The sequence below is a fragment of the Mercenaria mercenaria genome, chromosome 10 (genome assembly GCF_021730395.1).
Source record: "Mercenaria mercenaria strain notata chromosome 10, MADL_Memer_1, whole genome shotgun sequence".
Lineage (NCBI taxonomy): Eukaryota > Metazoa > Mollusca > Bivalvia > Venerida > Veneridae > Mercenaria > Mercenaria mercenaria.
This window is the reverse complement of record NC_069370.1, coordinates 925126-1480153: the sequence shown is the minus strand read 5'-3', so window position 1 is coordinate 1480153 and position 555028 is coordinate 925126. Positions and strand designations below refer to the sequence as shown.

The following is a 555028-nucleotide window of genomic DNA, read 5'->3' as shown; positions in this document are numbered from 1 at the left end:
TGCTGGTCGCAAAGCCACTATGTTGGTTTTTCCCATGGCACGGCTCATATTATGTTAGACTGGCTATAGCCATCTATGTTATCCACTTAAATAAATGTATTACTGTTATTATTATTATTATTATTATTATTATTATTTAGCCTTGTAAGATGAGCGTATGATATCTTTGGCCTCCCTACAAAGGATTTGAGAATATAATTTATTTACTGTTTAAATTATGTATATTTATTTTATAATTTCTGCGCGAAGATGTTTTCCCAACATGATGCGAGTACCGATATTTGTACAAATGCAACTATATTCATCTTACTCATTAATCATTTGTCTAGATCAAAGGCTCAATGATCGGACATTCTCACATTCGGATACCAGGGGTGAACAATTAATTACCTATTAGCAAATTTACTGCTTGCTGCTCATTGATAGGGACAGATTAAGATAACATTGTTGATTACTTATGTCACAGACATGTTTCGAGATGGAATGATTAACGGTATCAACTGCAGGGTGTTCACACACACGAGAAAAACGTGAAATGTGATTGATCTCCTCTCTATCGATGAGATGTATAAGTTATGACCACAGCAGTACAAAATGCTCAAATTACTCTCACCATTAAAGAGACTCAAGATATATTGGAATAGCATTGACGTAGCAATGTGTTATACAAGGATGTTACTAGGAATCACTTTTTTTATCAGTGTGTTCTCATTTGATCTTCAATCCTTTAATTTGGATAAAAAAAATAACATTAAAGGTAGCAGGTATAAAATATATTTGAAAATAAAATTATAGATTATATTGCCGTCGGTTACATGTAAACTTGAAGTAAAAGAATTGGGTGAATTTTCCAGTTTTGATAGAAAGAAATTTTACAGTCTAAGTATAACATAAAACCGTTCTGCCTTCTCCTCATTTTCCTCGTAGTTAAATTCCATTTATTAAGTGAAATCTTGGTATTATGCTTTTATGATAAAATATTAAACTTAATTAATACCTAATCTCTTGTAAATAAATAAAAAAAAACACATTTAAAACACTCATTTTACAAAGACAAGTTCAAAAGAAAAATGTAACAAGGTATGGAAAAGAAAAAGGTATCTACAACTAAACTGATCGAAACGGTGTATCAGCCAAAAGTTCAACAATGAACTAGTATATTAAATTTTACTGGCTAAATGTTAAAGTGACATAGGAGTAGGCAAAACTACCGAAATACGCCCTTGAGTTCCACGAAAAGTTTTTACTTCAGTTTCAGATTTATTGGCATATCGGCATATACAGTATACCTTTGGCCATTTACAAATATAAAAAGGATGGTCAAGATATCACAAAATATACAGTGTACTAATGTACGCGAATGCGTTTGTTTAGTACTCGCTCGCAGATGGGATTAAACGATAAATGTATCTATTTACTCAGAACTTGAAATATAAAGGGTATATCAAATTTTGAGAAGCAGCAAAAGTAGTGAAAATCGGTTACACCTTTTTCAGAGCCGACGGTACTTCTGGGCGTGGTACTAAAATCACGCATGTACGGATTGTTAGAATCAGAATATACTGTAAGATAATAATTCCACTTAAACACGGAGCTGCATTTATCAATTTTCGCGCTGGTGTCTCCCCTTTTACTACTGGAAACATGAATGTTTGTAAACGTAATGGCTGAGGACCGAATGTGTCATTTATGTAGCGTTCCCGAAGATGAAGCCCATGTTTTGCTAAACTTTCACCTGTATGAAGACTTGTGTAATGTTTGATATTGAAGTCAACGTTCCATATTTTAATTGCAAACCTCTTCATGAAAAATTAGCGTTTCTTTTTACACACCATTTAATACATGGTTGTGCTTTCATTGTTTTCAATGTTTTATTAAGATGCAACGTTTATTTAATATTTATCAAACTTTTTTTTGGTTTGTAACATTATATCTTATTATATATGAGTAGTAGTTGTTATAGTACATTCGATATGATAAATGTTGTTAGTGTTCAGCTCTCTCTGTTATTTTAAATTTGTGTATTTGTAGTAGCTTTTTACATATAAATCTTCTAACATTTCAAGTCACAGTTAACATTTGCTTCTCATTTTTTATCATGTTTATGTTCATTTGTATGCGTGATATGTGTGTTAGTTCTGTTATATGAGTCACTATGTACCTATTTTGAGTTCATATGTTTTAATAATATACATAGAAGAGACTAAATAAATAAATACATGATATTTGTGAGAAAAAAATCACACACGATAAACCTCGATTATAATTTCAACATTTCAGTAGCTTCTTAGATACGATACTCCTTTCGAACTATTTATTTTGTAATTTCAATTGTTGGGATCTATCTGCTTTGCAAAACTGACTTTTTGAGTTTACAATAACTTGGCAGATTTCATTTTTAGTCTGAAATTTTCTAACATTAATCCAGTGTCATAATATAGCGGCATTAATTTTCACCTTAGTACGAAAAAGACATTTTTTGAGAAAATAAGGGATGAGAACGCCAAGCCAGCATCATGGTCGACAGATATATGTAAATTTTAGTGTCGCTGAAAGATTAAAGTGTTGCCTCAATGTTCAGCATAATGAAAACTCTAATGAGTTCCAGACATCAAAAGAAGAGGAATGAAAATAAACACTTTTCTGTGAAATCCGCAACAGCCTCGCTGAATTCTCGACCAATCGTCAGAATTAACCTTACACAAGAAACGCCCAGGAAATATCATTGCGCTTTTAAGAGCCAATTACAGGATGAGTTCCATATGAAAGTAGTCCGTATGTCTGGTTTTATGTCATGCGCAGTGAAGCGCTAAGGAAAAAGTCTGGAAACGCAATTTTTCACTTTACTGATGATTTCTTTGAAATGATGGTTAAACCAAAGACGCAAATGGACTTAAAAGTAATTATTTCTGAAATTAATGACTTTAGGAGTTTTCAAAGCGCTCATTGGATATAATTAATCTACAATTCGAATTGGACTATTTGTGTAATTTATGGAATTTCGTTTTAAAAACAATTTGGTGATGTGAACTGTGTAATGGCCAATATCTTGGTCTAGATGCTTGTTTGGTCAAAAAAAGTCATTAAGCGGATTGAATTCATGTGTTGATAATTTAGAAACTGGTTGATATGCAAATGGATTTGGCAGTAACATATAATTTATTACTCCGCTAATTCAGGGTGTTCCAAGGTGTTCGGGAGACAATTAAACATTGAAAAGAGATCATCATTATCATACTCGTGTGTAAAACAGGTCTGAAGAATGGATCAGCATCACATCTACCGTATGAATGTATCTGCCTTGAATCAAGGTTCGAGCACTTTTCAGCCAAATTATGACATATCTACGTATTATTCGAGACACGATGATTTTACTGGGCAAGTTTGCGAGTCAAAACTTTTGCATCGTTCTCAGGCATACTCCTTTCCATACAATTACGGACATTTTTCGCAAATGTGGAACGCTCCGCCGTTTCATTCGAACTACCAGTTATCAAATCATATTCCAAGCTCAAAATTAAAGATGTATTCAGAGGGTGTAGACACATATTCAGCGCTAAACGGAACCGAGATATCCGGACAGTCGTCGAAATGGTACAAAAATCCAGGCTTTCATGATGAAAGCCATAACGTTTCTGGGAACAGTGACAGTATAAGCAGACCTGTAGGTGTGACCGAATGCTCGGGAGAAGAAGCTGACGTCAAGCAGACAGTAACAAGGGACGATAACTCCACACAAGAGACACGTAAGTTTGTGACGCAGTATGGTTAAAAGTCTAAAACTGCTTCCAGTAAAATTGTGGTACGTATGCGAAGCAGGCTTTGAATAGAAAGAGTATTAACTTCCTTTTATTTCTTATCCTTGGTAAAATGAATTTTGCCGTTTTTCAAAAATTTAACCTTAAGATTTAGCGTATACTTTTCCTAACTCAGTATACTGTTTTACCTCCATTTTACATTAAAGTTTGTTTTTTTGCATATTCAGTGAAGTAAATTGACGTTGATACTTATGTCCCTGACGTAATAACTTAAAAGTCTTATAAAATGCCCCTCGGTGATAAATTACTGTCTGACTTTCAGATTTTATTGAAGAAGTGAAAACGAATATGTGATAATGAGAATGCATATCTGAAGGATATTTTCTACAGAAAACATATCAGGGTGCTGTTACTAATTCAAAACCTGCTCACTACTTCGGCTGGTTCTTTCCAGTGGAACGAAATCGGCAATTTTGTCATATTTTGGCCACAAACTTTTTTCTTTACCTCGCATAAAGTTCCATAGGGTTTAAATACATATGTTAAAAATTGATGAAACAGCTGTTCAAATATATAGATGTTATGCAAAATTATATGGTTAGAAAAGCGTTACTTTTAATACTGTCCACGAGACTGTACAGTTAGAGCAACAAAGGGAGGTTATCAACGACAACAGATTCAATAAAACATTCTATTATATTCATCAATATTCAAACCATTGTCAAAAATAAAGAAAACAATTTATCATACATAGGATTTAACAAGAAATTAACATATTTTATGTTATATAACGAAAATTATGGCAGCCACATTTTAAACAAAGGCATACTGAGCCTTTAAATGGAGGACGACATTCACATCTATTTACTTACTCTTGTACATTAACACATAGACAAGGTCAGCTTTTTGTAAAAGCAAGTCAACGGATGTTTAATCCTTACCCTGCTAAATTTCTTTATTTCATCAGTTTGAACTTGTCCATCTTTCAATTTGGACAGTACCATTAACTGTTAAGGGGTGCTTACCAAAATAATACTGACTGAAAAGCGAACAGTGCAGACCATGATCAGACTGCACGGATCAGTCGTGTCCAGCATGGTAAGGGTTAACTTAACAGACACTGAAAGATCTGTCAAACACATATAGTGGTATTCTATCGACTAGTTGTGCAGAAAGGAAACAACTTCTGTTTAGAAAGAGCCGCTTTGTGTTAATATATTGCAAATGTTAGTTCTCAGCTTGCCAATGCATTTGCGATTGCTCGCACAGAAAGCATGGTAAAAAGTATCCATTGGATTCGAAAGCTTCGGTCTTTTTCGTTTTCTAAACGGTCATGACCTTTCCAGCCGAATGGTTTCTTTGTTTATAGTAGGGCAGTAGTTTGATAATATTCTGACGATCGCAATCATACTATCTTACCAACGCAATCATTTTGTCTTGCCAACGTAATCTTTCAATCTTACTAACACAACCCTACTGTCTTACTAACGCAACCCTACTGTCTTACTAACGCAACCCTACTGTATTACCAACACAATCCTACTGTCTTACCAACGCAATCATTTTGTCTTACTTACACAACCCTACTGTCTTACTAACACAACCCTACTGTATTACCAACACAATCCTACTGTCTTATCAACGCAATCATTCTGATTTACTTACACAATCCTACTGTCTTACCAACGCAATCATTTTGTCTTACTTACACAACCCTACTGTCTTACTAACGCAACCCTACTGTATTACCAACACAATCCTACTGTCTTACCAACGCAATCATTTTGTCTTACCTACAGAACCCTACTGTCTTACTAACGCAACCCTACTGTATTACCAACACAATCCTACTATCTTACCAACGCAATCATTTTGTCTTACTTACACAACCCTACTGTCTTACTAACGCAACCCTACTGTATTACCAACACAATCCTACTGTCTTACCAACGCAATCATTTTGTCTTACTTACACAACCCTACTGTCTTACTAACGCAACCCTACTGTATTACCAACACAATCCTACTGTCTTATCAACGCAATCATTTTGTCTTACTTACACAACCCTACTGTCTTACTAACGCAACCCTACTGTATTACCAACACAATCCTACTGTCTTACCAACGCAATCATTTTATCTTACTTACACAACCCTACTGTCTTACTAACGCAACCCTACTGTCTTACTAACGCAACCCTACTGTATTACCAACACAATCCTACTGTCTTACCAACGCAATCATTTTGTCTTACCTACACAACCCTACTGTCTTACTAACGCAACCCTACTGTATTACCAACACAATCCTACTGTCTTACCAACGCAATCATTTTGTCTTACTTACACAACCCTACTGTCTTACTAACACAACCCTACTGTATTACCAACACAATCCTACTGTCCTACCAACGTAATCATTTTGTCTTACTAACACAACCCTACTGTCTTACTTACGCAACCCTACTGTATTACCAACACAATCCTACTGTCTTATCAACGCAATCATTTTGTCTTACTTACACAACCCTACTGTCTTACTAACGCAACCCTACTGTATTACCAACACAATCCTACTGTCTTACCAACGCAATCATTTGTCTTACTTACACTACCCTACTGTCTTACTAACGCAACCCTACTGTATTACCAACACAATCCTACTGTCTTACCAACGCAATCATTTTCTCTTACTTACACAACCCTGCTGTCTTACTAACGCAACCCTACTGTATTACCAACACAATCCTACTGTCTTACCAACGCAATCATTTTGTCTTACTTACACAACCCTACTGTCTTACTAACGCAACCCTACTGTCTTACTAACGCAACCCTACTGTCTTACCAACGCAATCATTTTGTCTTACTCACACAATCCTACTGTCTTACCAACGCAATCATTTTGTCTTACTTACACAACCCTACTGTCTTACTAACGCAACCCTACTGTATTACCAACGCAATCCTACTGTCTTATCAACGCAATCTTTTTGTCTTACTTACACAATCCTACTGTCTTACCAACGCAATCATTTTGTCTTACTTACACAACCCTACTGTCTTACTTACACAACCCTACAGTCTTATCAACGCAATCATTTTGTCTTACTTACACAACCCTACTGTCTTACCAACGCAATCATTTTTTTCTTACTTACACAACCCTACTGTCTTACTTACACAACCCTACTGTCTTACTAACGCAATCATTTTTTCTTACTTACACAACCCTACTGTCTTACTTACACAACTCTACTGTCTTACCAACGCAATCATTTTTTCTTACTTACACAACCCTACTGTCTTACTTACACAACCCTACTGTCTTACTTACACAACCCTACTGTCTTACCAACACAACCCTACTGTCTTACCAACGCAATCATTTTGTCTTACTTACACAATCCTACTGTCTTACCAACGCAATCATTCAGTCTTACTTACACAATCCTACTATCTTACCAACGCAATAATTTTGTCTTACTTACACAACCCTACTGTCTTACTAACGCAACCCTACTGTATTACCAACACAAACCTACTGTCTTACCAACGCAATCATTTAGTCTTACTTACACAACCCTACTGTCTTACTAACGCAATCTTTCTGTTTTACCAATGCAATCTTTCTGTTTTACCAATGCAATCCTTCTGTTTTACCAACGCAGTCCTTTTGAAATCTTTCTCAGGTTTTACCAACGAAATCCTTCTGTTCAGTTACCAACGCAAGCCTTTTGTTTACCAACACAGCCCTTCTACTAAACCATCACGATATTACTATCCTACCATCGGCATTATACTAACACTCCCATCGCCTGTTTTCATTTGATTTCTATGCGTGGAATAAACGTCTGCTGTTGGAATGTAAGTTGGTGGGAAGCAAAGAGCACGTATAAATCTCAATTTAAGTTCAATCTTTCATTTCTTGGCCAGTATAATTGTGTTTAGGTGGGCCGGTGGTCTAGTGGTAACACGCTTGACTGCCAATCCAGAGGTCCGGGGTTCAAATCCCGGTCCAGGAACTGGAAATTTCTGAGATGCTCTTGAGTGTCTGCCACCTGACTAAGAGGCCTGTATTGGGTCTTCCCAGGAAAGACGGCTTCGTGTGTATCGGTGCTATACACCGGGCACGTTAAAGAACCAGACTGTCTATTCGCAAAGAGCTAGGCTAAGTTAGCCGGACAAGCCTGTATCTCTCTCTGTTCTCTCTGTCTGTTCTGTGGGCTTTATCTCACTCTGTCCCTCTGGTCGGATCGCTCTGTGTCTGCACTAGTAGAGGATGAATTTCGCGCCCTGTGTGGCTGCGTCTGCTATATGTAAAGCGCCTTTGAACGTGTTTATCATGAAAAGGGCGCTATATAAATCTGGTATAATAATAATAATAATAATAATAATAATACAGCCACGGTCAGAGCCCATACCGTATAAATACTATATTGACACCTGAATTGTTTTCTAATGTTTCTGACATGCTAATGCAGAATGCACGTGCAGATACTACATGTAGATATGCAAAACAAGATGCAATTATCTTAGAATTAGCAAGACGTGTGCTTTGGATTCAATCTAAATTAAATTACTAGACATTTTACAGTTAATTACATCTAAATGAGAATTGATTAAAGTAACAGAGGTTGTTTGAGATATGAGAACAGTTGCAGGAAATAGAAGATTCGTGATCTATATGTAAATTAAACGTGTTTTGTTTAATTTGTTATTTAGAAAAGATTATTGGTAAGTGACATATGAGCCGTGCCATGGGAAAATCAACATAGTGGCTTGGCGACCCGCATGGATCCAGACCAGCCTGCGCATTCGCGCAGTCTGGTCAGGATCCATGCTGTTCGCTAACGGTTTCTCTAATTGCTACAGGCTTTGAAAGCGAACAGCATGGATCCTGACCAGACTGCGCGGATGCGCAGGCTGGTCTGGATCCATGCTGGTCGCAAAGCCACTATGTTGGTTTTCTCATGGCGCGGCTCATATAATCACTAAGATTTGATTTAAGCTTTTAGAATAGTAACAGCAGAATTTTTGTTACTATAAAGCCAGAAATTCTGGAAAAAAAATGTAAAGTGTTATGAAAAGACAAATCACATATTTTAAAACCACTTTATATTACTAGAGTATTCTTACAAATATCCAATTCCATGGCCACCAACTGGTTGTACGTAAAAAAAGTATTACGTGTTTATTATTTTGCAACAGTATTTATTAATAAAATATAGCGGTGGTGATCATTTACCCAGATTCTGTACCAATATAAAGTCTTCACATGTGGCATAATTATAAATGCAGAAAATCTGAAAGAAGATCTTAATAATATCCTCATATGAATCAGATGGCTTTAACAGTGAAATAAGTATTATATGGTAGATAACCGTGTATACAACTATAAATATTATAATTTATACATTATAGAGGATATTTGTTTGTTTCAGTGTAAGCTCAAAACATATTTCACCGAGTGAATACTATATGCATTTATTTTTATGGTGTTCACGAGTGAAATATATTTTGATCTTACATTTAAAACAAACAAATTTTCTTTTTATTTCATAATATTGTCTAAATTTACCCATGTTTTAGTTTCTTACCAGTGAAAAATATATTTGATTTTTTGTGAAGATACAAGATATATTTCAATCTAATATTTCGATAATTCACTGAAAAACATGTAATAATATTATGTTATTATTCAAACAGGGACAAATGATACTGGCTTCATCAAGTTAGATCTATCTGTGAAACAGAGGAAGGAGAGAACAGCGTTCACCAAGCACCAGTTACGGGAACTAGAACGGGAGTTCTGTCAAAGAAACTACCTCTCGAGACTGCGTAGATATGAAATAGCCGTCGCCCTGGATCTGTCAGAGAGGCAGGTGAGAGATTCAAATATTTCAAGTTCAATATCGACACATTTAATTGTATTAAAGAAAACACTCTTCAAATAAATATGTATTTGCAAAAACAAAATACTTCATTTCAATTGTGCATTTTTACGTTTATTATATATATGACCTGAAATAATAAACATTACACTACTAAAAGTATTTTGTCCAAAGTTCGGCTTATACTGAGGATCCAGATTTACTTTATAAGACTTACGAAAATACTTTCCGAAAGCCATTTCTTTTGCATGCAGATTTTGTTGTTTGTTTTTTTTTTAAAGGGAATTCAAGAATTTTTATATAAATATTATATCAAATCAATGTTTCACTTTTATTAATAGCATTACATTTATTCTAGAATTCAAAAATACTGGTACTGTGAACAAGACCTGTAATGAAAGCAAAAGAATTACATTTGTTTCATAATTAACATTTCAATCATATAAAGACTTTTCGGTCGCTGTAAGTCGAAAATCTTTCAAAGTTAGCTGCTGGTTGAATATATGTATGTAAGTGGTATGGTATCCAGGGAAAGGCTCTTCAGTTTTATATTTTGAATCGGTATGTTTTCTGTATGAAAAGAACTAGTGTATATATATATTTTTAAAAAGGCATTTATATTCTATTAGTTAGATAATTTGTAGAATTAAGGAGTCCCTCGACTGAGTAATAAATTCCTAGAAATCAAATAGAGGATAAGGTTTTAAAATCGAAAGTCAGTCGAAACGTTTCAAATTTGCAAAATAAACAGATTATAAGAGGTACCTTTTTCACTACCGTTGTTTATGTCAAACCTCATGCCTCAAAAATCCACCATTGGTCAATACGGACTCTTCACTAGGTATAGGCAATTAAGGCCATTTTCTCAAATTTTAGTGTCATGAAACCGATTTCAACTCGTTTTTATTGTGTATAAACGACTGTGACAAGCTGAAAATGCTATGCGATGAAGTGCTATGCATCTACTCTCGTGTCCTTTCTCATCATTGCATTTTCATATTTTTCTTGCACTGGTATCAAATTAGTTTTGCAGAATTTTCGATTTAACTATTCCCTGCCTCCATCTAACTACAGCAGCAGCAACAACAACAACAACAACAATTACATTGTATTTGTTAGTCAAAATAGCATCGTTATGACGTATCTACAATAAGGGGATCGATTAGATGCAACATGTACAGCCAGTTAAATGCCATTCTGTGAATATGTGTTTTCGAGGGGTTTTTTTTATATAATTACATAATTTAGGAATGATTTTGTATTGTGCTTTTTATTTTAGGTAAAAGTGTGGTTCCAGAACAGAAGAATGAAATGGAAAAGAGTTAAAGGGACACAACTTGTAAAAGACAAAGTTTCAGGAGAACTGAAGCCTGTTACTGTTATTACTCCCCCTTCCGACGACATCTCCGGAGCATGCGCAGAAATTAAAATAACGCCACAAATGGAAGAAAATGACAATTCTGCTATACCCGTAGGGTATTCTAGGAAAGAATATGACATTTAAAAAAGACGTATTAAACTCTCATAATTGATAACTTTTTTTCTAACCATTCCACTGAGTTTCTTACAAAGCTTATCGTGCATTTTGAATAACATTGTATCATTGACGTTGGAAAATACAACTGCTTGTGTTTTAATGTCTGATTTTTCTCTTTCTGTTATCGAAGGGAGACCCGCCATCGGCTGACCACATGGGCGACCGATTTCTCCAACAGAATGGTAGTCGTTTAGGTTTTGGTGGATATTGCAAGAAACAGAAGATGCTCCATTTCCTGAAGGTTCCCCGTGGCACATTTACGTGCAAATTGTTGCACACCCTACACTGGAAATAGATTTTAATAAACCGAATGTATATGGCATATGAAGTGGCAAATATCAGGTGACGCAATAGTCTTTAGGGTTATTTTATGTCAATTTTTTTACACATTATGAAAGAATATTTTACATATATCATAAATATCGGTGATGATCCCCCAGGCGTACTGATCTTTCCTAAAAGTGCATGGAAGTAGGCTCTGTGAATATTACACTAGAAAGTAATGCCTTATCTACAGAAAATTTGTTCGACGCATTTAAAAACTAAAATAATAATAATAATAATAACAATTCTAACACTTTTAAGATTGTCTTTTATATAAACAAAGAAAGATTTTGGTTTAAACAATATTTTATTAATCACAAAATTTACAACATGTATATATATATCAAAAAAAGCATACAGGATTGAGTAGGAAGCTGAAAGCTTATTTGAAACTCTCTCCTTAAATATTTACGTTTAGCATGTTAAATCACGGTAACTTATAAAGTGATTGATAATATAAATTGCTTGCAGTTTATTCATCTACATTTGTTTTGTTCTTATTATAGGTTTTTAGGTTATAACCACGTTCAATCTGACTAAAGTACATCTCCTATTACGCTACGCATAGGATCTGAAAACGACCTATTCATTGCCTCGTTCTGACGGCCCTTTCACTAGCCAATCAGAGCCTAGCTTACAACATCTTGCAAATCTACCTCTAGCATTGACTTTTGATATTTACAATTCTTATGTCGTAATGTATCAGATAGCCGGTTAGCTCAGTCGGTAGGCCACTTGCTTTGTAAGCGAGGGGTCCCGGGTTCGAGTCCTGGAATAACTGCATATTTTTCTTACTCTTTGACAATCGAACAAGTCGCCTGATTGGATAACATAAAAATAGCAATAATGGAAATCCAAAATATACAGAAGACGAATGTGAATGGGTCGTTCTCAGATCTTCGTTTAGAAGATCAAGTACTTTAGTCAGATTGTAACCACGTTACGCGTATGAACGCAAAAACAAAATAGGAAATAATATAACATTAAAGTCATAGGTTGGCAATATATTAATTGTTATAAAATGTGTGTGTCTATGTGGCAAAGAAAAGAGGTAGGAGGCGAAAAGTAGGAAATTAGAGAAGAAATGAGTTGAGTGGTCGCTTTAGAGACTAGCTTGGATTTGAACTTTGTCTGTATACCGTGTGTAAATATATATGGGTTAGTATGGCAGTGCATAGTAATTATGTTTCGAATCTCCTTGTTTTTTGTATGTACTTTTGTATGTGCATGAATATTGTGCTGTTGTGTGTGTTTGTAATAGAGGTGTCACCATAAAGCAGTGTGTGTAAAGTAATAGTTGTTAGTGGTCTGATATTGTTTAAGAGTTCAGTGCGTTCCATGATATATTTTGGACAAAGAAAGAAATAATGATAGGTGTCTTCCGCTTCACCGCATGAGCATAGAGGACTGTTGACAATATTTTTGGAAAAGAGGTGTTCGTTAAGAGAGCTACAATGAGTCCGAAGCCTACAGTGCAGTATTTGATATTTGCGATCTCCAATATAGTAATGACAAGGAGGTTTGTGTATATCAGCAAATAGTCTTCTTTTGAAGGTTGACAAAGTTGGACAGTTTCGAATGTCTGTTGGTAATTGGTTCCAATCAGTTATAGTTGATGGAAGGAAAGAGTTAGCAAAAAGTTGGGTATTACATTGAAAGTTTCTGGTATTGCTTGCATTTCTAAGATTGTATGCAGAGGCCTGTCCAACAGTGTGAGGAACTAGTGTAGAGAGATACTCAGGAGATAGAAGATTATACATTTTATAGAATAGAATGAGTTTGTGTTTTTGTCTTCTGGTTTTAAGAAGCTCGAATCCAGTGTCTGTGTAGAGATTTTCAAATGAGACTAGCTTTGTTGCGCCGGTGATAATTCGACAGGCTTCTAACTGAATTTTCTCAAGTTCTGTCTCTTGTTGTTGAGTTATATTGCTCCACACAACGTCCGAATACTCCAGAAGTGGCCTTATGAATGATAGATAAATAGTTTCAAGTGCTTTTCTATCTAAAACGAATTTTAGGGATCTCATGACGTTTATTCGTTTCCAGGCCTTCTCTTTGATGTTTTCTATATGTTCGTGCCAGCTTCCATCGTTCGAAAATGTAACTCCAAGATGCTTATGGGAATCAACTTCGTTTATTTGGAAACCATTCATAGAGAGGGGAGGATGGATAGGTTTGTTATGTTTGCGTGATATAAGAAGAGTCTCTGTTTTTCTTGGATTGAAATCGACCAACCAATCATTCGCCCAGTTGGTGATTTTCAGAAGATCATAATTAAGAATATCCGCAGCTGCAGTTGGATTATCAACAATGATGTATAGGCTTGTGTCGTCAGCAAACAGTTTGATAGTAGAGTTAATGTCCTTGACAATGTCGTTGATGAAAACGATGAAGAGAAGAGGACCAAGAATAGAACCTTGAGGGACACCAGCAGAAATAGCAACTGTGTCGGAAGAGCCACCAGGAAGGACCACTTTCTGACTTCTATTTGATAGATAGTCTCGGAACCATTCCAGGAGACTTCCAGAAATTCCTGTAGACTCGAGCTTATGGAGAAGACCTCTATGCCAAACACGGTCAAAAGCTTTGGAGATATCGCAAAAGACTGCACGGACTTCTTTCCCTTCGTCTAGAGCTTGACAGAATGTATTGTATATGGATACTAATTGGTTTGTTGTTGAATCATTAGGTACAAATCCAGACTGAAGAGAAGAAATTGTGTTATTCTGTAAGAAGAAATTGAATACCCGCTTATGAATAATTTTTTCTAGTGCCTTGCTAATTGTGCTAAGTAATGATATTGGTCTGTAATTTGAAACTAATTGAGGGTCATTCTTTTTGAAAACAGCGCTGACATGTGCTAGTTTCCATTGTGATGGAACTCTGCCGTTGCTTAGTGATTTGTTGAAAAGTTTGCAAAGTGGTTGTGACAGTTGGTGCGATAGTTCCTTTAGAATTCTATTATTTACATTGTCCGGTCCAGAAGCCTTTCCAATTGATAATGATTTTAATGTAGTAGCTATTTCATCTTCTGTTATTGTGATTGATCTGAGTTGCGGATGATTTGATATGTTATGTATATGTGGCAGTGCTTTGTTAGTGTCATTTAAGATAGTTTGTGATTGGAAGAAGTTATTTAATATATTAGCCTTTTCTGTGTCAGAGGTGATAAGATTACCATTGTGGTTCAGAGTTTGTTCGTTTGTATTTGGCGTTGTTGGTGCAATGAATTTTTTTAAGATTTTCCAATAGTCTGATGTTTTAAGGTTTTCATTTTTTAGTTGATCTGACAGTTTTTGTGAGAGCTGTGATTTTGCGTTTCTGAGTAGCTGGGTTGTTTCATTACGTAGTTGTTTGTACTTGTGCCAATGTTGTTCATTTTGCGTTTGTTTTGCTTTGTCATATGCCCGTTTTCTTTTTCTGATGTATTTGCGTATGTCGTTGTGCATCCATGGCGGATCTGTTTGTCTTATTGTGGCTATTTTGTTAGGTATATGCTTTTTTGAAATAAATAGTATGTGTTCAGTCAGATTGTGTGCATGTGCATTAATGTCATGGTGTTCAAAGGAGTCCCAGTCAGTAGATGCAGCCTCTTGTCTCAGACTGTCATAGTCACCCTGGTCAAATTTCCATACCATTCGCTTATAAGACCGAGATTTAGGTTTAGAGCAGCTCAGACAACAGAATATAGGACAGTGAAATCTAACATGTTGATCAAGGAAGGGATCACCAACTCCAGATGTGTAAACACTACACGAAGAAGAGACAAGAAAAAGATCAATGAGAGAGTTAGAAGATTCAGTGTAATGAGTAGGTTCAGAAATCACTTGTGTCATATTATATTGTGCCGCGATGTCGCTGATTTTTTTTTGTGTATGGAGTTTTCTCATGTCTAGATTGAAGTCCCCTGCGATGACAATATTGTTTATGTTTGTGTCAAAGGCAAGTCCGATTGAGTTTTCTATACTAGACAAGACAAGAGGAGAGGAATTTGGAGGAGGATAGAACGTTCCATAAAGAAACTTTTTATTATTAATTCGAATTTCTACCCAAATGCACTCAACTCCGTCGGGTTCAAGATCATGTCTTCTCACAGCAGGAATATAGTTTTTCACGTAGACAAGAACACCGCCATGGTTATCTCCTGGTCTGTCTTTTCTAAACGGAGGGGCATAGTTGTCAAAGCAAATAGAGTCGGATTTGGTGTTGTGACCGAGCCATGTTTCAGTGAAAGAAATGACGTCAAAATGATTGAGTTCACCTTGTAAGGTGTCCTGTTTGTTAGTGAAGCTTTGAACATTATAGTGTACAAAAGATAGAGATTGACTGAAGTTTTCCATGATATCAGAAACCGAAGAGGCAGTTGATGTCGAGATGTGGGAATCAGGACCAGGATTTTCGTGAATATCTCCGGCTCTAAGCAGAAGCAATGCCATCCAGGTTAATAGTTCAAAGTAAGTGAAATAGCGCAAACCCTTTGTTTTCATTTGACAGATAGCAAAAAGTCCAATCCTCACCCGATACGTATCAATATCAGCTGACATAGGTTATTCCAGGATTGAAAATGTAATTGGGCGAGGATACCCAGAAAGAAAGATTTTACCGTGTATTGTCTTGTCGATTAAACACGTTTCGTAAAATATCCTTCGGCCTTCATGATAAGATCACTATGCATCTGAACTCAAAACCGTGTTTTATTTGCCAACAAAGCACAAAGAATTTAAAATTCAGTTCTAAATATGTGACACAGACGGTGAAATGAAATACACGAATAAAACAACATATTTGTAAACGAACTAATCCTTAGTGACATAAAATTATCGTTCAAAGAATATGTAGTACTATGAAAAGAATTTAATATACAGGATGCTCTGTTCAAGGTGTTAAGGAAGTAAAAAGGTTATAATCGGCGCATCAAAAACCGAAAAGCTTTACCGAGAATAAAATATGGGAAAACATTGGATTACCTTTAAAAAGAGACAATATTCTAATCATGTCAGCATGAAATTAAATATTTGTAATAACAGAAATAGACTGAAAAACAAACATAAAAACAAAATAAGTAAAATGTGATAAAATGTGAAGATTACAGACTATGGCTATATTCATTTGGCTACAGCCAAGACCTGCTTTCCATTGTCGTATATATTTATCACGTGACTGTTCTCTGCCTGCACCGGGTTTTATTTATAACAGCCCGAACATGTTCTAAACATTCCTGGCCCCAATTTCACGAAAAAAAAAATAACGAAAAAATAATTGCTCAGCTAAGTCTGCTATTTCAAATGTGTGTTTTTCGGCCCTTTTTATGTCTTCAATAATGACTGTTTCATCTATATCAGAACCGTATATGACCATTTCATAGATCAAAACACATCAATTCTGATTTTTACAGAAAACGAAGTATAGAAATAAGGAATATACTGAAGCAAATTCTTATGTTCGTTATATCGTGCTTAAATAGAAATATCATATTTGCGTGACTGAAATAGGTACTGCAGACACATACTACCATAATATAATTTAGCTATATATACATTGTTATAGAAAATATCAGCATTAAATAGCAATAACATAAGCAATAGCACGTTTTTATTATAACAGACTTAACTAAGTACTAGTAATTGCTTAATACTTTTTTGTGAAATTAGGGCCTGGACACTCCGTTGACTTTAGAGTATGGAAAAGGAATATGGAAAGGAAAATGATACTTGGTGAAAATCAATGAATGGGGAAAATATGTTGATAATTAAAGAAAAACAACAATAAAAACACGTGATGACAGAATTGAGAAACGAATCTTATAAAATTCAATAGATAAGAAGAGAATATTTCAAAGACCATGCCACTAAGTAACAGTTTAGTAAGAAACAGCTGAAAAGACAATGTGTAGATAATATATTCAATATTTTTCTTAAACATGTAAGTAAAAATGGGAACACCTTTTAACAGATAGAACGCATCTATTACGAGTATGAATAGTGAACAGTATACATGACAGAAATACTATGGTTGATGGAGGTGCACAGAAAAAAAAACATGAAATAAAAAAGAATGTTGAAATGAGCTGTGCCATGTGAAAACCAACATAGTGGCTTTGCGACCAGCATCGATCCAGACCAGCCTGCGCATCCGCGCAGTCTGGTCAGGATCCATGCTGTTCGCTAACGGTTTCTCTAATTGCAATAGGCTTTGAAAGCGAACAGCATGGATCCTGACCAGACTGCGCGGATGCGCAGGCTGGTCTGGATCCATGCTGGTCGCAAAGCCATTATGTTGGTTTTCTCATGGCGCGGCTCAAATGATAATTACGTTTTAAACAACCATGTGGACTCTGTGAAGAATTCATTAATATTTTATAAAATCAAAAATCACCAGTGCTAATTTTAAGAAATAATATATTTACACAACAAACAAAACGGAAACCCCTGTTACCTATTTGATGAATCAGACAGGTACTCTGAAATTATAGCAATAGGGCCGAGCCATAAGTTTTGACAACATTAGTAAACAACCCTTCTCATTAAAAGTTGTTCTTTATATCATAATATTATTTATTGAACAAAATGAATATCAAGCTGGTAGCCAGACTACTGGTGCTCAAGCAGTTCATGTTATTCCGGCCAGACCTGACAGGAAATGAAGTGCTGTCAGCAACAGAGGGCCTCACGGTTTATTGACTTGTTCAGATATATTCTCTAGTTAAATAAAATCTTTATTACTTATTCTGGTAGTAGTACTGCAATTACTGCTACTACTGCTAGTCTGCTACTACTGCTACTACTACTACTACCGCTGCTGCCGCTACAGCTACTGCTACAGCTACTGCTACAGCTACTGCTACTGCTACTGCTACTGCTGCTGCTACAGCTGCTGCTACTGCTACTGCTACTGCTACTGCTACTGCTACTGCTACTGCTACTGCTACTGCTACTGCTACTGCTATAGCTACTGCTACTGCTACTGCTACTGCTACTGCTACAGCTACTGCTACTGCTACTGCTACTGCTACTGCTACTGCTACTGCTACTGCTACAGCTACTGCTACTGCTACAGCTACTGCTACTGCTACTGCTACTGCTACTGCTACTGCTACAGCTACTGCTACTGCTACAGCTACTGCTACTGCTACAGCTACTGCTACTGCTACAGCTACTGCTACTGCTACTGCTACTGCTACAGCTACAGCTACTGCTACTGCTACTGCTACTGCTACTGCTACTGCTACAGCTACTGCTACTGCTACTGCTACTGCTACTGCTACTGCTACTGCTACTGCTACTGCTACTGCTACTGCTACTGCTACTGCTACTGCTACAGCTACTGCTACTGCTACAGCTACTGCTACTGCTACTGCTACTGCTACTGCTACTGCTACAGCTACTGCTACTGCTACTGCTACTGCTACTGCTACTGCTACAGCTGCTGCTGCTGCTACTGCTACTGCTACTGCTACTGCTACTGCTACTGCTACAGCTACTGCTACTGCTACTGCTACTGCTACTGAAAGTACTTAGCAGTATCTGCAATGTAAAAAAAAAGGTTCGAACAAAATAGCCAAAACACACAGGCAAACTTTAGAAATGACTTCAATATAAAAACAAAACAAAACAGGAAGGTTTTATCTAAATGGAAAAATGCTATTATGGCAGAAGTAATAACCTTATATATGATTAACAGACCCACTTCGTTTTATCTTTAGTCAAAGTGTTGGCCTATATGCTGACCGGAAGTTGTCAAATTTATATAAATAAATCATGCCACATGAAAAGCACGAGTTTTGCGTGACTTTTATTGCTGGCACTTGAAAGGACCTTCGTATTTCTTACGGATTTTTGACAAAGAGAAAAGGTATATTTAGTTCCTCTAAAATGTATTTGAATTTGTGGTAGTCGTCAATTCGTTTTTCATTAACTGCATAATAATTTTCAGTCATAATGTGTATTTCATGGGTGGTTTTGTCTAGTATCTTAGACCCTCACCTTTGAAAATATTATTTATAAATATTGTCCATTGACGCTTTAAGAGAAAAGAAGCAAATATTTTCTTCAAAAGCTATACTGTTACCAGATTACGGTGTTCCATTAGGGCCAGCGATGCCCTTGTATAAACCAGTGTAAACTAGTATCGGCGGAACAAAGAAAACTTTCAGTCCGCCGATTAAAACTGACAGAGCACCAATGTTTACCAGGTCCCAGAAAAGTCACAAATTAGCTATATAGCTAAATCAAGCTATATATAGCTAGAAGTAGCTACAAAACCAATACCAATAATGCAAAATATGTCAAAACAAGATGCAAAATGGTCATTATTACGTCCAAAAGGTTTATAAGATGAAAGACAATAACACAAAACCAAGATCTTTGTAGTCACATTTTCAATAACTGCCGCAATATTTTGTGATTAATTATCACTGAATTTTTCACTTGTGATAATTATGGTAGTATAAGACAAATTTATAAATGACTAATCGCAGAAATTCACAACATGTATTGAAATTGAAACTGCATTGACCTCCATTCTTTGTAATTTTCTTTTGTCTCATAAACCATTTGAATGGGATAACAATTATTTTATATTAAATATTCACATATTTTGAATGATTGTTATTAGTTTTATAGCTATTTCAAGCTATTTCAAGCTATATATAGTTAGATTCAGCTATATAGCTAATTTGTGACTTTTCTGGGACCTGTTTACTGACCAGCTGACAGCGGAACAATGTAAACTATCAGTAAGCCAATGTAAACTGTCAGTGCACTAATGTAAACTGACAATGAACCAATGTAAACTGACAGTGGACCAATGTCAACTGACAATGCATCAATGAAATCTGACAGTGAACCAATGAAAACTGACAGTGAACCAATATGAATTGACAGTGGACCAATGTAAAATGTCAGTAGACCAACGTAAACTGACAGTGGACCAATGAAAACTGGCAGTGTACCAATAAAAACTGACAGTGCGCCAATGAAAACTGATAGTGTACTTACTCTTTTTTTTCAGGAGAATGGAGTATATGACCGTGATCTCGTTTTTCTTCATACTTGTGGCACAGGCAGAATCTAGTAAGTGTTGACCGCTCATTTTCAATATTTTGTCCGTCCTCGCCTCAGTATGTATATCAACTATGACAATCTTTAAATTCAGGCAAAAACATTTTACAAATATAAAAAAACTGTATTTGTTTAAAGAGACAAACACTCGTGCTAGCTTTAGTCTATAACTTAACAGCCAATGTGTTCAACAGTTTTCAATATTCCTTAGATTTGTTTTGCATTATGAAATAGATTTTGATATGAAATAACAAGAGTGCCAGAATGTCACAATATACGCCCGTCACAGCAAATTTCTTTACACTGGCACCTGTATTTGCAAATGGAATTTTAATTTTTTGGTTGTTTAGTATTTATTGTATTTTTTTTTGTTTTTCTAAGTCCATAAAAAACTCCATACCAGGTAGAGATACCTTAAAATACACCTAAAACTATGTTGAACCACAGAAAAGTGGTCTTGGTTTTTCCCTACGGTCAGTTATAAAAAAAAGTTACAATATAAGTTATTTATAGTAACAACTAAAGGAAGTTAATCTTTTTAAAAAAAAAAAAAAAAAAAAAAAAACTTGTAAGTCAACACAAAAATCCTTACCAGGTAGAGATAGGTCAAAATACACCTCAAAATTGGATGTAACATGCATGTTGTACTACAGAAAAGCGGTCTAGATTTTTTACCTTAGACTAGTAATGAAAAAGTTACAATATAAGCTATCTATAGTAACAACAAAGGGACCTAATTCTAAAAATGGACCTGTGCATGACACTCCGTCTCATGATGGTGTACAATTGTGCAAAATTACATCAAAATCCCTCGATGCATGAAGAAGATATGCTCCGGACAAAGTCATTCTTGAATTTGACCTTTGACCTCTAAGTGTGACCTTGACCTTAAACCTAGGGACCTGCTTCATGCGCATGACACTCTTTCTCATGGTGGTGAACAATTGTGCCAAGTTTCATCAAAATCCCTCAATGCATGAAGAAGATATGCTCCGGACAAAGTCTGTAGACGCCGCCCGCCCGCCAGGGGCGTTCCCATAAATACGTCCCGTTTTTCAAACAGGCGTATAAAAAGTCGTATGTGAAACATACAACGCTCCAATGACTTTGGCGATTTCTCAAAATTTGGTTTAGATTCACGGAAAGAAGCTAGTCATAACGTTTCAAATGTTTACAGCAATTAAGTTTGAACGAAATTTTGCTGCAGATATATTTGCCATAGTGGCACATATCTTTATTCTTTTCATTTCAAGGATCTGAAGTTAAATGTTATGTGTAAGTCACACATATCAGTAATAAGACAATTAAACGTCAAAATATGCGATTACTACAGATATGAGACAGGAGCCATGACTGTGTGTGAGTTCGGATTTAACGTCTTTGTTTTGTATTTTTCAACAATTTTTCAGTCATATAAAGGAGCGATGACTGGTGTATGGAACTCCTATATTTTTCGTCCGGTTTAAATTAAACTTGGTATACATCAACATTAAGTGGAAGTCGGGTTCATGTCCAGTTGTTGTTGTTGTTTCTTATTTTTTGTTTTTTTTTTTTTTTTTTTTGTTCTGTTTTTTTTTTTTTGGTTATATCCTGTTTTTGGATAGATGAGACCAGATGCAGAATGCAAAGAACATCACTGTGTCTTGAATGATTCATGATTATCTCCCTTTATGTCCCCAAATCTATTTTTAGAGGCACTTAGATCTTCTATTTTGGAGGCACTTAGATCTGCGTTGTCCGTATGTCCGAGCTTACATTTTGGTCTTTTTTTTTCAATTCACTGAGACAAACACCAGTCTATTTAGGAGTTTTCCTTAGAGATCTGGGCCCGTATTCATAAAGCTCCTAAGGAGAAAACTTAGGAAAATCCTTAACTTTGTAAAAATTCCTATGCCAGAATCTATAAGACAATATTGTTAGACATGCCAACTACCATGACGATTGTTCACAAAATGCTTTGGAATTTTTCCCTTAGATAGTCCCTTAGGGAAAATTTTCCCTTATAGTCCCTTAGGGAAAATTTTCCCTTAGGAGCTTTATGAGTACGGGCCCTGGTGTTTATATTATGAGACTATGATATTGGACCAAGTATGTAGACTAGCTATATTCACAACATTAAGAATAAAAAATTAAAAACATTTATATCATAGTCTTGGAGCTAGTCTAGGTTCACCACAAGAACGAGTGTTCTTTGTTAATCCCCGGCCACATGAGTGGTCGGGGTTATAGGAATGGTCTCCGTCCGTCCATCCGTCCTTCCGTGCATCCGTAACATTTTGTGTCCGCTCTGTATCTCCTAAACCCCTTTAAGGATTTTAATGAAACTTGGGTCAAATGATCACCTCATGAAGACAATGTGCATAACTCACGATCCAGCCATGTCAGCTCAAGGTCAAGGTCACAACTCAAGGTCAAATGTTTGAGCCTTCCATTTCGCTCTGTATCTCCTAAACCCTTTGAAGGATAATCATGAAACTTGGGTCAAATGATCACCTCATCAAGACAATGTGCAGAACCTTTGAGACAGTCATGTCGGCTGAAGATCAAGATCACAACTCAAGGTCAAATGTTTGAGCCTTCCATTTCGCGTCCGCTCTGTATCTCCTAAACCCCTTAAAGGATAATCATGAAAATTGTGTTAAATGTTCACCTCATCAAAACGATGTGCAGAACTGAACTCATGAGTGTGTCGGCTTAAGGTCAAGGTCACAAGTCAAGGTCAAATGTTTTAGCCTTCCATTTTGTGTTCGCTCTGTATCTCCTAAACCCCTGGAAGGATTTTCATGAAACTTGGATCAAATGATCACCTTATAAAGACAATGTGCAGAGCTTATGAGTCAACCATGTCGGCTTATGGTCAAGGTCACAACTCGAGGTCAAACGTTTGAGCCTTCAGTTTTGTGTCCGATCTGTATCTCCTGAACCCCTTGAAGGATTTTCATGAAACATGGGTCAAATGATCACCTCATCAAGAAAAAGTGCAGAACTTATAAGTCAGTCATGTCGGCTCAGGGTCAAGGTCACACCTCAGGGTCAAATGTTTGAGCCTTCCATTTCGTGTCCGCTCTGTATCTCCTAAACCCCTTGAAGGAATTTCAAGAAACTTGGGTCAAAAGACCACCTCCTCAAGACAATGTGCAGAACTCACGAGTCAGCCATGTCGGCATAAGGTCAAGGTTACAACTCAGTGTCAAATGTTTGAGCCTTCCATTTTGTGTCCGCTCTGTATCTCCTAAACCCCTTGATGGATTTTCTTGAACTTGGGTCAATTGATCACCTCATCAAGACGATGTGCAGAACTTATAAGTCAGCCATGTTGGCACAGGGTCAAGGTCACATCTCAGGGTCAAATGTTTGAGCCTTCCATTTCGTGTCCGCTCTGTATCTCCTAAACCCCTTGAAGGAATTTCAAGAAACTTGGGTCAAAATGATCACCTCCTCAAGACAATGTGCAGAACACACGAGTCAGCCATGTCGGCTTAAGGTCAAGGTCACAACTCAGTGTCAAATGTTTGAGCCTTCCATTTTGTGTCCGCTCTGTATCTCCTAAACCCCTTGAAGGATTTTCTTGAAACTTGAGTCAATTGATCACCTCATCAAGACGATGTACAGAACTTATGAGTCAGCCATGTTGGCTCAAGGTCAAGGTCACAACTCTAGGTCAAATGTTTGAGCCTTCCATCTTATGTCTGTTCTGTATCTCCTAAACTTCTTGAAGGGCTTTAATATGACTTTGCTGTAATATTCCCCTTATCAAGACAATGTGCAGCATTCAAAATTCACCCCTGCCAGCTTAGGGTAAATGTCACAACTCGAATGTTTAATAGTTCCACACGATACCATCAACCTTTTCACTATCCATAACAGTGGTGGGATATAAAGCTGTCTTTCAGACTGCCTTGTTTATATTTACGCATGTCTGCATTACTATATGTTCGCTCAATTTACATATTCACAGCACCGTGTCCAGTACCAGACGACATTCCTAACGGCGAAAAAGTTTATACTGGGACAAGTGTCACCTACACATGCCGTAAAGGTTACGTTATTTCTAGCGGAAACGCAACTCGAACTTGCTCGGGCGGAACATGGAGTGGCACGTTACCAACTTGCACAGGTGATTTTCTTTTTTATTCAAAGAATAAGGGTGTCTATTGTAATCTCCCCGATGCCGCTATCAGCAAGCGTCTAAATTTCACTACAACTTCTTAACTACTGTCCTTATTATAGGCAAAAATCACATAAGGATTGGTATTGGTAATTTGGTTTAGGGTCTGTCAAGGTCACTGGGGTCAGATATTTTTGGCTAAAGTTTTATGGCAAACTTCCGAAATTCACATATAGTGTTTGAACTGTCTGTCCGTCCATTTGTCATTTCTTCCGTTACAATTTCAAGTGTAATCAATTTTTCCTACAGTTTAAACCTAATTCAAATGAATATTGGTATACGTCATCGGCATGGAGTTGACATGCGCATATTATCGAGATTTTCTAGTCCGATTATTTTTACCTGACTTATGCCCCCATGTCGATGACCGGGATGCGTATAGTGATTGTTCTGTCCGTCCGTCTGTCTGTGATTCCACTGGTCCGTCCATATGTTGCACTTTCTTTCACGCAACTTCTACAGATTTCATCCTATTCAAATGAAACGTAATATACATCATCATCATGAAGTTGATACACGTATATAATCAGGACTATTATGTCCGCTTAATATTTTGGACTTATACACCTTTTTGGACTTAACAAAATTACAGCTTCACCTGTACCTTGTGTACTCCTTCTACATTCTCCATCCAATTTAAATAAAACTCTTGTCTTCTTAGCTACTAATACTATTCAAGGGAACTGATCTTACCACCTGTCAATGTTACGATTGGCTCTCACATGGGCAATGATCATAGCACCTGACAATGTTACCGTTGGTTCTCACATGGGGAATGATCATAGCACCTGTTAATGTTACCATTGATCCACATATGGGAAAGATCATAGCACCTGCCAATGTTACCATTGGCTCTCACATCGGGGAATGATCATAGCACCTGTCAATGTTACCATCATAGCACCTGTCAATGTTACCATTGACCCTCACACGGGGAATGATCATAGCACCTGTCAATATTACCATTGGCCCTCACATGGGGAATGATCATAGCACCTGTCAATATTACCATTGGCCCTCACATGGGAATGATCATAGCACCTGTCAATGTTACCATCATAGCACCTGTCAATGTTACCATTGACCCTCACACGGGGAATGATCATAGCACCTGTCAATATTACCATTGGCCCTCACATGGGGAATGATCATAGCACCTGTCAATATTACCATTGGCCCTCACATGGGGAATGATCATAGCACCTGTCAATGTTACCATCATAGCACCTGTCAATGTTACCATTGACCCTAACACGGGGAATGATCATAGCACCTGTCAATATTACCATTGGCCCTCACATGGGGAATGATCATAGCACCGGTCAATATTACCATTGGCCCTCACATGGGGAATGATCATAGCACCTGTCAATGTTACCATCATAGCACCTGTCAATGTTACCATTGACCCTCACACGGGGAATGATCATAGCACCTGTCAATATTACCATTGGCCCTCACAGGGAGAATGATCATAGCACCTGTCAATGTTACCATTGACCCTCACACGGGGAATGATCATAGCACCTGTCAATATTACCATTGACCCTCACACGGGGAATGATCATAGCACCTGTCAATGTTACCATTGACCCTCGCACGGGGAATGATCATAGCACCTGTCAATGTTACCATTGGCCCTCGCACGGGGAAGGATCATAGCACCTGTCAATGTTACCATTGGCCCTCGCACGGGTAAGGATCATAGCACCTGTCAATGTTACCATTGGCCCTCGCACGGGGAATGATCATAGCACCTGTCAATGTTACCATTGACCCTCGCACGGGGAATGATCATAGCACCTGTCAATGTTGCCATTGACCCTCGCACGGGGAATGATCATAGCACCTGTCAATGTTGCCATTGGCCCTCGCACGGGGAATGATCATAGCACCTGTCAATGTTACCATTGGACCTCGCACGGGGAATGTAACCATTGGCCCTCGCATGGGGAATGATCATAGCACCTGTCAATGTTATCATTGGCCCTCGCATGGGGAATGATCATAGCACCTGTCAATGTTATCATTGACCCTCACATGATCATAACACCTGTCAGTGTTACTATTTAACCTAACTTGCCTGCAAATGTCGTTATTATTGAGCGTTATTGCCCTTGATAATGTAAAAATGATCATTCTTTGCTGATTTTTTGTGGTGGCTTTAGTTGATATTATATGTTAATGTTTACATTAACTGAAGAGTGCTTTTCAGCGAATATATTAAGAATCGGTACAATTACACCAGAGTTACTACTAAAAATTATCTTTTGCACTAGCTCACCGAGTTCTGAAATTTCTGACGCCTACCGATTCATTGACATTGTTTGTGTATTTCAGACATGGACGACATTTTCAGTTTCGGTAAGTTTCTCATTAAATCTGTATTTATTATTTCTTATAATTACTTATATAATGCTTACAGTTTTGTTCTGTTCGCATTTTACTAAAATCCTCGGGCGGGGCGTATGTTCTCCGTGACTATTTGATAAACGACATTGTGTCTGAAATCATTAGTCCTCCACCTCTCATGTGGGGAAGTTGGCAGTTACTTGCGGAGAACAGGTTTGTACTGGTACAGAATCCAGGAACACTGGTTAGGTTAACTGCCCGCCGTTACATGACTGAAATACTGTTGAAAAACGGCGTTAAACCCAAAACAAACAAACAAAGCATTTTACTAAATGAAAATTTTATGCCTCCCGCCCACCTCTCACACATTTATGTGAGTGGCATATAGCGTTACTGCTGTCCGTATGGCCGTGTGTCCGTCCGTCCGTCCCGAAAGCTAGTATGTCCAACCTCTATCACACTATTAGCCTGATTTGCTTCAAACTTTCACAGATGAAAACCCTATATGTGCAGATGACCATAGAGGAAGGATTTTTTTTTTTCTGTGACTACTTTTTTCACAGTTATGGCCCTTTGATAATTTTGCTGTATAGAATATAGAGAAAAATCTTGTGTGTCCAACACTTTCCACACTATTAGCCTGATTTGTTTCAAACTTCCACAGATAAACAAGCTTGTTGTGCAGATGACCATAAAGGAAGGAATTTGTTCTGTGACTATTTTGAGACAGTTATGGCGATTTGATAGTTTTGCTATATGGAATATAGAGAAAAGACTTTTGTGCCCAAGTCTTCCAACACTGTTTGCCTGCTTTGCTTCAAACTTTCATAGATGAACAAGCTTGACGTACAGATGACCATAAAGAAAGGAAATTTTTCTGTGAATATTTTACTGCAGTTATTGTCCTGTGATAGTTTTTGCTATATAAAGGATGGTACAGTATGTGGGGGCATCCGTGTACTATGGACACAATTCTAGTTCAGATAGTAGAGCTATTGTAATCACCCTTTTGTCAGCGTCGGCGTCGGTGCCGGCGTCAGCGTCAGCGTCCGCGAAACAAAAGGTTAAAGTTTTGCATGTAAGCAGGTTTCTTAGAAACCACTAGACCAAAATGCTTTTAAACTTCACACATTTCTTCGACATCATGAGATAATCTCCCAGGACAAGTTACAAAACTCTATCTTATATGTTGTCAAAATAATGCCCCTTTTTAACTTAGATTTTCAGGTTAAAGTTTTGCATGTATGCAGGTTTCCCAGGAACTGCTCAGCCAAATGCTTTCAAACTTCGCACGTCTTCTTCATTATGAAATGACTTCGTATGGCAAGTTACATAACTTCAGTTTTTATTTTGTCAAAATTATGCCCCATTTTAACATAGAAATTTTCTGACATTTGTGCAGGTAAGCATGTTTCTCAGAAATTACTTGACCATATGTTTTCAGATTTACCACACATCTTTGACATCATAGGTTGACCTCACGTGGCAAGTTTCATAACTCTGGCTTTCATTTTAGCAAAATTATGCCCTTTTTCTACAAAAGCTTTCGTATATAAGCTGGTATTAGGTGGAAGGGTTTCAGATTGTCGAGCGCGCTGTCATCCGATAGCTCTTGTTTATGTAGTAGGCGTCTTACTGTTGTTCGGGATCCGCCGTGGGCGAGTGGTTAAGGTCATTGACTTGAAACAACTTGCCCCTCACCAATGCGGGTTCGAGTCTCACTTGAGGCGTAGAACTCTTCGTGTGAGGAAGCCATCCAGCTGGCGGATGGTTGGTGGTTCCCGCCCGTGATGAAATAATAACCAGATGGGCACCTGAAGCTTTTATTAACTATCTAAAAAGGTTAAAAGTCGAGATATGACCTATAATTGTGTCGGTGTAACGTTACACCCAACAAAACAAAATACTGTCGTTCATCACAGGCAGATCAATTTGATTTAGCGTTTTTAGCTCGACTATTAGAGGGAAAGGTAGCGCTGTTGGACTCGTCCATTTCCTCAGCGTCGGCGTCCCAATTAGGTTAAGTTTTTGTAAGTTGGTATTTCAGTAACCACGTGTGGGAATGGATTAAAATTTCATACATTTATTCACTGTAATGAGCTGATATGCACTGTACATATCCCTGTTTCGCATTTTATAAAATTATGCCCCTTTTTCGACTTTTATATTTATTTATTTGACACGGATGTCCTCCGACAGCTTAATGCTTAAACTGTTGCTGACTTTTTAAGTACAATATCTTGCTCAGTGTTGAATCTAATCTGGCATACGTTAGCACTGATACAAACTTCGTGTATGGAAACCAATTAACCGTGGCAAGATATTCCTGATCACGTACCACAACTCAGAACTGAAAAAAGATGAAATTAGTAATCCTTTAAATGAGCCGCGCCATGAGAAAACCAACATAGTGCATTTGCGACCAGCATGGATCCAGACCAGCCTGCGCATCCGCGCAGTCTGGTCAGGATCCATGCTGTTCGTTTTCAAAGCCTATTGCAATTAGAGAAACCGTTAGCTAACAGCATGGATCCTGACTAGACTGTGCGGATGCGCAGGCTGGTCTGGATCCATGCTGGTCGCAAATGTACTCTGTTGGTTTTCACATGGCGCGGCTCAAATGACCCTCAAAGAGGTAAACACCGTTGCATGCGTTGGCGGGTTGTAAGTTCCGAAGTATCTGTCACGAAATAACAAGCGTTTCCCAACCATGCCGGAACAAGCGTTTCCCAACCTTGCCAAAAACAAGCGTTTTCCAACATGAATCTAATTCGTTGCGAATGAAATAGGGTGGAAGGTCTGTGGTTCTTCCGAAATCCCCCTCCACTTTCTCTTATTCATGTTGAATCTAAAATATGATCATATAACCGTAATAGCTTTCAACAACACGAAAGAACTGAAATTTGATAGTTTTACTATATAGAATATAGAGAAAATTATTGTGTTTCCAACTCCTCAAACACTGTTGAAATGATATGCTTGAAAGTTTCACAGATGAAGAACATTCAAGTGAAGATGACCATAAATAATGGACATTTTCTGTGGCTATTTTATCTAGAATTATGGTCTTTTCTTAATGTCATAAAATAGGCTATAGTGAAGACATTTGGTGTGTACAACTCATAGTACACTTTTTGAAGGAATGGGTTCAAAGTTGTACGGCTGCACAACTTATCTGAATACAGTTTGCTTGAAAGGATATGCCTGAAAGTTGCAGATATCTTGATGTGAAGATGACCATATATAATGAACTTTTTTTCTGTGTCTATTTTGTCTAGAATTATGGCCCTTTCTTAATTTCTCAAAATGTTCTATAATGAAGAAATTTGGTGTGTTCAACTCCTAAACGTTTTGAAAGAATGGATTCAAAGTTGCTCAGATGCACAACTTTGTCTGAATACAATTTCCTTCAAACTTTTAGTCGAACATCCTTCATGTGAAGATGGTCTGTACTAAACCATTGCTATTTAGAGGTTTGCGTATTATGTGGGGACATTCTTGTCCAACAGACACAATTCTAGTTTCAAATTTAAATAAATATAAAGTAAAAAAGATGATATATAAAGATAGGTATGAAAAGCAATCATTAAAGTTGTCGATTTCAAGAATGCAAACCTTAAAATATGTTCTTGAAAAAATAAACATTTCTGAAAAGATTATCTCAATAGTCGAACATTTCTTGGACATATTATTGCGATAATTAACATATTTATCTCGATACTTTTTTTGCGCAAGTACACACAGCTGCCATTTATTTGCTGGATAGCTATCTCGATACCTTTAAAAATTATCTTTCAAACGTTTTCAGGAAAGTTTATATCAGTAGCCTAAAGTTTCTTGGAAATGAAAGATGTATCTAGAAAAAAAATATTGCTTCAATATTTTTAAAAAAATGCATAACTTTGCTGGAAAGTTTAAAATATTATCGTGGTAGCTACCGGGCATCTCGTGACAGTTTCGAGCATTAGTGCGAAATTTTCGGCTAAAGCATTTTTAGAAAAATAAATAAAATATCTAGAATATATAAATTATAGCTGACAGGTTTCAGTCAGAAAAATGCACACATTTCCTGGAAAGTTTACAATATTATCGAGCTAACTGGCTAACCGCGCCATGATAAAACCAACATAGTGGCTTTGCGACCAGCATGGATCCAGACCAGCCTGTCGCATTTGCGCAGTCTGGTCTGGATCCATGCTGTTCGCTAACGGTTTCTCTAATTGCTATAGGCTTTGAAAGCGAACAGCATGGATGCGCAGGCTGGTCTGGATCCATGCTGGTCGCAAAGCCACTATGTTGGTTTTCACATGGCGCGGCTCAAGTATGTTTCTATAAGCACTTCTCTTCTTTAAATAGAGTGTGATATGGCCGGTACAGTCACGGCAGTCAATCCGGACCCTTCAAGTCTGATATGGGCTCAAGCCTCTAATGAAGACGGACCGTGTGATACTGAATTTGCTGCCGGAAATGCGTCTGTTATTATCAGTGGTTGTTCAGCGGTAAGTCCAAATAGTACTGCTTCCATGGTCAGTATTTTTTTCTTGTAAGTTTATGAAGACCAAAATTACTAAATTTTGACTTTCATATTGTAATTTAACAGTTGTTGGCGGGAAAAACGCCGATTTTGCAGTGACATGGCAAATTCCGGAAATCTTTTGTTCCAAATGGATGAACTCATATTTATTATTCAACAATGAAATATTGGACACGATATTACGTGATTATGCAAGTCATATGAAACAGATTGAGCTAATACAAAACTCAACTGAGCCAATATGAGAAAATCAGGGCCAATACTAAAAAACAGAGCCAATACGGGATTCAAGCATTTTGATTGGCTCTGGCGAGAGGGCCAATACGGAGATGTTACTTCTGTTAGTTTTACCTAAAAACACACATTTGTAACATTTTTCACATTAGGCACAAAATTATATCATAAATATACTGATGCATGTAATGACCAACTGTGACTGAGCGGACGTACGCCCTCGTGAAATTATTACGCCCGACGTAAAACCGCCCGAGTGTATAAATAAAGTTATAACACGGTTTTGCTATGAATTATTTCTTATAGAAATTCACTGAAAAAGCACGTTATACGGTTAGCTTTCTGGTTACTACATACATCTAACTTACCTGTTTAATTTTTACTTGTTTGCCTTTTGTGCAGACTGATTTTATCTTATATTATACTGTTTTCAGGACAAAGTGATATCGTTGGTACTTAGCCCATACAGCACAGTAATACCTACGCTTATTATGAACGACGTAAAATTCTACAACGTCACGTGTAAATCGATACCCCATGACGGCATTCTCGTCGTTGTCACTGACAGCACGTGGATAAAAAATAAGTGAGTTATTCATAAATTAATTCTATTCCTATTATCCGTTGATTATTTTGAAATAATTATATTTATACAGATTTGACAAAGCTGCCTCCTGTTTTGCGGAGTTTTAATATGGCGGTCTGTGAACTATTTTAAAGTTGTGCGTCATGAGACAGGCGCATGCGCGTTAACATTGAGTATATAGAGAGCATTCTGCGATCAAATCAACTCCAAAATGTCTTTTTTGTCGGGAGATGTTATTAAATAAAGTAACATTTTCTATGGTTATGTGAAATAAACATCACAATTAAGTTAGTGTATTCTTAATATGCGATTTTGGGCATTCTCCAGATTTTACAAAAAATCATATCCGTATTTACGTCGAAGAAAGCCAAACGGCCATATGATAATACTTAATCACACGGGCATTGCCGATGTCATAACAGGTCCAATACCTTAAGGTAGTTCTGCACGTTTGATATGGGCTCAAATTGCGTACTGAAATGAAAATCATTTTATCAATTAAAGGCAACCGGTGAATAAATAATTACAACAACAGCGTTACTATCTTTCTAAAGTTACAATATAATATCTTGATATGCGCGGATTTTATTCCACCATATGATACACCTATATGCTTATTTACGACAGTGAAAAGTTTCATGAAAATCTACATTGTAAAAAAAAAATCTATTCGCGAAAACGTTATCAAAATTGTGATTTTCCCATAGACTCCCATTATGAAAACTTGCATGAGGTCCAAATTTTTCAGATCATTCTAGCAAAAAAAATCAAGCACAAGATCCTGTCTTTTTTTATTGGTGCATTTTCAAAGTATCTTCTGTAGTTTAACCCGCCTGCTTAGCTCAGTAGGTAAGAGCGTTGGTCTATGGATCGCGGGGTCGTGAGTTCGATCCTCGGGCGGGGTGTATGTTCTCCGTGACTATTTGATAAACGACATTGTGTCTGAAATCATTAGTCCTCCACCTGTGATTCATGTGGGAAAGTTGGCAGTTACTTGCGGAGAACAGGTTTGTACTGGTACAGAATCCAGGAAGACTGGTTAGGTTAACTGCCCGCCGTTATATGACTGAAATACTGTTGAAAAACGGCGTTAAACCCAAAACAAACAAACAAATCTTCTGTAGTTTTGAAAAACCGGTGTTTACTCAAATTCTACATTGTAGAAAAAAATTTGATCCGAACATGCAGAATTACCTTAAATAGATATCTTGTGACTAGCGTAGCGTGAAATCATGAATAAACATAACTACTGAAATGTTTATGCGTGATAAAAAAAGACATAATACTCTATGAGGCATTACTTAAATGGCACTTTACACGCAAAAAAAAATCTGTAAATAGTTTCAAACTGAAAAAAAGAACCGAAATACCGCTCAGCTTTTATATTTCCCTTGAACATGAATCAAATGATATTATATCTGACATTCAGTTTTCATTTAGACAAAAAAATGTACGTAAAAATAGTTATCAGCAACGCTTAAGCAGAAAATGTAAAGCACTGCATATTATATATACAATAAAAAATACGTATCATATAAAAAGGATACAAGTAATTGAAACAGAAAGCAAGACCTCATTTCAGTATCCAGAACTAACAGTGCAGGTGCTATACACTAACTGGGTTCTTGCCTGAAATAGTGTGTTTGGTATTTTGAACACCGCAAAGAGCAGCAACCGTAACTTACCGTTGGTATGTCCAGCATGGCTCTTGTTTAAATGTGTACTATCTTTTCATGTTGCTTTCTTTCCCAGTTGCACGTGTTTCTCCGTAATGTTTCCTTAAAACATTTCCATACTGTATTATAGCCATGTTGTCCCCGCTTAGCTCAATATGGAGAGCGCAGATCTACGGATCTCGGGGTCGTGAGTTCGAGCCTTGGGCGAGGCGTATGTTTTCCGTGACGATTTGATAAAAGAAATTGCGTCTGAAATTATTCGTCCTCCACCTCTGATTCATGTGGGGAAGTTGGCAGTTACTTGTGGAGAACAGGTTTGTACTGGTACATAATCCAGGAACACTGGTTAGGTTAACTGCCCGCCGTTACATAACTGAAATACTGTTGAAAAACGGCGTTAAACCCAAAACAAACAAACAAACAGTCATGTTGCCCCCTCACAAGCACCTACATATACAGCTTAACATAATCTGTACACATTTTGTGCCTCGGGATTTCTGTAAGTCAGACTAGAGTTATGACCCTTGATTATGTCCAAAATATGCATAAAGGGCAGACAAGTGTGTGTCGCATGTATGTTAAAAAGTGAGCCGCACCATGAGAAAACAACATTGTGGATCCATGTTGTTCGCTAACAAGTTCTCTAATTGCAATAGGCTTTGCAAGCGAACAGCATGGATCCTGGCCAGACTGCGCGGATGCTATGTTGGTTTTCTCATGGCGCGGCTCAAGTATTTGATATAGTTGGAGACTGTTGTACAGCATCTGAAGTTGTGTACGTGTTTTTCTGTCTGGGATTTCCCTCGGCCAGACTAGAGTTATGGTCACTGACAAAGTGAAAAGTACGCATCAAGGGTTCAGTTAAAAGTTTGTGTTGCATATATCTTAAAAATATTTCAGCTAGAGCCATGAAACCATGCACAGGAGTTCGGGGCGTCTGTGTCCTATGGCCACATGTCGTTTCCTGTCGTATTCACTGTTTTCTGTCATTTCACTTCTATATTGGCAATCATTTTTCGAAAAGTTGATCGCACTTTTCTTCCCATAGCTCTTGTTTGTATATGTAGCCCTGTTAATGATCTTCGTAGCTTACAAACTCACATATGAGCCGTGCCATGAGAAAACCAACATAGTGGGTTTGCGACCAGCATATATCCAGACCAGCCTGCGCATCCGCGCAATCTGGTCAGGATCCATGCTGTTCGCTTTTAAAGCCGACTGCAATTAGAGAAACCGTTAGCGAACAGCATGGATCCTGACCAGACTGCGCGGATGCGCAGGCTGGTCTGGATCCATGCTGGTCGCAAAGCCACTATGTTGGTTTTCCTATGGCACGGCACATATCTAGATTTAAATAAAGTAAAGATACCCACAAAAATCATGCACTCTTACATATTTCGATGATACGTCTTTAATATTTTTCGAAACTGACCGTAACCATTTTATTAAAAGTAAAAGACAGTTGGATACTGACATAAAAATACACTTGAAAAACAACAGAAGAAAACCAGATAGTGTTTTGTTGTGTGTGTGTTTTTTTTTCTAATATAATTTCATGTTGTTTTCATTTTTAAGCTCACCTGCGCAGGAAATGCTGATGCTGAGATTAAAGGATCTTTGGATGTCCGTCGTGCGTCCACAATTTTTCAGTCTCTTAAACCACCAAGTCATTCAAGCCAAACTTCACAGAAATTTTCCTTTGGTGGTCCCTTTTCAGATACCTTCGGATACCTTCGGATAAAAGCCACGTATGCAAATTTCTGGATGACATGGCTAACAAAATTAAAGAAAAAATTCTTTACATCAGAAAATGATTCTTACGTGACGCTCTGGCAAATTCCTGTAAAACATTCTGTTTCGTTCAAAAAAATGGCCGCTAGGGACGGGGATGGTTTTCCCTACATGGCTGTACAGGAAAATTTGGAACTCTCGCCGTCTTGATCTTCCTTAGAAGACTTTCTACCAAATTCCTTTTAGACTCCGCCCACATTTCCCGACCCCTTACTCGTCCCGACATTTTTTTTACTCTTAGGCTTGGTAATGTCCTTTAGTATCACATCGTCCTCCATCCGCCCGTCCACATTACTCCGACCATCCACGTTACCGCCTTCCTCCTCTCGCTACTATTTCTGGATAATTATTGTACCTTAGTATCTTTTATCATTACCCCACCCCCAATCCTCCCCCGTCACACAAACACACTACCAACCCATACTTAGTTGATATTTTCTTTGTGGCCCTCTATCAAAACTATTCAATTAGAACCGTTCAGGTGAGCACTCTTGGGCCATCATTGATCGACTTTTCTTTTAGGGGTTTGGTTGCTGGTCATATATATAATCATTGTCAATACTCCTGATAAATTCAACCTCTGACAACAATATTTGTCTTATACCACCCTGTATAAGAAAACCTTATTCCTGTTATAATAAAATGTATTTCAGAGTGAGAACATCCCATGAACCGTATGCACAACCCGGGGTTATCATCAATTCGGGCATAGAAGGAGTTAGAGCCTATGCCGTTAATGAAACTGTGCAGAATCAGACAGTACTAATCAACGAGCTGATCCATTGGAAGTTGTTTGTACCAGGTAATTAGGTTTCACAATCTATTGGAAGTTGTTTGTACCGGGTTATTGGGTTTCACAATCTATTGGAAGTTGTTTGTACCGGGTAATTGGGTTTCACAATCTATTGGAAGTTGTTTGTACCGGGTAATTGGGTTTCACAATCTATTGGAAGTTGTTTGTACCGGGTAATTGGGTTTCACAATCTATTGGAAGTTGTTTGTACCGGGTAATTAGGTTTCACAATCAATTGGAAGTTGTTTGTACCAGGTAATTAGGTTTCACAATCAATTGGAAGTTGTTTGTACCGGGTAATTAGGTTTTACAATCTATTGGAAGTTGTACCGGATAATTAGATTTACACAATCTATTGGAAGTTGTACCGGGTAATTAGATTTTACAATCTATTGGAAGTTGTTTGTACCGTGTTTGTACCGGGTAATTAGGTTTTACAATCTATTGGAAGTTATTTGTACCGGGTAATTAGGTTTTACAAATTATTGGAAGTTGTTTGTACCGGGTAATTAGGTTTTACAATCTATTGGAAGTTGTACCGGGTAATTAGATTTCACAATCTATTGGAAGTTGTACCGGGTAATTAGATTTTACAATTTGTTGGAAGTTGTACCGGGTAATTAGGTTTCACAATCAATTGGAAGTTGTTTGTACCGTGTTTGTACCGGGTAATTACGTTCCATAATCTATTGGTAGTTGTTTGTACCGGGTAATTAGGTTTCACAATCTATTGGTAGTTTGTACCGGGTAATTATATTTTACAATTACATTTAAAACTCGACATCTCGAATTCGCTTATCTGAAAACCCCGGCTACCTCGAACACATTGTGAAATCCCGTTCCGAAAACACGTGCACAGAATATCATTCAAGCCGAATTTCGGCTATCTCGAAGTAAAATGCTTGATCCCTTAGAATTCGAGATACCGTGTTTCAGCTGTACTTTATCATGCAACGAAAAAGTGTAATTATGGTGGCTGAAACTTAGAAATACACTGATGTGCCATGTTTTACAATGCAACTCCCCTAAATATGTATCATCACTCGTAAATAATTGTTTGTGAAAATATGGAGTATGTTACAGTGTCATCTCAGAGCCCAGTTTAGCAGAACTGGTACTTTGATATAAGCAGTTTGTCAAAACTAGATATTATGTAAATTTGAACCATATCTTGATATCGTAGAAAATGGCTCTGACAGATGCTTTTGTTATTCAATACATACACCATGGCGTTGTTATTGAAAACGAAAGTTGATAGAATTTGTAGAAATGAGGATTCTCAGCAAGCTCGTGTCTCGGTTGTGACTCATCATAACTGAATGAAACTTCATACATGAGCCGCGCCATGAGAAAACCAACATAGTGCATTTGCGACCAGCATGGATCTGTACACGTTTGCCCAACCCACTGCCTATGTTGGAATACATTTTATAAACAGTGACCGAAAAGACCTCCACTCTTGTGATATCAACAAGTTTATTCGGCCAGCCCTTTATTAGGTTAAAAAGCGAAATAAGCACCAGATGAAAAATAAACCATTAAAGATCTGGTCACCACGTGGAAACTGAGTTTATTAGCTTGTAGCAGAGATTTGTTTTACTTTCAGAACCGTATCTTATCCAGCCACTTAATTGTACAGCCTATTCCGGTGAAATAGACGCCGCTGGTTCGAAAAAGTCTTTAGATATTATCGAGCTTGGGTAAGATTCATAGATGTTGCAGGTGTATTGCCATAGTTTTTATCAAATCATTGCAAAAATACATGCAACCAACCTGAAGACGTTAATATATGCATACCGAAACCATTGTTCTCCGAAATACAACAGGATGATTCGGATAAGAATTTAACGAATGCTTTTAAGCTGGATTATTTGAAATGTTCAAAAAGTAGAGTTTTAGTAAGCACCATTTCGTACGGTTTTTCCTCTGGAACATCGATTTTTCTATTTCTGAACCCCATATCTCGAAAGTCGAAATCACGAAACTACTTTGATGAAATTCGAAAATACGATGGTGAACGTTGAAATCACGATGGTGAAACTCGGAACTACGATGGCGGAAGTCGAAATCGCGAAACCATGATAATGAAAACGCGATATAATTTCGCGTTTTCACCATGGCGGTTTCATGTTTTCAAAACTGAGGCTTCTGACTTTCGACTTTTGTCATCGCAGTTTTGACTTTCAACATCGTGGTTTCGACTTTCACCATCGTGGTTTTGACTTTCACCATCGAAAGTTGAAAGTAAAAAGCACGATAATGAAAGTCGAAACTACGATAATGAAAGTCGAAACTACGATAATGGAAGTCGAAACCACGATAATGAAAACAAGAAACCGCGATGCTGAAAATGCGAAATGATATCACTTTTTTATCATCGTGGTTTCGTGATTAATACTTTTACCACCGTGTTTTCGACTTTCAAGATATGGGGTTTAGGAATAGAAATCTTGATGGTCCAAACGGAACACCGTACTTTCGTCACTAGTCAGGCAGGAAAAAAACTTTAATAAGAAATAAAGTGAAATTAGTTGTAGTTTATAATTTACTCCTAAATTTCAACTATAATAATACTGATTTCTTGTCTAGTTACGAAAAAATACCATGCACATTTTTGGACATGCAACTGAACTTTACCGTTTGAAATTATAGAAGAGTAGGGATAGTTCGAGTGGTGATACATTCATTCTGCAGGTTTTAATATTTCCATTAATGAGGCCTTACTTAATCGGATATTTATCATTCGGGTAAAAGACAATGAAATAAAGGGTGATTTTGTCTTATGTGTGAGTGGTGAAACAGGAGAACTGTTTGATGCCATTCATTATCGTTTTATTTCATTTAGTTGCACACTGGACCCCAGTCTTGTCTCAGACTTCCGGATTGGGAATACGCAGTCAGAGGTAATATCGGATTTGTATGCATTCCGATTTGCTGGAAGCGAAAAGGTGGATATAGTGTGCAGCGTCAAGGTCTGCCCTAATGGAAGTTCGGCATGTGACTTTGTAAGTATAAGATTAATATTGAGACAAATTGCTTTGGAAGAGTTTTTGATCCCCGGCGAAGAAAGATTTGACTGAATACAGTGCGCATGCGCATGAACATCTTTGATTCATGTTGGGAAGTTGTCAGTTGCTTGTGGAGAAAAAGTTAGTTCTAACGCGGAGTCCAGCAACTGACCCTCGTTACAAAACTGATAGGTAGTAGCCGTCAACGTAATCTAGATCGGCTGTAATGTATGGCGACTGATTAAGGCATGTCGTTATGTCGCGTTGACGGGCGAGCTCTTTTTGTAAGTTACATTGTAGCACATTTTGTTGTGTCATCCTAGTATGCCAAAAAAAAAAAGAAAAAGTTTTGTGTGTCGTTTTATCCACGCACCAATGCAACAAAGTGAAACGCGACATACCAAAACATAGAACTAACAGAAACAGGAAAAAACATTTCGTGTTAGCGTGCGGGCCGTCAACAAAGATTTCGCTTTAACGTTTGGCCTGCGGGCAAAGACGAAATAAAAATTTTCGTTAATTTGCATTGGGCGTGGGTACGGCTATGTTGCACATATAGTTTTGTCCTGGCACACGGCATCGCCAGAAAACAATACAATCTATTTTGTCTTTGCACGCACCAACGGGCCAAAACGAAATTTTTGTTATTGGCGTGCACGCCAACGCAAAAAAAAAATCATCTTGGCGTCAACATGAAGTTTCTGCTGATAGCGCACGACTGCACGAAATATAGATATCTATGTGTAGAGGATGGATTTCTCGTTATGCCGGTACACTTTTTATGTGAATCCCGTGCAAAGCAAGGCGGCACGATAATCAGTTGCATTATTTTTGAAATGTCTCTCGTATATTTCGTGCAGTCGCGCGCTATCAGCAGAAAGTTCATGTTGACACATAAATACCAAATTTACTGGTATACATGCTGTATTATCGCTAATACTTTGACAAACGCAACCGGGTTTAAGCACCTATCCCTGATGCACGACAACGCCCCTGCGCATAAGTCTGCTGTTGTGACCTCGTTTTTGAATAAGAAAAGGGCTCGAGTTCTTCCACATGCACCATATTCCACAGACCTAGCCCCGTGTGACTATTTCTTGTTCCCTAGACTGAAAAAAACATTTAGCTGGTAGACATTACAGGTCCTGACAGAACCTGGGATCAGCTGTTTTATCGGTGTTTGTTGGGAATACCTGAAAATGAGTATGAAAATGCTTTTAGAAATTTAAACGTTTGAAACTTTGTGTTCGTAGCAAGGGTGATTACTTTAAGGGTATGACGCATCAATAAATTAAAATCTATCAAACGCGCGCTTTTTATTACCCCAGTTGCATCACTTTTGAAATGTCACTCGTAATTTTAATTATCCGCTATTTGGCGTTGTTTGTTTCGTTTAGTTAGCACTCGAGCCAAAACAACACACAAAACTTTCTAAAATTCTTTATGGTAAGTTGGCGCGCGGTCCAGGACAACACAACGAAATGCGCTGCATAAGATGTTGCCTGCCAACGGCACATAATGAAATGACCTAAATTGAACACCATTAAGATCAATTTGATAACGGTGTCGGCGTTACACCTTGGTTAACCCTTATCGTGCTGGACACGATTGATTCTGCCTTTGCGACCAGTGCAGATCATGATCAGCCTGCACTGTTCGCCATTCAGTCCGTATCTTTTTGGTACGCACCCCTTTTAACAGTTAATGGTACTGTCCAAATTGAAAGATGAACAAGTTCGTTATAGAAATTTAGCAGGGTAAGGGTCAAGGTTTTGCATGCAAGTACGTATAGCTGTCATTTCAGGCCTTATGGCTTTGAAACTTAATGTTTCTTTTTCTAGGTCAATTACTAACCTCACAGGACCATGTCCAATAACTGTGACATGTATTCTAGGCAAATTATGCCCCTTTTTTGACTTAGAAAATCTTGGTTAAAGTTTTTCATGCAAGTTACTATCTCCAAAACTAATGCAAATATTGAATTGTAACTGCTCACATTTCTTCTGATTTATAAAACTATGTCATAGCATCAAGTCCGTCCTATAACTCTGACATGTATTTTGCAAAATTATGTCCCATTTTGAACTTAAAAACGTCTGGTTAAAGTTTTACATGCAAGTTACTATCTACTCACGTCTAATGGTTACAATTGCTACGTTACTTAAGGTAACAGAAAAACAAACCAGCAACTACAGTATTAACAATAACAAAGTTTATTATGAAAATTAACAATGCATGACTAGTCCAAATTCTGTCCTGGTCAAATTTAAATCCAATCAGTATAAATTCAAAAATATTTCACGCAGTCCAAACTGAATTTAGTATATTCAAAGAAAATAGATACTCTCTTCAAAGATATACTTTTAAATCCACAATGTAAAATTAATGTAAATCCTTCAAATGTTAAATGTCCAAACTGGTGATATTTTGTTATTAAACCATGCAGGAAAGTTTTTCAATAAGATCTTACTGTAGGTTCTGTCCTGTCCTCAGATAGCTTCCTATTTAAAATATCATGGAAGGTTCCAGAACGTCCATGTATCACTAAGAATAAAAAGAAGATTCTGGAAAAACAAGAACAATCCAGACTTTAAAAATAATTGCAACATCCTGTTAATCAGTATTGTGGAACACCATAGATAGATAGATAGTATAAGATTCTTTCACTGGTTGTAGGTGCAGATAGGAATATCCGGCCTCGAGGGTAACTGTTTAGGCGGTAACGAGGCTCTCTGCCGAGTTACCGCCTAAACAGTTACCCGAGAGCCGGATATTTCCATCTGCACCTATAACCAGTGGTAGAATCTTTTTCTTGCATACCGGTTTCAAGAAATAATAATAAAAATGAAATCAATTGAACAGCTTTCTTTTTTAGAACTATTTCTTATGGCAGTGTATTTAAACAAAGCGCGGGAAACCAACGTCCGTAAACAGGAAAGACGTCATGACGTTTCAAAACAAACAACAATGTTTAGTTCCGGTTTTGTTTTACCAGTTGCAGCGTAACGTTATGAATTTATGATAAAATAACGTGATTTGAATCGAGAAATATACTATCAGGAACCAATAGGAACTGTCAAGGTATTGAATTTTCATTCCGTTTTTTAAATAGAATATAAATAACTACACAGATCTTTTACATATATGTAGTTCTTATACGTCATTTACAGCACGAGAGTCATTTTACACCCCGGGGTGTAAGATGGACTTTTCCAGCACCGGTAAAGATACCGGAAATCCCCGTCTGGTTTACAAGAAATATATTTCTTGCATACCAGACGGGGATTTCGGTATTTTTACCGGTGCTGGAAAAATCCATCTTATACCCCACACACCCTATTACCTGATGTCCACCACGCCGAGGGATGCGGCTGCCACAGAGGTAGGAAATCAATAACGGTGAATAGTGGTGTTAGTTTTTTTAGCTGTGTTTTTTCATTTCGACTTTCCATGAAGATATTCTGGTGCAGGCATACGTGTAAATGCCTAAACATATTATATGATTAATCCTGGTCGCCAACTTTGCGAAATAAAGAAGTATTCACTGTTTAAATTGGACGTTTATTAAAATTGATGCGAAAATCATATTCAATGGCCCAATTCGAAGTGTTTACAAAATAATTGATCGGGTTTACCTCACACGTCAAACGATCAATCATCTGGGGATAATCCTGCAAGTTTCAAGTCTGTCCGTACGTCTACACCGACGTTATTACCCTCCAAAGGGACCCGGGTACAGTCACGTATGATAAACTTTACCGCAGAGGGCATTTTTAAATGATGCCCATTCCGCCGAGGAGTCAAAATATAGGATATCGTTTACGACAGAGGGAAATTTTTTGTAAAAATGTCTATTTTGGCAGTTTGTTTTGCTTTTGAGACCTGGGAGGTCATGGAATTATTTGCAGTATGCATTGTTTATACTTGTGTTTAATAATGGGCGATTTTCAATGGCGAAACTGCTGTAACACGGTGGTAATCAGTCTGGATTGAACTTCTATCTATCTCCGACGTTGTTTTGCTACTATAAGTCTTCGTTTTGTAAACTCAACTCAATTTTGTTTCAATTTCTTTTATCATGAAATATACAGAAATAATGATATCGTAAGTCCTGATGGTATCGGTACTTGCGTTCTTGCTGGATTCAGTGTTGAATTTACGGTTTATATTAAATGATAAATCGTTTTGCAATCAGTCTAGATTGTATATATATATATATATATATATATATATATATATATTATATATTATATATATATATATATATCCTACATTGCATCAATCTGATACTGTACATGTAAGAGTTGTTCTGCCACTGAAAGTCTTCCTTTTGTAAAATCATTTTTGTTTCTTTTTATCATAATATACAGACATTTGCTGCTAGCAATGAAATCCTAATAAAATCTGAAAAGTAGATCCCTCGGAAGCACGGAAAACAATGCAAACAGTGAAAATTGCAGACTCGGTTTGATTGAGTCTGTTCATGAGCAGTAATGGAAAATGCAACACTGCCCACACCCCCTAGCACCGGCTTAAGCAGTATTCAATCTTCAAATCTAAATGAGTTGAAATCAATGATCCCGAAGGACCAGAAAATATAACAACACTGAAATAAGTCCTGGAACTTGCGTTCTTGCTGGATTCAGTGTTGAATATAGGTTAATATTAAATATCAAATTGTTTTGCATTATCAAGCTTCATACTAAGAGGCTACTGATAGTAACATAGTTCTACATAAAAGATCCGTTAGGTTAGAAAATTTAAATATATTGTTGTCAGTGGCATAAGTCAAGTGATCGGTTCTAATAAGCTGTTATTCATTAATCGTTTACAGAAATGTTCTAAACAATTTATTTTGTATTCAATTTCAGAACCAAAGATGAAGGCATACACGTGTTATTACTATAACAATGATTTTGAAGTAAACACTGGAGTGATTGACCATTTAATTAATTGTCATGTCAAGAGAGATCTATCAAAATGCAATGGAAATAACTAAACCATCAGTTATTACCGAGTTACTATCTGAATGAAGATTTCATTCTGATCGATCTCTCTTGAAAACTTTAAAGATGTATTCAATTTTGATATTTTGCCCTGTAACTTCGATACATGCCCACTCGCTGGTCACTAGAAATGAATATTTCACCTTCATTTGGAATCACGTCGGTATATGTTTTCTGTCCTATACCAGCATTCCAAATGGTTTCATCTTATTCCAGTTCCATGTACTTAAATGGTCAATCACTCTAGCGTAAGCTGCAAATTAGTGTCGCAGCTTTTTTTTAAACAATTCTCATGCATTTCAAATATATATGCTTAAATATACTACTCGAACAAACTGTGTTTAACTATATGATCTGATGTGTATTTAAATGAAAGCTGTATATAATAAATGCAAACGATTTAATGCCTAATATTAACCGTAACTTCAACACAGAATCCTGCAAGAACGAAGGTATCAGGACTTAAGATATCATTATTTCTGTATATTTCATCATAAAAGAAATTGAAACAAAAATGAATTACAAAATGAACATTTACAGTCAGCAGCAGAACCAATCTATACATGTAGCAGATAGTATGCAATGTCGGAGATAGAAATACAATCTAGACTGATTAACACTGTGTTACAGCGGTGTTCGCCATTGAAAATCGCCCATTATTAAACATAAGTATATAAACAATGCATACTGCAAATGATTCCATGACCTCCCAAGACTTAAAACCGAAACAATCAGCCAAAATAGACGTTTTTACACCAAATTCCCCTCTGTCGTAAACGGTATCCTATATTTTGACTCCTCGGTGGGATGGGCATCATTTAAAAATGCCCTCTGCGGTAAAGTTTATCATACGTGACTACACCCGGGTCCCTTTTGAGGGTCATAACGTCGGTGTAGACGTACGGACAGACTTGAAACTTGCCAGGATTATCCCCAGATGATTGGTCGTTTGACTTATGAGGTAAATTCGATCAAAATATTTTGTGAACACTTCGAATTGGGCCATTGAATATGATTTTCGCATCAATTTTAATAAACGTCCAATTTAAACAGCTGAATACTTCTTTATTTCGCAAAGTTGGCGGCCAGGATTAATTATATAATATGTTAAGGCATTTACACGTATGCTTGCACCAGAATATTTTCATGGAAAGTCGAAATGAAAAAATACAGCTCAAAAGACTAACACCACTTCTCATCGTTATTGATTTCTGACCTCTGTGGCAGCCGCATCCCTCGGCGTGGTGGACATCAGGTAATAGGGTGTGCCCCAGGGTGTAAGATGACTCTCGTGCTTTAAATGACGTATTACGAACTACATATATGTAGAAGATTTATGTAGTTATTTATATTTTATTTCGAAAAACGGGAAAAAAATCCAATACCTTGACAGATCCTCTTTTTCCTGATAGTATATTTCTCGATTCAAAACACGTTATTTTATCAAAAATTCATAACGTTACGCTGCAACTGATAAAACAAAACCGGAACTTAACATTGTTATTTGTCTTTGAAACGTCATGGCGTCTTTCCTGTTTATGGTCCGTGGGCCAAGGCCAAAAAATTTGAAAGTCGTAACCCTGAAATTAGGCAAAGGTTGAGCTATACCATGATGTTATACTATCATTCAGGAAACTTCTAAGGGTGGATGTCGGTCTGAGCGACATGTCAGTAAGATTAAATGACGATTTTAAAAACGTTGGTGTCTAATAAATACGATTTAGCATTGCATAGGGATATCGCCGATTTGGATGGTAAAAGAGACATTTATGCGACATTTCTTATAACAAATCTTATCTTTTAATGTCTGAAATAATCAATAATTTACTTTTGTTGTCAAAGAATGCTACGATATGTATTATATACTGAATAAAATGTAAAAAGTAGGGGTTGATGTACCCCACCCACCACATTAGTACATATATTTAAGCGGGAAATCTTTAGAACTTTTAATCCTTTATAAAGGAACAGAATCCTAATGTTTACAGTAATGAAAACGAAATGAATGAATAATTAACATAAATTTCAGACACCTTTACACTTTAATATCAGTTGGCTAAACCTATGGTTACCTATGTTTATGTTTTATTTCTGAGCGAATTGCATACTGACAGACCTATTCTTTGCTAGTGCAGTAAAAATAATGAAAGTATTGCAAAAACTAAAACGACCGCAAACGTTTTATGGCAGTTCCCTATGGAGAACATCAAAATGGAAGCAGATCCAGCAATATAAGTCTTTATTCAAGATGACAGCTATTTCAAATTAATCCAAAATTATTATACATATGAGTTAATGCAACAAAAGTTTTTATATTTTGATGACTTTAGTTCTCTTCTAGCTTAGGTCTTCTTAGTAGTCATTTTGTACGTAGTTATTAAATCACCCAAAATTTATGTTTGTTAAACTACCAACAAATTAGGTTATTTAGTTACGCAGACTATACAAATTTAGACGGCCACCACTTTCCAAATTTCCAAATAACTGCTTTAAATTTGATCACACATGCACATATGAAAGAGGCGTAGCTCTTTAAAAGTCAAAACTATAACACGAATCACTTGATATTGATTGAAACATGTTACAGAGGATTTTACCGCTCACAAAATGACCACCTGAAATCGGCTGCATGTACAAATATTGATGAGCTACTACTGTTTAGATATTCAGTATTATAAAACAAACCAAATAAGTTTCCAAGGATTGAAGTTTGGTTATCCAGATCAATCTAATAAAGATACTGTCCTGTCATTTTCAAACTGGTCGCCAAAAGTAAGTTTGCAAACATACATATGGATAAGATTTAAGTAATCATTGCTGTAATAGAAGTTAAAATAATTTCAATTGAAAACTTCGCAGCTATAAATTGAGCAAGTCCTGGAATCAAAAAGTCGTGTATCGTATCTGTTTTTTTTTTTTTTTGTTGTTGTATTAGCAATAATTATTGGTATTGTTGTAATTAATATTTAAAGTAACGTATGTTTCAATCCCTTTTAGGATGTAGCTTAATGATTTTACTACGGAATAAAGCACTTAACTAAAAGAGTTTTTACAGATATGTCATGAAGATATCAAATTACCACTGGCGTTTTCCAAGCAAATAGTACAGACTCTGTATGTACATATGCATTTATATGTGTATGATGAACTTATTCTGATACTGATACCGAAAAGTGACTTCCACGCAACCTCTCATATCAAAATTTAGAGTATATTTCTGTCATATGGTGTACATAGGTGTTATAATGTGTCCTCTTGTGTAGTTCTGAAACATACGTTTACCGAAATTAGATTAAGGTAGTTACTAGACTTAATGGTTGAAACACATTTACATACCAAGGTAATCTAAATGTAACAGTTGAAATACACCAATTTTTGAACGAACTAGTTTCTTTGTATTTGTTAATAGTTTTGAAAATAGAATATTGAATTTTAGTAAGAACGCAGAACTGACAATAATGATACCACAATCAGGATATGAACAAGGAGTCTTATTTATGTTTCCGTTAAGGGAATGTAATATGATTTCGTAGTTCAGTAATTCCGTCCCACATTTTAAGTGATATTTGAAAATCATCATGGTCAGAAACAGAACTATTTTAAAAAGAATGTTTTACAAAAAGTGTCATTTGTTTCACTACATGTACCCATGTTGTACTGTATATGTATGATGCTCCATAAGTTCAAAATGTGCCGTGTTTATTTACTTCAGGAATTATATCAGCAACTTTGAACACATAATGCATATAAACCGATAATTTCAGTGATGAATACAATCTTACCTTCCGTGAATATCAAAACAACGCATTAAAATATAAAATCCTCTGTCTTGAAACCGCCTAAGTCCATCGAAACCCCAAAACTATAATAGCTTTAATGTTACTTAATGTAGCTTTAATATTACTTAATGTTCTGTGTAATCTGTATATTATTCATTTCATCTTTGTAATGCTGTAAAAACTGACTGAGTTGGTGCTTTGCGATGCCAGTAAGCATGATTTATGTATTAGCCTAGAATAAGTATATACGAAATATAAAATTGAATAGGTGACCTTTAAAACCTAGGTAGGAGAGGTGGTCTAGTGGATAAGGTGCCGGCCGCCGCTCAGTCAAGTGGTTCTGGTTTCGAGCCTCACTAGGATCACGACCATGACCTCTCATATGGCACCAGTATTGGTTTCTCCAGGAAGCGGACTCAAAGAGTGGTTTCAAAAGGCTTAAAGCTTTCATTACAATAGAGCTATAACAAATAAGTATAAACTAAAACCTAGGTAACGTACATTTGATTCTTAGATACCCTCGCATTCTGTATTAATTTTGAATGAAAGACAAAAATATTCAGACTACGTACAAACTGTAACCAAGTCTATTGTTAATTATCAATATGCTTTCTTTTGAAGCAGAATCCATAAAATGCTATTAAATCTATGCTATCTTTACAGTGATGCTGAAAGAGGCACCGTTGTTTTACTGTAGTTTGTCGACATCCTATAATTGAGAATAGTTACAGGGTTAAGTCCAACAAAATTATAACGGTCATGTGTGCATAGTTTATTTTAATTAAAAGCATACAAATGCAATTGCTGGAGTATTTTCAATGTTGCTAATTCTTCAAGGTGGAAAATTTGAGTGGCGGCTGTTACGTATGTTACATTTTAAAGTATCTTTATCAAATAAAGGTTAAAATTATACATGTAAGCTTACTTTGACATCTAAAATAGAAGAAAATTATTGGTACCCAAAACCTTTCTGAATGAAACACAAATAGGCTTGATTTATTGAGAAACAGCATGTGATTTATATGTATTACATTTGCATGCACGTTGTCTATAACCTAAAGTGATTGCAATATTTCATATTTTCTCATGAAAATATATAAAATTGTGAATCTTAACACAATTATTTGATGATGTCTTATTAAAAAATATAGTAATTTTGATAATTTTATGAGTTATTTAAAATGGCAAAAATGTAGCTCGGGTGGGTGGGGTATTTTGACCCCTAAATTTTGGTAGAAATCGTCAAAATTTGGAAAACTTTGTTACAGTGAAGCTTTAATTGATTTAGAACGGTTACATAAGCAAAACTCTAATATCTGAAAGTCAGTATTGAAACAATCTGTTAATAATTCGTGTGTAGCCAACAATACTTTCAAAGAGAGAGAATTCCGCATTTTTCATACACAGGGTTTACTAAAATGGGTATAATTTTTATTTGACATACGGTAGAAAGCGACATCCGGTCTTAAACAATCCCGGAATGAATGTATTAATGGCTGAAGTGGATGAACCTTTGCCTAATTTCTGGGTTACGAAATCGAAAAACTAGAGGACTTTCAGAAACTGGCCCACAGACCATTACGGACGTTGGTTTCCCGCGCTTTGTTTAAATACGCTGCTATAAGAAATAGTTCTAAAAAGAAAGCCGTTCGACTGACTTTATTTTTATTATTATATCTTGATATCGGTATGCAAGAAAAAGATTCTGTCACTGGTTATAGGTGCAGATCGGAATATCCGGCTCTCAAGTAACTGTTTAGGCGGTAACTCGGTAGGAACCTCGTTACCGCCTAAACAGTTACCCTCGAGGCCGGAAATTCCCATCTGCACCTATAACCAGTGAAAGAATCTTATAATAACACATTGACATAATGATGTCTCAAAACTAGGTCAGTAAACAATGAGTTATCAATAAAGTAAAGCCTATAGTTTGATTTTGACGTTTTGAGAGTTCAATATATAGACTCGTATGCCGATAAGGGAAATCAGTATGCCTTACTTTGCCTTATTTAGGTATGAACCACTATCGTACTGATTAACATTACCTAAATAACGGGTCGTTCCATTATTAAAAGTACAAAAACATAAACTATAAGGGGAAATGACGTGTACAAAACATTCTCGAAAACTAATGCAGATGCTGGATTGAAACTCTGTAGACATTTTAACATTTAGGGTAATATTCCTGCTTCTGGGACAACAATTCGGATAGTCGAGCATTTGCAGTCTTAAAGACAGCTTTTGTTTTTTTTTACGGATTTGCAAACACAAGAGAAGTTTTCACATTTCGTGTAGACGATGGATCCATTTCCCTTGAATAGCAAGACAAACGGGTTCATCAATCTCTTCCACAGAGTATAATAATTTATCACTGGTTGTAGCTGCAGATGGGAATATCCAGTTCGATGGTAACTGTTTTGGCGGTACTTCGTTGCGAATTACCGCCAAAACATTACTCGAAAATCAAATATTCCCTTCAGCATCTACAATAAGTGGTAGATACTTGTTTTGCATACCGTATTTTATAAATTGAAGAATAACAAATACTTCCTTTTTAGCACTTTTTCGTATAGTATCACTTAAACAAAAAGCGGGAAGCCTAATTACATACTTACTTACTTACTATAAGGAAGAAAGAGAAACTGTCAATGTATTTTCAAGAAAATGAAATATTTTCACTGGTTGTAGAGATATAAGGGAATAACCGGTTCAAATGTAACTGTTTTGGAGCCGCAATGTCTGTTATACTTTTTTTCAGAATAAACGCAGAACCTGGAAATTTCACACAAATGATCATATATTACATAGCCATAGGAGCAAGGGGGGGAGGGCGCGGCAGCGCCCCCCCCCCCCCCCCCCCCCAAAAAAAAAAAAAAGCTAGGAGAAGGGGGGGGGGGCAAACTCCAATATTTTATAAAAGAGATATAACTTGCAGTCTAATATAACATTTACGTAGCATCATATACATGTAATTCTTTTCAACCTGATTTCTGATTTGCATTTGGCCTCCCGTGTATTCTGACTTTTCAATTCCCGTAGTGTCAGTACTGAAGTCTGTACGCGCCACGCCAAGGATCATGAAGGATGGTTTGATTACATTTTATAAAAATAATATATCATTGAGCGCAACCACTGCAGTTCCGGTTTGAGCGTCTGCAAAATCTATGTAGGCCTAACTATTAAGCCTGTTAACGCATGTAAATGTTATGGGTTTTTTTCATTGTCCATTCAAGGGAAATGATATTTCCACAACTTTATATCACAATTAGACAAATGCAGCGCTAATTGATTGTATGTCCAGGGCTTCAACAGAAGAATGTAAAAAAATGGCACACTTAATTAGAACAATACATAATATGACTGATTAAGAAAGTTCAGTGCCTAGTCGTATGTGTATCATCAGAAGAACTCAATGGTTGCTAAAACATAGAGGCTTTTGCATCAGACTTCGGATTTCAGTTCGAGTTTTCAGAAGGAAGGAGTTGTTATGCAATTACTAGATGTAAGCCGCATGGCCATTCCTTAACACAACTGTCAATTTGATTTGCAAGGATTGGCTTCGTATCGATAGAAATAAGTGATGAAATCAACATACCCATTTACATCGGGTAATTTTTAGCTCATCTGATTTTTGGAAAAAAAAGTGATGAGTTATTGTCATCACTTGAACGGCGCCGGCGTCGGCGTTGCCTGATTAAGTTTTATGTTTAGGTCAGCTTTTCTCCTAAACTATCAAAGTTATTGCTTTGAAACTTGCAACACATTTTCAACATCAAAAGCTGACTCTGTACAGCAAGAAACATAACTCTATCCTGCTTTTTGCAAAAATTATGGCCCTTTTGGACTTAGGAAATCAGATTTCTTGGTTAACTTTTGTGTTTAGGTCAGCTTTTCTCCTAAACTATCAAAGCTATTGCTTTAAAACTTGCAACACTTGTTCACCATCAAAAGCTGACTCTGTACAGAAAGAAACATAACCCCATCCTGCTTTTTGCAAGACTTATGGCCCTTTTGGACTTATAAAATCATGGCTAGGACAATATTTCTATTATACAGAGACAAAAAAATCAGATGAGCGTCTGCACCCGCAAGGCGGTGCTCTTGTTTCAAGCAAGTTATTTGTCCATCAGACGACGGGATAGCCGGTTATCCAGTGTAAGAGTTAACATTCGTTTTCTTGGCTAGACCGTTTCCTTTCCGACAATTATGGTTTATATTCAAAGTTTGGTAACAAGCTGCTTTTTTAGCTCACATGTCACGTAGTGACAGGGTGAGCTTTTGTGATCACCCTTCATCCGTCCGTCTGTCCACAATTTCCTTGTGAACAGGATAGAGACCACATTTTGTATTTGATTTTAATCAAACTTGCACTCAACTTGTATGGCCATTATATCTCGGTTCCTTTCGAAAACTGGCCAGGTCCCATCATGTGTTCCAGAGTTATGGCCCCTTAAAGGGCAAAATTTGTAATTGTTGGCTTGTGAACACGATAGAGACCACATTTTGCAATCAACTTTAATCAAACTTGCACACAACTTGTATTGGCATATCTCAGTTCCATTCGAAAACTGGCCAGATCCCATCATAGGTTCTAGAGTTATGACCCCTTAAAGGTCCAAAATTTGCTATTTTGGCTTTTGCCGCCATATAGAGACTTCATTTATGGTTTGATTTCATAAAAACTTGCAAAATATCTTCAACAACAATAAATCTTGGATTCCATGATGGATCTGTCATATCAAATCATAGGTTCTGGAGTTATTTATAGATGATTACCTCCCCCGATTTTAATCAAAATGGATTTATATTAGTAAGTACTTATAGGACTCATTTGAAATTTCATTATTGTCATTAGTTGGACTCAGACCATCAGAGTAGATAATTATGGACTGATTTTATGTCAAATTACCTCCCTTTATTTCAAAGTAAAATGTGTATTTCTCGGTAACTAATAAAGATACTGATCTGAAATTTCATTTATGCCATCAGATGGACTTGGACAATCAGTAAAGATACATATTGACTGAATTTATAACAAATTACCTCCCTTTATTTTTTATGTAAATGAATATACCTAGCAGCTTCTAATGAGATTGGTTTGAAACGTAATTTATGTCTTCCATGGTTAGAAATTTCTACTTTTACTTAACTTTTCTAATATATTGTTGTACGGCTTGTACTCTGTATCTTCTACATGCATATACCAATGCATGATTACCTCCCCTGATTTTAATAAAAATGGATTTATCTCAGTACGTATTTATAGGACTCATTTGAAATTTCATTATTGTCATTAGTTGGACTGAGACAATCAGGGTAGATAATTGTGTCTCTCCCCTGGGGGAGACATATTGTTTTTGCCCTGTCCGTCCGTACGTCACACATCATTTCCGACAAATAACTGGAGAACCATTTGATCTAGAACCTTCAAACTTCAGAGGGTTGTAGGGCTCCTGGAGTAGACGACCCCTATTATTTTTGGGGTCACTCCATCAAAGGTCAAGGTCACAGGGGCCTGAACATTGAAAACCATTTCCGATCAATAACTAGAGAACCTCTTGATTCAGAATGTTGAAACTTCATAGGATGATTGGTCATGTAGAGTAGATGATCCCTATTGTTTTTGTGGTCACTCCGTTAAAGGTCAAGGTCACAGGGGTCTGAACATTGAAAACCATTTCCGATCAATAACTTGAGTACCACTTGATCCAGAATGTTGAAACTTCATAGGATGAATGTACATGCAAAGTAGATGACTCCTATTGATTTTGGGGTTACTCTGTTAAGAGTAAAGGTCACAGGGGCATGAACATTGAAAACCATTTCCGGTCAGTAACTTGAGAACCACTTGATCCAGAATGTTGCAACTTAATAAAATGATTGATCATGCAGAGTAGATGACTTCTATCGATTTTGGGGTCACTCTGTTAAAGGTCAAGGTCACAGGGGCCTGAACATGGAAAACCGTTTCCGATCAATAACTTGAGAACCTCTTGACCCAGAATGTTAAAACTTCATAGATAAATTGGACATGCAGAGTAAATGACCCCAATTTATTTTGGGGTCACTCTATTAAAGGTCAAGGACACAGGGGCCTGAACATGGAAAACCGTTTCCGGTCAGTAACTTGAGAACCACTTGACCCAGAATGTTGAAACTTCATAGGATGATTGGTCATTCAGAGTAAATGACCCCTATTGTTTTTGGGGTCACTCCGTTAAAGTTCAAGGTCACAGGGGCCTGAACATTGATAACCATTTCCGATCAATAACCTTAGAACCTCTTGATCCAGAATGTTGAAACTTCATAGGGTGATTGAACATGCAGAGCAGATGACCCCTATCGATTTTGGGGTCACTCTGTTAAAGGTCAAGATCACAGGAGCCTGAACATGGAAAACAATTTCCGATCAATAACTTGAGAACCACTTCACCCAGAATGTTGAAACTTTGTAGGATGATTGAACATGAAGAGTAGATGACCCCTATTGATTTTTGGGTCAGTCTATTAAAGGTCAATGTCACAGGGGCCTGGTCATGTAAAATCATTTCCGGAAAATAACTTGAGAACCACTTGACCTAGAATGTTGGACATGCCAAGTAGATGATCCATTTTGCAGCCATCCATCAGTGTCTCTTTGACTTTCGCTCCTGACCCCTATTGACTTCTTGCCTATACGACTTTGCATTGGGGGAGATATGCGTTTTTTTACAAAAGCATCTTCTAGTTATGGACTGATTTTATGTAAAATTACCTCCTTTTGTTGTGCGCCCCCCCCAATGAGTGGTGGGGGCATATAGATTTGCTCTTGTCCGTGCGTCCGTCTGTCCTTCCGTCCGTGTGTCCGTGCGTCCGTCCGAAGTTCGTGACACGCCTAGCTCAAAAAGTGTTTGATATAAATTAATGACACGTTGCATGAGTCTTTATCATAATATGAACTTGCGCACCTCCTATTTTTTGTCTGGCTCCGCCCCCTAATTTTAGAGTTATGGCCCCTGAAATAGTCAAAAATGCACATGTTCACCTTGTGACACGCCTAGCTCAAAAAATATTTGATATAGATTCATGAAACCTTGCATGAGTCTTAATCATGACATGACCTTGCGCACCTCCTATTTTTTGTCTGGATCCGCCCCCTATTTCTAGAGTATGGCCCCTAAAATAGTCAAAAATGCACATTTTCACCTTGTGACACGCCTAGCTCAAAAGTATTTGATATAAATTAATGAAACCTTGCATGAGTCTTAATCATGGTATGTACTTGCGTATCTCTAATATTTCGTCTGATTCGTCCCCTATTTTTAGAGTTATGGCCCCTGAAATAGTCAAAAATGCACATTTTCACTTTGTGACACGCCTAGCTCAAGAAGTATTTGATATAGATTCATGAAACCTTGCATGAGTCTTAATCATGATATGAACTTGCGTACCTCCTATATTTCATCTGGGTCCGCCCCCTATTTCTAGAGATATGGCCCCTGAAATAATCAAAAATGCACATTTTCACTTTGTGACACGCCTAGCTCAAAAAGTATTTGATATAAATTGATGAAACCTTGCATAAGTCTTAATCATGGTATGAACTTGCGTACCTCCTATATTTCGTCTGGCTCCGCCCCCTATTTTAAGAGTTATGGCCCCTGAAGTAGTCAAAAATGCACATTTTCACCTTGTGACACGCCTAGCTTAAAAGTATTTGATATAGATTCATGAAACCTTGCATGAGTCTTAATCATGATATGAACTTGCGCACCTCCTATTTTTCATCTGGGTCCGCACCCTATTTCTACAGTTATGGCCCCTAGAATAGTCAAAAAATGCACATTTTCACCTTGTGACACGCCTAGCTCAAAAAGTATTTGATATAAATTGATGAAACCTTGCATAAATCTTTATCATGATATGAACTTGCGCACCTCCTACATTTCATCTGGGTCCGCCCCCTATTTAAAGGGTTATGGCCCCTGAAATAGTAAAAAAATGCACATTTTCATCTAATCATGTGCCTCACTCAAAAAGTATTTAATGTAAATTCATGAAACCTTGCTTGAGTCTTTATCATAATGTCACCTTGCACACTTGGCATTCTTCATGAGAATTTTAGCGTTTATTACAGAGTTATGGCACTTAAAATAGCCAAAATAGTGGACTTTTTGTTTGTGATGCTCATAGCTCAAAAAGTATATGGTATAGAATAATGAATCAATTTCATAAATTTTTTTTGAGGCTATACCCCTGCAAACATTTGAATGATTTCCCCTTATTTGTGACAAATGTACCAGTGGGGGGGCACACCCTGTCTCCTACAGACACAATCTAGTTTCAAATTAAAATGGGTGTATCTCAGTAACCAATGAAAATACTTTGAAATGTTATTTATGCCATCAGATGGACTTGGACAATCAGGGTAGATAACTTTTGACTGAATTTATGACAAATTACCTCCCTTTATTTTATGTAAATGAATATACCTCAGCAGCATCATATGAGATTGTTTTTAAATGTTATTTAGGCATTTGAGCCTAGGACCTTCAAACTTGGTAGGAGATTTGCCCTGACTAGTATGTGACCCATAGGTCAAAAGGGACTGTTACAAGAAAATATGTATCCTGATGATATTTAATGTGTATGCCTTTGTGGTCTATGTCAAAACTTGATCATATCATTAAGAGCATTGGTACTCAGGTGAGCGATATAGGGCCATCATGGCCCTCTTGTTAATATTTTATAAGAAGTGGAGAATCTTTAGAAAATGAAAAATTGCTGCGGAAACACGTTCGCTTGGTATTGTAAGGGTGAAATGATTATTTTTGGTGTCCATGCATGTGTTAACCCTGCCGAATAACGCACACAATTAACATAAAGCCCTTTAACGTAGAACTGTATACACAGGCCTCGGGTATTTGACAGGATTTACAAATGCATGAACACCAGAAAAAGTAAGTTAGGCCTTCTCTTATACTGACGGTCAATACGGGAAGATTTCGCTTGATGTTGTTCGGACTGACGGGACCGATGGCATCACTGGGAATTTCTGAAACATGATTACACTTGAATTTCAGAAAAGTTATTGATAATAAAAGTGATGAAAATAATGATTATTACTATGTAAAGCCTACACGTGTTTAATAATTATACATTTAAAAAATAAATATCGCTATATAAAACGTAACAGATGTAGTTTTCCAAATCACCATTACCATCATTATGATCATCATCATCAGCAGCAGCAGCAGCATCACCATCATCATCGTCGTCGTCGTCGTAATCATCATCATCATCATAATCATCATCATAATCATCATCATCATCATCATCATCATCATTATAACCATCATCATCAGCAGCATCAACACCATCATCGTCGTCGTCGTCGTCGTCATCATCATCGTCACCACCATCATCATCATTATAATCATCATCAGCAGCAGCATCACCACCACCATCATCATCATCGTCGTCGTCGTCAGCATCACCACCATCATCATCATCAACAACAACAAAAACAACAACAACAACTACTACTCTTCATTTATATTTAGACATGTGACGACAGAAAAAGAAGGAGCGTCCCATACATATCTTCTGCAAATGACTATAACGAAGCTGTGACCGCGGCTGAGGAATCAGTAAAGGGGAGATATGCTCGAGATGCCGACGTGACTGGCACTAGGACCGCTAGACTTAGCTTGAGAGTTATTGGGCCGCCGAACGTTGGACTTGAAAACATGAACTTCTTTAGCGGTAAGTATAATTTGATTGATCAGTGGATTCGACAATATACATGTACATTTATTGAATGAGTAAAAGCTATTGCTCGATGTACGAAGAACCGAGGTTCAGTAGATTTTACTATTACCCGGCAACTGTTCAATAGTGTTTTATAACATGGCATCAGAAACAGATTTCAAATTATTATTATAGCTTTTTTCATGTTTTACACGTGCTCAGCAAAACATGGTTTTGATCTTTAGACCTGTCATATAGCACAAATTATGGACAGGCGATTTGAAGAAGGAATTCCTGTAATTAACACAGAATGCGTCAGAGCATAAGTTTTATTTATAAAAAGCAGAAGGATATAGTTTTGGCGTTGTCAGTCCTTAAGTCCGTCCGTACTTCGCCAGTCTTACCTTGGTAACTATTTGCCACACTGAGTCGATACTAGATTTGAATTTGTGTATCAGGTTTTCAGACTTTACACAATGACTAAGTACCACTAGTGGAAGATCCCTATTGATTGAGTGGTCAGTGACTCACAGGTCAAGGTCACAGGGATAACCATTCACGCTATTTTTGTGCCCCCCCCCCATCCCAATTATTTTTTGACGGGTAGCGTCACTTAGAATTGCCCTTTCCTGTCCGTCTTTCTTTTCGTTCGTCCGTCCATTCGTCCGTCCGAATTAGTGTCGTGCTGCCTAAAAAAGTATTTGACCCAGTAATCAGAAACAGATTTCAAATTATTATTATAGCTTTTTTCATGTTTCCACAATCACTTACTGCATCACCCCTACCCACCCCCGCAACAACTCCGTCCTCCACCCAATCTGCGCCCCAGTAGCCCCGGCTTCTGGGTATTGTTTTAGAGTATCCCTGATGAAGCTCCTCCCACCAGCCCTCCCGCCACACACACGCACTGCACACAGATATACCTTCTATTGTCGCACCCGTATACATTTACTTTCCGATCACTTTCTTGACATTGTATCCTACTAACCCTCGTCCACAGTGCACCCTCCCCACATACTCTATTCCCCCTTACTGCCCCTATATTTTTACCTGTAGTTTCTTGTGTGTGTGTTTTTTTTAACGTTTTAGGGTCCTCCTCCATCCCCTACTACTAACATAAACAAAGTACTAGTAATTATGCCCCTTTTACTGCCTTTCGAACGGGCGTACTATACACCGTTAGGAGGAGCTCTTCTTGTCCATCCCGTGCCATTTCTTTAAGATGGTTAGTCACATTAAGTTTATGCTAATATTTTGCCTAGGTGTTTGTATTTACTCATAACTTCGTTCCTCATAATGTTATTTCTATTTAGCTTTGTCAGTTATTTTCCTTGATCTGGTCAAAATGATCATTTTTCTGGTATCTCTGCCACAGTGTAAATTAATTTTTAATAAGTTAATTTTATATGTTAATGTTTGTATTAACTGCAGGCTGCTTTTCAGCCTATCAAGTCAGAATTTAAATATAGCACCAGAATCAATGTAACTTGATTAATGAAAAACTTGCATTTTTTTTGTCGTAAACCTTGATTTTCTGGGACACCAGTCCCTGGAGGACACCAATTCATTAAATTTGCTGATTTGTTATAAAATGTCTCAAAATGTTTACATATTTAGGTGGGTGGTTATTTTATATAAATTCTTAGATGTTATGAAGGTTGAACTTAAGATATTTACCATCCATCAGGCATTACTGATTCATCTACAGTTAACACGGGTGGTAAACGCGCAATCCAATTCCCGCCGGGAATACGCTTAAAATGGGTTGCGCAACGTCCGGTGCTAATGTTGCGCGTAAAAAAAGACGAAACTGAGGTATGTGAAGTTATGATTTTGCTTAGTATGAGACAAGAATAAATTTTCTTGAAAAAAGCAAAATGCTATTCGACACAGATATGATAATACATCATATGTGTAAAATATCTGGTTTGTAATTTATGATTCGGCTCTATTATCACAAAAACCGTCTGGCGACACGAAACGTGAAAAAAACTATGAAATCAACAAAAATGGAAGTTTCTGACCTCATATGCCTAATCTGAGGACACTCTGATGCTTTTTATGATAACTCAAGTGTTATAAAGTAATGAATATCAAAATTATTTGTTTCAAATCCTGCTTACGGGGACTTAATTGACAAAATAATAATCGGGAATGGGGTTGCGCACCGGGAATGGAGTTGCTCATATACATCATAATGTATATAATGTATACGCGCAACTCCATTCCCGGGGCGCAACCCTATTCCCGATTAATTTTTTGCTAATCTTTCCCCCAAAAGCAACATTTCATTCAAGTGTATGTAATATTCATGACTGTTTTACACGTGTTTTATCATTCGAAGCGTCACATTTCCAGAAAGAAGGCACAAGAGTTAAAAATTGCATTTTTCATGATTCCATGCTTTTTGACAGCTCGAGCCAGCAGAGTTTTCGTGAAAACAGAGCTGATTCTTAAATTAATAAGTTGGTATTTCACACATATGATCCTTACTCATTTTTGTGGCGAATAGCATTTTGCTTTTTTTTTTTCGAAAAACTCGTAAATGTGTAATTATTTACAAAAACAAAAACCCACCTACCTCGATTTTGTATATATTGATGCGCAACACCAGCACCGGAAGTCGCGCAACCCATTTTTAGCGTATTCCCAGTGGGAATTGGATTGCGCGTTTACCACCCGTGTCTATATCAAGGCTGTATTACCACTCTGAGATTTTTTTTTAAATAACTCCTTTTCAGTCGATCAAGTACTTTAATTAGATTTCATGTAATAAATACATCACTTGTTCTCACCTTTTGATATTTTTTTGCCCCCCCACACACACACTCACCCATTTTATTTTGGTGGGGGGCACTTCCGTCCGTCTGTTCGTCCGTCCATCCGTCCGAATTTGCATCATTCATATCGCAAAATGTATTTGACCCAAAGTCATCAAACCTCACAAGATTGTTATTAAACAAGGGAAGCAGTGCACAAGGGTTTCTTTTTTGGATCTCACAAGTCAAACCAGAGTTATGGCCCTTGACTTAGTCTAAAATAGGCATAAAAGGGCCTAAGTTTGCGTCGCATGTATCTCAAAAAGAATTTGACCCAGTATTATGAAACATTACAGGAATATTATCTAGCATATGAAGTTGTGCTGGGTTTTGTTAAAGATATCACTCAGTCAGACCAGAGTTATGACCCTTAACTTAGTAAAAAATGTATGCTTAAAAAAGGCATAAAAGTTATGTCTAAAAATAATATTATATAGGGTCATGAAACATCATAGGAATATTATTCAGCATGTGAAGTTGTGAAGTTATGGGATTTTGTTCTGGAATTTTATCAGTCAGATCACATTTATGGCCCTTGGTTGTCAAAAATATGCATAAATGGTATACAAGTTTGTGTCACTGGTATCTCAAAAAGTATTTGACTTAAGAGTCATAAATATTAGGGGATTGTCATATAGCATGTGAAGTTGAACACCTAGTGTTCTGCTTAGGATTTCACTCAGCCAGACTGGAGTTATAGTCCTTGACTTAGTGAAAAATACACATAAAGTGCTTGTGTTGCATATATCTTAAAACAATCTCCTAGAGTCATGAAATCATGTAGGGATATTATCCAGCATGTGAATTTTTGCACCCGAGTTTTTTTAAGTTTGCTTGACCAGAGTTATGGCCCTTGACAGTCAAAAAATAAAAGTTTGTGCTGCATGTATGTCGAAATGTACTTGACCTCTAGAGACATAAAACAATAGAGGATTGTTTTATAGCCTATGAAGTTTTGCATCAGATGTTCTCTTTGGGGTTTTATTCGGCTAGGCTGGAGTTTTGGTCCTTCACTAAGTGAAAAATATACTTGCAAACTTCTTAAGAAATATTAAATCTTGAGTCATGAAACCATGTACAGTGACAGGAATGTGTGTGTGCGGGTGTGGGGGTGTGGGTGGGGGGGGGGGGCACATCTAGTTTTTATAAGATTCCGTATTGTAAAGAAATATCCTATACGGTTCATTTTGTTTAGATGTTGTAATGGCATACAGTTCTCTCGTATTCTCATCGGCGCTATCGAGAGTTTTGCTGAGGCTAAATGCCATATTGTGATGGCAATGAAACGTGCATTTATTCTATGACCTTGCATGTACCATACCTATTTTAGAATACTTTGGTAAGATTCCCTATAATGAAGACATAGAAACATATATAATTCTATTCCCTGGTGTATTCCTTGACTACTATTAAAAGAATGTTGCTGAGATTTCAAATTAACATACTGTATTCGATTCGATTATCTTACATATTCCAACACTTATATCCCAAAATTACAAAGACATACATACATAATTTATTCTTTTTCAGGTTCCACACCGCGAGTCACCTACCGGACAGCTACATTGATCTTAGCTGCACTTAGCCGATTAATACGCGTCTAAAGCCAAAGCCATGAAACTTCTTTATTTCATTACAGTCTTTTGGTTTTACAAATAAATTAATACAAATCAGTTTGGTTGTTTATTTGTATTTACTTTACAGGAAAAAAATAACCTCAGTGCATTTTCAACAATAAATAACACTCAATGTAGTACTTAAGAAACAATTTTATCCAAAACAGTGATTTGTCATTGAATAAACTCGTTGTATGGAGTTCAGATATGAAGGAACTATAAGTTAACGGCATCAAGCCCGGTAGCTCTTACAAGAATCTTATCAAAATTACCCCCCTTCTTGGACTTAAGAATCTATCTAGGTTTAAGTTTTGCATACAAGTCAATGCAGATATTAATAAATATGTCTCACCAAAGCCCACATATTATGCATGATGTCCGACTGACAACTCCATAAAGCATGGGGAGATAAATTTTGTACTTCTCTCTGTCTTTAGATAGAGGTCAGCTGTCACAAACTTGGTTTGAAGTTGCACCTGCCCAGTTCGTACCATTTTGGGGGACTTTTCTGTTTTTGAAATCGAGAAGCCGTGGGTGCTTCTCAGTGGAATATTTCAACAAGGGCAGTAACCTAAATAGGGATTCTAATAAGGTGTCCGTCTGGCCTGAAAATTTTCCAGAGGACAGTTGAAGTATTCTCCAGCAGTCAAAAGCTGAAAATTCACCAAATAACCTAAACTATACCAAATCAAAAAACAACGAACATTGGTAGAACCACCGATCTTATAAGGCCAGACGAAGGACTTCTTTTGATCAAAGAAAAGTACGTCTCTTTGATGAGTTTCGAACACTTGATCGCGAGCAGCAAGTGATTCACTGTCATTGAGAGGCCCCCGTCACGTATCTTTTTATGACGAATTAACTATAACAAATTCAACGTTCAGCGATCAAATGTACAAGTCATTTGACTTTTTAAATGCAATATTATACTTGACCATTTTATGAGCACGTATTCTTATTAAAATAAGGTTATCATGCTGAATACTTGTACTACATTTTACCAGACTTATTTAACTTTGAACAAAGAAAGCAGGAACTCGTGAAACTGTACGTTGTCGTGCAACAATCCATTCGGCGTGAAAGTTATTAGCCTACGCCATAGCGTCAAACGTCATTGCAGTGCGTTGGAAAAGAAACCTATTTGGTGGATGTTGTCAAAGTTGTACATAATAGTCCTTAGTATCGTGTTAAAGTTGAAATAATATATCTCAAACAGAGATTTCCTCTTGAAAAAAGTCATTGTGTGTCGTACAGATGTGTATTCTTAGAGCTCTATCACTCAGGCTGCGCCCTCGTGATATAATTTTTTCGCATCTGAATTCCAGACAATGTTTGTTTTTTGTAAACGTCGCACCGACACAATTATAGGTCATACGGCGACTTTCCAGCTTTGTTGATGGAAGAAGACCCCAGGTGCCCCTCCGTGCATTATTTCATCACCGGCGGTCACCGGGTAGAACCACCGACCTTCCATAAGCCAGCTTGAAATCCAGACAATGATTTTACCAACGACAAATCACTGTTTGGGATATATTATTTCTTAAACAAAGAAGATTGAAACTGTGTGTTATTATGCAGGCCTACAGTATATACGTCACAATTACGTCAGAGCGTCAAGCGTCATATAGAGACGCGCTGGAAAAGAAATCTGTGCAGAAAATGCAACTACCTGGTTGATGTCGTTATGGATTTAGATAAAAATACTTGATATTGTGTTTGAATAAAAAATATATCTCCGTGCAGACAGTTATTTTTTTCTTATCATCGTTTGCCATTCAGCTGTGCCCTCGTGAATACTGATATAGATCTTATTACCTGAAAGATGAGTGTTTTAAGTTTTAACCCAGTATCTGCAATGATTAAAAAGACGCTACTGTACTCTTTGGCAAAAAACTTCAAAAAATCAGTTTAAAAGGGGCATAATTCTAAAAAATATTGTAGGCACTGATGCACAACTTGACACACTAATGTATATTGCCACTATGAACAAGTACAACAAGATTCAGTTGAATCTCAGTAGTAATGAAGAAGATATGGGATATGCATGTATATACAACAGGAACAATCTCATCACAGCATGGTCGACTATATGAAACCTTGTAAGTAAAATAGAAATTCTATCATAAAATATATTTACTCAACAACTTTTCTAACTACACACGTGATTTTTCAAGTTTTCTTATTTTGATTTGAATGAAATTTGTAAATAGATGGATAAATAGATTTATTTCTGTATGCATGTTAAATAAAGCCATGTCATATACATTATAGCACAAAGGATTACACTGTTGATTTTGTGATTGTTTTACTAATAATTTTTATAAGTATGCTCTTTTGCGTTTATTTATGTATTTTACGAATTGATTTTGCACCTAAGATATTCCAGACTGTCGTACGTTCTTGTTTCTTAATTGTGGTATGTGTTTATATCGAAATGAACCAACAACTGAAAATAAGCAAAATGATAACCAAAACGCACCGAAATGGTTCGGATTTAAATGCAAAAAGGCTAGAAGAGATTTCTATCGAGCCAAATACCTATATAAACTAAGAAAATCAGAAGTAAACAAAACTAATCTGAAAACAAAAAGCAAAACATATAAAGATACATTAAAATTATTTCATAACAAATCAAAATCTAAAAATATTAGAAAACTGAAACGACTTAAAACTAATGATCCCAGACAATTTTGGAAAATATTGAATGAGAAGAAAGCAACTGCTACTGAAGCACCCATCGACGATTTATATAATTTCTTTAGAGATGTGAATTACGCTGACAATATTGAAAATAATGATTTAAATATGCATTCAGATAATACAAATAACCATGAAACTGAAGAGATATTAAATGTAGATATAATTAGAATAATTACAGAAGATGAAATTGAAAAATCAATAAAGACTCTTAAATCAAACAAAGCTAGCGGATATGATAAAATAGTCAATGAACACATTAAACATACGTATTCCCAAATGAAACATATTTATGTAAAATTATTTAATCTCGTTTTAGATACCGGTGTTATTCCAGAATCATGGACCATTGGAATTATCAATCCTATTTACAAAAATAAAGGTGATATAAGTAAACCGGAAAATTACAGACCCATTACATTACTGAGTTGTTTAGGAAAACTTTTTACGTGTATATTGAACGAAAGAATCACGAAATATGTTGAAAGCAATAATCTTTTGCATAACACTCACGCAGGATTCCGGAAAGGCTACTCTACATCAGATAACATGTTTATTCTACATCAACTCATACAATCACTAAATAATAACAAAAAGAAACTGTTTTGTGCTTTTATAGACCTAAAACAAGCTTTTGATACAGTTTGGAGAGATGGATTATGGTTCAAAATTGCAAATTTAAATATAAATGGAAAATGTCTTAACTTAATTAAAAATTTGTATAAGAATATAAAGTCTTGCGTAAGGGTAAATTCTGAACTATCAATTTTTTTCCCAAGTAACATCGGCGTACGTCAAGGCGAAAATTTATCGCCCTTATTATTTTCTATGTTTTTAAACGACTTACATGAATACTTTAGTACTAATGGAAGTATTAACGGCGTAAATATACCAATTGCACATGAAGATGGAACAATAGATCTAATAAAATTATTTATACTTTTATACGCCGATGACACAGTCATTATGTCTGATTCAGAAACTGAACTGCAAAATGCACTTAACACATATGCAGAATACTGTAACCATTGGAAACTTACTGTAAATACTTCGAAGTCAAAAGTTCTTATATTCTCAAAAGGTCGACAGCGAAACTTTAATTTTACTTATCATAATCAACCAATTGAAATCGTTAATGAATATAAATACCTAGGTATATATTTCAGTAGAAGCGGGTCTTTCTATAAATGTAAGAAACATATTGCATCGCAAGCAACAAGAGCTATGTACAGTCTAATGAGAAATTCAAATCGTTTACAACTGCCAATAGATATGCAAATTGAACTATTCCAAAAAACAATCAAGCCAGTTTTACTGTATGGTTCTGAAATTTGGGGATTTGGGAACATAGATGTTATAGAAAGGGTTCAGTTAAAATTTTTGAAACACATTCTTAAAATGAAACAGTCAACTCCGAGTTATATGGTCTATGGTGAAACTGGATGCCCCCCGTTACGATTAGATATTGAAGAACGAATAATTAGTTTTTGGGCGCGAATATGTAACAGTGACAATAATAATCCAATGTCCAAGTTATCTTCAAAAGTATACCAAGGTATTATATCAACATCAAGAACACTAAATGGTGACAATTTCAAAAAACAATACCCATGGTTATATAATATTAAGCAAATCTTTATAAAGTGTGGTACATTTAATATATGGAACGATCACACATTCCCGAACATTAAATGGCTTAAGTTGACAATAAGACAAAAGCTTAAAGACCTTTTTATAAACGAATGGCACTCCAGCATTGAAAATTCATCCAAAAGTTCATTTTATAGAATATTCAAAACAAAATTTGGATTTGAAAAGTACCTAGCAAAATACTCAAGTTCTTTATGTTTAACCTTTGCAAAGTTTAGAACTAGGAACCACCGAATGCCAATAGAAACAGGTAACTGGGCAAGAATTCCCTTAAGTGACAGAAAGTGTATATCATGTGATAAAATAGGAGATGAATTTCATTATTTGCTAGAATGCCAAGATCTTAGACAAGAACGAATTAGATATATTAAACCTTACTATTACAGAAGACCAAATACTCTTAAACTGTCCCAATTAATGACATCTGAAAACAAAACTGAACAAACGAAACTGAGTAAGTTCATGAAATACATCCTTTCTAAGTTTGTACGTTGATTAAATTATATCTTCTATGTAAGTTATAGACTATACTTTTACTTGTGTCTAATTTTATTGCTCTTCACTGCTATACATATTCGAAACAAAAGTATCTTAATCAAGATGTGAATATGATCACTATTGTGCCATATTCCAATACCATAATAACACATGTCGACTACTTAGAAGTAAGTCTATAGAACTTGTATAGCAGTTACGACTTATACTTCAAACGCATTTTTGTACCTTGACAAGTATTGAATTGTTTTCATTTGACGTGTTTTTGTCCATTAATTTAATGAATTGCATTTGATTCAGTCTTCTGTTTCGTTTCGTGGGCTTTTAAATAATGATCTATCTGAAATTCCACTTTATTTCCCAATTTCAATCCGAATCATGTTACAAATAGTTTGACCACACATGTCACCTATATCAATTAATTTGACTTACCTATACCCTACTGTCAAACTTAACAGACTATCAAATGCTCACAGATGTTTTGTTTGTTTATTTTTCTGTGTGGCCCTCCACAATTATATTATATTTTACTATTTTATTTAAAAACAAAAATATCAAGGTATTTCATCATGTCTGATATAAATTATACTTCGATAAAGTAGATTGTTGGAAACCAATTTATAGATGTAGATTTTGCTTAGTGAGTATAATCATTGTTGTAGTGTACATTTTCTTTACTTAAATACACATTAATATAACTGTTCATATAAAGAGCCTCGATTATAAAATGGTACATGTTTTACCTCATGTTTTCATGTATGCCATGAATTGAGAGAATAAAAGAGTTTGAGTTTGAGTTTGAGTTTATAAACTAGGGTTTTTACCTTATTCTCCATTCTCGCTCATCTTGTTTTTTGGAATGCCTTTATAATGGCTGTTGGTGTGGAAATAGATGAGCATTATATAACACTAGGATAAGAAAGGTCTTAACAACGTGATTGTGCACAGGGGAGCAATAACGATTGAAATGTTTGACAATGTAGTTAACCCTTGGCCTGCTGCAGGAGAATTTAACAGCCTTTGCAAACAGCTTGGAACCAGATCAGACGCCGATTAAATCGGCGTCTGATCAGGTTCCAAGCTGTTTGCTACTCTGACAATATTTCTTCCAATTTTGGAGCAAATTGAATGAACTTTACAATTTTAGCAGACGACATTTCCAGCAGACGACAATTTATCTAGCATGCTAAGGGTTAAAAATGGAAAAACGAAGAAATAAGAGCGTTTGCGGAAAACGTTTAAATGATTTTGGTATTTTATTTAGAGACTGTGTATACTTAAACTATTATATAGAGGATAATCGTTGGTTTCGGTGTAATATCACGTTATAATTTCACCGAGTGGGCACCAAAAGTGATATTTTCACGAGTGGCGCAGCCACGAGTGAAAATAACAACTTTTGGTGTTCACGAGTGAAATTACCGTGATATTACATCGATACCAACAATTTTTCTGTTTATTTTATGTCTAAAACTCTACTTTTGTTGTGTTTATTTTATTAAAATGTCGAAATTTGCCGGAAATTTTATCAGGAAGCATCGCAAAGATGACGTCATTTTAACGACGTCATCGTCATATTGTTTCCGGCTTTCAGTGCGCTCGGTAAACTTTTTGACATTAATCCGGGTATCAGATTTGATAATTTTCACTGAGTGGCCAGTGAGTTTATCAGGATATAATTCACCGTTATATTTCGATAAACCACCGAAAAACATAAAATAAAAGTCTTTCATTACTTTATTGTATTAGTCTTGTTTTACTAGTCTTTCATTTTTATGTGATTAACTTATACGTGATCACAGCGATGACTATTTTGATCGTGTGTTACTTGCTGAATTTCTTTTACTTTGCAGTTATGTTTCTTAGTCTTTCTTTCGTATTAATCTTTGAGAAAATGTCTACATACGCGTAATTGCTAAACGTCTATTTTACTGGAAGCATTTTTAGAGGTTGATGTTTTTCAGAACAGATTTCTTTTTCTTATATGTAGTATAACATGGCGATATTTTTCTATTTTTGATAAGAAGACATGTCATACTAAATGATCATATATGGTTTTCATATCGTTGAAATGTTCTAAAGTACTGAAAATGAGGTCTCAATATTTCATTGTTTATATGACTTTTAAATAAAGAAGGATCTGAATGGTAGTATGTAACCTAGAATCGGTAAAAATGCTCATAACATAGTTCTGATGGTACACGGTGAGGATATGTTCTAATCAAGCTCGCCGAATTACTCTTCCGGCGGGATTCACGTTTTTGGGGGAAATTAGATTTAGATAACTTTTTAATTACACAATCATTAAATCTGGACAATCTATCAAAAATGACGAGGTAAAGATTGCTTCAAGCATGTCACTTAATGTTTATACTTTTATATCTGTATTCGGGCCGCAATTGTAGATGACATTTCGGATGGTACAATCCGGACAAAGTATTTTGTATGCTTTCAGCATCATCATCATCTTTGATAATGGCAAGCAGTCCTTTTGGACTATAATGGCCATGCGTTGGGGTTAGTAAAGTGAAAGATTATCAAGCCTCCCAAGCTACTCAATCCACCCAGGAGGACATGGACATTATGTGATAAAAAATATTTCAAAAACCTACTCAAGCCCTTAAAGCCTATACATAGCATAATCTACTATGTACATGGTGAAGAAACAAGAGAGTTAGTACTGTTAAAAGATAAAAGCATATATGTACTGTCTAGGGGATGTGTGGTAACCCAGTCAGTCCCGACTTAAACACAGCGTTTGAGTCAGCACTGACTAAGTGCACCGGCAGTGAGTTCCATTCAACTATTCATAATTTTAACATGTCCGAAACATTGCGGAATGATACTAATATCACTTGGGTAATGATTACATTTTACTCGGACTTTATCATAGACTCCCAGTGTAAAATCTTAAACTTAAAACTAAAATAAAGGTATTAAATCCATATAATTTTTCAACGAAACTTCAAATATGTGTAGTTTGTAGCATCATCTGGGGCATGTGCAGTCAACACTCTAATTTGATTTCAGAAATAGTGTGATATGTATTTCTACTAAAGTCACTATGTGTTCATTGTAAAAGAACTTCGTTTACCCAAGTGGAAACTGGCAGGTGCTTGAAAATGCAGCTGTCTGATTGGTCAGTGACTCAGTTAAAACTCCTGATGTCATGATAAATTTATGAATTGTCCTAGGGAAAAATGAGTACTTTATGTAGTCAACTGATGAGTGTGGTATATTATATGCTAGTTGATGGTGATGTCTGGATGTTCTTAATAGTGGATCCATATATTGTAAAGGTATTATGTCAACAAGCCCATAATGTATTTTATGGAAGAGGCTAAGACGGATGTTCTGTCTTCTGCGCTCTAAGGACTCCCATTTTAATTGCTGTAGTAATTGTGTTACAGTACCTGGCGACTTTGAATAGTTGTTGGTAACAAACCTAGCGGCCCTCTTTGGTACATTTTCTAATTTCTGCTTGTCATTTAATTGATAAGGGTCCCAAACAGAAGCACAGTATTCCAAGGAAGGTCTGACTATTGATTTGTAGGCTGCTGCTTTAGTTTCAGGTTTGGCAGAATGTAGATTTCGTTTTAAGAATCCAAGATTTTGACTGGCCTTGTTTGTTATTTTGCTAATGTGTGGAGACCGAGAGAGATTAGATGAAAGTTCCACACCGAGATAGGTAGCTTGTTTGACCTCAGACAAGGGTTGGTTGTGTAGAAAGCTTTAATATAAAGATCAGATGTTACAACCTGTGAAAATATGTACATTTTTAATGATGTAAATATAAATAACTGTATCCTTGTAAATAAAGCCTGCCTATCTCAGTTTTTTAATTCAACATTGCAATTACTTTTATTTGGTTTACTCTTGAAACCAGTTTTCAGTGATGAGATTAAATAGATACAAAGATAGCCGATAGACAGTGCAGTAGACAGCTGCTTTTCAGATATTATACCTCCCCTAGCTGGAATTATCCAAAATTCTGTTTTTGGCCCTTGTCACTTCCGCACATACTTTAATTATCTTTCTGAATCCTTAAAAAAAAAATATTAAGACATCAGGGGCAACCATACTAGCTGACTCGCCAAATAAGGAAGAGGTTTTATGATTAAGCCCTGGACTGACTGCACATTTTTCTTGCCCCTGTTACATTTGGCACCCAACACAGGACCATGGCATGCTTGCTTAGTCAGTCTTGCAATGTTTACAATATTTTGTATCCTAGAATTGGAGGATGAATTTCCAGTTTGTGTGGGTGTATGTCACATTAGGGGAGAATATGTGCCAGGCAGCTGGTCAGCTCAGTCAGTAGAGCGCACACCCTATAAGCGAGAGGTCCCGCGTTCAAGCCCCAGCTGACTGTACATTTTTCTCACCCTGTGACATTAACAGTATTACAGGGAAGACCCGTTACTAATGTTGCGAAAACTGAAATAAAATTGGAATGAATAATAGGTCAGAAGCATGATAAATACCAAACATTGGCAAAGCCTAGTAGAACATAGCTGTCACCAAACTTCCCTGATCTTAATTTACAAATCATCACCTTACTCCTATCAGGAAGGTTAACTACTTAATTCCTCCTTCATGTGCACAATACTTTCCAAATTCTTTCTTTTTAAGAACCCTAACAAAGCAAGATACAAACCAGCCCCAGCCTTAGTCTTTTTTTCTGAGTGTCTGGCTTCTGTATCCCAAATTTAATCATAGCACTGTAGTATTCATTCTTTTAACGTTGCACTTCATGTCAGACAATGTCATGAGATCTTCCTCACTTTTAACAACTGTTCACAGGAGTTACACCTCTGCTATGTTTCACATGACTTGCACCTCTTCTATGTAACCATCCATCAGTTGTGCAGAATACAACATAGATCATGGTAGCCAGTGATTTCTTACAGACACGTCTGCTGTGAGAAAGTATATTTACGACACATTGGCCATGTAAATAAAATCAGAACAACATGGCTAAAACAAATCTTCTTTTCATTTCTCTGAACGTTCACATAACTTCACTTCATCACCTTACAGTTTTATATTGAATGAAGTTCTGTTGTTTACATTGTATTTATTAATGCCAAGTAAACTTTGATAAGTAAACCTTTTTCTCAGTTTGTGGCTACAATTTGAAGGCAAAATCATATTTGTTGACATGATGACTGTTGAATATAAAAGTTTCTTTGTCATTCATTTGATTTATTGATTTAAAGTTCTGCATTTAAGAAAATATTTTTTTTTAAATTCAGCTTAATTATTCCTTGCACTTTCTACAATACAATTTCATGAAGTCAGAAAATGTCATTTTGTATGGACACTTTAGCAAGTCTACAGTTCAGCCACCACTTATCAACTTCTAGTATATATAAGGTTCTGTCTTTGTTTGGAAGAAAGATGTATTCTACCAAGACCTAACTGTAAGATGGCAGATAAATACAGAATCTACTTTGAAGGCATGGCCCTTTAAATGGGCCTCGTCAAATGCAAATGGGCCACACTGAGTGATTTAACCTTTACCCTGCTAAATTTCTATTATGAACTTGTCCATCATTCAATTTGGGCAATACCATTTATTATTCGAAGGGGTGTTCACTGAATATTTATTGACTGAATAGCAAACAGTGCAGACCATGATCAGCCTGCAGGCTGATCTTGGTCTGCACTGGTCGAAAAGGCAGAATCATTTGCCGCCAGCAGGCTAAAAGTGAATAAGATCCATAATGCTTTTGATTTTATGTTAAAAATAGATAAAGCCCAAATAGAAAATATTACAAGGGTAGAAAAAAACACTGCATTGTATTTTTAAAGTTTCACATGACCTTATACTGTCAGAGGCATAAAGGGATGTGATAAAAAATAATGGAATCAGTAATACGTTATACTGAATTATTAATTATTATTAATCAGATATTTAATATGCGCACCCTCTTAGCTCAGTAGGGAGAGGTCAGTTCTGCGATTCTTGAGGTTGTGTGTTTGATCCCCGGGCGGGGCGTATGTTCTCTATGAGTTGATGATTTGATAAATGACATTGTGTCTGATATCATTCGTCCTCCACCTCTGATTTATGTGGGGAAGTTGGCAGTTACTTGCGGAGAACAGGTTTGTACTCGTACAGAATCTAGGAACACTGGTTAAGTTAACTGCCCGCTGTTACATAACTGAAATACTGTTGAAAAATGGCGTTAAACCCAAAACAAAGTTATAATTTCGACAGAAAAATGAGATACTAGTAGCAGTTTCCGAAAATAGGAAATAACAAGAAATTCATATATTTTGTGTCAACAAGGTAAGTGGTAGGCACATAATAACCAAAGTCACTATGACCCTTTAAGAGGGTCAGTTTAGCCCACATAATTTTATATCACCCCTTGCACTGGTATTAAATTGCTTCCTTTATTGAAAGTTAATCATAGCCAGGATTTTCATTTTATTCATTGCAGAGGAGGTAGAACAGAACTAGGGGACATCACTCCACATAACATCAAACAGTTGAAGAGATTAAATCAGGTTGTCTTTCCTGTTACATACAATGACAAGTTCTACAAAGATGTACTTGAAGTAGGAGAATTAGCTAAATTAGGTAAAGTACACATTATTTATAATCACTAAAACTTGAACTGCTTACTGTATTTTTATGCCATTAAAAGTGGGGGGCTGGCGCTGGGGAGAGCATATAGTGTTACTCCTGTTCAGTGTGTGTCTTGGTCCTGTCATGTCCATGCCACAGTGGAATGATTTTTTTTGCTTTGCACCTGCACTTCAAGAGTGTAGGCTGGCAGACATATATTTTACAATGTCATGCACTGTAACTCAGCTTACTTATATAAAAGCTGAAAAGTCCACGAATCTCTTGTTTGAAAAATACCAAATTGTCTCTGTTACTTCTAAAGTTATGTCCCTTTTTCATCTTAGCAATTTTTTGGTTTAGTTTTATATGTAACATGGTATCTCAGGATCCACTAAATGAAAAGGATTGAAACTTAGCACACATGCCTACTTGGATAAACTTACTTGAAATGCACAGGTTCTTTACAAATGTGTACTCTGCTGGCTATTCAAATAACTAGGCATAAATGTCCAGTATTAAACTAGGTGATATATTTCTTACAAGACAAAGAACCTTTGCTCAAAAGTCAAGGTCACACTTAAGAGTTAATTGTTAACATTTTGTTGTCAAATTACCTTTATTCTTAGAAAACAAACATCTCTGTTCCAGAGTCACATAGCAGGGGTATCGATGTTGGGCACATTTCTGTCATTCAGAAATTTTCAGACTGATGCAAACCAGTTTTAGCTGGCCTTTTGCTGCCTTTTCTTGTCTCATTGAAAATTTTGTTGATTTGCCACCTATCCTAGCTTACTGGTATTACCAATAAATGATAACTTTCAGAAGTAACTAAGTGTATTCATTTTATGTCCTGGGTGTTGAAGACTTTTAGTTTCGATACTTAGTTGAAACAAAATTTATATGAGCCGTGCCATGAGAAAACCAACATAGTGGGTATGCGACCAGCATGGATCCAGACCAGCCTGCGCATCCGCGCAGTCTGGTCAGGCTCCATGCTGTTCGCTTTTAAAGCCTATTGGAATTGGAGAAACTGTTAGCGAACAGCATGGATCCTGACCAGACTGCGCGGATGCGCAGGCTGGTCTGGATCCATGCTGGTCGCATACCCACTATGTTGGTTTTCCCATGGCATGGCTCATATAACATCATATACATCGAAATTCTTTTATGTTTGGTATATTTCAGCGTATTATAATGATATAGTGGTAGGAGCAGTATGTTGTAGAGTAGACACCTCAGAGAATCAACGTCGCCTTTATATAATGACACTTGGTGCACTTGCTCCTTATCGTAGACTAGGAATAGGTAAGTCTCTTATATTTTTGAAAAAACTAATGGAATCTGCATTATCAGATGTTCATATTTTATGGACACCTATTATGTACAGACTCAAGGTTAACACAGTTTAGCTGGATTATCTCATTCACCAGGAAGTCAGTATCACACCTTGGTTGAAATTGTGTGTACTTTACAAGGCCATATCTCAGTAATGATTGCATGTTTGAAACTTCAACAACTCTTTCTACTTTTACCAAACATAATAATAATAATAATAATAGTAATAATTATAAATTCTTTATTTTCAGAAGGTAACATGTACAGACATGCAAATAAAACATTTACAACATCTTAGTTCAAACATGGCCTTCTATAACATAATATACAAATGTTAAATTACTCGACAATCACTCAGAAAACATAATCTAAAATTGCATTCATTCTTAAACATTAAACATAAAACAGAGTAAGTTTTAGTCAAAGACTTCATATAATCTCGAACCTTAGTTGGTACATTCATGTAACAAATAAGATTTCAGTGACTTTTTAAATGTGTTAGAGATGTTAGGGAACGAATATTTGTAGGAGTAGTATTCCAGTAATATGCAGAGATATATGAAAAAGAAGCTTTCATGTAACTAGTTTGTTGTTTAGGTGTTACTAAATTGTATTTGAAATTGATCTAAGGCTATATGTGTTATTACTGGAAAAGTTGAGCAATTCTTTTATAATTAGATGATAGGTTTTTCTGAGCTTTATACACCAAGACCGCTGTGTGCTAATTACACCTGTTTCTAAATGATACCAACTTATATAACCGGTCACCGTGGCCCAGTGGTTAAGGCGTCCGCCTCGGGATCGGCAGGTCAAAGGTTCGAGCCCCATGGGGAGCGTTCGTCCGGGGAATGTTTGTCATGGGACTCGTTCCGAAAAGGCCGGTTCGTGAGCCGCGAGCTAGTTAAATGAATGGTTACCGACTTCTATCCACCTGGCGCCTGGTATAGTGGTAGGAGTTGGGAGGTAATTGGTACGCACAATAAAGGTGTCTCATAAGCCAAATTGGCTGGCCCTTTCAAAAGGGGTGACACTATAATAAACAAGACCTTTACCTTTTATATTATCAAATTGGATAACTCCAGGTTGAATGCATAAGGTAAAATATTGCCCTTTTTTGCATGCAACAATAAGCTGTATCTCAGTGACAGTGACTAAAACTTTATATAATGCTTTCTAGTTATCAAATTTAGTTACATACCGGTAACCAATTTAGATAACCCTTGGTTGAATGCAATATAAGTTAATGCCCTTGTCAATTCTGAAAATTTGCTTCAAGTTATTAAGCTGTATCTCAGCAAAAATAAATAGATTGGCAACTTGAAAGGCATATAGAGCAAATCTCGCCAACCTCCCGTGACAAAAAAAAACGAGATCTCGTTTACCGGAAGTGGCGCTTTCTCCACGCGCCATTTTGTATACGATAGCAATTATTCATCGGTAAAATAATTATCACCGTATGGCCACGCTTCTTTCGATGGCAAAAAAAACGTGTACTTCGTGTCTTAAGACCATTTCAAATTAAACTAATTTTGTTTTAGAAGCTAACATGTATTTTAAATGTAGTTTTAAAGGTACAAATTGTAACTCCATGCTCGCCGATGTTTGTTTTTAGTAAGATAACGCCGAATCACGCTCTGACACGAGCTCACGCGAGATTACAGCCAGTTGCCATTCTGTGTATTTTATACTTCTTTGATCTCAGTAACAATTAGAGATACATGTATTGGATTGAAACTTCATGCATGGCTTCCTTCCTTTGTGGTTCTACATGGGATCTCACCAGCTGCTTGCAGAAGGTTGGTACTTCTGCCTCGGTGCCCAAGTTTGTCTGAAATGAAATATACTGAAGGGCACCTGGGATAATCTTCACCATTAAGAGCAGGAAAGTAGTTGTATGGCCTAAGTTGTGTGACTGTGTGCCTTAAAAACAAAAAGCAAACTTTAGTTAGTGTAAGAGTTACTTCCCTTAGACTACAAAGAATACATGGCTGTTTTATGTTTCAGGAACTGTGATGTTGGAACATGTACTCAATATTTGTGAGAAGGATGGCAACTATGATAATGTCTTTCTGTAAGTAGGCTTAGAGTTACATAATAGAAATGTGGTCTTCTCTTTCCAGAAGTTGCCGACCATCTCGGTTCAGTAGGAAGAATGCAGATCTATAGGTCACAAATTCAATTCTTTGGCAAGGCATTTGTTCTCTGTAACGATCTGATAAAAGATGTAGTGCACAGAATATTCTCCACTTTCAATAATTTTTTGAAAGTTTTACGAGCTCACCTGAAATGCCAGTTACTGCCAACTTCTGCACAAGAAGCTGCTAACTTCTGCACAAGTATCTGCCAATTTCTCCACAAGAATCTGCCAACTTCTTCACATAAAACACATCATTACTAACCTGTTCTCTACAAGTAACTGCCAACTTCTGCACAAGTATCTGCCAACTTCTCCACAAGAATCTGCCAATTTCTCCACAAGAATCTGCCAACTTCTTCACATAAAACACATCAGAACTAACCTGTTCCCCACCAGTAACTGCCAACTTCTCCACAAATAACTGCTAACTTTTCCACATGAATCACACCAGTACTAACCTGTTCTCCGCAAGTAACTGCCAACTTCTCCACATGAAAAACGCCAGTACTAACCTGTTCTGTACAAGTAACTGCCAGCTTCTCCACAAATAACAGCTAACTTCTCCACATAAAACACACCAGTACTAACCTGTTCTTCACAAGTAACTGCCAACTTATCCACATGAAAAACGCCAGTACTAACCTGTTCTCTACAAGTAACTGTCAACTTCTTCACAAATAACTGCTAACTTCTCCCCATGAATCACACCAGTACTAACCTGTTCTTCACAAGTAACTGCCAACTTCACCACATGAACTTAGATGGAGAAAGAATGATTTCAGACAAAAATTGCAGATAATTTTTTGTCTGAATAATGTTATATATGTACTTATATTTCAGACATGTACAGGTGAACAATGAAGGTGCAATCAAATTTTACGAGAAGCATGGTTTTGAGATTGTAGAAGAAAAGAAGAACTATTACAAGAGAATTGAACCTGCAGATGCATACGTATTGCAGAAGACGTTTCGAGAGAAATCCCAAACTAAACAAGCAGACAGTAAACAGTCTTGAAGCAGACCTCACTATAGTGCTACTAACAAATTGACTGTGTCTTGTCCTGAATATATGAACAAAATTTAAATTGTCATTTTTGAGGAAGGACTTTATTTATGGCAACATTTGAATATGGTTTTCTATGATCTGTTGAATATACAACTTGTAGGGTCCAACTTACTATTTTTGGTAAACTGCCATTTTTACTTGGACCTGTATACTTGACTACAACACACATTTACAGGGCCTCCTCTGGGTTTTTCATACTTGTCGCCAACCTTTTCGCCAATTTGAAAAAGTTGGAGCCACTTTAGAGCCATTTTTGAGCCAAAGTTCTGAGCCACTTTTATTTCTTTTAGTTGGCTGTCATAGTGTGCATAGAGAAATAAAATATTGTAAATAATTTCATTAGGAATAATAACAACTTTTGAAGGTGTATTAGTTTATTGTAGAATTAAATTCAATTTGTAGTTGGATAAAAAATGACACAAATCATTCTCTAATTTAAGAATCATATCTATCCATGTCAGAATTACCAATATTTCAGGACTCATTTATTTTCGGAAAGGAAAATTCGGATTTTTTTCTATTCTAAAAGGTCGAGTTGAACACTCTTCTAATGATTTTTAAGAAGCCACGGTAGCAAGTGATATCTTCCAGTTTCTGAACATTTCAATTTCAAAGAAATTAACCAGGTCCAGGATGCAAATTGATGGATTTTCGGATCCATCGTTAAAATCTTTTATGAAAACTAAGGAATCAAAAATTATCTTGCAAAAAGTAACAAATTAAATGTATCTTTCGAACTTATTTAAAATTCGTCAGTCATACAACTGCATGCCACAAACATGACAATCTTTTTTTTTGTAAAAAATCGCAACACATAAAGTACACCGTAATCGGCGTTAATTTTGGTGAATTCTCGGCAGAGGTCAAACATACAAGCTGGCAGATGTTTTGATTACTGATTAATCTTCAATTCACACATTATTACGCAATTATCTTCTCAAAGTGTCAACCAACTTCAATAGTCGAATTGTCAAATACACCGCCTAGACTGGTTATCGATTTTATTCACTACCAACGTCTAGGTAAACATGTGTATCGGGAACCAATTCTTGGGCCGCTTATATCACTACGGAAAAAAAAATGCCGAGGAAAAAAAACTATGCGCCACTTATTTTCGCCAGTTCGCAAAATTTAGCGCCAAATTCTTAAAATTATCGCAAATGGCGACATTGGCGATCGGCAGCGGAGGCCCTGCATTTAGTACCCTATAAAATAAAGTATATTTTTTTTAGCTAAGGGCAAGTCCTTTATTTCAAGTTTTACTTTGTTCTCGCATTGTGATGTCAGTATTTTGGTTGTTACACTCTGACGTACACACTATGTTCATAAAATCCTGTACACGTTTGATCTTTGTGTTGTGTAAAGGTTTAAAGTTAAGCAAAATGTGTATTTTTACAAGAGTTAAGTAGTAAAGTTTAAAATTTGTGATAATAGATTTTAAATTGAGTAGAGCCTTCTATTTAAATCAAATGAAAAAATGTTTTCAAGTTTTTTCTCTTCAGTTATTTAGGATCTAAGTAACGAAATTAAATGATTATGAAAGAACAATAACTTTATGAAATGTTATAGTGATAAAAAAGTGCTATTTTCAGTAATAAAGTTTCTGTAGAATTTCATGAAATATAATTGCAGTAAGGCCTTTATCAAGTACATGTTGATTTTTCTACTTTGTACATTTACAGTGTAAATAAAGTATTTTGTAAAGTAGCTCAAAATCGTTGCTATTGATGTCCAGAATACCGTCATGTGTCTGGAAAATGCATTTTTCAGGCCTGGTATTTCGCATATTTCTGGGAGCTTCTGGGGGCCTCCGGCCCTCTGGACCCCGAGCCAGGGCTTTGCCCTGGACCCACCAGGGGCCCAAGGTGGCCCCTGGCCCCCAGCAGAAATTTTCAAGTTTTTCTGAATTTTTAACTTTCACCCATGTGGATATCATACCAAACAATACCATTACAATAGAAGTGTTTTTTTTTTCAGGGGTGTAAAACCTAAATTTTTCAACATTATTAACCCTCTGCTGCGCGCAACATTTCCTTTAAAAATTTAAGTGGCGGGGGGAAAAAATGTGCCCAGTGGAAACCCAGCCATGTATTTGAGAGCAGTCGCAGTGGTCCAGTCGTAACACTGACTACGAAACCAGGGCTCACGAGTCGGAGCCCCCGCTCCTCCAACTAAAAAATTACTAACATTGGGATAAGAGTTTGTTTCGGTGCTTTACACCTGGCATGTTAAAGAACCAGGGAAGCTTCTGGAATTTGAGCGTCTTCTGTATCTTGCACTATCCTCCTACTAACATTACTTACAGTCTTCTTGAGGAGTCGCCTATATTGGTTACAGATGGTAACTATAAATAAACTTGCATACAAACAAACCATGTATTTGTCAACTTTTGTCTTAGATCTTTCTGATGAGGTGTTTAAATGTTGATGTCTTTTAAACAGGATGAGCTTAGGATAAGCTTGGTGAGGCACTTGGGATCTTCCTCTGTCATCAAAAGCTGGAATCACACTGCAGTAGGGCTATATCTAAGTACGCTCATATTTTGGGCTAACTTTAGCAGGCTCGTGTATCTGTAGGCTTGTATTTTAAGCAGACTCATACAAGTTATTTAGTGGTAAGATCATATTTCATTGGCTTCATATTTTAGTAGGCTCATATTTTATTAGGCTTATATTTCAGAAAGCTCATATTTCCGTAGGCACATTTTTCAATTGGCTCATATTTTAGTATGCTCAAATTTCAGTAGGCTCATATTTGAGAAAGCTCGTTTTTCAGTTGGCTCATATTTCAGTTGATTCATATTTCAGTAGGCTTATATTTGAGAAATCTTATATATCAGTAGGCTCATGTTTCAGCAGGTTAATTTCAGTAGGCTGGTTTTACGGTTGGTTCATATTTCAATATGCTAATTTCATTAGGCTCCTATTTGATAGAGCTCATATTTCAGTAGGCTCATTTTTCAGTAGGCTCATATTTCAGTAGGGTAGTATTTCAGTAGGCTCATATTTCAATATGCTCATATTTCAGTAGGCTAATATTTCAGTAGGCTAATCATTTTTCAGCAGGCTTATATTTCAGTAGGCCCATTAAGCTTATATCTCTGTAGGCTCATATTTCAGTAGGCTCATATTTCAGTCGGCTCATATTTCATTAAGCTTATATTTCAGTAGGCTCATATTTCAGTATGTTCATATTTCAGTAGGTTCATATTTCAGTAGGCTTATATTTCAGTAGGCTCATATTTCAGTTGGCTAATATTTCAGTAGGCTAATCATATTTCAGTAGGCTAATCATATTTCAGTCGGCTCATATTTCATTAAGCTTATTTTTCAGTAGGCTCATATTTCAGTAGGCTCATATTTCAGTAGGTTCATATTTCAGTAGGCTCATATTTCAGTAGGCTTATATTTCAGTAGGCTCATATTTCAGTAGGCTTATATTTTAGTAGGCTTATATTTCAGTAGGCTCATATTTCAGTAGGCTAATCATATTTCAGTAGACTAATATTTCAGTAGGCTAATATTTCAGTAGGCTCATATTTCAGTAGACTCGCCCCATGTGGTTCTGGGACGATCTATGTATGAAAAGAATTGGAACCACTGCCTTACCCTTGCATGATCGTAAGAGGCGACTAATAGGGTCTTAACACTTGATTTTGCTGTAACTCTGTGATTCCAGCAGGTACACAAATTTTGATTCCATACCTCATGTTTTTATTTCGATGTAAATGAGATGTGAAACCAAAATTTGTAGTCCTGTTTGGCACCATATAACCTATACTGTGTTGGTGCGACGTAAAACCCAAATAAATAAATATATTACAGTAGGCTCATATTTCAGTAGGCTGGTATTTCATTAGGCTCGTATTTCAGTAGGCTCATATTTCAGTAGGTAGGCTAATATTTCAGTAGGCTCATATTTCAGTAGCCTAATATTTCAATAGGCTCATATTTCATTTAGCTTATATTTCAGTAGGCTCATATTTCAGTGGGGTAATATTTCAATAGGCTCATATTTCAGTAGGCTCATATTTCAGTAGGCTTATATTTCAGTAGGCTTATATTTCAATAGGCTCATATTTCACTAGCCTAATATTTCAGTAGACTCGTATTTCATTAAACTTATATTTCAGTAGGCTTATATTTCAGTAGGCTTATATTTCATTGAGGCTTATATTTCAGTAGGCTTATATTTCAGAAGGCTCATTTTTCAGTAGACTAATATTTCAGTAGGCTTGCATTTCAGTAGGCTATATTTCAGTAGGCTTATGTTTCATTAAACTTATATTTCAGTAGGCTCATATTTCACTAGCCTAATATTTCAGTAGACTCATATTTCAATAGGCTAATCATATTTCAGTAGGCTCATATTTCAGTAGGCTTATGTTTCAGTAGGCTTATATTTCAGTAGGCTCGTATTTCACTAGCCTAATATTTCAGTAGACTCGTATTTCATTAAGCATATATTTCAGTAGGCTCATAGTTCAGTTGGCTTATATTTCAGTAGGCTCATATTTCATTAAGCTTATATTTCAGTAGGCTATATTTCAGTAGGCTTATATTTCATTGAAGCTGATATTTCAGTAGGCTCATATTTCAGTAGGCTCATTTTTCAGTAGACTAATATTTCATTAGGCTCATATTTAAATAGGCTAATCATATTTCAGTAGGCTCATATTTCATTAAGCTTATATTTCAGTAGGCTTGCATTTCAGTAGGCTATATTTCAGTAGGCTTATATTTCAGTAGGCTCATATTTCATTAAGCTTATATTTCAGTAGGCTATATTTCAGTAGGCTTATATTTCATTGAAGCTTATATTTCAGTAGGCTCATATTTCAGTAGGCTCATTTTTCAGTAGACTAATATTTCATTAGGTTCATATTTAAATAGGCTAATCATATTTCAGTAGGCTCATATTTCATTAAGCTTATATTTCAGTAGGCTTGCATTTCAGTAGGCTATATTTCAGTAGGCTATATTTCAGTAGGCTTATATTTCAGTAGGCTATATTTCAGTAGGCTTATATTTCATTGAAGCTTATATTTCAGTAGGCTCATATTTCAGTAGGCTCATTTTTCAGTAGACTAATATTTCATTAGGCTCATATTTAAATAGGCTAATCATATTTCAGTAGGCTCATATTTCATTAAGCTTATATTTCAGTAGGCTTGCATTTCAGTAGGCTGTATTTCAATAGGCTTATATTTCAGTAGGCTATATTTCAGTAGGCTTATATTTCAGTAGGCTATATTTCAGTAGGCTTATATTTCATTGAAGCTTATATTTCAGTAGGCTCATATTTCAGTAGGCTCATTTTTCAGTAGACTAATATTTCATTAGGCTCATATTTAAATAGGCTAATCATATTTCAGTAGGCTCATATTTCATTAAGCTTATATTTCAGTAGGCTTGCATTTCAGTAGGCTATATTTCAGTAGGCTTATATTTCAGTAGGCTCATATTTCATTAAGCTTATATTTCGGTAGGCTATATTTCAGTAGGCTTATATTTCAGTAGGCTATATTTCAGTAGGCTTATGTTTCAGTAGGCCTATGTTTCAGTAGGCTATATTTCAGTAGGCTATATTTCAGTAGGCTTATATTTCAGTAGGCTATATTTCAGTAGGCTTATGTTTCATTAAGCTTATATTTCAGTAGGGTCATATTTCACTAGCCTAATATTTCAGTAGACTCATATTTCAATAGGCTAATCATATTTCAGTAGGCTCATATTTAAGTAGGCTTGTATTTCATTTAAGCTCATATTTCAGTAGACTCGTATTTCAGTAAGCTCATAGTTTAGGAGGCTAATATTTAAGAAACGTCATACTTCAGTAAGCTTGTATTTCAGTAGGCTTGCATTTCAGTAGGCACGTATTTCAATTAAGCTCATAGTTTACGAGGCTCATATTTAAGAAACGTCATACTTCAGTAAGCTTGTATTTCAAGAAGAGCCGTAACCGTAACACACTTCATTCAGTAGGCTCATAGTTCATGTAATATTTCAATAGGGTTATAATCTTTATCTCAGCTCAAGTCATACTTCAGTGGGCATACACCATATTTTAGCAAGCTTGTATGTCCGAAGACTCTTAGATAAGTCAGCCAATATATTAAGCTCTTAGTACAGGAAGCTTATAGTTCAGTAGGATCTTACTGGTGGGTAGTTAAAATAAGACTTTGTGCTGTTCACTGGCCGCCAAGTCATATTTGGTTTCCAGCATTCTGGGTGCCATCTGGACATTATTTCAGGTATGGGTGGGTACCAGGGTAGAACCATTGACCTAGAAGTCAGCTAGGTAGCTTATTGTTATGTTCCAAGCAGAGTTCGAATCAACACATGTTAAGGCAGCGACTTAACCAGTTGGACACAAAAGCAGCACACAAGTTGATGAAGCATGGTTTATAAATATACAAAAGAAAAGAAAACTCAGTTTATAATGTTTTTGGTCATGTTTTATTTTTTCATCATTTATTATAAATTACTTTATATACAATTTAGTTTGTGTGATGATGTACAACAGTTTTACTACACAAGATTTATACTCACATCTTTCAAACCTGCAGGCACAAACACACATACAAGCCTAGCCATGGGAAAACCAACATAGTGGCTTTGCGACCAGCATGGATACAGACCAGCCTGCGCATCCGCGCAGTCTGGTCAGGATCCATGCTGTTCGCTTTCAAAGCCTATTACAATTAGAGAAACGGTTAGTGAACAGCATGGATCCTGACCAGACTGCGCGGATGCGCTGGCTGGTCTGAATCCATGCTGGTCACAAAGCCACTATGTTGGTTTTCCCATGGCACGGCTCAATTACAGTTTTCTTTACTTTATCAAATTTAATAATTTACAGATTTTTTTGCCAAATAAAATTTCGATGCATTCTCAGTCCACAGGAAATATTATTTATATATTAAAATCAATAAAAGTAATATTAATATCAACTTTAGAAAAATCAATACAACGTATGAGATTCTTGATATAAAATTTAACACTTCTACACAATGTACTTTGTGATAGAAAGAAGAATGAAGAGTACTGGCCAATGTGATTTGTTTAAAAGTTATGAATTCACCTATATACATAATCAAGCACAGACTCTAGGCATATAAAGCTACTTGCAAAATTTAATTTTCTCTTGTCACAAAAAAAATCTGAAATGAATTAAATCAAATAATCTTTTTGTTCCGTTTTAAAAAAAAAGGAAATATCTATTATTTTCAAACAGGTTAAAAGCTTGAAGGTAAACCAAATCTAAAGAAACGGAACCGCTTGATTTGCTGGATATCTAGTTGTTAGAGCCTGTCCCATGGCATATAATTATGTCAAAATATTATGCAAGAGTGTACCTAGGATGTAATATAATGATCATGAATGTAACTGCATATTCAATGGACACGATTCTCCTATTATAACAGATTTTGATGACCTAACGAAAGTTGAGTTTTCCAATAGAACGTGTACACTTTCATATGTTTAGTAAATACAAAGCGTCTGCTGTAAAATGGCCGAAAATCAATCTAATGACACAATACACAGTAAATATACACATTTTTGAACGCCAAAATTAGATTTTACCAGTGTTTTATAAATGTGTATGCGTAAATTTGTTTAAAAATTCGATATACTGAATTTGTTTACCATAGGTATATAACAAAATATATTATACATGTACATGTGGTGTACTCATACATGTAAGAAATCTCAACTTCTAGAGAATGAACATTTTGAAGGTGAGCTGTAAAGAAATTCCAACACTCTGGGAGATGTTCTCATTCATTCCTACTCGCATACCCTCGATCGCACACGCACATACACAATACAAATCTAAAATATCACATTTTTCATTTAAATCATATACAAATAGTCTGTATGACCACACATATGTTAACATTTGATGATGCAATGATCACATATATTCTCTGAAAATGACAGAATGATCATACATATGTTTTGGAAACACTGAAGAATATGCGTAAATTCACATAGAAATGACTCCCCCGTGCAAGACATGGTAATTCTAGAAATAAAACTGTAATTGTATCCATTTAAAAAATAACAAAACTAATATAATTTTTAACAAAAATTTTGACGAATTCATTCACCTGCTTGGTTTTATAAACAAGATTTTCCAAATTATAACAATAGAACATTTCAATATTATTCTAAGAAATTTTGATATGTGCATTTAGTATGTTAATATAACATAATTATATAATGTTTCATTTAAACAATACGTATGATCAAACTTCATTTACATTCAACATTGAATGATCACACTTCTGTACACACAATAAATGTGTGGTGTGGTGAAAAAAAAAGTTTTGTTGCTATGGTAACAAATTTCCCTACTTTCTTAAGATATTTTTAACTACAATTACTTAGCCTGCTAGCGGCAAGGGATTCTGCCTTTGCGACCAGTGCAGACCAAGATCAGCCTGCACATCTATGCAGGCTGATCATGATCTGCACTGTTCGCTATTCACTCAGTAAATTTTTAGTGAACGCCCCTTTGAATCAAAAGTGGTACTGCCCAATCTGAATGATTAGAAATACAGCAGGGTAAAGGTTAAATATTTCTTCCAGATTTGGGTAAAAGTAAAATCACAAGGCTTTCTTGAAGTGTTTCCATAGCAACCAAACATTTCGTATGAACATATAATACTGAATATCAGGTTTATACAATATACACTTTAAGCTTGTAAACTAAGAAAACATTTTTTGTCAGTCTGTTAACAAGCATTTTTAACATTTTTTTCTACTTTATCAACTGATTTGCCAGAAGATTTCTCTGGAATGATCAGAAAATAAGTAATTTAAGAATATTTAGTCTAAAGTGAAACCAAACAAAAAAGAAGACACTAAATATGAGATCAAAATGCCTTTTCAAGCTGACTGTTCTCAGAAACAAAATTTAAAAACTTTTTTTAGTATCCCCGATATTAATTAATTCTAAATACTTTCAAATGATCAGTTGTTTTTTAATGATTTTGAATTCAATAATGAACGAAAATACGTAACTGACACCATTTATAGTTAAAATATAAAAGATTTGTACAAAAATCTGATCTTGGCTATTTCTTAGATTTTCAACATCATTACAAAATTTCTTTATTTTGACCAGCTATTTTTTTGAAAAATCTTTATGAAGAAAAAAAACATGAAGGAACGTACTATGTTCCCACAAACTTTAATACTATTAAGAAGTAGTTTATGACTTTTTATTACAAAATCTACACCACTGTCAATATTATGGAACTCTGAACAAGAACACAGACAAATACAACAATATATAATTTAATGATTAACAGAAACACAAAGTTAATTCTCGTTATAGTTCATTATAAACGTACCATCAAATACCCAGGTTGCATTGCGCAACTTTACCCTTTAATCACTAAATCTACTCACTGATTTTCTGACCAGACTACTTTCTATGAACGTTTTATAAGTGACGTGTTACTCAGAGCGTTTTATTTTCAGAGGTAAAGATTATACACCAGTATGCAAGTGCTCCAGCAAAAAACAGAACCACCTTGCGGTTTAAGTAACTTCATTATTAGTGCGTTACCATTTTTCCATATATTTCGGGCTTTCTGAATAATCGTTTGAAAAGAAGTCCCGTCAATATACAGATATTTATACTCGATGCATTTTCATCTGAAAAAGGATTTTCAGCCTATATCTACAACAGCATATTTTAAAATAATTTAAGTAGTTCCTGGCCTCAAAATCAGTGCGTAATTCAACACATAAATCGTATACATAAATACAAATTACACTGTAAAGAAATGCCCCTATCTTTGTAAAACAGAGGCATGAAGAACGGTGTCTACCTCAAGAAAAACACACACTGCTTTATAAGAAATTACTACTCTTTAACAGTATACAAAACAAAATGTCTTTAAACTTTTTAACACACTTAATTTATGTCAATCTTTAAACCATGATGTCTATATAATCCAGCATAATGTTCTGAATGGTTTATACAAAATATGCAAATAAGTATAAAACAGATATTTTCAATAAAAAAAACTCTTAAGACTATTAATTTTGTCTTTTCATGTCAGATCTGGTTCCAAGGTTGTAAAATGAGTTTGGGAACCAGTCCCAGAATGTTGCTTTGTGATTGGTCAATTTCCAACTTGAGGTCAGAATCAGCCAATCAGAATCCAAAGTTTTGAGTCTGGTTTACAAACTTGAAACTAAGTTTTTATATGATTAATAATAGAACAAAAAGTAACTGTAATGAAGTATACTAAAGTCAAATGCAAGAATGTCTTTTCCTTCAGATAAAATACCATAAGAAACAAGGATTTCAAAAGTAAGTGGTGTACATAATTATACCTTAAATACTGCACAGGAGGTAAAATTCACAACACTAACAAGTATCAACAATTGTGAAAATTTCTAGCTGTAAGTCAAAGACCAAACTATTCTGCCTTTACTTTATATAAATACTAGTAATTTAGTTAATTTTTATGGATGCTTTTGTTAACTTCTTAATTCAGAGTTGTTGACAGAAATCAAAGATTTGAAAATAATATACTTAATCTACTGTACAATATACAATCTTATATTTGTGAGATTCGTCAACAGCTGCCATTTATCATGAGTATTTTTATTTTAATTTAAGTTATACCTTGTAAACAATTTCTTGTGATAAATCTTCAAAGAAGCTATATACGTATTTCATCAAAATTTGAACTCAAAGTCTGCAGTTTATGTAACAACAGAATATATAATTGTACTAATTACTGGTAATTTTCATTGTAATTTTTCTTGTAGTTCAAAACACTTTTTTTCCAAAATAAATACTAACCATACAAAAGATTCTGTTTAGTACAGATTCAAACAAAAAGGTCATGTCCAATTTTAAAGACATGTCAACGAAAAATATGTATGTACTCAATGGTCAGAAATGCACATGTTTATTTAAAAAATGGAGATTTGATTTTTTTTATTTCCCAATTAAATGGTTTCTTTGGTATAACCCTAATAAATACTATATAAATAACTTGCATATCTTCATAACAGAAAGAAAGACACGAGGCTGAATTCCTCGAGTAAACTAATGTCATTTGATGCACTGAATTTTTCTAATCACTATAGTTTCTCTATTTGACTTTCAGATGACAAAATGGAATTAGGTTTGCTAGTTAACTGAAAATGTACACCGAATAATGAAAGTTAGTCAAAGATTTAGTCAGCTATTTCTCTGATGAGAATTTTTATTGTTCCGTCTTTGGCTAAATTTTCACCCGCAGAGCCTTTGATTTATCTCTCCCCGCTTGGTAAACCACTTCACTGATTATCAAACGGCAGCCTCCTTCTGTAGAAAGTGTTTTGTGTCAACACAAAATGCATTATTTGGTATTCAACATTATCACATGATTAAGCACCAATCAGATTGCAGCAGTCCGTTTTCTGCTGAATATTTCACTTGATGCACAAAATGCATTTTTTAATTCAGTTTATTTTGAAAAAAAAAATTCCTGAGGGATTTGAAAACTCAATGCACAACTCCATTGCATAAATCCATCAAGAAGTCTGCCATTCTTGAAAAAGAAATTCTCGTTAGAATCTCAGGTGAAATAAAATATTGCAGATTGCGTAAGTAGAATGTCCGTACAGCTGAGGTCATACAGCATTAGAACACGGAACTAAGTCTTCACTTTCAGAGTTTGTCTTAACAATTTGAGTATTATCAGCAAGCTGACCAGACTCCTGTGATGATGATATCGCTTTGTTACTCTCCGACAACTCCATCGTGCCGTCTGCAAAAAAGGAGACGAAAAATGAAAACGGTGCGTCATTTTTTTGAAGCTAAACAAAGTACATTTATTTAGAATTACAAAACAGAAAATAACTGACTGAGAGGTAATCAGACAGTTAATTTAAGGTGGCGTTGGCTTTGTGCTTCATCGAGGCGGCTTTCATTATAAGCCTATCTTCAATATTACATTGGAAGTAAATCACAAAACCATGCCATGCACAATGTGGTCCAAAAAGATTTTTAATCGTCTTTTCATATATAATTTAAGTAGAGTTTGATACGTGTAGGGATATACCATTTTAAATGCTTCTTCAAAGATTACTTACCGTTACTGCTTAAATCCGTGTTTGTAGCTTGATCTTTAGTCGTTTGTTCTTTACACTGTCCTCGCCGCCGCCGTTTCCGATGACGACCACTACTATATACACCACCCGTATCATCGTAAGATAAAGAACTGTCACAGGGATCACATGACCCATGGTCACATGACCTATTTGATAAAGAGCGTCTATCAAGCGCATCACTATTATGACCTATTGGCACATTTTTACACATCGGCGATGGGGGATTCGCCATTGATTCCCCGCTGCCTAAAGTCTCCCCTTCCCCAGAACTAGGGGTATTATGGTGGTTTAAATGCTGCAGAGAATTCTGCAGGCTTTTTGATTGGTTAATATTATTGCAATTATTGTCACTTGTCCGATGATGGGAGGGGAGGGTCCCATTTGGACGAAAACTTGAGGGCTGAAACAGAGAAAGAAAAGATATTGTTTATAAATTACAAAATATATTTATGCAACAGTTTTAACTATAGTTATGCAAGTTCACATAAGACTGCAAATTAATTTTTTACCTTTATAAACAAGTCTGACAATTTATTCACATGTTTTTTCTCAAGTTTTACATCACACCCAATAATTATTATAAGGTGACAGTAACATTCTAACTTTAAAGATGGGGGAAAACATAAAATGCTCATTTGGGCTTCATTTCATGTACACATAAGCACCTACACAGAAATCTGTAAGGTTGATATACACACATTTGTTCTTTTGAAATGCCGTACAAAAATATCCTGCCAGCCAGCTCTGTACCTAACTGAAACATTTTTAAACAGTTAATAAAAACACATGAAAAATATTTTAGGAACAGTTTTTACTTACAGAATAATGATTAGATCCATCCGTAGAGTTCAGGGGCTCTAACTCCGATAATGGATTTACATTAATGTTCATGTTATGATAATTACGAGGTATATGGCCATTCGCTATCGTCCCGTTAATACCGTTAATTGCAAGACCTCCGTTTAACATCTTCTTGCGTAAACTATCCGCATATATTCTCTGTGACGGGTCCTGGAATTTGTTACGCACTGCGTCATTCATAGCATCTGATAAAGAAAACAAGAAAATATATATTTTTCCCTTCATTCTGTGTTAGGTTGTGTATTAATATATTGTTACATGTATTACAATTTTTCGCAAGTAACATTTATATTTATTATGTTCTACTGCAATAAATATTACTATTTCTATTACTGAAGAGATTTTAGAAACACTAACTACCCACTGAATTTAATTTCAAACTGAGTATGAACAATTCTAGACTTGAAAGTGCTCTTGTATACCAAGTCTGGATGAAATTCAGAAAAGTAGTCCAGATAAAATTAACATTTATCATAAACCTCTAACGCCTATATGACCACAAAATACATATTAAACCCGTAAGTGCAAATGATAGGTAATTTACTTAGTATGTGTCATTCCAAATCTTCCAAGTGGTAAAGAAAAAAAGAACCGTCAATTTTTTTTTTAAAATCATGAAACTACTTACCCAGCTGTCTTCGCTGCTGCCGCTGTTTCCACCAACACATGAACATGAATACGATCAACAGCAGCATCATTACACCTAGAACTATTCCGAGAATCATGTACAAATTTTCACTGCTTGCTTGTGTTCCTGTACGAGTGCTACGATTTGTATCATCGTCTTTTACCTCAGGATCATTGCTTGTGGGTGGAACTGGTGAAGGATTCTTTGTCGGTTCTTCAGGCTTAATTTGTGGGAATTGTGGATTGTCATAGGGCCCACCAGAACCTGTTAATATACAAATCATTTAAATGATTTTTTTAATTGTGATCTCAACTCAATCATTCCTACAGTCCAAACAGGCAACAGATACAATATACTGGATCACAAAGAGAAACAATTTTATCCTTTTCTTCACAGGTATGCATGTTAAAGTTCGAGTTTTCGGATTTACAAAGATCAATTTTTCAATTATTTTTAACACTTTTGTTGTGTAAATGATAAAATAAGGAAATCTTTTATCCATACAAAGTGCCTCATTATTTAGTTTATACAGTGGCTACTGGCTTTTGAAAGCAGTACAGTCTACGCCATGTTTACATCCACACAGGACAAAGATTTGAATGTGGACGGATACAGAACTACTAAGCTTAGCTTTTTGTTACTGTATTGATGTCACACATTCTAAGATGGTAGTAAAGTTTACCTTTAGTTCGTTCAACAACTTCGTTACTGTATGGACTGTCTCCCACTCCATTAAAGGACTGCATTCTGATGAGGTATTCTGTGCCGGGAAACAGGTTAGTGAGGAGATGGGATCGCACGCTGGGCTCAAGCAAGGTAACATTCTGGAATGGGTCCTTTTCTGCATGAAATGGCTTGTAGTAGATATAGAAACCTTCTATAGGAGTCAACGTCACAACGTTGTGCTGTAAATAAAATAAAATCTAAATCAGTGATGTTTTTAAGCCAGGAATATTGTCACTAATTGTAAGTACTTCTGAACAATTAAGCTAATAAATTTAAGATGTTGTAGTTGTTTTTACTAGAAATCAAAGAATCAGTTACTTGATCACTTGTCCGTCATACAAGAGCTCTGCAACTCCAGTTGTCTGTTGGTCATTTGCAAAATTAAATAAAACAACATCACAAGATTTATAACATTTCAATTATCAAGTGCATCTTTACAAATCTACCATAAATCTACGAAAATTATCTAATCATTCACTGTATTTAACAAGGAAATAAAGGAAAGTTTAATAAACAGAATACAAGTATGAAACTTTGTAACTTGCGTACCTGCCAGTGTACGTTGAGACCATGATTCTCTTTATAGTCTATCGGAATCACTTGTACAATGTTCGGTGCCTTGCTCGGTGGCTTTGCTTCAGGAACCGGATCAACTTTCATCTCAAACTTGTCCGAATTTTCTCCTATTTCATTATCGTCATTTGTATAAACAGCCGCTATACGAAACTTGTATGTGGATCCTAAACATAAATAGCAAAATTTTTTCATCAATTATCACTTTAAATTCTGAAAATAAAAGCTGACTAGTTAACCTTTAGCCAGCTGGCGGCGAGTTATCCTGCCTTTGCGACCAGTGCAGACCAAGATTAGCCTGCACATCTGTGCAGGCTAATCATGGTCTGCACTGTTCGCTATTCAGTCAGTAAATTTTCAGTGAAAACCCCTTTGAATAGTAAGTGGTACTGTCCAAATTGAAAGATGGACCAGTCTATTATAGAAACTTGTATGTGGATCCTAAACATAAATAGCAAAATTTTTTCATCAATTGCTTTTTTTTTAGCCGCTTCTGCATATATTTTTACCGCTATTAAACTGTCCTCTGCAAGTAACTAGTAATTTTCTCACATGAATTGGTTGTAGGATACATGGCAGATGTACTGTCTTTAGTGAAGCATCATGCAGAACATACGCCTCGTAAGCATTTGGAACCTATTTCAGACTGAATGTTTTACATTCCAAGCATTCCGAACCCGTATTTATCATTTCTGAGCTTCTAAATGTATATCGGAAAATGTGTAACTTGCAATACAGTACATATAAATTAACTACACAATAAATTGTAAATTGAAATAAAGTAAACTAACTCTTATCATATAAACACAACCATTAAGCACGACAGTTAACAGAAGCTAATAAACAAGAACTTACTAGGTTTTAGACCTCTAACTTCGAAGGTTCGTACTTGACTGTCAATTTTAATATCATCAGTGACCCAGCTTCCTTTCTTTGGAGCGACTTTCTTGTACTGTACTTTGAAGAATGTAATTGGTAAACCATCATTTTCCGGTACTGTCCAGTTCAACATGACAGACGTGTCTGATAACTGGTTCACTTCTGGCTTGCTTGGTGGAACTAATTTTACTGCGGAAATAAAAAAAGCAAATAACAGTGGTACAAAGCTACTGAAAATATTCTTGCAAGGAATCCTAATAAACTACAAAAAATATTGTCTAGAAGACAATAAACTGTTTCAGTGCTCTTGGAATCATGGAAAATATCAACATTCTTCTTGTCTTTTACCAGTATCTTACACCTGTTTTTACTTATTTCAACATTTTTCAGTGTAATATATACATTCTATGCCAAACTTGGTAGAAATGAACGTACTGAAAAATTTCACTTCAACTGTGGGCGGGAAGCTTAAAGACTAGTTGAGGGGATTTTGTCTACAATTGTTGATATAAAAAATTGACGTACAAACTAACCTAGAAACAAATAAGAAAAACATCAAAAATGGGAAGAAAAACTTACCTGGTTCTAAATTTCTGGCTTTATTTCTATGCCTCTGTTTTTTCTTTCTATTTTTTCTTCGTTTGGACTTTCGTTTTGAATCTTTTCGACGTTTGGACTCCCGACCAGCAGAAGTTTCATTTTTGTCCAGCAGTTCATCACTAGATGGCACTTTAGTAACATTTTGATCTGACAGTGTTAATGAACCTGCAATAGAACTTGGTATGTATTCTTGTACATGTATTTCATAACTGCACAACCAACATGGATATAAGAAACATTAAATTTTGAAGGCTGCTTGTGGATTTTTCTAAAGTTTACAGGATGTACCTGTAGTAAATTTTGTATATATGGAAAATTAAATGTCAATACCTGAAAAGTACTAATGAAAATGGTAAAACATATTCATAACATTCAGCAAACAATCCACAGGCTACAAATTCGATCACCAGGTGACTGAACAGTCTCTGTGATGGTCAGTTATAGAACATTTGGTCTGAAGTAATTCCAAATCAACCTCCCAACTCTGGTGGGTAATTGGCAAGTTATTCGTGTAGAGCAAATTACTACTGGTATGTTTACAATCAAATAGAACCTAGCAAAACTGATCTACTCTTGATACATAACATATAAGCCCGCCCACTTAGCTCAATAGGGAGAGCGCAGATCTATGGATCACCGGGTCAGGAGTTCGATCCCCGGGCGGGGCATATGTTCTCCGTTACGATTGATAAAAGACATTGTGTCTGAAATCATTCGTCCTCTACCTCTGATTCATGTGGGAAAGTTGGCAGTTACATGCAGAAAACAGGTTTTGTACTGGTACAGAATCCAGGAACACTGGCTCGGTTAACTGCCTGCCGTTACATAACAGAAATATTGTTGAAAAACGGCGTTAAACCCAAAATATACAAAGATAACATACAACACAAACAAAATTTGTAGTGCTTCAGAATATGCCAACAATTTATCTTGTCCCTAAGCAATAGCAATGCAAGACTTCCTTACACCTGGGCAAGTATTTACGTACAGATTCACGTAATTTCATATATGTGTGAACATTGCACCTACAAATTACATTTTTCTTTACAAACATTACATTTGTACTCACCCGAGTCACGCTTTGTCACATCCACATTTACTATCATTGAAGAATGGCTGATTCCCACACTGTTCTCAGCGAAACATTGATACAAGCCTTGGTGACTCGCCTCAGCATTACGTATAAACAATCGGGATTCTGAAAACATCAAAATTATTATTTATCTATGTTCCACAGTGATATGCATCAACCAGTATTACAAACCTATGCTTTTGCCTCACTTTTGAAAGCATGCCCAAAATGTTTTCAGAAAAAATCAAAATTTTGCGTTGCAGAATAGAGTTTGGAAAGGAGTCTCAAAATGCCAGCAATGCCTTAAAACTGACCAATGATCTACTTGCATTCTGTGACTGATTTCTACGATCAGTTTTATAAGCTTGAATCTAAATACAGATATTTTACCACACATAAATCATATCTACTTTATTCTCTGAAAGCCCGACCAATACTAATGCATATCTATCATAGTTTTTTGGTCTCCATTTTGTTGCAATGGGGACAACACAGTGAAGACACGGCTACAACATGGGGACATCACATGAGTATTCAGTTACTTTTGCTGTTTTTAGCAAACACATTAATCATACATCTGAAGGAACTGGGACCATGTCATCCTTGAACATTCAAATTATCTGATCTAGCATACTGGAATTTTTCCTTCAATTTTATATTAATCCTTTAAATTCTAATGCAATTGCACCTTATGCACTTCAAAATACAAACTATAACGGATGAATGAAATATACACGTTTAACATGCAATGTGACAGTAACGTTTTACCTCCATTAAAAGCCTTGAGAAGGTTTCCATCATGGTACCATGTGATCTGGGGCCGCGGTTTTCCTCGTACGATACACATTAACTCTATCAGACCACCTAGACTCACATTAATTACTGGATTTACACTCTGTATTATTGGACGTTCTGAAAAATATTTGAAAATGAATAGAAAGCATAAGCAACCATATTGAATGATGTTCAGTTTTATGTATATCATTTCGTTAATGTATATTACCTTACCTGCAATTTTAATGAACTGCTCTTTCATTTGACGTACATTTTATTCAGTATCCTGAAATTTCTACTGATAGAACTAGCATGACAATGCCGGTGTCAGGCTGATCTGTGTTGGTCGCAAAGCGAATCATCTGCCGCAGAGCTAGGTTAATGGACCATATTATACACTTTGTTATTTTGTAATTTTTGCATTTCTTGTCATTTGTGCAAATCATTCTCATAAAATCATAACAGTACTTTATCCCTTAGCCTGCTAAATTTCTAAAATGGACTGTTCCATCATTCAGTTTGGGCAATACCATTTATTATTGGAAGGGGTGTTCACTGAAAATTTACTAACTGAATAGCGAACAGTGCAGACTATGATCAGCCTGCACGGATGTGCAGGCTGATCTTAGTCTGCACTGGTCACAAAGGCAAAACCAATCGCCGCCAGCAGGCTAAGGGTTAATATATATCTGCTAATACTTCATTTATTTATTTATCTAAATTTCATGTTCCGCTCAAAAGATCAGCACTAAACAATTACATGTTTAGCTACTAATTAATGAGAGGGGAAAGAAAATCAGTTTATGGAAATACAATGGCTATATAGTTACTGCCTTGTCCCATTTCACAAGTTATCTTGGTACGGGAATTTTATTGTTAAGAAACGTACACTGTGAAATGAGTGATATTTGTGGGAATGAACTATCATGGATTCCATGGTTAAATCAAACCATGAAATTAAAGCCCAATCTCACAAAGTCAAAATCCCCGAATTTGTAGGTATGTATTTCCATTAATTAAGTTCTGACAAAAAACCATGAATTTTCATGCCCATGAAAATATAATGATTTCACAGTATATAACTGATTTTTAGAAGAAATTACTTGTAAACTATATATCTATACATACCTAATACTTCAAGCACCATTGCCTTTAGACCATCTAACATAAGAGAATTGATGCCGTTGTTTGCCTTGCAGAGGTAGGTTCCTTCATCTTCTAACGTTACCTTGTCCAGATACAAATTCCCTGTAATAATCAAACATAAACCATGTCCAGCGTCTGCAACATTCTCATGCTGGTAAAAATATCTTCAGAAGAATACATTTTACTTGTTTAATATCTTTAAAAAGACAAAGCCCTGAAACGTCGATAAAATAAATATAAAATTATTCTTAATATAGTGTTTATGTTGTTCCCTCTTTCATCATTTCTCAAGAATTAAAATTTTCACACAAGTATTTTGGTCCAAGCGACTTGATAATGGTCTGCAAGACCTGACTTGCTAAAGGGCTGCAGTCAGATATTAATCCCAACCAAAATCGACTTTGTAACATATACAATATGGCATCTTATTTGCCATTTTTGTTTCAAAATTGTGTTGCAAGACTAAGTACTTACCATGCTGCAGACGGTATCTTCCTTCAGAGAGGGAGCCACCGTATTTCTCCCAAGAGATCACAGGTTGTGGATTGCCGATGGCAGAACATTCTAGTACAACATCATCACCAAGCAATGCTTGCAGCTTTGTTGAAGGCATAATCACTGCTGGATCGTGTCTTGGAACTGAAAATACACAAAAATATGTTTAGTTATTAAGTGTACCTTTACTCCAGAATAGCACAATATTGCGATTCTAAATTCTGCAAATATGAAATATAAAATTTACTATAGCAGCAATTGTTTTCCGTCTTCATAAAGTACTGGTAAAATGACAATTTTTTCCAATTTCCAAGCAAAAAATGTCCCAAAAAAATCTGGTCAAATTGTCTACTGGTTGGTATTTTATTGACTTTAATTTTTTGCAGATAATAATGATTGCTTGCTTGCAATTTTATAATAAGTACAGGCCTATGCTGCAATTCTTCCCAATTCAGTCCGTACCAGACCTTTTACCAAAGTGACCAAAAAAAAAAATCGCTGTATAATGCTATACAAGCAGTCCTATAATAAGGGACCAACTGAACATGCTGATGAAGGTTGCACAATGACAATCTATGGATGATGTACGAGGGACAAAAGACAATCAAAGTAAACTAATAGCTCAATCTAAGCAAAGTTCAGGGGAAATAGAAAAATATATATCACAATTTGTGTTAAGTTACTATCTTCAAGTTAATCACCAAAAATATAACAGAAATTACATTGGAACCTTGTTTATTATATTTGAAACATTGCTTCTCATTCCAAAACATCTTTTTCATACGACAATACACAAAATGTATAAAATTCCAATGTGTATACTAATATTCAGGTAGTTTTAAACAGACGCATTGAAGTCCCTGACTGGACTTCCAAACATTTTATATGACAAATTCTTGTTTAAGCCATATTGCTGTCAAGTTAGAATAGCAGTTGGTTTGTAATTAGAGGGTTATCAATACCAATTTATGTACAAACTAACTATTACCAACACAAATTACAGAGCGAAAATGGAACATGTCTCATTTATTTAATTTTTCTACCTTTAATGCCTCCGTAACATGCAAAACAACGTTTCTACCGTAACTTTAGAACAGTAATGTCTGACATTACAAGGCCATTTATAAAATATAAATATACAAAGTTTTAACAGTCCAGGTCTTATTTTGCTGTTTTATATTTTAGTTCCATGTTAAATGGGATCTTCTGGCTTACTTTAAACACTGAAGCTTAATGTTTTTCAATAACATTATAATTGTTTGTGTTGTGGGCAGAGTATTAACATTTAGCCTGCTGGCAGCAAGTGATTTTGTCTTTGCGACCACAGCAGACCATGATCAGCATGCACAGTTTGCTGTTAAGTCAGTAATTTTCAGTGAACACCAATTTGAATAATAAAGTGGTGCTGCACAAACTGAATGATGAACCAGTCCATTTTAGAAATTTAGCAGGGTAAAAGTTTAATATGATTATTATCAGATCGGCTCAGATCGATTCCAGTTTCCAAACTACAAATTTTAACATTCAGAAGAAATATCTCTTCTGGAACCAGAAAGGAACATACGAAAGTCAAAATTTTTGAAAAAATCATATCTTCAAATGCCATAAATCCAATGTTGTCAATTAACCATTGTTGTTTTTTTGTTGTTTTTGTTTTTTCTATATGCTAAATTATTAGGGATGATTTCAACTGAAAAATTAAAAATAAACAAAACATTTCATTGTTTAGCCTTCCAGGTATTTTATCACTGAATTCAAACTATTTTATGACTAGTAAACATGTGCATATTGTCAAGAACTGATGTTAAAACTTATTCTGGTATTTCTATGAAACAGTTTTTACAGCAAATAAAATCACAAAACCCTAGAGAGCCGACTTTGATACCCGAAGTAATAAATTTGAAATACCTCTAAAACTGTCATATATCATACTTGCGAAAAAAAAGGTTAAAATACATTTTCGTAAACATTTTACACGTATTCAATATAAGTAAAAAATGTTAAGCAGGTCGCTGATGAATAACTGATTTTCATACAAAATTTACAGGTGTGAATAATATGAAATGCTCGTCTTACAGTAGCATTCGAGAAAGGTGAGATGTATGAATAGATTGTAAGAAAACACCCGAATAAAACACAGCAACTGACAAAAAGACAGATTATATGACAGTCGAGTGACAAGATATGAAAACATTTTAGAAAAATAATGAGAAAATTTGAAGGCCTAGTCATGACACAACATATTAAGTTTTTTGAAAAATTTCTTGTTATAAAGATGGCGCCCTTTTCTTTCTTTCCATTAAAATTGTACAATTGTAGACTATAGTGATTTGTTTGTTGTACTGATAAAGAGGTTTAACACAATTTTTCAACAGTATTTCAGATACCTCCTGGCAGTTTACTTTCCCTACTTTAACCAAATGTGTACTTTTAATTTTTTAATCCTGCAAGTAACTGACAACTTCTTAACATGAACTTAAAAAGGAGGGTATGAGGAATTCATCAAGAGCACATTCATCTTCTCTATTTAAGTACAAAACTTACAAGCACTTTTAGTTGATTGAGTTGGCTTGGTGTGAGTGGCATGGAGGACATACTTCACTGCTGGCTAGACCTCTTGGCAGACGTACTTTCCTTATTGAGCAAATCAGCACTCTTAACCCTTATAAATTTCTATAATGAACTTGTCCATCTTTCAATTTGGACAGTACTATTAACTGTTAATAGGGGTGCTTACCAAAAAGATACTGACTGAATGGCGAACAGTGCAGATCATAGTCGCAAAGGCAGAATCAATCATGTCCAGCCTCATAAGGGTTAATTAATACACCCCAACTTCATAATCTTGATCCAAACTTACTTTGTTCAGAAAGAGAAATCATGAAAAAGCGGGACATCAAAAAACAGTTAATAGCCCTTAAAAGATTTTAGAATTTTACAGTTGAAATGGGCCTAAATGCTAAACCATAAATCATTTCCACTGGTGGAGTTTAACAGTACAGAAAAACAACTTCTCTCTTTCTTTTCATGGGCCATTTAACATCAAAGTTTAGAAAAAATGGACACCATGCTCTTTGTACTATGTATATATGTCAAGGTATGATTGATGCTCAAGATACAGTCTGATGAAACCCCTGTTGATCTTAAACTAACAAAGCATCCCTGAAATATCTAGGGAAATGGGAGATCCCTAAAAAAAGGTAGTCTAGCCTGTTGATATTAACCTAAATTCCATTCTGACAGACACGAAGCTACTGGTAGCTTAATAGTGAGGACCAGACGGCCCTACAGCCCCATGGAGAGCCCAACAGCCCCACTAAGAACCTTATAGCAAGGGTCAGACTGCCCTACAGCCCCATGAAGAGCCCAATAGCCCAACTAAGAACCTAATAGCAAGGGCCAGATGGCCCTACAGCCCCATGGAGAGCCCAATAGCCCCACTAAGAACCTAATAGCAAGGGCCAGACTGCCCTACAGCCCCATGGAGAGCCCAATAGCCCCACTAAGAACCTAATAGCAAGGGCCAGACAGCCCTACAGCCCCATGGAGAGCCCAAACAGCCCCACTAAGAACCTAATAGCAAGGGCCAGACAGCCCTACAGTCCCATGGAGAGCCCAACAGCCCAACTAAGAACCTAATAGCGAGGGCCAGACGGCCCTACAGCTCCATGGAGAGCCCAATAGCCCCACTAAGAAAGAACCTCAGAGGTTAAGAGTTGAGATCCTGATGCAATGCAAATGTTCTCCATGATGATTTGACAGAAGGTAACTTGTTTGTACATAGTAGTCAGCTGCACTCCATTTCAGTTCTATGTGGGGAAGTTGTAGAAAAGACTGACTTGGTCCACTTACGGCCAATACGAAAATGCCAAAAAGTGTGATAATTTAATCCAAGAAAATCCCATTTTTAGCTGACAACCTAACACAATATTTTATTCAATAAGAAGCAGCTACCCCTTCTAAATGTCTGAGTTTGCACCCGCTAAATGTACCTTCATGTCAATCAGCATCAATCTATATATAAATTTCTTAGTTACATATTTCTGACAGTATAAATATACCCTGTTAACAGGCATGCCTCTTATCACAAAACACAAGCATTTCACAACATCTTGATTAAATGCTTTTTATTCCTCCCAACATGAAGAGTATAGAATGTCACCGGGAGATTGCTGTCACCGGGAGATTGCTGGCTGTTTTACTCTGCAGTATCTACATCATAATAACAGTGATTGGTTACTCAGATAAAATTTGTTAAAAAAATAAAGTTTAATCTGATACCCATGGTGCACATGGTGTAAGAGTATGGTAAGAGTTTCTTCCCTTACATTACTCCATTATATTTATGAAGGAGAGAGAGACAGCCACAGTCTAGCAGAGAAGCGATCCAGAAGACAGAAGAGTCATAGTCCAAAAGAGCCACAATCCTGGAACAGTGAGACTCTCAATCCAGGAGTAACAGTCCAGGAGAGTCACAATCCAGGAGCATCACAGTCCAGGAGTCACAGTCCAGGAGAGTCACAGTCCAGAAAAGTCACAATCCAGGAGAGTCACAATCCAGAAGAGTCACAATCCAAGAGTCACAATCCTGGAGAATAAGTCTAGGTGAGTCACATTCCAGAGTCACAGTCCATGAGAGTCATAATCCAGGAGTCACCAGGAGAGTCAGTCCAGAAGAGTCACAATCCAAGAGAGCCACAATCCTGAAGAATAACAGTCCAGGAGAGTCACAGTTCAGAAGAGTCATAATTCAGGAGTCACAGTCCTAGAAACTATAGTTTGTGCTGAACCTCCATTCCCAGTCCGAGCTTATCTGGATATTTTAGACCATTAGTCAGAATCAAAGGGTGTAAAATTAACTCTCAGAATGCATCCTTGCCATTGGTCAATTCCATGAGTACCCACAAAAGTAACAGCCAATCAGATGCTGATATGATGTAAGAATTAAGTAAAACTAAATTGTAACAAATTTATCAAGTCACATGAATTTGGAAGAAATGCTCGACATCAACTGTGAAAATCTTGATGCTGATTTGTGCTGAAGAAGCAAGCCCTGGCAACTTTATGGGTTGTGTTGTTGTAACCCATTTAGACTCAAACTGGCAACCTTCAAGATGAATGGCCAGCAAATTATAGTCTCCAATTCATAAGATATAAAAAAGAGAAAGAATAACTGATTCAGTGCTGCCAGGATAGAAATATCTTCTTTCTTAAAACTCATATTCTGAATGACAAAAGATGGTAGGGTGCACGTTATATCAATTTTCTATAAAATTCAATGATCTATATTCCAACATTTCTATTGCTATTTGGAGAAAGATAAAAGCACGTTACTACCAGCAAAACCTCTCTGATGCAATAAATAAACAGATAAAGGAAAAAACTTATTGCTGAATAGACCAGGGTAGGCAGACATTTTAATCTTCTGCGGGCTTGTGAAAGTCATTTGCAGGTATAAGTTTCAAAATCTCTCGACTCTGGTGGTCTGGAAACAGTAATTTCATAATTGATATTTATTGAATGCACCTGTAGTTTCCGAGAGGCTGTCAATATCAGGATCTTTTCTAAGGTGGCAACATACATTCTAAGGAACAGGTTACAACATGGTTAAAATCATAATTTTAGATTAAATGTCAAATCAATTTCAAACATTTCTGCCTTACATTAAACTGTAAATTTCAAGTCTTAAATATACTGGGGAAGAGGAATTAATAATGTTTCTTAACTTAAGATATTGAGGCAATGTTTTCTAGATTTAATCATACTATATCCTTGTTCAAATGTAATAGTAAATTTGCATCAGTATTTTACATGTTTTTGGTGGGGGTGAGGGGGTGGGGAACGGAGAGGATATGCGCTCCAGTTTGCCATTTGTTAATTTCTGCTTGGTACTCAGTAATATCATTTAGGTCCTTCTTTAAATGACAAAAACGGTGGCTTTATTCCAAAAAATTAATCTAGGGCTTACATCTAGCAATAAAATCTAAGATTTTTCATGCAGAGATTTGGCTGTGCAAAAAATAAATGAATTAAAAATTCCAACAAGATAGTGTGTCTTCCATATTCAAACTGGAAAAGCCGAGGTAGAGATTTTAGTATTTTGGCAATGATCCCTTACATACCTTATTTATTAACTATTTACACACAGAAAATCACTAAAAAAGGCATTAAAATGCATTTAATGCAGAGAACATGCAACTGTATACCTTTCATCTAGCCACAAAGTTCTCCTAACATTCTTATATCTTTTCCAGAAAATATAAACTGTTGTAAACAGTCCTGGGCCAATTGAGGAGAGGTTATTTTGGGTAATTTCTAATGCTTTGGACTCCATGTGGAGTTTAGGGTCATTAAAAAAGTGAAATTGACTGGTTAACCCAATTTTTTTCATTGTTTGCTTCTGAAGTTTTTAGCAAAACACATGCACATGGCCATATGAACAGACCATGTGAAGCATGCAAATCATTTCCAGCTAGAAACAGAGAAATTCTTTTCTATGTTAATTTCAACACTAACATAATCAAGTTTTAGCTTCACAAATATTTGCAGTTTCTGCAGACGCAACAACACAAAGTCCCCCCTGGTTAGGGGACTACAGTTTTGAACAGTAGTCTTAAAACTGAGAGTTTATTTCTTCTTCTCTCTGAGTGTAAGCTTGAATTTAGATGCAACTGGTAACCTGTAGGTTTGAATCCCTCCTACTGACAGTATAAAACAAATTCAGTAAAAAAAAACAGTCAGCAAGTTTTACTGTCAGCATGGTTACTAAATATTTCTTCACTCCTTTTATCTATTTCCATGAACAAATTTTTCTTTAATCAATTGTAAACTAGAAAATGCTTTTGTAAAAAAGCGCATGTCTCCCCCAATGCAAAGTCCTATAGGCAAGAAGTCAATAGGGGTCAGGAGCGAAAGTCAAAGAGACACTGATGGTTGGCTGCAATAGGGATCATCTACTTGGCATGTCCAGTCATCCCGCTAAATTTCAACACTCGTGGCCTAGTGGTTCTCAAGTCACTATTCAGGCTCCTGTGACCCTGACCTTTGATCAAGTGACCTCAAAATAAATAGGGGTCATGTACTCTGCATGTCCAATCATCCTATTAAGTTTCAACATTGTAGGTCAAGTGGTTCTCAAGTTATTTCCAAAAAATGATTTTCAATGTTCAGGCCCCTGTGACCTTGACCTTTGACGGAGTGACCCCAAAATCAATAGGGGTCATCTACTCTGCATGTTCAATCATCCTATGAAGTTTCAACATTCTGGGTCAATTGGTTCTCAAGTTATTGATCGGAACTGGTTATCAATGTTCAAGCCCCTGTGACCTTGACCTTTAACAGAGTGACCCCAAAAACAATAAGGGTCATTACTGCATGACATTTAGACACATTCATCAGCTAATGGAATGGTTTTTGTTTTCAATCCAATTGTTGGGTCAAGTTTCTTTCACAGTTACTGACCGGAAATGGTTTTCAATGTTCAGGCCCCTGTGACCTTGACCTTTAATGGAGTGACCCCAAAATCGATAGGGGTCATCTACTTTGCATGTACAATCATCCTATGAAGTTTCAACATTCTGGTCAAGTGTTTTCTAGTTATTGATCAGAAATGGTTTTCAATGTTCAGGCCCCTGTGACCTTGACCTTTGACGGAGTGACCCCAAAATCAATAGGGGTCATCTACTCTTCATGACCAATCATCCTATGAAGTTTCAACATTCTGGGTCAAGTGGTTCTCTAGTTATTGATCGGAAATGGTTTTCAATTTCAGGCCCCTGTGACCTTGACCTTGACGGAGTGACCCCAAAATCAATAGGGGTCATCTACTCTTCATGACCAATCATCCTATGAAGTTTCAACATTCTGGGTCAAGTGGTTCTCTAGTTATTGATCGGAAATGGTTTTCAATGTTCAGGCCCCTGTGCCCTTGACCTTTGACGGAGTGACCCCAAAAACAATAGGGGTCGTCTACTCCAGCAGCCCTACAACCCTATGAAGTTTGAAGGTTCTAGGTCAAATGGTTCTCCAGTTATTGCTCGGAAATGAAGTGTAACGTACGGACAGACAGACGGACGGACGGACAGGGCAAAAACAATATGTCTCCTGGGGGAGACATAATAACCAAAACTGAAATAAACTTAATTGATTAAACAAGAAAATATGATGGGGGTGTTAATTACGGTCATAAAAATGTTCTGTCAAATTGAAATTAAAATCCCAACGGTCAATTAACCCTTATCATGCTGGACAAGATTGATTCTGCCTTTGTGACCAGTGCAAATCATGTCCAGCCTGCACAGTCTCCTTTTGGTGTGCACCCCCTTTAACAGTTAATGGTACTGTCCAAATTGAATGATGGATAAGTTCATTATAGAAATTAAGCAGGGTAAAGGTTAAAGTTTCTACGAATTATAACTCCACAAAATTAAACAAGTTCAGGGTATCTGCAGTGCTCGGTTCATGAACACTGATGTTATGTTTGGCTGTTTGTGTTCAATAGAACTAACACAACTTACCTACCATGTTCAGTTCATGAACACAGATGTGAAAACATGAACACGGACGTGAATACAAGAACATGGATGGTATACTTGGTTGTGCATTTTTTATATAAAACTAACCCGACTTACCTGCAGTGTTTAGTACATGAACGTGGATGCTATGTTTGGCTGTGCGTGTTCGGTTACGTAACGTGTTCTGGGCCATACACTGATACTGGCCCTGGTCAGCGGTTGTCACTTTAACTATCAGCAGGTTACCCGATGGAAGGATTTTATAATGATCTGAAAAAAAAAAAATGTCAAATAAATATTACTACAAGACTCAGTATAAAAACTTACAAAAAAATTCAGTGTTAGATCAACAACTTTGTTAGGTTCAGAGTCGCATCAACACAATTTATATCAAATGGAGAATTTCTCAGTTCTTGATTGGTGGTTCCTCTCCGATCATTGTTTCAGGCATGGATGGGTACCTTGGTAGAACCACCCATCTCCCATAACACAGCTGGATGGCTTCCATGCATGAAAGTATTCTTTATCCAAAGTGAGGTTTCGTACCCACAGCTGCAAGAGGCAAGTGATTTGAAGTCAGCTACTTTAACCACTCAGCCTCGGAGTCCACTTGTTCCAATCATCAAGGGAACCAAGCATGATGTAAATAACTTAAACATGTGCATTTTCTTATGTCATGGCAATTTATATTTCATGTAAATTTATTGTAGTTTGGTCCAGAAATGACAGTTTATTTGCTCTTTTAAATTTTTTTAAAAAAGTTAAAAAATTAAAACCGAATAAAAAAAAAGAAATCTGAAGAAAAAGAAAAACAAGAGGGCCATGAAGGCCCTGTATCGCTCACCTGACCTATTGACCTGAAGATCAACAAGATTAACATTCTGACCAAGTTTCATTAAGATATGGTCATAAATGTGGCCTCTAAAGTGTTAACTAGCTATTCCTTTGATTTGACCCCGTGACCTAGTTTTTGACCCGACATGATCCAGATTCGAACTTGACCTAAAGATCATCAAGATTAACATTCTGACTAAGTTTCATGAAGATACAGTCATAAATGTGGCCTCTAGAGTGTTAACAAGCTTTTCCTTTGATTTGATCCCGTGACCTAGTTTTTGACCCAACATGACCCAGATTCGAACTCGACCTAAAGATCATCAAGTTTAACATTCTGACTAAGTTTCATGAAGATACAGTCATAAATGTGGCCTCTAGAGAGTTAACAAGCTTTTCCTTTGATTTGACCCCGTGACCTAGTTTTTGACCCAACATGACCCAGATTTGAATCTGACCTAAAGATCATCAAGTTTAACATTCTGACTAAGTTTCATGAAGATATAGTCATAAATGTGGCCTCTAGAGTGTTAACAAGCTTTTCCTTTGATTTAACCTAGTGACCTAGTCTTTGATCCCAGCTGACCCAGATTTAAACTTGACCTAAAGATCACCAAGATAAACATTCTGACCAAGTTTCATTAAGATACCGTCATAAATGTGGCCTCTACAGTGTTAATTAGCTTTTCCTTTGATTTGACCGGGTGACCTAGTTTTTGATCCTACATGACCCAGATTCGAAACTGACCTTAGGATCATCAAGTTTAACATTCTGACCAAGTTTCATGAAGATATAGTCATAAATGCGGCATCTACATTGTTAAAAAGCTTTTCCTTTGATTTGACCTGGTGACCTAGATTTTGACCCCAGATGACCCAATATCAAACTCGTCCAAGACTTTATTAAGGATAACACTCTGACCAAGTTTCATTAATATTGGGTCAAAACTGTGACCTCTAGAGTGTTAACAAGCTTTTCCTTTGATCTGACCTGGTGACCTAGATTTTGACCCCAGATGACCCAATATCAAACTCGTCCAAGATTTTATTGAGGGTAACATTCTGACCAAGTTTCATTAAGATTGGGCCAAAATTCTGACCTCTAGAGTGTTAACAAGCTTTTCCTTTGATTTGACCTGGTGACCTAGTTTTTGACCCCAGATGACCCAATATCGAACTCGTCCAAGATTTTATCGAGGGTAACATTCTGACTAAGTTTCATAAAGATTGGGCCAAAAATGTGACCTCTAGAGTGTTAACAGTCAAATTGTTGACGACGGACGGACGACGGACGACGACGGACGCCGGACACAGGGTGATCACTAAAGCTCACCTTTGAGCACTTCGTGCTCATGTGAGCTAAAAAAACTTGACATCTTTAAGTAAGCGAATGAGATTCACAGCTCACAGTACCAGGCAGAGCTTGGAAAAAGCGCAATCTGAACTGTATTACATAAAAGTTGTGCCAGATGTACACCATCAATATTATATCTGTATCTAGTGGCACTATTGGCATGATACTATGTAAGTGAGTCCATAATAACAGGATAAACTTAATTAACAAGCTATTGTCTGAGGATACACTACCCTGATAATGGGGATATTTTTGTACAATAATGTGCTTACATACCAAATGGCTTAACGTTAAAAGCATTTTTTTCTTAGTTAGCTAATTCTGCTTTGATATATAACCCCCTGGTGCATAGAAGTCATTTTGAGAAGGATTCGGGCAAGGAAATTTATTTATTTATTTTGGGTTTTACGGCGCACCAACACAGGGAAGCTCGAAATAAGTTTTTTCCTATTTTTTTCTTCAAAATTTCATGTTGTTTGTTTCTGGTGACGAAATAGGTTACACAAGCACAAGAACACGTGCACAACACACAACATGTACAGTATATTTATCAATCTTTTTTTTTTTTAATTTAATTTTTATCAATTTTTTTAAACATATATCACACTATGTTATGCACTTTTGAACTTTTTTTATCTAATTTGGCCCAAGCCAGACCTATGGAGCCCTAGCATACACAGGAGTACTATATAGTTCTCTTTACATACAGTATTATCTCTTAAATATATCTTGTATCTTTTATGTATATTTCATTTAAGAAATATCATTTCACATCATTCATGTAGCTAATCTTGACAGGTTACATTTAACATTTTGAAAATTTCCGGCAAAAATATTTCTTTGACAAAGTGCCCCTTCTTCTGATAAATATCAATGAAGTGTAGATATAATAGATTTAATTGTGTAAAACAGAGTTCATAAATTAATTAATGATACCTTTTATGACTGTCGAGACATACGGAAAACATGCATTCATTACCTCTTCCTTAAATTTCGCATCCGGATTACAAAAAATTAGTTTTGAAATAAGAAGTAAAGTAATATAATTCAGTAAGATTCTGACAGTATTTCAATCAAGAAATACTTCTTCAGTGAAAAAATCTTTACCCCATTAATGAGGAGCGTACAGTCATTAAGTAATTCACTGTCAGTGAACAGAGTGACAACAAAATGCTTCCATCAGTGAACAGAGTGACCTCATCAGCAGACAACATAATGCTTCACTGTCAGTGAACTGAGTGACCTTGTCAGCAGACAACATAATGCTTCACTGTCAGTGAACTGAGTGACCTTGTCAGCAGACAACATAATGCTCCACTGTCAGTGAACAGAGTGACCTTGTCAGCAGACAACATAATGCTTCACTGTCAGTGAATTGAGTGACCTTGTCAGCAGAAAACATAATGCTTTCCTGTCAGTGAACAGAATGATTTGTCAGTAGAAAACAAAATGCTTCTCTTCTCAGTGGACAGAGTCATTTGTATAGTGACTTAAAAATACTTCCCTGTCAGTGAAAAGTGATGCTGTCAGCAGACATCAAAATGCTTCCCCGTCAGAGAACAGTGACTTTGTCAGCAGCCTTGTCAGTGAACAGAGCAATGTTGTCACCAGAAAACAAAATGATTCCCTGCCTGTGGACAGATGTTGTCAGCAGACGTTGTCAGCAGACGACAAAAAACAGAAGCATTTCACTGGATTTAAACTAGAACCCAACCTTGTTACTTCTTACATCAATCAAAATCTAAATATGCAGTCACCAAAAATATTTTATGGTCTTTATGACTACAAAAACAATGAATCATGGACTGAAAACTGAACTGACAACAGCTTCAATAATGTAAATAATGTTTTGTCACTGTGTAAAATAAACTGACAAATATTCTGTCTGACAATATTCCACCTAATATTTGAATGCCAATGTAACTAAAATGATCAAACCAGTTTGGGCTGTAAGACATAGAAATGGACTTCTTGTTGTAAATTAGACTACAGTAACAACCTAATCTATTGAGTTATTTGAAACAAATGTTTTTGCTGTTTTTATGAAACTGTCTTAAATGTTTCTAAAAAAATCCCGCTGCAAAACAGAATTTTATTTTCTCAAAAAGAACATTTGGATTAGTCTGAAATGTTAAAGATGGTAACTTGCAAGTTTGCTTGCATATGATCAAACATACTGATATTATATATAAAGTCATATTTTTGTTACAAATAAAAGGAAACTTGGCATGGGCTGTTTGAATAGAGGCCAATACGCCCTGTAATTGGTGCTTTAAGTCCCAAAAAATGTACATTATCATCAGAGGTATGATAAGCCAATCAGGCTTGAAACATTTTAGATAAATCATAATTATTATTATCTAAAACAAGGATGTTTTATTGGAGCGATATGTCAGTTTAAATTAACCCGTTAATTTGGAGAGGGAATTGAAAACATTTGTTGTTAATTATGAAGTATTCATTTTTGATAATGTTTGGATTTATATATGTATATCATTCAGATGGTAATCGGAGGTTTCTGTGGAATAAGGAATCGGTGAACGGTCCCCTAAGTGAGATATATCACCCTAAACATCAAGATAAGCCGATTTTGGATAGAAAACCATGTTATTCACAGATGTTTATGGGTAAATTTTGTCAGTTTTCACAACTTTGCATCTAAAACATTGATAAGATATTAACATTTATTACTAATTTGACATACTTATGCCAGTACCGCATTTTTTTCCACTGGATATATCTAATATATGAGCATTATACAAAACATATTATTTTTTTTGTTAATATGAATATTTTCTGTCATTTCAAAATGAACAAAATATACACAAAGAAGATAACCCCCATTGACAAATATTTACATATTTTTCAATTAATTTCATTCAATCTTAAAAAAAAAAACTTTGAAGAGGTGAAACTCCTGATGTTAAAAAAATAGAAGTATTTATGACAATTTTGTTTACAACTACTATAGTCTGTTGTAAACTGGCTCCTGATAGGCTGTCTTCTTGCATTCCCCTAAAATTTTGACCGTCTGAGGAATTATGGTTTTAAACCTTAAATAAACCATTTTTTTAAAGAAACCAAGGGGAAATAACTACGTTAAGCTTAAACCCCTTTAAAATATGGTGAAAATTAATCAGTTTTCATTTTAACAGAGACTTAATGACCCGAGGAAAATAGCCCGCGGCAAACATTCTCGGTGACAAGAAAGTTATGCATAATCTTACTTGGTTACTGAACAGCTTTAAAATCATCACTCAGAACACTTAAATGAAATTTGATATTTTTACTGGCTTTTAACAAAGCCTTTCCTTTTGAAAATTTAATAAGACGAATTGTATTTACTTTTCTAATAGTGAACCGTGCGCCACTCAAAAAAATATCGGAGACATAAAAAGGTCTTTGTTGAAGCTTTTGACTTTACAATTATAACATTTCTACAAAAGAATGCAATTTAAATATGTAATTTAAAAGAGATTTGCTTTTCCCCCAGAGCACATTATACTTATCGGGGTATAATTTTTGTCGAAAATTACTCAAATTTAAGAAACATTTATGATATAACAAGCATACAGAATAGAAACTGATCATATAAATTGAAGCGTATTAAAAAGGCATAAAATCTAACAACTCAATCTGAAATCTAAGACTATGTATTACAGATAAAATTTCTTGTGAAAGATCTGCATGTATAATGTGTTTTTTTTTTCTATTTAAGAAACAGAAAATGAGACCTATCTAAAACACATTAACACAAGTTACATAAACTAGCATTGTTCGGTAAAAGAAATCATTTTTGCCCCACCCGTCATCTGCTATTTCAATCAGTAGGTAAAAGAGATTTTCGTTCACTTAATTTTTTTTAGATATTTTATAAATTAGTGGTGTACCAAGAGGTTAGCAGGCACTTCAAGTTCAAGAAACTTTTCTCGAGTACCATAATGCCATCCATTATTTAAACATTATAAATATTATTTTCAGCATGTTTCCAAAAATATCACAAATTGAAAGTTCTTTTTATTCAAGCAGGCATTTTGACATACTTTTTCTAATAAAACATTTTTGATAGATATTTCAGTTCTGTAATGGTGGTATTCCAGAGTTCTGCATCAGTACTTAGGTTATTTAATGGTGGTCACTTGACCACACTTAATTTAGTCTAGTTTTCCTACACCCAAGTGAGGTTTGGCACACACACTGGTGAAGTCAGCAACCCTAACCACTGGGCTATAGAGACCCCTCAATTTCTGTAATGGTGGTCAGTTAACCGTACTAGTATTCCTGCATTCTGTATCATTACTTACTTTATTCTACATAAGCAATTGACAACTTATCCATATACATCAGAAGTGAATTTTTACAACATGGCCAGCTGTCACATTATCAGGAATGTTACCCTGACCTGGGCACCAAGCTCCTAACTTAACTGAGAATACTCCCCTAACCCAGGCATCAAACTCCAGACTTCAAAAAAACATTCCACTATTAAACTGGAAATTTTTTGTTGCCCCTACTGTACCAGGCAAACTAAACAAAACTCGTATTTGACGGCAGCTAGACCATGTACTGACTGCACACCACATGTAATCTTTTTGCAATAAATCATAAATTACTAAAAACAGCAGAAAGAAGTCTGCACAATTTCAATTAAATGTCAAAAAAAAACGTTTCAGGGTTACAGCCTGTATCCACTCAAGTTCAAAGAACATACTTTTCGCTTAGTGACACCATACAAGAGTCAATATGTCAATATTAAGGTAATGCCAACCTTTAAGAACTTTCTAGTTCACTTCATGAACAATTTTGTTGTTTTTTTTTTTGTGGGGGCTAGGGGTTGGTGGGGGGGGGGTTATTTTGTGCAAATATATATTTGTAGAATTTTGCCAGGATCTAAACTACCTCAGTACTGAGTCCTAGACTGAAACTCCCATCATGCACTGACTTCATTCTTCTCTATAAAATTTTTTTTTTAAACTTTAAACCCATAAACAGTATTTCTGACAAAACTAAGCAATGCATCGACTTTCACTTCTTCAAAACTGATGTCAACAATATTATCTAACATGAACAAGTTCTAAAATGGTGTGTTACAGAGGTTTCAAGTTTTTGACCTTCCTAAATATGTCAAAGAATTTAACAGCAAGCCTGGTCAGGCCTTTCACAGACTCGAATGTTAAGACCTGGGCAAACCCATACTCCCAACAAACATTTTCGCAAAAGGTAATCTTCTACCTTAAATTCAAAAACGAACATGTTGCATGTAAAGAAGGCATTAAGGTAATTTTCACCACTTATTACATCAACCTGGTAATTTTAGATTTCGTTTCTGTGCCTAATTGTACAAAAATCATTTAATATTCCCTTTGAAAACTAGACATTGAGGAAATTGTGGTGACATTTTCAAAGATCTCTTTTCATATTTTGGCCATGACAAGATACAAAGGTAATCATAGAATTACATTTTTTTTCCAGATTACATTCAATACTGGAGTTTGTTTAAGTATCAGTTTTTTTGTTTTCTTTTGTAATAGTATATTTTATTTTAAAGTTTTATAACCTTATTCACAATCTCATTTCAAACACATTTAAATTTTAATTTCTTATTTAAATGAAATGGCTGTAAGGTAAAAGATTATATAAATTGTAAATTGACAATAATTCTTAAATATTCACTATTCTTTAGGACAAAATTGCACTTTTAAAATATAGCTGGTGCAGATAGAGATAGGGGATTATTTTTGAAGAGTTATACAACTTTACCAAAATAGTTAGCAAGAATACGTAAAGCTAGTCTGGCTACCGACTAGATAATCTTTTATTTCAGAAAAAAATAATTGTGTAAAAATTCTGACTTCATAAGTCTTGGCTCTGATTATCTATGTTTTGAGAAGACAAGGGACATACTTATACAAAATTTGAATAGCCTCAAGAGTTATGTCCTTTGAACAAAACATACGGTCTGAACACAGACTAACGTAAAGCCTGTAGAAAGAGTACAGTCTGCACAAATGTTACAATTTGAACCGGGTAACATGCAAATATATCACATTCTTTATGAAAATAGCCTCTTACTATGTAAGTATACTGCATCCGGAATGAGGGCAACAGGGGAAAAAAAGTTATTGGTGAATATTTTAAATCAGGGGGGACAACTCTTACCTGTATCTTTTTCAATGATGGTAGAATGGTTATATTTGTACAAAACTTTCACTCGAGGCCGACTGTATGGGGGCTGGCAAGGAATCACAAGATTTGAACCTTCCGACACATTCAGGTGAAGGTCACCTCGGTCTTCAAACTTCCTCAATACTGAAGAAAGATAAAAATAAAACAGTGAAACATTAAACTTGTTAATATAAATAATAATACAACTGGAATGAACAATATTACCGGAAAAAGAACAAAACTAAAGAAACAGTGTTATCATATGAGCCGTGCCATGGGAAAACCAACATAGTGGCTTTGCGACCAGCATGGATCCAGACCAGCCTGCGCATCCGCGCAGTCTGGTCAGGCTCCATGCTGTTCGCTTTTAAAGCCTATTGGAATTAGAGAAACTGTTAGCGAACAGCATGGATCCTGACCAGACTGCGCGGATGCGCAGGCTGGTCTGGATCCATGCTGGTCGCAAAGCCACTATGTTGGTTTTCCCATGGCACGGCTCAATTATGTCTTTAAATGTGTGCATACTATAGATGGGGCAATATTCACAAATGTTTTATTTTTGCTATTATTTGCAAATAAATTAAAAATATTCATGAATATTAATATGCATATATTCATGAATATTAATATGCATCATGTTCTAAAACACAAACACTCGCATTTTGCAAATTCTTACACAGCAAATGAGACTGGTAATCGTGAAATCCCTAAATGAAGATTAAACGAAAATGACCATATCTACAGTAAGCATTTGGGCTAGTTCAAGCATTTACTTTATGAACATATATTTACAACAATGAACAAAAACAACTTGTCATAATTATAAAACAGAGGCAGTCAGGTGATATATTGACTGATGCAAGCTGTTTAATGTTCAAATCCCAAATGCATTAATTATGAACTTAATTCATTTTAAACAGTATGTAATGATGATCCTTCACCACCCACTCCTGATATTCAATGAGAAATATTTCCTCCAACTGGTGTGAAATTGACCAGTTTGGATGTGAAGAGCATGGTGACCACATACCGACTACCGGTACAGATTAACCAGTCAAGAAGACCAGAGCATGATGACCATACAAAGGCCAGAAATTAACAAAATATTAAAGATGAACAAGCAAAAGAAAGCAATGAAAATACATTTGAAATTCGTCTTTGTTTTCCATAATAAAATGAGTAATTTTAGTTTTAAAGAGCAGATATTGTGAATTTAATCATGTATTCTGTGAACCCATTGTGCATTTTTAAGATACAAGTCACAACTTTTTACAGAACTTGTCATACAATTTAAAAGCATTGTTACCAGATAGATATATAATCGTACTGGCGTTTACAAAGAAATTACATTTGTCGTTAATGGAAAAAGTAATCAATGTCATGTAAATGTCAGAAAATGGAGGATATAAATTACGACTGTAAGTTGGTTTCATCATATTCCGATGACCCGGTGACCCGCAGGTGCCATGGACTGTTGCTAGTCAGGTTTGTGACTTGAGAAGTATTCTAGAAGCCCTTTTTATACAAATAATTACATTTAGTTTTGAGTTTTATTTCTGCAATGGCGACATGGGATTTCTTTTTTACTCACTGTACTCTTACATAATATAAAATGTTCAGTTTTAGCTGTCATAGCTTACAGTCATGGAAAAAAGTGTTTTTGGCTCATTAATCATAGAAAAAAAATTGCTTTTCATTAACCTTTAGCCTGCTGGCGGCAAGTGATTCTGCCTTTGCGCCCAGTGTGTGCAGACCAAGACTTGTTGGCTATTCAGTCAGTAAATTTTCAGTGAACACCCCTGTGAATAATAAGTGGTACTGCCCAAACTGAATGACTGAACAGTCCATTTTAGAAATTTAGAGATGTATCATTTCCGCAAGAGGTGAGACTTATTCTCAAAACCCTTGAACTATACATGCCTTGGCATTCGTTATGCTGGTATCTCTTACCCGAGACACTTGGCCCTGTAAATGGACCTTTCAGCACATTAAGGAAGTACAGACAATTTAAGGAAATTGAAACTGTTGAATTTCTACATCTTTACACAAAACTTCAACAATTCCCTACTTAAGAAAATACAGAATTTACAAATATACTAGTTTCTCTGAAGGTCAGTCTTGCCCTTGTATAATATATCTCATTACCTGCTTTAGAAATTTTAACTGGTGCGCTGAGAAGGGTTCCTAGCGTGCTCTGTGCTACACACTGAAACGTAGATTCATGCCCGTTATCTGGTAGGGAAGTCAAGTGTAAATCCATTCCTATTTGTTTAAATCCATATGGGTTGTTTTCTTCAAAGTATTCACCATTGAATTTCCATCGTACAACTGAACTCGACGGTTCAACACGACATGATAAAGTTGTAGGTGAATTCTGGGATACTACTGCAGAAGATGGCTCAACAGTAAAATGTGGAATCATATCTGAAATGAGACAAAGTACAATTTAAAATTTGTATAACACTCCTAGGACAAAAAGAAAGTTGGTAAGTCGGCAGTGACAGAGACCAAGTACATATCAAACACCTCCAGCCATTATTTCAGGCAAGGGAGAGCACTTGGGTAGGAGCCAAAGCTTCATCTCATATCTCCAGCCATTATTTTAGGCAAGGGAGAGCACTTGAGCAGAAGCCCAAGCCACATCTCATATCTCCAGTCATTATTTCAGGCAAGGGAGAACACTCAGGTAGGAGCCCCAAGTCTCCAGCCATTATTTCAGGCAAGGGAGAACACTCAGGTAGGAGTCCCATGTCTCCAGCCATTATTTCAGGCAAGGCAGAACACTTGGGTAGGAGACCAAGCTACTTCTCGTATCTCCAGCTATCATTTCAGGCAAGGGAGAGCACTCAGGTAGGAAACCAAGCCACAACTCATATCTCCAGCCATTACCCATTTCAGGCAAGGGAGAGCACTTGGTTAGGACCATCAACCTTTCCAAGACGTTAACGCTTCACCTCATATAAAGAATTTCTATTTCAGGATTAACAAAATTATGTTTTCACATCAAGCAAAGTAAATTTGATGAATGGACATTATAATTATTTTCATCAAATATTCAGGGAAGACTTGTAAAGGAAATACATTAGAATATAGATCAAAACTTGCTACCTTCGTACCTAAATATTGGGACAACACTTTAATTAGTCTTTATTAGACAGTAAGTTGTAACTGAATAATTACAGTAAAATATGTGGGGAGATGAAATCAGACTTTCTCAAAGGAAATCTCCTATTAAAGCAGTATTTAATGAAAATTCTATGCAAATGAATGTCGGAAATTGCAGTTTCATTACCGTTTACACGGCTAATGACACCTGTTCAATTTAAGTTTACAGTCAATATAATGATCAAAAAGATGACACTGTCGCCAAAATAAATTCTAAACCTTTGATATAGCTCCCTATGACAAATGATCAACTGAAAAAGCTGCAGGTTTTATGGGATTAATCACAAAATTTCTAGAATTAAATGGTAAATGTAGTATACAGTTCGACAAAATATACAAAGTCAGTCACTAATTCTGAAGTCTGCAGGGAAAAAAAAATAAATTTTTTTTTAAGAACGTCAAACAGAAAGTACAGAGCATTACGTTCAAAAGTATCAAAATACATCAATTAGTATGATTGCCCAGAATTAAAAACATTTCCCCAACATTCTTATTTCATTTGTAATTGATATACCTGATTTTCAACATGATTAAAAAATGATCGGGCTATTTTTGTACTGACTGATCGACTTCGTGAAACTCGTTTTTACTGATACGTAACACTACAAACAACTCCTATAATTGAGCCGTGCCATGAGAAAATCAACATAGTGGGTTTGCGACCAGCATGGATCCAGACCAGCCTGCGCATCCGCGCAGTCTGGTCAGGATCCATGCTGTTCGCTTTTAAAGCCTACTGCAATTAGAGAAACTGTTAGCGAACAGCATGGATCCTGACCAGACTGTGCGGATGTGCAGGCTGGTCTGGATCCATGCTGGTCGCAAACCCACTATGTTGGTTTTCTCATGGCGCGGCTCATATGATTTTTTTTCTGGAAATATGGAAAGCTTGTTTTTTTATTAAGGCGTAAAAAAACAACATAATTTAAGATTTGACATAGCTGTATTTGTTAAGATTAACACTCCTATAATCAGATTTGATATATTTGATCAAGATAAATATCTATATAAAAACAATCCTTCATTTATCAACTTACGCAGAGACGAAAAAAAACATCTCATGTTCTTTAATCAGTTCAGAATCAAATGCAAACAATGTGTATCTAGCCAGAAACAATGCAAATATCTCCAGATATTCCGGGAGATTAAGATTTTTTGTTTTTCATATTTGTTGTATTGTATCAGAAAGTGCCAATCACGTTTCTGACAAACAACAAACTACGGGTGATTGATGGAGCTTCTGACACGCGGCTACAACATTCTTATCCGCTGAAGCAACTGTTCTTATATTTTATATCGAACTCAGTGGTATCTGAACCAGCTTCCCTAATCAATCTTTGAAGTTTGAATCCTAGGATAACTGTTATTTCCTTTTCTGGAAATACTATTCCCTCCCTTTGAAAGTCACAGAGGTATTAGATCTATTATTTGAAAATGTTTCTAAATGATAATTCTTAAATTCTTATTTTTTCAGGCAACTGAATTTTTAAGCAATGGCTGACATCTTAAACAGGTAATTGCTAACGTTTTTGCTCTATACTTTTGACAGTATACTAGTCAATTTGTTTGCAGTTATCTCCTTTTTATTTTATGCTATTCATCTTAGATTGGGAAGTACCAGGGAAAACACATATTTGCTCTATACTTCGACAGTATACCACAGTCAATTTGTGTGTAATTACCTCCCTTTTACTGTTATGGTATTCATCACAATTAGTTAGGAAGTATCAGGACCAACATATGAGCAACAAGACCGCTTCAACCTAGCGCGATTCATGGATTTGCCGATCCTATTCGGTCGTTCATTTCGTTTGAACACCGCAAAAAAATCTTTTCTTAAATAGGCCTACATGCATTTCTTGACAAGTTCATTATCATTAGAACTTAACTGAATCAAAATTCAAGTCAAGAACAATGGAACTATTCACTCATACCTCTACTGATGCTGAACTGATGAAAAACTAACCACTACCATCTACCCTATCTCTTTTTAGTACTGACTGTCATTTTTCACCCCTAGACAGCACAACTGCTAGCAAATTTATCTTCAAGCCGGCACTTTGACACTTCTCAACAAATTTGGCTCAAAAAATACATTACTTGGTGTAATATTATAATGATAAATATCTTTGGAAAATGCATCGCTAACTCTACAATATTTTCATCTGTTTTACTGATTTCTACTTCCCATTTTTTGAACAGCACGGCAAGCAGAAAATATATATCTGTCATGGTGTACCATTAGATCTTAGTGATTAATGTGGAATAGATGAAGACTGGTTCACATTTATGCATACCTACCATGCCTGGTAAAGACGTAGGAAACATTAAGAGAACCAATCTGCCAATACAAAAATTGGTCTTTTACCTTCTGAACAATTTTGCCAATAAAAACGTCCTAAAAAAGCTTGTTTTGTCCCGACAGTGACATGAATAGGACAATTTCCATGTTCCTTTGAAATATATGAAACTACAAGAATGGGTACATATTCGGAAAAGAGATTGTGAAATAATTACCAAACGAAAATAATCTCTGCACAGTATTTATAAAAAAGTATTCTTGATTGGTCTATAAATCTCAAATATCTGCCAGGAAAATGCCCTTTCAAGCTACTTCAAACATTATTTTCAAGTCTCAAATTTCTCAGAATTTCTTAGAAAGACCGGAATTCACCTTTATTCACTGTTCACACTGATTACCTCCCCTATTTATCAAAGATACAGTATCAAGTAGGCAATTCATTATTTTCCAGTTTGAAGCATTTTGAAGATATTTTTGCTATATACCTATCTATAACATATGGAGCAGATTTACAAAACAGCGTCTGTGTCCTATATACCAGACTACAAGGCATTTTCAGGATACCATCGGGTTATTTTACGCCATGTCCAAAGTTGTGAAACTGTGTTTGGTCGCCAATCACAAATTCCAACATATCGCGGTCATTGTCTAGGATCCACGTATCTGCCGTCCTAGGAAGTCGAAACTACCTCACACTAGTTCTATTGTTTGATAACTTCCGCGCCGAACAACTGGGGTATAATAGCGAGCTCACAAGTAATATCATCACTTTTGTTAACGTAACAGCTCATATTTATTTCTGTAAAAAAAGTTTTTAAATTCTAAAGGAAAGCATGCAGAAAAAATGAGTTTTTTATGAAAATGGAAATTCAAAACCCATTTATAATATTCCGCTCTCAAGTAATGAGATTTTAATGGCTTTGCTTAAAAGATTCAACACAGGGTAAAAAATATCCTATTTTTCATTCTAAGTTGTTACTGATATTGAACCAACTCAGTAACCTTTCCTGGAAGAAACACGGAAAAAAAGTGTTGTTGCTGACTGTCCGTTTCTTTCTTTTAGTATATTTTAGGTTTTTGCTGAATTTTATTTGACTAATACTATGTAATAAGGAGTTAATGATGTTTTTGTACCTGCAGTGTTTCACTGTACAAAGACTATGTAATGCTTGCCTGTACAAAAAAGTGTGTAATGTTTTCTTGTACAAAGAGTGTGTGATATTTTCCTGTATAAAGAGTGTGCAATGCTTGCCTGTACAGTGAGTGTGTAACATTTTCCTGTACAAAGAGTGTGTAATGCTTGCCTGTACAAAGTGTGTACCACATTTTCTTGTACAAAGAGTGTTTAATGCTTGCCTGTACAAAGTGTGTAACATTTTTCTGTACAAAGAATGTGTAATGCTTGCCTGCACAAAGAGTGTGCAATACTTGCCTGTGCAAAAAGTTTTTCATACTTTCCTGTATGAAGAGTGTGCAATGCCTGCCTGTAAAAAGAGTGTGCAAATTTTTCCTGTACAAAGTGTGAATTGCTTGCCTGTACAAAAAGTGTGCAACCTTTTACTGTACAAAGCGCGTGTAATGCTTGCCTGTTCAAAAAGTGAGTGCCAGTTTCTTGTACAAAGTGTGTGTAACATTTTCCTGTACACCAGTGTGTAATGCTTGTCTGTACAGTGTGTGTAACATTTTCCTGTACAAAGAGTGTGAAATGCTTGCCCTTACTGCGTGTGTAACATTTTCCTGCACAAAAAGTGTGTAATGCTTGCCTGTACAGTGTAGTGTTTTACTGTGTTCCTATGTACAGATTAAATATGGTGCTAATGATACAGTACCCAGAGTGTGTAACTTTGTTTGTACAGTGCACAGTGTTTCTCTGGATTCTGTTTGAATGTCTACACTGTTGTAAATATTGTATATATGATGAGGCTCACAGGTTAGATCGGGTTACCCGACTGTGTTGCCTCTTTAAATAAAGTCTTTATTATTATTATTATGTTTATAAGCTAAATATCCGGATAATCCATGTCCCTTTATTTTTTTGTACTAATGATACAGTATTGAGAGTGTGTAAAATGTCCGTGAATAAAATATGTGTTACAGTTTTCTACTGTGTTCCATTTATCAATTAAGTATGGTACAAACGATACAGTACCGAGTGTGTTTTCCCTGTTCAGACATTCAGTGTTCTAGGGTGTTCCATCTAGAGGGTAAGTACGGTTCTAACATACCGTACCAAGTGACGCAGTCCCCGTACAGTGTGTAGCGTTCTCTAGTGTTCTGTTTACAGGGTAAGTATGGTTCTAATGATACAGTACTGAGTTCAGACAGTGTGATACAGTATCAGGTGTTCCATCTAGAGGATAAGTATGGTTCTAACAATACCGTACCAAGTGACACAGTCCCCCTACTGTGTGTAGCGTTTTCTAGCGTTCCATTTACAGGGTAAGTATGGTACTAATGATACAGTACCGAGAGTGTGTAATGTTTCCCTGTGTTCCTGAAAACACTTGAGCTCGGCAGTTGGTAGTAACATGAACTATATTAAAACATAACGGCAGCAGATGTTTTCTTTACGCCAGGTAGATGCCAATCACAAACTTTTTTCTTCCATCTTTAATGTTACAGATTAGACATATTGTTCAAAAGTTCTCATGAATACTGCTAAAAATCATTTGACACTGTAAAAAATGTTTCTCATTTCATTTCTCAAATTCTCGAAGTTTCTTTTGGAATTTCGGAACATAGCATTTGTCTTAATTAACATCAGACAACAATGTAAATGCTTTTTGAATTGGTAAATAATTCTGTTTCTAAAGTATCGTTTAAAGCTACTTTTTCATAGTAAGGAGCAGTTTTTGAGTATGATTTATCAATAACAAAAGGCGGAAAAATAGGAAGTAAACATTTGTAAACAACAACTATTGTTTTTATTCAATTTTAATGGAGCTGTTTTTCTTCTTTGCAGGGATCACAATCATGTCAAAAGCCTTCTACCAAAAGCCACTTTACAAAATGCAATTTCTACAAAATTTTAAAGAGGACTTCATCTTTATTCCAAAATAAGTGATAGAGTCCCTTTAACCTTTACCCTGCTACATTTCTTAAATGGTCTAGTTTATCACTCAATTTGGGCAGTATCACTTATTATTCAAAGGGGTATTCACTGAAAATTTACTGACTGAATAGCGACAGTGCAGACCATGATCAGCCTGCACAGACATGCAGAAAGATCTTGGTCTACAATGGTAGTCTGTGCAGGCTGATCATGCGGTCTGCAATGGTCGCAATGGCAAAAACCACTTTCCGCCAGCAGACTAAAAGTTAATGATTAACTCCTACTCTTGCTGGTTTATTTTTTTAATAAATTGCTACACTTGATTTATTCTGGAAGTAATTCCCAGGTTAAACAGTAGACAACTTGTTTATATTACAGTAACAGCTTCACCACAGTTTACATAAAATTGACCTCAAAGCCTTAAAAAACTGCTTCAGATTTTATTAAGCTTTTAGCTTAATTTTTGACTATCAGGGATTTTAATGTGTCAAAATTTAGCTATAAAATAAACCTCAAAACAAACAATAAAGAGAGGAAGCCCTTGTATAAATCTTGTACAAATATTTGATAACCTGTTAACTGTAACCTGAATCTTGAACACTTGTCCAAAATAAATACTAGGAAGTTATTGCAAGTCAAATCTACAACTGCTTTATGATAAAACAAGGATTTTCTAAAACAATCTCTCAAATACTTTTTAAGTGCATCATTCACTGTATGACGGCATCAACAAAAACTGCAACTTAAAACAAGAACAAACAATAGTCTGGCCTCTTTGCTGATTTTTTTTTATATGCAACTGAAGGTTAATAAAAATTCTCACTAATCCCATTGTTTTATCTGATAATATTATTTTAACACATTGTTATATTAAATGTTGCAAACAAGCTGCCATATACTCTGAAGAATGCCCTACTTTTAGTTGTTTTACTCTTAAGTTTTACAAGTTGTGTCCCTTTAATAAAAATCTGCCATTTGCAAGGAAGTAAAGTTTTGCATTCTTGTCAATTTTATGGCCCCCTGGTGTAAGCTATATATGTTTACTGTTTCATTTGATTTGATAACAAGATCTTTCTACATTGCTATTGAGATGTAACTAATGTTAAAATCCATTTATAGGCCTTGAACTCAAAACTGCCTATCTTTTGACTGTACAAAGCCTATACCTATATACTTCTCTATATATACACACAAGGACTGTGATGGACTTCCTTTTTAAATGGATTAAGTAATTTATACCAAAATGGATTTAAAGAACTTACACATAAATAGATTTCAATAACTACATACATAAATGGATTTAATAACTTGTACCTAAATGGATATAAGTAACTTATACCTAAATGGATTTAAGTAACTTATACCTAGTAAACATGGTAAATGGATTTAAAGAACTTATAACTAAAATGGATTTCAATAACTCTATACCTAAATGGATTTAAGTAACTTGTACATTAAAGATATAAATGGACTTAAGTATAATTGTACTGACTTAAAATAGATTTAAGTAATTTATACCTATATGGATTTAAGTAACTTACACCTAAATGGATTTAAGTATGGATTTAAGTAACTTACACCTAAATGGATTTAAGTATGGATTTAAGTAACTTATACCTAAATGGATTTATGTAACATATAATCGTTTTAAATAACTTGTACCTAACTGGAATTAGTAACTTACATCTAAGTTGATTTCAATAAATTGCACCTAAACTGTATAAAATTACTTTTTTCAATTCACTGTGGAGGGATAACATAATTTGAACTTTTTTTTATTTGTATTACTTTTTGCAACATCTAGTTACCACATGAATAGTTAAGTACTTTAATCAACAGCTGTTGAAAGGTATTGAATAAGTGAAGATTATTAGATTTAATGTTAAACAACGAATACGGTTAGCTCGGCTTAACAAATGGTTCTACATTTTGGTATCATAATTGGTAGAAAACAAATGAGCCGCGCCATGAGAAAACCAACATAGTGGGTATGCGACCAGCAAGGATCCAGACCAGCCTGCGCATCTGCGCAGTCTGGTCAGGATCCATGCTGTTTGCTTTCAAAGCCTATTACAATTATAGAAACTGTTAGCGAACAGCATGGATCCTGACCAGACTGCGCGGATGCGCAGGCTGGTCTGGATCCATGCTGGTCGCAAACCCACTATGTTTGTTTTCTCATGGCACGGCTCAAATGGCACCTAACTGATGTAGAAAAATTTATACCCTTATACATAATAAATTTTGGTTGCCTAATTCAAATCACTTGTTCCTCATCATTGTAAGAACTTCGTCAAGGATCAACTTCTATCATGTTTTAAATTGATGGTTCTATAAAATTTTCAAAGGTCTTTTGACCTTTGTTGTCCATGTCAACAAAAATCGATAACAACAAACAAAAAAAGCCCTTGAAAACAACAATTACTATCATTCATAAATACAAGGGCATTGCAAAAAATAATAAAAATAACCTGATCCCTTTATCTGCACAATCAATGTGGTAACATACGCCAAAGCTTCTTTTAATCATGAATGAAGACATTAGTCTCATTTCAAACCGTATTTTGCATGTTTTCAACAATTTCTATGCATATTTCCCGCTAGACTGAGATGTTATATGAATACATTGAAAAGTAAATATTTATTTGAATGCAAATGTGATTGAAATAATTTGCATAATTTGGATATTTTTCGCCACTTTATGTTTTTTAAGCTGTGAAGTATCGCATCGCTGAACCGATATGTCCTCCGATCTGGTAAAAAGGTGAAGAAATTCACACCTTCGCATACGATAAATATCCATAGTACACACATAATTTACATCAACCTGACATTTATGGCGGCCCAGAGGCATACAGAAAGTTTGACATACACGACTATACAGATCTTATCAATAACATATCTCACCAAGTTATAATACAACAGTCAACCACTAATCTTCTTCATTTCTTCTTTCAATGTCCGACTAACCAACAAAGCATTAATTTATAGTGCAAAATCGGCTTTAAATAATGCATCCTCTTTAAAATGCAGTGTCACCATCATTCATTTTTTACTGTACTCCATATATTACGATAGATGTACAGCCGAAGTCGTCCAAATTCTCGTTTTTTTTGCTGGTTTATTGGATTTTAAGGATCGTTCTTTATATTGAGCTATTAAAATTAATTCTAGGGATATTAATGAATGAATTTTATTGTCAAAATGATCCATCAGTTTCCTTTATATTTACATTATAAAAACAATGACATCAATGTATGCAAACTATATAGTTAAGCATAAGCAAACTTTTTGTACTGAAAATGTATTCATGTTCTATGTCACTTCAATTTTCATATTTTTTACATGGCGTCTTAGTAATATAATGCATAAATAAAAGATTTTGTGCCACGTCTAAACAAGTGCAGATAAGGCACCAAGATGTGCAGTAATATGCCTTTTCTTGTTTATATCAATTTATTAACCCTTATCAAGCTGAACACAATTGATTCTGCCTTTGCGACCAGTGCAGATCATGATCAGCCTGCACATCCATGCAGTCTGATCAAATTCTGCACTGTTTGCTATTCAGTCAGTATCTTTTTTAGTAAGCACCCATTTTAACAGTTAATGGTACCGTTCAAATTGAAAGATGGACAAGTTCATTATAGAAATTTAGTAGGGTAAGGGTTAAACCTTGATTGTGAAGCTGCAAATCTGGTGCTCCAGCAGCATTTTCTTTGTACCACAGTGCCAAGGTTGGTCAACTGGCATTGTGTACAGAAGAATAGCTAAATTTATGACACTGACGTTTCATTAATTAAAGAGAAAGGTAAAAACTGCAAAGTAGATTGGGTTATTGGGCTCCTATTTAAAATCTACAACAGGAAAAGTAGCCAAGGTTTCAGACCTACAGGTCCCTGTGCCCTCAACAGAATCACCGATAACATATGCTTGAAAAGTGTGTGTACGTACCACTTGTTGCCCATGCCGTAACAAATATCGCCAAAAGTATAGCTAGCTCGATGAGCGGTGTCCGTGTCAGCAAGGAACTGCTCATGTTTTGTCCGAGTTGTTCATAAAAGAACCAACGTTCACTCGGTAGTACCCGCACATCAGTCTTGATTTTATGTAAACTACATCTTTATTGACTCTGAAAGTAGAAAATAAATCAACATATTTATTTCGTAAGGAAAAACAACATATATCTAATTCTTATGAAATATGAAATCTTCAAATTTATCTTGTCTGGAAGCATAAATCACTATCAACTTCTGTTTATGCAAAAAAAAATATTTGTATATAAAAATGTTTCTTCAAAATAAATACAATATCAGCTGTCTGTAAAACCTGCTTCCGACATGTTACTGCTTTTGATATTATGCAAGATTTGGTGAATTTCTAAGAACTTTCTTTAAGTTTGTAAGTTGGGTTGAAAGTGAAATAACACAATTCAGATCATATTGTGTCTTTACAGCTCAGATAGGTGGGGACGGACCGGGGAAGGACCCCAGATGCCCACCAAAAGCAGCATTTCAGGCACAGGGCGGACAATTGGTAGAACCATTGACCTTCCACAGGCTTCCTTGCATGAATGAATTCTACAGGCCTGTGAACCACAGCACTGCAGGACAAATGTTTCAAAAGTCAGTAACCTACCCATTCTGCCCCAAAGGTCCTCACCACTGGGTTAAAACAAGAAAAACCACAGTCCCTAAAAGAAAAATCTGTAATAGATTCTTTCACGCAACTTTCTTGAAAACTGTTCCTATCAAGCCATTAAAATTTCAGGGACTCTTGTCGTGTGTGCTTATGTTGTGTCAACAGCATTATAATGAATATGGTAGATAATTAATGACTGAATAGGAGATTTGGAACACTTTGGGACTCTTGGTTTCCTTTTTGTTGCAGTTGGTAACCCTTTGTACCAAATGCCATAATCATAAAGAAGATTCTAGTATCTAAATAACAGAAATAACTTACAACAATATATTGATCTATCAGTTTGAAGAAAGGGCAAAAAATATTTACTATCTAGATAGACAGATGTTATTTGTTCAATATATTTTCTTTCAGTGAAAAATATATATAATACCGTGTTCACACTAGCAGATCGGTTTTATTTTTATCAGGCACTAATTCGCTATAATTGGTATTTGACATTTAAAACCCATCAAAATATAATCTAGTTTGCGTCCACACTAGGCCAAAAAATGTGGTTTAAATATATACATGCAATGTTGGAAGTTAACAAATATTTTGCAATAAGCAAAAAAAGGTAACAAAGAAGGAGGCTAACAGAAACAAGAAGGAGTCATCAATGTTTAAACTTCTCTGTTCATCTAAGAATTTCTGTTCATTCCATCTATAGTCCATTTTGAGCATCAGCATGACTCCATATCGCAATTTAATGTTTGTGTTTCATCAACACTCCAATTGCTTTTGCCAGCCATAGCATCAATTGTTTGATACAAAAGAGAAACACATGGTATTCTTCCGCCAAAAGGTAAGATCTGTGGATTTGGGATTGTAAAACCAGTTCTAACTCACAATTGCGTTCACACTTGTAAAATAATGTAGTAATACTTTTTAATATGGTATTAAAACCACCTCCCGAGGTAGTTTTAATGCTACATTACAGAAACCACTTGACCTTTACATAATTCACGGTTTAAACCACATATAGTGTGGACGCAAACGAGTTTAAAAAATAAACCCAAGTTAATATAGGATTAAAAACGTAGTCTGAACACGGTATAAGAAAAACTCTTTCATAATGCGATAGATTTAACAAGCAGCTACAGTAGATGTTGTAAAAATGTGTAAAGTACTTTTTATTGCATCTCTCTTACACAGAGCACAATAAATAAGCCATAACTAAAGCCATTCTTTCTTTATGAGCTTATACCCAGGAGCCTAGGCTCACAACATCACAGGCAAGCGAAAATTCTCCATAGATCATATACTTTATGGCATACGTTTCATAATCCTCAGGTAAAAAAAATAAAAACAGAAAGTAAGAAAGGCTTACAGCCTAAGCTTGTTAGTACCCATACTGTGGAGTAAAGCGGCTGAATGAGATGGAGGCAAACACCTGATGATGGAAAGGGATGGAGGCAAACACCGTGACTGAAAGGGATGGTGGCAAACACCATGACTGAAAGGGATGGTGGCAAACACCGTGACTGATAGGGATGGAGGCAAACATCATGACTGATAGGGATGGAGGCAAACACCGTGACTGATAGGGATGGAGGCAAACATCATGACTGATAGGGATGGAGGCAAACACCGTGACTGATAGGGATGGAGGCAAACATCATGACTGATAGGGATGGAGGCAAACATCGTGACTGATAGGGATGGAGGCAAACACAGTGACTGAAAGCAAACACCGTGACTTAAAGGGATGGGAGCAAACACAGCGGCTGAAAGGGATAGCAGCGAACACTGTAACTGAAAGGGATGGAAGCAAACACTGTGACTGAAAGATATAGAGGCAAACACCATGGCTGAAACACCGTGACTGAAAGGGATGGAGACAAACACTGTAACTGAAAGCAAACACCGTGACTGAAAGGGATAGAGGCAAACACTGTAACTGAAAGCAAACACCGTGACTGAAAGGGATGAAAGCAAACACTGTGACTAAAAGGTATTGAAGCAAACACCGTGACTGAAAGGTATTGAAGCAAACACCGTGACTGAAAGGTATTGAAGCAAACACCGTGACTGAAAGGTATTGAAGCAAACACCGTGACTGAAAGGTATTGAAGCAAACACCATGACTGAAAGGGATAGAGGCAAACACTGTGACTGAAAGGGATGAAAGCAAACACTGTGACTAAAAGGTATTGAAGCAAACACCGTGACTGAAAGGTATTGAAGCAAACACCATGACTGAAAGGTATTGAAGCAAACACCGTGACTGAAAGGTATTGAAGCAAACACCGTGACTGAAAGGGATATAGGCAAACACTGTGACAAAAAGAGATGGAGGCAAACACCATGGCTGAAAGGGATAGAGGCAAACACTGTAACTGAAAGGGATGAAAGCAAACACCGAGACTGAAAGGGATGTAAGCAAACACTGTGACTAAAAGAGATGGAGGCAAACACCATGGCTGAAAAGGATGGTGGCAAACACTGTGAAAGAAAGGGATGGAGGCAAACACTGCGAAAGAAAGGGAAGGAGGCAAACACTGTGACTGAAAGGTATTGAAGCAAACACTGTGACTGAAAGGGATGGAAGCGAAAAACCATGACTGAAAGAAAACACCGTGACTGAAAGGGATGGATGCAAACACTGGGTGGCAAACACCATAACTGAAAGGGATGGAGGCAAACACCATGACTAAAAAGGAAGGAGGCAAACACTTTGACTGATAGGGATGGAGGCAATTACCGTGACTCTTAGGGATAGATCGAGGCAATTACGTGGCTGAAAGGGATGAAGGCAAAGAATCAAAGGTGGAGGGATACTATGAGGAAGAAAGTATTTCCAACAACAAAATAAGATTAATGAGTTGGCTATGACTGCAGTTTAACTGGCAAAAAAATGTTTGAAACATCAATTAATAGATGAAAAGAAAGCTATTACTCACTGGCTTAATATCAGAAATGAAATTTCAAAACCTCCCTTTTAACTCCTGTGAAAAAACATTAGTTCTGTGCTGCTGAACAAACAATTCAGAGAAAGACAGACATGACAGAATCTATAGTTATTGGCAGGAATTTAAAAAGTAGCAAGCATCTTACACCACTAGACCAGATACATAGAGACACTGCTAGACACTGCTATACCAGATACATAGAGACACTGCTATACCAGATACATAGAAACACTGCTATACCAGATACATAGAGACACTGCTATACCAGATACACAGAGACACTGCTATACCAGATACATAGAGACACTGCTATACCAGATACATAGAGACACTGCTATACCAGATACATAGACACTGCTATACCAGATACATAGAGACACTGCTATACCAGATACATAGAGACACTGCTATACCAGATACATAATCAAAACTTATTAAAAATGTATGACTGTATATATTGAGGAGAGACAAGGTTTGATGTTTTGGAGAGCCAATCAGTCTATGATCAGCTACGAGGAAATAAAAATACAATATGACATAACATGTGATCTCTGAAACTAAACCTGTCTTTAATGACACAAGTTCTTCTGATTCTACAAAAAAACTAGCTAATTGACTCAACATCAGTGTGGAAACATTCAAGTTTTGCAACAAGTATATACAAGCGTGCATGCTGGAACAGCGTTTCTGCCAGTAGCTCAGTAATATTATAGACAATTTCCTTGCTAGTTAACATCAACAAGCTTTCTCCCAGTTAATGAAACAAATTTTGTGTAATTTTCATCAGAGGTGCCTGGTTTCATAAGCTCTGGTTTTCTAACAGCTACAGTCTAATGTTATGAAATACAGGATATTTGATAAACTGATTACAGCTTCTTGATACTGTAAACTTAGAAACATACAAACAGACCTGTTTTTTGCAACAAAGAGTTTTTAAGATTTTATATCCCCAGATGTGTCAAAACGGTACAGAGCCGGAGAACATTGTTCTGCAGTAGAACAGCATTGTTCCCAGTTACAATCAAGCACATAAAAAATGTTGTTTCTGTTTTTAAATCTTCTTCATTTTAGCAAAAAGTGGCGGGCTTGAACTAAATTCACTTAGCAAAGTGCGTGTGCATGGCAGTCTGACATAGGCTAACATTCTTTACAAAACAGAAGATATTAAAACCCAACAAGGACAAAAACGAGAAAACGAGATGTTCTCAAACAGTTTCAAAATAAAATCGGAAAGGGTTTGAGGTCATCAAATGACCACTGACAAAGCAGAATTGTGCGACTGGTCTCCAAAATGCAGTTTTATAACCTTACGCCTATGTGAAATATCGTAATAAAGACCTTAGCACACTCCGATTAAGCAATAGGAAAATCAGCATAATAAAATGGTCATTCACACAACCTTACAAAAGTATAAATTCTCATACACACTTTATGTAGATACATTTAACATACAAACATCAAGATGAGATTCCCGAGATTAACATAAAATTTGGAGATATAACACCGAAATGGCTACATTTACCACAACAGCTTACAACAGTTGTCCATGATCAAATTTCACCTGACATGCCCTGATGAGTTTATAAAATCTACAAAATCCTGGGTGTGAAAAAGTATGTGTTCTCATCTACAGGTTAGTTCAAAGGTCAATTTCATTTAATATCTGAAATTAAATAAATTTCTCTGCATCCAAAAGGGAAGATGAAGCTTTCAATATGTATAAATTATGTGTATCTGCCAAAATTTCCCAAAAGTTTGATAACTGCTTTTATAAACATGTATGGTACCTATTTATTAGGTTATATAAATTCTCTGTACAAATATGAAATCTCTAAAAACCATTTCATTCTTCTCTCTGTTGTTTTGTGTTATAAATAACAAATCAAAACTATCATTTTGTTGACACACGTATACAGATACATATGGTGTACCTTTTTGGTCGAAAGTCTGCTTTGTGTGCACGCACATTTCAAGATATACGTGCTTGTATAAAAATATGTGTTTATGTCCGTCCATGTGTATATTTTTATATGTGTACCCATAAACATGTAGCATAAGCATGCATATATGGACAAGCACATGTAGATTCATATGCGCATTGAACCGTAATTACAAGTGCACTGTCATATACATGCGGACTTCCATATAAACGTGCGCCTACATATTTATGCGTGCATATAATAAAAATATACAAGTGGGCATATACATTTATGCATTTATGCATGCACGCATCTTTTTATACATGCTCATTATATTTTGAAATAAGTGTGCAAGCAAAGCAGACTTTTGACCCAAATGGTACACCATAGATACATATAGTTTGGAGATCAGGTAAGCTGCTCTCAATCTGACAACACACAAAAATTCTTATCTCTTGTTTGTGCATGTACTGGTGTTAAGAGAAACAGACAGGTGTTGTGGAGTGAAGAAACTGACCTTCTGGTGAACATGAGAACTACATAGACAAAACAGATAAGTTTTCAAAACAAGAAATATAGAAAACCTTGCATACCATGATCTACCAAAAAAAATCCTGTATCCACAAAATACTAGCAAACCCGATATAGAATAACCATACATCCCTGATTCACTAATGAGCATTTTTTCTTCTATAATAGGGGCAGTAACTGTAAAATGATGCAGTTTTCCCCTAAAACTGATTTTACATCAAAAATGCCCAATTATCGAGCTATATTTTGCCCCAAATAATGGGTCCGTGCTCATCTCCCTCTCAGTAAATAAAACCTGCATGTACACTGTAATAATACCAAACTGATTTTAACCTTTACCCAGCAGTACCACTTGTTTATCAAAGGGGTGTTCTATGAAAATTTACTGACTGAAAGGGGAACAGTGCAATCTTTGTGTGCACTGGTCGCAAAGGCAGAATCACTTGCCGCCAGCAGGCTAAAGGTTAAAAGTGACAACCCAAATATCCCTAAACCATTAGAATACAGACAACCTTGTATCCCATCAACACTTAAATACAGACAACACTGTATACAGTGAGCGTCAATAAAATCAACAAGATTAGATCCTTTGGAAGCATACAATGCAACCAAGCCAAATAAAAACAGACTTGGTTTGATAGTCTGTTCATGAGAGGTAAGAGGTAATGGAAACTGCACCCCCCCTGCACACCCTAGCACAGGCATAGGCGGCATATTATTACACAGATACTGAATGGACTTCATGATCACATAGGCAGCTGCACATAGGACCAGAAAATATAACAGCACTGAATCCAAGTATGGGGAGACCTTTTACCGCTGCCACACGCCAAAATACAGACAGCACTGAATAAAGTGATCATCAAACCATCCTTGTTTTGTTTGTTTGTTTTGGGTTTAACGCCGTTTTTCAACAGTATTTCAGTCATGTAACGGCGGGCAGTTAACCTAACCAGTGTTCCTGGGTTCTGTACCAGTACAAACCTGTTCTCCGCAAGTAACTGCCAACTTCCCCACATGAATTATCAGAGGTGGAGGACTAATGATTTCAGACTCAATGTCGTTTATCAAAAAGTCACGGAGAACATACGCCCCGCCCGAAAACCATCCTTGTATCACTACAAGACAGGCAAGGCTGTACACAGTGATCATCAAACCATCCTTGTACCACTACAATACAGGCAAGGCTTGTACATAGTGATCATTAAACCATCCTTGTATCACTACAATACAGGCAAGGCTGTACACAGTGATCATCAAACCATCCTTGTGTCACTACAATACAGGCAAGGCTGTACACAGTGATCATCAAACCATCCTTGTGTCACTACAATACAGGCAAGGCTGTACACAGTGATCATGAAACCATCCTTGTGTCACTACAATACAGGCAAGGCTGTACACAGTGATCATTAAACCATCCTTGTGTCACTACAATACAGGCAAGGCTGTACATAGTGATCATTAAAACATCCTTGTGTCACTACAGGCAAGGCTGTACATAGTGATCATTAAAACATCCTTGTGTCACTACAATACAGGCAAGGCTGTACATAGTGATCATTAAACCATCCTTGTGTCACTACAATACAGGCAAGGCTGTACATAGTGATCATTAAACCATCCTTGTGTCACTACAATACAGGCAAGGCTGTACATAGTGATCATTAAACCATCCTTGTATCACTACAATACAGGCAAGGCTGTACACAGTGATCATTAAAACATCCTTGTATCCCTAAATTACAGACATAAACTGTCCATGTATAACTAAAATACAGACAGCTCTTAGAGGTAACAATCTTTAGACTAATGGACAGTTCCAGTTTTTGTCAATAAATTTTACCTAACTCCTCCCTCTATTGTTTTTCTATTCATACCATACCAAGGTCAAGTGCTCACATGCGGTATCACAAAACGCATGTGGTCTATTGTGTAAACTAAGTCAATCCTATTTGACAGTCCCACTTGGACAGTCTCTTTTATGTAAACATTAATGATTGACAGTTTTGGATCTGTTGAGGGGGAGGGGGAGGGGTTATGAACTGAGAAACTAGTACTTGCTGGAATGGAAATGATTTCTGAACAAAAACTGGCAGGTATTGAAAAAGAAAGGTCTGTGAACTAGAACTGGTAGATGTTGGAACAGGCAAAATTTCTGAACTAAAAGCTCTCTGAATGGAAACTGGCAGATGTTGGAATACGCAGTTTCTGAACTTAAACTGGTAGATAGTGGAAAGGAAAAGATTTCTGAACACAAACTGGAAGCTGCTAAAGAAGATTTTATGGAAAAAATCGAAAAAAAATCTGCAGCAGAAAACAAAATGTCCACAAACCCTCCCCCCCCCCCCACCCCTATACCTGCTGCTCATACTACAAGCACGTGTTAGTCTGTATTCAGACCCTGAGTGTTCTGTTCACAGGAGATACCTCCCGAGGCTATTCAAATTTTGTATAATTATGTCCCTTTTTTTCTCAAAACACTAAGAGCGGCCAGAATATATAACGGAACTGATTAACAAAATTTATAAGGATTATGTAGTCGGTAGCCAGACTAGCACCATGCATCAATTTTGTTTTTATTGCTTTATGCCATTACAGATCAGTAATTAAAAGAGTCAACAAAGAGTTACCAAAGTTCAGTATTCCATTGTGAACTTAGTTGTTTTCCACAAGCGAGTGACAACTTCCATTATATGAATCGCACTGGAACACAAATGTCAATTAAATCATCCCAGAACATTCTTACAACTATAGGATCTGATGCTGTTTTTCTGGACTATATATACAATTCAAATAGTGCGCAAAATGTAACGTCATACTTTGACGTTATTGATGTCATGTTAACCGATGTCATGACGTCATACATATGTTTGTATACATTGTATGTTTGCCCGAAGAAGTATTTTAATATGAAACACATTGCAAACTTGAGTTGTCTTCTTCTTTAACCATTACCCTGCTGATTTCTATAATGGACTGGTCCATCACTCAAATTGTGCAATACCATTTATTATTTGAAGGGGTGTTTGCTGAAAATTTACTGACTAAATAGCAAACAGTGCAGACCATGATCAGAATGTGCAGGCTGATCTTGGTCTGCACTGGTTGCAAAGGCAGAAATATTCGCCGCCAGCAGGCTAAAGGTTAACCATATCAGAACATTCAATGGAACTCCTGGCCTCTGGATGGGAAGTCTTACAACTGAGTTTAACTTATCAAGGAAACTCTTATTAACCACATTACAATCTTATTACACATTATTTCACAAAGGTATCAAATGCTCTTTCAGAGACCAGTCCTTCAATTTCCTAAGAAAAGAACAAAGAACAAAATAAAACCTGACAATTAATGAGCCAAGTATTGACCGAAACAGAGCAACAAATATATCTAAACCATCCGCTTTTGGTTGTTCATTCTGTTTAGCTTCTCTTATATATTCATTCTTAAATTCATGAGCAAATTAAGAATTACACAATTTAGAACAGGACACTACCTCTTGTTGTTTTAATTTCAAACTTCATTTTTTTCCTGATGATTTACTATTTCATGGACACTTATTTGTTTTACCTTCTTGTCACAGCAGTTATTCTATGCATCTTACTATTTCCGAAGACCTACTATAGAACATACACTAAACCATGTGTGTATACGCTATATAAATCTAACCCAATTATCTCCACTGCCTATACTATGTGTATTATAACCTAGATACTTACATACCAGTTTTTATTGCTTCAAGAAAACTCCACAAAATCCTGGAATCTCGACAAAGTCATTTCAAAATTCACAAATTAGTCCACAAAATCACTTTGTTTAGCCATTCTTTCTAGCATTTAAACACTGAAAACAAAGGCCGTTTTGTACATATTTACACACACCAATGAAACAGTGCTGATATGCCACTCTGGCTTTCTACATCATTGACACAGATTTACCAACTTCCTGTGTACATTTGTAAGAAATTATCACTGTGAAGTATGCAGAACAAATTATAGATAAATATACAACATTGTTTATATAAACTTCCATTTCTGTATCTGAACATTTCAACCAGTTTTCAAGAAACACATTTTCTGTACCAAGCGTAAGAACTCTAAATGCACCTCTGAACTATGAACTCCTCATTACCCATAATTCCTAGAGCGGTGTAAACATGCAAAGCTAGGCCAAAAATATTCTCTATCAGTGAATCAGGTAAAATTAGAAACTGTATTAGAGGATAGGTGTTTTAGAAACAAAATCTAAAGGTTTTCTGTTTCTTAATGTGAATTCAAGAAATCTCTCCGGAAATGTTAACTTAATTCAGATACGCAGGTTATGCAAAGATTAAACTCGAGTATTTTAAGTTATTTTTAGATGAATTTTTGTTAAAATCTTCCCAAATGATTCTGAAAAACATTTTTATCCTTATTAAATACGATTTTGCCCCTTCAGTTGCATAAAAAAGCATGTTCATTTTGTGTAGATAAAGCAATGTATCTTTTTTAATTGATCTTTTTTATTATTTTGCAAGTATCACATATAGCTTAACTTTTAACACATGGATTACCTGACAACACAACACAATAAAACAACATATCTAATCGAACAAAATTAATGAATTATACAAAAATGATACTCCTGTCTTCACTTTAATCAAGATGCATTATTGTTAACCTTTAGCATGTTAGATAAATTGTCGTCTGCTGGAAATGTAGTCTGCTAAAATTGTAAAGTTCATTCAATTTGCTCCAAAATTGGAAGAAATATTGTCAGAGTAGCAAACAGCTTGGAACCTGATCAGACGCCGATTTAATCGGCGTCTGATCTGGTTCCAAGCTGTTTGCAAAGGCTGTTGAAGTCGCCTGCAGCAGGCTAAGGGTTAAAATGACAATAAAAATAATAGCATGCTCACTGAAAGAAATTCAACAAAAAAAACTTTGAGCTTGTTTTCAAAGAATGCCCTATATCTGAGTTCAATCAGTTTACAAAACATAAATTTACATCATAAAAATCAGTTATAATGTTCACTAAACAAAATCTACCCAGTTTGAAAAGTTGTCAACACATTACCATGATTTTATGTTAAGATCTGTCAAATAACTGGGATGACAGATTTATAAAGAAAAAATGGCTACTTTGCAACCATTTTCTAGTCAAATTTTTTTTCTTTCAAAATGTTAAATCCTATTTCATCACGATCTGTACAGAAGACAATTAAGGATTATAATACACTTTGATGAAAAAAAAAATGTTGAATGACAGATTGACACATGTTTAAAGTGCACCAATTAAATGGAGGATGATAGCGTACTGGATTACAAGTTATTAATTAAAACATTGAAGCGCGCAGTACTAATTAGCCCCCGAGTGTTCTTTTTATTTTATTTATTTTGTTGGGTTTAACGTCGCACCGACACAATTATAGGTCATATGGCGACTTTCCAGCTTTTGATTGTGGAGGAAGACCCCAGGTGCCCCTCCGTGCATTATTTCATCACGAGCGGGCACTTGGGTAGAACCACCGACCTTCCGTAAGTCAGCTGGATGGCTTCCTCACATGCAGAATTCAATGCCTCGAGTGAGGCTCGAACCCACATAGATGAGGGGAAAATGATTTGAAGTCAGCGACCTTAACGACTCGGCGACGGAGGCCCCTTGTTTTTTTTTGTTTTTGTTTTTTAAATTAAATATTAAACTTTTAACAACAGAAATAGATCTCTTTACATACATGCCATATAAGGCAATTAAACTTGATAACATGACTGGTCAAGAAAAACTTATTACTTGTTAAAACATCAATTAAGTTACTGAAGCAGAAAGTCACTGGTTTATACAGTGTATATATCTTTAATATAGTACTTTTGTACTTGTACGCGGTCAAAGAATGATTTCTGATGTATATTAAAGAACAAGTAATTAACGTTTAATTAATGATTAATTTACAATCTGTTGTACCAATATATCACGGAGATGACATTCATGACAATGACCAAGCATTGAATCAAACATTGGACACAAAAGGTCAAAACAATGGACAGAAAATGGCTGCCAATAATCTTCAAACAAAACAATGTACACTTGATAAATACTTGTAATGTAACTGGACATTAATTTGTAACATATCCGTCAATTAATAAAGCAAAATCTACACTAAGCGTTTGATCTTCTCCCTGGGATAGTTCAAATCGAGGGCTCAGAGCGAAACTAGTCTAAGTGTATACAGAAATAGAAGCAGATAGACTAGTTTCGCTCTGAGCCCTCGAAATACACTAGACAAAGGCATAATCAAGGAAAGATAACTCTTTATATGCGGGCAGACTGTCAAGGAATCAGTTCTTATATTGAAGTAATTACTTATTGTATTATGCCAAAATATTTTCCACATCTCCATAATGACTCTGAAAGAAATATGGGACAAAAAAACCAGTGTCAAACTGGACAATATAAAACAACTGAAAGTATATGGATAGCGTAGGACCCCAACAAAATGGACAACTGGATCGAGTTCATACAGAGTGATATACATAGACAAACTGGACAACGGGAAGTATCTGTTCAACATCGGAGCTGCTTTGTAGACATCAGAGCTGCTTTGTGGCCAAGATGCTTTGTGGACATCGGAGCTGCTTTGAAGACAACGGACCTGCTTTGAGGACAAGGTTTGAGAGCAGCCACCTGAGACTAAATGAACACAGTAACGCTTTCTTTGTACAAGAAGAACAGATGACAATTGTGTGTCCAGGACAAAAGAAAATCACACAAAACACAAAGAATGACATGTTTTTAGGATGTGCATTATTGTAATGGTGACACTGTGACTCACAGATAATTGGTATGTTGTGTTCCCTCAAAAGCTAAAAAAAAAAAACAACTCAAAACAACAGCTGTATATATATTTTACATTCTTTTACATGATTTTGTATCAAGATATATGCCATCTGTTGATATTTTTGTAACCAAGGAAACCAAACACAATTTCTCCACATGGTGTTGAGTGGGGGTAGTGACCAGAACATTTTCTAGAGAAGTGTTAATGTTTTTTTGGGGTTTTTTTTATTACCATAAACATTCTAATACATGAGCAATAAAGAAAATGGATTCAGCAAACAGAGAAACACAAGGTTCATCAGTTCAATTCTGGAACCAATGAAAATGATTTCCAATACTGACCATCATCACTTAGCAAAAATACTGTTACAAAAAGTGATTAAACTTGAAAAAATAGACTATAATTCACAAAAACTGAATTTTTTAATAGAATAAATACGACAATAACTGGATACCTGCAAAAATTGCCCCAACTGCCAGAATGTCAGATTTTATTTTTCCTAAGATGATATATTATTTAATGATTTTTACAGACTGGAGTTTTCTGGAAACATGAGAAACTTGAGAGGTCTGTCTATGTTTAAAGGAAACATGTGTCAACTAGAACATATATCAGAGTTTTTTTCTCTGAAATTCTCTTCTTTTGAAATATAGAGAATTTTTTTTTATCTGAGCTTCTTACAAGATTATTGCCCTTTGTAAAAATCCAACTACCGACCCCCATTTTCCTATCAACTCCCCTACTCCCAGCATGTTTAAATTACAGTACACTGGGGTCTACGGTCTTAAAACTTTTATGTCAAGATATATAGATATAATCTTCACAAAAGATGAAAATATGCAACATGTCATTTTCTGGACAATACATGGAATGACGTGAACAAAACATCTTCATCAACTTCAATTATTTGTTTGAACATTACATCAAATAGTAACGAACATTATGTATGCTAATAAATCAAGTTAATTAATGTAAATGGGTGCAATATCTAACTGTAACTTCTAAATGGACTGTATTCATAAATGTGAAGTTATTCTTGACTAAACAAGCACAATTTATCAAAACAACTTGAAAAAGTCTGTTTTTTGTCAGACTCTGTATTACACAGGTAATACATTTCTGCATATTAACACCAAATGTGGAATAATAATAATTTATTTGCCACATTGGATAATAAATATGTCATCGGCGACACTTTTCAGTGAGAGATACTTGACATATGAAACATATTTGTCTGCACATTATGTCCTGTATTCTTAGTCAAGAAAAGCTCATTTGCTTAGTCAAGTCATTACATTCTGTCTTGTTTACAAACATTGCCGCAAATTTCAAAATGTACATTCTGTCTAAGTTTACAACACAGCTGCAAATGACAAAATGTAACAGCGCATTTAATTAGTTGATTAAAACAACAAGAAAAATGTATTACTTAAGTACATGTTAAAAAAACTGACAATATTTTACAAGCAAAAACAAAAAACAAAACAACAAAAAATTGAGGAACTGGATACTACCATATTTGCAATTCTCTACGGTTATGTTAGCTAATCAGTATCTGGTATGACCTATATCACAAACTGACAAAATGTCTACTGGTTGAAAAGTAGCAAAATACATTTCAAGCAATACAATTACATAGTAAATTATAATGTTGTAAATACATGATATTCAATTTAACCGTTTTAAAGACCTGTACTTGATGGTTCATGTCGTTAGTTTTTTTTTCCGAAGTTTAAAAACAGAAACATGCTCGCAAATTACAGCAAAAACAACATTCTAAATCTAAACTGTTTGTACCTCGATCTAATGAAAAAAAAATTGAGCAGTCACTATCAGACTTGCTTCATTTATCTGTCTAAATTCTCAAAATTGGCACCCTCTCAATAGATCTAATTTCAAATGCCTTTTGTTTTTATGTGATCATTAGCACAAATCTAAATCTAGCTTCTGATAAGGACTTTGATACAGTTCCTGTGCTGTGAAAAATCTGGTGATAAAAAAACTGAGAATTTCTGGCTACGGAGAAAGTATCCTGCCACGGATGATCAACAAACAACCATAACTTGGTGACCTAAATGAACCACATACAGCAGTTTTCCGGTAAACCTTCCGATCCGGAATGTATCAGTAATAAGCGAAATGTACCTTCAAAGTGTTTAGCACTCAAGTTGCTAAAACATTGATAACTTTATAAAACTGAAGATCAAACACATTTCCTGCAAGACTCCAGGCATTATCTTCAAGTATTATAACATTTCACCCATCCACAAAATGTAACCCCTCCCACCCATCTACACTTGAATTTCTATCTGATATTTTGAAAAGAACAGAAAACCACAAAATGCGTATGACCATTCGACTATCAAGTGTTCCTGGCTCTAACTTGTTTTCTGTAAGTTACAAGATTGAAGCAAAGGAGGCAAGACTTCATGGAGAACATTTTAGTACATACGGTGATCAAACTCACGACCTCGTGAGTGATTGTGCTCTAGACCCCCTCCTTACTGACCTCGCCCTCGAAGCTTTTTTTCTTATAAAAGACCTTTAAAACAGTGTCTGGAGAATGAACATGCCAAAAGGAAAGCTCACAAAAAAAAAACACACAAAAAAAAAACGCAGGAAAAGCCATCACCAGCCCTATAAACACGCCTTTATTGTTAATGAGCTACAGATAAAGTGAAGATGATGGAGTAACTGTATTATAATGTTTCTCTGCAACTTTTGATGTCTCTCCCATTCATTTACCTTACTTTAAACAATTCCCTCAATTAATTGCATTCAATTTCTTGTAAATGTTCCACTTACACAATATATTCCAGATACATTATAAACAAACAATAACTGGTATCAGGACAAAAGGATTTACCAATTGGAAAAGTATCCAAATTATCCCTTTTAAACAGATCGACTGGAATTATTATACGCTTTAAATAAGTGAGTAGCTTGTCAGTCAATAGTCAGGACTATTGCCTGCTGTTCAAAGGACTGCCGGCCAATAGTTTTTATTATTGACCAGCAAGCCAGTCAATAAGGGCTTTATAACAAAACATCAGACATAAATTTTCATATTATGCTTCTTCATGTTTTGACTTTAGCTCAGCAAAATTTAGTGTTGAACTATATACCAGTCAATAGCACAAACTGTATACCAGTCAACAGCACAAACTATAGACCAGTCAATAGTACAAACTATAGACCAGTGATTTATGATCTATATAAGGAGTTTTGTTATAATGAATTTTAGTTTATATCGAAATAGGTTTAAATAATGATGAAGTCCTTATCCATATATGAAAAGTTTACATTTTTTTTTTTTTCCAAGACTTCTTAACAGGTACACCTAAAAGATCTAACATTAAGGGACGGTCTACATACTCCAGCATCCAAATGGCCATGTTTGGGGCAACAATTCTGTAACTGACCAATGGTAAAACAGAATTCTGGGACTGGTTTACTGCTTTAAACACTTGCCCAGTCTAGATCTATTCTGATGAAAAGCCAGATACATGGTGCATCCGATTTCATTAATTTACCATGATTCTGACATCATGACTGACCTCCCTTTATAGTCTGGTTCTCTTCATTTGTTTCAAATGTCACAAAAGCTTTAAAACGTAACCTTCACAGCTTGTTGCAACAGCTTTTGGAAGCCTTCAAAGTCAGAAAACTGGCTTTCCCTTTCTGATCACTTCCAACATGCTCAAAGGTTGACTACTCTCCTAACTTTGAAGACAGATAAAGTCATTAGCTCACACTTGGCACGTGCTGCCTGTCTGGCCTTTTGCTGATGAGCCTTTTTGGCTGGGCTGACATCTTGTAACATGCTTTATCACAATGAGTTTTATACACCTGCAAATTGATGCCAACTCAGACACTGACAAGTTTTCACCATGTTCATTCTTTCTTTGAATGAATCATAGACCTCTACTTCATTAAAGATTGATATAAAACCTTCTATTAATAGCAAAAAAAGTTTATCAAAGTATTCAAAAAACTGAAAGAGTTACTTTACAGTATTTCATAAAATGTAAATGATCCAATTAAAATCACAAACGTAAATACTGAGTATATACTTATAATACTATTCTTTTTCACAGTTTTATCTAAGTCAAGGGCCACAACTCTTGGGATAATGGTCTGCACTGACTGGTTTTAGAACTTGACCTAGATACTAATTCTGTACAACACTGGTTAAGTTGACGTCATCTGGACTCAAAAGATCTTTAGAAACATATGTTAATATAACCAACATAATCATTGCGACCATAAAAAATCATATCTGATTAAAAAATATCAAAACATCATGCTAAAATTTTAACATTTCTATTATAAAATTTTAGGGAAAGTAAAAATTTTGTTCTGTAACTGTATTAACTGTGTTTTAACTGTAAGCTGTGTATTTTTTTTACATGTAACGTAAAAATGCACTAACGCATAAAAAATAAATGCCATTAGTATAATACATTGCGATTCAAACAAAAAACAGCACAGCAAAAAATAACATCGGTAATTAAGCAAAAAATTAAGGGGATATATCAGTGTTTGAAATCAAAATATGACAAGTTGATATAAACTGGTGACAGCGTTTACCAGTTTAGCTTTTAGCATTCTTGGTCAGAAAAAAAAAGCGAAAGAAAAGTTGGCCTGACATTAAAATTTTACTTTTTTTGTTCTTGGTGGTAATTAATGGTGTCCACCTTTGCAAAAAATTCCAAGTCAGTGTTTTAACATAGCTCTTCTTTACCATTTTATAATTATGAGCAGGGAAAAATCCAGTATTCTTACATCTCAACTGACAACACATAACCATTCTGAACAGGATATGGTCAACACATACCCATCCCAAAAAGGATAAGGTCAACACAAACCCTTTCTGAACAGGATAAGGTCAACACATACCCATTTTGAATAGGATAAGATCAACACAAACCCTTTCTGAACAAGATAAGGTCAACACATACCCATTCTGAACAGGATAAGGTCAACACATACCCATTCTGAACAGGATAAGGTCAACACATTACCATTCTGAACACGATAAGGTCAACACATTACCATTCTGAACACGATAAGGTCAACACATAACTTCTGAACACATATCAATTTTGGGCAGGATAAGTTAAACACATAACCAATTTGGAGAGAAACAGGTAAACATGTGCAGATATCAATTCTGAACAGGATAAGGTCAACATATAAACATTCTAGACAGGATAAGATCAACACATAACTATTCTGAACAGGATAAGGTCAACATATAAACATTCTAGACAGGATAAGATCAACACATAACTATTCTGAACAGGATAAGGTCAACACAAATCCGTTCCGAACAGGATAAGGTCAACACAAACCCATTCTGAACAGGATAAGGTCAACACATTACCATTCTGAACAGAATAAGGCCAACACATACCCATTCTGAACAGGATAAGGTCAACACATTACCATTCTGAAAAGAATAAGATCAACACATTACTATTCTGAACAGGATAAGGTCAACACAAATCCATTCTGAACAGGATAAGGTCAACACAAATCCATTCTGAACAGGATAAGGTCAACACAAACCCATTCTGAACAGGATAAGGTCAACACAAACCCATTCTGAACAGGATACGGTCAACACATACCCATTGTGAACAGGATACGGTCAACACATACCCATTGTGAACAGGATAAGGTCAGCAATTAACCATTGTGAACAGGATAAGGTCAGCAAATAACAATGTGAACAGGATAAGGTCAACACAGAACCATTGTGAACAGGAGAAGGTCAGCAAATAACAATGTGAACTGGATTAGGTCAACACATAACCATTGTGAACTGGATAAAGTCAGCAAATAACCATTGTGAACAGGGTACGGTCAATACTAAAGTTACCATAACTTACAAAAAAGACATAATGAGATGTACTTTACAGTTTAAAATTTAAAAATAAATCTATCATTCAAATGTCCTAAACTTCATTTACAATACATTTCTGTAATACACTTCTATATTTTCATCAAAACATTTCTGACTTCTGCAGATCTGAGTCTGACGTAACAAATTAAAATCAAGTATTCTGTCAAATAACCTCAAGACTTTCACTAAAGCCTGCGAAGGGTAACAAAAAAAAAATCTCCACACAAAGGGGCTTATGCATAATCAATCCTTCAGCCGTTTTTAGCGTAATAATGACTTTTAATACATTCAAAACACTGACAAACTTGCTCTTGTCGTATCAATGAAATTTCAATAATATCAAACAGCGAGAAATTCTCATATTGAAAGTGTAAAAATGCAAATAAAAGAGGATCGTTAATCATCTAAGTGACAAGTGCGAATTCAGAATTCAGTCCAAAATATTCACGCACCATCTCAGTTTTATTAAAGGTGTAACCCTAAGCGGCTAGCTGTATGGCTATAGAAATCATTGAATCATTCATGACCTGTAGCCATGTTATAAAACAAGAGGGCCATGAAGGCCCTGTATCGCTCACCTGACCTATTGACCTACAGATCATCAAGATCAACATTCTGACCAAGTTTCATTAAGATATGGTCATAAATGTAGCCTCTAAAGTGTTAACTAGCTTTTCCTTTGATTTGACCCGGTGACCTAGTTTTTGCCCCCACATGACCCAGATTCGAACTTGACCTAAAGATCATCAAGATTAACATTCTGATTAAGTTTCATGAAGATACAGTCATAAATCTGGCCTCTAGAGTCTTAACAAGCTTTTCCTTTGATTTGGCCTAGTGACCTAGTTTTTTAACACACCTGACCCAGATTTAAACTTGACCTATAGATCATCAAGATTAACATTCTGAACAAGTTTCATTAAGATATGGTCATAAATGTGGCCTCTAAAGTGTTAACTAACTATTCCTTTTATTTGACCCCCGTGACCTAGTTTTTGACCCGACATGACCAAGATTCGAACATGACCTAAAGACCATCAAGTTTAACATTCTGACTAAGTTTCATGAAGATATAGTTATAAATGTGGCCTCTAGAGTGTTAACAAGCTTTTCCTTTGATATGACCTAGTGACCTAGTTTTTGACTCCATCTGACCCAGATTTAAACTTGACCTAAAGATCATCAAGGTTAACATTCTGACCAAGTTTCATTAAGATATGGTCATAAACGTGGCCTCTACAGTGTTAATTAGCTTTTCCTTTGATTTGACCCGGTGACCTAGTTTTTGACCCGACATGACCCAGATTCAAAATTGCCCTAAAGATCATCAAGTTTAACATTCTGATTAAGTTTCATGAAGATATAGTCATAAATGTGGCCTCGAGAGTGTTAACAAGCTTTTCCTTTGATATGACCTAGTGACCTAGTTTTTGACCCCACCTAACCCAGATTTGAACTTGAGCTATAGATCATCAAGATTTGACCAAGTTTCATTAAGGTATGGTCATAAATGTGGCCTCTAGTGTAAACTAGCTTTTCATTTGATTTGGCTTGGTGACCTAGTTTTTTATCCTACATGACCCAGATTCAAACTGGACCTTAAGATCATCAATATTAACAATCTGACCAAGTTTCATGAAGATACAGTCATAAATGCGGCTTCTACAGTGTTAACAAGCTTTTCCTTTGATTTGACCTGGTGACCTAGTTTATGAACCCAGATAACCAAATATCGAACTCGTCCAAGATTTTATTAAGGGTAACATTCTGACCAAGTTTCATTAAGATTGGGCCAAAAATGTGACCTCTAGAGTGTTAACAAGCTTTTTCTTTGATTTGACCTGGTGACCTAGTTTTTGAACCAAGATGACCCAATATCGAACTCGTCCAAGATTTTATTTAGGGTAACATCCTGACCAAGTTTCATTAAGATTGGGCCAAAATTGTGACCTCTAGAGTGTTAACAAGCTTTTCCTTTGATTTGACCTGATGAGCTAGTTTTTGACCCCAGATGACCCAATATCGAACTCGTCCAAGATTTTATTGAGGGTAACATTCTGACCAAGTTTCATTAAGACTGGGCCAAAAATGTGACCTCTAGAGTGTTAACAAGCTTTTCCTTTGATTTGACCTGATGACCTAGTTTTTGATCCCAGATGACCCAATATCGAACTCGTCCAAGATTTTATTGAGGGTAACATTCTGACCAAGTTTCATTAAGATTGGGTCAAAAATGTGACCTCTAGAGTGTTAACAGTCAAATTGTTGACGACGGACGGACGGACGGACGGACGACGGACGACGACGGACGCCGGACACAGGGTGATCACTAAAGCTCACCTTTGAGCACTTCGTGCTCAGGTGAGCTAAAAACAGACTCCGGAGGTAAAAAAAATTCAAATTTCAAGGTGAAAAAATGTGCAAAATGTACATGAATAAGACTATCGGACAATGTAAACAACTTAAATATGAATCTCATAACTCTGATATTATTTAAACCAATCCAAATTAGGGAGAAACAAGAGAACAGTCTCTATTAAATCTAAAGCATATGATTGGCTGGTTGTGATTTGGCAGACTTGCAATTTGAGACAAGTTTTAAGCACTTGATTTCTACACTATATATTAAACAATTTTTATAATACCATTTTTTAACTATTACTTTTTAGTGAACAAATGATATTATCGTACGTGTTTGTGACATAATGTAACAGGAGCTGGTTTGGTTTTGCTGAATGAGCCTGAAAGAGTCCCCAACAATATTAATGTGTTTTCCCTTTGTAATGAGAACTTGATTTTTTTTGTGCAAAAAAGCTATGAGTCAACAATTATAGCTGAAAACATTAAACTTGCATTAAAAAAGATATCAGTTACCAGCGTTTGCCTTTACATGCTTGTAAACAAATTTCCTGATGGAAGTCATTACAGATATACAAATGCTGGTCAAAGAAACAGAACTAACTATTGTGTAATCAAATTACAGTTGCTGATTACAATCAAACAGGCAACTTCAAAAGGAATCTAAATATGGACCTGTTTGTTATATCATTTACATTCATTAGAAGTAAAAGGTATGTTAGATCAGAAGATATAAATTACTGTACACATTTGCAGACCAAATGTCACTTTAAAATTGCTACAACATGTCACAGTCTGGACTCATCTGCCTATCAAATATCACTACAACACTGGACTGACCTGGCTGTCAAATATCACTATAGCACTGGACTGTTCTGTCCATCAAATATCACTACAGCACTGGACTGACCTGGCTGTCGAATATCACTAAAGCACTGGACTGTTCTGCCCATCAAATATCACTATAGCACTGGACTGACCTGGCTGTCTAATATCACTATAGCACTGGACTGTTCTGCCTATCAAATATCACTACAGCACTGGACTGACCTGGTTGTCGAATATCACTATAGCACTGGACTGTTCTGCCCATCAAGTATCACTACAGCACTGGACATACCTGGCTGTCGAATATCACTATAGCACTGGATTGTTCTGCCCATCAAATATCACTACAGCACTGGACTGACCTGGCTGTCTAATATCACTATAGCACTGGACTGTTCTGCCTATAAAATATCACTATAGCACTGGACTGTTCTGCCCATCTAATATCACTACAGCACTGGACTGCCCTGGCTGTCAAATATCACTACAGCACTGGACTACCCTGGCTGTCAAATATCACTACAACACTGGACTAATCTGCCTATCAAATATCACTACAACACTGGACTGATCTGCCTATCAAATATCACTATAGCACTGGACTGTTCTGCCCATCAAATATCACTACAGCACTGGACTGCCCTGGCTGTCAAATATCACTACAGCACTGGACTTCCCTGGCTGTCGAATATCACTACAACGCTGGACTGTGCTGCCTCAAATATCACTACACAAAGGCAAAAAGTATAAAGTCTTTACAATGCTACTTAGAAAATACTCTCAAAATTGAAATTCTTTACAGCTTGACAGAACAACCCTTAAAGACTTCTTCCTGAACTAAAGAAGACCTTGTTCTTTAGCAAATGACCTATGGAAGCCATTGTGGATTTCTGCTGCTCTAGAAACAGGATTCTAACCTGCAACGCCTGTGTTAGAAGTCAGATGTTCTAACACATACCACTGCACCTCCCGCCTCTCCTTCACTCCCAGAATGTAACTGTAAGTAGCCCCTACACACCCTTCTACTCCATTCTTTACTGACTCAACTTCTTCTGACCTACCAGACAGGAACTATCTATCTTAGTATGTTGCCATAGTTATAACATTGAAAATGTAGTACAATGTAGTTGCAATGTATTTATTCCAAAGTCCCAGGGTTTGGTCAAACATACATTCTTTCAAGACATCTTATACACTGTGCTTTGAAAGTACTACAAGGTCTTAAAAGCGGGAGAAAGAAAGGACAATAAGACCTAGAGTAACAGAAATCAAACGTACGGAGGTCATGAAATTAATAGAAACAACAGACAATGACTATCCAGCATGGGTTGGAATCTGGGCAGAACCACCAACCTTCTATAAGCTGGCTGGATGGCTTCCTCACATTAAGAATTCTGCTGCAAAAGCAAGGAGTTTAAACCCACATTGATAAGGAGTAAGTGATCTGAGGTCAGCAACCATAATCGCTTGGCCAAGGAAGCCCTTTAAGGAATATCTAACTTCCTTTATAACATTATAATATATATTATGTTTGCTGTTTTGTGTAAAATCTTCATACATTCAAAAATATTGTCTCCCAAATATACTTTAACCTTTAGCCTGCTGGTGGCAAGCGATTCTGCCTTTGCAACCAATGCAGACCAAGATCATGGTCTACAGTGTTGTGTCGCTATTCAGTCTGTAAATTTTCAGTGAACACTCCTTTAAATAATCAATGGTACTGCCAAAATTGATTGATAGACCAGTTCGTTTTAGAAATTTAGCAAGGTAAAAGGTTTAACATGTTAAAGGATCTCTTTCTTCTTGCCAATTTAACCCTTAGCCTGCTGCAGGCGAATTTAACAGCCTTTGCAAACAGCTTGGAACCAGATCAGACGCCGATTAAATCGGCGTCTGATCAGGTTCCAAGCTGTTTGCTACTCTGACAATATTTCTTCTAATTTTGGAGCAAATTGAATTAATTTTACAATTTTAGCAGACGACGTTTCCAGCAGACGACATTTTATCTAGCGTGCTAAAGGTTAAAGAGGCAACCAATACATACATGTATTGTTGATATTTTGTCAGTTGATATATTATGAATCTATGATCTGAATAATGATTAATATATTCTCTCAACATATATCATCAACAGTTAACACACAGAATATATAATTAATATACCTAGTCACAGCAAGGACTGAATGAACGGTGATCATGAATAACAAAGATCTCTTTTAGGTCAGTCCTTTTGTGAGCACAAGAAATACACCTTAAAGAAAATCGCTTGAAAACAGTAACAAAAGATTGACAAAAGTAACAATAATGCGTTAATATTTGCTCAAGAATATTGTACAAATTTGTGTCAACACTACTGACAAAAGAACCATTTATATGCCGACCCAATCACGGTAAACGCCAATTACCTGTGTTAATCAACAAAACATAAATCCAAACTTTTAAGACACCAGCATCCGAATTATACATATCACATCTTCAATAGTCTACGTTCATTAACTGTCACGTATTCAAGCGAATAAAGGAAATAAAACTCCATTTTTCCAAGTTATATTCACATAATTCCGAATTATTTTAACAAAACATAATGTCAACATGGTGAAGTATTGTGTACATTCTACCATCAGATCCCCTATAGTTTGTATAAAACCTATAAAATGGTTACTTCACGGTTCAGCAACCACCGATCAAGGTAACACACATCTGTGTCGCGCTCAGGTAAATGGGACATCACTCGATCTTTTTTTACCTGTCATTGTATGGAGACAATTACATTTAAACTCGTTTTTCTTCTTAAAATCCACTGAAAGCAACGGGCAAATTTTTTAATTGTTTTTGTTATCATCAAATGTTAAAAAAGCAAAATTTCTTCTAAAAATAGTAGGAGTACAATATGTGTTTAAAAGGTAAACAAAATGATGGAAAACTGACAAAGAAATATTTACACCGGTCAAGCTTTTGTTTTGAACAACTTCTGTTTTATTTATTCACGTTTTAAACAAAGTCATATTGAGGGCAGTTCTGACAAGTTGCAAATTTGGTTAAATATCAGCTGCGTAGCTAGGTAAACATAATATAATTATGTGCATACAATTCATTTTGTGAAACTGGATCGAGGAAAAATGCAACTTAATAAAAATATAACAATAATTTTGATGTAGGACGGTTAAAATAGCTAAATTTTGGAGAAATCTTTAATAATTTGTATCAATATATACCCTTTTAAGGAAACAAAAATCTTTTTTTTCTCCACACACACTTTGAGCGCCTTCAAGAGACTTTGATGAAGATTTGTTTAATGTCAACCAAAATGCCGGTAGTACAGATATTTTGAAAAAAAAAAAAAAAGAACCGTGAATTGTAGGCCTCACTAACATGATTTGGTGTACATTCAATTAAGCCCTATAGCTACACCCAGTGAATTAATTCTATCTATATATAACATTATATTACATATGGTTAATGAATGCAGTCTTAATGTTTGTGGGGCTTTTAATCATATCAAACGTCGGGCTGTTACATAATTTATTACTTATCAGTGTATGTTTTTTATATAAAAAAAATGTTTCTATTCATTGTTACAACTATATTTTCTCCAGGAGACCATAATTCAATAGTTATGACATCCAAGAAAATGTCATTTTCATATTTTCATGTCTGCCCTTGAGCTAAATAATTGTGAATTTATTTCAACTGTCATACAATAATATGATAGGAATTACATATTACATGCATAACAGGTATATTACCTTAATATCTAACAATAAAGTGGCATATGACAAATGAGCCGTGCCATGAGAAAACCAACATAGTGGGTGTGCGACCAGCATGGATCCAGACCAGCCTGCGCATCCGGGCAGTCTGGTCAGGCTCCATGCTGTTCGCTAACAGTTTCTCCAATTCCAATAGATTATAAAAGCGAACAGCATGGAGCCTGACCAGACTGCGCGGATGCGCAGGCTGGTCTGGATCCATGCTGGTCGCACACCCACTATGTTGGTTTTCTCATGGCACGGCTCAAATCTTGTTTTATCATGAATATTTAATTAAGTGATAACAAAGAATGCTGTATGGAATTCCTTCTTCAGAGAAGCTGATCAAAAGTTCTTGAATGGAATCTAGTACAGTTGCACAATTCATATCTTTTCCACTATCTTGTTACAGAACTTTTTTTACATAGATGGTAACAGTTTATAAATGGCACAGACAACTCAAGCCGTAGAGCATCTAAACTACAGGTTCTGATTTTAAGGTAGTGGATGTGCTATGATAAAGTTCCATTCCATTACATATTCTCCATATGCAATTCCGGCAATTTCCAGAATGAGCGGAAAGCCGGAAACTCCTATGTGCTAGATTATTGTCAGGAAGAATCTCAGAATGCCAAACAAGAATACGTAATTAGATAATTGCGCAGAAATTTTCAACTGCCACTGCAGGTCCACTACCTTAATCAATGCTTAACTCTTAGCCTGCTGCAGGCGAATTTAACAGCCTTTGCAAACAGCCTGGAACCAGATCAGACGCCGATTAAATCGGCGTCTGATCAGGTTCCAAGCTGTTTGCTACTCTGACAATATTTCTTCCAATTTTGGAGCAAATTGAATGAACTTTACAATTTTAGCAGACGACATTTCCAGCAGACGACAATTTATCTAGCATGCTAAAGGTTAAACCTATAGTCAAAGATTTTCAAACTCGGTTTGAATACCACCTCAACCATGTTAGATATTTTACTAGCCCTTTGACATGTGCAATCAATCTTTGGACCTATAGTGGTCTTTGACCTTGTGGAACTTTCAACAGAACTTCCGGATATGTAGCACATAAAGCCTTTGAAAAAACGCAGCTGAAACCAACTCATCAATAAAACCCACAAGCTACAGGACTTATGCTTAAAACCTGCAGTAAAATTAAACGAAAATTGAACCATCCTGCCTACACATTGTAAATCAGAGAAAGACAACTCAATTTGCATCAAGCCAAAATACTTCAGCAGCATCCCATGAAGATTTACCTCCCTTTATAACATTCCAATCTGGTGTCGGATGTCATAACATACCTGTATCTATTTATAGTTCACCTGTGAGAAACAACAAAGAAATAAAAGCAGTAATAAAGGGGATATAAACTTTCATGTTGCAGAAACTCAAATAAATAGATGCATATAAGATAAATATTAGATATCTTTAATGTGAACAACATTTTTTGTATGTATATAAAAACTATGAATTGGAATTAGCATAAAAGTATTTATTAGGAAAAAATTTTAATACATGGTATTAATTATCCAATTAAGTACCAAAGAAGATTTTAAACCACAACATGTTTTTGAGCATAAAAGTTCATTTTTGCACGTAAAAAAGTGTTTTTTCTTGCTAAATCTTTGCCACTGTTTTGATAATTGCTAAGTTTGAATTTCTTTTTTTCATGCGTTTTGCTTTAGGCTTCAAAAATAAAAGCTTTAAAGACTGAACATCAAAATCAAACTCAAAAGAATAAATGACATATATTTTAAAATACTGAATTACCTACATGGGAAAATAGACATTTTTTAAAGTATATGTCTTCAATTCATAGATTGTTAATGTTGGTATAAGACATTACCCTAACCGCCCATTAATTGTAATGGGTTTCGCACCTGCAAACTTAGACCATGTGATCTCAGTAATGTTCTATAAATGCATTTTTCTCTATTTTTCGCCCATCAAGTAGGTTAAATCTCATTTGTTGCCATGGAGTAATGGGGGTTTCAAATATACTATCATTAACATGTTTATGTAACACATACTTCTATCAATCAGATAAATACATTGAAAACCAACTTTTAATCTTTGAAACTTATTCTTAATTGAATTATTTTTTAAACTTTGAAATTTGTCCTACTTATACGCCCCAGTGATAAAATGAAAATGGTTGTGGTATTACTGCACATACTTAAAGATGGTCAAAATCAGTTTTTTTAATTATATGTTACAAGAAATCTTATATAACAACAAAATTAATGAAAATAAAAATATATTTGCCCGTACGGAACAGCTCGAGGGCCAAGTGGCTAATCGACACAGTACTAACGAGATATGTTAAAACTGATTACATATTCCGATGTACCTGCAAACATACAAATTCATTTCATGGCGGACAATTTTAAGAAGTAAATATATTAATACAGATCCCTACTTCAAATTTTAAGTTCATGACATTTAAACACCAATATAGACCGAAACAACTTATAATTGCGCTGACGTTGAAAAAAAAGATAACCACTTGTTGCCTATCTATTAAAATAGAATGAAACTGACGTATGACATGAGAAGTACAAGGTATACACATGCTCGATAATTATATAATCTAAACTGTCAATCATATAACATTACACGGCTTTTAAGAATACACTAGATTCCTTTGTAATTGTTCTAATTAAAGAACACGGATATTATGAAAACTGAAAAACTGAAGTGCAACAACTTGAAAATCGTTTACAACTCTTCTATTGAAATGAATATACTTATTCCAAAAACCTGAAACCGTGTGGTTTTTTGTTGCAAAGGATTTTCAAGAATTTCTTTGGATGAATATAGCAACAAAAGGCATTTTCAGAATTTTGGTGTTTTTTTTTTTTCGCAGTTCATTTACAAACTTTTTTGATGTTTTGAAGAAGTTCTTTCAGACACTCATTCTTTGTGAAGTTGAAGATTTGCACATTTTACATACGGATGTAACAACCACGTATATGTTGAACTATTTGCAGCCCTAAGTACAATGCCAGATTTTTATAGAATAATTTGACAGTATTCTGTTACGTTTGATTACAGACTTTCCACAAAGATAAGAAAGAAACCAAACGCCTTTGAAGTCTGCAAAAAATAAACAATCCAAACCGCTACACCATCACAATCTGGTAAACACAAGGGTAAAAAAAATAGAAAAGCTCAAAAGCACCACAGAGTTATTTTTGGTTAATATCATCAACAATACAAAGATAAAATCCTGATAAGACCTAAAAGCATAATCATACATTAATAATAGACAAGAAATTTTTTTCTGTGATCATAATGTTTCCATAACAGTAACAGATTTTCCACTTTGTTTCTATTAGTGTAACACCATTTTTCAGGTTATGTAAAGACAGTCAGATAAACTACCAACTGTGTCAAGTTTTAAGATCAAAACCCCAACCTGCACACTGGCAGAACTTTGCCCTCATAACACTGGGTCTCATTGAGTTAAACATTCATGCCAAATATAAACAAGATTCATCAATGAATGTCAGTTATGGGCCTGAACAAGATCTGACATGACCTTTGACCTCCGACTGTGACCTTGACCTTTGAGAAAGGAACCTGAGGGTTGCGCATGACACTCTGCCTCACTGAGGTTATCATTCATGCCAAATATAAACAAGATTCCTCAATGCATGTCAAAGTTATGGGCCGGTTAAGATCTGACATGAACTTTGATCTCCAACTGTGACCTTGACCTTTGAGATAGGAACCTGAGGTTTGCGAATGACACTCCGTCTCACTGAGGTTAACATTCATGCCAAATATAAACAAGATTGCTCCATGCATGAAAAAGTTATAGTCCGGACAAAAAATCCCGACAGGCACGAGCACACATGCACATACACCGAACAGCCATTTGGACAACTATGTCTTCGTTTCAGTAAGCAAGCTCGACAAAAACATAGTCATGGCTTTGCATAGTCAGTTTCAGGCTCGAGTAATAATCCCCTACAAAGTACCAAAATATCTTGGAACTATTTTCTTTTTCTTTTCTTTAAAATTTATTTATACAATTATATCAGAAGAATTGTACAAGTTATTATGCACTTTGTAAATTGCAGAGTTTATAATTAGTATTTATAATGTCTGGAAGGGACTCTCAAGTCCAAAGTCACTCATGTTGTCATGAGAGGTTATCACCCAGCCATACCAGATATCCCTTTATTGTCCCCTCACAAGATCTGTACTGAGGTTATGCAGCAAAGATCCAAATACCTTCTATTTGTCCCTCCCTCTCACAAAAAAAAATGTAAATTGCAACTTGGCAGTAAGATAAGTTTTGAAGAGTTTTTTTCTCTGTTTACATATTATTAAGCAGACAGGTGGGTCATGTCACAGCCTCTTGCAATGTTTGTGTAACTTCCTACACTATCAGGCATTATATACAAGGTAAGCTAGATCATTTTGTTCTGTAAATATTTTCTCTATGTCAGAATGTTTCAACCTACACATGATTCTTTCTCCTGCTATTTACCAGCAACCTCTAATCACAAAACTGGAGTTAAACTGTTCAAGTCCAGTCCTTTTGCTCATGCTGTCATGGACACTAGGTGCCCTGCTGGGGTCATTTCTAGTCACATTGCTCACATTGTCATGGACAACAGGTGCCTTGCCATGGTCATGTCCAAAGCCATTGCTCACATTGTCATGGACAACAGGTGCCCTGCCAGGCATCATATCCAATGACTTTGCTCACATTGTCATGGACAACAGGTGCCCTGCCAGGGATCATATCCAATGAATTTGCTCACATTGTCATGGACAACAGGTGTCCTGCCAGGGATCATATCCAATGACTTTGCTCACATTGTCATAGACAACAGGTGCCCTGCCAGGGATCATATCCAATGACTTTCCTCACATTGTCATGGATAACAGGTGTCCTGCCGGGGATCATATCCAATGACTTTGCTCACATTGTCATAGACAACAGGTGCCCTGCCGGGGATCATATCCAAAGACTTTGCTCACATGGTCCTGGACAACAGGTGCCCTGCTGGGGGTCATATCCAATGACTTTGCTCACATTGTCATAGACAACAGGTGCCCTGCCGGGGATCATATCCAAAGACTTTGCTCACATGGTCCCGGACAATAGGTGCACTGCCGGGGATCATATCCAATGACTTTGCTCACACTGTCATAGGCAACAGGTGCCCTGCCAGGGATCATATCCAAAGACTTTGCTCACATGGTCCTGGACAACAGGTGCCCTGCTGGGGGTCATATCCAATGACTTTGCTCACATTGTCATAGACAACAGGTGTCCTGCCAGTGTTATGTCCACTAGCAAAGATGAAGAATGAAAAAACTGCAGTGCACCTATATATATCATAATGTTGGGACAGCTACCATTATACTTGCTACATTAACCGCAGTAAACCAGGGTCATATGAAGGCAAATAGTGTGAAACATTTCAGCTATGAAGAAGAAAAATAATGATTTTTCTCTGCTTATAAATATATCAAGGACAGGCATAGTAAACTTCAAGAGTCCATATCAAATATTACCGAAACTTTGAAAACATTTTCCCCCGATTGTTCAAGAATAGCCGGTCATCATTTTTTCTGATAATTTAGGAAAATATTATGAAACACTTTGGTCCTCCTTAAAAGGCACATTGGAAGACAATAATACTCCTATTTCAAGAGAAACTTGATGAAGAGATTCTTTTTAAAAATATTCATGCTCAGCCTTTCTTTTTTATTTTGCTTTGCAAACATAGTATGGTTACTCTTCCAAAATGTAAAGAAAATCTTATCAAAGGAGGCCCCCTGCCACTGCTTAGAAAACCCTTAATACAAAATTTTAAACTGGAACTAGTCATCAGAATAGGATACTATCTGTCAATAATTATGGCAAACTGACTGCATACATCCGGACCACAGAGCCTTTTAAAAACACAGACCAGAAAGTTCACAATTATCATACATCTTCAAGTGTTTACATCACAGCTTTGTCCAGAAGAGCCTGTAAATTAGTTCTGTAAACATTCAGAACCTGTGCAAATATCCAATCACCAAATGAGCCGTGCCACGGGAAAACCAACATAATGGCTTTGCGACCAGCATGGATCCAGACCAGCCTGCGCATCCGCGCAGTCTGGTCAGGATCCATGCTGTTCGCTAACAGTTTCTCCAATTCCAATAGGCTTTAAAAGCGAACAGCATGGAGCCTGACCAGACTGCGCGGATGCGCAGGCTGGTCTGGATCCATGCTGGTCGCACACCCACTATGTTGGTTTTCTCATGGCACGGCTCAAATACATTTACCAAGAAAGCTGTATAATATCCTGTACAAACACAAGAAGAAAATTTGTGTTGAGAACATTGTTCTTGACCAGATGACCAAAGGTTTGAAGAATTAAAATTCTAATCAAGAGTGCCGATAGATGGCACCACCTGCTTACAAGCTATTTTTAGTGAAATATGGAATTTAAGTATAATGAAAACACAATTTTACAATGTCTTTTCATAAAATAAAATAGCACACAAGTTCATGTACAATGTGTAAAATGCTTCCAACAGTATTCCAGACTTTGAAAATCAGAACATTTGATTACCATTTGGCTCAAATCAAAGACAATGACCTCTGCCCTTGAATGAGGAAACAGCAAACTAGGAGTCATGCCTAGCTGAATTCTATTGCAGAGGCAATATGTATCACATGCTTAGTCCATAAATCATTCTTTTTTTTTTACCAAAATTCTTCACTTTTCTCTCTTTCTTATCTCAAATACTGTTTCAGTGTATCATGTGGTTACTATAGCAACTGGGGTCATTTGCATGAGTTATGAGTGACAGGTGGATGCCTGGCTGTGCTTGATTTACATTTTGAGAAAAACTTGAAACAGGTAACAAATTAACGGGTCTCCAAATTTACTATAAACTACTCTAACAGATACTAAATTTCCAGCAGAGATGCACTCTGCTACAGTCTGGACAGAATGCACTAAATATCTGAACCTAAAGCACTAAGCTTAAGAGGCTGATCAGTTTTAAATGTCTTTGACAGTAAAAAGAAAACCCTTTTGATTTTTAAAATTGTCATTATAAAAATCCTATTAAATAGCAGTAGTGTTAAGGGTCAGCCACATACTAGAAGGTGCAAAGATGAAGAAGCTACAAAAATGCATAGAAAAATGAAACATTAGCTCTGCTATTCAATGTGATCCCCATGGAAACAATAGGTGAAATCAAATCATAAAAGAGGTGGTTATCACCCATTCAATCATGATCTTTTCTTTCAGGGACACTTTGCCAGAAGAGGACATAACCAAAGAGGACATGACAAAAGTGGACATGAACAAAGTGGATATGAACAGAGGACATGACCAAAGTGGATATGACCAGAGGACATGACCAAAGAGGACATGACCAAAGTGGATATGACCAAAGAGGACATGACCAAAGGAGATATGACCAGAGGATATGAACAAAGAGGACATGACCAAAGAGGACACAACCAAAGTGGATATGACCAGAGGACATGACCCAAATGGATATGACCAAGGAGAACATGACCAAAGTGGATATGACCAAAGAGGACATGACAGAAGTGGATATGACCAGAGGACATGACCAAAGATCGAGGATATGAACAAAGTTGATATGACTAAAGAGGACAGGACCAAAGTGGATATGACCAAAGAAGACATGACCAGAATGGGTCATAACCAAATGAGGACATGACCAGTTGAGGATATGACCAGTACAGGACATGACCAGTCGAAGATACGACCAAAGGGGCCACAACCAGTAGAGAATATGACCAGAAGAGTTGTCACATGATCAAAGTTGTTTTTGAAGCCATACAGCAGTCAAATAGTAATTTTACTTCTAAAATCTGCTCACATATATGGTGACAGAATGACTGGATATACAACTCACCTTGCTGTTCTGCTGATTAATCCATTCTTGTAGTTTCATGCAGCAAATAATTTAAAACCTGAAAAACATAAAAATAACATTAATATAATCTGTACACTTATATTTTATTATATTCAAAATAAATGTGGGTCTGGCAGGGGGCCTTATCATATTAGAAAGTATGTTTAGAGTTCCTGAAACCAGTGCAAAATCCCTAACAGCAATAAAACAAACTGTAGGTTGGAAACAGTCTACTCTGACTCTCTTTTCATTCAACCTGGGGTCTTTAAGGCAAATATATGTGATTGCAGCAAAACACAAATATTCTTTGAATATCAATCTATTATGACAAACAGCACACTTAACCTGGACTGAACAAAAATTAACTCAATTTATACTCTTATGATCCAACTAAATTACAACTCAATGTAATTGTATTCACCAGAATTACAGTTTTAAAAGCATTACATTGTTTTAATCCAACTTAATTTATTCAAATAAACATGTAGGCTTGACTGTACCAAACTTTATTTTTATAGCAATTATGTGTCAAAGATGTTTAATTATGCAATTACTTTCTTTGTCTTCAAGTATTCATATAATCAATAGATTTGAATGTACAAATATATTTATCTGGTACCTTTTGCTCAACAAAGTATGCTAGATCAAAAGAAAAAGTTCTGAAAAAATTTGAAAGGAGAGATATCAAAGACTAAGGCGATTGAAAAACAACTGTTTTTGCAAAAGGCATGTGCTCACAAGAATTAAACATAAACAAGTGGGTATATTTTTTATATAAAACCAAGTGATAATTGGGAAAATACTCAATGAAACTATAGACACTTTTCTAGCATCACAAAAACCAGATGCAAGCCACATCCTGCCAGTTAAAAAAACTTCAAAAAGAAAGGGAAAACTCCTCATAATTTAGTTGACCCATAAATTGCCAAGTTATCTAGCACAGTAGAGGGAGAAGAGTGAGAAGAAGCGAAAGTTACATCTGGAATCTGGTTACCATTAGCAGCTTTTGTTTTATCTTGGTATTTTCACTGATTGTTTAGATCTTTTATTCAATTTACTTGGTTACATTCTTTCCAATTATATTATCAAAGCAGGAACTACTTTTAGCTGTCTGAGAAACCAAGCTGCTTCTCTTGAAAATATCACTGGTATATGACTTTCAGGTAACAAAGTGGAACAGTTGATTTTTGGATGTTCTCTCCAATAACTGAAACCTAAATATGTCACACAGTATGACCCTAAATGTTATAAAAAATAATTTTTGGAACCAGTCTTAAATTGGAGTCTTGCCATTGGCCAATCTCAGAAACAACCAAGCAGATGCTGGAAATTACAGACTGGTCTCCAAACTTGTTTTTAGTATCATTTCTCTTTAAAGGAGAACCAAAAATGTTGCACTGGAACTTCATTCTAACCTCTTCAAGAAAACTGAAAATTCTATAGAGTGCACTATACTGTAAGAATTTAGATATTTTGGCAAAAGTATAAACATTTTTTCTGCACACTTGATATAGCAGCTTGCAATGTTAACATTTGACACCTATCTGGTTTACTTTCCTGCCTATTATCTTATCTCGGTTAGAGTGAAATTCTGCAACAAGATAAGCAAATGAGTGGAAAAATGATAATTAGATACCAAATTCTCTTCAAAGATAGACCTGTAAATTTGATACTCTTATACATCAAAGTCAAATATAATGATCCTCTATTTAAAGAATACCTGATATTTAAGATAAACCATTATTCAACCTAAATAATGAGGGAAACAAGCTACGGTCTCCGTTTTTGAGAGAAACCATAAATTTATTCATTCAGACATATAGACTAATTTGTTACCCAACAAAAATGAATACCATTGACAAGGTATACCAACCCATTTCAAAATTATTACTGTCAAAGTAAATTAATTACGCTAGGACATATCTCCTATGAATTGACATACAGCAATAACATGAAAATACCTAGTTTTAAGTGTTTTTTTTCTTCGTACAAGGAAATAAATAATAAACAGGACATGGAAACACTACAAATTACAGTGTCATTATATTGTTCACATATTTGAGAAGCCAATTGATAAAGAGGATAAACTGAAATCCTTTTATAAGTTTTATAACCCCATTAATTCATCTTGAAAATGTTGCAAAAAAATTAAAATTGTATTTTACTTAAGATTTGCATTAATCGTATAAATCAAAATTCTCTATTTTATATGCAATATCAACAAATAATACTGCTATTTTTCTATCAAGCTAATACTATGGAATCGTTTTTGTGTGCAAGAAATTTTGTGGTCCAAGGCAAAACAACTATTTTGAGGGGATGTAAATCTGTGAGTTTCAAATTCTGAATATAAAAACGTCTGCAAGAATTATTAACTTAAGGATTATTAGGATTATATTTCATGGACTGACTTATCCGTGAAATCCACAAAAATTAACCCGCCATGCATATATTCATTATTTAACAGTATTAAGGATAATACAGCATCAAGGCGGTAAAAAGGGCAAATCTCCATTTTTGTGTTTTGTTTTTGGAATTTTACAGGAATTTATATAATTTGATAGTATTTTTCCTTAAAAATAATTAAGAATTCAAAAACGATGAATTTCAATGAGGTTTTAATTGATAAATACAGTGTTTTTGTATAAAACAATTATTTTGTGAATTATATAGGAAGGTGTCACACAGTTCAACTAAAAGTGCAATGGAATGATTTTAGCTGTACATCATACTCATCAAATCAAATTTTTTTTTTAAAGGATCCTTTTTTTATAAATGTTGCAATTTTTCAATGAAAAAGTGATTTTGTTATACTTCATGTTGTGTTCCTTTAAAAATTGTCATTCCTATTACATCAAAATTAGGAATGTTGACATCTTATTTAAATATTTACGATGTGCTAAAATCGCACAGGGTTAGTAACCTGACTAGTACACATAAATTTATGTGCCCAAAATATGTTTTTACAACAAATTAACAACAAGAAAACACATAGAAAATGTAGTTCACAAGCGGATATCCTCCTTTCCACAACGAAGGTCATGTTTTGTATGTGGAAACACCATTTAACCATTACAAATTACAATAATATGTGCTCTAATAAAACACTTATTAATCTAACAATAAAATCCAGAGAAGCTCACATGTCCAGAGTTTACAAGTTAATTTAAAAGGTACTTAAACAGTAGTAAACTGCACTAAAAGATAGGGTATAAAAACTGTACCCTGTGGTACTCCCTGTTTAAGGTCGTCTAACTGTAACTTCAGTCTGATTTTTATCCTCCTATGTGGAAAGCTGTATTATTTCAGAATGACAGCACAGAATGAGGTCAACTGGCATTTTAAAGATGTGATATTGGTTGGAGTTTTCAATGGAACTTGAGGTAACAAAAGGTGGGATGTGACAGTGATAGACCAAAATTGTAGGTCTACAAATCTTGAATGACCAACACAATCCAGAGATTTAATAAGATTACTGTTTCAGGAAATAACTGTCTGCTAAATCTTCAGGTTTAGATTCTATATACTCTTTTATAATACAGTATATATTATGTTTATTTTCTGATACCTGTAGGTTAATGGATAACATATCAAAGTTACAACATAGGATTAACATGTATTGTGTACACAAAATTATAGGCATTTTTTAGGGACAATACGTGCTATAGACAATCTTTTTTTTTTTATGAATCTGGGTAATTTTTATGAAGAACATTTCATGATAAAATGCAATAAGGTTAGCTATGGGTTAAACTAGGGCAATCGTAAACAAATCCCACTTGGCACTGGATACATTTCTATGGAAATAAATTTTATCATATAAAGTTACAAGTGCCTTGTTGATCATTTTAACCTGCTCTTTGTTACACATACCATGTGCAAACTTACACCTTTTAATAAAAGTCTGTACAAAGCTCGTTAATTCATGAACCACCATCAGCCGGAAACTCAGAATTCCTAACACACGCATGAAAAACTCATTATCTCGGCAAAATATGCTCATTATGATTTTCATTTTTCATAAAAGTCTGTTTTCTAGATTATGATATTTTGGAAAATAATGCTGCAATGATATAAACACATTTTCTTTATTCTCTAGCACCCTCTTGTGTTAGGAATAGAGAGGTCATAGTTATTACCATAAAAAATGTAACCGAAATAAGCACTGTGAAATATATCTGAATGCCTTTTTATAGGTGCTATAATACTAATTTACATTTGGAAAACTATCTCAATGCCTTTGATAGATGCAACAATACTAATTTACATTTGGAAGCTATTTAAGAATTATTGTGTGTAAGATCTATTTTCAAATTAATGAAAAGTAGACAAAGTTCACTTTCTCAAATGTTAAAAATGGAAAGTTATATCCTTACAGTGACATAAAAAGACAGTTACACTAGACAGGACTTCACATTTTTGACTGGTATACAAAATCTAAGCTAGTGTGGATAGTGTGAAACTTCTCCTACTGTACCAGCAAAGGTTACTTGTTGGCAATGCAGAACTTTGTAAATTTTTCATATTACCTTGGGCTGAAGGTATGGATACTACAAATCATCATTAATACACACAAAATAAAAGAAATTTAGAAAAAAAATTATTTTCATTTTTTTTTGTGTGGGGTGTGGGGGAGGGGAGGACAGGGAGGGGGTGTAGGAGGAGGAAATATGTTTGCATGGATGTGTGTGCATTTGAAGTTTAATTAGAGATAAATCATAATTATACTTTACAACATTTCTATACAGGTCAAATACTGTTTGCGATACTTTTAGGCCCTTGGTGTATTTAAAAAAAAAAATTGTCCTGTTGCTTGCACTGGATTTATAGTCTGTATTTGGTTACCAGTCTCAAAATGTAATTTTCCTATTGGTCAATTTTCAAATCCTTCTCAGAAACAACCAATCAGAAACTGAGGATTTTAGACTGGTCCCCAAACTAAAGTTTATAAATATATCACAGCTCTGACTGACAAATATATATCAAAAAAGTATAGATATATATATATGATTCAGACCCATAAAAAAAGCACAGAAAATCTCAGCCAAGCTCACTATCCACAAGAGATTTCATAAAATTGTAAATTCTTTCCAAAAAGCCATATATACTGTATTACACAAATGTTTTATAAATGAGATCGCACCCATCAAATTCCCATTAGAATGAAACATTACCAAGACAACCCACTGTTAAATGGGATTTTCTGTAATATTCCAATTTCTGAAGAACTGGTTCCATTCTTACAGAATGTTCTTTTTTTCCTGTTTTTACAAGTGGAGAACTGATAAGCCCAAAGTATGTACATGGAATAAGATTGCAGGAATAACACACATTGAAACTAGATCAACTCTTGTTTCTTGAGTTATCTGTAGTAGAGGATAATATAGGAGTTTTAAAACTAAAAAGAACTTTAAAAGTTGTTAATCAATTCAAAAAAATAATCTTTACATAAGTATTTTTTGCCTTTCTTATTAATATGACTCTTTTGTTGTCATTTTGGTCATCACCAATGCTAAACACTATTTATCTTATTATTTCATTTCGCTGATCTAGAGTTATGGATCATCATCATAATCATCAGTATCATCAACAATAACATCATTACCATTTCTACTTCACTCAAATATGCATTATTAACAATGATGAAGATTATGATGGTTGTGATGATGAAAAAGCAAATGATGATAATTCTGATGATGATGTTAGTGGTGGTGGTGATAACGATGATGATTTAGAGGATAGGAAAGATGATGGTTATAAATCAGGTCAGTAAGTCCTCTACAGAGCACTTACAAGAACATTAAGAACATTTATCAGCTAAATTTGTTACATGTATCCATAAAAATGCATTCTGCCATCTGCTACATGCAGTGTAATGCCGGTGTTAATGTCCCAGGGTATATCTTTTCTAATGTGCAATAAATAAGGCGGTAAGATTGTAGATACCTTTTTATCGACTATTTTGGTTGGCATATTGAACTTTTTAAACAGCACAGAAGATATTTCAATGTTGATGATACAGATCATGCTATGCTGTATTTCAAAAAAATTGTTATATTTAAAAAACCCTATGCGTGGCCTCAACGCGAAACTAGTCTATCTGCTTCTATTTCTGTACACACATAGACTAGTTTCGTGTTGAGGCCACGTATTGCAAGGTTTATTCCAAGTTTTTGTTAAATAAAAATGCATCTAAAATATACTGAAGATTAATAAAATGGTGACTATATTTAATACACATGCTTGACATACACCCAACTTTTTAACCCTTAGCCTGCTGGCGGTAGATGATTCTGCCTTTGCGACCAGTGCAGACCAAGATCAGCCTGCACATCCGTGCAGTCTGATCATGGTCTGCACTGTTTGCTATTCAGTCAGTAAATTTTCAGTGAAAACCCCTTTGAGTAATAAGTGGTACTGTCCAAATTGAAAGATGGACCAGTCCATTATAGAAATATAGCAGGTTAAGGGTTAAGACTTACATAGTTATACCTAAGATATCTCTATATAAGTGTTATCATATACAGCTTGTTTGAGATACAGCTAATTTTTCTAAGACTTGTATATAATAAGATTTCTCAATAAAATGGTAAATGTGTATGCTATATATTATACTAAAGAAGTCTCAATAAAATGGTGTCTATACACCCAAGTTTTCTAGGACTTATATATAACAAAGATATCTCAATATATACATACTTCCTTAAGATACACCAAATTTTTCTAAGACTTTCATATAACAAAGGTTACAACCTCAATAAAATGACAATATACTTGTTCAAGACACAAAATTTTTCTTAGACTTATAGATACCCAAGATAATATCTCCAAACCAACACAAAAATTATGAATTATATTCTCAAGGTCACAACAGGCGTGCAGTTTTACATAAAATGATGACAAATTAAGTCACACAATACGATTATACACCCCAAGTAAGATTAAAGGTCAATGCCAGACAAAATAAAATACAATTTTAATAATTTATTAAACTGACTGGCATGTTATAATTAATGATGGAATCTTAAAATTAGCATAGGATTTAAGGTGTTCAGATTTTAAACTGATCGAATACAATATTTCTCCACTTTCAAAAAATAAAATGTATTGAAAATGCATATCAAAGGAAAATATGTTGAATGAATAAACAAGTTTGTTAAACATCAAGTTTTTAAAGCAATTATGATAAATGCTTGACTTCCGTCTAAAATTCACTTCAAAACTCTTTTGTTGATAATGCTCTCCTAAAACATCTTAAAATAATTACCGGTACGCTCAATTTTAGAGAAAATATACGACAGCTAAAATTTTACATATTTGGCCATATGACACCAAATTTTCAGTTAACGATAGAGATCAACATAGAAATAGTGAAATAAATCAAAAACTGGAAGTAAAAACAGGCCCTTAATGCAAGTTTTCTGATGAATATAAGGAGGCAAAGCTATGAATTTTGATACTGATATGTCATATACTCTCTTTTGAATAGCATTCTTTTATCATTCATTTACAAAGTAACATGCCATATCCTTCACAAAACATTATTCCAGATAAGCCTCTCCCTATGGAACCCGATTTTAAAAAAAATATGCCATTAACTAACAGTAACTGGAGATCAATTAAGCCTGTTTTAAAACTATACTAATAAAACTGAAATCTTGAGAAATATTTGGTCTATCATGTGTACAAGCTCACACTTGTATCTAATGCCCCTGAAAGAAATGATGGACCCATTCAATATTTAGCAAATTATTTCTAAAACTGCATTTCCTGAGTAAGAAACAAACTTACTGATAAAATTTAGGACCGTAATGCCTAAGCAAATGTATCAGGTTTTGTGATAAGTTCACAAGATCAGGCCAATACAGCAAACACAAGGCATATTTCTGTTTTCTGGTCTCTGATAGTTTACAGAGTGAAGAGGTGAAATGTAAACAAAACCAAGATTCCTGATTTTTTGCATTTTTCTGTTTGGATTCTAACTAAAATTTGGTACAGGCACAGATACAGTCTGTAAGGGGAATTACTGAACATCAGGTACTTGTCTTCATAGAAAGGTCATTCCATCAAATGTTTTTGAAGACTATCAGCACGTGTGGAACATGGATGAAATCATGTACATCATGATACAAACCAGTTTCCCATATGCTGAATTACCAATGGTCAATTTCAAAACCAGTCATGTGCTTGAAAGCTTAGACTGATTTGGAACTATACCAGAAAAACTCTACTGCCAGTTCTTTTGACAAACAATGTAACAATATTTAACTAAATCATTGTAAATTCAACTTTTAATAATAAATACTATCATGAAACTTTCGTTAAATACAATCATGAAACTTTTATTAAATACAATCATCGAAATTTCATTAAATGCGATCATGAAACTTTAAATACAATCATGATTCATGACACTATAATCATGAAATGTTCATTAAATACAATCATGAAACATTAAGTACAATCATAAAGCTTTCATTAAATACAATCATAAAACTTTCATTGAACTTCCAATAAATACTATCTTGAAACTTTCACTAAATACAATCATGAAACTTTCAAAACATAAAATCATGACACTTTCATTGAACTTTCACTAGATACAATCAACTTTCATTAAATGCAATTGTGACACTTTCAAAATATACAATTATGAAACTTTCATGATTGTATTTTATGAAACTTTTATCAAATACAATCATAAAATTAAAGCAAACAGCCAAAAAACTTCCAACAAGTACAATTGTTAAACTCTCATTAAATACAAGCATAATACAATCATGAAACTTTCACCTATACAATCATGAAATATTCATTAAATGCAATCATGAAACTTTAAACAAATACAATTATGAAACTTTCATTAAATAAGACCAAGAAATTAAAGCAAACAACCATAAAATATTACAAACATGAGCCGCGCCATGAGAAAACCAACATAGTGGCTTTGCGACCAGCTAACCAGTTCGCTAACAGTTTCTCTAATTCCAGTAGGCTTTGAAAGCATCAGCATGGATCCTGACCAGACTGCGCGGATGCGCAGGCTGGTCTGGATCCATGCTGGTCGCAAAGCCACTATGTTGGTTTTCTCATGACACCGCTCATTTGCTTTGGAAAACTCAACGGAAACATAGTTATTACTCGGTTAAGACATGGCAAAACAAGAATTTTGTGAACAAGTACCAGAGGAACATTTCAGAGAGAAAAGCGTAATTGCAAACTGTGTACACAATTACAGTGCTTACATTGTACAAATTGAATTAAAGAGATAACAGACCCACATAGATACATGATACATAACATTAGCAAGAATATCTGGGGAACTGACACAAAATAACAACACCATACCTTCATTAGCAAAATGTCAGCATAATTACACTTCTTTCCCATTTCTTAAGACACTAAAATCAGAATTATGTTTATACATTATTGCTACAGGTTTTATTAGTAACTCCTTTTTGCAAAAAAGAGAAATGTGTAAACAAACAGATGTCCAGACAACTGAACCAATGGGCAGATTTGAAATCTGCATTATGCTGAGAATTAAACTATTTCAAATCATAACTATGATAGACAAAAGGGAGGTAACCATAATCATAAAGGGTTTCATTAATAACAAAAGTAGAAGACAAAAGCTGAGGGGTGCAGGGGGTCCATCCATTAAGAACTAAAATAGTCTTGCTAAAGGAAAAGTAGTCAGGGTTTCAGACAACTACACCGGGGGGAAATTCCTGCCCTCTCCCCCCCACCCCCTACCCCACACTGACATGCACACCACAACCCCCAGCCCTGAATGAAACCTCTGATAACGTTGAGTAAAGGTTGAATATCATCTAATGACTGCTATATACATAAGTTTAGACTTATTTTTAAAAGAAAAAACCTGTTCTTATATTCCTATATGAAATCTCACATCTATCTTGATTTTAGAACTATTTCAAATCAGTATCTAACATGCATCAATTGTGTAGCTTCATCTGGTGTTATATTTTTTTCTTTAAAATGGCTCGTGTTTATCCTAAAGTTAGGGACATGCATGCATGACAAATCACGTAATAAATTACAATTACAGTACTGAAATATTTATGTAATTGCCGTATTATGAAGATTTATTTCTCACACAAAAAAGATATCAAAACTGTGTTCTCTTAATTAAGCAAAACAGGGACAGACAAACGGCGTTTAAGCAAAATGGGGACAGACAGGCACTTGTATCATCTGTAATGAGATCTGACCTCAACATAACATTTTTACAACAGAACTCTTATAATTATTATATTTTCTGTCATTATTCTTTTAACTGGATTGGATTTCTTTCAAAACCATTTTGAAAGGCACATCATTTTAATTGCCAATAAAAACCAGTGTTTAAAAACCTTTAAATTTTTACTTTTTGCCTACTTTTAACTTAATGATCAGATTGTTGGATAGCCGACTGTTGAGGCAGATATGAATAAAAAACACACAAATCTTGCTTATACAAAAGACAATTTGATGATATGGATAAATTTTATGATAATTAATGTGGACATTTATGCTTGTCTTATGAATAATGCATCAACATCGTCTCCATTACACACAGGGAAAATTATGTTCAATTTATATTTCAATTCTCTCTAATTTGAATACTCGGCCAAAATTTATAATAAAAATAACATAAATCTCTGACAAAATGCACAAGATATTATTTTTTTCACATTATATTTGATGAAATATAAAAATTTTAATAAGATTATAATATTTAAGGAAACAGAATGAATTACAGTATGGAACAATACAAGCAAAAATCCAACTAAACAACACAGTGTCCGCTGCTCTGACCAGACTAGGTGGCAAAATGCCATAATTGCAAATATTGTACTTCATTATAATTTACATCACAATGAAAATCAGCATATTGAATTCCAAGAGATTGCATGTGTAAGATGACTGAAATTCGACTTAAAATGATATTTTGAGCATTGTTTTTGGGAAGGGGACTTAAAAATGTCTTTGAGATAACCAGAATTTTGAGTTAAGTGAGTTCGAGATATTGAGTTTCAATTGTATATATTTTTTCGCTTTAAGTGATTAAAATATTCAAAGCTTAAGTTCCTCTACAACCTAAGGTTACTTACTGCAAGAGACAAATCAGCACAACTCCTGAAAACATCCGTAAGGGAAACAAAATTTTAATACCTTTTTAATCAGCACTAAAGTTTTCCTAACCATTCCTAAATATTTATGTAATAATTCCAGAAAACTCACAAAAGGAATAAAAAAAACTGATATTTTTTCGAGTTCACAATTATATTTTCACATCAGCAACATGTTCGCGATATAGAAACACTATAATAATCTGCAAGAAACATAATAAAACTAACCAGAAGCCCTTTCATTATCCAACCAATCAAGTTCAATGCAAGGCAATTTTGTGTATATTCACTGACTGACAAAATTACAGACATGATTTTTTTCACAACGGGTACATACACCCAGAATTTCAAAGCATCCATTGGATTGTAAATGTAATTACGGCAATTAGACACAATTGAGGGGTTTTTGAACCTGAATGGGAGAAGCTCACGTTAACTTCATACCAGGTCAGTGGTCAAATATGTGACACCCTAGAAATATTAAAACCGCAGAGAAAGTTTTTAAGCATTTTAGTAGAAGTTTAGGGGAGCACCGATATTAAAATATAATAGCTTTACTGTAAACTGATACTCATTATAACATCTTAATGACCCGAGGGTGGAACACACTTAAAGTCGCTAATAAATTTCGTACTTGTCTTCTAGTTGAATTGAATATTAGAGACACATGAAGAAACATGAAATATAAACGTATTGTCCAAAAATAGAACACTGTTTCTACAATTAAAACTGAAAGTTATTTTGTCAACACTAGATTGGCATTGTATGTATAAGATAATGTGGAAGGTAATATACTATAAAAACATTTCATTTTGCTGGCACAAAATTTCGCGGTTTTTGACAAAATTGCGTATTTCATCGGGATATGAAGTCGTGCATTTTAAATTTTGATGATAAAATGAATGAGAATTTTACTTGTTTGTTGCGATTTAATTTTGAATATTGATTTAACCACAAAATGCACTAAAATAACTCCCACACGAAAATTAGTAATTTCACAGTATTAGCTGTTAATTATTATCCCATTATGCAAAATTTTAGAATTAATAGAAATGGTAGTAAATTTTTCTGCTTTTTAAGATGTAGCTGCATATAAGAGAAGAATTAGTTTTGTCCCCATTTTTTTTAGTAAAGATATTGAGGGAAAAAAAGAACAAAAAAAGTACAATGGTTATACGAGTGTTTGTCTACTTGCTTCAAAATAAGGCTTTCAAACTATGAACCCCTTGACTCCATGTGAACCGTCGTTACAAAAAACATTTCACCCAATATCCTGTTTCAATGCCTCTGGTCATTAGTACCCCGTGGACAGTCCTTTCTTCTCCAATAATGCATCTCTGGACACTGAGGTGATCATGCGGACAATTTCTAAAAGGTTTCAGTTTTCCTTTAAAGAGACTACAATTTACTTTTTATCAACAGTACATTGTATTCATTAGAAAATTTATGTATAGGCAGGAATTCATCATACCAAATTATGCAGGAACATAATTTAAAATGGCTTCTATGTGCCCCATTTTTTTCACAAAAAGTATTGCTGGCTCCAGCTTTAACATTAAACGAAATGTAGAATTTTGTCTATATAGATTTTGAGCTTTTAGAAATGGCTGGTTATATTCTCCCTGGGCAAAACAACTAACAAGAGATGCTGGAATCAAAAGACGAAATAAAAAGTAATATTGATTTCTCACAATTTAGTCCTGCATGTTTTTTATTTTTTTGTTATAGCAATCTTTCTGATTTGGTGACATTATTGTCCATGTATCTATGTAGGAATGTTTTATTAGCATAAAGTTCAATCTATCTTTAATTAATACGATAATTAATCAAACCTTGTACAAATGACACAATGGGTGGGGCTGACCTCTGACACTTTGTACCATTGACATAATGGGTGGGGTTAACCTACGATATTTAAATTTTTGGTAAATTTGAGATGGATATCCATCAAATATGTGAAGAAAAAGACGACTATAAATTTGGTAATTTTCTAGAAAATGCTGTCCATATTAAATAACATTTTGTACATTTATTTTGTACACACTGAAATATTAGCAGGGAATGAAGAGAACGATGTGCACTTAGGAATAAACTAATGCAAAAATCATGCATACAGTTCTAACCTAGCCAATCAATCTGCTAAATAAAAAGGACCACTAGAGGACTGGGTGCAAGGTAAAATAACCGAGGTCAGTTTGACCTGTGGACAGACAAAAAAGCTACTTGAACTTGCAACATTTCTCATTAAGAAATCATTGTGTGTTAATTCAACTTCTGCTTCACTTATAACGAAGTGTCAAAGCTATCAATCAAGCTGCGGTCATCCTATTGTCAACTTTCACCAGCCGGGCAAAGATTACCGTCTGCATTATCTCCCTTTATTTGGAAGAAAAAGATAATGTCAATTATTGAATGGATGACCTTGAAACATGATAAGATTTTATTTTAGAATCTGCAATATGCTTAAACCTATCATTATGAGACTGAGTCAAATTTCAAATGGTCCATTTACTTTATACAAAAAAGCAAATGCAAGGAAATACAAACGAAAATCGTTGTTTAGGGAGTGTCAAGCTGGTTATGGTCACATGGAACTGAATCGCAATGGCAGGCATCAGACAGCACCTGACCTTGCTGACGATGTTGGTCTTTATCAGCAATGCAGTACTGTTTTTATACAGTATGTCAAATGTTTGCACTTGCACTTGCAGCAGTTACAGTCAGGAATCTGTACCATCAAGAATGACAGCACATATACAAAAGACACCATCTGCGGTTTCCCTCTATCATCATACCACTGCCAAAGAATAGCCTTATTTGTTTCATCAGTAGAAATTATTTTTTAAAAAATACTTGATCCTGTTGTCCAATTCTTTAATCCATCAAGGAGGATAATGAGTCTCAAAATGGAGAAAGAATGACAAATATGTTTAACAACCAGGGTTGAGAAACACAATACATTAAACATAATTAAATCTGCACTGATAACACGCTGTAAAATATACATAAACAACATACTTATGAGAACAACAGAAGAAACAAGCATGTACCGTACACAGAGTACAAGCATTTCGTGACACCGCACAGGAAGTGATTTCTTTTGTATATTCTGACGATTTCCTCGTAACAGAAAGGGCTTCGAGCAATAACGCATCTTCCTCTATGATTAAATGTCAACTCAAATTGTTCATGCACGCTTACACCTGGCTGTATATATATGTAATTCTTCGGGAATAACTGTCATTACACATTAGGAAATGAGATGTCATCTTCATCAAAGCGAAATTTCTGTACCAAGGTTGTCAATGCCTAATATAACTTAATGTTATAGTCGATGTAATAACAACAATTTGATCATGCACAATAAAGTGACAAGCCATGGTAAAAGCTGACAAAAAGAAACTTACAAAACACGACAGTTACTTATAAGACATGCCAGAAGCTGACAAGCTATGGCAAAGGCTGACAAAGCAAAAAGTAACAAATCAGGCCAATAACTTATAAGACATGCCAGAAGCTGACAAACCATGGTAAAGGCTGACAAAGAAAATAGTAGCAAATCAGGCTAGTAACTTACAAGATATGCCAAAAGCTGACAAGCCATGGTAAAGGCTGACAAAGAAAATAGTAGCAAATCAGGCTAGTAACTTACAAGATATGCCAAAAGCTGACAAGCCATGGTAAAAGTACGTTACAAGACATGCCAGAAGCTGACAAGTTACATTACAGGCTGACAAGGCAAAAAGTAACAAGTCAGGCTAGTAACTTACAAGACATGCCAGAAGCTGGTAAAAATTAACTGACAAGCAATGAAAAAAGCTGACAAAGTAAGAAGTAAAACACCTCTGACAAGTTACAAAGAGAAACTGACAAACTATTACAGTAACTGACAGGATTTTGAAAAACTTCAATGACAAATGAAGGCAGATACAGACAGGTTACAGAACTAAATGGCAACAAATGAGAAGATACCACATAGTGACTGACAAGGTATTGCAATATGTTGAACGATTCTTGTTGGATCTGTAAAATCATTGAATATTATCAAAATTATGAACTTGTCTTTCTAAATTCTTAACTTGAATTCCAGTGCATTCTATATAGAAAATCAACTTCAAACTCTAGCGTATTCTAAATTGAAAGTCTACTTAGATTCAAGCGTATTCCACACAGAAAGTCTAATTCAGAATCAGATTCCAGCGTACTCTATAACAGAAAGTCAACTTTTAGATTTTAGCGTATTCTATATAGAATTTTTAGTCAACACAAGATTCTAGTGTAATCTTTATCGAAAGTCAGCTTCAGATTCTAGCGTATTCTACACAGAAGGTCTACTTCTGAATCAGATTCCAGCATACTCCATAACAGAAAGTCAAGTTTAGATTCTAGTGTATTCTTTATAGAAAGTCAACACCAGATTCTAGTGTATTCTATATAATAATAATAATAATAATAATAATAATAATGACTTTATTTATTGAGGCAACACTATTAGGCATGCCCAATCTTCCAAGTGGGCCTCAAAATTATGTACAATATTTACAAATAGATTTCAAATACAAATTTGACAATAGCATGATTACAACATTCTAAGCATATGTTATGTTGTTCATTTTCCAGTTTGTTAAATAGGATCTTTTGAACTGCTCAAGACTGTTAGAATTTTTTACTTCAAGAGGTAATGTGTTCCAGATTTTTGGTCCCGAGTATTCAAGGGATTTTCTGTACAGTTCTAAGTTTGGTTTAGGTACTTCAAGACATTTATTTGATTCTGATCTTAAATTAATGTAAGGATTATGTACAAATTTAAATTTACTTTGAAGATAGGATGGACTAAGATTGTTAATTGATTTAAAGACTAAAATTGCTTTCTTATAATGCAGTCGTTCATTGAATTTCATCCAGTTCAGCTCTTTAAACAAATCTTCAGATGGAAAATCAAAACATTTATCAAGGATGATTCGAGCTGCTCTTTTTTGAAATTTTGTAATTTTTTCCATTGAATCACTGTTGCAATTACCCCAAATTGTGCAGCAATAATCCAAGTGGGGTAAAATATAAGCATTAAAGAAAAGTTTTCTCTGGGGAATATCTAGGTAGCATTTATTCGTTGTAAAAGATAAAGTAAGGAATTGCATTTCTTTAGTGTGTTATCAATATGATCTTTCCAGCTTAAGTTATTACTGACATGTACACCTAACAGTTTTTCTGATTCTGTATATTCGACAGTTTCATTGTTGAATGTAAGGGGCGATGGGTTCAAAGTATCTTTATTAGTTCCTCTTGATGAGATAAACATTGCTTTGGTTTTTTGTACATTAGCTGTCATATAATTATGCTTGCACCAGTCCTCAATTTTAGAGAATATAGAAAGTCAAGTTTAGATTCTAGCATATTCTATGTAGAAAGTCGACTTCAGATTCTAGCATATTCTATATAGAAAGTAGACTTCAGATTCTTGCATATTCTATATAGAAAGTAGACTTCAGATTCTAGCATATTCTATATAGAAAGTAGACTTCAGATTCTAGCATATTCTATATAGAAAGTAGACTTCAGATTCTAGCATATTCTATATAGAAAGTCGACTTCAGATTCTAGCATATTCTATACAGAAAGTCGACTTCAGATTCTAGCGTATTCTATATAGAAAGTCAAGCTGACACTTATCACATCAGTTTCTTGTAAATTTTGAAAAGTAATACCATCTAAATGTTTCGTAAAAATACCTCAAAACTCCCATTAATAATAGCAACCTGTTTCGCCTATATCAAATTATTTCTCAATTATCTATCTTACATTTGGCAAGAAATTCTGGCACAATTCTTTAATAACACCAAATCAACCCTGAGAGACTTAAAAATTTTGATAATGCAAGAAAGCGGATAAAGAATAAAAAAAAAAAAAAGTGATAATGATCATAAACATATAAATATGTTGTTGTTGTTCTTTAAATAAAACTGTTCCTTACAAAGATGTTTTGATATTGTCAAATCTTGTACAAAGGTAAAATTATGAAACAAGAGAAGGAATTCAGAACTGTAAATATTCACGATCAGAAAAAGTCGAGTACAAATGAATGTGGATATATGAAAACATTTTCTTTTCTATATAAACTATAATTCAATTCGAAATATGTCAAAAAAAAACCCACAAAAAAACATCACATGAGCGATAAGGGAGAAAATATTTAAAGAAATACCACATTTTAAACAGAATTTTCCCTCTCCCTGCAGGTACGCATGTGAGCAACATAACAATAGTTCACATGAAATCGGAACAAAGATAGTTCAATTCACAGCAGCCGCTTTATGATAGAACTTAAAGCTGCAAAATCTACCGACTTACCTTTCAAAGTTACCGTTTTTCCACAACATAATCCGATCAGTAAAAAAAAAAACACTTGCTTTCTGATAAACCTTGTAACAATATATAACAGCCACTTGATCTCCGCTATTCAATATAAACAATTTCTCCGATTATAAACAACACATATGCTGTGCCCCTGTTGCTATAAAAAGAAAAAGTATGTTTGCAAGTGCAGACTGTTTATTTACCCCAGTATAAAATTGTAACGTTTCATTCAAAAACATTAACACGTTTGTGTAATGTAAACACAATTCTGCACATATTTTCGTTAAAACCTCTCTCAAAAATTGAGTTTATCCTAAATCCTTTAAAGAGAAATTAATGAATTATCCGAATTTCCAGTTTTTGCCCTATTTTCTACTTTAATTGTCGTACTTTTAGCTATAATAAATCCGTTAGCTACAAGAGCTTGTCACTAACTGTTTGATCACACTTTCTTATTTATCATAAAATGTCATTGATAGAAATAAAACTTTGACAGAGCTGAATGTTAACTGGGATCCGATTTCATAATTTACACTGTTACATCTCGCAGATACCTCTTACATTTTGATAAGTACCGAGTTTATTCATAAAACCCCTATCGGGTTTCATTTTATTTATGATATGAAAATTTTATATGAGCCCTGTGCGATGTTCACTCAACCGCAGCAGTTACACATTTGTTACAGACAAGTAGGCTTAAAAGAAGATGGAAATACTTTAAACTCTTGTTGCCTTTTTATAAATCAAGCATTAAAAAGCCCCATGATTTCTTTTTAACTAGGAAATGGATTTTTTGACCTTAAAATGAAAGCTCAGTTTTGTATACTTAATGGGCTGCGGAAATGTTCCGAAATTGATTAACTTTAATGTAAGGCACAGTTTTCAAGTCAGGGACATATAACGTTTGATTTTAACTAATTTTTTAACAGTCCATAAATAAGATTTGGAAAGAAAAAAATTGTGTTGCTTGTCAATCAGCTGCCATGTGCCCACACTTGTTGAAGGCTAAAAAGCGGCTAGGCACCAACATCCCTATCTCTAAACACCAGCAACTATTAATTTTAAAGTTTTTTTCTTGCGAATAAGCTTACTGTATATTAAATTAAGCCATCTGCTTTACATCCTCAACACTTGATACATGGTCTTTTTCTACATCAAGTTCTTCTAAGTATATTTTAGGAAGCATAACTCATATACCATGTTGTACACTGTAGAAAAAAATATGAGCTTTTCATTAACTGTTCATGAATAAATTCATGTACTATTCATGAACTGAAAATGGGACATATATCCTGTTCATGATCTTATTCATGAACTGTTCATGAACACATTTCAGGGTTTATTACAAAGAGATGTATTGTTCATGAACTTTTACTGAATAATTGTTCATGAGCATACTTTATGACCAGAAATAGAGCAATTCATGAACTATTAATGAACAGTTAATGAACTGTTCATGATTTCCTGAACCTCTTCTCGACAGGGCTGTTACGTTTGACCCTTCAAGTTAAGACTGCTCCATTACTTTAGCAAAATAAGACCGGGTTAGCCATTTATCACATCCTTTAATGTCCTTATAACAATTATCAGTTTAATTAAAGATTACACAATATGACTGTTACAAACATGATTTTTAAGGAAATCTATCTGACAGACCAGCCATTTGTAAAACAATCTCTCACCAACACTTATATACATAAAATGCAATACTAAAGCAGTACCACTGTGCAAACTTTGAGCCACTGCGGCCATGTTTAACCCCTTCTTTTCCCAGAATAATCAAAAACTAAAATATTTAATGCAAACAAAATAATAACCATGCACCCAAAAATATGTAGAGAAAAAAATTCTCCAACACAATCATGAAGCTTTAAATACATGAAAAACATTTCGCCAATGAAAATGATTTTTTTAGGGAAATATTTTCATAAAATTTTATGACTATCATGTTTTTATGATCGGCAATAAGGCTATCAGATTTTATTGATAATCACTTCTGATTCTTGTATTATACACACTTCTCCCATACATTAAACAGACCAGTTAGAGACAAATTATCAATGACAGTAAATGAAGAGCTTTTCTGGCTATATAGTTTTATGTGTACACCTACAGTTGTTGGGGAGGGCATAAAACCAAACTATCACTGATGTTTATGGCCACAAAAGTCAAGTTTTAGTAAATCCCCAACACTATAAAAATCAATCTCCTCTGGTATAAGCTTTTAAACAAGACAAGAGTATTATTAACAACACCTCATGAATGCAAATGGCCAACAATTTGAATTATTGCAATTATATAAAGATGTCACTGATGAAAAAATATACCTTGAAGTTTAAGATAACTCAGTCTCTTTTTATTTAACAGAACAAGATCATCATCAAAGTCTTGTTTAACAACACTTCTAAGAGTAAGTAGCTTCTTACTTTAGCTATTATTTTCTTTGCAATATTGAAACTGTAATATTTTCTTTTCAGTGTTTTAATTAAGAAATAATAAATCTGTTCCTATATTTTATCAGTTAATAAAATATGGGCAGGAGTTTGGATGCGTAATAATTAAATCACGAGTGCATAGCACGAGTGATTTAATTATTCGCATCGAAACGACTGCCCATGTTTTATTAATTGATAAAATTATTGGAACATATTTATTATTTCGATTCTAACAACGCAAATAATTTGTATTTTACAGTACTACATTTTCAGCGTAATACGTCATTTGGGTCATATGCGGTTACAATTTACCCCCTATGTTTAGAAAGTGTTGCACAGCCAATGGAACGTATAGATATTTTTTCTTTTTTTATCAGAATTTTGAGAAGTATTATAAATAAGTAATCTAACAGCTCGCAAACTTATTATGAATAGAATCACCAAATTAGGCGATTTGACCCTGTGTTACGAGTGACGAACTTAACTTTTATATGACGTCACATCATTATGACGTCATACTTTATGTTATACATTTATGACGTCACAGCTGAATCATTGAGCTAATTGAATTCGCTCGTAGAGATCAAAACGTGTTTTGTGGTCCTACACATAAGTCAGTATGACTTTTTATCATATTTTTTTTTTTTTGAAATGCTGTTTTTTCAACCGTTTGGCCCTGAAATAATTCGTATGTAATGGAACTGAAGTAGAATCTCAAATGTCACAATCAAAGGGGGTGAAATGTAACAACAGCCAGCCATATTTTATCGTAGATTCATGTATAGGCGATTTCGCTATATGTTTATATAGCAATTGCTGTGGATCGTGTTAGAATCTGTGATATTAATTTTTTTCATTGCAATGTTAAAATTGTAATTGTTTTCTTTGCAAGTTTAAACTGTAATATTTTCTCTGCAATGTTTATATAATTATATAATTTATGCAATATTTTCTTTGCAATTTTTAAACTGTTAATATTTTCTTTGTAAAAGTCTCTTTGCAGAGTTTACAAAGCTACTGACCCTTTATCAACTCCAAACAGCAAAAAAATTAAATGATAAACTAAATCTATATTTAAACTACTAGCCATGTCTACTTCAATCTGAAAAAGAGATCATTACTTGATCAATAGTTTCCTAATCATGTATAAAACAGAAGCAACCACTGCTGGACCTTCTGACCAATAAACAACAGCATAATTTTGATCTTGAAGATGCTTAAAGAAACATCACCTTTAATTCTTGGCATTATATAATTTTTTTAGCAATTTATGTAAGAAAAGGCCATTCCTTCTGTATCGCAAGAATGGATTTATTTCACTTTTACCTAAACAAATATATATTTAAAAATTTCTAGGAAATCAATTAATTAATGGTGTATATCTTAACATTATTAACCCATTTATTCCATGTCTCGTAATCTTTTGATAAGATCCCAGGTCTTAAAGGTTAAAAACAATATGCATTAATGTCATTTGCAAAAATGTATGACTTTTAAAAGACTGTGTGTCATTTATGGCCGTGTAAAGATACAATATGTCACCTTACTGTCACGACTGTATCTTCCACGCATCCATCAAATGTTACATACAAACTCTTAAACAGCAGTACTTCTGACAAAGAAAATATAGTGATTAACGTGTAAATGATAGACAATTAGAATCTTTCGTCAAAAGATTTGATCACAGCCTTCGAAAAATTGTTTTTAAGATAGTGGACCCATAACGACACTAAGTCTTGGCACTTTCTGTGCCATTACGTGTTCATGTACACCATTTCGGCATTCTTTGGTCAAAAATGTGCTTTAAAGCCCACACGGATTTCCATAAAAAATCAGATAATGTCGAAATAGCACACGGACATTTTGTAAATTTCTGAAAGTTATTAAGAGTTAATTGCCTCAAAAGGACACCAAGTCTTGTAAATTAATATATGAGAAAATTATAAAATTAATGTTCTATAATATTTGAGTTGTACAAGAATTTTTAAGCAAGAACTGTGACGGCTGATGCTCGTTTTTGCTGCCGATATGATTTTCGTCCGAGATCTCCAGGGTCTCTTGTTCCAAAGCTACACTGGAACCCAGCCTCACAACAAACGGATCTTATTTGCTGTTTCTTTACACTGAGAGACTAGTCTTGAAACCTGAAGCAGGGTTAAAGTGCTGCACTCCACCCTACAAATAATACTGTTGCCCCCTATCCCACTCAATCATTTCCAAGTATGTGAATCTATCTTTTAAATTTCAAACTTGACATTTAAAAAAGAGGAAACAGCTTAGAACCAATCAGTACAATAAATTTAAAAGGCTAAACTCCTGACCCAGTCAACATGGTGGTCTTTTCTCTTTTGTTGTCTTGAAATCTTATAATAATGACATTAGGCTAGGGGTTTATAGTTTAATCCTGTTAACAACCACAATGAGCTCATGAAGCCAGGATACAGGTGGTTTAAAAGCCACATTGGTCAGTATTAAATTCCCATAATGCATTAGAATTAATCCCATCAGCCCATTAGAAAAATGGCTGCCAAAATATTTGATTAAAATTATCATAAACTGATTGATCAGTATGGATGGACAGGTTTTATGCTTCTGGTCAAACGTTGATGGCCATAACAATCAAATTTATGGAGAACATAAAATAATAATTCCCTATACAGCCTCCAGCTGGGAAACATGATTGAATTGGGAACACCAGTGGGTTAAAAGGTGCAATTTTTAGTATTTGCTGATTTTTATGTTATATTTTATCCAAGAGTCAACAACAGCAATTTCATTACAAGGTGTACACATACCTTTAAGGGATTTCAGTAAGAGCTAGGGGCAGGGCATTTCTCCCTGCTGTAGTTGTTTGAAGCAACGGCTACTTTTCCTTTAGCAAATAAAGTTCCAAACGGGAGGAGGCCCCCTAAGACCTCATTCCACCTTCGATTTCAAAAATTAACCTCACCCCTAATCTTTACCTAATCTCATTCACAGTATTAATATATTAAAACAAGAGGGCCATGAAGGCCCTGTATCGCTCACCTGACCTACAGACCTAAAGATCATTAAGATTAACATTCTGACCAAGTTTCATTAAGATATGGTCATAAATGTGGCCTCTAAAGTGTTAACTAGCCATTCCTTTGATTTGACCCCGTGACCTAGTTTTTGACCCGACATGACCCAGATTCGAACTTGGCCTAAAGATCATCAAGTTTAACATTCTGACTAAGTTTCATGAATATACAGTCATAAATGTGGCCTCTAGAGTGTTAACAAGGTTTTCCTTTGATATGACCTAGTGACCTAGTTTTTGTCCCCAACTGACCCAGATTTAAACTTGACCTAAAGATCATCAAGATTAACATTCTGAAAAAGTTTCATTAAGATATGGTCATAAATGTGGCCTCTAAAGTGTTAACTAGCCATTCCTTTGATTTGACCCCGTGACCTAGTTTTTGACCCGACATGACCCAGATTCGAACTTGGCCTAAAGATCATCAAGTTTAACATTCTGACTATGTTTCATGAATATACAGTCATAAATGTGGCCTCTAGAGTGTTAACAAGGTTTTCCTTTGATATGACCTAGTGACCTAGTTTTTGACCCCAACTGACCCAGATTTAAACTTGACCTAAAGATCATCAAGATTAACATTCTGACAAAGTTTCATTAAGATATGGTCATAAATGTGGCCTCTAAAGTGTTAACTAGCTTTTCCTTTGATTTGACCCCGTGACCTAGTTTTTGACCCGACATGTCCCAGATTCAAACTTGCCCTAAAAATCATCAAGTTTAACATTCTGACTAAGTTTCATGAAGATATAGTCATAAATATGGCTTCTACAGTGTTAACAAGCTTTTCCTTTGATCTGACCTAGTGACCTAGTTTTTGACCCCGCCTGACCCAGATTTACACTTGCTTTTAAGATCATCAAGATTAACATTCTGACCAGTTTCATTATGATATGGTCATAAATGTGGCCTCTACAGTGTAAACTAGCTTTCCTTTGATTTGACCTGGTGACCTAGTTTTTGATCCTACATGACCCAAATTCAAACTGGACCTTAAGATCATCAAGATTAACATTCTGACATTCTGGTCAAGTTTCATTAAGATTGGGCCAAAATTGTGACCTCTAGAGTGTTAACAAGCTTTTCCTTTGATTTGACCTGGTGACCTAGTTTTTGACCCAGATGACCCAATATCGAACTCATCCAAGATTTTATTGAGGGTAACATTCTGACCAAGTTTCATTAAGATTGGGCCAAAACTGTGACCTCTAGAGTGTTAACAAGCTTTTCCTTTGAAATGACCTGATGACCTAGTTTTTAACCCCAGATGACCCAATATCGAACCCGTCCAAGATTTTATTGAGGGTAACATTCTGACCAAGTTTCATTAGGATTGGGCCAAAAATGTGACCTCTAGAGTGTTAACAAGCTTTTCCTTTGATTTGACCTGATGACCTAGTTTTTGATCCCAGATGACCCAATATCAAACTCGTCCAAGATTTTATTGAGGGTAACATTCTGACCAAGTTTCATTAAGATTGGGCCAAAAATGTGACCTCTAGAGTGTTAACAGTCAAATTGTTGACGACGGACGGACGACGACGGACGACGGACACAGGGCGATCACTAAAGCTCACCTTTGAGCACTTCGTGCTCAAGTGAGCTAAAAAATGTTCCATGTATACCTATCCTCTTATCTATACCAAAAGCACTTGCAAAAATACTTCTGGAAAAGATTCACTACTGCATTTTCAACTTCATCTGGTGCAGTGGTTAGACTGCAAGGCCACTGATTAGGTTAATTTCCCAGTCATTTCTAATATGCAATTTCTGCATAAATACCCAGCTCCTAATACACCCAAAAATGTTCAGCGCTGGGTGACTTACTTAAATAGGCAGTGTTTCCAGCAGAACAGTACTAGACTGGATGCCCAGGGGGAGATAAATGCGACAACTATCATGAGCTTGATTGGTTGTTCCATCCATTTCATCTGGGGACTTCAGTCAACTACCAATATCTCAGGATCTGTTGCTTCAATATTTTGATTTTCCCACCAAAAAAATATTGCATCTAGAAGTACTCAGAAAAATTTTCACGCTGAAGCATCTTTAATATGTAATGTTGAAAAAAGAAAAAAAGAAAACTTTCCCTGAAGGCGAAAACTTTCAATCAATATAAGATCAGTGTCAAGTTCTCTACACCAGGTGTCTGGGTCAAGTGTCCCCCTCGTTAACCATTCAAACCTCTATCCTATAAATTTGAAAGCTGGGTCTTTAATCCATTCATTAGATTGTCATTAATTTTAACATTTTGTCATCTCTTTCATAAGAAACCCTCTGATGAGAATGGGAAATAAAAGTTTTTTTGTCGTATGTCAAAAAAACTCAGGGGCAGAAGTTAAATTGGAACATCAAATAAAAAAAGACAACTCCACTTAATACAATCCATTAAAGGGAACCTTTTAGGCTTACAGTAGGGCAAAGACGTTTTTTCCTTTTCTCGTGAAACTCAAATGCACGATTACAATATGCCCTCAGAATTTCTTTTAAAACGCTACAGATTGAAGTAGCAAAACTTGCACACATCGGAAGAATACCGCTATTATTTCAAAAGGCAAACTGACAGACACCGTTCCCTTTTTTCTACTTTTAAAAGAAGTCGTCTGCACGACAACTGCCGGTCAAGTATCACTGTGCTTGACAGACGCAGCAAAAACTCCGCTGATCAAAGCTTTGACGATGACAGTAAACTGCAGAAACATTGTCCACTAAGTGACACCATAATCCTTCAACAAGGTTTTTCTCGTATTCGATTCTCTCCAATTAAAAGCTACTTTTCCACATCGTTTTTCATTAACACTGGGCTACTATTGTTCGAACTGACATTTTCTCCTAAATGCGTGAAAAATAATGACAAAAGCTTGTAGTTTGACTGTCAATCTAATGCTGTCTAATTAAATATGTTACCAAGGACAACAAATGACAATTTCAACTTGAATTCCATTCCAGTATCAGCGGATCTCGCGATGTTGCGTAATTATTCTACATTGACAAGCCTGACAAAGGAGCGATGTCCTCAGACTCTCATTACTACATTGTTTGTGCAACTGTTATCAAATTTAGAAGCTAAGGCTCATGTATGGTTCGCGATCTTCTCTCATTAACATGGCCTATTGTCAATAACAGCCAGCTTTTACACCTTCATTTCTGAAGAGCTCGAGGCAAGAGCCTGAATTCATTAGAATTTCAAAACGTAATTATACAATTGATACAAGCTGAATAAATCATTCCCTACTTGGAAATTGCTACTTGTCAAAGTACTTGATGAAAGTCAACTTTTGGTGACTTCCGATAATAGATCATCATTTACTCAATGACCAAAGCACTCAAACTGAAGCACAAAAGCTTTTGGAGCCCATGCAATGGTGTGTCCGGACTTCAATTTGTCACTGGACCTCACACTGACTACATGACATTTGACCAAGGACTTCTAGGTCAGACAGTCCCAGGTTCTTCATATAGGTTTGGCATTACCTAGTTATGCAATTTTGTTGTCCACTACTTTATCTGACACGAGTTTTATGCCATTTGTATTTCAATTATGTAGAATACATGAATGATGCTTCTTTCCCACAAGTATCTGACAACTTGTACACTAAAAGAACAAATGACTACAGAAGTTTCCATCTCCTGTAAAATTGTTACAGATAACATTTTGTCTCATCCCTGAATACGTCTGAAATCTCAAACTGAACAAAAGAACTTGGATGGTACATTTTTTAATTTGCTTTAAATTTCACTAATGGTATTTCTTGTCCAGTGTGTGGTCACTTTAAAGCAACAATAATGACAAGCTTGTCAAAAACCTACTGGAGGTAGCACTTAATGTGCCCACATCGTTGACATATAACACAGAATTCCACACCAACATGGTCATTACTTATCATACCAGCTGGACATCACAGTTAACTTCAACCAAGTCCACAAATACTTTAGAAAGGCATTCAAGAACAAAATAACTACCCAATTTCAACAAGTCCATGTTCTCGCTAGCCACTTCTTCAAATTGCACATATTGAATATAGATAAAGATAAATGTAAATTTTATTTACCGTTGCTTTGTGAAACAATGAACATAAGCTTTGTAGAGCTTTTGAGCGACCCTATTTTAAGAACTGTTAAAACTAATTATATCTCACCCTCAGCAATTTGCTGGTACCCATTCACAGCTGGGTCGACTGATGCAATCATGATAAAGTGCCTTGCCCAAGGACACACTGCAATGGGAGTAGCTAGAAATGAAACTAGGGCCTTCACCGACCCCCATTTGGTCCTGGAAACATCTTAAATGGCAACTTATTAAAATAATAACAAGCCTACCATTAAACTCAAGCTAAAATAAGTTCGTTAAAAGAACAACCCAGACAGTGGCTTGAGCTTTGATCTCCTTAAATGTGAACCAAGTGCATTGTACCTGTGCAGAATACGGATCACAACAATATATGACTAAATCTTCACTCAGTAAAAACTTGAGATATTAATAATATTGTTTTTCGAGAGGGAGATGAAAAGTGTAATAAATTATCATTATTTTTCCCATTACAATACAAACGGGTCAAGCATGAAGAATGTTAACACCTGCGCTAACTGAAAGTAAAAAGGCTGTTTAAATGTAATTGTTATATATTACACAATCTCTATACCAGCCTGTATTCGCAACATTTTTTTCTTTAACAAGGACAATTGACAAATACCTCCGTAAACAATTTGAAAAAACGTAATCCACTGTGATGTCCCATGGTTCAAGGGTTAACAAAACTTTCATGTCAACAACTTTCTTAAAGAATATAAACAGCTGAGATTTTTCAGTACCTATTTGTTGCATAATTAGATAGCAGCACACCTGACCACTTAACAAGACCCAACTATATACAACGTTTTGTCGATAGATATAAAGGGGGTGGGTGTCAGTAAATGTTGCTAAATGCGTCTTAAATTGTTTCCGTTAACATATACAATGAAACACCATTCACTTGAAAATCAACTTCTGAAACTCCCTTCTTGCTGTTGATCAAGCAGTGGCTGTGGTCTCTAGCCATTTACCTTGCATTATAAATTGTGAGTATACACTTGTAGAGTGGGGCAATTTCTGATGATGATGATGATGATGATGTTTTTCTATGTTTGGATTGCACAAAAACTTTGTTTACCAGAGAATTTTTCTCATTCTCTTGTAACCTTGAGTGATTGGTGTTTAATTCTATTCATGTCCCTACTGTAAGCTAATGCAAAAATTCACTACTAAAAATTATCGTTAAGAATGCTGGCTCGCAAGGGTTCAATCTTGTGTTATTGGCCTATCGACAGTGGAAAACTGTTGTCATTCCCTTTTTTAATAAGAGTTACAACAGTTTCCACCATCAATCCATAAAAGCTCGAGCTAATTAAACTAAACAACTGTTAGAATTATGACCTAAAGGCCTTTAACTCCGAGTTAACTGTTGGAACTCAAACCTATGACCTGAAGCCCCTCAACTCCGAGCTAACTGCTGGAACTCAATCCTATGACCTAAAGGCCCTAAACTCCAAGCTAACTGCTGGAACTCAATCCTATGACCTAAAGGCCCTCAACTCCGAGCTAACTGCTGGAACTCAATCCTATGACCTAAAGGCCCTCAACTCCGAGCTAACTGCTGGAACTCAATCCTATGACCTAAAGGCCCTAAACTCCAAGCTAACTGCTGGAACTCAAACCTATGACCTAAAGGCCCTCAACTCCGAGCTAACTGCTGGAACTCAATCCTATGACCTAAAGGCCCTAAACTCCAAGCTAAATGTTAGAACTCAAACCTATGACCTAAAGGCCCTTAACTCTGAGCTAACTGCTGGAACTCAAACCTATTACCTAAAGGCCCTCAACTCCAAGCTAACAGCTGGAACTCAAACCTGTGACCTAAAGGCCCTAAACTCCAAGCTAACTGTTAGAACTCAAACCTATGACCTAAAGGCCCTGAACTCCGAGCTAACTGCTGGAACTCAAACCTATAACCTAAAGGCCCTCAACTCCGAGCTAACTGCTGGAACTCACACCTATGACCTAAAGGCCCTCAACTGTTCATACAGCAAAATGTTCAGAGAAAAACCTGGTGCAATCAGTGAATCAGTGAACAGAAATAAACATCAAAGAGAATACAATTATATTATCTGATAATTTATATCATATTTCACATAACAATGAATGAATTACAACCAAAGTCTGCAAGCATTTATGTTTCATGAATACGAAATCTGTACAGAATATATGCAGGGCTGGATATATGGTTAATGCCTCTGCTGTTGAACTCTCGAGGGTTATTAATTACTTGTTAGCAATTTTAATTAATTTCAGATATCAACTACTGAATATATTAATATTGAATAACAAAATAGTTTCACGCCAAGAAGTATGTCCAGACATATCATTGTTTCAAAACTGAATATTATATACAGGAAGACGGCTGCCCATTTATTACGGTCTTTAATAGCCAGTTCAATATGCCATAAAATGTTGACAAGCCGTTAAAATATTAAAATATTTAACTATTTCCTGATTGTAAATGACATTTGTTCAATTTGTCTGAGTGCTTGTGCATGTTGGACATGATAATTTTTGAAGAATGCCCTTTCAACTTGTTAACTTTATGCACTGAACACAATTTAATATCTTTGTATCCTTTGGTGGAAAGATTGTGTGACCAGTCAATTAATTGCTGTCCCTGATACATTGTCAAGTACCAATAGAAAACAGTAGGAAATTAAATGTAACAAGACCAATATCTGCACCTCTGTGGACTTAAAGACACATCTGACAGTTTCCTATATGTACTGACTGAGAATCAAGTTTAAAATGGAAATATGTATTAAAATCATATGTACCGGTGCTTGATCTTGAATTATCTGCCCTTAAAAATAGATTTTCAGTATTTTCTGACTTTTCAAGGGCAGACAATGCATGAACCAGGCTGGGTAACTATGATTTGCTTTATTTTATATTTCTGTTTTTGATTTGATTCTCTGTCCGTAAACACAGATTAAAGACGAAATTCTATTTGAAAGAAAATTTTGCCCCATGTCAATTATAGACACTGGCAATTGTCCTTGACTATGAACATGACAAAATGATACCTCAAAGTCCTGGTCTTTCCCATGGACCAAATTTCTTTAAATTTTGTACACTGAATGTAAATGATGACTAAAACAGAAATATAAATTAAAATGCACAGTTTCCTTGCCTTAATCTTGAATTAACTGCCCTTGAAAACTGGATTTTTTAGTATTTTCTGATTTTCAAGGGCAGATAATTCAAGATCAAGCATAGGTACCTATGATTTTAATACATTTTTCCATTTTAAACTTGATTCTCAGTCAGTACACAAAGTTTAAAGAAATTCTGTCTGTAGGAAATTTTTTGCCTATATACATGTAGGAAACTGTCAGAATGATGTGTCTTTAAATGCTGCAAAAAAGGGTCAAAATAAACATTTCCAATAAGAATTTCAAAACCAGTTAACCTTAATACTCAGGACCAGACAAAATGCTTTGTTGAAAGCAATTTTCCTTGAAATGCAAATAGAGTCATAATGTAAAGACTGGTCAGGCCTTGTTCACATGATGATGGTCAAGCAAATGTTTCTACTGAAGCATCAGTGTCGAAGAGCCAAAATCATTACTAAAATACACTACAGGTGTTAAAAGGCTAAAGCATATTTAAACATATATTGTAACAGAGTATTATTCTGTCTACAAATTAACAGAAAAGCTATTTTTCTAACAAAATAAAACAGATTTTATCATGTCCTGCTTCAAGATGGGAAGATATTGACTGGCTCTCAAAAATTTCTTTCCAGACATTTTTTACAGGTCTGAACTTTTAGAACCAGTCAAAAGTATCATCAATGTTTCCCAAATGCTTTTCTAATAGGCTCAGGGTTCCCCAATGTTTTACTGGTAATTACTTTATAAAAGAAAACAGATAAAGTTTCTACTGTGTAAAATGAGAAATCATTTGCTACTAATTTGTTGCATGTGTTTATATTCACTGAGAATTTGTGGAAATATGAGGTTTTGATAGACAGAGTGAGGATGGTAGGATTTACAACTCTCTATAACTACAGAGACAATAGCAATCTCTGGGTTTAGCTTATTTTCAGTGCATTCCAATGCATTATGAGCAATAAATATTTGAGGAAAAAAAAAATGTTTCCACTTAGAAAATGCATGTCAAGAAAATAAAAAAAAAGTACATGAAGGAACATAATGTTTACATGCTATCGCATAATATAAGAAAATTGAAGTTTTTAAACGAAAAGAAACGAAAAAAGAGACTTGACAGATCAAGAAATAAATAAAGATGTGCTACAGATTTTCAATGCAGTTTTTTTTTTTAATATATATACAAAAACGATAAAAAAAATAATTTTATAGACTCCGTTCCTGATTCCCAGCACTGTGTTTTATCTTTTCTATCTTCAAGCAAATGTAGCCATGTTCCAAACTAAAACTGCAGCTAAAACTAGCATCTAGACAACTCACGATCAAATAAAGGAATACTTACATCAGAACTATGATTTTTAACGTAACAAAATCAATTCTTTTGCTGTCTATTTATGTGTGATAGTAAGATTATCTGTCAACAATGTCCCTTGGCAATCGCAGTAGACAATAGTTCCATTTGGATTCAGCGAATTATGAGTGAAAAATTTGATTTACTTGCTAGTCAAACAACTAGAATTTGTTCAAAAATAATATTAATGCAAAGACAAATACTCTTCACAACTGAAAACCAGCTTTAAAACACAAGATTACTCCATTGCATCTGTATGTATCCCAAATCCTAGAAAAACTTCCATGCGCAAAAACGATGCAAATGCTAAATTTTGTGCCAGTAAAAGTAACAATATTTTATTTGATTTTCTTACAGAGTAACATACTTTTTTTCATGCTTTATCCTTTATCAAATTTTTCTGTTTGCTCTTTCAGTTTTAATTCAAAAGTTGAAAGACATGGTCGGGTTATAGGCTGCCTGATAGGCAGATGAAAGAAAAGTTTATCATTTAAAATTTTCTATCAACCTGGATTTGCGGGGATTGGATTATCAGTGTGAGATAGAGCAATTACTTAAAGACAGTTTAAAAAATTTATAATATTAAGTCATTTTATTTCTGAAAAGGGAATCCAATTTCTTGATCATTAATTCCTAAGATGGAATATTAACTAGCAGATAATTAAATAATTTATAACTAAAAACAATTTGAAAGTTATCATGTCACAGCCATTACTATTTACACTATCTGGAAACTTCATTTCACTCCCCTGTCTATCCATTGCAAATGTTCAAGCTAACTTTTCCTTGTTTTGATTAAAAATTATAACCCGAATGACAACCAATAAAATGACTAAAATAATTGTAAACCAGAGTTGCTGCTGTTATTCCTACAAATAACTTTATAATGACTAAAATTACTCAAAATAATAACAGCTTAACAAATTTAATGTTTTGACACATAAACATAAGAATATGCGAGTATTGCAGATTTATACAAACACATTATATATATTATGTAAATATTGCGAAAATCCAAAGATTAATAAATACAAAAATCAATTTCAAGTACTTGACAAAAACATAGAAGAAAGTCATCATCATAAAACTTTTCATAATTTTACAGAAATTCTAGTTTTTTATGTCGTTATTTTGATGGTGGTGAAAAAATTTATTCATGTAAGCATCTGTTTAATTAAACAAACCGCATTCTATTTTTCTAACTTTTAAAGAAAAATCTCTAAAGCAAAGTGAAATCCATCTGAAAAGCAAATTCATCATTGAATTCAAAAATAGCCCAATAACAGCTTATATAGTGCACGAAATTGTGTGCATTTTTTTTTTATTCTAAAAGTAGTTGAGAATGTAATGAAGTATATGAAGCCGCTTTTCTGTTACTTTGAAGTTGAAAAATAACTGTGATGATACACAAAGGAAGGCTGAATATCAAAATGGTCGTTAATTTCTCATTCATCAATATCTCAAAACCACTGCACATATATTTATTCCCTTCTCATAAAATGCAGTATTTTACTGTGATATATTCACCAATTACCAGTGATTTTTCAAGAAAACGGACATAAATTTCACATAAATGTCAATTTCTGCTACAAAAAATGTCATTCTATCATACTATTGTAGAATAAACTGACAAATTTTACATGTTGGGCTGTCAGTTATGCTCACTCGTGCATGCTCGTTGCCAGTTCCACGTGCACAGCACTTAATGCTTACCATACATTTTTGTATGCAGTCAACATCATGAAAATAGAACCATTTTGCTTCTTACCTCTCACATTATTTACAGATTTCAACACATACACGTAACTCTTTTTGGAAAAAGACTTAAGATGATTTAGTTCCAAAGATTTCAGTGGTTCTGTGGCATTTAAGGTGAATAGCAAGTTTAAGCATGCATTTACAGGTCCTAAGTTTGAAACCTCATAGTAGATTGCTAGTTACTTCAGTCTGGTCAGAAGGGAAAGGGACCCTAGCCTCTTTATGAAGTATGTGTTGTATTCTCTAATATTATTATAATTAGTACCAATTCCAATCATTTTCACTAATATATAGCATCTTTAAGAAATTAAAACAATTTAATTCCAGATAATTTTGGGATAAAATAATATATAAAGCATTAGATAATCCTAATTTGTTCTGTCCAGATTAATAATATTAATTCTTGTATGAAAACAATTCACATTTATTTTGATTAAAATATTTACTTAACATAACATGTTATTTGGCACCATGCCGGTCCTACCATATTTGATATATATTTTTCAACACATTAAAGACATTTGAGCTGCACCATAAGAAAACCAACATAGTGCATTTGCGACCAGCATGAGTCCAGACCAGCCTGCGCATCCATGCAGTCTGGTCAGGATCCATGCTGTACGCTTTCAAGGCCTATTGCAGTTAGTGAAACCGTTAGCGAACAGCATGGATCCTGACCAGACTGCGCGGATGTGCAGGCTGGTCTGGATCCATGCTGGACGCAAATACACTATGCTGGTTTTCTCATGGTGCGGCTCATTTCATAATCCAATTATGAAATGGAATAGTGTTATACTTAAGTGGTATAATCTGAATTGATCATCAGGCATTCAAAATTATTCCTAAGATGTAACTGCACTCCTAAATTATTCCGCGAGATGAGTAACCTCTTCGTCATGCTTTAATATCATTAAAACATGGTCACACCGACATCAGATTGGTCTACTACTTAGTGCCACATACGCACCAAGAAGTGGCACTTCTATATTTCATTCATTTTATTCACATGAAAGATATACAAGAAAAAAAACACATTAAAACATGACTTTGCTAAATGCTATTTCTCAAAAAAAAAAAAAAAATTAACAATAATTATTAATTGAGCCATGCCAGCCTGCGCATCCGCGCAGTCTGGTCAGGCTCCATGCTGTTCGCTTTTAAAGCCTATTGGAATTGGAGAAACTATTAGCGAACAGCATGGATCCTGACCAGACTGCGCGGATGCGCAGGCTGGTCTGGATCCATGCTGGTCGCATACCCACTATGTTGGTTTTCCCATGGCACGGCCCTTATAATAAACGTAATCATAAATAATATCAGTAATGAAAGAAAAAATGATTATGATAATGAAAATGATAATGATGATTTTCCTTTTATATAAATGTTTTCAGAGTAGACAAAAATGGGAAAATTTCATTTAGAGAAAGAAAAAAAATTAAGAAGATCTAACGGAAATGAGAAAAAGGTTCAAAATTATTTTTCTTTTCAAAATCAGTTTCATATTCAAAGGCAGTATATTCAACTGAATTTTTTTTGTTATCATTTGACAAACATTTTGTTGTCACAGGATCAAGGTAAAAAAGAGGTAATTTTAAAATGATTTACTGAACTTCATTTAACATGGAGACCTAAACTTCAATCCTGAGAAGTCCTTTTGAAAAGAAATTAGCACAATTCTCCCATTAGTATCGGAAAAGAATTTATAATGGCCAAAACCATGGTGCTTCAAGCTATTAGCTATATCTTGCCCTAAACTAATGTTTTCCTATCATATTTAATGGGTTATTTTGTAAGAAAACACTCATTCATGTTAAAGTTAACTGCAAGAATGTGCTAAATGCAATCTGTTTGAAAAGAATTACAAAACAGTCTGGCATCAGATTTTTAATTTCCTCTAATGTTCTTTTTTGAGCCTCTGATTATTTCTTTTCAGAAGGCTGCAGCAACATTAGAATTGGTGTTTGAAAAGAATTTTTGATTTAATTTGTTTTTAGGGAAAGTTCACAGCATTATGCTATCATTAAAGTCTACCATTATGGATTTTACTCAAATCCAGAGTTTAATATAATCTTGAACTTTGTTTATATCATAAACAATTTCTATAATATATTATTCAGATTATCATTAATGAAATGTTAATTTGTAGTTTTTAGTGCACTAAGATTAAAGACATTAATCGTATCTCAATTCTAACATTATTTATGAACCGTTTTTATGCAATTATAGAGAATTTTCAAGGAATCTCCATGGTTCAAAACAGTCCTTTAAAGTTGATCCCTGTTTGAACTGTCATTTATATAGTATTTTTTAATTAATTGCTGTTAAAATAGTTATTAATCACTGTTATAAGTGTCCTTTATAGATAAGCAATGTTAGAACTGTCTTTTGTAGTTAGAACTGTTCTTTATATATAATTAATCACTGTTAGAAATGTTGTTTGTAGTTAATGGCTGTTAGAACGGCCTTTTATAGTTAATCATTGTCAAAACTGACTTTTATAATTAATCACTGCTAGAACTGTTCTTTGCAGTTTATCACTGTTAGAACTGCTCTTTATACTTAACTGCTGTTAGAACTGTCCTTTAAGTTAACAACTTAATTTATTTTAGGAAAAATACTTATCGTGTTATCACTGTTATTGTTGCGAAGTCTTAAGGATTCCCAAAATTTTAAACATGACAATTCTTAAAACTTCTTGAAATTTGATGTTTTTGGGAATGTTACTCAGTTTAATGAGATACAGATTTCGCGGTTTTCTGCCCTGATAAAATAGCTAGAGATAGGATTAACACGAAGGTATTGAAAAATTGAAATAAAGTTATTAAAACGGAAAATAGATATAGCACGACTGAACAGATTTCTATCAAGATTTTCACAGTGTTTTCACAGTGAAATCCGATACAAAACTCTTCCCTCATATTCCCATTGAAGTATGACATCGAATATCTCTACTTCTATAACATAGCTTCAGCCGACATCAATCTTATAAAATATGGCTCGTCATAAATTTCAAAAAAATTTAATCTCTTGTCACATGTATCATAGTTTAAAGCAACATATTTATAAATTGAAATAACATCAAATTTTTTTATTTTTTTTAAAATGTATTTTGTTACAGTGGCATCATCAATACCATAAAATCATTATTGTTTGTGTGGATTAAATTTTTGTGGATTTCTCAATTGCTTCATTCTGCAAAATTAAATCCCAACTAACAGATAAAATTTCCATTAAATTTTATTCTATCTTTGAAATTTGAACTCCGCGGTCATGTCCAAAAAGAAATAGCCAATTTGGCAGAAACCACACAATTTTATGTCATCGAAATTAGCTGATCTCCCAGTACCTCATTTATTTTTAGATATCATTGTATCATTTTTTTATGTGGCATTTCATATACATTTACAGAAATACATTTTTTACTTTGATATGCTAAAAAAATAAAAGAGTTGCATCCAGATTTTTAAAAATATTTCGCTGCACATTTTTTTTTTATCTATGTTATTGTGTTTTATTTTAATATTTAACAATGATGTTGCTTGTTTTATTTTTTTCCTATGTAGGATACACATATTAAAACAGTTTCATTCTATCATGAAATAAGCCGTTTAAATCATGGTAAGTTATGTCAAAATTCTAACACCAACTGATCAAAATTAAAGTAGCTCTAAACATGCTAAATACAACAAATTTTTATTTCTGTGACTATGCACAATTCACATATTCTTATAACAACAGTTTTTAATTAAATTTACTTCAGTTAAAAGACATTAAATTTACACAAGCTATGGTAACAGAATATGTAAAATAAAAATAAAATTCAAATAAAGTTTCACATTAAACTCCTCAGCTGTGCACATGTCATAAAATTGTGATATATTTTACTCTATAAATCAAAATTAACAAGTGATATTACCAAGTTACACTGCACAACATAACTTACAGGTCAATTAATTAAATGATTTAAATTAGCATGTCATGCACACATGAACTGCTAGCATTAGAGAGTGTAACCGTAACAAGATTTATGCTAATTTTACAAGTTATTTTCTGACTTCAAAAACAAGTAATTCTTTGATTAATCAAATTATGAAATTCAAATTTTTACTTAATATTTGTTATAAAAGCAATGGAAAATGTTTTAAAAATAATAACATTGGGAGCTTAATGAGCCGCACCATGAGAAAACCAACATAGTGCATTTGTGACCAGCTTGGATCCAGACCAGCCTGCGCATCTGCGCAGTCTGGACAGGATCCATACTGTTCGCTAATGGTTTCTCTAATTGCAATAGGCCTTGAAAGCGAACAGCATGGATCCTGACCAGACTGCACAGGCTGGTCTGGATCCATGCTGGTCGCAAATACAATATGTTGGTTTTCTCATGGTGCAGCTCAAATTATGTGACAAGTTTTGCCATTTTAAACCTTTCAGGAGCAGACACAATCAAATTAGTGTGAAATAATTCAATTTCGTGGGCATGAAATTTTATGGTAAAAAAAAAAACAAACAAAAAACAGCTCTTTTCGAGGGGATATTAATTCATAGGTTTCAACTTTATCACAATGAAATGAATTGGATTTCTACTTGTTCATTAGTTTTTAATTTCGGGACTGACTCAATCACTAAATCCACAAAAACTGGCCCTCTACAAAAGTTACCGATTTAACAGTATCAGGCTTACTTACGATCTATACTTCCAAAACATCATCAGTCATTTTTAGCATGACCAAAAAGACATAATGCCATATTATTTTCATTCTGTTCTGTTCTGTTCTGTTCTGCCAAAGTTAAGTTTGATACTTAAACTGTTTTGGTTCCCTTAAAAAATTCCTGTTAAGATTAAGTTACAGCATATTTGGAAATTTAATCAACATTATAATTTCACTGAATTCCCACAATTTTTGACATTGCAATTTATGTTTGTATCCAGTAAAATATTCATGAATTTGAATTAACCAAATATACTGCAATAATTCAATATATTACATTGAAATTGCTCAATTCTTAAGTATTCCCAAAAAAAAGCCTGATTTCCCATCAGCATAATGTAACATAACCGCAAATGCAGGACAGCTGTATACATATTACTTTATTTTGTTACATATATTTTTGCAGTGAGACACTATGGAAATCAATTTACAGTTGAAACTTGGTATCTCTAATTCCTAGAGAGCGTTTTACGCAGAGATAACCGAAATTCAACTTAAAATAATATTTTTGGGTTGTGTTTTTGGGACGAGACTTGAAAAAGACTTCGAGATAATTTTGAGGAAAGCGAGTTCGAGATACTGAGTTACAACTGTATTTAGTAGTAATGTTTTTTTCACAGGAAATAGTTGAAATCTGCAAATTAATTTCAACTTTTACAAGGATCAGGTACTTGAGTGATTTAAGAACTCTAAACTCCTAGTAGCAAAGTTTTCTGGGAAATCTTTTGACTCTAAATATAGGTTATAAATACTGCAGAAATATTCAAAGAAAACAACAGATATTATGCAACCAAATAAGTACCGTATACAAATTAAGCATTAGAATTAAAACATTTGCATATAACTAGGTAAGAGAACACAACTAAACCACAAGCCATGTTATTTTCTACATTTTGTTTGTCTGTTCTTTTATTATCGCCATGTTTTTCTATAAACCAGATTTCATATTCATTTTGCTGCCAAACAGATTCCTAAACCCGAATTCCACACAAACAATATTCAATAACTTCTTCATTTGCAGTGTGTAAATCTTACAATTAGTGTCCTCTTGCCACATACTTATCTAAGAATTAGTGTCTTCTTACCTATTATTGTCATGGAAAAATTTCCACTTTTTAGGAACGTATGCTTCACTGGCAAGTAAAGATTCTTTCATGTGCTCTGAATTCACTTCTATTCAGCATGTTCAGTATTTTTAATTTAAACAAAATATGGAAAATATAACCAGTGCCTACAGTACATGGACCCTGAGTATCCATTCCTTTTTGAGAACATTCTGGGGCAAGATAACGACATTTTCACTCCTTTTTGTTTTGTTTTGACTGCCTGATTGGCAAGGCCTGGAAAACAGGGTCAACATGTGATAACAAATTTATGCCTATTGACACAACTTTTCTCCATATTAATTTTGGTGGTTCTCCCTAACCCTTACCATGCTGGACACAATTGATTCTGCCTTTGCGACCAGTGTAGATCATGATCAGCCTGCACATCCATTCAGTCTGATCATGATCTGCACTGTTCGCTATTCAGTCAGTATCTTTTTGATAAGCACCCCTTTTAACAGTTATTGGTATTGTCCAATTTGGAAGATGGAAAAGTTCATTATAGAAATTTAGCAGGGGAAGGGTTAGCACCCTGTTACTGCATCACAAGCATAAACACAAAAATACAAGATGTGTAACATGATCTATCAAAAATTTGGCAGTCTGGCCCATTCAACAAACTTGTACCAGGGTACTACTGCCAACCAATGTTGAGCATAGGATTTTGTTTCCGCAAAAATTACTTTCTCATTATAATACAGGTAATTTGTACAATCTACAGATCTTGATACAATCTGATATTATCAATGAGAAAGGATCAACCGCTTTTAATGTATGCTGTCAACTTTCGATAATTTTTGAAAAACAACAGGTTACCACATGAAAGAATGGTCTGACAAATTAGGATTTCACAGATCTGTGCAAGATATAGTTTTATACTTTGCCCTCTTTTTCTGCAGAAGTGCTTCACTTTCTGATTGGGATCACCAATTTTTCAAGCAAATGGAAACAACACCAAAGCAACAGATCTAAATTCGAAATTTACCAGTATTCAACTTAGAAAAAGATCATCTTTCCTTTCAGAATTATCAGATTTCCACACAAATTTTTAAACTGTGTGTCACACTTATCGACTTACTGCCTTTTTTATCATAACATGGATTTCTGTTATGGATAAAAACACTGAAAATAATTCTATTTCAAATAATCGCATATAAAATATAATTTTTGCATTTAACACATTTTATATATTAAAAAAAAACTGCAAAACATAATAAAGAAATTATCTTCTTTTTTTTTTTTCCATAAAATTAGGGGAAAACTATCTTTACTGACGTACAGCACGCAACATTTAGAAATGTAGAAATTTCACAAAAATATTGACATAATTATCTCGCATATTGTACTGACTGATTTTTTCCTAAAACAATTAATACTTTCATAATCAAGTATCTATAAAAGAATATTTCAGCATCACACAGTCAGTGCGTTAGAAAGATTTACTGTAATTTGTGTTTAAACATTCTAGATAACAAATAATTAAATCTAATAATACACAGACAACAATTATTGTAAAGACCAAAAAAAAAAATTAAATTCTTTTGTTGACAAAAATTGTGTATAAACATGAGCGAGCTGGAATTTCATTAAATAAAAAAATTCAGAAAATACCGCAACATAAAGAGTTTCAACAGGCATGCTGATAATTTCAAATTGTTGAAGTTTCCGGTCAGCGAACTTATCGAAATCTGATACCAATTTACCCTATCAAAAGGTACAGTCAAGCACTTGAAATTATCTTGGCAAAATGTTTTACTAAAAAGGGGTCATTTAAAGGGGCAGAATATGAATAAACTGTGAATAAAGAAGCAAAATAAAACTGTAGCCGTTGCCAAAAAGTTTACCGGATGATACAGCAATGCACCGATTTCAAATGTAATAAATCTGTAAAACTATACACGTTAAAAGAAACTAGGGTCGTCGGAAGTAAACAGAAATTGTGTGAAATTGGTTACTGTATGAAATTCTCATTTTAATTATCAGTTTGCAAATCCTTGTCTAATCTTTTAATTCAAATAAAAAAAAATACTGTATCAATTTTGAATTTCTTGATAAAATCATAAGTAAAGAATTTGGTGGATTTTGGCTAGGGTTTTAAAACTGAACCTAAATTTCCCTGGTCACTGAGAATTTGGTATTTTTTTTCATGCAAGACTTCATTTAGTAAAAGCTACAAGTCAGTTATTAAAGTAACAATTGGAATTACAGAGGACAGGAATTACAGCCAACCAATCTTTTTTTTTTTCATTATATTCTTGTTATAGCAATTCAACCAACATCAGCTATAAATTATTATTTTAAAGATTCAAAACTGTATTATGTTAGGTGAAAAGCAAATGACTATTCTGAAAATTTTTATATCAAAATATAATACAAAATTGAAAAAAAAAATGAAAATACAAAAGTGAGGAAAATGCTGCCAGTTATGTTGACTTACTGTGACATTTAGAAACATTTAAGAATCATCTTTGTCGAATTTTCGTAATAAATATCAAATCATAGATTTTAGCAAAACAAACAGATTCTTGTTTTCAGTCAGAAATTTCAGACTTACCTCAACAAGTAATAATAAAATCCACAAGAACCTTAATTCCCACTGTCCCTATTGGATATCCACACTTAATTTTAATTTTTCCTCAAAAAGGGTCATAAACAATACTAAACGCACATAAACCTTGGTATGAGAGGCAATAAATAATGTAAGGATGCAGTTTTCAAACGCAAGTAACAAACAGTCACAAAATCATAACTTTCCAACACTTTACATTGTATACAACAAGTTCAGATTGAAGAGTTCAGGGGGCGGAGTTTGCCTCTTTCTGGTTCAGTTAACTTCCGAATAGGTGAATTCCAACAGCTGAATTTAAACTTTTAAAACTTTTATACTGAAAATAAGTAAAAAATAATTGCAGTTTAAACCAACATTCGCTCTGTATATAAAAACATGGATAAAGCCTCATACCTGACGAATTTATACTGCAACAGAGACTGGTAAACAAGCTTCGTTAGAGCCACTTTAGATTTAATGACAGTCTACCTTACCTGTGGTTATATTGGTATCACCCATGCCAAAACATAAATAATGGGAAACTAGAGAAAACAGATTAATCATGGCCTCTGAGGCCATGGGGGAAGTACTATAGACCCTGTGCGCTCTGCTTGCAAATTTCAAAATTTGGATATAACTGCAGCATGTTTGAAAGATGGGGCAGTCCTCACACTAGAAAATAAATGGATTTATTTTGATACTTGATTTTCCTGTTTACACAATCTGAGGTGTTATATTTGATGAACATACCTTGTAATGTCAAATCTTGCATAGATATTTCAGTTATTTACTGGATGTTTGATTTCAGCAAAAACTGAAGAAAAAAAATGTTAATCAACTGCGTTGTTAAAACAATAAAAAAAGTTTTGAAAATGAATGAAAAATGTGATTATATTATATTATACTGTATTATATTACATTATATTGAAACATTTATGAAATCGACATTATTAATGTTTATAGTTTCAGTTTGGCCAATCCTATAATATTTTAGTCAATTTAAGAAGTCTATAAAAGAATGTACTATACCGATCATTAATCGGTATACGTTTTCATGAACATTTCTTAAATATTAAGGCTAAAAAAATTGAAACTCCTGTTTTATCATAATACACTTTTTGAATTGCTTGCCCAGGTCATTAGTCAAAACTATTGGCCCTCGGACAGGTAAGCCATTCAATAAGTTCTTTATCACATGACATCATAAATTAATTTTCACAGTTTTAGTTTGTAAATTTTTTACTTATTAGCCTAGTAAACATGTGCTGAAAACATATCAGCCATTTGGCACAAACTATCAGCTCGCAATTTGTAATAAATAAATAGTTATTTAAAGATAATGAGGTGAATAATCCAAGTTTATGGACCTGACATAAGTGCATATCCCTTTGATCAGGTCGATAGGTTTGGATATTCACTGATACTATCATACAGTAAGTATTTTATTTCATGACTACACGGAAAAATGAGCAAGATGGTTAGTATCTAATACAGTAAAACTCTGTTTGCTCGAACTCGGATATTTCATGCGCAACCCTTCGCTGGAACTTATCGTCAGTTCCCAGCAAAAGGCCTATATAATGTATATTTTTTGACGGCTCAAACTACCATGTACTCAAACAGATTTTGCTTGTCCTGTTGAGTTTAGGTGAACAAAGTTTGACTGTAGTAAAATCATTGTCAGATTATTCTAAGAAAGTTTGTTTACAGACAGTCAACGCACACATGACTGAATAATTATGTGGACTATTTAAGGAGTCACAAGTCAAAAAAATAACAGGATTCGTGATACTAGCCAGAGTATTTAACCTACCAACATTAAACTGGAATCTGACTAGTAGTATCCAAGGAATGGTCTTCACAACAGGACTGGTTGATGGACGGACAGACTGATAAGACAAAATCAATTTATCTCGCCACATACCAGGAGACATAAAACTCTGCAAAAGGCCTAATATTAACAACTGTCTGATGACTGCAAATTCTTGTGATATCACAAACCAGTTGCTCACCTACAGTATAAGGTGGTCAGTGCTACCATTTGCATAATTTTGAAATCCTTGTCATTCGAACAGACTTTCCTGAAATGAATCAGAAGCATGAGTCATTTGAAGGAACTGTTGACAGACTGATGGTGGATACAGCATGGCTCAAATATCTCACACTTGTCCTTCCAAAAGGAAAGCTTTTTAGACCATTATTTGTAAAAATTTTGAACTCCTATTGCAAGCGAACGTTTCCATCTAAATTTGATACAATTCCATCAGGAGGAGACGTTGTCTGAAGTAAAATGCTTATTTCACCCAAGTCCAAGATCTAACTCCCAAGGGGTTAAGTGTCACCATCTCATCTGTACAAGTCCTGTATCCTCAGCTTCAAAAATTCTACAGATTCTTCCAGCCAAATTTGGTTGAATTCCATCAAGCATTTTTGGAGATATTGTCTAAAGAAAGTATTGATGTATTCTGTACCAGCTGACCTGAAAGAAGACATTTACCATGTAGATTTATTTTGAGTAAAAGCAAAAAAACAAAAACAAATTCATTATTGTATAGTCTTGGTGTATATCTAGAATACTTCAGTTTTAACAAATTAGTCTTATCTGATAGGTTCTTTCACCCCAGTTGAAAGTAAGCAGCAACGATTTAACAAGGTATGGTATACCAACTTTCTTCTTTATTATCAACAAGAGTGCCAGACTGCCACAAAATACGCCCATCATCGAACTTGGCCTAATTCAAGGACCATACTCCAAGAGTGCCTGGGACGATTTGGGTGGTTATCGTACTTGGCTGAGATCTTATGCCTACAAACATTGTCAGCAAGTTTGGTGAAGATCGAATGGAAACTGTTCGACTTAAGAGTGCGGACAAGGCTAAATTAGCAGTTTTTTTTGTAATTCAAGGGCCATAATCCAAGAGTGCCTATGGTGATTTGGCTGGTTATTGATCTTGGCCGAGATATTATGCCCACAAGCATCGTCAGCAAGTTTGGTGAAGATTGGATGAAAACTGTTCGACTTTGAGAGCGGACAAGGCTAAATTTGCAGTTTTTCGAGTAATTCAAGGGCCATAATTGAACAAACTTGTGACAGGTCCAACCAAGAGTGTTACGTATACAGATCAAGTCTGGTCTGAGTTCACAAGAGTCAAGTGTTTAAAGATTTTCTTTTATCTTTAGGAAATTAAAAGCTTTTTCTCCTCTTTTTAGTTCTGGGGTTACAAGATGCTGCAGGCCAAGTTTGGTGAAAATCCATTATACAGTTCATGAGAAGAAGTCAGTTTAAGATTTTTCCTGTTTTTGCTTTGCCTGCTTCTAAAAGCGGCCAATGAAATGTTTCAATTTGAAGACCTCTGAGAATTAACTTAATACAGGTCTGTTACACACCAAGTTTGATGTAGATCAATTATGTGGATCACAAGAAGTTGTCTAAATGTGTTTTTCTGCTTTTAGCTCTGGCAGGGTCCTACAACTGGCCAGTGAAATTCATTTGAACAAAATAAAGAATGATTGACACAAGGATATTACAGACCAAGTTTGGTTAAAGATCCAACAAGTGGTTCATGAGAAGAAGTGTTTAAAGGTACAGTCGAGACTGCCTTAACGACCCCCTGAATATAGCGACTCCCTGTCATATGCGACCCTATTTTATGCTCCGGACGCAATTTACTATTAAAAGAGTCTGAATTAAGCAACCCCCTGCCTTACGCGAAAAGGGACTGTGAAATCAGGCTCCCGAATCAATATTTAGACCGTTTTCAGCGACTTTGAGACGCTCCCTCGCAAGATTTTACACGATAGAGTTACCGTTCTTTATCTCGCGTGAAGTTGTTTGAGATGAGAACTTACTTGTTTACAAAAAATGGCTGATGAAAAACATAAAAAAGAACTGTTTTGACATTAGAACAGCGTGTTAAGGCACTTGAAGTGCTCGATTAGGGAAAACCAGCGTATAAAGTCGCTGAAGAATTCGGAGTCGGTGCATAAATTAACTTCATTTCTGGCGAAACAAAAATATGGCGGTATTTAACAGGAAAAGACGAAGTAAACACAGAGTAAAGATGCAGTCAATAATCCAATAAATGTCAATGAACAATTAGTACACAAAAATATAAATATCATAAACCTCAGTGTGTAAATAGTTCAAATGGAACATTTATATTTTCTGCTCCCCTTTATTTTCTGCCAGATCATGAGTTTAAATTTGTTTTATCAACATCATACGAGTGATGCAAATTATTTGAAATTTATATTTTGTCAATATGCAATTAAAGAAATAGTATTTAATCATTTTCCACTCCTACCTTAAAAGAGGCCAATATATAAGTATCCGATATTCATGCACTTTAATTGGAAAAATATATGAAACCAGCGTCATCCTGTTAAGTGAGACTGTTTTAAGAGACTCCCTGTCATATGTGACCTTTTTCGCTGCTTCCCAAAGTCGGTCTCCTAAAACAGTCTCGACTGTATTTCTAATATTTCTAATTTGAATAAACTTAAGTGGGGACCTTGTCAGAATGCTACTGACCAAGACTGGTGTAATTCTGACCAATACTGTGAAATCATTAATATTCGTGGGGGACTAATTTTCGTGGATTTCGTGGCTTAGTCAATCCATGAAATTAAATCCCAACGAACAAGTAAAAGTCCCATTCATTTTATGTTCAACAAGAGCTGTCCGTAAGACAGCCAAGCTCGACTATTCGAAATATTGTCACAGAAGCAGGAAATTATTACCCAAAATGTTAAATATCAAAAGAGTTTTAAGTTCAAAAGGGGACATAATTTGACCAAAATACATACCAGAGTTATGGGACTTGATGCTATCAACTAGTTTTATAACCCCGAAGAAACATGTTAAGTTTCAATTCAATATCTGCATTTGTTTTGGGGATAGTGACTTGCATGTAAAACTTTAACCAGAATTTTCTAAGTCCAAAAGGGGGCATAATTTGCTCAAAATACATGTTAAGAGTTATGGAACTTGACCCAGTGAGGTTGGTAATTGACCTAGAAAAAGAATAAATAAGTTTCAAAGCTATATGCCTTTTGGTAATAGCTGTATGTACTTGCATGCAAAACTTTAACCAGGATTTTCTAAGTCCAAAAGGGGGCATAATTTGCCCAAAATACATGTCAGAGTTATGGGACTTGGTGCTATCAACTAGTTTTATAACCCTGAAGACACAAGTGAAGTTTCAATTCAATATCTGCATTAGTTTTGGAGATAGTAACTTGCATGTAAAACTTTAACCAGAATTTTCTAAGTACAAAAGGGGGCATAATTTGCTCAAAATACATGTTAGAGTTAATTATGGAACTTGACCCAGTGAGGTTGGTAATTGACCTAGAAAAAGAATAAATAAGTATCAAAGCTATATGCCTTTAAATGATAGTTGTATGTACTTGCATGCAAAAACTTAACCAAGGTGTGACGCCAACGCCGACGCCAGGGTGAGTAGAATAGCTAGACTATTCTTCGAATAGTCGAGCTAAAAATTGAAATCCACAAATTCATATCCCCATGTAATTGCCATTTGGACCAAAACCATGAAATTAAATGATTTTACAGTAGTCAGTGTTATGTGTAAAAGACAATATTATCTATATTAATTCTTACTCCACAATGATTCATGTTGGGGAAGTTGTCAATAACGTGTGGAGAACAGGTTGATAGTATTGGGTAATCCAGATTAGGTTACATAACTGAAATCATGTTAAACCCAACAAAACAACAAGAGGGCCAAGATGGCCCTAGGTCGCTCACCTGAGAAACACACCATAACACACCATAACAGTGTAAATATGTTTGACCTAGTGATTTCATGGAAAAAAATATTCTGACAAATTATCATTAAAATTGGAGCAAAAATCTTGAGTATAAATAAGTATTATCTTTGATTCGACCTGTGACCTAATTTTTGACCTCAGAGTACGAGACCCATATTCGAACTGGACCTAGATTTCATCAAGACTATCATTCTGAACAAATTTCATGAAGATCAATTGAAAAATACAGCCTCTATCACATACACAAGGTTTTTCTATGGTTTGACCTAGTGACCTACTTTTTGACCCAAGACGACCCATTTTCAAACTATGCCTAGATTTCATTAAGGTTATCATTTTGGACTTAATTTCAGGAAGATCAATTGAAAAATACAGCCTCTATCGCATATACAAGCTTTTCCTTTGAATTGACCTAGTGACCTACTTTTTGACCCCAGAGGACCCATATTCGAACTTGACCTAGATTTCATAAAGGCAATCATTCTGACCAAAATTCATGAAGATGAATTGAAAAATACAGCCTCTATCGCATACACAAGGTTTTTCTTTGATTTGACCTAGTGACCTAGTTTTTGACCCCAGATGACCCGTTTTCGCACTCGGCTTAAATGTCATCAAGGTAATCATTCTGACCAAAATTCATGAAGATCAATTGAAAAATACAGCCTCTATCGCATACACAAGGTTTTTCTTTGATTTGACCTAGTGACCTAGTTTTTGACCCCAGATGACCCATTTTCGAACTCTGCCTAGACTTCATCAAGGTTATCATTCTGACCAAAATTCATGAAGATTAATTGAAAAATACAGCCTCTATCGCGTACACAAGGTTTTTCTTTGGTTTGACCTAGTTTTTGACCCCAGATGACCCATTTTCGAACTCTACCTAGATTTCATCAAGATTATCATTCTGACCAAAATTCATGAAGATTAATTGAAAAAATACAGCCTCTATCGCATACACAAAGTTTTTCTTTGATTTTACCTAGTGACCTAGTTTTTAACCCCAGATGACCCATTTTCGAACTCGGCCTAGATTTCATCAAGGTTATCATTCTGACCAAAATTCATGAAGATTAATTGAAAAATACAGCCTCTATCGCATACACAAGGTTTTTCTTTGATTTGACCTAGTGACCTAGTTTTGGAGCCCAGATGACCCATTTTCGAACTCGGCCTAGATTTCATCAAGGTTATCATTCTGACCAATTTTCATGAAGATCAGTTGAAAAATACAGTCTCTATCGCATACACAAGCTAAATGTTGACAGACAGATGACAGACAGACGCCGGACATTGAGCGATCAGAAAAACTCACCTGAGCATTGCTCAGGTGAGCTAAAAATAGACACCCATCATTTTCTGGACAGACCAGGACAAATCTGTTTACCCCTATCCAATGCTTTACTCAGCCAGGGTTGCCACTTGGTTGAGAAAATGAAATTCCCTGACCTTTCCCACACTAAACCATACTTTTCACTCACCAATACTGCCAAATATTTTCGGCCTCCTCCTCCCCTACAGCTGTCCAATCCACCCTTTTATATTCATTTTGTTTCAGGCAAGGGTTGCAAAGCCTTTCAGTCTTAAAAATTCCAAAGTTAACATAAAAACAAAATTGATTCAAATACATTTAAATTATGTTTATACACAATTACACCAAAATGTGTTTGGAAATACTTATAAAATACTGCTTGAAGACTGCCATAGTCACTGAACATTTTAAACATCGACCCATTTTCCCCCGACTTTTCTAAAATTTCATTTTTCACTGACCATTTATCAAGATTTCTCTGACAATTCACTTAGCAGCAAGCAATATAAGGGAGGAAAACTGTAATCAAATTAAGGAAAAACCTCCATATTAATAATGAAATTAAACAGAAACAGATGTTTGACAATTAAGTAATAAGACATTTCCTATAAACTAATTCATTTGTCTTGAAACTGACATCCAAAGAATTTTTTTTTCACTCAAACTGTCAGAAAAAAATTGCAATGTAGTGAAAATGGAAACCATATTTACACTTGTTCAATGTTTAAACTGCTCCTTACAATGCCCGCTATCAAACTTCAATTCAACACCTTGTATAAGCCACAACTCAAATTCACAAGTACTCATTGTGTGTTGAAATTACTTCTCTAAATGGAAAATCTGTCATTACCGATAAATTAAAAGATACTCTGGCGTACCAGGCAAGCAAACACATACAAGTATTTGCATAGGACCCTTCTAAAGACATCTTTTCATCGGATAAGAAGTTTTAAAACTTTTATCCATTGTCTAATCACAGTTTGAATGAGAAAAATAGTAAAGATGTCAAACAGTTGCAAAATAATGTATTGGAGAAAAATTGAAAGCCAGCTTTGGAAAGAAATATTTCAAAGTGTAAATTTTTATCTATTGACGCAATGAGGGGTTATCACCCCATTGTACCAAAGTAAATAGGAATGGTTTTTAATAGAACGAAAGAAAACTTTGTATGATAATTCAATATTTCCAGTTTCAATGCAGTTGTTCCCTGAGCCAATATTTCAACAAGTTGTATATTCAATACCAAGTCCACAAGCACCTGAATACTCCGTATAAAAACAATTAACGGCTTAAGTTACTTTCCTGCACTTAAAAAACTTTCACTTATAACTTTCCTGCACTTAAAAATTTTCACTTATTAATCTGACTTTTTTCGTTACCGAAAGTCCCAAAAAGTTTTTCCTTCATCTGAATCAGTTTGACTTCTTTGTACACAAATAACAAAAGACAAAGCTTTGAAAAGGCAACTTACTTTTATCTGTGACAAAGGGAGATATATCATTCACAGAAAAGAAAAATAAAGCAACCAGACAACTTGTGGGGGTGGAGGGATTTGAGAAACATGCACTTGCAATCAAGACAGCATCAGGAAATATATTGTCCAAGGACTAAAAAATAGTACAACAGAAATCAAGATAGTATGAAAAGATAAATATTGTCTATGGAAAATAAACAGATCAGCATTGAAGACAGCATGAAACAAGAACTGCCAGCCTTTCAACAGACAAAGTATTACTATCTTAACCCCATTCCTCTACGAAACAAGGACTTGTTGTACAAATTTTATGTCAAAAAAGGGGCCATAACTCCTTCAAAAATTGGTGGATTGCAATAAAAACCTGAACTTGACCTGTAGTTTATAATCATGTATCCCTGTACCAGAAATAAATTCAATCCATTCATCCTTTCAAAAGTATATTTCTTGGTTATATATCTGTGTATCAAAAAATGAACTCAATCTACCCATACTTTCAAGAATTATCACAGGTGTATCTAAAGATGCATGGATGGACAGACAAGTGGGGGTGGGGTGTACATAAATGTATACCCATTGTCCAAATAACAGGACAGAAATCAATAGTCTTAAAAGATATTTATTTTATGCTTTTAAGTGAAAAACTGAAATCTATCAGTGAAATAAAATTGGTATTTTCACTCCTTCAAACCCAGCCAGCAGTTTGACCTGTGAAAAACGGACAAAATTTTTCTATTTTTAGCTCTGGCGGCCATTTTGTGTAGCGAAGTGGAACATGCCGGTGATATGCACAATAAGGGTTGGTAGTGATCACTCCTGTGAAGGTTCGTTGAAATCCAGCCAGCAGTTTGACCTGTGAAAGCCGGACAATTTATTTATTTATTTGGGTTTTATGGCGCACCAACACAGTATAGGTTATATAGCGCCAAACAAGACTACAAATTTTGGTTTCACATCTCATTTACATCGAAATAAAAACATGAGGTATGGAATCAAAATTTGCATACCTGCTGGAATCACAGAGTTACAGCAAAACCAAGTGTTAAGACCCTATTAGTCACCTCTTACGATTATGCAAGGGTAAGGCAGTGGTTCCAATTCTTTTCATACATAGATTGAACCACATGGGGCGAAAGCCAGACAAGATTTTTCTATTTTTAGCTTCGGTGGCCATTTTGTGCAGCAAAGCGGAATGTGCCGGTGATATGCACAACTAGGCTTGGTACTGATCACTCCTGTGAAGTTTCATTGAAATCCAGCCAGCAGTTTGACCTGTGGAAGCCAGACAAGATTTTTCTATTTTGAGCTCTGGCGGCCATTTTGTGCAGCAAAGCGGAACTTGCCGGCGATATGCACAACTAGGGTTGGTACTGATCACTCCTGAGAAGTTTCGTTAAAATCCGGCCAGCAGTTTGACCTGTGAAAGCCAGACAAGCTTAATGCGGGCGGACGGCAAAGGCAAAACCACTCTCTCACTTTAAAGGGGAGACATAAAAGCAACCAGCTCAGCATAAATTAAGACACGAGCGGGTATCTGAGAACAGTAAAAGCAGAAATTTTTGCGAGGGTTTAAATTTTGCTATAATCACGAGGCCCTACATTTCACGAAAATTAATCCTCGCGTAAATATTCACCATTAGTATAATTCAAATTCAAGTAGGATACTTTTACAATTTCGTGAATATTAAACTTCGCAAACATACTCAAAATTTCAAATTCACAGAATTTTGACCCAGCGAAAATATGTAGTTTTACAGTAGTACCACTAACCTTAATTCAGCTGGTTGGCTTACTCACATTAAAGAATTCTGCAACCTAAGCAAGGTTTGAACCAACAACAGTTACTGTAAGGGGAAAGCAATACAAAGTCAGTGACCTTAATCGCTCCCCCCCCCCCCCCCCCACCCCACGTCTTTGTAAATATTTAGCTTATAGGACAGAACATAATACAAAAATAATTAAACAAGAGGACCATGATGGTCCTGAATCGCTCACCTCTTTCCACATGACCCAGTTTTGAGTATGACGTCGTTTTTTCTATTATTTGACATAGTGACCTAGTTTTTGAGCTCATGTGACCCAGCTTTGAACTTGACCTAGATATTATCAAGATACAAATTCTGACCAATTTTCATGAAGATCCATTGAATAATATGGTCTCTAGAGATGTCGAAAGATTTTAATAATTTTAGACCTACTGACCTAGTTTTTGACCACAGTTGACCCAGTTTCAAACTTGACCTAGATATCATCAAGATGAACATTCAGACCAACTTTCATACAGATCCCATGAAAAGTATGGCCTCTAGAGAGGTCACAAGGTTTTTTTATTATTTGACCTACTGACCTAGTTTTTTATGGCACGTGACCCAGTTTCAAACTTGACCTAGATATCATCAAGGTGAACATTCTGCCTAATTTTTATGGAGATCCATTCACAAGTATGGTCTCTAGAGAGGTCACAAGGTTTTTCTATTTTTAGACCTAATAACCTAGTTTTTGACCGCACATGACCCTGTTTCGAAACTGACCTAGATATCATCAAGATGAACATTCAGACCAATTTTCATACAGATCCCATGAAAAATATGGCCTTTAGAGAGGTCACAAGGTTTTTCTATTATTTGACCTACTGACCTAGTTTTTGATCGCACTTTACCCACTTTCGAACTTGACCTAGATATCATCAAGGTGAACATTCTGACCAATTTTCATGAAGATCTCATGAAATATATGGCCTCTAGAGAGGTCACAAGGTTTTTCTATTTTTAGACCTACTGACCTAGTTTTTGACCGCACATGACCCAGTTTCGAACTTGACTTAGATATCATCAAGATGAACATTCAGACCAACTTTCATACAGATCCCATGAAAAATATGGCATCTAGAGAGGTCACAATGTTTTTCTATTATTTGACCTACTGACCTAGTTTTTGATGGCACGTGACCCAGTTTCGAACTTGACTTAGATATTATCAAGGTGAACATTCTGACCAATTTTCATGAAGATCTTTGAAATATATGGCCTCTAGAGAGGTCACAAGGTTTTTCTATTTTTAGACCTACTGACCTAGTTTTTGAAGGCACGTGACCCAGTTTCGAACTTGACCTAGATATCATCAAGGTGAACATTCTGACCAAGTTTCATGAAGATCTTGTGAAATATATGGCCTCTAGAGAGGTCACAAGGTTTTTCTATTTTTAGACCTACTGACCTAGTTTTTGATGGCACGTGACCCAGTTTCGAACTTGACCTAGATATCATCAAGATGAACATTCTGACCAACTTTCATAAAGATCCCATGAAAAATGTGACCTCTAGAGTGGTCACAAGCAAAAGTTTATGTACGGACGCACGGACGGACACCGCGCGATCACAAAAGCTCACCTTGTCACTTTATGACAGGTGAGCTAAAAATGGTTGGCTTTAAGTAGTCAAAGGTTTTATAGACATACTCTAAAGCATGACACTTCACAATTTCTTTAGCATGGATGACATTATATTAAACAGCAAGCAACATTTTTCATCAAATATAAACCAACCTTAGGAGTGTCCAGATCCTGTATTTCTAGACCATGCTCCACTTTTTTACCAGCTGTAACTGACTGCTGTAATATAGAACAAGAGGGCCATGAAGGCCCTGTAATGCTCACCTGACCTTTTGACCTTAAGATCATCAAGATAGTTTCATAAAGATATGGTCATAAATGTGGCCACTAAAGTGTTAACTAACTTTTCCTTTGATTTGACCCAGTGACCTAGTTTTTGACCCCACATGACCCAGATTCAAACTTGACCTAAAGATCATTAAGATTAACATTCCGACTAAGTTTCATGAAGATACAGTCATAAAGGTGGCCTCTAAAGTGTTAACTAACTTTTCCTTTGATTTGACCAGGTGACCTAGTTTTTTAACCCACATGACCCAGATTCGAACAGTCATAAATGTGGCCTCTAGAGTGTTAACAAGCTTTTCCTTTGATTTGACCCAGTGACCTAGTTTTTGACTCCACCTGACCCAGATCTGAACTTGACCTACAGATCAACAAGATTAACATTCTGACCAAGTTTCATTAAGAAATGGTCATAAATGTGGCCTCTAGAGTGTTAACTAGCTTTTCCTTTGATCTGACCTGGTGACCTAGTTCTTGACTCTACATGACCCAGATTCAAACTGACTTTGAGATCTTCATGATTAACATTCTGACCAAGTTTCATGAAAATGCAGTCAAAAATGTGGCCTCTACAGTGTTAACAAGCTTTTCCTTTGATTTGACCTGGTGACATAGTTTTTAAACCCAGATGACCCAATATTGAACTTGTCCAAGATTTTATTGAGGGTAACATTCTGACCAAGTTTCATTATGATTGGGCCAAAATTGTGACCTCTAGAGTGTTAACTAGCTTTTCCTTTGATTTGACCTGGTGACCTAGTTTTTGACCCCAGATGACCCAATATCAAACTCTTCCAAGATTTTATTGAGGGTAACATTCTGACCAAGTTTCATTAAGATTAGGCCAAAATTGTGACCTCTAGTGTTAACAGTCAAATTGTTGACGACGACGACGGACGGACGACGACGGACGACTGACACAGGGTGATCACAAAAGCTCATCTTGAGCACTTTGTGCTCAGGTGAGCTAAAAAACAGCAAAATAAAATAAAAACAAAATTCTTTGTTAAATAAAAAAGATACTGACTGTTTCGGTCTCCCTTGACTGGATGCCAAGTGGATTTGGAATTCACATTCTTTGGAAATTATAACATTTTCTTTTATTTAAACATTATGTATTTGTACATTAAATATTTAGTAACAAAGCCAAGTCAGAAATGGTGGTTTTGAGAAAAATGTGTAATACTGTACTTATTTCTATGAAATCTATTACATCAAAAACAACATTCCAGTACGTCGTCTTTGACCTAAGGTATCCTTTCACACAGATGACATTTTCTGCTTGAAATCAGTTTGTCCATGACTCCCCAATTTGCAACATCCAACAAAAGCTGTTGTTCATACTGAACCACCGAGACAAAATTCAAGTACATTTTAAGGCCTTTTCAAGGACTATTTCTTTTCTTCTACTCATATTTTTTTCTCAAAACCACATCTTGAAATCTTATTCCCAACAACAATTATCAACTATTTCGAAAAAGGGGTTATAGTAGAAATTACACTCTGTGTAAACTGTGATAAAATGCTGACTTTCATTGCCTCGACTCTAGTGCATACTGCATTGTTAACTGAGCAAGTATCATTATTTTCTTTCAAATTATCTTTTCCTTTTTTTTTATTCTTTCAGCAAAACAAGTTACTGGCAGATTATTTTTCAAGAGGACTTTTGACTGAAATTATACAGTTGTTTTCAAAATTCAGGTACTTTTTTGAGTTTTTTTTTAAGACTTTTAGTCACCCCTGCCAAAGATCAATTAATGACACTCTTACCAGGAAGCTACCCATCCAGTTTGTAGGTCAGGTGCTCTACCATTGTACCAGTCCCACTCTGGATCTTGACTGCTTGCACCATTGTTAATCTGGAATAAACACCATCCTGTAAGTGAATGCTAATAAATATATCATAGAAGACCATTTAACAGTTTAGCTTGTTTTTTGTTGTTGTTTTATTTTAGTTTAAGACCAAAGTGTGCCCTCCCGGCATTATTTATTCACAGGCGGGCACCTTGGTAGAACCACCGGGCCTCTGCAGGTTTGATGATATCTTCACATAAAAAATTCTATGCCCGAAGTGCGGCTCATACCCATATCAATGAGTGGCAAGTGATGTGAAGTCAGCGGCCTTAACCAACCGGCCATATAAGCCTCAAATGTTTTCAGACAGAACTCACTACCTAGTTCTGATATATTTTTAAATTATAAATATGACCTTCAGATTTCGCTAAAGTTTATACAAAGCTGATTCAGGCCAACTTTAATTAAGTTCAAAATTAATTAATTACTTCAAACAATTAAAGCAGGATTAAAACCTACAGATTTTTTTTTTTTTTTCTATAACTTTTAGGGCTGCCGTCAACTTCAGGAGAGAACTTGCTGGACCAAAACCGGCAACGAGAACATCGAATAAATTCTTTACAACAAAACAAAGCAGTTTTAACAAACAAAAGTTTGAAACCATATATGCTGTCGCCAGTAGTTAGTCCAGCCTGACTGGACATCAATAGCAAATGGTCTCATTTACCAAAATTTATAATTTACGAGCCTGGAATAATATCTAAGTTTTCGAAAATTTGACACCACTTCAAACAGGTGATATATTACCACAAAAGAACTGAAATATTTTTGTATTCACGCTGCCTTTGTTGTGATAGAAATCATTTTGAAATCAATTTTACCTATTGTTAATCATTATTTGGTCATTAGTAATCTAATGATGGCCTCTCTCACAGAGGTGATTAACAATTTTCGAATGGCTACAAAAGGTGTTGATGGGCGAAAAAATATAAACTTGATTTAGTTTTATTATATATGGACAGCTGGGTTTGAGGGCAAGAGAAAAAAGATCTCTAATTTTTACAGATGTCAACTGGAAGATTGATGCAGTTTTGATACATCTGAAAGGCAGGACAGGACAAGACAGTCAAGCTGGCAGATGGTTAAAGATATCCAATGTCCAATCTTTCACTAAAATATTTTATCTTTAGATATTTACTTCTAATGTAGAAAATCCTCATTAAATGTATCTATATATACTAAACATATAAATTATTTGTGTATGTAGAGCTACATTCATAATAATTGAGCCATGCCAAGAGAAAACCAACATAGTGTGTTTGCGACCAGCATGGATCCAGACCAGCCTGCGCATCCGCGCAGTCTGGTCAGGATCCATGCTGTTCGCTATTAGTTTCTCTAATTCCATTAGGCTTTGAAAGCCAACAGCATGGATCCTGACCAGACTGCGCGGATGCGGATGCAGGCTGGTCTGGATCCATGCTGGTCGCAAAGCCACTATGTTGGTTTTCTCATGGCACGGCTCAATTATAATGTCATGCAGTAACACTCCTTTGTTAAAATAAAAAAAACTTCCAGTTTTTTAGCAGTTGTGCATATTTTTGTTTTGTTTTTAGCTATAAATCTGTTAAATGTGTACTTTTTAAAAGCTTATTCAAAGTACTGTTAATACATATAAACCCATTAATTTTATGTTTACATAAACCATGATGTAGAAATTGTCCATAATTTTCAAATATGAAATTTGGGTCTAGAATACCTTTAAAATTATAATAATGCATTGAAGTAGCTTTCAATATCTAAAAATTATCAATATTTGCATTCGCCCTATTCTTTTCCACTGAAAATTATGACGTTCATTTCATATGAACAGCAAAAGGAAAGGTGCGAAAGTTACGTCAACGCTGCTTAGTGATAACCGAACGCTGTTTTGACGACATCCGCATATAGTCAGGGAGAACGTTCCTTAGATGGCGTCGCAGTTGTTCCATCTGGTGAACAGAATTGCCGGGAAGCTGATTTAAATGTTAAATGCCACAAAATATGTGCAATTTACAAAATTATCTTGTCTATGAATGGAAAGGAAATATAATGTAAATATAAGAAATGAAACTATTTTTTTCGGTGTTCATGCGAAATGAACAACAGAATAGATCAGCAAATTAAACATGAATTAATATATAGCGATTCATGGATATGCCGACTCTATTCTGTCGTTCATTTCGCATGGACACAGTGTGATTCGTGTTTAATTTGCCGATCCTATTCTGTCATTTATTTTGCATGAACACCGAAAAAAATCACTTCATTTCTTAAATAAACAACTTTGTTGTTTCTTTCTACTTTGAAAAAAATGCATCAGCTTTTAAAAAAATTGTACATTTAATTTAATAACTAATGGAAATGCCTTCATTTTATTGTCTTTCCATGTAGTTGGCACCTATCTGATTAAATAAAGCATTCAAAATTCATAAGATGGGAAAGTGCTTTAAAATACATCAAAAATGAAATTATTGTTTTTTGCGAAAACATATTTTCTGAGCGAATAAATGGGTTTTCTGATATGATACAATCTCACTGGAGAAAGATGGCCATTCAAAATACATAAAATTATCACTTTTTTTAATTTGGAATGTTGATTCCTATTGATTAAATATCTTTGAAGATGTGTGATGTTTTATACACTTATATTACAAAGAACAAAGGTCTAATGTGTGCAATAAAATAAAAACAACAAAAAACCCCACATAAAACCAAGTCCAGTTTTCAAAGCACAAACTCATTAAAATTTTGAAATAATATGAACAAAATTTATATCCTGTAATAGATCTTTACCAAAATTTAATACCAGGTTTCAACCTATTACATTATTTCTCTATGTCAGTTACGTTTTCAAACATTGCCTGATTTCTTTAAGTAAGATTTATATTTAAGGTGAAAATAACAGTTTTCACCTACAACAGTTAGTTTTCAGGTCAACTTTATATTTTAGGTGGAAATGCCTGTTTTTACATAATTATAATGCTATTAGGAAAACCAGCCAATTGAATATACTGAACAATCTGCTCCAACTGGGAATATTAACATAACTTTAAATATAGTGCTTTATCAAGCTTCTAAGACCTTTACCATCATGTTTTTATTCTCTGTACATTTGTACACGGCCCTCTTGGCCTGGGGGTAGTGTGTGTTCGGGTTTAACGTCTTTTTCAACAATTTTTCAGTCATATAAACGACGGTGTCTACTTGTAGCAGTGAGCACAATGCTCAACTTTATAGTGCTGCCTCACTGGAATATCACGCCGTAGACACGTGGCATGATATCCCACCCATTATACTGACACCAGGCCGACCAGTCCTAGCACTATCCTCTTAATGCTGAGCGCCAAGCAAGGAAGCTACCAGTACCATTTTCTACGACTTTGGTATAACACAGCCAGGGATCGAACCCTTGAGCTCCCGCTCTCGAAGTGGACGCGCTACCACTAGGCTACCTGGGGGTAAAGTAAGGGGGTGATAATGACTATGGGAATTGTTTTTGCTGAGCATGACTGGACACTAAATGAAACTGCAGCAAACTTTAATTTATTGATCTAGATACTTGTATATGGGTATTTTCCCTCAACTATGCCCAGTGCCATCATGTCAAAACACTATCAATGTTTATCCTGACCTTTTCAAGACTCATTTACAGTTTTACAGGTCAAACAAACAAGTGAGCCGTGCCATGAGAAAACCAACATAGTGGGTGTGCGACCAGCATGGATCCAGACCAGCCTGCGCATCCGCGCAGTCTGGTCAGGCTCCATGCTGTTCGCTAACAGTGTCTTCAATTCCAATAGGCTTTAAAAGCGAACAGCATGGAGCCTGACCAGACTGCGCGGATGCGCAGGCTGGTCTGGATCCATGCTGGTCGCAAACCCACTATGTTGATTTTCTCATGGCACGGCTCAAGTGTTTGTGAAAACTTTTCTGAAGCTGTAGTCTGAATGGAGAACATACATTCCTGCATGCCTTGATGAAAATCATTTTGAAGCTAGACTTTAATTAACAATGCATAACATGTTTTCTGCTTTTAATAGAAAACTTTTCTGAAAAAAAAAAAAAAAAAAACAACAACAAAAAACACTAATTTTCCATCAAATGAAGTTTTAGACAAGGCCACAAAAAAGCTGAAATTTAGCATAGCTTGGCAAATGATTCTCTTTGAAGCATTTCTTATAATCTAGCAACACTTCTAGGTAATGGCAAATTAATGATTGCTAAACATTTGGATAATTATCATCATCATCTTTTATCATTATCTACTGTTTTCCTTACATACAAAACTTCCGAGATACACCAAGGTTTTTTTTTCAACCTTAATATTTTCCACAGATTTAAAATAAAAAAATTATCTTTCATCAAAATGTTGCCGTCCTATTAATCCAGTAGCAGCAATAAATTATATAAACAACTTAATGTCAAGCTGTAATTCTTTGTGAAACACCACCTTTTAACTTTTTTTTGCATTAATTTAATATAAATTTTACTAATTCCATAGTTCTTCTAAGATCTGACATCCCTAATTTATGAATAAGAGGAGTAGAAGTGAAAAAATATTCTGAAATAAAAGATAAATCAAACTAACTATAATATAAAGCTGGAGATAAAAGATATTTAAATCAAAATTGATGTAAATTGTCAACAAGAGCTGAAGCCCAATTATTCATCATTTTTGTTTTGCGGGGCATTTTGTAAAGGCAAGAGTGATACCACGGTTATCTTACATACAGCTTCTATGCACCGATAATAGACATTCCAGCCTACTCAAGTAGCTCTCCTGATTTGACAACTTATATATATCAAGATAATATCTAGTGAGTGTTTAACATTAAAATTACATTACTAAATACATTAGGAGCTGAATCAATGTATTTTGAATGGTGTGCACAACTTTACAAAGGATCTGACTGCCAACTGGAGGGAAGAAACAGCATTTATCTTTTGTACCCCTGTTGTGTAAATGTATATTTAGCATTCATGATGGATTTTTAGCTAAAACCATGGTAAATAAACTGGCAAAAGTTAGGCAACATTTTCCAGTTTTGCCACTGGTGTTTCTGTAATGTTAATCTCAGTCGAAAACATCGGCTGACAAAACTGCGCCCTCACATACAAGAAAACTTTGATTCCGAGTTGTTCACCTTAGCAAAAAAAAAAAATCATCAAAAATAAGACTTCTCTGAAAGTTATAAAAGTTTGTAGGACTATGACTCGATAGTTCACATATGTGTTCACATAAAATCACACATTTAGCCCTTTCCCACATCGATACGTTTATCATCGTATCTATCGATTACCAAACTGAAACGTATTGACCCGTGTCTATCGGTTACCCGATAGAAACACATAATACCGATTAACAGCCATTTGAACAGAATCGTTTTATCCCATGTCTCATAATCAATCGCTTTATTTTCGTTCTTTTCCTAAAGAAACAAATTCCGGATGTTTACTAACTCAAAATATGGGATTTCGTCATCATAATTTATGTACAAGATCATGTTGTTACTATTTAAATTTATCGGGTTCTTTGCAAAGAAAGACACCGAGGTTTTTTCCTACATGTGCACGACGCTACGTCATGGAAAATTACTGAGAAAACTGCTTGCAACTGGCCGGTTCGCGGGACTTTCCTCGTTCTAAAAATAACAACCATTTAACATCTAAGTATTTTTAAATGTGTTAGGTCATGAAGGTCACGTGTGATACATGCAGATTTCCCCTAAACAACAATTTGTGTATACGATGGCTTGGAATTTATGGCCTTACAAAACGGGAAGTGTTAATCAAAACAGAAGGACCGCGGCTTCCAAATATTTTATGACACCCCAAGAGTTAATTGCAGCGGAAGTCACCCGTGATGTACTGACGTTTGATCATCAAAATATTACGTAATATTATCTAAAAACATTTTAATTTTTAGCACAAGAATACTGTGTCGGTTACCAGTCTCGATCTCGGCGATCTTTTTGCACTTTCAGAATTTTTAGATCCGTTATTTTTGTACTGTTATTCAGTTTGATGGTTGTTTTTTTATATAAATACTTACCGATTCTGATTCGGAAGATATGTCTATTGTCACAAATTGACATACGGGCCTTATTTTATCTGTAGTGTAAATGCAGGTATTGCATCATCTTTTTGTAAATTTTTGAGTTATTGAGGTAAATGTCAGATTTCACGCATGAAATACCTCTAATGTTTTTCTGTATTTCATAACTTAAATTTCCATGTAAATTTCATTAAATTCTGTTCAGTAATAAGAAAGTTGATATTTTATAAACTTCAGTAATTTATGTTTTTATCCCCAAAACCACTATAATGGGCCTCAAATTGTCAATTTAAATTCGCGCCAAAGTAGTTAGATTCCCCGGCTATATCGTGAATCCCGTGAAAATGACAATAGTCATAGCTCACGGCTTAGCCGTGAATCCCATGAAATTTAGTATTTGGCGGGACATTATCCTTTAAATAGACTGGACTAGATATGCCTTGCGCACACCACCTTACGACATTATAGACGAATCTATGTCTGAATTATTTTCTTGCTAGAAATTTATGCTCGATCGAGGTAAGAAATTTATTTGTTAGATTTTTGTATGATTTTTGCATTACGATTTTTATTTGGTAAATTTTTGTTCATTCTACAGAATTCTGTAACATTTACTTTTCGGCATATGATTTTGGCCAGTTTCGGTATGTCAGGATGATTTATTAAATTTTTCAGACTTTTGTAAATTATTTAGAAAGAGGAATCTAAATGTTTCATTTATATAAGATGTAAAATTTGTACTGAAATTTGTAACATGATATTTATAAAGTACTTTGTTTCAAAAACTTATGTCAAACATTTTGTTAATTATGGAACGCCATTACTGCATTGTATTGTTATGTATAAATCTATATGGCAAGTCTAGCACCATGTATGTAATATATTATTGTAATTTGTAATTGTGTGCCAGTCTATAGCACATCTAATTAATGTCCGTTGTAGTGTATGGCATTAGATATTATATGGATGCCAACTATCATATAACGTTTGATTTACATTGAATTTTGTTAATTTGTAGTTGTAAATAATAGCTGCAGTTTATCATGTCCGTATCTATAATGTTTCATCATATACTTTTCATATCTTTTTCATACTTTAACTTTAGTCTTTTAAGTAAGTAATCTTTGTAATAATGGAAGTAATAAGTGACGTATTTTAATCATGTGACGTTTGAACTTAGTAGCACATATGTTTTGTATAAGTAGCACGTATTATTTATGGGAGCCTACGGAGGTATGGTGTACCCAAAGGAGCAGTTTTATGCCCTGACTTATTTGTTTTGCTATGGTGCTTACCATATGTTATATATTTTAGCTTCTTCCGCCAGACGATTTTTCCTGGTGATGTCATAACCCGGAAGTACAATGCCCGAGGTTCACTTGTCTTCACTCGCCTGGATGTGATATTCCCAGCGCAGAGCTTTCGTCCCATGGTTGTGCCGTAAACCGCAAAGACGATGATTTTTGTTATCCTCTGAAGTCAGCTCAGGGATGCAATCACCTACCACCATAGGGAGCCAACACGGAATCAACGTATTCACGGTTTAAAGGGACTGTATTCTGAATTTAAAAATCTGTTTTGTTTGTGCTACTTAAAGTTCACAATTACATTAAAGACCTGTGTCACGTCAGATTAGAATGGACTATAAGAACTTTTGTATCTAGAGATACTGAACTTTTTTCTTTTCATATCTATTCATTGTTAATAATCATCTTATGTAAATAAATTTGTAAATATTGTAAAGGGTGTTGATTTGTTTTGATGGTTACTGTCGCCGGTTCGGCCTTTCCTGTCACACTATTAACTATAAATCAAACTTCAAAACATCAAAATGAAATTGTATATGAATTTCAATGTGAAAGTAATCCAAAACAGAATTTTATGCCTAAAAATATAATTCCCTTACTTTAACACTTTATATCTTCGAAACTCAAAGAGAAACTACAATAAATTTTGTATCATCGGAAAGAGAATTTAAATTGCTATAAACTTTATATTGACAAAAATAATGTCAAACTTACAGAAAATATTAAAATAATGACATTTTTAACATAAGTATGTGTAATCACAAAATAATGCTAACACCTCTGTTCAGAGAAGACAGTCACGCCTATCAGTCATATACCGATTATTGATTATCACTTATCAGTGTTATGTAAAAGAGGTTACTTTGGCTTCTGTTCTGTGTGGTAAAGGGTTAAGAACGTTACATTAGAACGTTACATATTCTTAACTGACTAGTGTCTTACCTAGATTTAACAAGTGATGGAGTATTGCAATGGCAATACAGAAGTCCCCTACTGGTGGAAAACTTTCAATAGTGACCTTGACCTTTGACCGACAAGCATAGGTCAGATGTTCACACATTGTCTCATCATGGGGAACATTCTGTATAGCGCTAAAATAATCTAGCAATACATATAAAAGTAATGGAGCTGAAACAATTTTTACTTTACCAACAATAGTGACCTTGACCTTTGATCTACAAGCATAAGTCATTTATGTGCATAATCTACATATTGCCCTCTACTCACATATCAAGTTTTATGAACCTAGCTTGAATACTTTTTGAGTAATTGCAGGATCCAGATTTGCGGACAGACAGACCGACAGATGGATAAAAAGACAAATACACGAGAGCCGAGTCATGGTTGAAAGTCATTCAGTCAGGCAAGCTAACGTTTATGCAAAGGAATTCAGAGTATGCACACCAGCAAAAATAGTTTCAAGTCTGTCTGTAACTCAATTAGGGTTTGTAAGAAGCTACTTATTAAAGTAATCCTGACATGCATTACAATACAATATAATTCTATTTCAGCATCAAACAATAAAACCACATATCATTAAATTTATCATTGGATTTCAAACAGTAGATTCTACAAAAAAAATGCCTTTTTTATTTCGAGTTTGTGACAAGAAAAATTAGACATGACCTGCAGAGATAAATACAAGAAGCTGTCTAGGTGTTTGTCTAGAACTTATACAAGACTTACTGCATGGAACACTCATACAGGTTTTCAGATCTTGCATCTTTGTTTATCAGAGAGGAATAAACTCTGTATGTCTTGAGCAAAACTCATTCTTTTTTGGCGCAGGAAGGTGAAGCTATGTTAAGAGCAAAGCTCCCTCCTTTTGTTTCAACAATTTGAAAAGTTATGTCTACAGCAAAACTCATTCTTTTTTTCCCAATAAGGGTAAGCTATGTCTAAAGGAAAGCTCATTCATGGTTAAGCTATCTCTAGAGAAAAGCTCATTCTTTTTGTCCCCAAAATGGTAAGCTATGTCCAGAGCAAAGCTCATTCTTTTTGTCTCCAAAATGGTAAGCTATGTATAGTGCAAAGCTCATTCCTTTTGTCTCCAAAATGGTTAAGCTATGCCTAGTGCAAAGCTCATTCTTTTTGTCCCCAAAATGGTTAAGCTATGCCTAGTGCAAAGCTCATTCTTTTTGTCTCCAAAATGGTTAAGCTATGCCTAGTGCAAAGCTCATTCTTTTTGTCTCCAAAATGGTTAAGCTATGTCTAGTGCAAAGCTCATTCTTTTTGTCTCCAAAATGGTAAGCTATGCCTAGTGCAAAGCTCATTCGTTTTGTCTCCAAAATGGTAAGCTATGTCTAGTGCAAAGCTCATTCGTTTTGTCTCCAAAATGGTAAGCTATGTCTAGTGCAAAGCTCATTCGTTTTGTCTCCAAAATGGTAAGCTATGCCTAGTGCAAAGCTCAATCGTTTTGTCTCCAAAATGGTTAAGCTATGTCTAGTGCAAAGCTCATTCTTTTTGTCTCCAAAATGGTAAGCTATGTCTAGTGCAAAGCTCATTCTTTTTGTCTCAAAAATGGTAAGCTATGCCTAGTGCAAAGCTCATTCTTTTTGTCTCAAAAATGGTAAGCTATGCCTAGTGCAAAGCTCATTCTTTTTGTCTCCAAAATGGTTAAGCTATGTCTAGTGCAAAGCTCATTCTTTTCTTGTCTAAACAAGGATAACAAATGAGCTAACATATGTCAAAGAGCTTTCAAATGCAGTGAAGAAAGGAATGTAGCTATATCTGTATGTATAACTTCCTTTTCCTAAAAAGAATGGTATGGCCTTCCTGAGACTTGTCGAAGACATTAAGTCAAGAATATGCCCTTGTTGAAGACAAATGTCTAGAGCTACCTTTTGTTGAGAGAGTATGTCCAGAAATTGCTAAGACTGGATATCATGGAAAAAAACATGGTAAAGACCTTGTTCGGAATAGCAAGTATGGAACTTCTCTGGCTAATAAGCCTTAAATTTGTCCAAAATTTGCCTTGGCTGAGGACAGTATTTCTAGATCTTGCTCTAGATAAAAACAGAAAAACAGAGGTCAGGATGTCTAAACCTTGCTTTGACTGATCAGGTTATATCAAGAATTTTCACTTGCTAAGAGTACATCAAGAAGTTGCTCTGACCGAGGACAGTATATCTAGAACTTGCTCTGGATGATCAGGTTATGTCTATAATTTTCACTTGCTAAGAGTACATCATGAAGTTGCTCTGACTGAGGACAGTATGTCTAGAACTTGCTCTGGCTAATTGGTTTATGTCTATAATTTTCACTTGCTAAGAGTACATCATGAAGTTGCTCTGACTGAGGACAGTATGTCTAGAACTTGCTCTGGCTAATTGGTTTATGTCTATAATTTTCACTTGCTAAGAGTACATCATGAAGTTGCTCTGACTGAGGAAAGTATGTCTAGAACTTGCTCTGGCTAATTGGTTTATGTCTATAATTTTCACTTGCTAAGAGTACATCATGAAGTTGCTCTGACTGAGGACAGTATGTCTAGAATTTGCTCTGGCTGATCAGGTTATGTCTAGAATTTTCACTTGCTAACAGTACATCATGAAGTTGCTCCGGCTGAGGACAGTATGTCTTGAACTTGCTCTGGCTAATTGGTTTATGTCTATAATTTTCACTTGCTAAGAGTACATCATGAAGTTGCTCTGACTGAGGACAGTATGTCTAGAACTTGCTCTGGCTAATTGGTTTATGTCTATAATTTTCACTTGCTAAGAGTACATCATGAAGTTGCTCTGACTGAGGACAGTATGTCTAGAACTTGCTCTGGCTGATCAGGTTATGTCTAGAATTTTCTTCTGCTATGAGTACATCATGAAACTGCTCCGGCTGAGGAGTGTGTGCCTACAATGGGCGAAAGTACAGAACTTGCTCCATTAAGAAGCAAGTCTAAAACTTGCTCTTGTGTAGAAGAGTAAGTCTAGAATCTGCACTGATTGTGAGGACTGATCCTAGACTTTGCGAGAAGATTAGTTAATCTATAATATGTTCTGAATGTTGTGAAAAGTAAGTCTAAAACCTGTTTTTGGCTGAGGGGAATGGGATGAACAGAAGTGCTATTATATTCTATAGTTGAGACAGTCTGTCTATGATCTGACATAAACTCTGTGAAATCAGCAGAGTGATATTACATTTAGCAATATAAAGACAAAAATAAGATAACCTGGACATAAGTAATTAGTTTTATATTGAAATCCGCTACCTAAAACATTAAATTGAACAATTATGACTGAATAATGGCCATTAGGTAGTTCTAATGTGAAAATTATTGAAATGAAGTTTCACATTAAAGCATGCGCGAGATTTATGTCTGTTAAACTTATCAATCTCTAGAATAAGTAAATTATGCAAATGAGATATATGTTGCTTACATGCATCCGGCCCTAAAAATGTCAAATATCACTCATTTATAGCAATATCATTTTCTCCATATGCTAAATATACCTTTAAGGTTCATTTGACTAATGAATGCATTTTGTCTGCATAATACTTTTGTTTTCAAACTTTTGTTTTCAATTGGTTTTGAGCTTGACCTCGTTTTGGGCTGTAAATGCATGTCCACTTACAATTTCAAAAGTCTGTTTTGTTTTGTAAGATTTTGAAAAGTCTGTCTTTTGTAAGATTTCAAAATTTCAAAAATCTGTCTTTTGTAAGATTTCAAAATTTCAAAAATCTGTCTTTTGTAAGATTTCAAAATCACTCTGATACAATTTATGTTATATGTTGACTTTCCCGCTCGCCAACCTATGCATCTTTTTTCAGGCGCACACGAGCAGCTGGATAGAACTGCAGACCTGTTGCATGACAGTTGTTGAGGTGTCACCATGCAACTAATTCCAAGTAAACAAGCAAATTCAATGAATTGGTATCCCCCGCCGAAAGGGTTTATGGTGAGGAATGGCAAACAAATATACCCGGCAAAAAGTTAAGGATGTTACTAAGAAGCAAACAATTTCATTAGTCAAAATAATTTTAACAAAAAATGAATGCTTTTTTTGGGGTGGTGGTGGGGGCAGCAGGAGTGACCGAGTGAGGGTACAAAAACTCACACGTTGATTATAAATATCGATGAAAGAAAAAAACAAGGAGCTGCGTTCAATAAACGCTTGATGCCCCCGGTGGCATCCTTGTCGATACAAAGCAACCTAAGTCCAAAACGAGGTCAAGGTCAAACTGAGGTCAGGTGATGTTTGAAGATGAGGAATGGTCACAGGTTACATCTGTATTAGTATCAATTCATTCTTGTAAGCGGTATTAATGCTAGACGAAACGGTCCCATTTGGTTAACCATGAGATGGCCCATATAAAGCAACCTAAGTCCAAAATGAGGTCAAGGTCAAGGTCAAACTGAGGTCAGGTGATGTTTAAGATGAGGAATGGTCACAGGTTACATCTGTATTAGTATCAATTCATTCTTGTAAGCGGTATTGATGCTAGACGAAACGGTCCCATTTGGTTAACCAAGAGATGGCCCATATAAAGCAACCTAAGTCCAAAATGAGGTCAAGGTCAAGGTCAAACTGAGGTCAGATGAAGTTTGAAGATGAGGAATGGTCACAGGTTACATCTGTATTAGTATCAATTCATTCTTGTAAGCGGTATTGATGCTGGACAAAACGGTCCTATTTGGTTAACCAAGAGATGGCCCATATAAAGCAACCTAAGTCCAAAATGAGGTCAAGGTCAAGGTCAAACTGAGGTCAGGTGATGTCTGAAGATGAGGAATGGCCACAGGTTACATCTGCATTAGTATCAAGTCATTCTAGCAAGGGGTATTGATGCTAAACGAAACTGTCCCATTTGGTTAACCAAGAGATGGCCCATATAAAGCAACCCAAGTCCAAAATGAGGTCAAGGTCAAGGTCAAACTGAGGTCAAGTGATGTTTGAAGATGAGGAATGGTCACAGGTTACATCTGTATTAGTATCAATTCATTCTTGTAAGAGGTATTGATGCTAGACGAAACGGTCCCATTTGGTTAACCAAGAGATGGCCCATATAAAGCAACCTAAGTCCAAAATGAGGTCAAGGTCAAGGTCAAACTGAGGTCAGGTGATGTCTGAAGATGAGGAATGGTCACAGGTTACATCTGCATTAGTATCAAGTCATTCTAGCAAGGGGTATTGATGCTAAACGAAACGGTCCCATTTGGTTAACCTCGTACGGACGGACGAACGGACAGGACGATCACTATATGCCTCCCGCATCAGTAGATGCCGGGGGCATAAAAATTTTGAGGGGGGATGCATGATCGGGGTGGTGGGCATAGTGGAGAGTGAGGTGGGGAAAAGGTACAACTTTGCATGTTAATAAAATATTCATGGAAAGTTTGAAAAAATAAAAAAATAAAAAGGAATAACTATTTTTTTTTCTCTGATAGTTACTGAGAAATGGCTGCAGACGGACATTTTTGGGCATTTTCCATTAAATCAAGGGCAATAACTCTAAGGCAAATTGACCAATCCAAAGAAAAACTTGACGGGCATCATCGCAGTTTGTTGGTTCATCTTTATTTCAAACTTCATAAAATTCTACCTGCTAGTTACTGAGAAATGGCTGCAGACGGACATTTTTTGGCATTTTTCAGTAAATAAAAGGCAATAACTCTAAGGGAAATTGACCAATCCCAAAAAAAACTTGACAGGCATCATCGCAGTATGTTGGTTCATGTTTATTTCAAGTTTCATGAAATTCTACCTGCTAGTTACTGAGAAATGACTGCGGACGGATATTTTTGGGCATTTTTGAGTAAATAAAGGGCAATAATTCTTAGGGAAATTGACCAATCCCAAAAAAAACTTGACGGGCATCATTGCAGTATGTTGGTTCATGTTTATTTCAAGTTTCATGGAATTCTACCCGCTAGTTACTGAGAAATGGCTGCGAAAGGACAGACGTACTGACGGACGGACAACGCCATTTCAATACCCACCTCCCGATTTCATCGGCGAGGGATAACAAGATATAGTTTGTAGTACAAGAAATGAACGCATTGACATGCTATGTGTGTAACTTCACTCACTGTTCTGCTTGTGAGGGGAATTCATTTTTAAAATGTGCTGTACAATATATTTTCCCTTCCGTACATAATAGTATATGGTGAAAAGTGACACAATAAACATATTATACATAATCCCCTACATGGTAACAGTACAAGGCTAAGCCAGGCACAATGTACAGTACAATTAAGCATCCCCTACATTGCCATAGAATAAGGCAAAATGTGGCACCATATTTTTCAACTAAAAAGATGGGTATCAAATTCAAATCACTCTTACCATTTGGTTTCAAAAAAGGAGTAAACATTGACAAGAGGCTCAAATGAGCCTAACTCACTCACCTGAGGAGGACCCAGACCTTTAGACCTTGCTTCTGACCAAGTTCGATGAACATCAAAATAAGAATTACACACAAAAATCTTCAAAGTTTTTTTGTTCTATTTTTTGTTGTGATGGCCCAAAAATGCACAGCCAATTGAATAAATTTGACAGGTACAAATAAAATTTAGTCCATGGAATGGTTCAGAAGAAGCTGTTTAATGTAGTTTTATTTTCAGCTCTGTTAGCACATACAAGGGGCCAAGTGGAACCAACTGAAACTGAATGAAAACACTTTAGAGGTCTATGCAAGGATACTACAGTCCAACTTTGAAGACAATCCATGATACAGTTTATGAGAAGAAAGTGTTTACATCTTTCTTGTTTTTTAGCTCTGGCTGCCCCTAAAAAGGGGTCAATGGAACCATTTGAACACATCTGAGTGTGGGTCATACAATTCTGCTACAGACAATGTTTGATAAAGATCCATGCAGCTGTTCATGAGAAGTTTTTTAAAGGTTGCCCTACTTCTGGCCTAGTTGGCCCCTAAAATGGACCAAGCAAAACTGTTCAAACCAATTTGAGACTGGACCATTCAATGTTGATACAGACCATGTTTGGAGGAGATCCATCCAGGGATTCATGAGAAGCTGGTTATTCTATTTTTAGCTCCAAAAGGGAGCAACCGGAACCATTTAAACAAGAGAGAACCACACAAGAATGCTACAGACTAAGTTAGGTGAGGATCTATTAATGGTTCATGAAAAGAAGTCTCTTAAGGGTTTACAGGTTTTTAATTCTTTAAGCCCATAACAGAGGCAAATGCTTTTCATTTGAACAAACTTGGGAGAGATCAATACAAGGATGCTACAGACTAATTTTGATGAAGATCCATCAAAATGGTTTTCTAGAAGAAGTTGTTAAAAATAAATGTTCTTCCATTTTAGCTCTTGTTGTCCTTAAAAAGGAGCTAAACGGAATCATTTGTATAAACTCGATAGTGATACATGCCAAGATGCTACAAACCAAGTTTGGTGTAATTCCAACAAGTACTTTCTGAAAAGAAGATGCTTCAGTAAAGATGTTGGTGCAGGGTGAGAGAGGCATTTACTTATACTAAAAGCTCACTCTAAACAAAGTTAAGGTGAGTTAAAAGTTCAAAATTTTCGTCCAGTTTGTATCAGTTGAACAGTAAAACTAATACTGAATATTTATACCGTTAATTCTGGTATCATTTTATTTATATCTGCATAGCTCCTTGGTCTGTTCAGTGGATAAGTTAACTTATTATTCCGTCTTGTCTTGAAGTAGCTTTTTTTTTTTTCATTGATCTGCAAATAAACCATGTAAGGAACAAGGAATCGGTAACACCGAATGATGCTCCCTGATGCATGTGCTTGTCCCAATATGGGGAATAATGTATTAGAAACCAAAAAAAAATAAAAAATGGAGATATCAAAAAGAAGAAAATTGAATAAAGTGAGATAATTTCATAAACTAGGTAAGGTGAGTTATGTTTTTTTGACAATGCACTTCCCGTTAATGGCCTCTATCATTTTGTGAAGTTTCAATTTCAAGTAATGCTCCGGACAAGCCTTATTTTGTATAATAAAGGGAGATAATTCAAAAACTAGGTAAAGTAGAGTTATGGTTCTTTGACACTACACTTTGTCTCAATGACCTCTATAATTCTAAAATTATGTTAAGTTTCAATCATCAAATGCCATTAATACTTTTCAAGTTATACTCCAGACAAAAGTCTGACGGACGGACAGACGGAGGGACAAAGCGGCAACTATATGCTCGCCCTTCGGGGCGCATAAAAAATCATGATAAGAATTGAAATAGATACTCAAAAAGTATAAACTGGGATATAGAGAATCCATCATTGGTCTTCGGTTAAGATCAGAAAATCCCAACCCGAGGGCGCACCGCTCAAGTCTTAAACGAGGCTGAGCCGAGTTTAAGACTTGAGCGATTCGCCCGAGGGTTGGGATTTCCGATCTTCACCGAACACCAATTATGGATTCTATTTCTCACTTACCACAACAGAAACAACAAGAGGGCCATGATGGCCCTATATCGCTCACCTGTTATCATTGCACTTGAGGACAAGAAGGTCCTCAGAAAAAATATCTAAGTCCAAAGGACAGGAACAACAAAGGGAAGAAATTTAACCAAAAAGAAAAAAAAAATGCTTACAAGGTACAGATATGTCAAAATACACCTAAAAATTGGAGGTACCATCCATGTTATCCCACAGAAAAGTGGTCTCGGTTTTTCCCTACGGCCAATAATAAAAAAGTTACCAAAAATAAGCTATTTATAGTAACGTAAAAGGGAAGTAATCAAAAAAACAAATTATTGTAAGTGAACAAAATAAGGGTCTGCCAAATAAATCTGTTGACATAAATGAAATTTCAGATCAGTATCTTCATTAGTTACGGAGAAATACCCATTTTAATTTGAAATAAAGGGAGGTAATTTGACATAAAATCAGTCCATAGTTATCTACCCTGATTGGCTCAGTCCAACTTATGAAAATAATGAAATTTCAAATAAGTCCTATAAGTACTTACTGATATAAATCCATTTTGATTACAATCAGGGGAGGTAATCAGATATAAAATAACTCTATGATCGGATCTGATTTGTCATGGAATTCAAGATCTATTGTTGTTGAAGATGTTTTGGAAGTTTGTATCAAATAAAACCATAAATGAAGTAAATATATGGCTGCAAAAGCCAAAATAGCCAATTTTGGACCTTTCAGGGGCCATAACTCTGGAACCCATTAAGGGATCTGGCCGGTTTAAAAAAGGAACCGAGATCTTATGGTGACACAAGTCTTATGCAAGTTTGATTAAATTCAAATCATAAATGAAGCTGCTATTGTGCAGACAAGGTCAAAATAGCTAATTCTGGCCCTTTCAGGGGCCATAACTCTGGAACCCATAATGGAATCTGGCCGGTTTAAAAAAGGAACCAAGATCTTATGGTGATACAAGTTGTATGCAACTTTGGTAAAACTCAAATCATAAATAAAGCTGCTATTGTGCAGACAAGGTCAAAATAGCTAATTTTGGCCCTTTCAGGGGCCATAACTCTGGAACCCATAATGGAATCTGGCCGGTTCAAGAAAGGAACCCAGATCTTATTGTGATACAAGTTGTGTGCAAGTTTGGTAAAATTCAAATCATAAATAAAGCTGCTATTATGCAGACAAGGTCAAAATAGCTAGATTTGGCCCTTTCAGGGGCCATAACTCTGGAACCCATAATGGGATCTGGCCGGTTCAAGAAAGGAACCGAGATCTTATGGTGATACAAGTTGTGTGCAAGTCTGGTTAAAACAAAATCATAAATGAAACCACTATCGTGCAGACAAGAAACTGTTGACGGACGGACGGGCGGACTGACGGACGCACAGACGACGGACGAAGCGTGATCACAAAAGCTCACCTTGTCACTATGTGACAGGTGAGCTAATAAAAACAAGCATAAAAATATGAAACTACTTAAAACGCGGGAAATTGGCGTCCGTAAGCAGAAGTGACGTCGTAACATTTCAGTGACGCACAATAACAAAGCTCCGCTTTAGTTTTATCGTGTTTAGCGTAACGGTACGTTCTTATCATAAAGTAATGAATTTTGAATCGAGAAATACACTATAAGGAACGGAGAGAAAAGATAAAGGTACCTGATTTTTAATTATTTTACATAAATAATATGTATATTCAGTGCATGAAGTAGTCCGTCACAGGAGTGTGGGATAACCCATGTGAGATAAGATTTTCCAGCACTTCTATAAAATAGAGATTTTTCTGTCCGATAAGTGAGAAATGCTTATGAATTACATCTATATAAGAGTATCTGGTTATGTAGTGACCAACCACAACCTAGAGTCCAAATTGCTTCAGTAAAAGTAATCTAGATGCATGTCATATTGTTGACAGAATCTGGACGCCAAACTCCTGGATATGAATGTTCCAGGCAGGTAAGTATAGCAAGCAGGTTTGAAGGCAGGCAAGTAGACAAAAATGTGGAAATGTAGGCAAAGGCAGGAAAGAAGCTTGTAGGCAGGCAAGGAGGCAAAAAGATAGGTACGTAGGCAGGCAAGTAGACAAAAATGTGGAAATGTAGGCAAAGGCAGGAAAGAAGTTGTAGGTAGGCAAGGAGGCAAAAAGATAGGTACGTAGGCAGGCAAGTAGACAAAAATGTGGAAATGTAGGCAAAGGCAGGAAAGAAGCTTGTAGGCAGGCAAGGAGGCAAAAAGATAGGTACGTAGGCAGGCAAGTAGACAAAAATGTGGAAATGTAGGCAAAGGCAGGAAAGAAGCTTGTAGGCAGGCAAGGAGGCAAAAAGATAGGTACGTAGGCAGGCAAGTAGACAAAAATGTGGAAATGTAGGCAAAGGCAGGAAAGAAGCTTGTAGGCAGGCAAGGAGGCAAAAAGATAGGTACGTAGGCAGGCAAGCAGACAAAAATGTGGAAATGTAGGCAAAGGCAGGAAAGAAGCTTGTAGGCAGGCAAGGAGGCAAAAAGATAGGCACGTAGGCAGGCAAGCACGCAAAAATGTAGACATGTAGGCAAGAAAACTGCCAGGCAGACAAACAAGCAAGTAGATATGTAGGCAGGAAGGTAAACAGGCAAGCAGCCAGTAGGCAGACATTTTGGTAAAGGTAAGTAGGCAAGCGGGCAAAGGAATGGATCAAGGTAATTTCAAAATATCTCCCAAAACCTAGTCTGTTGCAGGCATAAATACATTTTGACTGAATTCTAAGCACAATTATCTGAAACCAAACTAACAAGCTACTGTCACTTTTCTTCAAGACTTTTATAACAAACAGATAATTATGATTTATCATGTCTGAAAATGTCATAAAAATTTACAATTCCAAACAGGAACATTGCTCATTTATCCTTCTTTGCATTTTAAAAAGACAATTGAACAAACATTAATGGACATTAACGCCTATTCTAAGATGTTTTTCCATTTAGTATAAAACATAAATCTTCAACTAATCATAATAAATGTCAACAAAATACCACTTTGAAATTTATGGTCCTGCGGCTTTAGAGATGAATTATTATGACAGAGGAAAAGGCTTTTTCCTGTCTTCAAGATGTTAAACAGTTCTGCCAAGGACTCCATTCATATTCTGTAAAACAAATCCCATTTTTAATTAAAAATTATAATAATGCCGACATAATTAAAATACACTGCCATTAATTTTATAGTTAATTTCAGCAATAGATATAGAATTTCTTGTACAAATGTGTTACCATTTGAATGGATGGGACAGGATGAGGAAATATTTTTAATAAAAAAATTATTTGATGCAAATTTATTTCAGCTTTGATTGTAAAGAAAGTATAAGGCTTATTCAAATCATTTGTTACTCAGTTTTCCTGTAAAAGATAGAAACAGTGCCCTATAAGGATGTGTTGTGGAAGACCTTAGCTGGGTTTGAACTAGAAAATACTATCGTGAGTAGCCAACAACTTCTTGTGACCTTGATGAAACATTCAGACTCTTCCTTTTATCAACATAGTGTGGCTTTAAAACACAACTTTTAAAGATAATAATTCTTGATTAAAGGGACTGACCTCCAGATCGTACAACAATAAAATTAAAAAGAAAATTTTAGGGTATAAAGAAATTATTGCTTACATTTCTTAAGAAGGCTTTGAAACTTAGTACCACAGATTGCATATTATGAAAACACATGAAAATCAGTTGTTTTACTAACTTTTCCATCCAAAATAATTATAAAAGCATATATTACAGGGTATCAACAGTAAACTGCGTTAAATATAAAGCTTTATATAAATGATCAGTAAGAGTGAATTTCACCATGGTAGGAAAATCTTTATTGCAAAAGCAACCCGGATTCAATTCCCAACTCGGACACATTTTTTACTTGATTTAGCATTTCTGAAGATGGTTTTTAGAAACAACAAAAACTCATTTTCTAAGGTTCAAAATATGACAAAACTTTGATTTTAAAGATCCAAAATCTTGAGTCCAGCTAGTCTCTTTAATGGTTTGAAAAGTTTTTTAACAGTATGATCTTACGATAAACTCATACGAGCTACCTTTTATAGCAGTTTTACTTTAAAATGCATTTTTCTGACATTCTGTTCTAAATATATCAAGGAATGACTCAGTTAAGAATTGTTCTGAATCCCAGAAATTTTACAAAAACTGGTCTCTAACTTCCTAAAAATATGAAATGTTGTCAGTAGCACAATACATCATTATATTTTGTTTGAAGAAAACAATTTGCGGACTCTTTGAAAGACATACAAATATCATCTAGGCTGCCAGTTCCCCAACGACTCCTGCGTTTCTAATCATCGAGATAACGAGCCTAGCAAGGAGCGTAAACAGTCTGACTGTGTGAACCGTGCTTCACTGAATATAGATGCGATATGATACTTTATACGATATGACATATTGAGTCGTTGAAGTATCATTTGTGAAATTAAATTTTTACCCTCATAAAATATCACTCAATCAATCACCAACTGTCCTGCATAATATGAAATAGCTTATGCTGTGCTCTTTACAGAAAAAGTCCCAAGACTTGAATCGTCACAATAGGGAAGACTGATGTGTGAACGATTTAAATTAGTTTAGAATAGCCAAGATTTTCATCCTTTTCTTACAGCCAGAGACCCTGCCGATTCAATATTCAGCAATAAATGAATGACAGATCGACGGCGCATGGGGTTGATGGGGTAAAGCTCTGTAGCCGTTTCCATGCCTAAATCTAAAATATCAGCAAGTGAAAAATGATCAAAAAACGTTTCGACAACGTGATAAATAGCACCCATCTGGACAAAGGATTCCCGACTTGCAACTTTGATGAAAGCTTTGATGAAAAATTATGAAATTATAGACAAAGATGTATGACATTTTCACTACGCAAAAGCCTCAAGTTGTTTTTTGTGCCGTATGAAAAAATTTTGAACGAAAAATAATGAAGGCAGTGGAGAAAGATAAATAAGTTATGCTGTCAAATAGCTGCTGCTTAACTCATTATGAGGATATCTTGACGCGCCAAAACATCAGGGGAAATAACTCTGCCGATCTGGAAAGCTATGCCTTTGTGGCGGAACATTTTTCTACGATATATCAGCATGATAAGACTGTAAGAACACTGTGCTATGTTATCATGGATGATAAGCATGATAAAAGATAGTAATAAATATTAAAAGTTCAGATGTCGTTAGTTGTTTTTACACATAAACATATCAGTTATACTTGTTTTTTTCTCTCTCTCTAATCTGTTTAACTTTTGTAAGATGTCATTTAATGACAGTATCATGTGTTTTCATCAGCTTGTTATACAACGTCTGCTCAGTCTGATGGTCACAGGAAATGCTAAAACAATTTACATCATTCTTTTCTCTTTCTACCGCAAATATCTATATCTCGTAAAGGTTGGACAAAAATTACCTCTAGTCTGTCTGAGAAGAGGTTTCTTCTTGCTTATCCTTTACCCTGCTAAATTTCTATAATGAACTAGTCCATCTTTCAATTTGGACAGTACCATTAACTGTTAAAAGGGGTGTTTACCAAAAAAATACTGACTGAATGGCAGACAGTGCAGATCATGATCTACACTGGTTGCAAAGGCAGAATCAGTTGGTCCAGCATGATAAGAGATAATTATATTCTAACTGATGGGAGATTCATGTATGTGGATTATTTCATAAACTGCATGATGCTTTATTTTTGTGCTTTGATCAACTCTCTGGTCTAAGTACATTCAAGATCCAGACAAATGAAAGAAGGATGAATGAACTGAGAAGCACAGTCTTTGTAAGGATTTTCTCTGAACTTCCTGTCACCAGCCTAGGTTTATATGTCACGAGCCTAGGTTTATATGTCACCAGCCTACGTTTATATGTCACAAGCCTAGGTTTATATGTCACCAGCCTAGGTTTATATGTCATGAGCCTAGGTTTATATAGTATAGGCACATGTTTGTATATCAGAAATTCATCAGATTGCATTGGGATTTCAAACCCTACAATATACATATTGCACTGTAAAAGGAGAAATAAAGCTTTCAAAACTCTGCAGTATATAATTTATATTGCAGTGTAAATTGAAACATAATTAAAAACCATAGAATATATACACTTGAGTTGAAAAGGTGACATCTCTACATTACACATATTGCTAAGTAAAAGGGGACATAAATATGTCCAAACCCTACAATATACATACTGTGTATAAAGGGAAATAAATCTTAATCTTAACAATGCCCAACAAAAGTGTACTTCCAGATGCAACATTAGAATCCTTCCTGTTGCCACATCAGCCAGTAAATAACAGTTATTCATGGAACTATTTAATGGAACTGCCGTATCATAAAAGAAAACAAATTCGCTAAAAATAGAAAAGGATCTTTTATTTTATCTGCAATATGAAAAATATTAGAAAGATGCTTCAGCACGTGTTGCAAAACATAAAGGCGACATTTTGTCCCGCAACATTAAAACAAAACATTAAGGATTCGGCTTTGGGATTATTTTATCCGGATACCATCATAACCTATAGGAAGTACAAATATCTGCAAAACTTAGGTGTGCAATCTTTCTGATCTTGTAAAGCAAAAAATGATGTGACTATTTACACTTGTAATAGTTTTTTGAAACTATTTTACAAATTATCTAACATTAACTTTATATCGTACAACTTCCCATCAACATTATTGCGCTAATGAAAAAAACTGATCGAAACAAACAACAACCTTCAAAAACTGGCAGATTCATAAAAGTTTTGATAATTTTTCTGTGGTTTGTCAAAGTTCCAAATGGCCACACATAAAGACTGATATATCAATACTTTTACCTATCAACTAGTATTCAATAAACAGGAACGTGAAATGGGAAAACCTTTCTTCCAATCACTACGGAAAGGCAGTGCGATTAACAGCAAAGGAAAAAAGTGTTGATCGCCGTTCTACCACACAAACATTCTGAAAATTCCTAGGTCGGGTGTTAACAAAAATATATACTGAAAAGTTAACATTACTTTTTCTACGCCTTCTTGAACTTTTAACATTTCAAACAAGGACCAGTTTGTGTAGGTAATAGTTCATATATTAAAATAATTAAGAGATTAAGTTTAGGCAAGAAGACTTGAACATTTTATATCCTACACTTTAACTCGACTATATGTTGTTGGTTACCAAAAACAAAACTTCCAAAGTTTATACCCTTCACACATATAAGTGAACCTCCATCACAGAAACTTAATTTTCACGATTTGGACATGGCTTAAATTTACCATCACCTTCACCATTAAAACCAAGAATTAAGATCATGCAAACTTCGAGTCAAAGAAGCAAATCACAGAAAGCCGTAACCATGACAAAAAATTTAGTCTTTACCAACTAAAGGGCAATAACTCCTGAGCTAATTGTTGGGCTCTAACAAGACTGTGTCACTAACTTAATAACGTACAGCAGATAAAATGTGTATCGGAAATACTCATTTAAAATTCAGAAATAACCAGTGACAATTTGTAATGTGAATGCAATAATTCTCCTTTTTGTTCTTTTCCCTTTCGTATGAAGTGAAAAAGCATAAGACAAAAAGGCAAATTCATGGTATGTACCAGTTATTGCTGATAATTATATATAAAGCTGTCATCTTTTTCAATATAGGTGTCCCCGAAGCGAGAGTCAGCGAAAGGTAATACAGCTCAAGAACCTTTTAAATTTCAGAGCGATGTTACACAAGTATGACCAGAATCAGAAATGCAGAATCTGATTGGCTTGTTTGTATTTAAGCTTATTTTGTTTGTCATCATTGGCAACCCATATGGTCGACACCTGGAAACAGTTTGTAATTTTTAGTGGGAGGACAATGCAAAATGAAGAAGATGCTCCAACTCTGGAAGCTCCCCTGGTTCTTCAGCATGCCAGGTGCAAAGCACTCATACACAGGACTCATATCCAAATGTTAGTAATTTTAGTTTGTGAAGCATGGGCTGTTTCAAGCATGATCTTAACCCTTATCATGCTGGATACGATTGATTCTGCCTTTGCGACCAGTGTAGATCATGATCAGCCTGCACATCCATGCAGTCTGATCATAATCTTCACTGTTCGCCATTCAGTCAGTATATTTTGGTGATCACCCCTCTTAACAGTTAATGGTATTGTCCAAATTGATAGATGGACAAGTTCATTATAAAATTTAGCAGGGCAAGGGTTAAAACTGATCAATCTGTATCTAGTCTCGAGTTCAGTTTCTGGTCTCCTCCAAAATTTGAATGAATTGTGTATCTCTCTGTCTCATTGGTGCACATGTCAATATAAAATGATTAATAAAATGGATGAAGGTGTTCTATTTAAACTGACATGGTTAACTATCTGATGTGTTTCAATAATAAATCCATTCAGCCCCTGACCCCTATTTCACACCTCCCAGTCTACAGACAGTCTAGACACTTGTCATTCTGCATAGCAGTGTGATGGAGTGACAATGACATTTCAATGAACAGTTTATTTTGATTAACTTTAAATTTTAAAAACAAAATTATCAAAATTGATTTCATCTGTCATTGTTAAATATTTTGCAGAAAAATCCTGTTTCCCTTGAGAAAACACATTGTTCCCATTCCGTAAATGCTTGACGTTGTAAAATACGACAGATTTTCCCCCCTTTAAGGTGACAAAGCTGACCTTTATGACAAAGTGGTAAAAGATTCTCATGAGAAGAAAAGCATAATCCATCTAGCTTATGGAAGGTTGGTGGTTCTATCATAGTGTTCCAGGAATACTGTGTATAGAATGTCTGGGATCATATGTAACTCTTAATACTGGGACTGATCTGTGCTGATGTGACTTAACCTCAACACTCACCCCTCCCCTCCTACCACCATCCCAAGAAAAAGCCAGCTATGATAATTGAGCCGTGCCATGGGAAAACCAACATAGTGGGTGTGCGACCAGCATGGATCCAGACCAGCCTGCGCATCCGCGCAGTCTGGTCAGGCTCCATGCTGTTCGCTTTTAAAGCCTATTGGAATTAGAGAAACTGTTAGCGAACAGCATGGATCTTGACCAGACTGCGCGGATGCGCAGGCTGGTCTTGATCCATGCTGGTCGCACACCCACTATGTTGGTTTTCCCATGGCATGGCACATATATCTTTCCCTCATAAATCAACTTTATACTCTGTTTTTGGTTAAGCACCATTTATCGACCGTATTTTAGCTATGTAATGTCTGGCAATTAACCTAACCAGTGTTCCTAGATTCTACACCAGTACTATCCTGTTCTCCGTAATTAGCTGCCAACTTCTCCACATGATTCAAAGGTAGACGATAGGTTGAGAATGACATGTCTTTAATCAAAACATCACCAAGAAACATAATTATGCCTTGCCTGGGGATCGAACACACAACCCCATCATCTGTAGATCTGCACTCTCCCAACTGAGCTAAGCGGGCTGGCTCTCGAAAACCTTAGGTGGAGGCTGGATTATTTTAGACCTCTGGAATGTATCCTTGATGTCTTGTATTCTGTAACAGAGGAAATGAAGACCTTATAATGACGCTGCAGGCGTAGTTTGATGTAGCTCCCTCAAGTGATTAATGGTGAGATTTTTTTTCTATTTTAGCTCTAGCAGCCCCTCAAAGGAGCATACCTGTCAAGTCTCACGCATTGAGCGTGAGAATCACGCATTCAGGACAGGAATCAAACTCTCACGCCCTGTTTTCAATTTCTCACGCAAGTGCGCAAATTCAGATAAAAAATATCTAATTTTCAACTCGATCAGCACTCTTTAAGTTCCCACTAATAACAAGAAAAAATACTGTGACATCACCCGCTCCATCTGTCTTTGCCTGGAGTGAATTACGCAAGATTGCAGTGTCAATGGTCTGCATGCTGATGCAGCATCACCATATATGTCTAAAAATAGCAATATCAGCTCCAAACATTGCTACTTTTATACATTTAGCGAATCCCAGCCCGTGTTTACACATTTCGGTCATAAACACTGCAGCTGGCTGGATCTACAGACAGGTCTTGGTAAGCTTTTAAAAACGTTTTAAAGCCTTTTGAAATGTTCATGCTAAACCTGGTCATAAGAAAAATTTAAATTGTCTTTTAGTTGTAGATTTTAATATTTAGTATATGGCGAAATGCAATGCGAGCGGATTTTTAACTTATAAGTGTGTCAGATAGGAAAGGTCACTATACGTGACATAATGTATTTTCAGGTCTGTGCGCAGAGAAATTATCTTTAGTAATGGAAAAAAAATCGGCATGCGAAAGTCTGCTTAAAATTATTAATAAAAGCGGCCAAAGAAACTGTCTGGAGCAGCTGCGTACAGCACAAAGTTTGATAGTAGTTGGACTTGTGAATACCAAGTAAAAGCGGGGTCAAAACAGACAACATTTTTCTGTAGTGTATGTGCTAGGGAATTCAGCTGTGCTCATCAAGGCGAGGCCTAAGTAAAACGACACGAGTCTTCTGCTACCCATAAAGAAAAAGTGTCATCTATGCGCACGCAGCCAACTCTGAACTTTATTCCTATATCTAACCCACTAACATACAGCACATCAAGAGCAGAAGTTTTAATGACAAATTTCATTGTTGAGAACAACCTTCCCCTTGCAGTTGCAGATAAATGCGGTCTGTTTTTCAAGAAGATGTTTCCAGATTCGGAAATCACCAGAAATTATCAGTGTGCTAAAACAAAAACATTTTGCATTTTGAATGGCGCTTTAGCTCCGTCTTTCCACGCAGAACTTGTTGCACATATGAAATCTTCACCGTATGCACTGGCCACTGATGGCAGCAATGATTCAGATGTTACAACAAGAGGGCCATGATGGCCCTGTATTGCTCACCTGAGTACCATTGCTCAAAATGATATGATCAAATTTTGACATAGAGCACAAAGGCATACATATCATCAGGATAAACATTTTCTTGTAACAGTCCCTTTTGACCTAGTCAGGGCCAATTCCCATACCAAGTTTGAGGGTCCTAGGCTCAAATGCTGCATTTTTGTACTAACATGACTATTCCTTACCCTAGAAGACTTAAATAACATTTAAAACCAATCGCATTAGATGCTGATGAGATATATTCGCTTACATAAAATAAAGGGAGGTAATTTGTCATAAATTCAGTCAAAAGTTATCTCCGAGTCCATCTGATGGCACAAAATGACATTTCAAATCAGTATCTTCATTGGTTACTAAGATACACCCATTTTAATTTGAAACAAAGGGAGGTAATTTGACATAAAATCAGTCCATAGCTATCTACCCTGAATGCCCAAGTCCAACTAAAGACAATAATGAAATTCAAACGAGTTCTATAAATATTTACCGAGATAAATCCATTTTTATTAAAATCAGGGGAGGTAATCATGCATTGGTATATGCATGTAGAAGATACAGAGTACAAGCCTATACAACAATATACTAGTAAAGTATTCATATCGATAAATGTTCAATCAAGAGTTATCTAATACAGTGCATTAGCGGTGCTGCGAATCACAATTTAACGAAATACCGGTATACTACGAAAAGGTGTTGTGGTCCTGGCTGCTTTCCTTCTTATTTCTATGTTACAAAGTCGCGGTTTTACGAAAATGCAATTTTACGAAAAATGCGTTCCTACGAATGTATTTTTATGCCCTTAAAGCCTGTTTTCAACTTGTTTTAGTTGCGATTTTACGAATACATGTATCGTCTAAGTTTTCACACCTTCCATAATGGCGTGAAAAATGCTTTACAGTGGAAAGTGTCACGATCAATTAGCTTGGCGTAAACTGTAATTAAAGTGTGAAAACTTTGTAACTAAATTCGAAACACATACCCTGTGTTAGTGGTTATGTTTTTCTTCTTTAACTATCAGATCGGATGGCATATCTGTCACACTTGTTTCGATATCTATACGTCTAAAACAACCACTAGATAAAACAGATAAAATATTTAAGTCCTGATCGTCTGTAAATTGTCGTTTTATTATTCCAAACAATTCAGTGAAGGGTAGCTGAATCAGTATATGAAATTGCTATTTTTGTTCTCGTGCAACAATGTACCCTGTATATGTTTTATGTACAGTGAATAAAATGTGAAGAAAAACAAAACAACCCATTTTACATTTCAGATTCAAATAAGATTTGTAGTAGACCCAGATGTACATATAAAATTTGTATACATGTACATATACTCCGATACGAAAATACCATGTTTAAATATCACCGGTTACAACGATCAGCTATCAAGGTTCTGTGTAGCGAAATCTCATATGCTGCGCTCGAACGAAAATGCGATATTACGAAAAAAAACGACCGGTCCCTTGGCTTTTCGTAGGATCGCGATTGTACTGTATGACTATTTCTTACCATTGAAGACATAAATAACGTTTCAAACCAATCTGATTAGAAGCTGCTAAGGTGTATTCATTTAGATAAAAAAAAAAATGAGGTAGTTTGTCATAAATTCAGTCAATATGTATCTTCACTGATTGTCCAAGTCCATCTGCTGACATAAATGAAATTTCAGATCAGTATCTTCATAAGTTACGGAGATATACCCATTTTGATTTGAAATAAAGGGAGGTTATTTGACATAAAATCAGTCCATAGTTATCTACTCCGATTGTCTCAGTCCAGCTAATGACAATAATGAAATTTCAAATAAGTCCTGTAAGTATTTACTGATATAAATCCATTTTTATTACAATCAGGGGAGGTAATCAGATATAAAATAACTCTGGAACCTATGAATGGATCTCACAGATTCATCATGGAATCCAAGATTTATTGTTGTTGAAGATATTTTGCAAGTTTGTATCAAATCAAACCATAAATGAAATCTCTATATGGCTGCAAAGGCCAAAATAGCAAATTTTGGCCTTTTAAGGGGCCATAACTCTGAAGCCCATGATGGAATCTGGCCAGTTCAAGAAAGGAACCAAGATCTTATGTTGACACAAGTTTTGTGCAAGTCTGATTAAATTCGAATCATAAATGAAGCTGCTATTGTGCAGACAAGGTCAAAATCAATAATTCTGGCCCTATCAGGGGCCATAACTCTGGAACCTATAAAGAAATCTGGCCGGTTCAAGAAAGGAACTGAGATCTTGTGGTAATACAAGTTGTGTGCAAGTTTGGTTAAAATAAAATCAAAAATGAAGCTGCTATTGTGCAAACAAGGTAAAAAATAGCTAATTCTGGCCCTTTCAGGGGCCATAACTCTGGAACCCATAAGAGAATCTGGCCAGTTCAAGAAAGGAACCAAAATCTTATGGTGATACAAGTTGTGTGCAAGTTTGGTAAAAATCAAATCATAAATAAAGCTGCTATTGTGCAGACAAGGTCAAAATAGCTAATTTTGGCCCTTTCAGGGGCCATAACTCTGGAACCCATAATGGGATCTGACCAGTTCAAGAAAGAACCAACATCTTATGGTGCAAGTTTGGTTAAAATAAAATCATAAATGAAATCACTATCGTGCAGACAAGAAATTGTTGACGGACGCACGCACGCACACACAGACGACGGACGAAGGGTGATCACAAAAGGTCACCTTGTCACTATGTGACAGGTGAACTAACAAGAGCTGTCGGAGGACAGCAACGCTCGACTATTCAACAGCCTTGTTGATTGAATGAATACGAAAGTCGAAAAAGGGACATAATTTAGTAACAAGAGGACCATGATGGTCCTGAATCGCTCACCTCTTCCCACATGACCAAGTTTTGAGTATGACATCCTTTTTTCTATTATTTGACATAGTGACCTAGTTTTTGAGCTCATGTGACCCAGTTTTGACCTTGACCTAGATATTATCAAGATAAAAATTCTGACCAATTTTCATGAAGATCCATTGAAAAATATGGTCTCTAGAGAGGTCACAAGGTTTTTCTATTATTTGACCTATTGACCTAGTTTTCGAAGGTACGTGACCCTGTTTTGAACATTATATAGATATCATCAAGGTGAACATTCTCACTAATTTTCATGAAGATCTCATGAAAAATATGGCCTCTAGAGAGGTCACAAGGTTTTTCTATTTTTATACCTACTGGCCTAGTTTTTGACCGCACGTGACCCAGTTTTGAAACTGACCTAGATATCATCAAGGTGAACATTCAGATCAATTTTCATGAAGATCCATTGAAAAATATGGCCTCTAGAGAGGTCAAAAGATTTTAATAATTTTAGACCTACTGACCTAGTTTTTGATAGCAGTTGACCCAGTTTCAAATTTGACCTACATATCATAAAGATGAACATTCAGACCAACTTTCATACAGATCCCATGAAAAGTATGGCCTCTAGAGAGGTCACAAGGTTTTTCTATTATTTGACCTACTGACCTAGTTTTTTAATGCACATGACCCAGTTTCAAACTTGACCTAGATATCATCAAGATGAACATTCTGACCAATTTTTAGGGAGATCCATTCACAAGTATGGCCTCTAGAGAGGTCACAAGGTTTTTCTATTTTTAGACCTACTGACCTAGTTTTTGACCGCACATGACCCTGTTTCGAACTTGACCTAGATATCATCAAGATGAAAATTCAGACCAATTTTCATATAGATCCCATGAAAAATATGGCCTTTAGAGAGGTCATAAGGTCTTTCTATTATTTGACCTACTGACCTAGTTTTTGAAGGCACGTGACCCACTTTCGAACTTGACCTAGATATCATCAAGGTGAACATTCTGACCAACTTTCATACAGATCCCATGAAAAATATGGCCTCTAGAGAGGTCACAAGGTTTTTCTATTATTTGACCTACTGACCTAGTTTTTGATGGCACGTGACCCAGTTTCGAACTTGACCTAGATATCATCAAGCTGAACATTCTGACCAATTTTCATGAAGATCTCATGAAATATATGGCCTCTAGAGTGGTCACAAGGTTTTTCTATTTTTAGCCCTACTGACCTAGTTTTTGACCGCAGGTGACCCAGTTTCGTTCTTGACCTAGATATCATCAAGATGAACATTCTGACTAACTTTCATACAGATCCCATGAAAAATATGGCCTTTAGAGAGGTCACAAGGTTTTTCTATTATTTGACCTACTGACCTAGTTTTTGACGGCATGTGACCCAGTTTCGAACTTGACCTAGATATCATCAAGGTGAACATTCTGACTAATTTTCATGAAGATCTTGTAAAATATTTGGCCTCTAGAGAGGTCACAAGGTTTTTCTATTTTTAGACCTACTGACCTAGTTTTTGAAGGAACGTGACCCAGTTTCGAACTTGACCTAGATATCATCAAGATGAACATTCTGACCAATTTTCATGAAGATCTTGTGAAATATATGGCCTCTAGAGAGGTCACAAGGTTTTTCTATTATTTGACCTACTGACCTAGTTTTTGACGGCACGTGACCCACTTTCAAACATGACCTTGATATCATCAAGATGAACATTCTGACCAATTTTCATGAAGATCTCATGAAATATATGGCCTCTAGAGAGGTCACAAGGTTTTTCTATTTTTAGCCCTACTGACCTAGTTTTTGACCGCAGGTGACCCAGTTTCGAACTTTACCTAGATATCATCAAGATGAACATTCAGACCAACTTTCATACACATCCAATGAAAAATATGGCCTTTAGAGAGGTCACAAGGTTTTTCTAATATTTGACCTACTGACCTAGTTTTTGAAGGCACATGACCCAGTTTCGAACTTGACCTAGATATCATCAAGGTGAACATTCTGACCAATTTTCATGAAGATCTTGTGAAATATATGGCCTCTAGAGAGGTCACAAGGTTTTTCTATTTTTAGACCTACTGACCTAGTTTTTGACGGAACGTGACCCAGTTTCGAACTTGACCTAGATATCATCAAGGTGAACATTCTGACCAATTTTCATGAAGATCTTGTGAAATATATGGCCTCTAGAGAGGTCACAAGGATTTTCTATTTTTAGACCTACTGACCTAGTTTTTGATGGCACGTGACCCAGTTTCGAACTTGACCTAGATATCATCAAGATGAACATTCTGACCAACTTTCATAAAGATCCCATGAAAAATGTGACCTCTAGAGTGGTCACAAGCAAAAGTTTACGGACGGACGGATGGACGGACGACGGACGACGGACACCGCACGATCACAAAAGCTCACCTTGTCACTTTGTGACAGGTGAGCTAAAAAAGCAAAATAGGGTTATGGAACCTGCATAGTGCTTATCAGCTCATGATAGTGGACAAGTGTGTGAAGTTTCAATCCATTCCCATTAGTGGGTACTAAGATACCAGCTTACATAATAGGAATTTAACCAAAAACTTCTAAGTCGAAAAAGGGGCATAATTTTGTAAAATGCGAAGTTGAGTTATTGACCCTTTGCATTTCACATCAGATCATGACAGTGAACAAGTGTGTGAAGTTTCAATCCATTCCAATTAGTGAGTACTGAGATACCAGCTTACATACAAAACCTTAACCGAAAAATTCTAAGTCGAAAAAGGGGCATAATTTTGTAAAAAAGCAAAATAGAGTTATGGAACCTGTGCAATGTAAGTCAGTTTATCACAGTGAATAAGTGTGTGAAGTTTCAATCCATTCCCACAAGTGGTTACTGAGATACCAGCTTACATACAAAACCTTAACCAAAAATTTCTAAGTCGAAAAAGGGGCATAATTTTGAAAAAAAGCAAAATAAAGTTATGGGACCTGCTTTGTGCATGTCAGATCATGACAGTGAACAAGTGTGTGAAGATTCAATCCATTCCAATTAGTGAGTACTGAGATACCAGCTTACGTGCAAAACCTTAACCAAAAAATTCTAAGTCGAAAAAGGGGAATAATTTTGTAAAAAAGCAAAATAGAGTTATGGAACCTGTGCAGTGTAAGTCAGTTTATCACAGTGAATAAGTGTGTGAAGTTTCTATCCATTCCCACAAGTGGTTACTGAGATACCAGCTTACATACAAAACCTTAACCAAAAATTTCTAAGAAAAAGGGGCATAATTTTGTAAAAAAGCACAACAGATTTATGGAACCTGTGCAATGTAGGTCAGTTTATCACAGTGAATAAGTGTGTGAAGTTTCAATCAATTCCCACAAGTGGTTGCTGGGATACCAGCTTACATACAAAAACTTAACCAAATCGGGACGCGGACGCCGACGCATGGGCGAGTCCAATAGCTCTACTATTCTATGAATAGTCGAGCTAAAAATGAACCCTTTAACTGTTAAACTGTTTGATGTAAACAGGCATAAAGTTACGAACAACTTCTTGGATATGTGCACAACAATGGGGGCAAAACCTGTCGACATTTTTAATAAGATTGATCAAATACTAACTCAGAATGCTATTCCATGGGAAAACTGTGTGTCATTTTCTGTTGACAATGCCTCAGTGAATATGGGCAAACGTAATTCGATCTGTACAAGAGTTCTTGAGAAAAATGCTGATGTCTATTTCATGGGTTGCCCATGTAACATAGCACACAACACTGTCCGGAAAGGTGGAGCGGCATTTTCGGCAATATGTTGAAGATATGGTAGTTGATATTTTCTACTGGTTCAATAAAAGTACTAAACGTAAAAACGAGTTAAATGACTTTTGCCAATGCTGTGACACGTCTTACCGACAAGTTCTTAAACACGTTTCAACATGCTGGCTTAGTTTGGAAAAGGCCGTTTCTCGAACACTTGAAATGTATGAACCACTAAAGAGTTACTTCAAATCGGGGGGTGACAAACAGCCTAGGTATAAACGTCTGGAGAAATTTGCAAAAGTCCTCACTTTTTCTCCACTGGAAATGGATACTCTGGAAGAACAGTTTAAAGATTACCAACTTCTCGATGATCTCCCAGAGGACATTAAGCGTAAGGCCATTACAGTACTCGACCTTCCAGATGGTAACACAGAGAAGTTTGTAAGAATGGATGTTGTCTGGGACTTGTATATACAGCCAAAGTTACCGTTTCTTTTCTGAGTTGCGGAAGTTGCTTTAGTCATTCCTCACAGTAATGCTGAGAAGGAGCGTGTTTTCACTATGGTCAGAAAAAATAAAACAGATTTCCGGGCCTCATTGCAAACTGACGGCTCTCTGGCTTCTATTTTGAAAGTGAAGATGAACAATAAAAAATCTTCGCATTAATATGAGCCGTCAAAAACTGTTGTTGAAAAGTCAAAAAAGGTTACATGGGAATATAATAAGCAACATCAGTAACTGTACTGGAGGACGTAGACTAAGAAATAAATATGTATGTTCGATAGTTTGTTGATTTGTTTTTCAGTTTTAAACTCTTGAAAGCCCTATTTATAATATACGCTTTTCCACCTGTACATGTGCTATTGCGCGTTATTCAAAAAAAATATATAATACAATACGCACTCTACGAACTCGAGATCTAAGATCTTGTCGGTTTTCTTCTTCCCGCATCTGCATTCAATCAATTAAACAAAATCTTATATGAAAGATTTATTCATTCTAAAACAAGAATCCCTATACAGATGAGTAAGTTCAAATTGTTTTCTACTATTTATTTACCCCGACGTCTATCTTCGGCAAAACTTCAAAGAGATGAACCGAGTGATCGATGTTAGTACGGAAGGTGGGAATTGATAAAGTTGTTTACAACACGATATCGGCGGGTAATATATTAGTTGTCAATGTCAGCTTATACAACAATTTTGGTCATTTTTTCACGAAAATCAACGAGAATGCACTATTAGCTTATGGGGGCCTTTGCCCCACAGACCCCCCACCAGGGCAACCGCCCCTTGGAACCCCTTCTCACGCTTAGACTCATGAAACCCTTGACAGCTCTGAAGGGGTTGGGAGCCCCCATTTGGACAAAACTAGAAGTGGACCTTACAATGACGCTACACTTTGATGAAGATCCATCGAGCAGTTCATGAGAAAAAAGTTGTGTTTTATAAAAGAGTTATATATTTTCAGCGCTAGCTGCCCCTGATAAGGGCCAAGTACTCCCATTTGAATAAATTTCAGAGGTGACCTTGCAAGGATGCTAGAAACCAAGTTTGGTTAAAGTGGAATTATGCACATTTTTCAAGTAAAAATCCAGCTGATATAGATGTGTGTGTAAAAAGGGTGGAGGAAATTATTACTTTTATTCCAATATACCAAACTCTTCCTGTTACCAGTACAAAACAATATCTTTCTAAATATGACTTTTCTTATTTTTACTGGGGCAGTCTTTTTAAGAAAATCATACAGCACGCAGGAGTTGCTTCAATTTCTACCTATACTGGTAAGGGAGATCACTGTGTAAAAGACTGAAGAAAAGAATATTATTTTGTTAGTCTTTTATCTCTTTTATTTCTAAAGCATCATCTTCAAATACTTAATATGCGGCATTATCGTTAATTTAACACATTAAAATGCACAGCAACAGAAAATTGCTTTTATAAAACATTCACAAAAACACACTAACTGCAGTAAGATGTCCATAATGCCACTTTAATTCTGACTAGTAGTTTCAGCAGTTGAAATACAGCTGACGGAAGCTGCACCATCCATTTATGCTAACAACCAATTCAGTCAGCGATGCCTTAGTGCTTTCCTTCATTTTCAGTAAATTTTTGCCTTGTCCTAGTTCTGTCATGTAACATCACCTTTCCCCCATGCTCCATCCTTTCCTTTACAAGCTGGATTGACAAGTTGCAGAAAGATTTCATATACACCAATTAATATAACATAATTTAAGCATTACCTATATTGTTAAAAAATAATTACACAGACAGGTGACAGGAAAGACATTTCACAATGATAAATATAGTCAAACCTTTTTTGTCTGTATCAATAATGATACAATGGTAAGTAATGGGATATGACAAAATAACCCCACCTTTCCCCCGCTCAATGTGAACAAGAGCCAGTAACAACTAAGGGAAGTTAATCTTTAATAAAAAAAAAAAAAAAAAAAAAAAAAAAAAAAAAAAATTGCAAGTCCACAAAAGAATCTTTACCAGGTGGAGATTGGTCAAAATACACCTCAAAATTGGATGTAGCATGCATGTTTTACTAGAGAAAAGTGGTCTCGATTTTTCCCTACGACTAGTAATGAAAAAGTTACAATAAAAGCTATTTAAAGTAACAACAAAGGGAGGTAATTCTAAAGAAGGGAACTGCGCATGACACTTCGTCTCATGATGGTGTATAATTGTGCCAAGTTACATCAAAATCCCTCCATGCATGAAGAAGAAATGCTTCGGACAATGTCATTCTTGTATCTGACCTTTGGCCTCTAAGTGTGACCTTGACCTTAGACCTAGGGACCTGGATCTTGCGCATGACATTCTGTCTCGTGGTGGTGGACATTTGTGCCAAGTTATATCAAAATCCCTCTATGCATGAAGAAGAAATGCTCTGGACAATTTTTTTAAGAAAATATGATAAAGGGGAATAACTCAAAAAATAGGCAAGGCAGAGTTATTGTTCTTGCACACTGCACTTCCTCCCAATGTGTTCTATCAGTGTATGACGTTTGAAGAAAATCCCTCCAGTACTTTTGGAGTTATGCTCCGGACAAAATTTTTTAAGAAAATAAAGATAAAGGGGAATAACTCAAAAAATAGGCAAGGTAGAGTTATTGTTCTTGCACACTGCACTTCCTCCCAATGTGTTCTATCAGTGTATGAAGTCTGAAGAAAATCCCTCCAGTACTTTTGGAGTTATGCTCCAGACAAATTTTTTTAAGAAAATAAGATAAAGGGGAATAACTCAAAAAATAGGCAAGGTAGAGTTATTGTTCTTGCACACTGCACTTCCTCCCAGTGTGTTCTATCAGTGTATGAAGTTTGAAGAAAATCCCTCCAGTACTTTTGGAGTTATGCTCCGGACAAAGATCGTTGCGGACGCACGCACGCACGCTCGGACGGAGAGCAATTCCAAATATCCCCTTCGCCTTTGGCGGGGGGATAAAAAAGGTGGATACCCCACCCCCCACCCCCCGACACACACACACACACACACACCTTTTTCTTCATTTTCTCCCATGCAAATTTCACTTCATTCCATTTAGAATAATGGTAATGTTAATATTAGTTTCATTTTAAAGTTTTTATTCAACAAAATCAAAGAGGGGATTTTTTATGCCTTGGTCAAAGCAAGCAAGGCAGATTTTTTCTGTCACTTTCATATGTAAAACCAACACCAAGAAGGAAATGACAAGACCAAAGATCAACAGGTTTCAAGTTTGATCTCCAGGTGAGGGTTATACTCTCCTTCATCTAAAAGAATACCATATTAAGCATAATTTAAGATCATAAATTCTAAATGTCATAAAAGCTACAAGCATGTAGCCTTGTAGACCGTCATATCATCCTCAATTCAGTAAACAGGAAATCTTTTTAGATCATTTGACATATTTGATACTTATGTTAACAAGTAAATGAAAATGTTGTACAACATTTTTAAGACAATTGTATACAAAGTTTATATCCTTTCCGCATTAGCGTCTGATGGCCCTGTCACGCTTCCGTAGAATCAACATTTATTACACAAAATACATTTTGAAAATATTTCTGAAATATGATATTTGTTTTTTTTCCGGGTTCAAATATTTTTTCGTAGATGAAAAGCTGAGATGTCGTGCTAAATCCCAGGTATTTTCAAATCGTTAGAAAGTGCAGAAAATTGACTCAAAATAGCAACCCCGCTAAAAAACCCAAAAAAAACAAGTCCATGTGCATACATTTAGATGGGGTGCGCGTGACCCCTGACTATAGACCAATACAAATGCGATGTGTTTTCAAGTTTAGCCTGTCTACTTTCATTTTCTTTTCTTCCGGAAAAAGCTGAAGGTCGTCTGACATCATTTTCTGTGTTGTCAAAAACATACATATGCCTGGCTAGATTGCATAAAAATGTGGATATAGAGAATATTAGGTTACTGTCTGATAAATTTAATTTTATTAGGCGAGTTGAAGAAAATATATTAGGCGAGGCTCTGCCGAGCCTTATATTTTTTCGTAGACGAGCCTAATAAATTTAATTTTTTTCAGACAGTAATCTAATATTCTATTTATCCTACCTGCTCAGAAAATTGGGAAAAAGTCGTTGGAAAGAGCAACAGCATGCAGACTTGACGTCATATAATGACATTTGCAAGTGCAATTCAATTTATGGATAAAATTGAAAAAATGCAATAACTTTTTTGTTTCTGAATAAAAACCTTTGATTTGACCACTCATTTTCTAAGTTCAGACATTTCCAATACAATAGTGATGGTTTCAATGCAAAATTTTAATAAAGTATGTGATTTCAAAAGTCCCGCAAAAGTGATATCTGACACTGACTAGATAAAGCAAAGTTTATTAGGCAGGCCGATTTTGTGCTATATCTTGTATGAGGGTAGGACAAATATATATAGAGAATAATAGGTTAGAGCCGTAGATGAGAAAGTTTATCTGGCGAGGTGGAGGAGATTATCGGGTGAGCCGAAGGCGAACCTGATAACGTCTGGAGCCGAGCCAGATAAACTTTCTCCATCTTAGGCACTAACCTATTATTCTATTTATCTTGTTTTTACTTCATTTTCCGATATTTGGCAATTTATTTTACAAAAATAAGTGTGCGACAACCGCTTTAATGACGTCATATTCATAATGACGTCACTTATATAATGCCGTGATTACCGGCAAAATCGCAATAACTTCTTCGTTTTTGAATAAAAACTCATTATTTGACCACTCATTTTCTTAGTTCGGACATTTCCAACACAATGATGATAGTTTCGTTGCAAAATTTCTTATGACAACAATATCGATCATAAGGTCACATGATCAACTGACTGTATATCACTGGTCACATGATCAACTGATGGTTTATCAAGAAAGATATACGGCACCCTGATATCAGGTCGAAAATACTGCAAGTGACAGGATAAATATTTTTATAATGGAAACAATGACAAACACACCTACTACAAAATTCAATATGTTTATCTTCTTAAAGTTTTTTTTTTTTTTAAACAATGTGATTGCGCAATAAAAGCTATTATTGTGAAATCATTAATATTCGTGGGGGACTAATTTTCATGGATTTCGTGGTTGAGTGAATCCACAAAATTTAATCCCAACGAACAAGTAAAATTCCCATTCACTTTATGTTCTAAAGTTGTAACCCACAAAATCTTGTCCCCACGAGATTGCCATTTTGGCCAAAACCACGAAATTTCATGCCCACAAAATTAAATGATTTCACGGTATAAGGAGGAGCATTTGGACAAAACATGTATGTCAAGAATATATTATATATATATCCTATCAGATTTAACTTTTAGCCCGCTGGTGGCAAGTGATTTTGCCTTTGCAACCAGCGCATCCATGCAGGCAGATCTTGGTCAGTCAGTAAATTTTTAGTGAACACCCCTTTGAATAGTAAATGGTACTGCCCAAACTGAATGATGGACCAGTCCATTTTAGAAATTTAGCTGGGTAGAAGAACAGGAACTGATGACCAGATAACTCTCACAATAACCAGCTACTCAAAGAAGTTCTGTTAAACCAGATTATTCATCAATTGTCCAGGTCTTGTACCTGACACTACAGAAATAGAAACACTTAATCAACAACCAACTCGAGGTGATTACACCACTCTATCATCGACATAGACATAGCGCTTTAAGTACAAATACATGTTACATTAAAAGTATCATTAATTAACTATAGCACACACCAATCAACTAAAGCTAAAAGCTATTGTCTAAATCTAGATGTTATTTTGACAGTTTTCTTCTATCATTATAATTTATGATCATAATTATCTTCACATTTTACATTAATTTGGCTTAATATCATCAAGTATTCATATGCTTAGCATATTCCCATACACTGTCCTTCCTCATTAATCGCCCTACTTTATTAATTTGCAGAATTAAATGTAAAGTTCTGGCCTTACTCCAATCATAGTGCAGGATCGGAGTGAACAGCAAATTCAATGTCAAAGAATGGAATAGGGTCCAGAACATGTTCTTTCTCTCAGTGCCGATGATACCATCATTTCTTTTTCTTTAGCAGAAACTGCCAATGTGAGGCAGGAAATGATTTCAATTGAAGGTCATTCAACTCGATTACTTAATGTATCCAATGCAGTGGGACTGCTGCTGGTATACCATGATCCTGTTCATCTGCTGGCTGGTAACAGTCTTGGAACATGTTCTGCACAGTGAAACAAGTAGGCCTTTTATGTGTTTGTGACAAATTTTTCCTTTTCGGAAACAAATTTTCCAGTAACATGATATATCATTTTCAATTACAGTGTCTTCAGTGTCTTTTTCAGATATACTCAATGCAGTGGGACTGCTGCTGGTATGCCATGATCATGTTTAGCAGCTGACTTGTTACAGCCTTTAATTTTTGGAACATGTTCTGCACAGTGAATCAAGTGGACCTTAGTGTGTTGGTGACATAAATTACTAATTTTCCAGCAATATCTTATGATGATAGCTTAAATGGAAGATAAAACAAGAGGGCCAAGATGGCCCTAGGTCGCTCACCTGAGTAACACACCCAGTGTAAACATGTTTGACCTAGTGAATTCATGGAGACAAATATTCTGACCAATTTTCATTAAGATTGGACCAAAAATGTGGCCTCTTGAGCGTAAACAAGCTTTTCCTTTGATCTGACCTAGTGATCTAGTTATTGACCTCATGTAACCCAGATTCGAAATCATTCTTGATAACAAACATTCTGACCAAGTTTTATGAAAATAGAATAAAAAATGTTGACCCTGGAGTGTGACCTAGTTTTCGATCCCACATGAACAAGATAAAAACTTATCTGAGATTTCATGGAGACAAATGTTCTAACCACATTTTATGCACATCAAATGAAAAATGCAGCCCCCATTGCATACAGCAGGTTTTTCTTTGATTTGACCAAGTGACCTAGTTTTTGATCCAAGTGCCCAGATTCGAACTTGACCTAAAATTCATCAAGAAAATCATTCCGATCAAATTTCACGAATATCCAGTCAAAAATGCAGTCCCTATTGCACACACAAGTTTTTCTTTTGATTTGATTGGGTGACCTAGTTTTTGACCCCAGATGACCCATATTCAAACTTGACCAAGAATTCATCAAGACAATTATTATGACAAATTCTCATGAGTTTCAAACTTAAACTGTGGACTCTAGAGTGTTAACAAGATTTTCCTTTGATCTGGCCTACTGACCTAGTTTTTGTACCCACATGACCGAGTTTCGACAATGACCTAGAGATTGTCAAGACAAACGTTCTGATTAAATTTCATGAAGATCCAGTGTAAAATGCAGCCCCTATTGCATACACAAGGTTTTTCTTTGATTTTTGATTGGGTGACCTAGTTTTGACCCGAAATGACCCAGAGTCATCAACACAAACATTCTTACCAATTCTCCTGAGTTTCAAACTTAAAATGTGGTCTCTAGAGTGTTAACAACATTTTCCTTTGATCTGGCCTAGTGACCTAATTTTTGATCCCACACGACCCAGTTTCAAAATTATCCTAAAGATCATCAAGACAAACATTCTGACAAAGTTTCATGAAAATTGGGTCATAAATGTAGCCTCTAGTTTTCCATTGATTTGACAGGGTGACCTAGTTTTTGACCCCATATGACCCAGATTAAAACTTAACCTAGAGGTCATCAAGACAAACATTCTGACCAATTCTCATGAGTTTCAAACTTAAACTGTAGACTCTAGAATGTTAACAAGATTTTCCTTTGATCTGGCCTACTGACCGAGTTTTTGAACCAACATGACCCAGTTTCGAACCTGACCTAGAGATCATCAAGACAAACAATCTGACCAAGTTTCATAAAGATTGGATCACAACTGTGGCCTCTTAGAGTGTTAACAAGGCAAATGTTGACAGATGAAGCATAACGGACGCCGCCGAACAATGACTGGTCACAATAGCTCACCTTGAGCACTTCGTACTCAGGTGAGCTAAAAAATAGCTTAAATCTTACTACAGAAAATAAATAAAATGTTGTGAATAAGTAAATGTTTAAGAAAAGTTTTTATTACTGCTTGAACATTACAATACATGTGGAATTTAACATAATTTTTTCCATGAAATAGAGCCACAAAATATGTACTTTATTGCGCAGTATTTATTTAACAGCTACATTTAAATATCAAAATATGAAGGGGAAAAAAAAGCACAAAAAAAACAACCCAGCATTTTTCTGACAGCTTCAACAATGCTGTAAGTGTTATGTCAAATTGAATTAGATTAGCTGTCATTTTACTTCTCTACGATGTAACAATATACTTGTTACCCTCTAACCAGTTAAATATCAACCTGTCAAAACACAGGCAGGCAATGAAAACAATGTTCTATCATGCACCAAACATAAATTAGTTTAATTCTCAGACATGATTAGAGGTAATTGGTAAATATCATGTTAGTAATTGATAAGACACAAATTAAATTGGCTGGCCAGACAGCTCCGTAAATAAACTGGGGTTTTCAATATATGAATTGTGAAAATGAGATATTAGCAAGAATTTTAGTTAGGGGATGATAGTTTGATACAGAGTGCAGTTTTTTTTGTTAAAATATTTTTATGAAGACACTTGCTGCAGTTTCTTGTATGAGAGATGGGGCAAAAATTTCCCAATAATAGAATTTGTTCAAACTTTGTTTATGAACACAGTTCATGTTAGAAACAGAAAAATGCAAAAACAATCATAGGTCACCGTGCTTTTCAGGTGTTATCTGCCCTTAAAACTGGATTTTTCTTCAAATTGGCATATTCAAGGGCAGATAACTCCTGAACAAGCATGGTGACCTTACATATTTTGTTTTCATAATTCTGTTTATAACATGATGTGACAGGACTGTCCTACCGGGGACAATAACTACCAGAACAAATCAACACCCATTACAATATTTACAAGTTTATTTACAGAAAATGATTATTTACAATGAATAAATGAAGAGGGAAAAAAAAACTTATTGTAAGAAAGAACGAACTGAAAAAAAATAATCTGAGCTCAGTATCTCTTTCTAACCGATATAAAGTCCTAAAACTAACAGTACCTTTTTAACATGACGTGACACAGGTGTTTCTGTTAACTTCGAACTTTAAGTAGCACAAAAATAAACAACATAACTTCAAGTAAAGTCCCTCTAAACCGTGAAAATGTTGACTCCTTTTTGGCTCCCTATGATGGTAGGTGTTTGCATCCCTGAGCTGCCTCAGTTGATTGCAAAAATCATCATCTTTGCAGTTAAGGCAAACCATAGGATGAAAGCTCTGCGCTGGGAAAATCACATCCAGGCGAGTGAAGATAAATTAATCTCGGGTATTGTACTTCCGGGTCGTGACATCATCACCAGGTAAAAGCCATCTGGTGAAAGAAGCTAAAATATATAACATATGGTAAGCACCATTGCAAAAAAGCAAGTCAGGGCATAAAACTGCTCCTTTGGGTACACCATACCTCCATAGGCTCCCATAAAAAATATGTGCTACTTATACAAAATATATGTGCTACTAAGTTCATACGTTATGTGATTAAAATATGTCACTTATTACTTCCATTATTTCTCACATTAATTACTTACAGGTCTATAATTGAGCCGCGCCATGAGAAAACCAACATAGTGGCTTTGCGACCAGCATGGATCCAGACCAGCCTGCGCATCCGCGCAGTCTGGTCAGGATCCATGCTGTTCGCTAACAGTTTCTCCAATTCCAATAGGCTTTAAAAGCGAACAGCATGGAGCCTGACCAGACTGCGCGGATGCGCAGGCTGGTCTGGATCCATGCTGGTCGCAAACCCACTATGTTGGTTTTCCCATGGCACGGCTCAATTAAAGTATGGAAAAGATATGAAAAGATTATGATGAGAAATTATAGATAAGAAGGAAATGATAAACTGCAGCTATTATTTACAATAAAACATGAACGAAATGCAATGCAAATTAAAGGTTATACAAAAGCTAGCATGAATATAATATCAATTTCCATGCAACAAAACGGACATTGTATGTATATGCTATAGACTGGCAATTTCAAATTACAATAACATATTACATACACTGTACTAGACTTGCCACAGAGATTTATACATTATAATGCAATGCAGTAATGGCGTTCCATAATTTACAACGAAAAGATTGACATATACGATTTATGACAAAGATATCTTTCTAATTATCATGTTACACAAATTTCAGTATGAATCTTACAGCTTATACAAACAAATTATTTTAGATTCCTCTTTCGAAATGAATAATTTAGAAAAGTCTGAAAAATTTAATAAATTATCCTGACATACCGAAACTAGCCAAAATCACATGCCGAAAAGTAAATGTTTACAAAATTCTGTAGAATGAACAAAAATTTACTAAATAAAAATCGTAATTCAAAAATTATACAAAAATCTAACATAAATTTCTTACCTCGATCTAGCAAAATTTCTACCAAGAAAAATCAATGTGACATAATTTCATCTAATGTTGAAAATGGTGTGCACTAAAGATATCTAGTCCAGTCTATTTGTAGGGTTATGTCCCGCCAAACGAGTGTATATCAAAATACCCTTGATCAAAATCCCCTCCACTGAAAAATGACAGGGTGTTACAAAATCCCCTTCATACTTTTGCACGGGGTATCATAATCCCCTCTGAGATTTACATTATAGATATATAGATATCAGTGCTCCAAATTATATTATGTTTGCTAAAGGCATTGTATTTACGTGCTTTATGCAATAGACTTTCAAGTTGTATATAGTTGTATTTGAACTTGATGAAATAAGTAAAAATCACAGAGGGGATTATGATACCCCCTGCAAAAGTATGAAGGGGATTTTGTAACACCCTGTCATTTTTCAGTGTAGGGGATTTTGATCAAGGGGATTTTGATTGTCTCCCCCGCCAAATACTAAATTTCATGGGACTCATGACATAGGCGTGAACTCTGACTATTAACATTTTCACGGGAATCACGATATAGCCGGGAAATCTGACTACTTTGGAGCTGATTTGAATTGGACAATTTAAGGCTCGTTATAGTGGTTTCTGGAATAAAAACATAAATTACTGAAGTTTATAAAATATCAACTTTCTTATTACTGAACCGAATTTAATAAAATTTACATGGAAATTTAAGTTATGAAATACAGAAGAACATGAGAGGTATTTTATGCGTAAAATCTGACATTTACCTCAATAACTCTAAAATTTACAAAAAGATGATGCAATACCTGTATTTAACTACAGATATATTGAGGCCCGTATGTCAGTTTGTGACACATGACACTGTGTTCATATACAAAGTTTGAACAAATTCTATTATTGAGAATTTCTTTACCAAAAACTGTCACACTCGTCCTAAAGATTAGTATCTATTACAATGCAAAACCTCAGCTCCTTAAGTCAGATATGAAGATGGATGAAATCCTATTAAAGCAGACTTTCTTCATCACTTAGAAGAATTCTTAGTTATTAAATATGAATGCTCAAATCTAAATACAGTCGAGATTGTTTTAAGAGACCGACTTTGGGAAGCAGCGAAAAAGGTCACATATGACAGGGAGTCTCTTAAAACAGTCTTTTGAACTATTTACACACTTGAGGTTTATGATATTTATATTTTTGTGTACTAATTGTTCATTGACATTTATTCGATTATTGACTGCATCTTTAATCTGTGTTTACTTCGTCGTTTCCTGTTAAATACCGCCATATTTTTGTTTCACCAGGAATAAAGTTAATTTATGCACAGACTTGCGAGGGAGCATCTCAAAGTCGCTGAAATCGGTCTAAATATCGATTTGGGAGCCAGATTTCACAGTCGCTTGTCGCGTAAGGCAGGGGGTTGCTTAATTCAGATTCTTTTAATAGTAAATTGCGTCTGGAGCATAAAATAGGGTCGCATGAGACAGGGAGTCGCTAAATTCAGGGGGTCCTTAAGGCAGTCTCGACTGTAGTTTTGTTTAATATAAAAATAAGCACAACTAATGCCATATTGTAATGAAATGACAAATTTACTTTAAAAGACAAAATCATCAGAATCATTAGAAAGAAAAAATGAAATCGAAATCAGCTGATCAGCTTCGTAACCAAACCCATTCAGCAGAAAAATATATACAGAGGAAATTTGTTTTAGTTTAAAATCAAAATATATTTTACCAAATGAACATCATATGAGCATCTACGCAGTCTGGTCAGGATCCATGCTGTTTGTTTTCAAAGCCTATTGCAATTAGAGAAACTGATAACGAACAGCATGGATCCTGACCAGACTGTGCGGATGCGCAGGCTAGTCTGGATTCATGCTGGTCGCAAATGCACTATGTTGGTTTTCTCATGGCGCGGCTCGTTTGCAATATTTTCACAAGTGGCACAGCCACGAGTGAAAATGTAAATTATGGTGTTCACGAGTGGAATATATTTTGATCTTGTAAAACAAACAAATTTTAAATCGGTTATTTCATGTTTTGACTAAATTTACCCATTTTTGGTTTCTTATTTGATGTTTTTCACTGTGAAAATACCAAATATATTACACTCCTAATATTTCAATAATTCATTGAAAAACATGTAATAAAACGAAATCTAAACGAAATTTTAATACAATGAAAAAAACCTTGTATATTCTGATATTTTTTCTGCCATGTGTACTTATTTCAAAATTTTCAAGCATACTGTTTTATTCTTTAACCAGAAAAATTGAATAGCTTTCCATCTTTTGCTGGAAACTTGCATCATAAAGTATCACCTTAAAAAAATCTGATTTCAGCTTTTACTTTTCAATGTTAACTTTTCTGTGTTAACTGACATTAGTTCATTTATGACTGTTACCGGTAAAAAAAATTCTTTGTCTCTAAAGATGCTTTGACTAAAAACAAAAAAAGGTAAGTGAGGCAAAAACTACAAATTCTAACTGTTTTCCAAGTTGGTGCAAACATGTGTTAGAACGTTCACATTCTGAGATACACCGGTAGACCATTAGTCGTCTCATTTTTCATCCCGATAAAAAATCCAACCAGATTTTCTAGTCTGCCTGAAAACAGATATGATGCCAAGATGTGGGATATTGTTTGTTTCCCCCTAAAATATATTAACAATATTTGTATTTTTAAATCTTGGCTGCAACGCAGACAAAAAAATTGTTTCTTATTAAAACAATCTTTTATTCTTGCAAGTTGTTTAGAAATAATAATTTTCAGTTTCCTTTGCGGCTTAAATTAATGTCTGAAGAAAAATTGATAATAAATTAATATTTTTATTATTTTGGCCTCATGCAAATTTGTGAAAATATGTGCAAGGAAAAATGGTAGTTAATATCCTATACATATAGCGGCTACAAAATACACCCTTGATGTGATATCATGGCAACAAATGTGTTTTTAGCGAATCAAAAACAGAAAATGGCATACATTTTGCACGTGTTAATGTGTTCTGCATCTTTCTAATGCCATCGTGCAATGGGTTTTAAATAACCATGCTTAACAAAATATCCTGAAGTAATGTATTACTATATATTCATAAACTGTTTTAAATTCACATCTTCCCCGATTATTCAGGAGATGGGAAATTAATGGACGACAAAAAGGAAATGCGTATAAAACACATTTGTCATAATCATATTGACTCATAACACACTTAAGAAAATATTTTGTTAATGTGTTTTTCTGTAAAATATTATAATTTTTAATACCTTTACTTAAAGCTACCAATTGGAAATAAATTAGTGAGCAGATTTAATACCAATTATGAAAAACTAATTTGGCATTCAAATATCAAATTTACCATCAAACTGAGAAAAAAAATTCTGTTTCTTTTGTAGTCAACTCATTTCATGTTTATGTATAATGATTTTTAATATTTTTTCATTCTTCTTGACGCATTGATACACCAGTACCCGGCAGAGAAATATTGGGATAACATCTTCAACCAATGGCCAAAGAGACACGAACGCTGTTTACAATGTTCCGTTGCCTACTTTGAGAAGAAGTGAGATCACATCAGACATATCTTGAGCACCTTCAGGATAAGCGAGGTCGAACAGATTACGATGCGGGCCGGCTGCACGATAGTGTGTGTCTTCAAGTTGCCATCATTTGATGTAGGAGAGACAGACATTTTGAATATTTACAGACGTAGTAGAGGATAGAATGACGTTTCTATTGATATTTTTTATTAATGCATGTCTTATATTATTAAAGATATAGAGGCATTCTACGTAATTATTGATCATCCCTCGTAGTTATAAATTTGAATGAGTACCAATTAGAAGAAAAATACTTGACGTCAAGTATGTTTTTCAGAGGAGTACAAGCTCAAATATGTCCTGTATTGTAAAAGACAATGCTAACTTGCACTTACTTCTGTAAACAACCAGCTGTACATGATTCTGTATTTTGATCGTAATTATGCAAAAACATTATCTCAAGGGTTTTTTCACCATTACATTCATGTGGATACTTTTATCAGTCAACAGCTTTTATCATTTATGCCTGCTTCCTGTCAATTCGATCCTTCCTGTGGTTTCAATCCCTTAGCATTTTCTGAAATAACGAACACGGCGCTCATGACAATATCCGAGTACTAGTTACGTTCAATTCGTCGAAGATTTTCCAAAGCGTAAAACGTGAATTTATCATTCAACATGCGCAAAAAGCAGGTAAATCTTCAAAGGCTTATAGAAATTCAAAATCAAATTTGTTGTCAAATACAAGGGACTGAAAAAAAAGTGGCAAAAATTACAAGTTACACAAGGAACATGTAGCTATCAAGCCACATAAGTTATTTTCAGTTGTTAACAGAGATTATCAGAGGCACTAAGAAATTTAGCTGGTAAAAATAGTTACAATTTACATATTAATAGCTGCATGTTGTTGTCTCAGTACAGAAGGAATTGAAACTAACATATGTTGCTTGATAACTATGCAACTTGTGTAACTTGTAACTGTCACATTTGTTCCAGTACAGCTTGTGTCTCTGATAAAACAAAACTGAATGATACTATTGAAATTTTTTGTAACTATCTCCACTGTTTTGGTTCCATTGAGACCCTGACAATATCTGATAATACTGTGGTTACAAATTGTAACTATTTTTTTCTTACTAAATTTCATTAATAACTGAATATAATTCTTTTTGTTTGCTCACCAATATTTCATATGTGGCTATAAATTGTAAACAATGTTTGATGCCGAAATAAAAGTATTGCATTGTATCGTATAATATTATGTCTCCAAGAAGAAAATAGAATTGACGATCACATGGTACAAATGCAAATGCAAGTTAATGATTGGAAGAGAAAAATTGGTACAGAATAAAACAAACACATTATCCTTTGAACACTGCAGATTATTTAAATATAGTAACGACTTTAGTACTTCAAGTTCCGTTTCTGTCGAGACAACATTTATAACCTAAACCTACTTATACTTAAAACAAAGTTAGAACCGAATCAACATTACAAGTGTGTTAAAAAATTTCTCAATTATTTATAAGTGACTTTATTCTCACTTTTTTAACCCTTACCCTGCTAAATTTCTAAAATGGACTGGTCATTTATTCAATTTGGGCAGCATCACTTATAATTCAAAGGGGTGTTCACCGAAAATTAACTGACTGAATAACGAACAGTGCAGACCATGATCAGCATAGTGCATAGAAGGGACAAGAGGTGTGTTATTGATTTTATTTGCTCTGATGTCATCCGAAAACAAAAAATAATTTCAAACACTAAATATCTTAGTGTTTATTAATGTGCATTTACAAAACTTAATCAGCCTCGCGGCCATGCCGCTCATAGCCAATTAAACTTTGTAAATACACATTAATAAACACTAATCTATACTTAGTAACCTATTTTATGATACATAATTTTCTATTACAGAACATCATATAAAGTGTAACATATCAAAACAAAAATGAACATAATTATTGCGTTTGGTATCAAAATTTTCATTAAAACATGCAGATTTTGAAAATTATACTTTCAATTTTGAGGTCTAAATATTACTTCAATGTTTGAGTTAGTTTGTATTTTGAAAATTCATTTCCTTAAAATCATAATCTGTGTAAATATGTCAAGAAAGCTTAAGGTGATTGCCTTATAGCACTTTGTCCAGTCTCTTTAAGAAGTTGTCAATGGTATTTATCTAAAGATCTTTATTTAATGGATTTAAATATTTGTTTTATCACCAAAGACTTCCAGGTTAATCAGATTGTTGTTGCTTGACGATTTTCAAAAGTGTTGGTTGCATCTTTGTTAAGCCAAAAAATAAGAAGGTATATAAACCTGATTTTCAAAAATAAAAATATAGATACTTTGTGTTACTTAAGCTACACTTTACCTTGTGAACAAATCAAGGACTCTTAGCGATCAACTCTTGTGTTATAAAATTTTAAAGGAAACTTCGTGTTTTAAACAAAGAACTTTATGAAAGTAAAGAAACATATTTGTTGGAAATTTATTTGTTGAAGTATCAGAAATAAAAATTTGAAAAACAGTTAACAGGAGACTTGTGTGTATTTTAATAAAAAGAAACATTACTCCCAATGATGATGTTGATGATCTTAAAGACAAACAAAACTTTTGTTCATAATACCTATACTAAATGCTCCAAGTCTGATGTGTAGCACAAATTTAATGATAATGCATAATATATCCCATGTATGACAATTCATAACATATTTTAAAGAAATCAATTTCTAATTAATTTATTTTAATTTATTACAGCATTTGAATAAATCGAACATCATTTACAGACTGGCTTAATCACAAAATAAGTAACTATTATCTCCAGATTTTCTTTTTTTTTTCTTGTTTTAAAAAGTCAATACAAGTTATAATCATTCTCGTTCTCTAGAGGGGGCAGGGAATTAGTAATAACTTCTGGAATCTTAAATGTTTGAAGACATCTTAAAGAATTTTATGGCCAAACATGTATGAAAATTCTTCAAAAAGGAAAGAACATTTAACTTTATTTTAGTATAAACAGCACTGCAGCAATAATTATCAAGGGTGACCAAATTTTCCGTGAGTCTTACTTGTTCACAAAAACATAAATAAAATGGCATTGCTAAAACTGTTTTTTTCTCAACGTTCGTATTTTTCCCTGGGATTTTCGACTGTTTTAAATTAAATTCAGGGACTTCATCTTCACAGAAAGGCCAATTAAACTTTAGCGTGGAAGGGTCTTTGTGGCTGTTCTATCTAAAATTAATTGTAAAAATTGATAGTCAAAGATTTATTATATGATTTTCTAGTATTAATAGAAAGGAACCTTGTATTTTTGTAGTAAAAGTGTAAATACAAGGATTGAATGTTATTTCTTATGCAATTATTCAGTTCTAATCCACTCTGGGACTTCTGGCAAATCATCCAAGAGTAACCAAGCACACACAAGAAATAACATCCTTTCCTTAAGCATATGTAAGTCATTGCAAGGGCTGTTTTTGACTCTCCTAATTTTTTAATTGAATATTAAAAATATGTATTTAAGGAATTTGGCTTATAAGTGTGTCTCAGTATAGCTGCAGTGGATTTGTCCATGCATTTTCACCCTTTTTTAACCTTTAGCCTCAGCAGCTGCCGGCAAGTGATTCTGCCTTTGCGACCAGTGCAGACCAAGATCAGCCTGCACTGTTCGCTATTCAGTCAGTAAATTTTCAGTGAACACCTCTTTGAATAATAAGTGGTACTGCCCAAATTAAATGATGGACCAGTTCACTTTAGAAATTTAGCAGGGTAAAGCCTATAGTGATATTTTGTATGTTTTTTAAGACAAGCTCGTCCTAGTAAAGTAAGCTAACCAATTTATCATCAGGTCCAGCCATTATCATTTAGTCAGAGTTGTTGTTGTTATCGAAGCACCTGTCTTTAGCTCCACCCACTCAAGGAGCGCCGACAGAGAGCCACACCTGCTAAATACATTCTTTCCACTATACCCTAGAACCATCCATCTGGTAACATCTTAAATTTGATTAAAGAAAGGAATGCAATTATTTCATAATCATCACAATGTGAAAAAATCAACATTTTCTACCCTCATAAATTTCATTGTACATAAAGCTTAATAAATGCATCAGCCAAAAATTAATATACCCCATTATATCACAATAATCGTTCATTTCAGTCCATATTTCTCATCCGCATATGCTTATATAATGCTACATATAAATGCGCTATCTTGCAAGTTTTTTTAATATTTCAAAGGGTTTTGCTGCAAACACATTGAATTTATAGCCAGATAATTTTGCTAGTCATTAAGCTAATGGCCATTTAGAAGCTGGTATACTACCAACCTTATTTATTCTTGATAAATATGAAACAGCTTTCGTGAGGAACATTGCGGGGAATGAAAAACTTCAATGCAAAACTGCATTCTTTGTAATTTCATAGAAAAAGTACAGTCAATGAACTTACAATGGTCCTGCAATGCTTTTGACTGTATTTCCAGTCCAAATGTGTTTAATTACCTTGCATAAATCTAATCTGAATAATTAATGTATCTAAAGAACCTTATAAATTTCTATTCCTACCACTTACGATGATCTCAAGAGCAAAGTATTTCTGAAGCCACAATGACGCCCGTGTAAAGCGTGCACGGGTAGCTTAATCTTGGAATGACTGCTGTTTCAACAGCTACAACTAGTGAATTTTTACATTTTTCAAATTTTTCACTTCACGAGTAAGCAGCATTAAATGATTTAAAGACCCGTCTTAATGACTGTATGCATATCACACCATTCCATGCTACATAAGCTTACATCAAAACTTTCTTATAAAGAAAGGGGCATAATTTTGTTTATCTTTTTTAACCTGGCTCTATGAAGTCATTTATTGACGTCCAAAAATTTTGCGGAGTTTGAAAAAATTAATTTCTTAAAAGAATTATTTAAAGGACTGCTTACCTGAAATATTTATATTATATTTCAGCGCTTTGAACATTTATTTTATGGATGAAAAGAGCGCTATAAAAATCTGGTAAATAATAATATTTTTTAAGGTAACAAGACAGCCGTTTCTGTCCTAGTTCATTTCAGCTTTGGTAGATTATTATGAAGCATCCAAGAAATATATCTGACAAATAACTTCAAAACACAGCCTAAAGATTTCAATATTTTTCCTATAAGTTTGTCATATTCAAAACTAGCCCTAGCAATGTTTTTTTTACGAATCCAGCTGAATTTTCTGGATGCAGGATCACCCAATGAACATTAATTTTAAATCATTTTGGAACTGGGCCACTGGTTTCAGATGAGTACACCTCTTACTACCATGCTTTTTGATAACTTGACACAAACTTAATATTTCTGGTAAAGGATTACTCAAAGAACATTTGGTTGCAATTATTTCCATATTTTTTTTATCTTTTTTTGGCATATGGGATAAAGACACCATTCCCTCTAGCGGCCATATTTTTTTAAGAATGTAATATTAGTTCTGGGTCACCAAATGAACACAGGGTTTCAGAAATCTACAAATCAACTGGTAACCTATTTGACTACCAATATTTTTGGTTTGTTTGTGGCAATATCTGTAAGGCCTAAAATTTTTTTTTCTGTTTCTGGTAACATGCTCAAAAAAATTAGGGTAGGTAGGTCGGAATTTTTTTTTTTTTTTTTTTGTGATTTTTTTTTTATTAAGCGAGACTTTTTGGAAATTAAAAAAAAACATTTAGGGTCAGGCCAAAAATTTAGGGTAGGTCGGGATACCGTAAACACTGTTTTTTTACGACTAAATGCATGTATACTATTGTCAGAAAGCATACATCAGTATAAGGTTTCTGTATTTTAGATTTTATTTTATTCACTTAAATAGCATTTTATTTTCTATAATGGCATTAATTATTACTCTTTTTCTACTGGGATTGTTCACAGAGTGAATGCACCAAGGTAAACTGGGATTTTTTGTACCTTTATTTTTTTGAAAAAAAAAAAAAAAAAAAAAATGAAAGATAAAAATATGTCAATCAATTTTTATTTACAAATTCCTTAGTATAATACAGTTTACCTTATAAAGTAATTCAAATAATCCTTTTACAATGCTTAACTTTTTTCAAATAAGGAAATAAGGCAGAGATAATGAAGTATCACACTTTCCAAGGCCACTTCTGAATTAATGTTTGTCCAAAATACTGTCTAGTTTCTGATATGATTTCGCTGATTTTTGCTAGATAACAGAAGATTTTTGCATGTTTTGCAAGTACTTACACCTGATGTGAGCACTAAACTGCCTCATAATCAACTGTCCAATAACCTGAAATCAGAAAAATCTTGATAGGAGTGCAAACAAACACTTTTTGACAGACAAATTTTAGACTTGTTTGTATATTGTTTCAAACACTATGGTTTTGCGAGTTAAATGCTATTAGATCAGTTCTAAAAGTTCCTGTGTACATGTTTCTTGTAAGTATTTTCTTCCGGCATGATTAAATCAGACATTCTGCCGATTATGTCAATAGGTGGTACCTCCGGAGTGTACCATTCTGTAAATAAAGGGAGTTTTATCATGCTTCGATCTGTCCTTCATGAAACTTGGTCACTGATTTCCAGACAACTGGGTTTAGAGTTTCATGGTACCCGCTGGACTCACTATGAAAAGTATCAGCAACCTGACAGAATTTTCTGGTAGCACCCAGGCTCCAGGTATGGGATTTCTGAAACCAAGGAACATTTTCATCGTACTAGCTATTTAGGAAAAGATGTTATTTGATAACATTTCTGTTTTTAGTTCTGGTGCACAATACTGTGTAGTCAAGCTAATCAGCAAGAGGATTTTCCAAGTCACATCCACACCTAGTTTCATCATGTTCCACCAAAAGATTTCTGGGAAAATTTCATCTGAAGAAAATGTAAACAGGATAGAAGAAAAAGCTTACATTGTGCTTCGGTGAGGTAATTAAATGACCTGAGATAGTGTTGAATCAAAATAGATTCACTACAATTTGTTCGAATGGATGACTTCTTTCAGGTACCCGTAACAGGATCTCTTCTTGCTGCTGCTGTTCTTCTGAAAAATAATGAAGTAAGCCGTCACATCAAATAGCTTCCCTGAAGTTCTGCTTTGTGCAGAATTTATATCGGTTATTTTAGACTTATGTATTATTCTTTATTCTAACACGAACCGACTCATTTTCCTATTAAACAAGAAGGCTGAAAACAGTGAATTATTATACAACAATTCAGTGTTCTGACGTCACAATTATTACATTATAGCATCAAACGTCATAGCAGCACACTGGAAAAGAAACCAATTGAAAACAGGCAAATATTAAATGAATGCCATCAAGGATGTACTTTAAAGTCCTTGGTAACGTGTTAGAAGCGAAATGATATATCTCATTTAGTGATTTGCTCTTGGAATAAAATCATTGTTTGTCGTTCAGATGCGTATTATTATATCACTCAGGCTGCGCCCTCGTGATATAATTCTTTCGCATCTGAACTCCAAACAATGATTTATTCCGCTACAAATCACTAAATGAGATATATTATTTCTTAAATAATTAAACCTTTTCTAAACATAACTCTTGCATTACAATTATCATGAAAATGTACTGACCCCAAAGATGGAACATTCCAGAGGTCACAACCCCTGTGAAAAAGGTTCATGAACTTCATTCATGAACAAATTCATGAATTAAAAATAATACATGAACAAGTTCATGAATACTGAAATTCATGAAACATAAATTTTGATTCTCATGAATATTTATATCTTATGAGTATCTATGGAGTAAAGGGTTAAAAGGATTTTATAGTTTTTCAAATGAAAGGTTTATGACAACACCATAATTACTTACTTGATATTCAGTATACTCATGTTCTTTTTAAACCATTCCTACCTTAGTATGATAAATATTCCCTTCTTAAGTGGCAGGGGCCAGTTTCGCATTTGGCCCGGGTACGTTTTTTTAAATAAAATAGACATAATTATGTACTTTACAGGCATATATATTCAACTGGTTATTTATGATGTTTATAGAACTAAGGATTCCTGCGTACGAGTGGTTATTGTGTAAAATAAATATGTGCATGTATCGATTTTCCTAGCTCCATGTAGATGGCCGGGTCTAAAACTTTACCGGACGTAATGGAAGTCAGACGAATTGGAAGCGGTCGTCCATCCATCCAGCTTCGGCTCAAATTTGCGGAAAAAGTAAACGGTTATGCGATACTTTTCTTCCCACCATTATTTTCGTCTGGCCACATGCTTTAAAAATATGCATGTGTTTTAGGTCAGTCATTTGCAGATAATACGGTACAGGTCGCGCAAGGTGTGCATTTTTGGCCATTTTTGTCTCAAAATTGACCATCATACATCATTTTGCACTATATGGTAATTCTTATTGAGATAACACACATATTATGACACAATTTTGACAGTTAAAAGCTAAATTATGTAATTACGTCATGAAAAACAATTTAAATTGTAATCAGTACATATAATATATATTTGAGCCGTGCCATGGGAAAACCAACATAGTGGCTTTGCGACCAGCATGGATCCAGACCAGCCTGCGCATCCGCGCAGTCTGGTCAGGACCCATGCTGTTCGCTTTCAAAGTCTATTGTAATTAGAGAAACCGTTAGTGAACAGCATGGATCCTGACCAGACTGTGCAGATACGCAGGCTGGTCTGGATCCATGCTGGTCGCAAAGCCACTATGTTGGTTTTCCCATGGCACGGCTCATTTCAAACATTACATGCATTAATACTGCATGACTCAGGAATTATCCTCCTTTAATCTTCCTTTCTTTCATTTTCAATTTTGTTAGTACTTAAAAGAACAACCAAATAGACAAAAGTAGACATCTATCGGTTCTTCCTCCCTATAAGAGCTGCCATGATTGGCTGTCAGAAACTGCGTTTCCTGGCAAACCAATAATATCATCCAACAGGTAACAAAATATGATTGTGAATATTTTCACCCCAGGAGCCTCAGTTATGTTTTGTATCTGTAATCATGTTAGCTCACAAAAGATAATAGACCCTGCTAAATGGCCATTAGAATAATTAGTCTTAAATATTATCAAGTTTTACAGCTATCTTTTAGACTGGTTCTATACTTAAATATGCATTTAGTAAATATGTGGGAAGCAGTCTAAAAGCTGTCATGTGATCATTTTTTCTTGCTGGAATGCCAGCCAATAGGGAAATTTCTGTGATCTATAATGATGATATATTATTGAAACTTGAAAGAAAAATGCTAATATAATTTAATAGACTTCCAAGTTTATCTTATCATATTTCTGCAGGAAGGGGTAATTTGATTTGCAAATGCAGACAAATGCAAATATTTTATACCTTTTGACCCAGCATAACATTCTTGTATGTCTAATCAGCATTTTGGTTCATTTTTTTGAATATAAAATCTTTCAAAAATGTTCACAATTTTCTGAAAACAGCCGATTCCATACACATGAGAATTATAATATTATAACATCGGATTTCAAATTGAAAATAAGAAGTGAATGAATTCCAAAGAGATAGTTTTTTAATTTCCCCTTCAGATGCAAGATCATTCTGAAAGTCTCAGACATGCAAGTGCCAATATACTTTTTTTTAAGAATATATGTTATAGTTTCATGCAGAAAAATCATTACTCCATAGGCATACATTTATGGAAATGTCTTTGTCCTGAAACACTTACTCCATAAGCATACATTTATGGAAATGTCTTTGTCCTGAAACACTTACTCCATAGGCATATACTTATGGAAATGTCTTTGTCCTGAAACACTTACTCCATAGGCATACATTTATGGAAATGTCTTTGTCCTGAAACACTTCCCTTACAGAAGAAAAAGGCCTGCTGCATACTCTTGCTGTGTACATACAGCGTATATGATGCGTACATGTTGTGTACTGAAATCAATAGTACGCAGGATATACACCGCACATACACCGATAGTACGTTTGTAGTACACTTTTGACATGCAAATGAGCTCTGCCGCGTACTACTTGCTGCGTACATGCTGTGGACTACATAGTACACAGGATGTACGCTGGAGGAATTTAGTATGCGAGAAATAGTACGCAGCATGTACGCGGCACATACACTTTTCACATGCAAATGAGCCTGCGGTGTACTACCCCTGCGGCGTACATGCTGTGTACTCCTGCGGTGAACATGCTGTGTACTCCTGCGGCGTACATGCTGTGTACTCCTGGCCGGAGTCCTGCGGCGTACATGCTGTGTACTCCTGCTGCATACATGCTGTGTACTCTTGTGGCGAAACTGCTGTGATAATGTAAATTCCTTACCCCACCAACTTTCGTATGCAAATGCTGATCATTTGGACAGAAAAAAACAGAAAAAAGATAAGTGACATGCATCAATAAGTATTTACCCTTACCAAAATAATGTAGATTGATGTTATCAAATAAATTAGTATGCTTTTCTCCATCCACTTTTCAATATAATAAATCAATTTTTGTAGCATGTAATTTGGTAAACATTTGAAGAAAATGGCGTAACTGCATCAAGGGGAAACAATTTTAATGCAACTAAATATAAGTGTTATGATTTATTATAGACGATGTGTGCGTAGTATGTATTTATTTTGATTAAAGTCCATCTGAGAACAATCTAGGACTGGAATTATATAAGCATTTATACACTTTAACGTCCGTAAAAAGTAGCGCACCAAAAAATTTTGTATTGCTTTTTTCCAATGGGGCAAGCGCAATTAGCCAAAAACGTTCTGAAAATATACGAGCGGCAAATCCGATGAACAACTTTTTAATTTGGTGAGGCCTTAATGAGTTAACATAATGAGCATTAAAGCCTTTATAAAACATGATAGAGTGGTGTTTTGCTTAAGAGTATTCAAATAACAGTGAGAGCTATTAATTCTTCTCATTCGGGCGCTGTTGAGGCATTATCTTGGTAATTATTTCATGTATTACAAAATGTAATGCAACGAAGTTCAAATAAGGCTTTTCAATTATCCAAGTTAGAAAGCTCCAGGATTAATTCAAAACGAAAAAGAATATATTTTTACACTGCATGCAAGGTGCAGCTCAGAAATCACTAAGATGTAAGCTTCACAAATGAACATTGCAAATAGTTTGGCAAATTTTTATTGTTCAGAATACCGGTAATCTGAACTATTCTATGCTATTAAGATAAAAGTTACTCGGAAATCAAGTTCTTGCTTCCTCAAAAAAAAATGTACAAATCCTTCCTGCATAAAGTCCCGCCCGCGTATATGAAGTTTACTTCTGACTTTAACTTATAAAAAAAAAACTAAGTATAAATGCCAAAAGAAATTGTACAAGTCTTTCCCGCGTATACGAAGTGTACTGCACAAATTTCAAAGTATCTGCGGTGTACATGCAGTGTACTATTTTCTTGTACAAGTCTCTCCTGCGTACATGCAGTGTACTCCTAAAATTTTCAGAGTCTGTGCTGCGTACTTGAAGTGTACTAGTGACCTCCTGCGTACATGCTGTGTACTTGTCGAAATAGTACACGGCATGTACGCGGCATGCGGTGTATGTAAAATGTACTCCTCTGGCGTACTACTGTGTTCGCGGCATATACACAGCAAATACGCAGCATGTACGCCACACAGGCTTGCTTCTGTAAGGGTTACTCCATAGGCATACATTTATGGAAATGTCTTTGTCCTGAAACACTTACTCCATAGGCATACATTTATGGAAATGTCTTTGTCCTGAAACACTTACTCCATAAGCATACACTTATGGAAATGTCTTTGTCCTGAAACACTTACTCCATAAGCATACATTTATGGAAATGTCTTTGTCCTGAAACACTTACTCCACTTACTCCATAGGCATATATTTATGGAAATGTCTTTGTCCTGAAACACTTACTCCATAAGCATACACTTATGGAAATGTCTTTGTTCTGAAAAACTTACTCCATAAGCATGCATACATTTATGGAAATGTCTTTGTCCTGAAACACTTACTCCATAAGCATGCATACATTTATGGAAATGTCTTTGTCCTGAAACACTTACTCCATAAGCATGCATACATTTATAGAAATGTCTTTGTCCTGAAACACTTACTCCATAAGCATGCATACATTTATGGAAATGTCTTTGTCCTGAAACACTTACTCCATAAGCATACACTTATGGAAATGTCTTTGTCCTGAAACACTTACTCCATAGGCATACACTTATGGAAATGTCTTTGTCCTGAAACACTTACTCCATAAGCATACACTTATGGAAATGTCTTTGTTCCATAAGCATACATTTATGGAAATGTCTTTGTCTTTGTCTTTGTCCTGAAACACTTACTCCATAAGCATATACTTATGGAACTGTCTTTGTTCTGAAACACTTACTCCATAAGCATACATTTATGGAAATGTCTTTGTCCTGAAACACTTACTCCATATGCATATACATATGGAAATGTCTTTGTCCTGAAACACTTACTCCATAAGCATACACTTATGGAAATGTCTTTGTTCTGAAACACTTACTCCATAAGCATACATTTATGGAAATGTCTTTGTTCTGAAACACTTACTCCATAAGCATACATTTATGGAAATGTCTTTGTCCTGAAACACTTACTCCATAGGCATACACTTATGGAAATGTCTTTGTTCTGAAACACTTACTCCATAAGCATACACTTATGGAAATGTCTTTGTTCTGAAACACTTACTCCATAAGCATACATTTATGGAAATGTCTTTGTTCTGAAACACTTACTCCATAAGCATATATTTATGGAAATGTCTCTGAAACACTTACTCCATGAAACGCAGTGTGATCAAGCATAAGGCCACAACACAACCCAAACACATAAGAGATAGTCTTTGACTTGAACACATTGTGACTAAACCTACAGGAAAATCTATGACCCAAAACCAATAGGAAAAGCTATGACCCAAAACCAATAGGAAAATCTATGACCCAAAACCTATAGGAAAATCTATGACCCAAAACCTACAGGAAAATCTATGACCCAAAACCAATAGGAAAATCTATGACCCAAAACCTAAAGGAAAATCTATGACCCAAAACCTATAAGAAAATCTATGACCCAAAACATATAAGAAAATCTATGACCCAAAACCTATAGGAAAATCTATGACCCAAAACCTATAGGAAAATCTATGACCCAAAACCAACAGGAAAATCTATGACCCAAAACCTATAGGAAAATCTATGACCCAAAACATATAAGAAAATCTATGACCCAAAACCAATAGGAAAATCTATGACCCAAAACCAATAGGAAAATCTATGACCCAAAACCTATAGGAAAATCTATGACCCAAAACATATAAGAATATCTATGACCCAAAACCTATAGGAAAATCTATGACCCAAAACCTACAGGAAAATCTATGACCCAAAACATATAAGAAAATCTATGACCCAAAACCTGTAAGAAAATCTTTGACAAAAAGACATTGTGACCAACCATAAAGGGGACGTTTTTCATCTATCTATCTTCCATAGACCTCAAACCCCTTGAGGGAACGTAGACGTTTTGCACGTCAAAATCATAAAGAGAAAGAATATAGTGATAAAAATTTAGAGTGGAAGAAACTAAAAAATAACTTTGGTGATATAACAAGAGCTGTCGGATGACAGCGTGCTCGACTATTCGAAGAATTGATTGAAGAATGGGGTCAAAATATTTCCATAGATTTTCAGACAAAAGAAAAAAATGGATTAAACAAAAAATTTCAGTTAGTCTTGCACTAAATGGCAATGTGTGACCATGATGGCAAATTTGTTAAGTTATATGTTAGGCAAAATATGGACTTGTATGAAAAATTCAACTAATTTCCAAGTCCAAAAAGGGCCAAAATTCAGTCAAAATAATTGACAGAGTTATGTACTTTGGCCTACAGATGGAAATCGTGTTGATAAACTAGTGTTAAAAGTTTCAAAGCCACAATTCAAATAGTTTTAACAAAACGCTGACTTGTAAGAAAAACTGAACAAATTTCAAAGTCCAAAAAGGGCCATAAATCAGCCAAAATAGTTGTCAGTTATGTACTCTTGCCTACAGATGGAAATCATGATGATAAACAAGTGTTTAAAGTTTAAAAGCCATATGTCAAATAATCTTGACAAAACATGGACACATACAAAACAGAACCAGTTTCCAAGTTCAAAAAGGGCCATAATTCAGCCAAAAAAGATGACCGAGCCATGTACTCTTGCCTATTGATAGAGGCTATTATACTGAACAAGTTATAAAAGTTTCAAAGCCTTTACATAAAATATAAACTGGTACAAAAAACTAAACCAAGATTTCTAAGTCAAAAAGGGGCCATAATTCAGCCAAAATGCTTGATGGAGTTATGTACTCTTGCCTACAACTGGACATGGTGATGGTAAACAAGTGTTGGAAGTTTCAAAGCTTTATCTCAAAAGACTTTGTCAAAATGTAGACTGGTACGAAAAACTTAACTAAGATTTCTAAGTCAAAAAGGGGCAATAATTCAGCCAAAATGCTTGATGGAGTTATGTACTCTTGCCTACAATTGGACATGGTGATGGTAAACAAGTGTTGAAAGTTTCAAAGCTTTATCTCAAAAGACTTTGTCAAATTATGAACTGGTACGAAAAACTTAACCAAGATTTCTAAGTCAAAAGGGGTCATAATTCAGTCAAAATGCTTGACAGAGTTATGTACTCTTGCCTATAACTGGACATGGTGATAGTAAACAAGTGTTGAAAGTTTCAAAGCTTTATCTCAAAAGACTTTGTCAAAATGTGGACTGGTACGAAAAACTTAACCAGGGTGTGACGCCGACGTCGACGCCGTGGTGAGTAGGATAGCTCTACTTATTCTTCGAATAGTCGAGCTAAAAGGGTTAAAACTTGAGTTTGCAGGATAACTAGGGCGAGGCGTGTTCAAGGCTGCAAACATCTAAACACATTGTGACTGAATAAGGGATAATCTTTTCCTCAACTTAAAGGAAACACACTGTGACCAAATTAGGCAAGTTTTTTGACCCAAGCCTAAGGGAATTGTGACTTAAGATGTAACCAAACCTATGAAAAACTATTTCATTTACACATGTTAACAGAGGTTATTCCTGGTTCAAAATACATTGTTACAAAATCCAAGGAAAAGTCTGATTCAAACTCATTTCATTGTTGCTAAACCTACAAGTGTTTGTGCAAAAAAAGGGAACAAAGTCTAGAAGATGTGTCTGCAAACAAAAAGGCATTGCCCAAAGGTTTGAGCTAACTTAATTTTTTTGCTCTTGAAAGTTGACTGAATTTCTAGGAAATTCATTCTTCTATTTTTAACATATGATACAAGTTTGAGCTAACTCAACTTTTTTTTCTCTTGCAAGTTGACCAAATATAAGGGCAAGTCATTCTTCTATTTTTAACATATGATACAAGTTTGAGCTAACTCAACTTTTTTTCTCTTGCAAGTTGACCAAATATAAGGGCAATCATTCTTCTATTTTTAACATATGATACAAGTTTGAGCTAACTCAACTTTTTTTTCTCTTGCAAGTTGACCAAATATAAGGGCAAGTCATTCTTGTTTGAGCTAACTCAACTTTTTTTTCTCTTGCAAGTTGACCAAATATAAGGGCAAGTCATTCTTCTATTTTTAACATATGATACAAGTTTGAGCCAACTCAACTTTTTTTTCTCTTGCAAGTTGACCAAATTTAAGGGCAAGTCATTCTATTTTTAACATATGATACAAGTCTGAGCTAACTCAACGTTTTTGCTCCTGCAAGTTGACCAAATTAAAGGGCAAGTCATTCTTCTATTTTTAACATATGATACAGGTTTGAGCTAACTCAACATTTTTTCTCTTGCAAGTTTGCAAGATTACCAAAATTAAGGGCAAGTCATTCTTCTTTTTTTAACATATGATACAAGTTTGAGATAACTCAACATTTTTTCTCTTGCAAGTTGACCAAATTGAAGGAAAAATCATTCTATTTTTAACATATGATACAAGTTTGAGCTAACTCAACTTTTTTTTCTCTTACAAGATGACCAAATTTAAGGGCAAGTCATTCTTCTATTTTTAACATATGATACAAGTTTGAGCTAACTCAACTTTTTTTCTCTTGCAAGTCGACCAAATTAAGGGCAAGTCATTCTTCTATTTTTAAAATATGATACAAGTTTGAGCTAAACTCAACTTTTTTTCTCTTGCAAGTTGACCAAATTTAAGGGCAAGTCATTCTTCTATTTTTAAAATATGATACAATTTTGAATTAACTTAACTATTTTTCTCTTGCAAGTTGACCAAATTTAAGTAAAGTCATTCTTCTATTTTTAACATATGACACAAGTTTGAGCTAACTCAACGTTTTTTCTCCTGCAAGCTGACCAAATTTAAGGGCAAGTCATTCTTCTATTTTTAACATATGATACAAGTTTGAGCTAACTCAACTTTTTTTCTCTTGCAAGTTGACCAAATTTAAGGGCAAAGTCATTCTTCTATTTTTAACATATGATACAAGTTTGAGCTAACTCAATTTTTTTTTCTCTTGCAAGTTGACCAAATTTAAGGGCAAGTCATTCTTCTATTTTTAACATATGATACAAGTTTGAGCTAACTCAACTTTTTTTCTCTTGCAAGTTGACCAAATTTAAGGGCAAGTCATTCTTCTATTTTTAACATATGATACAATTTTGAGCTTACTTAACTATTTTTCTCTTGCAAGTTGACCAAATTTAAGGGCAAGTCATTCTTCTATTTTTAACATATGATACAATTTTGAGCTTACTTAACTATTTTTCTCTTGCAAGTTGACCAAATTTAAGTAAAGTCATTCTTCTATTTTTAACATATGATAATCAAAGCTAAAGTATGGTGACAAGGGACTTCTTCCTTGAACGGTTACCCTGCTAAATTTCTAAAACGGACTGGTCCATCAATCGAATTAGGCAGTATCACCTATTATTCAAAGGAGTGCTTACTGAAAACTTACTGACTGAAAAGCAAACAGTGTAGACCAAAACAGACCTGCAATGACATGGTCTGCGCTGGTTGCATAGGCAGAATCACTTGCCACCTGCAGACTTAAGGTTAAAAACATAGCAGCATACAACAGTGCTTTGTATTTTAAATTTTTACCTTTCCAATGAGAAATATGCACAAGTTCTTCTGCAGAAATATTAAGCAAATAAGTGCATATTTCTCCATGCAAAGTTAACCCTTTTATGACATACATATCTACACATTAATATTACATAAATAATTATGTAAGAAATAATGTATAGAGAAACCATGTTTTAATGTTATTAATACACGGAAAGAGGTTATACGTCCGCAAAATAATTTCATGAGGGCATGGCCCGAATGAATTATTCTGGCAACGTATAACTGATTTTGAGTTCACATTTTGTATCAATTTAGGTAAAACACGGTTTCGCTATACATTATTTCGATTCTAATATGCCCTTTATCTAAAACAGTAGATAAAATATAGTAGCGCTCTTTCTTGGTCGCAACAAAAACACTGACATCATCGCACGTTAACGTGACGTCATTTTAGTGGAAGTGTGTTTTAACAGAAACAAGCATATTAAAATTAAGTTTTTCAATTGCTTGAATGAAACTGACAATACTGATTAAATATTTTTTTTTTTTAAATAATGCAACAACATACATTAAAATTACGTCAGGCACTAAATATGAAATTCAGAATGTATCAATATAGACAAAATATTTATGTTTCTGGTTCTACTGTAAACTTAATGGAGAATAAATCATCATTTTTGTTTTCAAAAAATCAGATGAGCTAATAAAAACGAGTACATAAATATAAGATGTCAGTATGAAGTGTGTGTTAGGGTAATGAAGACAAAAACTGCTCAAACATCTTGTGGAGAAGTATCTTGTAGTTTTAATATCAGACTGGTAGCTATTTGACATGAACATTTTGCTTAAATAGTTAATATTCATGAGTGACTTTTTTTTTAACCGAGTAGTTTTCTTTCTTTAAAAATTACTTGACTAAGAAACTTGTCAAAACTATTTGCCCAAGGTCCGAAGGACTGGGAGCTTGAAGTTTTTACTACTGACTGGCAAGTCCGTCAATAAGTGTTCCCTTACAGAAGAAAAAGGCCTGCTGCGTACTCTTGCTGTGTACATACAGCGTATATGATGCGTACATGATGTGTACTGAAATCAAGGGCTTTAAATAGTACGCAGGATATACACCGCACATACACCGATAGTACGTTTGTAGTACACTTTTGACATGCAAATGAGCTCTGCCGCGTACTACTTGCTGCGTACATGCTGTGGACTACATAGTACACAGGATGTACGCTGGAGGAATTTAGTATGCGGGAAATAGTACGCAGCATGTACGCGGCACATACACTTTTCACATGCAAATGAGCCTGCGGTGTACTACCCCTGCGGCGTACATGCTGTGTACTCCTGCGGCGTACATGCTGTGTACTCCTGCGGCGTACATTCTGTGTACTCCTGGCCCATTCCTGCGGCGTACATGCTGTGTACTCCTGCTGCATACATGCTGTGTACTCTTGTGGCGAAACTGCTGTGATAATGTAAATTCCTTACCCCACCAACTTCTTATGCAAATGCTGATCATTTGGACAGAAAAAAAAACAGAAAAAAGATAAGTGACATGCATCAATAAGTATTTACCCTTACCAAAATAATGTAGATTGATGTTATCAAATAAATTAGTATGCTTTTCTTCATCCACTTTTCAATGAAATAAATCAATTTTTGTAGCATGTAATTTGGTAAACATCTGAAGAAAATGGCGCAACTGCATCAAGGGGAAACAACTTTAATGCAACTAAATATAAGTGTTATAAATTTCGAAGTATCTGCGGTGTACATGCAGTGTACTATTTTCTTGTACAAGTCCCTCCTGCGTACATGCAGTGTACTCCTTAAATTTTCAGAGTCTGTCCAGCGTACTTGAAGTGTACTAGTGACCTCCTGCGTACATGCTGTGTACTCGTCGAAATAGTACGCGGCATGTACGCGGCATGCGGTGTATGTAAAATGTACTCCTCTGGCGTACTACTGTGTTCGCGGCATATACACAGCAAATACGCAGCATGTACGCCACAGAGGCTTGCTTCTGTAAGGGTTTTACTGCATGACATTAGAAGAAAACTTGGAAGTTTTTTTTGCCCAAGTTTTTACTTTTTAATACCTAGCAAAACTGCGCTGTTGCAAAAGCTATTGACTGGCAATTTATACAAGGAAACTTATTTTATACATGGACTGATCAGTCACTAACAGTGAACTTGTGAGAGATGGAATATACTTGCACTGAACTTTTTCAGAAAATTCAAAGGCAAATCTGTTTGAAAAAAAAATATGACAAAAAACTGCAGTCCATCTTCAAAAGTTAACATATCGTTTAAATGAGGACATGCAAGTCACATAATGTTTCAGCAAAATCAGTATTCTAACGTATGTATTGAAAGGTTAAAAATTTACTTTTAAAGTTTAAATAAAATAACTAGAGTACATTAGTTTTTAAATGAGGTGGTATCATATTGTTTGTGCCTCAAAAAGGCTTTTGTGTAACCTTACTATTAAGGAACATTACCATGTGACAATTATTAATGTGTTTTTTCTACATGATTGCTCGAGATTGTAAAGCGGAAATTCATCAGGTATTCTCTATTCACACATATACATATAGATTTTGTCTGATCATTTGTCAGCGACTTTCAAAAACTCACCAGGTTAACACAGAATATATTCTATAGTCTCCGCTTTTGATGTTATTTTACTGAAATAAATCACAGCCCATCTATAATATTCCTAGTAAAAGGGAGACAACCTGTGCTGGGTTTCTATTGAAATGACTGCTTGGACATAATGTCAGAAAATACTTAAATTGTATTTAATATTTAGTGGATTGTTAAATTAATGCATCTTCAGGATGTAAATATATGTTAATTATTAAGGAAAGCTTTACACTTGTTTTAATGTTAAAAAAAGGAACAAACTAAAATGTGAAATATTACATTAGGTGTAAAAAAAAAAAAAATGTTTGTTTCCGGTATCCCGACCTACCCTAAATTTTTGGCCCAACCCTAAATGTTTTTATGGCCTTGGAGAATATTTTTTTCAACTTTTTAACAAAAAGATGCAAAACTGCACTTTTTATGCTTTAAACTTAGCCAGTGATGTTAGAAATCAACTTACTGATGCTCTAAAGGCATAACCTCCTTGTCTGTAATCATTTTTTGACAAAAAAATAATTTCCGAAAAGTCCCCCTTAATAAAAAAAAAATCCCCCCAAAAAAAAAATTCCGACCTACCTACCCTAATTTTTTTCAGCATGTTACCGGAAACAAAGAATTTTTTTTAGGCCTTATTAAACTGAATATCAAACTTTTTCTTGGCATGGACATGAAACTGACCAATGGCAAGACTTCGTTCTAAGACTGGTCTCCATACTTTGTTTTATAACCTATGAACTAGCCTGGCTCCCAGGCTGCATGGCTATTTTTTATAAATACTGCAAACATTTTATAAGTAAATTACTAGCCTCTAAAACAGCACATTTTTATCTGATGGCTAAACCATTTGGAGTCCGGGGCAATAAAAAATGTCAGTATAGAAACAACCTACTGTAAATGAAGAAAACTTATAGGAGAAATATGACAGAAAAAACATAGGGGCGGGAACCAGTCTACATGGAACCAGTCATATAAAGTGATAAACATTGTTTGAAACATAACTGTTTCTAAATTAAAAGTGACAGTTTAAGGAGACATTTTAATTGTACTTTCATGTTTTAAACAGCATAAAAGAAAATAGTTGTTTTTTTTTGCAACCAACATTTTCAAATAAGGAACTCTTTCTCAACTATAAGCCTTGTTTATGTTTTCCTCAACTAGATTCCATCCTTGCATAGAAGGATTGGCAATACTGTTACCGGCATATCAAACAAGCTTTTCCATTTAATACTCTTCCCTTTCATTCAGTTTTTGTGCAATCTATCAAAACTTATTCCAAAGATAGAATTTTCCTTTTACATTTTCCCCATTATTAACGGCAGATACATATCTACCCATCCTCTTCCAAGCCTACTTACAAATTATATCACTAAATGTTGTTCTTCTAAATTTGGGATCCTTTGGTCATATTTAACATCTTTGTGTAAATTGGAATCCTTTGGGTATATTTTAATATCTTTTTGTGTGAAGAGTTCTTTAAGGCTACATGATTCACCAACAAGTACAACATCTCCTCTAAAATCTCTCCTTTTTATCTGGCAAACAAGAAAACAAGAAAAATGCATTTAGGTTTTGGCGCAAACAACAGCACAGTGATATACTGAAACATTTATCAATTATGCAACCATGAGCTAATGAGTTTTTAAACCAAATATTATCAAATAAATGCATTTCTGAATCTGAGCCCGCTTTGAACAGAATTTTAATGTGAAATAAATGGTAGTATTAAATGAATGTAATTTTCATATAAAATTACATGGGAAAGTCAAATAAGAATGCGGCATGTGTTACTATAGGTAGCGAGGTTTATGTATTTTCTAATGGTTTTTCTTCAGCTCATTTAAGAAAATTGTTTATGAATCTGTTGAAAGAAACAAAATTTATCAATACTTTTTAATAACAGTTATTTTTTTCCTCTGTTTATTATGAAAATCAGAAAAAATATAATTTGATAAATTTATTATCATTTTAAATAATAAATGAAACAGACAACATTTTTGTCCTTTATTTTCTTTTTACTTCCAATATACACATGCACAGACCTATGGATTTACATACCGTGGGTAGAACGGAAAATAAAGGAGTTTACAACAGTTTTCTGTTCTGCCCTTGATGTGTATAAATTCAGTGGAGAAAACAGATTTGTAACAATTGATACTTCTATAAAGTAATACAGTCAAAGTATCCTAAGGAAGCCAGCCAACAGAGTGACACAATCGGGCTGCTTAAGACAGGTGCCTGCTTAACCCTTAGCCTACTAAATTTCTATAATGGACTTGTCCATCTTTCAATTTGGACAGTACCATTAACTGTTAAAAGGGGTGTTCACTGAAAATTTACTGACTGAATAGCGAACAGTGCAGATCATGATCAGAGTGCACGGATGTGCAGGCTGATCTTGGTCTGCACTGGTCGCAAAGGCAGAATCAATCGTGTCCAGCATGGTAAGGTTTAAGGCAAATTGTCATCAGTACAGAAATCCAATTCAGAAAGATGGCTAACATACCTGGCTGCTAAAACCGGAGTTCACTCGAATTTCTTTTCACTCAAAACTGCTGACCCCATTTATTTTTCTAAAAAACAAACATCTGATATTTTAAAATTGGCTGACATGTTAAAATAGTTGGGATATGTACATTAAGCCTATGAGATTTAAAGACAGAAAAGTTTTACTTCCAAATAATATCAAAAACTGATCTCTATTGCAATGTCAAGACTGATCTGATCCCCATGTCTATTTTTAGCAATGGTCAGCCTCGTCTACAAGTTTACTCAAAGAATTTTTGAATTTGTGAGGTTTTTCCTTCACACAAGAATAACTATCAATCTGATTCTCTGAATTTTGTCCCGACTCCTTCAAGAAATTATGTGAAGGCACATGTCAAATTTTGCCCCACCATCCACAAAATATGAAACCTATTTCATGAAGAATTGTTGCTGATGTTGCTGATTTATGGCAAAACAGGGTCTTTCAACTATTTTTAATGAACTTAGGCAGAGAAAATTCGCTACTAATTACTAAATTCTATGCTTTGCCTACTTTACCAATTATGCAAATGACTAGCTGAAATTCATGGACGGAAAAAGTGTCTTTCAATAAACGATTTTTTGAAAATCCATGCTTCAAAAACAAAGTCAGTCCAGAATCATTGAGATACAAATGAGCTGCACCATGAGAAAACCAACATAGTGCATTTGCGACCAGCATGGATCCAGACCAGCCTGCACATCTGTGCAGTCTGGTCGGGATTCATGCTGTTCGCTAACGGTTTCTCTAATTGCAATAGGCTTTGAAAGCGAACAGCATGGATCCTGACCAGACTGTGCAGATGCGCAGGCTGGTCTGGATCCATGCTTGTTGCAAATGCACTATGTTGGTTTTCTCATGGTGCAGCTCAAATGAACTTTTTTCATATGTCCATTGTAAAGCATCAATATGTTAAAAGCACCATCTAAGACATTCAAAAAGTTACTGATACCTTCAGGTGGTATTTTCACCGATATGTTTACATGTATGTATCGGCAAGGAATTATTACTTTATATTAAAACTTTTTATTTACTTATAAAAGTCTTTAAAATCAGAAAATAAATTAAAACAATTACTATTTCTTTGAAAAATGAACTTATATGTAACAAACATGGAAGAAGACATAGCTAATATAAATGTACAAATGTTTAAGCAAAATATGCCGATTAAAAGGAGATGCTTCAAACTTTATATAACATTTCACAATATCTCATGCAGTTTAATACATATCTAATCTTTTTCTTTATATTTTCAACTTATTGTAAACTGCGTTATACTATATGCTCCATTCAGTATACAAAGATCTGTTGGAATTTTTTTCTCTCTATTTTTACCCTGCTATGCATAATTCTAAAAGAAACAAACATTAAATATATATATAGAGGTGGAAACAGTATGGAGAGGTGGAACCAGTATGGAGCGTTGGAACCAGTATGGAGCAGTGGAACCAGTATGGAGTGGTGGAACCAGTATGGAGTGGTGGAACCAGTCGGTGCTCAGCGTATTTTCATAATGAATGCTTCTCTACAACAGAACTGAACTTAACTCTAAATTTCTTTCGATATTTATTATCCATGGCATTGGTAAAATCCTTAAAAAAAAAATATATACACTTTTCAGGAAACAGTCTTTTGTCTGAACAGGTAATTTTTTTTTTTAAATTGATATTGTCAGGAAACAGTCTTTTGTTGGAACAGGTAAATCCATTGCCTACTAACAGAAAGAGGACCAGTTCTCTGTGTAATGAAAAGATATGATGGACTGTCAAACACAGTCTGTTTTTCATAGAGATAAGCTAAAGTCATACATAGTGTAAAACTTCTATTAATCAATTATATATTTAAAACTGACAACATTTATCTGGGAAATATTAGAAATTTTCTCCCAATATTTTCAGTGTATTTTTGATGTAATCCAAAATGGAAGTTTGTCGAATAAATTAAATTTTTCATTCATTTTATTTCTTTATAATTACAAGAGTTGTCACTATTGGTGACAAAAGCCCCTGAAGTGTGCCCAAGAATGCTTCAGTTGTCTGCGCAAAATATGCCAGAATAGTTTAGGTATGAATTTTGTGACCTTGACCTTGACCTGCGAGAGACCCGGAAACCCTTATGCCAAGTAATTTTAAAATCCCTTTATCAACGGCAGAGTTATGGACTGGACAAGAAACAGACCATGTACAGTTTGTAAAAATTTAAGTATAAAAGGGGCATAATTCGGTCAAAAATACAAATCAGAGTTATGGGGGATTGTTACCACACATGCAGATGATGATGATTAAGATACATTTTAAGTTTCAAGTCTTTATCTTTTATTGCATTTTAGTAGTATCCAGAAGCAAAGACTGCAAAAAAGTTTAAGTACAAACGGGGCATAATTCTGATAAAAACACAATAAGAGTTATGGGGAATGTAGATACATACAGATGATTATAAACAAATACTTTCAATATCAAGTCATCATCTTTTAAAGTACCAAAGATATGTCTATAAACGAAGCTTTAAAAAAAAAATTGACATGAAAATAATTCAAAGTATAACTCCTTGGTGACCTTGACCTTGGGTATAATGGGCCCAGCCCCTATACATACTTTGTTTATATGCTGGACAATGTTTATGTGAACTTAAAGTATGATATAAGTAAAAGTAACAAAGATATGACAGAAAAACAAAGGTTGCCGAAAAACTTTAACCTTAAAAATAACCTAAGTATAACAGCCTGGTGACCTTGACCTTGGGTATAATGGGCTCAGCCCCTAAATATACTTTGTTTATATACTGGACAATGTTCATGTGAAGTTACAGTAAGATATAAGCAATAGTAACAAAGATATGACAGAAAAACAAAAGTTGCTGAAAAACTTTAACCAAGAAGGGTCACGCCGACGCCGATGCCAGGGCGAGTAGTATAGCCTAAACAAAAATTTTAACCAATAAACTCAAAATGTTCTGTCAATCTCCAGGTTGTGGGTTCAAGTCCTATGTCTGACAATATATCTTTTAAAAAAAATTATCTGCAAATGCAACAGACAGGAAAATTGCCACACTTATCTGATCAAACTTTTTCTAACAAACTTTTTTATGGTTCATTTATCAAGTTAACCTTTGTAGAAAATGTCCAATAAAAAATCTTTAAATGTATCTTAGATAAAAGACAAATTACTTAATGATCATTTTGGAATTTTCGACAAAATATTGATAATGTCATTTAATAAGTTACTTTTATATTTATAAGTCGAGATTTTATATACATAAGTATGCTTGGATGTAGTTAAAGGTTATTAGATTTGTATTGAGAAATAAGTGGAAATAATGATCTGGGCTGTGCACCCTGCATGTTGTCTTGATGCTGGTTAAAAATTGATGCTAGTTTCATGAAAACCCTTCCAGTGGTTAAGAAGATATGGAGCAGGCAATAATTTTATCTATTTGATCTTTGACATTAAGATTGACCTTTACCTGGGTTGTGCACCCTGCATGTCATCTTGGATGAGTTTATGAAATGACCTAATTCTTACGAAAATCCTTCCAGTGGTTAAAAAAACATGGAGCGGTCACAAATTTGAGCTATTCGTTTTTTGACCTCTATGTGTATCTTGACCTTCGACCCAACGGCCTCTGTTGTGCACTCTGCATATCATCTTGATAAGGTTAACAGATGTTGTTAGTTTTAGGAAAATCCTAATAGTGGTTTAAGAAGTTATTGAACTGACACAAGTTAATACCATTTGATCTTTTAACCTCCGAGCATGACTTTGAACACTGACCTAGTGACCTTGACCTTGGAGCAAGAGACCTTGGTTGTGCGCACAACATCTTGATGAGGTAAATATTAGATGCTAGTTCTATGAAAATCTTCTGAGTGCTTAAGGAGATATGGAGAGGACACAAAGTTAAGCTATTTGAGCTTTGACCTCCAAGTGTGACCTTAACCTTGGACTGAGTGACCTTGGATGTGCGTTCTGCATGTCATCTTGATGAGATAAATAACTGTTGCATGTTTCATGAAAATGTATATGAAGCGGACATGAATACAGACGGATGGACAAAATTCCTGGCAGAAAAAGTGTTACAGATCTCACTTCTTATGATGACTGCAAGAGAGAATATAAAGAATATAAAATAGTCACCACAGTTAAAACGTTGAAAATGAAATGCTTAAAATTTAAGGTTGTGTGAAAATATATACAATCTTTTAATAATTTAATTTCAATGTCACATATCAGTTTGTTTGTTACATGTATTTCTGTTTATTTGTATAAACATTCAATGAGGGACATAGGGAAGACTAGCTTGCCTCCTCTGTCAGAAAGAATGAACTCATTTGTTTACTTATTAATTTACTTCCTAATTCACTTACTTGTTTCCATTTCGTTTACTTGTTTCCATACTTAATCACTTGTTCGCTTACAAATTTATTGAGTAATTTACTTACTCATTTAACTACTTGTGTACTTATTTATTTCCTTACCTGTTTACTCATCTGTTTACTTACTTACTTACTCTGTTTATCTGTTTACTTACTTATCTGTTTCCTTACTTGTTTACTCATCTGTTCACTTACTTATTTACTTATCTGTTTATTCTGTTTACTTACTTATCTGTTTCCTTACTTGTTTACTTACTTACTTACTCATCTGTTTCCTTACTTGTTTACTCATCTGTTCACTTACTTATTTACTCATCTGTTTATTCTGTTTACTTACTTATCTGTTTCCTTACTTGTTTACTCATCTGTTTACTTACTTATTTACTCATCTGTTTATTCTGTTTACTTACTTATCTGTTTCCTTACTTACTTACTCATCTGTTTACTTACTTATTTACTCATCTGTTTATTCTGTTTACTTACTTATCTGTTTCCTTACTTACTTACTCATCTGTTTCCTTACTTGTTTACTCATCTGTTAACTTACTTATTTACTCATCTGTTTATCCTGTTTACTTACTTATCTCTTTCCTTACTTGTTTACTTACTTACTCACTCATCTGTTTACTTACTTATCTGTTTCCTTACTTGTTTACTCATCTGTTCACTTACTTACTTACTTATCTGTTCACTTACTTACTTACTTATCTGTTCACTTACTTACTTACTTATCTGTTTACTTACTTACCTGTTTCCTTACTTGTTTACTCATCTGTTTCCTTACTTGTTTGCTTACTCTCTTGTTTCCTTAATCCTTTACTTGTTTACTCACTCTTTTACTTACTCCTTTGATTACTTGTCTACTTACTTGCTTACATTCTTGAAGGCAGCCTCTATCTCATCTATTGAGCTGACAATGGATGACCAAAAGTCAAATCAAAACCATATCCATCCTTTTATAACTTTATCCTCCAGCAAACTAAAAAACCTGTAATATTAATATCAATTAGTACTACATACTGTTAAATCCTTATATTGTTTGTGGGAGACTTAATTTTCATGGATTTCATGGTCAATTTAAATTGTATCAAACAAATAAAAAAATCTTTATCTTAATCATATCAAAACCAAAACACTCACGTTAGTATTTCTGGACCTAAACAACAAAATATATTGCCCACAAAATAAAATGATTTGACAGTAAGACAGTCATGTTTTTTTTTCTGATTGTGACTAATCGAGCTTCTAAACCTCTCCACAGCATCAACCAAGCTCTGGTGGCTCCTTAAAGGAGTAAAGTGGAACCATTTGAAACTAGAAATGTGTCCATGGGACACAGATGCCCCCACTACATGACAAAGGACACAGATCAACTTTGTGAAAACAATATGTTGCTATTTAAAAAAAAATGCAAAAAATAACCATATATAATACACATATAAACATATATGCTTTCTTGAGATTTTTAGATACCTGTCAATCACTGCATACATTAAAATGACAATTTTTTCCTAGGTCAGGGGCCATAACTTCTACAATACTGAATGAATCTGGACGCGAAACCCCAGGTGCACAACTGCACATGCTAACCAACATTCCTGTAAACTTTGGTGACTCTAGGTCAAATACTTTTGGAGCTACGCGCGACACAAAATTAAAATGACCAATTTTTACAAAGTCAGGGGCCATAACTCCTACATGACTGAATGAATCCAGAGGCAATACCCCAGGTGCACAACTACACATGCTGACCAACATTCCTGTAAAGTTTTGTGACCCTACGTCAAATACTTTTGGAGCTAGGCGCGACAACATTCTCGGATGGACAAGGGCAAATCTATATGCCCCCCCCCCATAGTGGGGGCATAAAAACTTGACAGAGGCAGCTGGACAGGTCTATGCCATGATGCTACAGACCAAATTTGGTGTAAATCTGACCAGTAGCTTCAAATGAGATATTAATTAAAGTAAAAATACTGAAGGTGGACAATGAATCAAACTAAAAGGAACTTTGTAAACTCTAACAGAAGTGCCATTATCTTTGGTCTAATATCTAAGCTCTCATTTTACTTAGCCCTTATCATGCTGGACATGTTTGATTATGCCTTTGCGACCAGTGTAGATCATGATCTATCTGTGCAGTCTGATCATGATCTACACTGTTCGCCATTCAGTCAGTATCTTTTGGTATGCACCCCATTTAACAGTTAATGGTACTGTCAAAATTGAAAGATTGATAAGTTCATTGTAGAAATTTAGCAGGTTAAAGGTTACTTAGAATGTCCATCTTCACCTGCCGCTCCACTAGTCTTACCATTTCATAAACCATTTTCAATAAACATATTTTCGAAAATATCATTTTGTATCTCATTTATAAAAATATTACAAAACATATATGACGCTACTCCATAAACCATCATAATTCAAATCTCATTTATTTACAACACATACATCCTCTTCAACAGTTGAATTTTGCTGGGCCTTTGAAGAAAACGCATTATTTCGCCGATAACCAATCTTTGCAAAACACATTTCAACCCAACTTAAAGACTACCTCAGCAAAGAAATGAGAGAAAAACTCTTCAAAAAGGCATCAAGGAAATTCATATGACTTCTGTTTGAATGTAGATCCATTTTTCATATATTTACATCAAGCGCGAACATTAAAAAGGAACATTAAGATTATATCTCGCTATGATAGCTCATTAAAAAACCCATAACTAGCTGTGTACCACATTACATACATAGGTACTCTTCCCCAGTTATTCTAACTTGTTTGTTTTTTATCCCTTTTCTAAATCTTTGCCAAAAATAAATGCTTCATAATTTGATTATACCTCTGATGAAATGAGGCTTGTACAAATATCTGATCTAAATGTTTTGCATGCAGAGCTAATGGCCAAAGGCTACTACCTCTTGCCAAACCACCGACAAGAAGAAAAAAAAAATGCATCCTGATAATGGGTTCGGGAACTATTTACACTTACCTAAAAAGGATTGTCATATGATAACAGACAGAAAAAAAGACAAGGATACCAGCTTTTTCTATAGTAGGGGTCTTTAATAGACCTCTATCCCTGAGAACATTTCTTTCAAATGATGCAGTTTTGCAGTTTTGGCAAAAATTATTTTTAATCCCCATTGATCGACTACTGAGCTATTTTCACCCTAAGTCCACTTACTGTCTAAGCAGAAAAAAGAAACACCCGATTAAGTAATACATATGTTCACATGTATTACAAGTTACGGAACCACTGCCTGGAAAATACAACTGCAAATTCCAGTTAAAGAAAGACAACTCTTCCAATCCTAATTCTCAAACACAGAATGAGTAATAAACCTGATGGAGCATACATAAGAGAAACAAAACAACTAAGACAGACATGCGACATCAGATCAGCTGCATTTTAGTTTTATGAAAGTCCTTCTTGTGGTTAAGAAGAAACAAGACAAGAGCTGTCACAGGAGACAGCGCTCTGCATGAGTATAAATTTACAGATCAAGCGTTTGAAAATGCTAAAATTATATTTAGACTCAAAATCGCAGCTTGAAATTAATTGATTTACTTATGGTATACATAAATACAGGTCATTTGCAACTTTCAGTCATTTCTATTGATCTAGATTTTTCTGAAAATGCCAAAAATTCAAAGTAAACTTAAATGGCTGAAACTCGCAAATGACCTTAACTAATGCTTACTGTAAATAAACCAATAAAAATTCAAGCTGCAGTTTTGAGAATAATGAAATTTCATTAGTTTTCATACATACAATCTGTAAAGGGCGAAAGCCACGAAGCCAGGAAATCGGCCTAAAAAATCACAATTTCTAAAAATAAAGTTTTTTGAAAAAAAATCGATATTTTTCATTAGGGCACTCTATGACCATTTATCTACAATATTTACTTTTGAGTTGTGATTTGTTTCTATTGAGAATTATGACAGATAATAAAGTACTGATCTACAACTTTACCATATTTTCATTGGTTTCACATCTTTTAATCCAAAAAATCATATGGAGCACAGGCCTCGACCACAAATTTTTCTTCTTCTTTAAATTAACAAACCTATTTCATTCAAAAATATATTTAAATTTTTGTGGTCGAAGCCTGTGCTGATAGTGAAACATTAATTTTTATGTCCGCTGGTGTCCAACGAAAAGTGTTCAATGCACTGGTAAATCCAAGGATTACGTAGATGGTTGTGAAATGTGCTTGATATTTTATAAAGAAATCCAGATTAGAAGCAATAAATGTTTACCACACAATATTGTCTGTTATTATTCTTTACTATGTTGATCAATTCAACGGAATAAATACCCTGGTAGCTGACGACAACAACAACAACAACCACCAACACAACAACAACAACAACAACATTGCATTGTTTACGCTCTACCTAGCAACATGAGAGGGTAAAAAATATATCGTAATCTTCGCTCGAATCTACAACGATTTCTCTGAAGTGATGTGATTTACTGAATTACTATGGACCCTTTGTAGCCAGAAAAAAAAATCATCCACTGATCAAGTGAGTAGATTTATTTGACACTACTGTAATAAAAAATTCAAAATGAAACCATCGATGAAAATGAAACCAAAGACGATTTATTTCAGCCGTCGCACCGTAGTGGAAAAATTTACTGATCTGAATTGCAAAATTACCTTTTGAAGTATACATAAATGATGGCTTCTTGAACAGACGAATTGTACTTGCCTTGTCAAAATACTCCGCCCACTTTCAGTCAATATTTACTAACCTAAATATAGACTGCTAAAAATAGTAACATGCTTCTGTTCTTATATAATTTCATGGACCATTTATGTAACGGAAAATTAGGACAGTGGATACGTCACTGCCCCAAGAACTGAAAGACCGAAGATCGATTCTTGACATTTTATATTTTTTTTTATTATTTTTTTTTTCATTCTCACTGTTTATTCCAAATTCAATAAAATGCATTTTAATCTAAATATAACATAGATAATGCCATCATAGATAGAATGTTTTACAGAAAAACAACGTAATAATATAATGTTTTATAGAAACTGATAACTTCCCCGCATGAATCAGTAGTTGATATAAATTGTATGTTTAAAATACAATGAACATCCGTCTTTCTTGAACCTCTGGAATTTGTATACAGTGTCTTCTGCGGAGCTTATTGAGAGGGTATCAACGTGACCGCAATCAATAGATGACTGAAAATAATTGATCATTGATTTTTAGCTTATTTATAATCACAATAGGTACCCGATAACAGGAGTTTCCAGAAGACTGTTTGTTACCTAAGTATGACGATGGTGCGTAAAATATGGTAACGAGGACGCTTCAATTTCAGAGTCATTAACTGGTTCTTAAGCATGTCAGTGTAAATCAAGTTAACACTGGACTCCCTTTTTCCAATGTTATTCATTTAATAAGAGTTGCGGGAGCTCGAACTCGTGGTCCCTGTTTACGTAGGCAGATAGTTACCACTGAACCATTCTCACACCGTATTAATCATTGAACACACGGATGTTAACGCTTTTATGTTAAAAACAAAACAAACAAAAAACAAAACAAAAAACAAAAACAACTGCTACAATGCTTCATAATAAATGAAATTAACAATTTCACTTGCTGCTTTTAAAGGATGCTAATAGGTGCATAATTTTACGAATATTCACTAATGTGGATGTTATTTTTTTCCAGAATGCCAAAGTTTTATCCATGTGCTGTGTGTCAAAAAAGAACAAAGCCAAAAGAACGAAGGTCAATAAACAGAGACATTAAGAAATATCTACAGAGAAGGTTGTTTATTGAGACCAAAGAAAGTGACATTATATGTAACAAGTGCAGACACAAGTATTATGTGGCAGAAACACTGACTTACAAAAAAAATGAAAACAATCGGTCAGATCCAGAATATATTCCATCAACAACACAACCAAGGAGCAAAAGTACCCCAGTTAGTCCACCATCAGTCAGTTTAAATTTGAAAACTACAAGCAAAACTCACTCTCGATGTTTAGTGTGCAAGCGACCGGGTCCAAAGCTTGTTGTTCTGACGTCTGATGCCAGATTCAGTGTATTTCTGGAACAGAATATACTAATACCTGCTGGTTCTAGATGTTGTCCTGTCCATCTGTATGAAGGACTTCTCAGTGCCACTTCTTTGGAAAATGTGCCAGTCATAGAAAATGCTTATGTAACAGGACATTCATTCTTAAACTTCTTACACAAATGCGGGAAGTGTGTCGCAGCAGACAAAACAAACTTGATTTTGATTATTTGAAAGACTCTGATTATGAAAGCTTGACTGGTTTAAACCATATTCAGTTTGATGATGTTTTTCGCCACATAGCAGACAAACTCCGAAATACACCAGCCAGATCTGCACGTACTACACTTGGTATATTTCTGCTAAAGATGAAGTCAGGTTTATCAAACAAGTTACTGTCAACACTGTTTGGAATTAGCAGATCAAGCATCCGACGTGCTATTTCATCTGCCAGACAGGCTCTGATGAGAGGATTTGTTCCTTTGTACCTAGGTATTGAAAGCCTGACAAGGGAAGATATAATAAACAACCATACCAGACCGTTAGCAAAGTCTTTGTTTAACGCGAACAATGGACAGCTGATACTCGTTCTTGATGGCACATACGTATACATTCAAAAGAGCAACAACTTCAGCTTTCAAAGACGTACTTATTCAATGCACAAAGGTCGTCCCTTAGTTAAGCCCATGGTTATAGTAACGACAACAGGATATTTTGTCACTATCATGGGCCCTTACTTTGCTGATTCAAAAAATAATGATGCGTCCATTCTAAATCATATGTTAAAAACAAATACAGAGGAAATCAGAAACTTTGTACAGAAGATATGATGTATTTGTAGTTGATAGGGGTTTTCGGATTCCCTGTCACTTCTGGAGGATTTAGGTATTAGAGCTGAGATGCCGTCTTTTATCAATAAAGGTCAGAAGCAGATGCCTTGTGAAGATGCAAACAACAGTAGATTTGTTACAAAGGTAAATACTAGTCGGTTTTATTACTATATGTAAAGTCATTTTTGCATCAAATATAACTGAAAATACAGTAAATGAGTTTATTATGTAAGCCTCAAAGCCGAGTTAGACATATTTAAGTTATGATGATATTAGATAAAGCAATTAATACAAGTTTATAAAACTCATGTAATATCGTTTTACATTATTATTATATATTACACATATATTAAATATGTAGGGGGAAAATGCGGTCATACATGTACAGGTACGCTGTATATTTCCTTTGTAATTTCAATGCGTTTGCAGGTAATTCACTAGTCTTTCTTTATAAACTCTAACTGTAAAACTGAAACTGCAAATATCGTTTGATTGGGATCATCTGCCATTTTTAGTAGATGTTTATTATGTGCACATACATATACATGTTCGCGGAAGAACTATCTTTGCTTTTAAACCCATTCTAAACTGTTTAAAACTAACAGCACTTTAGGCATTAATTATTACGTCTATGCATACGTGTCGTCTGCTACTAGTAGATTTTCACATCATGAATTAAATATCTTAATTAAATGAGCTGCGCCATGAGAAAACTAATATAGCGGCTTTGCGACCAGCATGGATCCAGATCAGCCTGCGCATCCACGCAGTCTGGCCAGGATCCATGCTGTTGGCTCTCAAAGCGCAGGCTGGTCAGGACCCATGCTGGCCGCAAAGCCACTATGTTGGTTTTCTCATGGCGCTGCTCAAATGTAATATTCATTAAGTTTTAAAAGTAATTGATATAGTACATTCTAAGTCAAGTCCATGAGGTTTAATTACCATCGCCATTATATTACGTTATTGGGACTATATAAGCACTCTCTTAAGTACGAGTAAGTAGGTTTTTTTTTTGTTTTTTTTTTTTCAAATACAGATCGTAAAAATGGACTGTTGATCTACTTCATTAATTTACCTTTCTTTTTACATTCTTTGTGCATGTTTTGTGTTATATCTTACAGATTCGTTGGGTGGTTGAATCAGCAAATGCCCGAATTAAAAGTTGGAAGTATTTCAATTACGTTCTGCCAACTAACCAAATTCCATACATTGGAGACTACCTGAGAATAGTATGTGCGCTTTCAAATAAGTATTTCCAGCCACTATGCTCTCCTCACAGTGAAGATGGTGACACTCGTTTGGCTTCGAGGATGCTGTCATTATCATCTGGTGGTAACACTTTGAAGTCTTATGTTGAAGCAAATAATCTTGAAAGAAGGTCTGCACTCTGGAAACCGGTAAGTGATGTTGTACTTGACAATTTTCCGAGGTTCACCGAGGAGCAACTACGCTCATTGACATGTGGCGTATATCAACTGAAAATGTCTTCGAGCTACATACAAGAGCATTTAGATGGCAACTGTGATATACAGGTACATGCAGACGACAATGACTTGTTACGCGTTTGGATTCAAAGTCGTCATACGTCGTCAAGGAAATATCTTCTATGGATCAGATATTCGTTGTCTGATATTATTGCATGGTACTGTAAATGTCGTGCCGGAGAACGTGTTGTCGGCATGTGTTCTCACATTGCCTCTGTTGTTTGGTATCTAAGTTATGCGCGACATTTAGAGAGTAACATTTATGGAGTTCAAAACTGGGGAGAATATCTCGCTGATGCTAGCAAAATACCAGAGCCAATAGATTTGTCAGATTCAGAAAGTGAAGCCAGTATTATAGAAGAGTGACTGTTTATACTGTGCTAGATAAATATGTTACAATTTGTTGTAAAAGTATAGATATTGTAAGACAGTAGGATTTTTACGACAGAAGTGTCATAGTTAGACGTTACATTTGTTTATTTTCGGTTATCGTTTCAACATTCTTACATGTACACTGTTGTATTTACGTCATTTGCATTTGGCAATTATAAAAATGGTGACGTTTTGACTGATTCAAATTAATATGTTTCTGACTGATTCAAATTAATATGTTGTAAATGGAAACTCTTGTTGTCTGTTATATCTGTATTAAAAACAATATTGCAGAATTCAAAAAACGTTCATTTATGACCGATAGTCATCGGCCGTTCTACATATTATGTAGAGATTGAATCTAAGTAATTCTATGTCCTATTTGGTTAAGATTTTATTTAAGCTTGTTGGATTGAAACTTCACTCACATGTTCATTGTGATGAAATGACATGCAATTTTCAAATTGGATAACTCCGTTTCACTTCTTTAAACAGTTATCTCCATTTTCAACTACCGTTTTCATAAGTGATAAGGTTTTTGAACAGCCAAACGTTGCAAGTTGTTTATGAATATTTATTAATGTAATTGTTGTAGCATGCATAGTATACTTGTATTCCTGGATTTTATTTCAGCAAACGCTTATAAAATCAGAAAGAAAACATAAGCGTCGGTCGTTAAAGAGGAAACATGCATTTTTTTCTGATATCCCTAAGATATATCAATTGTAAAACGTATCCGAAGTTATTTCGTAAACATCCAGTCATTGCGATAGAGCTTGTTTATTAGTCATCTGGAACTATTTTAAGTACTTTTGCACTGATTTAGATATTGCAAACTTTGTTGGCGATCGTAATTTTGCGGTTTCCGGTTCAGGCGGTAACAAGGCTCTGTCCATATGCCACTTAAACAGTTTCGAACGCGTTGGATACTCGTAAAGTCTTGTTTTCCTAAAATCAGAAGACGGAAATGAATGAAAACTTATGAACTATTTTTAAGCATTATGTTCCTACAGTAAGGTATGAAAATGTGTAGACAACTTTCATATAATACGAGTTTTGAAGGCATCATTGAACAAAAATAGAAAGCTCTGTCCTTTATGCCGGAACTACAAGTAATACATGTGAAAGACTTATCAGTATACTGTTCATTCAATATCCTAAATATATATCGCTACTTCCTCCGTTCATCTCGCAATTCTTGTCCGGCACCACTGACTGGAATTAAGCGAAACTTCGAGTGAAGCTTCTGTCCATAATAATAGGATTCGGTCCAATTTCGAGTTATTATCCTTTATTCATTTAATTTAATGTACTATAGTTACAGGTTACGAGAAATATGCACGAGTTCTGCAACAGAAATATTGCGCGATTTTAGCAACGCAATATTCTTCCGTTAAAGAATCGATCCATCGATAATAACATTTTGATTACATACGTATTTACAAGTATAAATATAATGTAAATATTTCGAATTTGTTAAGTAGCCTGAATGATTGACAATACTGAACTAAAAGAAGAATTTATGCAATGACACACATTAAATTAAAAAATACGTCGCGCATCCGATATGAAATGCAGGCGTCAGTGTATGGAAATACTGACCTGTCGCTACCATAGTTACTTAACGGGGAATAGAAACAAGAATGTAATAACTCCATTTATTATATACTATATTATTTTTCTCTTAGAACTAACTGCTGGTGTTCCAAGAAACATTTTTTGGAAGTTTTACTGCTAAAACAAATAGTGTGCCCATTCAATGAATTCCGCTATTGTGCGTTAAATATGAAATAGTTTTAGATATTTTGCGTAGCATGCATTGGTTTTACCGATAGTTTCTTGTTATAAACTGATTTAAATAGACAATTTAAAATGAACCTACTGTAATTTCTTTTGCATTTATCAGGTTTTTATCAATGAACAATACACTTTTATACATATGATCAGGCAGTAAAATAATTGAATAAAACCGCCTTATGTGAATAACATTAAACGTAGTTCTTATCGTATTGTATTTTATTCACTTTGTTATCATTACATCATATGAATGTATTGTAAACATGTATTGAAAAGACATTAAATGTTTTTACTGAAATCAGGTTGTTATTAATACACGACAAGACTGATTAGATACAAACTGTGTCATAATAAGCGTTCGTTAACTAACCCTAAGTTCAACGTCATGACGTCGTTTATCTTTCACCGAAACGACGTCAAAATGTATATTACTATTGGGTAAATAAACAGCTTGGAAAAACAAAAGAACATTGATTAATGTTAATAAAAATATTAGAAAACGAATAAAGACACATTAATGCTTCATTTACTTAATTTTCAAACATTTCTGACTTTGGGCCGATTTTGACCATTTCTGAACTTAGCCCTTTATACATTGAAAAATCTGTAAATATACCACTTCCCTAGCCCTGTTGAATTTCTGAACCCAGTATATTACCTTAATTGGTTGCAACTGTTCTAAATATAGGGATATGATCGCTTATCTTTACCTTTTTACCTGCGCCGCACAAGTAACGTGTTTTCCCGCGAAATGTCAAAGAGTGATTTGCACGATTAACAAAAAACACGATCACCGGAAAGAATGAAGAAAGGCGGTCCTTTCAAAACAAACGTGAAAATGTGAAATCATTTGTAAAGAAATTAAGCCCTCTTTGATTTAAAGAACGATGGCTACAGCACAACAATTACTTAAAGAAGCTTCCGGCACGACTGAAGTTGGATTTAGTGCAAAAACTGAGGTGAAGTGTATAAACTAGTAAAATGACCCAAAAGAGCCTTCACACGGTTTTACCAGTAAATTTGTGCCTTTATTTTGCAAGATCCAGACTAGTCAAACATTTCTTTTATACACTAAAAGCTCTAAATTAGATGGCAATATCCAGTTATCTTCCCCTCTACAGAATGAAGTATAATATTATAATAAATTTATATCCACCTCAATCCCCGACCACCACCCCTAACTTAAGCAGGCTGGTAACATTGCCCGATCGGGCTTACGACACAAAAAGCAGTATTTCTTGAAAAATAATGAAGATATTTCTTTCAAACTTGGTCCATTTATTAAGCATAACAAATAATACAAATTAGAATAAAAATAACTTGGTTGCTTTCAGGTTTGGTAGAATTAGGCAGAGGCTATCTGCACGACGGTCGTGCCGATAATTTCGTTATTCGCACGATGATCATGACTGAAAGTTATGTTGATTATTTTCGTTACTGATACAACTGAAAATACTGTATACGTATGTGAAATTTAGTTTACCTTTTCTGAAGTTTTCCGTTTATTCCTTGGAGATTTTTTTTGAACTCTTTAACAAAAAGTTGCAAAACTGCACTTTTTATGCTTTAAACATGGTCAGTGATGTTAGAAATCAACTTGCTGATGTCTCTTAAAAAATAATTTTAAAAAATCGGACGTACCTACCCTATTTTTTTTAGCATGCTACCGGGAACAATTTTTTAAAGACTTATCAGATCTCCATAAAGTACAATTTTTGCATGCACCTGCCATCATTATGTTGAATCACTTGCACACGATTTATTTTATTAAAAACATAATATGAAAAGTAAAATAACGGCATAAAGGTATGCTAACTAACTGTTATTAATTATGCAAGAATATGTGTTCTTTGCATTCTTTGACTTATTTGCAATTGAGGAATTAATCATGATGCTATAACAGCTAGTATTTTTAACTAAGATTTACCTTACGCCAAAAATAGAAACGCTACCGAAACACCCATCGTGCTAATAAGAATGCTAATCGGCACGACCGTCGTGCGAATAAGAAAAATAATCGGCACGACGGTCATGCCGATAGACACTTCCGTAGAATTATTTCCCCTTTTCAGATTTTTATGACGCATACTCTTTTGAAGTCCAAAAAAAAATATGTTCTAATCCTAAGTTTAAAACAAAAAAGGGTTCAATGGCTTTCTAATGCTCTAAATTATTGCGCTAGTAAATGAATGTATACATTTTACTCTGCTTTCACTTACAACATTATTGAGAAATGTTAGTTCTAAAAACATTGCTCATACATCTGCACTAGAAACAAAGTATTTACTCTAAATACATAGAATAAAGGTATTGGTGCACAAGTTTGGAGCAATAGAAAGCCACTGAACCTTTTCTGTTTTAAACATTGCATTAAAACATCTATTGTTTGGACTTCAAAAATTATGCATCATAAAATACTGAAAAAGGGAAGTAATTCTAACAAAACTGAAGGCAACAAAGTTATTTCTATCTTGTTAAGCATTATATGGTATGCTTAATAAATGGACCAAGTTTGAAAGAAATAGCTTCATTATTTTTCAAGAAATACTACTTTTTGTGTCATAAGCCCAATCGGGCAATGTTATCAGCCTGTTAAGAGTGTCTTAAATTTATAAAGGTTTCTAAATCAACATATTTTTTACTTCCCTTTATTATTTTTGTTCATTCCGTACATAGAGGGGAAGATTGCCAGAAAGATCATCAGTAAATTTACATATTTTCTCCTTCTGATATATGCCCTTTTCTCGTTATTCCGAGCCCCTAAGCCGGTTTTTCAGTGCTGGTCAGTAGAAGATTTAAGTTTCAAAAGAGTTTTTGCTATAGTTTGGTACTCCAACATCTAAACTTATAAAATCCCCATGAAGAAAAATTCTAAGGTTTTTTGTAAATGAATAATCTAGGCTTTCACATCATGACCCTAACCCTCTGAAACAGCCAAATTCTTTCTCGTTAAAACCGAGACTTGCAATCATTTGTACTAGCTCTGAAAAATTAAGGCTTTTTTGAAAAAGTTCTTTGTTAAAATTAAGAACAGATATATTATTGTGTTAGCGGACAAGAAAGTTTTAAAATAAGTGCTTTCTGTTTTCTGTAAGAAGGTTATATATTACCCCAATGATTTTAGATAAGCAAATTTTGTGCCAAAATTTTCTGTTGTGTATATTTCTATTTTAATGCAAGTAATTCTATTTTCTTTTTACTTTTGTTTATCTGTCATATGATTTTTTACAACATACATAAAATTTAGAAACAGGAAATAGCTGCAAGTGCAAATTTTCCAAAGGCTCGGATCAATGAGAAGGCTCGGAATTACGAGAAAGAGGCATATACAATTACAAGCATGAACATTGTTTTGCCCACCACCAGATGTTATTGCGTGACGTCACAGCGATCTTGCTTATAAGCAGATGACAAAAGTTGATGCAAATTTACACACTTGCTAAGAATGAGGGATAAAACCTGAGTGCATTACTCAAACATATGCACAAAGTAAATACAGTAACAAATGATAAATTGCATAGCTATCAGAAAACATTCTTAATGGCTTTCACTGGGAATATCTGAGATAAATATGCGGAATAAGTTTGGGTACAGCGACAATCAAAAGCTTGCACATTGTAAACTTCCAGGGACCAATAAAGTGCATTCTATCCAATCGTGCCAATTGGGATATGCTTCACAAGGGGATACTGTCTACCAGTAAAATTTGAAACTGAAGATTTAAATTAATATATATTAATTAAAAACTCACTTAATTTTTCAGTATATTTTCCCAAATTTGACAATTTACCACGTTAAAAATTCCCACAATGACCAGGGGCCTTTTTCCCAAAACCCCCTGAAAAAGCCCTGTTATGTCAGAAAATAGCTTGTATTAGCTAATGTTTACATGTTTGTTATAACTGATGCTAAATTAAGATGATCTTATCTTTCTAGTATATGTAAAATGTATTTATGATTAGGCACTGGCTAGGGGTCAGGTAATCTATAAATCAGTAATACCAATTATCACTTTGTTTGCTGTAATGAAAGCTGTTATCAAACTTGTGTTTTTCTCGAGACTGAAGAATTAAAGTAATAAACTTATGATTTTCATTAATTAGTGTTTTAGACTTGGACTGGTTAAATTTATTCGTTTTACTGCTTGAGTAAATAATGTTGGCTACAGAAATTGCTGTTAAACTTTCATATTCAATATGTTTCTACCCAATCTTACTAAAGTATATCTCCAATTAACGTTACGCTTTGGATCTGAAGACATGCTATTGGTAGCCTCGTTCTGACTACCCTTCCGCTAGCCAATCAGAGCCTTGCTTTCAACATATTGAAAGGGAAAGTAGAAGTTTAAAAAAATCTATATTTAGCCACGGTACAGACTTGGTCACCTAAGGTGTCAGGCAGCCAGTTAGCTCAGTCGGTAGAGCACTCGCCATGTAAGCGAGGGGTCCCTGGTTCGAGCCCCGGGCTGACTACACATTTTTCTCACCCTTTGACATTCAACACTATTTTGATGGTTCAGTCAAATGCTTGTTGAAACAAGTCGTCTGATTGGTCGAATAAAAATAGATATGCGAAAATAAATATAGCAATATCCGAAATCCAAATATACAGAAAGATTAATTTTGAATGGGTCATCCTCAGACTTTCGTTTAGAAGATCAAGTACTTTAGTCAGATTGGTTTCTACCCTAACCCTTAGTGTCATCAGTGGTCCACAATGTATTGAAACTGGTGTCAAGATAGATATCTGCTTGCACCTGTTCACAGATTTAAAGTCTCTTAGTTAAAATTAGGCATTATATTCAACTTTTTTGAAGTTTTTACATGAATATTAATGTTTACTTTATTGGAGCAACTAACTCCGACCAGTAATTAGACTTTTTTGGATTTTTGAATGTCCTTGTTTTCCTAAAAGTAAAATGCAGTAATTGGTAAAGGCATGGGGGGATGGCAACAGTTTTTACTATAAAATATCAGATCATAAATAAGCCATCCCATTAAGCTGAACTTGTAAGACTACACTACAGTCATACCAGATATTTTTAATTGCACAAGTGACAATGGTTACTGATTAGTGTCCTTATCTACATGACAGGTGTGTTAGTTGCATAAATTTCTGTTTCTGGCATAAGCCTTGATAAGGTATATGGCACTAAGAATGTGTTACTAACATGCTGACTCTGTTTAAAATAATATAAAATAAGACGAATCCTCAAAGCAACCTAGTTAAAATCAGGTATTACAATTAAAAAGTATTTAATATTGATATCTTTTTACATTTAAAAATTTTTTGCTCGTGTTATGTATCTATGGCTTCTATGCAAGCAGTTTTGTGACTGTATAGCCAACTAATTTATTTACCTTTTCTTATCTTACTTCTTTATATTTTTGAGCAGGCTTTTCTGCAAGCTGCAGGAAAGAGTCATTTGGGACATGAGGAGGCAAAGCTCTTCTTCAGATTTATCCAACAATGTCTGCATACATTCATGACAAAGTTGAAGAATTTGAAGGATGTTGGTCAGGTTAAAGAGATTCTCAAGACATCCATTGTATGTGGACAAGCATACACACATTTACAACATTGTGTAGAGGAGGACAAGACACATACAGTGCCTTCAATATTATTCTATATTGTACGCAGCCTTCAAGACAGTGTACATGTAAGTTACATCGTGTTTTTGTTTGTTTTGTGTTGCGATGCTGTGTTGTAGCAATTCGCTCCAAACCTGCCTTTAACCCTTATCATGCTGGACACAATTTATTCTGCCTTTTCGACCAGTCTGATCTAATCGTGCACTGTTTGCCATTCAGTCAGTATCTTTTTGGTAAGCACCCCTTTAAACAGTTAACGGAACTGTCTAAATTGAGAGATGAACAAGTCCATTATAGAAATTTAGCAGGATAAGTGTTAAATGCTGGAGCACACAATACAGAATGCATTTATACCTTGATTCATCGGACTATGTCATTTTCAGCCCTTAATAATTGACAAGGCTGTACAGATCAAACTTGTCTTGTTTCAATATACCTGCATGTAAAATATTTTGAAAAATCTATTAAAAGCAATGGACTGCTAAGTGCTATCCAAGATTTAAGCACAGATAAGCACACATATGGTAATAGTATATTAATGAAAATTTGCTTCTTTTTGAATATGAATCTTTCATATGCTAAATATGGTTTTTAGTTTGACTATTCAAAGAATAGGGGAGCTATCCTACTCGCCCCGGCGTGATCGTGAGCATTAGCGTGAGTGTCACACAAATGTTAAGTTTGTGTACCACCCCAAATATTTTCAAAGTCCATTGAGATATTGCTTTGATATTTTGCATACTTGTTTACCATCATGACCCCAGTCTGTAAAAAGGAGGAGGTAACTCTATCAAGCATTTTGACTGAATTATGGCCCCTTTTCGACTTAGAATAAATGTTAAAGTTTGCGTACCACACCAAATATTTTCAAAGTCCATTGAGATATTGCTTTGATATTTTGCATACTTGTTTACCATCATGACCCCAGTCTGTAAACAGGAAGAGGCAACTCTATCAAGCATTTTGACTGAATGATGGCCCCTTTTCGACATAGAATATGCTTATTGTAATGTTAAAGTGTTACTCATTGCTTATATTATACTATCAAGCACTGACTGAGAATAGTCGAGCGCGCTGTCCACTGACAGCTCTTGTTGGTTTTACTTTCATATATTTTTGTATTACAGGTCTATGCTAAGTACATTATAACAGTATCAGAGATGGTGTATGAGATGCTGGATGCTGCTGGATGTCCAAAAACTTCCCACACCATACTTGGTGCATTCCACAGCTTTCTTTGGAACACCTCTGCCAAAGCCCTGGAAAAAGGTACATTTCTTACAGACACTGCTGTATAATTCCAGCAATCACTACAAGTTTAAAATTCAGATGAAAAATATAAAGAACGTGTAACAGTTAAGAACTGTTGTTAAATGTTTGTAAAGTCCAGTGCAGTGTGTGAATTCTGTACTTTATTTCAAAAACGTCTCAAGTGTTTTGCTCCTTTGAAGTCACAAGTTTTGTACAGTACAAAATTACTTTGCAAATACTGAAATATGTAGGTACCTGCTTATTCAAATATAATTAGAAATCTATGAATCTCAAAAAACTTTTTCTTACATTTTGATCGATTTTGTATGTAAACTTGTGTTATGTAAAAGGGTGTGATATTACTTTCAAAGTCATTATGCAACTGTTGTCTGTTATTGCTGTTTAGAATAATTTGCTCCAATTTGAATAACATTAATAACTTTAATTCATAATTATGTTTCTAGGTTCCTCTCAAGGCTTGAAAGATGTTCTCATGTTCCGGAAGATGTCTCTACTGTTTGTATGCTGCGTACCATTGAACAACAACAAAAATTTACCCCTATTCCAGTACACAATCTCACATTACACACAGTTCAAGAGGGAATGGATTGACAAGGGCACAATAGACACATTTTATAGCATCTTTCAGTGTGTGTTTGATAGATTAAAAAGGTTACAGAACACACTAGAAACTGATGAAGATAAATCAGCTTGTAGACTGTTTCTCCTTCAAATACATGTTCTGTTAGTCGAGTATTTACTTAAAATATCAGATTATTCAAAAGCTAGAGATATAATTGAAGTCATGAATGAAAAATGTCCATTAATTATAAGTGTAAAAGATGTGTATTCATACACTGCGGACTGTTTGGAGGCTTTCAAAAATTCACAAAAGCCAAATATTAGCAGTGTGAAGTTAAGAGAGACAAACAATTTTATTAAACAGTGCATAGAATCTGAACCAAGGGAAACTTTAAAGCCGTTGATTGCGGCTCTCGCGTGCTTTACTCAGTCTTTCAGTTCGAAGGTACTTGTCAGTTTAGAAACAAGTTTAGTGAAAGAGTTATCCGTGAGTTGTAAACTTGTGCAAACAATGTGCCAGAAACTGCCGCTAGAAAGCCCCAAGTCGGGGAAGACGAGTGACAATAAAAAAGAGAAAGAACTAGCCACAGAGAAGGTGAATTGTGTATCTGCATGTCTACAGTCGTACTTTAAACAACTACAGTTACTGCACAAACTGTTGGATGATGATACAGGTATTATATTTTATAAAAAAAATTTTTTTAATATAAATGGGATATACTTTGATTGAAAATTCACGTATAACATCCTCATTAAACATACTTACATAACCAAGTTAGGTAACTCTTTGTAAAAATTACATGAAATTATGGTTCTTTTGAGTTAGAAACTAAGGTCAAAGTTTTGTGTGCAAGTAATTACTATAATAAATTTTTAATTTGTAAGAAGCTGTAACAACAGGGATAAAAGTGGGTATTTTTTTTTTCTCTGAGCCACAGCTTTTTGCGAAACAATAAAACCTGTGTAAGTCTTGCCAAGTTATTGCCCTTGTTTGACTTAGAAGTTGTCGAATATTTGAGCACATGGTCTTACTGGCTCTTGTTATATTTGTTCTATTTTTCAGGTTTAGAGGTGTTTCAAGAATGTACTGATGTGTCTGAAAAGTTCCAGCAGTACATAGAAGCCAACCACAGTCAGATTCCAGAAAACACCCTAAGTTCACATAGATATAATATAGGTAGGGATTTTTCTAGAGCTAAATAACTGGGCTCAGCGTGTCTATTTTCTGCTGACTAGTATGTTGGCATCACTTCTGGTACCACTATGTCATATGTAACTTAACTTTGTTTTACGTGTATTTCAGTGATTCAGGTTAATATATATTATATATGTAACTTGATTGGTATACTATGTATGTTTCAATGTTTCAGGTTATATATGTAACGTTGTTGGTGTACTACGTATGTTTCAGGTTATATATGTAACTTGATTGGTGCAGTATGTATGTTTCAGGTTATATATGTTACTTGTTGGAGTACTATGTATGTTTCAATGTTTCAGGTTATATATGTATCATGGTTGGTGTACTATGTATGTTTCAGGTTATATATGTAACTTGATTGGTGCAGTATGTATTTTTTTTTTTTTGGTGGATTTAACGTCGCACCGACATGATAGGTCATATGGCAACTTTCCAGCTTTAATGGTTGAGAAAGACCCCAGGTGCCGCTCCGTGCATTATTTCATCACGAGCTGGCACCTGGGTAGAACCACTGACCTTCCGTAAGCCGGCTGGATGGCTTCCTCACATGAAGAATTCAACGCCCCGAGTGAGGCTCGAACCCACATTGATGAGGGGCAAGTGATTTGAAGTCACCGACCTTAACCACCTTAATCACTCGGCCATGGAGGCAGTATGTATGTTTCAATGTTTCAGTTTATATATGTAACTTGATTGATTTACTATATATGTTTCAGGTTGTATATGTAACTTGATTGGTGCAGTATGTATGTTTCAGTGTTTCAGGTTATATAATTATGTAACTTGATTGGTGTACTATGTATGTTTCAGGTTATATATGTAACTTGATTGGTGTACTATGTATGCATGCAGGACACTATGACATGGCAGCCTCACTGTACACAGTTGTTGTGAATCAGCTACACAAATGTCAACAACCTCAGGTAAAATATTTACATGTTCCATCTTCTGTAGCAAAAAGTGACATATGAGCCGTGCCATGAGAAAACCAACATAGTGGGTTTGCGACCAGCATGGATCCAGACCAGCCTGCGCATCCGCGCAGTCTGGTCAGGATCCATGCTGTTCGCTTTCAAAGCCTATTGTAATTAGAGAAACTGTTAGCGAACAGCATGGATCCTGACCAGACTGCGCGGATGCGCAGGCTGGTCTGGATCCATGCTGGTCGCAAAGCCACTATGTTGGTTTTCTCATGGCACGGCTCATATACACTGTAGTGTAAAGAGAAGTGAAGGGACTACCATCTGATTTCAGTAAAATGTTTGACTGTACACAAATATAAATGCTCTCTCACATGTGCTGAAGTTCAGCTTCCAGTTGCTGTGTCCGCTTTACAGACTATATTTTTTGGAAATTTTCTCTTATGGTTTACATGAACTGATGATGCATAATATGCAAGCACCTAGTTGCAAAATCCAGGTCACACTGGAGGTAAGATATATGTCCTCATTACTCTTGCATGCATCAATCAGGATGATAAATGGATTTTAATAGGGAATCAGTCCAGTTGATTTTCCCTTTACGATAACATGCGAGATACCAAGTTAAACTATTGTAATAAACTATGATAAAATGAGTTAGTTATTTAGTTGACTCTTAACTGACTATAACTTTTGGCCCATGTTTGACTTAGACATTTTTGAAAGTGTCTATTGTGAATGTTTTTGAGTCTGTCAAGTTGGCTAAGTAAGAAAATCTCAGAAGTACCACTCTAAGTGTTTAATCTCTCAGCTGAATGTAGGGAACTTTTGTCAAAAATAGAGGGAAATGTGGTAGAATTTCGGCTTTGGCCCTAAAAATTCACCAGAAAAGGATCAGTTACTAGTAATAATAGTTAGCACTGATGAGAAAACACTGTTCAGGTTCATTCATAACAGTGTAACACTGAATTTAACATTAACCCTAACAAAACAATCTATTTTCAGCCACAGTTGATAAAGATGTTTGAGAAGTTGGTAGATTGTTACATAGAGCAGGAGAAATGGACTGAGGCTACACAGGCTGTAGTAAAGGCCTTCACTGCAGTAGAAGGTGATATACTACCAGTAGCCATTATCTGGACCAGGTTGAAGAAAGATGCAAGCTCTAAAGATGAAATATTCCAGTCTTTGTAAGTGGATTCCTGATCTGTTTGGATCTGATATGTGATGATGTTTTCTTTCAGGTTCATTTGAATCTTTAAGAATTGTTTCTAGAACAGAATAGAGTTTTATATTTGCTCCAAGGTCTCAGACCCATGCAAACATATTTGCAAATTCAGTGAGCACAAAATTACAGCATATGTACACTCAGGTAAGGAGTAAACGCAACAGCTGATGTCAAATACATGTAGCCTCTTAACGTTTTAATTATTAAACATTTAAATTTCTCTTAAACAGAGTATGCATTTAATTTGATGTAAACCTCATTTTTAGCTCGGCTGATTTTTGAAAAGAATCTACGAGGTATTTTCATCACTTGATCGTCGGCGTTGGTTAACATTTTTGTTTAGGTCCACCTTTTCTCAAACGCTGTAAGAGCTACAGCTTTGCAACTTTGCACACTTGTTTATCATCATTAGGGGACTATGTAGGCCAAGAACTATTACTTTGATATGCATTTTGTCAAAATTATGGCCATTTTTGTACTTAGAAAAGCTTTTTGGTTAAATTTTTTGTTTAGGTCCATCTTTTCTCATCTTTTCTGTATAAGAGATACAGCTTTGAAACTTTGCACACTCTTTTATCATCAAACTGTGTAGGCCAAGAACGATAAATCTGACCTGCATTTTGTAAGAATTATGGCCCGTTTTGTACTTAGAAAATTTGAGTTTCTTGGTTAATATTTTTGTTTAGGTCCACCTTTTCTCAAAAGCAATAACAGATACAGCTTTGAACCTTTGCACACTTGTTTATCATCGTTAGGTGACTATATAGGCTAAGAACCAAAACTCTGATCTACATTTTGTCAAAATTATGGTCCTTTTTGTATCTGAAGTATAACTATTTTCTTACGTATTGTCCAGCACTTGCAGACGAGCGAAGGCACCCATAGGCAGTGCTCTTGTTTATAGATACAAATATATTATATTATCTTATTGATGATTGGGAACTTAGCTTTCCTATCTTTCCCCTTGGCTGAAAGTCAAGAGTTAAATTGATGAATGGGTGCATAGATCATCTGCCCTGGACAAGCTAAAATGATTGGTTGGTGCATGCAATAAGATTGAAGTTAAATTGACATTTGTTTTCATTACTTTCAGGACATTAAAAACTGTTATTGAAAGTTCCGGTGTGGAATTGAAGGGTGTGACATGCAGAAAATTGTTGATAGTAGAGTACGAAGCCTGGAAATTGTATTCAAGGTTAGTTCTGTAATTGCTTAATGTCTGTAAGGTTAGTTCCATAGTAGATATAGGTTAGTGACTGCCAATACAGTACAAAGCCTGAAAATTGTACTAAAATTTATTTTTAGCTCATCTGATTTTTTGAGAAAAAAATGATAAGTTATTGTCATCTCTTGATCGGCATCGGCGTTGCCTGGTGAAGTTTTATGTTCAGGTCAGCTTTTCTCTTAAACTATCAAAGCTATAGTCATTATCCTCATTGAAAAGGAGATGGTATGATAAGGCTAGCAGGCATTAGATGGTCTGTGTAAACATAATTTAGTATTCTGTTTTTAGCTCACATGTCACAAAGTGACAATGTGAGCTTTTGTGATCACGCAGCGTCCGTCGTCCGTGCGTGCGTGCGTCCGTGCGTGCGTCCGTGCGTGCGTAAACTTTTGCTTGTGACCACTCTAGAGGTCACATTTTTCATGGGATCTTTATGAAAGTTGGTCAGAATGTTTATCTTGATGATATCTAGGTCAAGTTCGAAACTGGGTCAACTGCGATCAAAAACTAGGTCAGTAGGTCAAATAATAAAAAAACCTTGTGACCTCTCTAGAGGCCATATTTTTCATGGGATCTGTATGAAAGTTGGTCAGAGTGTTTATCTTGATGATATCTAGGTCAAGTTCGAAACTGGGTCAACTGTGATCAAAAACTAGGTCAGTAGGTCAAATAATAAAAAAACCTTGTGACCTCTCTAGAGGCCATATTTTTCATGGGATCTGTATGAAAGTTGGTCAGAATGTTCATCTTGATGATATCTAGGTCAAGTTCGAAACTGGGTCAACTGCGGACAAAAACTAGGTCAGTAGGTCAAATAATAAAAAAACCTTGTGACCTCTCTAGAGGCCATATTTTTCATGGGATCTTCACGAAAGTTGGTCAGAATGTTCATCTTGATGATATCTAGGTCAAGTTCGAAACTGGGTCATGTGCCGTCAAAAACTAGGTCAGTAGGTCAAATAATAAAAAAACATTGTGACCTCTCTAGAGGCCATATTTTTCATGGGATCTGTATGAAAGTTGGTCAGAATGTTCATCTTGATGATATCTAGGTCAAGTTCGAAACTGGGTCAACTGCGATCAAAAAGAAGGTCAGTAGGTCAAATAATAAAAAAACCTTGTGACCTCTCTAGAGGCCATATTTTTCATTGGAACTGTATGAAAGTTGGTCAGAATGTTCATCTTGATGATATCTAGGTCAAGTTCGAAACTGGGTCAACTGCGGTCAAAAACTAGGTCAGTAGGTCTAAAAATAGAAAAACCTTGTGACCTCTCTAGAGGCCATACTTGTGAATGGATCTTCATGAAAATTGGTTAGAATGTTCACCTTGATGATATCTAGGTCAGTTTCGAAACTGGGTCACGTGCCTTCAATAACTAGGTCAGTAGGTCAGATAACAAAAAAACCTTGTGACCTTTCTAGAGGCCATATTTTTAACGGGATCTGTATGAAAATTGGTCAGAATTTTTATCTTGATGATATCTAGGTCAAGTTCGAAACTTGTTCAACTGTGGTCAAAAACTAGGTCAGTAGGTCTAAAAATAGAAAAACCTTGTGACCTCTCTAGAGGCCATACTTTTCAACGGATCTTCATGAAAATAAGTCAGAATGTTCACCTTGATGATATCTAGGTCTTGTTTGAAACTTGGTCACGTGTTTTTAATAACTAGGTCAGTAGGTCAAATAACTAAAAAGCCTTGTGACCTCTCTAGAGGCCATATTTTTCATGGGAACTATATGAAAATTGGTTTGAATGTTCATCTTGATGATATCTAGGTCAGGTTTGAAACTGGGTCAACTGCGGTCAAAAACTAGGTCAGTAGGTCTAAAAATAGAAAAACCTTGTGACCTCTCTAGAGGCCATACTTTTGAATGGATCTTCATGAAAATTGGTCAGAATGTTCACCTTGATGATATCTAGGTCTTGTTCGAAACTGGGTCACGTGCCTTCAATAACTAAGTCAGTAGGTCAAATAATAAAAAATCTTGTGACCTCTCTAGAGGCCATATTTTTCAGTGGATCTTCATGAAAATTGGTTAGAATTTTTATCTTGATGATATCTAGATCAGATTCAACACTGGGTCACATGAGCTCAAAAACTAGGTCACAATATCAAATAATAGAAAAAAACGACATCATACTCGGTTTAAAACTGGGTCATGTGGGGACAGGTGAGCGATTCAGGACCATCATGGTCCTCTTGTTATTGTACAGGAGACGGTATGATACAGAATACCACATATTTTGTGAGTTGTTGGAAACTACCCAGACACCTGCACAGAAAGCCGAGGCTATGGTCGCCCTTGCAACTACCATGTGTATAACTGGTGGCACATACAAAAACATGTAAGACATTTTTAATGTGTGCATCTTTTCTGTTATGTCTATGTGTAAAATTTTGCTTTCAGCTCCTTATACAGTCAAAGCTTTACTGTTGTCAAAATTCGTGTTCTTAGCAACCTTACTGAATCTTTACTAGTTTTTGAGTAATTTGTGTTGTGAATAAAATTAAAATGTTACTTATTTGCTTTTTTGGTTTGTTAAGTGGGACCTAACACTTGTCTGTTTAGTTGTAATCAGGATTCATTTCTTTCAGGTCGGCTGGTGAGATGTTAAATAAAGCTATAATTGCACTGGACAAGAATGGCACAAGCTCCGAGAGAATACTTGCATTGGCTAACTACACTAAATACGCCCTCTTACACGAAGAAGCAATAGAGGTATAGTTGTTGAATTATAAGTACATAGGCAGTACCTTTTTTGCCATCAGACTCACCCTTTGATATCAAAACACTAATTTAAAAAACGTAATTTAACATCATAAGGGAAAACATTGTTAGAATTGGTCATATTATATGTTCGTTTAACTTTTACCCTGCTAAATTTCTGAAATGGACTGGTCCATCATTCAATTTGGGCGATAGTATTAAATATTCGAAGGGGTGTTCACTGAAAATTTACTGACTGAATAGCGAACAGTGCAGACCATGATCAGACTGCACGGATGTGCAGGCTGATCTTGGTCTGCACTGGTTGCAAAGGCAGAATCACTTGCCGCGAGCAGGCTAAGGGTTAATTAGGCTGAGCAAGGTTTTTCCAAAGTATTTAAGTTATGCAGTGGCATTCATTTAGCCTAAGGGATGTCTCTGGCCTGATTGTTAAAGTCACTGACTTCATGTAACTTGACACACACAAGATCAAGATGGCTTACAGAAGCTCGATGATTCCACTTTGGTATGCAGATAATGCCTGGAGAGGCACCTTGGGTCTTCCTCTACCATCAATAGCTTGACCACACCTGCCATCTTTTCCAAAATATCACAGGACTTTCATGCTTTTGAACCACATTCTTGATCACATAAGAATGGAAGCATTTCTCCCAATTTATCATAGACACTTCTGTGTCAGATCCCAAGAATCAGGCTGTTAAAAGTCATATATATGTACAGAGTTGAGCAGGTGCTCTGGGCAAAGTATTTATATTTCAGTTGTAATTTTGCAAATAATTTATTCGTCCTCTTACAGTTCATGAAAAACGAGAATGGAGAACTCTTATACTTCGGGACCGGAGATCTCTCGGCAAACTCGAGGTTTACTCTCCAACAAGAGCAGGATAATCTCCCTTTCCTCGTACGAGCAATCGAATTGTGGGAGAAAAGTCTGGCACACAAGAGTCAGAAATCCTCCAAAGGTGGAGAAAAAGTGTCAAAGGAAACAACTATATCTAAAGAGAACTTGTTTGGACTAGAACATCATATAGATAACCTGATTATGTGTGGTACTAGGCTCATAGCAATGAAACAGGTAGGTCATTATTTGCACCTGTGATCAACAAAACTTTCATTTTGTTACTTTAATATTACTTTGTCTTCGTCCTGGGGCTTTCGTGGTTGAGTGAATCGCTTGCCCGTCACAGATGTGGGTTCGAAACCTCACTTGGGGTGTAGAATTCTTCATTTGAAGATGTGAGGAAGCCATCCAGCTTCCTACAAAAGGTCAGTGGTTCTACCAAGGTGCCCGCCTGTGATGAAGTAGTGCCGGAAGTGGCACCTGGAAAAGTTGCCACATGACCAAAATTGAGAAATTATACCAAACAAAAAAGAAATTATATAAATTAAATATTTTATTTGATATGTATATATATATAAACAGATCTGGAAAACATTTCTAATTGTCCTGTAACAGCTCATTTATTTTATAAATAAAAGAAGAGGGATTGCTGATGCAAAGAAATGAAGTATGATGCATTTCAATCATGTTATAATGTTTATTTTTAGCCTCAGCTGGCTTTAAGGGCCCTACAAGTAGTAAAGGACCAGTTACCAAACCTTAAAGACTCAAAGAGGGCCTTAGATCTCTCGCTCCAGGTGACGCGGTCCCTCATGTTGCTAGGCCGGTACAAGGAGGCGGAGTCTGTGATTGACGGCACAGGAGATAACAAGAAACAAACGAGGCCAACTAGTATGTCACTGCTCATGTCAGAGCTCTACATGTTCATTGGAAAGGTTTGTTTCTACATTATAATTCAAGTTGTACATCATTGTTCCTGTCTGTATCATGGTTCCTGTATACATTGTTGTTCCTGCATGTACATGTATTGATTGAATTTTTATGCCCCTAAAGGTGGACACATTAAAATTGCACTGTCCATCCGTGTGTTTGTGTGGGCATCCGTCCATGTAAATCTTGTCTGGGCTGCCATTCATAAAGGGATTTTGAAATAACTTGGCATAAATGTTCACCATAATAAGACAACATGTCATGTGTAAGACCCAGACCCCTAGCTTCAAGGTCAAGGTCACACTTAGAGGTCAAAGGTTAACTTATGACATATATGGATTCAGTATTGTGATATGTTCTGGCTTTTTGAGATCATGGAATACATTCAATTTTACTATAATGAAATTCTGTTGAAGCTGATACGTGGGGTGTTACATATTTCATTGTCTCTCATGAGGAGACTCGGTCAAACCAAGTCTGCTGTTACTTAACTTGGTTGCAAAGGATCTTGTTCTAGTTTTCTATTATTCATTATATGAAATGTTGCTGAAAACGACTTCAGATGCTACAAGAAACTATATTCTTGATATCTTACCTCAGGTTAGCATTTTTAGTGGCTTGCAGTTAAATAATTTCTTCATCGTTAGATATTATATACTTTTAAAGAATATTCTATTTCATGCAGAACACTACCATATTTAACCTTTAGCCTGCTTTCAGCAAGTGATTCTGCCTTTGCGACCACTGTTCGCTATTCAGTCAGTAAGTTTTCAGTGAACACCCCTTCAAATAGTAAATGGTACTGCCCAAATTGAATGATATGCCATTCCATTTTAGAAATTTAGTACAAAAATAATGATAAAGCGTAGAAATTAGGGATGGGAACGAATACTGAAATCAATATTCGAATATTCGGTTTATTTTAATGGAAGCTTTACATACTTATTAAGTGATTGGCATATACACAACGTATTCATTTGTTTAAAGCGTGGATCATCGTACGTAAAAAGGCCAAAAAATGTTTGATTCAGGTTACCCGGTCCTACCCTAGGCTAGCAAAACCTGCGGATCCTAGCGTTTTATTTCACGATTCTGTCAGTATAATCATGAACATATTTAACTAATTCAGTGTTTTAGCTTCAAAATGATACAAAAAATCAAAACTATTATAATTTAGACCATCGCAATTTTATCTAAAAATAGCAGGTTGTCCCAGTTAAACACGTGACGCGCTGTTGTATTACAGCTGCCATTTTGAAAATTTTTAATCGTGGTATAAAAAGCAAATAAGGCAGACTTAAACCTCCTTCAACATGAACTTATGCACCAATCATATGTTATTTCTTGATTTTAATATAAAGTACTACAAAATTTAATTAGAATACGGCCAATTGCGATTCTGCGGATGGTCAAAAACGTCGTACAAAATATTGTGAAAAGATCGACAATATCTACAAGTTTGGTGTTGTTTTCGAAAAAAAAAATTCTAAAACTTGTTACATAAAACAGGCGCCAATAAAAATGAACAAAAGATAAAAAGATATCACATTTACGCCTAATACAAACTGTTAATCCGTAGCGATGACCCCAGGTAATTATGCATTGCAATTTTCTTGTTAATTGGACATCTTTTGACATGCATCTGACACATTGACGCCTGTTGCAAACTGTTAATCCGTAACGATGTCCCCTGCCAATTATGCATTGCCATTTTCTTGTTAATTGGGCATCTTTTGATACGCGATAAACAAACATGACATGGTTTTATTCTGTAGAATTAGCATGCTCATACTGCCCAAAATCAATGATAATTATTTTGAAAAAAAAATATACAATAATTTACGAATATTCGAATTTTATTTTCATATTCAAATATTCGTCCGGTTTTCGAATATTCGAATATTCGTTCCCATCCCTAATAGAAATGAAATTATGAGATAAAAAATCTGCCTGTAAGTCGAGTAATACTATGGACGGATATAGTAACTATTTGATACATTTTGCAGAGAGACAAGGGACTGGAGATTTTACAGTCTGTGTTAGATAGTAAGGAATTTCTTGGAAAAACTCAGAAGATTTACCTAATGCAAGGAACAGCTAAACGTCTGCTATCAATGGCTCTATGTCTGCCTGGTGGTGATCACATGATTAATTCAACCAATCAGTATCTGCTTTATCTAGCATTTGAGGCGGTACAGTGTCATGTGACAGTTGTAAACTTCCTCACCCAGAATAAGTCTTTTGAAAAAAATTCAGGTAGGTTTTATGTGATTATGTTATATAACTAATTACTTTTTGTGATTCTGGTGTCTTACCTTTCCTTCATGTATTTACTTTGATTTTAATATGATTTTTGTGTTCCATTCCACCCACAGACATATATCTCAAGAAGTCTTTGACCTAGAGTCATGAAAATTTATAGAAATATTATTAAGCATGTGAAAATGTGTACCTTGGGTAGTCTTTTCTTGGCGGGGGTTAGGGGTGGGAACGAGTTGTGTTGCCCTTGTCTATCAGTCCGTCTGTCTGTCCAATTTTGTATCATTCATATCTCAAAAAAGTATTTGACCCAGAGTTGTCAAACCTCAAAGGATTGTTATTCAGCACAGGAAGTTGTGCACCAGGGGTATGAATTTGATCTCACACAGCCGGACATGAGTTATGGCCCTTGACTTAGACAAGAGTATGCATAAAAAAGGCCTAAGTTTGTGTCACATGTATCTCAAAAAGAATTTGACAAAGTAATATGAAACATTACAAGAATATTATTCATCATGTGAAGTTGTGCACCTAGGGTTTTGTTAGAGATAGCACTTAGCCAGGCCAAAGTTGTGGCCCATTTCTTTGTCAAAAATATGCATAAAAAGGCATAAAAGTTGTGTTGCACATATCTCAAAAAGTGTTTCACCTAGGGTCATGAAACATCATAGGAATATTATGCAGCATGTGAAACTGTGCACCTGGGACTACGTTTTAGATTTCTTTAAGTTAGACCAGAGTTATCGTCCTTGATTATCAAAAGTATGTTTAAATTGGATACAAGTTTGTGTCGCATGTATCACAAAAAGTATTCCGATTTAAGAGTCATAAAACTTCATGGGATTGTCATATAGCATGTGGATTGTGCACCTGTTGTTTTATTTGAGATTTTCCTCAACCAGACTAGAGTTATGGTCCTTTACTTAGAAAAAAATACTTATAAAGTGCTTGAAAGTTTGTGTTGCATAGATCTTATAAAATAGTTCACCTAAGAGTCATGAAACCATGTAGGAGTATTATCCAGCATGTGAATTTATGCACCTGAGTTTTGTTTTTATGTCACTGCAAAACCAGAGTTAATGCCCTTGACTTAGTCAAAAAATAAAAAGTTTGTGCCCCATGTATTTCAATAAATACTTAACCTAGAGTGGTAAAACATAAGAGGATTGTTTTATAGCATGTGAAGTTATGCACCTGGTGTTCTTTTTGGGATTTCATACAGCTAGACCAGAGTTATGGTCCTTCACTGAGTGAAAAATACACATGAAGTTCTTAAAAGTTTGTGTTGCACACAAATTAAAAAATATTTCTCCTAGAGTTATGAAATCATATACAGTGATAGGAGTTGGGGGCACCTGTGTCCTATAGACACACATCTAGTTTTATTTTGGATTTTATGATGTTTTGTAGTATCCTTAGCCTCACCCCACCCCACCGGCACCCCAACCAAAAGGTGATGTGAAAGTTTAGTTTGTCATGCATTGTCAACAAGTAACATATGACAGTAAGACTGCAGTACAGTGCTTTAGGGTATAGAGGATAGATTGATAAATTTTATATTTAGACTTGAATTATTGTATAAATTTTCATATCATTCTTTTACTGGCATGCAAACAGATATTCTGACATACATTTTAAATATTTGCTTGTTGCGTTATTTTTCATGTGTCATCAAATGTAAAATAAAGTTGTCCCCTATAGACTAAATCAGTGTATATGTAAAAAACGTCAGTGAATGAAAAGTATTTGATAGAAATTTAAAAAGCTGAATGTTTCTGAAAAGAGAATACATTATTATTCTGATTTATAGTAAAGAAATCTTGGAAAGTTTGTTAAGATGTGGATTTTAAACTAATAATGGAAAAAATGACCAAAACTATCCTGTACACCCTAAATCAGCTCATATGTAAACAATGGCTAGGAGAGAAAAAGCACATGCATTTCTATGAAATGCTGAATGTTTTAAGAAGAATAGATGTTTTCTGCCTGATATACTGATAAAAAAATTACTGTTTTCATTTCTTTGAATTGGAATGCAGGAAAAATTAGTAAGCTATCCGCTATACCCTAAAGCACTGTAAGTGTGGTTGCTGGCCGTCCTGTTAGTATTTACTAGTTTTAAAAGTATAGCTGATGTTAAAATTTCACCTTTCAGATAAGTGGTTAATACTGAATGAAATCCTGTCATCCCTGCTGCATCTGTGTCAGTTATGTAGATTTATTGGTCTACCTCGAGAAGCTCTTTGTTACCTCAAAGCTGGACTCAATATATCACAAGGTCAAGGTCTTCCTAGATGGTGAGTATCTTATTAGCTCATCTGATTTTTTGAAAAAAAATCATGAGTTATTGTCATCACTTGAGCGGTTGTCGGCGTCGGCGTTGCCTGGTTAAGTTTTATGTTTAGGTCAGCTTTTCTCCTAAACTATCAAAGCTATTGCTTTGAAACTTGGAATACTTGTTCACCATCATAAGCTGACCCTGTATAGCAAGAAACATAACTCCATCTTGCTTTTTGCAAGATTTATGGCCCCTTTTGTACTTAGAAAATATCAGATTTCTTGGTTAAGTTTTATGTTTAGGTCAACTTTTCTCCTAAACTATCAAAGCTATTGCTTTGAAACTTGGAATACTTGTTCACCATCATAAGCAGACCCTGTACATCAAGAAACATAACTCCATCTTGCTTTTTGCAAGATTTATTGCCCCTTTTGGACTTAGAAAATCAGTTTTCTTGGTTAAGTTTTATGTTTAGGTCAGCTTTTATTCTAAACTATCAAAGCTATTGCTTTAAAACTTGCAACACTTGTTCACCATCATAAGTTGACCCTGTATAGCAAGAAACATAACTCCGTCCTGCTTTTTGCAAGATTTATGGCCCCTTTTGGACTTAGAAAATATCAGATTTCTTGGTTAAGTTTTATGTTTAGGTCAACTTTTTCTCTTAAACTATCAAAGCTATTGCTTTGAAACTTGCAACACTTGTTCACCATCATAAGCTGACCCTGTACAGCAAGCAACATAACTCCATCCTGCTTTTTGCAATAATTATTGCCGCTTTTGGACTTAGAAAATCATTTTCTTGGTTGAGTATTATGTTTAAGTCAACTTTTCTCATAAACTATCAAAGCTATTGCTTTAAAACTTGCAACAGTTTTTCACCATCATAAGTGGACACTGTACATCAAGAAACATAACTCTATCCTGCTTTTTGCAAGAATGATGGCCCTTTTTAGACTTAGAAAATCATGGGTAGGACAATATTTCTATTACACAAAAAAAATCAGATGAGCGTCAGCACCCGCAAGGCGGTGCTCTTGTTCATTGATATGTTAAAGGTACCGTGAAATCATTTTGTTCACCTAGGACAAATTTTTGCTTAACGGTATTTTGCAGAACTATTTGTTCACACTTTTGTAACCATAGTGTTGTTTTACAACAATTATTAGTTGGACTGCCATATTAGTTATTTAAGTCTGCGAAAAACTTGTCTTTTGCCGTTTGCGAGGAATTTCATGCCAGCGAATTCAAATGTTTTCACAGTAAATGAAAATCACCCAGCACTTAACATTGGTTGAAATACCAGTTAAACCAGCAATTGAATTTTGATTGTAAGCAGTTGTGATCCAGCTGCTACTGACTAGAATACTTCCATTTTAAAAGTTATTCTCACAAAATATTCAGTTTGGGCAATATCATTTATTATTTGAAGTATTCAATGAAAAGTTAACTGACGAATAGCAAACAGTGGAGACCATGATCAGCCTGCATGGCTGATCTTGGTCTGCACTGGTCGCAAAGGCAGAACACTTGCTGACAACAGGCTAAAGGTTAAAGAATGCATTTATATGCTAATACTAACCTATCCCTAGATATATAGTTTTGCACTTCCCCTGTTGTGCTGATAATCATTTAAAGTATACTGTCATTATGTATTGATGGGTTGTAATAGCATTCACTGACATATTAAGTAACTAGTAATGTCTTCTGTTTTATACATATAGTTATTCAAAGGGTATGTCTGAATTGTTTACACTATGTAGGTCCTGTGAGTTTTTGATGGAGATGCTTGGGGTACAGTCCATGGAAGCAGAATATGAAAAAGCACTGTCCACAGCTGAGTCTCTAGACTGCATTCTCAGCTCTGAAAACCAGTCAAAGGACATTTCACTGATCCAGTCAACAAAGGTGTGTAAAAGAAAGAGCCAGTCTACTGATGATCAGTTATGCAAATCAAGTGTATCTCAAGCTGAAAACTTTGGTTTCGAGGATTTAGCGACTTCTACTGTCAAACCCAGTGCTGGTTCACTAGATAAAACACCAGAAAGACTTTATAAGAAAGAAGAATTGGACAGTGAGAAAAAGAATAAAATGAAAAAATTGAAAGCTCCGAACTGCAGTTGTATGGTGGCAGACTGTGATCAATGTCCTGATTTAGTACGCCATAGACTGTGTATGAAAGCAGGAATTGTTCTGTCTGATTTTCTTGCTCAAACAGACATGAGAAGTGCTGCTGATATTTTATTGACAGACATGCAATCAAAATTTGAAATTTTAAGTGACATTTGTAGTGATTCTACCAATAGCTTGAATGACTTTGGACTCCCTAATGAAAAGTCCTTAGTGAAAAATGGCCATATACATGACCCCCAGTTGTTGTATACGTGTTTGGAAGCAGGTTGTATTAAAGCAGAGTCATATCTGCATCAGAAGGACTTTAATAAAGTACACCAGGTGTGGAAAACATTCCAAAACCTTGAAAAGTCTGGAAGCTTGAAGAATGTTCTTCATAGCAATATTTTGTTAACTAGACTGGCACTCTGTGATGCATCTGGTTATATGCTTTCTCTACATGAACCTCAGACAAAGTTGAACCAGTCTGAAACAGGAAGTAGGATAAACCAGTCAGATATTGATAAGAAAATGGAGGACACAACTCAGAAACTTGAAAACTTGTCGATAAAACCAAGAAGGAAAGTGTCATTTGAAGGTGAAGATGAAAGTTGGACCATTACTGGAACATGTATGAAGATAGCAAAAAAAATTACAAAATTTGCAGAAGATATGATGTCACCTGTGGCAAAGTCTGTCATGGATTCAGTGAACACACCAAAGTCACAGTTCATTGCTAAAAAATCTAAGGTAGCTTTAACTACACCTGCGACAAATAGAATGATGGTTCTAGAACAGCTGATGGCCAGTGATGAAGAAGATGATATGCTTGTTTTTCCAGAACCAAAACCTGTTACACCAAGAGTGGCACCAAAGTCCTCAAAAAGTTCTAGAATAAAGTCCAAGTGCAAAACTGAACCAAGAAATCCAAGCAGTAAAAAGCCAGCATTTACAATAGCAGAAGATCCTGTTGATGAAAAAAGTATTGCTTGTAAATTGAACTTTCCTGCTCAGACCAGTGATGATATGTCAGGTAGTAACACTGTAGATAATTCTCATGTCGAACAAATAAAGAGGAAACCTAGAAAAATGAAAAAGGAAAAATGCAGTTCCACATCAGCTATAAATGACACGGAAGGACAAACTGATGAAGATGTTGATAGTAAAGATAAAACAAGAAAATCTGGAATTCCAAAAAGATCTGGAAGAAAACCAGTTGGTGATAAAATAAAGAATGTTGAAAAGAGTACTGAAAATAGTATAGTTATGCTTAATGCTGATGAAAGTAATAAAACTGGAAACAGTATTAATGTCTTGAGGGAGAAGGGAGCAGATGGTGATACTGGTCAATTGGAAAAACTAAACAGTGGCCTTAATCAAATAAAAAATGATGTGTTTGATTTTGGACTTGAAGCTTCTCCAGTTGTTGCTAAGGTATCAAAAACAGGAAGGGGAAAGCAAACAAAGGGATCACAAAGGGGCAAGAAAGCAAGTGGTGTGCCAAGAAAACCAAGTAATGAGGATGAGCAGAATGTGTGTATGGAAGTTGATAATAAGGAAAATGAAAGTATACCAAAAGCTAAAACTAGTTCTAGGAGAGGAAGACCAAAAAGGGGCCCTGATAATACAGAAATGGTTAGAAAGAACAGTGATGAATTAGATGAATGTGAATTAGAAATTTCTTTAGAAGAGTTAACTTTAGATGATGATAGATATTCAGATATTGGTGACAATGACACAGAAAGAGCAAGAGACGTAAGTCTTCCAGAACCTGTAATAGAACAAGGAGAATTAGTGGTAGGACAGTTAGATGATATAGAAGTTAAATTAGACATTGATTTAGAACCAATAGAAATCATGAGAGGAGAAACTGTTCCAAAATCCAAAGCTGGTAACAAGTCCAGGAAACGTGGTAAAGCAGTAGCAGCAAAGGCTGATGATGCTTATGAAGAAGATACTGTTGGAACTACTGAAAGTAAGAAAGAGGAGGGTAGTTCAAGTGGAGAAGACAGCCATGATACCAGTAGAACTGTGGAGAAGATGCGAAGTGGACGTCTAGCCAGTATGAATGAACTCACTCATATGGACTTGATGGATGAGCCAAGGGTATCCTGTGTAGAAATGGATGCATCAGGTAAAGTTTTCTTCTGTATTTCTACTGGAAAATGTTGAAACTTTGATCTTGTTGGATTAATAAGGTTGGAAACAGCTGTATTAAAGAATGAAAGTTTCTTTATGAAAGCTATGATCTGAAATGATTTGAACTTCCATCTGTTAGCCTGAGTTACAAGTTTAAGATTTAGAAACATTTTGCGAAGATTTAGATTATTTACTGTGGTATTTTATAACAATAAAGCAGAGATTTGTTATAATTCATTTACTAAATAATATTTGTTATTTCTGTTTGTTAGAAGACAGATCGCCATGTGGTTCAGATATCATATCCGCGTTGGAATGTTTGTATGAAAGGCTGTGTAAGTTTCCTCCAAACCCTCAACACTCGGATGTTTGCCACATGTTAGCTCTCCACTACCTCGACACTGACCCACAGAGGGCTGCCTTCCTGCTCAGTGATGCCATGGCAGTTACATTCAGACATCAGGTCTTATTGAACTTGGGCAGGAAAGCAAAGTAGGTTGTTAGACTTACATTTAAGTTTTAAATAGTTGACAATGTGTTCTTCCTCAGGACCATTAATTCTGATATACGTTGTGCAATTGACTGTTAAATGCACATTAGTTATTTGTAGAGATTTATTTCAAAGGTTGTGTTGATTCAAGAAATCATATCCTTACAAACCAACTACTTTTGTTTAACATTTGAAATCAATGTACTAGTATTCACCTCCAACCCAAACCACATTGGGGGCCTCCGTGGCCGAGTGGTTAAGGTCGCTGACTTCAAATCACTTGCCCCTCATCGATGCGGGTTCGAGCCTCACTCGGGGCGTTGAATTCTTCATGTGAGGAAGCCATCCAGCTGGCTTACGGAAGGTCGGTGGTTCTACCCAGGTGCCCGCTCGTGATGAAATAATGCACGGAGGGGCACCTGGGGTCTTCCTCCACCATTAAAGCTGGAAAGTCGCCATATGACCTATCATGTGTCGGTGCGACGTTAAATCCAACAAATCCAAACCACGTTGTTTTTTGCAGATAAGGTAAAATAATTTCTAGCAACTATTGTGCCATATATATATTTTTTTCTAATATCAAAGACAGGCTAGTCCTCTACTCAAACATGCAAGTAAAATTTTGCTGACAAAAACAGATACAGGAACTAAGAAAGTTCAAAAGTTTATTAGATTAAGTAGAAAACAGGTATTATGGGTCATAGCAAAAACTCTTTTTATCTGTAAAATATCAGATTTTAGTAGATTATATGTTTGTCATGAACAAAGTAATATGATTTTGGTATATTTTAGGAGAGAATCGAAAAGCAGTTGTGCATCAGTTAGCAAGGCAGGCCATGTTCAAGATGGTATGTTGTTCAGTGGTGATGATCTTAAACTGAGTGACATGGTCAAGTCTATCCCTGAAGGTAAGATGTATCATTGCTGTATCTCATATATTCTTATTTCATTGCCTGTAAGGTCACTTAGACCCACTGAGATATAGATGATATTTATTTGTTTCACTGAAAGATTGAAATATCTTTCACGAATGAATACGAGATGCAATATTTTCACTAGTGGCATAACCACAAGTGAAAATGTAAGATCTGGTACTCGGGAGTGAAAATTATTTTGAAATTACAATGTAAAACAAATTTTCATTTTTAGCTCGACTATTCGAAGAATATGGGAGCTATCCTCGTCATACAAATGTTAAAGTTTGCGTACCACCCCAAATATTTTCAAAGTCCATTGAGATATTGCTTTCATCTTTTGCATACTTGTTTACCATCATGACCCCAGTCTGTAAAACGGAGGAGGCAACTCTATCAAGCATTTCGACTGAATTATGGCCCCTTTTCGACTTAGAATAAATGTTAAAGTTTGCGTACCACCCCAAATATTTTCAAAGTCCATTGAGATATTGCTTTCATATTTTGCATACTTGTTTACCATCATGACCCCAGTCTGTAAAACAGAGGAGGCAACTCTATCAAGCATTTTGACTGAATTATGGCCCCTTTTCGACTTAGAATAAATGTTAAAGTTTGCTTACCACCCCAAATATTTTCAAAGTCCATTGAGATATTGCTTTGATATTTTGCATACTTGTTTACCATCATGACCCCAGTCTGTAAAAAGGAGGAGGCAACTCTATCAAGCATTTTGACTGGATTATGGCCCCTTTTCGACTTAGAAAATGCTTATTGTAATGTTAAAGTTTTACTCGTAGCTTATATTATACTATCAAGCACTGAGAGTAGTCGAGCGCGCTGTCCACTGACAGCTCTTGTATTTCATGTTTTGACTATATTTACTGAGCAAAATGATATTTAGCTCATTCGTGCTCAAGGTGAGCTTTTGTGATTGCCCTGTGTCTGTCGTCGTCAGTTGTCAACAATTTGACTGTTAACACTCTAGAGGTCACAATTTTGGCCCAATTTTAATAAAACTTGGTCAGAATGTTACCCTCAATAAAATCTTGGATAGATTCGATATTGGGTCACCTGGGTTCAGAAACTAGGTCACCAGGTCAAATCAAAGGAAAAGCTTGTTAACACAGGAGGCCACATTTATGGCCATATCTTAATTAAACTTGGTCAGAATGTTAATCTTGATGATCTTTAGGTCAAGTTCAAATTTGGGTCAGGTAGGTTCAAAAACTAGGTCACCAGGTCAGATCGAAGGAAAAGCTTGTTAACACTCTGGAGGCCACATTTATGACCATATCTTCGTGGAACTTGGTCAGAATGTTATTCTTGGTGATCTTTAGGTCAAGTTTGAATTTGAGTGCTAGAATAACTCGTATAAAACTCTAGAAGTCACATTGTCTAGTTGATCCTCATAAAACTTTGTCAAAATGTGTGTCTCAGACTCTCAGTTTTAATACATGTCGTATTTAGCCAAACCACTGCATCAGATTTGAACAAGTGATATAATTCCTATTAGTTTTTGATGAATTCCTGTCCCCACAATGTTGTTGTTTTTGACCTGTACTTCTGTTCTCAGTGAGTTTTAATGTACATATTGGTGTGTGGTACTGACAACTCAGTTGTCAGTTGTAAGTGTCGGGTTACCATGGAAACTGATGATTCTACATGTCGTATTTAGCCAAACCACTGCATCAGATTCGAACAAGTGATATAATTCCTATTAGTTTTATGGTGTGAATTCCTGTCCCCACAATGTTGTTTTTGACCTGTACTTCTGTTCTCAGTGTGTTTTAATATATGTACAGATTGGTGTGTGGTACAGTTGTCAGTTGTAAGTGTCGGGTTACCATGGAAACAGATGATTCTAACAAGATTTGTGAAAGATGAAGAGCCAGTTATACTGAAGCTACCAGGTTTCTCATCCCCACAGGTATGCTTTTACTTACTTCACTGCACATGTGATAGTAAAGAGAGAGTTTTGAGGCTTGATTATTTTAATTATTATTTTGAAACGATACTTCAAAGGAAAAATACAGTAGAAGTTTGTTCACTCGAACTCGGATTATTTGCACAAAACCCTTTGTTTGAACTCATCGTCAGTCTGAACAGAACAAACAGGTTAGACTAGTACAGAAGGTAAAAGGAAGTTCATTGTCAAAAATGTCCCATGTTCCTTATAAAAGCAGTATTGATTGCGTGTTGTTACCTGTTGACAGGGACGTCACATCTTGAAGGACTTCAGTACCCTGTTGGAACAAAATGCAGATAGTGCCAAGATAGAATCAACAACAGAATGGTGGAGTACTCGACGTAAACTCGATACAGACATGGAGGCAAGTAGTTCATTAATTTATTGGTCTGTAACGGATACTCAAGTTTGTGAAATGTTTCACAGAGGAAATGTGTTATCAAAAATTATACTGGAAGAGTGGTTTCGTAACACTTCAGACATAACCAAATTGCTTCCCTTTGGAGGATATTATCAGTTTAAAAACATCCGAATTTTAAAGGTGTTATATCAAGCTGAAATGAATTGGAGAAAGGGACAGAAAAAAAGAGTACACATTATAACTGTAATATATTTTACAACATTTTACAGAACTTGGTTGACAGAATAGAGAAACATTGGCTGGGGTGTTGGAGATGTGCAGTCCTTCCTGGAGAATTCTCAGAGAAGACTCTTGACCTTGCCTGTAATGATGTCAACAAAATAACAAAGAAAGTGGTAACAAGAAAGGACATTGAGGTATATTTATTTATGTGTGATAGATAAAGTAGGTGTAGCATTTTCATTCCAAGAAAGCAGACTTTTAATCAAATCACAAACAATTTAGTCCTTTGACTTTCAGCTTCCATTCTGTGTGTATCAGGTGACTGCCTCAAAAAGAAGTTTTGTGATAAGATAAAATCAGTTTAGTTCTGGTAAAAATGTGTTCTCCGAGGCTGAGTTATTAAGGTTGCTGATTTCAAATCACTTGCCAATGTAGGTTCCAAACCTCGTTTTGTTGTAGAAATCTTCATGTGAGGAAGCCATCTAGCTAGCCTACAATAGGGTGGTGGTTCTAACCAGGGTCCTGCTTGTGTCTGAAAAAATGCCCAGAAAAGTACCTGGGGTCTTCCTCTACCATAAACTAGAAAAGTTGCCATATGACCTAAATTGTGTTGGTTTCGCTCTAAACCCAACATAAAAAAAAGTTTTGTTAAAAGAAGATATATAGAGATACACCTTGTATTCTGATTACAATATTTTCAGTTGCTGCTGTTAGCTCACAAGGCAGGGACAGAGAAGGAGATAGGACAATGTATAACTGATATCCTCGGTGTGCACAGTTCAAACATTGACAGCATTGTCTCTATACTCAAGAAATACTCCAACAAGGGTACAGACAAGAAAGATAACCAGCACAAAATCCTCATACTTGATAAGGTACTTTTGTAACTTAAACTTTAGTTATTTTTTGATGAAGGAATATTACTCTTTTAAATATAGCTATTTTGTGATTCAGCATACTTGAATGAACTGACTTGGGGGAAGGTGGCAGTTGTATTTTACAAACAGCTGTTGTTAGAATTCCATCCAGTTTATTTTTTTTTTTTGAAATAATTTCAGAACATATTGTATCATGTATTGCCAGCTGTAGAACTAATATTTATATGTCCATAACTGTTTAAATGGCTTTTAAAGTTAATCACCTGCTGCTTTATGTCCAAAACATTTTGGTCTTGAGATCAGAAACTGGCGTTTCCACAGCCGAGCTAGTAAGTTGCTAACTTCGAATCTTTTGCCTCATGTAGCTGTGGTTTCAAGACCTTGCTTGGGTTGTAGATTTCTTACATATGAGGAAGCATCCAGAAGGCTTACGGAAGGTTGATCCTTCTATGCAGATATCTGTCCAACATGGAATAATGCCCAGAGGGGCAGCTTGGGTTTGCCTCCACCATCAACAGTTAAAAAGTTGTAGTATGACCTATAATTGTGTCGATGTGATATCAGACCTAACAACATAAAAATTATATCAGAATCACCAAAAATCCCACAATAAGCCTATTAATTTCAGACTGTGCAACATCTTCCATGGGAGAGTATACCAATTTTATCGGACAAGTCTGTTTCCCGGATGCCTTGCCTGTCACACATGGTGACACAGCTTAACAACCTCCAAACTCAGAAGAAGTCGGTGTTTCTAAAGGGAGTTAATCCAAGAAATACATTCTATATTCTAAATCCAGACTCGGATTTGCCCAGGACACAGGATTTCTTCAAGGACTGGTTTGAAAGGTAAGGTTGCAGCCAGAGCTAGACATAATAACCATGCAAAATCTTACTGACATTTTGATGAACCTGTACCAAATTTTGTGTCTTAAAATTTGCCTGCTTTTCTACACTTAACTGGTGCAAGAGCATAAAATAGAAAAAAATAGTTTGAGTAGCAGTATTGCCAAATGTTTTTTTCATATTTTCTGGAATTCACAAAGGGGCCACTAAAACTTCATACTTAATTTTTGAAGTACTCGCATATGTATTCATGAAGAAACAGAATTTTCTTTGGTGTGCCAATCCACTAGATTAACTCTCATTAAACAAGTAAAATTTCTATTCATTTTATTTTGAAAAGTTGTAAATTTGTATAGTAATTCTACTTTACATCATATCAATGTACAAGTACTGGTGTTATATTTCAGTGAGAAAGGCTGGACAGGTGTGATTGGATGTCGACCTAGTAGTGAACAGTTTATAGATGCTCTCACTAACAAGGACTTTCTCATGTAACTATTTCATTCATTTATTTATCATTTATAAGGATTTATTACATAAAACTGCCCCATATTGTTAACTTTGAGCTGCCAAGTTTTACACTATTGGAGAAACAGTAATTATATCAGGTCTTTGACTAAATCACACACCTGTTTTCAGCTCAAATGTATATTTGGAAGTTGGTATCTACTTGTTAGATTAAGGTGCAGAACATGGTTACTTCAAAAATGCTTGACCTTTCAAACTTGTTTTTATACGTCCGTTTTGGAAAAAAATGGATGTATTGTGAGATGGTGCATCCATCTGTCTGTCAGTCCACTGCAGTGTGCAAAGTGCATAAACCAGGTCGGTATGTCAAAGGTCAAAGTCAGAAATAGAGCTCAAAGGTCAGATTTTTCCCTCATACTTTGTGTCTGGAGCATAACTTAATAACTATTCAAGGTATTGAATTCAGTCTTGGTCCATAGGTAGATGGCCATGAGATGCTGTGCAGAGCACATGAACCAGGTCAGTGAGTCAGCAGATTTTTACAACCAAAATCTGTTAACATCTGCTTTGCCTTCAAGAAAGTCATTTCACTGCTAGTCGTGAAATGGTAAACTAGTGTCTCCTTTCCAAATGCAGTTGAACAGTGTATATGACCCAAGCATTACTGTCATTTAGACATAGAAAAAAATCAGGGTGTTATGACCGTCAATTTATTGAAGTAATTATGTACAATGTTATACAAACAGTATGATAAATATTACAGATTTTGTGGTCATGGTAGTGGTGGTAGAATATTCTCCAGTGACGAGATAGAGAAGTTGACAGCGAGGGCAGTAACAATGTTGATGGGGTGTAGCAGTGGTAGATTACTGGTGAAAGGTCAGCTTGAACCATCAGGAATGATGATCAGTTATTTCCTGGCTGGCTGGTTAGTACAAGCAATATTTCTATGTTTATAAGAGTAACTTTACAGAGTGGATTTTTATTAATTGTTTATCTGGAATTTTTTGTATGTTTATAATGCTTTATTTGTAAATACAGTAAACCACAGGAGTCTGAAATTCAGACTCCAAAAGTCTATAAAAGAAACATTTATTTATATGTTTATTTTATATACAGGGGGTATATTTTTCTTTAAGAGAGACTTCAAGCTCCTTTGAATAAACACTGCTTATACCAATGTTAAGATGATCTTGAATTTCATATTGTTATTTGAGAAAATTGTTTCAATCTGAGAGCCCGCTCTGGCCAGAAATTACATTTCTTGAACTGGAAATTGTCTGTTTGAGATGGATAAAACATATTTTCAACATTCAAGTTTTTAATAAAAGCCAAACAAAGCTAAAGCTGTGTAAAATATATGAATTTTATATAATATGTACTTAATAATGTAATAAACCTAAAATTAAGAATGTCAGTTAAGATTTGTTTCTAACCTCAAATGCTGTTTCACAATTTGAACTTTGGGCATTTAAACTGCAAAGTTGCAGTCATTGAGAATATGTATCTTCCAGTTATATTTGCTACACAAAAGTGGCTTCTATTTGGCACATGACCAAGGTGACAAGTTGAAGGTTCATGTCACAGAGGTCAAAGATCAAATAGCTTAAATTCTTGTCCACTCTGTATCTTCGAGTTTCCTAAAATTTAATAGCATCATTTGTTAAAATGAAATAAGACCAAAGGTCAAGGTCATACATTGCTTAAATTTACGTCAGCTCCATATCTTCTTAACCACTGAAAGGATTTGCACTTTTTGCACTAAGTGTCGATACGTTAGCAGCCTTCGTATGAATTTCAATGTTATAGAAGTATTTCCTGATCTGATTTTCAGTCCAAGCATGGTTGCCAACCTGTGGGATGTTACAGATAAAGATATAGACAAGTTCACAGAGAATCTCATCAAAACATGGATGTCATCTAATCATGGAACATACCTCACAAAACTTGTGCAGAGTTCCCGTGCTGTCTGCAAGCTTAAATACCTCAATGGCCTTGCACCAGTTGTGTATGGGCTACCTGTGTTTATTAACAAAGGCAAAAAATAGGCACTAGATTTACTTATCCTGACATGACATAGAGACCTGGGCTATTCCAGTGAAGTATTTATACTGTATATGTGATCTGTTTTGTAAATCATGAGAGTTAAATGAAAAACAAGGTCCTGGATTTCCTAGATACTGCCTTTATGGGCAGTAAATTCTCAGTGCTAGGTGATAATTCTTATACATGTATTTAAAATAATAATTCTGGTAAATGTAAATAGATTTAGATGTATTTTTCAGTTGGGTTTAATATAATCAGTATTAACAGGTATGAATAAAACGCTGTGTGAAATATATTTTTGTGTAACATGCTTATTGCATGTATGGTCCAGTTTGAATTATTATTACTCAGTAATCAGGAAGTTACGTGTTCATTTGTCAACTACCATTTTATTTTTTATTATGAACTGTAATTAGTGTTAATGAACTTTCTTATTAAGATGTTCATTTGACATAATTTGTTGTATGTTAAAAAATATATAAATTGCCTGTAAAAAATCTTTTTTTTTTGTATAGTGCTATTATTTATATTGATGGCAGCTTGGAATGTAGTTTACTAATATGTAACTATAGTTACTGTATTAAACATTTTCTACCTTTTTCATGATACAGGCAGCATCAGTTGACTTTAGAAATGTGTTGTGTTTGTATGGAACACACTGTCGATATTCTTTGAAAACCTTGAATGTCGGTTTTGGTCACTTTTCAGGAGACGAATAAAAGACATTTCATTTTCAAAAACTTTCTGTTGGGTTTTGTTTTCTATTATTCATTTTAATTGTAAATGCTGTCATTGTCATTTTTAAGAGATTTTCTCTTTAATACTTCTTTCCTTTCCAGAGCTGACCTACTTAGCTCAGTAGGGAGAGCGCTGTCTCGCATTCGATCCCCAGGCATGTTCTCTGTAACAGTTTGATAAAAGACATTGTGACTGAAATCATTCATTCCCAACCTCTAATTCATATGGGGAAGTTTGCAGTTACTTGTGAAGAATAGATTTGTACTGGTACAGGATCCAGGAACACTTCACGGGTTAAACACCCGCCATTACTTGACTGAAATACTGTTGAAAAATGGCATTAAAACCCAAAACAAACTTTCCTTTTCATGCATTGCATTGTACATATATTATAGTTGCTCTGAAAAAAAAAAAACTCCAATAGTTCATGTTTTTGTAGTATTAAATAGCTGGTTTAGTTGGTAACATTTAGTACAAATTAAATGACAGGCATTTAATTGTATTTCTTACTGTAAATCATACATGTTTTTCAAAACTATGAAATACCAGCTTTACAATTTTGTTATTTACTCCAGTATTTTCAGACGATGAAACCCAGTTAGTTCAATGAGGGTAACACTACCTTTAGTTGAAAATCCTCTGAAACACAGATTCAAGGTTCTTTCTCATAAGTTATATAGGGATTTCTAATATATGAAAATCCCCGACTTTTCCGTTGGTTATCAATTTCTTTTGTCTTTTACAATAATAATGAAATGATGTACCGCCACTGATTATACAGGGAAGAATAATTACTAGATATTGTATTATTATATTGCCATTTTCTTTTCTAAGTAACTGGTGTATGTAGTAACTGTAAAACTATATATGATTTATTTTCATATTCAGAGATTGTGTAATGGCAGGGACATATGTTATGTAAAATCTTGTAGTTAGACAATGTATTGAAAAACTAATGTTTATAATGAAATGTCTTCTTGAATATTTGTCTAATTTTGTAACATGTTGATATAAATTGAAATAAAAATTGATTGCATGAAATAGCTGCAGTTCATTTTATCTTGTAAATAAAAATACACAACAATGTAAAGCTCACTTTGGAGTAAGCTATTTCACTTGTAATTTGGTATCACTACTCCATTAACACAGGTTAGCATGTGAACACTGCTGTTGTTTCTTATGGTTAACAGTTACCTTAGAAAATCAAAGTGAACATTGTTCATACCATTGTTGAGTTAATTTCAAGGTCAATTCTGTTGTTGGTTTTTAAGGTCAAACATACTTTGGTAAATTCTGTTTTGGTCAACAAGGTCAGCACTTTCAATAGAAACAGTGCTGTACATAAGTGCTTTGAAAAACAGCAAAGACTTCCTTTATCAAGGAAGTTTTAATTTCCTTCATTCTGCATTCAGCCTAGTATTAGTGTTAAATTCTTGTTCTTAATCTTATAATGGGACTTTGCACCATCTGAAAAATTGTTTGTAAACACAACTTTGGTATTTCTGTCCATGAACAACATTTTATGTTGGTTGAAAGCTGTTGTAAAAATGTTTTGCTCATATAAGTTTAAGTAAAATCCTAATGCCAGTTTTGTATATTAGCATGGACAAACCAGATACACAACGATATCCACTGCTAACTAAATATTGTGCAATAACGGCCAACATTTTCGTTCTCCATTTTTCACCAATTTACCTATAGCGGGATCTTGAAAATACTGGGCACGGCTCGTTTTTACTTGGACACTGCATGCATTTACTTGGGCACAGCATGCAATTTACTTGAAAGCCACTTTTAGGCAATACAGCAGTTCAAGTAGGAGAATTAGTCTGGGGAAAATATTTTAAAACAAGACCTTTAAGCAACTGGTAACTCCATCAAAAAGCACATAAATTATGTGTAACTAGGCTTTATACTTCTCATTTGTATGAAGTTTTCAGAGAAAAAACAAGCATTATAATGGTTCAGCTAAACTGGACTGAAAAATGATGACCATTAACACCTCCAAAACTTACACTGGAGTAGCCTTGTTACTGAACTTTCCTGCCCCATGTGGTTCTGGGATGATCTATGTATGAAAAGAATTGGAACCACTGCCTTACCCTTGCATGATCGTAAGAGGCGACTGATAGGGTCTTAACACTTGGTTTTGCTGTAACTCTGTGATTCCAGCAGGTATGCAAATTTTGATTCCATACCTCATGTTTTTATTTCGATGTAAATGAGATGTGAAACCAAAATTTGTAGTCCTGTTTGGCGCCATATAACCTATACTGTGTTTGTGCGCTGTAAAACCCAAATAAATACTGAACTTTCCTACACAGTTTAGTTGAAATCCAACCAGTTGTTCTTGATAAGTAGTCCTGATAACACTTGTAACAGATACCGGTAGACAGGGAAATGTGGGGATACAGTAATACAACAAGATATAAAGAACAACTTCTGACATATTTTATTATTAGCATTTTTATCACCGACAATTACTGTAACAATAATGGGATAACAATAACAAGCCAGATACTACTGCATATAATCATAACAGTTCACAAGATCTATCTAGCATCAGTTCACAAGATTCAGTTCACAAGATCTAGTAAACAGTTTACAAAATCTGGTCATCAGTTCACATGATCTAGCCAACAGTTTACAAGATCTAGTCATCAGTTCTCCTGATCTAGTCAACAGTTCACAAGATCAAGCCAACAGTTTACAAGATCTAGTCGATATATCCAGTCAATAATTCACAATATCCAGTTAATAATTCACAAGATCTAGTCAATAGTTCACACACTAGATGTAGCCAACAGTTCAAATGACCACGCCAACATTTACCAAGATCTAGTCATCAATTCATACAACCTATACAACAGTTCACAAGATCCATTCAATAGTTCACATGACCTGAACCACAGTTCACAAAATCTATTCAACAATTTACAAGATCCAGTCAATAGCTTAAAAAATCTAATCAACAGTTAATAAGATAGTTGAAAGTTTACAAGATCTAGTCAACCGTTCATGAACCTTGTCAACAGTTCACAAGATCCAGTCCTAAGTTCACAAGATGATTTTACACGAGTTAATTCTGTTAAGCAGCCAGCAACTGGAGCAACTTAATCAGACTGCAACAGGTAGGTGACTACTTCAGGTAATATATAATTAGAACAAAAAGTAAACTTGAGAAATGAGCTGACATACTGCTTAACTTAAGGCAAGTGTTTGCTTTAAACAGGTGGCCATTAAGATAGGTTTAGCTGCAAACTTAAAATCAGTATGACAATGGCTTAATCTCATTTTCATGTAACCATACTGACCCAGTCTGATTTCAGTACACAAATACTTAATAATCGGGTTCTTGTCATTGTTAGTAATTTGTTACTTCCCCTTGAGCGTAATTTCACTGTACAATTCAATGATGCCACATTTCTAGTGTTGTTACAGGTCAAAAGTTTGTTTAGAGAAATAGATGCAATAATGCGTATTTTGGAGAGACCTTTCTAATGATATACATAACTATCTTTAAGGCTTACTTACAACATTTCTTTTCATAAAACTTTATATGCATATGACACTTGTAAACATAAAGTATAGAATTTTGTCTCAAACGATACATTCTAAACATACAAAAACTAACTTACATTTCTGATTGCAGATACCGAAGATCAGTCTTATTTCCATTACGATTCTACATTATCACGTTTTTAAATAATACTGGTCCCTTTAGAAACAAACATAAAACAAGTATACAAAATATCAAAGCACATTTTAACCTTTAGCTTGCTGGCAGCATGTGATTATGCCTTTGCGACCAGTGCAGACCATGTTCTCCATTCAGTCAGTAATTTTTCAGTGAACACCCCTTCGAATAATAAGTGGTACTGCCCAAATTGGATGATGGACCAGTTCATGTTAGAAATTTAGTAAAAGGTTATTTCATTTTGTGCTTGAGCATCAGTTTTACAAAGTATTTCAGATATGCAAATATGGACTGTTAAGATAACAGCCACTTTAAATGAAAGACTATGGACTAATTTGCAAATCAACTGCCACACAGAGCATATACTTTGGCTGAGTTTCTGACTACATACTTCTTGAATGGTCACCATAAACTTTTAATCAGATGTTCTTATGGTGAAGTAAAAATGACAACCTCATGGGATTCAAAAGGCTTCTAATGCCTGAAAAAAACAAGAGCACCGCCTTGCGGGTGCTGACGCTCATCTGATTTTTTTTGTGTAATAGAAATATTGTCCTACCCATGATTTTCTAAGTCTAAAAAGGGCCATCATTCTTGCAAAAAGCAGGATAGAGTTATGTTTCTTGATGTTCAGTGTCCACTTATGATGGTGAAAAACTGTTGCAAGTTTTAAAGCAATAGCTTTGATAGTTTATGAGAAAAGTCGATTTAAACATAATACTCAACCAAGAAAATGATTTTCTAAGTCCAAAAGGGGCAATAATTATTGCAAAAAGCAGGATGGAGTTATGTTGCTTGCTGTACAGGGTCAGCTTATGATGGTCAACAAGTGTTGCAAGTTTCAAAGCGATAGCTTTGATAGTTTAAGAGAAAAAGTTGACCTAAACATAAAACTTAACCAAGAAATCTGATATTTTCTAAGTCCAAAAGGGGCCATAAATCTTGCAAAAAGCAGGATGGAGTTATGTTTCTTGCTGTACAGGGTCAACTTATGATGGTGAACAAGTGTTGCAAGTTTTAAAGCAATAGCTTTGATAGTTTAGGATAAAAGCTGACCTAAACATAAAACTTAACCAAGAAAACTGATTTTCTAAGTCCAAAAGGGGCAATAAATCTTGCAAAAAGCAAGATGGAGTTATGTTTCTTGATGTACAGGGTCTGCTTATGATGGTGAACAAGTATTCCAAGTTTCAAAGCAATAGCTTTGATAGTTTAGGAGAAAAGTTGACCTAAACATAAAACTTAACCAAGAAATCTGATATTTTCTAAGTACAAAAGGGGCCATAAATCTTGCAAAAAGCAAGATGGAGTTATGTTTCTTGCTATACAGGGTCAGCTTATGATGGTGAACAAGTATTCCAAGTTTCAAAGCAATAGCTTTGATAGTTTAGGAGAAAAGTTGACCTAAACATAAAACTTAACCAAGAAATCTGATATTTTCTAAGTACAAAAGGGGCCATAAATCTTGCAAAAAGCAAGATGGAGTTATGTTTCTTGCTATACAGGGTCAGCTTATGATGGTGAACAAGTATTCCAAGTTTCAAAGCAATAGCTTTGATTGTTTAGGAGAAAAGCTGACCTAGACATAAAACTTAATAAGGCAACGCCAATGCAGATGCTGACGCCGACGCCGACAACCGCTCAAGTGATGACAATAACTTATCATTTTTTTTCAAAAAATCAGATGAGCTAATAAGAGCTGTCAGAAGACAGCAATGCTTGACTATTCAACACCCTTGTCAAATGAATAAATATGAACACCCAAAAAGTGGCATAATTTTGTAAAAAAGCGAAACAGTTACTGAACCAAAGCAATGTAAGTCAGTTTATCACAGTGAATAAGTGTGTGAAGTTTCAAAGTACTCCCATAAGTGGTTACCGAGATACCAGCTTACATACAAAAACATAACCAAATCGATACACTGATGCCTTGCAGACAGCATCACGCAGATACCGACGAACAGGTAAGTCAGATAGATCTACTTGTTCTTCCATTAGTCAAGCTTAAAATGATCAAGCAATATTGCAAACCTACAGACATTGATTAACCTAAATGGAGAAGCACTTGTTCCATAGGGATATATTTCACCTTTGACAATATAGCATAAATTATGCAAATTAGCAACTCTTTACCAGTAACACTACAATATTTAAATATTGCAATTTAATAAATTAACTAAAATACATGTAAACATCAATCAAATTCATACATATTAGGTAACTGACTATTTGACACTACGGAACTATGATATGAATGAGACTTTGCCAACTTTCTTTTCTTTGATGACTTGGAACTACTTTTTCCGTGACGTTTTCTGGAACTACTGTGTGAATTACCTGGAATGATAGAGAAAAATTTAGTACAATGCAATTTATTGCATGAAATACATTTCAATGAAAGGTTGCAATCAGTTTTCACAAAGAAAAACTATTACAAAAGACTTTCACGGAAACACTTAGTGAAACTTTTATAAAGATAAAAGCTTCAGGAATTATAAAATTCATTTCTTTGACACTACTGCTGGGTGCGATTATTTTCATGTTTCAGGAAAATATTGAAGGACTTTCTACATCTATCTGAAAGCTTTACTGGATACTGTCAAAGTATAACATACTGGGAAATAAATAATTTTTTTGGTGGATTAATTCTCATGGATTTCACAAGTATGTTAATGTGTGCCAAATTTAAGGTAGTTCTGCACATTTGAATAATATTTTTCTAGAATGCAGAATTTGATTAAACCCCGATTTTTCAAAACTTCCGATTATACTTAGAAAATTCAGCAAATAAAAAAGATAGGGTCATGTGCTTGATTTTTTGCTAGACTGATTTGAAAAATTAGGACATCATGCAAGTTCTCATAATGGGAGCCTACGGGAAAATCACAATTTTCATAACATTTTCGCGAACATTTTTTTTTCTACAATGTAGATTTTAATGAAACTTCTCACAGTCGTATATAAACATATGACTGATAATATGGTGAAATAAAATGTATAGGTCTGTGTGCTTGTTTTTGATATATTTGCTCATGATGAAATGGATCCGCACATTTCAAGCTGGTTTTAATCCATTATTTTGAATTACATAACATGTCATTCATAAAATGATTTTCATTTCCGTACGCCGAATCCAGGCTTTTTTCTATGTTATCCGGATAAATGATGTTACGCCATCACTTCCAGTTTATCAAACATGCAGAACCACCTTAATCCAAGTGAAGTCTTAAAATTCTTATTCATTTCAAGTTCAAAGGTCGAAATCCACAAAATTTATATCCCCAGGAAATAGCTGTTAAGGCTAAAACCATGAAATTATTATCCAAAGAAATTACATGATTTGACAGTGTAATGTATGCTGTTGTAAGTGAAAAAGAATTTATTATTTTAGTCATTTAGATATTATATGACCGATTTTAATCATATGTAATGTGTTGGTTTCAAATTTACTTCTTTGTCAAACAGAACTCATAATGTCTTTGTTATAACGAGGCCAGAGAGCTAACTCACGACATGATTATCTATACTGAATTGAGAGTAACTGGTAATGTATACTGACTATTACTGTTATTTGTAGATGTAGAATCGGTTGGCGAGGATGTGTTTGACGCTGCCTCCCACTGTAGAGATTCTCGTAGAGATTGACTATCACCATCTACATACGTGTCTATATCAACATTATCATCATCATCACCATGTAATCTACAATATCACACAATCAAATTTCATCTGATATTTAAAATATCCATACTACTATACAATATGCATTTTAGCTTTAATACATATGACAAAATCCCTCCCAGACAAAATCAATCCTAGCCCTAACTGCCCAACTTAAGATTTTCGATTCGTTCCATTTAAAAAAAGTTATATTTATCGTATGGGGGTTGTGGGTTTATCCTACATTCATACTAATTCATCTGAATCACTCTTTTTGCAATTGATAACAAGCACAATCCATTGTTATGGAAACACCTTGGACTGGTCACAGTTTTTTTAAAATGATCAATTCATATTGACAATACCTCACAAAACGTTCAAAGCAACTCATCAAAAGTCCTGTTAACTTGGAATATACTTACCCTGTTCCTAACAAGAAATGTCTGACTTGTCGTCTCTGTTCATCTGAATGTTGGGGACATTTATGGGACCTGGAATGGAAAAAATTGTTCTACCATATAGAGGATACCGTATAGAGGACATATATTCACTTTATGTTAGAGAACTGTTGTACTGTTAATCATCAATGTATATTTTAGCAGTCACCTGTTATCTAATTCAAGCGTTTGAAAATATGTATTGTCCAATACATGGTTCAATTACAATATAAATTTTCAGAAATTAACAGAATAAAAATAAGTAAGTTCTTTCAAATGCAAAAGCCATAAATTGCTTGTAACCAAAAGGAATTCAAATCAAGCATATCTATTTATCAAGTGTGACGATCTGTAAAAGTCTGAATGTATTTCACAAAATAATGAAAGAAGTAGCTGGATTTTCAGAAAGTACAAACAGAGTAGTCCAAATCTTAATCCTCTACGGGGAAACAAAAATACAATACTAGTACCTAGTGCACATTTTCTTTGTATGACCAGAAATCACTCCACATGTCTGAAATTATAATAGGGCGACATTTCAAGAAGTGTTGTGTACTCATTAGACTAGTAAATCTGTATACGCATAGTAAGGGTCTGCTGGAAGATATCTAAATGCCTTGCTAGAAGTAAATGTCCAAAACTTGATCAGCAAAATTAGACATCACAAGTGTTATCAAATTGTACTGTTTCATTTTTGTTTGGTTTAACGTCACATCAACTCAATTATAGGTCAAACAGCAATTTTACAGCTTTTGATGGCAGAGGAAGATCCCAGGTGCCCCTCCAGACATTAGGGGACACCTAACTAGAACCACTGACCTTCTGTAAGCCAGTAGAATGGTTTCCTCACATGAAAGTGATGAGGGACTAGAAATTTGAAGTCAATAACTTTAACAATTCAGCTACACAGACCCCTGTTCTCGTCTAAATTGTACTATATTAAAGACAACAAATACTATCGGAACAGAAAAATAAAACCTTTCTTTGGTTTGGCCAGATCATTTTAAGATTTAGTTTATCAAACTTAGACATATGTATATGGGTTAGGTGATTCCTGCCATTAGAAATTGCAATTGCATACCAGTAAATGTACTCGCTGCATTTCTTTTCTAGATATCATTTCATAGTACAAACACAAAACTTAAGATTTCTACCTATATTCAGATCAGATTTATTTATCAAACTATAGGTCATGTTCATTAAAATCTTTTCAATTGAGTGGCCCTATCACGACCAAACTACCCACACACCAGACCACTGCTCTTATCATCAAGATATGAGAATATTATATGCTTATTTTCATAGCACTTTGGAGAAAACAAGATGTTTACTTACAGACATTAATAAAGTCTTTTTATCCTCTGAAATAAATTTAAAAAATCATTAAGTAAACATCTGGCTTAACATACTAAATTATAAATATACACTTTAATTCAATTAAGTATCAGCCATCTTTATCATGTTAAAGCTAAGTCAGTTTATCAGTCATGTCATTTTTTTTTACTTTCACAATGGAAACAAAGTAATATCAAATAATAAAAATTTCAGCTTGTTTAAGTCATACTGAAAAAAGCACCAAAGAAAATTAAATTATTGCTTTACATAGACATTATGTAGAACTGTAAATCTGTTAGGAACATAAAAAATGTAGCCAGGAATAGTTTACCTAGTGTCATGTACTCGTAACCACCTATAGAATCCGGGGTATCCGCCCTCTCCTGCTTGTACGCCATTTCTGACAGATGAAGACTTGACTCTTAAATACAGTCAAACAAAACAAATTAAATCTTCTATCTAAAGACTAAACATAGGGTAACAAGTCTGGTGCAAAGACAGTTAAAGCAGACTGACATCATCATAGTTCTTTTCCATTCAAGAAATCAGATCAGTTTATACGAACTCTTATTTACGGTGGCTCAAATTTAAACAAGAGCACCGCCTTGCGGGTGCTGACGCTCATCTGATTTTTTTTGTGTAATAGAAATATTGTCCTACCCATGATTTTCTAAGTCTAAAAAGGGCCATCATTCTTGCAAAAAGCAGGATAGAATTATGTTTCTTGATGTACAGTGTCCACTTATGATGGTGAAAAACTGTTGCAAGTTTTACAGCAATAGCTTTGATAGTTTATGAGAAAAGTTGACTTAAACATAATACTCAACCAAGAAAATGATTTACTAAGTCCAAAAGGGGCAATAATTATTGCAAAAGGCAGGATGGAGTTATGTTGCTTGCTGTACAGGGTCTGCTTATGATGGTGAACAAGTATTCCAAGTTTCAAAGCAATAGCTTTGATAGTTTAGGAGAAAAGTTGACCTAAACATAAAACTTAACCAAGAAAACTGATTTTCTAAGTCCAAAAGGGGCAATAAATCTTGCAAAAAGCAAGATGGAGTTATGTTTCTTGATGTACAGGGTCTGCTTATGATGGTGAACAAGTATTCCAAGTTTCAAAGCAATAGCTTTGATAGTTTAGGAGGAAAGTTGACCTAAACATAAAACTTAACCAAGAAAACTGATTTTCTAAGTCCAAAAGGGGCAATAAATCTTGCAAAAAGCAAGATGGAGTTATGTTTCTTGATGTACAGGGTCTGCTTATGATGGTGAACAAGTATTCCAAGTTTAGTTTAGGAAAAAAGCTGACCTAAACATAAAACTTAACCAGGCAACGCCGACGCCGACGCCGACGCCGACGCCGACAACCGCTCAAGTGATGACAATAACTCATCATTTTTTTTCAAAAAATCAGATGAGCTAAAAAGCAACCTTACTACTGTATTTCAAAGTAATTGTCACCTTTTAAATAAAGTACAACTGTAGCTTTAAACAGAAATAAATATTATAAACTCAGTCATGTTTGAAAAGAGACAAAGGCGTGACTTTGCAGCACATGATCATGTCTTAACATTCCCATCACTTTTGCCAGGAGACAATTTTTTCATGTCAACACAATTGAGTTTTTTTTCACTTCCTCATAACTGTAAATGCATATGAATTCAATTGAAAATATGATATTCACTTCAAGGAATTCACACAGGACTTCAAAATTTCTTCAACATAACCAGAACACTGTGACAAGTGAGTCTGAGTTTTAAATGTTTTGACAAGGAGATTAATTTACCCGCTAATGCTGATCCATTCTTCAAACGTGAATTTTTGTGTCGTCTTGGAGAATTGCTTCTTTTTTCCTTCCTTAACTTTTTAACTGCAAACAAGTAAGAAGTTAAATTGTTTAACTTATACAAAAGATTTTGTGACTTTGTACAACTGTTACTTTTAGATCATGACTGTTTCAGACTATGCAATGATGCAGATTTGAATGAATGAATAAGATCGATTGTATGGCTATTCGACACAAAAAGGCTACATCTTGCCAAGCAGAAGTGAAATTAAAACAAGAGAGCCATAATTGCCCTATATCATTCACCTGACAAAATGGGTACAAAATTTCTTGGTAGAGGATCTCTACGCAATAATATATGACAAATATCTAAGCTGTAGGCTTTGAGGTTTTAGAAAAGTGAACCCCTGCATTGGTGCAAAATTTGAACAAACTTGGTAGGAGACTACTACACAATCCTACATGCCAAATATTTAAGCTCTGGCTCTTACGGTTTTACAGAAGGATGTTTTTAAAAAAAAAAAATCTTCTATATGCCCATGTAAAACAAGTGAACCAAGGGGCAGGGCCAATTGTAACCCCAGGGACGTAATTTGAGAAACTTTGGTAGAGGACCACTAGACAATGCTACAAGCCAAATAAATATTTAAGCTCTTGGTTTTGCAGTTTTAAAGAAAAAGACTGAAAACAGTGAGAGTTGCATGTTCGCATTGATGATAGACTGGAGACAATATGTCTACGGTCAGACGTCCTCCACCTTACATTCATGTTAGAGGCTACTGGATACACGTGGGGAACTTTTTTGCACCTTGTTTGTAATACAAATCCTCTGATAGCAGAAAAAAAAGAAAAAGTACAAAATGCACCTACTTTTCTTATCAGGGTACATGGACCAGTCTGCATCATTATAATCATCATCACTCTCCCCACTGTCATGTTTTAATGGATCTTGTCCCAGTCTGTAAGACAAAAGCACAATTATTCTACAAGAATATACTGACTGAATATTGAGTTTGTATTTTGTATAAATCTGTGGTAACAGTGATATTAACAATACTGTATATGAATTTCAGAAATATCTTTTTATCTTTTTGTTTTAACATTACTACCAATCAGACGCCGGCATTTGTACAGGGTTGCCAGCAATCTGGGTGGATAAAATTCCCTGACTTTTCCCTGACTTTTCCCTGACCAATTCATGTTTTTCACTGACCAAAACCGCCAAACATTTGAACGGCTTCCTGACCTCCCCTATAGCCGTCCAATCCTCCCATTATTTTTTTTCCAAATGTTTTGTATTTATTTTCCAATATATTAAACATAAACATCAAACACAATGATAATAAACACGGTTTTCTTTCTTGTATGACTGTTTGGTGGTCAAGTCAATGAAACATAATTGTGACTATTGGTCAGTGAAACCTAATTATTAAGAGATACATATCAAAAGCATCTTTGCAAGACATGTAACTATCAAAAATCTAACATCATTTAAGGTACACTTTCCTCATGGTAAAAACAATAAAGTATGGTTAATAACAAGACCATTGGAACCCTGCTAGTATTAGCAAAATATCATTCTCAAAAATCCAAGATCTGTTATCATACAGTTTCCTAGAGGCAAAAGCAATAAAACACCATGACTAATAGCAAGACCATTGGAATCATATTGACAAAGCATCACTCTCAAAATCCAAGATCTCTTAATATACAGTGTCCTAGTCACTGTGGCAAAAACAATAAAGCATCATGACTAATACTGTAGTAGCAAGACTATTGGAATCCTATTGGCAAAACATCTCTCTCAAAATCCAAGATCTTTAAATAGTTTCCTAGTGGCATAACAATAAAGCATTGATAATAACAAGATCATTTGAAGCATATCTGCAAGGCATAATTCTTAAGGCACACTTTCTTTGTGGCAAAAAAAACAATAAAGCATAGTTAATAACAAAAAGAGTTTTCACAATATTCATGACTAGAAAATATTGTGTTAGTAACGGAAAACTATTCATCTCTACATTATAAGACATACACAGAAATGGCAAGACTGACAAACTGACATTTCACATTTTCTATCCTGTGAAGATGAACTGAAGGCATTACTGCCAAGATGTATGGCTAGAGCGATCCCATGATATACTTGTACATTATAAATACTTTCAATCAGTTCCTCAGTTTCTTTTCAAGACTTTCAACATTTTTCATTTCATCATCCATCTCTTTTCTCTTTCCATGTGACTTATCCCTCAGAGCATTTGATTTCACCAATAACTGCAGATTGTTTTTGGTTTCAGCTTGTTTGGCCAGTTCATCAGCTTCAGCAACTAATTTTTCTGCCATTTTCTTCAAACTTGCTGTTCTCTTCTTTGCTTCATCCAGCTGCTTTTGAGTTTCTTCTCTTTCCTTTTCTTTTTGCTTCTTCTCGTCTTCTACCTTTGTTTCTTGCACATGAGTCTTGTACCTATGATATGCATGCTTGCAGCTCTGTAGTAATTCTTTACTGATGCACTCATGGATAGGCTTGTCTTGACTTTTAAGACCAGCATAGGCTCTTCTGTATGTGATGAGGGTATGTTCATTCATGTTCACTTTCAACAGCTCCTTATTGTCTGAGAATCCCCTTTCAACAGATGACTGGCCATGAGACAGAAGGAGCATGTCTTTCACAACACTGAATAACTCACTGTATTCAGCCTTCATGCCAATATCCTTATGGAACAGTACATCGATACCATCCTTGTTGTCCATTCTATAGGATTCATACACTTCCTTCTTCTCACTTTCAATGACTGACAACCATTTTTGATATTGTTGCATAACAATGTCACAACATTTCGCATCTCTAAGTCTGTTATCAAGTAGACACTGTAGCAACTTCCTGAACATTTGTTTTGCTGAATCTGGGTGCTTTGCCATATGATTTGGGTTAATGGACACCAAATACCTCACAACTGAATATTTCAGAGGACATCTTTCTAGTAATTTCATGCACAACTTCTGCAGAAACAGCATGCATTCTTTTCTGAAAGCAAGAACTTGTAGATCACTAACTAGCTTCTCTCTTTCTGCTTTTCTCAGATGCTGCATTGATGCGAAGCCTATTTCCACACGTTTTGGATGTACAACATTTTCAGAAGCCATCACATCTATGTTTGCAAGTTTTGCTTTAGTGTTTGCTTTTTCCAAGACCTCTGGCTTGATGAACCTCTCCAGAATCATCTTCAGTAATGAATACAGCTCTTCTGCCAAGAATGGCAGCATTGGATTGTCACTTTGGATTTTTTTCAGGAATGGTTGCAAGGTTTGAGCCACATTCACAAAAAACTACAACTTGGCAATAGTAAGAGGATCTTGGACATGTTTCGTGAGCTTCTGGAATGAGCTTATGGAAGGAATTTTGCTCTTTGCTCTACTTGAGATCTTCCGTACATATTTTACAACTCCTGGCCAAATCTCAATCGCTCATTCAGCTACAGGAATGTCCTCTAGCCATCTTGTTGAACAGAATCGTAATGGAAACACTCCTGATTCACTTATAGATTCATAATCTTCTCTTCTTGCTGGAGAATCTTCAAACACGTACCAAAGTGATCTCAATAAGCTGTCAAGCTCCCAACCAGTGGCAGAGGCACCAGTCTTAAAACTTCCATGCACAACATGAAGTCCACATGAACCTAAATTCAGAAGACCAGGCATACTAGAGTCCTCTAGTTCTCGATCCTTCGTAATTTCATCAAAGAACTTCCAGTTAGTGGCTGGTCCATCCATTGAAATTTGCAACAGGTTGGAGTATCTCAAGGCTTGTATTCCACTCTTGAAGTTGGTTACAAGGTCTGATGCTCTGGTGTGGCCAAGAAACTGGGAATTGAAATATCTTGTTTGTACCCTATTAATGTTACAATCCCAAATTCGAACCAGCATATCCATTTGCTCCTGTTGCAAAGCTTTGTTCAATGATTCATCAAATGAAATAACATACTTGTTTTCAGGTACCTGTAATTGTTGCAGAAGTTTGTCATGGTAGAATGGGGCTAGTCCATAACTAATTAGATAGGAACACTTGGTTTTGCTGCATTGAAATTGCTTGGCAATGTCACTATCTGGGAACATAGCACAGAACAGCTCATTATTTCCTTGACAGGAACTGGTAGAATACTTGGAAATAAGTGTTTTCATAGCCCACAAAACCTCAGCTTTCAATGTCTCTTCTTTAAGAGTCCACTGTGATATTGGCCGTGTGATGGTGCTCGGCTGTTCTGCAGGCGGAGGTGGGATTTCAAGCAATGGTGTTGTTTGGTCTGGTAACTCGGCACTTGTTGTTGTTGTCTGGCCGGATCCCCCTTCTGCACTAGTAACTGTTGCTGTTGCAGCCGAGTTTTCAACTTTTCAAGATGTGACAGCATAGTTTTTTCTTTCTTAATCTTTGTAATTAAGCAAAGTTTTTCAATATGTCTCTTTCCTTTTGCATGGCTCTTTAGAGCCTGTTTGCCAATGTTTCCTAATGAAAATGACCCTCCACCACAAATAACACATCTTGCTTTATTCACATTTTTTGGATCTTTTCCTACCCAACTCTTAAACTCAATGTCTGTCAGCCAACTGTCATTGAAAGATGGCTGTTTACTACTCATTATTGGTTAGTTGGTTAGTTTTGTCATGCTAGTAGGGAAGTGCCTGAAATAGTAACTTGTTTATAATACATGCCATCAACAATGTACTTAGATGTGTATGTTATGATATTATTTAACAAACAGAAAACACCTGGAGTACCTACGACAAAAAAAGTGTATTAGAATAATGTTAGTTGTAGGCTCTCTTCATGTGTCACTTTCCTACAAAATAACAAAAAAATGTTGGTTAGCTCTGGAGGCAAGGGTTGCAAAGCCTTTCAGTCTTCAAGCAAAATCAGTGTTTAAAGAAAAATGGGGGATTTAAACAAATTAAATGCATGTTACAGTATTACATCATTAAACTTTGTTTTTAATTACTTAAATTTAATGCTTGAAGACTGCTATAGCCACAAAAGTTTAAAATGATTAACTTCTTCGAGCTTTGAAATCGTTTTTCCCTGACTTTTCCCTGACTTTCCAGGATTTTCATTTTTCACTGACCAAATTTTAAAATTCCCTGACAATTGCCTGACCTTGAAAAAGAAACCAATTTCCCTGACTTTTCAAGACTGCTGGCAACCCTGTTGTATGTGCAATTGTTCAGGGTAGCATTCTGGTACATCAACATTACATCATTTCCAGTTTGTGAAACTGAAGTTCTTTGCCTATATGAAGAAATAGAAAATGTCACTATATTGCAGATTCTGATTGTATTACTGATTCCTCTTCAATATCCAATCTAGTGTAATGCAATGTATTCAATGTATATCTTTTAGGAGCATAAGCATAGAAGACAACCAAGCAAAACTAATAGCAGACTAAGTTTGATTGAGTCTGAAATGGGCAACACACCTTAGCATCTGCTTAAGCGGAACGCTATTTTAGCCAAACCATAAACACTGAATGGACACCAAAGGACCAGAAAATATAACAACACTTAATATAAGTCAAAATGTACAAACATTGTGTAACCAGGCAACTCCAAGAACACAACTGTTACATTTACCTGTCTTTCAACACTTTGTAAGCAGCTAGCTGTTGTATATACCTGGTAGCTTTAAGAACACAATTATTACATTCACATTTACCTGTCTTTCAACACTTTCTGTGATCTGCGACTAGCAATCCTGGAACTGTTTCTTCCCATGCCCATACATTTTTCAAGATGTGGAGCAAATCTTGATGCGGCAAGATTTCTCTGGCAGTTTGGACACACACATTCTAACTGTTTCTTCGCAGGTGGGTTTCCAAATACATCAACACCTGGACGGTCCACAATTGCTAAAGGATGGAATAAAAAACAATGCATAGATACATTTAAATTTTAGCTACATCAGCTTTTCACAAAATGCAGGTGAAAGATTTAAGAGTATATGTAGAGTTACAGAGTAAAGCTTAGTTTGAAATGCCAAGAAATTATTTCCTTAACATTGAAGCAACAACAAACTGAAATGTTAAAAGTATTAATAAACTTACCATGTTCAACCTGTGACCTGAAAAATATAAAAAAGTAACTGTACTTTAAAATTTCTCTCAAATAAGTACAACTTATCATTCCAAACTTAACAGTAACAAATTCTTCAATATCTGGTGGTAAATACTTGATTTCTCGCCACAGTTGTAGATCTATTAGAGATGATTAGTGTTCATCTTACCAGAAAAGTATTCGTTAAAGCTTATATCCATGTTGTTGGTCAAAGCTTGCATAGTGTGATACAGCTTATGTCACATGTACTATAAATTTTACCATTTTGCACACCTTTATTATTTCATATTACAGACAATATTCTTGTTGATACTTATATCTCAGTAACTTACTGCGGATCAGTATCGCCCAGGAAAAGTGTTCCAAGTTTACTAGATCGGTGCACTTCAAAACAAAGCCCGAGTGTGACATCATCAATTATGTCATTCATCACAGTTATCAACTCATCCTGAAAAAGTGAAAAACATCTCCGTTATCAAATCTGTTTCACATTAAGACTATAGAACACTTAGCATTAAAATATCATGGGGTGAAAATTTCTTCTGCAGGTGAAGTCTTACCCTGCTAAATTTCTATAATGAACTTGGCCATCTTTCAATCTGAACAGTACCATTAACTGTGAAAAGGGGTGCTTAATAAAACTTTGATACTGACTGAATGGCAAACAGTGCAGATCATGATCAGACTACACCGATGTGCCATCTAGCTGGCTTATGCTATCCAGATTGCCTGCCCTTGTATAAAATAACGGCTGCAGTGGCACCTCGGATGTTCCTCCATCACCAAAATCTTGTAAATCTGCCATATCATGATCGACACAAACTGTGTCGATGTGACACGAATCCCAAGGAAAAAACATATCATCAACAATGCTAAGTTAGTGCTTGAAATTTTTTTACTCCACCCAGAGCACTCGTTTGGCTGTTTTTGGGGCCGAATATGGGCCCCATTCCCCTATAAATAATATGTTGTTTTTTTGCCCTTTCTCAGATTAGAAGGAAAATAAAGAAAGACCAAACTTAAGGTAATCATATGTTCATAATAAGTTGGTTCTACCATTCTAACCATCACTGATAGTGTTAACAGTCTGTGTATACTGATCAGATATTAAATATAACGTTATTCCTTTAATGACAGTCGAAAGGCCAATCTGTATTGTAGGTCTACTACATTGGTTTTGAATGTCCCTCATGCCTGAAAAAAAAAATGCCAGCTGACATTGTCAATACATCACATTTAAGTATTCCTCCAACATTCAGATATGATAGTTTTTGCAGAAATGCCATCGTCTGTGATTTAAACGGCTTTAGAATTCCTTGCCGCTATTTGTTTACAAGTTGTTTAATCTGGATTACCCCACCCACCCCATTTAGAATAGGGGAAGTGTCAAGATCCTTCCTTTCTTAAATACTGTAGATAAGTCGGTTGCATTTTCCATGCAGATAAAATGATTCAATCTGTCAATACCTCAGCTAAATCTGCACTGCTCTCACCATCCTCTGGTGCGTTTATTTCCATGTCAAACTATGAAAAAAAAAAAGACAAATAAATAAACCGGAAGTTACAAAATTACTCCCCTTGATTTCAGCGCAATGTGTTAAAAATGCTCGAGAAATCTGCTCTGCACGAAATAAACTAACGACTTGCTAAATGCAAAATTCAACAAAAATTAAAGATCCCACGTCATGCAATACATGTAACCCATTTAGAAGGAATCTTTGTAATTACAGAAACAAAAGGATTTAAAAATAGATCTAGTGTCTTTTTTCAAAACTAAATTAAAGGCATAGGCCTAAATTTCCTTTATTAGATCTACCAACCCTTCAATACAACTACTATTTCTCTCAGATTGAATTTCCGTTCAGACTGCTGCTTTGAAGCATAATAATCTAGTCAAGATATATGGTAAACTGTTTTAGTTTAAAATAAGCAGCTCGAAAACAGGCTATCTTTTAGCAGGCTAGATCTTAATCTACGTTTATTTCTTCGAGATCATCAACGTCTTTTTTTTTCTTTTTTTTCAGGTATCATTTTGAGAGTTGATGTCATTATGTCGTAGGCGGAAGTTTCAATTACCCTTAGGCACCCTCACCAGTGTCCAGTTATGTCACGTGACTGGTCAGTTATCGGAACAATTAACTAACCGAACTATGTAGGGGTGGTAGGTTATATAAACTGTACAAGTTCACCGATGTATAAGTCATATTTTATCTCTTTTGTTAAAACAGCATAGATAATGTAATCTCTATTGTACTATGTCAAACAATTTGTGTAACATTTAAATATGTTGCCCTAATGAACTGTTATCTATTTAGCTACTCCATATTTTTAGAATGGGTCAGACCTATTGCGCATTCTGAAATCAACAAGCCGTAATGACGTAATGGCTATCTCTTAATCCACATCGTGTTTGTTTACTTTTTTACTCAAAAGCAACAAAAAATGGCTGATGGAACATTTTGTGAATACACTGGACAGATGGATAATGCCTTGATGTCGCAGATGTCAGGATATGGAGGCCGGGGGAGCTCAGAAAACTTAGGTAAATATTGTTTATGTGGTTCATGTGCTTTCGACCTCTGCCCTCCGAACGTTGCCATTTCGCTCGTAACACCTAGACCGTTATATAATAGTTTGTAACACTTTCTTGGCGACTGAATTGTTCTATAATCATGCTGAAGTCGCGCTAAAATTGCATTAAAGTTGTGTAAGAATTTTGAGCGATATTAGTAAATAGTGAGTGGTAGGGTATAAAGAAAAACGCTGTGGAAAGTTGTTGTAAATTGATTTCTCGGAGGCCATATTTGTTTGACCACTCCATGATGGTCAGTGCGCGCTGACCCGTAACTTGACCCAGCTTGTTTATTGTATTTATGAATGAGAGATATACTATGTCAAAGAAGTATAAATACTGTACATATATTCTATAGCTCTTTGACTTATTGTAGGTGAAAAAATTAATTACAATATACTCCTGACCATTTATCATAAACATGTGACTTATGATAGGAGTGTATTTTTTTTTTAACAATCAATTTTTTTGGACAATCCCATCAGATCTTAGTCACAACATTATGAACATGATGATAATACTGAGTGAATAAAAAAAAGCAAGGGACAATCCCATGACACTTTCAGATGCAGATCCAGGATTTTGAGTTTCTATGGGAATTTGGGGACAAGAGTGACCGCTTGGATTTTTTAAGATATCTGACATGTATTGATCGTGATTATTTGACATAAAGTTGTTTTTTGAAATAATAAAATTATGCAAAAAATGCAATCAGACCAACATAATAGATAACACTGAAGTTTTGCTAGGGAAGTGGGTCACAAAATTTCTGTCCAAATTGTCACAATTTTTTTCGGACAAAAATGTATATTATGCAAGCCAGAGTAGGGGATCTATCACACTGGGTCAGCCCTTGATTTTATGGTACCATATGAATCTCTGTCAATATGAAGTAATGTTGGTCTGCTTAAATTTTGTGATGTTATATTATACAGGTGCAACTTTTTCAACTTTGGACAAAGGCTGTCCAGAGCTTTTCTAATAGCACGTTTCGTGTATTGAAATTATATCAAACTAATAACAAATATCCAATACTTAATAAGTCTCTAGCATCAGATTCCCAATAGTTAATTAATCTCAACAGCATACTGCATAGTGGCAACAGACATTACATTTACTTACTACAGCTAGTAGACTTTCAGAATGTCACATCATGTCTCCATACAGCACACAGTCTTTAAGGTTTTGATAATACTTGTTTTACAAGATACTGACAATGTTAAATTGTTTAAGAAATTAACATAATTTCTTAAAAAATATTACATTATATTTATTTAGTAACATTTATATTTTGTAATATAATTAACTGTGACTGTGAGGAAGTGTCAACAAATGGAACTAACAGAGTGTCACACCTGTCATTACACAAAATGTCACAAACACAGTATAAACTATATACCACTGGAAAACTTTTGAGCATTAACCAACAAAAAATATTTACTTGTATTCAACATATTTTATTGCTAATTATAAACAAGTGTTTATTTGATATATGTTCACAAAGATATACTAGTTTATCAGCAGGTTGGATTGTGGACTTTTATTTTTGTCCATTGTGATATCTTTTATACAGCATTCCATTGCTCACATGTCATACTTTAAGGTATCAAATAATCTTTAATTATAGGAATGGTTTAAATTGCCCTTGTAAAGGTCAGAATGATGATCATTTAAGGGTCAGAAGGTCAGTCACAATGTCAGTACTGACCATTGTACTTGACCAGGGAGGCTGTGAGATAATCATAGAAAAATGAAATCAAAGCTACTCTTAGTCATTTGATTTAGAAAAAAATTAAACCTGCCAGGGACAAGTCTTAAGTAAATTGAAGAAGAATCCGAATCAATCCCCCCCCCCCCCACCCCTCAACTTTAAACACACACTCACAAATCTGCACCCTTCTACATAATTTGACCAAGACAGACAGCAACACCCCTTAGATTTTTTCATTAACGTCTATTTCCACTTCATTCCATGTATAAAACTTTTAAATTATTTTTTTTTTATAATTATTATATTATTAAAACTTGTTATTATTTCATCTTTTTAATCTTTTTTTAGCTCACCTGAGCAATGCTCAGGTGAGTTTTTCTGATCGCTCGATGTCCGGCGTCTGTCGTCTGTCTGTCGTCTGTCGTCTGTCTGTCGTCTGTCTGTCAACATTTAGCTTGTGTATGCGATAGAGGCTGTATTTTTCAACTGATCTTCATGAAACTTGGTCAGAATGATTACCTTGATGAAATCTAGGCCGAGTTCGAAAATGAGTCATCTGGGGTCAAAAACTAGGTCACTAGGTCAAATCAAAGAAAATCCTTGTGTATGCGATAGAGGCTGTATTTTTCAATTGATCTTCATGAATTTTGGTCAGAATGATAACCTTGATGAAATCTAGGCCGAGTTTGAAAATGGGTCATCTCGGGTCAAAAACTAGGTCACTAGGTCAAATCAAAGAAAAACCTTGTGTATGCGATAGAGGCTGTATTTTTCAACTGATCTTCATGAATATTGGTCAGAATGATTGCCTTGATAAAATCTAGGCCGAGTTCGAAAATGGGTCATCTCGGGTCAAAAACTAGGTCACTAGGTCAAATCAAAGAAAAACCTTGTGTATGCGATAGAGGCTGTATTTTTCAATTATTCTTCATGAATATTGGTCAGAATGATAATCTTGATGAAATCTAGGCCGAGTTTGAAAAAGGGTCATCTCGGTTTAAAACTAGGTCACTAGGTCAAATCAAAGGAAAAACCTTGTGTATGCGATAGAGGCTGTACTTTTCAATTGATCTTCAGAATATTGGTCAGAATGATTGCCTTGATGAAATCTAGGCCGAGTTCGAAAATGGGTCATCTCGGGTCAAAAACTAGGTCACTAGGTCAAATCAAAGAAAAACCTTGTGTATGCGATAGAGGCGGTATTTTTCAATTGATCTTCATGAATTTTGGTCAGAATGACTACCTTGATGAAATCTAGGCCGAGTTCGAAAATGGGTCATCTCGGGTCAAAAACTAGGTCACTAGGTCAAATCAAGGAAAAACCTTGTGTATGCGATAGAGGCTGTATTTTTCAACTGATCTTCATGAAATTTAGCCAGAATGATACCTTGATAAAAATCTAGGCCGAGTTTGAAAATGGTCATCTTGGGTCAAAAACTAGGTCACTAGGTCAAATCGAAGAAAAACATTGTGTATGCAATAGAGGATGTAGTTTTCAATTGATCTTCATGAAATTTGGTCAGAGTGATTGCCTTGATGAAATCTAGGTCGAATTTGAATATGGGTTATCTGAGGTCAAAAACTAGGTCACTAGGTCAAATTAAAGAAAAATCTTGTGTATGCGATAGAGACTGTTTTTTTCAATTGATTTTATATGAAATTTGGTCAGGATGATTGCCTTAATGAATCTAGGTCGAATTTGAATATGGGTCATCTGAGGTCAAAAACTAGGTCACTTGGTCAAATCAAAGAAAAAACTTGTGTATGTGATAGAGGCTGTATTTTTCAATTGATCTTTATGAATTTTGGTCAGAATGATTGCCTTGATAAAATCTAGGTCGAGTTTGAACATGGGTCATCTAGGGTCAAAAACTAGGTCATATCTAAGAAAATGCTTGTTTTTTATCGCAAGAGACCAATTTTTTGGTCCAATCTTAATGAAAATTGGTCAGAATATTTGTTTCCATGAAATCACTAGGTCAAACATGTTTTACACTGTTATGGTGTGTTTCTTAGGTGAGCGACCTAGGGCCATCTTGGCCCTCTTGTTTTAATTTTTGTTCAACAAAAGCAATTTGGATCTTCAAAGAAAAGAAAAAAAAAAATTTAAATTAAGAAAAAATCCTTTATAATTGGATAGATTTAAAACAGCGCAAATCTTAAGTTTGTAAAATACCCGTACAACAAATAATTAATTAATTTTAGTACAATGTAACATGGTGAAAATTGTATTGTTTTAAAGGTTACTGACACAATTTAGTATTTGATAAGAAAAAAAATATCTTGAACAAAACTAATTGTTGGCTCCGAAACCCCTGGTTAAATAGATATATATACTTCTTCAAAAAAAATGATAATTGATGAAAAAATGATAATTTATTGTTTGATTTTCAATATTCCATGGTGATATGAAATAATTTTTGTAACAATCCCTTTCCATAACAGTGATTTAGTGCAAGTTGTGAATAATTTGTGTCCATTTCCTGTATATAGAATAAAAAAGCAGAGGGATGCAGGGGTAGGGCAAATACCTGTTGGTCAGACTTGACCAGTACAATGTGTACTACTTGGGCAGAAATTACAATTATTTGGTCAATACCTGAAATACTTTCGCACTTATTCACTCTGTCCGCTGGTCACTCTGTCCTGGTCACTTTGTCCGCTGGTATAAAAAGGCTCAGTGGGATTTTCAATATAAGAGGATTGGTTTATAATAATGGGTAATAATATAACATTTGGCACATTACACCATAAAAGTCATTTTCCCTCAGCTGCTACTGAAAATATTTTGGTAATTAAATTCAGGGGCTCTCGAAGGGACTTATGGTATAATTCTTTTACTGATATAATTTTTACAGTAAAATTACATGGTCATTTAAACGTTACCATGATTTACAAAAAAAGAATCATTTGGTACACTATTTATTAGGAGTTTCATGTAATATTGTATTGATTATGGACTGCTAAGTTTTTTCAGTGACCAGGCTTGAGACTCAATTTTTTTTGAGCCACTTTAAGTCTTTCATTGTAAAATTACCTTACTTGAAATTGGATGTTCCTGCCTCATTTTAATAGTCATTATTATGGAAATTTTTGGAACCACTTTCATGAACTTGTTGAAAATGGCTGACAGCTCTCAAATGATAGAATGACCCAGGCTGGCTTTCTGCGTTTAATCTATCAATGGTGTTTAAACATTTGAAAATTCAGATATATTTTCAACGATTGGAGTTACACTGTTAAATTACAATGAACAAATAAAATTCTTGTTTATTTTATCTCTAAAAGTCAAAATCCCAACATTACATCTTTAGTACACTGCTGTAATACTAAAGTTACATAATGGTTTGATATCACTCGGGGGGGGGGGGGGGGGGGGGGGGGGGGTGTGGGGGGGGGGGACCACTACATCAAACATGATAAAAGTGATAAAACATATGAAAAAAATTGAACCACTCTAACTATTCTTTAGCAAATAACTCAGGTGGAAAATGGCACAAATGGCCAAGGTGACAAATGGCTCAGGTAACATTATGGCAGAGTAATCCCTGATATTGTTTAAACAATAGGAATAAATGATAATTGTGTGTATTGCAGGGGATGGGCACAGTCAGCAGAGTAAAGCTGGACCTGGATTCTACACGGAACAGTTCCCATCCAGCATGTCTTCAGCAATGATGGAGAGTCTAGTCATGTCAAGTATGGCATCTGGTAACCATAGCAACCAGGAGGCTCTCATAGCAAGTATGATGAGCCAAGCAGCGGCAGCTTCCAGTGCTTATGAAAGTGCAGTCAATTTCGCTCTAAAACCAGAGAAAGGTCTTCCACCAACTCCGCCCGGTAAGCTTTAAACTTGTCAGTCTGCTTATGGGAGCAAACATTGATAAAATTCAATGAAATTGTAAGGATGCCAATGAAATTGTGTTCAAGTTACTTGTACTTGTAGTTTGAAATGGGGAATATGTATTTGAAGATATATCGACAGAACATACCACTTATACATGTACTTATATGTTACAAATTTTAGTGTGAAAATTGTGGGGTTCTGTAAAAAAAAAAATCAGTAATACATCTGGTTGATATGGTTCGGTTGGTTCAACTTTGCTGCTATCTCTATGAATAAAGTTGAAACAACTTGTTTGTCTTATTGATGTGATGTGAAGTGTGCACCTTTGACCTAAAAATAGTCATGGTAAACTCAAGATAAAAAGGTCAAGCAGGGATCTATGTGTACTTTCAACTCAGTTCAAATGTTCATCTTCATGTCATTGTCATAACTTGGTCTAAAGAGTCAATCTTCTCTCTTTATCTTTGCAAAAACAAGTTGAATTTTAAGAAATAGTATATGTATAGCATGATGAAATTTTAGCCCTTACCTTGCTAATTTCTATAATGAACTATTAACTTTTATTAGTTTTAAAAGGGGTGCTTACCAAAAATATACTGACTGAATGGCGAACAGTGCAGATATTGATCCATGCAGTCTGATCATGATCTGCACTGCTTGCAAAGGCAGAATCAGTCATGTCCAGCATTATAAGGGTTAATATAATTTTATGTGAATATATGACTGATGAATTATTTCACGAAGGCATAGCCCAAGTGAATTATTGTATCTGGTGTATGACCGATTCGAATGAAATATGGTTATGCTATATGCTGTTTCAATTGCTATAATTATGTCTCCTAGACAAAAAAAGCTGCTGTAATAGCCAAGCAAGTTATCTTAGCACACATAGAAGGATGATTGATTCCGAATGATCTTTTTTGTAAAATATAAGATAAGTTCTAACACGACCAGCAAATAACCTACATACATGTAGAGCAAATTCTATCTCGGGTTATTCTGCAATAAACCACTCGCGTGCAATGACGTCATCCGATCCAGGTGCGTAGCACGGTCATAAAAAGTAGTTACCACTTTTTCTAACACTGTTGATACTAGTATGTCGTGTTAGAATCGAAACAATAAGTTCCCAAGTATTATTTATCATAGAATAACCTACGGCCTTCGTGATATATTCTTACGCATAAGAACTCAAAACTCGGGTTATTTTACGATAAACCATGTTTGGGAACTTATTGTTTCTTATATATAGTAGTGCCCTGTTTCGATGTCTGTAGCTCTAAATTATATGTCAACATGATATTGGAGTTGCTGTGTTTTAATGAAATTAAAAGGATAAATTTTTCATGAGAATTTGATATCTTTACAGAAATGCATTTTAATACATGAAAATAATACCATGAAACCATTACTAAAGTGAAGTTACCAATCACACGAATTTTTCCAAAAGTACAGGAGTGTTTATATAATTATGTTAACCCCAAGCAAACTCTGCACCGTATTTTAGTGATATATTTCTAAATGAATGTAAATATTTAAATTATTTGTATTACCAAAATTGCTACAATTCTATAACAGGTAGCCCAAATGATCCAAAAGGTATACAAGCAAATTCTACGCAACATGCTGGTTACCATAGCAACATGCATCCCGCATCAATGGTGGGCATGCCGTCGTCTTTCAACCATAATCTGTTAGCAAAACCTGTACCAATGAGAAGACTGTCAGAGAAAAGGATAGCTCAAGCTCGCGCGAGTATTGGAGGAGTTTCCTCGGAGCCGCCAGGAATGATTGAGCATGAAACTCGTAAGAAAACAGCTTTAGTTTGTCAAGATTACCAGTTTACTCTGCTAAATTTCTAAAATGGACTGGTCCATCATTCAATTTGGGCAGTACCAGTTATTATTCGAAGGGGTGTTCATTGAAAATTCACTGACTGAATAGCGAACAGTGCAGACACTTCAGTAAATTTTTATTGAACAATGGGTCACCCCTTCCAGTAATAAACAGTATTGCCCATATTGAATGATGGATCAGTCCATTTTAGAAATTTAGCAGGCTAAAGGTTAAACAAATATTACAGGTGCTGCCAATATTTAGGTCTTTGAGTATTTTTGAAGTGTGAGATAAGACATGAGTAGTGGCAAATAGGTACAGGTGACAAAGTTTATATAAGTGGTCTTTGTGAATGTAGTCAGTTATATCAGGTGTCACAGTCTGTGTTATAACCTTTAGTAAGTTTACATAAATAGAAAAAAATGTTTTTACTTTTGGTAGTGAATAGGTAAGACCTTGTCATATTTAGTAATAGAAAGATAAGTAAGACATGTCCTCTACACTACGTTCATGTATTGATGGCATGTATATTTAAGCTATAGAAGTCGAGTAGACAGTAATTTTTAGCTCGACTTTTCGAAGAAAATTTAGAGCTATTGCACTCACCCCGGCGTCGGTGTCGCTGTTGGTTAAAGTTTTTGATAAAGTCAAATATCTCTGTTACTATCAAAGCTATTGACTTGAAACTTAAAATAGGTATTTACTATCAAAGTCTACACCAGGAGAAACAATCCCCATAACTCTGGTTTGAATTTTGACAGAATTATGCCCCTTTTTAGCTCACCTGTCACAAAGTGACAAGGTGAGCTTTTGTGATCGCGCGGTGTCCGTCGTCCGTGCGTCCGTCCGTAAACTTTTGCTTGTGACCACTCTAGAGGTCACATTTTTCATGGGATCTTTATGAAAGTTGGTCAGAATGTTCATCTTGATGATATCTAGGTCAAGTTCGAAACTGGGTCACGTGCCGTCAAAAACTAGGTCAGTAGGTCTAAAAATAGAAAAACCTTGTGACCTCTCTAGAGGCCATAATTTTTAATGGATCTTCATGAAAATTGGTCAGAATGTTCATCTTGATGATATCTAGGTCAAGTTCGAAACTGGGTCACGTGCGGTCAAAAACTAGGTCAGTAGGTCTAAAAATAGAAAAACCTTGTGACCTCTCTAGAGGCCATATATTTCACAAGATCTTCATGAAAGTTGGTCAGAACGTTCACCTTGATGATATCTAGGTCAAGTTCGAAACTGGGTCACGTGCCTTCAAAAACTAGGTCAGTAGGTCAAATAATAGAAAAACCTTGTGACCTCTTTAAAGGCCATATTTTTCATGGGATCTGTATGAAAGTTGGTCTGAATGTTCATCTTGATGATTTCTAGGTCAAGTTCGAAACTGGGTCACGTGCCATCAAAAACTAGGTCAGTAGGTCTAAAAATAGAAAATCCTGGTGACCTTTCTAGAGGCCATATATTTCACAAGATCTTCATGAAAATTGTCAGAATGTTCACCTTGATGATATCTAGGTCAGGTTCGAAACTGGGTCACGTGCCATCAAAAACTAGGTCAGTAGGTCAAATAATAGGAAAACCTTGTGACCTCTCTAAAGGCCCATTTTTCATGGGATCTGTGTGAAAGTTGGTCTGAATGGTCATCTTGATGATATCTAGGTCAAGTTCGAAACTGGGTCACGTGCGGTTAAAAACTAGGTCAGTAGGTCTAAAAATAGAAAAACCTTGTGACCTCTCTAGAGGCCATATATTTCATGAAATCTTTATGAAAATTTGTCAGAATGTTCACCTTGATGATATCTAAGTCAAGTTCGAAAGTGGGTCACGTGCCATCAAAAACTAGGTCAGTAGGTCAAATAATAGAGAAACCTTGTGACCTAACTAGAGGCCATATTTTCCATGGGATCTGTATGAAAGTTGGTCTGAATGTTCATCTTGATGATATCTAGGTCAAATTTGAAAGTGGGTCACGTGCCGTCAAAAACTAGGTCAGTAGGTCAAATAATAGAAAAACCTTGTGACCTTTCTAAAGGCCATATTTTTCAATGGATCTTCATGAAAGTTGGTCTGAATGTTCATCTTGATGATATCTAGGTCAAATTCGAAACAGGGTCATGTGCGGTCAAAAACTAGGTCAGTAGGTCTAAAAATAGAAAAACCTTGTGACCTCTCTAGAGGCCATACTTGTGAATGGATATTCATAAAAATTGGTCAGAATGTTCACCTTGATGATATCTAAGTCAAGTTCGAAAGTGGGTCACGTGCCTTCAAAAAGTAGGTCAGTAGGTCAAATAATGAAAAAAACGTTGTGACCTCTCTAAAGGCCATATTTTTCATGGGATCTGTATGAAAGTTGGTCTGAATGTTTATCTTGATGATATCTAGGTCAAGTTTGAAACTGGGTCAACTGCGATCAAAAACTAGGTCAGTAGGTCTTGAAATAGAAAAACCTTGTGACCTCTCTAGAGGCCATACCCTTGAATGGATCTTCATGAAAATTGGTCAGAATGTTCACCTTGATGATATCTAGGTCAAGTTTGAAACCGGGTCACGTACCTTCGAAAACTAGGTCAATAGGTCAAATAATAGAAAAACCTTGTGACCTCTCTAGAGACCATATTTTTCAATGGATCTTCATGAAAATTGGTCAGAATTTTTATCTTTATAATATCTAGGTAAAGTTCAAAACTGGGTCACATGAGCTCAAAAACTAGGTCACTATGTCAAATAATAGAAAAAACGACATCATACTCAAAACTGGATCATGTGGGAAGAGGTGAGCGATTCAGGACCATCATGGTCCTCTTGTTAACTTAGAATTTATGGTTAAAGTTTTTGATAAAGTCAAATAGTTGTTACTGTCAAAGCTATTGACTTGAAATTTAAAATACTTATTTACCATTAAAATCTACACCAGAAGAGACAATCCCCATAACTCTGATGGAATTTTGACAGAATTATGCCCCTTTTTAACTTAGAATTTTTTGTTAAAATTTTTGATAAAGTCAAATATCTCTGTTACTATTAAAGCTTTTGACTTGAAACTCAAATTAGTTATTTACTATCAAAGTCTACACCAGGAGACACAATTTCCATAACTCTGATTTGAATTTTGACAGAATTATGCCCCTTTTTAACTTAGAATTTTTATGCCCCCGGCATCTACTGATGTGGGAGGCATATAGTGATCGTCCTGTCCGTTTGTTCGTTTGTCCGTCCGTATGAGGTTAACCAAATGGGACCGTTTTGTCTAGCATCAAAACCCCTAACTAGAATGACTTGATACTAATGCAGATGTAACCTGTGACCATTCCTCATCATCAGACATCACCTGACCTCAGTTTGACTGTGACCTTGATCTTATTTTGGACTTAGGTTGCTTTATATGGGCCACCTCTTCGTTAACCAAATGGGACCATTTCATCTAGCATCAATACCGCTTACAAGAATGAATTGATACTAATACAGATGTAACCTGTGACCATTCCTCATCTTCAAACATCACCTGACCTCAGTTTGACCTTGACCTTGACCTCATTTTGGACTTAAGTTGGTTTATATGGGCCATCTCTTGGTTACCAAATGAGACTGTTTTGTCTAGCATTAATACCGCTTACAAGAATGAATTGATACTAATACAGATGTAACCTGTGACCATTCCTCATCTTCAAACATCACCTGACCTCAGTTTGACCTTGACCTCGTTTTGGACTTAGGTTGCTATGTATCGACAAGGATGCCACCGGGGGCATCAAGCGTTTATTGAACGCAGCTCCTTGTTTGTTAAAATTTTTGATAAAGTCAAATATCTCTGTTACTATTAAAGCTTTTGACTTGAAACTCAAAATAGTTATTTTCTATCAAAGACTACACCAGGAGACACAATTCCCATAACTCTGATTTTAATTTTGACAGAATTATGTCCCTTTTTAACTTGGATTTTTTTTACTGGCAAAGCTCTAATTCAGAGTCAAGCACTGAGAAATGTCGAGCGCGCTGTCTTACGGACAGCTCTTGTTATGGGATATCATTTCTATTCTTATAACATTATGCAGTTTCATTTTTTGGTCATTTATGTAATGCATATGCAAACTTGGCTTTCCGTAACTACCTGGGAATTAGAAATTGCATTCCAAGAATAATCGTCCATTAAAATAACAGACTTTTATCACCATCCATCACTTTGTCCAGAATAGTTACTTTTCACCCCAACAACTAAGATATGTAATCAGGAACAGTCATTATGAAGCTTAAGTTAAATTATAAATTGTCTCCCTTGAAACCAAAATTTTACAACTTGAAGATCATGCATGATTCTTTTCACAGTTACAAAGAATAAGGTACAATGTGACATAGAGGATATAAATTTTGTTCGTTTCAGTATACGATTGAAATATCTTTCATGAGTAAACACCAGAAATGTAATATTTGTTACCCCCGACAACAAAGTTGTAAGGGGGGGTATACTGGTTTCAGGTTGTCTGTCTGTCTGTCTGTCCGTCTGTCTGTCTGTCCGTAGACGCAATCTTGTGCGCACCGTCTCTCCTTATCCCCTTGACAGAATTGAATGAAACTTCACACAAGTGATCAGTACCAACAGTAGTTGTGCATGGGGCATGTTAGGTTCTTTTAGAAAAAAAATTTGCAGAGTTATGGAACTTTGTTTTTTTGTTACTATACTATATACATAGACACAGTCTTGTGCGCACCATCTCTCCTCATCCCCTTGACACAATTTAATGAAACTTCACACAAGTGATCAGTACCAACAGTAGTTGTGCATGGGGCATGTTAGGTTCTTTTAGAAAAAAAAATTGCAGAGTTATGGGACTTTGTTTTTTTGTTACTATACTATATACATAGACACAATCTTGTGCGCACCATCTCTCCTCATCCCCTTGACAATATTTAATGAAACTTTACACAAGTGATCAGTAACAACAGTAGTTGTGCATGGGGCATGTTAGATTATTTCAGAAAAAAAATTTGCAGAGTTATGGGACTTTGTTTTGTTTGTTACTATACTATATACATAGACACAATCTTGTGCACACCATCTCTCCTCATCCCCTTGACACAATTTAATGAAACTTCACACAAGTGATCAGTAACAACAGTAGTTGTGCATGGGGCATGTTAGGTTCTTTCAGCGACAAAAATTGCAGAGTTATGGGACTTTGTTTCTTGTTAACATACTATGTACATACAGTCTGCATATGCAGTCTTGTGCGTGCCTAATCTACCAAACCCTTGCACACAATTTAATGAAACTTCACACAAGTGATCAGTACCAACCCTAGTTGTGCATGGTGCATGTTACATTCTTTTAGATAAATATTCTGCGTAGTTATGGGACTTTGTTTTTTTGTTACTAAACTGTATACATACAGTCTATATACATACAGTCCACATAATTATGCAATCTTGTGTGCGTCAAATTGCAATGTACTGTGTCAGTGCATGCGGGGGGTACATTCATCACCTTTAGTGATAGCTCTAGTTTCATGAGTGATCATGTAAGATATGTAGTCCAACAAATTGGATGTGATCTTAGGAAATATTGAGTTATTTTTATTTTTATGGGCAATATCTCAACTCGCGTCAAACCCTTGAAAGGCCAAAAAACAGGAGGAAATTTTGGTTGAAATTGTCATCGCTGCCGATTTGGGTTTGAATGCATATTTTGTTGCGAATATGAGATAAATTCAAACAAAACTTGCATGTATCAAAAGGGGATTCAGTTGTAAAAATTATCAAATATTTTCCAAAATTAAGAAGTTTCTGCTGATTTAAACCTATGTATGTTCTGTACACGATAAACGTTTACCTCATCAACGCAAATTTATGCCCAAGCGGTAAAACCAGTAACTTTACATGATGGTGTACTGTGATTTATCCTCATTATTTTGGTCCTTCGAAGATTTGACAGTAAGATTCCGTCACAAATATAAAACAATCTTTCCTGTCAAATTATTTTGACTACTAAGATATGGTTACGGTACATGTTAAACAAATTTACTATTATTGTATGTTTTGACTAAATTTACCCATTTTATAGTTTTTTACCAGTCCAGTTAAAATATATTTGATATTATTCACTGTTAAAACATGGGATGCATTTCACTCTAACATTTTAATAATTTCACTGCAAAGCATGATATAAAAAAAACTTGAGAGTTTTTAACTAAATGGGAAAAAATGTTTTTTAGCTGCTCTTAGATTATTGTAATTCTTAAGATTGTTAACAAGTAAGATTAAAGTTTATAAATCAGTTATATCATTTTGCCTTACATGGCATTAAGTCATGAGTTTCCAAATGACAAAAAGGTACAAAAAAGGGAAAGAACTCTTTCTTCAATGGTGCTTAACTTGGGAGATTTTCTTAAATGCAGTAAAAAAATTGTATATACAAAATAATTAAATACTGTAGGTGATAATCAGCTAAGTACTCAATAATCAATTGACCATGTGGCTAATATTGACCACTGTGTATTGATTGTAAGCTGCTATTTCCCTGAGGGGTTCCCCACACGTAAGACGTGATTGGTCATATAATATTGCGTAATCTTATGCATACTATCGCAGGTATATTCAATTAAATCTGTCTGGGTTTTTACCTATTTCACCCTGACTTCATAAAGTTACAATCTTTTATGGGTTTAAAAAAAAAATAGTCCAGGAATAATTTGATTTAATTTGGAAATATTTCAGTGGATTGATGAATTAAATAAAAAGGGAAATAATAAACAGTAAATAATAAATTGTGTTGAATGTAGAGAACAACAGAAAAATATGGAACTTTCTTACTGAATTTGTGTTAATATATATCTATAAAAAGACATATTATAAGTTACAAATTGTATGTAAGAGAAAAACTGCATTATTTGAATGTAAACAAGTTAAATTGCACAAATCGAGGAAGACTAAAATGGGCGATATGATGGAAAGGTTCCTTGAATCTACACGGAATTATTATCAGCCGCAAAGCATGATGGGAAATTCAGCAGATTTTTCGTCTATTAGTCTTAGCAACAGCTCCTCATGTTTTACCAATCCATATGCCAGCTTGTATGGGGGTAATGGTTGCTTTTTGATTTAAGTGACTTTTGATAGTTGCAGGTTATGAATTTATAAATGGATTTATATTGTGTTTTGCCGAATAAATTCATAAATTAACAGCAAACAAATTGATGATGAGAAGTTTGATTTGCTTAACCTTTAGCATGCTAGATAAATTGTCGTCTGCTGGAAATGTCGTCTGCTAAAATTGTAAAGTTCATTCAATTTGCTCCAAAATTGGAAGAAATATTGTCAGAGTAGCAAACAGCTTGGAACCTGATCAGACGCCGATTTAATCGGCGTCTGATCTGGTTCCAAGCTGTTTGCAAAGGCTGTTAAATTCGCCTGCAGCAGGCTAAGGGTTAATTGAGCTGGACGACAATAAATTCATGTAATTTCACCTGTTTAAAAACCCTTATTATAACATTTAAAAAAAGCAGAATTAATCTGTTGTTATCAATTATCGTTTGCAATTTACTTAAATTATAACAGAAGGGTTGTGGTTTCACACAGGTGTTTCATCTTATATAAATCCCTATGCATTAATGAATGTCTTCTGAAACCTTTTTGATAAATTCAGTTGAGTTGATCCCTGCATGTGAGTCTGCATATTTAATTCTTCATAATTTTGGATATTCAGAAATATTTTGAATGTTTATGACTTAATTTTTGTGGTCCCCAAATTTTGGGGGGAGCATTTAGAGTTGCTCTTGTCAGTCTGTCCATCCGTCATCCGAATTCGACCCAGAGTCATCAAAGCTCAAAGGACTGTTGTTCAGCACGGAAAGTTGTGCACCAGGGGTTTTAATTTGGATCTCACACAGCCAGTCCGAGTTATGTGCTGGACTTAGTCAAAAATATGCATAAAAAGATTGTGTCGCATGTATCTCAAAAAGTATTCAGGGCCCACACTGGGCTGAAAAAAGTTGGAGCCACCTTTTTTCTCGGGAACGGTAGGGAGGGTGCTGGAGAGGTTTCCCTTCCCGCGGCGCGTTGAAAATTTTTGTTACTTCCCATAAGCAAATGGTGATATTCTAGCTATATAGGGGGACTTTTGAATGAAAGTGGGTATACCTCTACAGCAAGTTTTGTATGTTAAAATGTTGTTGGATGTTTGAAGCAACCTGTCTGAAATATTTTTCCATTACAGCTTCTTTTTGTTGTGGGCCTACTATGTAAATGCATGGCCCGGGGGCTGTTTTTTTGGTGCTCTGTGCTTCCGAGAAATCTACCCTGATACAGGATTACATTTCAAATCCATTCCTAACTTTTAAAGACATTCAAAAAACTTGGCAAACACCTTTACTAATTACTTACTAAGATCACAGACACGGGTCCAGTGTATTTTTTTTTTTTTATTAATACAAAAAAACAACCTTTTTTCACACAAATATGCTTTCTGTATGTTAGTCAAATGAAAAAAAAAATGATGACAAAAATCCAGTCATCGTGTCGTGTATGATATTGTGACCGGATTTTTTGTCATCATTTTTTTTTTCATTTGACTAACATATAAAAAGTATATTTGTGTGAAAAAAAAAAGGATTTTTATATTAAACAAAAAATACACTGGACCTGTGACTAAGATACTGTCTGACGGTGGCGACAACGTTAAAAAATTCATCAAACCATTCATTATTTTGCCGATTTATTTATTAATTATTTGATCCATGGAAATTAAAGGCATCACTCATTTAATCTGCCGTAATGACAACAAAATAAAAAGATTATTTTAACCCGATAATCGGTTGCTAATTGATTGCAAATTGCATCTTCTCGTGTGTCAAGATGTTTATTACACATTGTTATATGTAAAGTAAACGCAGACTGGGTAGTACTATCCCGAAATAAGTTAATTTTATCAGCTAAAATTATCGGAACCAGTCAACTGTTTTTTTAACATAATTTCTCGGAGGTTACGATTTAGAACGTCTGAAACAAAATGGCGGTCCAAATTATGAACATTTTTTCATTTTCGCCACTCGCGATTTTTCTTCGCCACTTTCATCGCAGATTCGCCAAATGGCTCGAGTGGCGAACGACAGCGTGGGCCCTGGTATTTGATCTAGGTTATGAAAAATGATAGATGTGAAGTTGTGCCCCTGAATTTTGTTTCAGATTTCTATTAGTCAGATTAGAGTTATGGCCATTGATAGTCAAAAATATGCATAAATGGGAAACATGTTTGTGTCGCATGTCTCTCAAAAAGTATTCGACTTAGAGTCATAAAACTTTAGGGGATTATTATATAGCTTGTGAAGTTGTGCACTTGGTGTTCTGTTTAAGATTTCACTCAACCAGACTGGAGTTATGGTCATTGGCTTAGAGAAAAATAAATATATATAGATATAGTGCTTAAAAGTTTGTGTTTTAAATATCTTAAAAATCTTCACATGAATCCGTGGGTAAAAACCCCTTTTCTAGAAATATAAAAAGTTTTTATATTTTAACTTCATTTGTGTTCGAACAGGTAAGACTTAAGACTTTGAGTGCTTTGATTATTTATGGGGCCTCTATGACATTCTCATTTGGTTTTATGAACTGTTTTAGTTTTTTTCCAAAATATTTTTGAAAAAAAAGACAAATTTATGTCTTCAATGATGATTATTTCTTTCAATTTGACATATATAATTTTTGATTGAATTAAATTTATTGATATGCATAACTTTATGCAATATTTGCACAACATGAGACAACACTGTCTAGAAGCTTTTGTTAGGTACTCTGATATAGTCTTCTACCCAGACTGGTTATGCAACTTAGAATAAACAATCATTATTACCAAGAAGCTTGTATTGAATAAATCATGGTTATACAGAAGCAATAGGAAAACATAACCTATTGTGACTGGTTATCTGGAGATGGATAATTTCTCAACAAATATTGGCAAATTAGATTGTTATGGGGGTTATTCAGTACATTTTTTCAACCATATAAACTTGGTTATACAGTGTGTAGAAATCATTAAAAATATAGAGGATATATGTTTGTTTCAATGTAAGATAAAAATATTTTTCACCACAAATGAACACTAGTTGCAATATTTGCACAAGTGGCATAGCAACCAATGTGAGAATGATATGGTGTTCATGGGTGAATGGTATTTTGATCTTACATATAAAACCAACAAAATTTCTTTTTATTTCATGTTTTGACTAAATTTACCCTGTTATAGTTTCTTGCCAGTGAAAATATATTTGTCAATTATATTTTTCACTGTGAAAATACCACATATATTTCACTCTAATGTTCAATAATTCACTGAAAAACATGTATTAACATATATTTTGATATTTGTCATTTTACCCTAAGTAAGTTGTTTTGTTGGGAGAAGTTCTGCCACTTCTTACAACCTCCTTTACTATGAAGTAAATTCTCTTTCTAGTTCCAGATCCAGTTACAAATCCAACCCTTGCACGTGCATTAGCTGCTGTCAATCAAGGTCAGAAACGACCACGTAGTGAAAAGAAAGCAATACCAGATGATGCAAAAGATGACAAATATTTCGAACGGCGTAAAAGAAACAACAATGCTGCTAAAAAGTCCAGAGATGCAAGAAAAGCCAGAGAGGATGAAATTGCCATTCGAGCAAGTTTCCTCGAAAAAGAAAATGCCATTTTACGCGCGCAAGTTACAACGTTACGAGAAGAAGCCAATTCATTACGACAATTATTGTTACAAAAAAGGGCTTCGAGACATTAGCCAAGAATATTTTACTCAAAATTTATAGAAGTACATAGACATATGAGCTGCGCCATGAGAAAACCAACATAGTGCATCCGCACAGCATGGATCCTGCCAGTCTGGTCTGGATCCATGCTGGTCGCAAAGCCACTATGTTGGTTTTCTCATGGCGCGGCTCAGTTATTGTTAATTTCGCAATTGTAATCAATGACCTTTGTCATTTAACCTTTTCAAGGTCATGTTATCATTTCAAAGGTTAACGAGTACCAGTAGCAACAGGTTGCTACAGTGATAATGTTTTATTGATTTTTTCTTGTTGATATGTTAATGTTTTTTTGTGCTATTTCACGTTTCTGTTGACAATTTACCTTAATCATTTTATCACTCAAGTTTTACTCAGGGATACATTGTATATCATTTTAAATATTAGTCCTCAGGAGGTAGTGTAAGATGTTTCAAACACCAGAGTCCAAGATTATGAAGCTGAATTTGGCAGGCAGTCCAAAACTTCGAGCGTTTGATTGGTAGATTACAAGCACAATCTTTGAAGCTAACCAATCACAAAGTTGCTCTCTGAGACTGTTTTTAAAACCTCAGTACATAATCTTAGACCACATTAAGATTTTTGTCTTCCCAGCTGGGAGAGACATTTTATTTTGTCTTAAGTTAAATTATCACGCCATCCTCTTCATTTCAATTTTACTACACCAAATATCATAAAAGAAACTTATGCTTAGTTTTGAATAACTTGTAGACAAAATATATACATGTAGAGGAAACATTCATGTATTTTTACAAAAATTGAGCATGTTAAAATAAATTGATCTCATTTTCATTGTTATTTGGCTTAGGGTAAAATATTTGATAGAAAAACCAAATTTGATTACCGTATTTACTCGTCTATAAGATGATCCTTCTATAAGACGGGGTCCTTCAATTACTTCAAAATTGGCAGCATTTTACAGATTCTTAAAAATTTTATAGACACTTAAGATGAATGACATTGACTCGCTTGTTAGATGAGGCAACTCATTAAATGTAATTTTTAAGTAGAAAAAAATTGTCTTATATGCGAGTAAATACAGTATTATACAAAAATAGGTTGTATATGTACCTTTATTCTGTAGTGCTAAAGTAAAAACCGACAAACACAAGTGGCACCAAATTTGTCAGTGATGGTTGCAAGTTGAAATTATTACACCAGTTGTATATTTACTCAGGAAGATTGTTCAGGTTCTGTCCATATGCATATTGTCAGGCTGCTTTTCAAATACCTCATCTTAAATTTTTCACGGGTACGTAAAGTATTATACAGTCAAGTTTGTTATTTGCTCACGAGTATTTTTAGATACAAACATTATTCCCAAGTGCCTCAGAATATACTCTATATAGAGGTACTGAATTATACCGGTCAATATGTGTGTTCATGATAATTATATTATAGAAAATATCCAGGGATTTGGATGAATTTGTTACTTTGATACTCAAAAAGCCATTGAAAATTGTTATGACTGTTAGATATGCTTGTTTCATTGTGAGTGTTAATGTTTTTTTTCACATCATATATCAACCAAGTATACCCTTCTACATATACCTGAATACCATATTAAAAGAGAGGTAGCGATTTTTAGAATTCCATTTGGTTAGATGCTTCTAAAGTACAGAAGATTTTTGAAAATACTCAAAAATTGTAATCTGTTGGATAATCTAAATCTTTAAAATTGACATTTTATGATTATTTAAGTAAAATAGTATTCCGTTCCAAAATTTAAAAAATATGAAGAATTGCAAAGAGATCATTTAGCAATGTCTCATTTGGCTAGGTTACCATTTTGATATTTCAGTTTTAAATAGATGGTTATACTTTTGATGCTGAAAAAGTTCTATTCTTCAGCATTTTTGTAATGACCATTTTTCAACAGTTTATAGTTCATTTCGCATCCTCGCAGACCAGTCCAGTTATCTGTTTAAAAAATGTTCATAATGATATTTACGTAGTTTTGTAAATAGTAGTATAAGATGTGTGGAAATCCTTAAAAAACAAATGTGCAATTTTCCATTTGCATATTTGTGTCCAATTTATATATGTACATGTATATGCATAATTGTGTGTATTAATGAGAGTCACTAGATGGCTGAAGTAAATATCAGCTTTACTAAGTGTGTGACAGCCGTAATCCATGATATAGAAATTATATACAAACATACTGAAATATGTAAGAATTTCTACAGTAATTCCTATGAATGTTGTATATTATATAAATTATTAATTAAGAACTGGTTACATCACTTTCATTAAATGGACCACAGGGAACGGTGGTTAAGGTGTTAGCCGCTCAACTTAGAGTTGGTGGGTTTGAGCCCCATTGGGGTCAGAACCACACAATCTCTTTTGACATTAGAACTGGTTTTTCAAGGTAGCAGACTCGATAATGGTTCAAATAAGCTTGAAGCTTTAATTACAATATATACCAGTAAGTATGAACTAAAGGAACCATTTAAAACCTGTAATTTGAAGTCATGATCCTTTCTCAAGATCAAATTGAAAATGTCAGAACTGCAAGTTAACTTTAAATTTTTATTGACCAGTTATAAAAAAAGCTCATATATAGTGTGTTTATCATTTTGAGCTGTTCCATGGAAGACCGTATTTAAGATTTTAAGTCTGTATCATTAATTTATAACTGATATGCCACAAAAATATCCGAAAAATGACCACACCGTCAGTGCTACATTGATACTGATTAACTCACTGACATTTATTTTGCAACGCAAAATATTTGAATTTTTTCATTAAAAATTGCATTGGTTTTCCCATAGGCTAGGCAACATGGATTTTATGTTAGAGATTAAATTTTTGTGTGTGATTTACCTAAGTGCCAGTATATATTAATGTTTTAAAACCGGTGAAAGTTAATTTTGTGTGTAATTATGTATTTGATAACTGGGAATAATCAAGTTATTTGTTTTCATGATTTTCATAAAAAGTGTTTAATCATTCATGTTTTAATGAACAGTAAATCATACAAATTCTATGCATGGTTATGGCTTTAAATTACATTTAAAAATACAGCTGTATGAAAGTTTCTGAATATATGATACAGAGTTTTGAATGAGTCATTTGCTTTGTTGCAAAACCATGGTGATTCTAAGAGTTTAACAAACTCATTGGCAAGACCCAGTAAAATATCTGTATAATATATATTGTTTGATGGCTTGATAACTCAAACGTATTTTGCCGGTCCCATCAAGTTAGAACGAACGAGGTTTGACTGTACATCATGCAAAATTCAGCTGTGTAATATCATTTGACTGCGGATGAATGTGAACTTAATCTTGCAATTTTGTTTTAAATATTGTCCGATAATTACATTATTATATACAATACCAAATGTAGTTTGATTGTTTCAAGTGAATGTTGGTTGAAAAATGTTGGCTAGTATTGGTAATGCAGGTTTGTTTATGTTTCTGTCAAATATGGCCAAACTGTAGAGTGTTGTTTATGTATTTGTTTGGTCACTTAACAGGCACACTTAATTGGGTTGATTCAAATTTGTGACACAGTCAATCACAAAATGGTTTTAGAAATTATGCTAATACGGGGAAATTAAATGATTAAAAATGATATCCAGTCTAGCTATAGTTGTTCTATTTTATGAACTTTTGCAAAAATGTCGTTTAGATAATTTATAGTTGGTGAAATAATTAATATAGTGTTTCTGATGTGCTATACAGATTTTTGATCAGTGTTGTTGTTGCTAAAAAGTTTGACACAAACTTGAAATAGTTTTTCCCATTGACATAAGGATCATTATGACTGTGATAAGAAAAGGAAAACACCTCAAGACTTGTAAAAGTTTTTTGAAAAAAAAATAAAATCAAAAACATGAAAAAACGCTGTCCAAGATAAAATCTGTAGTTGTAAATAAATAAAGAACACAGTGTGGTCCAGGGAGTTACAGAGATTTCCATTTAAATGGCACACTTCATCACCAGTGCAAACGGTAAACTCTACGTTTGAAAATTGTTTTTTTGATATATGCAAGAATAGTGTATATGTGAATATATGATTAAAATTTTATATTCCATTTATTAACATCATCAAATGTTTACACATTATTTATGTTCAAAAACTCTTGCAATTAGCGAAACTATCTACAGTCAAACTTTGTTGGCTTGATCTGGAATTATTCGAACTCCACCCTTTGCTCAAATTCATTGGGTTACATCAAAATCCCAATATAATGTATTTTGTTTGATGTCTCGAAATACCGATAACTCAAACAAATTTTGCTGGTTCTGTTGAGTTTAAGCGAACAAAGTTTGACTATATATGTTTCTTTAGTACCAGTAACAGTATTATGCTTTCAACAGCTCAGGGAAAGACTTGTATACAAATTACATTATTTTACTCTAAAACATATATTTAATAGTACTATGCAGCACTATTTTATTGTGTCATACTGTCTGTTATAGATTTAGTGGCATAAATACTTTGTTATACTCGTACTATGTTGATTTTACACTAAGGAAATGCTGTTCAACCGATATTTTTCAAAACAGTGAAATTTGATGTTTAACCATTAGCCTGTTGGCAATAAGTGATTCTGCCTTTGCGTCCAGTGCAGACAAAGGTCTGCGCTGATCTCTATCTGGTCAGTAAATTTTCAGTGAATGCCCCTTCCAATAATAAATGGTATTGCCCAAACTGAATGATAGACCAGTCCATTTTAGAAATTTAGCAGGCTGAAGTAGATAAATCTGGAAACTGCTGATATTTTGTTTTTATTTGATGTGTTACCTCATTTTATTATGTTTAAAATGTGTATGCTAAATAATACATACTTAAAAGAGTAATTTTGTTGTTGTTTATAGAAACATTATTTTATTTTTAGAAAAACAAGTTTTCTGTATTTTAGATATAGTTGAATTTATCAAAGACAAACATGTCAAAGCTTCAAGTTCACAATTCCCGAGTCACTCCATTGCCATTGGTTATTGTAAGGATCGAGCTCAAAATGGGCCAGTTGAAAGATTGAATTTGAGAATTTAGACAAGGACAGGCAGTTTGGTCTTGTTTCAGTATTGATACAAGGAAATGTCCACCAGTATTGTCTTTCTGTCACCCCCGCATCTAAGAGAAGACAGTTGCCATTCATTATTGTCTTGTCAACCTGACAGCTAATAGAAGAATTGATGCCCACCATTATTGTCTATCAAACTTAAAGCTAAGAGAGGAATTGTCCACCAGTATTGTCTTTCTGTCACCCTGGCATCTAAGAGAAGAATGTTGCCATTCATTATTGTCTTGTCAACCTGACAGCTAATAGAAGAATTGATGCCTACCATTATTGTCTATCAAACTTAAAGCTAAGAGAGGAATTGTCCACCAGTATTGTCTTTCTGTCACCCCCGCATCTAAGAGAAGACTGTTGCCATTCATTATTGTCTTGTCAACCTGACAGCTAATAGAAGAATTGATGCCTACCATTATTGTCTATCAAACTTAAAGCTAAGAGAGGAATTGTCCACCAGTATTGTCTTTCTGTCACCCCGGCATCTAAGAGAAGAATGTTGCCATTCATTATTGTCTGTCTATCAACCGGACAGCTAATAGAAGAATTGATGCCCACCATTATTGTCTATCAAACTTAAAGCTAAGAGAGGAATTGTCCACCAGTATTGTCTTTCTGTCACCCCGGCATCTAAGAGAAGAATGTTGCCATTCATTATTGTCTTGTCAACCTGACAGCTAATAGAAGAATTGATGCCCACCATTATTGTCTATCAAACTTAAAACTAAGAGAGGAATTGTCCACCAGTATTGTCTTTCTGTCACCCCGGCATCTAAGAGAAGAATGTTGCCATTCATTCTTGTCTGTCTATCAACCTGGCAGCTAAGTTAGGAATTGTTGCCCTCTATTATTGTCTGTCAACCTGGCATCTGAGAGGAATAGTTGTCCACGGTTAATGTCTTTCTACTAGCCCGTCACCTAAGAAAGGAATGTTGTCCTGCATTATTGTCTGTAAACCTGGCCTCTATGAGAGGAATTGTTGTCCACCAGTATTGTCTTTCCATCACCCTGGCATCTTAGAAAGAAATGTTGCCCTGCATTATTGTCTTGTCAACCTAGTATCTGAAAAGAGGAATAACTGTTGCCCACCATTACTGTCACCCTGGTATCTAAGAGAGGAATTTTGCACATTATTGTCTTTCCGTCAACCTGGCATCTAAAAGAGGAACTTTTGCCCTCCATTATAGTCTCTCAAGCTAGCATCTGAGAGAGGCAGTCATAGACTTATTCTGTGGAAGATGGATCAAGCTGCATTTTTGTAAAGGTGAAAAACTTCTAATACAACAGCCCAAATCTGTAAATTTTAAATAGTTTAAAAACATTTATATTAAAACTCTTAAGATGTATCATTTTCGTCGGATTGTCAAATTGGCAATTTTCATTGGCCTTTCCTTCCATCAAACAAGAGGGTAATGATGACCCTGGATCGCTCACCTGAGAAATATGAGCTACATGTTTCAAATGTCAAACTGATGATTTTTAGAAATTTTTTGGAAGATTTTCCGATGTACAATCAAGTAACCCCTGGGGCGGGGCCAATTTTACCCCGGGGGTCATGATTTCAAAAACGTTTTTAGAAGTCTACTAGGCAATGCTACATATCAAATATCTAAGATCTAGGCCTTCTGGTTTATTTTTAGCAAATTTATGAAGTTTTCCCTATGTACAATCAAGTAACCCCTGAGGCTGAGTCAATTTGACCCTGGGGGGGTCAAGATTTGAATAAATTTTGTAGAGGTGCACTAGGCATTGCTACATATCAAATATCTAAGCTCTAGGCCTTCTGGTTTATTTTTAGAAAAATTTTGAAGATTTTTCTATGTATGAAGATTTTTCTATGTACAATCAAGTAACCCCATGGGGCGGGGTCAATTTGACCCCGGGGGTCATGATTTGAACAAATTTTGTAGAAGTCTACTAGGCAATGCTACCTGTCAAATATCTAAGATCTAGGCCTTCTAGTTTATTTTTAGAAATTTTTTGAAGATTTTCCTATGTAAAAGCAAGTGACCCCTGGGGTGGGGTCAATTTTGACCCCAGGGATCATGATTTGAACAAATTTTGTAGAGGTCCACTAGACAATGATACATGTCAAATATCTAAGCTCTAGGCCTTCTGGTTTATTTTTAGAAAATTTTGAAGATTTTTCTATGTACAATCAAGTAACCCCATGGGGCAGTGTCAATTTGACCCAGGGGTCATGATTTGAATAAATTTTGTAGAGGTCCACTAGGCAATGCTACATGTGAAATATCTAATCTCTAGGCCTTCTGGGTTTTTTTTTAGAAAATGTTTGAAGATAGGCCGCTTACTCCAACATGCTTACATCAACATTTATCCAATAGGCCGCTTACTCCAACACTTACTCCAAAGGTATAATTATTAAGGTATCAGGTAAACAGTTTATAAAGACAAACTTACTATTCAGATGAATAGGCAGTTGTGGGAGACATGCACTTTTCTCAAAAGCAGCTCTAGTTTAGTTTCAGATCAAATACCAGAGAATACATAGTCTCACAATGGTCAAACTTTATAGGGCAAGTGCCTTTGGTCAGTAGACGACTCCTATTGAGCTGAATAACAGTCTTGTGAGGTTTGATGACAGGGTCAAATACCTTTTAAGATATGCACAACACAAGTTTGGATGGAGGGATGGACAGACGGAAGACAAAGACAGCTCGACATGCCCTTGAAAAATTGGGTAGTAAGTTTCTGAGATTTTTATAATTTTTCCTTTTCATTGACCTGGCAACCAGAATTCTATATGGATGACCTAATTTAAAGGAATCTGAAAGTGGACCACCAAACTAACATTCCTGCAAAGTTTGGTTGAAATTTGCTTGGTGGTTTAGGCAGGGATGCTCTTTAAAGCAATTGTGGATGACAAATGGACATCAGGTGAGCTAAAAACAACCATCTGTTTTAAAGCTGAGTTACTAATTACATAACAACAAAATTAAAGCATATTTTTATTTATCAATTAGTAACATAAATGGAAGCAGCATATGAACAAACATAGCTTAAAGATACTAGATGGCTCAATATAAAACTGACTGCAACATATTAACTTTTGATGTGAATAATGGAAAAACAAAAGCCTATATTGCTCATCTGAGTGTTTGGCAAGTTGTATAATTGGTTATGTATTGTTTTAACAACTCTGACTCATGTGAGCTAAAATAATAAGTTACTTCCATGGTTTGTCTTAAGTCTAATAACATATGTATAAAATTCTTGTCTAATAACTATAAATAATGCTGTAGGTTTTTCAAAAGCACAGTCAACCATCAAACATGTACAACAAAGTTTAAAGTTTGAGATTCCCATTACCAAAATATAGTCGAACTTCGTTCTCTCGAACTTGGATAATTTGAACACCACCCTTCACTCGAATTTCGACAGTCGCGTCGAGTCTGAGTAAACGAAGTTCGACTGTATTAAAGAGCACATAAAGAAAATACCAGATTTTGTTTTGCATAAAAATACTATCCATGCTGCATAGACACAGACTGCAAAGTTCACCGTGAATGAAGAAAAGTTTAACTCGGCACATTGGGTCAGTAAGAAGCAATAATGAGAAACACAACAAAGTGAAAATAAAAAATGTATTAGTATGAATAGCAATAAGTAATGAATGAATCATAAACAGGATGTCTACAGCAACAGCTCTTGTAACATCTCTGACAGCAAGCCAAAAACTGATACTGTATATATGCCTAGTGTAGTTCAGCTAGCGTGATTCATGGATTTGCAAGCCAAACACTGATACTGGATATATGCCACATGTAGTTCAGCTAGCGTGATTCATGGATTTGCAAGCCAAAAACTGATACTGTATATATGCCTAGTGTAGTTCAGCTAGCGTGATTCATGGATTTGCAAGCCAAAAACTGATACTGTATAAACTCACGTGTTGTTTAGCTAGCGTGATTCATAGATTTGCAGGCCAAAAACTGGTACTGTATATACACCACATGTAGTTTAGCTAGCGTGATTCATAATTTGCAGGCCAAAAACTGGTACTGTATATATGCCTAGTGTAGTTCAGCTAGCGTGATACATAGATTTGCAAGCCAAAAACTGATACTGTATATATGCCTAGTGTAGTTCAGCTAGCGTGATTCATGGATTTGCAAGCCAAACACTGATACTGGATATATGCCTAGTGTAGTTCAGCTAGCATGATTCATGGATTTGCAAGCCAAAAACTGATACTGTATAAACACCACGTGTAGTTTAGCTAGCGTGATTCATAGATTTGCAGGCCAAAAACTGGTACTGTATATACACCACATGTAGTTTAGCTAGCGTTATTCATAGATTTGCAGGCCAAAAACTGGTACTGTATATATGCCTAGTGTAGTTCAGCTAGCGTGATTCTTAGATTTGCAAGCCAAAAACTGATACTGTATATATGCCTAGTGTAGTTCAGCTAGCGTGATTCATGGATTTGCAAGCCAAAAACTGATACTGTATAAACACCACGTGTAGTTTAGCTAGCGTGATTCATAGATTTGCAGGCCAAAAACTGGTACTGTATATACACCACATGTAGTTTAGCTAGCGTGATTCATAGATTTGCAGGCCAAAAACTGGTACTGTATATATGCCAAGTGTAGTTCAGCTAGCGTGATTCTTAGATTTGCAAGCCAAAAACTGATACTGTTTATATGCCTAGTGTAGTTCAGCTAGCGTGATTCATGGATTTGCAAGCCAAACACTGATACTGGATATATGCCACATGTAGTTCAGCTAGCATGATTCATGGATTTGCAAGCCAAAAACTGATACTGTATATATGCCTAGTGTAGTTCAGCTAGCGTGATTCATGGATTTGCAAGCCAAAAACTGATACTGTATAAACACCACGTGTAGTTTAGCTAGCGTGATTCATAGATTTGCAGGCCAAAAACTGGTACTGTATATACACCACATGTAGTTTAGCTAGCGTGATTCATAGATTTGCAGGCCAAAAACTGGTACTGTATATATGCCTAGTGTAGTTCAGCTAGCGTGATTCATAGATTTGCAAGCCAAAAACTGATACTGTATATATGCCTAGTGTAGTTCAGCTAGCGTGATTCATGGATTTGCAAGCCAAACACTGATACTGGATATATGCCACATGTAGTTCAGCTAGCATGATTCATGGATTTGCAAGCCAAAAACTGATACTGTATATATGCGTAGTGTTGTTCAGCTAGCGTGATTCATGGATTTGCAAGCCAAAAACTGATACTGTATAAACACCACGTGTAGTTTAGCTAGCGTGATTCATAGATTTGCAGGCCAAAAACTGGTACTGTATATACACCACATGTAGTTTAGCTAGCGTGATTCATAGATTTGCAGGCCAAAAACTGGTACTGTATATATGCCTAGTGTAGTTCAGCTAGCGTGATTCTTAGATTTGCAAGCCAAAAACTGATACTGTATATATGCCTAGTGTAGTTCAGCTAGCGTGATTCATGGATTTGCAAGCCAAAAACTGATACTGTATAAACACCACGTGTAGTTTAGCTAGCGTGATTCATAGATTTGCAGGCCAAAAACTGGTACTGTATATACACCACATGTAGTTTAACTAGTGTGATTCATAGATTTGCTGGCCAAAAACTGGTACTGTATATACACCACGTGTAGTTTAGCTAGTGTGATTCATAGATTTGCAGGCCAAAAACTGGTACTGTATATACACCACATGTAGTTTAGCTAGTGTGATTCATAGATTTGCAGGCCAAAAACCGATACTGTATAAACACCATGTGTAGTTTAGCTAGTGTGATTCATAGATTTGCAGGCCAAAAACTGGTACTGTATATACACCACATGTAGTTTATCTATACTGATGAGATATGAAAACGCAACAAGCATATGCCTGCATATATTTTTTCTACAAAAAGCATCACCTTCAAATGTTCAACACATACACATCTCGATACACTATACCCATTGTGTTCAAATTTAATCAGCACAAAAGACCGTAAAATTAACACAATGGGAATAGAGTATCGAGATGTGTCAGTGTTGATCATCTCAAGGTGATGCTTTTTGTAGTAAAAATATATTCAGGCATCTGTTTGTTGCGTTTTCATATCTCGTCAGTGTACATGATTCTTAAATGTCATGGATTTGCAAGCCTGATACTGGATATACACCTCATTGTAGTTTAGCTAGTTTACCTACATGATTCATGGATTTGCAAGCCAAAATTTGATACTGGATAAAAACCACATGTAGTCTAGCTAAATAATTCATGGATTTGCAAGACAAAAGCCAAAAACTGGTACTGTATATACACCACATGTAGTTTAGCTAGTATGATTCATGGACTTGCCAAAAGTTCCAATGTGGTTGATGCCGGAATGAATGCACAAAAAATAACATTCAATCCTTAAATAAATGGCAGATCAGATTAAAAGAAGAACAAGAGCTGTCACTAATGGTGACAAATGCCCCCGAAGCACCCTGACCTTTGACCTGGTGACCCCAAAGTCAGTAAGGGTGGTGTACTCAATAAGTACTATCAGCATGTGAAGCTGGAAGGTCCTGGGTGAAGTGGTTCCCATGTAAAGTGCCTTCATGCAAAAATTTAACGTTGGGCCCTGTGACCTTGACCTTTGACCTGGTGACCCCGAAGTCAGTAGGAGTGGTGTACTCAATAAGTACTATCAGCACGCGAAGTTTGAAGTTCCTGGGTGCAGTGGTTTGCGAGTAAAGTGCCTTCATGCAAAAAGTTAACATTGGCCCCTGTGACCTTGACCTTTGACCTGGTGACCCCAAAGTCAGTAGGGGTGGTGTACTCAATAAGTACTATCAGCATGTGAAGTTTGAAGGTCCTGGGTGCAGTGGTTTGCGAGTAAAATGCCTTCATGCAAAAAGTTAACGTTGGCCCCTGTGACCATGACCTTTGACCTGGTGACCCCAAAGTCAGTAGGGATGGTGTACTCAATAAGTACTATTAGCACGTGAAGTATGAAGGTCCCGGGTGCAGTGGTTCGCAAGTATAGTGCCTTCATGCAAAAAGTTAACGTTGGCCCCTGTGACCTTGACCTTTGACCTGGTGACCCCAAAGTCAGTAGGGGTGGTGTGCTCAATAAGTACTATCAGCATGTGAAGTCTGAAGGTCCTGGGTACAGTGGTTCGCGAGTAAAGTGCCTTCATGCAAAAAGTTAACGTTGTGACGAACTAACTATCTAACTAACGAACGGACGGACAGTTGAAAACTAGTATGCCTCCCTTCGGGGGCATAAAAATACCTGTACTGGATCTCTATTATGTGAAACAATCTTTCCCCAAAAAATCACATTTGTGAAGCATTTTAGCCAGAACTTCCAGAAACATTTAACATACATGTAATAGGTATATTCAAAAATAAAAAAAGAATTATCACAGACAATATAAAAAGTTGATGTCTGTTCACAAAATCTGTACATATATATATCAAAAACGATATACATTTACTAAAACAAAGATCTTAGTATCAACAAGTGTAAATTATTGTATGTGATACATGTATCAAAATAAATAATTAATCTAAAATACACACTTATTAAAATGAATTGGCCTGCCATTAGCTGTTATTAGCACAACTAAACTTATAGTTGTACGAAGGCATATCTCGATGCCAGTATAGACCTAAGAGTGCCTAGTATCCACATGACATTACCATTTAATAGTTGCTTATTAGATATGTTTACCCAATACCCAATATAAAATAACCATGTTACGCAACAAACTTTTTAACCCTTATCATGCTGAACACAATTGATTCTGCCTTTGTGACCAGTGCAGATCATGATCAGCCTGCACGTCCATGCAGTCTGATTAAGATCTGCACTGTTTGCTACTCAGTCAGTATCTTTTTGGTAAGCACCCCTTTTAACAGTTAATGGTTCTGTCCAAATTCAAAGATGGACAAGTTCATTATAGAAATTTGGCAGAGTAAGGGTTAAAGCAATGACACAAAGTAAAATGATGTCAAGAATGACGTTACACGTCATAGGCAATCCAATAATTGGTTATTATGCCCTTTCTAATTATTTGCCTTGGTAAACGGATTCTGTCATTCGCAATTTTGTTACTGTTTATAGTATATAATAATACTTCATTAAGGCATTTAGATTCAAATTAGGCCATTAAATAATAGAAAAGAAATGAAAACCTAAAATTTCACAACACCTCAAATGAGCCGTGCCATGAGAAAACCAACATAGTGGGTTTGCGACCAGCATGGATCCAGACCAGCCTGCGCATCGGTGCAGTCTGGTCAGGATCCATGCTGTTCGCTAATGGTTTCTCCAATTCCAATAGGCTTTGAAAGCGAACAGCATGGATCCTGGCCAGACTGCGCGGATGCGCAGGTTGGTCTGGATCCATGCTGGTCGCAAAGCCACTATGTTGGTTTTCTCATGGCACGGCTCAAATCACAAAATTGTGTAGAACTTATTAGGGAACACATCCTGATATAATAAAGAATATGCAAGAAAAAAGTTATGGTTCTTGGTCTTCTTACTCGTCTATTGAAGACAAAAAAATGTATACAAATTTTCAAAGCAACAGTATTTAAGAAAAGTGAACAAATTACTGACCAAGAAATACCACTTTTCAGATTTAACAGGCACTGTCACTCGACAGCTTGCTTTAAGGCTTGTCAGTAACCAACTTGGTGGCCAACCCCTGTGACTTTTGGATTCAGAGAGAGCGTCTCAATTCAGGTAACATTTTGCATACATTTTCCTCATTTCTGGACATATTTACATAAAATAAAGTGCGTCAAAGACACCAAAATGAGTGCACTCCTTTGTACATAACAAACACACTTTCGCAGTTGGGCGAAGTGTTGCAAAAGTTATGTGCAGTGGAAAGTACTCATTTTGCTGTCTTAGACACTCTCTATCTAATGAAAATCCGTCAAGTAATAATATAAGGAAAATATAGACAAAATGCTCTGTGTGTGTCATGTGGGTTGGCCACCCTTAAAATAGATTTTTTAAGAATAGTTTTATTGTCAAAGTCATGTAAGAGTTATGGGACTTGATGCTGTGATCTTGTTCAACTGCACCAAACATATATGAAGTTTCAACCAAGTACCAGCATTACTTTTAAACAAAGTAAATTTCCTACAAAACCTTAACCTGTCTTTTACAAGTACAACCAGGGGCATAACTCTGCCAAAATACAATTCATAGTTATGGGACATGCACCTGTCACAATAACAACATGTATATTTTTTCCAGTTAAATATTTGCATTGACTTTAGAGAGAGTAATTTATATGCAAAACTTCAATATCCAAGGACGTATAAAAAATTCATGTAAGAGTTATAGGACTTGATGCCGTAACCTATTATTGTAAGAAAGACTACCTTTTTGCTACAATGTGGAATTTGATTTAAAACACAGAATTTCAAAACTTCAGAATATACAATGTAGATTTTGACCAAACTTCTCACAATCATAAATAAACACATTGTCTAATAAGTATGATATGGTAAAATAAAGTGTATACGTCCACATGGTTGCATTGTGATATTTTCCCATAATTGTAAGAAGTTTTAAGTGGAATTATTCAACAAGTGAACTTTTTAATACAATATTTCATCGTTTGAAAAATAACAATGTTGTAATTGATGAATTTGCCAATATGAGCAAGTACAGCAAGTTTCAATTGATTTGTTCGTTTTGTTTTGTTGGGTTTAACGTCGCACCGACACAATCATAGGTCATACGGCGACTTAGTTTCAATTGAATATAATAGGAAATGAAAAGATATCGGACTTCATAAAAAAACTTTAACCAATGCAGATGCCGATACTGTGGGCAAGTTCAGAAGTCCTACTTATTGTTTAAACAGTCCAGCTAAGAAAGGCCATAACTCTGACAGAGAATTATGGGTCTTGACATTCTTATTCTTATGATAATAAATAAGAGTACAGTTTTTTTTAAGAAAAAGTGGACCAAAACAAAAATGTTAGCCAACTCTGATAATCAAGGGTCAATACCTCAAATAAAAAACACTACACACTTTCATACGAGTTTAAATCATTTTTTCCCCATATAGTCTGAAGTCATTTTCCCAATTGTTCTTGAAAAACTGGAAAAAAATATTTACACTCTTATAAAAAAAATTCTCAAGTTCATCCTTATTGATCTACTGTCACAGACCTCAGATGGATCATTCTGTTTTAAGTTTTACTTAAACTAGATGTATGTCCATAGGGCACCCATCCCTGTTACTGTATGCATATTTTTGACTAAGTCAAGGGCCATAACTCTAGTCTGGATGCGTAAAATCCCAGTTAAATCACACTATATGCATATTTTTGACTAAGTCAAGGGCCATAACTCTAGTCTGAATGTGTAAAATCCCAGTTAAAACACACTATATGCATATTTTTGACTAAGTCAAGGGCCATAACTCTAGTCTGAATGTGTAAAATCCCAGTTAAAACACCAGTTGTACAACTTCAAATGCTGAATAACAATCCTGTGAGGTTTAATGCTTCTAGGTCAAATACTTTTTGAGACATGCACAATACAAATTTCAAATCCCACTCAGAAACTTTGGTTGTCAAAAAATCACCAAAGTCCTGAAAATTGTTAAGATCCATGTTAATAGATTAAACCTTAAGAAAACAATTTTCATATAAGGAGCAACAGCACTAACTAATTATTTGGCAACTACATTAGTTCAAATTAAAGCTAACACAATGTCATGTATTCTTAACTAATCAGTCATTAGTAAATTCGTTCTGAGAAGATAATTTTTGATTTAAAGCATCACTCTGATTTTGGCTCTAGATAAAATCACAGCTGTGTTCAAGGATTAATAGCCAGCATCTTTAAGATATTTCACCTGATATTCACAGATTCCAACAGCCTTTCGTTGATGTTGTCCTGTCTTTGTTACAAAAACAACAGCCTTGTTTGAACACGCAACACAACAAAATACTTTTTCACCAGAATTTTTTGAGACAAGGTTACATCCAGTATGTTCACCTTTCAAGCTGTCAATTTTCATGAATGGTACTTTATCCAACTCCAGTTTTTCATCATCTGAAATGGGTTCATCTTTTGCTGCCTTGATCACCGTGGCGATTTCCCTTTGAGAAGCATTAAAGCCAGCAGACTTTGCCCACATATTCCCATCATGGCCGCATATGCATGCTTCATCAGCACCCCTCTTTTGCAATTCCTTTATATGATCATCCCAAGACATCTGAAATTACAAAGAAGGCATATTAAATAAAAAAGTAAAACCATTTTCATTAAGAGTTAAATATTTGTACCATCTAGTACTGGATATTAATAAAGGTACAAATCATGTCGCCAGTATGACATGTTACCAACCTAGTCTATAAATGTTGCTAATATAGTTCATTTAATATGTTACATGACTAGTCAAGTCAAGCTGCTAGTATAGCATGTGCATGTTGCTAGTATAGTATGATCAATTGTTGCCAACCTGGCCAAGTCATGTTGCTAGTATAGCATGTTCATATTGCCAACAAAGTCCAGTCATGTTGCTAGTACGGGTACCTCATGTTTTCAGCCAAGTCCAGTCATTTTGCTAGTAAAGTACCATCATGTTACCAGCCAAGTTCAGTCATGCTGCTAGTATAGTACCCTCATGTCACCAGCCTAGTCCAGTCATGCTGCTAGTATTGCACCCTGATGTTACCAGCCTAGTCTAGTCATGTTGCTAGTATTGTACCCTCATGTTACCAGCCTAGTCCAGTCATGTTACTAGTATAGTACATTCATGTTGCCAACTTGTCCAGTCATGTTGCTAGTATAGTATGTTCATGTTGCCAACTTAATCCAGTCATGTTGCTAGTATAGTTTCCTCATGTTACCAGCCTAGTCCAGTCATGTTGCTAGTATAGTACTCTCATGTTACCAGCTTAGCCTAGACTTGTTACAAGTACAGTACCTGCATTTTACCAGCCTAGTACAGTCATATTACTAGTATAGTACATTCATGTTGCCAACCTAGTCCAGTCATGTTGCTAGTATGGTACATTCATGTTGCCAACTTGTCCAGTCATGTTGCTAGTATAGTATGTTGATGTTGCCAACTTGTCCAGTCATGTTGCTAGTATAGTATCTGGATGTTGCCAACTTGTCCAGTCATGTTGCTAGTATAGTATGTTCATGTTGCCAACTTGTCCAGTCATGTTGCTAGTATAGTATGTTCATGTTGCAAACTTAATCCAGTTGTGGTGCTAGTATAGTACCCTCATTACCACCAACCTAGTTCAGTCATGTTGCTAGTATAGTACGCTCATGTTACAAGACTAGTCAAATCATGTTGCTAGTATACTATGTTCATGATACCAGACTAGCCAAGTCATGATGCTAGTATAGCACATTCATGTTACCAGATTTGTCATGTTGCTTGTATAGTTCATTGCAGTCAATTCTTAAACTGACATGACAAATCCAGTCATGTTGCTAGTATTGTATGCTTATGTTACCAGACTTGCCCAGTCATGTTGCTGATACAATACATTCATGTTACTAGCATAGTCCAGTTATACTGCTGGTAATGTACATTAATGTTACAACCCTAGTCAAGACATGTTGCTAGTGAAGTACATTCATGTTATTAGACTAGTCAATGCATTTTGCAAATGTAGTACATTCATGTTATCAGACCAGTCAACACATGTTCCTATTGTAGTAAATTCATCTTATCAACCTAGTCAATTCATACTGCTAGTATAGTTCATTCATGTTGCCATATTTGTCTAGTCATGTTGCTAGTAGAGAACATTCCTTTTGCCAACTGAATTCAGTCAGATCACTAGTATAGCATGTCTATGTTGCTAATTAAGTCCAGTCATGCTGCTAATGAAGTACATTCATGCTGCCAACTTAGTCCAGTCATGTTGCTTGTATAGTATGTTCATGTTGCCAACTTAGTCCAGTCTTGTTGCTAGCATCATTCATATTGCCAATTAAGTCCAGTCATGTTGCTTATATAGCAGTCTTGTTGCTAGCATAGTTCATATTGCCAATTTAGTCCAGTCATGTTGCTAGTATAGCATGTTCATGTTGCAAACTTAGTCCCATCATGTTACTAGTATATATTGTTAATATTGCCGATTAAGTCCAGTCATGTTGTTAGTATAGTAAGTTCATGTTGTCAACTAAGTCCAGTCTTGTTGCTTGTATTTTTCATATTGTCAGTTAAGTCCAGTCATGTTGCTAATATAGAGCATGTTCATGTTGCCAACTTAGTCTAGTCATGTTGCTAGTACACAGTCGAATACCGTTACCTCGATGATTCAAGGGACTGTAAAAATTGCATCGACGTATTCGAAGTTCGACGTAACGATATCGACTGTCTGGGACTACTTTGTACTTGTGTCGGACGTCTATATTGTCATTATATCTAAATTAATGCATTTTTTCAGAGAGTTTGAAAGGGGAAAGAAATAATATAAAACATAAATACGATTTTAATTTTATTGACAAATAAATCATCTTAATTAAATACATACATACAACTTTTTAATTTTTCAAAATATACATTTAAGGCGTAAAAAAAAAATTGTTTGTTTCCGGTATCCCGACCTACCCTAATTTTTTGGCCCGACCCTAAATGTTTTTATGACCATGGAGAATATTTTTTTCAACTTTTTAACAAAAAGATGCAAAACTGCACTTTTTGTGCTTTAAACATGGCCAGTGATGTTAGAAATCAACTTACTGATGCTCTAAAGGCATAACCCCCTTATTTGTAATCATTTTTTGACAAAAAATAATTTCCAAAAAGTCTCCCTTAATAAAAAAAAAAAATCCCCCCAAAAAAAATTTTCCGACCTACCTACCCTAATTTTTTTTAGCATGTTACCGGAAACAAAGAATTTTTTTTTTTAGGCCTAAACAGTAGCATTTTTATTCCTTTCCGAAACAAGTCTGAATGCAGTGGTAATGTTCCTGACTGAGTAGTTATTTTGACTGTGCTTCGATAACGAAAATTTGCCAGTTAAATACGCATATTGTTACTCAATCCTAAATGGCAGATTTTTACTCCGTCAAACAGAAAATGTTTCATCCAAATTAGTTGTTATATTCGAAAACAGCTTTGCTGCTTGCACGCTGTTCCATAAGACTAATTATTGGGAATTAAATGCAAACTTTCTGACATTTAGATTGGATTAAAGATTAAATAACAAACAAAACAAACACACAAACTAACTTGAATATAATTAATACATCGCCGGATAACAATAAGTTGATTTTCACACCTTAAAATAACATGGATATTTTTTGACAAGCTGTGATATCGAAGAAACCAGGTGTAAAAACAGTACAGGTAGGTTGACAGGACTGAAAAATCTCATCCAGCTAAACAAAATATCGAGCTAATGATAAATAATTACATTAAGATAAATAGGGAAAAATCGGGACCGACTCAAACACATCGTGCTAACCGGAGTATCGAGCTTACCGATATCAAGGTAACGATATTCAACTGTATATCATTCATGTTGCCAACTTAATCCAGGCATGTTGCTAGTATATATCGTTCATATTGCCAATTAAGTCCAGTCATGTTGCCAGTATATTATATCGTTCACACTGCCAACTTAGTCCAGTTGCTTAGTCATGTTGCAAGTATATTTCGATTATGTTGCCAACTTAGTCATATTGCTAGTATAGCATGTTCATGTTGCCAGCTTAGTTCAGTTATAATGCTAATATAGTACCCTCATGTTACCATCCCAGTCTAGTCATGTTGCTAGTATAGTACTCTCATGTTACCAGCTGAGTCAATTCTTGTTGCTAGTATAAAAGCCTCATGGTACAAGCCTAGTCAATTCATGTTGCTAGTATAGTACTCTCATGCTACCTGCCTAGTCCAGTCATGTTTCTAGTATAGTACTCTCATGTTACCAGCTGAGTCTAGTCCTGTTGCTAGTATAGAACCCTCATGGTACCAGCCTAGTCCATTCATGTTGCTAATATAGTACCCTCATGTTACCAGCCTAGTCCAGTCATGCTGCTAGTATAGTACGCTCATGTTACCAGTCTAGTCCAGTCATGCTGCTAGTATAGTATGCTCATGTTACCAGCCTAGTCCAGTCATGCTGCTAGTATAGTATGCTCATGTTACCAGCCTAGTCCAGTCATGCTGCTAGTATAGTATGCTCATGTTACCAGCCTAGTCTAGTCATGTTGCTAGTATAGTACTCTCATGTTACCAGCTGAGTCTAGTCATGTTGCTAGTATAGAACCCTCATGGTACCAGCCTAGTCCATTCATGTTGCTAATATAGTACCCTCATGTTACCAGCCTAGTCCAGTCATGCTGCTAGTATAGTATGCTCATGTTACCAGCCTTGTCAAATCATAATGCTAGTATAGTATGTTCATGTTACCAGACTAGTCATCTTGCGTGTATAGTACATTGAAATCAATAGACAATTCCAGTCATGTTGCTATATAGTATAGTATGCTTATGTTACCAGACTAGCCCAGTCATGTTACTTTCATAGTCCAGTTATGTTGCTAGTAATGTACATTCATGTTATAAGCCTAATCCAGTCATGTTGCCAGTGAAGTACATTCATGTTATCAACCTAGTCCATACATGTTGCTAGTATGGTTCAATTCATGTTACCAGACAAGTCATGCTGCCAGCTCAGTCCATTAACATTGCTAGTATGGCATGTTAATGTTACCAGGCTAAGTAATGTTGCTAGTCTAGTTCATTCATTTTTCTAGGCTAGTTGTGTTGCTAGTAAAGCTCATTCATGTTACCAGACTTGTCATGCTGCCAGCTCAGTCCATTAATGTTGCTAGTATTGTATGTTATGTTGCCATCTCAATACAGTCATGTTGCTAGTAAAGTATGTTCATGTTACCAGCCTATTCTAGTCATGTCACCAGCCTAGTCCAGTGCTGCCAGTTGTAAGCCAAGTTCAATCATGTTGCCAGCCTCACCTATACAAGTCATCAGCCTAGTTCAGTCATGTTGCCAGTCTTGTTCAGTCATGTTGCCAACAAGTCAAAATGACAGGAGACAGCCACACCTAACCCCAGAAAATATTGTATGTGTGTGAAGCAACTGAGAAACATCCATCTTTCTGTTAAATTTGTATTATGCCTCACTGATGTTCTGTCAGAGGTCACTGGGTATGTAAACTTTCAGTGTCAAGTATCTTGACCTTTGACCAACAGGTTCCAAAATGTAGTCGTCATTATTTGGCTACTGTATGCCCATTTATTTATTTATTCATTTATTTATTTGGGTTTTATGGCGCACCAACACAGTATAGGTTATGCCCAATTTTTCTGCAGTTATTGATGTAAAACTACTTTAAGCCCCATGGCCACTGTTATCTTGACCTTTGACTATGTGACCTTAATAAGTAAAGAGGTAATATTTTGAATACTAACGGTCTTTTGCCAAGTACAAAGCTTTGTGAGAACAGGCAAAAGCATTTTCTATTTACAGATCGGCAGTTGTTCGAAGTCACAAGGCCATAATCTACAGGTCTGGGATTCAGTCAGAAATCAAAATCCTGAAAATCTACATTCTCAAACCTGAAATCCCCATTTTCAATAGAATTATATAGGGAAATTCTGACAGTCAAAAGCCTGAAATCAAGACCAGTCCTGAAAAATCCCAGGCCTGAATCCACTGACCACAGGAGATCATCTTAATCAATTTATTTATTTATTTGGGTTTTACGGCGCACCAACACAGTATAAATTATATGGCGCCAAACACGACTACAAATTTTGGTTCCACATCATCTTAATCAAAGCACTGTAGTACTGATGGGGTGATTTTCATCTTAAAACTTGATGGCAAAAACTCCAGATCCCAGACTGCTCAGTCAGACATACTGTAAAATCATTTAATTTCATGGGCATGAAATTTCGTGGTTTTGGTAAAAACGGCAATTTCATGGTGATATGTTTGTGGATTTAAACTTTTGAACATAAAATAAATGGGAATTTTACTTGTTCGTTTAGGATTAAATTTCATGGATTGACTCAGCCACGAAATTTAGTCCCCCGCGAATATTAATGATTTTGCAGTACTTATTTATGTATGTGGTCTTGTCATTCCACACACGTCCATTACACTTGACATTGCTGAAGGAAATATGGAGATCGTGATACAATGCTAGAGCGTTCGCTGTATAAACAGTCTCTGTTAGTGGACAAAGTCGTTTTATAGACTTGCAAGCATACAACAGCTATCACCAAATGTGGTTAATACACCAGAACACTTCATTGTCAAGATGACATTCCCCTCAAAACCAATAGCTGTCCAATGACAAAGTGCTAAACTACTTGAAGCCTTTCCACCTGAAACTACTCAAGTAAAGTTGAAAAAGGGGCATAACTTTACTAAAATGTAAGCCAGGTTTATGAAATTTGCCAAATGAGGTCATCCAATTATGCCAAGGTGTGAAGTATCTGAAAACGTTTGGTCAAGTAATTCCTGAGAAATATGCTTACATATTATATTGCAACGAAATTTCTATGTTAAGAAGGGGCATAATAACGACAATATAATTGCTGGAGATATATTCTTGCATGCAGTCACCTCATTCTGCTGAAGTCATGTATTACTTTAGAAAGCAGTTGGCCAAGCAGTTTTTGTGAAACCTGATTACATGCAAAACCTAAATCAAAATATCTAAGTTAAAACGTAGCATAATTTTGACATAAAATATACATTACTTGTCCCATGAGCTCAACTCATGATGCTGAAGACCTGCAATTCTTTTGTAACTGTGAAAGTAGTTAAAACTATAGAAGGGATAGGGACATCATCCAATGATTAATTGGAATCCATTAGATGTTTGTTTGTGTTTAACGCCATTTTTCAACAGCATTTCTTTTATGTAACGGCGGGCAGTTAACCTAACCAGTGTTCCTGGAATCTGTACAAGTACAAACATGTTCTCCGGAAGTAACTGCCAACTTCCCCTTGTTACAGAGAATATATGTCCCGCCAGGGGATCAAACTCACGACTCCGTGATCCATAGATCTGCGCTCTCCCTATTGAGCTGAGCGGGTGGGCTCAGAATCTATTTGAACATGTGGAACTAGTTTGTTCCATAACTTGGACAGGAATGCCTTTCGGGCAACCACCTTTGTCCAACCCTTTTTAAAAAAAATACTTTTAAGCATATCTACAATTCGTGGTGACCAATGTTTACTAAGTTTCATTGGAATCTGTTCTTTTTGCAACAGACTGATAGTATCACCAACCAACTAACTGTAAGATGACTCCACTATATCTTCTAAATTTTGTTTGTGGGGAGTACAATTAAAACAAGACACCTGTAAATTCCATAAAAACAAGTTTTTCTGCTAATAACCATTTTTCCCCTAGAGAGAACTGAAGCACTAGCTTCCAAAATATGTACACTTAAAAAGGTACTATAGACCAACATCCAACCCCTCTCAGCCACAGTGGAACTTCGCAACAGGTGGTAAAGTACACCATTTAGGAATGGTGACCATTTATTTACTTGTCTTATAGACCAACATCCAACCCCTCCCAGCCACAGTGGAACTTCGCAACAGGTGGTAAGGTACACCATTTAGGAATGGTGACCATTTATTTACTTGTATTATATGTAAACTCGGCCTTGGTTTTCCAATAAGCTTCTTATAGACCAAATTTCATTTCAATATTCAAAATGAAATCATAAAGTTACTGAAATTAAAATTTCTATTTTTAGTAATAATGACCCCAGATGAAATTTCAACCTTTGTTGTTGTTTTTTACAAGCTATCTACAGACTGTTTCATTTCAATATAATAATCCACACAAAATTTACTGAAAAGAAAACCCTTTCTATTTCAATGTTGACCTTGATCTTGACAACACTGGCCCCATAAGCAAGGTTATAGTATAAGTTTCATTTTAATATACATCAATCCAAACTGAAGTTAATGGAATGGACACTTGACTTTATAGACCTCATAATCAATCATATCCCTGGTACTGATATAAGCTTACTGTGGTTGAAATTTCATCCAGTTCATTTAATCCTAATGAAAATTATTACATAGACACGTTTTTTTCCTATTTTAGTAATGGTGACCTTGATCCAATACAAAATTCCAACCAGGGTGATTTATACACTAAGTTTTATTTAAAATAGAAGAATCTGTCAAAGTTCATTTAGCCGGAAAGAAAATATTTAATGTTAAAGCAGAAATATTCGCTAGGGTTTAATTTTCGCTATATTCGCGAGGCTCTACATCTAGCGAAAATTAATCCTCGCGTAAATATTCACCATTAATATAATTCTTATTCAAGCAGGACACCATTTTTACAATTTCATGAATATTTAATGTCCCGACATACTCAAAATTTCAAATTCGCGAAATTTTGACCCAGCGAAAATATGTCCTTTTACAGTATGCAAAAATAGGCTTGCTTATAATAACATCATCAAAGTTTGGCTGTAAGTAAAATTTGTGTAAAGATATATATAGGACAACTTTAATACGCTAGCCCAATCTTCACACACGGAGATACAAGAATAGTTCACAATCTGCAGCTTTCCTTTCAACTTTAATCAAACATCAATGCATTTTTTATGCTTTTCAAGAAACTTAGAGAAAAACAGTGAGAACATTTTAAAACGAAAAACTCAAATCATACACAGGATGTTCTGACAATAATGGCACAAATATAAACATAATTAACACATTTAGGACAGAAATTCATAACTTTTATGTTTGTTCAGAATGTTTCTGCTATAGGAAGACAGTATTTCATAAAGAAGATATCTATGTACCGGTACAATAAATATAGCAATGGAACGAGTAAAAAAAGAAGCTCTGTGCAGTTGTCATTCTTCATCCCAAATCAGTCTGTGATTCTAAACAACATCCAATCACCCAGTTATGTCTTCATCATGTTTGAATGTTTCCGTCTTTAAAGCTCAGAGAAAAGTCTTTGTTGAACAATTCTTTCTATGGTATGTGTTTTTTCAGTTTACAGCACGTAGTTTGATATAAAGTTGAAATTACACGAATCTTAATCTTTTATGTCACATGACTTTGTAGTGCCTTAGTAACAGAACAAATGAATAAATTCCTTTGTATTATGAACTTAAAAGTTTTGTTCTTTCCTAACACATTTTAGACAACCAATGATTACAAGTCATATGAGTATTGTTTGTATATTGTGTTTTAATAATTCAAGTAAAAATCTGACATTTCCTCAATACGGAAAAGCCACCCCCCCACCCACAACACTCCCTTCAAATATCTTAAATCCATAATACTGTGCATCATCTCTGTTCCATGATAAAAACCTACTTTGTGTTTGAATGCTGAAGTAGTATTTTGAATGATCTGTGAATAACTAAATAAATTCTAAAATATTTCAACAAAAGTAATTGCATTTATATGTTTGTTCATTTCTTTCTTAAAGTCTAAAATGAGAAATTTAAATGTATAACTTTAATATAACACTAATCGCAGATTACCCGCATATAATGAACTGATCATACTTTATGTACACTTTATGAACGATGCTGAATTCTCTCTAATATCCTATTCCTTTCAAATAGTTCTTATATTTATCTAGATAGTCTCTTGACGCTCCTGCTACCGAGGCCTGTGACACTCCCACGATTACTCCCTTCGTTGTCTGGCAGACATTACAAACATATTTTTCCTCGCCGCCTAACGATAATACTGTTAAAAGTCCATCCTCAGCCGGACTCCTGAACATGTACTTCGTTCCACATATCGTAATACTTTCGCCACCAATGTCCTTTCCTTGAACAAGCTTAATCAATCGACCTATTTCTGGCTGTGTCGGGTTGAAAGCGCTGGATTTTGCCCATGGATTTCCGTCCATTCCAAAAAGTCCTGCCATCTTCATACCTGGACCATTCATCAGGCTCTCAACGTGTGTGTTCCAACTCATTGCGGGTAGTCACTGAAAACAGTTGTAAAATTTGTTACTCGAAATTGTTACGAAAAAACATGGGATGCAATGAAATCTTAACTTTCTATGTTGCTGGAACATCAGCAGGAGCAAAGAAATACAAGAGGGCCATGAGGCCCTGTATCGCTCACCTGACCTACGAATCATCAAGATTAACATTCTGGCCAAATTTCATTAAGATATGGTCATAAATGTGGCCTCTACAGTGAAAACTAGCTTTTTCTTTGATTTGACCTGGTGACCTAGTTTTTGACCCTACATGACCCAGATTCAAACTTGACCTTGAGATCATCAAGATTAAAATTCTGACCAAGTTTCATGAAGATACAGTCTACAGTGTTAACAAGCTTTTCCTTTGATTTGACCTGGTGACCTAGTTTTTGATCCCAGATGACCCAATATCGAACTGGTCCAAGATTTTATTAAGGGTAAGATTCTGACCAAGTTTCATTAAGATTGGGCCAAAATTGTGACCTCTAGAGTATTAACAGTCAAATTGTTGACGACGACGGATGGACAACAGACGTCGACAGACACAGGGCAATCACAAAAAACTGAAGAAACTAGAGCTATCACTAAAGGTGATGAATGTACCCCCCGCATGCACTGACACAGTGCATTGCAATCTGACGCACACAAGATTGCATAATTATGTGGACTGTATGTATATAGACTGTATGTATACAGTATAGTAACAAACTAGAGCTATCACTAAAGGTGATGAATGTACCCCCCACATGCACTGACACAGTGCATTGCAATCTGACGCACACAAGATTGCATAATTATGTGGACTGTATGTATATAGACTGTATGTATACAGTATAGTAACAAAAAACAAAGTCCCATAACTATGCAGAATATTTATCTAAAAGAATGTAACATGCACCATGCACAACTAGGGTTGGTACTGATCACTTGTGTGAAGTTTCATTAAATTGTGTCAAGGGGATGAGGAGAGATGGTGCGCACAAGATTGTGTCTATGTATATAGTATAGTTAAAAAAAAAAAAAAGTCCCATAACTCTGCAATGTTTTTTTTTTAAAAGAACCTAACATGCCCCATGCACAACTACTGTTGGTACTGATCACTTGTGTGAAGTTTCATTAAATTGTGTCAAGGGGATGAGGAGAGATGGTGCGCACAAGATTGTGTCTATGTATATAGTATAGTAACAACAAGAGCGCCGCCAAGCAGGGCAATATACGCCCGAAGGCTTACATCATAGGATGGGAGCAAAATTTTAAGAATTTGACTGTTGTAGCCCCAAACGACTGGAACAACAAAAGGAAAACTTCAAAAAACAAATCTAAGTCCACAAAAAAAATATTCAAAGTCTACAAAAAAATCCTTATCAGGTACAAGTATGTAAAAATACACCTTAAAATTAGAGGTACCATCCATGTTGTACCACAGAAAAGTGGTCTCGGTTTTTCCCTACGGCCAATAATAAAAAAGTTTCAAAATAAGCTATTTATAGTAACATAAAAGGGAAGTAATTCCAAAAAAAAAAAAATATTGTAAGTACAAAAATGAGATCTGCCAAATAAAAACAAGAGCACTGCAATGCAGAGCAATATACACAAAGCAAAGTCATATATGACCTTTGACCCTTAAGTGTGACCTTGACCTTGAAGCAAGTCATCCGGAGCATGCGCTCTGCACATTGTTACAATGTGGTGAACATTTCTGCCAAGTTTCTTTGAAATCCTTCCAGCAGTTCAAGAGTTACAGAGCGGACACGAAACAAACTGATATGACTTTTGACCCCTAAGTGTGACCTTGACCTTGAAGCAAGTCATCACGAACATGCGCTCTGCACGTCGTCTTGGTGTGGTGAACATTTGTGTCAAGTTTCTTTGAAATCCTTCAAGGGGTTCAAGAGTTACAGAGCGGACACGAAACAAACTGATATGACTTTTGACCCCTAAGTGTGACCTTGACCTTGAAGCAAGTCATCCGGAACATGCGCTCTGCACGTCGTCTTGGTGTGGAGAACATTTGTGTCAAGTTTCTTTGAAATCCTTCAAGGGGTTCAAGAGTTACAGAGCGGACACGAAACAAACTGATATGACCTTTGACTCCTAAGTGTGACCTTGACCTTGAAGCGAGACATCCAAAACATGCGCTCTGCACATCGTCTCAATGTAGTGAACATTTGTGTAAAGTTTCCTTAAAATCCTTCAAGGGGTTCAAGAGTTACAGAGCGGACACAAAATTGTTAACGGACAGACACAAAATTGCTAACGGACAGACGGACACCAGCGTCATAACATAATACGTCCCTTCGGGCGTATAAAAAAACAAAGTCCCATAACTCTGCAATTTTTTTTTCTAAAAGAACCTAACATGCCCCATGCACAACTACTGTTGGTACTGATCACTTGTGTGAAGTTTCACTAAATTCTGTCAAGGGGATAAGGAGAGATGGTGCGCACAAGATTGCGTCTACTGACAGACGGACAGACAGACAGACAACCTGAAACCAGTATACCCCCCCTTACAACTTTGTTGTCGGGGGGTACAAAAACAAAGTCCCATAACTATGCAGAATATTTATCTAAAAGAATGTAACATGCACCATGCACAACTAGGGTTGGTACTGATCACTTGTGTGAAATTTCATTAAATTGTGTGCAAGGGTTTGGTAGATTAGGCACGCACAAGATTGCATAAGCAGACTGTATGTACATAGTATGTTAACAAGAAACAAAGTCCCATAACTATGCAATTTTTGTCGCTGAAAGAACCTAACATGCCCCATGCACAACTACTGTTGTTACTGATCACTTGTGTGAAGTTTCATTAAATTGTGTCAAGAGGATGAGGAGAGATGGTGCGCACAAGATTGTGTCTATGTATATAGTATAGTAACAAAAAAACAAAGTCCCATAACTCTGCAATTTTTTTTTCTGAAAGAACCTAACATGCCCCATGCTACTGATCACTTGTGTGAAGTTTCATTAAATTGTGTCAAGGGGATGAGGAGAGATGGTGCGCACAAGATTGTGTCTATGTATATAGTATAGTAACAAAAAAACAAAGTCCCATAACTCTGCAATTTTTTTTTCTAAAAGAACCTTACATGCCCCAGGCACAACTACTGTTGGTACTGATCACTTGTGTAAAGTTTCACTAAATTCTGTCAAGGGGATAAGGAGAGATGGTGCGCACAAGATTGCGTCTACGGACAGACAACCTGAAACCAGTATACCCTCCCTTATAACTTTATTGTCGGGGGGGTACAATAATTAAAAGTTTTTGATTAAACAAAGAATTTACCTTGAACACAAAATTAATGGTCTATGTTAATAATTTTACCAAGTGTATCTCTTGAAAAGTTCAAATCTGATCACAAACTTTTATCATCATCAAAATTTTATATCCTATATCAGGCTTGTACAAAATAATCTAGTGGTAACAGGTTATAGCTAAACTGACATCTTCAGATATTATAATATATTCTAACACCACCAGCAAATAATCTAAATACATGTAGAGCAAAATCTATCTCGGGTTATTCTGCAATAACCCACGCGTGTGCAATGACGTCATCCGATCCAGGTGCGTAGTATAGTCGTAAAAAGTTTTTTTAACACTGTTGATACTAGTATGCCTTGTTAGAATCGAAAAAGCAAGTTCCCAAGAGTGATTTGTCGTAGAATAATCCGAGTTTTCGTTCTATGTGAAACAATATGTCACTCAGGCCTATGGCCTTCGTGGTATATTCTTACGCATAAGAACTCAAAACACGGGTTATTCTACGATAAACCACACTTGGGAACTTATTATTTCTTAATTATATGTATTAGAGCATTGTATTATAAAGCAACAATTATTTTGTTAGTCATCTACAGTACAGATGAATCTGCAAGTATGAGATCAGTGAGTGTACCTGTGCATTTTATCTTGATAGATAATAATCAGTCACACTGAATCACTATCAAACTATAAAGATATCTAGAGTCAGTGTGGTTAGTAGGTAATATAGTTAAGGTAGTCGATCCATAATTCAGCAATTTCAATGTGATATAGTTTTATCATCCGTTATTTTGGCATTCTTCAGCCCTAATGTAGCTCATGGGAGCAACAGTTTCCGTAACAACCGGAAAATGCCAAAATCACCTTCGATAAAAATTTAGAGAACAGAAATTATCAACTGTCATTACAGGTTCACTACCTTAAGACACTGCGTCTAACCAGTATAAGTGTTGTGCAGTCAAGGCAGAATCAGACTGAAGTGATATATTAAAGGCGTACGCTAGAATTCGTGGCGCAATTTTCCCCAATAATAGAACCTCGTCAAACTTTGGATATTGAAGGACAATCATCAGTTTTGGTAAAGTGCTGTTTTCAAGGGCAGATAACTCTTTTTCAGTACTGGTGACCTATGACTTTTACTGCATATTTTGGTTTCTTAGCTGATTGTCCTTCAATATCCAAAGTTTGAAGAAATTCTATAACTGGGAAAATTTTCACCCATCTCATACACAGGGAATTCTAGCATACGCCTTTAAAAGCATTTCTTAGATGACTGTCCTTCAAAGTTTGAAGAAATTCTATTATTGGGAAAATTTTCACCCATCTCATACACAGGGAATTCTAGCGTACGCCTTTAAAAGCATTTCTTGGCGTAAATTTTTCCCACTCACATTAAAAATATTGTTTCCAAATCAATAATCTGGAGATACTAAATAACATTCTGATTGCGCTGTTGAAGTTGCTGCATAAGGCGTATGTTTAACTGCAAATAAGTGTTACTGGTTGGACAGGGCGAAATACAGAAAATTGTTAAGAACTAGTGTAACAGAAAAATAGCAACATCACTTCAACACCAAGAGGATTTTTTCTATTGTTAGTAATGACATTACATAAGTTCATCACAAATGAGGTATCAAGTGTTACAGAGAGACTGTTGTGCTGAGAAGTTTTGCCAAACAAGATGTCTTACTACTTGAATTGCCTTGTAATGAAGATAGCAAAGTAGAAAAATCTCCTATCCAACAAGAAAATTGGTTGCATTCCGGAAGATCTTTGTCTTGTAAATGGAAAATTCAAAGTTAACACCATTACTAAGTCAGAAAATACCACTCAAAAATTTCTCTTGTAACTAAAGCTTATCCAAATGGGCCAAGTCCTTTGTAACTTAAAGACGCTCGCTGCAGTTTCTTGTATGAGAGATGGGGCAAAAAGTTTCCAATAATAGAATTTGTTCAAACTTTGTATATGAACACAGTCTCATGTTAGAAACAGAACAAGAGGGCCATGATTGCCCTGTATCACTCACCTGACCTACTGACCTAAAGATCATCAAGATTAACATCCTGACCAAGTTTCATTAAGATATGGTCATAAATGTGGCCTCTAAAGTGTTAACTAGCTTTTCCTTTTATTTGACCTGTTGACCTAGTTTTTGAACCCACATGACCCAGATTCAAACTTGACCTAAAGATCATCAAGATGAACATTCTTACTAAGTTTCATGAAGATACAGTCATAAATGTGCCCTCTAGAGTGTTAACAAGCTTTTCCTTTCATTTGACCCAGTGACCTAGTTTTTGACCCCACATGACCCAGATTCGAACTTAAATATCATCAAGGTTAACATTCTGACCATGTTTCATGAAGATAGTCATAAATATGGCCTCTAGAGTGTTAACAAGCTTTTCTTTTGATTTGACCTAGTGACCTAGTTTTTACCCACCTGTCCCAGATTTGAACGTGACCTATAAATCATTAAGATTAACATTCTGACCAAGTTTCATTAAGATATGTTCATAAATGTGGCCTCTACAGTGTTAACTAGCTTCTCCTTTGATTTGACCTGGTGACCTGGTTTTTGATCCTACATGACCCAGATTCAAACTGGACCTTGAAATCATCAAGATTAACATTCTGACCAGGTTTCCTGAAGATAAAATCATAAATGTGGTCTCTACAGAGTTAACAAGCTTTTCCTTTGATTTGACCTGGTGACCTAGATTTTGACCCCAGATGACCCAATATCAAATTCGTCCAAGATTTTATTGAGGTAACATTCTGACTAAGTTTCATTAAGATTGGGCCAAAATTGTGACCTCTAGAGTGTTAACAAGCTTTTCCTTTGATTTGACCTGGTGACCTAGTTTTTAACCCCAGATGTTCCAATATCAAACTTGTCCAAGATTTTATTAAAGGTAACATTCTGACCAAGTTTCATTAAGATTGGGCCAAAATTGTGACCTCTAGAATGTTAACAAGCTTTTCCTTTTATTTGACCTGGTGACCTAGTTTTTGAACCCAGATGACCCAATATCGAACTCGTCCGAGATTTTATTGAGGGTAAAATTCTGACCAAGTTTCATTAAGATTGGGCCAAAATTGTGACCTCTAGAGTGTTAACATGCTTTTCCTTTGATTTGACCTGGTGACCTAGTTTTTGACCCCAGATGACCCAATATCAAATTCATCCAAGATTTTATTGAGAGTAACATTCTGACCAAGTTTCATTAAGATTGGGCAAAAATTGTGACCTCAAATTGTTGACGGCGACGGACGGACGACGGACACAGGGCGATCACAAGCTCACCTTTGAGGTATTTTTTTGCAAAAACAATCATAGGTCACCATGCTTGTTTAGGAGTTATCTGCCCTTAAAACTGGCTTTTTCCTCAAATTTGCAAATTCAAGGGCAGATAACTCCTGAACAAGCATGGTGACCTTCAATTTTTTTTTCTTCATAATTTTGTTTCTAACATGATACTGTGTTCATATACTAAGTTTGAACAAATCCTATTATTGGGATTTTTTTACCCAAAACTGCCGCATGCATCCTTAAGTTCATGTAACTGAGTTATCCCACTGGAAACTGAGTTGTGTGTTATAATACAAGTAAATGAAGTAGGATTTCATTTCACTATTTCCAAGTTTGAATTATTATAACAATATATGTTTTATTTGTTCACTTTCTGAAGATTAAAAACCTCATATGTGTTCTGAATATAGTTTATTATTTGACACAGACATAATTTAGAGAAATTCCAACTTAAGAATACACATTGCTAAAATCCTATTTCTCAATGTTGGTAAGTGCTAAAATGCAGCCTAGCTAACAGAAAGAAAGATACACTTGAATATAGATCAGCTGAGTAAGGAAAAAATATCTATATTTGGAAGTCAAGTTTTCAGAATATTTAGCAGAAAAGCATTATAAAACCAATATGCATATGTTACTGTAGGTCCTATATCTCACAATTAGATCTGAGAGATTTTTTTAGTGCAACAAGGCAAAGATTATGTGAACGAAATAACACAAGTTCAGTCATAAACTACAGCTGCTTTTGAGAAAAGCGAATGTCTCCCACAACTGCCTTATCATCTAAATAGCAAGTCAGTCTTTAACCTCAGATCCCCTTCCTAAATTCCAGTTTGTTTAGTTCTGCCCATTGTTTTCTCGTTTGGGGCAAACCCTTTACTTTATCTGGGGACCAAACGCCGCTCTTCATGGAATTACACGCCTCAACACGTGTATCATTGAAGGTTCCATGTTCACCGCCGTTTGAATACATCTACGGATGTCTCTAAATTGCTTTTTGTACTTTTAGCATGTGTAAATGTTGAGTTCTGCTCAGCCCGGGGCTGGAGGGCGTGGACGGTAGCATGCATTTCCACTACCATCCATGAACAGGCTCAATCAAACCAAGCCTGCAACATTTTCGTTTCTGTCGTGTTGAGCGACCTGTGAAGTTTCCACTTTTCTCTATTTTATATACTTTTTACTCACTACAATTCAAGAGCCAGAATTCCAAAATGCCTGGACCGATTTGGCTCATTATCCAACTTGTCCGAGGTCTTATGGTCAAACACATTTTGTTCAAATTTGGTGAAGATCAGATGAGAAATGTTCGACTTAAGAGTGCGGACAAGAGCAAAAAGGCCGATTTTTCAGTAATTCAAGGCTGTAACTCCAAAATGCCTGAACCGATTTGGCTAGTTATCGAACTTGGCCAAGGTCTTATGGTTAAACACATTTTGTTCAAGTCTGTGAAGATTGGATAAGAAATGTACGACTTAGATTGCAGACAAGAGTAAAAAGTCCGATTTTTCGGTAATTCAAGGGCCGTTACTCCAAAATGCCTGGACAGAACTTGGCTGAGATCTCATGGTCAAACACTTTTCTCTATTTTATATACTGTTTACTCACTACAATTCAAGAGCCAGAATTCCAAAATGCCTGGACCGATTTGGCTCATTATCCAACTTGTCCGAGGTCTTATGGTCAAACACATTTTGTTCAAGATTGGTGAAGATAGGATGAGAAATGTTTGACTTAGAGTGCGGACAAGAATAACAAGAGGACCATGATGGTCCTGAATCGCTCACCTATCCCCACATGACCCAGTGTTGAACTGAGTATGACGTCATTATTTCTATTATTTGACATAGTGACCTAGTTTTTGAGCACATGTGACCTAGATATCATCAAGATAAAAAATTCTGACCAATTTTCATGAAGATCCATTGAAAAATATGGCCTCTAGAGAGGTCACAAGGTTTTTCTATTATTTGACCTAATGGCCTAGTTTTTGAAGGCACGTGACCCACTTTTAAACTTGACCTAGATATCATCAAGGTGAACATTCTCACCAATTTTCATGAAGATCTCGTGAAAAATATGGCCTCTAGAGAGGTCACAAGGTTTTTCTATTTTTCGACCTACTGACCTAGTTTTTGACTGCACATGACCCAGTTACAAACCTGACCTAGATATCATCAAGCTGAACATTCTCACCAATTTTCATGAAGATCCGTTGAGAAATATGGCCTCTAGAGAGGTCACAAGGTTTTTTCTATTTTTAGACCTACTGACCTAGATTTTAACCCCACGTGACCCAGTTTCGAACTTGACTTAGATATCATCAAGGTGAACATTCTGACCAATAATCATGAAGATCTCATGAAAAATATGGCCTCTAAAGAGGTCACAAGGTTTTTCTATTTTTAGATCTACTGACCTAGTTTTTAACCCCACGTGACCCAGTTTCGAACTTGACCTAGATATCTTCAAGGTAAACACTCTGACCAATTTTCATGAAGATCCATTGAAAAATATCGCCTCTAGAGAGGTCACAAGGTTTTCCTATTTTTAGACCTACTGACCTAGTTTTTGACCGAACGTGACCCAGTTTCGAACTTGACCTAGATATCATCAAGGTGAATATTCTGACCAATTTTCATGAAGATCCATTGAGAAATATGGCCTCTAGAGAGGTCACAAGGTTTTTCTATTTTTACATCTACTGACCTAGTTTTTGACCCCACATGACCCAGTTTCGAACTTGATCTAGATATCATCAAGGTGAACATTCTGACCAATATTCATGAAGATCTCATGAAAAATATGGCCTCTAGAGAGGTCACAAGGTTTTTCTATTTTTAGATCTACTGACCTAGTTTTTTACCCCACGTGACCCAGTTTCGGAATTGACCTAGATATCATCAAGGTGAACATTCTGACCAATTTTCATGAAGATCCATTGAGAAATATGGCCTCTAGAGTGGTCACAAGGTTTTTCTATTTTTAGACCTAATGACCTAGTTTTTGACCCTACGTGACCCAGTTTCGAACTTGACCTAGATATCATCAAGGTAAACATTCTGACCAATATTCATGAAGATCTCATGAAAAATATGGCCTCTAGAGAGGTCACAAGGTTTTTCTATTTTTAGACCTACTGACCTAGTTTTTGAACCCACGTGACCCAGTTTCGAACTTGACCTAGATATCATCAAGGTGAACATTCTGACCAATTTTCATGAAGATCTTATGAAATATATGGCCTCTAGAGAGGTCACAAGGTTTTTCTATTTTTAGACCTACTGACCTAGTTTTTGATGGCACGTGACCCAGTTTCGAACTTGACCTAGATATCATCAGGATGAACATTCTGACCAACTTTCATAAAGATCCCATGAAAAATGTGACCTCTAGAGTGGTCACAAGCAAAAGTTTACGGACGCACGGACGGACGACGGACACCGCGCGATCACAAAAGCTCACCTTGTCACTTTGTGACAGGTGAGCTAAAAAGGCTGATTTTTAGTAATTCAAGGGCTGTAACTCCAATATGCCTAGACCGATTTGGCTAGTTATCGAACTTGGCCGAGGTCTTATGGTCAAACACATTTTAAGTTTGGTGAAGATCAGATGAGAAATGTTTGACTTAAGGATGCGGACAAGCTTTGTGACAGACACAGACAGACAGACAGACAGACACAGACTGGAGTAAATCAAAATGTCTCCCACACCACTGTGTGGTGGGAGACATAATAATGCAACTTGTGCATAGAAAAAGTCTATAACAGTCATATGCAGCAAAGACTGAAAACATGTGAATACTAGTAGCAAGTCTACAAAAGCTTATAATGCTATAGCTACAATAAATATTGTGAAAGTCGGAAGTGAACACTAGCCTTTTTCTGTAGAAAGAATTTACTTAAAATGGTTTAGTAACTGTTATCTAAATAATAGTGTTACCTAGTGACAAAGTTCAGTTAAGACAGAACAAAATACACACATTTCTAGAACACCTGAAGATAATGTAAAACACTTATTGTCATTTCAGATTTGGCAGGCTTGTATCAGAAAAAATCTGGAAATATGTTCAAAGGCAGTGGCAGACAGTAGGTGCTCCTGTTGGGTTTAACATCACACTGACACAGTTACAGGTTATATGGAAACTTTTCCAGCTTTTGATGGTAGAGGAAGACCCCTAGGTGTCTCACCAAGCATTATTTCATCATAAGCAGGCAAATGCGTAGAGCCATCAACCTTGCGTAAGCGGGCTGGACAGGTTCCTAACATGAAGAGGCTCGAACCCACATTGGTTAGGGGCAAGTGATTCTTGTCAGCAACCTTAACCACCCGGCCATGGAGGCCCCATGCCCCTAGGAACAATATCAACATACCACCATCTATGAGCCAGCTGGACAACTTCCCTACATGAAAGAATTCTACATCCAGTGCAGTTTCAAAAACAGTCGTGGTGGCAAATGAATCAAAGATATCATTCAGAAAAAGTGGCCATTTTGTCTCAGAAGCAACAACTTTGTTTCAAAGGGTTTAAAGTTGCACCATCACATGGTGCCATTTGCCTTTAATGGTGAAAAGAACAAGAGCTGTTGGAGGACAGCAACGCTTGACTATTCAACAGCCTTGTCAATTGAATGAATACAAAAGTCGAAAAAGTGCATGAAGTTTCAATCCTTCCCCATAAGTGGATACTGAAATACCAGCTTACATACAAAAACTTAACCAAAAACTGCTAAGTCGGAAAAGGGGTATAATTTTGAAAACAAGAGCTGTCCGTAAGACAGCCAAGCTCGACTATTCGAAATATTGTCACAGAAGCAGGAAATTATTACCCAAAATGTTAAATATCAAAAGAGTTTTAAGTTCGAAACGGGACATAATTTGACCAAAATGCATATCAGTTATGGGACTTGATGCTATCAACTAGTTTAATAACCCCGAAGAAACATGTGAAGTTTCAATTCCATATCTGCATTAGTTTTGGAGATAGTAACTTGCATGTAAAACTTTAACCAGAATTTTCTAAGTCCAAAAGGGGGCATAATTTGCTCAAATAACATGTTAAGAGTTATGGAACTTGACCCAGTGAGGTTGGTAACTGACCTAGAAAAAGAATAAATAAGTTTCAAAGCTATATGCCTTTTGGTAATAGCTGTATGTACTTGTACGCAAAACTTTAACCAGGATTTTCTAAGTCCAAAAGGGGGCATAATTTGCCCAAAATACATGTCAGAGTTATGGGACTTGATTCTATCAACTAGTTTTATAACCCGAAGACACATGTGAAGTTTCAATTTAATATCTGCATTAGTTTTGGAGATAGTAACTTGCATGTAAAACTTTAACCAGGATTTTCTAAGTCCAAAAGGGGGCATAATTTGCTCAAAATACATGTCAGAGTTATGGGACTTGGCCCAGTGAGGTAGGTAATTGATCTAGAAAAGAAAAAATAAGTTTCAAATCAATATGCCTTTTAGTAATAGCTGTATGTACTTGCACGCAAAACTTTAACCAGAATTTTCTAAGTCCAAAAGGGGCATAATTTGGCCAAAATACATGTCAGAGTTATGGGACTTGACCCAGTGAGGTAGGTAATTGATCTAGAAAAAGAAAAAATAAGTTTCAAATCTATATGCCTTTTAGTAATAGCTGTATGTACTTGCACGCAAAACTTTAACCAAAATTTTCTAAGTACAAAAGGGGGCATAATTTGGCCAAAATGAAGGTCAGAGTTATGGGACTTGGTGCTATCAACTAGTTTTATAACCCCAAAGACACATGTGAAGTTTCAATTCAATATCTGCATTAGTTTTGGAGATAGTAACTTGCATGTAAAACTTTAACCAGAATTTTCTAAGTCCAAAAGGGGGCATAATTTGCTCAAAATACATGTTAGAGTTATGGAACTTGACCCAGTGAGGTTGGTAATTGACCTAGAAAAAGAATAAATAAGTTTCAAAGCTATATGCCTTTAAATGATAGCTGTATGTACTTGCATGCAAAAACTTAACCAAGGTGTGACGCCGACGCCGACGCCAGGGTGAGTAGAATAGCTAGACTATTCTTCGAATAGTCGAGCTAAAAATACAAAGTAGAGTTATGGGATCTGCACAGTGCATGTCAAATCATGACAGTGAACAATTGTGTGAAGTTTCAATCCATTCCCATTAGTGGGTACTGAGATACCAGCTTACATACCAAGAATTTCTAAGTCGAAAAATGGGCATAATTTTGTAAAGAAGCAAAATAGAGTTATGGAACCTGTGCAATGTAAGTCAGTTTATCACAGTGAACAAGTGTGTGAAGTTTCAATCCATTCCCACAAGTGGTTACTGAGATACCAGCTTACATACAAAACCTTAACCAAGAATTTCTAAGTTGAAAAAGGGGCATAATTTTGTAAAAAAAGCAAAATAGAGTTATGGAACCTGTGCAATGTAGGTTAGTTTATCACAGTGAATAAGTGTGTGAAGTTTCAATCCATTCCCACAAGTGGTTACTGAGATACCAGCTTACATACAAAACCTTAACCAAATCGGGACGCGGACGTGGACGCATGGGCGAGTCCAATAGCTCTACTATTCCCTGAATAGTCGAGCTAAAAACCAGGTACTCCCTATTATATCAGGCCTGGCAAGCTCAAAACTCGGAAGTTCTGTTATAACTTTTGCAAAGAAAGAAAAATTTTGTAATGCAAACTGTTCTGTTTTATCTGAACTTGAAGTGAAATAAAAGCTAAGAAACTAAAGTAAAGCATTCACCACACCAACACCTGTTTACAATATAGATATAAGTACAGGTCATATCTAAATATAAGGCATGCTAAGTTACCTAAAATGTTCAGAGTCGAACTTCAGCTTCATTGCCATCAGCACCATTTTCCGGAACTATTTCCTTTCTCGTCTTTTCTTTAACTAAATTACATATACAGTTGAAACTCGGTATCTCAATCCCCAAAGGAACTAGCGTTTTGCTTCAAGATAACTAAATTCTCCTTAAATGATATTTTGTGACGGGACTTGAAAATCTCTTCGAGTGTAGTAGCAACTGTGTGTAGTAGCAACTGTGTGTAGTAGCTACTGTGTGAACTAGCAACTGTGTGTAGTAGCTACTGTGTGTAGTAGCGACTGTGTGAAGTAGCTACTGTGTGTAGTAGTGACTGTATGTAGTAGCTACTGTGTGAAGTAGCAACTGTGTAAAATAGCTACTGTGTGTAGTAGCTACTGTGTGTAGTAGCAACTGTGTGAAGTAGCGACTGTGTTGTAGCTACTGTGTGTAGTAGCGACTGTGTGAAGTAGCGACTGTGTGAAGTAGCGACTGTGTGTAGTAGAGACTGTGTGAAGTAGAGACTGTGTGTAGTAGCGACTGTGTTGTAGCTACTGTGTGTAGTAGCAACTGTGTGAAGTAGCGACTGTGTTGTAGCTACTGTGTGTAGTAGCAACTGTGTGAAGTAGCGACTGTGTTGTAGCTACTGTGTGTAGTAGCAACTGTGTGAAGTAGCGACTGTGTTGTAGCTACTGTGTGTAGTAGCGACTGTGTGAAGTAGCGACTGTGTGAAGTAGCGACTGTGTGTAGTAGAGACTGTGTGAAGTAGAGACTGTGTGTAGTAGCGACTGTACGTAGTAGTGACTGTGTGAAGTAGCAACTATGTGCAGTAGCAAGTGTGTGAAGTTGCAACCGTGGTTTAAATCTCGCGAAAATTAATCCTTGCATAAATATTCACCATTAGTATAATTCTAATTCAAGTAGGACTCCACATTTACAATTTCGCGAATATAAAACGTCGCGAACATACTCAAAATTTCTACTAATTCGCGAAATTTTGACTCAGCCAAATATATGTGCCTTTACAGTATGCAAAATAGGCTTGCAGAAGCAGAAATTTTCGCTTGTGTTTAATTTTCGCTATATTTGCGAGGGTCTACATCTAGCGAAAATTAATCCTCGTGTAATATTCACCATTAGCGTAATTCTTATTCAAGCAGGACACCTTTTTTACAATTTCATGAATATTTAACGTCCCGACATACTCAAAATTTCAAATTCGCAAAATTCTGACCCCGCGAAAATATGTCCTACTACAGTATGCAAAAATAGGCTTGCTTATAATAACATCATCAAAGTTTGGCTGTAAGTAAAATTTGTGTAAAGATATATATGGGACAACTTTAATACGCTAGCCCAATCTTCACACAGGGAGATACAAAAATAGTTCACAATCTGCAGCTTTCCTTTCAACTTTAATCAAACATCAATGCTTTTTTTATGCTTTTCAAGGAACTTTGAGAAAACAGTGAGAACATTTTAAAATGAAAAACTCAAATCATACACAGAATGTTCTGACAATAATAGCACAAATATAAACATAATTAACACATTTAAGACAGAAATTCATAACTTTTATGTTTGTTCGGAAAGTTTTTGCTATAGGAAGACAGTATTTCATAAAGAAGATATCTATGTACCGGTACAATATATATAGCAATGGAATGAGTAAAAAAAAGAAGCTCTGTGCAGTTGTCATTCTTCATCCCAAATCAGTCTGTGATTCTAAACAACATCCAATCACCCAGTTATGTCTTCATCATGTTCGAATGTTTCTGTCTTTAAAGCTCAGAGAAAAGTCTTTGTTGAACAATTCTTTCTATGGTATGTGTTTTTTCAGTTTACAGCACATAGTTTGGTATAAAGTTGAAATTACATGAATCTTAATCTTTTATGTCACATGACTTTGTAGTGCCTTAGTAACAGAACAAATGAATAAATTCCTTTGTATTATGAACTTTCTGGCATATTTTAGACAACCAATGATTACAAGTAGAGCTGTAACGATACATTCGAATATTTGATTTAGTCGAATACAGTTTTGTCCGAATTGTATTCATTATTTGCCATTTCTCAAACTGAATATTTATGAATATACATAAAAATTGCATGATCCAAACTAAAATTACTTGAATTTACCTAAAACACAAGAAATCTACCGAAAATGCTCCCATTTCATAGTGCATTGTGCATCAATTATTCGTTTTCATCGTATTACTCCACCCACAACTGTAGACAAAATATTTTCAAGACATTGATTCGGTAAGTCATAGGGCTGACATTTCATGTTGGTCTACCATTAATAAAATGCTTTTTATAATTTTCTGGGTTTGAAATGTGATTGAATTCATAATCAAATTTATATAACTAATATTTGATTTCAACATGTGGGAATTCCCATTTTACGACATCCAAAAACACTACATAAACAGCATGTTGAGCTGAAAAAGGGGATCCTCCTGCAAAATACACGTCATCAGATTTTGGTCCTCTCTACCCATTTTTTTGCTAAACAATTGACAGTTTAAGTCCTTTGAATGCAAAGCTTACATGTTGACTGTGTGTATTTTTTCTTTTTTACTGTATTAGTTTACAATAACAGTGTTTAGAGTTCCCAGTAAGTACTATAAATAACTTAGTCAGCAGACAATATATTGTTGGCAAAAGCCACATAATGTTCAGTGACCCTTTTATTATAGAAATCATATTCATGAATAAACATTTGTATTCGTCACCCTGTATTCGTGATACGTATCATATTCGCCCCTTAGTGTATTCGTTACAGCCCTAATTACAAGTCATATGAGTATTGTTTGTATATTGTGTTTTAATAATTCAAGTAAAAATAAAAAATCTGACATTTCCTCAATACGGAAAAGCCGCCCCCCACCCTCCCCACAACACTCCCTTCAAATACCTTAAATCTTATATAATACTGTGCATCATCTCTGTTCCATGATAAAAACCTACTTTGTGTTTGAATGCTGAAGCAGTATTTTGATCTGTGAATAACTAAATAAATTCTAAAATATTTCAACAAAAGTAATTGCATTTATATGTTTGTTCATTTCTTAAAGTCTAAAATGAGAAACTTAAATGTATAACTTTGATATAACACTTATCGCAGATTACCAGCATATAATGAACTGATCATTCTTTATGTACACTTTATGAACGATGCTGAATTCTCTCTAATATCCTATTCCTTTCAAATAGTTCTTATATTTATCTAGATATTCTCTTGACGCCCCCGCTACCGAGGCCTGTGACACTCCCACAATCACTCCACGAGTCGTCTGGCAGACATTACAAACATATTTTTCCTCGCCGCCTAACGATAATACTGTTAAAAGTCCATCGTCAGCCGGACTCCTGAACATGTACTTTGTTCCACATATCGTAATACTTTCTCCACCAATGTCCTTTCCTTGAACAAGCTTAATCAATCGACCTATTTCTGGCTGTGTCGGGTTGAAAGCGCTGGATTTTGCCCATGGATTTCCGTCCATTCCAAAAAGTCCTGCCATCTTCATACCTGGACCAGCCATCAGGCTCTTAACGTGTGCGTCCCAACTCATTGCGGGTAGTCACTGAAAATAGTTGTAAAATTTCTTACATAAAATTTGTTACGTAAAAAGATGGGATGCAATGAAATCTTAACATTTGATGAAATAGTAAAGTGTTACTGTTGCTGGAACATCAGTAGGAGTCAAAGAAATAAAATTGAGGAAATAATTTAAAGTTACCTTATTTATTAAACCAAGAATCTACTTTGAACACTAATGGTCTATATTAAAAATTTTACCAAGTATCTCTTGAAAAGTTCAAATCTGATCACAAACTTTTATCATCGTCAAAATTTTATATCCTATATCAGGCATGTACAAAATAATCTAGTGGTTATAGGTAAACTGACATATTCAGACATTATATATGTATTAGAGCATTGTATTATAAAGCAACAATAATTTCGTTAGTCCTATGATAACCTTTATCTACAGTACAGATGAATCTGCAAATATGAGATCAGTGAGTGTACCTGTGCATTTTATCTTGATAGTTAGATAATACACAGTCACATTGAATCAGTATCAAACTATAAAGATATCTAGTCAGTGTGGTTAGTAGATAATACAGTTAAGGTAGTGGCTCAGTAATTCAGCAATTTCCGTGTGATTTTGTATTATCATCTGTTATTTTGGCATTCTTCAGCTTTTAATGTAGCTCATGGGAGCAACAGTTTCCGTAACAACCAAAAAATGCCGAAATCACATTCAGTAAAGAACAGAAATTACCAACTGTCATTACAGGTCCACTATCTTAAGACGCTGTGTCTAACCGGTGCAAGTGTTGTGCAGTCAAAGCAGAATCATATCAAAGGCATTTCTTGGTGTAAAATCAGTGTTCCCACTACATTTTTTTGGCCAGGCGTGTTTGCACCTCCAGGCAAACAAAACTGGGGGTGAAACATGACAAAATTGAAGTGCTCAAATAAAAGAAATAAACAATTTTCTATGTATATTATTTGTTGTTTACTACAATAATCATCAATGTGTAATAAGAAGTGTTTGACATCACTGACCAGACTTTGATGAAAGAGAGGTCATTTCAAGTGTTTCGCCCCTTCCAAACATGTCAGAAATTTATTTCTCTCAATCACATTAAGAATATTGTTTTCAAATCAATAAACTGGAGATACTCAATTACATTCTGACTGAAATTGTTGTATAAGGCATATGTTTAACTGCAAATCACTGTTACTTGTTGGACAGGGTGAAATACAGAAATCAGAAAAGTATAAAATGTTAAGAACTAGTATAACAGAAATAAAGCACACTTCTACAACACTATGAGGATGTTTTCGATCGTTAGTAATGACTTATATAAGCTCATCACAATAAGGTATCAGTGTTACGGAGAGACAGTCATTCTGAGAAGTTTGCCAAACAAGAGGTCATGTCTCACTACCTGAACTGCCTTGTAATGAAAGGTTATTAGCTGTCAAAGTAGAAGAATCTCCTATCCCACTAGAAAATCGGGTGAATCCCGGGACAACTTATAAAGATCTTTGTATTTCAAATGGCAAATTCAATGTTAACATCATTACTGAGTGGGGAAAATACCAATCAAAATTTCTCTATAGTAACTATTAAGCTTATCCAAATGGGCGAATTTCCTTGTAACTTAAGTTCATGTAACTGAAAGTTATCCCACTGGAAACTGAAAGTTGGGCATAATTATTTATAATACAAGTAAATAAAGTGGGATTTCATTTCACTATTTCCGAGTTTGAATTATTATAATAATATATTTTTTATTTGTTCACTTTCAGGAGATAACAAGAGCTGTCTCCATAGGATGACACATGCCCCCGATGGCACTTTGAATGAATAGTTATGGCCGATGTTAAAGTTTAGGACCTTTGACCTACGGAGCTGGGTCTTGCACGCGACACGTCGTCTTACTGTTCCACACATTCATGTGAAGTTATTTTAAAATCCATGCATGAATGACAAAGATATGGACCGGACACGCCCATCAATGCACTATCCTTTAACATCTAAGTGTGACCTTGACCTTTGAGCTACGGACCTGGGTCTTGTGTGCGACATGTCGTCTTACTGTGGTACACATTCATGCCAAGTTATTTGAAAATCCATCCATGGATGACAAAGGTATGGACCGAACACGCCCATCAATGCACTATCCTTTAATGTCTAAGTGTGACCTTGACCTTTGAGGTACGGACCTGGGTCTTGCGCGCGACATGTCATCTTACTGTGGTACACATTCATGCCAAGTTATTTGAAAATCCATCTATGGATGACAAAGATATGGACCGGATACGCCCATCAATGCACTATCCTTTAACGTCTAAGTGTGACCTTGACCTTTGAGCTACGGACCTGGGTCTTGCGCGCAACAAGTCGTCTTACTGTGGTACACATTCATGCCAAGTTATTTAAAAATCCATCCATGGATGACAAAGATATGGACCGGACATAAAAATTGCGGACAGACAGACTGACAGACCGTTCAAAAACTATATGCCTCCCTTTGGGGGCATAAAAACCTCATACGTGTTCTAAATATAGTTTATTATTTGACAGTGGCATAATTTAGAGAATTTCCAACTTATGAATACACATTTCTCAATGTTGGTAAGTTCTAAAATGCAGCCTAGCTAACAGAAAGAAAGATACACTTTAATATAGACCAGCTGAGTAAGGAAGAAAAATTTATACTTGAATATCTATATATGGCAGTCAATTTTCAGAATATTTAGCAGAAAAGCATTATAAACCAATATGCATAATTTTATGTTACAGTAGGTCCTTGTAACATCTCTCAATAAGACTTGAGAGATTTTTTAGCACAAAAAGGCAAAGATTATGTGAATAAAAGTACACAAGTTCAGTCATAATTAATGCAACTTGTGTACAGCAAAAGTCTGTAACAGTCATACATAATGCAGCAAAGACTGAAAACGTGAATACTAGTAGTAAGTCTGTATCTACAAAAGCTTATAATGCTATAGCTAAAATAAATCTTGTGAAAGTCAGAAGTGAACACCAGCCTTTTTTGTAGAAAGGATTTAGTTAAAATGGTTTAGTAACTGTTATCTAAATAATAGTGTTACCTAGTGACAAAGTTCAGTTAAGACAGAACAAAATACACACATTTCTAGATCACCTGAAGATAATGTAAAACACTTATTGTCATTTCAGATTTGGCAGGCTTTATCAGAACAAATCTGGAAATATGTTCAAAGGCAGTGGCAGACAGTTGGTGCTCCTGTTGGGTTTAACAACACACTGACACAGTTCAGGGCACTAGACAACTTTTGGGGACAGGTACCCATACCCTCAGGAAGGGGAATTTTTCGACATTTTAAGACGAAAAGGGGAAGTTTAAGCCATGTATATGTAACTAATTTTCACACTTTTTAATAATGTTTTCAATCATTCCTAACTGATGTGACTATATTGCAACAGTAATCTTCCTTAGAGGCACTATATAATATTAAAAGAAAGAATCATACCTATTTGTGTCAAACAACCTATCATCAGGGGAATTTTCTTCTGAGAAAGGGGAAAAAAACATATTATTTTAGGAGGGGAATGGTACCCATATTTGGCCCCAAAAATGGCCAAACGAGTGCCCTGCAGTTATAGGTTATATGGCAACTTTTCAAGCTTTTGACAGTGGAGGAAGACACCTAGGTGTCTCTCCATGCATTATTTCATCAAAAGCAGGCAAATGCACAGAGCCATCAACCTTGCGTAAACGGGCTGGATAGGTTCCTAACATGAAGAGGCTCGAATCCACATTGGTTAGGGGCAAGTGATTCTTGTCAGCAACCTTAACCACCCAGCCATAGAGGCCCCATGTCCCTAGGAACAATATTAACATACTACCATCTATGAGCCAGTCGGACAACTTCTCTACATGAAAGAATCCTACATCCAGTGCAGTTTCAGAAACAGTTGTGGTGGCTAATGAATCAAAGATATCATTCAGACAAAGTGGCCATTTTGTCTCAGAAGCAACAACTTTGTTTCAAAGAGTTTAAAGTTGCACCATCACATGGTGCCATTTGCCTTTAATGGTGAAAAGAAAAACCAGGTGCCCCCAATTAAATCAGGCCTGGCAGGCTCAAAACTCGGAAGTTCTGTTATAACTTTTACAAAGAAAGAAAAATTTTGTAATGCAAATGTTCTGTTTTATCTGAACTGGAAGTGAAATAAAAGCTAAGAAACTAAAGTAAAGCATTCACCACACCAACACCTGTTTACAATATAGATATTCGTACACCTCACATCTAAATATACGGCATGCTAAGTTACCTAAAATGTTCAGAGTCGATCTTCAGCTTCATTGCCATCAGCACCATTTTCCGGAACTATTTCCTTTCTCGTCTTTTCCTTAACTAAATTACATATACAGTTGAAACTCGGTATCTCGATCTCAAAGGGACCTAGCGTTTTGCTTCAACCAAATTCTCCTTAAATGATATTTTGTGACGGGACTTGAAAATCTCTTTGAGAAAGCCGATATTGAGATAAGCAAGTTCGAGATATCGAGTGTCAACTGTTTCTTACAGCATAACCTCTCTACATTAACCACCAATGGAAACACTTGAAATGTATTTGTTGTAAATCTAGGTAATTGTTCCAGAGAGGTAATATTTAAGAATAATTCTGTCAAATGGCAAAGAAGTTTTCTGTTTTTTGTAGCGAGATTTCTGTTTTTGTAGAGATGTATTTGCTCCTCAAAGGTAAAGCTAACAGAGGTTACACTGTATCTTGGCCTAAAAAACTTGCTAATTACATGAAATGGAAACAAGAATTATTAATTGTTCATATTGTCCTATTAAATAAAGTGTTAACTGCTGTAACAATCTGGAGTGACTGGATTGTTAAACTGTCTGTAACAATCTAGAGTGATTGATTGAAGTAGTGACTGTGTGAAGTAATCAAAAGTTTAACAGGTATTATAAAACAATCTAGATACTGACTAAATTTTTACTGCTGTAACAATGTAGAGTGACTAAATTCATTCACTGTCTGTAGCATTCTATGACAACTATGCAAAGTAGCAATTGTGTGAAGTGGTGACTATGTAGAGTAATGACTGTGTGGAGTAGTGACTGTGTGCAGTAGCTGTGTGAAGTAGCAACTGTGTGCAGTAGCTACTGTGTGTAGTAGCAACTGTGTGAAGTAGCAACTGTGTGCAGAAGCTACTGTGTGTAGTAGCAACTGTGTGAAGTAGCTACTGTGTGTAGTAGCAACTATGTGAAATAACTACTGTGTGGAGTAGGGACTGTGTAAAGTAGTGACTATGTGGAATAGCTACTGTGTGAAGTAATGACTGTGGAATAACAACTGTGTGAAGTAGTGACTGTGTGGAATAGCAGCTGTATGGAGTAGTGACTGTTTGAAGTAGACACTGTGTGGAGTAATGACTATATGAAGTAGACACTGTTTCAAGTAATGACTGTGTGGAGTAGCTACTGTGTGAAGTAGTGACTGTGTAATATAGCAACTGTGTGAAGTAATAAATTATAAAGTTGCATGAAAAATCCAGGTGGGCTGTGTGAAGTAAAGAATTGCTTTGTTGTCTGTAACAAACTATTAGGTGAATATGTGCAGCATGAAACAATGCTGGTTAACCGTGTGAAATAATAAATTGTTTTACATTAAGTATCCAACCAACATATAATATTATGTAAATAAATGTAAATAACTTATATAAATATAAGTAACATACTGCAATAACAATTTCAGTAATATTATATGTATTCAATATATCAACATACATCAATAGAGATTTAGATATAAATATAAAGAGAATATCTGTAAGTTCCAGTGCAAGACAGAACTTTTTTTTTCACTGAGTGAACACCAAATGCTTAATTTTCACAAGTAGCAAAGTCAAGAGTGAAAATTTATTTATTTGGGTTTTATGGCGCACCAACACAGTATAGGTTATATGGCGCCAAACAGGACTACAAATTTTGGTTCCACATCTCATTTACATCGAAATAAAAACATGAGGTATGGAATCAAAATTTGCATACCTGCTGGAATCACAGAGTTACCTCAAAACCAAGTGTTAAGACCCTATTAGTCGCCTCTTACGACCATGCAAGGGTAAGGCAGTAGTTCCAATTCTTTTCATACACAGATCGTCCCAGAACCACATGGGGCCAAGAGTGAAAAAATAAGATATAGTGTGCATGTGTGAAAGATATTTTGCTCTTACATGCTTAACAACAAATTCCTTTTTATTCTGTGTCTTAACTAAATATAACTCATTTTGATTCCTTGAAAATACCAATATTTCACGCTAAATGTAAATAAATATTCAAACAATTCTGCGTTAGATGAAAACAAAAGATACAATTTTTTTTATCATTTTTGTATATTTTATTGCATTTCTATGACATTAAAATGACAAAGTTCACAATGTATTTGAACCAATGAAAGCATAACTAGTGAATTTATCATATGAACACTACAAACTACAACAGTTTTTTTATTTTACCATTCTAGGTCGGTATTTGGCACATTTCTGTTAGACAATAGTCATTACAAGTAAACATAATTTGGCACACTTCTGAGAAAAAAAAACAAACAAACAAAACACAAAAAACAACAGAAAAATACAATTACAATGTACAAACAAAGTGCTCCAGTCAGATTTGAGAACAGAGTACCAAATGGTATTACGATAGACATAATTTTCATTATTTCAAAAAAATTAATAATTCTATAATGAACTGGTCACATATCAAATAAAATCTCAGGATCATTTTTATCAAGTTTTTCCTATTCTGCATTGTCTTGCATGGTGTTTTTTCTTTCCATTCTGAAACTGTAGTCCAGCAAAAAATACCTATTCCTTGAACTAGACATGCCAAAAATAAACAACTCAAGAGTTGTCTTCATTCTGTATGCATTCCATGACACCTCTGCTATTTATATATCCAGACTGAAGCAGTGTATAAAAAATTTGGCACATTTCTATAAAAACAATAATAAAGCAATATAGGTTTGGCACATGAAACAGAAAACTTGTACCCTCGGGCAAATCATTCGTAATTGCGTCAGTCAGTTAACCCGTATTCCTCTGCCAAGAAAGCTTAAAAGATGGTATATTACTTCTATACTATCAAACTCTTTATCTACACACGACAAATAGTTGTAATTACATTCTTTCTCCTCCTCACCTTCCTACAGAGTCCTTCCTTAGTTAATTTCAGTTTTCAACCCTCGTAAGTTGTAAGTTTTGTATTTTTTTAAAACAAATTGTATTTTCAATCATTTCGCCTGACCCTGACACTTAAAATACATGTCGTTCCTGGCACAATAGATATGACAGGTTTAGTAATTTTGAAATATAGAAAGCCTGTACTGGTTATAGTAAGCAAAGCAACCTGCACTATACATTATGGTAGAGATTACAGTTTTTGACATTTACAACATAATCATAGGTTGTCATTCACTACATTCAACATTTCGGCTACATTTATTCAGTATCATCAAAAACACTTTATGCAGGATTTAAATACCTGCTTGTTTATTCTGCTTGGAAACTTTCTGTTTTGTCTGATAAAATTCCTTTCACATCAATTCACTAGCATAAGTCACTTCTGCACAAAAAATCTGCAAATGTATAAAATCTAATATAGATAAAAACAAACTAGAGTGTTAACTAGCTTTTCCTTTGATTTGACCCGGTGACCTAGTTTTTGCCCCCACATGACCCAGATTCGAACTTGACCTAAAGATCATCAAGATTAACATTCTGATTAAGTTTCATGAAGATACAGTCATAAATCTGGCCTCTAGAGTCTTAACAAGCTTTTCCTTTGATCTGACCTAGTGACCTAGTTTTTTAACACACCTGACCCAGATTTAAACTTGACCTATAGATCATCAAGATTAACATTCTGACCAAGTTTCATTAAGTTATGGTCATAAATGTGGCCTCTAAAGTAATAACTAACTATTCCTTTTATTTGACCCCCGTGACCTAGTTTTTGACCCGACATGACCCAGATTCGAACTTGACCTAAAGACCATCAAGTTTAACATTCTGACTAAGTTTCATGAAGATATAGTCAAAAATGTGGCCTCTAGAGTGTTAACAAGCTTTTCCTTTGATATGACCTAGTGACCTAGTTTTTGACTCCATCTGACCCAGATTTAAACTTGATCTAAAGATTATCAAGATTAACATTCTGACCAAGTTTCATTAAGATATGGTCATAAACGTGGCCTCTACAGTGTTAATTAGCTTTTCCTTTGATTTGACCCGGTGACCTAGTTTTTGACCCGACATGACCCAGATTCAAAATTGCCCTAAAGATCATCAAGTTTAACATTTTGACTAAGTTTCATGAAGATATAGTCATAAATGTGGCCTCTAGAGTGTTAACAAGCTTTTCCTTTGATATGACCTAGTGACCTAGTTTTTGACCCCACCTAACCCAGATTTGAACTTGAGCTATAGATCATCAAGATTTGACCAAGTTTCATTAAGGTATGGTCATAAATGTGGCCTCTAGTGTAAACTAGCTTTTCATTTGATTTGGCTTGGTGACCTAGTTTTTTATCCTACATGACCCAGATTCAAACTGGACCTTAAGATCATCAATATTAACAATCTGACCAAGTTTCATGAAGATACAGTCATAAATGCGGCTTCAACAGTGTTAACAAGCTTTTCCTTTGATTTGACCTGGTGACCTAGTTTATGATCCCAGATAACCAAATATCGAACTCGTCCAAGATTTTATTAAGGGTAACATTCTGACCAAGTTTCATTAAGATTGGGCCAAAAATGTGACCTCTAGAGTGTTAACAAGCTTTTTCTTTGATTTGACCTGGTGACCTAGTTTTTGACCCTAGATGACCCAATATCGAACTCGTCCAAGATTTTATTGAGCGTAACATCCTGACCAAGTTTCATTAAGATTGGGCCAAAATTGTGACCTCTAGAGTGTTAACAAGCTTTTCCTTTGATTTGACCTGATGACCTAGTTTTTGACCCCAGATGACTTAATATCGAACTCATCCAAGATTTTATTGAGGGTAACATTCTGACCAAGTTTCATTAAGATTGGGCCAAAAATGTGACCTCTAGAGTGTTAACAAGCTTTTCCTTTGATTTGACCTGATGACCTAGTTTTTGATCCCAGATGACCCAATATCGAACTCGTCCAAGATTTTATTGAGGGTAACATTCTGACCAAGTTGCATTAAGATTGGGTCAAAAATGTGACCTCTAGAGTGTTAACAGTCAAATTGTTGACGACGGACGGACGGACGGACGGACGACGGACGACGACGGACGCCGGACACAGGGTGATCACTAAAGCTCACCTTTGAGCACTTCGTGCTCAGGTGAGCTAAAAACACAACCATTTCATTCATTGTAAAGGTCAAGGACTGTAACACATGTAAAGCACATAAATTACACTAGTATCAGTTGCTTCCCTTTACTTGCGATTATGAACTTTTTGTCCAAATGAATTTCACATGAATAAAATTGGATAGCACCTAATATTATATTGACTAGATTTCTGTCTATGCTAGTATCCAACTTGCTTTAGGTAGTCCCTAAGCCGACATGAAACTTTACTGCAATTTCCCATTCTGTAGTTTCCGACCACTGCGCCATACACAAAACAGCCCTTGGCCAGGTATCCGCAGCATACATATTTCTCCTTGTCAGATGGAGCTCCGATTCGATTCAAGATAATTGAACCTTCCTGCGCATCATGAGTGACGTACAGAAAACTGATCCCACCTATTTTGATTCCGTTAAAGTCACTCTCTTTTCCCGAGATAATGTTGATCAGTCTTGTGACTTCTTGTGGTTGCGGTCTTATACAACCTTCCCCGGCCCACTCGCCCCCATCAACGCCATAAATGCCAGCACTACACATGTCGCCTGGCGTCAACAACTGGTCTGTCACGTACACTTGCCAACTCATGGTCGATTCCTGAGAAAGCAGAACAAAAGATCAGAAATTGTAACATTCAAATTTTCACATATTCCGAGAATGAATACTTTCTATAGATCAGATTAGTCAGGCAATTTAAATAGGCACCAACTCCTTTAAAAGTCCTCACATACTGCTTTTTCAGCCTTATAACAGACTGTTTTGTACCCTTTTTTCTGCTATTAAAGTGTTAGAACATTTGCAATAAAACAAGAAACAATCCCTCTGTAATTATCTGAAGGAAATACTTTTATTCTTAGTTAACTGTTTGTGCATAACACTCAATGGAAACTTAGTTAAAACACGTAACTGAACATGAAAATGCATTATTTCTATATTTACCACCCAAAATAATAAGATCTATGTAACAGACTTGGAAAAATGTCGTATGTGCTGTTGAAAACAATTAATTATTGCAAAAACAGTACAGACATTAAATCATTTATTACTCCTTAAACACGAAACACCACTCTAAGAATACAACAACATTCTATTAAAACAGTACCTGCCGAAATTCCTATAAAGATGTATCACACTGTTAATGAAAGAAACTTTGCTTTTAAAAAGCAGTCAACATTGAGTAAACAACAATATTCTCACATAAAAAGCAGCATCAAAAATTTACCTACTCAAAATTTCTAAACAAGGTCAATGATGTAAGTTATATAATAGAATTCCCAGCACTGCTTTAACTTCTCAAGTCTGTTCACTCCCAATTTCTGACAACATAATTATCCATCTTAATTTTTATCTTATTATAAATATTCCCAAGCTTTTTTTTGATATTTGTAAAATAATATTGTAGATTAGTTTATCAGTTCCATTCATTCATCTAAACTCTTGTAGTAAGTGGATGTTAATGAGGCAGCTACACACATGCATTATATTTTACCAACATTGTTAGATGATTGTTCAACATTTAAGAATGTTTGTAAGAAACCAGGAACTTTACCAACATTCAAACGCTTACTATTACTGTAAACACCGAGCATTCAGCAGTGAAAGTTATCAAACAGAACATGCCAAGAAATTCTCTCTAACATACTGTTAATCAGCAGTCACAGTTGCAATGTACTTTGCTCTAAAACTTTCTTAAAGCAGTTTCAGTCCACATGTACATGACTACATCATAAATCTTATAATTGATGAAAGATAAAACAAACAAGATGCAAAAACTGAAATCTTCCTCAAAAACACAATGTTGTAGCTTCAATAATATAGATCTGTATTATAAGCACCCTTACTTACCATATCACAGTAACACTTTAACCTTGAATCAACATGGCTAGAATTTTGTCCTAAGTAATTTGAAAATCTTTCAAGGAGCAGCATACATGAGATATTGCTACTCACTGTATGACCCTGATACTGAACTGAAAATCTTTCTAGGGTTTAAAAGAGGAAGTAGAAATTTTATAGAGTTCTGCTATCTGACTTCTGATAATACCTTGAAGTGTTTTGGCTGTCAGATAATTATATTCTGTACTATCACCTCATGACAAGCATTTGTATCAGGTTACTTGAAAATCTTTGGAGGTTGAAAACAAAATTTGTGATGGTTTGACAATCAGACAGCTGGCCAATATATAGCAATGTCTCCCCAGCATTTGAGACATAAATCATCAAAAACCAGAGCTGCTTTTGAGAAAAGCGCATGTCTCCCACAACTGCCTAATCATCTAAATAGTAGTATAAGATCGGATGAGAAATGTTCGAGCATATATATTTTTAATTCCCAATCAGATTTTCAGTGCTTTGCTTATCAAAAACAACCCAATCAGACTTTCAGTCTTTGATACAACCCAATCAGACTGTCAGTGCTTTGATACAACCCAATCACACTTTCAGTGCTTTGATCATCAAAAACAATGTTTTAAGGGCCATAATTCCGAAGTGCCTTTTAGAAGCCGATTTGGCTAGTTATCGAACTTGGCCGAGGACTTATTGGCAAACACATTTTGTTCAAGTTTGGTGAAGATTGGATGAGAAATGTTCGATTTAGAGTGCGAACAAGATGTTTTGTGACAGACACGGATGGACACACACACAGACAGGAGTAAATCAATATGTCTCCCAACACTCAGTGGTGTAGGAGACATAAAAATAAATGAATTTTATTGCAGTTTATATTTTTTGGTACAAGCTGTACAGTAGTCATCTAAAGTGATGCCCCATTTTGTTTCTTCCCAGATCAAGTACATTTCCATTACTAAAATTATTTTGACTTACAAATGGAACAAGTGCACATATTGACGGATGTTTACAGCAACTGTAGTCACAAATTCTGCAGATAAAGCATTCCTCCAGGTAACCTATCAGCTAGAATATCTAAATGCTATCAGGAAAATGGTTGTGATATTTATAGCCGACCTGAGACAGGGAAAATACCAGTCAGGATTCAATGGCATGCATTCCCAGTCTGAAATAAGTTTTCTAGGTATATTGTAGTAAGACATTTAGCAAAAAACAGGCTGCATTTAACTTAATTTCATTCAGCTATAATTACTGGCAAAATCTAGTGAAATAAAAGAGCATGATGTTTTATACTGTCAAGTCCTGTTATGAACATTTGCCTGTGACCTTGACCTTGAAGGTATGGCTTCATAATGGTATTACCAGAAATTTCGTAGCACCAGTAGCACCATATATTATGATATGATTACTCCTATAACAGGGATGGGTGTTACAGAAATTTCATAGCGCTGTATATCATGATATGGCAACACTATGGCGATTCTTATCATAATATTATTATCTGAAAAATGACAAACTCCCAACGTTTCTGTTTTCCTATCTGCTATAACAGCACCTAAGATTCCTACACTAAATATGATTTCAGTACAGGAATATCAAATACATATAAAGAAATTTTCGCTAAAAAAGGTACCATTGAGAACCAAGGAAAAACTGCAATTATATTCACGACCGCTATGTCCGAAATTTCAAAAATGCAATTTCCGTATCAATCAACGATACATTGCTGTAAACACTTAAACTTTGATAGGGATTCAACATATCAAATTGTATTTCCAGTAAATTAAAAGTGTTTCTAGATATATTAAGAACTGATTAATTTGTTTTGGCAATCAAATGTCAACTTCCTAACATGAATCAAGTGCAGCATAAATAACTCCTGGATGAACTTTCTAATGCTGAATCACCACAGAAAACATTCACCTCAGCCAAGTACAGAAGTTCTGAGCCTGAAAATTAATTTCAAAAGAAAGCCGCAAAACTAACCCATAGCTCATATTCTCGATAAATTTTGAATATCAATGTTAATAAGAAATTTCGACCTTAAATTTCAATCCGAGATATCTTCTTTATATTATCATTTTTCCGCAAGTGTACTGCATAGTTAGCATATGCCACTGCCAGCAACTTTTAAGTTTTAAAGGAGAAGAACCTGCTTTTCATTACAGACAAATCCTTAGTGCTAAAACTTCATGTATACATACTTTTCCTCTTAGGTGTAAATTATCATCTCTTTATATTATCTCAAAGATACCAATAAATATGTGTAGATCATTTTTCTATACTTTTTGGAACAGTCTTATTGGATGACTTCTTAAAGGCACTGACCTCCAGAATTTGGCTAAAAATGATCTTTCTTTAATTTGATCATATTATGAACATGAGAACACAAGTTTTTGTTTCTAAACTTAGTACCTCAAAAATGCCAATCAAGAGAACACTTAATGCCCCAGTAGGGATTGAACTCGGGTTGCTGCAGAATGCTTTTCAATTTTGTAAAAACAAATAATTTTTATGTGTTTCCATAACTTATAAACCTGACAGTAACTAAGTTTCAAAGCCTTCTAAAGAAATATAGCAATAATTTTCTGATATCTAAAACATTTCTTCTTTTTTTTTGGTGTCGTATGATCGGGGGGTCAGTCCCTTTAAAAATGATGCCCATGTTAAAATATTAAATTAAAGTGATGCTTACATAAGGACAAAATATGGTACAACTGAGAGTGGCTCATGCAGAAACTAGGAGAAATGTACATGAAGATAAGAAAAGCTAATCAAACATACTTTTGCTTTCTGATATATGTTACCCCTTCACCTACTATCTTCAATCAACCTATCAACATGCTGATAAGCTCATGTAAATAAAAACATGTATAGAAATATTAAGTGCTTACTGCAAAATTCTTTCTCCACAGGAATGGACTGAAATATTTCCTGAAACAAGGCCTTTCATTTATTAACTAGTCATGCTTAGAGAGTTAATGTGGTAACATTAAGACAAACTGGAAAGTGCAAAACTTGCAAACATTTCACAAAACATATTTTAGTGAATATTTGGGACATATGTTTCTCAAAGTTTGTTTGTTTGTTTTGGGATTTACGCTGTCTTTCAACAATATTTCAGTTATGTAACGGAGAGCAGTTAACCTAACCAGTGTTCCTGGATTCTGTACCAGTACAAACCTGTTCTCCACAAGTTACTGCCAACTTCCCCACATGAATCAGAGGTGGAGGACGAATGATTTCAGACACAATGTCTTCTATCAAAACGCCACAGAGAACATATGCCCCGCCCGAGGATTGAACTCACGACCCCATGATCCATAGATCTGTACTCTCCCTATTGAGATAAGCGTGTAGATTTTTCTTAATGTTAGTCTTAAACTTGTGAATGAGCAAGTCGTTAATTTCTGTTTTTGTTGGCGACACATTTACAGGTTGTATGGCTACCTTCCAGATTTGATGGTAGAGGAAGACCCCAGGTGCCCCTCCTTGCATTATTTCATCAAGGGTGGGTACTTTGGTAGATCCACTGACCTTCCACAAGCCAAATGGATTCCTTCCTCACACGAAGAACTCTCAATGCCCTGAGTGAGACTCAGGCCCATATCAGTGAATGGCAAGTGATTCAAAGTCAACAACCTTAACCACTTGGCTGCAGAGGCCCCCTGAATGGGAGAGTCCGTGAATGATTAAGGGAACTATTTTCCTCCCAAACTGTAAGTACAAACTACTAAGAAAACTGAGATACTGCCAAAACGTAAGTAAGGATGGATTCCTCATGGTATATCTGTACCAGATAGCCCACCCTCAACACACAATGACTAAATAAAACACAGTAGGATCACAGCAGGCTGATAATAGATCAGCGATGTTCAATCAATATTTTCTCATCTGATTTAATCATCAATATAACAATCACTGTTCGGAAAAATCATGGTACAACCATCAATTAATGACACTCCCATCTTGAGTGAAGAATTCAGCATTCCTGGTAAATAACTATACTTATCCTTAAAACTCTCAGCCCCTACTTTGTAGATAACACATGTATTACCTAACAACTTCTTCGCATGAATAGAAGGTGGAGGACACATTGTCATGATATCAGATCAGGTCTTTCCCCAGGCGCAAAAGGTGCAATGCTACTGCAGTGCCTTATAGCAGAAAACCAGACGTGTATATAATTATTGTCTTCTGTCAGATCGTTTGGAGAACATATGCATTCTGCCTCAATCGAGAATTAGTCCAAGATAGCACTTCTGTGCCCTACCTATGGAGCCTACTTCAGGTAGACTTTCTTTTATCTACAGTTGTATCAGAAATATACTTTCTAATCAGCTTTTTCATTTGTACAGACACATAAAACAATCATGTTTAAGCCTTCATTAAATTAGGTAGGCTTATACATTATTATAAAGCGATAAAACAGAGCAGAAAGAAACATCAGAGAATCTGTTTCCACTAAATATATGATGGGAGTTGAAATCTTCACAAAATAAGCTCACATAAAAATTATCTAACTTTATCTCTCAGAGAAGCTTGTACTGCAGAAAATATTCCACATTCTTCAAATAGCTTTCCAGTTTCCAAAAAAAGATCAGTGTTATCTGTTTTAATTTAAATCTTAGAACAACTTAAGTTATACTTGGTTTTACAACATTTACATGTTCTCAGAAATCTCCTACCATATAAAATGAAAGTGCGGGATCAATGATCTTACAGAAAAGATACGCCTTGACCTCCTACTCTGGCCTCCTACTTTGGGATTTGAAGCAATAACCCCCTGAATGGAAATCTTGTTTTGCAAACTTAATCCTAACAAGCTGATAAATATGACAGGTGTTAAAGAGAAACTGAAGTGGAAGTTATGCCAGTACAAACTAATTAAAGCCACCCTGAACACAAGTAGCACTTAGCCAAATGTTATTACTGCTTAGAATCAACCTGAACAAGGCAGTTTGAAAGACAGTTATATCCCCCACCGCTGTTATGGATAGTGAAAGGTTGATAGTTTTGGGTAGAAACATTAAACATTTGAGTTGTGACCTTGACCTTGAGCTGGCATGGGTGAATTTTGAGTTCTGCAAATTGTCTTGATAAGGGGAATATTACGGCCAAGTCATATTAAAATCCTTCAAGGGGTTGATGAGACACAGAGTGGACAAAAAATGGAAAGCTCAAACCTTTGACCTTGAGTTGTGACCTTGACCTTGAGTTGTGACCTTGACCTTGTGCAGACATGGCTGACTCCTGAGTTCTGCACATTGTCTTGATGAGGTGATCATTTGATCCAAGTTTCATGAAAATCCTTCAAGGGGTTTAGGAGGTACAGAGCGGACAAAAAATGTTACCGACATACGGAAGGACGGACACCATTCCTATAACACCACACCACTCATGACAGGGGATTAAAAAAAATGTTGTCATCTGAGACAGAACAATCCTCCTGTATGAACAATAACAAGGCAAAGCAGTTTTTTTTAAAATCATTCCAACAAAACTTTTGTATAAGAAGCATTTGATATTGATAATACTTTATTAATAGCCAGCAGATACAAATCAGCTGATTGTATCCAGAGACTTTCAACACTGGAGTTCTGAATAATTCCATTCAACAGTTACTGAGAAATGAGTCCAAGCCTATAAGACTTGGACCAAACTGACAAAATTAATAATGCAGTTATTCAAAGGTTGAGTGCAAAAGCTCACTGACCAGACAGAATCTGGTCAGACTTCTGAGAACAAAAGCTCTACTGTTGCCAACCCAATGAAGAATAAATTCAATCTGCCAACAGATGAATCAAAACATATGTGCAACATCTACACTTGAGAAACAGAGAAAAAAACCAACAAAGACAGGTCATTCACCTGCGGATGACTTATAATACAGTTACATTATGTTACTTATATACAAATGACAGAACCTTTGTTTGCCTGGATGGTTTTCTATGGGAAAAATGCCATGCATTAAACTTTTGACATACATCTTGCTAGAAATGCTTAAATCACAGAATGATATCAGTCAAATATATTTTACTAATGAAAATATAAATATAGAGGGGCATGATGGCTATCCAGCCAGTAAATTTTCAGTGAACACCCCTTTGAATAATAAATGGTAATTCCCAAACTGAATGATGAATCTGTCCATTTAAGAAATTTAGCAGGCTAAAGGTTAAAATTGGGTGGTAAAACACACAATTGGAGCATGCTGAGGGTATTTTGAAAGGTCTCTATTATAATGGCTCTTTCTTGACTTCTAACATCCCCTAAAAGCTACTGAGTGTCCCCATCTGTATAACACTGGGAGAGGACCTAATAGTGATACTGCAGACCAAGTCTGATGAAGATGCATTCAGTAGTTCATGAGAATTGTTTAAAAGGTATTTTTATTTAGCTCTAGTGGCCCCTAAAGAGGCCCTAGTGCCCAAACAAGTTTGACAGGGGATCTTACAATGATGCTACAAACCAAGTTTGATGAAGATCCATCAAGCAGTTCACGAGACAAAGTCATTTGAAGGTTTTTCTCTTCTTAGCACTGGCGGCCCTTTAAAGGGACCAAGCAAAAAAAAATTTGAACAAACTTGACAGGAACTATGCCACAATATTACTGACCAAGTTTAGTGCAATTCTGACTTGTAGTTTCAGAAGAGGTGTCATCTGAAGAAGAGTTTGGACTGAAGACTGACAGACAGTGAGCTATCATAATAGCTCACCCTAAGAACTGAAACTTTGTACTTATTTGAGCTAAAAACACCAAGACATCTTAAGTCTCACAGAAACATCATGCACATTGGTCATCACCTCAAAACATGCATAGATATTATTTAATTTATTACATAAACCAAAAGATCATTAATAAGGTATTTCAAAAACTTGATAGTCTGACAGTTTCACTGCAAAATTAAGAATAATGAATGAAAATGCTACTTTCAAATGATTATAAGATGTATCAGATTCTGTGAAAATACTAGTCTAGGTATTATATTAAATAGGTAGTATTTCACCACAGTATTATATAAGATATCCAACAATAGTCTGACTAACCTCCAATATCTTTTTGGTTTTGGCCTGAGTATAACAGCCTCAGGTTGTATGAAGCATTAATACTGACCCATCAACTTTCATGTAAATACTAAGTAGCAAAAGTAACAGAAGTGGAATTCCATAAATGCAATTATTCTTTTGGAAAACTGTATTAATGTAATCTAATAAAACTCTTATCAAGGTTATAATCTTTTATCATAATTAATTATATGGATGGAAATTTGTAATAAGTTAAATGCTGTAAATATTAAGATAAAATTTGAAAACTGAAGTTTATTCGAAGTAATGAAGAATCCTCTATGTCAATTAATTTCTATATATACATAAAACTCCCAACACAATCATAGATGAGTATCATACTGAGGCCCAACTGATCATAGTAGTAAAAGTACCTTAAGGCTTTTGATTTTAAGTTAAAAACATATAAAGCAGATGTCCAAATAGAGAATAATGCATAATTATTAATTAGGCATATTCTCTGTTTGGACATTAGTTCAGTTTAATTTAAACCCTTCTTCAAACACTGCACATGCACTTACAGTCAATGCAATAAAGATGAACAAAAACTGAGACAGCCACATTATTAACAAACCCTTTTAAATACCACCTATTAAAAGTGATACATGGCTTGTGAAGCTTTTCTGGATGTGGATTGTCATCCAGAAAAGGAGTTTGATAAATATTATAATGCAATATACGTATACATGTAAATACTGAATAAGTTGTTTAATTAGGGTGTTGGTACTGGCAGTGGTGAAGCGGTCTACATAGACTGCATTACGTTTAATTGTTGAATGCAATAATGGGAAGTGGAGTTAACCTTGTTCTTGATTTTGCCAATTATCATTTGCCAGTGACACCAAGATAAGCCACTGAAGTGTTACAATTTTGATTTTACTTACAAGTTTATAAAATCTAAAATCATTTTGATTTTAATAGTTTTCAAAGGTTAAGGGTACTGAACAGGTGAAAATAAAATGTATATATGTTATACTTCACATGATTGTGGTCTCAAAAAAAAGCCCAAAGTTTGTTAATACAACAAAACTATTCCACTTTTGAATTGTCAACTTTGTATCGAAAATCAAGATCAACATGACAATTTCATTTCAGACCAAGTTGAGATTGCTACCCATGGTTCTTAACAGCACTAGTCTTTTATTTAGATCAGTAATATAATGTATACATATGAAAATTAAGAGTATTTTAAACTCTTGAAATATCCTGCCATTGTAAGTTACGATCAGAACTGGCTAGCTAATATAGTGTTATTTCTAGAGCTCAAAAAGGGCAGGGTGCTGCCAAAAAGGGGCAGGGTGCTGTCCGAAAGGGGCAGGGTGCTCTTTTAGACGTGAAAGTAATCATATATATATATCAGTAGTTGCATTTCTAGATGTCTATAGTTAATATGTATTCCATTTATCTTTATAAGTTTATTGCACACTTAAAAGAAATGTCACAGAATAAAGTGGTAAATCTTCCCAAAACCAGTAACAAAGTTTACAAAGGCTTTTTACTTACTTTATAGTTTAGGTTAAACCATTCAAGCCTTTCTCTTAAAAAATGTCACCAAGAATGTCAACTTATTCATATGAATATGAAATAGTGGAGGGCCTTAATATAAGCTTAATCTTGACCAAGATCATGTTGTAAACAACATAGTTAAAGGCCTGTTTCATGTCACATTGTAAACTAATAATTATCAAAATTAAGTCATGTTGTATTGATCAGGTCTTTCATCAATATTTCATTAACAGAAAAGTGCTATTACAGTCAGGTTAAAGTTTACTAAAACGCATATCCAAAATATACTATCCGGATACTGGTACACTTTCGGAATGTTGTCTGAAAGTAGTTTTTACTCACTTTTCATGACCCACTAGAGTAAACCAGAGATAGTTCCTCAAATTTTGATGTTTCTCATCATAAAAAATACCCCGACTGTCAGCTTTTTTGAAGGAAATATGGAAAAATTGCATACGACATCGGGAGTAATAAGACTCGTGAAAGGACATTCTAAACTTACTTTAACTTTCGATATTCATTTAAATTTGTGCATTTTCCAGTTTAAATTACAGTAGAATCAAACTGCATTGATATTATACTTGTTATTATACTAAACAACGGTCTAATTTAAATTTTGCACAAAGAAATCTAGGGCACTTTTCACGTGCTCGGTAATCAGCTGGCCGCTTACGCACGCCTTTTTGACATTTCACAGGATCCATACTCTTTATCAATTAGTTTTAACACTTCATTGATTCTCATTACCTGTGTGCACTCGCCGTGACGTAATTTGCTGATCAAAAAATCGTCGGGGCATGTCAACAGAGAAATTGGCGGGATTTAGCAGAAGATCAAAGGCAAGAGGGCACATTTTAAGGGCAGCGTGGCGGCAGTAAAAAAGGGCAGGGCGGGGCGCCCCGCTGCGTCGCTCTAGAAATAACACTATAATAGTAGGGACGTTTTGTGACAGCGTGATAACTTTTGACTGTAGCTGTCCCTTCTTAGAGGGATGACAACTATAAAATAACAGATCATTATAAAATAAGTCATCCCGATAAGCCAAACTTTGTGAGTAAGGCTACATAACTAGATCTTGTTTATTGAATAAATTATCACTATAAATCAGCAAAGCACACAGTAAAAGCTAATAACTGTTTTAGTTATATATTACCTGTCACACGTTAACTGCTGCCTGTCACACTCATGCTCCTGCCATTAGCCATTCTCTGCTTACAGCCAAAAGGCCACGGTGCTGTTCACAATGTCAAGGTCGCAACATCGTCTCAGACATGCGATTATTCATGCAGTTTCCGTATGATTCTCGCTAACAATTAGTGTTAAAATTCCCGATAGATTCGTATTTGAAATTAGTTACGACTGTCGACAAGCACGATCATTAACTGACAACATTCATGCCTTTAAAAAATCATCTAAATGTAAACTAAAACTTGAATTCCTGAAAAAGAAAACATTTTTTTTTTACAAAAGTCCACATTGTCTACGCAAAAATTGAAAGGAGAACATACCTCTGAATATAGTCTAAAAAAGCAAATCAGTAACTGGACAATTACAACCGTAAATTGTAATTTTTCGGCTTTTTCACTGACTGTATCAGATAGGTGGTGCCGGCGAGAAAAATGGCTGCCTAAAGACACTTCCGCTTTAGGCCTTTATCCAATCAAAATATGCCTTTGTCATTTGGCCTAATTGTAACCAATAGGATTATTCCATACATATTACGCTAGGAACATTAATCTGGTTCCCAGCTTTTTGTGTTTGCTGAACATTATTCAGAATGTCGGTCAGCATGGTCAGTACAATACGTCAGCTGGTATTAAAACGAGTAAGTACTTTTAACTATTTCTTCTTGCAATCCAAATGATAAAACTTACAATAAAAATAAGTTATTTTTCATAGGAGCACATTTCCAGTGGTTACATAATTTTCAGCAGCAGCTGCTGAGAAACGGGTGATGATGAAACATTAATGAAAACAACAATGACTGATCGTATGGATTCAGAAAATATTTGTCTCCCTATTTCTTTGTTTTAAACCCTTGACCCAAATACCCATTAACCTTATGACCTACATACGGGGAGCATAGGGCGGAGTAAGCGGGATATACCCCTATGCACCCCCTTTCAGATCTGTCAGACTTCATTTATCATGCGACATGTGCAAGGATTTATGGCTTTTAAATGTAAAATGAAGATTTAAGACACTTTAAGAAGATTTTTTATTCACTTGGCTTGTAAACTATGCACAAATGCAGTAATAATATAGACTGTCCTTGCAGATATCATGGTTAAATGCAGATTAACACAAGTCTAATTTTAATGTGGCACTATTAATACAAAACCACTTTATGAAAGGATAAAATTTCAGTCTGTTTAATTCATTATTTTTTTGCTTTAGACATAGGCAAATAATTTGTGAAACACTTATCTAAAGATAGATTTATTCATCTTTTTCTGGCTTGTAGTTCAATCAAAAATGAAAACATTTCTATTTAAATTAGCAACTAAATTGAAAATAAGAACTGAAAAATCACGTTTAACCATTATGATTAGCTGCTAGCCAACATTGGATTTTTCGGGATCAAGGTAAATTAAAAAGGAAAACCTCGAAGTTTGTAAAATACAGCGATTTTTTTGTCAGTTTGGGAAGAGGTCCGGTACCAACTGAATTGGGGATTGTAATGTGTATTGAATGTGCTATTGATTGCTTTTTTTTTCTTTTTCAGAGTTGACATGTGTATTATAATGTATAAAATTGTATTGTGTATTAAATGTGCTTCTTATTTTCATTGTTGAATGAGTGTCTTTTGTGATGATGTAAATAAATGTAAAAATATAAAACGCTTTGTTTTTCTTCTGCAAATACATTTTGATGATAAATTAATTTCTAATTAGAAACATCAATGAAATGTCGGGAATTTAATGAGCAGAATGTGCCACAATTAGCACCTCACTGACATTCTAGAAATGCAAGGAATTTAGCACATTTTAAGTATAATAATCATCGATCATCAGTTAAGCTTTGGGGACAGTTACGCTAACTTCTTAAGATAAGAATTTTAATTCTTTTACTATAAATATACATTTTGTATATCTAAATTTTACTTTTTATAGTATTTGTTTTTTTTTCTTATCAAATTCTTTGTATATAATTATATTGTATTAATATTGAATAGATTTAAAATGTTTTAATTCTCAATAGAAATTCTTAATTTTTTATTAATTCAAATTTAACATTTTGAAAAATAAATTGTCTTGCGTCGAACTTAACATTTGTAACCAGTAATAAATACATAAGTTTCGTCCATAATAATTAGTTTAACAAAAACTAAATCTCTATATATCTTAATCGATCGGCAATTATATCATTTATTTTTCTTTTCATTTTCTGTATAAATAATTAGCTTTAAAATTATCTTTGCAAAATTAACAACTTGTTTGCCACACGAAGTACATCAACAATAAAACGACCAACAAACAATCATTATTACACTATAACAATAAGTATGACGAAACCACTTCTCACTTACTATATAAATTAAGTATGACGAACCGGTGATTTGACGAAACCACTACCATCCGGGAAAATCACGGCATGTTTTCTCATTTTGGGAATTGTTGGTGTCATTCTGTTTTTCTAATCAACAGTAATAAAAGCCCCAGATAGGCCTGTACTTTATATTGAATATAAACTTCACGTGTCTTTGGGGTTAGGCCAGAGTTTGTTAATTTTTCATTACTCAGACCCTCCTGCCCTATTTTCTGTCATTTTCATAAAAAAAAATGAAATTTCAAAAATTTCAAATTTTTTTAAAGGTAGATAATCAGATTTTGGCCATGTAACGGCTTTGTTCGAAACTGTAGCATCTGATCATTTACACTCATTTATGACCACTTAACACTTAATACAAATTAGATTTTCACTGGAGGTATTTTTAAAGTTTCATTTTCCTATCCTGGTTGCCCAACCAAGATAGAGTTATTTTATCATAAGTATAAATTTGATAAACATACTTTGCCTGAGGAAATGTATAAATATTAGACATATTGTAATATATTTGTAAAATATTTGCATTAAAAATTATGTATTTAGATGGAATTCATTAGAAACGCAAGTTTGAAAAATTATTATTACCTCCCTTTGCCTATCTTGGTTGCGCAACCAAGATAGATTGGAAATAAATGAATTCAGAAGCTACACACAGCTTTAAAACTTGCATTTTGGTTCAGATTGTTCAATAGTTGATATGTCTATCAAATGCAAATGTAAAACTAGACATTGTATCGAAATAAAAAGAAATACCCAGCTTTTTATATACTTTCATATTAAAGGGGAGTAATTACAAAATTTTATAAAAAATAATAAAATATACATTTCAAATAGGAATCTAACTCTATGTAATCGGTCTTTTCGTTCCTTAAATAATTCTCTACCAGAATATATACAAAAAGTAAAAAATGTCATTAAATGTTGATTAAATGTGATTGACCACCTTTAAGGGCAATGATATTGATGTTTTGCTGAGTTCTGATGATGACAACTCCCAATATTTGTCAGTGCACTAACCGTCAGTGTCATATAAGCGCGATTTCCTCTCAAATAAAACCTTCTTCCATAATTATATATGTAAACAATTGTGTGAAATTTAAGATTACCTTTGAATCATTTACAATATACGATGAAAAAGCGAAATCTGGTTTATTGAATGACAATTAAACAAGGAAACACAAGTTCTGTAAAGGCCAAGAAGATGAAAGCATGAAAATTTTTACGGTGTCTCAAATATATGCTAGATGTAACCGGATGTAAATAACAATGGCAACATTGAATGCATTTTGGAAATAGAATATGACATGGGAAGAGGTATATTGAGGTGACCCAAGGAGCAACAAAGTGCTGCCGAACAAAGGAGTCATTCGATATAGTTTTTGATCACTTATCATTTGTTGTTTTACTGCCTTTTTTTCCCCCTCCACCTGTCAACATTTTTCTGCACAGAATCTGAGTAACAAAAAATTAAAAAACTCTGACCTTATAAATGTAATCTAGGTGATAGCAACAAGTCCCATAACTCTGACATGCATTTTGGCCAAATTATGCCCCCTTTTGGACTTAGAAAATCCCGGTTAAAGTTTTGCATGCAAGTGAAGTACATATAGCTATTACTTAACCTTTAGCATGCTAGATAAATTATCGTCTGCTGGAAATGTCGTCTGCTGAAATTGTAAAGTTCATTCAATTTGCTCCAAAATTGGAAGAAATATTGTCAGAGTAGCAAACAGCTTGGAACCTGATCAGACGCCGATTTAATCGGCGTCTGATCTGGTTCCAAGCTGTTTGCAAAGGCTGTTAAATTCGCCTGCAGCAGGCTAAGGGTTAAAGGCATATAGCTTTGAGACTTATTTTTTCTTTTTCTAGGTCAATATACAACCTCACTGGGTCAAGTTCCATAAATCTGACTTGTATTTTAGCTAAATTATGCCCTCTTTTGGACTTAGACAATCCTGGTTAAAGTTTTGCATGCAAGTTACTGTCTCCAAAACTATTGCAGATATTGAATTGAAACTTCACATGTGTCTTTGGGGTTATAAAACTAGGCGATGGCATCAAGTCCCATAACTCTGACATGCATTTTGGCCAAATTATGCCCCTTTTTGGACTTTTGGAAAATCCTGGTTAAAGTTTTGTGTGAAAGTTACTATCTCCTAAACTTATGCAGATACTGGATTGAAACTCTGTAGATATTTTAACATTTAGGGTAATATTCCTGCTTCTGGGACAACAGTTGGAATAGTCGAGCATTGGCTGTCTTATGGACAGCTCTTGTTAAATTGGGAAAAGGTCCTTTTACCGGTACTTTATAAAGAAGGAAAAGAAATCGCTAAAAAAGTTCTCCTAAATAAAAGATGTGTATACCGAAAAGAAAACAACAAAAATTTCTACCAAAGTACCTTGATCTATTTGCAATATTTCTTGATGATGATCATTAAAAATTGTAAATAGCGAAATGCACAGAAAGCATGATAATGAAGATCGCTGCAAGTCACTCAATGATTGTTGTCAGTAATTGATATTTTGTCAATAAGCTGTAACAAGACTGAACACTACATGACAAACTTCAATCCACAAAGATGCCACTATAGTGCTTAACCCTTAGCCTGCTGGCGGCGATTGGTTTTGCCTTTGCGACCAGTGCAGACCAAGATCAGCCTGCACATCCGTGCAGGCTGATCATGGTCTGCACTGTTCGCTATTCAGTTAGTAAATTTTCAGTGAACACCCCTTCGAATACTTAATGGTATTGCCCAAACTGAATGATGGAACAGTCCCATTTTAGAAATTTAGCAGGCTAAGGGTTAAAGAAATAACTACACATCATCATAATTTACATATGAGTAGGTGTGTTGTTTAAATTTCATTTTGTTCATATTGTCTTCATTTGTTTTTTTTTTTTTTTTTTTTTTTTTTTTTTTTTGTTTATGAAAGAAATGCTACTTTTGCATGCAGCAAAATGTCGTCAGGGGTAGTGACATTATTTCTGGATCAGCTGTCGTAAATGAGAAACCAATTGTAAATCAAGACTGGGCATTTGCAGTAATAAGGGTATCAGTGTAAATCAATAATTAGGATAATAACAATACCTACTTCTGATACTGGGACAGGTGAGAGCGGAAATATTCATGCTCAAATATTAATCAAGTCACCATTTTATCTCAGAATCTGCTTACAGTTTTCTGGGGAACTTACTGGCAAATCTGCCCCCTTAAAAATGAAATTTCTCTCATCTGCTGCTCCAAAAGAAATGTAATCATACAATGCTGTGCATGTAACATATACAGCATGTATAATATGCAGTAGCAGTGCAAAAAAGATTAAATTTACACATGATAAGTGCAAAGTATAAGAGGTTTTCTCTTGAAAGGTTTTTGGTTAATGGGTAGAAGACATTGTGGAGGATATGAATACTATTTTATTTTCACCTTCTATTCAGCCATCTGTCTGTCACTCTGTCAGTCACAGTTGGTGACTTTAAAAGTACAAGAGATGTTTCATGAAATCTGGGACATATGCTGCAAGAAGTACATGTCTGTAGAATTTATTTTGTCCCTTTATCTGTCTGTCCATCCATCATTCACAGAAGATAGATCCTTTGTTAACTTAGCCTGCTAAATTTCTAAAATGGAATGGTCCATCATTCAATTTGGACAGTACCATTTATAATTGAAGGGGTGTTCAGTGAAAATTTACTGACTGAATAGTGAACAGTGCAGACCATGATCAGCCTACAGTGCAGACCATGATCAGCTGGCACAAAAGTGCAGGCTGATCTTGGTCTGCACTGCTCGCAAAGGCAGAATCACTTGCCGCTAGCAGGCTAAAGGTTAATTTTTCAAACATGACTTACTAATGGTAGGATAATTGAAGAATATGCTAGTTCTTAAATCAAAATATTTCCTATGGCAGCAGGTCTGACAAAATGTTCCTTCTGGAAGGGTACTTTTATTGCCTGGCTTTGTCTTGATGTGACTGGTCTATACCATCTTAACTCTTACCTTGCTAAATAACTATAATGAACATGTCCATCTTTCAATTTGGACAGTACCATTAAATGTTAAAAAGGGTGCATACCAAAAAGACACTGACTGAAAGGCGAATAGTGCAGATCATGATCAGACTGCACGGATGTGCAAGCTGATCATGATCTGCACTGGTCGCAAAGGCAAAATTGGTCATGTCCAGCATGATAAGGGTTAACTCTATTATGCATAACCAGGCTTCTGAACACAAGTTTACCGAAACACTGTTTATGTGATGGCAAGTCATGTCCAAAGCCAAATTTTTATGGTAACTGTTTAGTAGGTCAAAGGCATTAAGTCAACTTTTTGAATATATTTCTTTTCAAAATAACAGACATTCATTACATCTTTAACCAGATTGTTATTAAAAGAGTTGTAGAAATTACAGCAAATGTAAAATTACATAGGGCTATATCAGGTCAATCACATTGTTACTACGACATGTTAAAACCTACCACAGAATGACTGTATTGACAAACTCTGTTGTATATTTTGATTTTCAGTTGATCAAGTGCCTTTTCATGCAGAATACTCTTAGTACCCTCCCTCCTACTTATTAAGGAAAAACTGGATGAAAAACTACCAATAAATTTAAATGGCTCTTTAGGTAACAAACAGTTTTAAGATCTTGAACAATGCTACTTTATTTTAGCATAATATGGTATTAATCACAAGATTATCTAAGCTGTATTTTCCTGGTATCAAATCATTACACAATTTTGAATACCAAGAAAAAAGGATTGACTGTGGCTTAGTACATAGTAGTGCATTGCTTGAATTCATGTCAAAATTGTTTCATAACTTTCCTTGAAATTAATTAAAACACAATGACATTAAAGTATTTTTATTTAACTCTGACCTGGGTAAAGCTGACCACCTTTAAACTGTGTTTTAGGGTTATTAAGTGTACATGAAGTGAAAATTTCTGCTTGTTACCTTGTATAATTTTTTTGTAATTGAATGTAAATACGAGCTGCAAGTTGTTTAAACATCAATCAAATCAAATCAAAATTTATTTATTGTCGGAGAGATTTCAACAAGTTAACATAAGCTACACGTATGTATAGCTTTTTACCGACACTTGTCCTATAATAAATGTACCTGTTCTTTGTTAATAGGCAATATTCCAGTCTTATATAATTAGTGAGTTTGCTTGGTTTAAAGTATCGTGTCGTGCCATTGTTATAGTTTTGCATTTTAGAGAATGAATAGTTGGATCATGCTTAAAGCTACAGAATAACTGTATTTGTATTTTCATGATATAGTGGATAAAAAACCAAAGACGCAGTCAATTTACAATTTACTTATATTCCAACATTTCGGCTTCATGCCTTCTTCAGGGAATAATGATAATAAACAACTTGTATAACGTCATAGTACGTTACGTGAAAATTGGGGGACGCAGACAGCAGTATAACAGACGCAGCGTCATAGCTGATATATATGCATTTAAATTAGTACATTTGGATAAGAAAGAATTTAAATATATAAAAACATAAATCAGCAATAATGTGAGGTATAATGTAAAGAACCATCAGATCAAAACGATACAGTTGATGGTAATTTTATATGATTTGCATGAAAAGATTGAGAAATACAAGTATCTGGTTACAAAATTTGAAAACCACAAATTCATACCTCCAAGAAATAGCTGTTTTGAACAAAACCATGAAATTTGCACTTGGAATTAACTGATTTTACAGTTACTTTAATAGATTTTTGTCAAGAAATATGCTCCTACATCCCCCTGCTCTACTACCCACATCTCCACCCCCACCCACCCAAAAGAACAAGTTTGTATTCTGTAATAAACAAAGTGTATGTTTCAAGTATGTGTGATGCTAATGGTACAGAGACAGTTTTTGATAAAACACATGTGTAAGTATAATTTTGATATGATACTATACATTGTAGAAAAATATCATAGTATAGAAACAAGAAGGTTTAAAACAACACAGATGTTGATAAACACCATCTGCCCAATTGGCATAACTTTGCTCATATTGTGGGGCTTATTTTGCAAAGCTTGCTAAGATATTCATCTTATTTTTACATGGGATTATCATTATACCTGGAAGTTACTGATGTTTGGTGGTAATAACAGTATCTTTAAGAGTCTGAAGTCAAATATTTTAATGTTGTTTTTATGCCCCTGATGGGAGGCATCGGGAGGCATATTAGTTTTCAACTGTCCGTCCGTTCGTTTGTCACAGCGTTAACTTTTTGCATGAAGGCACTTGACTCGCGAAACCACTGCATCCAGGACCTTCACACTTCACATGCTGATAGTACTTATTGAGTACACGACCCCTATTGACTTTGGGGTCACTAGGTCAAAGGTCAAGGTGCTGTGGGGGGCAGTTGTCACCATTAGTGACAGCTCTTGTTTTTCTGGCTTTTCCTTTAAATTCAAATTGTTGAGCTGCTCATCCAAGACATGTAGGTCACATGTTTAATCCTCTCGTAAAACCATTCTGCACTTGTAATTGATTAACCTGTTTAAAATATCTATATTAAAGGAAGTAGACACATTAAAATGACACCATATACTAGGGCTGTCATCGATAGAAACGATACCGATGTATCAACGATATTTTTTGGTCGATCGATTATCGATTCCCATTTTCAAAAATCGATATTTTACAGAGAGAAAAAACTATCAAGAAAAACACTGAAACCCTCAAAAACAAAGTTGTAAATTTGGATAAATGCAAAAGAGGAGTGAAGGCAAAATAGAAATGGAAGATGTTATTAATTTTTATTTATTTCTTTTATTTCATAAATACAAATTCAACACAATCAAACAGTAATATGAAAAGTAGGCAATAAAACTAAAAATAGCATTTACAGAAAGGTATATAGTAAGCATATGAACAAATAGGTTGTTAATCTAACTTAATAATCGATGTATTGATGTATCGTCGATATTTGTCCTCTGATATATCGGTATCGTCGATATGCCTAAGACCCAATCAGTGACAGCCCTACCATAAACACTGGCAACACTGGATATGAAGTTAAAGGACTGACCTCCCTCAATTATAAATATCTATTTTATCAGACGTTTATCATATATTCCTCCATGCGTTTTTGGTAGAGACAGGGGGAATGGTTTTAGGTTCGATTCCCGAGGTGGGCATCTTTTTTTTCTTGATTTTGCGTTTTTGAGATAGTTTAAAAACAAAAACTCCTATTCTAATGTTCATAATATGACCAAACTTCAATTTTAAAGAAATACACCCATTATTTTTAGCTCAACTATTCGAAGAATAAGTAGAGCTATCGTACTCACCACTGCGTCAGTGTCAGCGTCGGCGTCACACCTTGGTTAAGTTTTTCGAACCAGTCCACATTTTGACAAAGTCTTTTGAGATAAAGCTTTGAAACTTTCAACACTTGTTTACCATCACCATGACTAGTTATAGGCAAGAGCACATAACTCCATCAAGGATTTTGGCTGAATTATGGCCCCTTTTTGACTTAGAAATCTAGGTTAAGTTTTTCGTACCAGTTCATATTTTGACAAAGTCTTTTGAGATAAAGCTTTGAAACTTTCAACACCTGTTTACCATCACCATGTCCAATTATAGGCAAGAGTACATAACTCCATCAAGGATTTTGACTGAATTATGGCCCCTTTTGACATAGAAATCTGGGTTAAGTTTTTCGTACCAGTTATTATTTTGTGTAAAATGTTTGACATATGGCTTTGAAACTTTTATGACTTGTTCAGTATAATAGTCTCTATCTGTAGGAAAGGGTACATAACTCTGTCATCTATTTTGGCTGAATTATGGCCCTTTTTGGACTTGGAAATTTGTTCGGTTTTAATACAACGTACAGGTTTTGTCAAAACTATTTGACATATTGCTTTTAAACTTAGAACACATGTTTATCATCATGATTTCAATCTGTAGGCAAGAGTACATAACTCTGACAACTAGTTTGGCTGAATTATTGCCCTTTTTAGCTCATCTGATTTTTTGAAAAAAAATGATGAGTTATTGTCATCACTTGAGCGGTTGTCGGCGTCGGCGTCGGCGTCGGCGTTGCCTGGTTAAGTTTTATGTTTAGGTCAGCTTTTCTCCTAAACTATCAAAGCTATTGCTTTGAAACTTGGAATACTTGTTCACCATCATAAGCTGACCCTGTATAGCAAGAAACATAACTCCATCTTGCTTTTTGCAAGATTTATGGCTCCTTTTGTACTTAGAAAATATCAGATTTCTTGGTTAAGTTTTATGTTTAGGTCAACTTTTCTCCTAAAACTATCAAAGCTATTGCTTTGAAACTTGGAATACTTGTTCACCATCATAAGCAGACCCTGTACATCAAGAAACATAACTCCATCTTGCTTTTTGCAAGATTTATTGCCCCTTTTGGACTTAGAAAATCAGTTTTCTTGGTTAAGTTTTATGTTTAGGTCAGCTTTTATCCTAACTATCAAAAGCTATTGCTTTTAAAACTTGCAACACTTGTTCACCATCATAAGTTGACCCTGTATAGCAAGAAACATAACTCCGTCCTGCTTTTTGCAAGATTTATGGCCCCTTTTGGACTTAGAAAATATCAGATTTCTTGGTTAAGTTTTATGTTTAGGTCAACTTTTTCTCTTAAACTATCAAAGCTATTGCTTTGAAACTTGCAACACTTGTTCACCATCATAAGCTGACCCTGTACAGCAAGCAACATAACTCCATCCTGCTTTTTGCAAGAATTATTGCCCCTTTTGGACTTAGAAAATCATTTTCTTGGTTGAGTATTATGTTTAAGTCAACTTTTCTCATAAACTATCAAAGCTATTGCTTTAAAACTTGCAACAGTTTTTCACCATCATAAGTGGACACTGTACATTAAGAAACATAACTCTATCCTGCTTTTTGCAAGAATGATGGCCCTTTTTAGACTTAGAAAATCATGGGTAGGACAATATTTCTATTACACAAAAAAAATCAGATGAGCGTCAGCACCCGCAAGGCGGTGCTCTTGTTGGACTTTGAAATTGGTTCACACATTGCTATTTAGTGCAAGACTTATCGAAATCCACAAATACAGGAACGTTGTTTGTCTAATCTTGTTTTTCCTTTTGTCTGAATATCTGTGGTAATATTTTGACCCTATTCTTCAATCAATTCTTCGAATAGATGAGCGCGCTGTCATCCGACAGCTCTTGTTAGCTTAAATCTTGAGGTCAGTGCCTTTAACACTACAGTATAAATATTCAGTGATTATTATAACTTAATAAAGTTTAAAATAAGATTAGATTAAGTAAGAATCACCAAATATGTGGGGAGATATTCCAGATATCTGTAATATTATTTTCATTGTTAATGTCTTGTTATATTTTTAGGACTTGTTTAGTCACTTGGGGAAAGTTTGCACACGGAGTGTATGGAATGGATGTGTGCCGTTATCAGAAGATGATCCAGAAATATCAAACATTATCTCTAAAGAGAAGAAGAGACAAGTATATGGGCTAGAACTTATTGCATCAGAGGTAAGGTTCACACTTAGAACTGCTGCAGGGGCGACGCAATCTGATTTGAAGACTTGTCCATTTTTGCCAGTTGTGACCTTCTGCTTGTCAGTATATTGGCTATATAGTAAAATATGGTCAACTTCTACGTATGGGACTAGCTCGGCAAGTGTGACATTTAGTTTCCTCGCGACTATGCCTTTGTTACATGTATCAGTCATTGAACCAGTTGATGCTTTCATTGATGTTTTATCGTATATTAATTATTATGCGTGACTGACTTACTCAAGAGAGAGGAATAATCTTTTGTCTTGGGGTATGTAGTGTCTGTCTTTCTATGTATATTGTCATTCTGCTGGTCTAAAGATTTTTCTTTGAAATTTTATTGAGCACGTCGGTTGACAGGCAGATGTATACATTTTGCCAAAAGCAGTTGAACACAAACGTCACTGTTAATGTTGTTCATGATTGCATTTTATTATTCCTATACTCATATAAGTAATAAAGTTATGAGTTTTTTGTAGAGAACATGTTTGCAATGCACAAAACTATGTACAAGTCATTTAAATTGTATAAAGAACTGGGCTAGTATCGCTGAGATATTGTCAGAATTGTAATTGAAATTCTGTAAAACAGAAACGCAGATTTTGATAATGAGAATATCACCTGAAATAAACCATATTCCTTTTAATTCAGGAAGTTTTGATTATTACGTGACTGTATATTAATATCAACAATCTGTGCAGTTATATTTTGTCATAATTAGTCTGTGCATTCATCCAATGTACTATGATATTATATGCAGTAACTTTTAGTTTTCCATTTATGAAACTTTTTATTAGCTGCAAGTCTTGTTTGTTAGTGAACAAAATCTTTTTTGTTTTCATAAGCTTTGTGATCAGAGTTGTATTATTTATTTAGAGATTTAATATTCCTTTCCAGAACTATACAGGTCTGTACACTTTGTAAAAAAGATTAAAAAATACAAACCCTTGAAAATTTTTGTGTCAACAGTTTCATAAAATTTTGTTTATTGACTTGTTAAAATCATCTTGAGTTTTCGAAAAAGATAATTTTTGATATGGCTGAAGAAAACATTGAAAACATCTTGTGTTCTGAATCCGGGGCATCCATGGCCAAGTGGTTAATGTCACTGACTTCGAATCACTTGCCCCCACTGCTGTGGTATCGAAACGTCTTTTGGGGTGTAGAATTCTTTGATGTTAGGAAGCCATCAAGCTGGCTAATGGAAGATCAGTGTTTGGGCACCTGTGGTCTGTCTCTGCTAAGAATAGCTGGAAAGTCACCATGTGACCTTCAGTTGTGGTAGTGTGGTGTTAAACTAAATAAAATATATTCTGAATCTGCAAATCAAAATTTCAAATAAAAAACGGCCAAAATGTTTTGCTGTACCAAAATTGATACCTGTTAGAACTGTGAAACTTGGGTATACAACTTATATAGTAAGATCATCATGTATTAAAATGGCACTTTTACTATATTTCCAAAGTCAAAATATGATATTAGAATAAATTTATGAAAAGGTATGAAAAAGTAAAATTTTGTCATAGAACATTGATATATGTAGGTATTAAACACATGTCAGATCTTAATTTCTGTTGATGTTTATTGCAGAACTTTGCCAGCCAGGCTGTGATAGAAGCTCTAGGTTCTTGCTTAACTAACAAGTATTCTGAGGGCTACCCTGGTGCAAGGTATGTCTGTTCTAAACTGTATATTTCATGATATATTTAAACATTTTCATTTGCAAATACATGTAGATTAGTACTAATGTTAAAGGTCAGATTTTTTAGCTCACCTGAGCACACAGCACTCATGGTGAGGTTTTAGGACCTTTGGATGTTGGCCTTCTGTTGCCCAAAGTTTCTTTTAAGAACTTCTCCTGGTTTCAACACAACTTCCAAGGAATGTTCCTTGGATGATCCCCTTTCAGACAGTTTCAGATGTATGTCATCCACACAGAATTCTGATTGCAATGAAAACCAAAATGAAAAACTTTGAAAATCTTCCTTTCAAAAACTGCTGGACCAATTTCTAAGTAATGTTCCGTGCATGACTGTCTGCAGTCTGTTTTGTCATGTGCAAGACCCAGACCCCTAGCTCTTAGGTCAAGTTTAGACTTAGAAGTCAAATTTAATGTTAACAGGGTGTGTTTCGTGTCCAGTTCATAACATCCATGAAGGGATTTTGAAATAACTTTGCATAAATGTTCACAATAATGAGACAACATGTCATGCACAAGACCCAGACCCCTAGCTCCAAGGTCAAGGTCAGACTTAGAAGTCAAAGGTTAATATGGCTTGTTTTTTGTTAGGTCCATAACTCTGCCATCGATGAAGGGATTTCAAAATTACTTGGCATAAATGCTCGGGAGCATTTGTCACTCACTAATAGTGACAGCTCTTGTTTAAGTTTAAATGTTAGAGTATCAAAATGTAACAAAATATCTTTTGCAACTAAAATCTATTATTGACAAGAGCTGAAATACCAATTAAGGGGCTCGGAATAATGAGAAAAGGGCATATAGTTCCAGACCCCTATAAAAATACAATAGAAAAAAATAGAAAAGATATATATACAGCATTAACCAATTACATGAATAAACAGTACCAGTGCATCATCACAGTCAGTTTCCCTGAGTTTAACCGCACTCATGATATTATTTCATGTGACCACGTAAATTGTAATAACTAGTTTATATTTGTATTGACATGTCCTTCTTATAAGAATTGACTAAAGAAGTCTGGGATGTAAAATTCTTTGACAACGACTAATGTTTATTGTAATTTTTCAAAGGACAACAAGAATTATTCCAAGTTTCGGGATGTTTTTAGCTTGGCTATTCATAGAATAGTAGAGCTGTTGGATTCGCCCATGGTTATGGATGGAAACTTCACACACTTATTTACTGTACTGTGATAAACTGACTTACATTGCACAGGTTCCATAACTCTGTTTTGCTTTTTTACAAAATTATGCCCCTTTTTCAACTTAGAATTTTTTGGTTAAGGTTTTGTATGTAAGCTGGTATCTCAGTACTCACTAATGGGAATGGATTGAAACTTCACACCTTGTTCACTGACATGATCTGACATGCACAAAGGCAGGTCTCATAACTTTATTTTGCTTTTTTACAAAATTATGCCCCTTTTTCAACTTAGAATTTTTTGGTTAAGGTTTTGTATGTAAGCTGGTATCTCAGTACTCACTAATTGGAATGGATTGAAACTTCACACCTTGTTCACTGACATGATCTGACATGCACAAAGCAGGTCTCATAACTTTATTTTGCTTTTTTACAAAATTATGCCCCTTTTTCAACTTAGAATTTTTTGGTTAAGGTTTTGTATGTAAGCTAGTATCTCAGTCTCCACTAATGGGAAAGGATTGAAACTTCACACACTTGTTCACTGTCATGATATGACATGCAGTGCAAAGGGTCAATAACTCAACTTCGAATTTTACAAAATTATGCCCCTTTTTCAACATAGGAGTTTTGGGTTAAATTCTTATATGTAAGCTGGTATCTCAGTACCCACTAATGGGAATGGATTGAAGCTTCACACACTTGTCCACTGTCATGAGCTGATAAGCACTATGCAGGTTCCATAACCCTTTTTTGCTTTTTTACTAAATTATACCCCTTTTTCGACTTCCATATTCATTCAATCCACAAGGCTGTTGAATAGTCAAGCGTTGCTGTCCTCCGACAGCTCTTGTTTTTTTAGACAATTGCAAATGGAAAAAATTAGAAAAATTATATGTTTTCATTCAGGTACTATGGAGGTAATGAGTTTATTGATGAGGTAGAGAGACTTTGCCAGAAGCGGTCTCTTGAGGCATACCGATTGGATCCGGAAAAATGGGGAGTAAATGTGCAGCCATATTCCGGTTCGCCAGCTAACTTTGAGGTGTTTACGGGACTTCTGAAACCTCATGACAGAATTATGGGACTTGATTTACCCGATGGTGGACAGTGAGTATAAACTTTAGCCGGTACCCTGCTAAATTTCTATAATAAACTTGTCCATCTTCCAGTTTGGACAGTACCATTAACTGTTAAAAGGGGTGTTTTCCAAAAAGATACTGACTGAATGGCAAACAGTGCAGATCATGATCAGACTGCCCAAATGTGCAGGCTGATCATGATCTACATTGGTTGCAAAGGCAGAACCAATCATGTCCAGCATGATAAGGGTTAACATATGATTCTGTCAGACCAGCATTGCAGTGTCTGGATGATGAAGGGAAAGACAGCTGTTTTTCGCTTGGCTTTGTCAGTGTTGGATCATCTTAGACAGTTCAGTTCTGAAGTAAAATATTAGAAAAATTGAATATGGTATACATTCTACATAAATATTGTCAGTTTGTATCTGTGGCTGAATAAATTGAAATCATGGGTTGATCTTGTCTTAGATATGCATTTAAAGTACATTTGCTAAATAATACAAAAATACTTCTGCTCTAATTTTCAACCAGACAGTAACATGCAATGTTTTCATCTTTCAAGCTGTAAAGCTACAATAATTTTACATTCCTAGGAGTTTAATTAATTATTTAATAAATAAAAAATGTAATGGATGATTTTATGACCAGCTGTCCTGATGATTCATTTCCTTTTGCAGTTTTAATACATTAAAATAAGGTCTCATTTAGAGAAGTATACAAGTTTGTGATAAAGTCCATATATCTTTGAATGTCATGTCAATTATAAAACCTCTGTTTCAGTTTGACTCACGGATTCCAGACAGACACAAAGAGAATCTCGGCTACATCTATATATTTTGAGTCCATGCCATACAGGCTGGATGTAAGTTTTATACCGCACTTCCTAAGTCATACAGACTTTATGTCTGTTATATACCACACTAAGTTATACAAGCTTGATGTCAGTTAAATACCACACTAAGTTATACAAGCTTGATGTCAGGCTTGTTGTCTGTTATATACCACATAAGTCATACAGGTTTGATGTCAGTTATATACCACACTAAGTCATACAGGCTTGATGTCAGTTATATACCACACTAATTCATACAGGCTTGATGTCAGTTATATACCACTTGATGTCACTTATATAACAATTAAGTTGTACAGGTTTGAAATGAGTTATATGCCACACTGACTGCCATACAGGCTTGATGTAACTTGTATACCACAAGATCTCTGTCATACAGGCTTGTTGTCAAATATCTACCACACTGAGTCATACAGGCTTGGTGTCAGTTATAAATCATATTATTGTACCCCCCGACAACAAAGTTGTAAGGGGGGGGGGTATACTGGTTTCAGGTTGTCTGTCTGTCTGTCTGTCTGTCCGTCTGGTCGTCTGTCCGTAGACGCATTCTTGTGCGCACCATCTCTCCTTATCCCCTTGACAGAATTTAATGAAACTTCACACAAGTGATCAGTACCAACAGTAGTTGTGCATGGGGCATGTTAGGTTCTTTAAGAAAAAAAATTTGCAGAGTTATGGGACTTTGTTTTTTTTGTTACTATAGTATATACATAGACACAATCTTGTGCGCACCATCTCTCCTCATCCCCTTGACACAATTTAATGAAACTTCACACAAGTGATCAGTACCAACAGTAGTTGTGCAAGGGGCATGTTAGGTTCTTTAAGAAAAAAAATTTGCAGAGTTATGGGACTTTGTTTTTTTGTAACTATACTATATACATAGACACAATCTTGTGCGCACCATCTGTCCTCATCCCCTTGACACAATTTAATGAAACTTCACACAAGTGATCAGTACCAACAGTAGTTGTGCATGGGCCATGTTAGGTTCTTTTAGAAAAAAAATTTGCAGAGTTATGGGACTTTGTTTTTTTGTTACTATACTATATACATAGACACAATCTTGTGCGCACCATCTCTCCTCATCCCCTTGACAGAATTTAATGAAACTTCACACAACTGATCAGTAACAACAGTAGTTGTGCAAGGGGCATGTTAGGTTCTTTCAGAAAAAAAAATTGCAGAGTTATGGGACTTTGTTTTCTTGTTACTATACTATATACATAGACACAATCTTGTGCGCACCATCTCTCCTCATCCCCTTGACACAATTTAATGAAACTTCACACAACTGATCAGTAACAACAGTAGTTGTGCATGGGGCATGTTTAGGTTCTTTCAGCGACAAAAATTGCAGAGTTATGGGACTTTGTTTCTTGTTAACATACTATGTACATACAGCCTGCATATGCAATCTTGTGCGTGCCTAATCTACCAAACCCTTGCACACAATTTAATGAAACTTCACACAAGTGATCAGTACCAACCCTAGTTGTGCATGGTGCATGTTACATTCTTTTAGATAAATATTCTGCATAGTTATGGGTTTTTTGTTACTATATTGTATACATACAGTCCACATAATTATGCAGTCTTGTGTGTGTCAAATTCAATGTACTGTGTCAGTGCATGCGGGGGGTACATTCATCACCTTTAGTGATAGCTCTAGTTGAATCTGTGTCATACAGAGTATTGAATCTATGTCAGACAGAGTATTGAATCTATGTCAGACAGAGTATTGAATCTTGTCGTACAGAGTATTGAATCTATGTCAGACAGAGTATTGAATCTATGTCAGACAGAGTATTGAATCTTGTCATACAGAGTATTGAATCTATGTCAGACAGAGTATTGAATCTTGTGTCATACAAGCCTGATGTCAGTTAAATGCCACACTGTTGGAGCCCTGTAATTGAGGCTTGATGTCAGTTTTATATATCTCACTATAAAATCTATGCCATACAAGCTTAATCTTAGTAAATACAACACTTCTGAATCTGTGTCACATAGGCTTTATGTCAGTTGAACAACAAGGTAATTTATCTAGGCCATACAGGTTCTGTGTAACTTACGTCTTTTATTATGCCATTCAGGCTTTATATAATTATGTTACATAAAGTGAAATCATTTAATTTTGTTGCTTTGGTCTCAACAGCTATTTCATGCTAATTCAAATTCACAGATTTTGACTTTTGGAGATCTGATATGAAGGCTTATTTGTTTGTCTAAATTGAAATTCATGGATGGATGCAATTACTTGCTTGTACATCTGCCTGCTGCAGGACTCAATACTGCACTGAAGACTGTCTAGGCAAGAGTCTTTAACATTTGGCAGCAAGAGCCCCCATCCATTATTAGGAGAAAAAAGTAATTTCTGCTTAAAATTAATTTTTTAGGAACAAAAATGGTAATTGAATAAAATGCTAAAGAGGTCAGTGTTTTAGTGAAAATAATATACTTTTTTAACATTTCTTTCTGTTATAGCCAAAGACAGATCTGATAGATTATGATAAACTTCGAGAAACTGCGAAACTTTTCCGTCCAAAGTTGATCATAGCCGGTACAACAGCGTATTCCAGACTTCTCGACTACAAGGCATATAGAGAAGTAAGTAAAGATATCTGTTATGTAAGGCTTACACGGGAGCTGTTATAATAGTACTATGTATATCGTCTGCCATATAACGTATTCCATTTAACTTTTTCTCGGCGATATATGGCCTTTTTGTGTCGGTTCGCCATAAAACCCAACTCATTCATTCATTAACTTTATTGTAGAAAAATGGCTACACTGTTTCAGATAAGAAATTGTTAAAAAAAATAAGTTAAATGCTTGGTATAAAATCTAGGGGATTACTTGCCATTGCTTGGTATATAATCTTGGGGATTACTTGCCATTGCTTGGTATATAATCTTGGGGATTACTTGCCATTGCTAAAATTGTCTTGCATTGTAAGCTTGCACCTTTTGAAAAAGAATATTTTATTATTCCACCGTCATTAATATTGGGGAAGTTGGGGCCATTTAGTGTTCTCCAGTCCAAGTGTGTTAGTCAGTCTGTGTGTGTTCACAAAGTCATGTCTGCTATAAAACATTTCATGCATGCAGGTATATTTAAATAACTTAGCTAAGACTTTCACCAATGACAATGTGCTGCTTGCAAGACATATATCCGCTTTCCAGTAGTCGAGGTTAGAGGTCAGTGATTTAACCCTTATCATGCTGGACATGATCGATTCTGCCTTTGCGACCAGTGTAGATCATGATCAGCCTGCACATCCGTACAGTCTGATCATGATCTGCACTGTTCGCTTTTAGGTAAGCACCCCTTTTAAAAGTTAATGGTATTGTCCAAATTGAAAGATGGACAAGTTCATTATAGAAATTTAGCAGGGTAAGGGTTAAGGTAATTTTTCTGGTCTGCCTTATAACTGTGTCATGCGCAAACCCCAGGTTCCTATCTCAATGGTCAAGGTCACAGTTTGAGGTCAAAGGTCATGTCAGATCTTGTCCGGCCCATAACTTTGAAATGCATTGAGGAATTTTGTTTATATTTGGCATGAATGTTTAACTGAATGGGATGGACTCTATCTCTAAGGTCAAGGTCACAGTTATGGGTCAAAGGGCAGGCTGGAGATGTTGCCCTTGGGCATCGAGTTCTTGTGTGATCTGTATAAATGGATCGGTACTTAAATAAGTATAAACCTTTTAAGATTTTAGGAAATAAAAATTTCATAAAACTTAACATGCCTCCTTAATGTCATAATAATGATTTATTTAAAATGTTTAATTTACTAATGGCTCATTTAAAAATGTCTTACTTAACTTACTGATGATACATTCAAAATGTTTTATTGTCAAAGTGCCATTACTGAAAGTACAGACACTAGTCTGCTGTGTCTTAACATCACTTACAGTGGAGATTCATGTTATAAGGACATATTTCTACTTGAAACTGATTAGCAATTTGGACAAGGCCTAAATGATCCATGATTTGAAAAAATGTTTGAGAGCTCATTGCAGGATGCTACACACCAAATTTGGTGAAAATTATTTCCATTGGCCTGACTGTATTAAGTCATTGAAAAGTTCATAATTTCTCCACTTACAGATGAATTTAAAACATTTTGCCTTTCCTATCCATTTGTGTGTGTGTGTGTGTTTGTTTTTTGTTTGTTTGTGTGTTCGGGAAAGGGTGGTGTTGGTGTCTGGGCCATAACTTTGACATGCATAGTCCGATTTCAGAATGATTTGACACAAATGATAAGCATGGATAGACGATATGTCATTCGCAAAACCATTTCACTAGCTCAAAGGTCAAGGTCACAGTCCTTTGTTGAACTTAGCCAATTTTCAGTACATAAGTGGTCTTTGTGTCCGGGCCATAACTTTGACATGCATGGTCCAATTTCAGAATAATTTGACACAAATGATAAGCATGGATAGACGATGTGTCCTGCACAAAACCATTTCACTAGCTCAAAGGTCAAGGTCACAGTCCTTGGTTGAACTTAGTCAATTTCACTACATACATGTATATACTGATAATGTGGTATTTGTGTCTGGTCCATAACTTTTAACATGCATGGTCCAATTTCAAAATAATTCGACACATATGATAAGCATGGATAGACAATGTTTCATGCGCAAAAACCATTTCACTAGTTCAAAGGTCAAGGTCACAGTCCTTGGTTGAACTTAGCCAATTTTCACTACATACACAGATTACTAATTTTCTGATTTTCCTTAGGAATCCTACAATATTTTTTTTTGTAAATAAATAGGGCCAAGGGTCCTTCTTTTAGTTTGTGAGCAGTACCATGCCTGTGACCTTTCTCATGTTGCGGGGGCATCTGTGTCTGTGACACATTTCTAGTTTAAATTTTGAGACAAATTTGCACTTATTTTCAGATTTGTGATGAAGTTCATGCAATAATGATGGCAGACATGTCCCATATATCAGGGCTTGTAGCGGCAGACGTTATTCCATCACCATTTGAGTATTCTGACATTGTTACTTCCACCACTCATAAAACACTAAGGGGACCAAGGTCAGTCTGGTTATTTGTTATTTACAGCTAAGATTGTATAGCAGCATGCTGATTGAGTACCCAAGTGATCCCTCTAATAGTATATGTCTAGTATTATGTTAAGAACAGTAACTTGAGTAGTTTGGATGGCTTTTGGCACGGTGTTCCTTGACGTTAGTGGTCCCTCCTGGTATAACTTTAGCGCCTGGCATAAATTAAAGTAATACCATAGATTTTAAGGCCAATTCTGGGTGGCTTTTAGCATGGTGAAAAAGGATCCAACAGGTCCCTATAGGTATTACTTTAGGCACTGGCAGGAACTAAAGTAGTACCAGAAACCTTGGTCAGTCATGGGCTAAATGAAAGATTTCAATCACTGGTGAGTCTCGAACCTGCAGTGGTAAAGTACAAGTGACTGATTTAGGGCAAAATCTTAATTTAAGTGGAAGACTTTGCGACTGTTGCAGAGTATTGATATTAAGTCTTTTTCCTTGTTTTTCCTCCCTTTACCCTTATGCTGGGCACAACTGATTCTGCCTTTGCAAGCAGTGCAGATCATGATCAGCCTGCACATCCATGCAGTCAGATCATGACCTGCACTGTTCGCCATTCAGTCAGTATCTTTTTTGTATGCACCCCTTTTGACTGTTAATGGTACTGTCCAAATTCAAAGATGGACATGTTCATTATAGAAATTTAGCAGGGTAAGGGTTAAATCTGTTTGAACAATAACAGGACACCAGATACAAAGCTTTGTCTTAATAATTTTTCAGAAATTACAGTAGTCATAAATTTTTTCTGTACTTCTAATGTAGCAGTAACTCACAAGTATTTTGCTTGTTTTATATTCAGGCCAGGTATAATCTTCCATTGCAAGGGAGTTAAGTATTTTGCTTGATCTATATTTAGAGAGGATATAATATGTCATTGTAAGGGAGCCATGTGTTCTGCTTGTTCAATAGTGCAGATATAATATTTCATTGTATGGGAGCCATGTGTTCTGCTTGTTCAATAGTGCAGATATAATATTCATTGTAAGGGAGCCATGTGTTCTGCTTGTTCAGTAGAGCAGATATAATATTTCATTGTATGGGAGCCATGTGTTCTGCTTGTTCAATAGTGCAGATATAATATTTCGTTGTATGGGAGCCATGTGTTCTGCTTGTTCAATAGTGCAGATATAATATTTCATTGTATGGGAGCCATGTGTTCTGCTTGTTCAATAGTGCAGATATAATATTTCATTGTATGGGACCATGTGTTCTGCTTGTTCAATAGTGCAGATATAATATTTCATTGTAAGGGAGCCATGTGTTCTGCTTGTTCAGTAGTGCAGATATAATATTTCATTGTAAGGGAGCTATGTGTTCTGCTTGTTCAATAGGGTGGATATAATATTTAATTATAAGGGAGCCATGTGTTCTGCTTGTTCAGTATTCAAGATGGGTATAATGATTTATCAAAAGGGAGGCGAGCATTCTGCTTGTTCTATATTCAGGGTGGGTTAAGTATTTTATTGTAAGGGAGCTAAGTGTTCTGCTTGTTCTATATTCAAGACAAATTTAATATTCTACCATAAAGGAGCTAAGTGTTCTGCTTGTTCTATATTCAAGGCAAATTTAATATTCTACCATAAAGGAGCTAAGTGTTCTGCTTGTTCTATATTTAAGGCAAATTTAATATTCTACCATAAAGGAGCTAAGTGTTCTGCTTATTCTATATTCAAGGCAAATTAATATTCTACCATAAGGAGCTAAGTGTTCTGCTGTTCTATATTCAAGACAAATTTAATATTCTACCATAAAGGAGCTAAGTGTTCTGCTTGTTCTATATTTAAGGCAAATTTAATATTCTACCATAAAGGAGCTAAGTGTTCTGCTTATTCTATATTCAAGGCAAATTTAATATTCTACCATAAAGGAGCTAAGTGTTCTGCTTATTCTATATTCAAGACAAATTTAATATTCTACCATAAAGGAGCTAAGTGTTCTGCTTGTTCTATATTTAAGGCAAATTTAATATTCTACCATAAAGGAGCTAAGTGTTCTGCTTATTCTATATTCAAGGCAAATTTAATATTCTACCATAAAGGAGCTAAGTGTTCTGCTTGTTCTATATTTAAGGCAAATTTAATATTCTACCATAAAGGAGCTAAGTGTTATGCTTATTCTATATTCAAGGCAAATTTAATATTCTACCATAAGGAGCTAAGTGTTCTGCTTGTTCTATATTCAAGGCAAATCTAATATTCTACCATAAAGGAGCTAAGTGTTCTGCTTATTCTATATTCAAGGCAAATTTAATATTCTACCATAACGGAGCTAAGTGTTCTGCTTGTTCTATATTTAGGGCCAGTGTAATATTTTATCATTATGGAACTAATTGTTCTGCTTGTTCTATATTTAGGGCCAGTGTAATATTTTATCATAAAGGAACTAATTGTTCTGCTTGTTCTATATTTAGGGCCAGTGTAATATTTTATCATAAAGGAACTAATTGTTCTGCTTGTTCTATATTTAGGGCCAGTGTAATATTTTATCATAAAGGAACTAATTGTTCTGCTTGTTCTATATTTAGTGCCTCTGCTTGTTCAATATTTAGGGCCAGTGTAATATTTTATCATAAAGGAACTAATTGTTCTGCTTGTTCTATATTTTAGGCCAGTGTAATATTTTATCATAAGGGAACTAATTGTTCTGCTTGTTCTATATTTAGGGCCATTGTAATATTTTATCATAAGGGAACTAATTGTTCTGCTTGTTTTATATTTAGGGCCATTGTAATATTTTATCATAAAGGAACTAATTGTTCTGCTTGTTCTATATTTAGGACAAGTATAAAATTCTTAATAGTAAGATTTAAATGTGTTCAGTATTCAGGGTGGGTATAATATTTTATTGTGAGGAGTAAGTATTCAGCTTCTTATACGCCCAGAGGGACGTATTATTTTATACCCCCCTGTGTCCGTCTGTCTGTCCGTCCGTTAGCAATTTCGTGTCCGCTCTGTAACTCTTGAACCCCTTGAAGGATTTCAAAGAAACTTGACACAAATGATCACCACATCGGGATGACTTGCAGAGCACATGTTCTGGATGGCTCGCTTCAAGGTCAAGGTCACACTTAGGGGTTAAAGGTCATATGAGTGTGTTTCGTGTCCGCTCTGTAACTCTTAAACCGTTAAAGGGTTTCAAAGAAACTTGACACAAATATTCACCACATTGGGACGACGTGCAGAACGCATGTTCTGGATGGCTTGCTTCAAGGTCAAGTTCACACTTAGGGTTCAATAGTCTTATGAGTGTGTTTCTTGTCCGCTCTTTAACTCTTGACCCCTTGAAGGATTGTAAAGAAACTTGATTACAAATGTTTACCACATCGAGACAATGTGCAGAGCGCATGTTCTGGATGTCTCGCTTCAAGGTCAAGGTCACACTTAAGGGTGAAAGGTCATTGCTCAGTAACTCTTGAATCCCTTGAAGGACTTCGAAGAAACTTGACACAAATGTTCACCATATCGAGACGATGTGCAGAGCGCATGTTCTGGATGGCTAGCTACAAGGTCAAGATCACACCTTAGGGGTCAAAGGTCATACCTTCAGGTGTATATTGCTCCGCATTGTGGTGCTCTTGTTTTATATTCTGGCAGATTTTAGTATATGCATTGTAAGGAGTTATGTTTTATATCCAGGGGTGATATTATATATTTTATTGTAAGGTAGTTAAATATTTTGCTTGTTCTATATTCAGGGCGGGTATAATATTTTATCGCAAGGGAGTTAAGGGACAAGACAAGAAGACGGGCAAGGATATCATGTATGACTATGAGAAGAAAATCAACTTCGCTGTATTTCCGTCACTACAGGGGGGACCACATCAACACCAGATAGCAGCTATAGCTGTTGCTATGAGACAGGTAGGTCAAATAAACTATTTACATAGGATAGCAACAATGCTGTTGAATTTTTATGCTGGCCTTTGAAAAACAGAGAGCTAATTGTTGTGGTCATGTCTGTCTGTTTATCTTTTAATACGTGAAAAATTTGGTCAGAATTGACCCCGCCCTTGGGTTCACTTGTTTTACATAGATTTATATCAGAACAACTAAAAGAATCTTCTTTACCAAAGCGTTTAGATATTTTGCATGTAGCAGTGTGGTTTTCCTCTACTAAATTGTTAAAGAACCATACTGTCTATTCGCAAAGAGCTAGGCCTAAGTTAGCCGTACAGGCCTGTATCTAAAAAGGATTTCTCTCTGTTCCGGGGGCATTATCTCAATCTGTCCCTCTGGTCAGATTGCTCTGTGTCTGTACTAGTAGAAGATGAATTTCGCGCCAAGTGTGGCTGCGTTTTGGCTGTGTAAAGCACTTTTGAATGTGTTGAATGTGTTTATCATGTAAAGGGCGCTATATAAATCTGGTATAATAATGATAATAAATTTGTTCAAATCATGTCCCTGGGTCTTAATTGGCGCAACCAAGGGCTTGATTTGTACTTCATAGACTTATATAAGAAAAAATTTTCCTTTCAAAAACTGTAATGCCCTGAGCCTAGGTACTTGACGTGTAGCATTGTTTAGTGATTCTATACCAAGTTTCATCGTATCATTCCCCTTGGATCAAAATTGGCCCCGTCCAACAAGCTGACTTAACAATGCAAATATGATCATATGTTGCATAACATATTTACACCCTGGAATGCGTAAAATCATGAACATTAGCCTTTTATATATCATTTAAAAAATCCAACATTTAAACTGTAAGCAGCATGAGTTTGAGTCAGGTGAGCGATATAGAACCAACATGATCCTCTTGTTCCTGGTAATTTTCATCAGAACGCAGTCATGCGGCTTTTTATTGTGCCATGCTGCCTTTCTTTAGTGCTGTATATGCCACATGCCCTTGTATTACCTGTCAGTTGAGTCCACCTGCTTAGCTAGATAGAAAGGGTGCAGATCTACTGATAGCTTGGTAATGAGTTTGATCCCTGGGTGAGGCAGATGTTCTCCAGGACGATTGATAAAAGACATTTTGCATGAAATCATTCGTCCTCCAGCTCTGATACATATTCATGTAGGCCATTGGCAGTTACTTTCGGAGAACAAGTAAGTACTGCTACAGAATCTAGGAAAACTAGCTACGCAAACTTCCCGCCATTGCATTACTAAAATACTTTTGAAAAACAACTCTGAACTCGAGACAAAGAAAATAGACAAAACTATCATATAAGTCCTGCCTTCATAATCTCACTTAAAATAATGACATCTGACTGTGTTTCACGCATCATGTAGTGTGTGAAATGACTGTATCAAGTGACATAACTAGGCAGACAACAATGCTTTTTTGCTTGACTTTTCGAAGAAAAAGTATAGCTATTGCACTCGCCTCGGTGTCGCCGTCACCGTTGGTTAAGTTTTTGATAAAGTCAAATATCTATTACTATCAAAGCTATTAACTTAATTAAATCTTAAAATAGTTATTTACTATCAAAGTCTACACCAGGAGAAACAATCCCCGTAACTCTGATTAAATTTTGACAGAGTTATGCCCCTTTTTAACTTAGAATTTTTTGGTTAAAGTTTTATAAAGTTTTTACTGACAAAAGCTCTAATTCAGAGTCAAGCACTGAGAAAAGTCGAGCGTGCTGTCTTATGGACAGCTCTTATTAAATACACTTGTTTATTAGATCCACTCAATTAGTGGTAATATGACCGTCAGTTTTTTTATGATTTGAATTTTTTTTAGGCTCAGCATCCAGAGTTCAAGGAGTACCAGTTACAAGTATTGAAGAACGCCCATCTACTTGGGGAGGAGCTAGTACAACGAGGATACGATGTGATCTCTGGTAAGTAGTCATATCTCACTGAAATATATCATCAGAAATAGTTTCAAGTAAGTGATTATATTGGTAGACATTTTTGTATCACAATTCAAGACTTTTCAAATTTTATATAAGGACTAGGACGAAGTGTATTTGTATGATTGCAGGGCATTAACTTTTTTCAGAATCCTCTGACAGCTGTAGATTCATGTGAAATTGAACGTCACCAAATCATATACAGAAAGTGGCATTTTACACAAAAATGAAACAGCGTATAAAATATTTATCTGTCAGTAAAAAACAGTGTCATCAGCATGTCATCCCCTTTGTAATATGAATTGGGGACCTGTGAAGGGGCTACACTTCCTGACAGTTCATCACTTTAACCCTTATCATGGCTGGACACGATTTATTCTGCCTTTGTGACCAATGCACTGTTCGCTATTCAGTCAGTAAATTTTCAGTGAACACCCCTTCAAATGATAAATAGTACTGTCCAAATTGAACAATGGACCAGTCCATTTTAGAAATTTAGCAGGGTAAAAACTTATTTGTGGGAATTAAATTTTGTGGATTGACATAACTGAAATCCATGAAAATTAGGCCCTCACAAATACTAACCTTTAGCCAGCAGGTAAGTGAGTTTGCCATTGCGACCAGTACAGACCAAGACCAGTCTGGATCATGGTCTGCACTGTTCGCTTTTCAGTCAGTAAATTTTCAATGAACACCCCTTTTAATAATAAGTGGTACTACCCAAATTGAATGATAGACGAGTCCATTTTAGAAATTAAGCAGGGTAAAGGTTAACGACTAGACTGCAGAAAGTTACAAATCAATGGGTTGGATATACTTGAGTTTCAATGTAGATATTTTCTTCATACAGGAGGTACAGATAATCATCTTATACTGATGGATCTCAGACCTGCTGGTACTGATGGTACACGTGCGGAACTCGTGCTCGAACTCGCCGCCATAACTGTCAACAAAAACACAACATCAGGAGATACCCATGCCTTTACACCTGGTGGTCTCCGACTAGGTAATATTGGGAAATTGGTTTATGGGTTACTAAATACGAATATGAGGTATTATAACAAAATGTTACAGTTGGTATCTTTGTTGTAGTATTTGGTCTCTTGTCAGATGTTGTTTGTTATGTTTGTGTTAACTTGAGGACACACAGTTATTTCTCTTAGATTAATGAAAAACTGTGAATTCTGTCCAACCAGTGCCAAAACTAGTTGATTTTTTAGTTTATGTGAAAGCACTTGTATGGTAAACTTGTAAGGTAAATGTATATTAAACAAAACATGATTTGGTGACATTGTCTATAATTGAGAATGGTCTTCTTGTAGGATCTCCCGCCCTGACATCACGTGGAATGAAGGAAGCCGAGTTTCAACAGGTAGCTGAGTTCCTTCATCGGGGAATACAGATTGCTGTTGACATTCAGAAGAAAACAAGTAAGTAAATGACTTTGCTAGGGAGATGGGAGACAAGCAGGTTGACTTTAAGTAAGTAAATGACTTTGCTAGGGAGATGGGAGACAAGCAGGTTGACTTTAAGTAAGTAAATGACTTTGCTAGGGAGATGGGAGACAAGCAGGTTGACTGACAAGCAGGTTGACTTTAAGTAAGTAAATGACTTTGCTAGGGAGATAGGAGACAAGCAGGTTGACTTTAAGTAAGTAAATTACTTTGCTAGCGAGATGGGAGACAATCTGGGTGACTTTGCTAGGGAGATTGGAGACAAGTTAGTAAATGACTTTGCTAGGGGGATGGGATACAAGCTGGGTGACTTTGCTACAAGAAAGTAAATGACTTCACTAGGGAGATGGGATACAAGCAGGGTGACTTTGCTAGGGAGATTGGTAACAAGTTAGTAAATGACTTTGATAGGGAGATGGGATACAAGCTGGGTGACTTTGTTAGGGAGATTGGAGACAAGTTAGTAAATGACTTTGCTAGCGAGATAGGAGACAAGTAAGTAAATGACATTGCTAGATAGATGGGAGACAAGCAGGGTGACTTTGTTAGGGAGATTGGAGACAAGTTTGTAAATGACTTTGCTAGTAAGATGGGAGACAAGTAAGTAAATGACTTTGCTAGTGAGATGGGAGACAAGCAGGGTGACTTTGCTCCAGAGATGGGAGACAAGTAAGTAAGTGACTTTGCTAGCGAGTTTAAAGACATGTAATAGATGACCTTGTTAGAGGATGGAAGTAAATGACTGCTAGAAAGAGGGAGACAAGTAAGTAAATGACTTTGTTACGGAGCTTTGAGACAAGCAGTAAATGGCTTACTTGAGAGATGTGGGACAAGTAAGTACATGACTTTGCAAGGGATTTTGAGACAAGCGATAAATGACTTTGCAAAAGAGATGGGAAACAAGTAAGTAAATGACAACTAGGAAGTTTTGAAAGAAGCAATAACAGACTTTGCTAGAGAGATAGGAGACAAGTAAGTTATTGACTTTATTAGGGAGATGGGCAAAAAGTAAGTAAATGACTTTGCCAAGATGTGCGACAAGTAAGTAAATGACTTTGCTATAGAGATAGGAGACAAGTAAGTGAATGACTTTGCTAGAGAGATAGGAGACAAGTAAGTAAATGACTTTGCTAAGGAGGTGAAAGTAAATGACTTTGCTAGAGAGATAGGAGACAAGTAAGTAAATGACTTTGCTAGAGAGATAGGAGACAAGTAAGTAAATGACTTTGCTAGAGAGATAGGAGACAAGTAAGTAAATGACTTTGCTAAGGAGGTGAAAGTAAATGACTTTGGTAGAGAGATGGGAGACAAGTAAGTAAATGACTTTGCTAAGGAGGTGAAAGTAAATGACCTTGCTAGAGAGATAGGAGACAAGTAAGTAAATGACTTTGCTAAGGAGGTGGAAGTAAATGACTTTGTTAGAGAGATAGGAGACAAGTAAGTAAATGACTTTGCTAAGGAGGTGAAAGTAAATTACTTTGCTAGAGAGATAGGAGACAAGTAAGTAACTGACTTTTTTAGGGAGATGGACAAAAAGTAAGTAAATGACTTTGCCAAGATGGGCGACAAGTAAGTAAATGACTTTGCTAGAGAGATGGGAGACAAGTAAGTAAATGACTTTGCTAAGGAGGTGAAAGTAAATGACTTTGCCAGGGAAGTAGAAGAAATCCAGTTGATTTTGTAGATTCAGAGATCAAGGAATTGGGGAAGGGAATTCATTGATAAGTGAATGAATATATTGTAAGGAGAATGATCAGGGAAATTTGTAAGGTTAAAAGGGAAGAGTAGTTTTAAGCAGGGAGATGTGGGGAATGGGGATATATTTGTTGGTTATACATCACAACAACACTTTTATAGTCAGCTGGTGACATTCCAGTTTTCTATGGTGGAAAAAGGCCAGAGGCACCCTTTGGAAACTATTTCTGGCACAGACCAGCACCTGGGTAGATCCACTGACCTTCCATAAGCCAGCTGGGTGGTTCCTCACCCCAAGTCTCAGTGTTGAAGGGCTAGCAGTTCAAAGTCAGTACAGTGACATTAACCACTTGGTCATTGAGAGGCTAAGGGGAGTTGAGGCTAATTTTTATTGTGTGTAAAAGTCATTGTTAATCTATAATATATGACTAGCAAACAAATTGAATATGAAATTTTCTAACTATGGTTAATTAAGAATTTTTGTCATATAAACTTATAATTGGTTTATTTTGCCTGTTTAAAAAATTTCTTTTTTATATATTAACAGAGAATATGAAAGAGTTCCGTGCATACGTACACGAGGATAATGAAGAAACTAGGAAAATCAACGAGCTTAAGTCACAGGTTGAAGCGTTTGCGGCCAGCTACACGATGCCAGGGCTAGAGAACAGATAAAAAACACCAGTACCTTACGATCTCAGTGTAATGTGAAATTGAATAGAAATCAGTTGTTACAAGAATGTTCAGCATTAAATTTTTGATACTTTGAAATAATTTGTCTAAACAGACTTTTTTCTAACATATCCCTATTACTTAAACAGATTTTGTTTTTTAAGACCACTGTGTATTTCTGGTTGTTTGGTTTGTATGTCATTGTATAGACTAGCTGGTTGAAAGAATGGTTTATTTTAAGATGCAATAATGTGTAACTATGTTTGAATTGCTGTTATATTCCTTACCAGATCTTTTTTAATGAATTTATGAAAGTGTTTTACCAGTATTATCTGAATTACCACAGATTGGATAATTTTTCTCATCATTTTTATTTTTCTGTTGCCATGACAGCAGCAGTATTGCATGGGTAAAAATTGGTATTTGGTAGGTTTTTTAAACTTCTAGAAATTATGATGCTTTAAAGGTAAAATGGTTTTTAAATTATGTGTTTGCTTCCTATCATTAATATACTGTAAAATTGTTTAATACCATGGGCATGAAATTTCATGTTTTTTCTTACAAAGCGGCTGTCATAGGGTTCTGAATCATATTTTGAAGATAAAATAATAAAAAAAAATAAATGGGAATTTCCTTCCTTCATTGGAATTTATTTTTGTGGATTGAGGCAACCACGAAATACGCAAGAATTAGTCCACAATGGAAATCAAAGATTTTACAGTAAACAAAAAAAAAAAAAAGACATTGCGAATAGTACCCAATCTGTTGTAGTTTGTTCATCTATAAATATTTTATTGAATGTATTGTTTTTAAATGAGAAGTAAAAGACTTTGTGGTCAGTTTTGAGAAAAGTATCAGCATTACTTAAGTGGTTTTATATGAGAATGATTTGCACAACATGCTTTTAGTTATGTACATTTGCATTGCTTTTATTGGTAAGATAATTAGCTTTGCTGGAATGTGTCTGCAGTTTGTTCTAGAAGTTGGTTTGTTCTGCTGACGAGTGTCTGTAATTCGGCAGTTTGTTCTAGAAGTTGGTTGGTTCTGCTGACGAGTGTCTGTAATTCTGCAGTTTGTTCTAGAAGTTGGTTGGTTCTGCTGACGAGCGTCTGTAATTCTGCAGTTTGTTCTAGAAGTTGGTTGGTTCTGCTGACGAGCGTCTGTAATTCTGCAGTTTGTTCTAGAAGTTGGTTGGTTCTGCTGACGAGCGTCTGTAATTCTGCAGTTTGTTCTAGAAGTTGGTTGGTTCTGCTGACGAGCGTCTGTAATTCTGCAGTTTGTTCTAGAAGTTGGTTGGTTCTGCTGACGAGCGTCTGTAATTCTGCAGTTTGTTCTAGAAGTTGGTTGGTTCTGCTGACGAGCAGGTCTGTAATTCTGCAGTTTGTTCTAGAAGTTGGTTGGTTCTGCTGACGAGCGTCTGTAATTCTGCAGTTTGTTCTAGAAGTTGGTTGGTTCTGCTGACGAGCGTCTGTAATTCTGCAGTTTGTTCTAGAAGTTGGATGGTTCTGCTGACGAGCGTCTGTAATTCTGCAGTTTGTTCTAGAAGTTGGTTTGTTCTGCTGACGAGCGTCTGTAATTCTGCAGTTTGTTCTAGAAGTTGGTTTGTTCTGCTGACGAGTGTCTGTAATTCTGTAGTTTGTTTTAGAAGTTTGTTGGTTCTGCTGACGAGTGTCTATTTCTGCAGTATGTTATAAAAGTTGGTTTGTTCTGCTGACGAGTGTCTGTAATTCTGCAGTTTGTTATAAAAGTTGGTTTGTTCTGTTGAGTGTCTGTAAATCTGAAATTTATTCTAGAAGTTGGTTTGTTCTGCTGAAGAGTTTATTATATGATGTTTATTGGAAGTTATATAAGTTAGTTTGTTTTTCAATACTCAATACTCTCCCATACAAACACACAGACACAAATCAGAGAATGTAGGAAGGCAGTATAGCCATTACTGTAAATACCCATGTGTATTGTGCACCCAAGTACAATACGCACACACGATTCGGGGATTGTTGCGGTAGTCAAATGAATGCTCATTATATGGTAAATGAACTAAAAAAGTTACTCTTAGACCAGTCTCCTTAAATTGATAGAAACTGAGTTTTCAGACCATATTCAGATTGTATCAGTTTCAAGATTTTTCCTGGGAATGATGAATCAAATGCTGGAACTTTCAGACTGGTCTTACTACTTGATTTAACTGTTTTATTCCCTTGAACCCTGTACAAGTGAAAACTAGAACTGCTTCAGAATTACCGGTACTCGTTAGTTTAAACATTTTTATTCCCAAAATTGAGTTACATACATTGATAAATATGTCATACTGTGATGAAAGCAAAACAGGAAAGGATAAGAATGAAAGACAAGTCCGGTACTTACTGGAGAGTTATTTCCTTGAACCCTGTACAAGAGAAAATTAGAGAATCGGAATAACTGTTACTCATTGAAGAGTTACTTACCTTGATATTCAGAATATTTCTATGATGGCAAAGATTTGTAGATCTGCAGCTGTGAGACAAACTCGCATTTTAGCTATATATTCACTCTGTTTACATGCTGAATCTCCACACATGTTCTGTACACGCTAAAACTTTACATATATGTTATGTTCTCCACACATTAGAACTTCTCACATTGAGTGTGTTCTCTATTGACCAATATAAAGGTTGTATTTAGCTGTTGTTAGTTAATTAGACAAATCACTATTTTGATAATTTAAAAGAATTATGTGTTTTAAAACATACATTTTACATTTGTTTGTATATATCTACATCTCAAACTCACATATTTCAAAGTTACGGCTATCTGGAAGACATTTTCAGTTCCTGTCCCAAAAATATGTCTACAAAACATTGTTTTAAGTTGAATTTCACTTATCCTAAAGTATAATGCTTGATCCCATGGAATTCGAGACGAGTTTCAACTGCATTTTGAAGGAATCATTGTATGATAAAATAACTTTATGTGACAGTAGTGTTTAAGTACCAACCTGTGAGAGTACGGCAGTACGAATATAGAGGATGCAAGTTAGAAATTAGATTATCAGTTCTGTTGAATCATTATTTAGAATAAGAACTGACTGTAATTCTTGGAAGTTTTCATGAAAGATTTTTAACATGATATGTAAATGATAGTCCTGGCACCCGCTTAAATATACAATTAGATTTTTGGTGCACTGCTTATTGTTTAAGTTTGTTATTGTGTGCAGGTATTGTAGTTGTTTGAGTTATATTGCTTTGGTTTCTTATGTTATGATATACGCTTCTATATATCGTGTGTTTTAGTGTTGACTTTGTGCAGTGTTGAGTGGATGCCAGTGTCAAATGGGTGCTAATGTCATTGAAAATTATATTTGATCATTCCTAGCTTACAGAGCAAAAAATTAATTCAGCATTCATAAATTCAGGTTCAAGGTTAGGAAAATACTTGCACATGTCACAGCCTAATAACATGTTGATCTAATGTATGTATGTTGTGTGTTTTTTGTCTGTTTGTGTATGGCAGCTTGAAATGCTACTGTCTCAGTGAATTTGTGATAAAAAAATTAGCCATTTGCTGTATAAGTTTAAGGCACTGACCCCAAATCATATGACAACAAAAAAGGAAAAATTATAGATATCAGAAAATTATTGCTACGTTTCTTAAGAAGGCTTTAAAACTTTGTTACTGGCAGATAACATGTTATGGAAACACATACGAAGCATGGTAACAGAGATAAACTGCCTTAATTATAAAGCTTTATATTCAGTGGGTGTGAAGTAAGTATTCCTCCGTGATGTATTGGTCAAGAAGGCAGAAATTTTTTTATTCCCGCAGTGTTGTTTGATCCCTAACTTGAGCAAGTTTTTTTTTTTTTTATTTGGCATTTTTAGGACAGCTTAGAAAGAAAAACTTGTTATAATGTTCATAATATGACCAAACTTCAATTTTAAAGAAAGATCATTTTATCCAAAATCTGGAGGTCAGTGCCTTTAAGTAAAAAACGCTATGTAAGCTCTTGCAGATTGAGGTATTGATGTATCCTGCACAAGCCTAGCAGATTACTTCATCATAAAACGTGCAACAGAATCTTCAAGGGTTATTTTTTGCATCACTACTTACCTATTGACTATATCAAAACAATTGTTAGACAGTTTGGCAATCAAAATGCACTGTCTTTATGTTGTTGAAGATTTTGTACCTTCTGCAACCAGGTGTTCCCTCATGTTTCCATCACACATTATTTAATGGAAATCCTCTGTGTGTTTTCCCCAACAATTTTCTCCACAATTTGAAGTTTTAACTAGTCAAGCTGGATTTAATTTATTGTGTTTGCTACTGTTGTTTCTGTTTTTCGTATTTTTAGCTCATCCGAGCCAAAGACTCATGGTGAGCTTTTATGACCACTCAATGTCCGTCGTGCGTCCGTCAACAATTTCTAAAAAATCTTCTTCTTGAAAACCACTGGGCAGAATTACACCAAACTCCACAGGAATAGTCCTTGGGTGGCCCCCTTTCAAAATTATTCAAAGAATTGAATTCCATGCAGAATTCTGGTTGCCATGGCAACGGAAAGGAAAAACTTTAAAAATTTTCTTGTTCAAAACTGCAAGGCATAGCACCTTGATATTTGGCATGTAACATCACCTAATGGTCCTCTATGAAGATTGTTCAAATTGTGCCCCTGGGGTAAAAAGAGGCCCCGCCCCGGGGGTCACAAGTTTTACATAGACTTATATAGGAAAAAACTTTAAAAATCTTCTTGTCTAAAACCACAAGACCTATGCCTTTGATATTTGAAGCATTGCCTTGTGGTCCTTTACCAAAATTGTTCAAATTATGCCCCCGGGGTGAAAAGAGGCCCTGCCCCGGGTGGTTCCAAGTTTTACATGAACTTATATAGGAAAAAACTTTAAAAATCTTCTTGCCTGAAACTGCAAGGCCTAGGCTTTTGATATTTAGTATGTAGCATTGCCTTGTGGTCCTCTACCAAAATTGTTCAAATTATGCCCCTGGGGTGAATAGAGGCCCTGCCCTGGGGGTCCCAAATTTAACAAAGACTTATATAGGGGGAAAAAATAAGAATCTTCTTGTCTGAAAGTTCAAGGCCTAGGCCTTTGATATTTGGTATGTAGCATTGCCTAGTGGATCTGTAACAAGTTTGTTCAAATAATGCCCCTGGTGTGAAAAGAGGCCCTGCCTTGGGGGTCACTGAGTTATATAGGATCAGATTTCCTAGACTGTTTAATTATAATTACCTGATGGCCCCAAGCAATTAGGGGGTCACTTGACTGTGACCTTGACCTACTGACCTACTTTCTTGTTTTTTAAGATACAGCCTTGAAATTTGCATGACATGTACAGTTTTGTACACCGATCTTAAAACTGACTTTCAGTGACCATAAATGTGACCTACTGACCTACTTTCTAATATTTTAGCATCAGTGTGCCATTTTAAACATGTGGCTCATATTACTCAGGTGAGCGATTCAGGGTCATCATGACCCTCTTGTACATTATAATGCATGTTCTTTCTTTTTGCTGTAAGTACATAAATGAGTTTTTTCTTTATAGCGGTAAAATTTTTTGTTGGATTTGTTTACTGTGACAAATACAATGTCATTATTTCTAAGAACATTTTTAAGTTTGACTGTGTAACATGTATGCAGAGATTGTAAGTGACAAAAAAAGGTTTTATGCTTATACCAGTTTGCAATTCATGAATCACTGTTACATTGCCACCTTTATAATACACCAAAGTCGATTAATTGTGTTAGTCCCTCAAGAAGTACCAGGGTTGTCAATTAATTGTTTGTCCCTCAGGTTGAACCAGGGTTGTCAATTAGTTGTAGTTGTCCCTCGGGTTGAACCAGGGTTGACAATTGTATTAGTCCCTCAAGAAGTACCAGGGTTGTCAATTAATTGTTAGTCCCTCAGGTTGAACCAGGGTTGTCAATTAGTTGTTGTTTTCTCTCGGGTTGAACAAGGGTTGTCAGGGTTGTCAATTAATTGTGTTAGTCCCTAAAGTTGAACCAAGGTTGTTGCGATAGGAGGTTAAATGGATTGGTGCTATAACACTGTTCAGATATGGCATCTAAATGATTACTATTATTACCTTGTCAATAAAAGGTGTTTTTATTGGGCATTTTATTATCTTAGATACACTAAATATTGTGATTATTTTATGAGCTTAGTATTTTTAGCACTAACACTAGCCAGAGGATTTTGTATTTAGATAGTATTATAAACAATTACGAAGTTAGCAGAAGTAGATTTTCACAATGTTTACAGGAAAATGGTGCTTTGTTTATTTTACTTAAATAGTTTTTAAAAAAATCATCAGTAAAAGTTTGCTGAAGAATAATTACGGTAATGCATTTTAAAGGAGATCAATACATGAAAGATTTTAAAGTTTCTCTTCCACGTCCATGTTGGAACTTTGCCAAACATTGAAAACTTGTATTGAAATTCAAGACAATAGTTGAGTTAAGAAATGAATTCATTTTCAATTGATATACAAGAATATAAGTAGGTACATTATTAAATTATTTTTACTGTTTGGTAAAGTATCGAATTCAGTTTTTATTGAAATGCAAGAATTTTGTTTTGTTTAATACTGAATTCATTTTGAATTCATTTTTGATAGAAATACTGTCTGGTTAAGTACCGAATTCATTTTCTGTTGAAGTACAAAAATATTTTTAGTAAAATTACCGAATTCATTTTTGGTAGAAATACCAGAACACTGTCAGGTGAAGTATTGAATTCGGTTTTGATTTAAGGTAGTTTTGCATGTTTGATAAACCGGAAGTGATGGCGTAACGTCATTTATCCGGAAAATGTAGAATAAAGCCTGGATTTGGTGTATGGAAATGAAAATCAGTTTATGAATTAAAGGCAACCTGTGAATAAATTTATCAAATCGTAACAGATTTTAATTTTCTAAAGTTAAAATATGATATTAAAACATCTGTCAAGTTGAATAATTCAAAATACATGTAATGTCTTAAGATTAGCTTCAAATAGGCGGTTCACTTTAATCATGGCCAAATATCTCAGAAATAAGCACACAGACCTCTACATTTTATTTCACTGTATTATAGGTCATATGTTTATTTAGGACTGTGAGAAGTTAAATTAAAATCTACATTGTGGAAAATTTTCTATTCGAGAAAATGTTATGAAAGTTGCTATTTTCCCATAGACTCCCATTATGAAAAATTGCATGAGGTCCAAATTTTTTAGATCAGTCTAGCAAAAAATCAAGCCACGACTCTATTATTTTTATTTGCTGAATTTTTCTAGGTATATTCTGAAGTTTTGAAAAATCAGTGTTTAATCAAATTCTACATTGTAGAAAAAATTCTGATCAAAACCTGCAGAACTACCTTAAATTCAAGAATAATTGAATTCTTAAGAAAAGTTTTTTTCCTCATAAAAAATGATATTACATAGGGCTTTAATAGTGAATAACAACATTTTAACATTGTTTGTGTAAGATTTATATGAAATAGTGTTACTTTGAATATTACGCAGTATTGTGGAATATTTTTAGAACCAAGAAGAATTATTTGTTTGAACCTTAACTCAGCATTAATGTATAGGACCAAACTTGTAAATGGTTTTGGCAGCATTAAATTGTTTTGAAAGTGATTTAAAATCGTTTGTTGTCAATTAGTATACAGATATACCAGAGGAAAGGTCAGGCACTTTCTGGTAATTTCCAGGGTAGTGTCATACTGTGTTCTTTCCTCATGTATGTTTTTTGTCTGTTACTGCTATGTGTTTAGCTCTTCTGTTTCAAGAATTAGAAGGGCTATCATACCCCCTCCCCCCATCAGTGTCGCCATTGTCGTTTTCAGGTTAAAGTTTTATGACAAGCTTCTCGATTCGCTATATTTTCTTAACTACTTCCCCTATCATTATCAAACTTCACATAAGGGTTAGTCTTGATATTAAAGGGCAGACATATGGTAGTTTAAGGTCAGGTATCCAAAAGTTCAAGGACATTGGGATCAAATATTGTAATAGTTGCGGTTAACATTATATGGCAAACATCTCTATCTATCTATCTAACTATCTAAGTTTAATTACAGTCCATCCGCCCTTTCAGACACAATGAAGCATATAAATGCCACGTAGAGTATAGACCGCGAGCATGCCCCTAAAGTGTGTTTTGGTTCTAATGTAGGGGTATTGATTACCACTGCAATTCCCAGAGCGAGGGTTCAACGCAATAAGGGCGTATCTACATATAATAACTATATGTAGATACGCCCTTATTGCGTTGAACCCTCGAGAGAGTTTCATCCAATGAGCATAAATTTAGTAGCCAAATTAAGACTGTAAACATCTCAGTTGCACTTTATCTTAAATACTGCCTCGATGACCTCCAGAATTGGCTAAAAATAATCTTTTTTTTTCAAACTGAAGTTTGGTCATATTATGTACATTAGAATATGAGTTTTTGTTTCTTAAGTATTTTAAAAATTCCAAAAAAAAAAAAAAAAGATGACTGCCTGGGGAATCAAACCCCGGACCGCCACGGCAATAAAGACATTTTCCTGTCATTGTCACCAATAGCGCTATAGTGGAATTGGTGAATTATGACTTCAAACTATAAGATATATATAGTTGAGACAGTTTACCTGTAGTGAAGCGTCACAAACGCTTTTCGATTTTCATTGTAAAAAGTAGTAAAAACAGGAAATTCTCATGTGTTTCCATAACATAAAGTTTGTCAGTAATTAAGTTTCAAAGCCTTCTTAAGAATTATAGCATTTATTTCCAGATATCTGAAAAAAATGTTTTATTGTTGTCGAACGATCTGGAGGCCAGTCCCTTTAGATACTGCCTCAATATCTTAGATACTGCCTCAATATCTTAAATACTGCCCCGATACCTTAAATACTGCCTCAAAATCTTAAATGCTGCCTCGATATCTTAAATACTGCCTCAATATCTTAAATATTGCCTTGATATCTTAAATACCGCCTCAATATCTTAAATACTAGTACTGCCTCGATATCATCAAACCTCAAATAAGGATTGATATGTATATGGGACATTCATTTCTTGGTTTAGGGTGAGCTTTTGTGATGGTGCTGTGTCCATCATCTGTTGTCAGTATTGTCCTTAACCCTTAGCCTAATAAATTTCTAAAATGGACTGGTCCATCATTCAATATGGGCAATACCATTTGTTATTCAAAAGGGTGTTCACTGAAAATTTACTGACTAAACAGCGAACAGTGGAGAGCATGATCAGTCTGCACAGATGCAGGCTGATCTTGGTCTGCACTGATTGCAAAGGCAGAATGACTTGCCACCAGCAGGATAAAGGTTAATATGATGAATCTTCACCAAACTTGGTCAGTGTATTAATCTCATGTATGCTGTAATAGTTAAGCTTGCCACCAAAGCTGAAAATATATAAAACATTTCATGAACCCCTTAACAGATCATTTACTTTCTCAAGTTTGTTGAAATGACTGTGCTTGGCCCCTTGTAGAGGTTGCCAGATTTTTAAACAGAAAAAACCTTCTTGAAGGATCTTTTCCAAATTTGGTCTGTAGCATCTTTATAAAGTCTGATCTCGTATTTATTTAAATGGTTCCTTTTGGCCCTTTTAAGGGGCCGCGGGAGCTAAATATATTAATCTTTAAATGACTTCTTTTGATGAACCACTGGAAGGATCTTCTCCAAATGTGGTCTATAGTATCATTTTAAGGTTCTCTCTCAAGTTCGTTCAAATGGTTCATGGGGCAGCTAGAGCTAAAAATTTTACAATATCTGCTGGTAAACCACCTAATGTTCTTCACTAAAACTTGATTTGTAATATCCTTGTTAAGTCGTCTCCATATATTGATGTTCCTGAGCAAGTTTCCTTGCCGCAATATCACTGACTATGCTGGAAACTAAAACAAATCAAGGACAAATACCTATCGTTAATAGTGCCGTTCCAACATCCAGTATCACAAAACAGCCATGCAATTTTGTACTCGTGTTTTCACAAGAATATAAAATTGTATGCCATTTCAAAGCAATTTTGCCAGTTCTAAATTTACAATATTCGACACCCAGCATTTTCATGTTCAGTTTCAGCAAATGGAAATACTTAGATACTACAAACGCGAGAGGCAGAATAGATACCATGCTTACATTATGAAGAGGAGTAACCATAACGTGTTAAATTTAAGAAAATCAAACAACATAAAGATTTTTTTTTTGGTTTCGCTATTTGAAAGGGTAGGGGAACCAAGTAAAATCGTATCCAAGTCAATATCAAATCCCTGCAGACTATTTAAAAGATCGTTACGACAAAAAGAGACTTCCACTTCGGCACATTATGGAGTAGGAGAAATGTTTTTAGGAAGACGTGACAATTAAGTGAACTACATTAGTGCGAAGTCTTGAATGGAGCCCCTGGTGTTTCCTGCCGCCAAAGTAATACTATGACGGAGTATATTGTTGTTTATTTTTATTTAGGTTGTTTTTAAACGATGATAACGTTTTGGAGTTGCGTATTAGTTTTGAAAATTACATTACAATTACATTCCACTCTCGGAATAGTGGTGGGTAGAAAGAAATGGTAATATCAAGTTATTCTAGCAGGAACGCTATGAATATCTTCAGAATTTCTTGAATTGTAACATGAATCACCTGCTCAGCTTGTGTAAGATTAGACTTCATTTTAAAGAACATAATTAGTCTGTGTTTGTATCGTCTGTCTTAGAGAGTTTCCACAAGTCACTTCTCGATATCAATTTTCCAAGGAAATGGGTCTGGTAGTACCTGAGGCGATGCGTGCACATTCATTTTGTATTTTGTCTAGTTGATCAAATTCGTATTTTGTTCAGTTACTCCATACGACGCTAGCGTATTCGAGGATAGGTCTTATAAAGAAGGTATATATTGTTTCAAGCGATCGACGGTCCAATGAAAATTTTAGTTTGCGCATAATATTAACCCTCTTTTTATGCTTTTTCTACAATGAAACCGATATCAGAGTGCCAACAGCAGTAATTTGACAGGAGGATGCCAAGATGTTTATGTTGGACAGTTGGAGTACCTCAGGTATATACGGACTGAACATTTTGGTGGGGAGGGTGCATGAGTATGGCTTGTCAAACGTTGCAAAATTATATATGTATGTTATTATTATTGTATGTTTGTTATTGTTATTCAATGTCTTGTCATTCATATTCTAAAAGTCATTATTGTTATTCTATATTTCGTTATTCTTATTGTATCTTTGATATTGTTATTCAATGTCGTGTCATTCATATTCTAAGTCTTACCATTGTTATTTTATATGTCGTTATTCTTATTGTATGTTCGATATTCTTATGGTAAACGTCATTATTGTTATTCTATATTTCGTTATTCTTATTGTATCTTTGATATTGTTATTCAATGTCGTGTCATTCATATTCTAAGTATTAACATTGTTATTGTATATGTCGTTATTCTTATTGTATGTTCGATATTCTTATGGTAAAAGTCATCATTGTTGTTCAATATCTGACGATTCTATTTACAAAACGTGTCATTCTTATTCTATGTTATGTGATTGTATTTGTTTGGTGATATCCCATTTAGATTATTGTGATGTCATTCTGTATGGTATTGCTCAAAGCGAAGTAAACAAACTGCAACGAATTCAGAACATGTGTGCAAAACTTGTCCTAAATCGAAGAAAATATGACAGTTCCAAGCAAGCGCTGTATGATCTTCACTGGCTACCAATCAAAGCCAAAATCACATTCAAAGTGCTCACCTACATGTGTAATTGTTCAGTTGGAAACTCTCCAGAATATCTTTCTGAACTTCTCATAAAACAAACACAGACAAAGAACTTGCGTTCTTCAAATTCCGTTACTGGGTGTTTCGTTGTTCCTTTCAACAAGCGCAACACGTTCAGCGACAGAAGTTTTGGTACTGCTGGACCTAAACTCTGGAATGAATTGCCTCTCGAAATAAGGAACTCAGACACAATAGATGTTTTCAAAAAGAAGTTGAAAACTCATCATTATCTTATCTGATCCTGATCTTTTGTTTAATGCTTACTAAATAGTTTATTCACAATGATATTTATGCTCATTTATGTCATATGTCATTTAAAATGTCTTATTTTTGTCGTATTTTTTATGTATTTGTAAAACGCCATTTAATATGTTTTACGTAAAAATAGGCGTTTAATCAAATAAAACAGTTTCAGTTTTAGTTTCAGTATTTGTATAGCGTCGCTGTGCTATTTATATCGCGGGAAATCGCGCATACAATAAGAATATCAAGCTTACAAAAACAATAATGAATATTCAACAACAGTAACGTCTTTTACAATAAGAATATCGAACATAAAATAAGAATAACGACATATAGGATAACAATGGTTAGGCCTCACCAAATTAAAAAGTTGTTCATCGGATTTGCCGCTCATATATTTTCAGAAAGACAAAAAAAATTTTTTATTTTTTGTTTTTTGCTTGCGCTCGCCCCATTGAAAGAAATCAAGCCAAAATATTTTGGTGCGCTACTTTTTACGGACGTAAAAGTGTATAAATGCTTATAAATTCCAGTCCTAGATTGTTCTCAAATGGATTTTAATCAAAATAAATACATACTACGCTCACATCGTCTATAATATATCATAACACTTATATTTAGTTGCGTTAAAGTTATTTCCCCTTTATACAGTTACGCCATTTTCTTCAAATGTTTACCAAATTACATGCTATAAAAATCGATTTATTTCATTGAAAACTGTATGAAGAAAAACATACTAATTTATTTGATAACATCAATCTACATTATTCTGGTAAGGGTAAATACTTATTGATGCATGTCACTTATCTGTTTTCTGTTTTTCCTGTCCAAATGATCAGCATTTGCATACGGAAGTTGGTGGGGTAAGGAATTTACATTATGAGTTGTTTTTAGGCCAGTTTCGATCATCAAATTTTCCAGTCATTTAGTAGACTAATGTTAATACACGTTAATCTCCATTTCCGTCCTTAATTGAGACTTTGTTTCAACAAATTAAATATGTTATGGCAGTTTAAAGTTAGAAAAAGAGATGTACATAAGACATCATGCTCGACTTTTCTGAATCAGAGCTTTGCTAGTAAAAGGGGCATAATAGTCAGAAGCTTTGAAAGTAACAGAGCTATCGGTCATTATATAAAACTCAAACAAAAATATTCTATGTTAAAAAGGGACATAACTCTGTCTAAATTAAGAGTCGAGTATTGTTTCTCCTGGTGTAGACTTTGACAGTAAATAACTATCCTAAGTTTCAAATCAAAAGCTTTAATAGATCTAGTAACACTTACAGAGATATTTGATGTACCAAAACTTTGTAAAGTCAGCTAAAATGCTACATTTTCATAGCAGTAAATATTCAAGTCACATATGCATGTGATAAGTATGGTTTAAGGTTAAGCATTGTTGTTTATAACTTATTTTCTGACAGCATGTTCAAAAGCATACATTATTTGATTACACTGTAGTGTATGCCAATGTTACCTTTTTTCATGGGTTCACTTTGTTGTGCGTCTGCAGGTCAGATTTTCTCAATTCCTGGGGAATTATTTTTAATGTAAAAGATTTTCTCAAACCCTGGAGAATTATTTTTAATGTAAAAAGGCTATACATTCTATTTTAAGGTTTTTATTAGTCAGACGAGAACCAAATACAGACAAATATATTTCTTCGCTCTTCGCTCGCTCCTGATTTTCTCAAAAACCAAAACAAATATATAAATTATTTTTTCGCTCGCCGCCTCAGTTTTTTTTCAGAAAAAAAAATCCGATGAACAATTCAGTTTGGTGTGGCCTTACACTTAGAATACGAATGACACGACATTGAATAACATTGAATAACAATATCAAAGATACAATAACAATAACGATACATAGAATAACAATAATGACTTTTACCATAAGAATATCGAACATGCCATAAGAATAACGACATATGCAATAACAATAGCAAATTTTAGAATATGAATGACACGACATTGAATAACAATAACAAACATACAATAATAACAACATACATTTATAATTTAGCAACGTTTGACATGCCATACATGAGGTTTACAGTTCTGTTTTCTTGAGACTAGCAGAGATTCGGATTTAGAGGAACTAGAAAGTCATTGGCCTATTCTCTACCTATGAAGAAATTGAATGTCAGACTGGAGAAGATCTGCCGCTATGTCGGGCAGCTCGACAATTACATTGAGACTTGTGTCGTCCGCAAACATTAATACAAGATCTGATTTCTTCGACGATGTCAAAAGATAAGAAAGAGTAAAAATCCAAGGATTGATCCTTGGGGAACACCAACCCGTAGGAGAGTCCATGAGGATTTAGCTTCAGGAAGAACGGCACGTTGGCCTCTGCTTGAAATGTGGTATAATGAATTATAATCCATAATACCAAATACTTTTTAGGCATTCTTTTCAGATAATAGCTTTTCGGTCAATAATAAGTCATGTACTTGAAGAATATATTTCGCATGCCTTTTCACACTTAGCTTTCCGGTCTAGGTATTAGTCATGTGCAATAAATGACAGGTTACATTATATCGGCCAGTTAATGCATTGTCCAGCAATGCATGTTTCAAAATTACTAATCGTTTTGACAACTGACTAACTGGATAAATGACAGAGTAATAATAAACAACCGGTCTTTTGATCACGCCGCATGGCTCATTTCTTTCATAAGCAGACGTTTCGAGACAGAACTTTAGTATCATTCTGGTACTCAGACAGGTTAGATGCGTATGTTCGATACTCGCAAAATGAATTAGATTAGGACCGAGGCAATTAACGATGAAGTATTAATCTTAAAGTTTAGAGATTATTTGAAATAACAGAGTTTCTTATGTTAGAGAATTATGAAGAAAGACATTGATGTATATACTATCTTAGAACTTAGTACAATATTAAATAGTAGTTATAAAAGAGTAGTAGTTGTTGTTGCTGATATTTAATAGCGTGAACCTTAGACCCTGTTACACCACAGAAAGGTAATTTTGAAACCAGTTGAGAAGAGATCCGGATATTCCAGAATATATTAGTTTAGATAAACAAGTATCTTAGCGGGTAGACAAATGTATACACAAGGTATAAATTTGGAATAATATATTTACTAGTTCAGAGCAGTAAAAAGTGAGTACAATGATATACTTTGTCAACGGTTAACCTATAAGCAAAATGATAACATATTATTTCAAACATTCTGCATTTATCGTACAAAAGCTAAAGCGTTTCCAACTTTGTGTTATACAAAGTTGCAAGATGTGTTTTTCATACCATCAGTTTATAGCACAAGAACATGAGGCAAATACAGTAAAGTCATTGAAATTATATAAATAACACAGCACCACTGTATATATGTACATATCATGGTAATCTAATACCTGTACACGTTTATCTAGATCATAGTTGTCGTGGGATAGTTTTATCATACTATGGTTGAAAACAATACAAACAATTGATCATACGGCATAGTTTAAGTATGTGTCATTTTGATCAATTTAACAAAATGTTAATACTACAAAACGCACGTGGAGTAGGTGGAGACTTTGCATGAGGCCATATCGGCGCTGACGTAAATGTTGCCGCGATTAAAATTTGAGGAGCAAAAAAAAAAAAAGAAAAAAAAGAAGAGTAAGAAGTAGGCCTTTTCACACTGATGAAAATTTCAGTTATAAAAGTTCAAAAAAGTATATTAATATCATGAGAATATATTAGAATATAGTCTGCATCATGACATCATTGAGGCAAGGTGAGGCGGAAATCTTAGCAGCCATATTGATAGCCTTGTCCATGTCCTCCTCCCCCAAGTTGGCTGAGAAGTGACCTATAGAGCTATTCATCAAAGTCGCACCCAATCATTTATTATTATTATCAAATTTAAATCCAAAACGCACCTGAGGCCACTTTTTCATACCGAATTTTCAAAATGTTTCTGGGGAAAAGCCCCCCCCCCCCCCTCGACCCCACTAAAATGAAGGTGAACCCCTTCCCATACCTTAAAATTTATACCATAAAAGGCACCAGAGGCCACCATTTCATACCTGTATTTCAATGTTTTTCCAGGGGGAGAGCCCCCTGACCCTGCTAACTTGAGAGGATCCCCTACAGTACCTCAAAATTTAGACCCATAGGCCACCATTTCGTATCTGTATTTCAAAATTTTCCAGGAAGAGACCCACTGACCACCACTAAAATGAAGGGGAACCCCCTCCCATACCTTTAAATTCAGACCAAAAAATGCACCAGAGGCCACCATTTCATACCTTTATTTTAAAATTTTCTAAGGGGAGACACCATGACCCCCACCCCCAACACGGACACAGTCCTCACTCCCGTACCTACCCCCTCTCGGGTTATAAACTAATAAACTACTAGTATACTGAAAAATAGCATGCTGTATGTCTTTTCTGATGGTTTTCTGATTTTATTGCCTTTCAATTACAAAAATGATTGTATCCGAGACCATATTAGAATAGGATAAATCCCGAATTATCCTTGTTATAAATATATTTTTTTTTCTTAAAATATGAACGTAACTGTGAAATATAGGGCTAAAAGGACCGTTTTACTGCGATATAAAACAATTTGAGAGTGCTTTAGAACGCACCAGAGACGTCCTGGGAGAAAAAACCGGGAGGCATGCCCCCGGATCCCCCTAGATTGCCTCGGTTTAAATTTGTGTCTGGCTACGACACTGTTGTTACATTTAATAGCTGGATACTTTTGATTACAGGCATAATGTATATGTACCGCTTACTATATGCTTTATAAATCTCATTTACCATGAAAATCTATTATCACTATTAGCTAAGCTTACACCTTAGATAATGATAGATTTTTATCAGGGTATTTTTATGCAAAAAAGCAAAAAGACATTGTATTCAAATAACAATATGATACAATTACTCATAGTAAGATGTTATCATTCTAATAGTATATCAGGATATACATTCTGTGCAACGTGCATCAAGAAGAGAAAATATCTTGATGATTGAAAGCATTGTGTAATAACTATAATGATACAAGTAATGATCAAAGCATAATCCGTAATTCTGCATATATATTTTTTTTAGCATTTAGATGAATATTCAACAATAGTGTTAAGACACGTATATCACCGACCGTGTTCAGACTGAACATGTGTATTATTATTGTGCAGGGCTCTAATTGGTGGCTGGGATAAAAAAAAACAAAAAAACATTAAAATATAATCTTGTTTGCATTCACACTAGGCAGCAGAATGTGGATTAACTTATATATGTGCAAGAGTCATGAATATTTATAAGCATAAATATATATATATGCAAGAGTCATGAATATTTATAAGCATTGTTGCATCTATATGGGAAGAAAACATGGATGTAGAAACATAGTTGTTAAAATTTAGGGAATGAATTGTAATAAACAAGAAAGATAACAAACAAGGAGGCCTGCAGACTTATGAAGGAGATGTAAATTTCACAGTCATTGAATCCATTGTTTATAACCACGCGGTTTTCTCTCGCCAAAATGTCAAATTTGGTGGGAAAGCCATAAATATATTTTAAAACTGTACTACTGCTAATATTCCACATGTGTGTTCACACTAGTCAAATAAATGTGTAGACTAAATTTTAATGAGGTAGTTTTAACTCTGGAGGCAGTTTTAATGTTACATTAATTTTTTTTATTAATCCTCTTTACCTTCAAATGATACACATTCTTACACATTGTGTGTGGACGTAAACTGGATTAAAAAATAAAACCGTTTTAGACACATTTAAACCCAAGTCTGAACAGAGTAATAGAGTACGAAATGTCTGAGGCGAAACGACATAAAATGGGATTGTGTATACGTAACTTTGTGTTTTTGTCAAGAGACAGACAAGCAGGTACCGTACCTAGATCATATTAGTTTATGAACGGAAACATTATGGAAATTGACTTAGGTCCCTCTGACCTGCACACAATGGAGATTATTATCTTATGTACGTTCATTTCGTAGAATGAACCAGGAAGCAGTTTTCACGAGAGAAAAAACTTGTTAAACTTTCAAAATAATAGATCTACTTGATGAGATACTATTTACGATAAATCGTTACTGTTAACACCTGTATATCATTATTCAAATGTTATTGAAGGAATATGTTGCAGTGAGTATAACTGTTTTAACATAAATCAAGGGCCGGACAGGACGTGAATGAAGTAAGTGGGTTTCTACATGTATTTTGAACTCGACATATATGTGCATGCATCAGTTCTATGTGTACTACACACTCGGTTTTGCATTTCAGTGTCGTAGATTTCGAATTGTCGAAGTTATTGACTCCAGGGGCGTACCTGGGCATACGCCTGTACGCACGTGCGTGACCCCAAAAATATAAAAAGCTAATCATTCGAAAAAGCAAACAAAAAACAACAAATAGAACGAAGGGGGTAGTGGGTGCAGGCATTTTAACAAACCAACCAAGTTCTTTTTTAAAATCAATTCTTCGCATTAAACAACGTGCCTTTTCTGTTATCGTGTAGAGACATTTAATTTTTATATATACATACTTTGAATCATGGTTAACTCCCTTTGGTACATCATCATTGGATTATCACGAGTTCCGGATGACATTTACTTTGCGCGAAATTTCAAAATGTCAAGGCAAAGTTAATGTCTGCCCACCATAGCCCCATGTTTTTAATCAAACAGAGATACAATACAACAACCAAAAAACTAGAGCTATTGTCATTTACATGAGGCAATGTCCATGACTTCAAGTTTCCAGCCAGCTAAGTATGAGCGTAATAAAAACAGCCTTTAGAATTTTGCAAAACAGACTGTTTGACACTGTCCAGAATTGTTTACATCGTAAATACTCTAGGGGCAGGGCATGAAGTGGCTGCACACTTACTTAAAGCGAGCGAAATGGTTGCAAACTTGCAATATGGCGGATATTTGCTAAAATTATCGCACGTTCGCTTGTTTTTTTTCATCAGGTAAGTGGGTTTCTATTGTATTTCGAACTATACGGATATATGCATGCATCAGTTCTATGTGTACGTCACACTCGGTTTTGCGTTCCAGCGTCGTAGATTTCGAATTGTCGAAGTTATTGATGGTATAAAATGGTCATGTGCATGTTTTGATATTTGAATGGCGCCGTTTCTTGTCGATTTTTTAATAGTTATGATCAAACTTGCCTGTTTTGCGGGCACTTAAACGTGACAAAACAACCGATTGTAAAGAATTTCATAAAAGTTTGGTTTTGCATGTTTCACAAATGATTTTATACTCAAATAAATCTTGTTCAAGCTCTTTTTTGGTGCAAACTTGTACTTCAAGCAGTTTCGGACGCAAACTTTTACTTGTAAAATAGTATCCAACTCTCGGAACGTGTCGATTATGTTACATGTACAAATTCCTGTTCAGGGTTCAGTATCGCAAACAGGGCAGTTTTTCATTTATTAAATTATGTGGTAAAGTAGAAAAATCGTTTGTACTAACTGAAGACACATTGTAATTATTAATTCTAAACTTATCCAGAATTTTTTACCGACCAAAGTAAGTTTTTACCAGAGTTTTCGTATACTCTGTCACAATATTTTTTCACGTGGCCTTTTACAGCAGTAAGGCATGATGTTAATAACTTGGAAATATTTGTAGTGGTACAAGAACTTGAATTAGCGATAAAACGAGCTTTATATGATTGTTTATGTAATTCTGGAACTTTCTGTTTTTGTGCAGCATCATGCGGTACTTTAATGTTTTGATATAACAATTTGTTTAAATGAAGACCTTTGGTCATATTTTCTTGAAACTTTATAGAGAGTATTACGCGACTTACAATTGAATGCACTGACTTTATTGAACTCAATGAAACGATCTCATTAAACAATAATTTGAAAATAGTTTTAATGTTCTTTTCATACTTTAGGTTGAAGACGCATTTCCTTCATGCCAAGATATAAAATGTCCTTAGATTTAGCAAGCGAAAATCAGGAAGGTGAATAAACGGGACGGGTATGCATACCTGAAACAAGAGGGCCAAGATGGCCCTAGGTCGCTCACCTAAGAAACACTCCATAACAGTGTAAAACATGTTTGACCTAGTGATTTCATGGAAACAAATATTCTGACCAATTTTCATTAAGATTGGACCAAAAAATTGGTCTCTTGCGATAAAACAAGCATTTTCTTAGATATGACCTAGTTTTTGACCCTAGATGACCCATGTTCAAACTCGACCTAGATTTTATCAAGGCAATCATTCTGACCAAAATACATGAAGATCAACTGAAAAATACAGCCTCTATCACGTACGGAAGTTTTTTTCTTTGATTTGACCAAGTGACCTAGTTTTTGACCTCAGATGACCCATATTCAAATTCGACCTAGATTTCATTAAAGCACACAACCTGACCAAATTTCATAAAAATCAATTGAAAAAAACAGTCTCTACCGCATACACAAGATTTTTCTTTAATTTGACCTAGTGACCTAGTTTTTGACCTCAGATAACCCATATTCAAAATCGACCTAGATTTCATCAAGGCAATCACTCTGACCAAATTTCATGAAGATCAATTGAAAAATACATCCTCTATTGCATACACAATGTTTTTCTTCGATTTGACCTAGTGACCTAGTTTTTGACCCCAGATGACCCATTTTCGAACTCGGCCTAGATTTTACCAAGGTAATCATTCTGGCTAAATTTCATGAAGATCAGTTGAAAAATACAGCCTCTACTGCATACACAAGGTTTTTCTTTGATTTGACCAAGTGACCTAGTTTTTGACCTCAGATGACCCATATTCAAATTCGACCTAGATTTCATTAAGGCAAACAACCTGACCAAATTTCATAAAAATCAATTGAAAAAAACAGTCTCTACCGCATACACAAGATTTTTCTTTAATTTGACCTAGTGACCTAGTTTTTGATCTCAGTTAACCCATATTCAAAATCGACCTAGATTTCATCAAGGCAATCACTCTGACCAAATTTCATGAAGATCAATTGAAAAATACATCCTCTATTGCATACACAATGTTTTTCTTCGATTTGACCTAGTGACCTAGTTTTTGACCCCAGATGACCCATTTTCGAACTCGGCCTAGATTTTACCAAGGTAATTATTCTGGCTAAATTTCATGAAGATCAGTTGAAAAATACAGCCTCTACTGCATACACAAGGCTTTTCTTTGATTTGACCTAGTGACCTAGTTTTTGACCCCAGATGACCCATTTTCGAACTTGGTCTAAATTTCATCAAGGTAATCATTCTGACCAAAATTCATGAAGATCAATTAAAAAATACAGCCTCTGTCGCATACACAAGGTTTTTACGTGATATAACCTAGTGACCTAGTTTTTGACCCCAGATGACCCATTTTCGAACTCGGCCTAGATTTCATCATGGTTATCATTCTGACAATATTCATGAAGATCAATTGAAAAATACCGCCTCTATCGCATACACAAGGTTTTTCTTTGATTTGACCTAGTGACCTAGTTTTTGACTCGAGATGACCCATTTTCAAACTCGGCCTAGATTTCATCAAGGCAATCATTCTGACCAAATTTCATGAAGATCAATTGAAAAATACAGCCTCTATCGCATACACAAGGTTTTTCTTCGATTTGACCTAGTGACCTAGTTTTTGACCCGAGATGACCCATTTTCGAACTCGGCCTAGATTTCATCAAGGTAATCATTCTGACCAATATTCATGAAGAAGAACTGAAAAATACAGCCTCTATCGCATACACAAGGTTTTTCTTTGATATGACCTAGTGACCTAGTTTTTGACCCGAGATGACCCATTTTCGAACTCGGCTTAGATTTCATCAAGGTTATCATTCTGACCAATATTCATGAAGATTAATTGAAAAATACCGCCTCTATCGCATACACAAGGTTTTTCTTCGATTTGACCTAGTGACCTAGTTTTTGACCCGAGATGACCCATTTTCGAACTCGGCCTAGATTTCGTCAAAATTATCATTCTGACCAATATTCATGAAGATTAAATGAAAAATACAGCCTCTATCGCATACACAAGGTTTTTCTTTGATTTGACCTAGAGACCTAGTTTTTGACCCCAGATGACCCATTTTCAAACTCGGCCTAGATTTCATCAAGGTTATCATTCTGACCAATATTCATGACGATTTATTGAAAAATACAGCCTCTATCGCATACACAAGCTAAATGTTGACAGACGACAGACGACAGACGACGGACGACGGACGCCGGACATCGAGCGATCAGAAAAACTCACCTGAACATTGCTCAGGTGAGCTAAAAAGAGATGAACAATTTCCTCTCTTAAGTTTCATAAAGTGCAGATTTTCATCTAAGAGACTCATAACTTTTTCGCCATTAAAAACTCCAAAACGAAAATGTGTTACAAAATATATACGATGGACTGTCCAAGAATTTAGTGGTATTAATAAAGAGGAATCAGTGGAAACTACAAACATTATGGGAGCGAAAATCATTCAAATAAGATCGAAAAAGAAGAAATTGTAACAATTGATAGTGTACCTTCAGCAAGCAATTATACATATACCGGCGATGGTAAAACTGAAGAATATCAACAAGCTATAGGTGAAATTAATGAGGCGACTTCACTTTCGGGAAATATTCTACATCAAGTATTTCATTTAAGTTGTTCAAAGGTACCTTACAATAGTACGATTGCAAAACGATTTTTAAAATGAGGTATTCTGAAGAAACTAAAGAATTCTTTAGGACAGGCCTTTGTTTTTATCAAACAAATTGTTATTTTAAACATCAAAGTTCTGCGTGATGCTGCACAAAATGTACAACCCTATTCAGGACAAATTTGTACAAGTTACATAATCAACATGTTCAGAGAGTTTGACACTATTTTCCAAGTAAAAGTTTGCATTCAGAATTACTTGAAGTACAGGTTTGCAACAACAAACAAGTTTGAACAAGATTCATTTCAGTATAAAATCTATGGAACATGCAGAACCAAACTTTTAGGAAATTCTTCACAATCAGATGTTTTGTCACGTTTACGGGCTCCAGAACAGGCTAGGTTGATCGTAATAATTAAACAATCGACAAGAAACGACGCCATTCAAATATCAAAACATGGATATGACCATTTTATACCTTCAATAACTTCGACAATTCGAAATCTACGACGCTAAAAAGCAAAACCGAGTGTGACGTACACATAGAACTGATGCACGCACATATCCGTAGAGTTCGAAATACCATAGAAACCACTTTCCTAATGAAAAAAAGCAACAAGCGATCGTGCGATATTTTAGCAAATATCCGCCATTTTGTAAGTTTGCAATCATTTCGCTCGCTCGAAGTGAGTGTGCAACCACTTCACGTCCTGCCCATTGATCATCCGAATAAGCATGCATAATTATAGTTGTTATGCTGAGAATGATACGTGATATTTTTGTAAAGATTGACGTTGCAATTTCACTACTTTTTCGAACAATTGACACAGGACGCGTGAAAACTATTAGCCTACCATGTGTATGGATTTTATGCACATATGTTTGAACGTAGAAGTCTTGAACGCTCAATCTTTCTATCATTTATTCATGTATATTTTTTATTCATGTATATTTTTCATTCTAACATGGCTCTATTTGTCTACCAGTTAAACAAAGAAGTTCAAGCTCTGTATATTCACGGGCGCTTATATCAATAGATATATACATTACCATACCCCACCCGCCTCATATACATTAGTGACTTCCCATAATTATAAATGACAATGTCTGGCGGGAATATTATGATGTGGGTTTTCTTAGCGACTTACACGTTTTCTTGTAAAGAAAAAAATTCCGAATCGACTAGTGCTTCGCAAATATATTGAAATACCTGAGTCAGATATGTCCTTGATATGGATGATGAGTCGATGACGATAATTTACGTCGATCGGCATCGGATAATGAAATCGGTACCATTCATTTATTAACATACGATTTTGTACGGCTGTTTAAAGTATTTTTGCGTGCATGGAAAAATTCGACTAATTTTAGGGAAAAGTGATCTTCATGCAAAGAATTTTTACTCAATTCTCGCATCTTTTCGTTTAGGCCTGCCTCGATTTCATATGTATACGCTTCACGTGCCAGTCAGAATACACGAGTGCGAATGAAAGGCGGGAAAAAGAAGTATTAATCAGTCTCCACGGATTTTATTGACTTCTACACAAGTGCGAGATAAAATCAATGACACGATTCTATTACGTCAGGAAATGTTGATTGACATACTTTCGGGGATTAAGGACGCTGTACGCATCATTCAGACGAGTTCAACGAGAAAAATGAAATATTTAATGAACAGAAATAAAAAAAAAAGATCATTTTTTTTTTTTAGATCGGTGAGGTCAAAATTTCGTTCCATGTACCGCGGTCAGTAAAGTAGCGACTTGGAGTTAAAAAGAAAGGAAAAGTACGTAATTAATTAAGAGAGGTGATCAAACTCCCCAATCCCCCCTTATATATATTTTTTATATTTTTACAGTCAACCCACCACCCATAAAGACGATTTTTTGTGAGGACCCACACCCATAATTGTGATTTTCTGATGGACCCCACCAGTGGGCCACCACCCATAATTATGATTTTCCGATGGACCCCACCACCCGTCAATAAAAAATTCTTTTGTGGGAATTATGGTATTGTATGTAATGAAAATAAATCTGTAATAAAAAAATGTCTCAAATTGCAGATGTGGTGCATATTTCACAGGCGTGTAGGTCTAGTAAAATTAGATCTATACATTTTGAATGAAAATTATTCAAGATATAAGATATATTTAACAATGCATTTACTCCAAATATATGACAAAATGCATGATTTGCTATTCTTACTTTAAAAATATAGCCGGGGACAATATACCTGTAACCTCTTTACCACGCCTGCGTACTATGAAAAAGTTTCCAGCTACGCGCCTGAGTCGCTGTTATGACATTTACATAATTATGCTCTCCAATTATTTTTTTTTCTAATTTCTTGTTAATTTATCCAAGAAGTAATTCAGTGCTATGCATTCCAGCGGTCTGAGTAACGATAATTTCCAGAGCATCAACTTTCTTTCACAGGATACACAAAACTGAACAATAAACACTTGACGCCGTCAATGACGGTATGGGCGGCGGTAGTCCAAATAATTGTACTCGAGAGTTGAATATCGTTATATTATTTTGACTTGTCGATATCCGCCTCCTTTAGGTAGACAACGTAAAATATCAAAATGTAAAATTGGTCTGCCCGAGGTCTCATTATTTAGACTAGGGCGGCGGTTACCGCCAAAATTAGTAAATATACAAGCCATTCATAAACAAGTCAGTCAGTGCAGTGCATTTCAACGCCATCTAGTCTAAAACTCCACCCCGTCCAATAAATTTGCATTCAACGCATTGTATTTTGAAACCATTTAACACAATACCTCATTCCATCCATCAAAACATGGAACGATGCATTGAAAAACTTGTTGCGATGCACCGTAACTATGATAACAAATGACGTCACATACATAGTACTTAGAAATTGTTGCAGCCATGTTTATAATGTCAGTTGCGATAAAATATGATAAATGGACTTTGGAAATAACTATGTTATTGGAGATTTCGTGTAAAACATATTCGTGTTGACTTCGGCAATCGGACATTGTTTTTTGTAGTCTTGCGCCAGGTGTAGGCTGCAATTTTTTCTGCTCTGCAAAATTGGATTTTTTTGCAAAAACCAGTGATTCTAGAGATTGGATTTTTGACTCAGTTTTTAATAAACTGGTAACCAACATTCTGCAGAATTTGTTTTGTGGAATTATCATTGGATTTACGAATAACTTTGATGTAAAACAATTGTAATTTGACAAATATTGGGGTAACGTTTCAATAATTTCAGTCAGTTTTGGTGAACAACATCTCACTCGAAATTATGGCTAATCCGTGTACAGGTAGACAATACAGTAGAGACCAATTACTGGATTATAGAGATGTGCCTATGAGGTATACAATACCGAATAAAGAAACATTAGCTATGTTGAAAAAGTATAATCTTTTGAAATACAGAGGTAAACGGGCTGGTCGCTCGAGGATAAAATCTAAAGCTGATATTCACTTGACAAATTCGACCCAAATTAAACTAAATCATACATTTATATCAAATGCACACAGAAAGAAACAACAGGAACGTTCAAATTTGATCCAAATTAAACTAGATCATTCATTTTTAGCCCACCATCATCAGATGGTGGGCTATTAAAATCACTCTGCGTCCGTGGTCCGTCCGTCCGTCATTCCGTCCGTCCGTCCGTCCGTTAACAATTTCTCGTTATCGCATCTCCTCAGAAACTACTGGGGGGATTTTGACCAAACTTTGTCAGAATGATGTATTGGTACCCTAGTTGTGTCCCCCTGAAAATCAGACTGGTTCAACAATTTATGAGTGAGTTATGGCCCTTTGTTTATTTCTATAATTTACATAGATTTATATAGGGAAAAACTTTGAAAACCTTCTTGTCCAAAACCACAGAGCCTAGGGCTTTGATATTTGGTATGAAGCATTATCTAGTGGTCCTCTACCAAGATGATTCAAATTATTTCTCTGGGGTCAAATATGGCCCCGCCCTGGGGGTCACATGGTTTATATAGACTTGTATAGGGAAAAACTTTGAAAAACCTCTTGTCCAAAACTACAGGGCCTAGGGCTTTGATATTTTGTATGTGACATCATCTAGTGGTCTTCAACTAAGATTGTTCAAATTATACCCCTAGGGTCAAATATGGCCCCACCCTGGGGGTCATATGGTTTACATAGACTTATATAGGGAAAAACTTTGAAAATCTTCTTGTCCAAACCACAAAGCCTAGGGCTTTGATACTTGTATGTAGCATCATCTAGTGGTTCTCTACCAAGTTTGTTCGAATTATCCCCCTAGGGTCAAATATGGCCCCGCCCGCGGGGTCACATGGTTCATATAGACTTATATAGGGAAAAGCTTTTAAAATCATCTTGTCAATAACTACAACATTCAAATTTGGACATGTATATTTTTGAGTGGCAAGATGAACCTTGACATGAGTTGACCTTGATTTTGACCTAGTGACCTACTTTCACATTTCTGTAGCTACAGCCTTCAAATTTGGACCACATGCATAGTTTTGTGCACTTGAAAAAACTTTGACCTTGATTTTGACCTAGTGACCTACTTTCACATTTTTGAAGGTACAGGTATCAAATTTGGACCATATGCATAGTTCCGTGTTTCAAAATGAAATTTGACATTGATTTTGACCTAGTGACCTACTTTCACATTTTTGAAGGTACAGTCTTCAAATTTGGACCACATGCATAGTTTTGTGTTCCGAAATGAAATTTGACCTTGATTTTGACCCAGTGACCTACTTTCTCATTTCTCAAGCTACAGCCTTCAAATTTGAACCACATACATGGTTTTATGTACCGAAACAAACTTTGACCTTTACATTGACCTAGTGACCTACTTTCACATTTTTTGAATGTACAAGCTTCAAATTTGGACCACATGCATAGTTCTATATTCTGAAATAAAATTTGACCTTGATTTTGACCTAGTGACCTACTTTCACATTTCTCAAGCTACAGCCTTCAAATTCGGACCACATGCATAGTTTTGTGTACCGAAATGAACTTTGACCTTAAGATTGACCTAGTGACCTACTTTCACATTTCTGTAGCTACAGGCTTCAAATTTAGACCACATGCATAGGATTGTGTACCGAAACAAACTTTGACCTTGACATTGACCTAGTGACCTACTTTCACATTTTTGAAGGTACAGGCTTCAGATTTGGACCACATGCATAGATTTGTGTTCTGAAGTGAAATTTGACCCTTGATTTTGACCTAGTGACCTACTTACACATTTCTCAAGCTAAGCCTTCAAATTTGGACCACTTGCATAGTTTTGTGTACCAAATTAAACTTTGACCTTAAGATTGATCTAGTGACCTACTTTCACATTTCTCAAGCTACAGCTTTCAAATTTGGACCACATGCACAGTGTTGTGTACGGAAATGAAATTTGACCTTGAGCTAGTCAGTAAGTCTTGAAATTTGGAACACTCCAAAATGGCACATTGGTGGGCGCCAAGATCACTTTGTGATCTCTTGTTATTGAATGCCCAAAGAATGAAACAACTGAAACTTTCAACTGTGAACTTACGGTCTGTGCGAGGAAAGTCTGCTGACCTTCTCCAGCACATATTAGAGGAGAGTATAGACCTCTGTGTGATCACAGAAACTTGGCTACAGCCGGATGGTGATGACGTTGTCAGGGGGGGATTGTCTCAAGATGGTTACTGCTTTGATGATGTCCCGCGACCTGACCGTAAAGGTGGAGGACTTGCCCTGTTATACAGAAACAATCTCAAAGTGTCAAGATGCCCAGCAAAAACCTTTCAGTCTTTTGAATGTGCTGAATGGAAAGTATGTTGTCAATCATTCATCCTCTACATCTTTGGTATATATAGACCGCCATATTCGGAGAGACACCCAGTAACTCAGGCTATGTTTATGACAGAATTCACTGACTTTCTGGAACAAATAACGTCAAGATCCGAGTCTCTGATGCTGTTAGGTGACTTTAACATCCACATGGATAATAAGTCAGAGTGCTACACAAAACAATTTCAGCAGTGTTTGAGATCTTTTGGACTGGTTCAACATGTCAATGCTCCTACTCATTCTGGTGGTCATATTCTTGACCTGATGATTACAAAGCTAGAATACAAACGTGTGAATGTCTCAGAACCTTTGCCAGACTATTACATCTCTGACCACTGCTTTGTAAGTTGTAACATTGAACAATGTCGCCCTCCCTTGATCAGGAAAGAAATCAAATCTCGCAATTGGAAATCTGTATCAAGTGACATATTACAATCAGAATTCGGTCAATTAAATGAAATTGTAGTGAACCTTTCCAATGTCAATGATCTTGTGTCTGAGTTCACTAGAATCACGTCCGACATTGTTCAGAAACATGCCCCTCTAAAGGAAAGAACTATTCTCTGTAGACCGACAGTTCCTTGGTACTCTGGATACCTAAAACAGCTGAAACAATACAAACGATCAATAGAAAAAATCTTTATGAATGACAAATCTGACCTTTCAAAGAAGGTGTATAGTGGTGTAAGAAATGTATATAGCGCTGAGCTTTCTAGGGCCAAGGATGAGTATTACCAGAACAAGATTGGAGAAGCAGAAGGAAACATCAAAAAGCTGTATGCCGTAACATCCGATTTAGTTGGAAGGTCGAAAGACAATCCGCTCCCATTACACACAAGTGCAGTATCTTTGGCAAATGACTTTCTACGATACTTTGCTGATAAAATAATCAAGTTGAGAAATGATCTTGACAACATATCAACTGAAACACCCAATGGTAATTCTTCCTACTCAAATCCACGTGTGACTATGAATGGGTCTCCCTAAAGTGCAGACATTTTAGGAGATTGCAGATTGCAGTCTGCAATTTTTTCCCTAAACTGCAGACTTTCTGCAGTCTGCAGATAAGAAACTCATTACTTCTCCACATGGTGTCATCCCCCATAGGGTTCTGCTTTAGTTCTGCTGAAGTGTTATAAAGATTAATCAGCCACTAAGCAGATGTTTCAAACACAACTTTTAAGTAAAATTTTAGTGTTTAATACTGTTGAATGTCCCAGAAAGTGTTGAGTCATTTTCTTTTCGTAAAAAAAACACCCGATTTCTTCATATCCTATATATTTTTAACATCATCTCTGTTACATAGTGAAATGTTACAAACCAATTTCCCGGTGTGATTAGAAAAACAAAAAAATGTTTTTGTAAAATCACATGTCTCCCTTTTTCCCCAATCAAATGCAATTCAAAACATCTGACATTATATATTAAGGTAGTTCTTCACGTTCAGATCATTTGTTTTCTCCAATGTAGAAGATTTTAATGCTTCAGAAAATTTGGCAAATAAAAAAGATACGTTTGTTTGCTTTATGTTTTGCTTGACTGATTTGAAAGATTTGGACCTTGCATAAGTTTTCATAATGTGCGTCTATGAGGAAGTCACAATTTTAATAATATTTTCAATGTAGATTTTAATGAAACTTCTCATAGCCGTAAATAAACATATGGTCTATAATATGGCAAAATAAAATATACAGGTCCGTGTGCTTGTTTTGGAAAAATATGCCAATGATTAAAGACATCTGCACATTTCGTGTTGATTTTTTAAACAATAACATGCACATGTCCTCTTCATTTTGGTGATATACAAAGTTTCATCTAATTTAGATGGAAACTGTAGGAGGAATTGAGTACACAATGTTCTCAATGTTCTGATGAAGTTGTAACTTTTTCTGTCCTTAAAAGGTTTTCTACTCCAAATGAAAGTCCTGATAATATGTTTGTGACCACTTTATGCTGACGATGTATACAAAGTTTAATTTAAACTGAATACTAACTTCTACACAAGAAATTGTGCTAGATGGACTGACTGGAGGATGAACTGGCTGACATTTTAAAATTATTATGACTCCCCTGGCATAAAACAGTTTTATAAAATATTCTAGTTTTTAAAAATTGAAAATGACTTTAACTGAATTTTATTTACGGAAAAATGTGTATTGAATCTGACTTATTATTTTATAAACCTACAACTGGGATAATGTATGAACATAGTTACAAGAACAACAAAAGTTAAAGTTACTGCCAGTAGTTGTCACATTGTTCATTATTTTTACGGATGTCTGTAACTGTTTAACAAATGCTTTCAATGTTCACACACATTTTGGCATCATAAGGTAACTTCACACAGTAAGTTACGTAACTCAGCTTTTATTATCCCCCGACGAAAGTCGGAGGGATATAGTTTTGGCGTTGTCCGTCCGTCCGTCCTTCCGTCCGCCTTTCCGTCTGTCCGGAGCCATATCTAGGAAACGGTTGGGAATATTTATTTAAAACTTCATAAACATGTTCACCACTATGAGTTCTTGCGGCCCGTCAAGTTTCAGTCAGATTGCCCAAGTAACACCAGAGTTATGGCCCTTAGAAGTTTCTAGTGTTAACTATATAGGGTACTATAAAATATGGCAATTTCTGCATCATAACTTTTGATATGTTTGACCTAGAACTATGAAACTTAAACAGAATTTAGATCACCATAATGTGGTTGTGTACACACAATTTCGTTTGGATTTATTTGTAAATTAAGAGTTATTGCCCTTTAATTGTATAAAAGTCCACATATTTGTACATAACAAACTTCCCATTTAGTAGAATTTCATTAAATTTCTTTCATTCTTTTCCACGAACATTTATTGTAAACATGTGAAGTTGTGTACCCACACCTGGTCACCCCCTTATCTTGATCACACCCCCCCCCCCCCAAAAAAAAAAAATCATTATTTTACATTTTTTTTTCAGACAAACTTCATAAACATGTTCACCACTATGAGGTTATGGGGCCCATCAAGTTTCAGACAGATTGCCCAAGTAACACCAGAGTTATGGCCCTTAGAAGTTTCTAGTGTTAACTATATAGGGTACTATAGATATGGCAATTTCTGCATTATAACTTTTGATATATTTGACCTTGAACTATGAAACTTTAACAGAATTTAGAGCACTATAATGTGGTTGTGCACACACAATTTTATATTGATTTCTTTTGTAACTTCAGAGTTATTGCCCTTTAATTGTCTAAAAATCCACATATTCATACATAACAAACTTACCATTTGGCAGAATTTCATTAAATTTCTTTCATTCTTTTCTGTGAACATTTATTATAAACATGTGAAGTTACGCACCCACACCTGGTCACCCACTTGCCTTGGTCACACTCCCTCCCCCTCCCAACCCCCCCCCCCCCACCAAAAAAAAAAAAAAGATTTTTTTTTTCATTTCTTTTTTTAGATTTTTTTTCAAACCTTCCATGATTATTTATGCAAGTTGTACCATTCCCCCATCTCACTCCTCCATACAGGCATGCCCACCACTGATCATGCATCCTCTGCCCCCCCCCCCCCCCCCCCAAAAACAAAACAAAAATCCACATATTTGTACATAACGAACTTACCATTCGGCAGAATTTCATTAAATTTCTTTCATTCTTTTCTGTGAACATTTATTATACACATGTAAAGTTGCGTACCCACACCTGGTCACCCATTTGCCTTGGTCACACCCCCTCCCCCTCCCAACCCCTCTTCCCCCCAAAAAAAAACAAATTTTTTTTTTTTCATTTATTTTAGATTTTTTTCAAACCTTCCATGATTATTTATCAACATGCAAGTTCCCCCACCTCACTCCTCCATACAGTCATGCCCACCACTGATCATGCATCCTCTGCCCACCCCCACCCCAACTTCACCCTTTTACCCTTCTTTTTTTTCACTTTTAATTTTCCATCAATATTTATAATCAACATGTGAAATTTTGTTTCCTCTCCTGTTCCCCCGCACCCTCACCCCCTAAAAAAATAAATATATACATATATATATTTCCATTCCTTTTTTTTTTTTTTTAAAGTTCAAATCTTCAACATGTTAAGTTGTGACTGCACAGACCTGCCCTCAGCCATGTTCAAGATATCTTACCTGTGTTCTCTTAAGGACATCAGATCTGTTCTTTTAAGTTCAAATGTACATGTTAATCAGCAACACCTGGTGCCAAACCACTCAAAGACAATATTTCGTTCCAGTTAAACTTCAAGCTCACATTTCAATTAACTGCATTTAATTTTAAAAGCTAAGCTTATTACAATAAGCATATCCCATTCAAAATAAATTCTTTAGTCAGGATCAAAATATCATACATTTATTATGTACTCTTTAATTAAACATTTGTTTTCTGTTAAATTGATTTTGACTACTGAAAATATTTGCTTCTTATTAACATCCTCAACTTTTTGACGGATATATTTTTTTGCCATTCCTCACCACAAACCCTTTCGGCGGGGGATACCGATTCATCGAATTTGCTTGTTTAATCAAAATTTTATCTCTTTAAAAAAAAAATGCTTAAACATTTTGGTTAAAGTTTAGCATAGTATAAGCTCACCAGGTTTCTGAGAAAGTACTGTGTGGAATGCTTACAAACTTCAGGCCTTTTGTATCATTAGATGACTCAGTACGGAAAGTGGAACAACTCTAGCTCTTTTTATGCCCCCAGCATTTACTGATGAGGGAGGCATATAGTGATTGTCCTGTCCGTCAGTTCGTTTGTCCGTCCGTACGAGGTTAACCAAATGGGACCGTTTCGTCTAGCATCAATACCCCTTACTAGAATGAATTGATACTAATGCAGATGTAACCTGTAACCATTCCTCATCTTCAGACATCACCTGACCTCAGTTTGACCTTGACCTCAATTTGGACTTAGGTTGCTTCATATGGGCCATCTCAGCATTTACTGATGAGGGAGGCATATAGTGATTGTCCTGTCCGTCAGTTCGTTTGTCCGTCCGTACGAGGTTAACCAAATGGGACCGTTTCATCTAGCATCAATACCCCTTAGAAGAATGAATTGATACTAATACAGATGTAAACTGTGACCATTCCTCATCTTCAAACATCACCTGACCTCAGTTTGACCTTGACCTCGTTTTGGACTTAGGTGCAAAATCTATCGACAAGGCTGCCACTGGGGGCATCAAGCGTTTATTGAACGCAGCTTCTTGTTTTCATACTGGAACAGAAAATGTTTGTCTGAATAATGACCGAGTATGAATTCTGTGTTCTAAAACTTGTCTGAGTACGTTCGGATTAATCCTGAACTATATCTGAACAGGTCTGTATTCTGAAGTGTCAAAATACATTCTGACTATTTCAGAATCAGAATAAAATTTGAATATTTCATTGTTTTGAAAAAGTGTTTGAAAATGTTCTGATAACTTCTAAATGATATCACAACATTTTAGATACTTGTTCAGAATAATTCAGACACTGAAATCTTCTGAATTATTACTGAAACAATGTTTATAATTTAAAGGCACTACTGTCTGAAAATGTCTGAAAACAGATGGCTACTTTGACAATGCAATCTTTAGTACCAGTTTACCCATCTCAAAACAGCTCCCAGTACTTAACATATGCCTCTCCAGGAAATCAAGCTTATGACCCTGTGATCCATAAATTTGCACAGGAAAAAAGAATATGTCATAGGTGTAGAATAAATTTCCTAAAAAATGAATTTCAATTTTCACTAATTTATCCAAAGTACTATGACCTAGGATGAAAACGTGTTGAACCACATTATCGTAGATGGCCAACTATAAGAAAATTTGATACATTAATGTCAAGCTGAAAATCATAGGATTTGTGCAAATTCTTTTTTGCATTTAAATTAAGAGAAAGAACTTGATTTTTCATTTTTCTATTTTTCTTTCCAAGAGGTTCGATCATTTAGCTACTTTCTCCTATAAACATTTGTATTTAAAACTTATTTTGTAAATTTGATTTTTTTTAATGTGTTTACGTAAAGAAAGAATCCTGTATTTGCAAAGTCTCACACCTTGATATTAATTATCATATCAGGAGCCTCAATTAATTATCCTGTTAGCACCAAATATCAATTAGCCACAATTAATTATTCAATAATTGCTAAAGCCAATAAATCATCTGATAAGTAAATGTGAACTGTAAGTTTATAAGTATATACAATTTACATCCCTATTACTGTATTAATTGTATATGTATACATATTTATTTATATTAATTGTATTAAAGTCTTATTCTTGCATATACATTAATTTTAAACAACAACCGTAACTGCAAGACCATTGTAAGACAGATTTATAAGATACTATCAATTGCAAAGTCCATCTATTTTAAAGCTGAATTATAATGAAATCAATAATCATATTTCGAAGTCTGACTTAATGAGTTAAAATTAAAGATTTTTATGATGCTGGTGCTGAAAGACAGAATGCTTATATTGTCTGAATATAAGTGATGCCACTTCCTAGCCTGACTATCTGAAGAATAATCGGAGATATTCTACTTAACTAGGCATGGGCAGCAGAATCTGCATTACACCTTGTTTTAAAGTTTTGCATGCGAGCTCATATTTCAGTAACAATTGCTTTTATTGGATTGAGAATTTACACACCAAACCCCAGGCACTCTTGGATTATGGCCCTTGAACAACTCGAAAAAATGCGAATTTAGCCTTGTCTGCTCTCTTAAGTCGAACCAAAGAGCTATAAAAATAAATGTATTTTATACTTCTTTGGTCGAACAGTTTCATCTGATCTTCACCAAACTTGCCGACAATGTTTGTGGGCATAATATTTCGGCCAAGTTCAATAACCACCCAAATCGCCCCAGGCAATGTTGAATTATGGCCCTTGAATTAGGTCAAGTTCGATGACGGGCATATTTTGTGACAGTCTGACACTCTTGTTATTATTTCCTATTATATCATATTAATTGGGTTTTTTTTTTAATTTAACTGAAACTGTTTAATTGACTTTAAATATATCTGCCCGTGATAAAAAGACAGTAACAATTTTTTTTTGCTAGGTTATGTCTAGAGCAAATAATTTGATTGATATGAAATAGATCCATCCAATCTATTTTAATGACATGTGAAAGTTAATGGCAATCTATAAAAACTTATTTTGTTTAATATTGCTATTTATTTTTAATTTTCATTTTCTTTAACTCTAGAAAACTTGGATTATGATGCGTATATAATTATACATGTATATATGAAACTGATTCAAAAAATCATGTCTTACTCAGCATTATTTAGTCAGGAAGAACACACTAGGTGGTAAATAAGATAATGAGCCTCTGAAAAATGCCCAACAGGGGGTATCTCTTATATAATTACACTAGTCTGCAATGAGAGTCTGCAGAAATAGTCTGCAGTTTAGGAAATTAACATTATTTGCCCTATATAATCTTATCTGCTTGCAGACTGCAGTCTGCAAAAAAGTCTGCAGTTTAGGGAAAAAATTGCAGACTGCAATCTGCAATCTGCTAAAATGTCTGCAAAATAGGGAGACCCACTATGAATACATTTACTGCGTTCAAACCACTTTCCGAAAACGATATTTTGAAACTTGTATATGCATCAAAATCTACAACTTGTGAACTTGATGTGATACCAACTAAGAAATTAAAGGAGCATTTTTCACAACTTGTTCCCGTTGTGACAGAAATTGTAAATCGATCACTGCTATCTGGTGTGTTCCCTGATGAATGGAAAAGTGCTGTGATAAAACTTTTGTTGAAGAAGAAAGGTCTCCCACTTGAACTGCAAAACTATCGCCCAGTGTCAAATTTAACATTCCTCTCCAAAATTCTTGAAAAAGCTGCACTAAATCAAATCAACAAGCATATCGAAGCTAACAATCTCCTCCCAGCTTACCAAAGTGCCTATAGAACATATCATGGGGTTGAAACAGCAATGGTCAAAATGTATAATGATCTTTTGGAAACCATAGATGAAAATCAAGTAACAATCGTGGTCATGATCGACTTGAGTGCAGCGTTCGATACCATCGATATCCCGATACTGATTCAAATCCTTCAAGATGACTTTGGTATACATAGCACTCCCTTGAAATGGATAGAATCTTATCTCACGAACAGAACAATGAAAGTTTAAGTCGAACAGTCAGCATCTGACACGGAGCCACTAAGGTTCGGTGTCCCGCAGGGTTCTTGTGTCGGACCTGTGATCTTTACCCTGTATATATCGGCTCTTAACCGAGTGGTGCAGAAATATCCAGCTGATCTCTATGGATACGCGGACGACCACAAGATTGCGTTAAAAATTCAAGCGGGAAATTCTCAAAATGAGACAACTGTTCTTCAACAACTCGACAGTTGTCTAAATGAAATCATAAAATGGATGACAACCTTCAAACTGAAAATGAATCAGTCAAAAACTGAAATTATTATGTATGGAACAAGACAACAGTTAGCGAAATTGGACATCACAAGTGTAAACGTTGGTGGGTGTGACGTAAAATGCGTCGATCATGTCAGAGACCTAGGTGTAACTATGACCAATACACTCAACTTCGACCATCACATTCAGAAAAAGTGTCAGATAGCTCATGTACAGTTACGAAACCTTAGGGCTATACGGAAACATCTCACACAGAAGTCAACTGAATCATTAGTGCATGGATTGGTTCATTCTCACATTGACTTCTGCAACAGTTTATTTACAGAAATTCCAGCCTACCAAATCAATAAACTACAGCGAGTCCAAAATCATGCCGCTAGAGTAGTCAAGAATGCTTCCTATGAAAAACCAAGTACCGAACTTCTGAAAGAATTACACTGGCTTCCAGTTAAGGCTAGAGTCATGTTCAAAGTTTTAGTAATAGTATTCCGTGTCATCAATGATACAGCTCCAGTATATCTGAGGGAAATTTTTGTACCTACTCGACAACGATACAGACTTCGCTCACAAAGTGACACTAACTTTAACATCCCTAGACGGCGAACAAAACTAGCAGACAGATCTATGGCAGTCGTTGGTCCCAAATGGTGGAACGGTCTGCCTAGTTATCTGAAAAACATTCAGTCTGAAGCCAGCTTTAGATCAAAACTGAAAACACATTTATTTGGGCAGTTTTATGAACAATGAGTGTAGTCTTGTTAAAATACAAAATATTCAGAAGTGGTGTAAAATAGTATTTATAGATGTCCAAATCTTTAAATCTAAGTTCTAGAATCCTGTTCATATTTTGTATGTATATATGTTAAATGTGTGTTATGTAATTGTAAAGCGCAATAGAATATTTTATAATTTTTGCGCTATATAAATGCCATGTATTTGTATTTGTATTCAGCTTCTAAAATGTGTCAGGTACTGTACTGTACACTTTACACTTTTAAATTCCTGTATGTTTCAAACAAGGGGTAGCAAAAAATGTTCTTTCTGTTCCACAACGACCAGTATAAATGACGATATGTCCAGTTTTTACGAGTTGAACAATTATTCGTCCTTCCTTGTTCGTAGACATTTTGGGACGAAAGATTCTTAATTTGTTGCTAAGCGATACATTCTCTCCAACTGACCGGATGGCCGAATACCAGAACATTTTATGTAATTTATTTGCAATATGTGTATTCTATACAGGAAATCAGTCATAGACATATAAATACATACAAAATTTATTTCTCTCTCTTTGGAATGGTGTATCATAGATAGAAATCAAACGTCATTTGCCTTCAAAACCGCCGTTTAAAAATCGAATCGAGCCGTGAAGTTGCCAACCTGGATCTCTTTCAGAGATCTACGATCTCTTCAAGAGATCTAACCTGCATATATATTTTATTGATTGAGCTTCAGACACCTGTGGTATATTCTGTGATAAACAACAGTTGACGCGCGGACCGGTAAGAGAACATAATGACGTCAATTATGACGTCAAAATGATGCAAGACGTTCTGTTCATTACGAAGCCCAGCATAATTTTTATCAAACTATTTCAATGACCATGTAAGAATGAAAACAATCAAGGCCTTCTTATGTTTCGTTGCTTAATTTACCACGGTTCATCGTTCAGATGCTGGATATTAAACCAGTCGGGTTAACGCCCTCGTGATTCAATTCCTGCGCATCTGTGCCGTGATAAATTAAACGACAAACCACTCGAGGGCCTTGACTATTTGTGAATTCTAACATCGCTCGATTTATCTGACAGTTAAACAAAGAAGAAGATCAAGCTGTTTATATTCTGCGATAAACAACGGTAGACGCGTGGACCGGTAAGAGTACACTGTGACGTCAATTATGACGTCAGAGTATCGCATGACGTCCGATTAAGTTCTACTTGGATAAATGAAGCCCAGTAATTTTATCACCTATTTTCCCAAAACGTTATCAAATGTAATGTAATCTTCATCTTATTTACTTTTTGCTATTTGTAAAACAACCGGATTATAATCTCGTGTATAGTGTATCACTTTACTAAACTGGAATATTGCAGTTACCCAGAATTTTATGAAGTTTGAAACTTAGATGTATATCCACATTAACATCAAGTTATTATATTTCTTGTCGCGGAAGTGTTTTGCATATTCACCGGTGACATTCATTATTAATGCTCAATAACCATGTCCAGTTTTATATTAATAAAAAGTAGGAAAATTAATGGGTCTGTGGCCTTCTAAATATCAAAGTCAAGTTAATAGCAGCAAATGGTCAAAGGTCAAATAAATGAATTTTTGTCTTAAAAAGTAAAATTTGTGTCATTCTTGACAATTTTTAATGTATTTTTCAAGTATGTGATAGACACTAATTCTGAATGAAAACAAAGAACTTCATGTAGAAAAACTGTATTTTAGAGTGAATGTTTTAAGAGCTGAAATAGCCATTTCATTAGTGAAAGACTATCCTCCTAAAACTTTTGTTTTCCACAAGCTAAACATTTTAAATCGACTGTATCACTTCAGGGTTAAGCTAAGAGCATATCACCAAAACTATAATCCAGTAATTTAAAAGTATATAAATATGTCCTTTTGAACCATGTAAAAATAACAGAATATTTTAAGACGCGGTTTTGGTTATGACTTACTAGTATGAGCAGTTTTGAAATGTTAACTTTTACGTATTTAACAAAGTCCAAGTATTGTTACCTATTCCCTGCTGGTGTCAACTGGTGCTCCTGTGCGTTATGGGATGGTCTGTGGTAAGTTGCGCACTCTGGCCAGAGTAGAGGTGCGTAAAGATTGCTGCTAGTCGGTATTTTGCTGGTTGTGATCCGTTCCTTGGGGAACAGGTGCTCCATAAGACACTGATACTATCATATTAGTGTTTGTCAGACCATTAAAATGTACGTATATATAAATGTCTTTGTTCTTTACAAGCCTCTGTTACTTGTGTTGTATTAATAAGAATGAAGCTTCGTTTACTTTATAATCAACATTCTGTTAATGTTGATAATTATTTCTGTGATTCATGTAAAGAAGTTGTCCATGAGGCCATACCAAATTGATTTGTCGTTCGTCGGAACTAGAGCGGGTGTGGGTATTTCCGAACAGTTAAGCAATAATGTTGAATGTTCGGAAATACCCACTTATATTGCCATTTAAAAACAACTTGTTTATAGAATGATTCCAGCTGATTTAGCGTGTATAATGCCGAACTATATAAGTATACAGATATTGTCAGTATAGTGTATTGAGGATATTACCTATTGGACGTTTATTTCCGAACAGAGCGGGTAGTTCCGAACAACAGAGGGGCTAATTCCGAACAGTTCCAACTTCTTAAGAACAGAACGTTTGTTTGTTTACAATGATAAACACAGACATTCTTTACAGTAGTATACTTGCATTTTTAACAAAGAAACTTTATAAAACGAAACATATAACTGGAATTTACAGAGCATCTGTATCTAAACCTAAATTTGCAGAAGCACAGCACAACATCTGTGACAACTTTCTACATGATTAATGTCCGAAACATTGAATATGGTATTAACACCCTTATACATGATGCAGTTTGCAGTGTTAAAAATGTGTTAGAATCTGTGTTTAAATTAACAGTATTTGCAATCAAACAGAAGTTTGTCTGTATAGCCCAATAATTCATCTGCCACACATTTAGGGTGAAATCTGTATCCACAATTGGTGCATGTAGGGTTTTTCACATGCATAGCAGTAACGTGGACCTTGTCTTGCAGGGTTGTCTTGGCACCCAAAATTTGCTTGCAACTCTTGACAAGCTCATGCTATTGCTACATGAGTCGCCGCCTCCTCTACCAGAGTCGGATCATATTGCACATGTTTAAAACGAGCCAATATGAATGAAAGGAAGTTGAACTCATTTTACAAAGTAGTAGATTTATTTATTTGTTACTGTATCTTTTTATATATATATATTTATTTATCTACTTTTTTTATTTATTTATAATCAAACTCTAGTTATTTGCTTCAAATATATTATAAGTCTTTATATATACTTATTTTGGATAAACTGTTCCTCATACATTGATTGTTTGGAATTAGCCACACATTAATTAACTAGTGTGTCTAATTCCGAACGGCTTCTTTGATCTTTCAACGTTTTCCATAATGAGAAATGCAGTTAACTCCCTTCCCACGTGACACTTGTGATGTAAGAATTCCATCAAAACATTGTCAGCGGTAAAAATCAATACTTTTAGATCCTTACATACTACTTGCATCAAAACACGAAAACCGATAAGAACGACATGCATGCAAGCGGTCGTATAAATTCTTGTCTGTTATTTTGAAAAGGTGCGCGACAAAACTTTGCATTCATTGCAATATGATATGGAATTCGTTGTTATCCTGTATGTGACGCCGTGGATTAGATTGGTGCCTTTCAAGAATACAAAAATGTCATTGGAAAAATGTGTTCGGAATTACCCCCCTGTTCGGGATTACCCACACCCGCTCTACCGCATCAATGATTTCATTCCCGAGAAAAAGAAAAAAAAATCACCCGCCCGCACGTACGTAAAAATCTCCGATTTTTTTTTCTGATTACGCGGTCCGGAATGATAACGGCAAAACAAGTTTTATCGCTGTTTTAATGCGTCAAAGTGATATTGATCGGAATTCATGCGTTCGTAATACATGTTGATGATGACTCAAACTCAAAAAGTCAGGAATTATATTTTCTTTCATTTCATTCAGCCAAATATAAATTACTTAATTTACTAATCTTTTACCATTTATAATAAACAGGAAAATACATAAAACAAACGACTGAATAGGAGTGGTGAAACAGGCATAGTTTTATTTCATTTATTTTTCATTCATACTCAGACCCACCGTGGTTCCAAACAAAAAAGAAAAAAATGATTGCCATTTTATAACATGGCATATTAGAGTGTCTAAGCACTTATAACATCGATAAATTGAAAACACTGATTGCAACTGAACAACACTAGTGTTGCAATATTTAACTGTCTCTGGAACCAACGTCTCACATCCACAAATACAGAACACTTTCTGAATTTTTACATTGTCAATCGGCGGATAACGACAGAAAATCGTTACTATCTGACATATATAACAAAGTTAGACACTGGAAAACTAACTCAAAGTGAAACTGTTTTGTTATAACATACGTTAGAAAACTGATTGGAAGGGAGGGTAATCTTGTTGTCACTATGCCCGTTAGACCTCGAATAGCGTAAATCCCGTGCGGAGCGGCTTTTATACCAAGCCGCAATCAATCGAGGCGTAAAATTTCTATATTTAGGAACGTTTCCTAATAAGGAAACTAGATAAAAAAGTAACATGTAACTGAAACGAAAATAAATAAATTGATGATGTTGTTCATCATTTGTTTTAAATCTGGAGTGTCTGTGCTAATGCCACAATTGGCCTTCGATGTGCCGACAGGTGATGAAGTAGGTACGTTCTACGATTGTTCAATACAGAATACAGTGAAAAGAACAGAGCCCGACTTGTAAGACGTGCACGGGGATTCATTTAAAAATATTTGGATTAAACATAGAAATATTGTTCAGATAAAGTTTTCAAACTATTTTGTTATCAGTTGTTTAGTTCAATATGTTAGATCTATAGCCAAAACAAAGTGCTTTCTTTTTAAAAAAGTTTGTTCACACTTCACAGATCCTGACTGATCCATCACTTTAAATTTAATGGTCTCGGGCCCAAATCATTTTGAACGTAAATTATTTAGTACGGCATTCAGATATTCTATCAAAATGCATATATTCACTTAAAAAAATGTTTAGCTTTTCAAATAAGTAGTGTAGATATAAAGATAATTTCTGTCGTATTGTAACCCCAATTTTCCCTGTTTGTATATTAATTGGCCGTGAATTGATTAAAAGAAAGAAACTGAAAAAACAGACCTTCCCAACTCTAAATTTCTTGGTCAATCAAAGCACAACAAATAACACTTTTAAGAGTGGCCATATTGGGATCATTTTTGTCCGTCTGTTATCATTTTTGACTGAAATGTACCTCTACCACAAAAACTTAAGCTATCCTGATCTGTTAAGAAATTATTCCAATGGGATTCGAGCAATGTTGAAGCATTTGTGTGCCCAACTCCGTTTGGTCTCATTGGTCAAGTGATTTATTACTTTCCCCTCACCTCTACCGTTTGGAGTTTCACTAGGGGCACAAAGTTGCTCATGTGTCGAAGCCATCTAACTTGGTTTCAGAAGATATGTTATTCAACTTGGGTGCCCGTTTTGTCTTAAATATTCTTCACCATCCTCTGCCGATAAATGGGCACGCCTTCAGATTTATGTAGAACAATCCAAATTAAAAATAAGACACTCATTCCTTAGTAATTATAAATACAAAATAAAAACAAACTGATTCAGTGAGTTTTGGCAAGAATTTATTTGCAAAACCATTCATGTAGTCTTTAAAATATATAGAAAAGCTATCTACTGTGTTAGTCACACTGTAAATGTTTGATTTCTGTGTTATTCTTAAAGAAATGTTAACTTCATGTAGAATCATAACTGGTTATGCCTCCTTTTAGGGTCCAAGCTGGAAAAAAAAATATACCCGCTCGCTCCATGTAAAATCTACCCGCCTCTGAAAAAATCAAAATTGAGAAGAAAAAAAATTTCGCTCGCTCGCTCCTATTTTTTTTGAAAATTTTCCGAAGAACTATTAATCAATTTGGTATGGCCTGACTGTAAATAAAATCATTCTATTTCTATTTTATTCTGTTCTATTCTATTCTATTTTGTTCTGTTCTGTTCTGTTCTATCAGATACTACTGCCTTTGCATAAGTGATAATTCATAATCAAATAACGAATAGATCACGTGGCCCAGAAGTAGTGTATATTGCCCTGGGGTTACGTTATTTCATGTTCATGCTCTACACTAGGTTCATGCTGTGTGCCCATGCTCTAGCTTGTTCTTGATTCAAGATGAGGTCAACCTCCTTTGAATAAGCTGCGTCATCATTTGTTGGGATGATGTAATCTCCCTTGGCACCCGTTCCTGAAAGTCTGCGAGTCCTCCTGAAAATGTCGCAGACAATTCTGGATGTTTTGAAAGGTCACAGGGATTACTGGGACTGTATAATCTCCCTTTGCACCAATTCCTGAAACTCTGCCATTCCTCCTGAAAATGTCGCAGACAGGTCTGAGTGTTTTCAAATCATGCAGGGATTACTGGCACGGTTTTATCTTCCTTGGCACCAATTCCTGAAAGATTGCGAGTCCTCCTGAAAGTGTCACAGACAGTTCTGAATGTTTTGAAAGGACACAGGGATTACTAAGACGGTGTTTTCTCCTTTGTCACCGATTCCTGAAAGTCTGCCAGTGCTTCTGAAAGTGTCGCAGACCAAGCGAAATGATTTAGAATGAGAAAAGAACCTTTGGCATCATGAAATCTCCCTGGGAACCGATTCCTGAAAGTCTTCGAGTTCTCCTGAAAGTGTCGCAGACCGTTTTAAATGATACAAAAAGAAACAAGGGCTATTTGGACGATGTTTTCTCCCTCGGCACCGATTCCTGAAAGTCTGTGAGTGTTCCTGAAAGTGTCACAGACCGTTCTAAATGATTTAAAAAGAATCAAGGACTACTTGGGTGGTGTTTTCTCCCTTGGCACCGGCTCTTGAAAGTCTGCGAGTCCTTCTGAACGTGTCACAGACCGTTTAAAGGGACTTAAAATGAAACCAGAATGTTAAAACATGGGCTTTTCCATCGTTACCACCGACCCATCGTACGTGTTATGTCGTTTCAGAGGACTGATGGTTGACCTCCTGCACCAGCATGAGTACAGTCAGGCAAGAGGAGGGTGAGAGGAGGTAGGAAGAGGAGCTACTCAATTTGGCGAAGGAGGCTCTCCTCAGACCTCAGAAACGTTATAATTAGCGTGAGAAAAGCTTAGCATTGAAAAACAACAATGTTTACATTTTATACATAAGTTTATTTTCTTTAGACATAGCATGACATAAACCCATAAGCAATAGTATCATTCTTTATAGTTTAACGTCGATTTTTCCGCCCACTTTAACAACGTCTTCCGATGATTATTTTGGGTTGATTTCCTTTCTTTTCCAGTTCGCTTTCTACCCAACGTTCGACCACCTGCAAGGGCCTCTTAACGTCTTCCTGAAAGGCTCTTCCAGCTCCTTCCTGTTTGATTGATGCTGGTTTCGTTATTTCTGGAGGTTCGTATTTTTTCAGAACCTTTTAAAACAGGTACTTTCTCTTGTTAATCGCGTACTTCCACGCCTCCTCACTACCGTAGTCATCCAACGACTCCAGATCGGTTGCCGTTTTCTTGATGACGCTAAAACTATACTGTGGTGTCGTGCTCTTAAAGAAGATCCTGCTTATAGGTCCATCAAGAAAACGGCAACTGATCTGGTGTCGTTTGATGACTACGGTTGTGAGGAGGCATGGAAATATGCGATTAACAGAGAAAGTACCTGTTTGAAAAAGTTCTGAAAAAATACGAACCTCCAGAAATAACGAAACCAATATCAATCAAACAAGAAGGAGCTGGAAGAGCCTTACAGGAAGACTCTAAGGGGCCCTTGCAGGGGGTCGAACGTTGGGTAGAAAGCGAACTGGAAAAGAAAGGAAATCAACCCAGATCAAATTAATGGAATGATTCAGTTCATATATATTTACATTCGCCCCATTCGTTCTGTTGAAAATTTTGACGTTCATTTTGTATGAACTGCAAAGGCTTGGTGATAACGTGCCACTGTTTTTTGACGACGTCCACGTGCAGTCAAAGAGAACATTCCTTAGATGACGTCATAGGTGTTCTGTTTAGCAGGTTAAATTCAAAATAATTTGCGAATTTATAAAAAGACGTATTATCAAATGGAAAGGAAATATAATAAGATAAGATTTTTTCAGAGTTCATGCGAATGGACGACATAATTTGCTCCGCAAATTAAACATGAATCGCAAGCGCGATTGAACTCCGAAAAATATCATTTCTTAAATCCATTCATAACAAATGTACATAGTTGGTATTTTGCGTTTGTTTATCCCGTTAACAAATCTTAATGTTCATATTTTGCCTCTTGTACTTATCTTTTTTCTTCTTCTTGCTTCAATTGTTTTCTTTAAAAAATCATTTGCCTGCGTAATAAATTCTAGAAAGTCTACAAGTATTGTAGAAACTTGAATAAATTTCGCGCTAACTGAAATATGTTTTAGTAAAATATTTGATATAACTTAGAATGAGCTCTCTTACTTAATTTGCAATCTGTTTCTGTGGTCAAGTGCTTAAGTTTCTGTGTTTATTCACACAAAATGCAGAATGTTATTTGCTAGTCTTTGTTCACACCCTATGTTTTATTCACAGGAGATAACTCCTGAAGCTATTCAAATTTTGTATAATTATAATGTCCCTTTTCTTCTCGAAACATTAGATAATAAGAGCCAAGAAAGATCGGTCTGAACAACAAGTGCAAATATAAAGTAGCCATACTAGGTAAATGCCGAAGTCACGTGCATTATATAAAAGTTAAAAGCTGACACTATTGATAAATTTATGTTTTTTAGCTCTGCTGTTTGAACATGTAACCAATCCATGTCTTACAAGATGGCTAGCGGAAAAACAGTTAACGAAGGTAAGTGTCACTATATGACCCAATTCTACAAACATGTACTATTTCGCGTCGCGTATTTATTTGCAGATATAAATATAAACGGAATTGTTACTGACAACAGTTTAACTTATAACATAATACTATCTTTTTCAGTTTATCTAAAAGTTGCTTATTTTGTTACGGAGAATTGTGTATGGGAAATCATATACATATATATAGTTTTCCTTTGATGAAAGCATTGAACATTCTATCAAAGAATATAGAACGTATGTTAAGAACGACTGCATAGAAGCCTCAAATTCCACTGAGGCATTGCGTAACTCCACCATCCCAGCCTGTCTATTTAGATAGTAAAGACTAATTAAACAACAAATATATCAAACTTAAAAGAACAAATTTTCTTTTGTTAAAAGGTTGTTTAGTAAACTATTTATTTCTTGTTCTAAAATCAAAGACTGATAGCATATTTCATACCACTGTAATTATACTATTCATGATTATAAAAAAGCTGCTTTTTGTTCAATAAGTCTGTATAACATGCAACATATTTGATAGCAAATGGTGAGGAAATTGTTATTCTTAGTCACTGGCACCAGAACAGAAAGAAAATGCCTCTGTACATGTTATACCCTACCCCTAGGTATTCTATAAGAACCATGGTCATGAACGGGAAAGTGCACTAACCCATTCCAATCGTACATTTCTCAACTAAAACGCGAAGTTCGGTGAATGAGTACCCAGCATATTGAACAAGTGGTAATTTATCTTACATCGTGTACCAGTCACTTTGTCTCAATATTTCATATTGCAAAGATACTCCATATATTTTATGCTTTCGTACACGTTACAGAAAAAACAAACAAAAAAAACCCCGTCGTTTATATGACTGAAAAATTGTTGAGAAAGACGTTAAACCTGAACACACACACACACACAGAGAAAATAACTTGCGTGAACTTCCCTAATGAACATCCGGTCCAGAGGTCAAAGCAGTGTGCACATGTTAGGCGAAATGTAAACTAACTAAAACAGAATGCAAACTATTCACAGTTTTACAATAAAACACGAAATGATGAATGAAATTAATGTTATATATGATTTTGAATTTGAAGTTATACATTTGCATACATCTGTACTGTTTACTTAATTCATATTGCACATTTATGCTGAATATACAAATATTGGCGTACACGTGTAGTTAGACAACGACTGACATACATTTTCACACCAGCCAATCAGAATGATTTGGTAATCTAGACCGGAACTTCACTAGGGAAGTTCAACGAAGTTTCTTTTGTGAAACGTTGAAAAAATCTAAACTACGCATTGTTTCGTTCAAGTAAGAAATATTGAAAAAATGTGACAGGTACATAATGAAAGATAAATTACCTCTTGTTCAATATCAAGAGTACACATTTACAGAACTGCGCGTTTTAGGTATGAAATACGAAATTGAAATGGGTAAGTACATTTTCCCGTTCATGACCATGGTTCTTATAGAATACCTAGGGGTAGGATATAACATGTACAGAGGCATTTTCTTTCTGTTCTGGTGCCAGTGTTCTTGGTATTGAAATATTTTATTGCTTTTTTTGTTCTTAGGAGATTATTTTAAAGATGTATTGAATAGATGTCGTCCGAGATTTATAACCGACCTTGACCCAACGGCGTTGCTAGATGAACTTCTTGCATCAGGTTTTATTGAATACGAGACTTACAGAGATATAACCGTAAGTTTCCTTATCTTTTTTTATCTTTTTGGACAAAACTGACAATCCATATTTAAACAGTGTCTTTTTAAGTTAAGTCAATTAAAGCTTTATTAAACTGTAACAAATAAAAATAACCATATTGCTGTATCAGGCTTTTTATACGGTACCCATTTCTAAACTCCGTTAGGTTGAAATGGGACGTTAAATGTCAACAAATTATAACTCTAGATGAAGCTGATTTCATGCCGAGATTTTACATTGTTTGGGTTGTTTCTAAGAAACAGTATCAAATGTAATCAAAATTCTCATAACCATTACCTGAGAAAGATTGAAATTTAGAAATCACTATTTTATTTCTTGAGGAAGAGTTATATGGAAGAAACGAACATTTACATTTATGTTTTCATGAACACATTCAGTCAAACCAAGTCTGGTATTATTTTGCTCGGCTGCGTTATATGCTTCGATTGCTCTTCTTATAGAATTTAATTGCCTCGGTATAGCCTAGTGGCGCCCGCTTCGAGTGCGGGACGGCATGGGTTCGATCTGCGGCAGCGTCATACTAAAGACATAAAAATGGTACTAGTAGCTTCCTCGCTTGGCGCTCAGCATTTAGAGGATAGTGCTAGGACTGGTCAGACTGGTGTCAGTATAATGTGATTGTGTGGGGTATCATGTCACGTGTCTGCGGCGTGATATTCCAGTGAGGCAGCACTATAAAGTTGGGTATTGTGCTCACTGCTACAAGTAGACACCGTCGACGTTAAACCTGAACACTTATAGAATTTATTGTATGTCCAGGAGCGTCAACTAACCTCGAAAAAGAACAGAAAAATTTTAGACCTTATGCTTTCTAAAGACATTAAAGGATACAAACGTTTCAAGCAATGCCTTAGGAAATCAAATCAAGAACATCTTGTGGAACACCTAGAAAGATTTGAGAAAGTGGTGAAACAAGAGAGGTCAGAACAATCAAATGTAAGACGAATACAACAAAAAGGTATATGCAGATTACTCATACATTTTCCAAATCTTTATTTCCACTCTAGCAGAAAATATATAAAGTTTCCAAGGCTTGTTTTAACAAGACAGTAAACATGTTCCACGGCAAAACGGCTGTATGCAGATACAGAAATGTATGAGAGAAAATGAACTAATATATCGACATAATATTTGTCAATTATTATACACATTTTATAATAGAATAGCGTTCATGCATGATATTTTTCTGCAAAAACATCTTCGGGATACAACGGTGTCCGAACCGGAACCAACAAAAACACGGTATTATTCAGATGTTACAATACGGAATTAACACATGTTATCCCTACATAACAAGTTCTGGATAAATCTGACAACAAAGTAAATACAAATACGTGAGGAAAAAAGCCCGGGTTTCTTTGCGGATATCTCCAAAAGAGATATTTTGTGAATAGTGTCGTATCCATGGTAGTTTTATAGTGACGTTATAAACAGTTTAACGTTTTTGCTGAAAAAAATCTAGGGTGTCAAAATAGTCTTCAAAACGGTAACCGGCAAGGCATGCCTGTTGTTGCAGCAAGAAATAAAAACCTTACTGTCGTGAGGGTTTTGATAAAAGAGCATGTTCGATATACTATTTCCCAAATGGCTCATTCTATAGGCAATTCAAAAAGGACCGTTCATCATAATTATTATTCTTACTGACGGCCTGAAATTAGTTCTTTGTTGACACTAGACCAAAAGTCCAAACGTTTGAATTATTATTATTATCATTATTATTATTTACCAGATTTTTATAGCGCTCTTTTCATCTATAAAATAAACGTTCAAAAGCGCTATACAAACTACATATCACAGAATGATATGGGCATACAATACAACACAAAACATATATCAACAATAAAAGGTATTTAATCTGAATCAGGTTTTACTCTACATTTTAATTGTCTTAAATATTTTAAAGAACAATTAACAATAGGACATAATTTCCATTGCAAAGCTTGTTTTCCAGTACAAAGTGAGTTTCAATAGATCTGGAAAAAAAAGTGTGTTTTCAATGATCGTTTGAAAGCATCCAAGCTATTATAGGTTATAACACACTAAATAGTTTTTGTTCTTTATTCGATATAAAATTGACCTATTTCCAATGGCCGCAGCACACACCAGGACCCATTTTAAATGTCTGTAACCTACATTTTCTTGAAGAATATTGATAGTGCTAAAGAAAAATCAAAAGAAAAGTAGGGGTCATGTTTGATGCAAGAAAAATAATTTCAGTCAAACACACAAACTGCAAAATCAGCTAAAAAATGAGACCCCAAATTATACTAGTGGTGTATGATCTAAGTTTCCATGAAAAATTTTGTCATGTTGTTATTTCATTATGAAAATGCTACCTACATGTCAGACATAGATCTGTCATGTGATTTTAGCAAAAAAATTGCAAAGAAAATAAGGAAAATAGCTCTACAGAGCAAAAAAACTGAGGACTATTTGTGTCCGCCATTATGCGACTACCATTTTTTTTCGCGCCATTTTTCTATTTAGTGTCTGTATGCCTAGCGTCTCTAATGGTAGCCGGAAGAGCATTTCATAACTGCGGTGCAGCTGATGAAGAACTACGATCACCGTACCTCACAGTTATGATTTTTGGAACAACTAGTTGTTTTGAGTTGTTCTTGGATCTCAAATTTCTTGCTGGCTGATAGAGTTCCAGCAAGTCTTTAACATAGATCGGTGATTGGTCATGCAATGCTTTGTATGTGTGAACTAGAATTTTAAAGTCCACTCTTAACTCTATGAGTTCTGCACTCCCGCAACTTAAAGTTATTAGAATTGTCATGTTTTCATTTATGTCTTGTTGGGTGACATGTGTTTTTTCCACTTTTTAGCTCACATGTCACAAAGTGACAAGGTGAGCTTTTGTGATCGCATGGCGTCCGTCGTCCGTCCGTGCGTCCGTCCGTGCGTAAACTTTTGCTTGTGGCCACTCTAGAGGTCACATTTTTCATGGGATCTTTATGAAAGTTGGTCAGAATGTTCATCTTGATGATATCTAGGTCATTTTTGAAACTGGGTCACGTGCCTTTGAAAACTAGGTCAGTAGGTCTAAAAATTAAAAAAAAACCACCTTGTGACTTTTCTAGAGGCCATACTTTTTAAAGGATCTTCATGAAAATTGGCCAGAATGTTTATCTTTATGATATCTAAGTCAGGTTTGAAACTGGGTTACGTACCATCAAAAACTAGGTCAGTTGGTCAGATAATAGAAAAACCTTGTGACCTCTCTAGAGGCCATACTGTTCAATGGATCTTCATGAAAATTCGTTTGAATGTTCATCTTGATGATATCTAGGTTAAGTTTGAAATTGGGTCACATACCATTTAAAACTAGGTAGGTAGGTCAAATAATAAAAAACCTTGTGACCTCTCTAGAGGCCATATTTGTCATGGGATATGTATGAAAGTTAGTCTGAATATTTATCTTGATGATAATCTAAGCCAAGTTCGAAACTGGGTCAACTGTGGTCAAAAACTAGGTCAGTAGGTCTCAAAATAGAAAAACCTTGTGACCTCTCTAGAGGCCATATTTTTCAGTGGATCTTCATGAAAATTGGTCTGAATGGTCACCTTGGTAATATCTAGATTAACTTCGAAACTGGGTCAAGTGCCGTCAAAATTAAAACTAGGTCATTAGGTCAAATAATAGGAAAACCTTGTGACCTCTCTAGAAGCCATATTTTTCAGTGGATCTTCATGAAAATGCGGTCATGTGGGGACAGGTGAGCGATTCAGGACCAACATGGTCCTCTTGTTAGTTCCGCAACAGCGAGAAATGATATTTGATATTCACCACAGTGATTTTATCTGGTTACTTCACATTGCCATTGCAACAATGCGTTGGGAAAAAGCAATAAAAAAAGAAAGTTTACGATTATTATGTAGTGTAACTTTATTGATATTTTGTCCTGTATTCACTCGCATATATTGTCCGTTTCATTATCTGTTATGTCAAGTATCAAAATTCCCCGCCCTGTGATACCTCTTGCCTATGGTAAAATAACGTCTTCGTATTATTTTAAAGTAAACCTTAATACAGGATAGTTTATTTCTTCTTTTCTTTATTTTTCAGATAAATTACCGATACCTACAACCGAAAGCGACAGGTAAAATATTTCAAACAGCAATTACTACCTTTGTCCTGTCTGAGATTGTATGTTGATCAAGCTACATTTTCAAAAATCATACTATGTGGACCTATGACGAAGTTTGTAAAACACTTTCCTTTTATTGAACAATATTAGCATCAGATTTGGGAATGCAGTTTTCAGACAAGTAACTGGTATTCCCATGGGAGAAACTGTGCACCCCTCGTCAAAGATTTGTTTTTAGCTCACCTGTCACAAAGTGACAAGGTGAGCTTTTGTGATCGCGCAGCGTCCGTCCGTCCGTGCGTAAAGTTTGCTTGTGACCACTCTAGATGTCACATTTTTCATGGGGTCTTTATAAAAAATGGTCAGAATATTCACCTTGATGATATCTAGGTCAAGTTTGAAACCGGATCATGTGCAGTCCAAAACTGTCAGTAGGTCTAAATATAGAAAAACCTTGTGACCTCTCTAGAGGCAATATTTTTCTATGGATCTTCTTGAAAGGTAGTCAGAATGTTTAACTTGATGATATTTAGGTCAAGTTTGAAACTGGGTTACGTTCCATCAAAAACTAGGTCAGTAGGTCTCTGAATTGAAAAACCTTGTACCTCTCTAGAGGCCATACTTTTCAATGGATCTTCATGAAACTTAGTCAGAATATTAAACTTGGTGATATATAGGTCAAGTTTGAAACTGGGTCAGGTGTTTTCAAAATCTAGGTTAGTAGGTTAAATAATAAAAAAACCTTGTGACCTAAATAGAGGCCATATTTTTCATGGGATTTGTATGAAAGTTGGTCTGAATGTTTATTTTGATGATATCTAGGTCAGAGTCTAAATTGGGTCACGTGCGGTCCAAAACTAGGTCAGTAGGTCTAAAAATAGAAAAACCTTGTGACCTCTCTAGAGGCCATACTTTTCAATGGATCTTCATGAAAGTTAGCCAGAATGTTCATCTTGATGATATCTAGGTCAAGTTCGAAACTGGGTTATGTGCCATAAAAAACTAGGTCAGTGGGTCAAATAATCAAAAACCTTGTGACTTCTCTAGAGGCCATATTGTTCATGGGATCTGTATGACAGTTTGTCTGAATGTATATCTTGATGATATCTAGGCCAGTGTCAAAACTGGGTCCACTACGGTCAAAAACTAGGTCAGTAGATCTAAATAGAGAAAAAAATTGACCTCTCTAGAGGCTATATTTTCCAATGGATCTTCATGAAAATTGGTCTGAATGTTCACCTTGGTAATATCTAGGTCAGATTCCAAAAACTAGGTCATTAGATCAAATAATAAAGAAACATTGCGACCTCTCTAGAGGTCATACTTTTCAATGGATCTTCATGAAAATTGGACAGAATTTTTATCTTGATGATATCTAGGTCACATGAGCTCAAAAACTAGGTCATTGTGTCGAAAAATAGAAAAGACGACGTCATACTCAGTTCAAAACTGGGACAGGTGAGCGATTCAGGACCATTGAGCGATTCAGGACCATCATGGTCCTCTTGTTTTTAGCTCCTCTGAGCACGAAGTGCTCAAAGTGAGCTTTTGTGATCGCCCTGTGTCCGTCGTCCGTCAGTCGTCCGTCCGTCATCGTCATCAACAATTTGACTGTTAACACTCTAGAGGTGTTAGTTTTGGCCCAATCTTAATGATTCTTGGTCAGAATTTTACTCTTAATTAAATCTTGGATGAGTTTGATATTGGGTCATCTGGGGTTAAAAACTAGGTTACCAGGTCAAATCAAAGGAAAAGCTTATTAACACTCTAGAGGTCACAATTTTGGTCCAATCATAATAAAAAAACTTGGTCAAAATGTTACTTTAAATAAAATCTTTGATGAGTCTGATATTGGGTTATCTTAGGTCAAAAACTAGGTCACAAGGTCAAATCATAGGAAAAGCTTGTTAACATTCTAGAGGTCACAATTTTGGCTCAATCTAAATGAAACTTGGTCAGAATGTTACCCTCAATAAAATCTTAGATGAGTTTGATATTGGGTCATATGGGATAAAAAAAAACTAGGTCACCAGGTCAAATCAAAGGAAAAGATTGTTAACACTGTAGAGACCCCATTTATGACTGTATCTTCATGAAACCTGGCCAGAATGTTAATCCTGATGATCTCAAGGTTCAATGTGAATCTTGGTTATGTAGGGTCAAAAACTAGGTCACCAGGTCAAATCAAAAGAAAAGCTAGTTTAACACTGTAGAGGCCACGTTTATGACCATATTCTAATGAAATTGGCCAGAATGTTAACCTTGACGTTTTATAGGTCATGTTCAAATCTGAGTCAGATAGGGTTAAAAACTAGGTCACTAGGTAAAATCAAAGGAAAAATTTGTTAACACTGTAGAGGCCACATTTGTGACTGTATCTTCATGAAACTTAGTCAGAATGTTAATCTTGATGTTCTTTAGGTCAAGTTTAAATCTGGGTTATATGGGTAAAAATACACCACGCTATCTGATTGATATTCCTAATATGGATAATCCTTTTTAGCTCACATGAGCAATGCTCGATGTCCGGCGTCCGGCGTCTTTCGTCAGTCGTCTGTCAACATTTAGCTTGTGTATGCGATAGAGGCTGTATTTTTCAACTGATCTTCCTGAAAATTGGTCAGAATGATTACCTTGATGAAATCTAGGCCGAGTTTGAAAATGGGTAATCTTGGTTCAAAAAGTAAGTCACTAGATCAAATCAAAGAAAACATTGTGTATGCGATAGAGGCTTTATTTTTTTTCAATTAATCTTCATGAATTTTTGTCAGAATGATTACCTTGATGAGGTCTAGATCGAGTTTGAAAATGGGTCATCTGGGGTCAAAAAGTAGGTCACTAGGTTAAATCAAAGAAAAACTTTGTGTATGCAATAGAGGCTATATTTTTCAATTGATCTTCCAGAATAGTCAGAATAATTGCCTTGATGAAATTTAAGTAAAGTCTAAATATGGGTCATCTTGGGTCAAAAAGTAGGTCACAAAGTCAAATCAAAGAAAAACCTTGTGTCTGCGATAGAGGCTGTATTTTTCAATTGGTCTTCATGGAATTTGGTCAAAATAATTGCCTTGATAAAATCTACCTTATGTTTGATTGTGGGTCATTTTGGATCAAAAAGTAGGTCACTAGGTCAGATCAAAGAAAACCTTTCTGTATGCAATAGAGGCTGTATTTTTCAATTGATCTTCTTGAAATTTGGTCAGAATAATTGCCCTGATAAAATCTAGGCTAGTTTTGAATATGGGCCATCTCGGGTTAAAAACTAGGTCACTAGGTTAAATGAAAGAAAAACCATGTGTGTGCAATAGGGGCTGCTTTTTACACTGGATTTACATAAAATCTGGTCAAAGTAGTTGCCTTGATGAAATCTAGGTCAAAATCGAATATGGGTAGTCTGGAGTCAAACACTAGGTCAAATCAAAGAAAAACATTGTGTATGCGATATAGGCTGTATTTTTAAATTAATCTTCATGAAATTTGGTCAGAATGATAGCCTTGATAAAAGCTAGGTCAAGTTTGAATATGGGTCATCTGGGGTCAAAACTAGGTCACTAGGTCAAATCAAGGAAAAAAAAACAACTTTTGTATGCAATAGGGGCTCCATTTTAAACTGGATTTTCATAAAATCTGGTCAGAATGGTTGCCTTGATGAAGTCTAGGTCAAGTTCGAATATGGGTAGTCTGGGGTCAAAAAGTAGGTCACTAGGTCAAATCAAAGAAAACCTTTCTGTATGCAATAGAAGCTGTATTTTTCAATTGATCTTCTTGAAATTTGGTCAGAATAATTGCCTTGATAAAATCTAGGTTAGTTTTGAATATGGGCCATCTCGGGTTAAAAACTAGGTCACTAGGTTAAATGAAAGAAAAACCATGTGTATGCAATAGGGGCTGCTTTTTATGCCCCCATTCGAAGAAGGAGGGGTATATTGTTTTGCAGATGTCGGTCGGTCCGTCGGAATGTAGACCAATCCGTTTCCGGATGATAACTCAAGTACGCTTGGGCCTAGGATCATGAAAGTTGATAGGGAGGTTGGTGATCACCAGCAGATGACCCCTATTGATGTTGAGGTCTGTAGGTCAAAGGTCAAGGTCACAGTGACCCTGAATAGTAAAACTGTTTCCGGATGATAACTCAAGAACACTTGGGCCTAGGGTCATGAAAGTTGATAGGGAGGTTGGTAATGACTAGCAGATGACCCTTATTGATTTTGAGATCAGTAGGTTAAAGGTCAAGGTCACAGTGACCCTGAACAGTAAAACGGTTTCCGGATGATAACTCAAGAACGCTTAGGCCTAGGGTCACGAAAGTTGATAGGGAGATTGGTCATGACCAGCAGATGACCCCTATTGATTTTGAGGTCAGTATGTCAAAGATCAAGGTCACAGTGACCAGGAACAGTAAAATGGTTTCCAGGCAATAACTCAAGAACGCTTGGGCCTTGTGTCAGGAAAATTGATAGTTAGGTTGGCCATGACCAGCAGATGACCCCTATTGCTTTTGAGGTCATTAGGTCAAAGGTCAATGTCACATTGGCCAGAAACAGTTAAACGGTTTCTGATCTTCTTGTCCAAAACCGTAGGGCCTAGAACTTTGATATTTGGTATGTAGCAAAATCTAGTGGGCCTCTACCAAGATTGTTCAGATTATTTCTCTAGGGTCAAATATGGCCCCACCCCGGGGGTCACATGGTTTATATAGACTTATATAGGAAAAAACTTTAAAAAAAACCTCTAGTCCGAAACCACAGGGCCTAGGGCTTTGATATTTTTTATATGACATCAACTAGTGGTCCTCTACTAAGATTGTTCAAGTTTTTCCCCTAGGGTCAAATATGGCTCCGCCCTGGGGGTCACATGATTTACATAGACTTATATAGGGAAAAGCTTTGAACATCTTCTTGTCCAAACCACAAAGACTATGGCTTTGATATTTTGTAATGTAGCATCATTTAGTGGTTCTCTACCAAGTTCAAATCATCCCTCTAGGGCCAAATATGACCCCGCCCCAGGGGTCACGTGGTTCATATAGACTTATATAGGGAAAAACTTAGAATCTTCATGTCCATAACTTACATCATTCAAATTTGGACCTCATGTATAGTTTTGAGTGGCAAGATTAACCTTGACATGAGTTGACCTTGATCTTGACCTAGTGACCTACTTTCACATTTCTGTAGCTACAGCCTTCAAATTTGGACCACATGCATAGGTTTGTGTACCGAAAAAAACTTTGACGTTCTTTTTGACCTAGTGACCTATTTTCACAGTTTTGAAGGTACAGGCTTCAAATTTGGACCACATGTATGGTTTTTTGTTCCAAAATAAAATTTGACCTTGATTTTGACCTAGTGACCTACTTTCACATTTCTCAAGCTACAGCCTTTAAATTTGAACCACAAGCATAGTTTTGTGTACTGAAATGAACTTTGATATTGAAATTGACCTAGTGACCTACTTTCACAGTTCTGAAGGTACAGGCTTCAAATTTGGACCACAAGCATAGTTTTGTGTTCCGAAATAAAATTTGACCTTGATTTTGACCTAGTGACCTACTTTCACATTTCTCAAGCTACAGCCTTCAAATTTGAACCACGTGCATAGTTTTGTGTACCGAAATGAACTTTGATCTTGAGATTGACCTAGTGAACTACTTTCACATTTCTGAAGCTAGAGGCTTCAAATTTGGACCACATGCATATTTTTGTGTTCTGAATTGAAATTTGACATTGATTTTTATCTTTCACCTACTTTCACATTTCTCAGGCTACAGCCTCCAAATTTGAAGCACGTGCATAGTTCTGTCTACTGAAATGAACTTTGACATTGAAATTGATCTAGTGACCTGCTTTCACATTTCTCAAGCCACAGCTTTCAAATTTGGACCACATACACATTGTCTTTTACCGAAATGAAATTTGACCTTGATTTTGACCTTGAGCTAGTCTTGAAATTTGGAACATTCAAAAATGGCTCAGTGGATGGCACCAAGATCACTCTGTAATCTCTTGTTACACTGGATTTACATAAAATCTGGTCAGAGTAGTTGCCTTGATGAAATCTAGGTCAAGTTCGAATATGGGTAGTCTGGAGTCAAACAGTAGGCCACTAGGTCAAATCAAAGAAAAACATTGTGTATGCGATATAGGCTGTATTTTTAAATTGATCTTCATGAAATTTGGTCAGAATGATAGCCTTGATAAAAGCTAGGTCAGGTTTGAATATGGGTCATCTGGGGTCAAAACTAGGTCACTAGGTCAAATCAAGGGAAAAAAACTTTTGTATGCAATAGGGGCTCCATTTTAAACGGGATTTTCATAAAATCTGGTCAGAATGGTTGCCTTGATGAAATCTAGGTCAAGTTCGAATATGGGTAGTCTGGGGTCAAAAAGTAGGTCACTAGGTCAAATCAAAGAAAAACCTTGTGTATGCGATAGAGGCAGTATTTTTAATTGATCCTAATGAAAATTTTAATTTGTTCAGAATGATAGCCTTGATGGAATCTAGGTCAGGTTTGAATATGGGTCAACTGGGGCCAAAAACTAGGTCACTAGGTCAAATCAAAGAAAATACTTATTTATACTTAAATCTTTTCCAATTTTAATGATAATTGGTCAGAATATTTTTTCCATGAACTCACTAGGTCAAACATGTTTACACTGTTATGGTGTGTTATGGTGTGTTTCTCAGGTGAGCGACCAAGGGCCTTCTTGGCCCTCTTGTTAAGATTATATGTCATGGTAATTTTCAAATTGTATTTGGTAAAATTATAAAACGTTTTGTTAAAGAGACTACAAAACACGTTAGTGCCGTCAAATATATTGAGAATATAATAACGTCAAATTATTCAGTCTGTTGTTTACATAACAAAATGACCTGTCCCACAATGCCCATTTACCTGTAAGTAAGGAGTTTCTGGTAATAGTTTGAGTGTAAATACTCGAGGATCGACAGTGAATTTTGGTCTACATTGACTTATGTATTAAACGATAAAACTAGTAGCTGATATTCTGAAAACTACTTTTACACACGGCGGTTTAATTTTTGTATAAATATACAAAAGCATATTTTCATTTTGTTTTATATGCCATGACTTCTGTTGCCATTGCGTGCGTGTATAAGCAATTCACCTGGCGGGAATTACTTTAATTTACACTTATCTTGTTGGTTGGAAGAGTGAGATTAGGTGTTAAAGCTAGCATCAAGGCGGTGCCCCACTTTGCACCCTTTATTTGTTCGTTTTGTCCTGTCTTTGTGTTGTATATATGTGCGTGCGTGCGTGCGTGCGTTTTCTACACGTTTGCGTGCTGTGAGATGTGATTTAGGGAGACTGGTTATTTTGGAAAGTGGAATTACGTGTTTGATATTTGTCTTTGTTTTAGCTCACCTGAGCACAAAGTGCTCATGTTGAGTTATTGTGATCACGATGTGTCCGTCGTGCTTGCGTCCTTCCATCTGTCATCAACAATTGTATTTAAACAACATCTTCTCCAAAACCATTGAATGGATTTTGATGAAACTTCAATGGTTTTGGAGAAGATGTTGTTTAAATACAATTGTTGATGACAGAGTTTGTAGTCATGTCAAGCATTTCAATGAACGTAATCAATATATTACTAGTAAACTTCTTCAGCAAGGCTACCGTTATTACAAATTGCGCAAATATTTTGCTAAATTTTACTATCGTAATTCTGATTTAGTTTTAAAATTCAATAGTAATTTAAAGACACTTCTGCGAGAAGGTATTTCTAAACCGTTTTTTATGGGGATGTCGTTTACATACTTCGTAAGATATTGGGTCATGGTAATTTTCCAAATGTATTTGGTAAAATTATAAAACGTTTTATTAAAAGAGGTTACGACCCAACTGTTTTGAGACATACCGCATGTTTAGTATTCAACCCGTTTACAGTTGGACACTACGCTTCCCTCTTTGATTGTGTCTGACGGAAGAGGGAGAGGACTCTATGATAAGTAGTTTTTGGGTCGGTGACCCTCTTGTTTTGATTGTAATAATAACCTTTTTCTTCAGTCATAAAGTATGGATTTTAATTGACTTTTTGTTCCAAGTTTATAGCTATGATGTGTGATTGATTATATTTTAAATGATATATTTTCTGATAATAACTTTTATTTCCCTGTAGTAAAGATGTCCAAGGAGTGCAGCAGACGGATTTAACACATGATAAATCAGGAAGTTCAAAGCAAAATGATAATACTGGCATAAACACATTAGAGAGACAATTAAATACGGTATCATTGTCAGGCAATGGAAATAATAGTCAACAGCCGATGTTTTCTCGGTCAGTACATGACTTAGCCAAAAATTATCCATCATCACAGAAGCCGAAAGAGTTACATAGAGAAACAAGCGGTTTTAATCAAATAGACGCTGTCGGAAGGGAAGGCGATTTACCTAACCCAGCATTACAAAACAGACATCCAGTTCAAGCTTCAGAGAGTCCGGATAAAAGCCAGGATAACGAAAATAATCAGAGTGACAGTCAAACAGTAACAGAAGTCACAAAACAAGGCCTAAATAGAAACGTGACGCTTGTGCGGCCTTCACTATATCAGGACAACACTGATGCTATTAAACAGTTAGAGCAAATATTTTCACCACCTAAAGACAAACCTCGACGCAAATGTACACACGAGGGGCGGCTCTTGACGCTTGAACCGAATCATATGAAAACAATATTTCAGCTTTGCCGGAGTGGTATTTCAGGCGGGTTTGGCGAAGTTCGTATTTGTAAGTGCAAAACAAAATTATGTTTATTCATTTTAGGATATCTGAATACACAGTTCTTTTCACACGGTTTTTAATTATGGAATGATAAAAAAGCTCACTGGCTTTTTCAGATAAGTCACATCTCTAAACAGGAAGCCAACCAGCTGCCTTATGGAAGGTCTGTGGTTCTACCCAGATGTCCATCTGTGCATGCAATAATGCCTCGATGGGCAGTTGGGGTCTTACTCTACCAACAAATGTCGCCATTTGACCCATAATTGTGTGGGTGTGACACCAAAAAACAAACCAGTTCAGACCGCTTCCGCATTACTATTTGAATATTGTTTTTCACATAAAGGATATTTATTAGAGGGCAACTAACTACACATTCGTGTTTCATACTATTTTAAAAATAGTAATTGAGTCTTCTTTAATCCGATGAACAGAATATTAAAGTCTCTTACTGAAGCTTTTATCCTTTTAATAATAATAATGGTGAATGAGAGAATGAGAATATAACATGTTTTAAACACTGACAAATGAGGGAAACAATTTACAAAAAAAAATCCCTGTCAAAAGGAACTACGAGTAGATTTAATAAAAAAAACATACATTTTGTATCAAACTGTATTAACACCAATGATACACATTATGTTTAGCGGATTCTAAGGTGCCTGGTCTGAATATTAAAGTTGCAGTGAAGAAAATTGAAGCTAGATCGGATAAGATACACAAATTGAGATCTATGACAAACGTAAGTATTCAAATAAAAATAAACAAATAATAGTTAGTTACTATGAAGATATTGTGTTTCAATCTTTGGTTTATTTTTAATTTTATTTACATATATTAATAACTATTGGACAGTTTTTATTTTCTCTCTATTTCAGCATTTGTATTACAAAAACACAAGTTAACTGAAACATTCTTTTAAATCTGCTAGATCTACTCGTTTCATTTTGAAAACGTTTGTTTTGTATTGTTGCTTTTAATGTTCTCTTCAAGGAAAAACTGGCTTCCCGTACGATGCATTTTGCAATAGTCCCAATATTAGCAAACTGCACAGAAATAAATAAAGGGTACGTATATTTTATCATTGATGCTTGCCCCACCATATCCCTTTGTTCGGTTTTCCTGCGTGTGCGTGTGTGTTTGCGTGCGTGCGTGCGTGTGCGTGTGTGTGTGTTTGCTAGTTCGGTTTGTGGAGGCTGCGTTTTTGAACGTGGTTTCCCAATTGGGTATTCATCTTCAATTTTATGTGTTTAATTATAAGCCTCGGCTGTACATTGTTTATATCTCCCTGATCATTTTGGAGAATCTATTTACAAATCATTGACAATACGAGAATACAACGAATAACGAAATTTTACATTCTTATTAAGCAATATTAAAAATACCGGGCATGAATGTATATTCTAGCATAATACTGCTTTTATATTGTCACTTGTCGGGGATGTTTAAATAGGAGAGTTAACGTGTGTTAACAGAGAGGTTTATTTGCGCGTTCCGCGGCAACGCGTAAACGTATTATGTCCCAAAAGGGATAATTCAAAAGGAAGTGACATCAACGTGATAAAACAAAGCAAACATTCCCGCACATTTAATGGAGATAATTTATTCATTCATTGGGTTTCACACGGTTCATGATAGAATTGCGTTAGCGCATGTTTATTCGTGTTATAATATCTGCAGAATCAGTCGGAATACCCTCGCTCTACCAAGCTCGGGCACCACCAATCCCTGAGGATTCTGCAGATGTTATAACACGAAAAAACATGTTTTATCCCTACATAATTCCTTTGCAACGTCATTTCTGTTTCAGCACAAATACATGCTATTTCCTGTCACCATATTTGGAAAAAGGCGACCTCTTCGAGCTCATCAAAAGCGATACAGCCGCTATGAAGGACAACAGACCAGTAGAGTTAAATAAACAGAGAAGAACGAAGATTATGTATCACGTCAGTTCTGCAATAGAATTCCTACATAGGAAAATAGCCAATTTTAGGTGAGTTATTCTTTATATAAATGAATAACTATTAGCTCATTATCTTCAACTCACATTCCATAATAATTACATCCCTAGAATATTGCTTTAATGATTAATGTGCAAATTATAATCAGTTGCAAGATTTTGTTCATTATTTTAAAAATTGATATTTTCATGTATTTATTGTATTGCTGTTGTTTTGGTGTTTTTGTTGAGTTAGACGTCACATCGTGTTTGTAAAGGTCTTATAGCGGTTTATAGAATTAATGGAGAAGGAAGATCTAAGGTGTGCAATAAATGAAACTTTGGAAGCCTGGAATGCAACCAAGAAAAATAATAGCAGACTCGGTTCGATTGTGTCTGTTCATGAGAGGTAATGGAAAGCACAACACCTTTCACGCCCTTAGCACCGGCTTAAATAAAGAATTCTATTACATAGATATAGAATGGACTATTATCCCAAAGGACAAGAAAAACAACTCATTATATTCTCTTCTGTGTTTGGTTAATTTAGATATACCTGCATGTGGACTGTCAGTCTGATAGCTTTATAGCAACATATCGTCACGTATAATTCTGATCTAATTTGAAACGATGTATTTGCGAAATAGTTTATTCGAATTTGCTTTAAATTATTTAATATATAGAATTCCAATTTATGTTCGCAAATTTGATACAAATAGCTCTAATTAGCTTTAAATCAATGTTTGCGAATATCGGTTTGGAAGATCTTCAATTCGAATAACTTAAGATTTTACACTGCTGTTTTAAATAACAGGGGACCAATAATTCACCTTGATGTTAAATCTAAAAATATTGTGTTGGACCAGTTCTATAATGCTCGGCTGACAGACTTTGGTGTCTCAAGAGAAATGGCAGAAAACGAAGAATGTATAATAACATCGAACACCATAATTCCTGCTACGGATGGATATTTTCAAACAAATACGACTGGTCAGCTGAGAAAATACTTTGACTATGTTAACGTTGGCATTGGTACGTTTTTGTTTAAATTATTCGTACAGTTACCGAAGAGAACTTAGTACAGAAAATAATAATACGTAAATAAAAACTAGCAATACAAGGATATGATGAGATTCATATTATTTAATTTTCCATAAGCATTACAACACTAAGTTTTGTTTAGATTTTGTTTGTTTGGCAGAACTTGGTCACACCTTTACATAGGTGACAGCATACCACTCACTACATTAAAGACCCACCACGACCTAGTGACCTACTTTTTTCACCCACAAAAACTTCATGAAAATCATTCTTATAATACAGGTAATAAACAGCTATACTACAAGTTTTCAGGTGGACAATTTAGGCCCTTCCTGAGTAAACGTGTTTTGACAACTTCATCTGCAAACTTATTCAGTCAATCTCTTTTCAGTATAATTTCAAAAATATAGATGAATAACTATCTTACACGGTAGAAACAAAATGTGATTGAAATTGAACTAAATACACTGATTTATGTACATAGTGCTACAGTAATTCAATAAAATGTTAAGACATTACACACATTGTCTTGGCCTAATATATGTCACTGTCAATTTGTAACTGAATACTTGCATATCTCATTTTTATGAAAATCATGTATAATTACCATCATGGGAATACAAAAGAATACAGTTATTTTGTGATGCTTCTTTAAACTTAAAATAAATGGTTAAGATTGCAAATAACCCAATTTAGTGTTGTTCAGCCTATGAAGGAATTTATTATTGGAACCAACTTTTGGAGACTATTAAACATTTTCCCCGTTTTTAATCTGAATTTACAACAGGAAATGTTTGTAGTCATAGCACTTTTAAATACTTAATTAGGCCACACCAAATTGATAAGTTGTTCATCGGATTTTTTTCTGAAAAATTTGAGGCGGTGAGCGAAAAAATAATTTAAATATTTTTTTTGGTTTTTGAGAAAATCAGAAGCGAGCGAAGAGCGAAGAAATATATATGTCTTCATTTGGCTCTCGACTGACTAATAAAAACCTTAAAATAGAATGTATAGCCCTTTTAAATTAAAAAGTAAGTCCCCAAGGATTGAGAAAATCTAACCCGCAGATGCACAACAACGCGAACTTGTGAAAAAAGGTAATAACATTGTCATACAGTACACTGTAATCAAATATTGAATCGAATATTTACTGAGCTATGAAAATGTAGCATTCTTAGCTGCCTTTACAAAGTTTTTGATACATCAAATATCTATGTGAGTGTTGCTAGATTTATTAAAGCTTCTGATTTGAAACTTAGAACAGTTATTTAGTGTCAAAGTCTACACCAGGAGAAACACTACTCTTAAGTCTGAATCTAGACAGAGTTACGCCCCTTTTTAACATAGAATATTTTTAATTAAGTTTTATATAATGACCAACAGCTCTGTACTTTAATAGCTTCTGACTGTTATGCCCTTTTTACTGGCAAAGCTCTGATTTAGAAAAGTCGAGCATGATGTCTTATGTACAGCTCTTTTTTAAAACTTCAAACTTTCATAACATATTAAATTTGTTGAAACAAAGTCTCAATTAAAGTCTGAAATGGAGATTAACGTGCATTAACATTAGTCTACTAAATGATTGGAAAATTTGAAAATCAAAACTGTCCTGAAAACAACTCGTAATGTAAATTCCTTACTCCACCAACATTCGTATGCAAATGCTGATCATTTGGACAGGAAAAAAACAGAAAACAGTTAAGTGACATGCATCAATAAGTATTTACCCTTATTAAAATAATGCAGATTGATGTTATCAAACAAATAAGTATGTTTTTCTTCATCCAGTTTAAATGAAATAAATCGATTTTTTGTAGTATGTAATTTGGTAAACATTTGAAGAAAATGGCGTAACTGCATAAAGGGGAAATAACTTTAATGCAACTAAATATAAGTATTAGGATTTATTATAGACGATGTGTGCGTAGTATGTATTTATTTTGATTAAAATCCATTTGAGAACAATCTGGGACTGGAAGTATAAGCATTTATACACTTTTACGTCCGTAAAAAGTAGCGCACCAAAAAATTTTGGATTGCTTTTTTTCAATGGGGCGAGCGCAAGCCAAAAACACAAAAAAATATTTTTTTGTGTTTCTGAAAATATACGAGCGGCAAATCCGATGAACAACTTTTTAATTTGGTGAGGCCTTAGCGATTTGTCCTACAGTTGATGTAAGTAATGTATTACAAAACCTTTTATTGAATATAAGACAATACAATTCGTAAAATATGTTATTCTAAAGAACTTCGAGCCTCAGGGTGGCTAAAGGATTTTTTTACTTTTTCAAAATATATGGATTAGTATTAGGCCAGAAATTTGCACGAAAAAAATACACGTTTGGTCATAAAATTGACATTTTGAAGATACATGTTTAAGATACATGTATCTTTAAAATTCAAAAAGTTCCAACTACCTTCCCAAGAAATCTTTAGAATGCTGCATAACTTCTATCTAGTATTGCAAAATCATACCAAATCCGATTTGGCCGATCAAACAGTAGGGAAACTTTTTCCAAAGTTTAATCTTTATATTTGTTTTTATAAAAAAAAAAAGAAAAAAAAATATATCAGGAGGTGAGAACTAGAACATTTTGGAACTTTGAAGACATCTTTAGTCATTTTCATTGATGGCCAGAATTGATATTTTTTAATTGTACAAAATCGATACATATGTTGCTTTTATGATAAATAAGATAAATATTGCTTAGGAAAACAATAATAAATTGAGTCAGGGTGTTGTGCAAAAATTAGATGCCCAAAATTATTGCTGAGCAATGATTTTGATAAAAGGAAATGTGCGTGTTAACTTCTTTTGAGTTAGTAAGAAAGATGTATATAGTATTGATATTTTCAACATTTCAACAAGTATTATTTACAGGGCGTTAGACGAAGCTATATACAGATTTATTTCTTCATAGGTATTCATCAGTGTGTCAAATGAATCAGTCTGAATAAACGAGAAACAAAACAGTAAGCATAGGGAATATTTAATGGTTATGTCGTTACCATTTGGATATAAAACCCATGGGGAATATCATCAGCCTACAAACACTTTAAAATCAGCTGAATGTATTTTGTATTAAGATGGTAACGACATGACTATAATTGATTCCTTATAAACGAAGAACCTTGTTTTAGAGTAGGTGGAAGAGACAGCAGAGTCTTAGCATGTTTGTGAATCCTTAGCTTCTATTTCAGTCATCCGGGAACTTTTGTCTGGCTTGCCTCCAATATTTTCCGAAAATAAGTATTTGAAGGACATAGCAAACATGAAAGTATTCAAAAGAAAAACAATGAAGGTAATTGAGCATTGTTACCTTTTTGTACAGATATTGTACCGGTATACAAAATAATTTACACCATACAACCACTAAGTACATTCTTTTAGCAGGTTCTCGTACATTTCACAATAAGCTCCGCCATATTGGAATGTCATTTTCATTACGCTCTGTGCGAAACGTTATAGTTTTCGCATTTCGACACATCGAAGAATTTTATCGCAGATATGAAAAGGTTGTCCAGAGATATATTTCTGTAAATACTTAAATTTTTGGAATGAATTTTAATGCATATATATATTTCAAAAATGATGTTAACGTGACATACCGGTAAGATACATACGACCTTTGTAGCACTGAGGCATATGATTTTGTGAGCTCATTTACTGAAAAAGAAACTTTAACACTTCATTAGTAAAGTGAAATGTCATTAATTATCAAATAGTTAGGATAGGGTATAGCTTCACATTAATGACAATTTATTTTCTACCTTAGTGCTGGACCAATGAAGAAGTAGAAACATTGTTTGACCTGTCAAACAAATGTATCAATGACATAAGTATATCTGCCGACGAAATTGTTACAAAAATAGAGGTAAGATACATTTTATCACTTCTAGATCTACACATCAAATCAAAATATCGGAACCACAAATTCATTTTTGTAAGCTTATTTTGGTCGATTTTAAATTAATTTTATGCTATACAATTAACATTTGACATAAGTGTAGACATTTAACCATACAAAACTGACATTTAATTCGAATAATTCTGAGAGGCGTTAAAACGCGTTTGGTTGATTTCGTTCCATATTCTGCGTTCAGTGTAGGTTTCAGATACCTTGTAACACCTGAAATCAAATTCTTTCATGATATATACTAAAGGTTTTAAATCTTGTTACGTCAAAGGGTAACAATTGCTGGTTACTTAGAATATTAAGGTAACAGAAGAACAAACCAGCAACTATGAACAATAACAAATTTATTTATAAGAATAACAATTTAAATACCTTAAAAATGTAACTGATTGCAAAGATCAATCCCTGTCCAGGTCAAATTTAAATCCAATCAGTATAAATTCATAACAGTTCAAAACTGAATTTAGTATACACAAAGGATATAAATCCTCTCTTCAAAGATAACTTTTTAAATCCTTCAAGCGTTAAATGTCCAAACTGGTAATATCTTGTTATTAAGAAATACAGGAAAGTTTTTGATATCTTTAACTGTAGGTTCTACTCTGACCTTACACAGCTCCCTATTTAAAGTATCATTGAAGGTTCCAGAACTTTCAAGAATGCAAAGAAGAAGATTCTGAGAAAGAAAACAAGAACATTCCTGACTTTAAAAATAATTGTCACACCCTGTTTATCAGTATTGTGGTAGAACATACTGGAACACCATTGAATATTAACAACTTATTTACATGATGTCTCAAAACTAGGTCAGTAAACAATGACTCATCAAAGTAAAGCCTCAAGGGGGAATGACACATACATAACAATCGTCGTTAACTATTACATACAATATACCTTCTTTTGAATGCTTCTTGGTGCCCTTACTATGGTTACTTTAAATGTTTGGTTGTCGCAAAACTAAAAACCACTTTTCAAAATGTTTCTTATGGATAATGTGAAAGTAAAACAAACTTAACAAATGTAGTATTGCCTTAGTTTGATATTTTAAGATATTTTATCATTTAGGCAATTCTTAGGAAAGGAGGGACTGCGAAATGGAATAGAGCGGACGAATCTTTGAATTGTGAGATGTGCATTGTAAATCCAGCTGGTAAACTTATGATGTTTTGTTTTGACATGTAAAGCATCTTTTAACGAGCCTTATTATACGGGGTTAGGGGTGGGGGTAGTTGGGGGGGACATATGGCTGAATTATATATTAAATTAAAGATGTTTCATCACTGTCATACGCATATATGTCATCCACAGAAATAGACAAATAAAATCGATAGTAGCGATATACAGATATTTTATTAGTTATTTGAACTTGTAAAACTATACTTGTCTTTAAGCCCAACATTTTGGCGGAAGCTCTGTTGTAATCACTCTGTCCGTCTATCTTTCCGTGCCCGGACACCTTGCTCTGCCCATAACTTTGTAACTTTGCGATTTTGTTTAAACTTGTCACAAGTGCTTTTCCCAGCATTGCAGAATACAGTGTATAGAATCCATTATCATTTGTTCAATGTCATTGTCAGGAGAGATCAAAAAGGGTTTTAGAATACTGCGCTATCTTGCTCGATTTTGTTGATCGGCGGTGTTTTTCTTTTAATCACGACATACTGGCAGATATTTGCAATAGTTTTGTTGAGGAAATATATTCTAGAGTAACCTTCATTCTCATTCCAACATTTTAAATTATAGCGATAATTGACAAAATGTATCAATTTAATTCTTCATAACTTGAACTTTTTTTCAGTTGAAGAAAAGCTGCTTGCACACAAAAGCTGCCAATGTTCAATGAGAGTTTGTGTTTCTTGTATGAGAAATGAATATCTGAACCCCATGTTGTGTCATTCTTGCGGACAAGTTGCATCAGTTATTGGTAAGATTTCCATTACTTGTATCACATTAAGTCAATTCTATTCACTATTAATGAACAAATGTACAAATGCATTCATTTATTTCCTGATATAATAATTGTTGCGCTACGTCTAGAATTGTCAAATATTTATTATTTACTAATGTCGTTATCTTGTCACACATTTCATGATCAATTAGTGCAGGTAGATGGTCCGTCGTCAATCGGTTCCCCTATGTGCCTAGTTTTACGTCTTCCCTGTTTAGAGGTAGTATCACCACAGACAAAATCCTAGATCTAAACATGATAAACGGTAGGCTATAATTAAGGAGAATACATTTTCTTTATCTCAGGCAGCTTGAAGACTTTACTTAAATTGTTACAGTGGAAATGGAAATGATTTTATAGAAATCTGAATGATTTCAGACGTAAAATATAATCAATCTAGAAGAAGATCCTTTCGAGACATGAATACTAGCAGAATCGGAAGTAATCTGCATTCGTTTAAAGATAACTTATGAAACAATGTATTTCAGAAATACAGGCAGGTGTTTTCAACGATGTCGCCTTTTATGTTTAGATTAATTTACGAGCAGTACATATATTTTCTTAATAATCACATAAAAAAGGCAACCGAGTCTTTGTTTAAGAACCAACATACGAGGAAAGATCTACCATTAAGTGCTGAACAGTCTGTGTATCTATCATAGACTGCCAATACAGACTAGTAACAGAGAGGACTTAATTTGTCTATAGAAGTTGCAATTATGATAGTGTTGAATATTCTATGGACACACACAAACGTATTCCAATGGAAATGATTATAAATTTTTGTCGGTGGTGTAATACTCAATTACCAAAAGGGCTGTTAAACTTATTAATGGTAAATATGTACGTCTGATAGCAACAATATCACACATTGCACAACACCTGTTTTGAAAACAATAAAGCCTTAAGCGCAAATTATGCTTTAGAGCTACTTCCGAAAATTTATTTATAATCGGCCTTTGTGCATATTTTAGTAAAACCATACACGTTTATGTGTAAATCCTTTTTTTTTCTCCTTTTTTTAGATAGTGCAAACTTGGGCGCTATACTAATAGCAGGGATCGACAAGGGCAATGCTGAGTTTTCAAAAGTGTGTTTGAAAGATATTGAAGATATTCGAGATGTTTTCATTTCGAAATTCCCTCTGGTGATTGGAATGAGGTATATTTGATTAATTTCTCGCTACTCATGGCAAAACCAACTGAATGACAGTTTAGTTTTTTTTTGTTATTACACTTTTATATAGTTTCTATAAAGGTCAGACTTTGTGACAGAGGGGCTACGAAATTAATTTATATTTGTTGGTTTTAACGTCGAACCGACACAGTTATAGGTCATATGGCGAGTTTCCAGCTTTGATGGTGGAGGAAGACCTCAGGTGCCTCTCCGTGCACTATTGCATCACGGGCGGGCGCCTGGGTAGAACCACCGACCTTCCGTAAGCCAGTTGGATGGCTTCCTCACGTGAAGTATTCAACGCCCCGGATGAGGCTTCAACCCACATCGATGAGGGGCAAGTAATTCGAAGCCAGAGACTTTAACCACTCGGCCACAGATGCCCCCTAAGCTATTTAAGGTATAAATCTAGTGCAGAGCATTATAAAATTGAGAAATATCGAAAAACTGTGAGAAAAAGAATTTTTTTTTTTGCAATGAAAGCTATTTTAAACCAGTAAGAATTTATTGCACTTGACTATTTTGTAGTTATCACACAAATAATTTAGCGGATAAAAACGATCACGACTTCTTCAGAAATAGTGATAGTAGCTATTACACGAAATTTGTGGATTTACAAAAAGTGTGTTAGGGTGTACACTTTGCTTCTACCTGTCAAAGCAGGTTCAAATCCTGGCTGCGACTGAAATATTTTTATTCACATCAGAGGCTCCGGAAGAAGGTCTTATATACTAGTAACATTCAGCATCGTATCATTTATAAAACGAAGCTAACTAGCAGGATACTGTTTGCGTAGTGTTACCGTATACTATATATCCTTGTCTGGTCAAAGTTCGTGGATACAAGAAACAACCATTTTATATCTGAAAAAATTAGCAAACAGCAACAAATGTATACTTACAATTAAATGTTTTTAAAATTATTTATATCCTTTTAAAAGACATGCAAAAAGCATCAAATATACCAGAAACCTAGAAATATGCAAAATAAAACATGCATGTCTTTTAGTCAACATACTTTCATTTTGGTGCAAGTTCGTGGATGACGTCATAAGTTTATGTGCTTACGCGATATTGTCAAAACCAAAACGAGGCTGTCAAGTTGAAATGTAAGCAAAGCCGACGAGATGATATTTAGGAAATCAAAATGTCATTCTATGGTATTTAAGGGGATTATGAGTTAGGGCCTGTTTCGTCGGGCCCTTAAGGGTGTTTCTCTTGTTGCTCTGTCTTCTGAAAAGGCATTGAGTACATACGTTTTTGGTTCTTAAGGTTTGCTTTTTATATATTTATACACGAGCATTTTTGTGTTTTACATGCCATGCCTTTTTGTTTCCATTACGTGTGTTAGAGATTCACCTGGAGGGGATTACTTTTATTTACACTGTCCCATGTCTTTGGAACATGGTGGGGGTAAGAGTGAGGTTGGGTGCGCACCATAAACCGGTTTAAGCTCCCCAGTGGTGTTTTTGCCACTGACCGTTCCAAGGCGGTGCCCAACTGTGTTCCTTTGTTTGTTCGTTTTGTCCTTGTGTGTTGACTTTGTGTGCGCGCGTGTGTGTATGCTTATTGTTCGTCTTGTCCTTATGTGTTGGCTTTGAGTGTGTGTGTGTGTGTGTTGTTCGTTTTGTCCTGATGTGTTAGCTTTGAGTGTGTGTGTGTGTGTGTGTGTGTGTGGTGCACGCGTTTGCGTGCTGGGGGGTTCGTTTTGAGGAGGCTGCGCTTTTGGTGCGTGGCATTCCCTGTTTGATATTTTTCTTTGTTTTTAGGGGCAATTTTGGATTAGTAGATACAAGGTATTTTTGCATGCTTGTGCTTTTATTGGTGTTCTTACCTGTTAAAACCTCTTATTTTGACTTTTTTTGGTGTTTGACAAAAGTTTGTATATACTTCCGGATTTACTGTTGATAAGTGCATACGTACGCCAAAGATTGAGTGTGACGTCATATGTGATAGGGAATCCACGAACTTACACTATCCACGAACTTAGGCTAGACAACGATATCATAAGTTTGAAGGAGTTTAAAATTATACATTTAATTTTCCAGAAAAGAGAATGTCAAAGTTTTAACAATGTTGCAACCATCGCCAACTGTAACTACCGGCCCTACGATTCCGAAGATTCATGCAGCTTTAGAGGAACTCAAGAATTCGCCTGTCCATACACTTTTTATCTATTTTTCTGGGCATTATATTGAAGAAAATGGATTTCTTGTGGGATATAAAAATGAATATCTCAAAAAAGAGGATTTAAAGCAAATGATTGAATGTTTTTCTGAAAAAGAAGTGAGGAACAAGCCAGTTACTAGTTCAGTGCGGTTCATTGTCGTATTAGATTGTTGTGCTGCGCCTGGGATAGCATCCGACAGTATGAATCTAAATGTAAACACCAGTGTAGTGCAGCTTAATGCTTGCAGGCCAAATGAAGAATCTTTCACAGTGCAAAACGGAAGTATTTTCAAGAGGTTTTTTGTTCAAGGATTGACCACGAAAGCTACAAAAGAACCCTGCTATATCCGACACATTAAACGTGAAAGAATTGATGCGAAGGTCCAAAGTCTGCAGTGTGAAACCTGTCCTATAAAAGGAGATGATTTTGTTACAGTTGAAAACCTTCATAGCTACATTCAGGGTCATCTTCAAGAATTTAGTCAAGTGAATGGCTCAAATAGCTGTACAGCGGTGATCCATGTGAAGAACATGAAAGCGGAGGACGCCATATTAGGTTATTTATGTGACTCAGAGGTCAGCATGCAATTTTTGTTGAGATATGAAAAGGCAAGAAAAGACGATTCGTGCAAGATCCCACATCAATTTTACAGCGACATGAGTCCATTGAAGACGCTGCTGTTTGATAAATATATGGGTATGTTTCATGTTATCCACTGATTTAACGGATAAAATATTATAATTTTAGCAAAACCTTGCAAAAACCTTACAAGTTCGTGTTATTGTCTTTCTGATACCAAGAAGCCTATCAGCTTTTATTTTGTGATAGTTTCGTTTATATCAATGTTTTGTCGGGTTTAATGTCATGCCGACAGAATTATTTGCCATATTGCACCTTAGCTGCCCCTTTGGGGATTACTTCAGACACGGGAGGGCATTTGTATAGACCCGTTGACCTTCCGTAAAACATCCTGTTCGGTTCCTTTCTTTAAAGAATTCTACACCAGAAGCTAGATTTCGAACCAACAGCAATGAGAGAAGTGTGACTCGAAGCCAGCGACGTGAACCACTCGACCACGGATACCCTGATACACGTATATTTGTTACTAAATCAGTGTATGAAGTATATCACAATTTATGTAGGGATAATACACGTTTTTTTGTGTATTAACGTCTGCAGAAGCCCGCGGGATTGTTTGTGACCGAGACCGAAGGTCGAGGTCACAAACATATCCCAAGGGCTTCTGCAGACGTTAATACACAAAACAAACGTGTATTGTTGCTATTCTTGCATAAAAATATATTTCACGACGATTTATGTATTGTTTTCATATGTGATGACTTGACGATTCCGGTACATTTTTTACTTACCATTCCAGCAGTTGTTCTTGGAAACGGTAAACATGTTTTAAATATCCGTATCCAGGGCCCGGAAATAACCAACACTATCAAAAGCACATCCTGAAGGTTTTTAAGCGATTTTTTTTATCTCTCATTATTACAAACATAAAATTACCAATAATTATTCATATCAGTTCACAATTTGGTGGACTCGATCACAGTTTCAAGAATAATAACTTTACATTCGAGTTATATTGAGTATGGACACGCCGTTGGAGTACGGATGAGTATTAACGTCCAAGCTGTTTATATAAATTCTTCCAGAAATTAGATAAAAACATACTGACTGATACTTATCAAAATCATAAATATAATACCTAAAAACAAAGAATCGCACGGGTAAACACGCGATTCTTTAAAATTCACGGTTGTCTACAAAATCTGAATTGACGCAGAGTTCTAAAAAGGGAGTAAACAAGGGAAGAAACGAGTACGAACAATTTTGGGGGCAGCGCATTTGGCGTTAGTTACTGATACAGTAAAACATTCTATGGTTTAGATTGCATCTTTAATGCTTCAAGAAGAGGTTTTTATGAAAGAAAAAAGACGCAGATACTGATGTTAATCTGCGCAGAATTACATATACGTCCCTGGGAAAGCATTTTAAAAATAAAAATCGGGTATTAGACATTTCTAACGTAAACGTAAATCGGAAACGGATTACTGAATCCGTAAATGTTATTTGCAAATAATGGTCTAAGGGAGATACTATTACATTACTATTGGATGAAATTGTCTCCTATAGACCACAAATTAGCCTAAAATTTTACGGATTCAGTATTCCGTTTCGTAATTACGTTTACGTTAGAAAGGTCTAATAACAGCACGTGAATTGCCTTGTTTGCACACGATTTTTCTCCCGTTAATACATGGGCGGATCCAGTGAAAATAGTAGTTTTTATGCAAGAATGTAGATATGTAAACTATTGATGTTTTTTGAAATATTTAAAATAATAACAATTTACAATGACTTTTTTCACAGTTACAGGTACTGCAGTATTTCAATAATGAAAAAACAACAAAACAATAAAAATAAGAATAATAAAAAAAACGATTCTGTGAGTGATATCCCCTTTCCTTTAAGACCTTGTTATTTTGAGGATGTGAACTCTTGTATGTAGCTTGCTCTATGCAATTGATTGTAAACGTGAGGGTCATCATAGGTCTTCCTACACAAACAAAACTGACCGTTTAGATAAAATTAAAAATGCGCACACTTCCAGATTTAGTGTTAAATAAACGTAGCCAGGACACTCCTAAAATATCCTAAAGAGTGTTGAATTATTTTTAAGAATCTACATCCTTCCAGTTGCGACGTCTGTTATTTTTAATGTGTGACAAAAATTGTCCAAATATTTAGTAAAGCAGTTTATAATGAACAAAATGTGGAAAACGAAGGTATTGGGTTAGTAAAAAGAATGTTTTAACTAAATATATAGTACTCAATGAGCATGCATTGATGAAATATTAAAATGCACTGTCCATTACCATATTTATGAAAGATCTATATACACATTTGTTTGTAATTGTAGCTTCGTTTGTACATGAAAACACAATGAGCGACTGGCATTTGTTAACCCACTCTTGAAAAGTATCAACCTCTACAAAACTTGAAGTTGTAGTAATAGTTTTAAGATCAAGAAAGTAGCTTTGAACAAAAGTAACATGATATTTTGTTACTCGAAGTGCGTGCGATTTGTATGTAATTGTATGTTATGTCTAACATATTTTATCATTGTTATGATTAAACGTTTTGACTAACTGCAGCAATTCCAAACAACACCCGACGAAACAAATATCAATTTTCAGTATATGTGTAAATGAAATCAAGCCAGTGTAAAATAAACACGATAAGACATCGATGAAAATTTCAAATCAATAACTCTTGCTGACCAAACAACACCAACCAAACAAATATCGACTTTCAATATATGGGTAGATGAAATCAAATCTATGTAAAATAAACACTTATATGAAATTTCAAATCAATAAATCTCGCTTATCATACACGTCGTTTATGTTATCATACACGTCGTTTATGATACTTTTTTCTCAGAACTATTAATGTTTCATTTGCCTTTAAATAGTTTAAAAAATAAAATAAATCATAAAAGCTAGCTAATACGACATTCCAGTTTTTTTTTAAATATATATTATTCTTTTGTCAAAACATCTGAAATCCTCCATATTATAAAGCTGCATAAAATACAATGTAATGATAACAACTGATTTGGAACTGAAGTGAACTTTTAATCTGATCTTTGTCTCCAGAATTATAAGGCATATATCTACGCCGGAGCTTAAAATTAAGAGCTAAAAAGAAAACATAACACTGAAATAACGTGATTTCTTTTATATAAGAAAACACTGAGACAACCCGGTTTTCTAAGTAGGATACAATAATAAAAATGGGCAGTCAAACACGTTTCGATTTCAAAGCATTATGGAAGTGAATCCATTTAATGAATTATACGGTTGTTTAAACACACTGGCTTCCATTTTTGTCGAAATATTTATTCGATATTTTCAGAGAAACTCAGCTCGGAGAAAATACAGCCAATTTTAAAGGCCGAGGATTTTAAAGACATTTGCTGCATTGAAATCGAACTCGGACCGAAAACTAAGCACAAACAAGAAATTAAGAGCATCGAACAGCTGAATTCTGCGTGGAATGCAAAAAGAGAATTGGTCGTATCTTTGCGAGATATTTCTAAGATACATCATGGCATGGTAGGGAGTTTCATGAGTGTAGAAGATGCCAGAAATTATCTCTTTAAGAGTTTTATGCCTGTAAGTATAATGGTGATTTTCAACAAGTACATGCTAAATTGTCCGAAAATGCGACCTGGTAAAGGGTGATATATTTTAAAATAACTATATTTGCAAATCGTTTTTCAAACTCAGGTATATAGAAGTTGCAATACATATTTAGATGCAGTTCATAAATCCCACATGTCCAATAGTTTCATAATGATATGATAGTTAAAGACAACTTGGAAAATCAATTATAGTCTCACTACTTTTCAGTCTTTGGTAATATTTTGAGTGTTTTCATATAACACTTTGTTTTTAAAATGTAGTTCTTTAATTGCCATAACTTGCATTATGAGAGGAATCGTTTAAAACAATGTAAATTGATCGTGATTTTATACATTTGATTTGTAAGTTATTGTTACATTATAGCATGTCAAAACGTGGCATTGATGACGAATAGTTAAATAAGTTTTTGTTTGTTAATTGATAATAACTATCAATTGGATTTGCAGGGAGCATTTCTTAAATTGATTAAAATTAAATTAATGTGTATTATTCGCCCTTCGGGATGTTATCGAAAAATATTAATTTCAACACGTGGAAAATTTACTGGTAAACGTAAAAAGTAACATTTGAAGATAAATATTTAAGACGGGGATTCTTATTTGACTTGGTAAATTATGAATCATCAAAGTATTGTTATTTCGTGGTCGTGCAGTTACATTAAATAGTTTATGGGAATATACATGAATATTTCATTTGAGAATGTGAACTTTATGCAATTGATTGTAAACATGAGGAAGAGACTAGAACCACTGGTCAGAATTACACCAAACTTGGCATTATGGCAAGATGCTTTCTCAATGTTTTTATTCATATGGTGCCGTTTGACCCTTTATGGGCCGCTCGAGCTTGAACTAGAAAAAACAAACTTAAAGTGACTTCTTCTCATGACCCACTTGATCTCTATCAAATTTGGTATGTAGCATTATTATAAGGTCTACTCCTGGTTCTGTTCAAATAGGGATAGAAGAGTATTATTTTACCAGCCAGAAACAAAAATCCACATTTTAGTTCAAGGTTCATGAGGAGTTATGTTGGTGGATGGCTCTTCGTCCACAAGATGCTTTCTCAATGTTTTTTATTTGTATGGTGCCGTTTGACCCTTTATGGGCCGCTAGAGCTAAACATTGAAACTGATTACAGTGTAACTATCTCATTGTCCAACGACGACGAGGGAAGTAATAAGGAATTATCATAATTATTTTGCGAATATCCCACCGGTGAGGATGAAACGTTATGTGAAAACCTCGGTCTGGCACCTTCATTTGTACCAATATACGTGTAACACATCAACTACTTTTAAATCCTTGCCTTCGTCTTACATTGTTCTAAAAGCTGTTTTACTCACCAGTTATATGGCGAAGGAACTGTTAGAATTAAAAAATACATGTTAAATTATTCAAGACATACATTGTGTCCTATTACTTTTTGAATTGGTTTAAACAATATCTTATTCAAACAAATGTGATTACAATACATTTTAACAAAAGCAAGGGATCGAGTAGTAAGCTAATAAGCTTTTTTAGAAACTCTTTCCCGAATTTTTAAACTAAATCACGGCGTATGTGTGGTTACATCAAGCATTTTAGGGCTTTTTAGGGTTGGTTAATTGTCCAATATTGATGGGTGTCAACAAAAGCGTAAATATAGAAGTTTATTTTCACTATAAAGTAATTTATATTAAACTTTTCTCCATTCCAAATATCCCCTGTCACAAGTATTGACCATGCAACATTAATACTTTATGCAATATCTATGGTAAGTCCTTCTAGAAAACCCATAAGATATATCGAGCAACACATTTTTAAAATCAGCTTATCACAAAAAAACGTAATAAGGTGAATATATATAGTGAAAGAGTTGCCTGAAATCTTTTTTACCAACAGATTGATAAACCAAACCTGACAGTAGTTATTTTAACTTATGAAGAATTAGAAAAAGTACTCGAGGACGGAAACTTCAGAAAGTATGGTGAATTCTTTGAAAAGCTCGAGACATTGAGGGAAACCATGGAGGAGCTGGATATTGTAAGTCATATTAAGTAAAATAGACCTGACAAGTTTATTTTACCCCAAGATACAACGTACATGGCGGCTATATTGTAGTCACGAATGTTCGTCCGTCTGACCGTTGGTCCGTCCGTATTCGTTTCATCTCCATATGTTTTAAGCCGCTGGGAAGAGTTTATCTAGACATGGGATTTTGTGTACATATCAAAACGCCAATAATATAAATGCAGCAGGATAAGACAGCGCTGTAGTTTGCAATATTTCTTAAAATTCAGACACTTTTTGCGAGTTGTTTCTTAATTAAGTTTGCATTGTTATTTGTGAACAGATACGTAGATACTGATACTGACAAAGCAATAGTTCAGACAGCTTTATAAAAAATTGTAGACTTTTCTAAACTGTATAAATAGAACGGTTTTGTGATTGTGTGAGGTCGAGTTTGCGTCTTAATACCTTTTCCGACACGGTTTTATCAAATTATATGCAAAACTAAGTGCAGAAGTGCGTTCAGAGGAAAAGGGTAAATGGTCACTGGCTGTGAGCAAAAAATATTATTATAGTATATTTCAAATTCATTATACTTTTCACAGTGTTCCTATGTTTATTTTAAAACGCTCTCTTTACGATTTTTGACAGGATATGCCTGAATTGCATATCATATTTCCCTGCACTGAAGATGACAATCGAATGCATCGACCAGATTTCGTCTGCTTCGAGCTAGTTTCCGATAGATCAGGTAATACATTTTGTATGCTTCATACACTACCAAAGGGCTAATCCGGCATTTCATATGGATGAGAAATTCAAAGAATTCAATTGATTGATTTTTCTTAAAAGTATATTATATGACTACTATTACTTTTCTTCATTTTAATATAAAAAACTTTGCGTATACATCTAGAGAGAAAAGATTTAGTACCCTTACTATGCGGTGCATGCCATTTATATCGTCAGGGTAAAATGAGGGAAATGGCTATTTCTTTTTCTCCTGTAATGTGTATTCCTAAAGTTTGAACAGAATCTGCTACAACATAAATATCATTCCATTCCATATCATTTATAAAATGTCGCATGTACATGTTACATTACAGCTATGAATTGTGATTTACATATTACTTTTAATTAACATTTATTTCTGGTTCTTGTGTTTTTAGAGGACAAACAACCTCAGAAAGAGCTAGACGACTAGTAACAGAACGAAATATAGTACATTTTTGAAATGACACGAACTATTTGGACACAGGAATATGCCTTTATAAATGAACAGGAATTCACTGTGCATTTTGATTGACCGTGATGAAGCAGAAGAAGGATTTATCAAACGAAACGGAATCTGTGAAAAAAGAGAAATAACCAGTATTTTAAGGTCTATTTTACTTTCTGCATATTGGATACAGTATGTGATAACATTTTCGACACTGTTTAGTAAATGCAGTATTGTTTTAATTCTTTGATTCTAAACTATCAGTTAGATGTTTCACTCATTCAGTCTTTTCAAATAATTACTTATCTTTGCCCATTAAAACAGTACATATTTTGTGGTTACAGACCGCCTGGCCATTCTGCCGAAGTTTGTCCGCGCAGTCTGGTCAGGATCAATGCTGTTCGCTAATGGTTTCTCTAATTACAATAGTCTTTGAAAGCGAACAGCATGGATCCTGATCAGACTGCGCAGGCTGGTCTGGATCCATGCTGGTCGCAAAGCCACTATGTTGGTTTTCTCATGGTGCGGCTCATATTATGTATTTTCTGCATGTAATATTTATAAATTTTCATTTTTTTTTCTAATAATTGATATAACCTTTGCAATCGTTTACAGGAGATTTGTGTTTTAGATTTCCTTTTAATCAATTTGTTGAAGATACTCCTATTACATTGAATTATGTAAATAATGTAGTTGGAGTAACCAACTAGAAATTTTAAATTGAAACATTTTAAAAGATATAAGTCTGAAATTTAAAAAGTAAAATAAAATTATAGCATATCGTGTACAAGGGAACATACTATATTCATGAGTTGTTTACAAGGAAATTGTTTGAGATGTATATGTAGGCAGGTGTATTATTAATTCAATATTTGGATTTTGCTGTTACTGCAAGAAATGTTGCAAAGTCTGCAAATAGAGCTTTAGGTATGTTAATTGCCAAAACTAAAGCATTTGGATTTATACTGCATTTTACAAAAATGTACGAGGCCACGTTTGTACCAATAATGATATATGCATCTTATGTATGGGATGTGATACGTTTCCTTACATCGCTGCAGTACTAAATACAGCAGCTAGGTATTTCTTAAATATTATTAGGTTATTTAACATTGTTTTGTACAATACGGAGATATATTTGGACGAGTACCCAGTTGAGAAAACCATATTGTATGAGCCGCTAGGCGAGTCCAATATGATTTTCCCAGCTGGGTACGAGGCCAAATATATCTCGTTTTGTACAGTTCAGTGTTAAATAAGCTTTTTATTCTATATCTATTTCATATTAGTTTAAATTAAAAATGATTCACTGAATATTGTATTTCTGCCTTCCTCATTTCAAGACGCATAATCTAACTCTGCACATATAGCGCCTACTTCACCCGTTTTACATTCGGAAATTTTTTACGCGTTTCGGATTATATCGTATGTTTAACATGGGACTTTTTGAACCGTCCAAATACGGAAAAAATACAGTTTTTTTGTACGCACGTGCGTCCAGTAAGGAATATATATTGTACGGTCACGTGTTGCAAATGAACGTTCACGATTGGATAGATAAAATAGATATACAATAAGTGTAGATACACTGCTAATGCTGCAATGTTTGGTGATATATGTTAAACACTAGTATTTTATAATAATTGTTACAATCAGTAACGTTGAAAACATGACGTCATAACAACGACGTCAAAACGTATAATAATTGTTAGAAATTTGTGCTAGCAAACTGGTGGAGACTTAGTACATGTAGATTTAATCAGTTATGGTTGAATAAGAAAGTATTTGTTTGGTCAAACAGAATTTCAAATAATAGATGTAAGACCTGGAATTATACAGTATGTCAAAAGTGCAAGCAGTATGGTTTGTGATATATTGTTTATATTACATCACCATTTCATAAAGTTGATGTATTAAGTAACATGCTACCTAGAATTCTTGATGATTATGTACAAGACTGGGGTAGGGATGTTGCAAGAAATGGAACAGGAAGAAACAAGCTTAGATTATATAAAACATTTAAGCTAACTTTTGATGCTGAACAGCATATACAGTTGTCATGACTAGATCATGCAGAGGTACTTTGGCTAAGTTAAGAATTGGCACAACTCCTAGGGGAGTATTGAGCTCTGACGATATAATGATCTACGGGCGGAGGGACGAACTTGTTTTTACTGTAAAAAAATCTGTAAAACATGTTTATTACAGAGTCCATTACGTAGGTCGAAAGGAATTCAAATTGGAATAAAAATTCACAAACCCACTTTACTCCATTACACTCCGCTTCTTTAGACATTTCGGTTCAATCCACTTCACTCATTCGATGTGTCACTCAGTAACTCTCTCCATTCTTCTACACTCAACTGGACATCCCGGTCACAGTTAAAGGTCATTCAATAAATTTCTCATTACTTCCACCACGTCATCCTATGCCTGGTTGTATCTGTGAATAAAGAATTTAAGCATGGTACAGTTAAAGGCTGAAGCTAAGCATATAAGATAAGAATTAAATAATTGCTCACAAGTGTACGTTTTTTTTCCGGGGAATTGGAGGGCGGTAGGAAGGTGCACTTAAAACTGCCCTTCTCAATCCGTTTGTCCTGTCAGTCCGAATCTGTGTTGTGCATATCTCAAAAAGTATTTGACCAAGTGTCATCAAACCTTAAAGAGTTGTTATTTACATGTGAAGTACATCTGATGTTTTAATATGGATTTCAGTCACACAGCCAGACAAGAGTTACGGTCCTTGATTTAGTCAATATTATGCATACTAGGGCATACAAGTTTATATCACATAATTCACGAAACAACGGACATTGACAGAAAGTAGGGGCACAAGTGTCCTATGGACACATACCTAGTTCAGATTTTTAACGTTGCTTCATCTTGATTTATAATGTCAGTTTTCGCTACAGTTGTGTTTAGTCTTTTAACTTGGTATATGATTTATATTTATCATGTTAAGCTGTTCTTTGATGAATGTATACCACTACATTTAATACGTTTTATTTGATTCCAAGGGCTGAACGCATTGTGTAATATTAGGCTATTTCTAAGTATTATGCATTAGTAAAATTTGGAAGTTGATTTTATTTTGAATTATATAAAATCAATTTAAAGTTTTAATTCTGTAACAGATATAAGAACATCTAGTTTCTTATATTTCTTCTCAGAAAGGTTTGCGTGATTATTGTTTGTTTGTTTGTTTTGGATTTAACGCCGTTTTTCAACAGTATTTCAGTCAGGTAACGGCGGGTAGTAAACGTAACCAGTGTACCAGTACAAACCTGTTCTCCACAAGTAACTGCCAACTTCCCAACATGAATCAGAGTCGGAGGACGAATGATTTGGGACGCAATATCTTTATCAAATCGTCATGGAGAACATACGGCCCGCCCGGGGATTGAACTTGCGCGACCCTATTGAGCTAAACGGGCGGGTGCGTGATTATTGTATGTATATATGTTACTGTTTTTATGTTTGTATTCATGCAGAGTGAGACTATAATAAACATATCTTATTTTATACCCGAATTGTTCAGCGTATTAAAAACGGATGATTGAGTTTCCATGTTAATACAATTCATAGGATGCATCTTTTTAAAAAAAAATTAGCAATATTAATTTGGCATACAAACCATACTTCTACACTTGGAAAAGTTAATAATACGGTAACGGTACTTGAATAGATTTAAAAGACAATGATATTTACCTGTGAATATACTTTCACAACAATGCAGCAACACAGGAAGCTACTTAGATAATTAGCAAGAGCTAAAATATTCCCAGAAAACGTCACATACAATAGATTTGACCTTCGTTAGCAGATCACCAAATCTACAACCCAAAGAACATGGAACATGCATTTTGCCATAGGCCAACAAAAAACAATACACATCACCAGCCAGTAACAAAAACAAAAGTTTTTTACAGCCTAACTCGTACGTGTTGTGCGTTTATTTGACCTGGCTT

General features: G+C 35.2%; 12 protein-coding genes and 2 long non-coding RNA genes across 23 annotated transcripts; 9 read left to right on the top strand and 5 right to left on the bottom strand.

Moving 5' to 3' along the window:
* The first annotated feature begins 2805 nt into the window (after positions 1-2805).
* Positions 2806-11289, top strand: LOC123560559 (homeobox protein MOX-2-like). The gene is made up of 3 exons (XM_045352731.2): positions 2806-3746; positions 9468-9643; positions 10932-11289. Exons 1-3 carry the CDS (start codon positions 3263-3265, stop codon positions 11154-11156), a joined length of 885 nt encoding a protein of 294 aa, XP_045208666.2. The 5' UTR covers positions 2806-3262; the 3' UTR covers positions 11157-11289.
* A 7978-nt stretch (positions 11290-19267) lies between these two features.
* LOC123560560 (uncharacterized) lies at positions 19268-62721 on the top strand. Its single transcript, XM_045352732.2, has 11 exons — positions 19268-19364; positions 20523-20584; positions 24531-24689; positions 27081-27104; positions 31449-31591; positions 32295-32446; positions 36567-36715; positions 38313-38406; positions 39552-39711; positions 58042-58243; positions 62578-62721. The coding sequence occupies exons 2-11, from the start codon at positions 20527-20529 to the stop codon at positions 62649-62651; spliced, it is 1215 nt and encodes a 404-aa protein (XP_045208667.1). The 5' UTR covers positions 19268-19364; positions 20523-20526; the 3' UTR covers positions 62652-62721.
* A 6981-nt stretch (positions 62722-69702) lies between these two features.
* On the top strand, positions 69703-80335 carry LOC123559934 (N-alpha-acetyltransferase 50-like). Its single transcript, XM_045352107.2, has 5 exons — positions 69703-69841; positions 73955-74094; positions 75268-75387; positions 77422-77488; positions 78395-80335. Exons 1-5 carry the CDS (start codon positions 69834-69836, stop codon positions 78567-78569), a joined length of 510 nt encoding a protein of 169 aa, XP_045208042.1. The 5' UTR covers positions 69703-69833; the 3' UTR covers positions 78570-80335.
* Positions 80336-85582: 5247 nt separating this feature from the next.
* LOC123560991 (cell adhesion molecule-related/down-regulated by oncogenes-like) lies at positions 85583-205617 on the bottom strand. 6 transcript variants are annotated; one of them, XM_053552096.1, is made up of 18 exons: positions 205173-205617; positions 161510-161567; positions 127842-128019; positions 117514-117792; positions 115363-115512; positions 107133-107285; positions 98482-98646; positions 97990-98109; positions 96856-96999; positions 96085-96213; positions 94995-95180; positions 94392-94604; positions 93513-93703; positions 92920-93142; positions 92238-92501; positions 91568-91794; positions 90731-91148; positions 85583-90405 (listed from the first exon to the last, which is right to left on the bottom strand). In XM_053552096.1, the coding sequence occupies exons 3-18, from the start codon at positions 127924-127926 to the stop codon at positions 90269-90271; spliced, it is 3084 nt and encodes a 1027-aa protein (XP_053408071.1). In that variant the 5' UTR covers positions 127927-128019; positions 161510-161567; positions 205173-205617; the 3' UTR covers positions 85583-90268. The 6 variants fall into 6 exon arrangements, with proteins under 6 accessions (XP_053408071.1, XP_053408068.1, XP_053408070.1 ...); XM_053552093.1 differs by lacking the exon at positions 205173-205617 and adding an exon at positions 203167-203385; XM_053552095.1 differs by lacking the exon at positions 205173-205617 and adding an exon at positions 178993-179448.
* An 83917-nt stretch (positions 205618-289534) lies between these two features.
* On the top strand, positions 289535-301231 carry LOC128546277 (uncharacterized). The gene is made up of 5 exons (XM_053516653.1): positions 289535-289640; positions 295754-295841; positions 298203-298698; positions 299400-299525; positions 300503-301231. The coding sequence occupies exons 1-5, from the start codon at positions 289535-289537 to the stop codon at positions 301229-301231; spliced, it is 1545 nt and encodes a 514-aa protein (XP_053372628.1).
* A 2576-nt stretch (positions 301232-303807) lies between these two features.
* Positions 303808-324094, top strand: LOC123559935 (uncharacterized). Its single transcript, XM_053516652.1, has 14 exons — positions 303808-303993; positions 308430-308693; positions 309753-309894; positions 310341-311132; positions 311522-311635; positions 312470-312582; positions 313585-313769; positions 314901-315002; positions 317249-317380; positions 317631-317754; positions 318560-318838; positions 319312-319539; positions 321541-321790; positions 323949-324094. Exons 1-14 carry the CDS (start codon positions 303922-303924, stop codon positions 324092-324094), a joined length of 2943 nt encoding a protein of 980 aa, XP_053372627.1. The 5' UTR covers positions 303808-303921.
* A 1745-nt stretch (positions 324095-325839) lies between these two features.
* On the top strand, positions 325840-338295 carry LOC123559936 (uncharacterized). The gene is made up of 11 exons (XM_053552092.1): positions 325840-328317; positions 328595-328814; positions 329605-329720; positions 331532-331656; positions 331943-332059; positions 332326-332472; positions 332980-333153; positions 333785-334005; positions 334410-334493; positions 335234-335398; positions 336305-338295. The coding sequence occupies exons 1-11, from the start codon at positions 325851-325853 to the stop codon at positions 336516-336518; spliced, it is 4050 nt and encodes a 1349-aa protein (XP_053408067.1). The 5' UTR covers positions 325840-325850; the 3' UTR covers positions 336519-338295.
* A 1542-nt stretch (positions 338296-339837) lies between these two features.
* On the bottom strand, positions 339838-355874 carry LOC123559940 (ataxin-7-like protein 3). 3 transcript variants are annotated; one of them, XM_045352112.2, is made up of 12 exons: positions 355736-355874; positions 354601-354716; positions 354259-354275; positions 353871-354063; positions 349040-349128; positions 348170-348253; positions 346715-346804; positions 346384-346409; positions 345519-345562; positions 345034-345102; positions 344511-344653; positions 339838-343288 (listed from the first exon to the last, which is right to left on the bottom strand). In XM_045352112.2, the coding sequence occupies exons 1-12, from the start codon at positions 355784-355786 to the stop codon at positions 343146-343148; spliced, it is 1065 nt and encodes a 354-aa protein (XP_045208047.2). In that variant the 5' UTR covers positions 355787-355874; the 3' UTR covers positions 339838-343145. The 3 variants fall into 3 exon arrangements, with proteins under 3 accessions (XP_045208047.2, XP_045208048.2, XP_045208049.2); XM_045352113.2 differs by lacking the exon at positions 355736-355874 and adding an exon at positions 355503-355631; XM_045352114.2 differs by lacking the exon at positions 355736-355874 and adding an exon at positions 355498-355630.
* An 802-nt stretch (positions 355875-356676) lies between these two features.
* Positions 356677-379837, top strand: LOC123559942 (hepatic leukemia factor-like). Its single transcript, XM_045352115.2, has 4 exons — positions 356677-356810; positions 362149-362391; positions 363977-364204; positions 374682-379837. The coding sequence occupies exons 1-4, from the start codon at positions 356711-356713 to the stop codon at positions 374996-374998; spliced, it is 888 nt and encodes a 295-aa protein (XP_045208050.2). The 5' UTR covers positions 356677-356710; the 3' UTR covers positions 374999-379837.
* An 11045-nt stretch (positions 379838-390882) lies between these two features.
* Positions 390883-395022, bottom strand: LOC123560992 (profilin-like). Its single transcript, XM_053516651.1, has 2 exons — positions 394951-395022; positions 390883-391275 (listed from the first exon to the last, which is right to left on the bottom strand). Exons 1-2 carry the CDS (start codon positions 395020-395022, stop codon positions 390883-390885), a joined length of 465 nt encoding a protein of 154 aa, XP_053372626.1.
* Positions 395023-399599: 4577 nt separating this feature from the next.
* LOC123559944 (uncharacterized) lies at positions 399600-439401 on the bottom strand. Its single transcript, XR_006688070.2, has 2 exons — positions 439254-439401; positions 399600-400998 (listed from the first exon to the last, which is right to left on the bottom strand). It is a non-coding gene; the product is annotated as an uncharacterized LOC123559944 (long non-coding RNA).
* On the bottom strand, positions 424310-432058 carry LOC123559945 (uncharacterized). The gene is made up of 2 exons (XR_006688073.2): positions 428547-432058; positions 424310-427917 (listed from the first exon to the last, which is right to left on the bottom strand). It is a non-coding gene; the product is annotated as an uncharacterized LOC123559945 (long non-coding RNA).
* A 75-nt stretch (positions 439402-439476) lies between the features above and the next one.
* On the top strand, positions 439477-477940 carry LOC123559943 (serine hydroxymethyltransferase, mitochondrial-like). The gene is made up of 12 exons (XM_053552090.1): positions 439477-439570; positions 450673-450819; positions 452434-452513; positions 454595-454795; positions 455548-455629; positions 458105-458227; positions 460531-460670; positions 464397-464562; positions 466391-466490; positions 467353-467508; positions 467825-467932; positions 470199-477940. The coding sequence occupies exons 1-12, from the start codon at positions 439523-439525 to the stop codon at positions 470324-470326; spliced, it is 1479 nt and encodes a 492-aa protein (XP_053408065.1). The 5' UTR covers positions 439477-439522; the 3' UTR covers positions 470327-477940.
* Positions 477941-487909: 9969 nt separating this feature from the next.
* LOC123559947 (uncharacterized) lies at positions 487910-554582 on the top strand. Of its 3 annotated transcripts, none has more exons than XM_045352118.2 (20): positions 487910-488463; positions 516800-516867; positions 518449-518576; positions 519360-519558; positions 522673-522706; positions 530836-531443; positions 532082-532176; positions 532428-532501; positions 533245-533430; positions 534191-534408; positions 537619-537719; positions 538194-538292; positions 539400-539484; positions 540133-540258; positions 541308-541443; positions 543506-544323; positions 547558-547817; positions 549731-549871; positions 550490-550589; positions 551008-554582. In XM_045352118.2, exons 2-20 carry the CDS (start codon positions 516828-516830, stop codon positions 551040-551042), a joined length of 3483 nt encoding a protein of 1160 aa, XP_045208053.2. In that variant the 5' UTR covers positions 487910-488463; positions 516800-516827; the 3' UTR covers positions 551043-554582. The 3 variants fall into 3 exon arrangements, with proteins under 3 accessions (XP_045208053.2, XP_045208052.2, XP_045208054.2); XM_045352117.2 differs by having other exon boundaries at positions 487910-488515; XM_045352119.2 differs by lacking the exon at positions 519360-519558 and having other exon boundaries at positions 487911-488515.
* Positions 554583-555028: the final 446 nt, after the last annotated feature.

Excerpts from the sequence above, each read along its gene's own strand:
- LOC123560559 (XM_045352731.2), top strand. The coding sequence starts at position 3,263 with ATGGATCAGCATCACATCTACCGTATGAATGTATCTGCCTTGAATCAA. Across the intron at positions 3,747-9,467 it reads TAACTCCACACAAGAGACAC|GGACAAATGATACTGGCTTC; the intron begins GTAAGTTTGTGA and ends TTATTCAAACAG. Across the intron at positions 9,644-10,931 it reads TGGATCTGTCAGAGAGGCAG|GTAAAAGTGTGGTTCCAGAA; the intron begins GTGAGAGATTCA and ends TTTTTATTTTAG.
- LOC123560560 (XM_045352732.2), top strand. The coding sequence starts at position 20,527 with ATGGAGTATATGACCGTGATCTCGTTTTTCTTCATACTTGTGGCACAG. Across the intron at positions 32,447-36,566 it reads AGCACGTGGATAAAAAATAA|AGTGAGAACATCCCATGAAC; the intron begins GTGAGTTATTCA and ends AATGTATTTCAG. Across the intron at positions 39,712-58,041 it reads GAAGTTCGGCATGTGACTTT|ACATGTGACGACAGAAAAAG; the intron begins GTAAGTATAAGA and ends ATTTATATTTAG.
- LOC123559934 (XM_045352107.2), top strand. Across the intron at positions 74,095-75,267 it reads AGGAGAATTAGCTAAATTAG|CGTATTATAATGATATAGTG; the intron begins GTAAAGTACACA and ends GGTATATTTCAG. Across the intron at positions 77,489-78,394 it reads AACTATGATAATGTCTTTCT|ACATGTACAGGTGAACAATG; the intron begins GTAAGTAGGCTT and ends CTTATATTTCAG.
- LOC123560991 (XM_053552096.1), bottom strand. The coding sequence starts at position 127,926 with ATGAGCAGTTCCTTGCTGACACGGACACCGCTCATCGAGCTAGCTATA. Across the intron at positions 115,513-117,513 it reads AGTTAAAATTTCTAAAGCAG|TATTGAGGAAGTTTGAAGAC; the intron begins GTAATGAGATAT and ends ATCTTTCTTCAG. Across the intron at positions 97,000-97,989 it reads AATGGTGCTTGAAGTATTAG|AACGTCCAATAATACAGAGT; the intron begins GTATGTATAGAT and ends AATATTTTTCAG.
- LOC128546277 (XM_053516653.1), top strand. The coding sequence starts at position 289,535 with ATGGAGAGGTGGAACCAGTATGGAGCGTTGGAACCAGTATGGAGCAGT. Across the intron at positions 289,641-295,753 it reads GGAACCAGTCGGTGCTCAGC|TTACGGAACCACTGCCTGGA; the intron begins GTATTTTCATAA and ends ATGTATTACAAG. Across the intron at positions 295,842-298,202 it reads AATTCTCAAACACAGAATGA|AATGCCAAAGTTTTATCCAT; the intron begins GTAATAAACCTG and ends ATTTTTTTCCAG.
- LOC123559935 (XM_053516652.1), top strand. The coding sequence starts at position 303,922 with ATGGCTACAGCACAACAATTACTTAAAGAAGCTTCCGGCACGACTGAA. Across the intron at positions 313,770-314,900 it reads GATGAAATATTCCAGTCTTT|GACATTAAAAACTGTTATTG; the intron begins GTAAGTGGATTC and ends CATTACTTTCAG. Across the intron at positions 319,540-321,540 it reads TCTACATGTTCATTGGAAAG|AGAGACAAGGGACTGGAGAT; the intron begins GTTTGTTTCTAC and ends TACATTTTGCAG.
- LOC123559936 (XM_053552092.1), top strand. The coding sequence starts at position 325,851 with ATGGAGATGCTTGGGGTACAGTCCATGGAAGCAGAATATGAAAAAGCA. Across the intron at positions 328,815-329,604 it reads AACTTGGGCAGGAAAGCAAA|GAGAGAATCGAAAAGCAGTT; the intron begins GTAGGTTGTTAG and ends GGTATATTTTAG. Across the intron at positions 335,399-336,304 it reads AGTTATTTCCTGGCTGGCTG|TCCAAGCATGGTTGCCAACC; the intron begins GTTAGTACAAGC and ends TCTGATTTTCAG.
- LOC123559940 (XM_045352114.2), bottom strand. The coding sequence starts at position 355,554 with ATGGCATTTCTGCAAAAACTATCATATCTGAATGTTGGAGGAATACTT. Across the intron at positions 345,563-346,383 it reads AAAAGACTTTATTAATGTCT|ACATGTGGAGTGATTTCTGG; the intron begins GTAAGTAAACAT and ends TTATAATTTCAG. Across the intron at positions 344,654-345,033 it reads CATTTCTTGTTAGGAACAGG|ATTACATGGTGATGATGATG; the intron begins GTAAGTATATTC and ends GTGATATTGTAG.
- LOC123559942 (XM_045352115.2), top strand. The coding sequence starts at position 356,711 with ATGGCTGATGGAACATTTTGTGAATACACTGGACAGATGGATAATGCC. Across the intron at positions 356,811-362,148 it reads GGGGAGCTCAGAAAACTTAG|GGGATGGGCACAGTCAGCAG; the intron begins GTAAATATTGTT and ends TGTGTATTGCAG. Across the intron at positions 364,205-374,681 it reads AATGATTGAGCATGAAACTC|TTCCAGATCCAGTTACAAAT; the intron begins GTAAGAAAACAG and ends TTCTCTTTCTAG.
- LOC123560992 (XM_053516651.1), bottom strand. The coding sequence starts at position 395,022 with ATGAATGGACTAGGCTGGTACCATGAGGGTTCTATACTAGCAACAGGA. Across the intron at positions 391,276-394,950 it reads ACTCAGCTGGTAACATGAGA|ATGTCTTGGGATGATCATAT; the intron begins GTACTATACTAG and ends TTGTAATTTCAG.
- LOC123559943 (XM_053552090.1), top strand. The coding sequence starts at position 439,523 with ATGTCGGTCAGCATGGTCAGTACAATACGTCAGCTGGTATTAAAACGA. Across the intron at positions 454,796-455,547 it reads GATTTACCCGATGGTGGACA|TTTGACTCACGGATTCCAGA; the intron begins GTGAGTATAAAC and ends CCTCTGTTTCAG. Across the intron at positions 458,228-460,530 it reads ACTACAAGGCATATAGAGAA|ATTTGTGATGAAGTTCATGC; the intron begins GTAAGTAAAGAT and ends ACTTATTTTCAG.
- LOC123559947 (XM_045352118.2), top strand. The coding sequence starts at position 516,828 with ATGTCTTACAAGATGGCTAGCGGAAAAACAGTTAACGAAG. Across the intron at positions 519,559-522,672 it reads AAGACGAATACAACAAAAAG|ATAAATTACCGATACCTACA; the intron begins GTATATGCAGAT and ends TTTATTTTTCAG. Across the intron at positions 522,707-530,835 it reads CCTACAACCGAAAGCGACAG|TAAAGATGTCCAAGGAGTGC; the intron begins GTAAAATATTTC and ends ATTTCCCTGTAG.